At 43.1% G+C, this 572,917-nt stretch overlaps 10 protein-coding genes, 2 non-coding genes and 1 pseudogene across 16 annotated transcripts; 5 read left to right on the forward strand and 8 right to left on the reverse strand.

The window, feature by feature from the left end:
- The first annotated feature begins 28,495 nt into the window (after nt 1-28,495).
- NANOS1 (nanos C2HC-type zinc finger 1) lies at nt 28,496-29,329 on the forward strand. The gene has a single exon (XM_056850213.1). It carries the CDS (start codon nt 28,496-28,498, stop codon nt 29,324-29,326), a length of 831 nt encoding a protein of 276 aa, XP_056706191.1. The 3' UTR covers nt 29,327-29,329.
- Nucleotides 29,330-39,361: 10,032 nt separating this feature from the next.
- EIF3A (eukaryotic translation initiation factor 3 subunit A) lies at nt 39,362-73,025 on the reverse strand. Its single transcript, XM_056849933.1, has 22 exons — nt 72,888-73,025; nt 68,330-68,520; nt 67,295-67,431; nt 66,023-66,186; nt 65,272-65,471; nt 64,796-65,004; nt 64,117-64,288; nt 62,186-62,290; nt 60,701-60,799; nt 58,758-58,874; nt 57,143-57,328; nt 56,020-56,367; nt 53,704-53,808; nt 53,505-53,618; nt 52,678-52,800; nt 49,248-49,401; nt 48,719-48,903; nt 48,389-48,477; nt 45,506-46,449; nt 43,731-43,905; nt 42,192-42,376; nt 39,362-40,062 (listed from the first exon to the last, which is right to left on the reverse strand). Exons 1-22 carry the CDS (start codon nt 72,934-72,936, stop codon nt 39,785-39,787), a joined length of 4,329 nt encoding a protein of 1,442 aa, XP_056705911.1. The 5' UTR covers nt 72,937-73,025; the 3' UTR covers nt 39,362-39,784.
- LOC130478488 (small nucleolar RNA SNORA19) lies at nt 59,066-59,199 on the reverse strand. The gene has a single exon (XR_008933350.1). It is a non-coding gene; the product is annotated as a small nucleolar RNA SNORA19 (small nucleolar RNA).
- LOC130478489 (small nucleolar RNA SNORA19) lies at nt 61,239-61,369 on the reverse strand. The gene has a single exon (XR_008933351.1). It is a non-coding gene; the product is annotated as a small nucleolar RNA SNORA19 (small nucleolar RNA).
- A 2,508-nt stretch (nt 73,026-75,533) lies between the features above and the next one.
- DENND10 (DENN domain containing 10) lies at nt 75,534-89,220 on the forward strand. The gene is made up of 9 exons (XM_056849937.1): nt 75,534-75,589; nt 77,312-77,508; nt 78,068-78,147; nt 81,423-81,571; nt 83,557-83,668; nt 83,855-83,955; nt 85,610-85,717; nt 87,471-87,565; nt 89,034-89,220. The coding sequence occupies exons 1-9, from the start codon at nt 75,544-75,546 to the stop codon at nt 89,208-89,210; spliced, it is 1,065 nt and encodes a 354-aa protein (XP_056705915.1). The 5' UTR covers nt 75,534-75,543; the 3' UTR covers nt 89,211-89,220.
- A 3,602-nt stretch (nt 89,221-92,822) lies between these two features.
- SFXN4 (sideroflexin 4) lies at nt 92,823-109,911 on the reverse strand. The gene is made up of 14 exons (XM_056849938.1): nt 109,834-109,911; nt 106,419-106,484; nt 105,207-105,281; nt 102,449-102,475; nt 102,298-102,352; nt 101,458-101,483; nt 99,510-99,563; nt 99,348-99,413; nt 99,192-99,254; nt 97,918-98,008; nt 96,679-96,794; nt 96,379-96,464; nt 93,808-93,925; nt 92,823-92,962 (listed from the first exon to the last, which is right to left on the reverse strand). Exons 1-14 carry the CDS (start codon nt 109,870-109,872, stop codon nt 92,885-92,887), a joined length of 960 nt encoding a protein of 319 aa, XP_056705916.1. The 5' UTR covers nt 109,873-109,911; the 3' UTR covers nt 92,823-92,884.
- A 6,057-nt stretch (nt 109,912-115,968) lies between these two features.
- On the reverse strand, nt 115,969-126,748 carry PRDX3 (peroxiredoxin 3). Its single transcript, XM_056850468.1, has 7 exons — nt 126,563-126,748; nt 125,642-125,777; nt 122,841-122,982; nt 121,154-121,289; nt 118,108-118,211; nt 117,159-117,324; nt 115,969-116,083 (listed from the first exon to the last, which is right to left on the reverse strand). The coding sequence occupies exons 1-7, from the start codon at nt 126,746-126,748 to the stop codon at nt 116,030-116,032; spliced, it is 924 nt and encodes a 307-aa protein (XP_056706446.1). The 3' UTR covers nt 115,969-116,029.
- An 11,603-nt stretch (nt 126,749-138,351) lies between these two features.
- Nucleotides 138,352-344,961, forward strand: GRK5 (G protein-coupled receptor kinase 5). Of its 2 annotated transcripts, XM_056849935.1 has the most exons (16): nt 138,352-138,409; nt 209,365-209,460; nt 253,788-253,900; nt 270,357-270,434; nt 305,902-306,002; nt 309,757-309,849; nt 312,513-312,576; nt 313,787-313,927; nt 314,857-315,047; nt 325,096-325,133; nt 327,111-327,200; nt 328,595-328,803; nt 331,692-331,829; nt 339,427-339,564; nt 341,371-341,502; nt 344,409-344,961. In XM_056849935.1, exons 1-16 carry the CDS (start codon nt 138,358-138,360, stop codon nt 344,505-344,507), a joined length of 1,773 nt encoding a protein of 590 aa, XP_056705913.1. In that variant the 5' UTR covers nt 138,352-138,357; the 3' UTR covers nt 344,508-344,961. The 2 variants fall into 2 exon arrangements, with proteins under 2 accessions (XP_056705913.1, XP_056705914.1); XM_056849936.1 differs by lacking the exons at nt 138,352-138,409; nt 209,365-209,460; nt 253,788-253,900; nt 270,357-270,434 and having other exon boundaries at nt 305,903-306,002; nt 309,753-309,849.
- Nucleotides 344,962-387,557: 42,596 nt separating this feature from the next.
- On the reverse strand, nt 387,558-412,500 carry RGS10 (regulator of G protein signaling 10). Its single transcript, XM_056850231.1, has 5 exons — nt 412,442-412,500; nt 400,462-400,580; nt 396,781-396,867; nt 393,051-393,194; nt 387,558-387,751 (listed from the first exon to the last, which is right to left on the reverse strand). The coding sequence occupies exons 1-5, from the start codon at nt 412,488-412,490 to the stop codon at nt 387,605-387,607; spliced, it is 546 nt and encodes a 181-aa protein (XP_056706209.1). The 5' UTR covers nt 412,491-412,500; the 3' UTR covers nt 387,558-387,604.
- On the forward strand, nt 402,291-402,497 carry LOC130478469 (U2 spliceosomal RNA; annotated as a pseudogene).
- Nucleotides 412,501-421,029: 8,529 nt separating the features above from the next.
- Nucleotides 421,030-424,716, reverse strand: LOC130478321 (protein RoBo-1-like). The gene is given in 3 exon segments (XM_056850469.1): nt 421,030-421,053; nt 424,243-424,526; nt 424,668-424,716. Coding segments are annotated over 3 exon segments (357 nt in total).
- A 16,998-nt stretch (nt 424,717-441,714) lies between these two features.
- TIAL1 (TIA1 cytotoxic granule associated RNA binding protein like 1) lies at nt 441,715-468,294 on the reverse strand. Of its 4 annotated transcripts, none has more exons than XM_056849636.1 (12): nt 468,201-468,294; nt 455,828-455,924; nt 452,622-452,720; nt 452,328-452,382; nt 451,941-452,028; nt 449,989-450,064; nt 447,781-447,889; nt 445,292-445,387; nt 445,120-445,204; nt 444,583-444,706; nt 443,781-443,920; nt 441,715-442,319 (listed from the first exon to the last, which is right to left on the reverse strand). In XM_056849636.1, the coding sequence occupies exons 1-12, from the start codon at nt 468,227-468,229 to the stop codon at nt 442,202-442,204; spliced, it is 1,116 nt and encodes a 371-aa protein (XP_056705614.1). In that variant the 5' UTR covers nt 468,230-468,294; the 3' UTR covers nt 441,715-442,201. The 4 variants fall into 4 exon arrangements, with proteins under 4 accessions (XP_056705614.1, XP_056705613.1, XP_056705615.1 ...); XM_056849635.1 differs by having other exon boundaries at nt 452,622-452,771; XM_056849637.1 differs by lacking the exons at nt 452,328-452,382; nt 452,622-452,720; nt 455,828-455,924; nt 468,201-468,294 and adding an exon at nt 450,534-450,906.
- A 27,949-nt stretch (nt 468,295-496,243) lies between these two features.
- On the forward strand, nt 496,244-517,481 carry BAG3 (BAG cochaperone 3). Its single transcript, XM_056850123.1, has 4 exons — nt 496,244-496,417; nt 512,938-513,294; nt 515,159-515,515; nt 516,569-517,481. Exons 1-4 carry the CDS (start codon nt 496,244-496,246, stop codon nt 517,325-517,327), a joined length of 1,647 nt encoding a protein of 548 aa, XP_056706101.1. The 3' UTR covers nt 517,328-517,481.
- Nucleotides 517,482-572,917: the final 55,436 nt, after the last annotated feature.

Here is a 572,917-nt window from a genome sequence, read left to right on the forward strand (position 1 = left end):
TGCCCAGGTGATAACCTGCTATATTAACACAGGGAAACATTATAACTGCAGAGATATTTTTCTCCATCTGATTGTAATAATATGTTCTAAATAGCTAGCACTTTCTAATGAATAAGAAGACAAGAGAACAGCCACACACACCCTGTAAAGTTCTTACACTATTGTAAGGTTCTTTCACCAACAGGGGTGCCAACAGGCCTGGAGAAAAATCATGACCCTTTCATGCAAGCTTAATGTGTGGAAATGGGCAGATGAACCTTTTCATGGTATGGAGGTAAATAACATCACCTGGTGAATAACAGTCCATTAAGCCTCTATTAAAGGGACAGGACTTTTTTTTTTCCTCCAGGCAGTTTGCAACCTATTTACCAATCAAACTGCAAATAGAAAAGGACAAGCTAAAAATCTGACAAAGGGGGAAAAAGCCAACATATTCTCTAAATATCTTTAGAGTACTTTTTTGTGAAAAAAATGAGTTGTATCCATACATCTCAGAAACCTATGTCTTCCTCCTTTGGTTGATTCATGTTGTGAATGCCTCTGTTAGTCCCCAAAATGTACCTTCCCACTCCAGTTACTCCAAAAAGTAATGCCTAAAGAAAATGCAAATTTATTGTCTCTTAATTCTGAAGCAACATGTTAGTACCAGTAGATGAAAGAAGGAAGACGTTTTTCCGCCTTAAAAAAAGACCACCAAAATAAAAATGTTTTTTCAATACAGAGCAAAACGTCAAGACAAGGAATGATACTTGTTCAACAAGAAAAACACATACAAAGTGCTGTCTTTTCCCTTTTATGTATTTTTCCCCAAGGAATATTAAGTTGTTGTTTTCACATGGTGCATTATACTGAGTAAGAGCTAGTGCATGTTTATTAATGCAAAAGAACTGGGTGCAGTGATTTATTCCTCCTGTGACTCTGAAAGCGTACACAACGGCAATGAATCAGAATAGCAATATCCATTTAGCAAACTGCTCATTGTTAAGTCATAATTTTGTTGACAGTTCAGATCTTTTTCACCAGTCTCCTTTAATTATAAACCTGGTTATCATATTGGTATCCGTTGCTGCACAATGGAAAAAAAAACATAGAATTTCTGCTGAGAGACAGCGGTTGCTTAGTCTTCCCATACTAATTTTGGTGCTTGTATATTGGATTATTGTTTCATGTTTTTGTGGTTGGTGTTCCCTTGAGCTCCAACTAAGGAACAAGCCTCTTTGCACTTTTCATGACATCAGCCCAGTGTGAATCTTTGGGCTCTGATTCTGCGATAGGCAAAAATAACAAGCAAATGGGAATAGCCCTGTCATTTTCTAAGTGAAGATGTGCAGTTAAAACACTGATTATTTGTCCTGATCCAGTATGCAAAAATTCAATTGTACCATCCCTTGTGGATTTTTAGAATAACATCTAAATAATATGACTGGCCATCTGTCAGCAATGCTTATTCTGTGACCTTAGGCAGATGATGAGAGAGAAGGCATCTTGGCCATCTTCTGGTCACTGGTGGTGTGGGGGGGGAGGTAGTTGTGAGTTTCCTGCATTGTGCTCCTCCTCCCCGTGCCTGCACTGGCGCCCTCCCTCTCTTTGCGCCTGGGGCAAGTGCCCCTGCCAGACCCCCCTGCAGCCATGAGAACACAAACCCCTGTGTTAGTTTGTATCACTTTCTTTAGGTTATTTCCCGCCCCCTCAAATTCTATCTCCTCCCTCTAACCACTAATATTGCCTGCAAGGAAACAGAACTGCAGAAGTACAGCTAAGTGATCTCCTTGAAAAGCCATATTAACTCCTTGTTTTACTGTGTTTAAGAAAAAAATAGGATGGAATACTATACAGAAGGCTGGTAAAATAAAATAGATTCTCATTTACTGCAATCAAGAGGAGAGGGTAGTGTGTATGTATCTGTGTGTGTACACACACATTTATGATATAAGCATGTGACACTGTTTCATAGTAAAGTGTATAGGTCATGTGAAGCACTCCGTGTGGACAACTATTTACACACTTAACCCATGGAGCACTATAACACATGTCTTTACCACTGCAGAAGCACATGTGTGTATTCCACTTGTTCATCATCTTGGTCAAGCAAGTAACAAATGGAGAATATGCCATACTAACTTCATGTTAAAAGGAGCCCCGTGGCGCAGAGTGGTAAGCTGCAGTACTGCAGTCCAAGCTCTGCTCACCACCTGAGTTCGATCCCGATGGAAGTTGCTTTCAGGTAGCCTGCTCAAGGTTGACTCAGCCTTCCAGCCTTCCGAAATCGGTAAAATGAGTACCCAGCTTGCTGGGGGTAAAGGGAAGATGACTGGGGAAGGCACTGGCAAACCACCCCATAAACAAAGTCTGCCTAGTAAACGTCAGGATGTGACATCACCCCATGGATCAGGAATGACCTGGTGCTTGCACAGAGGACCTTTACCTTTTTAATTTCATGTTAGCTCTACCCATCTAGTTCTGGAATGATTGCACACTTTATCTCCAGAATGCTTGTCACACTTATAACATGACACCTCATGCCAGATAATGAAAACATAAGTTGATATGTGTACAGTCAGTAAAGTTCATTCTTAACTACATTACCAGCCATGTATTCCATATATCTATGCTGTGATTAATGCTATGAGTGGCATGGGATTATACAAAATCTAAGTTTGTTAATTAATATTTTCTATTTTTGTTTTTACAACTTTTCCAAAATATAACTTCCCCAGTATTTGAAGAACCCTTATGCCACCTTCCTGCAACACATGCACACTTCTGAGAGACTAATTTTTCCTAACCTACAACCTGGAAATCAAGCACTGTCTAACAACCATGTAAGGTCACCAACATCTTTTTTTTTGGTGATGATTTTAGATTAATTTTTCTCAAACTTAAAAAAAATTAGTAGCAGACAGCAACTTTTCACAGATTTATTGCATCAAAAACATGTCCTTCCTATCAGGTTTTGCATATTTGCGCATTCTTTTACCATTCCAGTGGGTTTATCCAGTGTAAATCAACTCATTATGACAACTGAATTCCTCCACCCACCCCCATCCCCCTTAAGTCAACATTCCACTTTCCAGTGAATAATCACAATGCTTAAAAAATTGACTTGGCACTTAAATGGGAGCATGTGATTCTTTAATGCAAGAGGTCTACAAACTGAGGCATGAATGCAGTGAGTCACAGTGTTGGTTGTGTGCTGGGAATTCAAATGAATTCTCTAAATGAGGAAAGAAGGTCTTGTGATAAAAGTATAAGATAGATCACTGTTTCTTTGTCCCAATTCTGCCACCAGCTATCTGTCTGACTTTCAGCAAACCAATTAATCTCAGGGTGACATTTTCCAGTCTGTGTCAGACCCACCCCGCCCCCATAGTACCAGTTAGCTGTAATCATTGCAGGGATTCAGTGCTTGATTTCCAAAAAGAGGTGTTGTGGCTCATACCCAGTGACTTCTCAAGAATTTTTACTACCTGAGGTAGCAGCAGCTGCCACAACCACCCACCCGTCTATTATTAGAGCCACTGCTGTATTATTCGTTGCTGTTGCCAGTCAACTTCGCTGCTCTTGCTGCTACCCTAAGGTGATAGGCCTCCTTTGCTACCCCATTCCTCTTTTAAAATAGTACAGTAAATCACACATGGCATATAGGGCTTTCTGAAATCTCACAAGATTACTTTCTCTTAGTTAGGGTTGCCAACCTCCAGGTGAGAGCAGAAGATCTCCTGCTATTACAACTGATCTCCAGCCAATAGAGATCGGTTCACCTGGAGGAAATGGCCGCTTTGGCAATTGGACTCCATGGCATTGAAGTCCCTCCACTTCCCCAAACCCCACCCTCCTCAGGCTCCCCCCAAAAAACCTCCCGCCGATAGCGAAGAGGGACCTGGCAACCCTACTCTTAGTTCAGCTACCATTTTGGTTGCCCTGACAAACACCCTAAGACCCACATATCTGGAGGACTGCCTCTCCTCATATATCCCCATGCACCAGTTATGGGCATCTAGCTGCTACCTTCTGGTTGTTCACCCACTTAAAGTTGCCTGTTTTGCAACTACCAGGGCCCAGTCATTTCCAGTAGTGGTCCCCACCTTGTGAAATTGGCTCCCTGAGGAAATAACGGCGGCACCATCTTTACATATTTTTTTAGGCAATGTAAGGCTGTTTTATTAGTGAGGGTACTTAATGGGATTTGAGGTACAAGCATTTTCTAAGGGTGTTAATGGCCTTTTATTTGTATTATTAGGATTGCCAACTCCAGGTACTAGCTGGAGATCTCCTACTATTACAACTGATCTCCAGCCGATAGAGATCAGTTCACCTGGAAAAAATGGCCACTTTGGCAACTGGACTCTGGCATTGAAGTTCCTCCCCTCTCCAAACCCCACCCTCTCTCCTCAGGCTCCTCCTCAAAAACCTCCTGCCGGTGGCGAAGAGGGACCTGGCAACCCTATGTATTATGAATTATTTTAATTTAAAATGGTATGCACCTTTCAGCCACAAAGGAAAGGTGGGATATGAAACGGTGGCCAAACTCTCTCAACAAGATGGAATGTCTAAAGAGTTCAGGTAGTATATGTAGTTTGCCTTTCTGTTTCTAAAGGGACTTTGAGGAACATAGAGGTAAGAAGAATTGTCTTCTCTGCCTCCTTGGTGGGGGTAGTGGTAGGCAGATGGCTGGTAGGAAATCACAGATAGAAGGCTGGCAGCTGAAGAATGAGAGGTTGCTACTACCCTACCACCCCAAAATCTGCCTCCTGAGGTAAACCCACCTCAGATAACTTCACTATCAAGCTCTGTTCACCCCTATACCAAAACTACATCCTAGAAGGCTGTAATGGTGTGGGAGTAAGAGATTTTACAGAAAGTTAAGTGGGCGTTCTTTTCTGGTTCAGGGTTTATCTTAAAATTTAAGCCAGGGTTCCCAGCTCACATTAAAAACTATAGAAAATGCTTTGGGAGCAGGGGGACTGTATGTGAAAAGCTTCCGTCACATGTCATCAGCATGCCTTCAGCGGAAGATTATGAATGTCAGGAAGAAAAATCCTGGCCAGCAGCTCTTGTGTATTTGAACACCTGTAAATCCAGCCTCCTCTGGGTGTCCCCAGAGTGAAATGAACTTACATTGTTCTTGTATCTATTTGGTGCACCTCATTATTTTACAGAGAACTGATCCTTGTGAGATAGCAAGAACTAGTCTGTACCCACTCCAGACAAGTACCTAGGTGAATGCCTACAATAACAGATACAGATACTGTTACGTTTGAGAATTTTGTACATAGGCTGCAATACAGTTCAACATGCGGTGGGGGGGGATTGCAATTTTAGCGCTGCAAATCCTAGGCACCACCAGCAGAAGATGCTGGTGAAGTCCGATCTTTCCCACCTTCCAGTTCCCTATTTACCCTAAGGCCTGAAGAGACCATATTGGGGGGGAAGACAGTTAAAAGTTCAAAACCCATGTGGACAAAAAACCATGCAACATGGAAGAGCTCCAGTGAGGAAAGTAGGAAAAATCACCTCTCTAGGGATCCTCAAACATCCACCCATTCAGCTCACATTCTGTTCACCTGTTGCAATCAGGGAGCCATTGGAGGGGGGCTGTTTGAAGAACCTGTTCCTCTGGTTACTTTTCATGTATTGAAACTGTATATTACAGTATGGTACAATCGTCACTGTTTCACCCATGTACATTCTCACACAGCCTGTTGACAGTTCTAGTCCCCCCCTACCCAGACATTGTTGCTGCATGCTGGCCAACACCCACTATTTGCTCACAGTTTAAATTAACAGTGAGCAAATAAATTAAATTTTTAACAGTGTTTTAAGTCCATGGTTTGGTGTTTAAGTCCATGTTTCTGGTGTTTCCTGAATGTCCATTTTTTCACAGTCTTACGAGAAATGTAGGTTCCCCCCACATATATAATTTAATTACCTAGCCCAATTGTCCATGCCCAGGGGCAGAATCGATTTCACCTTCTGCACAGATACTAAAAAAAAAAACCCACAAGGCAAAGCAATGAAACTGCACCATCACAAAGAAGCACAGGTTCTGACTTACCCATGAGCCTCGTTTGCAGGCCTGCATTGGGGAGAGGGCAGAGCCAATGCGGGGGGCTGCAGGGGACCATTGGGGGCCCGGAAGACCATCCCAGGGCTCAGGGGAAGCTTCAGGGCCAGCCAGCAGGCTGCAATAAAATGGCGGCCCTCAGGGAGGCAGGGAGTTGACTTCCTTGGCGGGAGTCTTCCTGCGCTACCACTTGCAGCCCTACCACCCTGCTTCCAAGATTAAATGGGCCAATCAGGCCCTAGCACATTGCAAGGCGGGCCTTTCGATATATAAACAGGCCTCTCGCACCCCCGACGGCATTCGGCTTCACCACCACAGCTACTGTGCAGCTACAAAATCTGAGGTGGATGGAGGGCAGGCAAACAGATCCAAGACTGTGCTCAGGAGTAAACAGAGTACTCTCACCTATCAGACATGTTTGCCATGAAGTTCACAGCATCAGTACTTCTCTCTGACTTCACCATCAGAATCTCTTGTGCCAGTGGAAGTCCCACTGGCAAAAGAGGCAGGAGAGAGGTGACACAAATGCCATATGCTTGTGGTGCACTGGATCCAACCTATAAAATATATTCACCTGAAATGGACCAAATAATCCTTTCAAATATTGCTAAAAGGAATGTATAAAAATTGTGCTAAGCAATTAACAATTACCAACCTGGTTAAACAGAAAGATTTAGCCTGGTACCTAAAAGAGAGTAGAACTGGTGCCAGGCAAGTCCCAAGGGGAAGGGCATTCCTTAGGTGAGGTGCTACTGCTGGTCACCACCCATCTCACCCCTGACTATGGGGCACAGAAAGCAGGGCCTATGAGGAAGGTCTTAACAGGCATGATGGAAAGTTTGGGAGGAGGCAGTCCTTCAAGGCCCCTGGCCCCTAAGCCATTGAGGGCTTTAAAGGTAAGAATCAGTACTTTGAATTATACCCATAAACAAATGAGCAGCCAGTGCAGATTAGCGCTGGAGTGACAAAGTCCCTGTATTCCACCCCTGACAGTAGCAGAATTTTGGATCAGCTGACCATTTCATCTTGGTATTTACATGGGAAAAAGACTTCACAGGGTTTTTCCAAGAGTGTGATATGGGGTTGAGGTAGGCAGCCCATCAGTTCCATTTCATTTGTGCCGTCTACAATTCAGAGTCTATGTTCCCTATCAAGACCTACACTATCTAGCTATGTAGTAATTTTTTTACCCCATCCTTCCTCAGCATCCTTGGTTCTGCTGCCCTCATTTTATCCTCGTAACAAGAGGCTCTTGGTGTTGCAAAGGACTTACATTTTCATTCAAATGTTTGCACTGATTTCAGTCAGTACTGGAACAGACTCCAGCAGAATACCCACAGGATATCTTTGCATTAGAAAATTGGGTTAGATGATCTATGAAAAGCATGCATGGGTTAGATGATCTATGAAAATTGCCCAACAGGTTTCCTTCCCTTGGTGGAGAAAACGGAGCCAGCTTTCCATTGGTACACAACAAAAGGGATGGTTTTGCCCAATTTCTTCTTTCTCATTGCAACCATTCCTGGTGGCATTTTGTTCACAGGGCTCCTTCACGCCTAGCATCAACTCCTGGGGAGTCTTTGGGGACTGCTAGGGGATTGGGGAGAAAGATCCACCACCATGATTAACTTTTGCTCTCTACTCACAGTCTGTTACAAGTGCTTTAATAGGAGGCCAACCATTATGAAGACTGTTATATTAATGTATTTCATGGTGTTAAAAACAAGTTTAAGGCTAGCTGTTAATGACCCTTTATAATTTCCTGTTTTATACTGTTACAAAACACATTTGCAATCCTAACCATGGGAGACTTGTATCTATTTCTATCTACCTGGAACTTAAGCCTAGAGAATATATATTCTTTTTAAAAATAATGTGTATTATGCTACATAATCTACAACTTCCAAAGCCTATACTACTATCTTTGAGAATCTGAGAATACTGTTATCAGGGATGATGATGTGAGTTCTCAAGTAGTTATTAAATACTCTGAAATTGTAGGAACAGATTTTTAGGTATTGCAGACTGAATGTACCTAATAGCTACCTTACTCGTAGATTTTTGCATGATTAGAAACCTAATGAAAAGGATTCTCAAACAGTTATAATTTCTCTCCTCGCCTCAGTCCCCAGCATGATATGTGAGTGGGGAACTATGGTAATGTAGCTTTAGATGTATGGAATTAAAGTGGAAGTCAGGAACAGCACCTTTTCATTAAAGTAATTGAAAACTTTCCAGTTAAAAGAGCTGAATTCTCAAAGAATTGACTAATTTGCTTGACACATTGTCTGGCAGCCAAAATAAGTTATATCTCTTGACAATGGAAAGGTAGAAATCATCCTCTAGAATCTGGAGGAAGTGATCTGGATAACTCCCCTTCTCACATTTCATCCTTTTTGTCACCCTCTTCTTTGACTACATTCCTCTTTCCCCTGTCCTTACCCTCTGTTTCCTCCTACCTGTAAGGAATGGGAACAGGCTACATTCAACATTGAATAAAAGTTTGCCAACATTATAGGTACGAGAATGATCTCCGTACTCATGTCCATGTTCCTGATGGTGAAAATAATGAGAGGAGGGAGCTAGGAGTGTACTTGAACAGTTCACCGTTGCTTGGGTTTGCTTACAATGTCAAAACCCTGCTGGCTTTTTCATGGATGTTGAATGTGGCAAAATACTCACATTAGCAACTCAAAATGTCCATGGTGAATTCTCACCCTTCTTCAGCCCATCCTTCTTCTGCACATACTTCCTTGAGATTCCCAGTTGGTCAGTTTTCTTTATCGAGCCTCAGTGGATCTATAGTTGTCCAACTATTATTTCAAAGGCGAACATACTGGGTTAGATCCCATGGGTCCAGTCTACAAGTGATAGTGCTTTCCTCTGGTGGAAGGAGACTCCAGCATTGGGGAAGGCTTTTTGCACCACTAAAGAAGCATATTCCATGATCCACCCAGCATTTCATATTCACTCCCTATATCTCTGGCTTAGCATCACCACCTATTTTTTTCTGAGAGACCTTTGTGACCTCAGAATCGCAACATACATTCAGCAGGTATAATAACCCTGAACTGTCACTGCTTCCACATGTTGGGAAACACTGCATCTGTTGAATTTCTCCAGTCCCTTTGAGGGAGGGAAATGGAGTTCCAGTAGGGTTGCCAACCTCCAGATACTAGCTGGAGATCTCCTGCTATTACAACTGATCTCCAGCCAATAGAGATCAGTTCACCTGGAGAAAATGGCCACTTTGGCAATTGGACTCTATGGCATTGAAGTCCCTCCCCTCCCCAAACCCTGTCCTCCTCAGACTTCGCCCCAAAAACCTCCTGCCAGTTATGAAGAGGGGCCTGGCAACCCTAAGTTCCAGAAAACTCCATCTTCTCTAACAAAAACTTTGAGGCTAGGAAAGAGTTTAGAAATTGCAAGTGAAATCCTCTCTCCCAATACTTTGAATAATGCATGCTGCACTTCTCCTGGACATTAAAAAAATGTTAAGAATGTTAATCACCAGACATCTTTTTCCTACTCTGTCCTGCAGAGAAGCTTATAATCCAGATCTTGTGATACCTCAACCATGCAACTAACATAGGCCCTAGAGTAAACATGAAAAAGCAGCTTCACCATAGAAACAGAAGAGCCCCTGACCAACAACAACAACAAAACACGCAACCTTGTTCATAAACAGTTTGAATGTAAATCATTTTCATTACAACTGCCGAGTGTAGTGTCATGCCCTAAAGACACATAACTGGATGGCTCAATTATCTTCTTGACTATTTCTATGACTTTCTGCATTATTTTGCAGTGGGATCATTTCTAGCTGACTGGTAGGCATATTTGGATGGAGAAATCAGTGTGCCTATCCCAAAAAAAACAACAACTCATTTTATGTATTTACTTAAAACATATGTGAGCCACCTTTCAGTTACAAACTTCCAAAGCAGCTAACAGAGGATAAAAAATGATCAAACTTAGAATTACAATCAATAAAAGGAATTTCTAAATAAGGAATCACTTCAGTAATAAAACCACAGAATGAAACAGCAGCATTGAAAATAAGAATGGCATTACAGCAGCAAGGACAAGATCATGTCTGTCCACATCAACATGCCGAACATAAAAATCCTCTCGGTAGGAATCCTATCTGGATGGAGTATTTATGCTCCCGGGAAAGGCTGCATTCTTCTGCCATATAGCATTGTATCTAAAGGCTGATGTTCTGACTGAGTCATGAAATGTCCTAGTCAAGTCAGGGTATGATGGGATACAGTCACATTAAAATACTTTGCCACTGACGATTTTAAAAATAACCTTTTATATTCTGTTTCGGTTGACAGGGTGGAACCTAGAGGCTCCTCCCCTGTAGCCTTTTTCTGCCTCCAAATTAGGGGATGGAACAGCAGCAACATATTCTCCCACTTGTTTCCCTGCTGGTCACATACACATGAAGCTGCCTTATACTGAATCAGACCCTTGGTCCATCATAGTCAGTATTGTCTACTCAGACCCCCAGCGGCACTCCAGGATCTCGGGGAGAGGTCTTTCCCATCACCTACTTGCCTAGTCCCTTTAACTGGAGATGCCAGAGATTGAACCTGAGACCTTAGGCAGATCATGAGAGGGAGGGCACCTTGGCCATCTTCTGGGCATGGAGTATGGGTCAGTGGGGGTGTGGAGGGGGGAGGTAGTTTGGAATTTCCTGCATTGTGCAGGGGGTTGGACTAGATTACCCTGGTGGTCCCTTCCAACTCTGTGATTCTATGATAAGCAGATGCTCTACCACTGAGCCACAGCCCCTTCCCATTATTAGTTGCATCCCCCATACTGAAGGAAGTTGTACTCCAAACGTACCGCACAGCAGGTAAGGGAGGAGTTATGGAACAAAGCTCCATGTATCTCTGTACCTTTACTTTTCCACGGTACTGCTTGTTTCCTGGGTGTATCATTTTAAAGCTAGGGAGGGGGGAATTATTGTCTTTATTCACACAACCAGCAGTTGGGAGATGGTTCTGAGTTAGGGTAATCGATATCAAGGATATTTTATTTACCTTGAAACAAGAAAAAAGGCAAGCATCTTGGGTGTGTCCCACAGTAAATTACCATGGGGCAGAGGGGAACATGATAAAACCTATGGATTGTGGTACATTGTGATACAGAAGCAGTGATTACAGTGGTACATTGTGATACAGAAGCAATTATTACAGTGGTGACTGGTATTAGGGAGAAATGAACTTGATTCCCTGGTCAAGCCATGGAGCTCAGGTGACCCTAGGCAGTTACTTGCTTCTTCTTCACTTAACCTATCTCATAGGGTTGCCACAAGTAAAAACACAAGATAACCCTTTTCAGGTACACCTCCCTGAACTCTTTAGAAGAAAGGTGGGATATAAATGTGAGAAATGTATGCATGAACCCAATACAGAACAACTCATGTTGACCTCGGGTTTGGTCTGCCCTTTTCTTCCTCTTCATCAGGTATCGTGAAAGCAAGCATGCATGGTCATTTCAGCTTCAAAGAAGCAGGCAAAACCCAGAACCTTTATTTTTTCACATTACCCAGAAAGACCTCGCCTGAGAAAGACAGCCGAACAGCCTGCATTATCAAAGTCATGGTGGCTCTGATCGGCAAATCTGTCTCATGCGGGCGAGCCTGGCAGTCTTTCTGTTTTAAAAATGTTTGATTTCTTTTTAAACCCTGCTTGGCAATCTCTTTGAAGTGAGGATATAATATTTCGGTGCCTTTCTTATCTGTTCTCTCGTTCAGCAGTTTTTCCCCTCTGCTCACTCTGTTTTCCTAGAGAACAAAAGAGCCAACATGGATTTTCTTTGTTTTGCTTTTTGGTGTTTTCATAAGCAGCTTAGAAGCTGTGACAGTCCTAGGATTAGGGCTATGAGTTTACCAGGTTCTTTGCAGGATGTTTCTGAAGCAAGAAAACCAAAATGGAATGGCCAGGTAGGGCTGAGGTTTGTGTAGCACCATGGCTGTTTGCCATTCTTGTATCATTTTAAGAGTTATATTTATTTCGATATTTAAAAACTTACATTGAATAAAACTTATATTGAACATATGAAGCTTCCTAATACCGAGTCAAATTATTGGCCAGTAAAGCCCAGCACCGATCCGTTTCAGACGTTTACTCTCTGAGGAGGGTCTTCTAGGCACATATACCTGGGAGTAACCCCCATTCACTACAGTGGGACTTATTTCTTAGTAAATCTGTATGGGATTGTACTATCCATATAGTAGTGAAGCAGGCATACCTCTAGCACATGGGTAATGTTATGTGTAATGTGGATGATCCGTTCCAATTTGGTGCCCATGCTACTAAGCATTTGTCTGGAGCACCAGTGCCATATGTGATGTTATATGCATGGATGGCCACATGCTCTCCACCCATCCAGTGTGGTGTAATGGGTACAGAGTCAGACTACAATAAAAAAATGCAGGTTCAAATTCCCACTCAGCCAGGAAACTCACTTGGTGATCTTGAGCCAGTCAGTCTCTCAGCCGTCCTGCCCCAAAGGGTTGTTGTGAAGATAAACTAGAGGAAAGAAAACCATGTACCCCACTTTGTACCCTTCCTTGGGGAACTGATAGTTATGTTTGTCAGTAGAGTGCCATTGGTTTTGTTGGGCTTTCAAAAGTGCTCCCCTGTGTTTAAGATTGTTTTGCCAGGCTTCTATGGATTGCCCTTGCTTCTGCCAAAAAAATAAAAACCTGCTGGGCTTCTCTGGTTTGACATTAGTTCTATTGGGCTTGCACTGCAACATGGGCCTTGGGTTCTGCTGGATTTTTCTTCTACACATTTGTTCTGTTTGGCTAGCAAAAGTGCCCCCACTTGATTTTGTTCTCCTGGGATTCTCTAGTTTGACATTGATTCTGTTGGGCTTGCCACTGTGCTTGTGGTTCTGTTGGACTTGCCACATTGGCTTGTGGTTCTGCTGGGATTCTTGGGTTCTGATTTGGTTCTGTTTGACTTGTGTTGGTTGTTGGTATGGGAGGCATTGTCCAGTAGTGGTAGCTGCAGGCATGCCTCTTTGCTTTTGCCCTAGAAAAAAGGCTGTTTCCCCCCACTGAAAACAATGGAAGATGGATGGAGGCACCTTCTTTGGGAGTCCATAGAATTGGACTCCCTGACCCAATTCTTGAAACTATCAGAGCACTATCAGCTCTGCTGCAATTTTGGTGCCTCTAGGTTAAAAAAAGCCCCCCAGATAACTTTCCCATAGACTATATTGGAACTGAATAATTTCAGATTCCTGAATAAAACCCAGTTCCGAATACCATACTGTATTGGGATCTTCAAAAATCAGGAATACCAATTTATTTGGCCCTAATATACCCAAACCCAAAAAATATCGATTTGGGGGGGGATGCACACCCCTACTGAAGTGGCCACCGGTAAGTAAAACTGGGTAACACATGATTAAAGGAAGAAATGACCAATTGCTGTAGGGAAATAGAGCAGCACATTTGCAGCCTTTTCATTTGAGTGAGCCCATCAAAAAATTACTTGAAGATACATGCACTAAACACAGAGACTGGACAGATTCCATGGCCCAAAGCTGGCATTTATATACACTTTTCGTATGTTCAAATATTTATAGCCAACCTTTTGTAGAACTCCCCAAGCAGTAACAAATTCCAGCTAAAGAATATCCTAAGAGCACGTCATAACCACAAGAGATGACACATAGTGAGGTCAAGTGTGTTTTGTTCATTTGGCTCATTTCAAGGAAAGTTAATTAAATCTCATTTGTTTCCTCTTGGCAGTAACTCTGACCTTCAGAGACTGAGGCTTCAAATTATCAGAACATACTATGAAATAACTGTACATCTTTCAATTTCCTTGCCATGCTTTGTTGTGATATTTCCCAAGACTATGCCTAAGATTCATCACACTCTGAAATGGCAGTGGCGGCAGTTTTTATTAAACCTCCACAAAGGGATCTAACATAGAAAGGCAGCTCCGTGCCACAAAAGTCTTTCAGGTTCTCTTCCAGTATCAACAGCACAATGTTTTAGCATTTCTACCACTTTGACTCCTTTTCATAATTTTACCAAAACTCAGCTGTACAAACTCGGTCTGTCAACTGCTTTGGACAGCAGCTAAGCCAGTGTAATAATAATGAGGAGGAGGAGTTGGTTTTTATATGCCGACTTTCTTTACCACCTAAGGAAGACTCAAACCGGCTTACAATTGCCTTCCCTTCCCCTCCCCACAACAGACACCCTGTGAGGTAGGTGAGGTTGAGAGAGTGTGACTAGCCCAAGGTCACCCAGCTGGCTTCGTGTGTAGGAGTGGTGAAACAAATCCAGTTCACCAGATTAGCCTCTGCCACTCATGTGGAGTGGGGAATCAAACCCAATTCTTCAGATCAGAGTCCACCGCTCCAAACCACCACTCTTAACCACTACACTACAATGAGGAAACAGTCAATATCTCATTTTTAAGGTAGTGTCTAAGGAGCCCTGTGGCGCAGAGTGGTAAGCTGCAGTACTGCAGTCCAAGCTCTGCTCAGGACCTGAGTTCGATCTTGACGGAATTTGGTTTCAGGTAGCCAGCTCAAGGTTGACTCAGCCTTCCATCCTTCCAAGGTCGGTAAAATGAGTACCCAGCTTGCTGGGGGTAAAGGGAAGATGACTGGGGAAGGCACTGGCAAACCACCCCATAAACAAAGTCTGCCTAGGAAACATCAGGATGTGATGTCACCCCATGGGTTAGGAATGACCCGGTGCTTGCACAGGGGACCTTTAGTTTTACCTTTTACCAAGGTAATTCCATCAGGCCCATCTCTGCCTAGCTCCATCAGTCCTGAAGCATCAGCTCCTGCTGGAGTCCCCACATTAAAATTCTCACTATGTGGGTGGATGTTACAGACATCCAGCTTCCACACGGTTCTATAGCCACTGTGGTAAGCTGTCACTTGATAAATGGCCAACTATTTCACCTGTCAGTGGCACATATATTAACTGGTCTGCTGCTCCCACGAACTGTATCAATTTTTTCTTTAGAAGGTAGCTCCAAACCTTCTGGCATCCTGACATCCTTTAACCTTGACTGGTTCCACTTGGAGCACTGCAGGAGTCCCCACAGGGCATAAACAGTCATGCAAAGCTGAGAAAAATCTGCACGCCCGTCCCAGCAGACATGGAGAATATGCATTAGCATTCACGGAGGTCTGAAGCTCACAGTAGCAATAACTCCCAATTTAAGCATTAAAACCTCTCAGAAATACTCCAAGGGTCTAATTTCATAGAGGACAGATCAATAAAATGAATGTGGAGTTTATTGCCTAATTTCTTTTTCAATGAGTCTTTGGGAAGAAAGCTTCCAAAGACTTTTTTTAAATTACCAACTTTGTTAACATAAACAGCCTGAGAAAGGCAAAGAGGAGAGCTGGTTCATAATGGCCCACCATACAAGCTTGTTGACTGAATGACTGAAAATGGATGGGAAGCCGTTTGAAGAGTCTCAGGCATTATTTACATTCTCAATATTATTATGATTTTTGTTATCTTTACTGGTACTCAGCCAGAACTGCCATGTCTCCTGAAATAGTGACAGGTCTCTTGCCCAGAAGCCCTTGGTACACTGCTTGGTAGGCTGGGAGGGGGGTTGGGTTGCCAGTCGCTACCAGCGGGAGGTTTTTTGGGGTGGAGCCTGAGGAAGGCGGGGTTTGGGGAGAGGAGGGATTTCAATGCCATAGAGTCCAATTGCCAAAGCGGCCAATTTCTCCAGGTGAACTAATCTCTGTCGGCTGGAGATCAGTGGTAATAGCAGGAGATCTCCAGCTAGTACCTGGAGGTTGGCAATCCTAGGGGGGATGGTGCAGCAAAAAATTGTCACAACGATGGTGTGACATCACTTCCTGCAAAAACCCAGAAGTGGCATCATTGCATTGGGGCAATGCTCTAGAATTCCAATGAAACTGTACGGTTTTACCATAAAGTTTCAGTGCAATCCTAGAATATCACTCCATGCAATTATGTTAATTCCAGGTTTGCACCAGGGATTAGGGATTAAACTCCATGCATGGCCCTGATCCAAATTATGGCCACACGTGGCTGCAATTTAGCTTTAAAAACTGCTGGGAAGATCCAGTCATGGATCTCCCGGGATCTCTTCTAGTATAACCGTACAATTATGGGAGGAGTTTCCATGTCTCAATATGTGGTACACTTTGTGGGAAAAATAGAGAGAGCAGTAGAATATGAATATATAAATAAAATATATATGATCTCATCCCATATATGTAATCTTATGAGTCATGAATGAAAACATTATATTTTATTTCTGAAAGGACGTGTGTGTGTGTGAGAGAGAGAGAGAGAGAGAGAGAGAGAGAGAGAGAGAGAGGGAGGGAGAGAGGGAGAGGGAGAGGGAGAGGGAGAGGGAGAGGGAGAGAGGGAGAGAGGGAGAGAGAGAGAGGGAGGGAGGGAGGGAGGGAGGGAGAGAGAGAGAGAGAGAGAGAGAGAGAGAGAGAGAGAGAGAGAGAGAGAGGAGGGAGGGAGGGAGGGAGGGAGGGAGGGAGGGAGAGAGGGAGAGAGAGAGAGAGAGAGAGAGAGAGAGAGAGAGAGAGAGAGAGAGAGAGAGAGAGAGAGAGAGAGAGAGAGAGAGAGAGAGAGAGAGAGAGAGAGAGAAAAGTGCCATAAAGTTGCAGCCGATTTATAGCAACCCAGTAGAGCTTTCAAGGTAAGAGACTAACAGCAGTGGTTTGCCATTGCCTTTCTCTGCATATCGACACTAGTATTCCTTGGTGGTCTCCCATCCAAGTACTAACCAGGGCTGACCATACTTAGCTTCTGAGATCTGATGAGATCAGGCTAGCCTGGGTCGTCCAGGTCAGGGCCTGAAATGACAAAGACAGACCATATTATGGTCATGGGCTTGGAAGCCAGGCCACCCTTGACCTAGTATCCATTTCCATCCACTTGGATTCTGCACAAACCATCTACAAGGTGACGCAATATACTCTCACTCTTTCCACAGCTTGCACCTGCTCTAGCTAGAGTCCACAGAAGACTGACTAAGGCCCAGGGGGGTGGGGGTGGCAGGCCACGCTTCATATCTCTGCGGTGGATTGTCTAATCAGTTTTCTTGCAAAAAGAAAGTTCTTTCCATATATGAGGACTGTTGTGCTTACAGATCTGGCATTATTTCTGTTGTATTTGCAAAATAAATCTGCACAAAAACTGCTCTTAAATAAAAGATGCCTTTAGAATTTCAATTTTTGAAAGGCTGCTTGGTTTTCATTTAAAGAGAATATATGAATATCTATGCCACTTTCACTTTACCCTCAAGCCATCTGAGTTACAACATCCTATTGGGGTTGGGGAAAGTGTTTTCATGACAAACATTAGCTTCAAGATTGCACTCATATTCATAGCAATGTAGCTTGGAATGATAAGATGAAATTCTATTACCCTTTTAAAACCTATGTCTGTGTCTTTCATTTCAATGACAGTAAACTGGATATACTGCATATATACTCTAGTTGCTTATTGACAAAAATACGTATCCTTTTTTAATATCTGGGACATGTATTTCTGTTGGTTTAAGTTATTTTTACTAACCAAAAACCTTTTTATTAACAAACTAATTTCGAATTGTGAACTTTCTTACATGATGCTGACCAGTCTAGTTCAGCAGATGTTTGAAAAAAAAATTCAAGATTTTTAGAGCAAAATAAAAGTCAATAATTTGACACAAAGGCAACAAAAAGAGGCAAGGAAGGTCCAGGAGGGATAAACAGAAGAATACTACACAAAACCTACAGAAATTGTTCTCTGTGCATCATCAATATGTCTAATTCTCAACAGGTCCAAATATTTGGATACCTAAATTGAGAGACTTGAGCCATAAATAGACAAATCAGATCTTTGCAGAGAATTCTGATTTTTTTTTTAAAAAAATTAGGGGGTTCACCCCCCCCCCCAATAACAGCAGCACCTGTAGCTTTAAGAAACAAATGGCCTCAGTGGCTGTTGCTATGCAACTACAATACTATTGACAGTTGAAACCTTGGTCTTTGTCAATAAAAGACAGGGAGGGGCCAGGCCCTTTCAAGGACTGTTTTTCCCTTTGAGGGGGGATTCATCAAAGCCACTGGGAGCAACCACTGGGAGACTTGATACCACATGAGCTCCACCACTCACCCAGGCCTGCTTGCTACTGTTCAACAGCAACCACCAGTGTTGTATAGCGGTTAGAGTTTCAGACTAGGATCTGGAAGACCCAAGTCCCCCCTATAGGCAGCTGTGGAAGTTACTATAAATAATTATTTCCTTGCACAAGGAAGCCAAGGGCCAGGAAGAAGAAAATCCTATGGAGGACTCATGGGATCAAGAGTAAGAATATGGCATGACCATGCAGAAGCCCTTCAGGAGTGTTGACTGAATGGGGCAATATGGAATTCCAGGCCACGGAGATGAAGCTGAACAACAGACCTGGAGAAAAGAGAGTGTGTCTTACACTCAAGCTAATTTGTAAGGATACAAGTAGAGTTGCCAGGTTACAACCCAGACTTGACTGTTCTCTTGCTCTGCCTGCTCTGAGGAAACACTGATTGTCTTTGAGCAAGGAAGGGAACTGAACATGGGCAGTGGTATAAAATTGTCTTTATATAACGTTGTACTTGTCAACTGCCTTGGGTATTATTTGGTTGAAAGGCAGCCTATGAGCAACATAACTAACAGTGCAAGCCTAAACAGTTATAACCTGCTAATCCCATTGGTTTAGAAGATGGTAACTCTCTTTAGGATTGCACTATAAGGAACCCACATCAACAAGTGAGTCAGGGAGAGGAATTTGTGCATCACTCCCCCCACCAACACCTTCAACAGCCATCACTGAGAGTTCTGGCAGATGATGTCATCTACCCAGTGGTGACAGAGCATTTAGAGAATGAGGGAGGAGACTAGGGTTGCCAACTTCCAGGTACTAAGGAAACTATGCTGAAATAGTGTAGACTAATGAAAAAAGCAGCACGAGGCTCAAATATGCAAAATGAAAAAGCAAGACTGAAAAATTATAATTAGTATTTCAGTAGTCAAACAGTTAGCAAATGCAACACCAAAGGGAAACAAACTATATACGGCAGTGTATATAGTTTGTTTCCCTTTGGTGTTGCATTTGCTAACTGTTTGAAAAATTATAATTAGTATTTCAATAGTCAATCTTGCTTTTTCATTTTGCATATTTGAGCCTCGTGCTTCTTTTTTCAACCTCCAGGTTCTAGCTGGAGATTACAACTGATCTCCAGCCGATAGAGATCAGTTCACCTGGAGAAATCGGCCACTTTGGCAATTGAACTCTATGGGAGAAAACACATGGTCGCTTTAGCCTCCTTTATTCCCTGTTTCAGCCAGGATTCAGCCAGGATCGAACGCATGCGTTTCGCCGAACGTGCGTTCGATCCTGGCTGAATCCTGGCTGAAACAGGGAATAAAGGAGGCTAAAGCGACCATGCGTTTTTGCCCTAAGGCACTGAAGTTCCTCCCCTCCCCAACCCCCGCCCTCCTCAGGCTCTGCCCCAAAAACCTCCTGCCGATGGTGAAGAGGGACTTGGCAACCCTAGAGGAGACTCTGAAGAACATCTGCCCCAATTTTGTGCCAAACATTTACCACTACTACTGCTGAGACAGAGCAGAGCCAGGCACTGCAGCAGGTAGACACAGTTCCCTCGCACAAATTGAACCAATGAGCTTATGCACCATTTGGATTCTTAGTGCCTGTTGTTTCATGAGAGATTTATGAAATTTTATGTGTTATTTTTATGTCAACTGCGCACCAGAAATCAAAATGCTCACAGCAACAACACACTGAAACAAATGGAAGCCAAAAGGGGCATAGTCAAGCTTTTCTATTCTCAACCTGTATCAATGACAGCAGAGGTGGGGTTTTCTCATCCAAACTCCCACCCACATGACCAATTCAAGGTTATCAGGAAAAGCCTTAGAAGCTCTATTGACATTCCAGATAGCTCAATGAAAATGATTCACCATATTATAGTTACAAAATGAAATCGATTGAACATTTTTTTCATATTCACATATACTATTTCCCCTGTATATTAGCACTCCCACAGTTGTATTAGTGACAGAAACATTTTTAAAACATCTACTTCATTAGTGATATTTTATGTTCCTCTGTACCCTTTCTGCTGTCTCTTGCATGTTAACAAAGAGTCAATAACAGATCTTTCTTCTTTTAATTTCTTTACTGTGCCTTAAGTTCATTCAGCTCCTCACAGTGACTGCAAATCAATGTCCTGTCAATAGAAAAGGATGGTGAGAAAATGCAGTTGTGACACACCCAGGTTATCAAGCCAACACAGATCCATCAAACTTGCTTTTGCTTACATTGACAAAAAGTGCCATCCACAAGAGAAGATCACCTGTGGATCTCAGCAGGCTTATTTCCCAACACACGGACACCACCTTTGCAGATCATTTTAAAAAGCTATATGGACACAAACAAGGTTACCTGCCATACCAAATGCTTGTGGGCAGAATCCTAAATAAGAGGCTCGAAGGTGACCTCCTTATGCTCCCCTTTCCAGTAGGAAATCTGACTTTCCTCCATCAATAGGGTTGTCAACCTCCAGGTGGTGGCTGGAGATCTTCTACTATTACAACTGATCTCTAGGCAACAGAGATCTGTTCGCCTGGAGAAAATGGCCCCTTTGGAAGGGATACTCCTATGGCATTATACCCCATTGAAGTCTCACCCCAAACCCCTCCCTCTTCAGGCTCCACCCCCATAAATCTCCCAGTATTTGTCAATCCGGAGATGCAGACTCAAAGTAAAGGGACAGCACCCGTTTTGCTGTGTTTGAAAGGGAGTAAATAAAGGGCCCTTGGCTGCTGCTGCTGAGGGTGAGTAAAAAGGGGAACACCGTATGATGGGAATCCCTGCCCCCCTGAATTGCTGTACTAGGGTTGCCAGCTCCCAGATGGAAAATACTTGAGAGATTTTTGGAGTGGAGCCTGAGGAGGGCAGGGTTTGGGGAGGGGAGGGACTTGGGGTATAATGCCATAGAGCCCACCTTCCAAAGTGGCCGTTTTCTCCAGGTGAACTGATCTCTGTCACCTGGAGATCAGTTGTAATAGCAGATCTCCATCCACCCCCTGGAGGTTGGCAACCCTGTGTTGAGCACAAGCGTGACAGGTGCCAACTCACCAATTCTGGGTTATCCCTCCCTGACAGAGAAGAGATGGCTCAGTAAAGGAGGGAAAGATGCCCGGTGCCCACCCAGGGCATGGCATGTTATAGAGGTTAGAATGTCGGACTAGGAGACTTGGGTTCAAATTCTCTTTCAGCCATGAAGCTCACTGGGTGTCCTAGGGCCATTCACACTCTGTCTTAGTATACCCTACCTCACCAGGTTCTTGTAAGGCTAAAATGGAGAAAGAGAGAACAACGTATGCCACCCTGAACTCCTGGGATGAAGGGCAGGACAGGCAGACAAAAACTAAATAAGTCAGTGGCCGTTTAATGTGATGGAGGTCACAGCCCCATTTTTTGCACAATAGATTTTAGAAATTGGCTGTTAACTGAATCTGCTCATAGCTGGAGGTCAGACCGAAGGCACACAAGCACCTGCACGCACACAATGCACGCTGCAACTGTGATGCGAACTAACTCTAGGTGCTTTACTGCGAAACTCTCACCAGCTGCAATGAAGGGATGACTTTTCCCTTAGTTTCTCAGGCTCCTGCCCTAAGAGTTCTTCGACAATGTTGAATATTTCAGTTGATTAAATCCCAATAATACACAGTAATCTGTATTTAATTACAAGGGACGTTCATGTCAGGGCTAGGAATCAAGGTTGTCCTAGCAACAGTGAAGGAAAGATCACTTCTGAACGAGGAAACTGAGTCCGCTTTGCCCTGCGAAGCCGGCCATCCAATAGAAAGCAATAATAGTATTTTATATATTGCAACTGGTGATAAAAACATTTCAGAATTGGATTTGTCTCACAAAGTGTATTTTAAGTCTCCGGCTTAAAGCTTTGTGATCATTTTTCTTCTGCTTGCTTCTGGCACACTGTAATATTTGGGCGTTAAATGGTTACGGTCTTGGTTTTGTTATGTTTTCTTTGTTGAATTTATAATGTTTCGGCTCACCTTTTTCCAAAAGGAGCTCAAGGCATCTTACAATAAGTGCTTAGAATAGGGACAGAAAACAAACTGGGGTGATGTGTTGACAGTAACGAACCCCAGCCAGCCAATAAACAGGATAGCTGTGTTCTGGACCAGTTGAAGCTTCCAAACTATTTGCAAAGGCTGCCCCACCCAGAGACCATTACAGTAAGCTGATGGCCAGCATAGGTACCGCTATGGCTAGATCCTGCCCTCTGAGAAAGTTGAACAGCTGGCAAAGCAGTCAAAGCTGGAAAAGGTGCTACAGGATACAGCGGAGATTTTTGCTTCTCCATCTTTAAGTCTGCCTCTAACTGCACCGCAATCTGTGAATGTGCTCCTTCAAGGGCAGCGCTGTCCCATCCAGAGAAGGCTGTTTCCCAACACCCCAACCAGTACTCACACTTACCAACAGCACCTCTGGGCGTATTCCTAAGGGGGGCACGAATCAGCTTAGGAGCCAACGTGACCCCGTGCCGGCGTAATGCCCATTTATCCCATGATAATGGGCACTAGTGCTGGCACGGGGGGCATTTCTGCTGGTGCCTGGGCGCCGCGGAGCTGCACCAGCCTTCCCTGCCAGCATAGCCTCCCGCTGGCATCCACCTGCCACAGGTCCTCCAGTCGGAGCCCTGGAAGGCACCCCCGGGGTGTTCCTGGGGGCCGAGCTGCCTTTAAGGCAGCTTCCTAGCCCCTTTTACCGGGGAATACCCTCTCTCGTGGCAGAGTGGCCATGCCACCTTAGGTGGTGTAGCCCTGCTTTCCCCTATGGGGACTTTTCAGCATTATTTTGCTTTTTACCTACAACATTTCTTTCACTCCGCAGTGGCCAGGATGCGGAAATACCCCCCCCTTAGAAATGTGCTGCCCATCTTATTTGAATTGAGCTTCATGTTAATGTGCATACACATGATCTGTTAGAGTTAGTCTTGTCTGCTCTGACTGACAACAGCTCTCCAGGGTGTCAAGTGGAGGTCTTTCGCAGCAACTACTACTTGGTCCTTTTAACTGGAGATGCCTGGGATTGAACCTTCTGCATGCAAAGCAGATGCTCTACCCCAAATCAGTCTCCCATTTTACTGGCTCTCTTCCAGCCCATTACCACATCCACATATTGGCATCCCATAAGTCCTTTAAGTGGAGATGTCAGGGACTGAATCCAGAATGACTAAATCTTGCATTCATGCACAAAGCGTGTAAGCTCAGTAAACAAATGCATATATTTCATTTGTATATATTAGTTAACGTGGTACAAATACGTAGATGTGATTAACCTTGCCTTAGTGCAGTAACCACTGTAAGATAACCTCCCAGATTTATAGTCTGCATATGGTTTTCAGACATTACCTGTGTGATGCCAAGAATAATAGTACCTGAACGAGATTTACTCCATCCACAGCACTAAGCAATATTCTGTAGACCGAGATTTTAAGTATTTCTGTAACTTTGGATCTCCACTTTTCAGGGGAGGGATGTTTATGGAAAATGTTGGCAAATGTTGCCCCAACCAGGGTCTAGAAATTGGATAGTATGGTAATGAGCTTCCTCGAGGGTAATTCAGTGACTGGATTTTGCTCACACTCAAGGCGTGCTAGTCACCATATTTGTAGGTCAGGCAGGCATTTTCCCACAAGCCCCATTGAACCCAGGAGATGTAGAACTGGTGTGACATGCCTTACATAATGCACCATACGGCTGGTGGCTTGCACAAATCTTTGGAATTGTTTTCTTTGAAGGCACCTCTCTGCATCTGTGTTCTGCTTATGAAAAAGTGATGTGCTGTGTGCATAGTTTGATTCTTCCAGCAGGGGTTCAGCCCTAGACGGTCTTTTGGCATAACTCCTTTCTTTCACGTCACCACAGGGAGCCGAGTCCTGAAAGCCCTCTGGGAGATGAGGGACAGCACAGTTGCCATGCCTTGGACCGCCAGCACTGTTGGGGCTGGTCAGAGAAGTCACAGCAGCTCCCGGCCAGAGGAAGGATGTCGCCTGTCTGCATCTCAGTGGCTGCTGCCATCAGTGCAATCCACAGCTGCAGAGTCCTAATTCCAGGAATGGTTAGGATTTACTTGGGCTGAAGTTAACTGGAGGATGCAACTACAATGTTATATAGCAGTGGTTTTCATCCTGGGGTACATGTACCCCGCAGGGGTAAAAACCAGGTCATTTAGGGGTATGTGAAAAAAATTGAATAAAGGCATTTGAAATAACAGCAACTCTATTAATTACAAACGTTTTGGTAATGTAAGGGGTACAGTTTATGGAAACAGGCTGCCAAGGGGGACGCAAGTGAAAAAAGGTTGGCAGGCACTGTAATATAGTGCAGCAGAGTTATGAATTTGGCTCTCTGATTCTGTGGATGTGGTGATGAAGCTGCAGGGTGAGAGATTCAAAACAGGTGAAAGGGAGTATTTCTTCATGCAATGAATGCATAGTTAAATTGTGGAACTCTCTGCCCCAGGATGTGGTGATGGCTGCCAACTTAGAAGGCTTTAAGAGGGGAGTAGATATGTTCATGGAGGAGAGGGGTATTCATAGCTGCTAGTAAAAATGGATACTAGTCATGATGCATACAAATTCTCTCCAGGATCACAGGAGCATGCCTATTATCTTAGGTGCTGTGGAACACAGGCAGGATGGTGCTGCTGCAGTCGTCTTGTTTGGGGGCTTCCTAGAGGCACCTGGTTGTCCACTGTGTGAACAGACTGCTGGACTTGATGGACCTTGGTCTGATCCAATATGGTCTTTCTTATGTTCTTATGTCCTCTCTCACCCACCAATAACTTAATAGCCTCTGTGTATCTTTGTGGAGAACTGCAGAGACCCAACACAAGCAGCGAGAGCAATGGTAACATATTTTTTAAAAATTCAGCCATCATGTCCAGATGGGCTCCCAATATTTTTAGCTACACAGTATTTCATAAGCAATCTGAAGGAAGAGTGTTCCCACCTGGGTCACGCCCTCTTGTAAGTAACCTGCTGCAAACATCATGTTGAGGCCAAGATTGGGTGACAATGTCTTTATGGTGTCTTCACACCAAAATAGCGATTGTCATCTTGTGTTCTTAGGTGCTGAGAGACAGCTCACTTGGCTGAGATGAAAAAGAGGAATAGGTTGTGTCATCCACATTGTGATGACAGTCCACTCAAAAATATCCCCCATGACCTCTCTGAATGGTTTCATATTAAATAGGTTGGGGGCAGAATGGCATCCTGGGGAATGCCAGAGGAGTAAGTCCCATGAAGAAGTGTTTCCGACTTCAATAATCTACTTTCATTCCTACTCAAACCTTGGTTGTAATAAATAGGACTCTTGACATGGAGTGAGTAGAAAACAAAAGCCATGCTTGAAGCAAAGCACATTTAAAAACCTCTTAATCCACTTTCACTCCTGCCTGAAAGGGTACTTAAAATAAGGAGGCAGCAGATATGCGCATACTCCTTTTTAAAATAAGAGCAATTAATTCCACTTCTGAATTGCTTGTTCGTTACACTATCACCATAAAGGACTGCTCTTCACTGCTGCATTTATCAGAAAGGATGGCCTCCCGTCCGTTCCCCACGGATCTTGTTTACAGTTTAGGAGCAATGTGATTCATAAAGGAATCAGCCCTTTTTGGTTCCCTCTTCCACCTGCACCTCAGTTTACAGTGCAACCCCTAGCAGAGTTACGCCACTATAAGCCTATTGAATTCAATGGAAGGGTGTCACTGTGTTCAGGATTGCCCTTTTAATCTTCCACATGGAAAAACAGTAGCAGGAAGATGTTGTTCTACAGAGCTTGAAAACAAAACAGAAATCTGGCACTCGTTTTTGAATAAAGATGAATCCAGTGCTATTCATGTGTTTTCATCTGAGGAGGAATTAAACTGTTCTTTATGTGTGAAGGCAGGCAGGATGTTTAAGGAAAAGGGAAAAAAGGAAGATGGAAATATAGGTATAACAGATGCAGGGAACTATAATGCTGGTGAGAGACAGTGGGTATAGATCCCAGCATGGTGTAGTGGTTAAGAGCAGTAGTCTCTAATCTGGAGATCCGGGTTTGATTCCCCACTCTTCCACATGAGAGGCAGACACATGAGAGGCAGTGTAGTGAACCGGGTTGGTTTTCCCACTCCTACACATGAAGCCAGCTGGATGACCATGGGCTAGTCACAGCTGTCTCAGTCCCACCTACCTCACAGGGTGTCTGTGTGGGAAAGGGAAGGTGATTATAAGCCGGTTTGATTCTTCCTTAAGTGGTAGAGAAAGTCCGCATATAAAAACCATCTCTTCTTCTAATGCTTAATCAAGGTGGGAAGAACCTTTAACATATAGGTGGGTAGTAAGGGAGAAAGACTGTGTGTCTGTACATGCTTCAAGGGGAGCTGCAGAATAATCCGTAGGAGCCACGGCCATGCACAAGAACTGCCATTATCTCATGTAATCTGTGAATGGTAAGGAGACCTCTCTTCAGCTAATGTAATATTGTTGTTTTTCTTGTGACATTTCACAAGAAAATGCTTGTGATCCACAGGCAAACAGTGTGTCAGTGTGTATCCACACATTGGATGCCCATTTGCTCAAAGGCCCAGATGTTGCCTATGAGGGCAGGGCCTAGCCATAGAAGCCCGCCAGGCCTACCAAGATCCCAAGGGCATGTGCCTTGGCTCCGTGACTGTCTAGGAGAGGGAGACGTTGCCTGAATGGAAGACGCCAACAGCTCAGCAGAAGGGTGAGAATGCCACCTGTATACCAAAGGCTATGATCAAGAGCTTTCTGAGCACCATCACAGGCAAAATCGTAGAAGCACAAAAGAAGTTAAAATAGAAGGGGAAAAATAGTAGTGTCAATCAACTAACAGTTGTTTGATGTGCTGTTGTTAAATCTGTCCAGCATCTGAAGGTGGGGGGATTCTTAACAATTATATAACAGGCAGAGATCAACAAGTGATGTTTTTTTTTTCTATCCCTGCATCGCTACACTATGAAGATTTCTGTAAGTTGAAGAAACACACACAACAGGGAAAACCCTAAATTGCTGTACAGGTGCTCCACTACTGCTACCCTCTCTACTCTGTTCCTGTTATGACTCAAAACGAGCTGTGGTAAAACAATAGTGCATGATGCCTACCCCCAGATGCATGAGGGCTTCTGTTTTAAGTTACTCCGTTGCAAGAAAAAAAAAAACCCACGGTGTATATACGTGTGAGTGGACACTCTTGGGCCATTTACGCATGGGAGGTTTTGCCTTGGATTTGGTGCTCCCTCGAGGCACGTTTTTGCCATCCGAATTCTCAAAACTCTGCATGGGGGCTTATCTTTGGCCATTTACGCATGGGAGGTTTTGCCTTGGACTTGCCACTCTTTAGATGCACCCCCCCATCCATATTCTCAAAACTCAACAATAAGCTCCCATGCAGAGTTTTGAGAATTCGGATGGGGAAAACGTGCATCGAGAGAGTGGCAAAACCTCCCATGCATAAAGGGCCTTAGAGTTTTGAGAATTCGGATGGGGTGGGGGGAAATCTGCACCTAGAGCACTGGTTCCCAACCAGGGGTCCATGGACACCCAGGGATCTGCGAGAACTAAATTAAGGTCCGCAAAACAAAGTTCTAAACCCATAATAAATTAATATTTTCAATTAAAAGTTCTCTATTATAAAAAATATATATATTCAAATATTATTCTAAGTTTAATATTTAACTAACAGTTATGATTAAAGTTTATTTTCAAATTCTCGGAATTTTTATTTTGAACCTTGGGGTCCCTGCACCGAACAAAAAAGTCCTAGTGGTCCCTGGTCAAAAAAAGGTTGGGAACCACTGAGTCCTAGAGAGAGGCAAAAGCTCCCAAGCATAAATCGCCTCGACCTTATTTGGGTAGCCTTACGAAGGGGGTACGGTGTTCCGCGGTCCGAACCCCCCCATCCTCGGACCTCTTACCTGCTTCAGATCAAAGCCCCAGCAACCCACCCCGTGCGTGGCCAGCTGCAAGAGATGAAAGGGGGCTACAACCCCCCCCGGCCAATCAGAAGCGCCCGTCGCGGTCGGCCCGCTTTGGCCGGCGGCCAATTAGAGCGCGGCCCTTAGGCTGCGCCTCCCCCCCCCCGGGCCGCCCCGCCCCCTCGGAATGTCTCTATTTCAGCAGCTGCCAGCACTAAAGGGCCGGCAGAGGAGGAGTTGCCGGCTGGTCCCGGGGAGGCTCGCCTGCAAGAGCGAGGGTTGCACCGGGGAAGGGATCGGGGGGTTCCTTCCCCTCTACGCCCCCTTTGCTGCTGCTTCTTCTTCGTTCCCCACCCCGATGGAGGCTTTCCACCCCGGCAAGCTGGAGAAGCACCCCCACCACCCCCCCGCGCCGGCGGAGTTTTTGCAAGGGGCCGGCCGCTGCAGCGCGAAGGGCCACGGCGTGTGCGGGAACGCCTTCAGCTCGTGGAACGACTACCTGGGGCTGGCCACGCTCATCACCAAGGCGGTGGGGCACGAGAAGGGCTTCCGCACCGGGCCCTCCTCGGTGGTGGTGGCCGCCACCGTGCAGCAGGTCCAGGCGGCGGAGGAAGGGGAGGACGAAGAGGACGACGACGAAGAGGAGGAGGAGGAGGAAGAAGACGACGCGGGGACCCCTTATTTCGAAAGCCCCCTGGACCTGCACGACTTGGGCTTGTGCAACCACCACCACCACCTGAGCCCCGGCGAGAGCCTGCTGGAGGAGCGCTTCGCCGACTTCAGCCCCTTCTCCGGCCGCTCCGGGCCGGCCTCGGTGGTGTTCAACTGCTCCCCGGAGCACCTGGAGCGGGACCGCTCGCCCCACGCCTGGGGGGGCCGCCTGGGGGCCGACGGCCGGCTGCAGCCCCCCGCGAAAGGCGGCGCGCGGCTCCTGAAGCCGGAGCTGCCCGTGTGCGTCTTCTGCAGGAACAACAAGGAGGCCGTGGCCCTCTACACCACCCACATCCTCAAGGGGCCCGACGGGCGGGTGCTGTGCCCGGTGCTGCGGCGCTACACGTGTCCCCTGTGCGGGGCCAGCGGGGACAACGCGCACACGATCAAGTACTGCCCCTTGTCCAAAGTGCACGGCGGCGCCCCCAAACAGCCGCTCAAGAACTCCAGGCACATCCTGGGCAAGAAGCTCCGCTAGGGGGCGCTGCTGGGGGGGGGCCGGGGGCGGATTTGGCGCGGCTTGCGGACGCATCGGAGCCCCCCACCCCCCAAAAGGAGATCTGGTCTCTTGATTGTGGGGTGGGTCGGTGGGTGCTGAGCGCGTGCGCCCTCTTCAGGAAAGAGAAAAAGACCTTCCCCCCCCCTTGGGAGTTTTTGGTTTTTTTTAAATAAATCTTTAATCGAATGAGGTCTCTTTAACACTTAATCTATTTAAAAACTTGGAGACGGTAGAATGTACAGAGAAAAAAAATGCTCTTGGTTTACGCATCGAATAATCGAGTATAGTTTCTAGTTTGTATACATGGTCGCCAGAGAGAATCTGGTCCCTGAATTTAACGCTATACGAATTATACAAGTTTTAGAAGTCCTGTATTTGTTTACTGTAAATGAATATCTAATTTTTAAATGGAATTGAGCGATCTTCGGCGGAGGTGGCTTTCTTGAACATTCATCATGGGCTGGAAAGGGAGCCTGTCCCTTGGAGAGAGCTGCCACACAACCTGAAGAGAGACCATTAAGCTGTTCGACATGGCAGCTAACATACACATGACCAAAATGAAGATTTTTAGGTAATTTCTTTTTAAGAGGCAAGGCTGAAAGCCTGCCGAGGGGAAACTCAATGTATTGGACTGTTGTTTTGTTTCTGTTGCTGTCTTTACTGTTTGTCTGTAAGCAATATTGGTTGTAAGAGTTGGAACTGGAGGTTACAGTTTGTTGGGGGATGGGAATTTCCTATGGCTTAGATCCGCTTTTAATTTCCCCCCCCTCCCATGTTTTACTTGGAGTGTATGTTTCCTCTGTTGGTTCACCATTGCAAAATGAGTTTTCCCAGTGCCACCACTGCTTTTCTTTTAAATGCTGATTCTCTCCCTGTGGCTCAGCTGAGGATACTTTTGTCAAACTGTTAAGATATGCAGTGGAAGTAAAGATGTTGCAGAGATCTGACCGCAGTCTGTTCTTTCCTCCCTGTAGCCTCTGCTCTCTTACAATGGTAAAATGTCAAGGGCCCTGGAGGTGAGAGCAGCCCCCTTCAGAGAAAAGGGCTGTTGAACTGCGCTTTCTTCTATAAAAGCAAAGAATAGTCTTGATTCAGAGTAGAGATGTCTGAGCTGAAAATTCTTTCACTTCTGTTATGGTAATACGGTGGAAGAAAATACCGTCTGCCTGATCTTAAAGGAAATAGTTGCACTAGCTCTTCTGTGTGAGTTTTTTTTGGGGGGGGGAGGATAACGCAGGCGGGCATGTATATTGTATACACTTAAGCGCATGTTTCAAGTAATCATTGATGCATGTAACATTGTAGCTAACTGGTAATGGAGGTGAGTGATGATGGGCCGAAGTGATACCAGAGGGTGGGTAGTAACGGGGAGAGGCTGCATGGTTTGCTGGCCATTGCCTAACAACTATGGGAAAATTGTAGGGGGGGGGTACAGAATTGAGTGGGATGGAGTTATTCATGCAGTTCAGGAGATAAGAGCCAGTGTGATGAAGGAACTCAGTGGTACTAGTCCTTAAGATACTAGAGGGAACCCTTCTGCAATCAGGGTGTTTTTTTATTTTTTAACCTTCGTGATTTGGAGTAATGGTTGCTTCCTGTTGCCTTCTAGCAACAGCAATGCTCTGTGTTCCGACACAACACATCCTGGTATGGAGAAACCTGTATACTGGCATGTGTCCCTATGCTGATTACATGCGTGTGCAGCAGTAGCCAAGAGTGTACACTTGTATCAGACTAGGTTGTAGCAGGCTGTTTAGCTTTATGCTAGGGCAACCTAAAAATGCTGTCTCAAGACAATACTAGCAGTTAACCACATTCTTTTGAGTGGAGGTCTGATGTTCAGGGTACTTTAATGAGTTTATTTGCAGTGTGTTTAGGGGTGTTGATGCATCAGTTCTACAGCCTACGCCCCCCCGGTGGGAGAGACACATGCACACAGAGCAACCCACGCCCCCAACTATCTGAGCCAATGAATGTTCTCTCCACCCTCCAATTCAGAAAGATTAAGTCATCCTTCAAAATAGATTTTGTTAACCTCATCAGTATGCCATTGTGGGCACGTATCGCAAGAATATCTGTACTGTTGCATAGAAGTAGCATGACTAGAATAAAATTTAGTATTTTTAAGGCAATGACCTTTGGGGAACAGGAAGCTGTTAGGTTGAAGTGTGTTCCTGTAGTTACTTGGAAGCAAATTTCACTGTCAGTGAGGGTTGTTAGTGGAAAGTGTTGCCGAGTTGCAGCTGACTTATGGTGATCCCATAAAGTTTTTCAAGGCAAAAGATGTTCAGAGGTGGTTTGCCATTGCCTGCATCTGCGTTGCGACCCTGGACTTTCTTGGTGGTCTCCCTTCCAAATACTAACCAGGCTGACTCTGCTTAGCTTCTGATGTCTGGCAAAATCAGGCTAGCCTGGGCTATCCAGGCCAGGGTGTCAGTGAGGTCTACTCACAAAAAATGTGCATATATCAGGCAGTATCAAATTGAATCCATTAAGCAAACTTGCTTAGCAATGCAATTTGGTCCGAAGGTGGATGCTGGTAAAAACTGAGTGGCTTTGCTGTACACATCTAGGAGAGAGTTTTTTACAAGGGCCAGCGAAACTTGAAGTCATTTTAGTTTAATGAAAACTGTCACTGTTCTTCTCAAATATGAGGGCTACAAGCTTGTCATAAAGAGAGCAATCTGATATGTGCATGCTCTATACCAGTTCTGTGCAAATTTCTGGAAGATATATTTAGTAGGGCTTGACTGCCCAGAAAACATTGAAAAAGGTTCCTGAGCAGATGAGTAGAGTCTAATATGTAATAATAGCACAAAGAGGGGTTCTGGGCTACAAGTGTGTGGTTTCCAGTGACATGACAACTGAACAGTCTTAGCCACTTACCTTTCTTCCAGAAACAAAATGCAAGCTAGTAACAGGAATAATTCCAGAGTGCAGGTTCTGTATCTTACCGCCTTGCCCCTAAGAATGCTTTCCTAGAGGCAAACTGCACTGAAATAGACTATAAAGTGTTTAGGACAGTCAGCTAAAAATCCAAACTAAATTGACATGGCCAGCCATATTCGGGTGTCTACCCCAACCCTCTTATGAAATGGGAGGGGTGTGTGAAGGAAGTTTTTATGGCGTATGAGGAGGAAGATCTTTACTGTTGGCTCTATTTTAGGCACTCTTTTCTCCAGCCTGGGAAGCAGATAGAGGAAGGAGAACGTTCCATTCCTTTCTCTTACAGTAAAAGTAACCCTGCTCCTGCACCCTTCTGTGCTTCCTACACAGACAGGGTAGACACATGTTAAACATACAGCTTTCCTCTCATACCTAGTTTGCCTGCAGACTGATATCCACCAGTTACAAAGTGCTAAGAATAAGCCATCAATGTAACCTTAACAATATGAAAAATAGAATTTTGCATCCTTGCAGCCAACGGTAAATAGGACTACTTGTACACATAGCAATTGTAATTCTGCACACTTAAACAAGAACATGCCCTAACACATTTATTTGCTTATGTCCCCCTAGCATCTTTCTGAAGGCTTTTCAATCAGAGGTTCTAGTATCAAGTCTTTGGGGGCAGAAGCTTGGAAGGGAAAGGGGTTCTGCAATGCACTCACGTTTTTCTGTTAAACCATATATTTCCTCTGCAGGACTAGGTTAGTTATGTGTTTAAAGAGAGGCAAAGGCTGCCAACAATCAGAAAGCTTCTCCCATGGCTGCCTGATACATTTAGCCAGTAAAACAGAATAATCAAGTGCCTGTTTGTGCATTCTAAGCGCAACTCATCACACAAGCACCTAAACAATAACTTTTTTTCAGTATGCAATATGATGAAATTAACATGTTATGGGATACTTGCTGGTGAGTTTATTCCAGGAGAGGCTACTAGAGCTAATCCATGGTCCACGTCTTCATGTCCTCATAAAGTAAACAATCTGGTGTTTCTATAATATGAAACATTTCACACTACTGTAAGGAGTTGGTTCCAAAGCAAGGCTTGGTGGATACTGTGCTATGCAAGCACAGCAGTGGAAAGGAACTTTTCAACCTCCTGTTGCAGTTTGGCATGTCCCTTGAAATCCTGCCCTGAGTGGTTGGTGGAACCTCGAGAGCAACATGGGATGGCAAAGGGCGGGTCTGTAGTGGGAAAGGGTGAAAATTATTTCCTGTCCTTTCCACTAGTAGGAATGCCTTCTCTTTACAGAAAATGTAGTTAGGCAAGCTCAAATACACTGGACAATCCCTGGAACAGCACAAAATATTAACTTTCCTCCAATTCCAGTAATATTTTAACACTGGTACAAGGAGAATGCATCGGGTATTTAAACATGGGAAATGTGTTCCTAATTCTATGATAGAAAGTTTACTAGGTATGGGGCCTGTACAGTACAACAAAAATTGGACACAAAGTGCCAGCTTTCAAACCTTCACAGAACCATGAGATGTGAGCATTCAGTTACCTCTAAATACTGACGTGTTTAAAAGTACCAAGTTGCATTACATTTCAACTGATGCAGCATTTCACAAATTGTGTACATTAGCTGTTTGAATGGGCAATGCAGAACTACAAGAGATGCTACTGCAGCTAGTTTAAGTGCCCGCTTATAACACTTAGCGCTTATGGGAAGCATGACAGCTAGACAAATGTTAACCTAGAGCCGTTAATGATGCACTAGTCTTCAGAATTCACACTGTTTTGCTGAAGCAAAATTTAGGCCACAAATTATAGTTTATTGATTAACTACTTGTATCCCCCATGGCTCAAGGTGGCTTACAAACTCAAGTTTAAAATAATGCCTGCATCCTATTAAAAGCCTTAGCAAACTGAGCAGTGCCTTGCAGCGCCTCCTGAATGTAGCTAGAGATGGCAACCTTTTCACTTCCTCAGGAAGCCCCCTTTCATACAGTTGGAACTATGACACAAAAAATCACAGACTCTGTCAGGCATGCCACACTGACCAGGGGAGCAGGTAGCAGCCTGAAGACAGCAGTTAACAACACAGGCCATGAAAGTTTTTGACCGCCTCGGAGGTTTAATGAAAGTATGTGCAAAACACCTAAACTAGCCAGACGTAGCAGCCCTGAACAAGTCCTACTATTCTTCCCACAAAACACACTGTGCACTGGAAAAGTATAGTGTATGAGACTGCTTGTGAAGGCTGTGTGCTTCTGAATGACTATTCATGTACAGAATCCTGGAACCTTTCCATTTTTATGTGCAAATATAGCCCATGAAATCCAAAGAGAACAAAGTAAAGTTTTAAAAAACTTTAAATTAAGAACATAAGAAAAGCCCTGCTGGATCAGACCAAGGCCCATCAAGTGGCCAACCAGGTGCCTCTAGGAAGCCCACAAACAAGACAACTGCAGCAGCATCCTGCCTGTGTTCCACAGCACCTAATATAACGGGCATGCTCCTCTGATACTGTAGAGAATAGGTATGCATCATTCATTTTGACTAGAAGCTATGTATAGCCCTCTCCATTAACATGTCCACTCCCCTCTTAAAGCCTTCCAAGTTAGCAGCCATCACCACATCCTGGGGCAGGGAGTTCCACAATTTATGTGTTGCATGAAGAAATACTTTTATCTGTTTTGAATATCTCACCCTCCAGCTTCAGCAGATGAGAAAAGCCTCCCTGTCCACTCTCTCCATACCATGCATTTTATAGACCTCTATCATGTCTCCCCTTAATCACCTCCTTTCTAAGCTAAACAGCCCTATCATTTTACCCTCCTCGTAGGGCAGTTAGTCCCCTGATCATTTTGGTTGCTCTTTTCTGCACCTTCTCAACCTCTGCAATATCCTTTTTTAGGTGTGGTGACCAGAACTGTACACAGTATTCCACGTGTGGTCTCAAAAAAGATTTGTGCATGGACAATATGATAGCAGCTGTTTTATTCTTTTTTCCTTGTCTAATTAGGTCCAGCATGGAATTTGCCTCTTTCACAGCAGCCGCACACTGGGTTGACATCTTCATCGAGCTATCCACTACCACCGCAAGATCCCTTTCTTGGTCTGTCCCTGCCAGCACAGATCCCACTGTATATATGTGAAGTTGGAATTTTTTGCCCCAATATGCATCACTTTACACTCGCTCACATTGAATCTCATTTGCCATTTTAATGTCCATTCCTCCAGTTAACAGATTCTTTTGGAGTTCTTCAATCTGTTTCTACCACCCTAAATAATTTGGTGTTATCTGCAAACTTGGCCACCTTACTGTTCACCCCCAGCTTCAGGTCACTGATAAACAGGTTGAAAAGCACCAGTCCCAACACAGATTCCTGAGGGACCCCACTGCTCACATCCCTCCATTGTGAGAACTGACCATTGATTCCTACTCTCTGCTTTCTATTTTTTAGCCAGCTCTCAATCCATAAGAGGACTCATTTTTTTTAGCCAGCTCTCAATCCATAAGAGAACTTGTCCTCTTATCCCATGACTATGAAGTTTGCTTAGCAGTCTTTGGCGGGGGACTTTGTCAAAAAGCCTTTTGGAAATTAACACAATATCCACAGGCTCATTCCTGTCCATATGCCTATTGACACTTTCAAAAAACTCCAAAAGGTTAGTGAGACAGGACCTACCTTTGCAGAAACCAGGTTGGTTTTCGCTCAGCAGGGCTTGCCCTTCTATATGCTTGACAATTTTCTCTTTAATAATGCTTTCTATCAATTTACCTGGAACAGACATTAAGTTAACTGGCCTGTAATTTCCTGGGTTCCCCCTGGAACCTTTTTAAATAAATACATGTTACATTGGCCATTCTCCAGTCCTCTGGTACAGAGGCTGATCTAAGGGACATGTTACATATCATTGTTAGAAGTTCAGCAATTTCCCTTTTGCGTTCTTGAAGAACTCTAATACTGTCTGGTCCCAGTGACTTGTTACGTTTGCAGTTTGTCTATACGTTCTAGAACTTCCTGCCTTGTTACCACTATTTGCCCCAGCTCCTCATTCTCCCTTCTCCAAAACATCTGTTCAGAAGGAATATGCCCTATATCATCAACAGTGAACACAGATGAGAAGAATTAATTAAGCTTCTCAGCAATTGCTTTATCCTCCCTTAGTGTTCCTTTACTCCAGAGGTGGGGGACCTTTTCTTGCCAAGGGCCATTTGGATATTTATAACATCATTCACAGCCATACAAAATTATTAACTTAAAAATCAGCCTGCTGTATTTGGTCAAAAGTTTAGCCAAGAGGCAGGACCAGAGACGGCTCCAAGTGTCTGCCACATAGAGTGACTCACGTTTGAGCTCTGCTGTTCCCAGCTGGGCCCAAGAGATTCAGGCAGGGCAGCAAACACAAAACGGAGTAAGTGACAAGCTGCTCGGAGTGTGTAGGCAAAGGAGCCCAGTCCAGTAACGCCCCAATCCAGCACTTTCCCTCGCGTCTTTTGCAGGACTTAGAGGGGAAAGAAGGGAGAGGGAGTACCGACCAAGCCCCAAGCAGGCAGCTGCCCCAGATGACCCCCCAACGCAGGCAAGCAGGCAGGAATCCAACCAGTGGCGCACTCGCCCACCTGGTGGCACAGAATGGTCTGTTTCTTGATGTGTTTAGCGAAATGTCGTTCAAAATCACTTTTTGTATCTCTGATTGTTTGCTTGCATTTCCTTTGTGCAAGTTTGTTCGCTTTTGTTTGCCTCGTTTGGGCAAGCCTTCCACTTTCTGGAGGAAGCCTTTTTCTCTCTAATATCTTCCTTCACCTTACCCATTAGCCATGGAGGTGACCTCTTGGACTTTATACTACCTTTCCTGACCTGCAGTATGCAATCTAGCTGCACCTCTAGTATTGAGGATTTGAGCAACCCCCAAGCCTTTTCCAGAGATTGAACCCTCCTAACCATTCCTAATTGTTCACCTCCAGAAGCCATCTCAAATAGAAACATTTTTCAGGGCCAACTTGTAGTTTTATTCTAAAGATTAAATGGAATTTAGTTTTATATATAATCCCTTTGTAGAACAGGGTCAATAGCTAGAAAGCTACTTTAGGCACACCCAGGGGCTTGTATGTACCTGTGTGGATTAAAAATATCAACAACAAAAACACAGCAACAAAACTGAACAGGCCCCAGTGTGGCTTTTGAAACTTCACAGGTTTAACAGCAGCCTGCCAATATGGCATGGTCAGGCACTGGTAAAAAGCCCCCCTCCCAAAAAACAGCTCTTGCAACAACTGTGCAATTCTTTGGATCCAAACCTAGATTTGGAATGCAGCTCCAGGTACCAAAGAAGTAACTATCATTTGGCAACAAGTCCCTTTCTCTGAGGAGTGCTTTGAAAGAGGAAGCTAAAGATACTTCAGCAATCTGGCAGACTGTATGGCTCTGAAAACATTTTAGCGACTAAATCAGTTACAGGACAGAGGGCTACTTCCCAAGGAAACAATAAACTAGTGGCAAGGGAATGACTGGAATCGACGACTGCATCTGAAAGATACACTAAGAAGTGTAACACAGACCTGCATCTGATTCTGCACACAGGAACTTCCTTTCTTATTTCTTCAAAGAAAACTATGGAGAATAATTTTTATGAAGTGTTCAGAACAAGCAGCACTTATGGACACGAGTAAGGGGGGATTTTCCTGATGTCTAGCCTAGCTACGTCATCTCCCTGAACTTTCAGAGTCATTTAGCTTAACTCAAACATCATGTTTTCTTTAATGAAAATCCTGTAACTGAAACCAGGCCACAATGGCCAAAACTCTTGGTCATATTCCTTACAGTTGAGAGATTTGAGTTTATCATAAAAAGCTATTCCAAAAGGGTAATGAAGTTGCATCTCTCATAGCTTCTGCTGGCCAAGGCCATGTGTGCTTTGAGTACCCCACCCTGGTGAACAGCAATAACTCCACATGGACTGCACTTTTCTCCTTGATCAGGGACCCACTTCGTTCGCCCCTCCTTTATCTTAAAAGGTAAAGGTAGTCCCCTGCGCAAGCACTGGGTCATTACTGACCCATGGGGTGACATCACATCCCAACGTTTACTAGGCAGACTATGTTTATGGGGTGGTTTGCCATTGCCTTTCCCAGTCATCTACACTTTAACCCCAGCAAATTGGGTACTCATTTTACTGACCTTGGAAGGATGGAAGGCTGAGTCAACCTTGAGCCGGCTACCTGAAACCAACATCCATTGGGATCAAACTCAGGTCGTGAACAGAGCTTGGACTGCAGTACTGCAGCTTACCACTCTGAGCCACGGGGCTCCTTTATCTTATCCTCACAATAACTTGTGAGGAAGGTCAGACCGAGGGATTGTGACGGGCCCAAGGTCAGCGAGCTTCCATGGCAGAGCGGTGATTTAACCCTGTCTCAGACTCTAGTCCGACACTCTGACCACTACAACCACTCTGGCTCTCACGACTACGACCATACAAAGTTGCAATGCTAATTAAGAGGCCACAACAAAACAGCACCTTATTTTGTTAAGTTTATTTATCATTGAAGTTAACACACAGCAGCAAGTTCTGTGTTGGCTTCAATTAAAAACAATCATTCATGTGCTACTTCACCCCCCCCCAACTGAAGTCAACCCAGCCCTTACTACAAAGCACTTGTAAAGGTAAAGCACCTACCCCCAAAGACAAGAAATTGGGAAGGAAGGGAAGAGTGAGCAGTTCCTCCAGACCACATATCTGAAATAAGACACTATATATAAATGCTTCAAAAGGCATGAATGATCTATAACAGAAAAAGCAGATAGTCTATTGGCAACTGGGGGTGGGGAAGCCTCAGCAATATGGTTCACACAAATGCTGCCATTTTAAAAGCCTTACATTTTGTTGTTTTGACACTGTAGTGACATTCATTGCCAGAATAAAGACTGTCAAAGGGCTTGATAAGTATATGCATTCAAGTGAAATCTACAAAAGAAAAAAAATCCCAGTGTAGCTAGAGGACCATAACAATTACTGAATGCAATCCAAATCAACACATACTGAATGTGTATATTATCACCAGCAAAAAAAAACTCTTGCCATAAAAATACCCAAATAGGAAGGTGCTCTTCTTATGTCCACTTTAGATCATATGGTCTTTTCAAAGCATGGATTTATACAATTATAAATGTATGCTTTGCAGACTACTCAAATTCAGAGCTACTTAAAATAAAGATTAGGTTTGCTTTTGACAGATATATGTGCCACTCAAAGATACCTACAGGTTTTTTTTAATTATTATTATTTCTTACCACCAAGTGATCTGTGACATATACAACACTTGAAGTTTTGGGTAACCAGCATTTAATTTCCAACTTTTAATTGCAAGTTCTGTGCATGATCAGTCTACGTACAAGTAATAGAATTTCATGCTTCCACATTACCTAGAAAATTTTGTTAAAGAATACCAATTCAAAGTGTTAAAGCACCAATGTTATATTCTGTTATCAAATCAATGCTAAACACCATATTAAAACCACGTTTAGGTTTTAAACTTAACGTCGCACGGTGGTCCAACCATCTTCATCGGTTTCAGTTTTAGTGCGGCGAAGGGCTTCTCTCTCTTTTTCGGTTCTCCAGGCTCCCTTCTCTTTCTCACCATCTTTTTCTCGCTCTTTGGAGACAGAAGGGGCAGGAGCAGGGGCAGGAGCAGGAGCAGGGGCAGGAGCAGGGGCAGGAGCAGGGGCAGGAGCAGCAGGAACAGGTGGTCGTCGAACTGGTTCACGTTCTTCAGGCTCTTCCTTTCGGTCATCGCCCCGTCTCCAGGAGCTCACTAAGAATACAAAAAGGCAATATTCAACTTTGCCTCATTTACTGTCCTGTACAAGAGACAACTGTAGCTGCAGTTGATGATTTGTTGCAATTAGAAATATGAATACCCCCCCAAAAAACCAGATTTTTTTAAAAAAAGCCACACACACACACTCCCCCCCCCCGTTTTTCAACAGAAATATTGGGAAATCTGGGGAGCACTGGAAAAAAACAACTTTGTTTTCTCTTTTAGAACGACAAAGGTTTTCACACTAAATGTACAGCATGAAAGGTTCTGAGAACTTTTAAAATTTCTCCAACAGAAAAATTGGGAAATTTGGAGGAACACTGAAAAAAAATCCCACGATTCTTTTTTCCCCTTTTGAATGAGTGAAATGAAAGACAAGGTTTTACTCAAAGTGTGCAGTATAACCATTTTTATCTAACTCAATCTACAACATTGGATAAGGGTAATCCCTATGTATACTGCAGACCCATACAACATTTTCCAGAGTAGTTTATGTTTAAATGTAAATAATTTTGGCAACAATAAAATGACAGTAGAAAAGAACAAGAGTCCAGTAGCACCTTAAAGTCTAACAAAATTTCTGGCAGGGTATGAGCTTTTGTGAGCCACAGCTCACTTCTTTAGATACCATTGGGAAATTTGAAGAGTCTGATGTAGATGGTTGGACCACCGTGCGACGTTAAGTTTAAAACCTAAATGTGTTTTTAATATGGTGTTTACTATCTGAAGAAGTGAGCTGTGGCTCACCAAAGCTGTCAGAAATTTTGTTAGTCTTTAAGGTGCTACTGGACTCTTGTTCTTTTCTACTGCTATTGAGACTAACACGGCTACCCATCATAATAATATGACAGCATGTGTTCAATGACAATACATTGTCAACAGTTCAGTGTTTTCAATATTATGAAGTTTAACTTAATATAAAATACTACACTTTGTTTACTATAGAATGTGTTTTCTACCTTCAACTTTTATTTTTTCCCTGGCTCTCAGGTGGTTAAAATTAAGATACATGTGCTATGGTAGCATAAGGTGGAAGCTCTTTGTCAAGTATTTCATGTACCTGCAATTTTTCTTATAGAAAATGAAGACATTTATACCTTTAAAATTGCATAAATACGAGAAATAGAACAATTTTATATGCTAAGTTATAAATGATATTTTAATGAGTAAAAAGTCATTTAGGTTTGTTAGGCAAGTATTGCACATATTTCAAGTTCCCCCAAAATGTCTGGGTTCTTTTTCAGAAACTCACCCACCCCACCCCCCAGTGGCTTTACAATTTCCAGAAATGCTACATCTCCAGTTGCAATACATAAATACAGAAGGTTAACACAAAACCTTCCACCCTGTCTCCTGAAAGAACATCAAGTGTGACCCCTGAAACAAATTTAAAGAATGACAAATAACTATGATGCTTTAAAAACTGGAGGGAGAGGAGTAACTGATATGCTAGACTGAAAAAAATACCTAGTCTAGCCAAAAATGTTTAAGAACTAACCCATGGATTCAAAACTGAAGAGCATACGCTTTGTACACCTCACAACTTTAAAAGAATTTGAAAAGTGAAGCAGCATATGTAGTCTTCATCTGACAAAAGGATCAACACTAGGTGTGTTTTTCCACCTAATGCAAGTCTACAGTGCGGCAGGAAGTGCTTTCGTTTTTAAATTAATATGCTTAAAACATCGCTATCTCCATAATTATCCAATGATGCAAACTATCCAGACATCTGGATAATGGGAGTGCTCTTCCTCATTACTTCCCTAAAAGGTAAAGGTCCCCTGTGCAAGCACCGGGTCATTCCTGACCCATGGGGTGACGTCACAACCCGACGTTTACTAGGCAGACTTTGTTTACGGGGTGGTTTGCCAGTGACTTTCCCAGTCGTCTTCCCTTTACCCCAAGCAAGCTGGGTCCTCATTTTACCGACCTCGGAAGGATGGAAGGCTGAGTCAACCTTGAGCCGGCTACCTGAAACAGACTTCCATCGGGATCGAACTCAGGTCGTGAGCAGAGCTTTTGACTGCAGTACTGCAGCTTTACCACTCTGCGCCACGGGGCTCCTTCATTACTTCCCTAACAGAAGTGATATATGAAGCACTTAAAGCAGAAAATGATCCTACTTTCTTCCCGATCTGTTCTTGGAGGTGGCAGCCCCCTCCTTTCTTCACCACGTCGATCTCGAAGGTCTCGGCCACTCCGGTCATCTCTAGAGTCACGCCCAGGTCGATCCCATTCATCGCGACGACCTGAATCTCTCCAGCTAGAGACCTCTTCGGCTGGGCCTCTCCTCCAGCCAGCATCCTCCCTTTAGCCAAAATAAAATATTTTAGAAGAACAATTGCTTAATTCCAGTTTCTACTGAACAGAAATCAGTGGTATTAAACTAGTTATATGATTTAAAACTTATTGCAATGTAAGCAACCGATCCAGCGGAACTGTTGTGGGTTTTAACTTTAAACCATTGTTTCGGATATTCTGACACAGTAGGCTTGAGAGTTTGTTTTTTAGGTTTTGGTGTACATCTGCAAACGTGTATTTGTTTCATTGTTCTAGGCAGCTTACAGTTTCCAGCCTTGAGAAGGAGAACTTATGAATCAGTACTTAATGCCCAGAATAAATACTGCAACCAATGGAACAGTTTGCAGCAGCAATTTTTTGAAAGGTTTAGTGAAAACAGATGAGATGTTTTAATAAAGTAATGTGATGTTCATGTAATTATGTCTATTTAAGACAGCCACATCCTAAACCCCTTGAATCTCTCAAATCTGGGTTGTGGTGACACTATCTTATCTTTTCTGAAAAGGCTTGGTAAGAATTTTAGAATTTACATTTCATTTTTAAATGCGGGCTAGCTAAAAGGGATGACATTTTAATATATAATCTCATTTACATATTCTAGTGTTTCCTATATAATTGCAACTCTTGTTTATTTAATCTGTTCAAGGATAACTAGAGTGATGTTCAATAAAATTCTTAAAAGCCAGCACTGAGTGATCAATGTCTGGGATACAAGGTTTTCACCAAGACCTGGAATAAATGAACTTCCAACTTCTCCTCAGTCAGAAGACTGATCATTGGAGGGACTGAGAATTCTTCACACAACCTCATGGTTTAGTGGTAAATGAATTGCTTTAAAACAGTCGAAAAGACTTTTGGTCTCCATGTACCTATTTTAGGTAATTATCCCCCCTTCCCACAGGTGGCAGTAACTTTGTAACAGAACAAAACCAAACTGGATTTTTGTTTTTGATGTTGGGATTCTAATTCACCCTTTTAAATTTGTGCTGAAAGTAAATTGCAAACAATTCTGTGGCTTATATCTTCAAAGCAACCAATGCAAATTTTGACAACTTAGAATTATGACATTTTTTCCTTAATCTATGAAGGTATTTCAGGCTGCTGACCACTACTTAGAACTTGCTCATACAATTATTTGCCTCAGTATGGTGCCATTATCCCAAGATTTATCTGGTGAAGTGCTTGACTCCTCATAAAGGTAAAGTTAGCCCCCCTGTGCAAGCACCGGGTCATTACTGACCCATGAGGTGACGTCACATCCCGACATTTACTAGGCAGACTATGTTTACGGGAGGGCGGGGACTGGGTCCACAGAAAGAAAATAATTTATGAACACTGTTAAAAGCAAATAAATTAAAAACCTAGGGCGCCTGAAGCGATCTTCCCGATCAATGTCACGATCTTTGTCAAACTCTCGGTCCTTTTCATTCTCGTCACGATCTTTGTCTCTATCCCATTCCCGATCTTCTGAAGGCCTGGACTCTCGTGGAGGCCCCCAGCTGTCTTCACGAGCCTTTTCTCTTTCTCTCCATCCACCTAACAAAAAAATTAAATTTTTTATGGATTAATTTCAGCAGCACAAGGACGCACATAAGGTGGGCAGGTGTCTAGCATGAAGACATCCACTGTATTTCTAGCTAGCAGTAGAGCAACAAATTAACATCGGTCTATATACAAGTAACAGACTGAACAGAATCTATGTTGCTTTTGTAATGTTTCCAAAAGCTAAATATGATTTCAAATAAGCCAAGACTACACAATTTGAAAATTAAATTTGTCCATAATAAGCAGCTATAGAGTTGTCATGTCTGGATGGCAGCCATAAAATACTAGAGGATTCCTAGCCTGTTGTTAAGAATGATGATATGGTGCTGAGGAACATGAAATAATTTCTAATTTTGGTTACCAGACTTTCCCCATTATAAAAGCAGATGTTCCTAGAAAGTGTGAGTGGCACAACAACTTGCTTCATGTTTATACATTTAGTGAAACAGATACAGATTTTTTAAACGGTACTTAGCACTTGTACACTCAACATTATAGGAACCAGAGTAGTTTACATATTAAATCACAAATTGGAGGCCCATATATCTGAACGAATGTGCCTTCCATGAGGGTGGCATGCCTTACCACCACTCCATTCCCAGACTTCTCAATCCTTACATACTGAAACTCACTGTAGGCTTTTAGAGGAGCAGTCAACACTACTATTTCAATGGGCATTTCTATGATGGGATTATTTATATATATGGATTTTAATGTATACATGTTGGCTGTATTCTTTCTGTACTGAAATTGATTTGTTATATTGTTTGTATTGTTATATGTTGTTGGCTGCCTTCTGAGAAGGAAAGGTGGGATAAAAATGTTTCAAATTAAAAACAAATCAATTTTTAAATTATGTCTAAAATGTTTCCTTTGAAATGTGGTGTTGGAGGAGAGTTTTACAGATACCGTAGACCACCAAAAAGACAAATAAGTGGGTTCTAGATCAAATCAAGCCTGAGCTTGCACTATAAGCTAAAATGACTAAAATGAGGCTATCGTACTTTGGTCACATTATGAGAAGACAAGAGTCACTTGAAAAGACAATAACACTAGGAAAAGGTCAAGGCAACAGGAAAAGAGGAATACCCAACATGAGATGGACTGACTCTATAAAGGAAGCCACAGTCCTCAGTTTGCAAGACCTGAGCAAGGCTGTTAAAGATAGGACACTTAGGAGGCCATTGATTCATAGGGATGCCATGAGTTGGAAGTGACCTGACTGCACTTAACACACAGACACACACACACACACACACACACACACACACGTGCCTAAGGTAACAATGCCAAAAAAAGAGCACCATGGAAACATATTAAGTTACAGCACCAACAATATAAAGAACAAATGGAAAAAAACTTTCCATGCACCGTTTTTGGTTTTCTTTTTCAATAAGCATGTCATTTAGTTTCCTATTCAGTTTTCATTACATTCCGGAGATGATTCAATAATTCAGTCATCTCTCACAAAATAATGCTCATATTTCTGTGGCTCAAGAGTAAATGCAAATGTTACTAAACAGAGTATTCAGTAATTTTACTGAACAAGAGAGGAAGCCAACAATGAACGCATTCAAGTTTATCAGTTTACCTGGTCTACCAACTGGTCTCCAAGGTCCAGATCTGGAATCATCCCCACGTCTAGGACCTCTGTCATCATCACCAGCACGTCTGGGTCCACGATCATCATCACGCCTTGAGATTCTATCCTCATCTGCATTACGCCATGGCCCTCTATCTTCATCACGTCTTGAAATCCTGTCATCATCCAACCCTCGCCTCGGGCCCCTGTCATCATCTGTGTTGCGCCAACTAGCCCGTTCATCATCTAGCCCCCGCCTCGGGCCCCTGTCATCATCCAGCCCCCGCCTTGGGCCCCTGTCATCATCCAGCCCTCGCCTCGGGCCCCTGTCATCATCCAGCCCCCGCCTCGGGCCCCTGTCATCATCCAGCCCCCGCCTCGGGCCCCTGTCATCATCCAGCCCCCGCCTCAGGCCCCTGTCATCATCTGTGTTGCGCCAACTAGCCCGGTCCTCATCCAGCCCCCGTCTCGGGCCCCGGTCCTCATCCAGCCCCCGTCTCGGGCCCCGGTCCTCATCCAGCCCTCGTCTCGGGCCCCGGTCCTCATCCAGCCCTCGTCTCGGGCCCCGGTCCTCATCCAGCCCTCGTCTCGGGCCCCGGTCCTCATCCAGCTCCCGTCTCGGGCCCCGGTCCTCATCCAGCCCCCGTCTCGGGCCCCGGTCCTCATCCAGCCCCCGTCTCGGGCCCCGGTCCTCATCCAGCCCCCGTCTCGGGCCCCGGTCCTCATCCAGCCCCCGTCTCGGGCCTTGGTCATCACCCATGGAGCGCCAACTAGGTTTGTCATCATCTAGGGCTCTACTATTACCGCTTTCTTCATCAAGATCACACTTCAAGACTTTTTCTTCTGATGCTTCATGGGGGGATGATGCTCTGTCTTCTGGAGCATTATGTCGAGTTGCTTCATCTTTTCGGAAAGGTTTTTCTTCATCACGTACTTCCCCACGACGCCACTCTCTGGATAAACACAAGTAAATTGTATATGCAAAACAGTTTGGTTTCAGTGATCTGACAGCTACTTGGTACATTATTTCAACACAGAAGCACTGTCTGATTTGTACACTTTAATGATTTCCTACCCCACTGCTTCAAACAGAAAGAGGACAAAGCAAATAATATCAAAACTACCTAATATACATATATTAAGGCCCACCCACATCTAACAATTGGAATGCCGCAGCTCAGTTTGGAGGGGGTTTGGGGGATCCCTTGTCATTTTATAGCAGATTTCTTTAGCTTGGCTTGCTGGGGGACAGGGACCTCCAGGAAAAGCATGTAGGGGTTGCCAGAGGTCCACTGTGGGAGAGAAGAATCAAATACCACCCCTTCCCATTTGCAGAAATCCTCCTTTGGATCCAATACTTTGGTCTTTAAAGACTTGTCAGGGTTGAGGTAGAAAGCCAGGAAGCAGATGCATCTATTTTGCCACATGTCCACACAAGCATATTAGCAAGTAAGATCCACTCAGTTTCAAACAGCATATGCACAAACTGAAAGAGACACACATAATCACCACAGAAGAAGAACAAACTCTCTGGTTGAAGAGACCAGGGCCCTGCGGGATCTGGCCCAGTTCTGCAGGGCCTGCAAGATGGAGATGTTCCACCAGGCACATGGTGGAGGACCTTCAACGCTCTTTTACATCCACCAGTCGCCAAGCAGAGCCCCCCCTCTTCTACATGCTCCCCTCAGTCCCCCTCCCCACATAATTTGCGAAGGGTCTGTTATTGAACACATTTAGCTGCCTTATACTGAATCAGACCCTTGGTCCATCAAAGTCAGTAGTGTCTACTCAGACCAGAAGGGTCTCAGGCAGGGGTCTTTCACATCACCTGCTTGCCTAGTCCCTTTAACTGGAGCTGTCAGGGATTGAACCTGGGACCTGTCTGCGTGCCAAGCAGATGCTCTCCCACTGAACCACAGCCCCTCCCCATATTCTTGGTAGTTGGCTCTCGGGGAGCATAGGGCACCATCTTATTATTTGTATTTTATCGATTTTAATCTATTTTAATTGTTTCTATTTTTAAATGTATATTTGAAATGTTGTTACCCACTCTGAGCTCCACTGTAGTGGAGGAGGGGTAAGATATAAATCTAAAATATAAACAAATAAATAAATAAAAAGACAACTTTGTCTTTTTGGTACATTATGGGAAGAATAAGAGTACAAATTGTGAGGACTTCAGCCATGTTACAAAGGAATCTCATAGGTGCACCCAAGTAGTGTCACAGCTGTCAACAGCTCCAAGTACGGGAAAGGTCCACTAACTATCCAGAACAGCTTTTTTGGGTCCAAGCAGGCTGTGAAGAATTCAGGAACTTCAGAAGTTGCTGTGCACGTGTGCACGCACACACACACAGGAAGCCCCAACAGATAATTCATCTTTGTAAGTTTTTCTCCTGTCCTCATTGGGCAGTTGCTGTAGCGCCCTGATCATTTTGGTTGCTCTTTTCTGCACCTGTTCAAGGTCTGCAATTTCCTTTTTAAGGGTTTTTAGGATATCCTTTCCAATAAAAGATGGAAAGAAAAGTAGAAAAAAGAAACACCCAAACATATTCTAGCCCTCAAAGCCCAGGACAGAAAAAAGTCTATTGCAGACATATGACTTGACAGCATTGTAACCACTAAATTCAGTCTGATTATTCAATATCATTGATCACTGCCATAATCATGTGACTCTAAAAGAAATGAATAATCACAGAAGAAACAGCATAGAAGAAATTGCAAGAATTTCTGTAACCCCTAACAGCAATAACCAATGAACAGCACACATTGCCAACTGAGGAATTCTTTACCCAAAGGTGTGTGCAGGTATGTAGTCTTTCATAGTGTGACAGAATCACAAGAGAAATTTCAATAAATTGTACACTGTTTAAACATTATTCCAATGGATACCTTTCTGGTGCTGGACGTCTCCATTCTGACTCTGGCTCAGCATTTCTTCTCCAGGTACTTTCAGATTCTCTATCACCCCAGCGAGATTCCTACATTTAACAAAACCAAAAAAGCTTATTTGCATCTAGAATTGCTTCTGTTTATACTTTTACAAACATAAACTGCACAGATATTTTGCTTTAAATGTTTTTGTCCTATTTTAAATCTCAGCCCTTGAACTGGGAGTGTTCTTAATTTAAATTCCTTATTTTTATGCCATTTTTCTACTACACAGCCAAAGCAGTACTGTATAAAGTTAAGAGGGTTCAGTTTATTAGAAAAAATATTTACCTTCCTTGAAAGTGGATCTTCAAGATTTCTCCTCTCTTCTTCTCGACGACGCTCTCTCTCTTCAATCTCCAGTTCTCTTTGGCGTTTCTTCCTCTCTATTTCTTCAAGTTTTCTGCACTGTTCCTGATATTCAAGCATTTCTTGCTCACGTTTTTCACGTTCAACACGTTCTTTTTCTTCTTTTTCTGCCAAGACAATGATGCAGGTTAACTCTTCTCAAAATTCATCACTAATAATATCACCAGTCGGGAAATGTCTACCACTTCTCCACAGCTGTTGACTTTGTACTGTATTCAAACAAGTTCTCTTCCTCTCGCAGAAGGGGAGATTAGGATCCAGTCCTTTATGCAGGTAACATTTCATACATCTAAAATTTGATATGATTTTCACAAGTGGTAAAAAAAATTTCACAAGTAGCAGCAGTAGCAAATCTCTATTAAGAGAATCAATGTTGTCACTATGAGAAAACACATGAACATATGAGCAAAAAGATAACAGTTTTTTCCAGCAACAGCTCTTCAGCATTTACCTTTCAGCATCTTCTCCTCTTTCAGTCTTTCTTCTTCTTCCTCCTTTTCCTGGTAATAAGTAATACGTCTTTCCTCTTTGCGCTGTCTCTTCCGTTCCTCCATACGGTTATGCCTTTCTTCTGCTAGTCTTTCTTCAAATTGTTTAAGTTTTTCCTGAAAAATATTGTGTGTGTGTAAATACATAAAGACAGATATCAGCACATAATCTTAACATTCTGGGAATGGTACAAACAATGCCTAGATTACTGGTCAAACATGGGCCTTGTAACCACACCTCTAAGTTTCCCACAGGGTGACTCTAAACATGAGCAGAGCTAGTCAGCTGTACACATTAGTCTGTACGCATTCTTGCAATATGACAGAAACATAGCCTAGCAGACTGCAAAGCAAACTTTGGCCACATGCTACAGATAAGTCTCTCCATACTAAGGAACGATGTGGCATTATGCCACTGTCTTCTGTGATAGTATGTGTGATATTTACTTTCTAGTTTTTAAACCTAAAAGAAACTTTTTCATGTTCTTAAATCAAATTATGTCTACGCCCATCTCATAAGTCTAATGAGCTTCCCTATTATTGTGTGTGTAAAGTGCCGTCAAGTCGCAGCCGACTTATGGCGACCCCTTTTTGAGGTTTTCATGGCAAGAGACTATCAGAGGTGGTTTGCCAGTGCCTTCCTCTGCACAGCAACCCTGATATTCCTTGGTGGTCTCCCATCCAAATACCAACCAGGGCTGACCCTGCTTAGCTTCTGAGATCTGACGAGATCAGGCTAGCCTGGGCCATCCAGGTCAGGGCTCCCTATTATTAGAATTATGAATTATCAGTGGCAGAATTTTTGGTGCCTCCTTAGTTGGAAGATTTAGCTAATGAAAGTCACTCAGCACTCTTGAAAGAGAGAAAAAATCTTTTTTTACTGGAGATCTCTTCTGACATCTACAGGCAAAAATTTCCCTTACTGAAGTTGTCTAAGTGCAAGGTGAGACAACAAATAAATGAAGACCTTCCTCAAAATATCCTATACACTGCATGCAAGACTTTTAACTTCCTTGTTTTATTAAAGTGGCCGCTGCTGGGAAAAGAAAAAAAAACTTTTTTCGGTGCAGAAGCCACTCAACCCAGGGGTTATACATATGATGGCCTTCACCATATTGAGCACTGACATGCGCTCAAGAGGCCTGGGAGCCAGACGTGGCTCTTTGACATGCCAGATATGGCTCTTCTGAGTGGGGTTCCTCAATGTGCCACTGGTCCCATGTTTCAGTAATGTGGGCAAGGCTCTTGACTAGTGAGGTTTGTGGTTGACAGGTGGCTTCCATCTTGAAACAGCGGCCATCAGAGGAACAGGTAAGCTGCAGGCCTCCCTGAGGTGCAGGCATCATGCCAGGAATCCAAATGAATGTGGCTCGTTTGGTGGATGGTAACTGTGAAGCTGTGGACTGAATACTACTGACATAGAACCTCCAAATCAAGTGGCAGCTGTATATGGTATCAGTGCATAGCCCTAGTAGAGACTGGGCACTGTGTGGATACCCTCCCCATGCAATTAATCACTGGAACTACATCTGCACACACTTCCTGACTAGTGCAACATATAATTTGGTACTGAATCTCACTTAAGACTGAGCTTTGTCCAGAATTGTTATAAGGCCTTTTTATCAGAACTGGTTTGACTTTTTCAAACTAATGCTGTATTATTATTTTAGATTTGTAAACTGTTACCAACCCACACCTTTGGGTAGGATATAAATCAAATCACACAGGAATAATTTGCTAATGTACAACACAAGCATTATACCAATGTTTTTGTATGTAATGAACATTTAATTCCAAATATGATCTTGTTCTCCAAACAGGTGCTAGATTTTTAGCACTGCACAAAAGGTACTCATTTTCTAGGTTACCATACTACATTAAAAGAGGAGCCATAGCAACCCCAAAATATTTCCTTTTCCAGCTGTTAACACATACAGATGTGAAGGGGGGATAAAACTTTGGGAGGAAGTGTATCTTTTTCTTCCTGATGCCTTTCCCCCCATTTTTGTAAGGGGAAATATAGGAAATTTGGGGGAGTACTGAAAATATTCCTATGAAATATTTTCTTTTTTAGAATGAATGGAATATTTTTAAAGACAAGGTGGGCATGCTGTAGACAAATACAGCTCTTAAATCCAAAATGCATTTTTGCCCCCAAAAAGTAGCTTATTGCCCTAAGTTGCTGGAGAGAGAGAAACTCAGAAGGAGGTGGGGCAGAAATTGCACCAAAGCCTCAGAGGAACATTCTGAGTTTCCTGGAGAACTGATCTCTCTCTAACCAACAGCCACAGAAAGAAGAAGATGGTATCTAGCTCGAAGGTACACATGCTAAGGTAGCATAGGGTGCATCAGCTTGCAGTTTTCTTTCAAGTACTGAGTGCATTTGCAATTTTGATTGTAGAAAACTATGGAACTTGTAACTTTTAAATTTCATGATTATATCCAATATTTTAATTTTATATGTGAAGTAAGTTATAAATGATGCATTTTACATGGTTAAAGCAATAAAAAATAGTTTAGGTTTGATAGGACAGGAGGTATTGCATATATTTCAATTTTTCCCACATTTCCAGGGGGGGGAGGTTTTTCCCCCATGGCTTCAAAGTTTCCAGATATTTTACACCTCTGTGAATACCACAGCGAAGTAGGTCTCAATCCTATTGAGAACATAGTTCTAAAACATTACAATTCTAGAAGTTCAGAAATTGAATAAAACAACTGAATAAAATTGAATAAAACAACTGAATAAAAAATTGAATAAAACAACTGATCACAAGGGAATTTCTATACAGCAAATAGGGCTATATCAAAGCAAGACTGTTCAGGAAGGCACTTTTGATAAATGGACAAGGACTGTGAACTATTTCATTGTATTCAGTATGTATTATGTGTTTTATCCTGCTCTCACTGCATTGTTTTATACTTACATACATACCACCATGTTCTGCATTGTGTAACATATTAAGTCTAATACTTTATGCTTTGTTTCAGATTCCGTTATCCTAATCATATTACAATGCTTATTTGATTTCTCATCCTACTGACTGAACTGGCTTACACTATGTAATCTGCTTTGAGTCTCATTGAGAAAGGTAGACTATAAATAAAGGAAATAAAAATAAAATAACCCCATTAATTCTATCCTGAATCTTCAAGAGGAACTAATTAAAATGGAACTAGTAGTAAAATCAAATAGTTTTTATCAGACCCCCCCCCCCAAAAAAAACCCTCTCTGCTGATGCTCTTGGAATGCACAAAACACAAATATGGCAGAAGAAAGGAAGGGAGGCGCCGTACCACCTCTCACTCAGTCTTCTAGAAAAATCCACTTCATAATCCCAAGGTGCATTATCATACATGGGCTGTAGAGAACATGAAGAAAGTCAGATTTACCTCATAAACTGATTTCCTTGCTGCCTTGAGCCTAGCTTCAAACAAATCTCTATCCTCCAACATCTTTGACATTCTCCCCTTATGTTCAAGGGCCTTTTCACGCTCCAATTGCATGGTTGTAATCTGTAACATATGCAAAACCAAGTCAGAATTACACTAAAATATGACATCTCCAAAACATCATTGTATATTTCCTGGCTCCATAGGCCTCTTACCCCTACATTGTTCAATATGGCATTTAGAACTTAGTGATCAGTTGCACTTTGGGAAAAAAAACATACCAGAGAAACTGAGTATATACATATCAGTCCATTTTCTATGTAATAGGGCTATAAAAGTATTTAGATCACATTTGTTTCAATGAAAATAGTGGCTTCAAGTTTTAAATGAAATAAAACCCAAGACTGCCCAACCATGAAAACTGTAAAGCATTAAAAATGACACAATTTGGAAATCAAAGAGAATGCAATTTTCTGATTATATTGGAATGGATCTGTTCTGCTAACAGGTTTTTTTTTTCTCCTGCACAAGAAGTATTCTGCCAGAAAAACAGCCTCATGTGTGGGTAGAAGACTCCTTGTGCCAAAGAAAACATTGCTATTAAGGGAATGGATCCATAGGATCTAACTCAATATACGCAGAAGCCATTCGCTCGTCTCAGTTCAGAATTCTGTCATCAATACTTGAAGTGTAAAATACTAATAAGAATGCTGACCTCTGGGACAAGTGAAATTATTACACATATTCTCATTTATTCAGATTGATAGAGAGGATATATCAAAAGTAACTTGTTTCTCAAACCAAAGAATTTTCCTTCAAAACCTCACCCTCTCTTCTTCTTGCTGCTCCCAAAGCTCCATATCTCTGATTCTTTGCTCTTCGTAGGCACTCTTAATTAGGGGAATTTCTTCTAAGCGCTTTGCTCTTTCAAAATGGTCAATCTAAACAAAAGCAGAAAATTACATTACTCAGGTTTAAATGTAAAGCAACAAAACATTTCTTCAATATCTTCTTTTTTAAAAATACCTTTTTCTCCTGATTCTTCAGACGCTCCTGAAGTTCCTTTTTTTCTTTCTCCAGCTGTTCAACTTGTTTTGCCATAATGAAATCTGGATCCAATTCTTCAAGATCCTAAATCAGAAATTAAATGTTGAAGAATAAAAAATAAACTGCTCCCGATGAAAACATTTCCTTGTTTAACAGCTTTAACTGTTCTACAGCTTCCCATTTCATGTAGCATTTACGACTTCTTAGTACTCTGCTACATTTTAACAAACATTTTAATCTTCACACTAATTCCAATCAAGATGTGGGGTTTAATTAATGTTAGTAAGACACCAGATGGTTTTATATTTCATTCTGAAAATTTACATATTAAGACACAAGCTTTGGTCATGTAGGATGACTGAAAATAAGGGAGTGGGACCATGGCCCACCCCATCTTATACATGTTCATCCTAATCTCTGAATAGCACACAGGTGTGAAGTATGTGTTCACAAATATGGATTTATGAGTGGAGGTTGAAAAAGAAAAGGAGAATGGGCATGATTCCAGCCCCTCCTTCCAATTCAGTCTCCTCCTACACAATGGACATATATTCACAGTTCAATAAAGTTACATCTCCAACAGCAGTCAAGGGAATTTATTAGAAATAATTTACAAACACCACATGTGATTCCCATCTTTATTAATGAAGCTGCACATCCACTAGACAGGAACAGAACTTATATAGAAACTTAGGTTTGACCATGTGTGCTTAGAAAAATACAAGATGTAAGAGGAAGAGAATGGGGAGTAGGCTAGAGGAAGAGCTTTGCTAAATTTCCAAAGACTGCTGTACAGAAGAAAAATAAAGTTTAGTGCATCTGTTCCATAACATATTGGCAAAAAGAGAGAAAAGAAAACAACACTGTAAATCTTAATCAGCAAAAAAGGATGGCCTGAAAGAAGACAGGCAGAAAAAGAAGAGTTGGTTTTTATAACCTGATTTTCTCTACCTTTAAGGAGTCTCAAACCGGCTTACAATCTCCTTCCCTTCCTCTCCCCACAACAGATACCTTGTAAGGTAGGTGGGGATGAGAGAGTTCAGAGAGAACTGTGACTGGCCCAAGGTCACCCAGCAGGCTTCATGTGTTGGAGTGGGGAATCAAACCCAGTTCTCCAGATTAGAGTCCACCCCGCCTCTTAACCACTACACCATGCTGGCTCTCACACTGAAACAGCTCTCATGCTGGCATGCAGAAACAGAAAACTGTAAGATAAGGTTGTGAAATATTTGGCTTTGTCCTTAGCATTCAAAGGTCTAGCAGGATCTGACTAGACAACAGCCTGCAAGTCACCAAAGGATAGCTGTTTATCAAACCTCTTTTTCAAAAGCATAAAGCTCATTATCACTAGCTACATCATTTTGTAAAATATTTATACAATACTTGAAGATCTGGGTTTGAATCTCCACTCTGCCATGGAAGGCTGCTGGGTGATCTTGGGCCAGTCCCTCTCTCAGCCTTACCTAACTCACATGATTATTATTGCAAGGATAAGATGGAGGAGGTGAGAAAAATGTTGTACGCCCCTTTGGGTTCCCATTGAGGAAAAAGTATATAGAAACACTGGAATTTTTCACCTTGCACATTTCTACTGGGCCAATAAGCACACCCATCCCCCTGGGGGAAAAAAGACATATCAACACAGGCAGTATACACATGTAGTCCCCTGTGCCATTAACGCTCCTCAGACAACCTTCTCCTTGTGGTTCCCTCACCTAGAAGCATCCATCTGGCTACAGCGAGGTGTTCTCTGTGACAGGCCCACTCTTTTGGAAAGGCCTACAAGAGCAGGGGCCTTCATTTGCTGCACCCAGACAGGCTGTTTTATTCCAGAGGGCATTTGGTGCAGGCTGAACTGCTGTTTGGCTGAGTTTTTAACTGTGTGTTTTAATGGTGTGCCATCAACCCAACTTGCGTACAGAACTCTACCTGACCTGGGAGGCTGGCATAACTTGACTGTCAGAAGATCTGTTTCTCACCTTTCTTACAAAAGAGCAAAGGACTTATGGGATGGGACTAGAACTCACCAGTAGAGCACAGTATTGCATGGGAGTCTGAAATTCAGTTCCTATCACTCTCCCCTCCCCAGCAGCAGGAGTGGAAAGGCTCACCTCTCAAGCAGCAGGAGTGGAAAGGCTCTCTACCAGAGGTACTCAGAAAGCATAGGCTCTACTAAGGTAAGTTGACCCAACAATATGTCAGCTTCACAGATTCTGCAAAATACTCCTTAGTTGATGAACAAATTAAAATTAAAGTCATCTGCACAATTTGGAGGATAATCAAATGGTTTCTTACTTCAATATCAATATCTTTGAAGGCCTTGGCTCCCAGTTCAGTCTTCTTAATCTGTTCCAGTCGTTCACGAACAGTTTTCTTTTTAATTTGTTCATGTTCCTGTAGAATGCGCTCCTTTTCTCTCTCTTTTGCCTCCTGCCGCAGTCTCTCCTCTTCAGCTTTGCGAACCTTTAGAAGTTCAGCTTCACGCTGTTCCAACTCTTCTTTTTCACGCTGAATATTCAAATTCTCAAGACGTTCCTTTCTTTCCTCAATAGTCTGCCGTCGAGCAAGAATACGCTGATGTTCTTTCTTAGAATTTTTTAAGTAAGCTGTAACAGCCTGTTGATGTTGCTCATCCTTCTCTTGCTAAGATTAAAAAGCACAACAAAACACCTTCAAATTGTACACTTTATGAGAGGTGAAAGCATGGCTGAAATACAAAGTACTATTGCATTTTTTTGTTTTGTTGCAATCCTTAGATTGCAACAAATCTACCACAGTCACTGAAATAAATGGGCTTAGAATGCGTAACTCTGCATAGGATTAATTAATGCATTTGAATAATTACTCCAAACAAGCTACGTGCCAATAAGTTTTACATTGGAATGCATTTTTGCTTAGAAGAACAGCACAAATAAATACACAGGAAATACCAAACTGCCTTGACTTAAACATTAAACAGCTGTTTTCTAAATAAACGTCATTTGAATTTATTTTTCTGCCAATATAATTATGGCAGGACTGAATAAGTTAGAAAATGCACCAAAGAGTATTTTTAAATTTAGCTACATAGTGTTTATTAAGACAGCTTTTAAAATGACAAGTGTCACTGTCTCTTACTGATACTGCCGGCAACGTTTCCACAGTTACACTGTACACAAAGATTTTAAACTCTCTCTCTCTTATCTGCTTCCATTCTTTCTCCCTCCTAGCCTGAAAAAAATGCTGCAATTTATCAAAACAGGAAACAGTGAATCACAGATGCACTGAAGTAGAATGAGCCAAAAGATGTTTCAACGTCAGGCAAAATAACAAAAGCGAACACAAGAAATACTCAAACAACAATCAAGAATACCAAACCATTTCCCACCAGACTTTCACAGGTATTCTTTCAAAGGTGTTCCAAATCTCAATGACTTACCAACAGGTGAGGTGGCTTAATCACTTCAAGAGCCTTTGCTAGGGCAGAAGACATAGCGGTCAGCTGGTTCCTGATCTGCTCAGAAGGCATGCTTTGCAGCTGTGGTCCAAGAGGAGCATCTTCCCGAGTACAGTAATTCAAATCTGATCCAAAACTCAGTGTTCGAGTAGTGTGATCAATACGAACCTTTTAACATTTGAAGGTAAACACTATTTATTTATATCTTTGGACAATATTCTGTAGTCTATTTTTATAGTTGTGTTTAACGTTTTCAACTAGCATTTTTCCCACATTACTAACACTGAGTGCTGAGATTAACTCAGCATATATGATTTATCCTACTTAAATGAAATGGTAAAAAATGACAGATTAAATTAGACTGGATCTTTAGAAGTTCATGAAATGAATCTCTACACTTTTCCTGAACAGCACACCCCAAGCTGCTCTTGATTAATAGGGGACCCCCAGGAATACAGCAGGATACAGGTCAGAGAGCTGAAACATTGGGGGGGAGGTTGGAAATAGTGTAATTCATTCCCTCCCGTCTTGTGCAAGCTCTCTGACTAACAAAGCAAGAGCTTGTGCAACACTGCATGCTTGTGTGTTTTCTACGAATTCCCCCCTTCTTACTGCAGCTCCCTATGGCACATCCCACTCCTTTCCTTCTATTAATAAGCTCTTTTGCCCAGATTATACTGGATCAGTATCTGTCAACAGAAAAGACATAATCCAGAGTTCAGCAAGAAGCCAATATCTAATCAAGATAGGCATGATCAAAAGATCCGCCACCCTCTGAGCACAAAATAATATAACACAGTCTCTCTTGCATCAGACTTGGCAACATCAAAAATGACCCAAGAATGGGGTTTTGGCAAAGCACCTCAATTCTGCGGACAGTAAAACATCCAGTCTGCTGAGTGTGAAAGCACATGTGACTAAGGACTGTAAGAAAATTTAAGTATGAGGGAAGGAATGGAAAGCCCTAGTGCAAAAGTAGAACATACGAGCCTTGCACACAACTGCACAGTAACATGGTACAAATTGATTAACCACTTTTTGATTATCCTCAGTGCTTCCTGATAGGCCACATTCCTAATCACAATGAGGAAAGACCAAGGGTCACATATATTTCATACGTAAGAGTCTATCATCTGAAAGCTTCTCCCAAACTGTTCTGAAAATATCTTCCTTAAACAGATGTAAGACTACCCCCTGTCCCCTGGGCATATCCCACTCTGTTCCAAAAAGCTCTCCAGTCCAGAGGAACAGCTTTGCAAGAGGGGAAGAGGGAGATTTATTTTGGGAATTTGTTCCATTCGTGAATTATTGCATCCTATCTATTATCTTTAATTACCTAAATATTAAATTTCTAATTATTTTTCTATAAAGGTGGCTTCTGCATGCCCAGTCAACTGACTAAATATTTTTGTAAAAGTTTGCATCAACTAAAAACAATATTTAATAATAAATTAGCCCAGTTTTCCTTGTTTGCATCTAAAAGAACAAAACAGTTTCACACTTGAACAGGTTTCAACAAGTTTCAATCCATGATCTCAGATTCACTTAAAGAACAAAGCATTTGAACATTTTTGAAGATTACTGTTATCGCACTTACTTGCAAGTCACAGTGCCTAGCTGCATCTACTATTGCACGTTCCAGTTGGAAAGCATCAACAAAAGGAACCAGAGTAGTCAGACGAGAAAAGTCGATGCTTTGATAAATTTGGGCCACCTGCATAACAGATGAATATTCAACTTTTTCCCATTAATAATTCTAAATGAGCAAAAATACTTGTGAAAGTTAACCTCATCAACGTTTACGCTACAGCTTAAACATTAACAATAATTACTGATCAACATTTACGGAAAACGTATGGTTTCAGAATGCATTTAAAAGGGCCTGATAATTCTACCAAGCAGCTAGCATGTATGAAAGAGACTGGCAGGAGTCACTATTTACAGCAACACTGCTAATTAGCTTTCAAATTGTTCTTTTCGCACATCAGAAATAACACTGCTTACCAATGCAAAGAAAAGCAGGTCAATGAAATGTGCATTTGAAAAAGCAAGGTGTGAAAGGGCTGGATCCTTCTGCTGGACAAGATGCTGCCTTCTGTTGCAAGAGGCTCTGCTGATGGAGTAGGCGAAAGGGCACTGCCGCCTACTTCTTCCCCACCTCACTGCATGCCACCTATATTTTATCTGTATGGGTCCACCAACATCTAGTGTTCTTTTAGGCATTCACAAGAAGCTGCTAGGGAATGGGGAAAGCAGGAAATATCATCGGTGCCTTTTGTTGGTGCTGCACAGATCCAACTGAAACATTCTGAATTCAAAAAATGCCTGATACAAGGTATGTATGAATGATTCAGCTAGTTGGGTGTACGAATGGTTAAAAATACCTCATATAAATTTTTAAAAAAATAATTGAAAGGATGCTGGCAAACAGGCTATTGGCTTCCCCAAGCACTTTTCACATTGAGTGGTGGAGGACTGATGTGAGCCAATTATTTATTTATAATATTTGTCTGGATTTCTATCCTGCCCTCAACCCCCGGCCAGGCTGGGCTCAGGGCGGGTAACAACACAATAATACAAAATCACAATATAACGATTAAAACTCTTAAAACATACAATGAATTACCATTAACTCTTAAAATACCAGAATATAAAATTTCAACAGATGGCGCCCTATCAAAAACCACCAGCCGCTGAGGGCCTGGTAGAGCAGACAGTTCCCCACATAATTAAATAAGATGGATGCGGTTTGGGAGGAGGGTTGGGAGGCCAGCACCGACAGCAACCTGCAGCTGCCCTTAGTTGTAGGTAGGCCTGGTGAAATAATTCCTTCTTGCAGGCCCTGGGGAATGCCGATTAGAAAATTCGAGAACTTCAACTGGTTTGATGCTGGTTATTTCATGTGAAACTTAGGGCAATGATCCTTTTAATATGGCTTCCAAGCACTGTTTCTGTGCTGCTTACAGAACGCAGCAGAACAGTTGCAAACTATTTTTTAACAGTTCGGGATTTTATTGTTAAGTTTAACGGCAGAGTGCACAAGGCAAAAAGCAGCTAGCTCATCAGTTACTCACCAAGGCCTTGCAACCAAAGCAACAGAGCTACTGCTGTCTTAACAGTTGTTCCCATATTGCTTTCTGGTGAAAACATAACTTCTTAGCATGACAGGGCAGATCACGTTGATAGGTACCACTCTAGTAACACACCTCCTAGCAAAGCAAACGTTGCTACCACCTGGGCAGAAGCTGCAGCTATTACTAGGAAGAGCATGGAATCATCACAAATTGCAACCACCATGTTGCTCATTTAATGTTGAAATTGGGCATGAGAGATCAACTGTTAATCACACCAAACAACAACAACCTAGTTAAATCCGTTATACATGGGTGCAATTAAAATAAAGATAATTTTAAAAGATCTGAATCAATAGAACAGAACTACACTTCTGTACTTGATGGTTGTTTTTTTAGATACAAAGAAATTCAGAATAAAAGTTACCTCGACCATACACTACTTTCAAAACCTTGTTTATAATCATACCTGCTGAAGCAGTCTGAGGATGGTATTGTTTTGCAGATGAGGGATATACAACTGCAGTTCTGGTTCTTTTTCAGATTGGTCTCTTACCCAGTTTAGAACCTATACAGAATCATTCAGAGGCTTATAAGACACCAGGGCTAGTTCAACAATATAACATTCTAAAAGCACACCACCCACTCACTCACACACAGACACAGTTCTTCCCAAATGCTTGCTAGAAAGAACCATTTTAATATTCAAGTTAGAAACTCACATATCTTGGCCAATGAAACTTTAGCAATACTGCAAAAGGTACATTTCCAAGCTTCTGAGACCATGAGAATTTTGATAGCCAAGATCTGGTTGCTTCTAATTTGCATGCTGTAATTGCTCAAAAGAGTTCATTTGGAAGGACTCAAGTAAGTAAATCTAAAGAATCCTTTAAACTTATTCAGAAAATTATTCTCTCTTCCATTTTAAAGATGTTCAGAAAATATTTTTCTAGTTTAATCACTAGTGTGCCTTTTTTGATTTTTCACAATGGGTACATCAAGTTCAGTTTTGTTTGAAGGTGACTGACAGTGATGACTAACATTTACCACACTGCTAATTTACCTTCATCTATTATCTAGCACATCAGAAATATCTTTGTTCTTAAATGTACTAAGAACAAGACAATGAAATGTGCTTTAATCCATACAATTCAAAACAACTCTCTCAGTACATGTCCACTAATAGATAATTATTCAATTTTCTGGCTAACAGATACCACAATAAGCCACTTAAATACAGACTTGAATATCACTTCTCCTAGTACAATGAAGAAGTCTTTCAACAGCTATTTTTAATTTGTATGACCAGGTAGTTTAATACTTTGTAGTGTGCACATGATTTCAAATTAATCCATAATGCAGGCCTTGACAAATTTTCACTTTAGGAGGCACCCAAAAGTTTATGTCTAATCACCAAAAGCATTATACACAAGCGACAATCAAATATGATAAAGAAATAGCCACAGGACAAAATAGAATAAGAAGCAATAAGAAGCCCTCAGGGTGGAACTATGTGTGACACAGATTCTCACCCTCCCACTTGAAGCTTCAGAAGCAGCGATTTAAAGAGGCAGATTTTAGAAGGAGCTATTTAAATCCTTAATTTTTGTCCACCAATAATCATTTGCAAAATTCAAAATTCATTATCTCCAAGCTGCTTTTACATCTGCTTGGGAAAATGTACAAGGATACACAAGTTTCCCAGACAGGGATAAAAGCAGCTGAGAAGGGGAGTGCTTTGCTGTAAGGAAAACAGGCACAGAAGTGTTAAGTACCCCTCCCTGGCTAGTCATCCCCCTTAAATTGCTGACCCTCCAGGTAAAACCTGTTTTTAAGAACCTCAGGGACAAAATAATAATGGAACAGCACACAGTGTTCCACCCAACAATTTCAAAAAGGACTACATGCAAGTGAAATAGAAGTCCACCCTTTTAAAAAAGTTTTCACCATTTACCTTACAAACACGACCACATAACTTCAGTGGGTGAAAATCTACTTCCAGCCAGTTATAAAGTTCCTTCACTTCTGGAACAACATACTGTACTACATTGAATCTCACCTATGAAAAAAATATGGAAGGTTGTTATTTTTAGTTAAAGAAGATTGCTACACAGCATTACTGCAATGCTAATATCAACAAGGTTTTAAGCAAATAACTAACAGTGCAATCCTAAAGAGAGTTACTCCAGACTAAGCCCATTCATTTCAATGGGCTCAGACTGGAGTAACTCTATATAGGGTTGCGCTGTTAGCCAATTAAAATTATTAGGACAGTTAAGGAGTACTTTCCACTTGCAAGCATCATGATGAGGACATGCATCTTCAGCTGCAACAATGCGTCACCTCTACAGTTAAGATTACTTGAGGAAGCAAGGAGACAGTCATACCTTATGTTCCCTGGGAAATGTATACCTCTAGTTCTATCTAGTGTCGCAGCCCTGACAGACTGCAAGTATAGGGACAAAGTTAGAATCAGAGAGAACTAAAGAAGCCAGTAACTTTTACTAACATTTAAAAGTTATCAGAATATTCTTCAGTTCTTCCCCAAGTGTCATTCACACTGAAGCGGGTCGTGCTGTTGGTGACTGGGCTCTTAGAAAGGACCACTTCCTAAGAAGTGATATGTTACCTTATTCACCAGCCACCAAAGCAGGACTCAACGATTTTACCTACTTTATGAAAAGCAAGTCTTTTTATTGATATACTTCTAGTAAAAATGTGTAAATGCAAATTACAAAGTCTTATCACTCTGTTACAATATATGCAGTGACAATGTATTCAGTTACAATGTATGCAGTAAAAGCATTGCATACTATTCAGCTTTAAAATCCAACTTTAAAATATAATAGTCAAATAAATCTGATTCAGTTTAAAGTATCTAATTCACAATATCTAGAATAATAAGTCAAAACCATACATACCAGTATCTTCTGAGAGACTCTGATTGAGCTCTGAAAATCTAGTCTTACTGTGCCTGTATATATACTGTTTCAAACTCCTTGAAGAGGAGGTAGAAAAGAACTGCACATCTATTATCTAGAAGGGTGCTATAACCCTGTAGCAGGCATATACTAAATTGCATCACTTAGTGTGCTAAGTAGCTCCACTTGGTGAGCTAAGTTGCTCCACTTATATGACCATATTTGACATCCATATCCTCTTTGTCATTTTACTTAACTATAAACTATTATTTTTAAGATTTGTAATAACTCTATATTACTCAAATTTAACACCATTTTCCTTACTAGCACAAGACGCATTTAATACATTCATTTGTAAATCAATAGTATAATGTTAACACATTTAAATCATAAAACACAAATATATGCTTACATTGCATAAGTTAGCCTTGGCTAGCCTTGTAGTTTAGAGTATAAAAATCATGTCCTGTAACCTTGTAGGGTGAAAATATCCCCTATAGCCTTGTGAGGGAAGAACATCCCTTATAGCCTTGTGGGGGGAGAAAGACAATCTATAACTGATAAGATATGAAGACAGCTATTAAAGTAGTGGTGGTCTTCACCTATTATCTTGAAGGGCATCCTTGAAAAGGGTAAAATCCCTCTACTGTAAGGCCTTGAAAAGGGTAGAAAGTTCCGCACTGAAAGACCTTAAAAGTGTAAAGAAAGAATCCTCCTGACAGATGGCAGGAGTATTTTAGAAACCAGCTAAATGAAGCCAGAGGCTTTTGTTCTTCCTTTAGTTTGAAAATAACTAAACCTTCAGTTATATAACTGTCTGTATATGTAGTGTTAGTTTTATGTTATAATGAATAATTCTGCACATGTACAACAAATTTATGTGCTGTAACATGTCAGAGACTATGACAACGCAACTTTTGACCGATACAAACAACCTAAAAGTTATTTTCTAAATATTACTAACCATGTCATTAATAAGAGAGATTCGTGTAGGAGGGGCCTGAAGTCCCAGAAGTGTTGCTAATCGCCGTTGCTTTTCAACAATTATGCCATCCATGTCCAAAAGACGAGCAATGTCAGTTCGTTCAGGAGTTATTGGGATTGACAGAGTGGCCAAGAGGACTCTTGTTGACATCCTGCCAACAAAAGATTGGAGAAACAAACTAAGAATAGCATTGCTTCATTCACTGTTTACTTTTTCTCTTTTACACCATCAACTGTACAATCCTAAGTAGGTCTACTTGGATCAGGCTTACTCCCAGGAAAGCATTCTTAGGATTGACCCACAAGCCTCTTTATCTTTTCATTCAACATGCCAAACCTAAAGACTTTTAGAAATTTAGAATGCAACTTCTAAGATACCGTAACATAAGAAGAATGTGCTGTCAAGTCAAGTTGCAACTGATTCAGTGACTCCAACCACGGGGTATTCAAGGCACAAGGTGAGCAGAGGTGGTTTGCCTTTGCCTTCCTCCGCATAGGAACCCCAGTCTTTGTTGGTGGTCTCCCCTCAAAGTACTGATCATGACTGACCTTGCTTCGCATCCAAGCTCAGGCCAAACTGAACTACCTGGGCTGCTCATACTATAACATATCATGGGGACTATCATAAATAACAACCCCACACACAAATATTTGCCCACCTCTGCATCTCGTCCTGTGTGAGATTCTTTCGCATTTCCCTTGAGAGATGGTAAAGACGATGAAGTGTGGAAGCATGAAAAAGTGCATTTCCTGATTTCCAGAATACGGTAGAAACTTTGTGGTAATAATTTGCCATCAGCTGGGGCTTTGGAGGTTTTTTGGACAAGGAGAACAGTCCGTGTATATCCTCCACTGCTTTGAAGGCTTCCTGAAAGGGGAGGAAAAATGCATGGCGGTTGGAGTGGTGGTTGGAGAAGGGAAGAAATGAGATGATGCAAGTTTACTAAAATCTAAGCACGATTCATTGTAAACTCCTATAGTCTTATATCCAAATGTGTTTAGGGCTATGCTGTAAAATTTACTCTGCATCTGTGAAGCTCTCTTCGTTATGAATCTTATAAAGCATGAAAGCAGATTTTAAAGTTAACGAGGCTGAGGACATAAAGAAAAAGATGTCATCGGCAAAAACACACACCTGCCATAGCTCCATGCTGATAGCACTGTCCAGCTGTACGAGCCTGGTTTCCAAGTGCATTGACTGACTCTCTGGATTATTGAGGTTGATGGCTGTACTTTGATTGTGATGCCGTTGAATCTGACCCAAATGCATTCTCAGATTGTCACAGAGTTTGCGAAATTCAGCCTTACGAGTGTACTGCAAACAGAACTTGAAAGCTGCAAAAATAAATTATTCCAAGTATTAAATATTTTAACAACTGAAAAGATATACAAGAGCAGGAGTCCAGTAGCACCTTAAAGACTAACAAAACTTCTGGCAGGGTAGGAGCTTTTGTGAGTCATAGCTCACTTCTGCAAAAGCTTATACCCTGCCAGAAATTTTGTTAGTCTTTAAGGTGCTACTGGGCTCTTACTCTTTTCTACTGCTGCAGACAGACGAACATGGCTACCCATCGTGATCAGCTGAAAAGATAGTTTGACATGCTGAAAACAAGCACGTATCAATTCTCAAAAACATCTTGTTCTTAGAAAAACTTGTATTATTTTTGAGAAAGTAGTGGAAAGGCATGCATTATTAAAATGGGATTGTTTTTTCTAAAATAATAAGGTTCTGAATTTTTTTTTAGTTCTGGCTCACCCACCACCTGATGAATTAATTAATTAATTAATTAATTAATATATAATTAAGCAACGCTTCAAGGATCCCAAACTTTTAAAACTCTACTTTTAAAAAGGATGCATAAGTTTCACAGTAATTCCAATTTTACCTTGTTGTGCAATATCATGGTAGAGGCGCTCCACTCTAGAATTGTTTCTAAGAAGGTCCAGGCATTGCCTGTATGACTCCCATAGAAATTTAACCCAGGGTGTCAGAAGTAGCCGATCAGTACGATCTTGAGTGTCTTCACCACTTACGGCACTTAGGAGAACACTAGTTAAAGAACAAAAGGGATATTGTATGCCATGCAATCAATTGTTCTTGCTTCCCAAGATGTGCATAAGGCACCACAATGCAATAACACTACAGCATATTTTGAAAGCATCTTTCAGAGTTATGGGAATGAAACAATTGTTTCAGGTAGAAACAAAGGGCCTGTAAGACAGAACTATTCCACCAGGCCTATGATTGAGGACAGCCGCAGGTAATATCAATGCTGGCCTCCCTACCGCCCCCCCCGCCATTTATAACTATTTTTTGACTTGGGGGGGGGGGCTGCCAATCCAGTTGAAGATTTCATCTGGTGTTGGCACTCTGCTCTAGCAGGTACCATAGTATACGGCGCCTTGTGTTAATGATTTTAGAAATAATTTTAGAATGATTCTATGGTTTCAATGTGTTTTATTGTTGTGCTGTTACATAAGAACATAAGAAAGGCCCTGCTGGATCAGACCAAGGCCCATCAAGTCCAGCAGTCTGTTCACACAGTAGCCAACTAGGTGCCTCTAGGAAGCCACAAATAAGACTGCAGCAGCACCATCCTGCCTGTGTTCCACAGCACCTAATATAATAGGCACGCTCCTCTGATACTAGAGAAATAGGTATGCAGCATGACTAGTATCCATTTTAACTAATAGCCATAAATTATTCTGTTTTAATATTGTTACCCACCCTGAGCCTGGCCTTGGCTGGGGAGGGCGGGTTATAAATCTAACAAATAAATAAATAAATAAAATAAGTAGGCCTGTTATGGACTTCATAGCAAATGTTAGAGAATGTCAGAATTGGTTCTGTTTGGCTAATGTTTTCATTTTGTGGGACCTCAGCACACAACTTAGCTGGCCAATCTTTTTCCCAACAAGCATATTATTTCATAAAAACAAAAATACTCCCCATACATATTTGTCGCTGCAGCACCTAGGATAGTTACGGCCATCTGAGTAGGGTTTTTAATGGTTTTAATGATTATGGTTTTAAGGATTTTTTAGATGTAATCTGTTTTTAATTATTGTTATCTGCCCTGAGCCTGGCTCGCTGGGGATGAGGGCGGGTTATAAATTTGAATAAATAAATAAATAAAAGTCACAGAACAGGTGCCTACCTCTCTGGTGTCTGAATATTATCCAAATCTTCTATATCTAGCACCATCTGCTGAGATTCTTCTTTGGCAGCTTCGGTTTTTTCTTCTGCTAGTTTTAAATAGGCTCGGACTACATCTTCCAAGGACTTGATGTTCACCTGCATCAACAACGGAAAAATTAAACTAGCTTTGCCTAGACACGAGTCAGTATTTCAACTGGGAAGCTCAAAATGTAGTAGTAAAAATGCAGTGATAGACCTGAACACAAATGTATTATTGCTTCTGTAATTCAGTTATACTAAGAAACCTACCGATATTAAGAATCAATTACCGTATTTTCCGCTCCATAGGACTCACCTTTCCATAAGACGCACCTAGTTTTTAGAGGAGGAAAACAAGAAAAAATCTTGTTTTCCTCCTCTAAAAACTTGCCCTATGGAGTGAATGCCCTGGGAGGCAAGCAGGGCCGCACAGAGCAAGCCGGCGCACGTGCCCAGCCGGCTCTGTGCGCCCCCCCCCGCCTCCCAGCTGGGAGGCGGGCGGGCGCACAGAGCCGGCTCGCATCATTCCAGCGCGCCAAGCCGGCTCTGTGCTCCCCCCCCCGCTTCCCAGCTGGGAGGCAGGCAGGCGCACAGAGCGGGCTGGGAGGTGGGCGGGCGCACAGAGCCGGCTCGCGTCGTTCCAGCGTGCCAAGCCGGCTCTGTGCTCCCCCCCCACTTCCCAGCTGGGAGGCGGGCAGGCGCACCGAGTGGGCTGGGTGGGCGCACAGAGCCGGCTGGGCGCGCTGGAATGGCGCGAGGCGGCTTTCCCTGGCCGCCTCCCAGTGCGTCCAGCCGGCTCTGTGAGCACATTCACTCTATAAGACGCACAGACATTTCCCCTCACTTCTGAGGAGGAAAAAAATGCGTCTTATGGAGTGAAAAATATGGTATTTGATGAACACATTGGATCAGTCTGAGGTGTTTTACAGACAAATCTCACAAACATGTACATTTCTCTATGGAATCTACAAATATTGATACTCCTTTTGTTAACAAAGCTCTTCAAGTCCTTTACCTGCTGGCAGATATTCTTGTACTGATACAGCCCTTCTTTTGCCAGGTGGCTCTTGCGGAGGTCCACACAGAGCTCTAAATACTTCAGCATAATCGGCTCGTGGATCTTTTGCCATGTTCGGTGTTTTTTACTTTTCATAACATCATAGAGAACATCAAGGGCAGGTTGCTTCTTCCCAACCTCAAGAAATTCTGGAGAGAAAAAACCCACCTCTGATTAAAACCTGCTCCAAATATTTTAATTACTATACATTTACTTAATTTATGCCCCATTTTTCTCTCTACCATAGCATTCCAAATTCTCTATGAAGTGGACAGACAATCATTCCCTGGTCTAGTGACCCTTTTCCCCCTCCTCTTAGCTCCTGCTCATAGGTGCTCCTCCCACTGGAGTTGTGCTCTGAGCTGCACTGTGTCCTGCTTTGCAACCTCAGAGTTTAAAGGAGGCTCAAGCAGACTAACATTAAATACAATTTAACATTTAGCTACCAGGGGAAACCACTTTCCCTCATGAACAGGATTTTGTGGGGCATTTTAGGATGTTTGGGAGGGGGAAGGCAGAAAAATTGACACTCTACTAGTAGAAATCTTTGCATATACAGAAATCTAGTCTGGATCCAATAAATCTGGAGAATTATTTCAAATTTGAAGCATGCGGATATATGGACAGTTGGGAAGCCATTCTGTAAGAGAATGGTTCTTCAGAAATACTTGTTCCCTAATAAGAAATTCATACATTTTAAAAGGGGAAGTTCAGTCTGCCACACTGAGCTTGATTTCTTTCCACAATACCCATTTTTGTGGCAGGCCATCATTTGTAGCCTCATTTCAGACTAACAGTTTCAAACATTAGAAAGATGATAAATTCTAAACATTTCAAACTGCCAGACAGAACACGATCACATTAAAATCTGAGGAAAAGAATCTTCTTAGTCTGAGTTAACTACGACTTAACATCTTAGAAACATAATGCAACTATTGTGAAAATGTAAGTTTTTAGTAAGATTTGGCTTTAATTATAAACACAAAAGTTGCAATAGCGCTGACACTCCTGAGCAAGGAGTTTGTTTCTTGTTGGTTTTGAGTTCTTAGCAGGGTTTTGAGTTCTTAGCAGGGGGGGGGGTTTAATCACTGAAGTGCTACAAATTAATTTCCTCCCATTTTAAGATATGCTCACTTTAAAAAAAAACCTGTCAGCGGTAGTGTTAAATTCAAAAGACCAATGGAATCTCCAAGTGCCCCTTTAGCAACAATCCACACAAGCTAATTTGCATCTCTTCAAACAACAGAACAGGCAGAAAGAACAAGGGGGTATATTTCTTCTCTCAACAATCCTGCCCCACTAATTTCAGTGCCCAAGAAGGTTCGGAGATCTAGACTGAAATACTGCATCTGACTCTAGCCTGAGAAATATCAAGCCATAACTAATTTAAGAGTTGAATGACTTCTTGTTCTTGAAAAACCTGCTACTCTTCCTTCACTTTTATAACAACATTACTTGGGACAGAATTAAAGCAAGCATCTTACTGGTTCAAACGCAAGTTTTTCTGCATTTTGGGTTTTGCACAAAAAAATTGAATGTTTAGTGTTTTAGCTATTTATAATATATTAGTTATTTGGTATAAAAGAAAACAGTAAAAAATGTGAAAGTACAGCACTGTCAAATATTTATATGCCTTCTAAGACTTCAATGTCCACTCTTTCTACAAACTCCAGTTTATTTTTATTACTGTTATTTTATTAAGTGGATCCCTATACATTCTGTAAGTATTAATAAGCAATGTACAACCTGTGGTTCAACAGCTTTTTTTGGCTCTCTGTGGCCCCTGGGGGAAATCCCAAATACTGACATCAACCTTTTCCCTCTACTCCCCTTTTTACATTACCACAATGTCAGATAGGTGCTGCTGCATTTCTGCAGTAATATGAATAGCCCCAGGTCAACTGGAGAAGTCCATACCACAACACCTATCCATGCTGTGTGTTTGTGTAAAGTACCGTCAAGCCACAGCCGACTTATGGCGACCCCTTTTTGGGGTTTTCATGGCAGGAGACTATCAGAGATGGTTTGCCAGTGCCTTCCTCTGCACAGCAACCCTGGCATTCCTTGGTGGTCTCCCATCCAAATACTAACCAGGGCTGACCCTGCTTAGCTTCTAACAGCCCATTCCTGAAAATACGGCGTGCAGAGACGGCGGGGAAGAGGTGTAGAGGCGCCTCTTCCTAAGCCGTTTCGCTTACGCCGGAAAACAAAAAAAAGCTATCTTGTGGCTTTTTGTTTTTTGTTTTAACAGGGCCTTTTGCCCCATTGAAAACAGTGAGGCTGCGCCTGCTCAAAAGCAGGTGCAGCAATGCCGTTCTCACCGGCGGTGGCCAGTGCCGAAACGGGATAGGCTCCCCCCGGAACACCCCCCTGCGCCAGCGTGGCCTCTCCACACCGTGGCCTGTGCCACAGAGAGGCTGCGCCAGTGGAGGGGTGCGTAAGTGCATGTAATCGTGCAATTGCACGCACTTACGCTGGCGGCGAAATCACGCCGCCTCCAGAAGACTTTCGGCTCAATTCTCAGGAATGGGCTGTTAGATCTGATGAGATCAGGCTAGCCTGGGCCATCCAGGTTAGCTGTGGCTTAATTTCCAGGAAAGACAAGGCTGGCAATGGTTAGAAACTGCAATGTGAGGTCCTCTCATAGCACCCTGAGAAAAATTCACACACGGCAGTAGCAAAATATAAGGAGACCCAAGGCCTGTCCAAAGCTTTGGAGGGTATTCCTAAATCACAATCCGTTCATTGCTCCTCCTTTCCATGCTTTTAGAAGTGCAAGATGGAACTAGTACCAGTGGCCTTCAGTGACTGGAGTTGTGCATTGCTATTTTAATATTCACATTAAGCAGTGAAACAATCGAGATTCCTGGTTCTACAGTCACAGTACTGAACTTACAGATTCCAAATCAACTTTAAGATCAAGATCCTAGTTACCTAATAGTTACCATTTTTTAATTGTTTCAGGCAGGGGCACCTTGGAGACCAACCAGGTTTTCCTCGGTATAAGCTTTCATGAGTGAAAGCTAACGAGGCTTGATTCACAAAGGCTCACATGGTAGAACTTTTGTTGGTCTTTAAGGTGCTATTGGACTCAAATTCTGGTCTATTTTCAAATTAATAACATTCATGAAACACCATTAAAATGTGTACTTCTAGAAATAGAAACATCGGATGAGGTGTTCTCACTCAGAAAATGACACAACCTGGGCAGTGACGGTTTCAGTAATTTCAACAATGGTAATGTGAATAAACAGCCATGTTTATGAAATGGATTTAAGATTGAATTATTTCCATCAAAAATGTCAGTTTAATTTCTTATGATTATGATGAACAGTACCAAATGTTTTATTAACTGTATGATTAGAGCCCACTTTAATCAAACTACATTGTGTTCTTACCATATTTGGGGGGTATTTATGATGCACAACCCTGCCACTTAAAGCTTGTTCTTACCTGCAATTATGTTTCATTAAACTAGCTTTAATGTCTGTGTCTTATGTTGCTGGTATTTTAGTGCTCACATTCTCTTAAACAGACTCTTAAATTGGAGTAAGGAAGATGTGTCAGGTCTAACAGCTGTGAACTTACTGGTTTAGAACTACACAGGCTATCACCAAGTTCTGTTCTACTAAACTGAAGTTTTCAGGAACACAACTACATCTCCCAATTGCAGAGGAAGGTATCCTCAAATAAGCCCGCTCTTTGAACAACTTCCCCTCTTTATATGTGAAGCGTTGTAGTAAGTTGCCAAACGATAAAGGCTTACCGCGCTATACCAGAAAGCCTGCACGGTTTACAATTATTTCCTTCCCTAACCACATCTGTTGTTTCATACACTTGATGAAAAATATATCCAATCCCACCCAATGCTATCTGCTACTTGACCGACACCTAACTTTAAAAATATATTACTTAAATGAAAAACCTAGTAGGTTCAACAACAAAAAGGGTGTGCAAGTGTGATCTCGAAATGTAAAACTGGGCTGCAAATACATACATTTTTAAAAAACTGGGTCAAGGGAACAGAGCGGCCGATGGGGCCACGGGGAAAAGCCAACCTTCCGATCGGTAATGTACAACAGGAACCGGCTACCATCCAAGACAAACGCTGCGGACATTTTCATTGTGGCAGATGTAGAAAAACAAAGCACGTTTATGGTCTTCACCCGCAGGGCAGAGGAGGGCCTCGACTTGAAAGGCAGGCAGGGGCGCCAGGGTGGGACCGGCAGGCCTTGCCTCACGTAAAGGAGCTGCCAGGGGCTGAATGGCGCTTTGCTCCGTCAGGCGGACACAGGGAAGAGCTGCTTTCCCCTGTCCGACACAGGGAACCGGGACAGAGGGGGAGGCGCTGCACTAATGGGCGCTGAAGGGGGTGGGGGGGGGAAGGCGAGCCTAGGCCTCGGCCTCCATTGACTCAGCCTGCTGAAGCTCGCGCGGGCGGGCGGGGCTCCAAGTCGAAACGAGGCGGAAGCGGCCTGGGCCAGGATGCCAGCGGCCGACAGGGACCCGCACTCACCGTTCGCCCGCTTCAGGGCGTTCTCGGGCCGCTGGAAGTAGACCGGCATGATGGCGACGGCTTCTCCTCACGCGGCAGCCAGACCCCAAGGAGCGCCCAGCCAGGCAGCGAGAGAGGCCGGAAAGGGAGGGCGTCACGTGGCCCCCACGCACAGACGTGTCCGGAAGTGAGGCGGTCTTCCCGGGGCGCCGGCGGAGCCTCGCCGTTCGGCAGGGCGCATGCGCGGAAACCTCCGGCTTGAGTCGACCTTTGACCTTTCCATGGTAACGCGTGCTCTGTTGAGCGTGGCCTGGGTTCGAGCCCAGTATTGCTCCTGAAGGCATGGGGCTGTGGAAGCGACTGATTTACCATTTGTTTTGTTTCTTGAATGTCCTTCAGAGAATTTCCGTGGCTTTGGAGATATAAAAATATTTTTAAATATATTAGTTTCCTCATTGGGTAACTATGGCATAGTAAAGAGTCCTTTTTTAATGCAAAGTATAAACCAGTGGTTCCCAACTTTTTTTTGACCAGGGACCACTAGGACTTTTTTGTTCGGTGCAGGGACCCCAAGGTTCAAAATAAAAATTCAGAGAATTTGAAAATAAACTTTAATCATAACTGTTAGTTAAACATTAAACTAAGAATAATATTTGAATATATATTTTATAATAGAGAACTTTTAATTGAAAATCAATGTGATTTTTGAGCTTGCATCCTTTTTACAAGCTGGGCAATTCTGGGGCTAATACTGTTGCTCAGAGCTACACGAATATCATCACTTGCTTCCAATCGATTTCTGGTCTTGTTCTTAATTATAAGCAAAGCAGAAAACCCTTGTTCGTATAAATAAGTTGTGGAGAAGAGCATAAGATATCGCAAGGCGAATCCCCGAACTGTAGGATATGAAATTGCTTTTTTACATCAGAACTCTTCAAGAGAAACTGATTCAAACGCATCCTTAGAGTGCCTATCATTTTGGAATTCAATGAGCTCTTCCTGGATTTCTTCTGCAACCTCTTCAACAGCAATACCAAAAGGATTGCGAATCAGCTTTTGGGTATCTTTTGGAAATCCTCTCTACAGCACTCGAAATCTCCCCTTCCAGCATTTAACCTCTTTGGTTTGAGCAGGGCCCCCCTTCCCTTCTGTTCCTTAACTGACATTCAGCTGCTCTCAGTATTCCAGCCTCATTAGGCCAGCCTTTTTTTTGGGGGGGGGAATTCTCCTTTTGTTTATAACTGTGGATGGGCAGATATAGTGATTAACAGCAAACATATCAATTTTGTGGGGGAACAGAGCCCTAGACCAGCTTGTGACAACCTGCCATGCAATTGTCATCATTTTGTACTGGAGCCTGGGAGAAGGCTTAAGTGGAGTGATTTTTTATCAACTTGTAAGGTAATGCCTTTTATTCAACACCAGTAACATAAACTGTACACTGGCTTTTAAATTCTCCAGAAGTCTTCAGTCTTTTGTGAGCAAAACTGCTGCTTCTTCACATAAGACCAAAGATACAACCTGATACCACCTTCCCCCCAATACTATTTTCTCTGTGCTTTCCACACTGGCTGCTTGCAAAGGCTTTCAGATCATGTCAGAAGAAGTTAGCTGTGACTTATGAAAGCTCATATTGAAATAAATGTTGTTAGTCTTAAGGTGGCCACTGGCCTTTTGTTTTATTTTGCTATAGCAAATACAAGCCCTTTTCAATCATTTGAGATCATAGCCTGAAATCTTTTTGCTCTAAGCAAACTTGTTTTACATCATGCCTGATGAAACTTTATGGAACTCGAAAGGCTGGATACTATTTTGTGTCATTTTAGTTGGCCTTAATACAAACTAGTGCATGGTTTTTGTTGTTAAATTTTATATTGCACCTAGTGCAGTTACCAGCAACTTCTGATTATAGTTGACTAAAATCTGATTGGTTTAAAAAAAAAACAACGGAGGTCTACAATAACCGTGCAGTGTAGTAGAGTGTTATTCTCTTATTGCAGTGTATTGGGAAGCCCCAAGTACATCCACTTTGTATTATCATTTCAGACAGGAATCCTATGGGTGGCGTTAACAGGAATGTTGTGAAAGAGCGACTTAGAACAGCTGTCTAATAAGGCCTTCAAAACCTGTCGCCTGCATATTCTTTATTGATGGGACACAGTATTAAAGGCACGGGTCTCCGCTACCCAATACACACGCCATCAAGATGCACACAGAAAAAATCCGTAGGCTGTACGGACATTACAAATATATACATTTTGTGTGCATCTGCTTGACATCGCAGCAGATGTCATACAGAATATGCCAGGCTGCAGCAAATGTAAGCAGGGGAGCTTTTGCCTTGGATTTGCCGCTCTCTAGGTACACCTTTTCCCCATCCATATTCTCAGAACTCAACCATAAGCCCCCATGCAGAGTTTGGAGGATGCAGATGGGGGGAAATGTGCATCTAGGGAACAGCAAGGCAAAACCTCCCGTGCAGCAATGGCCTCAACCTAGTGACACCGCCGACTCTTAGAGCAAACCCGGCGCTTTCCCCGCGCTGCACGGGACAACTAGCAGCGCCCAAACCCCGCCGGAAGACAGAGGGCGCGTGCGGCTCCGGCCTTTCCGTGCACGGGGCTGAACAAGCGCTGAGGAAGTGGGCGGCTCTAAGAAGAGGGCAGGGAGGAGAAAGATGGCAGAGGCCGAGGCGCAGCTGCTGTTGGGTGTGGGGCTGATTGGTAAGAAGCGCGTCTCTGGCCCCTGCTTCCCTTTGCACGCTAGCGGTTAGGCGGAGGCAGGCTTGCACCCGCCGTCCCTTTCCCCTCGCTATCCCGTTGGAAGAGCTCCCTGCTTTGGTAATGGGTAATGTGCAAATGTAGCAATTGTGGGGAGGGAGTTTCCTGTTCCTTTTTCTTTCGCTTCGGGCGAGGAGTATCCCCCTTTCCTTGTGTGTTAAGTGCTGTCAAGTCGCTTCCGACCCATGGCGACCCTATGAATGAAAGTCCTCCAAAATGTCTTAACTTTGACTTGCTCAGGTCTTGCAAATTGAAGGCTGTGGCTTCCTTTATGGAGTCCATCCCTCTCTTGCTGGGTTTTCCTCTTTTCCTGCTGCCCTCCACTTTTCCTAGCATTGTCGAAGGCTTTCACGGTCAGAGTTCATTGGTTCTTGTAGGTTATCCGGGCTGTGTGACCGTGGTCTTGGTATTTTCTTTCCTGACGTTTCGCCAGCAGCTGTGGCCGGCATCTTCAGAGGAGTAACACTGAAGGACAGTGTCCACTCAGTCCAGTAATAGCAAACTTTTACATGGAATATTTTGAAAAGACAGCATTAGAATCGGCACCTTACAAACCTACAGTCTGGTTCAGGTTCGTAGATGAGAGACACTGTCCTTCCTCTGAAGGATGCCTGCCACAGCTGCTGGCGAAATGTCAGGAAAGAAAATACTAAGACCACGGTCACACAGCCCGGATAACCTACAAGAACCAATTTTCCTAGCATGACTGTCTTTTCCAGTGACTCCTGTCTTCTCATGACATGACCAAAATACGATAGCCTCAGTTTAGTCATTTTAGCTTCTAGGGTCAGTTCAGGCTTGATTTGATCTATAACCCACTGATTTGTTGTTTTTGGCAGTCCACGGTATCCGTAACACTCTCCTCAAACACCACATTTCAAAGGAATCTGTTTTCTTCCTATCAGCTTTCTTCACTGTCCAGCTTTCACACCCATACATAGTAATAGGGAAGATGATGGCATGAATTAATCTAGTTTGGCTAGGTGACCCTAAATGCTTTGCTTTTAGAATTACTAGCTGTGCAGGTAGCAAGTTTATGGACAGATGGGTGGCTCGTGTGGATGAAGGGTGTAGCAAAGGTTGTGGAAAGGTAGCCACTGAGTATCAGGGCGTGAGGTTGTTCTTTTACTATCCGTGGACGATGCCTGAACCCACTATCCATCGTCTTGCACTGCTTGTGGACTCCTTCCAAGTTATAAAAAGCCCTAAAGTCCGGAAGTGCAATCAGACCTCTAGCCTGGTAATATTGATAGAAAAACCCAATATTGTAAATAGTTTGTTTTACCTGTACTGATACTCTCTCTGGCTTCTGAACATTAAAACCAGGATGTATAGTTTCCCTTTAAATTCTTATTTTGCTGGTAGTGCTTCTGAGAATAAAGATGGTAATCTGGAGGGTTTTAAAAAATAAATCGTCTCCAAATCTCTCTGAGCATTATAAGTAATGCACCATAGCAGATTTTATGTAAACAACTCACACATCTGTATGTGTGTAAATATATATATGTATAAAATATGAGAGGTAATGACTTGATTAACAAGTATGTGTAGAAGCTAACATGAGTTAACAGTGTGAAGTAGGCTTGTTAAAGAGACCTGATTAACCAATCAATTTACTTCCTTGCTGCCATTGGCATTCTCACAGTGAACATCTTTCCACCATAGAAAAAGATACCAATGGAGATGCACTGTGGGTCTGGTGCTATCCTTCTACAACAATTGAATTAAGGGATCTGTTGTTGAGGAAATGCTGCCTTACAGATGAAAGCAAACAGCTTCACACTTTTGTATTTGGTCAGTACAGACTGACATGGTTTTATGTCACAACCATGGAAGTTCCAGATTCTTCAGCCTTGAAAAAGGTAGGGATGAAATCCCCAAAAATTGCTTTGATATCTCATCATTGGACAGTGGTGATAATCTTATTAATATGAGGAAGTTATGATATATAGTTGGTATCCCTTAATGTTTGCATATGTTTTTTTTTTAAAACACCTAGTGTTTACCACGAGCAATCTACATTGGTCATGTATTTGAATATGTGATGTTGCTGAAATACAGTTTTAAATAATTAAAACTTGCATTTTAAAAAGACAAGCTGCACGATAATCACACTCAAATTTAGGTGGCAAATTGATTTAAATGTAGTCTTGCATCTGGGTGGGGGGTCTGTTGCAGTTCTCATGGGCTTAATGGAGATAAGAGAAAATTACTCTTGTATGTAGCAGATCATAAAAACACTGACCTTCCTTATTTCGGTCAAGGTCAAATCTAATTTTGTCTCTCTTTACTGTATTTCACTAAAATACAGTTCTGAATGTGAATTTTCTGATGTCGATGTAATAAGAGTATATTAATACAGTCCAGTCTTATACTGAAGTACTGTTTAGTAAAAATTGCTTTTTTCTATGTATTGTTTAGGTAACACATTTTTCCATTGTCTTGACTGCCAAAGACTTTAATCCAGAGAAATATGCTGCCTTCAGTAGGATCCTCTGTAGGTAAGTCTAACAGCTTGGCTTCATACTAGAGTAGCAATGCTTAGTCAACATATCAATTTTAACCTTTTGATTAAAAAGGTAAAGGTCCCCTGTGCAAGCACCGGGTCATTCCTGACCCATGGGGCGACGTCACATCCCGACATTTACTAGGCAGACTTTGTTTGCAGGGTGGTTTGCCAGTGCCTTCCCCAAACCTTTTGATTAGCAAATTAACTATAACTGGGGGGTTCTGTGAGGAGGGAGGGAGAATTAACAAGCAGGTTGAGTAGGACTACTTTGTGTCTCACTTTTGTTTTAGAATCATAGAGTTGGAAGGGACCAACAGGGTCATCTAGTCCAACCCCCTGCACAATGCAGGAAATTCAGAACTACCTCCCCACCACACCCTCAGTGACCCCCTACTTCATGCCCAGAAGATGGCCAGTAAACCCCAAAAAACTCTCCAGGATCTCTGGCCTGCAGGAAAATTGCTTCCTGATTCTAAAGTGGTGATCAACACTACCCTGGGCATGGAATTAATTGACTGTCATCTGATCTCAGCATTCCACAACTTCTGGAACAGGCTCAGTCCTACTCTTCCCATGTATTTGTAGTAGTGGTGTAGTTCTTTTGGTTAATTTAATTTAACATGGTAATATTTTTCATGGGTTTCCTGAGTGTATAGAGATTCTTACTGTTTCTGTGGGTGACCTGGTTTTGCTGCTGTTATGACTGGCATGAACCACCCACCTTTCTTAGACATGTAATGTCGCTACTAGGAGCCCCATGGCACAGAGTGGTAAGCTGCAGTACTGCAGTCCAAGCTCTGCTTACCACCTGAGTTCGATCCCAACGGAAGTTGGTTTCAGGTAGCCGGCTCAAGGTTGACTCAGCCTTCCACCCTTCCGAGGTCGGTAAAATGAGTACCCAGCTTGCTGGGGGTAAAGGGAAGATGACTGGGGAAGGCACTGGCAAGCCACCCCGTAAACAAAGTCTGCCTAGGAAACGTCAGGATGTGATGTCACCCCACGGGTCAGGAATGACCCGGTGCTTGCACAGGGGACGTTTACCTTTTTAATGTTGCTACTTGCAGCAACAATGAAAACAATAATAAGAACAATCTTATAAGAGGTATTTCTCCTCTTCTAAGAAGGCCCCTGCTGGGACATGTGTGCACCATCTGTAAATAACATTTTACTTCTAAACAATTGTTCAATTTGTGCAGGATTAATCAGTTTTAAAATTCATGATTGCTTAATCAACTAAAGTAATTGGATGATAGCCCTGTTTACTAGTAATGTTCAAATGCCAACACCACACTGAAAGGAGAATTATATAATTAGATTGAAAAAAGTCTTCCAGTATGTGTTATTACAAGAAATAGCATTTTGATTTGGAAGTCATTGCAGTTATTGACACTGTAGAATGAATAATTTTGAAACAGCTTAGATGCACATTCGCTACTGTTAGTTTCCTTTTATTGCAAATATAAACATTAGAACATTGTGTGAAATTAAAATTGTAAAGCACTTTTCATATTAAAACTACTGTCAAAACAAGCTTTTGTTTGTGGATCAAGTGCTGTTATAAAGTAACTTATTAACATCAATATTTCTATTTTTTTTTTAAACAATGGCATGCAGTAGATCCAGTTGAGAATGGACATAGTGATCATGCAGAGAAATAGCTCCTTTGCTATCATGTGGGTACACACAATTGGCATGGCAGTTTTAGGAAATTGTAGGAGCAGGCATACCTACTATGTACCTATCCTGCTTCCTTTCTGTATCTAATAAGTTATTTGCTCCAGGGCATTATGAATGCTTCAGGCAGAGGGGAAATACAGTGGGGATATGGGAGATGTATAAGAAGCATTAATTTTTGGACAGAAAGGGTGGAAACAAGTAGGTAAAATTCTATTGAGCTCTGTGGGACTGTTCCACATGCAAGTGAAGTAAACCCACACTGCTGGATTGAGTCCCTGTTATAAAGTAAATATGGCAATATGTACCCATATACTTCTGTGATGTATAGATGAATTTATATCTAAATGTTCTCTTCCTGAGAAGAGCTAAGGGATGCTGGAAGTCCCAGACCTTGTTGAAAAGGTAAAGCCGTGTCTGCGCTGTTGCTCCACTAAGGTCATTAGGTCACTATACAGTCAGTAGACTTTGGACAGTGTATATCCAGAGATGAGACCCAGAAATCGTTATGATAATATTATATGCAATGAGGGTGTGCCCTGCTAAAGCAATAAAACCATAAGAACTGCTACACTGCGCAATTCTGTTAGGCACTTTGGATGGTGACTGAATGCTGTAGTATTTCAAAACAACCCCCGCCCCCGTGAATTCCAAGAATTAGACTGGGTTGAGAGCCTTATTCCCACTGTGTCTCAGTGAGAAAGGTGGACTATAAATAAAGTAAATAAGTAAATAAATGAACATGCTAGCTTTCTTTGGCCTTTTTTGCATGGCTGTTTCCTCGCGGTCACCTCCCTCCCACTGCTTTGGGGCTTTGCTTTGATTATGCATGCCTTTTCTGACCGTCGGTGGTCACCTCTCTCACGCGTTTCCGTGCGTTTTGCCTGCGTTTTCTGGATGCTGGCTAAAACAGTATCCAGAAAACACAGGCAAAATGCACGGGGAGAGTGAGACAACCTCTGATGGTCAGAAGAGGCATGCATAATTAAAGCAAAGCCCCGAAGCAGTTGGGGGTGACCGGGAGGGAAACAGCCTTGCATAAAAGGCTTCTGTGAAGCAAATTTTACACTGGTATGGGAGAACATTTAATCAGGTATTCAGTCATATGCATTCTCAAGTGGTACAGCTCACACAGATTTACCATATAAGATCTAGGCTAAGACCAACAGTATCTGTCTATTGATGGGATGTTGAGAGTATCTGTTCCCTTTCAGCACTTTTTAAGTGGCATATTCCAATCAGTCCTATGATCAGAACTTGAAAATGATCAGAAATAAACAGCAGAGTAGCTAATCCAAATGTAATGTGCATTTTTGGACTGGAGAACTTCCTAGAAAGCTGCAGTCTTGCCAGTTAGACTAGTTTGTCTTTAAGCTTCACAGTTGTAACTGACGTGCAAAACAGGAAATTTAATCACGAGTTAGCCATAGAGTGCAGAAAGATATATGCTTGTGCGCAAATCTTAAAATTCTTTGATTTTGGCATAATGTATTAGTATACGCTAGATCACTTGTCCTCGCAGTCCCTTTTTATCCTTTTGTGGGGCGGGGTTTGTGCACAGTTAAAAAGGTGGAGACTTGTTTTATTTTACAGAATATACCTGAAATATGGAAGTCCTGTAAAAATGATGGAGAGTTATATTTCTGTTCTTACAAAGGGAATCTGCCAGAGTGAAGAAAATGGCTGTTTCCTAAGCAAAGATTTTGATGTCAGAAAAGCTTATCTCGCAGGCTCAGTTAAAGGTGGGGAAAAGAATTCTTCTAACACTTATCATTGCAATTCAGCTTTCTGGTCTAAGCATATTTGTTTGAAAATAAGTTCCATTTATTTCAGTGGAATATATTTTCAAGTAAATATTGCAGCAAAAATGCCAGTTGTATTGACGTTGTGGATGCGACATATTAATTACATGCAGCACAGTAATGCTTTCTGGAAAGTTCAGTATTTGAATGACCAGCTTATGAACCATAAGCATCCTTTGAAGCTATTTGCCTTGGTCTGAAGTCCCCCTCAAAACCACCTCAAGTCATACTGTGTGTTCTCAAGGGCAGCAAAATCTTTGCTATCCGGTATTTATGCAGAATGGTGGTTGGCAGATAATTGGAAGTGCCAGATACTCAGATTTGTTGCTCTGCCTCCCCCCCCCCCCCGAGGAATCCACAGCAACTTAAACCCCATTAGGAATTCCTTAGCAACATCCCCCATGCCTGGCAGGACCCTTCCCCAATTTCCCAGAGCCATCCTACACAGTGGGTAGACAAATGGGCAGCTGCCTGGGTGCATATGGCAGAGCTGGGTCCCAACAACTTGAGGCAAGCTGAGGAGGCATCCGAGGATGATGTCAGCATGCAGCACTGGCTGCTAGAAGCCCAGCAATGGCTGGAGGCATCAAACTAGCCAGCTGCAGAAGTGGGACCAGGGTATGTGTGCCCAAAGACAGAGGTCATGGTTCTTGCTTTCTGGGTGAGGCCATTTACCCTGTTTATTCTGGATAATCAAGTGTCTGATAACAGCTCTCCCTGATTCTGAGCAAGTGGACATCACTGACAGGCTTGCATCACTGAGGTCAACGTTCTTGGAGCTGAGGGGTTAAGAAATTTTACCCTCTTCTGCCCCTTCTCCCCCTACTTCAGCTAAAGACAGCAACCAGGGTCAGGTTTTGTTAGGCAGCCAATCATTACAAAACCAGTCCAGAGTTACTAAATTACATGCACCTCACTCTATGAGAGCTGAGCTTGATAATCATTTGAACTTAGTTCCTCCAAATTCTATAAAAACTCTCAAGCCCTCTGATGTAGAGATGTTTGTTATTTGGTGGATCATGAGTTTGGTCACCCAGATCCCCTATAAAGACCTTTGCCCATAACCCCTCTCTCCAGCTCCCCACTACAGCTCCTAACAATAGTAACAATGACTGCATTTTCCTGGATACTAATAAGACCTTGGATAGAGTCGAGAAAGCCGATTGACAAGAAAAAACCCTTTTTTGGAATACCACGGGATGGAATAACAAATTTCATGATTCTGTCTGATAACAAAGCTTTTATTGTAGAAACAATTTGATTTTTTAGCCATGCAGCTGTCTGAGAATCAGCTGGTAGAAGCAGACATTTCACAGTTCCTAATACTGTTGCTAAAATGTGCACATTATTCTCCAGGATTAGGACCCGTCAGCCATATTGCCACTCTTGAAACTTGGGGATTCTCTGTACTGACAGTTCAGCTAAGTTAGACATAACTATGTTGAATGGGAAAGACATGGAACTTAATATAGGAAAAGTAATGATTTAGCTAATGTGGATTATTAACAGGTTGAATCTGATCAAGGAACACAGGACACTTTTATAGGCTAAAAAGATAATGGGCTGGATCCTGAGCTCGGTGCTTGTGAAACAGAATTTTCCCACCTTCCCCTTCAGCCTCATTGAAATCCAACTGTGGTTCTACAGTGGGAGGGGAGAATTCGCAGAAATCTCACTTGAGTGGCTCAAAGAACAGGATGTAATCCAGTATAACTATATGTTATCATGTCGATGGTAGCCAACATAAATTGTAGCTTTTTTGGCTCCAGAACGCATTCCCTTGTGACTCCGTGTTGAGTACATTCTTCATTCTTGAGTTATTTTACAATTAATTAAAATTAGTTATGCCATATTCTTGCTGGTTTTTACATAGAACTTTGCTGCCCTGTTTTACTAAGATTACTTTTATCTTCCGATGGTTCTAGATATAATATCTCAGTTTGGAATGGAAACAGTCATCCTCTATACTGCGCTCATGTTAAAGAAAAGGATTGTTGTATATCATCCACGAATAGAAGCTGTCCAGGAATTTACAAGGTACAGCAGCAGATAAAATAAAGACTCGCATGTGCTTGTATTCTTTTGAAAGCCTGTTGACTATGGCTATGAGTTGTATGTACGTGTGTTCTCTTCATGAATTGCAATCCAAACCATTTAGTGTCATTCAGTACTTGAAAACATTAATCGAAGTGTTGTCCCAACTTTGACTTCATTTCCTTTTAGGACGTTACCTGTGTTAGCATGGCATCGGCAAGACTGGTCTATCCTTCATTCATATGTACACCTAAATGAAGGCGAGCTAGAAGCACTAAAGATGTGTCCAGGTACTGGGGAATGATTTTTGCCATCCATGGGACACAGTAGCTGAATTCTACTGTGTCATACACAGGAGCATGTATTTTTATTATATTGAGTTGTTGTTTTCAAATATAGTTGGAACAAAAAAATCCCAACTTCAGGTATATGCTAATGGAGTCTGAACTTGCTGAGACTGAGAGGGGAAAAGATCTTGGGGTCAAAGTAGATAGCTCAGTGAAAGTGTCGACCCAGCGTAACATGACAGAGGGAAAAAAGGCAAACTCTATGTTGGAGATTTATTAGGGAAGGGACTGAAAATAGCCAATATTATAATGCCTCTGTACAGATCTATGGTGCAGCCTCATTTGGAATACTGTGTGCAGGCTGGTCACTGTATCTCAAAGGGCACTGCAGAGCTGGGAAAAATACAAAAGAGGGCAACCAAGATGATTAATGGGTTTGAGCACCTCCCCATAGGCTGAACAGTCTGGGACTTCTCAGTTTATAAAAGAGATTACTGGGGAGGGCATGAGAGAGATGTATAAAATTATGCACGGAGTGGAGAGAGTTGACAAAGAGAACTTTTCCCTCCCTCTTCCAAAATACCAGAACTCAAGAGCGTCCAATGAAGCGTTGGGCAGTAGATTCAGGATGAACAAAAGGAAATACTTCTTTACACACAAGGGCCAGAAGATGTAGTGTAAATGTGGAATTCACTGCCAAAGGATGTGGTGATGGCCACAGGCATAGATGGCTTTAAAAGAGGATTAGATTCATGGATTAGATTCTTGGAGGTCTATCAGTGGCTACTAGCCATGGTGATTAAAAGGAACCTCCACGTTCAGAGGCAGTCAACCTCTGAATCCCAGTGCCAGGAGGCAATAGTAAGGGAAGGCCTCAGCCTCTGTGCCCTGTTGTTGTACCTTCAGAGGAACTAGTTGGCCACTGTGTAAAACAGGATGCTAGATTAGAAGTTTTTCCTGGCTCATTCTTTCCCTTAATGCTGCATTATTTCTTTAGGCACTTTTTGTGCTTGCTTCCTATAACCTGCTTGAGGAAACATCAGCCGAACTGCAGTTGTACAATCCTTTGACTTGTCCCAATCCAGCATCTGAAAATTACTGTCTTTGCTGTATTACTTTATTTATCTTGTCCTTCCTCCAAGGAGCTCACTTTATTCTCACAAAAGGCCACAAGTTAGGTATGGAAAGAACAACTGGTCCAATATCACCCAGTGAGATGTTTTTTCATGGCAAGTAGGGAATTGAGTCTGGTTTTGCCCAGGCCTACCACTAAATCTCTGCACAATATTGGTTGTGCACTGTATAGCATTATTTTCCTATTTTAAAAAGTCATTTTTTCATTTAGCTTTTCCCTTTTAAGAACTGAAGGAAAATCTCAATATAAGCCTCTTATTTTGAAATCAAGTACTTTAATGAGTGCTCCATACCGTGTGTGGTGTACCTCTTTTTGGGGTGTTCCTGTGGGAGGGAGAGGGCTGATGAAATGCTTTGGATGAAGTTCTATGCATGCTTTTTGACCGTAAAAATCAATGACTTCAGCAGAAATTCAGTATCAGTGTTTTGTTTTAAGGTAATTATAATACAAAATATGTTTCTAATTAAAGCACACTATTAGTATTTTCTTGCTTAGTGATCATGATTAATCTTTGTTAATCAGGTTACATTGCTGGATTCATAGACTCTGAAGTCCGCAACAGGCTAGATCTCTGTGATGTGTATGTGAATCTGGCCGAAAGTGAAATCACCATTTCTCAGAAAGCAAAAGGTTTGTTGGTTCTATTCAGTTTGTTTGTACTTTCCTAGAAACAGATTCCCCATGAGTTTGGTACAACTTTCCCACAATCTCGACTCCATGATTGGGATCCATTGTATCCCTTTCTTCTGAACTCAACAGTTACCCCTGCCTTTGTTCCCCAAAACTATACAAGATGTGCAAAGGCCTGTCAAAGGAAATATACAGAAAAGGTCATCAAGAATTATGGTTTTTAGTATTAACTCAGTTTAATTCAAGATGTAGGAAATTGGATCAAAGTTGGGCTGCAACTCAAAATTTGTAATTTATCTATTGCATCTGTAGCTCGCTCTTCAGTTGGATTGGCTTCTATTACATTTACATTGTAATATACAGCAGGCACGTGTGTGTGTGACCAAGAAAGAAAGAAGGTGTTTGCTCAGACTTCTAGCTTCCATTTTTTCTTCTTTGCATTTTGAGTTGCTATCTGACCAGCATATACCTACCATATATTTTTAAAAAACAAATAAATAAATAAAAGGCAGCCAACTGTACATTTTATATCACAAAAGCAAAGAAAGGAGTCCACTGGGATTTCTGCACAATCAGGGAACTCCCCAGGCATACAGAAATGTATTAGTTGGTTAAGTATATGCACTCACAACTGTCTTGCTAAGGACTGGGTATGTTCATGGCCCTTTGAAGGTTGTAAGTCAAAAGGAGATGGGAAAAGAGGGTGATAATGAAACTGCAGCCTAGCCCCTTCACACAACGTATAGTTAAATTGTGGGACTCCCTGCCCCAGGATGTGGTGATGGCTGCCAACTAGGAAGGCTTTAAGAGGGCAGTGGACATGTTCATGGTGGATCCATGGCTGCTAGTCAAAATGGATACTAGTCATGATGCATACCTATTATCTCCAGGATCAGAGGAGCATGCCTATTAGGTGCTGCGGAACACAGGCTGGATAACGCAGCTGCAGTCATCTTGTTTGTGGGCTTCCTAGAGGCACCTGGTTGGCCACTGCTGGACTTGAGGGACCTTGGTCTGATCCAGCATGGCCTTTCTTATGTTTTTGCTAGTCTTGAACAGTAGATTTGCTCAGGGAGAAGGGGGAATTCTCCAGTGGTTCATTTCTTTCCACAATGGGCCGTACTTTGTTGAAGCCAACTGGTGACAGGCTCCGTTTTCAAAAACAATGGAAGAAGCTTCACTAAATCTGTCAGAATGTATTGGAGCCTAGCAGAATCCTGAGAAGCTAGGACTGTCAGATGCTGATGGATGTGATGGGGGGGTCCAGTCTCATCCCTACCTTCTAATTGATGAGTACTGTGTGGTGTGTACACCCACGGGTAAGGGCTTCCTTCCTGGAAGTGTGCTCCAAAGAAAATGAAGTGCGCACACAGTCATCCAGTTACTCTTAAATTACCCTGTGAACCACTGTTGTACCTAGATTGTAAAGCAAAATTATAGAGCATCAAATGTTAAAATGGGGTAGTGAGAAGAATTCTACTAAGCCCAGTGCCCATCTACTAAGCCCGTCTGTGTGTGATATGATGGGGTGGAAGGTGGGGTAGCGCACTTCTTTTTCCATACTAGCTGTGGCAGATATATAGTACCAGAGCTATAGTATGGATATGGTTGGAAGTCACAGGCGTGGTGACCAAAGGAGGTGCCACACTGCTAACAGACCACATTGCCACAAATATAAATGGTCTTTTCATTTCTATTCACTGAGTTTGATGATGCGGTGGAATGAATGACAGTGGCTCTCTTATCTCCCCAGAGGCAATGACAATGGGAAAACTGCACAAAGAAATTGGTCTGCTCATCATTCAGTCTGCGGAAGACCCAGACAGATCAAATATACAAGTTGTGAAGGTTAAGTTTCTTATGTTTGAACTGCTTAAATCTTCAGCATGGTACTGTGGCTTTTTAAAGAACAAGTACTGCGACTTGACTTTGTCTCTGAGCCTGGGAAACCCAGTTTGTGAGAAGCTGTCATACTGCAAGATGACAAATGCTGGGAAAAGCAATTGTACAATGCAATACTCCATTATGTAACTCATTCACACTCTCACTTCTAAACTGAGATACAGTATTTAGGGTTGCAACTTACTGATCTTCTGGCTTTTGCAGTACTCACATGAGTAGGTCAGAGAATTAGATTTGGACTATAATTGGTGCAACACTGTCCAGATGCATTCCTAAGCATATTTATTTGAAGTAACTCCCACAGAAATATAATGGATTTCTCAGTGAACATGGCTAAGATTAGGCTGTTGATGCTTCAGTAGTCCTTGCCAATTTCATTTCCCACAGAACCTCTGAGGATGTGGTGTTTCCCATTGCAATGATGAGAAACCAAGGCTGACAGAGCAGCTGGCTGTATTGCCTCAAAGGAAGTTCATAACCAAAGCGGCTTCAATTGAGCACCGTGTCCTCAAACTCTTGCCACACACTAGACTTTTGTTATTATTTTGAGTCATTCTTTTGAGTTGTCTCATTCTGGCGCATAACACAGAATGTAAATTAAGGCTTTAAAGGGGCAGGGCTTATTCCACTATCATAAAATTGTTTGCCGTTCTGAGTTTTCTTTTGTAGACCATGAATATTTGCCCTTCGTCTGTAAGAGAAAGGAAGAGACATAACTCACCCCTCCCACAATCTTGAGTGAAGTGCCAAGGGCTGCCAACATTTTTTTACTGTGTGTGTGTCTGTGTGTAAAGTGCCGTCAAGTCGCTTCCGACTCATGGCGACCCTATGAATGAAAGTCCTCCAAAATATCCTATCTTTGACAGCCTTGCTCAGATCTTGCAAATTGAAGGCTGTGGTTTCCTTTATTGAGTCAATCCATCTCTTGTTGGGTCTTCCTCTTTTCCTGCTGCCCTCAACTTTTCCTAGCATGACTGTCTTTTCCAGTGACTCTTCTCATGACGTGACCAAAATACGATAGCCTCAGTTTAGTCATTTTAGTTTCTAGGGTCAGTTCAGGCTTGATTTGATCTAGAACCCACTGATTTTTTTTACTAGACAGTGACTAAGGCTGAATGGTGTAATGATGTGAGCTGAGGGCCAGATTGGATCAAAGAGCTGAAACTCAGGGTGGTGGAGAGCTCTGCCTCTGGAGGTTCAGAGCGCTTAAGAGATGGAACTGCCACAGAACCCTTTAGGACCTTTTGCTATTTTGTTAGAACAGCTCTCTATAAGAATAAATCTGTTGCATCTCTGATCAGATAGGAGGAGAAAATGGTTAACACTACTTCTAAAACCTGAGTCTTACCTCGTTTGTCATAAAAAACATAGTTGGTTATCCTATATTAATATTTTAAATTGGTTCTTCCTAAAGGATATTTCACTGAAGACCAAAGAAATTCTGACAAATCTGGCCTCGCTTACAGAAGTCTCTCAAGACAATGAGAAACCGTCACTGAACTATGAGGCACTGAAAAAGAAGCGATTTCCACCAGCAACTGAAAATTTCCTCTATCATCTGGCAGCCGCTGAACAAATGCTGAAGATATGATTTTTAAAAATGAATCTCAGTATTAAGCTTCAAAAGGAAATTCTTCTTCTGTAACACGAATATGCTATACATCTGTTACAATGATCAGCACAGGAAAATATTTTCTCCAAATAAGGATGTTTCAGAGGGAACACAATGGAACTCGGTGGGTGTAGGTCCTAGTTTTCCTTCCCCCCAACTTATGATTTTATATGAAATGAGACAGATTTTTTAATAGGGGAAAAATACCCTATTTACCCAGGACTAAAAATAATAATAATGGCATGATTGTTTTGAGCTGGAAATGTTCTTTGTGCTTTAAGAGGGAAAAAATATTTGATAGTATATTGAAATCATAGTATAAACAAACAGTGCTTCAAAAGTGACAATGGTTAAGATAAAGCTATTTATCTGTTGGTAATTGTTTACATTCATCTCTGAAGCTCTGGTCTCAGTTTTCAAGAAAGAGATAAGGCCTGGGTCCATTTTACATGTGTGTGTAAAACCCAATAGCTGCTGCTTTCTAGGGAAAAGGAGAAACATCCGGTAGAGAAGTGCATGGGGGGGGGGGAGTTTAATTGTCCCTGTGGCTGCTTTTCTGCAGCAACATCCTGATGGGTTTACAGATATGTTTGCAAAAGCAAACATTAATTTTGATACCCCCCTTGGACAAAAAAAAATGTCTAGGGTGTATTATTGGGTATCTGTTCATGCACCGAGCTATTTTTCTGTTGAAGTAGCCCTTTTAAAGCTGCTGCTCACTTGAAGAATCAGCTTTTAAGAACTGAAGACACATTTCGGTATGCACTATGTAATATGGCTCTTAAATTCTTCATAGAATTCATATTATAAACCAAGGATTTTGCAGGAACTCTGAAACTATGGTTGGAGTCTCTGTACTAGCACTTTGATTTATTAAAAAAATTACATTTATTCCCCTTAGTGTTCATAAAGATAGGCTGCAGCACATGACAGCAATTGTATTCTTAGTGTTTTTTTTAAATCAGTAATTTCTACAACTTACACTTTTGAAATACTATTCAATTTAACAGTCATTGCTGTGTACTAGCCATATTAATTTGAGAAACTTTTTTATACCATGATTAAGGAACCTGTGTTGGGTTTAGAAGATGGAAGGTAAAAAAGAAGAAACCAATAACTATGTACAAATATCTAATTAATACTAAGAAGGTTGTAAGCATGATCACTGCTCCCCTATTTTCAGGGGTGTTTGTCTCAACTTTGTACAGAAATGTGTCAGTGGAGTTCTAAACATGCATATCTCTAAAAGCCAACTTATTATAGTTGCCTTATTTAACTTTTGTACTTCCCCTTGTAGACTTAAGATGGTAAATGTGACACTTCAAAGTGGATGGAGCAATACGACTTTCCACCTTCATCACCTTGAACAGCACAAGCTCACGTTTGTTTTTTTAAAAAGGGCAAAACAGGTCTGGCTTTAAATTTTAAAGCTGGGTATATACAAAAAGCTGACTTGTACAACAAGCTGGAGAGGAGAAGACTGACAGGTGATAACCGTCTTCAAGTACTTGAAGGGCTGTCATATAGAGTGTGCCGAGTTGTTTTCTGTTGCCCCAGAAGGTCAGACCAGAACCAGCGGGTTGAAATTAAATCAAAAGAGTTTCCGTCTAAATATCAGGAAGAACTTTCTAACAGTTAGAGTGGTTCCTCAGTGGAACAGGCTTCCTCGGGTGGTGGTGAGCTCTCCGTCCCTGGTGGTTTTTAAGCAGAGGCTAGATGGCCATCTGGCAACAACCTTAGGCAGATGAGAGGGAGGGCATCTTGGCCATCTGGGCATGGAATAGGGGTCACTGGGTGTGTGTGGGGGGAGGTAGTTGTGAATTTCCTGCATTGTGCAGGGGGTTGGACTAGATGGCCCTGGTGGTCCCTTCCAGCTCTATGATTCTAAGCCTTGTTGATAACATCTGGTTGAAGTCTAGGCACTCATCCCTAAATATGCACGTGTCATCAGTACGGCAGGAGCGACTGCATGCCAGGGAACTGCGCAGGGCAATCAATGTCCACATGAAGGCCTAGCTTAAGGCAACAACCATCTTGTTAAAGTTGGATCTTCGCGCAGGAAGGGAGAGAGGCGAACTGTTAGCTTTTCTAGTAGAGGCTTACCACCTGCAGTTGTAAGATCATCGCCCTCTTGATACAGCCATGGGAGAGCACAGGGTTTACAGAAGATTGCCTTTTTCTGATGGTGTTTTAAAAGTTTTTTCCACCTACCCTAAACCATGAGGGTGGGGGAGCCCAAGCAATCTAGTCCAGTATCTCCCATAAGACTTAAGGCCAATACCCCTTAAAATATAATGTAAGGAAAAGAGTATCCATTGCCCATCCTGCTGATTTCATTTGATGACTGAATTGTTCTTAAGATATGAACCCAATATTTGAGATAAATGAGATCCTGATGTTGACAATATTATCTTCAAAATACATTAACTATAATCTAAAACATCATCAATTTAGGCCCTTTGCTTTTAACTTGGTCCTGGGTCATTTCACTCATCTTGTACTTATACAGGTGTGATTATTTTTCCTGTTCACATGAACATTTGACCTTACTGAATTTATTTTCACTGACTGTCCCTTGTTGCAAATTAATCATCTTGGAGTGAGATGGGAGGCCAGTGGTCAAAGAACATTGCTCTTTAATAGAATGTTTTCTGGGGGTACTTAATAAAATGCTAAAGGATGGCAGGCCAGAAGTTGCACTCCCAACTGCATCACAATCAATAGTAGATTATACTAAGATCTCCTACTTGTCTCTGTGTTTTTAAATCCCATCCTTCCAGAGTAGCATATGTTGTCCTCTGTTTTATCCTCACGACAATCCTGTGTTGAAAAAAGCTGGGCAGTAGATTCTGCATAGACAAAAGGATGTACTACTTTACGCAGCAAGTAATTAAATTGTGGGATTTGCTGCCAATAGATGTAGTGATGGCCACTATTGTTGATAGCTTTAAAGGGGGATTAGAACTACTCATGGAGGATATAGTCATCTGAATAGCAGAAGCAGGAGGCAACATCAGTGAAAGACTTTGCCCTCTATGTCCTGTTTGTTTGCCCTCCCTTTGGGAAATAAGATGCTGTACTGTGGGCTGGTGGTCAGATTCAGCAAGGCACCTCTTACATTCTCATGACTAACCAAGGGTTCCCAAGAGATCTTAATGATTAAGTAGAGATTCATACCCATGTGCCTTCAGTCAAAGTTCAACAATCTAACCAGAAAAACACACTGGTTCACCTTCCTTCTTCTGAGACTTTGGTCCTCTTAGGAAAGGCTTAGCAAGATGTTGATAATGCAAGAAGGGGAGATCGTTTCTACTGGAAAGTTCACTACAATTATTCTACTTAGCCATAAAACGTCAGTGGAAAAATAATGTTCAGCAGTCCTTTAGTTCTCCATCATAGGTTTTTAATCATTACATACAGTGATCACAAAATTAAATCCTCAGTCTTTTGAAAAGGTATCAGTGATTTTACGTTCCTTTCTCCCTGGTTGGGGTGGCAAAGTTTCCCCACATGATGCAGGTTTTGTGGCAATGTACAGAACATGGATTCAGACTTATCACACAACCCAAAACAAATCAAAATATTCAAGATACTTCTTTAAGCTTAGATACAAAACCTTCAAATGAATGTATCATGAATCATCCTACAAGTTATTAGAGACCCCTGTTGTAAAAGAACTCTGTTTCTTCAGTGGATGAGATTATTTCTGGCTCAATTAAACTTCGTTGTATCTGAAACACACAGACACACCATTAATATTTCAAACCATTCTTACCTTCTTTATCTCATTTGAGTTCAGTTCTGTGTGTGAGAAGAATGATTTACAAATGCATTTTCCACAAAAATAGTTTTCTGCGATCACTGAAAGTTAAAAGTATTGCCACTTGTGCTAGTATATGCCTTGAAACAGTAAATGTGAAGAAGTAGCAGCAAGGCCAATATCACTTCTCAAGGTAAGGGACACCTGGTCTCCAGAATTTGCCAAGTTCTCTAAAATCAACAGAAGGGAATTATTTGGGAATGGACTCTCATTTGGTTATACATGATATCTTGGTGATAATTTTATCATATACATGTCAATTCAGTCTTAAGAACACCTATGGGAAGTGAGAAAAACATAGGGCGAAAACGCACGGTAGCTTTAGCATCCTTTATTCCGTTTTAGCCAGGATCGAATGCATGCATTTCGCCGAATGTGCGTTAGCTCCTGGCTGAAACGGAATAAAGGAGGCTAAAGCGATCATGTGTTTTGGCCCATAATGTTCTGTTCAAGGGTTTAAAGAATTACTTCCCTCTCTTTTGGGAAAATCAATCCATTTAGTCATCAAAAGAATCAGCATTCAATACTAGTACTACATATGCAATATCTGTACCTTTGATACTGGCAATATTTGGAGATCACGGTTGCCAGGCCATGGACTATGCATATCCGGGAGTTTTTTTTTAATTCCTTCATTCTCTCCCCCCCCCCATTTTAAAGAGGACGTGAAGGAAGACTACAGTGCAACACTGGGAGCTGCTGCAAGGAAAACGAGAAAAAACCCAAAATGTTAGGAAAAAAGAATGCAAGATTTACCGTTCCTAATGGTGGGATCCAACTAAATGAAACAGGTATCATCAGTCCAAGGATTGAAACCATCATAATAGATCTCAATGGACCCCAAACAAATGGATTTCGGACTAAAAATTTTGTCCTGTCAGAGACATGAAAGGACAGATTATTGTATGAGAAAATAGTCTCAGGCCTCAAGTCAGCTTTGAAAGCAAAGGGTAGATGCGGAGAAGAAGCAACTAAATTACTGTTGCTAACCCTACCCTTCTTCAAAATGTTTCCGTACAATGATTCAGGTTGAAAGAAGTCATTAGGCCTTAAGGATACTGAGTGGTGTCTTCTAGGTCCTACTTGAAGTGGAGTGCAAAAGCTGCCTACAGAGCCAGAAATGGAACAGCCGCTTTTGAATATCCATGCACCCTGCAGGAGGGAGCTTGCAAGTACTGTGGCCACTCTGGCTGGTGGGATCTGAGATGGGGAAGGGGGAGTCGCTTGAAGGCCTTCTGTCCCTGCTTTGGCTTCAGATATGGGGGAAAGTGGGTTCAAATCACCCAGCCTCCACTCCCGTCAGGCCGCTCCAGAAGCTCTTGGCAGAAGAGGAGCAGTTCCAACCACATCCTCCTCAGCCTGGGGCTAGAATGACCTATATCCCAAGCCACTCTCCCTGGCTATGCCCCCCAATTCCCTTCTTGTGATGTCCTCTAGCCTCACAAGTGTTTGCCTTCTTTCTGGGTTCAGGTACTGGGGCTATCTAGGATCCCCTGAAGGCCATCTGGCCCACAGCCAATATCAGGCCCGTGAGGGCTGGTGCTTTCCAGGCAGAGCATGGGCCTGCCCAACAGCTGATCAGCACACCCAACACAGGAGGGATTGGTTTATAGCTCAAAGGGGTGAAATACAGACACATCTTTTCCTCAGTGTCCTCATCGCAGAGAAAAAAACCTACACTGTAACCATGGGGAATATGCTAATATGAAATAAGAATCCATATCCAATGCAAAAGCCTTTTACGTACAACCCCTTGAGCCACAAGAAAATCATAGCTGTGAAAAGGTTCTACAGGAACATACATTTGTTTTCTCCCTCATTCATTTCGCCTACACTGCCATGGTCTCTACTGATGGTCAACAGACACACTGGCGAGGGGGTAGTCTTTAAAACAGCCACTTGGGAGATTAAAACCTCTCTGACTAAATTAAAGCAACACATTCACTAATATATATCCCACAAAGGAGGCTATACAGTAGTTGAAGGAGAAAATCCTTCAATTTTCACATTTGCAGATCCCAGCTTTTAACCTAAGGCAAATCAGTTTATTTATTCCAGGTTCAGGAGAAAAACCCAAGCCAACAATCACTCATAGTCCTGGATCCACAATGGCCGGCAGGAGGTAGACGGGCATTTGATACCAGCACAGTGTCTCAGATCCATACCAGAGGAAATATTGACATTGTGTGGCTGTAAACCTTGCAAATCTAATGCTTGCAGGTGCAAGAAAGCTGGATTACTGAGTTCTCTTATCTGCAGATGTCAAAAAAACCCTGTAAAAACATTGCATAGAAATTTACTTTTTATATTAAAACTATAACTTGTTTAAGAATAAGCGTTAAACCAAAAAGTAGGCATTATAAATATCACACTAACAAAAAGCACTCTAATGTTTTGTTTACTATTATTTAAAGCAGCATTCTGCTGCTACTTTATGTCTGCACATTACAAACGTTAAAAAAATAGTTTCTCTAGATTTATCATCTTCCCAAATATTACAAATCTTTAAAAATATTAATTTATTTTGTTTTTACAATAAAAGGAATAGTGTATTTGGTTTTATTGACCCACAAAACATACACTTCGACACAAATACAAGCATGCTACAAGAATGTGAAAAAAGACCTGCCATCTTGCAAAATGGCAGCTGCAGGAAATAGTGTGGCTTTATCGACCTCAAAAACACATATTTGACATCAGTTTCAAATACCGAAATAACCATATCTGCCATCTTGGAAAGTGGAGGCTACAGTGAAAACGTCCCAAAATTGGAAAACGTCCCCAAAAATGTCTTCCCAAGAAATTGTTAAAGTAATAGTGTCTTGAAACACACACAAACAATAAAATTCTATGTACATACATTTTTTGTGGAGGTCTATTGTGGATGCAGGACTAAGAAGAACAAGAAAGCAGTTGTCATTGAATTTCAGGTCTGAGATTCAAATAGATCACAGGGATGTTACCATTTTTATACACTGGGCTTATGTAGACAACACATGATTCTAATGCATCACCTGATTTTTACCAGCTAGGGAAGGATGTTCTTCTGAGCATGCAATGATATTTTTCATACTGTTCTATCCTGAGATTTTCTGGACATAGGATCAAATACTCATAATTTACTGAAACTGAACAACAGACTTTCATAGTTAGGAACATATAAAGTTACTTATCTTTCTCATTGCTAGAACACTGAGAAAAATGCTGGCTTTTTTAAACAGAAAGCAGCAATGCTGAGAACCAAAGTAAATCAGCATTCCAATAGATGCACTACTATATGAACTACGTAGCATATCCAAGTTCCAGTAAATACTGCCACGCTCTTACCGTTTTAAACAGTGCAGAACAATATCTGGAATACATGCTGTTGCCCCAACCATTACTGCTCTGGATAATGCTGTTTCTTTTACTGCCTGGGAGGAAAAACAAGGAAAAATTACACTCTACATTGGCAGTTATCCTTGTTATGAGCCAAGATTTCATGTATCAGCTACCACTTGTATCAGATCTAAACTACAGACAGGGAAAACCAAGCACTCATTCCTTTATGTCAAGGCCGTAAGGGGTTGCAAAAACCTTAACAGCAGTTGCTTCAATTTAACTGTGTTGTTGGAGGGGGAAGCTTACCTTTTCTCCTGCATTCTGTGACACTCCAACGACGCAGCCCTTGCTATCCATAATTTCGATCCCACTCTCCAACTCAGTTCCTCGGATTACCAGCACATTAAATGCACACATAATGGCTGTAAAAAACACAAGAGCAGGCATGGCCAGGGAAATACATGAGCACAGTTTGTCCAGAATCAGTCATTTACTTGACTATCAAATGCAATAAGATTGAATGCACATTTACAATACACCGTCTCTGAGATTGCAATATGAAGCCTGCACTGGAACAATTACAAAAAAAAGATAAGCCCAACTTCACCTACTTTAAAGTCCCCGTTGGAAGCCTATTATGACCCATCAATCTGGAAGCGTGATAAATATTTAACCTATCAAGATCTTATTGATGAATCGGGAGAGGTTAAACAATTATCGACCCTAAAAGCCACTATGGCTAGAATGACCAATCTGGTAAACAGTGATCAAAGGTATGAGGTATTTTATGAAAAATGAAAACCGTTTTATCAACATGTTAAGGTTTAATAATAGTAACATTAAATGGCAGAACAGTTAATGGTAGTTGATGATAAAATTAATTATGGCAATGGTAAAATTATGTTTGATGATAAAATTAATAAGGTAACGAAACTTATATTTATTATCTTAAGCTAGGAAAGCAATCTTGATTTTACAACCATGCAAAGTAGGTATGATATAGTAATAGATTTTTGATGTTTTTATTATTTGTATTGTCAAAATGTTCTTTTCCCCTTCCTTTCCCCCTTTTTTATTTCTGTATCCCCCCCTTTTTACAAAATAAAATTAATTTTTTTTTTAAAAAAATACACTGTCTCTGAGGCCCAGACCCAGGAGTGCAAAGCAAACAAAAGCGGCAACAACCCTCGAAGAATTACTAGCAGTTTCCACACTGACCCCAATATGCATGAAAGGAATCTATCCCCAGAATAAAATGGATGTGCGTAGGAGAAAACCAGTTTATCTGGCTTTCACAGCTCTCATTTTCACAAGTCCAAAGTATTTTGGCGAGGACTGGTGTGGAAGAAAAAGTATGAGTGAAGGAGGCTGCAGAGCTTCCCTTTCCCTCTTCAAACATCCTGAACAGCTTATTACTTCAGAATGTCAAAGGAGACGTTTCTCCTCATAGTGACCTTAGAAGAGCTTGCCGGGCTTGAAATACTGTCCTAACACCGGCATGGTGAAAAGAACAATTTTCCACCTTGGATGCTTCTGCTCACTCACCCAAAAGTGGACCTGGTATGATTTTCTTGAGTAACACTTGCATAGAAGGACTCTGCACTTGATAGCGAGTCATGATGAAATGAGGAAAAGCCTAGAAATATTCAGAAAAAAAATGTACAAGGGCTGTCCAACAGGTATGACGTACATGACCACATGCATTGGTCTCCCTGTTCAAAGAGTAAATCCCAGGAGTGCTTTATCAAGTAAAACCATTTGGGAAGAGTCCCCTGGCCATAACTTTGTAACACCAATACCAGCGGGGTGTATTGGTCAAGAGCGGTGGACTCTAATCTGGTGAACTGGGTTGGTTTCCCCACTCCTACACATGAAGCCAGCTGGGAGACCTTGGGCTAGTAACAGCTCTCTTAGAGCTCTCTCAGCCCAACCTACCTCACAGGGTGTCTTTTGTGGGGAGGGGAAGGGAAGGTGATTGTAAGCTGGTTTGATTCTCCTTAAAAGGTAGAGAAAATTGGCATATAAAAACACTTCTTCTTCACCAGAGACGGTGAAGTCAACTGGGTTTGAAATAGTCAAAGGATTCTTGGAATCATATCTAGCCTAAGTCACAAAAGTCTAAACTGTTTTCCAAGGTGAGGGCCAGGTCAGACTCTGGGTGTGTGATTTTATTTATCTGATTTTATTTATCTGATTCTTGTAGGCTGAGTGACCGTGCTGTGTGACCGTGGTCTTGGTATTTTCTTTCCTGACGTTTCGCCAGCAGCTGTGGCAGGCATCTTCAGAGGAGTAACACTGAAGGACAGTGAAGGACACTGTCCTTCAGTGTTACTCCTCTGAAGATGCCTGCCACAGCTGCTGGCGAAACGTCAGGAAAGAAAATACCAAGACCACGGTCACACAGCCCGGATAACCTACAAGAACCAATGAACTCTGACCGTGAAAGCCTTCGACAATATTATTTATCTGAGTTTATCCGAGCAACTCAAGGTGGGTGGTTCTCTACTTTCTCTCAGCCTGTCCTCAAAACAACCCTGCGACATAGCTAGGCTCAGAGGTACTAAGTGCCCCAAGGGTACCCAAGGAGCTTCAGGGCAGAATAAAAATGTGAATGTGGGTCTCCCCAACCTAGTTCTGGTGTTTTAACACCATCTGTACATCTACAGCCCCATCCCCATAACTTGGTTTTCTGAGCCAGGGAACAGACAGCAGTGGGGTCCTACTGAGCCACCACCCTCTGTGCTGCAAAGTATCAATACTGGTCTAAAAGAAATGCAAAAATTGCAAAGGAAATATCAGAAAGAGTTGGAAAGACATACTCCCATGCTTGCACAATACAGAATTGCCCCCATGCTGAGAAGCATCTCCTTGGGTAGAAACTCCTAAAAAAACACACACATACAAACCAATAAAAATTGTATTCTTCCACTATGATACAGTCAATTCATTCAGTGTCCTTTCCAAATTATACCTACTTTTGTGTTCTGTGTATGATTCCCATGTGCCAGGCTGAATGCACCTGTATACGTGTGGAAAAGGCACTGAAAGGTGAGAGATTGCAAACACAAAAACAAGTAAGTTGAGTTGCCTCACAGCAAAGGGAAAGAGGTTGAAACAAATTGGGATTGGCTCAGTACCTGCCAAAAAAATGCTTGCTTCCCTCCTTTGTGTGGTAATAAAACGCCAAAGGCCTGTGAAGAAAGTCTAATGAGGAAAGAGAACCTGGTATCAAGGGGACAAACAGCAGCACCGGAAATGTAGGATCCTACACCTTGTTTCTATTCATGCACCTCTTAGTCCATCAGGAGCCACGTTTCTCTAGTGCTAGGCATTTCTCTAGTGCTAGGAGCCCTGTGGCGCAGAGTGGTAAGATGCAGTATTGCAGTCCAAGCTCTGCTCATGACCTGAGTTCGATTCTTTTGAAGTCTCTTTTATTTATACAATTTTATTTGCTTTGTTGTAGCATCTAGAAGGGATGGGTGTTCACTGACCCAGAAGCAACACACACACACCAATGCATCCCTCAGGTCGATTTTGTACCTTACCAGCAGTAGTGAGAGGAGTCGCTGTGGTATGGCTGCCCCTACACTAATAGCATCTAAAGGAAGTGAACCATGTGAACAATCTGATGTGTTTATTTTTCATGCCAGCATCACACACCCAAGGCCAGGGGTCCCCTACGTAGTGCCCATCAACACCTTCCCTAGTGCCCATCAGGTGTTTTTAGAAAGTGGGTGCGGCCAGGTGGAGCTTTTGCCCAGCAAGGCTTCTGGCTGGCCATCGGAGATTTGAGGGGCTGTGCAGATTTTTTTTTAAACATTGCTTTGGCAGTAGCTGCCACCACAGCACAAGGATCTCCAAATATTTGACTGAAGGTAAATTGTGGCAACTGTTTTGGGGCAGCCGTTTTGAGACATGCCGTGTCAGAATTTCATAGGTGCCCACAGGCTTCAAAAGGTGGGGACCCCTGCTCTAGGCCAGCATTACACATCGTAAAAGCGCTACACCACTCCTGGTAACGGACAAAGTGAAACATAAAGAAGGAGGTGACACAGGTTACTATGGGTGGCACTCTGGAAGGGACTGTTTTGCCAACGTTGAATGAGATGAGTTTATCACTGGCTGATTAAATGGGAGGTTTGCAGGACCCTGCCCTGATGATGGAAAAGCAAGGTGCAGGATCAAAAAAATACCCTTAATCAGTAAGCAAAGAGATGTAACTGAATTGAAATAACGTATGAGACGTATCTAATAGTAGTTTCTTGTTATAGGCAGGTATAAATAGAGATGCTGAAAGGCGGAACTGTTTAAAAAAAATAACAACAACATGATATTGTATCTAAAGTTTAAACTAATACAAAAGAGCAAGAGTCCAGTAGCACCTTAAAGACTAACAAAAATATTTTCTGACAGGGTATGAGCTTTTGTGAGCCACAGCTCACTTCTTCAGATCAGTAATACAGTAACTGACCCAGTTACTATTACTAAACTAATAGAGTACCTGGTATAAAATGGTGGCATTTATATTTCTGTTTAGTAATAATTTTTAACATGGATAGAAAATATCCTAGTGGTAAATATAGCAGGGATTCTAATAATAATGCTTCAGGTGGTTGTTTTACCATGCTTATGTTTATGATTTTTTTTTCTCGCTTCCCCCCCCCCCAATATCCCTTTTTTAATTTTTGTATCCCAACTTTTAAAAAATCAATAAACTTATTTTAAAAATACCTTTTATCAACTACATCTGGTTCAGAGGTGGTATTCCCTTTTGGCCCCAGCTGATCTACTTACAATTATTCATGCTACCGTAACCTTGAGGCTTGACTTCTCCCACACATTCTACATGGGTCTGCCCTTGAAAACAACTCTCTCTTTTTTGCGGCAAACTGTAAACATGGATTTGACAGCATAAACGGTTAGAAAGCATGAGGAAAGGACCTATTGAGTAAATGGTCCTCCCTTTTAGGGAAGCAAGCTAGGTTGCTTTTCAGCCCACTCTAATTCTTCATGCAAGTCCACTGGATCTGTAAAGAACAGGAAACGTAGCGAGCCGTCATGCTGGAAACTTCTATCATTACTCACCAGTGGAGCAGTAAGTGGCAGGAAAGCTTTGAAGAAGAAAAACAAATAATGGCTGTTTAGTGAAATCAGCTGTTGTGAAGGCTTTCCTGGTGGCCTAACAGGAACAGCAAACCAACAATGTACACCAGCATTCCAAAAGAAGCCGTGACTCGAGACCTTGCACCTCAAAGCCGAGGCTGAGGTCCAGTTCTGCTCCAAGTCCAACATGACTCTTTGCATCCCTCCCTCCCAAGAATGTTAATTGGGAACCACGGAGCTGACCACCTGGGAAAACTCTGTGGCAGTGTGGTTTGGGATGAAAGGAAGCAAGGGGTTAGCTCAGGTAAAAGAGGAGAGAGAAAGTCTTCATGAAAAGGATGCTTGTGTTTGCGCTAGGCTCCATGAGTCCCATTGGCTCTGCGTGTCACAAGCACAACCATACTTTTAACCGCAAGGAGCGAATCCAAACAGCGTCTAGAAAAGTGTGGACGGCAGGACAGAAGAGAGCATAAGAAGATGGGAATGTTTTATGTGGTATGTAAATGCAACAGCTGGTCACCCGGTACACAAAAATTGTTGATTAAAAAGAGTCTTTCTTTCTAAAGCAGCAAAATGGCACGAAATACAAGTATTAATTTTCAAGAGAGTACAGAAATTAAGTACCAGGCACCACACGTATTCAGATTGACTTCCCGCCTCCTCCCTGTTTGGACGGCGAGCTGACTTATGCTCGCCCGGGGAGACTTATGAATCTATTCCGACAATCAAGCCACTATACCACTCCAGCTGACCTGCCAGGATAACAGGACCAAATGTTTTAAAGCAGGAAAAAACGGGTAATGCATTTTCAGTAAAACTGACCTGGTGGCCGAAATGCCGCAAGAATTGTATCACCGGTGGCAGGATTCACAGAGGCCTTGAAGGAAGAAAAACAAACACAAAACCCTAATAAATCAGGAAATCACTATCAAAAAATAAAAAATAAAAATCTCTAGATCTTTTGTAAACTCACCAAACTTAGTTTCCAAGCTGCTTTTATCTAAACAATGAGAAAAATGATTTTAGAAACAGTTTTGGAGTAGACTTAGCAGATGTGCATATATGTCCTTTGAATTGTGAAAAATGACCTTTAGAGAGAATGTGTAACATTTTTGGTAACTAACAGTAATGAAGCTATTCATTTGGTAACTAATGTTATTTGGTAATTAAACTATTTGCAGTACTGGTCATGTAACTGCTTACATCAGGGGTCCCCAACAAGGTGCCTGTGGGTACTATGGCACCCACCGACAACTTTTCTGGTGCCCGCCAAGAATTTTTAGAAAGTGGGTGGGGCCAGGTGGGGCTGTTGCCCAGCAAGGCTTCTGATGGGCTGTGCAGATTTTTTTTTAAGTTGCTTTGGCAGCAGCTGCCATCACAACCCAAGCATCTTCACTGTATGACTGAAGTTAACCTGCAAGCAATAATTTTGTAGCTGTCTCCACCTCCAGTGGCGTCCATTTGGGGGCATCCATTTTGTGGCTACACCCACCCTACTGTGCCAGAATTCCAAAAGTGTCCCCCTGGCCTACATTCTATGCAAAATGTTCATCTGACATTTCTGCTTTGATGACAATTTTCCTGTCATAGGAAAACTGCTGGGCTATAATAATTTAAAAAAAAAACATAATTGAAACAACTTTTTTAAGTAGGCAACTGATTAAACCATGAAAAAGACAGCGTTTCCAGGAATGCTGCGATGCTCCAAATGCTTACGCATGTTGGATCTGGGCTGAGCAAGAAAGAGATCCTCCAGAAGGTTTCTCTGAATAAAAATAACAATTATGGGGGGAAACATGGACTTAACCTGTTACACGAAGGAGGCAAATTTGCTACTCGTGATATATGAAGAAGTGTTGCACAAAAGAGAGAAAAAGCAACAGAGCCTCCATTTATTTTGTATTAGAAGGTGTTTATTTGTAAGACTTGTATTACAAACGTAAAATATACCTTTGATTTGCAACCATATTATTGAATGGATATTCATGAACATACAAATATATTTATGAATATATTATTGTGAGTCTTGGAAATAATTTTATACCAGAGGTTGGGTAGCAGTTGATATACTGTTAGTTTTCCACAGGGTTTCTCAACACCCTGTAGCAATTCTGTAGACACTTAGGCTTCCTCCCCATGGCTGTGTTTCCCTGGGATGGCTGGGCTGTTCTGCACAGTACGTATCTGAACTGGTCCTCAGATTCCCTGCAGTCACACACAGTGACCATTCAAGCAGCCTTGCGTGCCCAGAAGGTAAGCGAGTCACTGATGCCGTCTCTCTGAGAAATCAAAACAAGGGATGTGTGCTATACTACTTTGAAATCCAAAGCACACAAATGAAAATGTTTTGCTCCGCTCTTGCTAATGATGGAAAGGAAGAAAAAAAAAACTGCACAGGGCATTGAAGCCTGCCCCTTTAACAACACCACACCTAAAAAAGGATATTACAGAGCTTGAGAAGGTGCAGAAAAGAGCAACCAAAATGATTAGGGGACTAGAGCAACTGTCCTATAGGGAGCGGTTAGGACGCTTAGGGCTGTTTAGCTTGGAAAGAAGGCGGCTAAAGGGAGACATGATAGAGGTCTATAAAATTATGCATGGTTTGGAGAGAGTGGACAGGGAGAGGTTTTTCTCCCACTCCCATAATACTAGAACACGGGGCCATCTGCTAAAGCTGGAGGGTGAGAGATTCAAAACAGATAAAAGGAAGTCTTTTTTCACACAAAGCTTAGTTAAATTGTGGAACTCCCTGCCCCAGGATGTGGTGATGGCTGCCAGCTTGGAGGGCTTTAAGAGGGGAGTGGACATATTCATGGAGGAGAGGGGTATTCATGGCTATTAGTTAGAATGGATACTAGTCATGCTGCATACCTATTCTCTCTAGTATCAGAGGAGCATGCCAAATGTATTGAGTGCTGTGGAACACAGGCAGGATGCTGCTGCTGTAGTTGTCTTGTTTGTGGCTTCCTAGAGGCACCTGGTCGGCCACTGTGTGAACAGACTGCTGGACTTGATGGGCCTTGGTCTGATCCAGCAGGGCCTTTCTTATGTTTATGTTGAAAGCAAAGCCCAGCAAATAGGGTTGCCAGGTCCCTCTCTGGCACCGGTGGGGGATTTTTGGGGCGGAGCCTGAGGAGGGCGGGGTTTGAGATGGGGAGGGACTTCAGTGTCATAGAGTCCAATTGCCAAAGCGGCCATTTTCTCCAGGTGAACTGATCTCTATCAGCTGAAGATCAGTTGTAATAACAGGAGATCTCCAGCTAGTACCTGGAGGTTGGCAACCCTACCAGCAACCCCCTCCAATTCTTGAGTTTTCACCAGAGATTCCACCTTAAACCTATCTGTGCAGCTTTTAGGATCAGGTAAGGTTTTGCATTGTTCTCTAAAAGAACTGATTCTCATGTGAGAATCACATTTACAGGATTTTTTTTAAAAAGAAAAAAACCCCAGGCACATTGATCGGGGAAAAAAATATTTCCATTGCCTTGAAAAGCAACATTTTATCCATTTGTCATTTTTGAAAGTGCACAGCATACTGCCCCTGACTTCAAAATCCAAAGTAAATTATGCATTCACTGAATGGGTCAAGTAAGATTCCACCTCTAAGCTTCACTTTAAACCTACCAAGTGGGGTGTGAGAGAGGTAGTTACAAGCACTTAGCACACTAAAACGACAATGAACAACAGCAATGTACGTAAAATGTTATTACTGGGAAAAGAAAGTTAGATACCTTTTTGTTCTGTAAAGACTCTGTGATATCTGGCTCATTCGTTGGTAAAAGTGCCCGGGAACTTTCAATTTCCTTCTATATTTAGAAGAAAAAAAGCATCACAAAAGGCAATATAAGTTATTGTTTTCGCAGACCACCTCACACCCAGTTATGCTGCCAGAGCTGATCTTTTTGCTTTTGTTTGTGAATGCAAAATCTAAAGTCACTTTCAAGAAGTTACTGTTTCAGGCCTCAATCATTTACTCAGGATTGAAGTCGCACATGCAGACAGTCTGCTTCAGCCTTTATCTAGCCATTCTGGAAGTAGCATTAGGCCAAGCCCAAAGCTCCTGCTGAAAAGAAAGACCTCTGTCTCCTCTATCCCCTCTCCCCTGTAACCCAGCAGGCTGCAAATTTCCACATTTGCACAACTTGCATTGTATCCTAAATTCTATTCTGTTGATGGGGCAGCTTTGCCCTAGCAGAAAAGGTTCTCAGTTGGAAGAACAGAGCTCTGCGATACACCACAATGCAGATGAGAAAAGGGCAAGGACAGTCTCAGCATGATTATGTCACAAGCATGGATTGAGTATCATTAGGATTCACAATATAAATCAAGTTGAACAATGGAGCCATGTTGGTCCAAGAAGGGAAGGACAGAAGACGTTGTGGAGGTGGGCAACGTTGCAACATCACTTCCAGTCTTGTAACTGGAAGTGAGAGATATGATACATTTCTAGCAAGTTGGGACAACACATGATGTCACTTCCAGTCATGCAACTGGAAGTGACATCACGTGTCACCCCAACTCGCTAGAAATCTCCCACATCTTTATGATTGTACTGCCATAGAACTCCACTCCCCACCCTGCTGCTATAGCAGGAAACCTAGTGATGCTAGACAGAAGTCATTTCATACCTATTATTAGGACCAAGCATCACTAAACTGTGTACAAGGTCTCCAGAACTCTTCATAATCCCCCCCTTTTTTTGTTTTAACATCAAAAGGAAGGGGATTTTTTTTCCAACTGGAAAACCCATCAGGGGATCATGATTAAACCTGTTCTTGGAAGAAAAAACAATTTGTTTCACACTGAAATCCAACAACAGCCACTCGGAAAACAATCCCTCCATAGAGGCTCTGAATCTAAGTTCTTCTCATGATGTTTTCTGTTCTCACACCAACCACATATGCAAGTCAAGGGACAAAACTCAAACTATGGAAGCTACTTACCCTGGATTTAAGTAAGAGCAAAGGGTCCAAAATTTCAACCCAGTGATAAAATCTTTGGGGGAAAGTCTAAAGAAAAATGAGATATCTGCTTTAAAAAGTTAAACGCTACAACAATTCTTGAAGCTACTCAAAGTCACCAGTAATCTCTGCTCTATACTAGTTCTGTGCATTTCATCAACCCCTCTTTTTTATAAATCAGTAACAGGATTTATTGTAACAGGCAGTAAGTCTCCCAAGAGAAGCTGTCTTGAACTACATCATCCGTGGTCCAGGAAGCAGCATGGAATGAATTTCAGCACACTGGTCTCCATGGAGTAAGAGCATGAGAGAGGTCAGTCCCTCCTTCTGGAATGGAGGAAATCATGTCGCAGAGAGATTGCACCAGTGCTTTAGGACAGGAGTTTGTTCTTTCCTTCTCATTCTCTCCCCTTGTAGTTTTCAAGTTTTTCCAGGACATAGCCAGCCAGTATCATGCATGCCAGGAAGAAAGTAGACCCCCCCCCCCGCTCCAGCGGCCCAATGGCGTCCTGGGGAGGGTTAGCAGAGATGCTCCAGGCTTGGCAGGCTGCCAAGTTCAGACGCCGCCGCTGCCCCTTCCTCAGCAGCTGCAAGGACATGACGGCTTTGACCCCCTTTCTCCTTTCCTAGGCAGCGAGAAGGCAAGATCAATCAACCCTTCTTTATTTCCACCACCTCCAGGTGTCCTCCAATATTGTCCTTATCCATCTAGCTAAAGCACCACACACATACAATTCCAAATCTCTGCAATTTCCAAGTAAATACATTTAAAACTGAACTGTGACTAACAAAAGCACACTTTTTTTGGCACTTCTTGGACACTATATCAAATTCCTCCTGTCTCCTGTTGATGGAACCTAATAAAGTGAATAATCACATCCTGAGAAATATCTGAATTATTTTAGTCGGATCCTGCATCAGTTTAGGAAGTTGAACTAAAAAGCACAATCTGTCAGCAGTTAAGGCTGACAGCTTTGTTTACAAAAATAAATCCAAATAAAAACCAGCATTCCTACTTAACTTAAGAAACACACACAAAAACAGGCAGTATGGTAGTATGATCATTACTTACAATGTATTACTATGACAAATTCCATTCACATTTGATGGAGACCAGAATTCAGGTGCCATAACATTTGAAAATGGCTCACTGTGGGACTGAACCCAGTTGCATGGACAATGTCCATTAACTTTAGGGAGGGACTGTGGCTCAGCACTAGAGCATCTGCTTGGCATGCAGAAGACCCAAGGTTCAATCCCCGACATCTCCAGTTAAAGGGACTAGGCAAGTAGGTGAAGTGAAAGGCCTGAGACCCTGGAGAGCTGTTGCCGGTCTGAGTAGACAATACTGACTTTGATGGACCAAAGGTCGGATTCAGTATCAGGCAGCTTCATGTGTTCATCTTCTCAGCAAGTGGTAACATAGAAACTCTCCTCATGACAGGAGATATGCAGTAAGCCATTTTCAAATCCTTCGGCCTCTGTGCAGAACACTATAAAATAGGAACAAAATCCACAAGGGAAACCATAGTAGTGTGTGGCTGGAGATTTCCTGGGATTACGACTGATCTCCAGAGGACAGAGATCAGTTCACCTGGAGAAAATGGCCGCTTTGGCAATTGAACTCTATGGCATTGTTCTTCTCATCCCCAAACCCCACCCTCCTCAGGCTCCGCCCCAAAAATCTCCCCCCACCCTGGGTGGCAAAGAGGGACCTGGCAACCCTATACCTTTGGCAGCTGTACTAGCTAGGGCTGCCAGGTCCCTCTTCGCCACCGGCGGGAGGTTTTTGGGGCGGAGCCAGAGGAGGGCAGGGTTTGGGGCGGGACTCCAATGCCATAGAGTCCAATTGCCAAAGCGGCCATTTTCTCCAGGTGAACTGATCTCTATTGGCTGGAGGTCAGTTGTAATAGTAGGAGACCTCCAGCCACTCCCTGAAGGTTTAATACAAAAGATCACCTGTACTGTACGGTAATAGGTTAGAAAGGAAACAGTACACAACTCTATATGCAAAATTATCAAAAGTGTATGACTATACAGTGGCTATAACAGTGACGTGCAAACAAAAGCTTATAAACAACCTAAACAGAAATAAACATTGACATACAACAAAAAATATAATTCACAGTGTTAGTCTATCTGCAGTAGAAAAGGGCAAGAGTCCAGTAGCACCTTCAAGACTAACAGAAAATATTTTTGTTAGTCTTTAAGGTGCTACTGGACTCTTGCCCTTTTCTACTACAACAAAAAATATGTTTTTGAAGAAATATGTTTTTGTTGTATGTCTATGTTTATTTCTGTTTAGGTCGTTTATAAGCTTTTGTTTGCACTTCCCTGTTATACCTACTGTATAATTCACAGTGGGTAGCCGTGTTAGTCTGTTTGCAGTAGTCAAAAAGGGCCAGAGTCCAGTAGCACCTTAAAGACTAACAAAAATATTTTCTGGTAGGGTATGAGCTTTCGTGAGCCACAGCTCACTTCTTCAGATACAGCTCACTTCTTCTAGCTGTATCTGAAGAAGTGAGTTGTGGCTCACGAAAGCTCATACCCTACCAGAAAATATTTTTGTTACTCTTTAAGGTGCTACTGGACTCTGGCCCTTTTTGACCTACTGTATAGTCATACACTTTTGATAATTTTGCATATAGAGTTGTGTACTGTTCCCTTTCTAACCTACTACCCGGAGGTTGGCAACCCTAGCACCAGCCCAACTCTAGGACACCGGACGGGACCCTGGCGTGTGCAGCGTCCCTCTGGCCAACTGCACGCGCCTCCCATTCATTCCGACCACCACATTTCCGGAATCATCGCCACGGCATTCCCAGTCGGGCGGGCTTTGTGGGGACGAGAAGCAGAGCGAGCTTTCGGTGCGCAGTTGCAAGCCGTGCACCGAAAGCTCTCAGCCGCAGCTCCCCATTTATTCAGGGGAGGTTTTGTCTTGGATGTGCATGTTTTCCCCATCCAGATTCTCAGAACTTAACAATAAGCCCCCCTGCAGAGTTTTGAGAATTTAGATAGGGGAAATGTGCATCTAGAGAGTGGCAAATCCAATGCAAAACCTCCGATGAATAAATGGCCGATTCATCGGAGGTTTTGCATTGGATTTGCCATTCTCTAGATGCACATTCTCCCTATCTAAATTCTCAAAACTCTGCAGGGGGGCTTATTGTTAAGTTCCGAGAATCTGGACGGGGAAAACAGGCGTCTGGAGAGCGGCACATCCAAGGCAAAACCTCCCTTTGCAACTGCACGGGGCCCGAGCGGCCCTTCGCAGGCTCCCGTTGCAGCCGTGCAGAGGTCGCCAGCCTCGCTTCTCCAGCAGGCTTCGCCCCGGGTCTGCAGCCCTCCTCCCCCTTCCTCCTCCTCCCGCGGCGCTTCTCCCACTGCGCGGTCCTACCTTGCCCTCGCTTTTCCAGAACTGCAAGTTCGCATCCATGAGGCTCAAGTGCAAAACGCCGGAAAGCGCCTGCCCGGGCAGCTCCAGCGAGCTGCACCTTCCGGCAGCGACTTCCCTTCCTTGCACCGACGTCATTCGCGTGGATCTTGTTAGAGGGTCGTGTTATTCGGTCTGTGTGACGGTTTAGTGGATGACACAAGTCATGCTAGGAAAAGCGGAGGGCAGCAGGAAAAGAGGAAGACCCAACAAGAGATGGACGGACTCCATAAAGGAAGCCACAGCCCTCAGTTTGCAAGACCTGAGCAAGGCTGTCCAAGACAGGACATTATGGAGGACTTTCATTCATAGGGTCGCCATGGGTCGGCAGCGACTTGACGGCACTTCACGCACACACAACACACACAAGTCAGGCTGAAGCTCCACCCGAGTGGGAAGCGCTCGTTGGAATCAACTCCCGTGATCTCTTTCTGCCTTTCCATGCATTTCATAAACCGTGCAGATAATTCCCAGTGGGTCGCCGTGTTAGCCTGTCTGCAGTAGTAGAAAAGAGCAAGAGTCCAGGAGCACCTTCAAGACTAACAAGAATATTTTCTGGCAGGGTATCTGAAGAAATGAGCTGTGGCTCACGAAAGCTCCTACCCTGCCAGAAAATACTTTTGTTAGTCTTTAAGGTGCTACTGGACTCTTGCTCTTTTCTACATAAACCGTGCAGAAAGCGTATCAATCTATACAAGCAGGGCTGAAATGATTCCTTGGCCGATGACGCCGGATTGCACGGGTTGCCAGGTCCCTCTTTGCCGTCGGCAGGAGGTTTTTGGGGCAGAGCTTGAGGGAGCGGTGTTTGGAGAGGGGAGGGACTTCAATGCCATAGAACCCAACTGCCAAAGGAGCCATTTTCTCCAGGTGAACTGATCTCTATCAGTTGGAGGTCAGCTGTAATAGCAGGAGATTGCCAGCTAGTACCTGGAGGTTGGCAACCCTAAGTTGTAGCCCTGTGAAACAGGCCATTTATGCAGGGGAGGTTTTGCCTTGGATTTGCCTCTCTCTAGATGCACATTTTTTCCCCATCCGAACTGTCAAAACTCTGCACGGGGGCTTATTTTTGAGTTTTGAGAATCCAGATGGAGAAAATGTGCATCTAGAGAGCAGCAGATCTAAGGCGAAACCTCCCGTGCATAAATGGCCTTAGCGACCCTTCCTTTTGAGTAAAAGCATGCCTAGGATCGGGGCCGCTTTTCCTGCCACCAGGATGCAAGAATGGAGAAACCTTTACAAGTCGATTTCCCCCCCCCTCCTGTCTTGTAGCAGGAAGACACAAAAACCTGTCATTAAAAGGCAGCCAAGGCAACTTTTCTGGCCATTTCAAAGAATTATACAACTAATATTTTTTTACAGTTTAATCCAAAATAAATGACGTTCCTGTACCTAACAACATTCATGGAATTAGATTGTCTCTTATCCGTAAACAATGCATTTTAAGGCAAGATAAAGCGATTTTTTTGCTACTCCTGACTACAAAAAAAATCAAATACTGACAGACTCCCGTACCTATAAAACCTACATGGGGACAGAAGGGGAAATGCCACCAAGCAAAGCTTCTCCCGGTACATCTCCCTTATATAGACTGTGATGAGAAAAGCCTGGTCTTTAAAACGTTTATTGGAATTAAGTGCCACGGAGTCCAATGAGTCTTCCAAATGAACATACATAGGATTGCAGTTCTGAAAGTCTCCCTTCTATGAAGTCTTAAAGATAACAGAAAAGGTAATGTGTGTGGCGAGTCAGACCGACTTTTGCAACCAAGGTGTTAGAGAGTGTTAAGAGGTAATTATTTTTTTATCAATAGCCCAAAGCTTTGAAAATAACTCCACCCAAATATAAAACACCATGCACTGAAGACAAAAATATTACTTGAAGTCCCTGGGGTAGGGCTACAATCCTCCAGGTTGAGCTGGAGATCTCCCAGAATTACTACTGATCTCCAGATTGCATGTTGCTTTTTTCTTAATTTAAAACATGTATTCCACTTCTGGAGAAAATGTCTGCTTTGGAAGGTGGACTGCATGGCGTTATACCCTTCCAAGGTCCCTCCCTTCCCTAAACACCACTCTCCAGTCTCCACCCTCAAAGCTCCAGGCATTTCTGAACCTGGAGTTGGCAACCCTACCCAGGGGCAAGGAGAGAGCAAGGGTGAGGAACAACAACAACAGCACAGACCAGATTGGGGGAAAATAGGCCACAGTTTTTATTGAATACAGCTGCAGATCATTGGCGCAGCATGGAGATGGATCCTGCATTGGGCAACCAGTCTGCCACCTGATATTACCCCATCCCCCCCAGCCCACCTGCTGGATGGAAACTGAGGAGTTGCAAGACCCGGATCCCACACGGGCACAAACCGCCACATGGTTGCCAGGACCAATTGAGGGCGAGGTCCTTGCAGCAGCCTGGTTAAATCGGGAAGGGTGGACCACAGTGGAAACTCTGAACTCCAGGTCTGCCTGGAGCTCTACCCCGCCCCAGCTGGCCCACGGAACAGCTGACTGGCCAGCCAGGCTGCTGCACCCCTCCCCGCCGCCCATCAAGCTCCCTGCCGGCTGGGAGCTTGACAGCCTCCCTCGATGGCCTCCCGGCCCTGCGGCCGCAAACACAGCCCCAGGTGCCATTGCTTGTTCTGAATTTCTTTTGCTTAAGACTCCATGATTCCTCCATTTATTCCTACCTGAGAATAAGTCCCATTGGACGAAGTGCAAGTTACTTCTTTTTAACTATGTTTAAGGATTGTACTACACATCTGCAACAGTGTAGAATTTTACTTGTAAGACCAATTGAGCATGCAGGGGCACTTAAGGAGCGACCATACTTAGGAATCTCATTTTTCTGACCTTATTCCTGTACCTTTAACAGCAACCAGTGTGTCTAGTGGTTAGTGTCAGACAAGGATATGGGAGACCCAGGTTCGAATGTCTACTTTGCCATGGAATCTTGCTGGTTGTCCTTGGCCCAGTCACGCACTCTCAGCCTAACCTACCTCACAGGATTGTCTGAAGGATAAAACAACAGAAAGGCAGGGTATAAATGAAGTAAATAAATACACCTAATATACAGAAATTAAGAGTCAAGTTTTCCACATTATTTCCATAACAGGAAAAAAATTCCACTTACTTTATTCTTATGCAGCAGGCTGCTAATAAAGACATCAGCACAAGATAATAAGGCCAAGTCCTACACATTCATCTCTATTATTTAGAATATTTCTCTGACAGACTTCCCATGCCATATCACTTTGTGAATCCCAAAGGCCAAAGGGAGAAGTCATAGGAAGGAGGGAGAAAATTCCTATGGACTGGAGATTTATCTACAAATGGGGCATAGGGACTGATTATGAAATGATTCTGCTATAGATAGAAGGGAATGTGGCAGGTTTCAGCAGTGACTGTACAATGTTTTCCAGCAATAGTCTTTGAAGATAAGGGAAAGATTAAATTAATTATACTTATCCCACATATCTTTTATCTGCCTATCCATATATGACTATTCTTCCCACTGGCAGTCTCTGTAGTTATCAGTAACTCTTACTTCTGCAGAGCGCCCATCAGGATAATCTCCAAAATTCAGTGGTTCCCAAACTTTGAGTCATGGAGAACTTTTCAGGAGAGAAATTCGTCACGGAGCACTGATTTTCATTTATCACCTATACTAAACCGAAGGACAGTAGTATTTTTCTTTGCTCCTTGGAGCACAGTTTGGGGACCTCTGCTCCAAATCATTCCCAAGACCTGATTTGGTATGAACCCAAGTGGTCCCTCATTGCGGGGCAATTGTCACTTCTAGCTACATTTTCTCTGAGCACAATGAAGATATTGTGACAAAAGGAGTACACACTAAGGAGTAGGTTTAAATTTTGCATACAGTTGCAACTTATATGTGGTATTAGGAAACATTGCAGACAGTAAGCAGTAGATACACGGCTGGCAATAAGCCCCACTTAGAGGGTCTGGAAAGTAGGCAGACTCCACTATGAGTTAGCGTTGTAATCCTGTTAGTTCCCCCCCCCCCCAGTCATGAACTACATTAGATTTACATTGCACTACATTAGATAACTATATGGAGAACTGCAGTTTATTAAACTGCTTATATATGCTATAATTTACATATACACTCACATACTATACTACTGTCATCTGTTCAGAGGCCTTGCTTTCAGTGCTTCCACCATTTGAGGTTAGACAGCTGACAATCCAAGAACAGGCCTTCTCTATCATGGCACCAATATTGTTGAATTCTCTCCCCAGAGAGATTAAATCTGTCCCTCTCACTGTCTTCTGCCAGCAATGAAGACTTTTGCTTCATATTCCCTTAACAACCCTCCCTCCTGCTTCTGTGCACATTTTGTTAAATTGTTTATAAATGCATGCATTTTAATGTTTTGATTGTTTGCTGCCTTTGGGACCCTGAACTGGGTGGAAAGGCAGCATAAAAACGCTTTAATTTAAATATGTGGGATATCTGCCCTACGCTGGGCTACTGCTGTAGCATACATTGATTGCTGCTGAATGTTATCAGTTGATTCAAATTCAAATACCTTTACTGGAATAATACAGATTGTAAAGTTGATTCATTCCACCCACACAAACATGCTCAGTCATGACTGCATGGAGAAACCAACCTGGACCAAATGCACGCGTGAACATCAAGCTCAGACGAAGGTCCCTAGGCACTGGCCAGACTATGCCCTGACGCATGCAATCAGTGACCCCACAGGAATGTACAGAGCCATAGCATGATCATCTGACAAGCAATTGCACAGAAACACCAGTTATCGCAATCAGTATCTTCATGTGGTGCCTCTACATTGTTATAGTTACACCAGGTATGATAGCTTTCCTTTTTTGTACGTGATTATACAAAGCATCCTAGGGGCATATTAATATACACAGTGACATCAAACAAAATTGCTAGGCCTGAGCATTGCATTGGCCCTTTGAGCGCTAGAAGGGTCCTCTGAAATGAAGCAGAAACTCTCATGTTTAACAAGCCCACATTAGTATAACCAGTGGAGCAAACATGCTCAGTGATTTCTAGATACAAGAAAAGAACTACAGTGCATCCAAGCAGGTTTTCTTAAACCTCGTTTATTTGTAGTTGCATAGCTTAAGGCAGGTCTTCAAAATCATTTTGGAAATAAACTCTTTTAATTCAGATTCATCAAGGAATCTTCAACATAATTCAAAACATCCCATGGTACCACAGTTGAGACTAAGTGTCTAAATCATCAAAAAGTCAGCATAAGTGTCCAAAGCATGAAGTCAGCATAAATTGTAACAAAAGTCACTGCAGAGTAGTACGAACAACTAAAGTTTTAGTTCACATCATTAGTTTTCTACAAAAATGTATCAATCCTTCATTTCCCCCCACACAAGCTTTCCAATGTAATCAATACCTTACATATGATGGCTGACTATAGATTTCAGAAGACTTCATTTTTAGTCCAATTCACAGAGAAGCACAGGTAGCTGGTTTTACATAAAGTAGGCTGGAGAAGTCTTTATATGCCATACACACAATTTGTAGAATATTTATTGAGTCCGGATCTATAAACATACATCTGAACACAAGGGTGCCTCACCCACACAGTTCGAAAAAGGAAAGGCTGAGATCTACATGAGCAGGCAGCAGCCTTGAACGGATAAATACAGGCCAGGCATCATGTAACATATTTCATAGACTGGTGCGCCCCTGTGTTCCACTATCTGTTGAGGGCATGTGTGGATTGGCTCTTCATCTCTCAGAACAAGAAGGTGGCAAACACAATAGTTTATTTGTTAAAGCTTAATTCGCTTCTTTTCTAGACAGCCCATAACACATAAAGGTAACCAACCACTTCTTGAAGTGTCAACATGTTCCAGACAGAGTATCATATATAAGCATAATTGATCATCAGACAATTCTTTTAAAAAGAGCTCCTTCTTTTAGTGCTGTTACATGTTAGAAGTGCCAAGGACTTAGTACTGTCAGTTAAATGCACCTGGGGCTACTTAAATGTACCTGGGAGGGAAGAAAACACTTTAAAATAAAGAGTTTTCTCCACAAGTAATTATATGTTTTCATTTGTATGATGATCCTGGCTGCCCTTAAAAAAAATAATGTCTGGTTTAAGCCCACAATATTCCACTAACCCCTAACCTGCCTTGGCTTACTGATGTACTTTTTCAAAATATGCCTTTGAAGCTTCTGGGCTAGGCTTGATCTGCAAAGGAAAAAAAGGAGAGAGAAAAAAACAATTGGTAAATCCTTTTCAGCAAAGATAGGAACTAAATACCTTGAGTGTTTAAAAAGCTCAATTTTACTTGATTAAAAATATTTTCAAATAAAAAAATAATTTGGTCAACATTCTGAGGTCTAGCACGGCTTGGGGTTTGTTGTATGACTCACTTGCTCAGCACCATTTCAACTCCCCTTCTTGTGTCCCGAGATACAAGGAAGACAGCTGACATGGAGCGAAACGTTGGCAACTGTGCATATTTGCATGGACTCACTCAAGCTTTTCAAGTTAACGAGATGCTCAGCTTTTCAAGTTAACGAGAGCAAGGGGGACCTTGTTCTGTTAACATGGATATGGCAGCGTATTGCTACTCCCATATTCTGTCCTCCCCCACCCCCACTCATAACTCATATAAGGGTATGAAAAGTGGAGCTGCTCTTGCACAGCTGTGCCACACACACCCTTTAATAATGTAAGAGGAAGCGTTGGTTTTTATCTGCCGACTTTCTCTACCTTTTAAGGAGAATCAAACCGGCTTAGAGTCGCCTTCCCTTCCTCTCCCCACAACAGACACCTTGTGAGGTAGGTGAGGCTGAGAGAAATCTAAGAGAACTGTGAGTAGTCCAAGGTCACCCAGCTGGCTTCATGTGTAGGAGTGGGGAAACCAACCCGGTTCACCAGATTAGCGTCCGCCGCTCATGTGGAGGAGAGGGGAATCAAACCCGGTTCTCCAGGTTAGAATCCACTGCTCCTAATTACACCACGCTGGCTCTCATGAACTACATTATTTTAATGGCACAGCAGCTCTTTCTAATCCTATTCAAACAAGAGGCAACTCAGCTCCTTGTATCATGACTATGTCTTAATTTAATTATTGGTGGATTAGCCTTATTTCACTTTAGGCAGTCCAAATTGCCTGAGCTTATCGTCAGATTCCTGAAGTTCTAGCAACATTTTTATACCCAGCAAAAACAAAGCAAAAACAAACTTGTCTCATTGCGAGGATGGGATACTTGGAACACTTGCGTTTAGGAACACTGTATTAGGTCTAGCAACACACCGTAGGGGAGTTGGGTGTCCAGTTTGCTGGGCAGACTTCTCCATGTGTTTCTACATACTGGAACGCCTTCACCAAGCGAAGCGTTTCTTCTACACTGCGACCAACTGGGAGGTCATTGATGCTCAAATGCTTGATAATTCCACTGGGGTCAATGATGAAAAGCCCCCTTAAGAGAAATAAAAGAAGAAAGTATAGATTTAAGATAGCTAACAAGTAAGAGTACTTCTTCCTGCAGTCCCTTTTCAGTTTAAAACGCATTGTGGCCGCAATCAAAGTCATTCCTTCTTTGTCAGATAGCAGCTATCGCAGGGTCCCCACACTTTTTGAGCCTGCGGGCAACTTTTGAACTCTATCACGGTGTGGCAGGCACAGCCACAAAATGGCTGCTACAGCTTATATTCATTACACAGTAAAGATCCTTATGCTGTGGTAGCAGTGGCCGCCGAAGCTGTGTTTTAAAAAATCTGCACAGCCAATCAAATCCACAGCATGGGATATCCAGTAAAACAGTCATGCAATATACTAATCAAGAGAGAACCCACAAGAACTTGCTGGATACATCTCATTTCCCCCCCACAAACACACACACTATTTCTTCTTTCTCGTCCCTGAAAGCCCCCATAACCTCTCCCCTTCTCCTGCGTCCTTCTCTGCTTCCCACCCAACAACGAACCTACATTTATCTGTCCCACTGTCTTAAGCTTTCCCTCCCGCCTCCCCAGCAGACTGTGGGACAGAACTCTGCTGCCAAATGGCTTGAATAGGCAAAGTCCTTTGAAAAATTGTTTAGTCCAGATTCCCTAATTAGATGCCGGAATAAAAGCCTCTCATTACAAGCAGACTTTAAAACAGGCAAGTAGCGAACTTTCAAACTTTTGGAAGATTTAAAAGAGTGACACCAGGAACTTTTAGAACCATCCCATGGAAATGATAAAGAATAAACTCTCACCTTAGTGCAATACCAGATGCTTCCAAGAGCACACCATAATCTCGGGAAATTTGCTTGGTCATATCTGATAGAAGAGAGATATTCATATGGCCCAATCCACCAGTCTAATGAAAAATGGTGTGGGGGAAGGGAGAAAGACCTTAAGATTACATCCTGGTTTACTTTTCTTCCCAGTTTCATCAACGTCCAAACACTGGAAGAGTCTTTAAAGAATCACCTTAAGCAAGACATAATTCCCAAATCTAATTCCCCTCTACAGAACCACAAAAAGGAAAGCCGAGTATTTACAGTGAAACGGCGTGAAAAATCTTGGGGGGGACGGACGGAAGCAAGATTCAAGAATTTCAGTGCTAGAGACTAACAGTGCCATCCTAAGCAGAGTTACATACTCCGCTCAGTATGGCAGCGCAAGTTTTATAAGGAATCACCCTTTTATAAACCACACCACTTGATTTGACAGTTTATACAGCGCCTTAAAAAAGAGCTCATTACACTCAAAGCAGCAACATGAAGCACATTTTCATCATTAGCCAGACACTGTTCCAAATTGTAAGAAAGTTTTAAGTCCTTCCAACAAATTTAAAATTATTAGTTAATTAAATTCAGAGTTTCATTATCCCCTGAAGTGCATGTTTTGTTAACTACAAAAGGAGTCTTATATTGTTTGATGCTTAAATTTACACAGATTATTCATAAATTGCCTCCCAATAAACAGGGACCGGCTGAAGTTAAAATCCTATTCCAAGCCAAACTATGAAGCTGGGTGTGCAATTCTTTTATTGTAACATTCTCACACAAAGAAGTGGGTAGCATTAAAATAAGATTAAGGGCGCTTTGCGACTGGTTTTACTGTGTGGACGGGCAAAATCCACTTGCAAACCATTGTTAAATAGGACAAAGTGCATTATCCAGTGCGTGCGAAAGTGGAGTTGAGTCAGCAACACCAACAAAATGGGTAAGGTTTCAACCATATCTTTTTGAATTTCAAGACTGAAATGTTGCTACTAGCTGTACATGTATAAATGTATTCCCCACTGCAGTGGTGCACAGTTAGTTAGTAGTGGCAGCTGCATCTATTGAATTTCACATCTCCACAGCCAGGAAGACAAACTACCGATCCTTGAAACAAGGCTTTCAAGTTTCATCAGTGTTCAAGGACTATTCAGGGTCTGTTTCTGGGTGACCTTGGGTGATCACTGTATTCTACTTTACAAGTGCTTTTGCAGATGCATAAATTTATCCACGCTGGCTTCAAGGATGTTAGACACATAAGCACCATAAAACTATTTACAGCTGCACCCATCCATCAAATCTGACTAATTCCTGATTTTTTGTCCAAAGCAGTAATTACTCTGCACTGTTTCTACACATTTTGGAATCTGAGCTTGGTTCCATACCCTGAAGACTTGCAGGTAATGCGGCTAGCGTGCAAACAATGGCTACAAGCAATTCTTCCTAAGCCTGAATAACAGGATTTGATTTATTACCCAGCAGATATTCCCTAGATCCAATGGAGATAAAGAAAAAAACACCATGGTCCATCTCATTCAAGCCTTCCATATCCTTCCACAGGAAACAAGAGAAAGGACAATTGTAATAGTAGTACTTGTATAAGACTACCTATTTTCTTCTCCATTAGGCCTAAGAAAATTGTCCAAGGACTCTGAAATTACTGGAATAATTAGGCTGTATAGTCTAATGGGCCCTGACCTGGATGGCCCAGGCTAGCCTGATCTCATCAGATCTCAGAAGCTAAGCAGGGTCAGCTCTGGTTAGTATTTGGATGGGAGACCACCAAGGAATATCAGGGTTGCTGTGCAGAGGAAGGCACTGGCAAACCACCTCTGTTAGTCTCTTGCCATGCAAACCCCAAAAGGGGTCGCCATAAGTCGGCTGCGACTTGATGGCACTTCACACACACACACATAGTCTAATGGCCTGTGGTTCCCCAACTCCTCAAAATTCTTGCTAGTGTTTAGTAGCTATTGAAGTTATAGGCAAAACCCAATTATTTTAAAGGCTCTGGATTATACTGAGGACCTTAGAACTTTATCAGTATTTGAACACATAGTTGACAATTGCATATAGACTTATTTTTAGATATCTGGAAACCCTTGATAGAAACGTATGTGTAGATCTGCCACCACTATTGTTATATTTTTTTTCTTTTCTTAAAATTTAGTTAGTTGTTGGATTTAAGAGTTTTTTCCCCCTTGCTCTTTTTTCCTGTTCTTTTTGAAAGAAAGGAAGACATGCAGGAAGGCAGGCTCTGGATTATCCTGCAGCCATACCTTTTATCCAAGTTTCCACTGTATTTAAGAACTGCATCATGGTTCCTATTAGTGTGTCTGTTGCAATCTTTTTTAACACCAACAGCACTTCCTTCAAGTTCGTACCATTCAGAAACTCAGCTACTGACTCACGAATTTCTCACAGTTGTAACATAAGGTTGCTTTGAATTCAAGAATTCATGCTTATCATGCTATGACAAGGGGCTGCATTCTGCAGTCATACCAAATAGGAATTGCAAACTTTAGCTGCCTGACAACGTTCAGTACAAGCTACAGATGGAGATCCTAAAATGGCTAGTTAGAAAACAAAACTTATCAACAAACTCTCTTTGTATGTCAGTTTTCTGATATGCTTTTCTGTGCAAGAAAGCCTTTTCCCAATTCTACCTAAACTTAAAAGTATCTAGACAATTGCAGAAAAACCTACATGTTAAGTGCATTTGATTTGTCCTACAACAATGCTTTTTGCCTTGCAACTCACCAGTTCCCACTCAGCCAACAGACAAGCACATTGTACATGTACAGGCAGATAGTTAAGTGGGAGTTGCTCTTTATTGTACTTTTTCAATAAAGCACTCTCTATATGGTTGCAACCAGGGTGTTACTGGAAGAACCCCACCATGACAATCATGCTGAGAAAGTCAGAAGAACTTCAGAAAGAGTGGTTCTGTATCTTTCCAAATTGTGATAGAGATTATGCTATATTATGGCCCCTCCCTTTCTAGTGACAGCACAGCAAAGAGCTCAATTTGTACCTTTCGCGGTGTATTTATCCAGGCAAGGTGACAAAAGTGAGAGTCCACTGATACAGCAACAACCTCACAATTCACATCACGGAATTCATTAGCTTTGTCACTGAAAGCAATAATCTCTGTTGGACAGACGAAGGTGCTAATGGAAAGAAACGGTACAACCAGAATGTAAGGAGGAAGCAGTCAGCTCTGATTAAAGAATGCAGTTTTGCACTCCAAATTCACATGGCAAGATATATATATATATGCTTATCTTCAATAGAGAGCACTAAAAAACAAAGTGTTACAAAACCTTTCAGTTTACACATTCAGTACAAAGGTCAAAAGAAAAATGCAATATTGCCAAGAAAACATGTTTTACAACACTGAAGAGAAACTGCTGGACCAACAAAGAATACCTCTCTAGCTCCATGCAGATGATGATCTAGATATATAGATGACTGGATTCGTGTTACAGTGTATGTGTCTGCTAAATCCTGGTATTCCTAAGGGGCCTCAAATGATCTGAAATAAGCAGAAGCCTGCAGTTCCTATGGAGCTGCTGAGATCCACCCATCTTCCCATCCCTCAAAAAACAGATTCCTTTGTTAAGAGCAGATCAGAACAAGACAACAAAGAGGTGAAAGAGGGTGGTTTTTCTAGAACAGGATCTTAAGGGTGGAAATGTGTTGGGATGTGGTAGTGGTAGACCTACTGCCATGTATCCTACCACATAAGGACTTAACACTGTGACTATATGGTAGCTGGAGAATTACATGGCTGGATACATGACAAAGCCTCAAACACCATGGATTTGCAATTCAAGAACTATGTATACATACAGCTATAGTGAATTCTGCCAGCACTAAACGGACATGAAGGTACCTGGGTGTCAATCACAACTTCAGCACATTTCCACAATGCAGTCCTAAGCCCAGCTCCACCCTTCTAGTCCACTGAAGTAGCAAGATAAGGCTGCTTACAATGGTGCTGCAAGTTAGTTACAGGACTATGTCCTCTTGGGTAAGCTGGGCAATGAAAACTAGGAACAGCAAATTGCCAACCAGGTGCCCCACAATGTAACCCGCTACTGCCAATGGTAAACGGGTGCCAACAGAATCAAGACACTGCCTGTAGTGGAGGCAAGAATGGGAAGTGATCTCATGACTACATTTCTGGACGTGATCTTATCACTACACTTTTGTTAAACTATACACTCGGTCGTGATCGCTGTTTTTACAGTACTTTGTTGTTCCACTGTACTTCTTTTGAATTAGAAATCATTCAGATTTTAAGAGAAGATGTGGTAATTCATTAGTGAGAATTACTGGCCCTGGGTAGGATCCACCACCTTGGTCTGAAATGCTTTCATGGGCAGCAGTAAAGCTCTACCGGAGACATATGGTCCTCTCTATAACTTGATTTGGCTTCCTAACAATCTACCTGTTCTTCATACCCTTCTTATTTCAACATACCTCAGCAATTTTCACTTTTTTAGAAGCCAAACCTCTCCAAATGAGGCATTAATGCAAGAACTCCACCACTTCCAGCTTAGTGCTTATCACTTACACTCTACACAAAGGAACACCCACAGCTCTGTACAAAGGCAGGCAGCATGAAAGTAGAGAAACGTTTTCTGCAGATAAAGGGGCCACGAGTTATGGTATTTGCAGGCCACATCTGCTTAAAAGAGATAAACGTGGTTACTTACAAGTCCAAAGGGTAGAAGAATAGGACAAGATACTTCCCTTTGAAGTCATCTAAACTCATTTCTTTGAACTCTCCATTAACCACAGCTGTGCCTTTAAAATGGGGAGCATGCTGGGTGACAGCAGGAACAAACCTTGAAGAACCTGAGAAATGTTCAATACAGAAGGGGGTTACTGATATTGTGGTTTCTTAAGAAATTGTACATGAACACATGAAGGTGCCTTATACTGAATCAGATCCTTAGTCCATCAAAGTCAGTATTGTCTACTCAGACTGGCAGCAGCTCTCCAGGGTCTCAAGATAGAGGTCTTTCACATCACCTACTTGCCTAGTCCCTTTAACTGGAGATGCCAGGGATTGAACCTGGGACCTTCTGAATGCCAAACAGATGCTCTACCACTGAGCCACAGCCCCTCCCCAACATAACAGAAATTTCTGCCTCAAGGCAAAAGCAATACACATGATATGCAACTAGCAGCCTTACCACAGAATGACACACAGAGCAGTTATGTACACCTATCACCTTAGGGCACAAACACCCAGGGAATCCTGGGATGCAGGACTCCCTGGGTGGGTCCAGGACTGTCCCTTAAAGAACTTAAGAGATGGAGGTAGCATTTTAAGAAGAAGAAGGAGTTGGCTTTTATATGCCGACTTTGTCTACCACTTAAGGGAGACTCAAACCGGCTTACAATCACCTTCCCTTCCCCTCCCCACAACAGATACCCTGTGAGGTAGGTGGGGCTGAGAGAGCTCTAAGAGAGCTGTAACTTGCCCAAGGTCACCCAGCTGGCTTCGTGTGTAGGAGTGGGGAAACAAATCCAGTACACCAGATTGCCACTCATGTGGAGGAGTAGGGACTCAAACCCGGTTCTCCGGATCAGAGTCCACCACTCCAAACCACCGTTCCTGACCACTACACCACACATCATTGAAAACCACAAATGTTTGTTGCCATTACACAGCAGACATCACCGTAGTTGGGCAGGGAGAGATCCCAACAGGAGTTCCAACTGGCCTATCACCTCGGGTGCATCTGTGTGTTGATGCTGCCAGGCAAATGGAGGAATGTCTCACCACCGGTCAGGGCAGTTTTATTTCTATCCTCCCCCCTCCCATGACAGAACCATTTAGGCAATCCAGACACACGCCTGCCGGCTCTACATATTTATTATTATCATTTATTAGATTTCTATTCCGCCCCTTCCTGACCAAAGTCGGGCTCGGGGCAGCTTACAACAAGAAAAATACAATAGAATCTAAAATACACCTCGGCCATAAAACATGCATTATACTTAAAAACCCCATGATTTAAAATTTTTAAATGTAACACTTCTAAAAGTTTCAGATGGCGCCTTCCAAATTAATAACACTAAATGGGTAACCAGTCAAGGGGAGGGAGAAGAGAGGGAAAAAAATTATTTATTAAAACATTTATATTCCACCTTTCCGTTTGCTTCAAAGAAGCTTACAATAGTTAAAACATCCCCAGCTAAAAGCAAAGATAAAATAAGCCCCAAATCTCTCCCCCTAGGTTGCTTTGATGCAGAGTTTGCATTAATTAAAAAAAAAAGACAGAGCACACACACCCCTTCTTTTTAATGGTTAAATCTCGTACTCTGAGAGCCAGAGTGGCGTAGTGGTTAAGAGCGGTGGTTTGGAGCCGTGGACTCTGGAGAACTGGGTTTGATTCCCCACTCCTCCACATGAGGGGCGGATGCTAATCTGGTGAACTGGATTTGTTTCCCCACTCCTACACAAGAAGCCAGCTGGGTGACCTTGGGCCAGTCACACTCTCTCAGCCCCACCTACCTCACAGGGTGTCTGCTGTGGGCAGGGGAAGGGAAGGTGATTGTAAGCCGGTCTGATTCTTCCTTGAGTGGTGGAGTAAGTCCGCAAAAAAAACCCAGCTCCTCTTCTTCTATTCTGTACCGCAGGTCAGAAAAGCAGTACACTGTCGACTTTTGGGATCGGAGACAAGGCAAACACAAGGGCCATTTACGCACGGGAGGCTTTGCCGCTCTCGAGATGCACATTTCCCCCATCCAAATTCTCAAAAATAAGCCCCCATGCCGAGTTTTGTGAATTCGGATAGGGGAAATGTGCATCCAGAGAGCGGCAAATCCAAGGCAACACCTCCCGCTACCAGCTCGTCAGCCAAGGTGGCCACACACACACACACCCATCCAGATCTGGGCTGGCAAGTCAACTGTGGGCTCACCAGCCAAGGAAGCCACCCCCCCCCCCAGTTTAAAACGTAAAAAAGTAATAATGCGAGGGACTACAGATCCTAATTTTATAGAAGACACAGACATTTGGTAGTATTTATTTACAACATATACTCAGCCCGACCAAGTAACATTGATGTTATATCTGGCCCTCCTAACACATGAGTTCGACACCCCTGGGGTAAGGTTTCTGTGTAGATCACAGGTTCCCAACCGGGGGTCCGTGGACCCCCAGGGGTCCGCGAGAACTAAATTAAGGTCCGCGAAACAAAGTTCTAAACCCATAATAAATTAATATTTTCAATTAAAAGTTCTCTATTATAAAATATATATATATATTCAAATATTATTCTAAGTTTAATGTTTAACTAACAGTTATGATTAAAGTTTATTTTCACATTCTTGGAATTTTTAGTTTGAACCTTGGGGTCCCTGCACCGAACAAAAAAGTCCTAGTGGTCCGTGGTCCAAAAAAGGTTGGGAACCACTGGCGTAGATGCAAGCTCTGAACAAGCGTTTACATGACTTCAGCCCCTTCTATCTGAAGCGGCACCCGACTGCAACGCGCACTCACCGGTGCCGAAATGCCGCCGAGGAAAAGGAGGCGCCGCGTGGGCTTCGCACTTCTTCCCGGCAGCCGCGGGAACGGCTGGAAGGGGCTTCCCGGCAGCCCAGCACGCCCGCCAGGGCAAGGCAACGGGCCGGCCGAGCTGGAAGGGAAAAGACGACAGGGAAACCCATGGCGGGGGGGACGGGTCGAGGGTGCGTTGCACAGACCCCGAGCCAACACTTCGCCGCGGCGGCTGGGGAGGCCGCCCAGAAGCGTCCCCAGCGCGCAAACCAGCCGCGGCTGCCCGAAACGCCCCCCCCCCCCGGGAAGCCGTGGAGGAGGCGCCCCGCCTGCAAACACCCCCAAAGCGCTACGGGTCGGCTCATCGCCGTCCCCGAAGAAAGGAGCCGGGCGCCCCTTGCAAGCGGGAAAGGCGGGAGACTGGTCGGAGGGAGAGGAGCAAACGAAGCTGGGCTCGGCTCCCTCTGCCAGGGAGAGCGTGGGCGTAAAGGGCCTCCAAGTCGCAGCCGACTTAGGGCGACCCCTTTGTTGGGGGCTTTCATGGCAAGAGACTAACTACCAGAGGCGGTTTGCCAGTGCCTTCCTCTGCCCAGCAACCCTGGACTTCCTTGGTGGTCTCCCATCCCAATACGAACCAGGGCCGACCCTGCTGAGCGTCTGCGATCTGACCAGATCAGGCTCGCCTGGGCCACCCGGGTCTGCCAAGGAGAGCGAGGCGCAACCGGCCCTGCGGCCTCTGCTCAACAGCTAGGAAGTCAAAAGGGCGAAAAGGCACGGGAGGGTTGGCCGCTCTCCAGAGGCCCGTTTCCCCCCCAGCCAACTTCTCACCACCCAACCATAAGCCCCCCATGCAGAGTAGCGGGAATTCAGAGGGGGGGGGAAAGGGGCATGTAGAGAGTGGCCAAACCTCCCGCGCCTTCTCGCCCCCAAAGGCTGCTTTCCGCCGGTGCCCGCGCTGCAAAGAGAGCTGGCGACCGCGGGCTCGCGCTTACCCAGGGCTTCAGTAACCTTCCCGCAGCAGCCATCTTCCGCCCCGGAGACCGCCGAGGAGAGGAAGCGGAAGCCCCGCCGCAGCCCCGCACGTGTGGAGGGCGGCCCCAGCAATTGCATCGCCCCCAGCTGCGCGTCGGGGCACGCCCCCGCCCCCAGGGGAGCTTCGGGCCGTCAATGAAAGGCCCGGCGACCGTTTGCAATGCAGATTCTTGGGAGAACTGGTGCGAGCTAACTTGCTTAATTTTTTTTCTTTTGCCAAATTACAGAGAAAGAGCCGCAGGCGATAAATATAACGTCTGTAATGTGTGTGTGTGTTAAGTGCCGTCAAGTCGCTTCCGACTCATGGCGACCCTATAAATCGACGCCCTCCAGAATGTCCTGTCTTGGACAGCCTTGCTCAGGTCTTGCACATTGAGGGCCGTGGCTTCCTTATGGAGTCCATCCCTCTCTTGTTGGGTCTTCCTCTTTTCCTGCTGCCCTCCACTTATCTTTTCCAGTGACTCTTGCCTTCTCATAATGTGCCCAAAATATGATAGCCTCAGTTTAGTCATTTTAGCTTCTAGGCTTGATTTGATCTATAACCCACAGATTTGCTTTTGGTTTTTGGCCATCCACTGTATCCGTAACACTCTCCTCCAATACCACATTTCAAAGGAATCTACTTTCTTCCTATCAGCTTTCTTCGTTGTCCAGCTGTCACACCCATACATAGTAGTAGGGAATACGATGACATGAATTAATCTAGTCTTGGTGGCCAGTGACACGTCCTTACACTTCAGAATCTTTTCTAGCTCCTTCATGGCTGCCCTTCCCAGTCTCAGTCTCCTTCTGATTTCTTGGCTGCAGTCTCCCATTTGGTTGATGATGGAGCCAAGGAATAGAAAGTCTTGAACCATTTCCATTTCCTCATTGTCAACCTGCAATCTGTACTTCTCTAGTATATCAACTTCAGCAACATAAGAGACAAAAACAGGTAAAGCGTTTCAGTTGAGCTCCACTAGTTCTCCAGTGGCTGGAAATAATTTAGCTAATTTCTTTGTTAATAAAATTAGCACAGTTCATTAAAGACCCAAAAGAGTAATCATTGTGGTCGCTTTTTGTGGAAAGATTAATCTTGCTTGTTTCACACTGGAACAATAACATTAATGCCCTCCTTGCAACTCAGCCTAGCCCAGAATATGGCCCCCTACCTTGATACGGACAATCTGGTCACCTGGATCGACACCATTGTTAGCATCAAGGCAAACTACTATAATGTACTCTACATAGGCCTCCTGTCAATAGCAGACTCCTACTATGTTTTGTTTTTTGTCTGATGTGTCATGTTAATACTTATGCTGTGCTTCATCTCTGGTTGGTTTCTAGATCACTACAAGTCAAATCCTAATCCATTGTCTTCTGGAAGTCCCACTCAGTAGATTGTACTGATTTATTCTGTGTAATCCACCTCGAGTCCCAGTGAAAAATGCAGACTATAAATGAAAGAAAGGAAAGAAGGAAGAAAAATGAACTATGTTCAGCTTTATGCATTGTTTCCACTGCTATTTTAAAAATAATAATAATAATTTTAATACAAAAAAAGTCACTGTGGCATTTTCTGTTAGTTTGCGTGGCTGCATATAGTGCTCGAATGAGCACCTTTTGTTAGAATTGCCTCACTTCATTCTTTGTGCTAAGGAAGTGTGAACAGAATTACAGTTAAGTTGCCAACTACTTGCAAGGCACAAATCTGGTAAGGTTTGGTAGGGGGCAGAGCCTGGCCCAGGGCCCACCAACCAAGGTAGAGCTCAGAGGTAAGAAGGCTGGGCAAATAGAAAATGCTCTGTTTGTCTAAGGAACTGTCTTGCAAGTCCCACCAGATGATACATTTGAGTGGTTTCCCAGACTATGTTCTAAATGCTTAATTCCTTAATATACTGTCTATTAGTATATTAAATGTGAATAAATACGTTGACTGCAGCAATTTCACATTCTTGAGTTATCTCCCCTTTTAGTTGGTGTTTGTAATACCTATTAAAATATTATTACGAAAGAGAAAAAGATTGATTCGTTTCCCCAAGAATCAAGAGTTCTGTGTCACCTTAAAAACTAGCACATTTTAGGTGGCAAAGCAGAAAACAGAGTTTGTAGATAACCATATATAGTTGTTTCAGATAACTTTTTCCAGTTTAAGGAGAGGAGTTAGAGCTTAGCAGTACACCATGCTTTGCATACAGGAAGTTTTCAAGTTCCGGTGTTGGCCTGTCAAGGTAAATGTATTTCTGGTAGCTCAGCCGGAAGCCACTCATAGCTGACTATCTGAGATCCACTGCCAGTCAGTGTACCAATGTTCTGATTCAGTGTAGGACAGCTTCAGTGACAGGAGAATAAGTCCCCTTAAACACAGTAGGACTTACTTCTGAATTAATATGCATATGATCAGACAATGATACTGAAACACCCTGACAATTTGGTTTGGGAAAGCTTTTTAGTAAAAATCAGCACTAAATATGAGTTCAGTTTTTAATAATGAATTATTTTACCTGCTAGATTGCACAAAAGGGACACAATAAACTCCTAGTTATAGTGGTGCTGTGTTCTTTTTGCTTCTGGCTGAGGAGACTTCAGGAACAAGCAGCCAGTAGCTACTGTGTTTACAGAAGTTGCTTTTGAGGTACAAAAAAGACTCCGCTGAAAATTAAAGCAAAAGCTGCTGCAAAAGACACAAGCCAGCAAATTCTTTTGCCTTAAAAGGCACCGTATAGGTAAAAACTTGCCCCTTTGCATTACATGAAAAAGACAACATCTGGCAACAGGCCAGGAGGAAAAAAATAGTCATGCCAATGGAGAAAGGGCCAGTTGGCAACTCTAAGGCCATTTATACAGGTGAAACTTGCACTGGGTTTGCCACTCAGCAGATGCACATTTTTCTGATCTGTAGTCTCAAAACTATTCATGGGGGCTTTTTGTCCCCTTAAGATCTTGCAGGACTCCCTTGAGCTTAATTAACGCAAGGAATTAAGGAATGGCCGCGCTGGGCGTTGGAGGCAAACTAGCGCTGTTGCCTCCTAAAGAGGCTGTGCCGAAACCTCTGCCCAGCGCCAAAAACCCGTGCAACCCTCATAGGGTTGCACGCTGGCGTATCTTTGTAAAAAGAAAAAGGGGCGTTCCCGAGCCGAAAGGGCTCAGGAGGATGACTAATGTTGGCCCCGCCCCCCAGCCGGCGCCGTCACGCCCCGGGAACGCCTCCAGGGGTGCCGTTACGCCCCAGGAACACCTCCCGGGCCACCGGAATGCCTCCCAGCTCACCACCATGGCCTGTGCCGGTGGCCAGAGGCCAGTGGGAGGAGGAGGCGGCCAGGGAATGGTGCCCGGCCCTGCACGCTGGTGCTTGGGCCACTAACACCAGCATGCGCCTTCTGGCCGCCGGCAGTGTGGGCCCCTGCGCCAGCGGAAGCCTTAGTCGGCCTCCTAAGGGCTTTGGGCCCGATTTTCAGGAATGGGCCCTTAGTTGCCAATGCAATCCTAAATAGAGTGTGAAAGATAAGATTTAAATGGAAATTCAGGAAAGCAATTCATTTCGGCCCTGTTTCCTCACAAGGATATATTCGTCCACATATTGTTGGTGGATAAACAACATAGAGCAGAAAACCTTTTAAAGGCCAGGCACAGCCTATGTTAACTGCTGGCCTTTCCTCTTTCCTCTGCCTGTATTAAACTGTGTTTCTGGAAACAATTTGAAGTTTTTGAATTGCTAGTGGAATCATTTGGCAATGGCTGCTTTAAATTAAGTAATAGCTTCACAAGGGGGTTTGGAAACGGGACATGTGGGTGTAGCATTGACATGCTGGCCTCACATCTGAACAATATAAAATTCCAAGCATGAGAGCCTGGAATGTTTTAAATAAGACCCATTGCCCTGTTGCGATTGCTAGGTGGCAGCAGATTCTTTCCACATCCACAGAGAATGTGCAAGTGTTATATGGTAGGCAGGCTGCTTGCCAGATGTTTTCGTACGAGGCCAGCGTACTCCTAACCCGCTATTATGACACATCATGGAATGTTGATGCAATGCTCCAGTTTTGTAGGACCATAACCTCATTGCGATTACCACCATTAATTAAAGGCTAACAAATTGTTAATCATGTTGCAGGGCGTACTTAAAAAAAAAATCATCATGAGCTGATGGACACCAGCGAAATTGGCAGCTTTCGTTCTGCAAAGGAAACACAGTTTGAGCCATTTTCTGAAACGTTGGCACGAGCACAGAAGAACTCTGACCGCAACGGCTAGATATATAATTGCACTCCAGCAGTGTCGTTTGTTTGCCGTCTTTCATATGTCAGCAGTAGGAATAAGTCTCGAGACCCTGCAGATGTGCTCATTTGCTCTCAAGTGCCCCTCTTGAAGCTTCCGTTTGGAAAATACCTGTAAACAAAGGCTGCCAATTTAATAAATAAAGGAAGGCTCTTTGTACCAATTGCTCCGTTTTTTTCAAAATAAGGAATGTTGATATCAGAAAACCTAATTTGATCTGAATAAAAAGACGAGCTGCTGGGTTCTAACCAGCAATTGGTGCCGTACTGATGTGTATGGAAGACCCTAAGCAGCCTAAAAGCTGGGGGCTATCTATCCCTATAGTAAATGGCTCTGACAGAAACAGAGAGTCAGGGGAACAGGCTTCCCCCCTACAAACAGTCCATTCAAAGGTGTTGTTTTTGGTTACCTCTGGACCACAAATTCTGTCTTAAGAATCAGGATTTTTTTAGCTTGAAGACAGGAGACCGTCTGTTGCTGCAGTGCTCCCAGCTGCAGCCCTGCAAGCCCACTCAGTTGGTGACTCATCAGCTGCAACAGCTCATAACACAGCCCTCCATTTACCCGTCCTCTTTTCTTCTTGCAGCAAGGCCAAATCTCAGCTTTTGTACTGAAAAAAACACGTCTTTGCGCTTCATTCACAAACCCCCTCCGCCTCCAAAAAGATGGCTGCTGGACCTCCCCCCCGCCTTCCCTAGCCTGTGCTAATCAAAAGTTGTTTTATGAAGTGTTCCTGCAACTGGCTGTAAAATAAAAACACCTTCCTTCCTAAAGGAGACCGTGAAGCAGCTCCCCCACCCATTCAAATCCCCTTTATATGTTTATAATTGTAGGCTTAATTTCCCAACCCCCCTCGATCAGTTCCAAATGAAATCTATACTGAGCGAGATGTAATTTAAAATTTATCCTCCAAAAAACCATAATATACGTTTTAGATACTGACATCATGCCTTCGCACTGAATTCACTTCAGTGAATTAAACCAGATGTGCACATGCTTACAGAAAGTAATCTGCAATGGGACCTGCTTCTGAATAAATATACATAGTACTCAGTTGCACTGTTACAATCCTTTGCATTCTGATCTAGGAATCAGTTCTGATTTACAAAAATTGACTTAGGCGCATATTCAGCAAAGATCTGTCACCAATTTTATTTAAATTTGTAATGCATTCTTCATAGCTGGTGGCAAGCATGTAATTGGTATCAGCTACTAATAAGCACGGCTAATAAAAAAACAATTAAAAAAAAGGTAACATGGATCTAGTTAAAATTCAGCAAGATGTTATAGATCCTTTACCAACGTAATCCTGCCCATACCACAAAAGCTGCTGAAAGAGAAACTTTTTCTTTAAACAACAAAGCCTGTGGGTCCGAAATGTGACGTCTGTGTGGGACGAAATTGTATATCTGTGGGATAGGCCCTGAGAATGCACATCTACATGCTCCAGCTCTTTTGAATTGGCATACAGGTATGTTACTAAGATGGCCCCAGTGGCCTCGATTGCCCAAGACTTCTGGACACTTATTCAGCAAAGAATGTTTGATGCTGCCGTCAGCTACCCACTGATGAAGCTAGCCAAATGCTGTCAGCAGCAGTCCTCCAGGATCAAAGGCAAAAAAAAGAAAAGAAAAGAAATTCTCCTAGCCTTAACAATCTGAAGTTTCTTTTTTAGATAGAGACAGCAAGGATTAAACCTGGGACCTTCTGCATGCATACTAAGTGTGTTGCCACTGTGCTATGCCCATCACTCTGAGAAAGATGAAATAATCACTGTACCCAGGGAACCATATCCTTTCAGATTATTTAAGCAAATGTTGACATGGCGTAATTGAATTTGAATAGTGTTTTGCATAGTCAATTAATTTTAGGGTTTGTTACTTGGAAAGAGCCAGACACAATCAATGCGTTACTTTCTGACAAAAGGTTTATTCAAAGTCATTAATCAGCCCAGTTATTAGATATAACAGTTTTGCACCTATTTATTTCTACAGTGTTACATCTGCAAACTTACAGAATCATTTTGTTTTCCTTGAAATAGGAATATTGGCAATGGGGTTGCCAACCTCCGGGTACTATCTGGAGATCTGCTATTACAGCTAATCTCCAGCCAATAGAGATCAGTTCACCTGGAGAAAATGGCTGCTTTGGCAATTGGACTCTATGGCATTGAAGTCCCTCCCCTCCCCAAACTCCACCCTCCTCAGGCTTCACCCCAAAAACCTCCTGCCCGTGGCAAAGAGGGACGTGGCAACCCTACTCATCAAGACGAAGAAAAAGAATTGGTTTTTACACCCTGCTTTTCTCTATCTTTGTTAGAAATTGCTGACCAATAGAATAAAGACACATGTCATTACATCGTTTTCTTGAGACTAACTAAACAATCAATATAAACAAATTAACTCTTAACTGTCTGACAGAAATGGAACTCGCATTGTGTTCCCAACAATCTTTAAGGTGTTTAAACCTGCTTACAATCACCTTCCCTTTCTCTCCCCACAACAGACACCTTGTGTGGTAAGCGGAGCTGAGAGAGTTCTGAGAGAACTGTGACTGGCCCAATGTCACTCACAGCGCATTCCTGAAAGGAATGCCTGCGCCGGGTTTAGGAGGCAACCCAGCGGCGTTGCCTCCTAAGGGGGTTTCAGCACCGCCGAAAACTCTACCAGGCGCAAAAAGAACGTGCAACCCTTTGAAGGTTGCACTGGAGATATGCCAGCAAAAAGCTGGCGTATCTCAAGAAAATAAAAAAGGGGCGTTCCCGGGCCGTTTCGGCTCGGGAGGCTGACTAACATCGTCCCCGCCCCCCTCCAGGTGCCTTTACCCCCCGGGAATGCCTCCCTGGGCGCCGTCATGCCTCCCGGGGCCTGTGCCTGAGGCCGGTGGGAGGCTGCCGCAGTGTCTGGCCTTGGCGCTGCAGCGGTGGCAGCTGGGGACTGGTGCCCGGGCCTGCACGCTGGGGCCACTTATACCGGCGTGCGTCTTCCAGGCACCGGTGGTGAGGGCCCCTGCACCGGCTTCGGCCTCCTAAGGCCTTTTGGCCCAAATTTCAGGAATGGGCTGTCAGCTGGCTTCATGTGGAAGAGTGGGGGGAAAACCTGTTTCTCCAGATTAGAGTCCACCACTCTTAACCACTATACCACACTGGCTCTTTCAGTGAGACGTAAGGTCATTGCTTACACACTCAAGCCATGGATTACATACACAGAGCTGGTAAGCCTTTAAAGCCTCTAATTTCTTAAAATTGCTTAGATAAACGTTGTTAATAGTGTTGTTTCATAACATTGCATGAAATGTCTGTTTCCTAAGAAAGGTATGGTCCCTTTAAATCCTCAGGGTCGGCAAACTGAAGAAGATTCGAAACGCATCTTTGCGACGGACCCACCTTGGACCGCATTGTTGTTTTGTTTTGTTACTATTGTGATTGTAATACCACAATTGTTGTGTATTGCTTACAACCACCACTATTGTTGTGTATTGCTTATAACCATATCTTTTTTGGTTTATATTCAGCCTGGGAGGCTTTATTTTTGTTTAGCTGTTCGGCTTTCCTATATTTTCAGCCTATTGGCACTGCCTTATAAGCCCTGCGAGGCTAGCCCTGCGAGGCTATTGTGTGTGTTTTTTGACACACTTTTCATTTGTTTTGGTGGTCTATTTTCAATACATTTGACAGTAAGACAAACACAATTGTTGTTTTTTGATATTGATATTTATTATGTTGAGCCACGTGCTGCCTCTTTGTACAGTTACCACTATTTTCAGCATAGGTTCCTTCTTTCTCCAGTACCTGGAGGTTGGCAACCCTCGTTGGGGTGGAGGAAGGTGCCTGTGAACCACTCCCCCGTTCCTTATACAAGATAGGTATATGGTAACTAGGGTTGCTAACATGCCTTTTAAAAATGTTCTGCCCCTTTAACAGAGGCTTAATGAGTGAAAATGGGCATATGGAGGTAAGGAATACCACCTGCTAAATGATTGCTGTTAAGCCTCAGTTAAAGGGACAGGGCATTTTTCTCCAGGATGAGGAAAACAATAATTTTGAAAAAATTTACCTGCTACTGTGTTTTACTATTACAGAAAAAAGTTAGGTGACAATGTATTGGGAAGTGGGATTAAAACTCCCTGGCCTGAATGACAGATAAATCATCTCCTTGAGGGGGAAAAAATATGCTGTGCGTTTTCAAATCAAGATTCCACAACTATGGAGCTACCACAGAAAAGGCCCTGCAATATGAATTATATTTTTGATTTGACATGTCCAAGTTAGGTACAGCCTTTCCTCTTCCCTTTAAAGAAGCCACTAGATGGCACAATGGTACAACTCAAAATCTATCATGCCTCCTCCTACTGTGGGTATTGCTGTGGTCAGTTAACTGGATGTCTCTCACAGCTGTTGCTGAAGTAATGTTATTAATCATTCCTGAGAAAAGACAGAAATTCTGGACTTGTTTCCAAACATGCAAGTATCCAAATCATGGTTCTCATGAGATTTCATAACCATCTTTTATGTCTTAAAAGGCTCACTGTAAACAAATGTGACTCTATGCAGGAAGGAGCCAGTCAGCTGGGGGACACGGCTAAGGGCCAGTTCAAATGCAGAAGGCACTGGGAATTGCTTCCATGTGACCATGCAGTAGTTGTAACACTTGAAAGCTGTTTTCCATGTGATTCAGCCTAATTTGTGGAGAGTTGTCGCACCACTGCAGGGATTGTGCAACACGTGTGTGTGGAGTCCACATGGAAAGCTTCTTACTGAATTGCCACTGACCCAAAGGAGTTGTTACAGCCGTAGAAACATGTGTCCTGGTAAATCCAGCAGTTAATTGGTCATCCAGCCATAATCTACACTTTTAAAAGCCCGGCTTCCACTCTCATCAGCTGGACTATTCTAAAGTCAGTTACGTCTGATTACATACCTGTTGCAAAATCATTCTTAACCAAGTTGCAAAGGCTTTGATGTCAGTAAGATCAGGATTTTTCCTTGTTACAAATGGGCGAAAAATGCACGGCCGCTTTAGCCTCCTTTATTCCCTTTTTCAGCCAGGATTCAGCCAGGAGCGAACGCATGCGTTTCGCTGAATGTGCGTTCGATCCTGGCTGAATCCTGTCTGAAACAGGGAATAAAGGAGGCTAAAGCGACCATGTGTTTTCGCCCAAAAGCAAAAAAAAGGTCCCTGCATTTCTACCAGTACAGCTCAAGGCATATTTATCAAGCGTGTTTTGGACATGCAAATTTCCTTCACATGTTACAGAAAATATGTGGTCATTCACTATAGAAAGGCAAGGGGATCCCACGTTTGTGTAATGTGTGAAGTAGCTCTACCCTTGGCTACAGCATTCAAAATGTTTACCTCTGAATAGTTCCATGAAACACACAACCCAAGTCTATATACATACTTACTCAGAATAATTCCCATTATTCAGTATAACTTATTTCCTCAGGAGTATCCATCATCTTAATAGGAACCCTCTGGCAAAAGTCTGACAGTCACAGCAATCCGAACCCACAAGCTATTGGGTCTAGATTCCCAAGACTATGTTTATTGTAATGCATGCCAGTTTTCTGTCCATCCTGCATTTTGAGGCAGAGTGTTGCTGCTTTTTCTGACTGTGAGGCCCGCAGGACATTGCCTGAAGGTGCATGAATGTTCAAAACTATGGTAAACATTCCTTGGAGTCAGTGAAACTAAATGTGATAAATGCGTAATAGGTGTTGTGTGCCTGTTAAATAAGCATACACCAACGTTGCTCGGTCCAGAGAAACTATTAAAATCACATTTGAATCTCCCTTCCAACAGTGCCATTTTAAGAACACTTTTACAGGCGTAAGCCACACTGAGTAGATTGTTTAGGACTGCTTTCTAGCAGTGCCATCCTAAGCAGAAGGGTTGACAGCTGCCTGCAGGAAAAAAACATCCTGCTCTTTTTCTCCAGGCCTGGTGGCAACTCTAGCACACTATGGCTATATATGCATGGAAGGTTTTGCCTTGGATTTATCGCTGTCTAGACACAGATTTTCCCCATCCGAATTCTCGAAATTCTGCATGGGGTCTTATTAGGGTTGCCAACCTCCAGGTACTAGCTGGAGATCTCCTGCAATTACCATTGATCTCCAGCTGATAGAGATCAGTTACCTGGAGAAAATGGCTGCTTTGGCTATTGGACTCTATGGCATTGAAGTCCCTCCCCAAACCCCACCCTCCTCAGGCTCCGCCCCAAAAAACCTCCAGCTGGTGATGAAGAGTGACCTGGCAACCCTAGGGCTTATTTTGAGTTTTGAGAATTATGATGGTGAAAATAGTAGAAAAGGGCAAGAATCCAGTAGCACCTTAAAGACTAACACAAATATTTTCTGGTAGGGTACGAGCTTTCGTGAGCCACAGTATCTGAAGAAGTGAGCTGTGGCTTACGAAAGCTCATACCCTACCAGAAAATATTTTTGTTAGTCTTTAAGGAGCTACTGGACTCTTGCCCTTTTCTGCTACTGCAGACAGACTAACACGGCTACCCAGTGAGAAAATATTTTTGTTAGTCTTTAAGGTGCTTTAAGGTTATCCAGGCTGTGTGACCGTGGTCTTGGAATTTTCTTTCCTGACGTTTCGCCAGCAGCTGTGGCAGGCATCTTCAGAGTAGTAACACTCAGGGTTACTCCTCTGAAGATGCCTGCCACAGCTGCTGGCAAAACGTTAGGAAAGAAAATACCAAGACCACGGTTACACAGCCCGGATAACCTACAAGAACCAATCTTTGTTAGTCTTTAAGGTGCTCCTGGACTCTTGCCCTTTTCTACTACTGCAGACAGACTAACACGGCGACCCAGTGTGAATTATCTTGATGGGGAAAACGTGCATCTAGAGATCGGCAAATCCAAGGCAAAACCTCCCATGCGTCAATGGCCTTACGGTTCATGGGCTTAGAAGGGTGTGGCTATTTAAATTGCACAAGGCGGCAGCAGCAGGGGGTCGCCCACCCACGGCCTGTGTGCACGCGCGGGAAAGGCCGGCACCCCCCACCCAAAAAAAAAACAAAAAAACCAACAACCCAGCGCCCGGGATCTACACAAAAGACTACATCTCCCGACATGCGCGTCCCAGAAAAGCCAAGGAACCAGCCAGCTGTTGAGCACGGCGTCTGCGCAATGCTGCGGAACCCGCTCCGGAGCACCACACCCCCGGGGAGGTGGAAGCATCTGAAACCTTAAACCATCAGAGGAGGGGAGGAGGGAGCGGGTTTTGCATGCAGGCGCGGAGAATGGAGTAGCCCGGAGACGTAGCGTGGGGGAACCGAGCGCCTGGCACGCAGGGCAGGCAGGCAGGCAGGCAGGCGGCACCATGCTCTAGGGGCAAGGGGGCTGCTCGGTCCGCCTCTCTCTCTCTCTCCCCCCCCCCCGGGAGCCCCTCTCGCCGCAGCGCCCGCTGAGCTCGTCAATGGAGCTGGAAAACATCGTGGCCAACACGGTCTTGCTCAAAGCCAGGGAAGGTAAGCGCCGGGGCTGCGGCCGGGAGCATCTTCTGCGCGCCTCTCGCCTTTCCCCGTCCTGCGAGGCCAGCGAGGAGCGACGGAGGGGAGGAAAGGTGCCGGCGAGCGGGAGGCGAGCCCAGCCTCCGGGGCTGGGGCTCTCCGGCTTCTCGGGGGCTGCGCCGGTGGCCACCCGTGTTCGAGGCACATGCACCCCGGGAGGGGATCTGGATAGCGGGGGGCTGGGAGTGAGGCAGCGGAAAGAAACCGAGGGGGGGGGGTCGGGTCCACGGAGCAGCTACTCTCTCCCTCCCCGTTTCTCTAGCCCTGTCTTTGCAACGTATGTGCCTCGAGCAGGTATTGTTTTTGAAAGGTCGGCTGCAAATGCGTTCGTGCCACCTTTAGCACACACGCACACGCTGTGCTTTTGGAGATATAGCGCTCCCGAGCCTGTGGGCTCTTGATCCGCATTGATTGAATGGGGAATGGGCAAAAACTCGTTCCTAAAGGCTTAAAAAAGAAGAAGCATATAATAAAACATCACCCCGTCTTGACAGGGGAAAGGAGGAGGAATAGATGCAAATGGAGTAAGGCGAGAGGCAATTAGCCTGCACACTGCCTGGAAAAGAGTCTCCAGCAGTGCAAAATAATACAGAGGAGGGTTTTAGTTTTTTTGGTTTTGGGGGTGGTTATTTTTTCCCCCCTTGCATATGCTGCATTGTTTCGTGTGTGCATAATAAAATTTGCAGAAAGAGTCAAATCCTTGCCGGGAAGAGACGGCAGGAAAGATTCTGATGCCCACCTCGGTTCTGCTTGATCGCTGGGATATAATTGATGGCCACCTCCGGCGTCATCGCTGGAAACGGCTCTAATCTGCTTTACAACCCAGCATCATCTGGTTAGGGGAAGTGGCTTTCTGTTCTTGAATGACTGGGTGGGGGTGCCTCCCTCCCTCTCTCCCTCTCTGCTCTAACTGAACCTCCCAAAGAGGATATCCTCTGTGAGGCAGTCGCATCAGAAAAGCTCCAGATAGAATACCTTCTGAACACTATTTTCAGCTTTCATTCACTTGACGGATTTGGGGGATGGGAACCATGGCCAGAACCAGGGACCACTTGCCCATTCTCAGCCGATGCAAACCCCTTAGGCTAAGGCAATGCAGAGGAGTGATCTTTATCTATTAAAGAGGAGGAGCAATTGCTTGCTTTCACTGGAAGGCATGCATTTTCACTGGTGCCATACTCTTGGTGACCTTTAATCAAGCGGTGGGTGGGGCATTTAATATCATCCTTTTGTTTCCATGCCTCTAGCCCCATGGCTACACAGTGATGCTTAAATATAGATTGATAGAAATCCAACTGGTAGTCACTTATTTTAAGTCTGTGGTCCAGATTGCATAAATGGATGGAGGGGGGACTAGCAGATAGTCCCTGTATTATAGCATCTTCCCTTGGAAATTTTATGCATCTAGTGGTTGCATTTACTCTAACTTGTAACGGATCTTGTAACGGATGCTGGTTGGACTGCCACCCATTTAAAATTTGTGCATTTACCCTGATTGCCCATATGTAATAACAATATAGGTACTATTGGGGGGTTGTTATGATTTGTCACGAGTAAAATGGACAGGTGATGTTTTGGGGGTGGTAAATAAAATGCAGTGAACAGGCGTTGTTTACACCAGTAAGCATAGTCACTTCTCAGTGCTTTCAGCCCCATTTTTGCATGGCAAAAGCAATGTTAGTATTTGTATAGGCGGCAGCATACAGTCTTGCTACTGACTAAATGCTAAGGAGGAAAATGGTCAGAGAGAAAACATCTGTGATGGGCCCCCTAGTGGCCGAAAAGTATTATACAGTGATACGTCTTGGGGAAAACTTCTGTACCTTTTGGCAGGTTTTCTTCTTCTCTGAAATCCATTGGTAGTTGTTCGGAGCGGAATTATTTCTACGAGGCAGAAGTAGAGTGGTTCTCTTTGCCCAAACTTATCATGTAATCTAACATATGTATGAATGCAAGTGCAGATAGGCTTCATAAAGACTCTTCTAAGGTTTCTTCATTTCCTGTGTGAGGCAGCAAATGAAGTCGAGCTTGTAAATCTTAAACTGTTTGTTACAAACTCAAGCTTCAGAGGGGCTTGGGATGTCTCGGGGATGAGTCACAGAGGACCTTGTTCTCTGCAACAAGACAGTCTGTCGGCAGTGGCTTCCCCTCATATTTAAGTATGACAAAATAGACGCTTGAATTTTTAATAATTTTCATTCTACCCAGGGGTGAGGGGGATCACGTGAAAGGAAAGTGCCTTGCCTGAATTAGCTGTCAGAACGAAGTCTTCTGCAGTGCATCACTAAGCAGAATTATACCAAGTCCATTGACTTCTAATGACTTAGAAGGCTATAACTATAGGGTTACGCTCACTCTTGGTGGTGGGTTTACAGGCTTCGGTAACCCTTCGGTGCAACAGGCCTCTGTGACACCGTATTTCTCTTACTGTCTTCCTATCAGCTTTTCTGGGCCCAGCAAGAGGTACCAGGACTGTGATGAAGAGTGTAAGGAAAACACCGGTCAGGTTCCTGGCAGTGGGCAAAATGTCAGTCTGTGCTAGTGATGATTGAGAAAGGAACTGAAAATAAAACAAGACAGTATTGCAGTATCTTTGTGCAAACCCATGGGAGCAAACCAGATTTGTCCCTATGAGCTTGACCTCTATTTTGGCACGTCATTGGTGACTGGTGCTCCTGTTTGAGCGTCGCTGGTGTATAAAAAGGTACCGATTAAGTTGGCCACTTGAAAACGCATTCATATAACTGGAGTCTTCTTGAGAGAGGATGACTATAAAGGTTCTAAAATAAATGAATAAACTGCCCTGTCACCAGAAACAAATTGTTACATGCAGCTGCTTAGGTAATAGGAAAAACATTGTACTCTGTGGTGATCTCCTGATTCTGTGTCAAGTTCTGAGCCACAACGTATAAAACATAAAAAAGGAGACTATTCCAAGGAGAATATTCCAAGCATAATCTGTGCACTCGCACCAAAATGGGTTTCTGCAGAACATAAATAATTAAGCTATGTTAGTGTTATTTAAAAATTTGTTATGAACCACTGGCTGTATTTTTAATGGCTTATTTTTCAGTGCTTAATGGTTTAATTTCAGTCAGTCAGTCAAGCTTTATTGCGGTACATAACCAGCATAAGTCAAGCGAGACAATTATAGCCCCACACACAAAATACACAGCTGTCAATACAAAACAATACTTTGCACTATATACCTAAAAAACACCCCTATAAAAGGTTTAATTTAAGGAGACCTTGACTGTGCGGTAAACTTCTTTCTGGTAACGCATCCTTTTTGAGTCCACATTCACCCAGTGTGTACCAGTTATAGAAAGAAGCGTTTCAAGTTCTTGGCTTGCCTAGGAGTGTTGTGGGGGGCTGGGGACTCATTCAACAAGATTAAGAAGTATGAAGAATAGATCTTGCTATGTCATGACTGTTTGAAAAGCTGAACTTTCACAAGGTACTTGCCCAGACACTTAAGATAATAGCATGGTCCCGAGGCCTTGATGTTTCACGGAATTAGAGAGATAAGCGAAGCAAAATATCACTACAGCAGCTGGGAAGACCGACTGGAAGATTAATGGAATAGAGAGGAAGCTGTCAATTCTTTAGCCTTTTGGTTCTACCTCCCGGGTCAAGAATATGAAATGTAACTGAAGAGAAATGTTTCTGCATTTTATAGCGAGTCCATTATGGCGAGCCAACCTATTATGGCTTAAAATGTGCAACCAGTTTGTTTAACTGTCAGTATGATGCAAACAGTGTTTTTTGTGAGTTCATTTATGCGGTGGGTAAATTATCTGCAGCAGTAGAGCTGAGATGCAACACCGTTGGCGGGGGTTCAGTGTACTCCCAAAAGGAGCTCTGGAAATCCTCTCATGAGTGTCCCCATGTGGAGCAGCACATGCAGTGAAACAAGCAGTGAAACATGCCTGCTGGGCCCATAGCTTATGAATGTTGTTGTAGAAACTTGGAACAATGCAGCGTTCCCTCCCCTCCTTTCAAGATTTCACAAAACCATTTGGAGAGCTAAATTTGAGTCCAGTAGCACTTTGGAGTCCAACAAGATTTTCGGGGTGTGAGCTTTCGAGAGTCACAGCTCCCTTCATCAGATACCAGCTGCAGCTTCTCAAACACTGAAATGATTTTTCTTCCTATTAATATGTGACACTTGAAAGGTTCGTCTTACAGTGTGAATTCCTTCTAAGCAATGGGCCTGCAAAGAAGCCTGTAAGTCTTCCATGTTATTTAAATTGTAAAGGTTTGTATTAGCCACTGAAAGCTCTGTATATATGCCATTAAGACATCTGTTCAGTTACCCTAACCTAGACGGCCCAGGTCAACCCCATCTTAGAAGCTAAGCAGGGTCAGCCCTGGTTAGTGTTTGGATGGGAGACCACCAGGCAAGTCCAGGATCACAACGCAGAGGAAGGCAATGGCAAACCACTCTGAAGTCCTGTGCTTTGAAAACCCTATGGGGGTCACCATAATTTGACGGTGACTTGACATCACTTTCCACCACCACATTCACAATCACACCGGTATCCCCTGTGGAGTTCAGCTCTTGGCACCTGACTTACCTAAATATCAACACTTTTGGTGCAAATAGACATCTGAGACTAAATTCGATTGGGCTTCGGTTTTTTGGGTTTTTTTAGGGAATGGCAGTGACTTTAAGGTTGACAATGAGGAAATTGAAATCGTTCAAGACTTTCTATTCCTTGGCTCCATCATCAACCAAACGGGAGACTGCAGCCAAGAAATCAGAGGGAGATTGAGACTGGGAAGGGCAGCCATGAAGGAGCTAGAAAAGATTCTTAAGGGTAAGGATGTGTCACTGGCGACCAAGATCAAGTTACTTCATGCCATCGTATTCCCTATTACTATGTATGGATGTGAAAGCTGGACAATGAAGAAAGCTGATAGGAAGAAAGTAGATCCCTTTGAAATGTGGTGTTGGAGGAAAGTGTTTACGGATACTGTGGACAGCCAAAACAACAACAACAACAAATCAGTGGGTTATAGATCAAATCAAGCCTGATCTGACCCTAGAAGCTAAAATGACTAAACTGAGGCTGTCGTATTTTGGTCATGTGATGAGACGACAAGAGTCACTGGAAAAGACAATCATACTAGAAAAAGTTGAGGGCAGCAGGAAAAGAGGAAGACCCAACAAGAGATGGATTGACTCTATAAAGGACGCCACAGCCCTCAGTTGGCAAGACCTGAGCAAGGCTGTTAAAGATAGGACTTTTTGGAGGACATTGATTCATAGGGTCGCCATGAGTCGGAAGCGACTCGACGGCACTTAACACACACAAGGTGATGTATCTTATCCTCAGGAAGTATTTGGTATCCGAAGAACTGAAATGAGCACCTCCAGAACAGCATGAGCCTGCACTTAACAAGGGGGAATTCACTGAAATGACAGCCCAAAGCTGATGCCCATGGTTTCTGTAACTTTGCTGTAACGGCACGATGTCTTGCATACTACTGTTATAATTTGTGTTCAGTATGGTTCACAAGCCATTACAGTGGAATGCGGCATGTGGTATCCTGTGCCACAGACATTATATGCAATATTAAGAGCAGCTACTGTTGTTGCTTCAAGAAGAAGGTAACTTTTCCTCATCAAGGGAAATTCTTGTGACCTCTGAGGAACCAAGTGATTTTCTATTTAATTTCAAAGTGAAAAAACTTGGTACAGAGCTCTGGACCGTGTAGTTCTTAACCTCCATCATTCCTGTTAATGGAATATGCCCCTTGTAAAAATCAGCCCCTTGTAAAAAACCAGTTCCTATTAAACGTTAATGTGTTTTGGCCATCAGCATAAAGTATCAAAAAAATTAAATTACAGCAAGTGTTTAATTTAAAACCTAAGCGTCGTGATTTAAAAGGTTAATTTAAAACCTAAGCACATTCAACGTACTCCTGAAAATAGCCTAGGTACACGTTCCTACCTCATATCTGTGCTGTGCTATTGAACTGGTTTGTGGCAGAAAAAGGTGGTCGAATTCTGACGGCTGTACCTCTTCCAATGGGGGGGGGGGCACATGCCCCCTTATAAAACCTTCATGAAATTTAAGAAGTAGTGTGGCCAGGGAGAGAATTTTGCAGGCTGTTCTTGTTTCCCATTTTCAAGGAATTGTTTCTCTAGAGAAATTTAATCCCTCTCTGGCAGTCTGAAGTGGTACAATCCATAGTACCATCATAAGCACTGCTTCGGCTTTACCACTTCGTTCTGCAGCAGGGCCTTCAGCTCAGTGGTAAAGTATATGTTGGTTTTTATATGCCGACTTTCTCTATTACTTAAGGGAGAGTCAAACTGGCTTACAATCACCTTCCCTTCCTCTCCCCACAACAGACAACCCGTGAGGTAAGTGGGGCTGAGAGAGCTCTAAGAGAACTGTGACTAGCCCAAGGTCACCCAGCTGGCTTTGTGCGTAGGAATGAGGAAACCAATCCAGTTCACCAGATTAGCCTCCGCCGCTCATGTGTTGGAGTGGGGAATCAAACCCGGTTCTCCAGATTAGAGTCCACCGCTCCAAACCACTGCTCTTAACCACACTGGCTCTCTCTCTCTCTCTCTCTGGCTTCTTCCAAGCAAGGCAGCCTGCTTCTTCCATTATGTGCATATTTGATATTAAGGTCTTGTCTTGAATCAGGATGTGCGAAGGACAAGTTCAGAAGGGCTTTGAAGTGATCTTCTGCATAAGTCCTTACTGCCTCTTGTGTGGAGTCTGACTTTATTCTCAAGAGCTCTTTGTTTGTTTTGAAGAGAGGAGCCTTGAGCATAACAAAAACATTTGATGTGATGGGAGTACAAGGAAACAGTCTAGAATTCATGCAGTTAAACTGCAGGTATCATGGGCTGGAACGGTGATGTCTTTGATTTTGCATTTTTGCTGCTGAAAGAAAAAGGACGTGTCTTCTTGTCTCTTGCCAACGTCAGAGTGAGATTCTCATTGGCATGTCTTAAATGCAGCTTTGGAGGTAGCCGCTCTTTTTCTATGGCATTGTATACTGATGAACCACATCATCATGGCAACGCAATTCAGGATGCTGCGCTATTTCATCAAGAATCAGTTCTAGCAGAAAGGCATTACGTTTGATCTAATTGGAACAGTGAGATCAGCATCCGTCTATTTGCTTCAGTGGGCCTGTGCATTTTTCTTTGTGCTGGAAGCCGATGCAAGTCTTTTGGTGTGCCAGCTTCTCTTATGCTGACAAACAGGGTTTTATATTCAGAATGCATATTAGTAGTGCAATCTGTCAACTGGAGGTAGGAAAGGTACCTATTTATTTGAATATGTAGACACTTGACCACTAATTCTCCAGTTATTTAAGAAAATGGATCCAAAGGTAAAGGGAGGAAATAGCGAAAAGGAGAAGAGATTTGGAAGCAGATTAATTGGTTGTTCAATATCTTCATCTGAGACCTAGTGTTTACATTTCATTTTTTTTAAAAATCTCTCGCCATGGCATATCTTATCTCCCGTATGCCTTTAACAGAGTTGTGGATAACAAGCAATTTTAAATGTTTAAGTACTTTAGTACATGACAATCAGTCTCCATCTACCCGACGAGACATAATTTGGACCACATCTGGCATGGCCTCATACAAAGAGATTCTCATCCAAAGTTGTTGGGACCTATAAGCATTTGGCCTTCATGGTTGACCATGCTACTGCCCTACCAAATACCTTGTATGGAGACAAGTTACAGAGCTTTGAGGGTTTTTGCAAGAGAATTGCAATAATTTAATTGCAAGTGGTATATAGGACTGTGTGTGGACACATACAGAGGCTGCGTTGTATGAATTATAGCAAACTGCACAGCAAACCAGAAGTGCTTTTTGATGATCGCATTACAGCTGGCCTTATGTGTAGGATTTAAGCCCGTTTTTAATTGAAAAACAACTTGCCTGTTCAGCCATACAGTAAGACGGGGTATACAACCTTTTGGGCCTGAGTTAGAGTTGTCAGCACCAGGTTGGGAAATACCTGGAGATTTTGGGGGGAGAGCAAGGATTGGAGAGGGGAGAGACTTCAATGCCATAGAGTCTAATTGTGGAAGTGGCCATTTTCTCCATGTGAACTGATCTCTATCAGCTGGAGATCAGTTGTAAAAGTGTGAGATTGCCAGCCACCGCCTGGAAGTTGGCAACCCTAGCCTGAGTGCTAAAAAAGAAGCCTCCCTATGAAGGTATTGGTGCACCGGCAAACGAGGAGAAAGGAGAGAAGGGCATTATAGCTGGCTGCATGCAATAGGAGCAAGCCGAGCCCTAGCAAGTGCTGCTAAAGTCTTAGGGACTTGGATCCAACATTGCTTGTGGCTGTGCAGGTATGGTAAGCAACTGCGCCCCCAGGTAAGGTTTCTAACTCTGGGCTGGAAAATTCCTGGAGATTTGGGGGTTGGATCCTGGGGAGGTTGGAGTTTTGGGAAGGGAGGGACCTCAGCAGGGTATATAATTCCTAGGGTTGCCAACCTCCAGGTACTAGCTGGAGATCTCCTGCTATTACAACTGATCTCCAGCCGATAGAGATCAGTTCACCTGGAGAAAATGGCCGCTTTGGCTTGTTTGTTTGTTACGGCCAATGGCCAGCATAATTTGCCCGCTTTGGCAATTTGACTGTATGGCATTGAAGTCCCTCCCCTCCCCAAACCCTGCCCTTCTCAGGCTCTGCCCCAAAAACCTCCCGCCAGTGGTGAAATGGGACCAGGTAACCCTAATAACTCCATAGAGTCCACCCTCCAAAGCTGACATTTTGTGCAAAAGAAAATAAACTGATTCCACAACTGTAAAAATGAACTGGGAGGGCAGACCACACATGTGGAAGAACCCTGCTGAAACTGATTCCAGCGATCATGGATCGACTCCCAAGAAAATCAGGAGTAACTGGCATGTGGAAAAGATAAGAGTGCTTTTCTTCTTCTACCACTCAATATAGGATCACCTGACAATCCCCTCTCACCCAGCAGAGGACAGCCAGAAGTCCTAGAATGCTTAAATTGATTTGGTGGGGGGCATGTGCAATAACTTAATATTTGAGCATAAGAGGGAAGTTTGAAAATAAAGCCATTTTTTAAAAAGCTCCAACATACTGACCTTCCATTTTTAAAGAATGAATTTGATGGCTAGTGAGAGGCTTGGAGTTGTGGTTGACATAGCAATGCACGACTGTCAAAATTCATCTTGCCCCATAACCAAGGAAAGTCTGACCTTGAACACATGAAGCTGCTTTATATGGAATCAGACCCTTGGTCCATCAAAGTCAGCATTGTCTATTCAGACCGGCAGTGGCTCTCCAGGGTCTCAAGGCTTTCTCTTCACCTACTTGCCTAGTCCCTTTAACTGGAGATGCCGGGGATTGAACCTTCTGCATGCCACGCAGACGCTCTACCACTGAGCTATGGCTGAATGGCTGGAAGACATCCAATTTCTTTACTAATAGAACAATTGTCATATCCGAGGCTAGTCATAGTAGCAATGTATAATAAACCACTAGCTAATATTTTTATAGCGGGCCATGGGTTATCTAAGAATAAATAGGGATAAAGCACACTTAACAAGCTCAGTCAGCTCACACCCTGGCTTATTAGCGATGGCTGCATCCCAGACATTGTCGCCTGGTATAGTTATGATGGTTATACTTGGTGCAGGGTTTGGGCTTAGATTTCCTTTTGGCACTGAGTGTCCCCCCCTTCCCCCAGTCCTAACTCCATCACAGTTAGCACAAAAACAGGGTCATTTTGCATTTGCACTGCTGCCGGCTTTTAACACACAAGCAGTATATAATCTATGGATTGCATGGGTTTAGCGCTTCATTCCAAGAATGCCGACCAGGAACGGAGACAGATTGGAAATGCGTGTGCCCTTAATAGATGGGATGGTTAGTCTTGTTGAATTTTGCTTTATCTACTTTGCTTCCAAACAGAAAACAAGCAATTAGCCGGTGAGGTTCACAGCTGCGCAGCATCTCTCCCCCCGCCCATGTATAAGAGTGTAGTGGTGCATACACAACTGGAACTAATTACATTCAAATTCTTCTCATTATGGAACAGTCTTACGGAATGTCGTAAGAATGAAAGCCGTTCAGGCCAACAGATACTCAAGGCTTATGGAATTTCTCTAGCGTTTCTTTTTTAAAAAAATAATAATACTGCAGCCACAGTCCACGTTCCATGTTATGATTTTTAAGTATATCTCCTCTGTTGCCTTGTGTCGTCTGAAAAAGGAAGGAGAATAAGAAGAGTTGGTTATTATATGCCGACTTTCTCTACCACTTAAGGGAGACTCAAATCGGCTTACAATCACCTTCCCTTCCTCTCCCCACAACAGACACCCTGTGAGGTAGGTGAGGCTGAGAGAGCTCTAAGAGAGCTGTGACTTGCCCAAGGTCACCCAGCTGGCTAAGTGTGTAGGAGTGGGGAAACAGATCCAGTTCACCAGATTAGCCTCCGCCGCTCATGTGGAGGAAAGGGGAATCAAATCTCCAGATCAGAGTCCACTGCTCCAAACCACCACTCTTAACCACTACACCACACTGGAGGAAAAGAGTGATGTTCCTCTTTAACCAGAATTGGTGAGAGATGACCCACTGGGGGCATCACCCCAATCTCTGGTGGAAGCTGTGCAGGTGCCACATCAGGTGAGTTCTGGGGCCTGGTGCCGCATCTGTGCATGGACAAAATAATACCACAGAACAGACTGTGCAGGACAGCAGAGCCTTGGCACACGGTTGGTATTAAACTAGGCTTCGGGTGGGGTATCAATCTGGATAGCTTTCCTGCAGAAATCCAGGCTTTTTGTCTAATATATTCTCTGTCTGTCAGCCCTGGTTCCCTGGAGAGGCAGGACAGAATCTTTCAAAATATGTAAATACATCCTTTAAATGCCGTTGAAATAGATGTGAGACCAAACCAGATTGTGAATGTGTAATATAATGGAGGACTGGATGTGTTCGCTCCTCAAAAGTCAAGAACATACGTTTCTATGCCAATAGTTTACCATGCTCCTTTTCTGACTCAGGACAACCACGCCAAAGCTGCTTAGCTGTTGAGCTGACTTCCTAAGTGATCTGTTACATTAGGAAGGGTGGTCTTTGATCTCATGTGAACTAATTCCTGACCAGTCAGTCAGCCGATCCAGTGCCCTGATTCACCGTATGTCCAGTTGAGGCCCAAGGGTGTCCTGCAAGGTTACTCCAGGGCCATGATTCCTCTCATGTCCATTCAGATAGCTTGAAAATCTTTCTGTCTTCTAGTAATGGGGGGGGGGGGGATAAACTCTGCTTCCCTCTTTGAGAGGGTGGGAAATCAAATTCTGTCAACACCCACAGTTATCTAGCTTTCCAGATCACCTCCGAGCACCAGCCGGAAAATGTTGATTAGTTGCAGGGATCCGCTTACTCAGCCCTGGGAACTGTAATTAGCTGAGTGAAATCAGGTCGGTACAGTCCCTGTAGTTACGTCAGGTGTAAAATTGAAATTCATTCTAATGTCCTGTGTAAAGGATTGAGAGAGAGACCACTATGTGGAGCCAGCATGGTTAAGAGCGATGGTTTGGAGCAGCGGACTCTAATCTAGAGAACCAGGTTTGATTCCTCACGCCAGAGCGGCGGATGCTAACCTGGTGAACCGGGTTGGTTCCCCTAGCCCTACACATGAAGCCAGTTGGGTGACCTTGGGCTAGTCACAGCTCTCTTAGAGCTCTCTCAGCCCCACCTACCTCACATGGTGTCTGTTGTGGGGAGGGAAGGGAATTGTAAGCCAGTTTGAGTCTTCCTTAAGTGGTAGTGAAAGTCGGCATATAAAAACCAACTCTTCTGCTGCTGTGTCTCTAGGGAATAACAGTCTGAATATCAGAAGTTCAGCTTTTTTTAATTAACTTTAATAAGATACAACAATAGAGGAAATACAAAAAAGAAAAAAAATTAAGTTACAGTTGAAATCCAAAATTAAACAATGAAATCCAAAATCCAACCATGTCAAAAATTCTTCACTGAAACTTTCAAACTATACAAAAAAATAGTCATGTATACTCTATTTTGACTTCCCAAGCTTATTCTGGTTGATATTCTTGTCTCAATTTTGTCCCGCATTTTGTAAATTACTCTATATTAAAACAATTGTAAATGTAAAAAACTGTCATAATAAACCAATATCTAAATAATATTTGTCTTAAGACTCATAAATTTATGTAGTCCAATCATATTTTCATACCATATTTTGATTTGATATAGTCTTGAAATGGCATCCATGTTGACTCATGTTTGTCCAAATCTTTGTCCTCATAAAGAGCAGTCAATCTAGCGGACTCTTTGTAATCTAAAAGTTTAAAGATCCAATCTTCCTTCTTTGGAACCTTGCTGTTCTTCCATTTCTGAGCAAAAGTTATTCTTGCTGCTGTTGTAGCATACATGAGAAAGACCATATTGTCAGCATATATTGCTTTATCAATAATATTCAGAAGACATAAAGGAATACTCTTTTTAATATTAATTTTTAATATCTTACTGAATTCTTGACTAATCATTGACCAAAACTTTTTGGCTTTTTTACACTCCCACCACATGTGTATATAATTTACTTCTTTTTTTCTGCATTTCCAGCAGTGTGATGGAATTCTATTATTAGACCTATGTAGTCTTCTTGGCGAATAATGCCACCTATAAAACATTTTATAGTAATTTTCTTTTAAGCTAATACAGGGAGTGAATTTTTGTGTTTGATTCCAGCTTTTTCCCCATTGAGACATATTTATATTTTGCCCTGTATCTTGGGCCCATTTCACCATGGTATCTTTTACTACTTCCTGCTCTGTCGCTAACATAAGAAATTTATAAAATTTCGATAGAAATTTGTCTTCTTTTTCAATTATTTCCTTTTCTAACCATGATTTTTGAGGGTGAATGCCTCTTTTTAAATCTGATTTGAATAATTCCTGAAATTGTATGAGTACCAATCTTTGCTGCAACAAATTATATCTTCTTTAATTTTTAGGATAATTTCTTTATTATGTACATAAAGTATGTCTCTGTATTTCAGATTATATGAGGTGGGATATATATTTAATCTATTTATCCTATCTATAGTATCAGTCCAAAGTGGTATTTTATTTTCGAAATTTAATTTATATTTATCCCAAATTTTAAATAATCTTTTTCTAATGAAATGTTTTTTTAAAAAAATGTCAGCCAGAATTTTGTAGTCTAAAAGATATGCATGCCTTTTCTTGATTTCTTTAGTTTCCTGTGTATTATTTTTTTTAAGTTTGGTTTCGACCCTATCTTATCTGACAGTCAGGGATGAGATTGAATCTTGCAGAGCAGCTATTGCAGCTGAGTTTTGAGATGTAGTAGCTGTATTCTGGGATAACTCCTGTTTCATTTCTGTAACATCCTGATGAGTCTTAGTTAAAAGTTCAAACACAGAGGTCAATGTCACTTCAGGTTTAGCTTTTGGGGGCATCTTAGTAGTAACAGTTGCTGATGCTACAGGAGAAGTTGTCTGTTTAGTTATTTGAGTTACAGAGGACCGTCTAAGAGGAGGCTGTACCACCAGCTTTGTATCTTTAAGAATATCCTTGGTATGCTTCTCTTTTTCTCCCATTGGTACTCTAAGAGAACTGAAGAAAACAGCTGGCAATTGTAATCCAGGGGAAAGTGGGGAGGGGGCAGAGAGTTGTTTTAAATCATTATACAAAGTCTATTTCAGATGAAACAGTTCAGTGTAGAGAAAACAATCACTATGACCACTCAGATGTTATATTCCATATCACTTGATTATTCTCCCACTCTTTTCATTTGTTTCAGAGATCTTGCTTTGCCAGAAAACTTTTTTTTAAAGTCAGCTCCTGCAACACCTCCCCTTTCTTGTGAAGTCACCTTTCCCTATTAATTGCAATTTAACATTTCCCACCTCATTTCGCTTCTCCTTGCTTTTTTCTCCCACTTTGCATCACTTGTAGGCTTCTCTATGTGTTCTGTACATCACACTAACCCACCTGTTTTGTTCTAGGGTTTTTTAAAAAAATGTACTTGATTTCTCATTTTTAAGACTTGTGCCCTTCCATCAGAAATCAACAAAAGCAACATATGTAACTGTAGTTTAACGCTGATATTTTATTTGTTATTTGTAGTCTGCCTTTCTCACCCAGACGAAAGGCGAATTGCATAATGTAAGTCAGCACAATCAATAAGATGAGGAGATACATAATAAACAAGGTAATAGGACTAGGATTTCAGAAATCTGACATAAGGCATAAGTATTAAACATGACACATTAAACAATGCAAGAAATTATATTATGGAAGTAGAAATATAATGCAGTGAGTGCTTTTCAGCCCTGTGTTTTATCATATTCCTTCGTGTGATTTTGACAGCTTTTTTCTTAGCCCACAACTGCCCATCTATTTGCAACAGTCTATGAGACCAGGCTCATTTGAAACAGGCTGGTTGTGTGTAGTGATGCCAACTTCCAGGTGGTTAGTTACAAAAGACTCACTATCACCGTTAATTCAATAATTGCAATAAAGAAACAGTGCAGGCTCAATGATATCAAATTACTACAAAAAAAGTGCAACACAACAACATAACAAGTGATACATATATTATATACAAAAATTATACAACAGCCGTTCTGAACAATTAAAATATTTCAGCAGCCCATTCTTTGTGGGAGCTATAAAATTACAAAAATATTACTAAAAATTCTACAAGTATATCTAAAACTTACAAATATGACTATGGATAAAAAAGCATAAACCACCCAGGCAAACTTGAAAACTCATGGGCTTTATCCTCCACTTTTTAGGTAAGACAAATGTGGTTACACTTAATTATTTTACTGCTTTATTAACATGAGAGTACTATAAAGTACATTATTAAAAATATGGAACATTGTTGATATTTCTAGGCTGATGAAGCTATGTTTATGGTGAAAGCGCTACAAGTATCCGGAATAGCGTTTCCTCCTTTCTCCTTCGCCTTTTGCCAATTAGCATTTTCAGAGCAGCGAACCTTACATCTTAGACGTTGGTTTAAAGAATCACTACCGTTGACTTGGACTTCCTTGTTTGCGTCTTCTTGGAGACAGTCATTGTGCTAGATGTATTATTGTCTGTCATATTGTTGACAGCTGTTGTATAATTTTGTATATAATATATGTATCACTCGTTATGTCATTGTGCTGCACTTTTTTGTAGTAATTTGAATATAGAATTTGATATCATTGAGCCTGCACTGTTTCTTTATTGCAACTTCCAGGTGGTGGCTGGAGATCTCCTGCTATTAAAACTGAGCTCCAGGCGACAGAGATCAGTTCACCTGGAGAAAATGGCTGCTTTGGCAAGCACCGGGTCATTCCTGACCTATGGGGTGACGTCAGATCCCAACGTTTACTAGGCAGACTTTGTTTACGGGGTGGTTTGCCAGTGCCTTCCCCAGTCATCTTCCCTTTACCCCCAGCAAGCTGGGTACTCATTTTACCGACCTCGGAAGGATGGAAGGCTGAGTCAACCTTGAGCCGGCTACCTGAAACCAACTTCCGTTGGGATCGAACTCAGGTTGTGAGCAGAGCTTGGACTGCAGTACTGCAGCTTACTACTCTGCGCCACGGGGCTCTTCTCTTTCCACTTTACCAGATGATTAAATTAATTCAACGCTTCGTTAAACCACTGACCTCCCTGTTCCTCAGATCTAGTCAATGGCCCCAGTCCCATGGCTTGTGTGGAAAAGAGCTGTGTCCATGTTTGGGATGCTGCTCTAGGCCACAGTTGGAGCAGGCTTTAGCTGCTGGATGGATGGTCCCTCTGATCCGTGCCACTTAATTTCAGTGGTAGTAAATAAAAGTGAAGTTCATTTCGGAATATTGCTGGGTGATTGCCTCCATCTGAAATGTGTGTGCATTGCTTACCATGTCGTTGGCCTTAGGCTGCTAGCGGACAGCCTGGGGAAACTTTACAGCCGAATGAAATTATGCTTCTTATTGGCTTGAAATTGTGCTGGCGTAATGTAATGCTTAAGATGAAACTGAGATGGCTAACTTGTGGTTATATTTAGAGTGGCCAGCAGTTTCGATTTAAAAAAATCTGGGGGGGAAATGTGCGGGGGCATAACCCATCAACTTCTGGTGGGTACAGAGGCCCAGCTGCATTCATCAGTGGTGTGCTGGTAAAAAGAAGCCCTGTTGGATAGGGCAGGGTTGGAGCAGGGAGGAGAGAGAATGGACTTCCCCCTTCTCAGACAAGTCACTGGAAAACAACAACCCTGCCAAGCTGTTTTGTTGCCAGCAAACCTGCTCATCTTTCTCTCAGGTGCCATCAGTCACTTTATAACACCCTTACCTAAAGACCTCTGTTTTTTGGGGTGGAGGGAGTAGGGTTGCCAGGTCCCTCTTTGCCACCGGCGGGAGGTTTTGGGGGCGGAGCCTGAGGAGGGTGGGGTTTGGGGAGGAGAGGGACTTCAATGTCATAGAGTTCAATTGCCTAAGCAGCCCTTTTCTCCAGGTGAACTGATTTGTATTGGCTGGAGATCAGTTGCAATAGCAGGAGATCTCCAGCTGATACCTGGAGGTTGGCAACTCTAGGGGGAAGCTATTCCACTGGGGCTATAACTGAGGGCCGCCGTAGGTGTTATCAATGCTGGCCTCCCTATTTCTCCCCCCCCTTTCTCTTTTGGTATTCAGTGCAATTGCACTAGAGCGGGTTGACCCACCTGCCTGTTTGACACAGGAGGTGCTGCATGAATTGTGAGCCATCTGTGGTTATTTTAATGATTTGTAAATCTGTATATTTTATCGTTTTAAATGTTTTAGTGGGATATATATGTATTCGTAACTGGGATTTTATTGTTGTGACCCGTCCTGAGCCTGGCCTTGGCTGGGGAGGGAGGGCTAGAAAATTAAAATAAATAAGTTGGTTACATTCATGCAGCTGAAATGACTTTGGTTTCGATATACGAATGCTCCTGAGTGGGGGTGGAAGTGAGTTAGAAATGCTCTGGTGGTCACTGCAATTTTTGTTCTCCCACCCCCCTTTTGGTTTCTAGAGGAAAAAAGCAGCTTCTTTGCAGTTCACTGTATAAAACTCCTTCTGCCCCCACCTTTGTCTTTTTTAATATATATTGCTAGTGCTGAAATCATCCCGCAAAGTAGGGGATGAGTCAACGAGCTGCCCTATTAATGTCCAATACGATGGAAGCAATGCCATTTTCTCCAATGCAAAGATACTTTTGCCAGTGTTGTGTCTCGTCTTGCGAAGTGGGGGGGGGAATACATGGGGCCTTCAGCATTTGTGATATCTGATGTTCTTTGATTTATGGCTTGGCAAAGTAGAACTCCATTGGCAATCCTCAAGGCTTTGGGGGTGGGGTATGGAGAAGATGTCCTTGCTGAGGGAATGCTGCCCGCCATACCTTACACCATCAGATTCCAGAAGGGGAGCTGGAGTGAAGGTCAAGAGATAGGGAGTTCGTTAAGGGCAGGTCATTTAGTTTACCCATATGCCGGATGCTTCCTTGCTTATTCTGAAAGAAGCCCTGGGTGTACTTTCATAGGCTGTAGTAGTGTCATTCATTCAGTGGAGGGTAAAGAATTCTCAAAGGAGTAAATATCAGAGACCGCGTAGTACCACCAGGAATAGGAAGTACTTATTCCAGTCTCTTGTGGCACAGAGAGATAAGACTGGCAAACCACTTCATCTCTGGGATGCTAAAATGCCAGCACTAAGCAGATCGGTATGGTGGACAAGTCAGAGTGTTGGACTAAGATCTGGGAGACCCAGGCTGAAATTCCTGTGCACTCATGGAGCCTGCTGAGTGTAAGGTCCCCTATGCAAGCACCGGGTCATTCCTGACCCATGGGGTGACGTCACATCCCGACGTTTACTAGGCAGACTTTGTTTTATGGGGTGGGTTGCCAGTGCCTTCCCCAGTCATCTTCCCTTTACCCCCAGCAAAATGGGTACTCATTTTACCAACCTTGGAAGGATGGAAGGCTGGGTCAACCTTGAGCCGGCTACCTGAAACCAACTTCCGTCGGGATCGAACTCAGGTCGTGAGCAGAGCTTGGTCTGCAGTACTGCAGCTTACCACTCTGCGCCGCAGGGCTCCTCCTGCTGAGTGACCTTGATTCAATCATGCAACTCAGCCTAACCTACTTCGTAGAGTTGTTGCGAGAGAAAAACGGGTAAGAACCATAGGTGCACTGCCCTAAGCTCCTCGGAGGAAGGGCAGGATGGAAATGCGATAGGCCATCTACAAGCTCCTTCTGATTTCAACTTTACTTCTGTAGCCAGCATGCTTCAAATGCCTCTTTAGCGCTGGTGGAAAGTGCCGTCAAGCCGCAGCCAATTTACAGAGACCCTGTAGGGTTTTCAAGGCAAGAGACATTCAGAGGTGGTTTGCCATTGCCTGCCTCTGCACAGCAACCCTGGACTTCCTTAGTGGTCTCCCATCCAAGTACTAACCAGGGCCGACCCCGCTTAGCTTCCGAGATCTGACAAGATTGGACTAGCCTGGCCCATCCAGGTCAGGGTGCCACTTTAGTAGTATCCAGTTATTTCTTTATTCACAAGGGCTTAATTTGAGCTCAGGCTCAGTACCTAGGGATTATTAGGAAAGGAATTGAAAAAAGAACTTGTTTTGTTTTATTTACATTATTTAAAGTCTGCCTTTCTTACCGAGACTCAAGGCAGATCACAACAGCCAATGTTGTAATTCTCTTTCATAGATTTATGATATGTAGGATATTACAGAGTTAGAAGATGTACAGAAGAGCTCAGCCAAGATGATTAAAGAGATGGAGTACCTTTCCCAAGAGGAAAGGCTAAGGAGCCTGCACTTTAGTTTAGAACAAAGACGCGACAGAGGTTTATGGAATTATGCATGTGGTGAGGAGAGTGGGTATAGAGAACACACACCCCTTCCAAAGTACTAGAACCTGGGGGCACCCAATAAAGGTGATTGACAATACATTGTGGAATAGACAAAAGGAAATAATTGTTGACCCAATGAGTAATTAAATTGTGGAATTCACTGTCAATGGATGTAGTTGTGGTAATAAGCAGTCCTTTTTAATTTTTTTTTTATTTTAGAGATGCTGGTACTATTGCAGTGAAACTGTTGGAAAGATTCTCATGGAGAGCTAATAAAATCAAAACAGAATATCTCCTATTGGATAAAAACCATCAGATGACACGAAGGGTTGCCAGGTTTTGTGCCCACATCTATAACCTCCAAAAAAAACTAAGAAGTGTTCTTAAATTAAAGAGTGGTACAAATTTTAAATCCTTGGAGTAATTTTATTTTTGGTATTCGTTAAGGAGTGTTAATATGTTAAATACATTACGTTTATCTATATTCATGGTTGATGTGTATCATGATTATTTTTAATTGTTCCCATTTTTGCTGTATTTGCTGGTCATAGACTGTAATAAATATATTTGATGCAGGTACTAATATATAAGCCTTCCTCTGCTGTGGATGACATTTTGCAACAGATGTAAAGAACGCTAAACACTTGAATCTGCTTTTTAAAATTTTCTTAAAGGCGTAATAGATCAAAAGATTGCCTTTGAAAGATAATAAGTCCAGTATAGTCTTTAGGACCATCTTAAATTCAGCCCTTGGCCTGGGAATCAGACTGTTACTTCGCATTCTGGACATAACTTTGGGCCCATCAGACAAAAAGAACAAGCCAACAAGAAATAAAGGAAGGTGAATAATCAGAAGTATCCCATAAATTTGAGGTCAAAGGTCTTGCAATAGATGCTCAGAATTTAGGACATCAGGGATAGATCTGTCACCTGGCCACCTTTGACTCTATGCCCCTCATCCCATCAATGGGAACATAACTCAGAAATCCTCTTGGTGTTGCATCTGAAACATACTCTCACTTCAGATAGCCATGGAGCCTGGTCAGTTTGTAAGGAACATGTGCAGCCACTGATCTGGTTGGGTCTATGCAAAAAGGATCAAAAAATCATAGAGTTGGAAGGGACCACCAGGGTCATCAAGTCCAACCCCCTGCACAATGCAGGAAATTCACAACTACCTCCCCCCCACACACCCCTAGTGACCAGAAGATGGCCAAGATGCCCTCGCTCTCATCATCTCTGCCTAAGGATGGAGAGGTCTTCTGTCTTTGTCATCCTACAGAAAGTCGTTACTCTGCTGAAGAAGCATTGACATAGAAGAGACCAATGCAGTTTAGATGCTAAAAGTGGGAAGAAGACTCCGGTGATGATACTTGATCAGACCTTATTAGGCATGGTTGAATTTGTTGCTGGCTTAGAACAACAGTCAACAGAAACTTGTATGAGTGATTTGCAGTTTGCTATAGAACTCAAGAAGGAAAAAACAAATCTTGGTTTTTTTGTGCGTTAAGCCGACACTGGATCCTTGTGATGGAGAATCTTTTGCACTAAGAGAATTCCGTAGGAGTGTGGTTGATCTTTGTGTGAGGAGGACACCCCAGAATCAGCCACAAAATAGTGACACTTAATGGATGAAATACGCTAGCATTAAAAGAGGGGTATCAGCAGACTTGCTGATGTGCTTGGGGGATTCTCTGAACTAAAGTAAAAAAGAGAATAGGCACCATGTTTATCCTAAAACAATTGTGTGTATTAGGGAACATAACATCTCCATGGAGATTGATGACTCGTTTAAGATTGCTGTTCAGCTAAGATTTTACTGGCCGCTTGCATAAAATGATTTTATCCTTTTGACTGTTTGACAGAATTAGGAAATGCAAAAGATTTTTACAAATCCGGCTTAGCCATTTTTGGTCTTAATCATGCTCTCAGTCATGGCACATATCTGTGCACATGGGGAGGGGGTTGATGACTGTATCTGAAAGGTAGTGGGTTGTGAAGGCTGTGCAGTGAATGCAAACGCATGAATATTGTGCTGCCACATAAAGGCAGCACCATTTTGCACAAGGGAATTAAGTGCGGGCTGACCAGAAAAACAAACAAACCATGGTATGGGAAAAAAGAAGCCGTTAGACATAAGCAGCATAAAATCTGTCCATGCAACAGAGCAGACCATTACAAAGCTGATAACATACAATCCCTAATTAAAAGCCAGGGTATGTTTTAGCTTGGTGCCTAAAAGAAAGGAAAGTAGGCACCAGGCAAGCCTCAAGGAGGAGGGCATTCCGAAGGCAAAGTGCCACCATAAAAAATGCCTCTGTCTAGGTGTACATCATGACTAGTATCCATGGCTACTAGTAAAAATGGATACTAGTCATGATGCATACCTATTCTTTACAGGATCGGAGGAGGATGTTGAATATATTAGGTGCTGTGGAACATAGGATAAGGCTGCTGCAGTCATCTTGCTTGTGAGCTTCCTAAAGGCACCTGGTTGGCCACCGTGTGAACCGACTGCTGGACTTGATGTGCCTTGGTCTGATCCAGCATGGCTTTTCTTATGTTCTGGTTGCTACCTGCCTCATGTCTGAAGGCGGGGGCGCAGAGAACAAGGCTGGAGAGGATGGATAGAGATGCATTTATTTATCTTATTCACAGTTTGCCCTTCTTGGGACTTAAAGTGGGTGGTTAGGGTTGCCAACCTCCAGGTAGTAGCTGGAGATCTCCTGCTATTACAACTGATTTCCAGCCAATAGAGATCAGTTCACCTAAAGAGATCAGTTCACCTAAAGAAAATGGCCGCTTTGGCCATTGGTCTCCATGACATTGAAGTCCCTCCCCAAACCCCGCCCTCCTCAGGCTCCACCCCAAAAACCTCCCGCCAGTGGAGAAGAGGGACATGGCAATCCTATGGGTGGTCCTTCAGGTACCTTGGCTCCAAGTCATTTAGGGCCTTAAAGGTAAGAACTAGCCTTTGAATTGTGTCCAGAAGCAGATGTGTAACCAATATAGATCTTTCGGCACAAGGGTAATATGATCCCTGTAACCAACTCTTGGCTGCCACATTTTGGACCAAATGAATTTTCTGAACTGTTTTCAAGGGCAGCCCCACATAGAGCACATTACAGTAATCTAACTTGAGAAAGCATCGATCACTGTGGCCAGATCATGCTTTTTGAGAAATGGCCATAGCTGGCCGGAATTGGTAAAAGGTGTTACCTGCCATGGAGGAGACTTGAATCTCCAACTATAGGCCAGGAGTACCCCCAAGCTACAAACCTCCTCCTCAGGAGACTGCAATCCCATCCAGGACAGGCTGGTTCTGCAGTCCCCGAGCAACTTCTCCATTGAGCACATCTCAGTCTTGTCTCATCCATCCTTTTACCTTTTCCAGGTACCTATTCAGGACTTCCATATGCCCACCTGCCTTAGCTGTTCAGGAGAAATAGAGCTGGTTGTTATCTGCATATTGGTGGCACCTCACTCCAAATCCCTGGATGATCTCTCTCAAAGGTTTCATGTACATGTTAAATTGCATGGGGGATAAGATGGAACCCTGTGGGATGCCATAGCATAAACACCATGGGGCGGAGCAGCAGTCCCCCAGAATAACCTTCTGGGATTGGTTGGTCAAGTAAGAGTGGAATCACTGCAGCACAGCACCCCCTAAACCCAGACAGCCTCTCTAGAAGGATACCATAATTGATAGTATTGAAAACCGCTGAGAGACCTAGGAGGATCAACAGGGATGCACTCCCCCTTTCACATTCCCAGTGTAGGTCATCAGCAATGGCAAATAAGGCCATTTCTATCTCAAAGCTGGATTGAAATTGATCTAGCTAATCTGTTTTTAAAAGTGAGTTCCCCGCATGACCATGGATTAAGAGTCTGGTTGGGCACCCCTGACCCAATTCGTGCTGCTTGGAATGTGTATTTTGACCCTGAGCTTCTCTCACTTAGGCCGTTTATGCATGGGAGGTTTTGCCTTGGATTTGCCACTCTCTAGATGCACATTTCCCCCATCCTTATTCTCAAAACTCTGCATGGGGGCTTATTAAAGGAAAGACATTCTTCATACAGTCAGAGGAACTTAGTCCTAGGTTCTAGTTTTTGGGAACAATCAGAACCATATCCTTGTTTCTGGGTAGTCATGTGTTCGAGGCACTATGAGGACCAGTAGTAAGAACAGTATGCAGAAATGTTGTCATTCCCTTCCATATTGCCAGCTCCAGAGTTCTGAGATTAAAATAGAGCTGTCACATTTAGCTTGCCATAGAAATCGGCTTTAGATTAATTAATAATAAAATATGTACAGTATATGTACAGCCTATCAAATCCAATCTCTCTGCCCTTGGCAGAACAAGCAAAATTGCTCACAAAGAGCTTCCCACCCCACCCTGGTCACAGAATCCACTACAAAGTGGCCCAGGGCAGACATAACGTGAGACCATGGTTTAATTAAAGTAACTATGGTCAGTATTATTGCCTGAATGCATGCCACTCGACTAGCTACGGTTGGTTAGGGTCTGGCAAACCAGGATCCATTACAAGGGTTTGAAGTCTGTTTATTAACCAGCATGAGTCTTCAATGTGGTTTTCTGCAATGTACAAAAGAAGGCATAGTTCACTGAGTCCTGACTTCTTCCCTGGTGCCACCTTTGCGCCCTCCTTGACTTCAGAGATGACTAGTTAGAGAAATGGTGACAAAACAAGCATTTGTTGAAGCGAACCGAGATTTGATTGGTAATCTGGAAGCCTCATCCTGAATCTAGCAGGTGGGTTAGAACCAGCCCATGGAAAGGCTGTGCTGGATCCAGCCCAATGTGTCATAAATAGATCTGAAGTGCACCTGAGCAAGATGCTTGTAGAAAAAATAATTTCAATTGCTCAGTAAGTTTATATATATATTAGGAGCTACCTCTGGCCCTAAGAAATTGGCCATTAACTCATGGCCAAGTTCTCATTTGTTTGCCCCTGTTCTGTCTCACGCTTTGTGATCCCACATTCAAAAAATTGAACACATGGGGCAACAGTCCCCAGTGGGGGCAGCAGCAGCAGAGGCGGCACTTTTTCCTTCTCCCCCCCCTGCACATCTCTCCCTCCCATTCTACCCCCTGCGCCCTCTGCCTCCCCCCAGCACCAGCAGGAATTACAGGCCCTTACAGCCCACATTCCATCAGCTTGCTGCCCGAAGCCCCACCGGCATCTTCCTATGCCCACGCTGCATGCTTCCCAGCCGCTGTCCAAGGCAGAGCAGCTCCTTCCTACACCCATGCTGCACTCTTCCAACTGCCAAGCCGCCGCTACTGCCCCACCTTGGATGGTGGCTGGAAGCGTGCAGTGTGGGCACAGGAAGGAGCCGGTGGGGCTGCAGGCTGATTGAAGGTGGGCTGTAAGGGCCTGTAACTCCAGCTGGTGCTGGGGGGAGGCATGGGGAAGCTGGTGGTCGGTGGAAACGGTGGCGACTGGAAGGAGCCACAGAGAGAGAGGGGTGCCTGGTCCAGAAAGGTGCAGCTGCTGGAAGGAACCGCTTCTCCACCTCTGATGGGTGGAGGCGAGGGGAAGTCGGTGGGGAGTCGACGCAGAGGCTCAACACACGGGGAAGCACTCGCAAATGCTGCGAGGCTTCCTTTAAAATCAGGACAGAGCAGGTATTGGAAAACCTGCGGAAGTCCTGGAAGTGGGTGAGTTGAACATGCAGGCGAGAGACGACCATGCGTGTGGAGTTGGGAAAATCACTATATACGAGAGAGAAACTAACGACAAAATGGCCATGTGTTAATGGTCTTATTGTGTGTGTGTAGGGGGTCTAAATGTGGTTAGCCACATAGCTGAATTTGTACATCAGACACAGCAGCAATTAGGTATTGTGGGGTTTTTTTTAACCGAAATTCCTTCGTTGTACTCCATGTAAGGGGGAAACTGTGTGTGTGAGTCCAGCAAGGAGCTGATTTCCTGTACATTTTAACTGTACCTTGATTAACTTTGCCATTCGAATGCACCCGTTGTCATGGGTTATATTGTGATGTTTGTTCTTGTTTGTATTGAAAATAAAAGAAATATTTCGGGGGGGAGGGAAGAATGCATCCGTTGTCATTCTAGAACAGTGGTTCCCAACCTTTTTTTGACCAGGGACCACTAGGACTTTTTTGTTCGGTGCAGGGACCCCAAGGGTCAAAATAAAAATTCCAAGGATTTGAAAATAAACTTCAATCATAACTGTTAGTTAAACAATAAACTTAGAATAATATTTGAATATCTATTTTTATAATAGAGAACTTTTAATTGAAAATATTAATTTATTATGGGTTTTTAACTTTGTTTCGCGGGCCTTAATTTAGTTCTCGCGGACCCCTGGGGGTCCACGGACCCCCGGTTGGGAACCAGTGTTCTAGAAGAAAATCATCACACACCACATGATCCTGACCAATTAGAAACAGCGTTTCTTCTTCATTGACCAGTTTATTAATAACTATTGACTCGAGCTCTGGAAGGTAGGAAGACATGAGACAATTAGGATGGAAAATATTCGGCCCATCTGTGGAAGTACAAAGACAGGAGGCTTTCTCATTTTAAAAATGAAAACAAAGGTCTTCCCATGGGGTGTTGGTTCTCATTGGGTAATAACTGGACTAGCTGGAAAACTGAACTTCAGGTATCAGTGTTCTAGGATTTTAATATGTGGTGGGCAAGTGGATCTGTTCAGAAGGCAAGAAGCAGGAATGATCACAACCCAGCTATTTTTAAGGAGGCCCACTGCAGTTTCCAGCACTGAGATGACCTCATAAACAGAGTAGTATCTATTGTACTTGTGCCGGAATTAAGTCCCTTACGCTCTCCTCTGCAGATATACCAGAATTCAGGGTTCCTTACCCCAGCTCTAGCTTTAGAACTGCTACTATGCTACACTTTGTGTCCAGCAACTTTTAAGCAAGAGGGTTGCTGGGTGGGCAGGCTTTCGTGCTTAGCTGCTGGTGGTGTTCCTACCAGGGCAAACGGGCAAATTGGGAAGCAAGAATAACCCTGAAGAAAAAGAATGCCCCCCCCCTTGCATCTGATCAGGCGTAAAGAAGGAGCCTAGTAGGTCTAAGGGCACAGAACTGAAAGGAGCCCAACGGCAGCAGGAAATGGGCAGGATCACATCTTCCCCAGTACAGAATCCAAGGTTGGGTTTTTATCTCGCTCTGGAAGCATACATAGCTCCCACCTCCCTCGTTTTTAGTCTTGCTACAACCTTGTAAGCTAGGCTGATAGAGTGAGCGAGCAACTGGCGAAAGGTCATGAAGCAAACTTCATGGCTGAAAGGGGATGTGGCCCACATCTCTGAGCTCCTGGCCCAATACTCTAACCGCTGCATCGTCCTGGCTGTCCAATGTATTGGTTGGGATCTAAGAGAACGGCTTGCCTGAGGCCACCTAGTGTGAGTATGGGGAGATGAGAACTGGCTACAAAAAGACCATGAGATGAAAGAACAGGCTGTGAGGTTTCTATTTAAGCCTCAAACCTAACCAAGATAACGACCAATCGCAACAGAAATAATTGGTGGCCCTATTTAAGTTTTATATAGAAATAGTCACGGACTGTACAACTTGGGATCACATATTTAAAAAAACTGGGCTAGGGTGGAGCTGCTAGAAGAGCCCAGTGATACAGCAGAGTCTGGCAACCAGCAGGAGAGTTGGAGGTAGGGACATGGTGTGTGTGTGTGTGTGGGGGGGTGGCATTGGAGGCATGATGATGTCATTTCTGGGAGAAACCTGTGACAGTGGTTAGTTCTAGGAATTGCCAAGAACTCTATCGTAAAACCATAGAGTTTCTGGCAATTCCTATGGCTACCTGCCATTGCTTCTGGGTTTTCCTCAAAAGAGTAACCTAACAGCGCATGCACTGGTGCTGGGATTTCCCCCCCCCCCTCGCCTTTGCTGCTGGCATCTTTTTTTCTTCTTCTTGAACTGTGTTTCTTTGTCCGGAATTATTTCCTTCCCTCTCTCTTTCTTCTGAGCTTGGCCGTGTGGATTGTGTGCAGAGCTGCTGTGGGAGTGGAATTGAAAAGGCTCCGGGCTTTCGAGGGGGGAATGACGAGAGCAGAAAACGGGGGAACTCATATGGTACTTGTAATATTACAGAAAATATGCTTTAGGGAGGGGGGTTCTGCTGCCTTGCAAAAGGATAAGTTGTTGCAGGAAGAAGCCAAGGTAGATGTTTCTCCCCCTCTTGCTTCAGTATAAGTATCCCAAATAAAATAGTAATTCTGAGGCCCTGCAACAGAGATTCCAAATTAGCTGTCTGGCCACGCTGAGACAGAATGGGACAATGCCCTCTTGGGGAGATGCGTTAACTTTTCGAAGACTCAAAGCTTCCGCCTCCTACTGAGTCGGTCTATTTTGCCCGGTTGTATCTTCTCAGAGATGCCGTGGCTCTCCCTGTTGGTAGGCAGAGGTCCTTCCCTGTACCAGTTGCCTGACTGCCTTTTAGAAAATTTGGAATGCCAGGGAACTGGGCATGGCATGGGGCTGTCTGCTGCAAAAGCATGTCAGTGAATTCAAAGGGCATCATTGCCTGCCCGAAACTCTGCCCAGCCTGTTTGCAAGGCTTTTCTTAGCACTGGGTATAGAGGGCTGCCTCCGTAGTTAATGGTAAGCCCAGCCCGTGATCCACCTCAACATAGGGTTGCCAACCTCCAGGTACTAACTGGAGATCTCCTGCTATTATAACTGATCTCCAGGCGATAGAGATCAGTTCACCTGGAGAAAATGGCCGCTTTGGCCATTGGACTCTATGGCATTGAAGTCCCTCCCCTCCCCAAACCCTGCCCTCCTCAGGCTCCGCCCCCAAAATCTCCAGCTATTTCCCAACCCAGAGCTGACAACCCTCCCCCCCCCCCCAAATCTTCATTTGCTGCTGAAAAACACTGGGGATAGCTGGTGAGTTAGTATTTCATTTCTCTGCAAAAGAATATCCTGCCAAAAATAACGGGTGACATACTTGTCAAGATGAAATCTTTGCCAAGAGGTTGCTGCTGTGGTTGTTAAAACAAAACAAACAAAAATTTGTGTAGCATATGTGCAAAGTACAGCTAAAGAAATGAGCCGTTTCCATTAGATAGAGGTAGCCCTCCAACAAATTTAAATTGTCTTGAGTGAAATTATGGTAATCATTATGTCAGCCAAAGTTAACTCTGCATAATGTTTCTGGCCAGGCTGGATATCAGTTGTAATAGCAGGAGATCTCCAGCTAGTACCTGGAGGTTGTCAACCCTAGTGCTGCTATGAAATAAAGCCTTTTAAGTTACCCTCCTACCTTCAAGAGGATGGGCTTATGGAAGAACAACTGTACAGCTGTTTGCCCGTTCCTCTGGATCTGAAAGCATTTCTTCTTCAGCGGTCAGATCAAAATGAATTGATGTTGGGCAGAGGCAGACTGGGACGCCAGCGCAGACCTGGAAAGGGCCCCACCTCCACAGCCAGAGGCCCAGTGTGCTGTCCCATGATAATTTAGGAAGTGGATGATATTGTCTTGCTGCTGGAAGATCCATTTTGCTGCCAGAGGATAGCATGGTGTAGTGGTTAAGAGCGGTGGTTTGGAGCGGTGGACTCTGATCTGGAGAGCCAGGTTTGATTCCTCTCTCCTCCGTATGAGCGGGGGAGGCTAATCTGGTGAGTTGGATTTGTTTTCCCACTTCTACACATGAAGTCAGCTGGGTGACCTTGGGCTAGTCACACTCTCTCAGCCCCACCTACTTCACAGGGTGTCTGTTGTGGGGAGAGGAAGGGAAGGTGCTTGTAAGCCGGTTTATTCATTATTTGTTTATTTATTACATTTCTACCCCGCTCTCCCCAACCCGAAGGTCGGGCTCAGAGCAGCTTGTGTGTGTGTAAAGTGCCGTCAAGTCGCAGCCGGCTTATGGCGACCTCTTATGGGGTTTCCATGGCAAGAGACTATCAGAGGTGGTCTGCCAGTGCCTTCCTCTGAACAGCAACCCTGGACTTCTTTGGTGGTCTCCCATCCAAATACTAACCAGGGCTGACCCTGCTTAGCTTCTGAGATCTGATGAGATCAGGCTAGCCTGGGCCATCCAGGTCAGGGCCAGAGTGGCTTACACAGTCTAAAACACAATAAAACAATAACCCATTAAAATAGTTTAAAATACAATTTAAAATAGCCCAAAAATGCCCCTCAATGGCGCCAAAACTCCAGAGACAAAAATTAATCTAACCACACCTTAAGGTTGTATAGACGGGGTGATGTTCAGCAGCGGGGAAAAGGGGGGGAAAGGACTAGGGAGGCCAGTAATTATAATGAGAACTGTCACTGGCCTCAACCATAAGCCCGGCGGAACAGCTCCATCTTGCAGGCCCTGCAGAACTCCACAGGGCCCTGATCTCACTAGGGAGGCTATTCCACCAGGCAGGGGCCAGGGCCGAAAAAGCCCTGGCCAAGGCCAGCCGGATATTTCTCCCTTAAGTGATAGAGAAAGTCAGCCTATAAAAGCCAACTCTTCTTCTTATTAGAATGACCGAGAACCGGTTCATATGTTAGCACACTTTAAGTGCTCGCTTGAGTTTGTGGCATAACATTGGTGTCCAAAATTTGTGGAAGAACTGGTTTCCATGAGCGGTGTGTGGGTATGTATGTTGCTCAAAAGCTGGAAACTTCTCTCCGTAAAAACAGATGAGGAAACGCTCTGAAATTTCACTTTTGGGGCTGTGTTCCTTACATGAGCAGAACATATGTGTGAGTGAAGTAGCTGACAGACATTTCAATGGCAGAGCATGAACCGGTTCTTTGAGTTTCTGTTCAAGGGTCAGAAATTTCTGGGTTTCCAAACCAGTCTGCTATTGTGGATAGGACAAAAATACCCAGTTGTCTTACATTTACTGAATAACCATACCTAGAATTTGATTCCTCTCAAGCTTTGGGTTTATTTAACTTGGGACACAGTTATTGCCTTTGAAATTTTCCAATTAAACTGGGTATTTGTGGGCCAGTTGGGTAACCACACCTTCATCCCCAACCCCACAGTTGTTATTAATGCTTTCTGGGATTATACCATCCAACAGAAAAATTGTTTTTCATAACGTACATTTGCTGTGTACAATCGTTGCAATAAGAGAAGTTTGACCCACTTGATTACAAAATAAGCAGAGTCAAAGTACAACCGACATCTCTGAATTTGGGGGGAACTTGCCTGAAGGTTTGCCAACCTCCAGGTACTAGCAGGAGATATCCCGCTATTACAACTGATCTTCAGCCGATAGAGATCAGTTCACCTGGAGAAAATGGCTGCTTTGGCAATTGGACTCTGTGGCATTGAAGTCCCTCTCCTCCCCAAGCCCCGCCCTCCTCAGGTTCCGCCCCAAAAACCTCCCACCGGTGGCGAAGATGGACCTGGCAACCCTACTTGCCTGTCAATGTTGCTTCTAAGTGCTTTGAAATGCAAGTTCTATTGCCTTTGTAAGGATTTTTTTAGATATTGTCTTTAAAAGAGTTGGGAAATATTTCACTCTCTGTCATCTTCAGAAGTGTCACAGGTTTTATTGGGCTTTTCAGTCCTCATTTAACCCTTAATTTTGTGCCAGATGCATAGCAGTTCTAAATAAATTGGCATTTCCAATTTAAGTGGAAATACTGCAAAATATGTACCAGCTGATGACCGCCTACTTTTAAAAGTGGGAGATGATTCAAAAATGTTCTTGACCTAACAAAACTGAGCAGAAGATTTCCAGCTGTTGCTAAAATCTGTTTAATCTTTCATTTGTTTTAGTTTGCATACACTGCTGCCTGACCTTGTGTGTGTTTACTCAGGAGTAGTCCTGCTGGTTTGGGTAAGAAGTCTAACAAATGCGCCTAGCGTTGAAATTTTAGTAAGAGAAATACAAATGCTGGCTCCATAGCTAAATTTGGTGAAATAGCTCTCTTTTGAATGGTGTTTCATTTTTGACGTTCAAAAAGCTGTAAAACGCAAGTTAACGGTAAAAAGCAAAAATTAAAACTCAAGCAGAGCGCTGGTGAAATGAGGTGGGGGGTAGGCCTCCATAGAGACACACATTCCAGGCATAGCTTTGATTTTCAGTCAGAAGCGGAATAATTTTCAAAATCATTTCAAAGCCTCCTGAGCAGCCGTGCAAAGGGATCGCTCTCACTAATCTTCCCCTAAAGCCCAAGAAAGATTAAGGCTAGGTGTATGTGAACTAAATAATTTAAGTGTTAAGTAGTACGTTAGTGATAAGGCTGCCCTCTGTGATTTCAGTTATCACAGATTCTTATCCATGAAAGGTTGGCGTCCAAATTTTGTGGTATATCTGAGATGTACAGGGTTACATACTTGCTTAGTTTTTTCCTAGGACATACTTTTATCCCGTTTCCTGTGGCTCCAGACACACTGAGTACCACGTCAGCAGAGCAGTCTCTCCTGATAGGGTTGCCAGCTCTGGGCTGGGAAATTCCTGGAGATTTGGGGGTGGAGCCTGGTGAGGGTGGGGTTTGGAGAGGGGAGGGACTTTAGTGGGGTATAATGCCATAGGATCCACCCTTCAAAGTAGCTATTTTCTCCCAGGGAACTTACCTCTGTTTTCTGGAAATTGGTTGTAATTCCTGGAGATCTCCAGGCTCCACCTGGAGGTTGGCAACCCTACTCCCAAGTATACTACTTACAAGTGTATCACCTGGAATCATAAACACACCTATTAATAATAAACAAAACAGCATATATTAAGGAGACAGAACATAGAATTGAGAATTGCACCAGGAAAAAGACTAAACGTTGAATGGCCCTGGTCTTTCTTATCCACCATTGCATACTTTAAGGTTTCTTAGGACTGAGTAATAAATTAAGGCCCATAAGCACATGAGAATTGTTACCCCATTATTCTGAAGTACCTTCCAGGGGCTGATCTTGACTGCAGCAATATGCCTGTCTGCCGGCCCAAATCAAAGATGAGCATGGATGTATTCTAGTTGGTCCTAGAAATGCAGCTCAGTCCTTTTATCGTTCTCTATTTTCATACTTAAAAACATCAAAATATTCATGGGTTATAATAGGGCTATAGAAAATCTAGGCTAGCTCAATCTCGTCAGATCTTAGAAGCTTAGTGGGGTGAGCCTTGGTTAGTATTTGGATGGGAGACCACCAAGGAATTCTAGGGTTGCTATGCAGAGGAAAGGAAAGACAAACCTCTCTTGACCTGAAAACCCTACGGGGTCATCGTAAGTCAGCTGTGACTTAATGGTGTGTGTGTGTGTTAAGTGCCGTCAAGTCGCTTCCGACTCATGGCGACCCTATGAATGTCCTCCAAAATGTCCTATCCTTAACAGCCTTGCTCAGATCTCGCAAATTGAGGGCTGTGGCTTCTTTTATAGTCAATCCATCTCTTGTTGGGTCTTCCTCTTTTCCTGCTGCCTTCAACTTTTCCAAGCATGATTGTCTTTTCCAGTGACTCTTGTCTTCTCATAATGTGTCCAAAGTATGACAGCCTCAGTTTACTCATTTTAGCTTCTAGGGTCAGATCAGGCTTGATTTGATCTATAAATCTTGTCCCAGTTTGTCAGCAGCCCGGTGGCAGGTTTATTTTCACAAGCTGGCCTGAGCGCCCATTTTGATCCGCAGTTCTTAAAGGCTGCATTTCCTCCTTTGGTCTGCATTTTGCTTGCTTGGACATTGTTCTAAAGTAGTTTTGTTCCTGACAGCTAATTACAAAAACAAATCTATACAACTTCTTGACTGTTCCTTTGGAATGTGGCTTCTGAAATCAGTCTCAGTTTGGCGGCTGCTGCTGTTGTTATTACATTTGATTTCTAACCCGCCCTTTCCCAAGGTCGGGCTCAGGACGGCTAAGAATCATAGAAATACACAGCCATACATTAATAAATATCAAACATAATTAAAAGAAAACAACAATTAAAATCCGAGAACTAACAGATGGTGCCAAGATGGTAATCCCCTTTATCCTATGGGTGAAACAACAGGGGACAACATAACAGGAGCATAAACCTTAAGTGGACCCAGCAGGGGGGAGGCCGATTGATATAAAACCGTTGCTGTCTCCAACCAACGGGCCTAACGCACCAACAATTTACAGCATATTATCACCGTGCTCGGTGTGTGTGTTTTGGATGCGTATTCTTCATTTCCGATCGCACCGTGCCTGTTAAGACTGCTTCCAAGACGGTTTATCGTCATATCACACCTCCAGAGAGGAGGAGCGTGGGGGAACACTGTGTCATGTCTACGTCGCTGATGCTTCCCCGCCTCCCCTCTCCTTTCTTTGTTTCACGCATGCGCAATATCATTGATCCGAAGGAGCGCTGTACTCCATTAAGAATTGCCTCATTTGCATGGCAGGGAAACCCTAATCACAACCTATGCAGGCATTCCTCCCCAAAAAAAAACCCAAAATGAGCCGTTCCTTGCACAGTGCTAATCACAGAGCTGCCGTCTTTTCGGGCGTTGGTCCAACGTTCTTGCATTTCTTTGTTGGGACGAGCACATTAAAAAAGTTTTTTGAGAGCAGGGAGGCACGCTCGGCAGCAGGAGAAAGAGAGGAACTTTGTGCCAGCAGGAGAGTTTGGTGGATGCAAATGGGAGGGGGGGGGAAGGTGGGATGGGAGGAGAAAGGCTTTTCATTGGGTGTTGCAAAAAGAGGGAAGGAGAACAGAAAAGCGTATGTAACTGAACGTACCCCTTCATTGCCGGTTTTGAAACGACATAACGAAATACATCGTGGTATAGGCGTTTTGGAAAAAAACAGGTGTCTAGCGCTTCCGAAGCATTTCCAAGCCAAAATGGGAGGTCTGAGGTGCGATCTAACCTGGATAACATGTTTTTTTAAACGTAGTATATACTGAGTGCGTTAGGCCCCCAAGTGTTCTTTAAGAAAATCTCCCTTATTTCAGAGCTAATAGTTGTTCTGACTCTATGGTTTCCTTATGTAGGGTTAACAGCTCAAACTTCATTGGATTGTCATAAGTAAACACTGGCAACCAGTTACTGTGACAGCTGCTTGTCATAGTGAATTTTTAATGTAGTTCTTTCTCCTCTCTTGCCTTCCTTAAGACAGTTTCCCCATAAACTGTAAACAATTGCTTGATTATTCACAATGATGGTCAGACTTGATTTAACATAACCAATTTTCTTACTCCAACAAGGACAGTGGCTTGACCTGATATATGTTCAATGAACACTCTCACAACATAGAACTGGAGTAGAAATGAACCCAAACTCTGCCCAGCCCCATCACATATATACATGTGATCTGCTCCCCATAAGACAGAATCCACCAGTCCCTTCCCTCTGATCAGCAATCCAGAGTACAGTCTGTTAGGAGTTAAGTCCAGTACAGATACAGAGGCTTTCTGCGGGTGATTCATAGCGGTTGATTTGAACATGTAGCCCAAACTGCACTCAGAAGGAAAGGGCCTTCCTTTGTCACTGAATCATGGCTGCTTGCAAATCTGACTTAGGACACAATACAGGTGGCTGTGGCTTTTATGCCCACCGTCTGTCCTTGAGCAGGCTATATGTGAGTGAATTCTGCCTCCTTGTTGGCAGTGCTGTTCGAATGAGCCGCAGCTAATATCTTTTATTCATTTAATGGCTCTTGGCAATGACCCAGATTTCTCCATTCTAATGCATCTGGAAATGGTGAGGGAAATAAATTATCTCTGTCAAACACCACGCAGAATCCACACACGTGGCAAACCTTTATCAACAGCTACAACACAGAATTGGCCCTGCCCTGTCCTACATTATTTGAAAATGGTGTTGAAGGTAAAGTGGCGATGGCTGGGCTTCCTTTCTGAAGTGGAACTCCTTTCCTACTCCCTATACTTCTGCATTTCAGGATCAGAAATCATGACGTCATCCATAAGAACATAAGAAAAGCCCTGCTAGATCAGACCCAGGCCCATCAAGTCCAGCAGTCTGTTCACACAGTGGCCAACCAGGTGCCTCTAGGAAGCCCCCAAACAAGACGATTGCAGCAGCACCATCCTGCCTGTGTTCCACAGCACCCAAGACAATAGGCATGCCCCTCTGATCCATGACTGAGCACTTCTTTCTGCTGTATATTAATGGGAGGCTGCTGCTGCCGTAACTGTGTGAATGGAGCTGCTGGTATGAGATGAACTGGGTAACTCACTTTGTTGAAAATTCAGGCATAATAGGTGCACTTCAGCAGTGACTCATTGCAGCTCCGTGTTTTGTGCGTGTTTTGTCCCAGGTCTCCACAAGTGCGTGGTAATGGTTACTTAAAGGATCGATTACTGAAGTAGGGATTCGAGCTAGCACGGGAAGGAAAAGCATGCAACCCATCTTCTGAGAATCCAGGGCAATGCAGGCAATAAATCAGACTTGTTAAAATCTTGCTTCTGGTGGACATACTGATGAATGGGCAGGTCTTTGGATGTGGGTTGAAGGAATAGTGGCGTGGCAAAGTTCATATCCCCCAAGCTTTGTGAAACTGAGTCCTGTTTGTAAATCTGATTGGCGGCCGGGAGGGGGGAGGGGGGGAGGCCAAACTTAGAAACTTCCTTGCAAATATCAACCTGAGTCTTATTCCTCTGGTATAACTCCCCCCCACCCACTCATCACCACCTATTTGGCTCATGTATTTCCACTGTTGAACTGGAAAATGATGAATATCCACTCCCTCCTGAAAGATTCAGGCAAGTTTCCTGTGTATTAAAATATTGTCGAAGGCTTTCACGGTCAGAGTTCATTGGTTCTTGTGGGTTATCCGGGCTGTGTAACCGTGGTCTTGGTATTTTCTTTCCTGACGTTTCGCCAGCAGCTGTGGCAGGAATCTTCAGAGGAGTAACACTGAAGGACAGTGTCTCTCAGTGTCAAGTGTCAAGTGTCAGCTGTGGACAAGTTTACATCGGGACAACAAAACGCAGCATACAAACAAGGATTAAAGAACATGAAAGATACTGCAGACTTGGCCAACCTGAGTAATCAGCAGTGGCTGAACATGGACTGACACAAACAGGACACAGGGTCTTATTCCAAGACACTGAAAGACTGGACAATTCTACCAACTATTTTGTCAGATTGCACAGAGAAGCCATTGAAATTCATAAACATCAGCACAACTTTAACAGAAAAGAAGAGAGTTTAAGAATGAATAAGGCTTGGCTTCCTGTCCTGAAAACTTCCAGACTAACAAAGACTACAGTCCACAATAGCCATGCAGATTAGCTTTGGATTTCACACATTAACAGATCACTTCAGGATACAATGGTTCCATATTAACATACCACACCCTCATTAGACATTATCTTGATACTTACAGGACAATGGTTAGCACATTACCTTTGTTACATTTTGCAGGACAATGATTCAGCTCAAACCCAACCCCCTTTCTGACTATATATTACTCTTCCCACACACTTGACACTGAGAGTTCCTGTGTATTGACTGCCTAATTGGTGTATTTAGGGTGAAAGGGGCACCCTTGTCATGCAATTCAAAAGTTAGCATAAACATTTATTGCTTTGATATACTGCTCTGAGTATATCTTGATTTACATATACTGCTCCTACCATATGCAAACCAGCTTTATCACATAGGGCCGAACTGTAGGAAGATGCAGGTTCTCAGCCATCTGATGAATTCCTTTGTATACCATGTCTGCTTTCAGACATGAGGCTGCTTTATACTGAATCAGACAACTGGTTTATCAGTGTCAGTATTGTCTACACAAACTGGCAGTGGCTCTTCAGTATTTTAGGCAGAGATCTTTCATATCACCTACTACCAGGGATTGAACCTGTGACCTTCTGCATACCAAGCAGATGCTCTACCAGTGAACCACAGCCCCTCTGCTTTATTTTCACATTCTTTTTGCTGATGTTTCTATCTATCATCTTTCTATCATCTATCTATTTATCTGTTATCTATCTATCATCTATCTATCTGACTATCTGTCGTCTATCATCTGTCTGTTGTCTGTCTACTACTCCTCATAGAGCCATAGCCTTGAGCAGAAAACAAAACAAAAACAAAAAAAGCCTTACTTAGTGCTTTCCTTCTGATATTTAATTATTGCTCCTAACTCTTTAAAGTTTTTGGTCTATACACTTTAAAGAAGAGGAGGAGGGTCTCAAGGCCACCGCTTGTACCTGCTTGCTATGGGGCTTAGGTCACCAGCTTAGCAGCGGCCTCTCCTGCCCTCCTTGCCCAGGATGAAGGCTGCCCCTTGCTTGGAAGTAGCCATGATTCTGGTGTCCCATCCTGGACTTTTGACCAGGGCCTCAGAATTACTAAAATCACCCCTGTTAACAATGTCAGCCCTCAGGAAATATTCTAAGTGTCTACTTGGAAGGCCAAAGAACTGGGCTAAAATCACTTCCCAAGAATTAGTGGGTGGGGAAAGATATGTTTGTGTCAGCTGTTGTGTCTGCTGAATCAATAAATCTGTCTATATTTAAAGAACAAAAAAATGGGGAATATCCGCTTCCTTATTTATCTCAGAAGCTACCACCTCTTGGCCCAAGGGCAACCAATAGCTTTGTGTTGTCAACCGATTTTTTTTTCTGAATCATGGTCCAGTTGCTCTGTTTTGATCAAGCATCTAGGCCAAATGATATATTCTGTTGAAAGTGTGGGGTATTTTATAGGTATCCTAAATCTACTGCTTCAGAGGGTATGTTATTCCTACTTATGGTATGAATCTTTTTAACAGCTAAGGTATCTAGAAGCAGCTGGATCCTTAATCTTAAATGCTTTCATAGTGTGATAGCTGTTTTCTAATTTCACCCCTTTTGTTTAGAGAAATTGTTTACATAAAAAATTAGCAAGTCCTTTAAAAGTATCATTAAATGCCCGCTTTATTGGCTGTTTCCCTATTTATCTATGTATGAAACTACAATTAAACTGGCAACTTGCTGAAAGCTTATTCTTTAAAATTACTGGAGCATTTACAGAGAATGCTTTTGTTTGATCATTTGCATATTTATGAGCAATATTTCTTCATTTCTGTATTCAGTTGATAGTGGGATTTCAACACTGTCAGAATCACATCTGATTTAGGTTAATGCTAGTTATTTTACTGAAGGGAACCAGTGAAGCTGAAGTTGTGGTTTAAATTGTTTAACTGTTGCTGTTAATTAATTTTCTAATTCATTTTATGAGACTTTTTATTTTTTTTAAATTCCAGCATATTTAATAGTTATCTGTTGCTGTTACTGACTTTTGCACTTGCAATTAAAGATGTACACCATGGAAAAATAGTATTTTTTAGGAAGGGACATCAGGGAGCTGAAAAATATTGGTATACCTTGTTATTCAGGTCACAAATGCCAGTTTGGTATTCTTATCCAGGATTTTTCAGGTTTCCAATATTATTCTGCACCATTATTCCCTATGAGGAATCATTTTGGGGGACTGGAGGGACTGTTGTTGTTTTTTAAGCTAATGGCACAATAATTGCAGAAGAACTGCTGGGGTCTGTTCTCTAAGTAACCCCCAAGTTTCAAGTGAATTGGACCAAGCGGGCCAATTCTATGGGCCCCTGATAAGGTACCTCCTGCCATCCCCCATTGTTTCCTATGGGGAGGAATTCCAAGCTTTCTCCAGGGCAAACAGTAACCAAAGCTTCAAGAGCAAGCTTAAGAAACCATTGGCCAAAAGCCTTCCAAAGCAAACAGAACCAAGAAGCCCAAAGAAGCAACGCAGAACCATTGAGTCCCAGCAGAAGCATGGGACAATGTGGCAAGCTTAACACAACAAATATAAATTCAGAAAATCCACCCAGCCAAACCGTTTAACAAGAATAATGTTGCAAGCCAAACTGGAGACTCTAGTCCATTGTACAACAAGAGAATCCAAGCCAACTATCAAACCTGAGAGTCTAATAAAACCAACGAGCACAGAAAACAATATTGCAACTTGCAAGACCCATAGAACTAATTTTAAAGCACAGAATTTAAGCCAAACCAACCTGGCAATCTGATACCAAGCCCTAGCAAGAAGACGCAGACAGAAACATGCAGCAACGTTCAAGAAAAAAAGTCCTGAGAGCCTTAAAACTCTGGTTCCCAAGATTACCAATTATTCATGAATATATCTGGAATTTTTTGGGACCCATTTAACAGTATCCCAGAAAATCCCAGATAGCATCCAAACACCTGAATATATCTGGAAAATACTGATTTTTTAAAATATATATTTTTGGACCAGAAATATCTGAACACACAGCCCTACTTGCGATTTGTCTTCCTATTATATTCTAATTCTGTCTCGGTACCACTATGTTGGAGAATCTCATTCAAAAAATGAAAGCCTATGAGAATTCTGCTCTAACCTTGCACTAATCTTTTCTTGTTGCACTATCCCAAAACAGTACGAGCAACATACTAACAGCTAATGTCTATTCGTGGTCAAATTGCTTCATTGTAGGGCCTGTCTACATGTTATGGCCCTCACATGCTCAATGTGGCTGAACTGTGTAGTGAGTAACCTGCAACTCAGATTATCGCAAGGATTACCACTGGTGTGTAGAGTCTCCAAGCTACTGATGAGTGCCCTGATGGTTGTGACATGGAAACTTTCCATATGATGCTGGTGGTCAGAGTGATCTATTGCTGTGGATGGTACCACCATGTGAGGAAGTAGGTGGACCTGTGTCTGTAAGAGTCTAACTGTGAACTTACTCTGCTGCCATGGGCCATCTTGTGATTCTCATGCAATATGACAGATCATGATCACCTATCATAATGTCCACTGTCATTTTTCTTTCCTATTCCCATGTATTCTGGTGTGTTGGGTTTTCAGTTAGGTTGTACACAAGAGCATGATCTTGACCAGGCTGTTAAAAATCTTGCTTCACAATTCTGCTTCTTCACTTGCTTGCTTTTGTCCTTTGTTCATTTGAAAGCTCTTCAAGCACTGCTTACCATTAGGACTTCTGTGCTTGTTGCCTGAGGGATCTTCTGTCCTTGTCTAGAAATCTTTGCTTAGTGGTGTTCTTTCCTTCATACCTATGCTTTTGGGCTCGCTTTTATGAAAATCAAATTTTCTGCAACTAGCATAAACTATTTTAAGCAGACTGTAGAATTTAGTTGTACAGACGTGGGACTATTTTGCCTTTCCCAGTTCTGTGCATGTAAAAGGAACTGCTAACTTAAGCGGCCAATGATTATTCACTTCAGTGTCCAAGGGCAGGGTTTCAACCAATTCCAAACAGGGCACCTTGCCATTCTAACAGATGGGCACGAATGCAAGCAGCAAATTAAACTGGAGATGCTTGTGATGCGTGCTTGCTGTAGAAAGGTTTTCAGTGGAGACTAGAGAGATGGCAGCTTCTCCTAAGTCTCAACAATGATGAGGTTATTAGCAGTTTTATCTTTGAACCCTAACTAGGATAAGAAGACAGGCATGGTCTCTTCCCCCTTAGTATCACTGATGTTCAAGGAGGACATTTAGGGATCATTTTCTGTGGACTTGAAATTCCCTGGCATTTGGCTAATAAAAGATGTGGTTTGCCCAAATTTTATGTGATCATAGAAAACCACTCTGTTATTGGAGGGCTTCTAGGTGCTGGCGTGGCATTACAGCCTGACATACGATCCAAACAGAGCTCTAGAGGGTTCTTGATTTTGAATGCAGTGTTGGTTGCTACTTTTTCATGTGTTAAGTTTACATTGCTTTGCCGTAACAGAATGTACAACATGAGGTACAACAAAACAAAGCAATGTATAATAATACAGTTTTCCAGACTACGGCACCCCACACACATACATTTAATCCTTAATATTATTTTGAAACAGGTACTTTGCTTGAGTCAGGGAATAGGGCTGGTACACAGCAGGTTAGCAGCGGAGGCTGTATAAGGACCAGTGTGGAGATGATTGACTGCAGACCAGGAAGCAAAAAGTATATCTGAGTTCCAACTTTTTGGCTTGTTTCCCCCCCCCACACACACACACACCCAAATTTCTTAGCCTTTCAATACTCACTGACACCCACACCTTGCTTGTGTGGGAGACTACTTTTGCCCCAGTATTTCTGGTTCTCCCTCTTAAGAATGTGTATTCTCTTCATCTAGCAGAGATGTGGTATTTTAATGAAGAGTTGGTTTTTATATGCCGACTTTCTCTACCAGTTAAGGAAGAATCAAACCAGCTTACAATCACCTTCCCTTCCCCTCCCCACAACAGACACCCTGTGAGGTAGGTGGGGCTGAGAGAGCTCTAAGAGAGCCGTGACTTGCCCAAGGTCACCCAGCTGGCTTCATATGCGGGAGTGGGGAAACCAACCCAGTTCTCTAGATTAAAGTCCACCGCTCCTAACCACTGCTCTTAATCACTACACTTAGCTTAGTGGATTCACTAAACTTCCCCAGCATATTTCTAGGGCAAACTACTTATCAGTTTATTAGTCCCAGTGGTTTTCAAGGATCTTGTTTGTTTATGATTAGGAATTGGGTCCATATCATAGCTGAGTACTGAAATCGCAGTTTAGGAATATGGTGTGCTTGATGGTGAAGGGCACTCAGCAGCTTGAGCATCCAAGGCCATGACTCCTAGGATTCCATTGTGAGAGGTAGGGAAGGTGTGTTGGACTGTCAGATGAGAAGAGGAAGAAGGAGGAGGAGGAGAAGGAGAAGAAGAAGAGTTGGTTTTTATATGCTGACTTTCTCTACCTTTTAAGGAGAATCAAACTGGCTTACAATCGTCTTCCCTTCCAATCCCCCACAACAGACACCTTGTGAGGTAGGTGAGACTGAAAGAATTGAGATAACTGTGACTGGCCCAAGGTCACCCAGCTGGCTTCATGTGGAGGTGGTGGTAAACCAACCTGGTTCACCAGATTAGATTTGATTCACCACTCATGTGGAGGAGCGGGGAGTCAAACCCAGTCCTCCAGATCAGAGTTCACTGCTCCTAACCACTACACCATCCTGGCTTTCCCTTTTAACAAAACATTTTTTTCTGGTGTGCAAGGAGAGATGATATATTGTGGTATTTCAAAGATGCTTAGATGGTGGCCTCACAGTGAACCACAGCACAGCTAATATCATGGCTTAGAAAAATTGCCATGAGGGCTCTTGAAACCAATGGTGTGGAATGCAAGCCCAGCATATGTGAGCAGCTGCATCTACTTGTAATCACTGCTTCTCTTCCCTCTTCCTCTCCTCCTCCTCTACCTGTCTTGTTAGGTTGGTTTTTTCTGCTGTCCTAAGTCCTTTTTAGACCATCAGTCGATGCAGCCTGAAGGCCTACAGGGAAGGAAGGGAGTTCCCTAGCGTTAAGGCCACAACTGGTAGACCTGCATTCAGTGGACTCTCAGATAAGTTTATACGTACATATAAAGTGTTGGCTTCGTGGACAGTGTGAATTTTCTTTGTTTTATAATGCACAGCTCTTCAACGACACGAAAACAATATTAGTTTAACTCTGCGTGTGGGGAAATCCATTCCAGTAGTCTGGCCTCATTTTTTTTTTTAATATTAAAAATGTCTGTGTTTGTTTGTTTCGGGGTTTAATATTATGGAAAGCGATGTTATCGCTGTTAATCCATGTGGTTTGTGGAGGAATTTCTTGGTCTGGGAGGATTAGTGGTTCACTGTTGCATTCCTTTAGCTGGCTGCAGCCTTTGCTGTAGGAGTTGTCCAAGGGCATCCCGACCATATGAAAGGCCTGTCATTGATGGAAACCACAGACTTGGGCAAGAAACTTAAGGAAGAATTGGGCAGCACGGTATTTAATGGCTTATTTCCTCTGGCTCCTGGACAATGAGTGATTACATGAAATCTTTACAAAACAAAGTAAACATGCTTCCCCATTTTTCTTGGGTCTCTTGTCTCACCCCGCCCTACACCATTTGACAAGCAGATCCTGCGCAATTCACAACTCTCTACTATTCCTTTAAAGCAAGACAGCCCTTCAGAATATTGCCATCTGGTTTAACAGGCTTATTGGGTCCCAAAACAGTTAACTTTGAAGAAAAAAGAAGGCCATTTATTCAGGGTCAATTTTGATGCTCGCTCAAAGCTCTTTTTTTAAATGCTACCTTTAAAACGCTTATTCATGGTCCCTATGCAAAAGGAGAAATTCCAACCTCCCCCACTCACCTGCTCCTTTGCTCCTTCATTTGCATAGCCATTGGCAATTGTCATTTGCATAGCTAAGCCGCATTTGTGATTTTTCATGGTTCCTTTATTAAATGCTTCGGTGCGGGGCAAACACCAACGGTCACGTTAAAGGGGCCCTTAAGAAATGCGAAGCAGGGAACATCCGGTAGAGAGCTGATCCCAGCAAGATGTCCCTCAAGGCCACTCGAGGGAACCAAGAGACGTTCTGACCTGAGGCCCCCTATAAAAGCCCCGACTCCGATCCTAAATAGTGGATCGGAATGCAGGCAACCCCCTGCTGCTGAAGAAGAGCGGTTTGACTCCCACCCCCCTCCCACAAGAGCTACTTGATGAGGAGGAGGGTTGGTTGAAGTCCCCGCCGGCTGAAGAGGAATTCCACCGCCATGAACGTCTCAAGGATATAGGCTGCGATCTCCTCTGTCTTTCACCGAATATTGATCAAGCTAAATACAGAGAACCCCGATCTCCAACATCCGAGTAAGTTACATGAACTCCTTTTGTCTACTAATCCGATTCTGAATGAATCAACTACAGATTCTGCACCCCCTCACCCAGGATTTTAAGTGACATTCCGACTAAAAAGACTATTTAATTAAATTAAAAACTGAATCAGCAGGCAAACGAAACAACCGGAAAGAATTGAGTGGCATAAATAGCTACCAATCGGTGGCTGCGGCGCAGAAGGGGTGGGGGGAGAAATCCTTCACTTTCAATTCTCCATTCCTTTACCTTAGGAGAGTCCTCCAGCCACATTTTCATTCAGGAAGTGGCCTCTCTAGGAAGACAGGAAATCATAGTGGGCTGTTGGGCCGGATGTGCCCCACTCAGTGTAGCAGTAAAATAAATCCTACCTTCTTTAATCATAGAGTGAGAGCGACGTAAAGCCCACTGCCTCATAACTCACTGTATACTTCCTGGAACAAACTCTAAAGCCAAGCCAGAGCCTTTTTAACAACTTAGCACCCTTTTTGCACTGAGCTGCCTGCTCACATGTAACTTACTAGTCTGGAAAATACAAAAGCTACAGACAATCATGGAAAGTAATTATGAAAAGATACAGGAAATGTTGACCATGCAAACTGAATTATTAAAGAAGAAGTTTGAACAGGTTTCCATGCAACAAGAACAATCAGCTACACAAAGGACTTTAATTATTACACAAAAACTTGATGGCTTAATAAATGAGATCAAGGAAATAAAGGATCAAATTACAGTAATGAAAAATGGCATGAAGGAGATGGAACTTTCAGTTAACAACAACACTGAAGAATTGAAAGGAGTCAAAATGGACATGAAATCTTAAACACAACAAATTCAAGTAATACGACTCCAGGAAGAGTGAGTGAAGGATCAGCTAGCTGTTTTGGACGTGCAACAGAGAGAATCTAACCTGCGCATACGTAATTTGCCTGAACGACTAGGGGGCACCAGAGAGACCATCATAAGATCGCTTGCTGATATATTCCATTTAAATGAACAAGAATTTAATTATGCAATAAACAAGATATACCGGATCCCCTTGTCAACTCAAGTACAGAAAACAAAAGCTAGAGAGATCTTGGTCTCCTTCTTTGACATCAGGATGAAAAATATCATTATGAAATCTCATTTGGAGTATCATCTAAGTGTAGATGATACACCTTTAATAATTCTCAAAGACATTCCTCGTCACCTGATTGAAAAGAGAGCCATCTATAAAGATTTTGCTGAGACACTGAGAAATAAGGGAATAAAATACAGCTGGTTGCTTCCACAAGGGCTTACCTTCACTTATAAACAAGTTAAATATGCCGTCAATTCATTGGAAGATATTAAAAACTTTTTGACAAGAAATAATGAGCTGTCAGACGATACTACAGGAACACAAGAAAAAGAATCAACAGCCCAAGAAGCAATGGGTAAAGACTGCCATGGACAGGAGACCACTTCAAGAAAGCATGCAGATGTCAACAGAAACTCCAGACAGAAGAAAAACTTTAAAAAGAAGGGTTAAGAAAGCCGGAAGAATACCAATTTGACTCTTAATATGGGAAATGGGGGGGGGGGGGTAGAAGAAAAATGATATCAACTTAATTTTTTACTTGGGGGTATACAGAGTTTTTAAAGATTTAATCTACTTTATATGACAGAGATGAGTGACTGGAGTGTTTTGTTTTATCTCTGTTTTTATTTTTTAAATGATTTTTTCCTTTTCTCTCTGTTTATTATCAATATTATATTATTATTGCTTATCGAAATGTATTAAATGAGGGGAAAGTATAACATTAATGACCTATAAGGATTAGAAAATATTAATACAAAGGAGATACCAGATATTTGTAGGGAGGGAGGAAGTCGGTGGGGAAGTCAATTGTAACTAATTATATTTAATACTGAAGACATACACCTAATAATTTTTTAATTTTTTATTGACTCAAATGTTGGTATATAGGATGTATTGTCAAATGAGATGTACAGCAATTATTGAAAAACAATAAATATATATATATATAAAAAAAAGAAATGCGAAGCAGGTATACGCGGGCTTCGCAGTCACTTCCTGAATGATGGTTCAGCATGAAAAACTCAAAAGAATATGCGGGGCACTTCAGCCTGGAATGCGCTGCTAATTACCAAGCATAAATGGCCAGAGAGTTGTTTTTATATGCCGACTTCCTCTACCTTTTAAGGAAATTTGGCTTACAATCTCCTTCCTTTCCTCTCCTCACAAAAGACACCTTATGAGGTAGGTGGGGCTGAGAGAATTCTGAGAGAACTGTGTCTGGCCCAAGGTTATCCAGCTGGCTTCATGTGTAGGAGTGGGGAAACCAACCCGGTTCACCAGATTAGAGTCCACTGCTCTTAACCACTACACCACACTGGCTCTTTGGTGTGTATTTTACTGTTTGAACTGGGATCAAGACAATGCAGGTTGCAGTGAAACCAATCTACTATTGAGACTTCCAGGCCAGGTTTCTGCAGAAAGCGGCTTGTTATTTCTAGCTGCAATTCACCTGGTTTAGGAAGATAAAAGGGAAAAACAGAGCTCCACCCTTTAGTTTGTTTTCCTCAGGTTGCCTTAGCTCTTTAATACCTTTTCCTTCTCCGTGAAAGAGTCTAGTTTTGCTCGTACTGCCAACACTGGCTTTGTTCATGGTCAGTTCAAGATCTGCACCACATTCTCTGCAGAGCTCCTTTTTTATTTCCTTGTTCCTGGAATGTGGCTGTCAGAGCCTGGTAAAAATTGTTCTGTAAGATTCTCTTGCATGCATGGAAGCTGTTACAGCATAGCTGCTCCTCCTACTGCCATGTCAGAAGCTCCATGTCACACAGGAGGAACATGAAAATAGGCTTTTCCCACATTGGCATTCCTCCTTTTTCCAGGATGGATGTCTGTGGTGTGGAAAGAAATCATGTCATAGGCACAATCTTCATGACATTTGCAACATGGTAATGCCAGAAGCTTGCTAGGTGACCTTGGGCCAGTCACTCACTCCCAGCCCTGACTATGGCTAGTATTTGGATGGGGAACATCCAAGGAATATTAGGGTCATGATGCTGAGGCAGGCAATGGCAAACCACCTCCGAAGGTCTCTTGCCTTGAAAACCCTACGAGGTGGCCATAAATCAGCTGTGACTTGACAGCAAAAAAAAAAGTCAGAAGGGGTCCTAAATTATGCAGAGTGAGGTGATAATTCAAGATTACAGAAAGCTGGATGGTACCTGTTAAGACCATGAGGGTTTGTAATTGCAACTGTGACAAGGATTCAAATAAATGAGTATAAATCCCAGAGGAAATATGCTGTCGCAGCTGTCTTATGGTGACCCCAGCAAGGGGCTTTGAAGGCAAGCGAGAAGCAGAAGTGGTTTGCTATTGCCTTCCACTTCCTTGGTGTTCTCCCATCCAACATTGGCCTGACCCAGTTAACACTGTTCTTAAGTTAGGTGTTTTGGGGGGAAAGCCTCCATAGGTTTGCATCCTCAAGGAATGCAAAGAAATGTTTTGCACCATTGTGATGGTGGTTCTGAATTAAGTGGCATGCTTTCGTCTAGAATAGCAACAAATCTGTAGTAGTAATAGGCAGGAGCCAGCTGTCCTGTTAGTATAACATTCCTTCTTGAATTAATCAGGAGATAGCTAAATCAGCTAACCTTCCAGAGGCCGGTAAGTTCCTAGAGCAAATTCCCCACTTGGATTCGCATGGCAGATCTCATTTCTGATATGCCCATCTCCCTGCGTTTGCAGGTCTCCAATTGACGTCAGTGAGAGATACAGTCTTTCATGGATAAGCAACATTTGGCGTTTCAATTCATCTTATCAAAGGAGTTTTTCTCTAATTTGAAGATATTTTTAGAATGGGATTTTTTAAATCACGTGGTTGGGGGTTTTTTATAGTGGAAATTAAACCATCACGTCGTGTTGATAGCTAGCTGTTTGTTGTGAAGGTCAAAATTAAATAAATACAGTGATACCAAACATGTTTTGCTATAGACACCGCTAATTACTTCTATCAGCAAACTTTAAAAGGACATACCCCCATTCTCTTGCTTTTAGAATGTTCTTTTTGGCAACCAGGAACTATACAGAAACATTCCATTCATTCCGGCCGATTGCTTTTTAAAAAAAGCACATCTGTCACTGTTAAAGCTGTAGATATCAGTCAATAGCTGCATCATACTTCCTTCATAACCCATGCGGTTTAAATTTGTACCCAGTTCAAGTACTGGCAAACTGTTTACTGAGTATATTAATGCGTGTAACTATTTAAGTGAATAAAAATAACACTCAAATAGTTGATCACTGTCGACCCATTCTAGTTTACCTGTGCCTCCTTTGCAATTTTCATATTTCTTGTATTTGGGTAGATCAGATGAGTGTTGATTACTCAAAGGGGGGGAATCTCTATTGGACTTCCAGTGTACAATGTACTTTATTATTTGTTGTGTTAAAATATTTACCCAGTACAGAATGCAATAAAACTCCATTAACAACGTCCTCAAGAATGTCTGCTGCTTAACATGCATTCAAAAGACCTTGCAAATTAAATGGCCTTATGGGCCCTCCTTTAAGTTTTAAAGCGGGTGCCCCTGTTTCTACTCAAGGAACCCGTTCCACAATGTGCTAGTTACTGCAGAGAAGAACAGGTTCTAGTAGTAGATGCCAAGCAGAATACCACAGCTGATGTGTGGGCACATGTGGGGAGAGAGTGTTCTTTAGATATGTGGATCCTGGACTGTGCAGGGTTTTAAAGGTCATAACCAGCAACTTGAATTGGTCTCTGAAACAAACTAGGAGCCAGTGTGGCTGTGCTAAGATGTGCAGGGTATGTTCCCATTGGGTGCTGTGTTCCGAATCAGCTGCAGTTTCTAGGTTGTCATCGAGAGCAGCTCGGTGCAGAGGGCATTACAGCAATCTCGCCACTTGGCTACAAAAATGCAGCTGATAGGAGGCACTCATGGATACAATTCCACCCTGCTTTTCAACCAGAAAAGCTGGTCTATAAGCACCCCCCTCCCAATTCTTAATCTGCTCTGCAGCTGTCAACTCTACTCCATCTAAGACAAGTGGATCCAATCTCTCCAAAGCATCATCCTTCTCAGCTAGCATTACTACCATCTTGTCTGAATTTAGCTTCAGCTTGTTGTGCCTCAGTTACTGGACCACAGTTTCAAAGCACTGGTACAGAGCTGAGACAGCCTCATCATATTTATCCTTCAACGCTTGTTGCTGGTAAATAATCGATCATCCAGTCCCACAAGGTTCCATCATATCCCCTATGGCAGTGATGGCAAACCTTTTAGAGACCGAGTGCCCAAACTGCAACCCAAAACCCACTTATTTATCTCCGAGTGCCAATGCGCACCACGGCAACATGGCACAGCCCTAGGCCAGTGGTCAGCAAACTCATTAGTCAACAGAGCCAAATATCAACAGTACAATGATTGAGATTTCTTTTGAGAGCCAAATTTCTTAAACTTAAACTATATAGGTAGGTACACTGAATAAAACTTGATATCATACTTAATAATGATCTTATTTATTGATAAAAATTAAATTGTAAGTCCCTGCCATTTCCCCCTCCCCGTCCGGAGTCCCATTGGGAGGCCAGGTCTACCCATTGGCTTTCTTGGCAGTAGACCTGGCCTCCGGAGGCCCATAGAAGCCAATTGGTAGACCTGGCCTCTGAAGGGGACTTTTTCCCCCTCCTCGGAGTCCAGGTCTACCATCAAGAAAGCCAGTGGGTAGACATGGCCTCTGAGGAGGGAAGAAGTAAGTAAGGCATCCATAAATTTAAATAATGACAATGACTGACAAACACTGTACATTTTCCCCATCTGCATTCTCAAAACTTTGCAGGGGGGCTTATTGTTGAGTTGTGCATCTGAGTGGCAAATCCAAGGCAAAACCTCCCATACATAAATGGCCAATAACCCCCCATGCAGAGTTTTGAGAATCTGGATGGGGAAAATATGCATCTGAGTGGCAAATCCAAGGCAAAACCTCCCATTCACAAATGGCCAATAACCCCTGTCCCGAGCCCAGGCCTCCCCGGGCCACCTCGGGACTTCCCAGACACCGGCGAAGGCTAGCCACCACATGCGGGGGGAGAAAAGGAGTCAGGACGGCAGGATAAAAGCCCCTCCCACCCGTCCTTCCCTCCGCCCGCCGACAAACCTCCGTGGTCGGGCGCCTGGTGGGGGGGGCGAAGCACCGACGATACCACCCCCAGGCAGGAGCCGACCCCCACAACCTACCTTTCCCCCGCAGGTTCCCCAAAGGCAAGAAGGGCAGACGCCCCTGAACCGGCCCAACCGAAGAGTGGTGGGGGTGGGGGCTTCTGGCGGGCGATGAGTCCAGCCCCCCCAGACACACGTGTGTGTGCACGCGCGCCCCACTCCTCCGCGTGGGCCCCTCCAGAGGGCCGCAAGGGCCAGCTGGCTGCCATGAGTGAGAAGGGCGGCGGGGCGGAACACCCTCCGGGGGGGCGCCAGACGCCGAAGGAGGCGCGACAGGGTCAGCGAGCGGAAGCCGAGACGGGCTCCCCTCTTCTGGGTGGCGAGAGGCGAGGAGGCCCGGCTCAACGGCCAGGGAAGGAGCAGCGGGAGGCCCCGATGCGCGCACCCCCCCCAGGGATTTCTCCCCCCACGGCCAGGCCCGGGAGTGGCGCGGGAGGCCATGGGGAGGGGGTTTCTCCGCCGCCCCCGGCTCCGGGCAGGGGGGGATCGGGACCGAGGCCGGGGCGGAAAAATCTGGCAGGGAGTCCAGGAAAGGGGGGGCTTTGAACTGAGCGGTTCAAAGCCCCCGCGGCCCAGCTGGGCGGCCGCCTGCCTACAGCCTCCCCCATCCAGGGCGGGGCAGAACCGGAAAGGCCAGCAGCTGGGAGGAACCGCGCGTGCCGGCAGAGAGGGCAACGCGTGCCGGAAGTGGCACGCGTGCCATAGGTTCGCCAACACGGCCCTATGGTCTTTAACATCTACATGAAACTGCTGGGTGCGGTCATCCAGAGATTTGGGCTCTATCTCATGCTTTAGGTTGTTAGAAACCCTAAACTGGTGCCTGGAGGCAGCTTTGGGATGGATGTGGGCTAATAAACTGGCTTAATCTTGACCAGATAGAAGTGCTACTGGTAGGCAGAAGGTCTGAGCCAGGATATAAAGCAGGAGTGTCAAACATAAGGCCCAAAGGCCTGACCCAGCCCCTTGAGAGCTCTTATCCGGCCCATGAGCCAGCCGAAGCAGCCACCCCCCCCCCACTCTCAATCTGGGCTGGCAAGGCAGAAGGGGATCTGGGGCTATTTTCACCTGACCCCTCCCCTTTTATGGTATTCCTCTATCCTCACAGAATTTTGTCACAAAGGCCTCTTCCTTTTGGAGGTATCAGTAGGACTTATAGAGATGAGAAAGATCCACATCCATAGGCACCCCTTGCTTTTATGGTTCATAAGATCCAAACCATGAAAAAGCGCTGTAAAGGACAGACCTTAGGGTACAAATCTGGAGCCCTACACCAGCAGCTCAGCCTGGAGGTCACAAATACAAAGGTACAAAATGTTGACCCATTGTGGTGTTTTCAAACTGAAGGACTGGAAGCCACACCAGAGGTTTCAAGTAAGACACAGCTGTTTTCCACTTGGGGACAGGTTTTTGTGGTTTCCCTGTTGCTGCTGCAAGATGCCAACACAGCACATACACAATGGGGCTTCTACATGGCAGATTTCCCTGCATTTTCCATGCCTAGTTCCTAGCAACAACCACTAGCCTGCCACTGGGGGCTTTCTCCTTAAAAAAAAATAAATCAGCAATTGCATAATAATGATTTGTCATGTTCTCTGACTTCTCAGCTTTTATTTTAAAAAATAAATAAATCTCTAGTCCCTTTTGGAGGTATCAGTAGGACTTATAGAGATGAGAAAGATCCACATCCATAGGCACCCCTTGCTTTTATGGTTCATAAGATCCAAACCATGAAAAAGCGCTGTAAAGGACAGACCTTAGGGTACAAATCTGGAGCCCTACACCAGCAGCTCAGCCTGGAGGTCACAAATATAAAGGTACAAAATGTTGACCCATTGTGGTGTTTTCAAACTGAAGGACTGGAAGCCACACCAGAGGTTTCAAGTAAGACATAGCTGTTTTCCACTTGGGGACAGGTTTTTGTGGTTTCCCTGTTGCTGCTGCAAGATGCCAACACAGCACATACACGATGGGGCTTCTACATGGCAGATTTCCCTGCATTTTCCATGCCTAGTTCCTAGCAACAACCACTAGCCTGCCACTGGGGGCTTTCTCCTTAAAAAAAAATAAATCAGCAATTGCATAATAATGATTTGTCATGTTCTCTGACTTCTCAGCTTTTATTTTAAAAAATAAATAAATCTCTAGTCCCTTTGTGATGGACAAGTTAGGTTCTGCCTCTCCATAATTTTGACCAGTGGGAATTGACAGAATGTTAGTGAGAGGGATAGTTGAAGACAGCAGTTGGAGAGTTAGAGAATCAGGCTGAATGAAGCAGTGGAGAAAAGCTGCTTAAAGCTGGCTGAAAAGAGTCGATTTTTAAGAAAGTATCCTAAATCCCAAATGCTTGACTGGGGAAACAGTTCAAAAATGCAATAGAAAAGAAACTTTGTAACCTCTACCTGACTTTCTTCAGTGTTATGTTGAAACCATAAATAAAAGTGAATTCTTTGTTTGTTTACTTATGGGGTGGTTATCTCAGGGAAAGAAACACACATAAGCAAAGATCTCTCTCTCTCTCTCTCTCTCTCTCTCTCTCTCTCTCTCTCTTTCTCTCTCTCTCTCTCTCTCTCTGTGTGTATGTGTATTAGGCTATGAACTCATGGTGGCAGCGTGTGAATTAAGCTGTTTGAGTCCCCAACCCCAATAGCTGGTACAGTGTCTGAGTGAAGGGTAATTTTTAAGGGGGACTGGCCTACTCTGTTGGTGACTCTGTGAGTAAGAGGCAGGACCTGGTATGCAAAAAGGTCATGCCTGTATATATTTTAAAACAGGCAAGACAGTAGCGACATAACTGCCTGACCTACCTGTAATCCTGACCCCGTGGGAGAGAGATTGTGGAGGGTGGTAGGCACTCTGTGCGAGTGAAAAGGCTTGTCACTCCGCTTTATTGTGGAGATATAAGGGAAAAGGCAAATCTCCATGGCAAAAAGGGCAAGAGGCTGACATTAAAAAAAATATCTGGGAATTCAGAGAACCTGAATGGCAGATCCTTAATGCTGTAACAATAGGTCAGTTGTAAATTTGAGGAAAATCCCCCTGGTACAGTGTGTTTTTTGGGGTGGGGGATGATGGCTACACAAGGATCTTGGAATGAGGCCATGGTGCCAGTGTAGGCAAAACTGGGAGGATCTGGGCTTTCCCATCCACATGGGTGCCACCCCAGCTTTGCTACAGTCTTTTACAAATTATAGCAGGCAAAGCAGGTTTGGGAAAGATTGCAAGAAATGGGGGAGGGAAACTTAGAAGGTACACAAAAGCACCACCATGCTGGGGGAAGCGGGGCGGGGGATGACTTCCCAATAGCAATCCACCTTGAGCAAACAACTCATCAGTAAATGACCATATACTCAAACTCTAGTAATTGCCAGAGTAAGCTCCAGTCTGATTAGGGAGCATAACGTTTTGAGGAATTGGAATTATGATCTCCCGTTCAGCTTGGACTGCATTTTTTTAAAGTGAAGCTTTCCTTGAAATAGTGAGCCAGCGTGGTGTAGTGGTTAAGAGCGGCGGACTCTAATCTGGAGAACCAGGTTTGTTTCCCTCTCTCCTCCCCATGAAGCCTGCTGGGTGACCTTGGGCTAGTCACACTTCTCTCAGAACTCTCTCAGAGCTCTCTCAGCCTCACCTACCTCACAAGGTGTCTGTTGTGAGGAGTGGAAGGGAAGGGATTGTAAGCTGCTGTGAGACTCCTTAAAAGGTAGAGAAAACCGGGGTATAAAAACCAACTCTTCTTCTTCAATCCTTTTTAGTTCCCTCTTAACTGCATTGATGGGCCCTCCTCAAATACCTTTTTAAAAATCATACTCTTAGTTAGCCAACATCTTATGGAAGACACTTCCCTGCCTCCAGGCCAATGCCGTCACACTCCCTGCCTCCATCGACCAGTTCTGTCTAACCATTCCTGTATTGCCCTTCTCATTGCTTCAGCCTTTCAGAGGAGTGGCTCCTTGGGTCAGGGATTAGAGGAAAGTGAAGGGGAAGGAGCTATTCCCAGGACAGGCTGTTCTTGTTAGCGAGACCTCCAAAGCTTCTCTTGGCACTAGACCTGATGCGCTTGTATTGTGCACTCGATCACAAGGCCGCTTTTGCCTCTACAGCCGCTCGTTCACAATGAGTCCCCCCCACCCATTCAGCTATTTATAAAAACTCGCAAGCAGATGTGGAAGGCACTCATGTGAAATGCTCTGGAACATCATTGTATCAAAGTTGAGAGCGCTTGTGCTTTTCCAAATTAGTTTGCCGAGTCGCATTTTAGCTTCGGAAAAAGCTAACTAGATTAAAATATAGGTACAATTTATGGATGTAGATAACTTCTATATCTATATACTCTAGATCTGGAAGGGGTCTGGATCCTGGTTTTATCCTACCACTCCACTAAGCAAAATGTATTTATTGATATATTAGTTATATCACAGGTTTCCTTTTGGCTCAGGTTTGAAGCCTTCCTCCAACTTAAATGGCTCTTCTACTGGAGGAAGAAGCACTTAAGTTGGAGGAAGGCTATTTGGAGGATGGTTGGATCCACTCCACGAATTAGATACAGGCGTAAGTATAATTTATAGTACATGCTGTATTACAGCAGCTACATATACACGCACAGTGGTCCTGGAGAGGCAAGTCAACCTCCCTTTTAATATTCCTCTTCCATGAGTTGAATTTTTTTACTACTGCAAACTTTCTTACAGAATGTGAGGAATAGAGAGGGAGCATACACACCATTCAATAACACAGAGAGACAATTTCTTACACTAAATCTGATGCCTCTGTCTCTTTTTGGATTTTCAAAAGGCAGGAGTACTAAAGTTTATTGGCCAGTGTGTCTGAATAGGTTGCAATTTTACAGTTGGGGATTTCAGAAGAACTGAGTTGCATTTCAAATTTTCTGTTTAAGATGTCCGTGCCAAACAATGGTACACCCTATCTTCATCTAACATAAGCCTTTAGAAATGTAGGTAGTCCAAATCAATATAAAGTGAAATATCACAGAACACCACAAAGGAGGTACATTTTTAAAATGTCAAAATCTTTGTGCGTTTTTATATTCGCTATTACCTATGGGGTTTTGTGTTTGTATTTTTGCTTCCATTTCTGTCTGTAATGTCTTTAGATATAAAACAAGTTGAATGATATTCACTGGTATGCAGTGGGATTTTTTACATAGCAGAGCAGATTGAGGGATTTGACATTAGGCAGGGGAAAGTGGATTGCATTTGACATCCCCAATCAGAATTACCAGGGGGTGGGGGTACAGTCACACGTCTTGCTTTATACCCTGGGAAGACACACAGCATGATAGGAGAGCATAGAGGCAGACATGATGCTGCTTGTCTTTTTGAGAGTGCAAGCAACATAGACAAGACAAAGAATGTGCATGCCATTCAGTAACACACAGAGGCAGACGGTTGTAAACTATCCACAGAACCAATACGGAAAGCGAGAGTTAACACAATTCTCTTCTGTTGTAAGATACGTTGAACTGTAATAACTGGAAAGCTTGGATGTCACATTCGGTGGATTTCTAAGTGTGATGTGTTGAATGTGGTATGCAGGATTCTCAACCTGGTATGCAGGGGTTCTCAACAAGCGGGGAATCCCCCACCCCGGGAGGGAATTTTAGGGTTCCAGGGGGGGATCTGCGAACGCTATTCAGCAAAGTGTGATGTCCTGTAGATTATGTGCAATCTGTGAAATAGTAGTTTGTTTTTAGTTTTTAGTTAGAGTGGGAAGGGGGGAATTATATTCTGAACAATGGTGAAAGGGGAGAATGGAGCAAAAAAGGTTGAGAACCACTGTCCTATAGTGTAATTCTTGGTTACGATCTTAAACATGCTCAGTTCCACTGAAATCATTGTGCCTAAATTTTTTATGTGACTATGTTTAGGACTGAGACATTTGATAATATCAAAGTTCTTTAATGCTTTCTAATAGATGGTTAAACATTTAATTTCATGAATGTTTGACTGTGTTAGTAATTTTATGATACTATAAAAACTGGTGGGCTACCCAAGGTTAGTAAAGGGATACAATTTGAATACTAGGTGCACAAAGACAGATCTACTAAGAACACATCTGAAAGATAGCAGCATAATTATATTAATTTTGAGGCCTAGAGATGTTTGACATGATTTTTTCACATGTCACAAAGGGGAATATGGTCATATTTTAAAGATTTATTTTGGCATGTAGTATTTGCCGATTGTCACAGAAGTCTGATTCTGTAGCACTCCACAGACATGGTATAAACTTGGCAAGCCAAAAGCTCTAAGCCCATAAATTCTTTCTCTAAGCCCATAAATTGCTTTCTCTCACAACCAATCACAAAGCAGCATGTAAACAAAGGCTTTTTAAAACTGAAGGTTGGATCCCCCCCCCGCCTTCCTTTCAGATTGCTCCGTTTTTTGTTTTTTGTTCTTAACATTATTTTTTTATGTAGCAATTGGGTTTTTGGGGGGGAATCTTCTCTCACAGTGAGCACTGCAAAGTAAGCCAATTACAAAGCAGCATTTAAAGGGGCAGGACTTGATTTGAGCTTGGAGACTGCTGGTGCATAGATTCCCAACTGGAAAGTGTGGGTCCAGCCAGCAATGAGCCTCAGGTAAAACTCCCATGCATAAATGACCTTTGACAATATGTTGGGAGTTCCAAGTTAGGCTCGCCAGTGTTTTTCTAAAATCTCTTCCCACAAGGCCATCACTCATGTGCAAGGAGAAGGGATTTTAAGCCTCCCCCCCCCCATTCCATTCTCCCACTGTTAAACAGCCTGGGGTGAGAGCTATTTGGCCTTTGGGGAAAACTTGCTTGTACAGATCTTAATCTTCCCTGTTTCTTGACAAGAGAGTTGGGCAATCAACTTCTGTATCATGTTGCAGGTTCGATAAATAATTTGCCTCTGATGACCCCCTAAAATATTGCTGAAATGGTATTAGTTGTGAGGGACTGAACTGTTTTTGTATAAGGGAACCCTCATTTTATCTTTTTCCTGCGTTACCCAACATTGCACTTCTAAGCATTCTGTGCTGTACACAAATCTTTCTGAAACAAAATGAGATTTGTGTGTGTTAAGTGGCGTCAAGTCACTTCCGACTCATGGCGACCCTATGAATCAAAGTCCTCCAAAATGTCCTGTCGCTAACAGCCTTGCTCATTTCTTGCAAGCGGAGGGCCGTGGCTTCCTTTATTGAGTCAATCCATCTCTTGTTGGATTTACTGCTGAGTAAATATGGTCTTGCTCATATGGTAAGTCAAAGAAAATTTACAAATAGTGTATCTAAGATCATTACAGCGATCTTTGACTATAAAGCTGAGATAGTAATTGGTTGTTGCACAGGGTGCTGTGAGAATTAATGAATGTTTATTGCATGCAATAAAAATGTGAAGTGCTTGGTAACTGGGAAGCCCTATTAAGGCAGATGCTGAATGGATAAACAGATTGAAAATGGCTGCTTGGATCTGCACTGCTATGTTCTTTCCATTCTTATGGTGTCTAAAAATAAGGATCCTCTCCTCCCTTTACCACAGCACAAAATTTTAAACCTCAGCATAGCTGTTTATTCTACTGTCTGTACACCGGCTTGGATCCAGACAAGTGTTTCCCAGGTTCCAAGGTTTACAATCACATAGCATGGGTCCCTGTGCCCCAGGAACAGGATCACAGGGGGCATTTCAGGCTGCTGAGGGAGGCAAGAAAGTCTGTGGGAGTAAATCTTTGCACCTGAGGAAATGCTAGTCTAAATTTAAGCCATGGTTTCAAATAGGCTAACGTAGTCATGACAGAGCCTCATGGCGCAGAGTGGTAAGCTGCAGTACTGCAGTCCAAGCTCTGCTCACGACCTGAGTTCGATCCCAACGGAAGTCGGTTTCAGGTAGCCGGCTCAAGGTTGACTCAGCCTTCCATCCTTCCGAGGTGTGTGTGTGTGTTATTTAAAAACAGTAAGATAGCACAATGGCATTTCCTAGGGTTGATAACTGTAACCACATACCAAACGCGTTTTGGCCTATTGGGCCTTCATCAGTGGTTAATTAAAACAAATGTTAAGTCTGCACACATTTACAGAAATAAATAAACAAATACATATACAAACAGTTCAACCCCAATTAGGCATGTGTATAGGTTGTAAAATCTATTGCCAATTACTCGAACATCTGGTCAGATTGGTTCTGGTTAGTTTATGTCTCTCATATACTATGTGTGCAGGTATCTACCTAGTAGAGCAGTCACAACCTGAGTTCGATCCCAACGGAAGTCGGTTTCAGGTAGCCGGCTCAAGGTTGACTCAGCCTTCCATCCTTCTAAGGTCAGTAAAATGAGTACCCAGCTTGCTGGGGGTAAAGTGTAGACGACTGGAGAAGGCAATGGCAAACATAGTCTGTGATGTGACATCACTCCATGGGTCAGTAATGACCTGGTGCTTGCACTTTTACCTAATGTAGTCATTGGCCAGGGATTTTTTTAAAAAAGTGAAACCCTAGGTAAACATGATATTAAAAACAATCTTTTTAAAGTTTTAGATTTTCCCCATGTATACATACAGATACAAAACGCACAGATCTAACATCAGAGTTAAAAAACAAAAAAATTACAAAAGAGCTAAATACGTAACTAGAATACAGATATGAATTATAAACGTAAATGGGAATGAGACGTACGGGCTCAGATTACTGATTCTGACTGGAAATCTATATTAAATTTCCCAAAGACGTAACGGATGTGGCTTCTGAGGTAAATCATATTAAAGACTTATATTGGTGGTATTATGCACCAAAGCAATTGAAAAAGATGTTTAAAAATGTGAGTATCACCACTGTGGGAAGGAGATTGGAACGTATCATACACGATACAGAAATAATGGAAGCAGGTCAGTGAAATAAGAAGATTTGGACCCTATCTTGATTCTATTTGGTCATATGAAAGGCAGATTAAAAGCTGTGCATGGACATTTGACAATGTGAAGTATATGTTATCAGCAGGAAAAACTTTGACCATATGTACTTAGAAAATGAAGGATTTACCATCAGTAGCTGTGAGGGAATACAAAAGTTAGAATGCTTTGATACTTAACAAGCTAAGGAAACAGAAAACTGGATGTTATTTAGGTAATGTTGTTATTTATTTGTACAATATTGGAATAAGGTTAACCTGAAAGAAATAATGAGAAATGTATATCATTCTTCCAATGATAGTTTAAGGACCAGTTAAAACATCAAATCTAATGCTTCAGTTCCTGGGCCTTTTTACTACCTTGGATCTTTAGGAGGATGGGCAGTTTCCTTCCTTAGCTGTTAATATCCCAGGAGATTCTACTATTGAAGGGGCTTAGGGTTGCCAACCTCCAGGTACTAGCTGGAGATCTCCTGCTATTACAACTGATGTCCAGCCAATAGAGATCGTTTCACCTGGAGAAAATGCTTTGTCAATTGGACTCTATGGCATTAAAGCCCCTCCCCTCCCCAAACCCTGCCCTCAGGCTCTGCCCCAAAAATCTCCCACTGGTGGCAAAGAGGGACCTGGCAACCCTGAAGGGGCTGTTTGTTTTTGGCATTGGAACAGTTTGGCTCTTCCTGGTAGTAAGCCAGTTGATACTCCAAAATAATCCACAATTTTTCTCACTCTCTCCAGTAGCTGTAATAAATTTCCAGACTCTCCTTGTTCTCGACATCCCCTCCTTTCATGTCAAGCTCTTGACCCCAGTAGCAGAATGACCAATAGTTCAGTAATTCACTCACAATGATAAGATTGCCAGGCTGAGCATTAGCTTCATTAAGGGTCTGTCAGTATAGTAACGTTGCCAGACCACTTTCTATCTCACCGTATTTTATTTAAAATGTTTTTCTCATGCGCTTGGGCACGTACCTTCTCCTGTCCTCTCTCTTGCAAACTCCTGGGGCAGCCTAAAACGCAAATGATAAAATACAGACTAAAACCGTTAGCAGCAGAAGAAATCTTTGTATGAAAGTAAAAACATTCTCAAAAGTTACAGCACTCAGCCATCACCAGTTAAGTAGAAGCATAATATGCTGGAAGAAAACAGCATTTTACCAGATGTTAATAAAATCCCCATTGTTTATCTAGCAGCAAAATAAATACATGGCAGGAAAAAGAAAATCAGTATTCTATGAATACATGGAAAAATTGAAACATTTTCAGCAGGTATCCTAAATGTGAAGATGCTTTGCTTTGAGCAGACAAGCTGTGTAGAGGGAGTTTCTGAGATTGGGGGGCAACAACAGAGGAGGCCCTGACTCTGGATGTGTATCCACTTCACCTTAAAAGGTGGAGGAATACAGAGCAGAGTCTCCAAATAAGATCTGATTTGGCTGAAGCAATGATAGTCAGTAGTTCAGAAGGCCAGATGCTGTGTTGTCAAGTGGCACTGCTTCAAGCAGCTTTTAAGGAAAGTGAAGAGGTCTTGTTGGTGTTGTTTTTTAATTTATTGCCTCTTGGTCTGCAGCATTATATGACCTCCAGCCACTTGAATTTTATTTCCTTCCTTGTTTTCCCACAATGCTGTACCTCAGGAAGCAACCTCGGTCTGTAGTCATTTTCCTTATCCTCAAAGCATAATGGCCAAGTTTAATTGGTCCTTGATTTATTTTTTTCCTCTCAGTTCCTACTTACAAAGGACACAGTTGTCCAGAACTTCTCCTGAATATTTCTTTAAGCTGGAGGATACCTAGAGCTGGCAGGAAAAGTTTATAATGTACAAAAGTAGATATTATATTGCATGATACAGGGTACCCCCTTCTTCCTCATATATCTCCTCAAGGAAATGAGCTAGATACCTATTTTTTAATGAAAGCTGTGGATTCACAGACCCTGATACTGTTATGGTAGCATGACAGTATATCAATATAATGACATTCAGTGATTCAGTCACCAATTTAAAAAAAAAAAAAACTACCTGGGAAAGCCTGCTAAGTGGCAGCCCTATTGCTGGTATTGTTGTATCTGTGTTCTGCTCATATCACACCACTGTGTACAATCTTTCCATTCCCTTGTGGGTTTTGAGCATAACTACGGTTAGGGTTATGTCTGCTTTATTGTACTTGCTAACCACGGTTAGCACAAACCACAGTTTGCAAATGCCATAGTTTTTAACTGTGATTTAATGCTAGAGGCTCCTAACCAGGATCTTGATGCAGACCTAACACTAACCCTAGTTATATTCAAAAGTTAAATGGATGCAGCGAAACACATTTATGGTGATCCTGCTCAACAAAACATGGCTTGGTGATCAGCCAATGTTTCAGCTGTTCCGGGCCTCTATGATACTGGGCAATTTCATTTAAGAGCAGTAGTTTTGTATGTCTTGTGAGAAAGCGAGGTTCCTTTTCTACCAGGACCTTGGAATTTGGAATGCCTTATTGGATCGCCCATTGTACAGTACCATCACTAGTACCCCAGGAGAGCAGATGTTGAAAAGGGAGTTTATGCAGTGGCTTTGAATAGCAAGGGTGAGTATTCAAGTCATTACTGGGCATCTCAAGCAGCATCATGGGTTACATCCTGGCTAATTTAATTTATGTCAATTGACAGCCTTTTTACCCATAAATGCCCCTTTGTACATGGTTGGTCCTTCCTGTGGCATTTCACGTTCTTTGAGCAAAATTTGCTATAGATAAAGAGGAACAAGGAGCAGAACAGAATCCTAACATCCTATGTATTTGATTTTGACAATGGATGAGTGTGGTATTTCTGTTTTTCAACGTGTGCCTGACTTCACAGCCGTATATCTCAGCCAGGCGTCACAGCAATATTCTAAGGCTTTTAATGGCTTCTTGCTTTGACGTAAGCCTGACCAAGCATTAAAATCCTTCTAGCATGCCTTGCATTTGGAGGTGAGGTGGCTGATCTGAGAGGACAGGACCTTTTCTGTTTGCTGCACCTCACCTTTGCAAAGCTCTCTGACTCCATAATGGCACTGAGCCGTTTAATGTTTCAGCGCCAGGCTAAAACTTTTATTTTTCTTGAACATTTTGAACTGAAGCTTCTCACTCCTCCCATGGATGTGTTTTGATCTTTCATTTTGTACTGGTGTTTTACGGGGCTCGTGTTTTTATGGTGTTGTGATTTAAGAAATCTCATCCTAGGCTGTCCTGTTTTTACTGGTTTGTTGATTTCTAGAATATGTTGTTGTGGTGGTTTTTGCTCCTGGGTCAAAATTGCCTGTGGAGAGTACATTAAAGAAATGTATTGAATGTATAGCATCTTGTCAGATCAGGGAACTATAGCTGGGGATTCTACAGCATGGCATGCTTATATTTTCTCACAAGCAGCCTTGAATTCTCAGAGAACATACCCATAACAACTGCTGTCAATGTAAGAATAAAATGAAGGCAGACATGTCAAATGATTCTATGGGCGAAAACGCATGGTCGCTTTAGCCTCCTTTATTCCCTGTTTCAGCCAGGATTCAGCCAGGATCGAACACATGCGTTTCACCGAACATGCGTTCCATCCTGGCTAAATCCTGGCTAAAACAGGGAATAAAGGAGGCTAAAGCGACGATGCGTTTTTGCCCTGTGATTCTAAATACTGAAGTGGTAACATGACAGAATGGAACTGTATCAGAACTTGGGGCAGCTTAGAAAATGTGTGCTTAGAAGGTATTTGGAAGTTCAGTTTTAAAGTTTTCCTTCAGTCTTGCAAGCAGGAATGTGGTTGTCTCCTTGAAGCAAAACGATGTTTTCCCCATTACATGGCAATGGTATGCTGGACTACTGCCCTGGAACTGATGCTGGTATGATTTACTGGGTGGGAAATGCGAAAGGACTGTAAATGGCTGCAAGTTGCTTTCCTTTTTTGTGTTTGTTAATTTATCAGTAGGTGGACACTGGTAATAAGTCCCGGGATGCTCGGAAAATGAAAGGGGTAAAGGGAAAGGGTGAGGAAAAGAAATACAGAAAATCAAGTTCTCTTCTGTCTTCTCTGTCGGGAACAAGTTATGAAAGGTTAGAAAAGTTCCCGAAGGAGTTCATGTGGTTTACCGATCACGTAGGAAGAAAAAGAGGCTGCACCGGTAGGTAGGCAAAAAAAGAGAGAGAGAGAGAAACGAACAAGGAGCAAGGTGGAGTATGACCTTCTATATTTGCCTGGTCATGGTGACTATCTTTGAGACTGTCAGTCCTTTAAGGGTTAAAAGGGTATCTGGATTTCTTGCATCATACGGGGTTATAACATATACTGAGCGCCACCCATCCAGTGTGGTATAGTGGTTAAGAGCGGTGGGCACTAATCGAGAACCGGGTTTGATTCCCCACTCCTGCACATGAGCAGTGGACCCTCATCTGGTGAACCGGGTTGGTTTCCCCAGTCCTACACATGAAGCCAGCTGGGTGACCTTGGGCTAGTCACAGTTCTTTTCGAGCTCTCTCAGCCTCACCTACCTCAAGGTGTCTGTTGTGGGGACAGGAAGGGAAGGACATAGTAAGCCAATTTGGGTCTCCTTAAAAAGTAGAGAAAATCAGCATATAAAAACCAACCCTTCTCCTTCTTCTCCTTCTTTCCATTTGTCCAAAGTGGGAGCCAAAGAAGGTTCTGTGTACAATATGCTGTACTGTCCACTTTTCTGACGTGGACCCTGTATTAATGTATTGTTTGTGTTTTTTTAATCTTTAAAGTTTATATTAAAAGGTTGTGGGCTATAAACTGACCAATTTATTTTATCAGTCTAGAGACTGTTAGGTTTCCCATAGCATGCTCAGAGTGTGTCTTAAATTATTTTTAAACATGATTTTAAAAGTAATTTTAATTTTAAAAAATATGTTTTCAACTATTCTGTATGTTCATTTGGATTGGTGTAATATTAATATAATTGTATTTATTTCAACCCCTGATGAAGTTTACAGTGAAACATGTTGGGATGCAAAAGGTCAAATAAACTGCTCTACCATGCACCTTGTCCTCCCCCCCTTACCCATCATGTACACATCAAAAGTATTCTCAGTCACATGGGCTAGAGATATAATCATCCTTCCACCCCAGCATTTCCCCTCCGGCTAAGATGACAGCCACACCACTTTTGAGTTTGATTAGCTGTGTAAGTCCATTTGAATGAAGTCAGAAAGTGGGGATTAATGATATATTGATTTTAGAAACATGTCTGCCAGGAATTTACCGAGAGACCACTGGGAAGCAGATTAACCAACACAGTTTCCTGTTTCCATTAAGAATAACAGAGTATCCCTTGACTTGGAAGAATCAAGATATGGTATTCCTCATTTCCCTCAAGCCTTCTTTAGTGAGTTTATTTTCCACTAGGAAAGCATCCTTTTCTAAGCACACTGCATTATGGCAGATGTGAGCAACGTTACAAGAGGAAACAGCCATTCTTCAACATTAATTCATTGGGTAATTAAGTCCATGACCTCTCACCTCCCATCATTAACTGGTGTGTGCAGGGGAGGATTCCACAAGAACATCTGTTCACTGTCAATCTCCCAGGCATCCTTTATTTACAAAGAGACTTAGCCTTTATTCACTGTGAAACACACACACTCTATAATAAGACCAGTTAATAAGCTTTCTGAGCTAGTGCTGTCTTAACCTGAGGACCGGGGCAAGAACAAACAAAGAGCCATCTCTGTGTTGTGAAGGGATGACAGAGAAGAAACTCCAGTTTGGTTAAGTTTAGGAATTTCCACATGGAGCACGTTGACCTGTGCTGGTCATTAACCGTAGTAAAGAACAATCAATGAATCAATCAATCAATCACATGGAGCACTCAGAGTCATTGACATGATTTCTAGATTAGTGGTGCTATTGGTTCTGATGTAAGTACACATGCACCTCAAAATAAACTTGGGGCTCTGGGTCCAAGAGAGAATGCTGATAGGCCTAATTCCTGGAGGAGCATGAGATTGTCTCCTTTTTGGTCAAGCAAGCGGATGGGCAAGTCATGGCAGTATCAGCAGCAACCAGAAAAGAAGAACTCACTGTAAGATGCCATCACCCATGAATATGCAAGGGTCTTCATGGGTAAATGGATCCGTGATGTGCTAATTAAGCACGTGTCACTGCTTTGCATGGGTAGCAGTCCAGTTTAAAGAAGACATTGTCCGAGTACAGTGTTACAGAAGGAAGCTCTGATTTAAACCAGCAGCCTAAATTATGCCCAAGATGAAGGAAGGCAAAGACAGTGAGAGAAAACCAAGAGGCAAGTGAAATAATAGAGTAATCCTGTGGTATAAGATGCTCTTCAGTCCTTCTGCCTTGCTGGTGTTACATTTAAATCAGGCCTTTTTTTGGTGTTTCTGACATAGTAACAATAGAACCATCTAAAGATGAGCCAGTGTGGTGTAGTGATTAAGAGCAGTGGACTCTAATCTGGAGAACCGGGTTCAATTGAGTGGCGGATTCTAATCTGGTGAACCAGGTTGATTTCCCCACTCCTACACATGAAGCCTGCTGGGTGACCTTGGGCCAGTCATAGCTCTATCCAAACCCTCTCACGTGGTGTCTGTTGTGGGGAGAGGAAGGGAAGGTGATTGTAAGCCGGTTTGAGACTCCTCAAAGGTAGAGAACATCGGGTATAAAACCCAACTCTTCTTCTAAAACTTCTTGCCAAGCTTTGTGTGTTCTGTTGCACTAAGGGTAGTATTGCCTTGGCAAATGCAAGTGCCCACAGCTTCATCTGCTGAGGCCACATGATTGTTGGCATAACGTTGCACCTAACTGTGCAACTGCTTCTCCTCTGGAAATACTCCACAGCTGCAGATCCTTCATTTTGGTTTAGGCTGTGGAAGACAGGAAGCATTTGTTGAACTTGAGTTGCCTGTTTTTGTGAGTCAAACTAACATCCAAAGCCATTGGCAGGTCAAAAAGCATTTCCACAATGGATGCAAAGAACATTTTTTGAATTTGCTCCATTTGCAAATCAAATGAAAGAACATGCATTTGGTTTGAACTGTCATTCTTTTTGATTTTCTGTAAGTGATATAACAAATAGGCTGGTTTTGAAAGTGGTTCTGCCTCAGATTATAAGTACTTGGTTGTTCTGTCACTACAAAGTCACTTACAAAGTAAATCATAACCCCCCCTTCCCACAAGTGAACTTCTCCTCAACATGTTGCTCATTTCACATCTATGCCTTCTATTCCTTTTTATATCGTAACGTTTTTGAAAGATTTCCCCAGGTGGCCATTTCTCTACCTGTAGCTTGTTTCACAAAGAAGCACTTCCAGTAGAAGAAGTACCTGAATGGGGCAGGGACTGATACCACAGCATAACTGCGAAATCAAGTTGCCATGATGGATAGCCTTGTGCCAGCAAAATAGATAAGTAGATTATTTGAAGATACAGATGCAGTATAAATTACCAACCCATGCAATGCCAGAGAACAAAAGATACTGTTCCTAATGTATATAGGTACAGATGTAGATTATGCATAATGCTACTACTGTGTTTCTGAATCATCCTTCAGGAACATGCTGGAGAAGCTCATATGCTTTCTCCCCAGTCACTGGCATGCAGCCTGATTAGAAGGTTGGGGCAGAAAGGTGCCTTTTTGCTGCCTCCAACTCCTGTTAGGCGAGATGTTGGGATTCTCTTTCAGTAGCCTGCCACCACCCTGGCTTCACCCTGTTACTTGCCAATATTGCCCAGAGGTTCAGCTCCTGGGGCTTATCGTAGTGTCTGTTGAGCAGTTTTGGCCATGGGTGAGGAATCCATGGAACGCTTCTTAACTAAACAGCTTTATTGCTACGAGGGACAGCTGTAAGAGTACATACAGGACAGTTCTAAGATACAGGTAAGCACATAGAAGAACATGGAAAGGTTTGCTAGCTAGGTGAACCTGCAGTGCTTGAACATCAGCCCTAGCCTCAGTGGGGCGCTGGGTGCATGGTGCACAGGCACCAAGCAGCAATAAGCAACATTCCACCCCATGCTCAGGAAGCGCCACTCACAAACTCTGCACCCCTCTCAGACTTTCCAACCTCTCCCTGCCCACAAAGCCACCTTGGGCACAGAAGGCATCAACCAAGCTGGATGCCAGGTTCTGGAACCCAGAGCCTGCCAGAACCAGGGCAGCCAACTGAGAAGCATTTACACATCAAAGACATGACATGTTTTCTCTCTGGGTTATAAAATGCTTCTGTCTGGTGAGATGGACCTTTTCCCAGGCTTTGCCGGTATTTGGGGGTGCCACCTCACTAGTCCATCTTCATACCTGTCAAGGACTATCTGCCCATCTGCCCCTCATCCACAACACATGCTTTCCCATGCATGATTGTGATGATCCAGTTTTCATCATTTTATTGCATAGTGTTTAAGGATATTTATGGGTTAAATTGAGAAGAAGCAAAGAGTGCCTCTTTCTCTCCTTTTACGTTTGTTAATGCAGATTAGAATTTCAGAGGGGTTCTGAGAATCTATTAACGGCAAGTCTTTTTGTTCCTATGCTGCATTAAGAGAATGTTATAGGAGTGTGTTTGCAATCATACAGTCATCGGTCTCTTTTAATTAACCTGAAATCTGTTACTGTCATACCCTCAAAACCAAGGTAATTGAAAGGTTATTAATCCATAATGAATAAGTACACAGGGATCCCTTGTAATGTCAGTTTGCTAAGACCATGTTGATTCTCCACTTCTTTAATGCAGACAGGGATGATAGGAAGGACCAGTTCAGGCACTGGTATCTGCAGCAATTAGTATGCAATGTTGATGGATCCTTGAGAGTGTTGTCTGACTGCTTCCATCCATCCGAGGGACTATCTAGCCCTTCCATAAAACAGGGAAACTTCTGGGTCCCTCCTTCAGTTCTTCCCGTTGCTCATGTTAGAAGTTGCTCCAGTTCTTCCAGTTGCTCAGAAGTTTCTCAGAAGTTGCTTCAGTTCTTCCGCTCATGCGGGTGCAGAAGAGAGCGACGAGGATGATCAGGGGCCTGGAGACCCAGCCCTATGAGGAAAGGCTGAGGGAGCTGTGAATGTTCAGTCTGGAGAAGAGGAGGTTGATGGGGGGGCATGATTGCTCTCTTTAAGTATTTGAAGGGCTGTCACTTAGAGGAGGGCAGGGAGCTGTTCCTGTTGGCAGCAGAGGATAGGACAAACAATAATGGGTTTAAATGGTGGGCGGAAAGGTACTGGCTGGATATTAGGGGGAAATTTTTTACAGTAAGAGAATCAGTTACCTAGGGAAGTGGTGAGCTCCCCCTCACTGGCAGTCTTTAAGCAGAGGCTGGACAAACGCTTGTCAGGGATGCTCTAGGCTGATCCTGCATTGAGCAGGGGGTTGGACTAGATGGCCTGTATGGCCCCTTCCAACTCTATGATTCTAAACTTGAAGATACGGGCAGGCTTCCAAATTATTTCCAATGCAAGGTATATAGAATTATTAGTAATTTTCTATTCCTTAATCCAGGCACAGGATGTTTGGTGGCTTTTTCCTTTGTGCATGTATCAGCGTGGGATTTCATCCTCTTGGCTTTGCCGTACAATTCAGCACTAACTATGACAACCCCCCCACAGATGGGTTGTCACAATGAAGCATAAAATAGTCAGACCATCCAGACTCTTAGTCCATCCAGCTACTCCCCCCACATGCCCACCAGTATCAGTCTTACTTGTTGAGCAGTGAATGCTTGATTGTTAGCCCTGTTACTAGCGCAGCACAGTAGGCATATCAAAGATCCTTAATTCATTAAAAGGACCTCTGTCCAAATGCTGAGCCTTTAAGAGGGAGCACAGAGCGACCACACTGTGACAATGTAATCACTGCCGAGTGCAGCCCACAAAACGAGACGTCAAAGTCTTTCCGACACTCCAAATGGCGAAACTAGGGCATACAGCATATGGCACCTGTCAGATCTGGGTTTTTTTAAAGCCGCAGCAGAGCTCTAAAGAGCCTCCCCATTCAAAAAGACAGCACGAAAGCAGGAGCCAGGGCAGCGGCCAATTCGCCTTCATTTTCACAACCTCTGAAATTACTGTCTCGTTCGGTGAGATCGCCCCCTTTTTCGCCGCCCGGACCTTTTGCCTCGCCGAGCTGTCTCAGAGCATTATGTCCTTCGGGTCCTCACTCCCACAGGAACACGCGTCCACCCCGCGTGCACACGTACGCCTGTGGCCTTGCCAAGTCGTATTTGGAGTGAGCGGGTGAGGAGAGCTCCAAGATGCAGGCTGTGTGAGCCGGAAAGGTCAGGCAGATTAAAGCAGTTGATTGGAATCTTGAACGTAGAAACGTCACAGGCGAAAAGAGGGCTGCTGTATTGTGCTTGGATACAAGCAAATGAGTCATCAGGCTGGGCTGTGTGGGGTTTTTTTCCCTTTTTTTTTTTGGTAGACAAGGAATAAGAGAAGGGTGAAGCCATTGGCTATATAATGCACCAATCATGCTTGTAACTAGGGAACTCTTTTTTCCAGGTCCTGGCAGAAAGGCTTGTGAAAAAATACACAATTTTGGTATGTTTGTACATATCCTTTCTTCCCTCGTCCACAGAATTACATCAGATTTTACTCCCATGGTAACAACTTTGCGCTGGATTCGTGCTCCTAACAACTATTCCATACACTCATTGCTGCTGCAAAGGAAGGGAGTGCCATGTTTTATAAGGATGCTTTAGCCAATGATTTTGCACGTTGTTTAGCTACTAATGTGTTTATAGTTCTGCAAATTCTCTAAGGTTTTTTTTTTACAACAAGAGGGGGCAGGGTTCATTCAGAAAACGACACAGTGCAGCTAGATAAGACTTGAGAGGGCAGAAAAAATATTGATTAGGGAAACATAGGCTTATGTTAGACAGGAAATGTGGAGATTTGGAGATGTGTATGACAGAATCTAACGGGAGATGGGGTCGTAAGTAAACCCAGAGATATCGATACTCTGAGGTCACCAGCTTTCAGCAAAAGAAATCCTACTGTGAAGCAGCTGGAATAGGGGTTTGTTAATTGCCAAACTAGATTTGATGGCATTCTGGTGGCTGCCGTGAGGATGCTGCCACCATTTTAAAGTCATGTAGAAATGCTGCAAAGGTCCGATCTTGATCAAGCTCGCATTGACACGCTCTTGTTTTCCTCCCACACACCTTTTCAAGTGCCCCAACTGCTAGGGGATAGGGGGAGACAGTTCTTGGGGGGGGGACTTAATGAGGTGTGGATGGAGCGAGAGCCCCTCAGCCTGCCGTGCTGTGCTGCGACATTTTTAAATGACTTTAGAATGGCATCATCATACTTGGGGGAAGCCATGAGGATGCCCGATTAACCTTCCTCGCAGGTTGAACCAAGAGATAAGGTGATCACAGTTATAGCAAGATAAAAATCTTAGTTTGGGGTTTCCCATCCATTACAGGTGTTAACTAGCTCAACGTCAGTGATCGAGCTCTGTATTTTTCATGATTAAATTTGAATTTTACATAATTAACGTTTCAGTCTGTACTGCCTGCACTTCATGACCCCTTGATCCGGTTCAGTTTCTTTTCAGTTCAGTTTCTCCTACATGAAATGTTTTGTGTTGTGAGGATCCTCTCAGAGCATCTGAAGAAGTAGTAGGCTCTATACTACAAAAGCTTATGTTGGAATGAAATTTTTTTAGTCCTTAAGTTGCCACAGAATTCCTATTTGGGTTTGTTGTGACAGGATAACATGGCTACCCCTATCACATCTGGAGGAATCACTGATGAGGGTGGACCGGCTGGAAGACTTCTGCCTCTTTTTAGTTCTAATGCACCCATTTAGATCATGCTTTCATAGTGGTGTTCATATTACGTGAAGTGAAGCTCCTGCTGCTGCTGGACATTGATGTCGTTCCTTCTGACCTGAGTTTTCTCTGCTTTTCAAGGGTTTCAAACATTTTAGTTGCTGTAGAGTACCAAAAATTGCTATGATAATATTACGATCCATTTGTACATTTGTTTGCTTTAATATACTTTTGGCTTTCCCTCACTTAATTTTGGATTCAATATTGGACCTGCCACTTGGAAAACTCTGCTAAATGATCCTCCTTCACAAAAAAAAGTTGGAATGGGGCAGGGAAGGAGGCTGAGGAGGTGCAGAATTTGTGTATGTTTTCTATGGTTAATACGTTAATATATGTGGGGAGCCGCATGTGTGTAATAGTTGCAATCAGGGTAGTAATGTTGTATTCAAATGGTGCAGCTTTGATTAATCTCTGTAGGTTCAGGTTATCTCACTTATTAAGCTGAGGTATGTGAGGTAAATTCATGCTAGCTTTGTGGGAGGAATATGAGATGGGAATGTAACAAAGAATTTAATCCCAATATTGTTTTCCTTTTTCAGGGGGTGGAGGAAAGCGTAAAGGTAAAAGCAAAAAGTGGAAAGAAATCCTGAAGTTCCCTCACATTAGTCTGTGTGAAGATCTCCGTAGGACAATAGGTAAGAGATCTTTTACTGCTTTTTGTTTTAAATGTTTCAGTAATTCTTTCATGTAGGAAAATACAGAAAGCTTGTTTTTAACATGACTATCTGAGAATGGCAATTAAGCCTGTATTCCTATATGCTTTGTATCTTCCTATATGCCTCATAGTTCCAGCTAGGGTTACCAGCTCTGGGTTGGGAATAGGGTTGCCAATCTCCAGGTGGCACCCGGAGATCTCCTGCTATTTCAATCGACCTCCAGCCAATCAAGATCAATTCCTCTGGAGAAAATGGCTGCTTGGAGGGCGGACTCTATGGCATTATACCCCACTGAGGTCCCTCCACTCTCCAAACTTCACTCACTCCAGGCTCTACCCCCAAAATCTTCAGGTATTTCCCAACCCAGAGCTGGCAACCCTAGTTGGGAAATACCTGGAGATTTGTGGGGTAGAGCCTGGGGAAGGCAGGGTTTGGGGAGGGGAGACACTCATCAGGGTCCAATGGCATAGAGTTCACCCACCAAAAGCAGCCATTTTTCCAGGGGAACTGATCTCTGTTTTCTGGAGATCAATTGCAAAAGGAAGAGTAGTAGTTGGTTTTTGTATGCTGACTTTCTCTACCGCTTAAGGCAGAATCAAACCGGCTTACAATCACCTTCCTTTCTCCTCCCCACAACAGTCACCCTGTGAGGCAGGTGCGTCTGAGAGAGCTGTGACTAGCCCAAGGTCACCCAGTTGGTTTCATGTGAAATCAAAATCAGAAACATTTATTGCGGCATTGCGCCAATAAAAATTAAGAACATAACAGCAATATTACAGCGGATACATTGATATTGTTTAAAAGTTGTGTCATGTTAATTTAAAAGAATATATATAAATTAAAATGTTTCACGATTTGGATAAGAAATAAACATTTTGACACAAATTCAAAAGAAGATTTTTAACTTTGTTATTTCTTTGACTTTTATTTTACTAAACTTTGACGAAGTTTGTAGATTGCTGCGCAGAATTTGGCGACCTCTCTAATTTGTAAGGGAATTTCATCTGAGAGGAGCTTCCTAACCTGAAGTTTTTCAGAATAACCTGAGATTTTCTCAAGCATGTGGTTTCATGTGTAGGAGTGGGGAAACCAACCCGGTTCACCAGATTAGTGTCCGCCGCTCATGTGGAGGAGTGGGGAATCAAACCCGGTTCTCCAGATTAGAGTCCATCACTCCAAACCAGAAGACCTCCAGGCCGCACATGGAGATTGGCAACCCTAGTTCTAGCTGAGCATCTACAGCTTCTTAAGACGTTTCAAGGTGTCATGGGGCACCCCTGCCTGTTACCACAGTTTTCCATTCGTTGGAACAATGAGCTGGCACACCCCTAACAGCAAGTGCTGTAGGTATGTGTAATGGACAGGAGGCAGTCCTGAAGGGAAAAACAGCCCTCAGCTAAGCCTATGGGAGTGCTGCTCCATCATCCAATCACCTTTCAGGAGGGGGATAGAATATTTTAGGGATGCATGGGAGGAGGAGATCAGGTCTGCCTCAGGGGGAGAGCACTGACAGCTCAGGTCTGGCACAGCAAAAGAGCAGACAGTCAGAAGGGTAGCTCTGACTGGTAGCCTGGCGGAGTGGTTGAGCTCTATCTCTGGGAGAGAATATAATACCCGATTGTTAGGTCTGTCTCTGGCCATTAGCAGACCTTGCACAATTTAGTCTGATTTTTGGGAAAGGGCAAGCTCGTGTGGGTGGAATCCTGTGTGTGAGAGAGGATCCAACCTAGTAGCTCGTCAGTAAAAACCCTGTTTGTACCTGAAAGCATTTAAAAAACAAACCTCAGATCACACTCTGAAGCCATAACTAGCTTGAAAGTATGTGTTCCAGCCAGGTTTTTCCTTTGACTACTGGGAGACCTGTACTGCTGCTCTGTCTTTGAAACCAACCTGTAAATAAATAAATCTTATGTGATGTTTATGTACAAAACCTGCCTTGGTGATCTCTGTATTCTGCTTGCTCGACACAAAACTTACCTCACAGTAGCCAGCCCAAAGCCTATATACTTGCTACCTTAAGAACAGCCAGTAACTGAGGGGAAGGTTAAAACAAACCTAGCCCCACAAAAATCATAGGCGGCTATGTGGGTCTCTTCAGCTGATAGGCCTGTCACAGAATGCTTTTTCATACTGCATAAGCGCATCAAGCTGCATTCTGGGTACCCATTCAGAGTTGCACAGATTTATGCAAGGGTTTGTACACAGTGCAGGGGATTTTACAGTTTATTAGGCCTTTGAACAAAAGCATTTCATGCCCCGTGGCAAACTGCTTTGTAAAGTTACACAGCTTTACAAAGTGATTTGGCATTTATTTCCATCTAATTCAGAGGCGGCACATCAGATTCCTAACCAGGCTTTGGGATCAGTGATAGGCAAGATGAGAGCCAGTAAATTGAAGCTAAAGACTTAGGTGCTTGTCTATCATAAAGACTATCAGGGGGATGCATGGTTAACTTGACCTTGGATGGGATTGCTTTGAAGGAGCATGTTCTCATTTTGTTATTAGATCTGGGTTTTCGGATAGAGGCATGGATCTTCCATGTAATATCTAATCTTTACCAGCTTCGTCAGGTGTGCCAATGGCAGTCTTTCCTCACCCTTCATGATTTGGACACTTCTATCCATGTTCTAATTTATATCTAGGTTGGACTGCTGTAACATGCTGTATACGTAGGGTTGCCAGCCTTGGGTTTGGAAATACCTGGAGATTTTGAGGGTGGAGTCCCAGGAGAGTGGGATTTGGGAACGGGAGGAACTACAATGAGGTATAATGCCATAGAGTTCACCTTCCAAAGTGGCCATTTTTTCCAGGTGAACTGATTTCTGTTTCCTGGAAATAAGTTGTAATAGCAAGAAATCTCCAGCCACCACCTGGAGATTGGCAACCCTATGTATATGGGGCCGCCTTTGGAGGTTGCTGGAAGGTTCAGCTGCTTCAGAATACACATGTTGGCAAGTATAAGCAGAAAAGAGTGGGTTTCCTATGAACAGCTGTCAGTCACTGCCCACCTGGGAAAAATTCATCATTTAATGGCTCTGATCAGTCATGAGTACCTGAATGCTGATTCTTAATCTAGTAACTTTCTAAAGACTTTAGGGATAACAAACAGAAAATTATCAACGAATAGAGAAACTACAGTCCTTTATTTTTGTTCCTAAGATTGCTTGCATTTGTTAATTCTTTTACCTGTGTATTTTTTCAATAAAAATACCTGCTTTGGTTAAAGGGTTGATGTAATTCTGCAAGTTCAAAAATGTGCCTAAACACTTCAGGAATGGTACTGGCCCAAAGAGGAGGGGGGATCATGTGTGATGGGTTGAATATTAATAGACCTTGCATCCAAATTATGGTCTCTTTAGCAATCCTTCCAAGAGGAGCCCAGCCATTAGGAAGAACCGGTGGTTTTAAGGACAGGTGGAAGACAGGTACTTCTCTGTTATATCCAAGAGCTGATTTTTAGCCAGAATTTAAAAGACTATTTGTAAAATAGAGTGCTTAAAACCCCTTTCTAGTGAGCAGGTTTCCGTTGTAAGTCCTTTCTTGGGCGGTACTAAAACTGGATTTGTTGTATAGATACCACTAGGTAAGGCATTCTTCTCCAGGCTTTGGGCTTTATAACCATTATATATAACTAGAGCTAGAAACATTGTTTAAAACAGAAGCAGAAATCCTCATGATTCTTATAAACGTCCTTTTTACCTTGAAAAATCCTTTCAACAACTGTTATTGGATACTGTCTTCCATAATGCTTGAAATTCTGTTCTCTGTGTCACTGTTGTTTAGCTGTTTGTGGATCTATTCCCTTTGAATGTTTTTTTTTTGTTTAAGTATATTTTCTTTTGAATTCCTGTCCAAGTTCCAGACAAATGTGGAGTATTTTGTTCTCCCATTACAATCGTTGGATATATCCGCTTCATTGCAATGCATGGAATCGAGGAGAAAAATATAACTTTTTCACATACTGACGTAGAAACTATGTGAAAAACAAGCTCTTTTATGCATCTTGAGAGACTGAAAACTAACTCCAAAAAGAACAGACTGCCAGTAGTTGACAGCTTCCAGGACTTTAAGGAGTCACAAGGGAAATGAGTTTAAATGATCTCAGCCCACATTCTATGTACAGGATTTATTTCATAACATTTAATCCATTGAGGGTTATCTTGGCAGTAGTGAAGGAGAAAAACCAAGAAAGCTATTGCTGTTTCCCTATAGCAGGTAGGTAACAAAATCCCCGTCCCCTATGCTATACAAAGTTGTGTTAAAACATACTTGGCATGTTTTCTCGCCCTATGCCAGAAGCTGATTCTACCAAATAGCTCACTTTATTTTATTTCTGGTCAGGAGTAGTAAATTTCCTACAGCGATTTGCCATGCGTAGGGTTGCCTTAAATGCTGTGACACACCAAGCTTGCTTTGAAATGTAACGTAGTAAAAGGCTGGGGAAATGGCCTTTTAAAAATGGCTTTCAATTTATTACTTGAAAAGAGGGCAAAAAAACGACCATGGAGAGTTCCAGGGTCTGTCATGATCTTATTTGGCAACACAAGTCATTAACTTTAATTAGTACTTACACAGAGCTTTGGAACTGGGAGGTTGGTGTATTATGATGGCTACGTGTTTGGGCTGAGCGGTGTTGGCTAACTGTTAAGCAAATTGTCTTTGAAAACAGTTTAATAGATATTGCTTTGGGGGTGACATTGAGGGGACGTGGTAGTGTTGGAAATACTTGCTCCAGAAATGGGAATCCATATATGCAGTATTGGGTTGGGAGGCAGTTTCCGCCCAGACTGAAATGCCCGTTTTGTGCTCCATTTTCTGTTGAATCCTCTCCACTCCGGTGTAGTTGCAGTGTGAGGCCTTGGCTTTTTGCTGTAACGTCTGCTGCAAGTTCGGCTTCTTCTGCTGCTGGTATTGATGATTAATTGATTATTAACTGCCTTGTGGGTTTTCATAAATGTGACATAGTAGGCGTGGTGCAACAGATGTTACTTGTCAAGCTGTCTCTCTGACATGGTACATTCTGTGATCTTTTCCCTGGGGAGTGGTTTTATGTATACACTTCCCCATCTGTAAATAAGGCAGGTAACCATCTCAGAAGCAAATGTGTGAATCATCCCTCACCTTTGTACACAATGTGCACAATAAAGCCCGACGTTAGGAGGTTCTTGAAACACCATTGTGTAGAGATTGCTATAATTGGGACACTTAAATGCCTTTGGAATTCTGTAGTTGTCATCTGAGAATTCTTAGGAACCGGGATGTATCTGGCCATGTGACGGAATCTAGTTTTCAGTTGATCTAGGCTGAGGGGGCCGTATCATATGAAGAGCCATGCAAATAATAAAATATACAGGTTGTTGCTTGCTTGAATGGTTGACAAACTAATAAGGAGGATACAGCAGGAAGAAGGGATAGATAAGCTGCAACGAAACAGACGGAGAGTTCAGGTATGTTCATTTTACAGGTGATGAGAGGAAATGGCAGCTTATTGAATCTGCTCTAAAGGTAGGGTTGCCAGGTCCCTCTTCGAAACCGGCGGGAGGGTTTTGGGGCGGGGGGACTCTAATGCCATAGAGTCCAATTGCCAAAGCTGCCATTTTCTCCAGGTGAACTGATCTCTATCGGCTGGAGATCAGTTATAATAGCAGGAGATCTCCAGCTAGTACCTGGAGGTTGGCAACCCTGTCTAAGGGCCAAAATAAATGTGATGATGTGGATGTGAAATTAAGTTGCCCAAAGCAGTTGCAGAGTCTAAATTGGAGTTGTGGTGTTCAGGAAGGGTATGTTTTCACCCTCCTTCTAGGGTTGTTTCCCTAATGGGCAATGGGCACCCAGGGCAATGGGCTTCCCTCTTCAGACCCTACCTGGTAGGGAAGGGAAGAACCAGGAATACCTTTCTCGGCTCTTTAGGAAAAGTGCAGGATAATCTGAAAATCACATTTCCATGTGTCACACAGCTGAACAGGAGGCTTCGGGGGCGGGGCGGGGAGAAGGAGCAACCCCAGTCTCTGTTGTCTTCAATTGACTCAGAAGGTAGTAACTCTGCTTAGGATGGCATGGCTACTCACATCAGCTGGGTAACCTGCAACTCTTATCCTCACTGACTAAGATTGCCAGCTCCGGCTTGGGAAATATCTGGAGATTTTGGGGGTGGAGCCTGAGGAGGGCGAGGTTTGGGGAGGGGAGGGACTTCAATAGGGTATAATGCCACAGACTTCACCTTCCAAAGCAGCCATTTTCTCCAGGTGAACTGATCTCTATTGCCTGGATCAAGTGTAACCCCAGGAGATCTCCAGCCACCACCTGGAGGTTGGCAACCATGTCACTGACTGAAATGCAAACTGGGATTCTAGTTCTTCCCAGCATCCTCTGTGAAGTAAGTGGATGGTTAAAAAAAAATCAGATCAGGAGGTTGAGAGAAAGGGTTACGCCTACCCAATCACAGCTGGCCTCAAATCCAAGAAGTCCCAAAAGCTATCCTTGTGGAGTTCTTCCTGTTAGAAAAGCAGACTATTAGGTCAAACAAAACCTTTTCCAGGCCCTAAAATTATATGCTGAAAAATCATGCAGTGGCTTTTATTCCTTCCTGATTTATAAATTCAGCACTGGTGATGAGTGCTACTGTGACCACTGTGGAGTTGCTGCATTTTTATCCACCAGATTGCCTTACTCCTGCCACACCATTGCAACAACTTTAGAAGGACCACACCTACAGAATTGAGCATCATCCAGATCCTACGCCCTGCCAAAACTATCAACACCATCCTGCCTGCCGGAGCTGGTACTAGGGTTTTTCTGTTTTGTATAATCTGGGACTTGGTCGTCAATTGAATATGCCAACTGTCCTCCCAAGGGACAAACCATCCTGTTAATTATATTTCTGTGTTCTGAAAGCCCAAATTCATTTAAATTGTATGCTACTTAATACGTTGCTTAGGAAAAACACTACGCTTAAAATAGAAAACAACATGGAACAATATAGGCTGCCAGTATTTGGTTATGGGTACATTTTGCTAGATTTAGGTGGCACAAAATAGGCCCCAGAATAGCCCAAATGTAACCTTCTTTGGATGTATGAAATTGTATTAAGTTGGTAAAGTAGTGTGTAAAACAAAAACATAAACATGAGCTTCCCTTTGCAATCTGTCTTTCTCTAAATAGAATTTATTAGTGATAGAGGAGTTTTATTAGCAGGAGAAAACTCCATTTGCAAGATGAAAACAGACGTAAAGATTATGGAATACTTTAATTAAACATGCGCCCCTGAGAAAAATGAAGAGAGGCCATCAGCAAGTCCATTGACAGTTCCCTATCACAGCTAAAGCGTCTCAATGAGAGGAGCAAATTGCCATTGTCTTACAAGTTAATTGGAGAGCACCATATATGCAGTTACTCTCAAAGATACAGTTTCATTCGTTCTCTTTTTGTTGTTGTTTCTTTCAATTTATTAACAAACTCAAGCAAAATTTACATGTAAAATAGCATGGGGGGGAATCCTTCTACACTTGCTAAAGATGTACATTGTTATACAAAGTGATCAAAACGAAGTACCTAAATCCATTTTCTGGATATGCGGCAACCATACCGAGTCTAGCCGATTTATACATTTGCCCTTCTGAAAGTAAGTTAATGTAGTCAGGAAATGTGGTTCCTTAATTTTTCCAATCCGTTTCCGAATATCAGGAGACAGTTCCTTTTCCCGATACGTAGCATATAGGATTCTAGCTATAGTAATCATGTGTAACGTATTATCCTGGTATTTTCTAGGAAAATTTATAACATTGTTCAGCAACAGTGCTTCAGGCAGAGAGGGAGAGCAAGCTGTCATTGTCTTACAAGTTAACTGGAGAATCCCATATAGGAATGTAGTTACTCTAGAACACAGGTTCCCAAACTTTTGGAGTCATGGAGCACATTTCAGGAGAGAAATTCGTCACAGAGTACTAATTTTCACCTAGCACCTCTACACTGAACCAAACGACAGTAGTACTTTTCTTTCCAATCTCTTCCCGGAGCACTAGGAGATGTTTAGCAGAGAACCAAGTGCTCCATGGAGCACAGTTTGGGAACCACTGCTCTAGAAGATGCAATGTCATGTGTTCTCTTTTTTGGAAACCCAGCAATCTGTATTCTTAATAGCTTTCTAATAAACCATAAGGCATGATGCATCGCTCTGCCATGAAAGCATGCTGCATGACCTTGGGCCAGTCATGTACACTCAAGCATAATCGACCTTATAGGGTTGTTGTGAAGAGAAAATGGAGGAGAGAAGAACTATGTAAGCCACTTTGGGAAGAAAGTAGGGTATAAAAGAAGTAAGTAAATAAATTTCAGGAGGTTCCGGACTGCTTCCAAGGTGCATGCACCAAAGCAGTTCATACAGTTTAAAAGGTATTAAAAAATGCGCAAAAATAATTGAAGAACAAAATGCTGAAAGTAAATAAAATGGCCCTGGTATGCTCAGTTCAGTAAGTAGGGTTGCCAGGTCCCTCTTCACCACCAGCAAGAGGTTTTTGAGGCGGAGCCTGAGAAGGGCAGGGTTTGGGGATGGGAGGGACTTCAATGCCATAGAGTCCAATTGCCAAAGCAGCCGTTTTTCTCCAGGTTAATTGCTCTCTATTGGCTGGAGATAGTTGTAATAGCAGGAGATCTCCAGCTACTACCTGGAGGTTGGCAACCCTGTCAGTCAGTGAAATCGTCAGTCTGTTAAAACTGTGAGTGGATTCCATTTGGGGGGGGGGATTGTAATTGGCATTGTTTATGTTAATCAATGTTAGGCGAGGTAGGTATTCTTGAAAACCAAAAGGCAGGACAGACATATTTTAATAAATACAAATGAATCAATATGAAAGAATGATGGTATGAATGTGCACCATTTCCTCTCCCGTCCCTGGCAGAGGAGAGCCTGAGAACACCATGCTGTGAGTCACTGGAGAATGTCCATCCCTAAGAAGATCATGGCAGACTCAGTGGCTTCCAGGGAAGCAACAGTCAGTAGGCTGATGCAACTCCACTCTCAGCACTCAGTAAAAGGAGAACTGCAGCACCATTGTTTGGCCAACCAAGATGCTGCCAATGGAATTGGATGTTGGGTATGGCTTCCTTAAAAGCCAGGGAGCATGAGTAGCCTATGTTAGCCTGTTTAGGGCCAGAAATGCCAGAGGGATTTCTACCTCACAGACACCCTAGGAGGTAGGTGGGGCTGAGAGAGCTCTAAGAGAGCTGTGACTAGCCCATGGTCACCCAACTGCCTTCATGTGTAGGAGTGGGGAAACCAACCTGGTTCACCAGATTAGCCTCCGCTGCCCATGTGGAGGAGTGGAGAATCAAACCTGGTTCTCTAGATTAGAGTTCACTGCTCCAAAAGAAAGAATACAAAAACATTCTGGTGATGGCCCAGGCTAGCCTGATCTCGTCAGATCTCAGAAGCTAAGCAGGGTCAGCCCTGGTTAGTATTTGGATGGGAGACCAACGAGGAATACCAGGGTTGCTGTGCAGACGAAGGCACTGGCAAACCACCTCTGTTAGTTTCTTGCCATGAAAACCCCACAAGGCACTTTACACACACACAATTTGTATTAGTCACGTTGAAATAGACTATTCTGCAAGAGCTTTGTTTCTCTGAGTTGCAGTTTGACTCAGTATGTGGTAGTCTCACAAGGTTTTTGTTTCCCTTGCCACTGGCATCTCTTTCAATCTCCCATGCAGACCGTTTCCATTTTTGTTACCCTGGCCTTGGTAATCTTTGCAGTCCATTGAGTCTTATACCACATCTTTCCTTGTTGCTGTGGAAATTATCCGGTGGAAATGTGGTTAGATGATGGCACATTGATCAGATCCTTAGACTAGGAAATTGGGCATCAACAAACCTGGTTCTATTATTGACTCTGACAGTGGTGTGTAGCTTGGCCTTAGCTTTGACCATTGAGGGCCATGCCACATCCTGAGGTCTTTATTGTCCTTTCTGAACTATTCTGACAGACATCTCACTGCCTCCGATATTTTAAATAATGGGACTCCAGAGATGGGTCAGGTTTTATGTTATTTTATATGCTATGCTACTAGATAAGCGTAATACTCACATACTTCCATTTTCTTTTTAAAAATATTCAGCATTTTCAATCTTAAAGTGCCCTACAGTCCTTATCTCATTCACACATGTCAAACATTGGGGGGGGGGGCTTTCTAGGTGGAAGTAAGATGGGAATTGATATACCTTGATATGGCATTGATGTGGCACAAATGGAAGCGCTAGTGGAAGAGGAAGTGTGCTCCATGGCAGAGGTTATCTAACATGTGCAGAACTCATTCATTGGATCTAAACCTCTACCAGGAGTACATTTTAGGTGGTGCCCTTGTTGAACAAATATATTGTTACATTCTCAAGTGCAAATGTCAAATCTTAGAAGCCCAAGCAACTAGATGCCTGCTCGGGTGTCTTCCTGTTATTCTTAGGACTATTGTCCGGTTTTCCCTGGAAGTCCACTTTCTGTTGTTGTTGTTTGGGGCGGCTATAGTGCAAAGTTAGCAGTACACACAGGAGAGGGAGGGATAATTTGGTGCTGGTTGCAGCTCGGAGAATGAGCTTGCTCTGAGAACAGAGCTCTAGCTGTTATCAATAGAACACAAACAGCTTTTCTAACCTACAGATAAGGCAAGGTGGAGCTGTAGTGATAGGAGTTGAAACAGATGCACAAGAGGCATATCTTCATGGGTCCCATGTGCCAGTGTGTTGGTGTCAGAAATAGCACAGCCCACAGGAAATAAATGGAAACCTGAGCCATCAGAATGGGTTATCAATGCCTCAATGTCAGTAGAGATTGGCCAATAGGTCTTGAGCAACACAGCCATGAATTAACAGCGTCACGTTATTGCCTCGGATGGATCAGTATCTCAACTGGCAATAAACTGAACAGGGATTTACTAGGCTAGGGGGGAAATATTGCTTTAAAATCCCTTATGGTATCTTGTTGTAGTAAAGTTGTGTTGTCATGACACTTGTTGGGAATGAACCTGCAGTAATAGCAAAACTTTGTCAGTGGAGAAAAACAACCAGTCTGAGTAGACAATACTGACTTTGATGGACCAAAGTTCTGATTCAGTATAAGGCAGCTTCATGTGTTCATGTGTTTTCTGTATTTCATTTTGAAAGTACGGTGATCCAATTTTTTTTTTAAAAAAGAAGAATAATCTAAATGGCAGGGGACCAGAATGAATTTCTTCATTATGCATTTATTTGGGGTATTTCGGTGTTGTCTCTTCAGTGTCCAACTTGATGCGAATGAACCCATCAGTCGTTCCGGGGTTGCTCCACTGGCTCTAATGGGGCTACAGTAGCAGAGCCATTTTGCGTTAATCATATTTATTACTTCCTGGAAACAAAGAAAGAATGGGATGAGATGAGACAAAGCACCCAGTGAGGGCAGGTGAAAGCTTTTTCATCCAATGTTTGACAGCACCAATTTTTTGTTTTTGTTTTTTAAAAACTAATGTGTTAAATCCTAAGCTGTCTTCTACTTGGGCATGGGGCTCTCCTACTAATGCAAGATTTCTGCTGACTTATCACTTCCCCTGAAGAACCCCACACTGTACCCCAGGCTGTTCTTGAGGGTCCGCTAATCCCTGGAGCTGCATTTCAGAGACTGCAGCAAGAAGGGAAAATCTTGTTCTGCAAACTCAGGTACACTAATAGTGTTTAAGATGCAACCCAAAACTTTAGCATTTTTGTTTGGACTTGGTTGTTTTTAAGATGAAGTCTGTGTGTTAATTTCATGAGTATTTTATAACAGCAAACTGTTTGGTGTCTTGAAATTGTAGTACATGTTATTTAGACTTGACATTTCATTAACTCTTTTGGTTCTCCTCCCCAAATTAGATATATTTTTTCTGCTTAAAATTATTGTTCTTCTTTCCAGATTGCTTGACTGAAAACAAATGCAGGGAAAACAGCCAGGTCAGAATGAAATAACCAGTTTTTAAGAAACACGAGAGGGCCTCTCATTCTATGTGGATAAAGGGAAGGAATGAATTGTCTTCTCACTCACACACACACACACACAAAAGAATCTGGCTAATCTTAATTGGTTTAACACACACACACAAAAGAATCTGGCTAATCTATGAAGTGTAGGCAAGGGGATAAAATTTTGATGCTAATTTGATCCTTTAAAAATGTGGGGTGAAAATGGATTCAGGTGGAGCAAACTGTGTGATGGATTTTGTTTTGCAGAATGTTTTCCGCATTTGACATTTTGAGCATGTGATTTAATAGTGGTTTGGCTGCTGGTAGAAAATAAGGAAGAAAATGTTCCTGGCCTTTGGCAGAAGCAAAAGCGACAACCTTCCCAACACCCTCATTTCCTTCATCTAAGCTCTGGCTTCCAGTGGGTGGGAAGCTTTCGTCACATCATCAGCAAGTTCAAATGAGAGCACTGTAGCACCAAGGAGTCGAAAACTCGGGGAGAGATGTTGAAAGCCTTCCACTTTGTGTCTTTCTTATGGGCCACGTCCCTACTACCCCCCAACAAGCAAATCACTGGCATAACTTTGCCTCGCCTGGCCTCTGGAACAAATGTCACTCATCGGTCTGTACCACATTTTAGGATGGTTAAGAGTCAGCTCAACCTCTTACAGCTCCCATACACATAAATTGTGGTCTGTTCAGTTTGCTCTGCATGGATCTTTCAGAGGAGGCCAAAACACTGAGTTTCTGTCTCTTGGTTCTGCTTTGACATTAGGTTATGCCTGGCATTTCTTGTCCATGTGTTTTAAAACACGTATTTTGGACCAACCTCTTCTTAGGTGTTTGCATATGGCTTGGAGGAGGATGTCTGTTGTTAGCAATAAAACCGTAGAAGGTTGCCTCCAAAATATGAGTCTGTCTCACGTCTCTAGGCAAATATTTAGGGGATCTGTATTTGAGAGCTAAGAAAAAATGTGATTTCTCTACAACCACTGTGCTTTCCTGTGCTAGGAAAGACATCTGGATCAACTGTAAAACGCATAGGAAGCTGTCACCCCATTGGTGCATCTAGTTCCACAGTGGTAGCCCCTCTCCAGTGTTTCAGAAGGAAGTCCTTCTCAGGACTCCTACATGCAGTCCTTCCTGTTGATGCGAGGAAATGCAAAGCATGTGCTCAGCCAACACAGAGCTGATGGCCTACCTTGTTCTTCAGGTTTCCATTTAATTGGGACCTGCAACCTTTCATGCTGTGAGAGCACACCCCCCGGATTTGGTTGCCAGCCTCCAGGTGGGGCCTAGCGATCTCCTGGAATAACCACTGATCTCCAGTCTACAGAGGTCAGTTCCCCTGGAGAAAATGGCAGCTTTGGAGGGTAGACTCCATGGCATTATATCCTTCTGAGGGTCCCTTCCGTCTACAAACAGTGCTCTTCCCCTGCTCCGCCCCCAAATCTCTAGAAATTTCCCAATCTGGATTTGGAAACCCTACCCCCAGATCGACTAGGTACAAAAAAATGGACTAATGCTGCGTATTTATTAAAAAATTATCTCTCTTCTACCCAAGTACAGAGAGGCGAAACAAGCAAACAGTTAAAATATTGCTTATAAACCTCTTCAGCCTGCAGTGATGTTTAGGAACATCTAGCAATAACACTAAGTTAAGGCAGGATATATACACACAGTAATGGAGAAGAAATGTACAAAAGGGAAATGCTGGAACTTAGCAGGAAAAACATACCCTGAAACTTCGCACAATAGGTGACGCGAATGCTTAGTCTATTCAGCACGGGTCTAAGTATCTGTAATGTCACTTTATGAGTCCAAGTTATTTTTAGTTAAGACATAATTAACTTGAGAAACTGGTTGCACTTGTTATATTTTTAGACAGTATTCATGTTTATTTAAGTAAAGCATTATTTGCCGCTTCCTCATACCTGAGTCTTAAATTCCTAATAAGTGAATGAGCAAGAACAATAGTTATTTCAATGGAGGGTGAAGTGAAAGGCTTTGCCAGCTATGTCACAGAGGGCCCACCCAAATAAAAGAAGTAATTTCCCATCTGTTTCCAAACACGTCAGCACAAATGTTTTGATATATGTCTCTGTTATGAGCAAACATATTGAATTTCATTCACTTTCTGATGATTGTGCAGAGTGTTATGTCAGGAAATGGATACACGCTGAATCATTTACAAGATGAGGTCTAGTTAATCCATGAAAAAAGTAATCTTGTTGACAAAGGAACAATGGTCATCTAAGTTGGCTGTATATATAAATGCTCATGTTGTTTAGGAGGTCTTTCTCACATCAGCGTTTTTGGGAAGGTTCATTACTTAGCTAGTTAGCTGGTACATGGTTTGTTTGGAGAAGGTTCTTTGTACAGCCCCCATTCTCTTCAGTTATTAACAGAGGCACAGCATCCAGATCGCAAGATGTCATAGTCTCGCTGTACACCGCATTGGTCAGGCAGCACCTGGAGTACTATAGGCAGTTCTGGAGGTCTCACTTCAAAAAGGATGTGGACAAAATGCAACGGGTGCAGAGGAGAGCAGCGAGGATGATCACTGTGAGGAAAGGCTGAGGGACTTGGGAATGTTCAGTCTGGAAAAGAGGAGGTTGCGATGGGACATGATTGCTGCCTTTAAGTATTTGAAAGGCTGTCACTTAGAGAATGGCAGGGAGTGGTTCCTGTTGGCAGCAGAGGATAGGACTTACAATAATGGGTATAAATTATGGGCGGAAAGGTACCGGCTAGGTATTAGGAAAAAATTTTTACAGTAAGAATAGTTCAGCAGTAAAATTGGTGGTGAGGGAGGTGGTGAGCTCCCCCTCACTGGCAGTCTTCAAGCAGCAGCAGGACGATCACTTGTCAGGGATGCTTTAGGCTGATCCTACCTTGAGCAGGAGGGTGGGTTAGATGGCCTATATGGCCCCTTCCAGCGCTGTGCTTCTGTGATTCTATTCTATGATTCTCTAAAGGGTCTCAGATAAGAGAGCTAAGAAAAACTGCTGCCGGTATTCTTGCAGAGCCCCTGCCTGATCAAGTATGCTGTCCTCGGCTTGATAAATCATTAGTCTGACTTGGTATAAAGCAGTTCCTTGTACTGTTTGCTCATCATTTCTACCAAGAAGGCTATGGCTCTTTTGTCTCGATTTTCACCTGACAGCCATCTCTAGATAATCTATACTATGGCATTTAAATACTGTTTTGAGAGTCTAGCTGGTGCAGGAAACTAGGGACCACCATCTGATTAAAATTTTTTACATTATGTTCCATTAGTCATTTGTGTGACATTCTTTCTTTCCCTCTTTTGGCCACACAACTGAATTGCTTTAAAGTTCAGCTCCAATGGTAAGAAAAGTGAAACTTTAAAAGTGCATACGTGTAATCATATTTGCATATGAAGATGTGAAAGACCCTATTCTTCTTCTGTGGTGGAGAGGTATCAAGTTTAGCATTATAGTCTTCCACTCAAGACAGTTTCTCAGGACTGGAGGAAGCTGTGCTTATCATTTTCCCTTGGAGAGGGCCTTTCGATTTCATTCTTTACTGATGATGTTGGTAGGACATATTACAGTGAGTCTAACCAGATTTGCTACAACGTGGCTGTTGCACAGTGTTAGAATACATGCTTTGCACACAGAAGGTCCCAGTTTCACTCCCTGACATCTCCACTAACAGATATTAGAAAAGACCTTTCTGTGCTTGAGATCCTGTGGTTTGAGTAGACAATACTGAACTAAATATACCAGTGTCTGCCTCAGTAGAAGGCTGCTTTGTAGACAGTGGTTCTCTGGTACATATCAGATGTAATGCTATCTTTTGTCTCCTTGGTTCTGGTATTAGGATGGTTCCGTACTAGCCATTTAGTCTGCAATTGCCATGATTTGTCCACTACATTTTTATGGACTGTCCAGTTGACATTAGATGAACCCCTTGAATTCCAGTATTGTTCTGGGACCTTCTGTTGCTTTTCCAGTGTTCCATTTGTGGCGACTTGTTCTATTTAAAATGCATTTGCAGTCACAGTTTGTCCCATGTAGATGGTAAAAGTACTCTCGGGCCTTCTTGGGACTACTGTCCCTTTAAAAAAAGTGTCTGTATTCTCTCTAGTCCAATTAAGCATTATCTATTTACTCAGGGCTCTCAAATGGTTGCTTGCATTTATGACAAGGTTGTCAACATCCAGGTACTAGCTGGCGATCTTCTGCTATTATGACTGATCTTCAGCCAAGAGAGATCAGTTCACCTGGAGAAAATGGCTGTTTTGACCATTGGACTCTATGGTATTGAAGTCCCTCCCCTCTCCAAGCCCCGCCCTCCCCCGGCACCACCCCAAAAACCTTCCGCCAGTGGCGAAGAGGGACCTGGCAACCCTAATTTATGAATAAATGCTTGATTATCCGTTCTTTTTTGGGGTGAAAAATATTTAAGAACTGGGGTGTTAGTATTATAAGGAATTTAAACTATTAAAACTGAGTGGTGACTTTAGTTTGCTATAAAACAAAATTATGGCCCTTATCCCCCCACCCCACGAGCTGATAATCAAGCATTTGTTTGAGTGCTAAGAGAAAATCAGCCAGCCCTCAAAATCAGAAAGTAATTAACTAGCTTTAAAACAATGGAACAAAAGGGAAATAGCACAGAGATATTTTCTGAGGGAGACTTGCTTCCAAGTAGGTATGTAGTGGGCTGTTGTTCCCCGGGGAACTGGACTTTTATGGGGAGCACTGCACTTTATTAAGTGCTATGTGGAACTCCTGTTTTCGGTTCCACTTGGAGCTGAATGTGGAAAATGAGCCATTGAAGAATGCAAGAAGTAGGTTAGTGTGCAACCAGCCATAATGGAAAGAAATGCCCTCTGTGTGCTTTTTGTTTAAGCACCTGTGAGCGATCGTGACATTTTGTAAACTGGATGGCTGTATTGGGATGAAGGTCTCCCGTCCCTTCCAACAAACCCCTGCTTTCCCCACTGGATCCAAGACTGAATTAGCACCATCGCTCTAGATAGTCTTTTCTATGCATCTAGCCAAAATGTTGCTTTCAACTGTTTCTCAGTTTCCAGCTGCTTCCGATATGGTAGGATGATCTTTTGACCTTAACCTTGGTCCATGTTGATGGGTTGCCATTTATTGTAACTGGCCCATGAATACACTGAGGTACTAAACTCCAGCTGGGAGGGTGACTTTTGGAGGAAGTTCAAAGCAGGAGCTTAAAATAAACACCGTGTTCGGTTTTAGTTATGGTAGTTGTATAATATAACAGGTGTATAATATAATGGTTGAGTGCTTCCTGCTTTCTAGATAACTTCAGATTATTGTTTATGTCGTGTACTTTCTTGAATGAACTCCTGAAAATAGAGACAATGAAACATTGTATATCTTGACAGGTCTCAGCAATTTTCTCTTGCGCCTTAGATAAAGTAAAAAAAGAATTCAAAGCGAGTTGTTTGAAGTGAGATGCCTTACTCAGGATCCCCTAGGGTTGCCAGGTCCCTCTTCGACACCAGTGGGAGGGTTTTGGGGTGGAGCCTGAGAAGGGCGGGGTTTGGGGAGGGACTTCAATGCCATAGAGTCCATTTGCCAAAGCGGCCATTTTCTCCAGGTGAACTGATCTCTATTGGCTGGAGATCTATTGTAATAGCAGGAGATCTCCAGCTAGTACCTTGTGGTTGGCAAACCTAGGATCCCTCCAGGATTAAGCATGGTAGGCTAGGGGGAACGGAGTGTTCTGATGGGCAAGTGTTTCCTCATCCCCCCCTTTTTTTACGACTTCACGAATCAGATCAGTGCAATGGGCCCGACGTGGAGACTGCAAAATCTTCTGGAGGAAATGTACTTTTCCGTGCATGTCTGGCTTGCTGGGCTGTGCATTCCTCTCTACCTGATGACAGTATTATACGCTGGGTTGTGGTGGTAGCTAGGCAGCTACCCAAAGCAGCAGATCCCAGGTGCCAGGGAAATTTTCCATTGACTGGGGGTGGGGTTCAGGGCTTGCTGTGACAGTTCTCCATTCAATCCCTTTGGTTGGCATAATGGAAGGCTTCCTAGGGTCTTTTCTAAAGACATTATTTCCCCCAAACCTCAGAATTCTAGTTTGATCTTCACAGCACACCTGAACCACTAACTCATTCCTTACAAAGAAATACACTGAGGCTTATTGATGTTTCACATTTTGCTCTTGCTGGCATTTTACAAGCATGGTCAGTGATTCAGTCTTGGATTTTTTAAGTCGGGCTGTACTAAAGTATAACCTCAGGAGCCCTTGAGAGGGCGTATTGAGTGCAAGGAGATCTTAGTAGACTTATACCTGCTGTATATCAGTGTGCACTGATATATAATCATCGTTCTGAATGAAATCTTATGTGTACATGCATATTTGCGTACATATTTGAGTACACCTTACATTGAATAGTTATGTGTGTGTTATAATTTCTCTTATTATCTAAATTGCAAGTTATACCAAACTCCATGTTTTATGAATAATTGTCCCTGGCTTCTTCTGCACCAGCAGCTCTTTACGTAAATGGTCTCTTGGTTTATTTACTTGTAAAGGTTGTTCCCTCAAGAGACTGTGCTATAAACAAATGGCTTGGACTATTCTTGTTTAATATTTTTCTCTCTAAATAAAACATTTGTTCCTTCCATGTATTTCCCTGCAGTACGATCATAGACTTTGGATCACGATTTATATCAGACAGTACCCAGTAAGCTCTGAATATAATTTGGGATTATTAATTTTGAGCTGATCTTCTTTTAAAGCTATTAGTTTTATTGTAAAGTTCGGCCTCTGTGCTAAGCAATTTGTACTCACGCGTGTTTCAGTGAATTGACATGTAGAAATGATTCAGAACTTTTCCCAGACTGATGAAGGAAGAAATCCAGCTATTACATTCTATAATTTATACAGATAGTCTCATATATTGTAAAAAGAGGGAGGGATTTTAAAGTGCATTAGAGGAGAATGGTAGATTTAAACGAGGAATGATGTTTGAGTATGCCCCAAGGATAAAAACTGGAAGTCAGTCTTCATAAACTTCTCATATCTTGGAATGGAGATTTGTGTTCCTTATTCTGTGAGTGAGTGTGGGTGAGCAAGAAGCAATGAATTTTTGAACACTATATTATCAGGAGGCAAGCGCCTTTCCTCAAGCATGGGGAATAAAACAAGAACAATAAATTTGGGAATGTCTTTTTTAAAAAATGACGCAGAGTGTAAGCAAGTCCTTGAGCATTTCTCATATATACTTCCAAAATTTCAATGGCAGGTAGCCCATTCTCTCACTAACCTTGGCAGGGGTAAGAAGTAATATTTTTGCAGAGATTCACTCCTCCGTCAATGCCTCCTAATGTTAATGTCGTTGCAAACAACTTTCCCTGTCAGAGCACTCATGCACTTTTCCTTTTTTCTCTCTTCTCCCAACAACAGTAGAAGATGGGTCTTGTGAAACTTGTAATCATAAATTCCAGTTATATGCTTGGCATGTTCATGACTTTCAAGTTGACATAACTTAGAACTGCTTCACACAAGATGATTTTTCTGCATGGAAAAATGTGAATGTTCCTTTGCTGTGTGTACACATGGCAGAAACCTGCCATCATTTGCATGCACACGGTGAAAGAAATATATAGGCAATTCATACTAGGGTGCTGTAAAGAAATATATGGTTTTCCTATGGAGGCACTATACCCATCGTGTGTGAAACCTTGCTTAGTCCCTGGATAACCTCTAGAATTTTTCTACTGGTTTTGGAAGCAGATGGAATGCAGGTAAAGATTAAGGAACAAAACATCGTGAGTCATGAGAGTATCCATTTAACAAGCATAGGCTTAGCTCATGGCCCCATTTCACCTGGCTAAATCCTATCAGAAGGTGGCCTGTTGAGAGAGGGGGACCTAATGGTTCACTGTTCTTGGGAGCCTAGGGAACTAAGGCTAGGTGCTATTGGGGGAGGGGGATAGTTGTAGCACACCTGTTCAAATCCAGTATTTGTATGTGTTCTTCTGAATTTGAAGTGGCCCAGACTTTTACCTGGATAGGAAGTCTGGTCAGAAGCTTCTTTGGTATTGCCAGCAGGGGACTGCTTGCAGGGTTTAGCTGATACATATCCAAAATTTTGCAATTTCTGGGTAATTTCATTTTGTGTGAAAGTTCTAGCAATTTCTTTAGGCTTTCCTGGATTCTGCTTTTCTGCCCGATAGCACTGAGTGATTTTGCAGATTTCTTCTTCTGCTTTTTTTTTTTTTTTTACACTGAACAAAATTATTTGCAATATACTTCATTTGGTTTCCTGGAATGGAAATGTTTGTTTTGTGCTACGTACAACAACAGTTCCAGAACCCTTTTAAGCACTCAAAGTAGAACTTTGCCTTGGAAACCTTGTAAGCCGATATGATCACACAGGAAGTTAGATTTTTCAAAAGGTAGACAAAAAAATATTTGGGAGTATCTAGAACCGGATGAAAGTGTCCAGAGGTGTAGACGAGTGCTTTTACTGGTTGTCTGCTTTGACGACAGGCTACTTAACAGAGCTGCTGTTGCCAAAACCACGACAAACAGAGACTACAAGACCTTTATTCACTCAATTCCAAGGAATGCCTCACACGGCTGAGGTGACCTTTACAATTTCTCTTCAGCATATTTTAACAAAATTATCCAATGCTTATATTGTTGAAATCTGACAAAGGCAAAAATAAAGTGTCATTCCCGATTAAACTAACTGTGGGAAATATTAAGCTTCTGCATGGTGATAGTGAAATTCTCCCCCTTTCTGTTTATTTAAAGGATTTGTATATCACTTCTCTACCAAAGTGTTCAAGGAAGTGATCAATAAAAATTGATCAAGTCCAAGTGGAGTATAAACATTAGTACAAATAAAAACTGTCATTATTAAATGGCAGCAAATTCCCAAAGGGTAGCAGCACATCAGCAATAATTAAATCCACAAACCACAAATATCAATCACCCAAAGGCCAACACAGAGCCAATCCAAAGTGAAGTCTGATTTTTTAAAGTTTTGTGCTGAAAGACATCCAGAGAAGGCACTTGATACAGAGAAAGGGGGAGAGCTTGCCAAAGCCAGGGGTGGGGGGAGCCACTCAAAAGGCTGTTGAACCCACCATGTGCCCACCTACTAGGGTTGCCAACCTCCAGGTACTAGCTGGAGATCTCTTGCTATTACAACTGATCTCCAGCCAATAGAGATCAGTTCCCCTGGAGAAAATGGCCGCTATGGCAATTGGACTCTGGGCATTGAAGTCCCTCCCCTCTCCAAGCCCCGCCCTCCCCAGGCTCAGCCCCCAAAACCTGTTGATGGCGAAGAGGGACCTGGCAACCCTGCCACCTACCCACCCACCCCCCATTTCAGAAGGCAGAGAGACATGAAGATTTTTTTAAGTTGTTTTTATTTTATGGCAGCATTACAGTGTGCATTTTGTATAGGTACCTTACTAACATTGTTAGTCTATCCTCTCCACGAAGGTAATGCATGAACCATACTATTCTTAATGGTCCAAACCTGGTAGCCCTGTTTGCATAAACCTTTCCTATAAAATCAAGATTTGATAATCCCTGCCACATAAAATGCCAGGAGACCTGCACATCTTCCTAGGAAAGTGTTGCCTTTGGTGTTGGTGAGGAAGTTTGCACCTATCTCTCGTCTTTTTAATTTATCAGGCTCTCTTCTTTGAGTCCCCTGAAGAGTGCCATGATAGGAATTTATTGCCAATGGGTCAGCTATCCATCTACCAATGAAGGACTGACCTGCTTCTCATACAGGAGGTGTAAGTCAAATCTATAGCCCTCCTTTGCTTTCTTTCTTTGTGCTTAGAGCAAGCTTTTGACAGAACACTCTTTTGAGCTGGGGTTGACCCTTTGCGGTCCCAAGGGCCAAGCGGACTTAGAACTTATACTCTTTGAAAGCCCAGTTGGAAACAGGTGGGGAGAAGGGGTTGTTTGTTTCTGAGAAACAGCATATCTAAGTTTTCCTAGTGGAAGAGAGTATTGGGCACTCATAAGTAGTGGCAGGTATAATACTGAGCAAAACATCTAGAGAAAGATTTAACCAGTCTTGTACTTGATAAATTTTGCCACTCGAGCAAACTTGAATACTAGGGTTGGCCATTTGACTGGTCAATTGACATTGACCAGTCAAATATGAGGAAGGCATTTTAAAGCATTAGCTTTACTTAAATTACAATAATACTTTGGTCACTTATGGATTTGAACCTTATGCCAGTTTTTAACACAAATATTTAACTGTGAAAACTGTTTTTTAAAAGTGTAATAAATTGGAACTTTTTAGAAAAGGTTTCTGTAAATCAGTGGCGCTCAAACTGTGGGCCACAGATCTCTTGTAGATGGGGCATAAGGCTGGGAGGAGGAACAGCGTAAGCCGGAAGAGGAGATTGGTTCTTGTAGGTTATCCGGGCTGTGTAACCGTGGTCTTGGAATTTTCTTTCCTGACGTTTCGCCAGCAACTGTGGCAGGCATCTTCAGAGTAGTAACACTGAAGGACAGTGTCTCTGTCCTTCAGTGTTACTACTCTGAAGATGCCTGCCACAGTTGCTGGCGAAACGTCAGGAAAGAAAATTCCAAGACCACGGTTACACAGCCCGGATAACCTACAAGAACCAATGAACTCTGACCGTGAAAGCCTTCGACAATATTCCGGAAGAGGAGGTTTTGGGAGGCTTGACGGCAAATGCCTGTGCATAATGTTTGAAACAGACACAAGTTTAGAAACCAAACTATTCACTAAAGTAGAATTTAAAACAGCATGCATAGGGTTATGCTTATTTCAACTATTTTGGTGGGTGAGAATAAAACCAATCATTAATTTGCCCTTCATATCAGTGGGCTAAAAAATGCATAATTTTGGTTCTGGCCCTGTGGTGTATTTATTGTAGCATTACAATGGAACTGTCTGTTCTTCTCTACCCCCAATATTTGTGTGTATTTATTTAGCCTCATGGGATAGAGCCCCTGCGCCTAGGTTTTGTTGGTAATTTAGAATTGTAGACTGCAACTACAGTTTGAACATCTCAAAGAAGGGGATATACGGTGTATTTATTTTACACATTACAATGGAGCCGTCTGTTGCTCCTCAGATATTTGTTCATATTTGTTTAGTAGGATTGCCAACCACAAGATATCAGCTGGAGATCTCCTGCTATTGCAACTGATCTCCAGCCGATAGAGATCAGTTCACCTGGAGAAAATGGCCACTTTGGCAATTGGACTCTATGGCATTGAAGTCCCTTCCCAAACCCCATCCTCCTCAGGCTCCACCCCAAAAACCTCTCACCATTGGTGAAGAGGGACCTGGCAACCCTATTGTTTAGGTTCATGGGGTGGAGTCGCAGCTCCTTAGTTCTCTTTTTAAGTTAGAATTGTGGACTGCATGAGCTCCAATGGCATGAAATCCGACACATCCCTGCCTCACATAGTGAATAAATTGGCATTGTTTTGAGCTCTCCTGTCTTCTGTGTGAACTGAAGTGCAGGAATCTGACCGAGGACCTTATTCTTGGTTTGCAAGCAAAAGGATACATCATAGGCCCCAAAAATCCAGGATTTTTTTTCAAAACTTCAGACTGCAAGGGTGGCTGCTAGTTTTAAATCACAGATTTTTTTTATTCATTATAATAGTGTAACTCCCTGCTGGTATGTTGTAATCTTTCAGACGTGGCTAGAAATATGTGTATTTGTAACAAACCTTGACCTATATATAGCCAAGAATTCTTTCCGTTCTGTGTGATAAACAGTTCCATATAATTCAAATACTTGTATACTCCCAATCTCACAGCCACAAACAGATCCACTCCACTTTACTTGTTTGATATCTTGTGTATTCTTGGTATTGGGTACTTCTATACTTAGGGTTCCCAGCTTTCCGGTAATGGCAGGCAATCACCCACCAATTTATGTGGCTCGTTTGAAATCCTAGTTTGGTGCCAACCAACAAACCATGGATGGTTGTACCATCTGCATTCAGGTGTCATAACTATCCAGAGTTTATTGAAACTGCAGTTTACCCATGATGCCTGAATGCAGCCAATATGTGACCGGCTTAACAAGCAGGTTTGGGGCCTGTAGAAACACACGCTTGGTCCCCAGCCATAAACCTTTGGTTTAAGCTAAATCTAGTTCCATCTGCTAGGAAAAGTTGAGGGCAGCAGGAAAAGAGGAAGACCCAACAAGAGATGGATTTACTCAATAAAGGAAGCCACAGCCTTCAATTTGCAAGATCTGAACAAGGCTGTCAAAGATAGGACATTTTGGAGGACTTTCATTCATAGGGTCGCCATGAGTCGGAAGTGACTTGACGGCACTTAACACACACACAGTTCCATCTGGATTAACTTCATTAAAAGAGGAGGAGGAAGAGTTGGTTTTTATATGCCGACTTTCTTTACCACTTAAGGGAAAATCAAACCAGCATACAATCTCTTTCCCTTCCCCTCCCCACAACAGACACCCTGTGAGGTAGGTGGGGCTGAGAGAGCTCTTAATAGAACTGTGACTAGCCCAAGGTCACCCAGATGGCTTGGTGTGTAGGAGCAGGGGAATAAATCTAGTTCACCAGATTAGCCTCCGCCGCTCATGTGGAGGAGTGGGGAAATCAAACCCAGTTCTCCAGATCAGACTCCACTGCTCCAAACCACTGCTCTTAACCACTACACCACACTGGCTCTCCCTCAAGGGGGATAAGAGCTATAGATAATTTTCCCTCAAGGGGGATAAGAGCTATAGAGGACCAACTTCACTGCCTTGGCTATAGTAGAGTAGCGCTACTACAGCTAGGTTACTAAAGAACCAAATCATTAATCAAGCAAAGGCTATGGAACACCGCTCTTCAAGTTGACAGATCACGGGCTCCCCTCTTACCAGCAGGGAAAGACCGTAATAAAAACTTTGCTCCTTCAAACTATATCCATTTATTGGAAATCCCCAAATTGAGAAGAGCTTTTACCTTAGCCCAATTTAACCCACTCCCATCTGCCCTTGTTGAAGGGAGATATGCATGTATCCCATACGCCCAGTGACTTTGTCCCCGTCAGTCGGGCAAGATAGAAACAATTGAACATGTCTTACTGGTTTGTTGCTTTTATCAGGAGATTAGATCTAGGTTTGTTAGCCCAATATTGCACAAATATCCAGGTAGACCAAATTCCTTTTATACTGACCTTCTTCTTGCTGATAGTTTCAGTGAAACCACCCTTAAGGTGGCAAAATTTTGTGTACTGGCATGTCCAATAAGACAGAAGAAGGTAGCTTAAATTTTAAATGTTTTTATTAATTATAGTTAATGTACAGAGGTTTAGGTGTTTTAAATGTATCCTTTGCTAATGTTGTATATTAACAAATTGTGTATCGGTGTGTATGATGAGGATATGTCTTTGTCTGTAAAATGGAGTAGAGTACAATAGCTATGTATTTAGATTAGGGATTTATCACCTTGGATTAGAGATGTATTGCATTATTGTTATGGTGGTAACCAATAGTTTTAACATGGCTGGTACTATATCAACTGCTGCTGGTCTTTGACTGCAAAGACATTTGAAATTTGAACAAGTCCCAATTTTACATACCTGAACACTCTCTGTAAGCAGTACTAAGCTGAATGAATTGCATTAGTAAGTCTAAAATGGACGTTGGCAAATTGGGTAACTGGCAAGATTACCGTACACATTTAACTGTGCAGGCTTCCCACAAAGAACCCTTGCAGCTGTAGTTTGCTGAGGATTATTAAACTGTCCTGTTAGGTTCCTGCTCTCCTTCACAGAACTCAAGATCCCTGCAGAAAGGGAATAATAGTTAAAATAATGTAAGTCTTGTTGTGCCGATACACCTGAGAGCAATGGTTATTTTGACTTTAGGCAGTGGTGGTACTATTGCACTGGCTTCTCATTTTTCCTAACCACACATTCCATTACTGATTATTTCTATCCAGGTGTATATTTGCAATTGTATATTGTTCATTTATTTTTCTTCTGGTTTGCCGTGAAATCTAATACAGTCTTCACCAAACCCACAGAATTCCAAGGCCAGTGTGCTTGAAGGTTTATTGGCCATCGTGGCATACTCTAAACAGTGCTTCTACCGCTCTGTGCAGAAATGTGAACAATTGACTCATAAGTGGTTTGTACAACATGTGGCTCTTCAAATGCAAAGGTGTATACTAGAGTGGTCGCAAAGCCACTTCAAGATTCTGCTGAGGACTTATGGCTTAGGGCTAAGATGCTGTGAATGATCCACGGCACCATTTTCAGTACCCAAACTGCACAGCTGCAAATGGTGCTCAGGCTGCATATCCACTACATGCTTGCCTCGCATTCCACAAAATTTCGCATTCTACGAACTTTTTTTGGCGGCTATTTCCAATCATCTATAAAGCACCTGAAGCAGCATGGCTTGCTTCTGTATGAAGGCCAAGTCCGTCTCGAAAGGATGTTGTGCTCATTCTACTTCCTGTGCTTTTCCACAATCGTCAATCACGTCCCTATAAACATTGTGGGTGCAAATATTTGTATGAATGCATTTGTGCAAGTGCATGTGGGATTCTGTTTTCCGGTGGCATTATAAGAAGGAAAACATCCTTCCAAATGTTTGCAGAAAATAAATTTTAAAAAAGTGTTTGTGGCAGCGTTGAAGCACATTTAATTTGGAGGTTGTTGAGATAGTCTCCAAATGCTGTTTGCAATACTGGCCTTGTTTCTGTCTTGGAATGTTTCCATTTTGAGTGTAATGTTTCTGTAATGCATGACGTTCGTCCCTGTAGCATAATACCTCGAACGATGGGGGAGGTAGAAAGAGAAAATAACCGAGACAAACATTGTCTCTGCCTGAATAATTACATTTCATGATGGAAAAATAATTTTGTGTGTGATTTTTAAGAGATGCAATTGACAAGCAGAAGGAGTTAAGCTGGCAGGACTTAAATGCCAATTTAACGGAATTCCATTGTCACAGTCTAGATTGAGTCTATATCCTTAATTAATTGGACCCGCTTCACGTGCATCAAAGCTATACCCACTCTGGGGATTCAGTAAAGGATCCGTCAGAGTTTCCATTGCATTCAAAGGGGGAAATAATTCAGGCACAAAAATGTGCTCCAGGCTGGAACTGTACTATACTAGGTCTAGACAGCTTTGAATTATGCAAGTCTTAATGTACCCCCCAAAATGTGCCTCTCCTCATCCACCCCCATGGCACTTACTGGAATGGCTGCAGTTTAATATAAAAAAATTGGCAACAGATTAATTCTTCCAGTAGCCTAATGGATTTTAGTGTGTTTCTGAAATACAAATGGAAATTGATGGTATATTTAACCATGGATGTGGCAGCGTTTACCGCTAGTAGCTGCCGCTTCATAGAAGCTGCTTTTTGGATTTGCTTTCTGCCCCTGTGCTGGACTGACAGTGCGTCACAATATTCTCATCTTCGAGACGATGCTCCAGCTTTTCTTTCAATCTCTGTAAATTGGGAAGGGAAATAAAATGCAAGTCAGGAAAATTAGTTGGATTAGACACACAAAGCATAGGCTTACATAACTAATAAGGAGTAAAGGCTGCAGAACCACAGTTTAATCTAAGGTACACATTTTAACTGCAGGAAGGCAGTGTTCTCAAAAGAAATAAAGCTTGATGTACAGATGATATCTTTGCAAAGGCCTTTTATGCATGGCTGTTTCCCTCATGGTGACTTCAGGGCTTTGTTTTGATTATGCATGCCGTTTCCTGCCGTCAGAGGTCACCTTACTCTTCCCCTGCATTTCCCCACGTTTTGCCGGCGTTTTCAAATTTGAGATAAAACAGGTCTCTGAAAACGCAGGCAAAACGCGGTGGAAGGCAGGGGGAGAGCGAGGCAACCTCTGACGGTAGGAAACGGCATGCATAATCAAAACAAAGACCCAAAGTTGGTGGAGGGGTGACCGCGAGGGAAACAGCCATACATAAAAGGCCAAAGATTCAGAGGCAGAATCGTAGAACTTGTCACTAGCTGGGATACAGCATAATCTTTTTTCAAAAGGTGTTTTCTCTCTTTGTAGGGTTTGTATGCTAAAAAAAATCTCATAGCCCTATAGATGCAGTAAACACCTGCAAAATTTTCTTGCTGAGTGAAATAGATTAAAAGCAGCTTCCTCTCTGTTCTAGTCAATTTTACATGTCTTTTAAATTCTGTGAAGCTGCAGCATTGACAGTAACTCTGGGATGAAATTCTTCCCTATCCTCCACGATGTTGTGCAGATTTCAAGCTAATGATACTGGACAGGCGTTTCTGGTGCACTGGAGAGAAGCATAGCTATTTTATTGGGGGGGGGGGTCTCTTATGCCCTTGTTCTAGGAGACATGCACACTAGTACTAGAGATTGGGAGCATGCATCTTTCTAATGTTTTTGAAATTGTGGAACATTGCTGTGGATAGCGGGTATCACAACTTCCAATCTTTAAGGACTTTATGCATGTTTTATCTGGTACAGCATGGGAGTGCTCACTTTTTAATATCCTTTTTAAAAAGAGCAAAAATTCTTGGGCCTGTGTGGAGGAGAAGGTTATGTCTTTGATCAGCAGTGACCAGACAGTAGGGTTGCCAGCTCCGAGTTGGGAAATACCTGGAGATTTTTGGGGTGGAGGGGGTTTGGGGAGGGGAGGGACTTCAATGCCATAGAGTCCAACTGCCAAAGCGGCCATTTTCTCCAGGGAAACTGATCTCGATCAGCTGGAGATCAGTTGCAATAGCAGGAGATCTCCGGCTAGTATCTGGAGGTTGGCAACCCTACCAGACAGGCAGTCTAGAGTAGGTTGGTGTGACACTTGCACAGACAGACAGCATACCACTAATACAGGAGCGCCTGCTGTACTGACTTGGGTGGTGTCCAGGTATCAATTGCATTTTCCCGTTAACCACACTGTGCAGGCGTAAGTCCGGATCCAATAAACTGTACAGCTTAGACTAATGCACCCAAAGGGACTTTGAATTTTAGCTTCAGGTCTGATACCAAGCCCTTTTAACACTTAGAGGATTTTCAAAAGCATTTTGTGATATTATATTTATTTATTTAAAAGGGTTTTTATCCTGTCTTTCTGCCTAGGCTTTTGCAGTGGCTTCCGAAAAAAACCCTTTAAATAACAAATCCATAACAATAAAGCATTAAACAATGCAACAGCATAAAAGGAAACAGCATGGAACAGTTAACAGTAGCTAAATCATACTCCCAAACCCCACAGGCCTCTCGACTATGTATCTGTGGAGCCACAGTTCCGGAGGACCTAATGCATTACAACTTATTCTGTCCTCTTTATACTGAGCTGAGATCTCAGTTTCTCACATCGTTTCTAAAGGGCCTAAATCTTTTTTCAGATCCAGAGAAACTACTCTTTCTCCTATCAGATGCCAAGCCCCGTGTTCCAGTGTTTCCTCCCAAGTGTCACTTTTTGCTTTAGCAGCCAAGGCAAAGCTGTTTTTAATCAGGGTGTTTAATATATTTAATTACTAGCTTCTTGGGGAATCAGACTGTTTTAATGTAATTTTAGTGTTATTTTGCTGTTTTGTGTGATAGATTGTGATGGCCTTTGGCCACAAACAATAAACATTTACTGTATCGTATCATAGCATAACAAAAAAATCTAGCTAAACTGACCAAGGCAATCTAAACAAAGACCTGGATAAATGAAAAGGCCTTAACTTGGTGCCTGAAGATTGAAAGCCCAGGTGCCAATAAGCAGCTGTGAGGTGACCACACAAAATGTCCTTTCCTTGGTAGCCACTTATCTCAACAGTGGGGAGCAACTAGACTCAGGCCTAGGAAAATTCTTATCTGTCAAGGCTGGTTCATGTGGGAGCAGGTGGCCCTTTAAGCACTCGAGTCTCAAGGCTTAAAGGGCATGACTAGCACTTTGTACTGCTCAGGAGTGATCGGGAAACCCGTGAAGCTCTTTTGAAACAAGGGTTGCCAACCTCCAGGTACTGGCTGGAGATCTCCTGCTATTACAACTGATCTCCAGCTGAGAGAGATCAATTCCCCTGGAGAAAATGGCTGCTTTGGCAGTTGGACTCTATGGCATTGAAGTCCCACCCCTCCCCAAACCCCGCCCTCCTCAGGCTTCGCCCCAGAAACCTCCCGCCAGTGGCAAAGAGGGCCCTGGCAACCATCTTTAAAACTCATGAGGTCCAGCCCAGTAGTTAGCACCTTTCAAGAGTTATGCTGGTGCTGCAGTGAGTTGGACCAATGGAAGCTTCTGAACTGTTTTGAAAGGCAATCCTGTGTAAAGTCCATTGTAGTGAAATTATGGCACTGGGGGTGTCCTCTGCAAAGAACCCCCCCCCCAAAAAAAAACCATTACCGCACAATCCCTACAGTGAACCTAAAATAACTCTTAGATTCTGTATGTAGTATGTGTGTAAGCGTATGTAAGGGGAAATGAGCTGGACTGAGACCTAGGATGAACTTTTGTACTTAAATCCCATTATTACAAGAAATAAAATCCCCCACCTGACATAGCCCTTGCTTTAGCTTTGTATTTTAACCTGCAGTTCAAATCGTACCCCAGGCGCCACAAATGATGCAAGCAACACAATGTGTAGGCCTTTTTAAAGAGTACACAAAGAAGCCTTTGATGGCAAGCACCTTTCATCTTCGTCTAAATCAAGGGGGATTTGTGTGTGTTATTTATTGGCTTTAAACAGAGACAATTGCTTTTCCATTTGCAATTCAGCTGGATAAAAGATGGTATGAATTATGGCAGGTATTTGCAAGTGCCCGTGCTAGCACAGCTTGCTGGAAGCACAGTTTTCTTAATGTTTCCCTGTCCAGGCGGGCGAGGCTTATTCAGCTTTCTGAAAGGCAGCTTTTCTTTGTGTCGGGTGTGCTCAACTGTTCACATGATTGAGCAGGTATATTAAAGCATTATGTTGCAGCCTTACAATAAGAAAATTGGGGGGGGGGTCATTTGCTGATTTGATTGGTCACAAAAAATCTGTGTAATGCAAGGTCCTCACTTATGATTTAATTAGTTCGTGCCATATGCATAGGGATGCCAACCTCCAGGTGCTAGCTGGAGAACTCCTTCTGTTACAATTGATCTCCAACCGATAGAGATAAGTTCCCTGGGAGAAAATGGCCACTTTGACAATTGGACTATATGGCATTGAAGTCCCCCCTCCCCAAACCCCACCCTCCTCAGGCCGCACCCCAAAATCTCCATGTATTTCCCAACCCAGAGCTGTCAACCCTACGTATGCCATTTGAGGATTCCAGCCATAGTTATGCTAGGTCCTACAGCAGGGGTCCATACTGTGGTGCTCATGGATGCTGTGGTGCCCACAGACTAGGTTTGCCAGGTCCCTCTTTGCCACCGGCGGGAGCTTTTGGGGCGGAGTCTGAGGAGGGGAGGGTTTGGGGAAGGGAGGGACTTCAATGCCATAGTGTCCAATTTCCAAAGTGGCCATTTTCTCCAGGGGAACTGATCTCTATCGGCTGGAGATCAGTTGTAATACCAGGAGATCTCCAGCTAGTATCTGGAGCACCATAGACACCTTACCTGGTGCCCATCAGGTGTTTTTAGAAAGTGAAATGGGCCAGGTGGGGCTTTTGCACAGCAGGGCTTCTAAGTTGGCTGCTGAAGATCTGAATGGCTGTGCAAATTTTTAAAAAGTTGCTTCATCAGCAGCTACCACAGCACAAGGATCTACAGCAGTTGAGTGCATGAATGTGTGTATGGAAGAAAATACTTTATGCAATATGTTCTTTTTTTAACAGGTATCCTGTTAAACAGAGCTTCTGCCTGAAATATTGAATATTAGGGCTATGAATGACCACTCCTGGACATTTTGAGGCCGGCTTTGCCTCTTGTGGTAGCCATTTTTTGGCTGCATCTGCCACCCTCTGTCATAACTATAAAGGTGCCCATAGGCTAAAAAGGTTGGGACCCCTGTTCTACAGTGTGGAGTATGTCCTGACATTAGAAGCCAAGCACTAGGGAAAGGAGGAGGTTAAAACCATACTGCCATGACTTGACTGTATCTACACCAGTGGTTCCCAAACGTTTTGGGCCACTGCTCCCTTGGTTCCACAAACTCAAGCCCAGTGCCCCCTACCATATCCAACAACACAGTTGAAGGGGCCAACCGCTAGCACCCCTTTGCTGCCCCCTTGCCTCTTAGTGCCCCCCTAGGTAATCCTACCGCCCCCCAGGGGGTGGTACTGCCCTCTTTGGGAACAACTGATCTACACAATTCAAACAGGTAGAATGGAAGCTATACAAAGGAAACTAGAAGAAGCTAAGGACACCAATCCATCCTCCAGTTTTTTTTAAATAATTTTTATTGTTTTTTTAGTCAAATAAACATATACATTTCTACAATTGCTAACAATCATTAAAAAAACGTTATATTGTTGTTGAAAGTATATCCAATATAAAAAGAAGAAAAAAGAAGACTTCCCCTACATCTTCCTCCATCCATCAATAAGCCTATATACTCTATAGTATAGATAATTCCAATCCTAATATTTTTAATTTTATTCATTAAACTAAATCACATGCAATTTTAAAGATAAAGCATTAAATATATTCGTTAAAATATTAATTGATACTAACACACACAAAAATTAATAAATCTCATTAATAGTAAATAGATTAGAACAATAGGTAACATTTATTACCTCCTTTAAAAGTCAATTTCTCTGTAAACCCTCCATGTCTCCCAATCACCCATAATTGCAAATCATCTTTCTAGTATATTAGTATAGTAGATTGTTCCATTTTCACCAAAGCTAAGCCTTTTAACCAGTCCCTTTGTCCGGAATTTCCAGCGTCTTCCGCTTTTCTTCTTTAACACTAAACGTCGGAGAGCATCCTTGGAGATTGTTGGTAAAATTCCCTCTGCAGACTTAGGGTTCTCATAGTAAATCTGCATTGTAATTTCTTCCATCCCAAAGTCGTAGAGAGAGATCCCAGTAACTCCAGCCTTTCCACCCTTCAAATCCTCCAAGCTAGCATTAAAGAGTTCTTCAGGCAGATTGCAAAGACAGAAATTAAAGTCTCTCACATTCAGATCCATTGTAGCCAGCTGATCTATTGCTGTCTCTTCTTGAAGATATGCAGCCTCTGGTTGTTTATCATGGCTTTCCAGTTCCTTTATAGGGTTTTTCTGTTCTTCAGCCGTCTTCTCAGTTGGAAAGTCCACTGCTCCCACATATGGCTTCATTGTAGTAGCTTGGTTGTTTATATCTTTAAATTCGTCTAAGATGATGTCCAATTTTTGGTTGATAGATTGATATTGAGAGTTTATCATAGCAAGTAGTTGATCCAGCTGATTAATCACACGTTCCAAGGTTGCTGCTTTTTTAAAAAATTCTGTTAAAACTTAGTTGGTAAAGTCCAGACAGATACACCAGGGGGAAAAAGTTTGTAAATAGTTTGGCAGGATTCTTGTATTGTGGGTAGTACTTTAGTATTAGAATACCATCGAGTTGAAGACACTCTAGCACGGAGATGCTGCAGGAAACAGGATACACACAGGAAGTTGCAGGATCGTGGACCTTCCATTACCTCCTCTTGATATCCAGGAACTTTGGAGATATTTGCCAGTTGCACAAGGGAGACACACTTCCGGTCACACGATCGATGATACTACGATGGTATTGGACGCCTTAGAAAGCAACAAGTTTCTTACTGTCTTCCAGTTCTCCAAGATAAGTCACTTCCAGGGAAAACGTGGCTGGAGGACCTACTTAAGTCGGAAAGACGTCACCACTGGGGAGGGGGGGTATCTCTTCCTTCCTCCCCTTTCTGCGTAGTAGTGTCTGGTTGGTAGTTATAGCGTCTTTCAAAAGATCCTGTTTGTTATGACTACCCACCCAGTCCTCCAGTTTTTTAAGACAGTCAGAGGGCTTTTCCACACCAGGTTTTTGCTCCAGCTTGGCTTCTTAACTGCATTATTGCTCCCCTCCTTACACACAGTTTGCTCATTGTTGCTCTTCCGGTTTTTCTTTGAATTTTCTCCCTTTATTCCCAGACGCCTTTAGCAGTGGTTTGGAAAAAAAAATACATGAGAAAAACTCTTGGAGGAGAAAAGGGAGAGCAAAGACGAGCAAATGATACTGTGCTTGAGGGAAAAGCCAATGCAGTTCAGAAGCTAAGCTGGAGCAAAAAACCAGAGCCCAGGGTCTTTTCTGCAGTTCAGCACAGATTACTATTTTTATAGAACAGTATGAACTATATTGTCGAAGGCTTTCACAGTCAGAGTTCATTGGTTCTTGTAGGTTATCTGGTCTGTGTGACTGTGGTCTTGGTACTTTCTTTCCTGACGTTTCGCCAGCAGCTGTGGCAGGCATCTTCAGAGGAGTAACACTGAAGGACAGTGTCTCTCAGTGTCAAGTGTGTAGGAAGAGTAATAAAGCTTTAAAGTGAATTGGTCTGGTCATAAAAGGTTGCAGCCATCTTGATCCATTAGAATAAATGTATCAAACATCAGCCTAGATCCGCTGGACATTTCCCTAGATGAGAGGGGGGATGTCAGCGGAGTGCAAATTTCTTGCCTGTCCCCTCTTGCTGCAGCCCAGTGAACGCCCCTGAAATGCTTTCCTTGAGGTGCGGGGGAACCCCTGTATAAGGGCTGAGGTGGAGGTCTGTAATGCATGCTGGAAACTGGCAAAAATCATCCCTCCTGTCCTTGGAAAGCCTTCACTGGATCCAGATCATTGACAAGATAATATCTTACGATCAACCAAAATGTTGCTAGCAAGCTTTGTAGGAGACTTCTTCAGCTAGAAGTTATACTAAACAAAAATAGTAAAAGGAGGAGGGGCATTTAGGGACCTCATAGAAAAGCTCCAATGTCACAGGCAATTTTGGGAATGTAGAAAATGTTGGTTTAGAAATAAAATAGGAACGTTTATTTAATTACTTCTAAGATTGTATGTGTAGGAGCCCCGCGGTGCAGAGAGGTAAGCTGCAGTACTGCAGTCCAATCTCTGCACATGACCTGAGTTCGATCCTGATGGAAGTTGGTTTCAGGTAGCTGGCTCAATGTTGACTCTGCCTTCCATCCTTCCGAGGTCAGTAAAATGAACTTGCTGGGCGTAAAGTGTAGATGACTGGGGAAGGCAATGGCTAACCACCCTGTAAACATAATTCAGAGTTAATTATACTAGCCAAGTTTTTTTCCCCAACTAGTTGTCTCTGAAAATTTTTGTTCTGTCCTGTTACACTATCCTTATGTTCTATCTAAAGGAAGATATCTTTACCTATTTCCAAATGTAGCCAAAGTGGAAAAGCTGATACAGAGCTTTACTGAAGCTTATAAAAATGGAAGAATGTTGATAAAAGTTCAGGAATATCATTATGCGCAGCAACATGTGGATTTTCTGTAACAAACTGGACAATTCTGTAGACATTCTTGCTATGTTATGTATTTTTATAAATATTCACAGAAGTTAAGTGATTCTCAATAGGTTTATCTTCAGCTTTCGCCAAACAAGCAGGAGTTGCCTTTAACTGTTGTCCTCAAAATGGTTATATCCATCACTGCAAACATATGGTTTTACTTCCAGCTATTTAACATTTCTGTTTCCTCAGGAAATCATTCTCTGTATTTGTTAAACTTTTGAATCGGAACAGCTATTTTTATTGGCAGTTTTACAGAAAATGACACAACTGAGTCCAGTGCAGAATTCTAGCACCCTATTTATGCACAAGTCTCTCTCTCTCTCTCTTGTCCTTTAAATACTGTAAAAGTAGACGGTAAAGACAGTGGATAATTTGACTGCGGCTCACAGTTCTTGTGATGTATCACTGGAAAATTCTCCTTGATTCTGTGTTCCCTTAATAGGCCGGAAATGTGTTTTCCAGCTAACCAATGATTTTTTTTTTAAGTGTTGAACGTAGCCCCAGGATCACAATATACAAACAACGAGATTCGAGTCCAGTAGCACCTTAGAGACCAACAAGATTTTTGGGCTCCCAGAGCTTTGATTCTTGAAAGCTCATACCCTGAAAATCTTGTTGGTCTCTAAAGTGCTACGGGACTTGAATATAGCTGTTCTACTGCAGACCAACACGGCTACCCTCTGAAAGAATATACCCCCAGTTTCTCAATCTTGTAGGATTTAAGATTTACAAACTTCTGTGCTGCTGAAGAAGAAGAATGATGTCATTTATTATTTTACCAGCGAGTCCATCCTGTTCTCATCAACGAATACTGCCAAAGACTGTTGGACTTAGAGATATTATGCATGCTCTTGTTTTTGTTCAGGTGTGGGTTTTTTAGGTAAGGAGAATAGGGTTGATCATTTTCCTTTGTTAAAAAAAATGAGAATCCTTGTGCGTTCGCCAGATGGTCACAATCCAGTGATCCCCTTTAGCCCGGCAGAAATCCAGAAGTCCTTATTGTGAGCTGTTCTTGCAGATTCTTAAAAAACTGATTTGCAGTGCAGTAGGCAAGGGCTGCTACTAGAAGAAGAGGAAGGAATGTGGGCATGTGAAGTAACTGACTGTAGTCTATACGCTGCAGCAGTAGATATGTGTTTGGGACTGCTCTGGGTCCTTTCTGTCTTTCTGTGATATTTCAATCGTTTGCGAGTAAAGATGCTTTTCTTCACATGTGGGTTTCCCAGAACATTTGAGATTTGGACAGTGAAACTGTAGGCCGTGGCAGTTCAAGACAAGGATACCAAAGCATTCTTTCAGGCTGTTCTAATTGAAATAAAAGTGGGGCAAGTAGATAGGGCTGCCAGGTACCCCCCGGCAACTGGAGGGAGACAGGTGGGTGGGCAACTTACTGGCTGCAAATGGAGGTAGGTGTCAACACATCAACTTCACTTCCGAAAGTGATGTCATCACATCTCCGACGATTGTGGAGACATCTGGTTTTGGGGCAAAAACTCTTCAGTAGAAGCTGTTTTTACAGCTTGGCCAAATACCAGAGTGTCCCTGTGATTGTTGGCAATGTGATGACGTCACTTCTGAAAGCGATGTTGACACGTCGACGCTGGCCTTCATTTGTAGCTAGTAAGTCCCCCCTGATGGCCAGCTGAATGGCACTAGGGGGAGGGGGCTTGGAGCGGGGAATCCCCCTCTTCTCGATGGGGGGATGGCAACCCTACAAGTAGAATAGTCAGATCTAGCCTCTAGCTAAACAGATGTTGCTTTTAGTAGTCCCAGGCAAATGTGCTCTGATGACTTTTCTGGGGGCTTCTTCTAATGTCACAGTTCCCTGTCTGCATTTGAACATGCAAGTAGCAAAGGGGCCCGAAGGTGGCTGCACATGAACAACAGCAGAAAGTGCCATCAAGTCGTAGCAGGCTGATAGTGACACGATTGTTCAGAGGTGATTTGTCATTTCCTTCCTCTGCACAGCAACCCTGGTATTCCTTGATGGTCTCCCATCCAAGTACAAACCAGGGCCAACCCTGCTTAGCTTCCGAGATCTGACAAGATCAGGCTAGCCTGGGGCATTCAGGTCAGGACATATAAGTACCTTAGTGAGAAGGGTGGAAAGTAAGTGCAGGGTTGAGAAAAAAGAATGAGCCCATTTACAAACAATGAAATTTAATTCTAAAACAAGAGGTGACAAAGGGTTGAGTCTGGACTAGGCATGGAGCAGGAGTCACTGGGGGTGTGGAGGGAGGTAGTTGTGAATGTCCTGCATTGTGCAGGGGGTTGGACTAGATGACCCTGGAGGTCCCTTCCAACTTTGTTTCTATGAGAGTTCCCTCTTGGGTCACCTTCTCTCACCCATTTCTGTCAGCTTAACATTTCTGCCTGACTGTAAATATGAAAGGTGTATGGTTTTTTTAATTTATTTTTTATTATTCTTTGTGACACAATGATGTTGTTTCTGTACCCCAAACAGAACAAATCATTTGTCTGTAGTGTTTGCTTGCAGGCCTTGGGTAGGTCTTTCACCATTTTTATTTTATTTCATTTATACCCAATTGTCCCCCAAAACCGCTTGCATAATTTTCGTCTTCTCCATTGTATCCTCACAACGCTGTGAGGTATTTTAGGCTGATTGCACATGGCTGTCCCAAGTTCACCCAGCAAGAGTATTGATTTGAACCTGGGTCTTCCAGATCCTAGTGTGACTCTGGCCACTACACCACATTGGCGGTCATGCTTGTGCTCAGAAAGAAACAACTGTGATGAAAATTTTATTTATTTATTTATTTTGCAAAGCGAAGAACTTTGCTGAAGGTGAAATTTCAAAATTTCTGAGGCAGACATTTGCAGAAGCTGTGGTGGAGCTTTCCACAGGGCTTCCAGAAACTTCGCTGTAACGTTCAGGATGGCGAGAACCTCAAAACTGGCCTTAATTTTGCTGTTTTCACATTTCAGTGGCAACACTACCTGAATAAGTGGTGTGGGAAAAGAAAGAATTCCATATAACCCACCAGTTTGGTCAGCCAATAGCTGCTACTGAAACAGATCTACTTAAGAGTAAACAACAGTAAAACACTGTGGCCTTAATCTCCAGCAAGGAACACTTGAGAGGTATACTAAGGTGCTATTTTACGCAGCCCAAATAATGTACTTTCAATCCACTTTCAATGCACTTTGAAGGTGGATTTTACTGTGTGAACTGGCAAAATCCACTTGCAAAAGATCATTAAGGAGCAGTGAAAGTGGATTGAAAGTGCATTATTTGGGCTGTGTAAATAGCACCTCTGAATGTTCCTCATCTAGGAGGGAAATGATTGTAGTTTACTCTAGCTACTTCAGTTTTCTGTATGCAGTTTGACAGCTTGTCAGCCTGCCATACAACATCGTGTGTTGAAGAGGTGGGTGGTTGCCGCAGTGAAAAAAATTGCCATATGGTGCTGCGAAACACAGGAGTAAGTATGTTTAAGGAAACTGAATATAGTTTAATACTTTGTGAATAAAAAATGGGGACAAATCTTTAAACAAGGATATCAGTATTGCAAATTCTTGGTATTGGCTCCTGCTTTTACACTGGCAACAGCATAATACCCCAGCTGGTTTATACTTGTGCCAACCTAATTCAAGCTTTCCTCATTACCCCTCCCCATTCCCACTTGAGATGTTTGCTTCAGCAATATCATGTTTCTATTCAGACAGCAGAGGGTGGTTTTTCGGGGGGTGGTTTTTTACAGGAGGGATGCATCTGTTATAGTTTATTTGGATGACCTGATTGTATTTGGAAAATCTTTAGAAGTACATGAAGAGCGACTTTTGAAAGTGTTGGATAGATTGGAAGATTGTGGTCTGAAGTTATCGATTGACAAATGCCAGTTTTGCAGAACATCAGTCAAATATGTGGGTCATATTGTATCTCAAGAGGGCATCAGCACAGACCCAAAGAAGACAGAGGCTTTGGCCAATTCCACGCAACTATCGAGAGTTAAAAACCTTTTTAGGGTTCACTGGCTATTATCGCCGATTTGTAAAAGATTACGCCACAATAGCAAAACCCCTGAATGACCTTACATGAGGTTACCAGCCCAGTAACAGTAAACGTAAAGGAGAAGAAAGAAATAGAAAGAAGTCCACCAGGTTTTCTGGGGCAAAATTTTGCAACCCTTTGGAGCCTTTTGGAGAAAGATGGCCTACAAAGTGTACTGAGACTTTTCATCAGCTGATCTACTGCCTAACTAATGCACCAGTTCTCATTTTTGCTGATCCTAGAAAGCCATTTGTTTTGCACACAGATGCTAGCCTGGATGGCCTGGGTGCAGTACTATATCAAGAACATGATGATAAGATGAAACCAGAAGCTTTCGCCAGTCGAGGACTCTCTGAAAGTGAAACTCGTTACTCTGCTAACAAATTAGAGTTTCTAGCTTTAAAATGGGCTGTTACTGAAAAATTCCGGGATTATCTCTGTGGGGCTAAATCCCAGGTGTGGACAGACAATAACCCTTTAACCTATGTATTAACTAGTGCTAAATTAGATGCAACGGGTCAACGATGGGTGGCTGCTTTGGCAGACTATGAATTTAGCATTCAGTACCGACCTGGAAAGAGCAACATAGATGCTGATGCCCTTTCTAGACGTCCTCAAGATCTGGGGACTGCAGAGATTCCAGCTGATGGAGTAAGGGTTATTTGCAGTTCAAGTGGTCTCAAACAACCGCATGACAATTCTTCAGGATGCACAGCTGAAATACTGGGTTTGCCGCCTGAGTCTGTTCCCCCTGTTTCTGTTAACTATATTATGTTGGAACCATCCCGGCTACCTAGGTTAGATGCTGCTGACTGGCAGGAAGCACAACTACAGGAATAACCAACCTCCAACCACCAGTTCGCTACAAACCCCTGAAGCCAAGCTATTACTGCGAGAGTGGGGCAAACTTGGGCTAATCAATGGGGTGTTACACCGAATCTCAATGGGGCCATTATCTGAGCAAAGAAAACAGCTGATCCTACCTCAGAAATATCGGACTGTTGCTATGAGGGCCTTACATGATGATTTTGGGCATCTAGGATCAGAACGTACTCTGGACCTTATCAGAAGTAGATTTTACTTGCCCCGTATGGCAGAAGATGTACGCAAGAAGTGTGAGACATGTGCACGGTGTGTTCAGAGAAAGACTTTACCAACTAGGTCTGCATATTTGGAAACAATCTCCACCAGCAAACCTTTAGAACCGGTGTGTATGGACTTCCTCTCACTTGAAGTAGATCGGAAAAATATAGGAAATGTGCTTGTTGTGACTGATCATTTTACTCGATATGCTCAGGCATATCCCACTAAGGATCAAAAAGCCAGTACAGTCGCTAGAGTTTTATGGGAGAAATACTTTTCCGTTTTTGGATTGCCAGCAAGAATACATACTGATCAAGGAAGAGACTTTGAGAGTAACCTGTTAAAGGAGGTCCTTACAGTAGCTGGCATCAAGAAATCCAGAACTACACCTTATCATCCACAAGGAGATCCACAGCCAGAACGTTTTAACAGAACACTCCTGAATATGCTGAGGACACTTCAGCCAGAGCAGAAAACACATTGGAGTTGCATATCTGGTGCATGCATATAATGCTACCCGGAATGATGCCACTGGAGCCACCCCATATTCTTTAATATTTGGGCGCGCCTACCAATAGATCTATGTTTTGGCGTTTCAGCAGAAGGAAAGGATCCTCAGAATTACCATCAGTACGCCATTAAGCTGTGTGAGAGACTGCGAGAAGCCTACCGTCTTGCTACAGCAGCGGCTAGAAAGAATACCGACAGGCATAAACATCGCTATGATGGCAGAGTGCGTTCCCAGGAACTTCAGCCAGGAGTTTTGTTGCGGAATGTAGGTGTTACAGGGAAATGCAAAATAGGAGACCGATGGAGAGCAGTGCCTTACTATGTGGTGGAGAAAATGGGGGATCTGCCAGTCTATAAGATCAAACCCATAAAGATTGTACATAGAAATCTTTTGTTACCCATTGGCGAATTAGTTGGGATGCAACCCACAGTAGCATCTCATGTGAACCACAATGTCAGGCAAAGGATTCCAACAAGGAACAATCCTTCCAGACAGCATGACAGCTCAGACTGTGATTTAGAGGATGAGAATGACAATTGGGCATATTCAAATGAAATGCCTAGACTGCAAGAAGAATGTTCAATGCCTAGTACATCTCATGAAAATGGAGGAACTTCCTCAGAGATCAATGAGAGCCTGAGAGAAACCAATCAGGTTTATAGCGCCCTGAACCCAGAAGCAGACCCCTTTACACCCTTAGCTTCTGAGCCAGAAAACGTGATGCCTTCATCATCATCAGATAGTTTGTCTCATGCACCTAATAGTCCTGGGGAGGGACAGAGTCTTCCTAAGGAAACTCAGGCAGATATTGAAGATGTTGTTTTAGTTGATGAACAGAACCCCTCTGTAGTTTACCCTCCTGAGGTGAATGAGCCACTTCCTAGCAGAACTGAGGCATCCAGTCTTAACAGAGACAGAGAGATTAAACCTGTGCAACGTCTGACTTATACAGCTCCAGGTGTAGCAAGTGAGCAGCCCATTCATATAGCTCATAGGTTAGTTAATGTTTTGGGCAACCCCTGTATCACAATGGGTGTAAAATGGAAGTATTGCAGAAATTTGCCGGGACGTCAAATGTTTGGCTGGGGGGGAGAATGTAAGCCTTGTAAAAAATTGTATTTATGTTGAAAAGTGTATTGCCCTGTTTGACTTGCAAAGTTATGAAACACTAACCTAGAACCACTGCCCTCTAGACGGAGGTACCTATTACAGGGGAGGCGGGGGAAAAAATGGTTTTGGGCCTGGGAACAGGAAGAAAGAAAGGAGGGGAGAGAACTCCAAGATGGAGGCACAGCTAGAGGAGAAGCTGAGGATTGTCCTCCTGATGTTGTGGGGAAGTTAAGAAGACTCTGCAGAGGAGAAAGCAGCTGGGGATGCGGAGAACGCCAGGTGGCAGAAGAGTGGCCATCTTCTGGACTCAGTCTTTGATCCTGAGGGTCACGGGGTCTTTGCTGTGACTGTGAGGAAAAGGGGTTTCTCTCAGGAACTGTGAGGAGAACTGGTAGCCGTCTGAGTTTGTGAGTCAGGACCCAGAGACTAAAGAGACTTCCTCCCCTTTTCCCCACTGACTTTGGTTAATATAATTGTTATTCTCACTGTTTTGCTTCACTCTCCCAGTTTGACTTTATTATTCCCTTACCCTTTCAATAAACATTATTTGTTTAAGTGTTTAAGTGTTCCAGGTTTTGAATAGGGCCTCTAAAATCCTGTGGTCATGAATCTGGCCCTTTTTACAGCAAAAAAGGGTTACACATCCTTTGAACTTTAGAAGTACATAGGGGATACTAACGTGGTCACTACTAGGCTTTCCAACCTCCATGTACTAGCTGGAGATCTCCTGTTATTACAACTGATTTCCAGCCGACAGAGATCAGTTCCCCTGGAGAAAATGGCTGCTTTGGCAATTGGACTGTATGGCATTGAAGTCCCTCCCCTCCCCAAACCACTCCCTCCTCAGGCTCCGCTCCAAAATCCTCCCACCAGTGGTGAAGAGGGACCTGGCAACCCCAGTCACTACTAATACATGGAGGCTCCTATAAATTCAGTGTTTCATGCAAAGGTTAATATGGGAAAAAATCAGCAAATTCACATCATTTCTTTAGTCCTATCTCTATCGCAGTGTCACCGTCTGGCAATGGAATACCGGGAGTAAGGAGGGGCTGTGGCTCAGTGGCAGATAGGGTTGCCAAGTGCCCGGTGGTGGCGGGTAAAATCCCGCTGATCCACTGGGCTGCCTCCGGCCAGCTGATGGCTAGTGGGCACTGCGCACATGCGCGCGCACACACGCACACGTGTCATTTTCGGGTAAACCCGAAAGTGACAGGAACACTCTGGCATTCTCGGATAGAGTTTTGGCCTAGATCACTAGAGCGTCCGTGTCACTTCCAGGTAAACCCGGAAGTAACATAGGCGCATGGCGCACCGCAGCCACAGCCCCGGAAAGCTCCCACTAGTGGAGCTACAGGGCCCGGCAAGCCTAGTGGCAGAGCATCTGCTTGGCATGCAGAAGGTCCCAGGTTCAATCCCCAGCATCTCCAGTTAAAGGGACTAGGCAAGTAGGTGATGTGAAAAACCTCTGGCTGAGATCCTGGAGAGCTGCCGCCGGTCTGAGTAGACAGTAATGACTTTGATGGACCGAGGGGCCTGATTCAGTGTAAGGCAGCTTCATGTGTTCATGCGTTCATGTGAGTATCATCGAGGTATTAGAAACTGCATGAATCACAGCAGCAGTTCCAGCATCTGGCAGCCGAAACCCCAGTATCACCCACTCCCACATGGGGTCAGAACCATGCAAAATACATTCCAGCAGGGCATCCAGCAGCCTGGACTCTCAGATTACTCGAGCCTGGAATTCCTGTAGTTTGGCAATCCCAACAGTTGTTTCCGACTGATGGGAAGAAGGAAGGGCACGAAGGTACAAAGTCTGCTTCTGCTAGTCATGCTCCAGGCAAGGTGCTGTGAAGGCAATTGCTGTTATGCCCCCTGCCCACCAGAAATCCTGTCTGGCACCCTCCCCCAAATCAGGGCATTGAATCCCAACAGGTATTAGCCATATACTTTCAAACCTATTTTTGCTGCTGAAAGAGCTGGAAACATACATTTTTTTCAAAAAGCAAGAGTTTGAGATTCTGCATCCAATACCTGTTTCTATGCTTTTATGGTGAAATTGCAAATTACACACAGTCTTGGCCATGTCTTCATTTTTGTGTGGATTTGAGTGTGTGTGTGTGTGTTAGCATGAGAAACACAGAGCTTTCTAAAGGTCTTTATTAAAAAGGAAAAAGTCTTAGTCAGACATTTAAAAGTTCCTCACTTTTTCATCTTCCTTGTCTTTATTCCTTCTAGAGAGAGATTACCACAGTTTATGTGACAAGCAGCCAGTTGGAAGACTTCTTTTTCGTCAGTTCTGTGAGACTCGTCCAGAGCTTGAGTGCTGTATTAGGTTTCTTGACTCAGTGGTAAGTTGGTTCTTATGATTGCTTTATCACACCTTGTTTATCTGTTAAAACTTCATGGGCAAGCACACATTGATGTGAAGAATAAAGCCTTGTTTCTAAAAGATAACAGCCCTGCACAAATGACTGGGCATTGTATTAATGACTGGCAATTGGTCACTCTTGTGGAAAAAAATATTTTCCAATGACATCAATATATATCATTCTCAACATGGCCAAATCTGTGGATACTTAGATCCAGAGACTGGAGCCGTGAACATAACAGGCAAATCTTTCTACAAGCCTGAGAAAACCCCAGGTTTGCAGAAAAATCTGAACTCTAAAACAACAACATGGGAGGGTTTATTTCCCCCCACCCCGCCCGCCCAATTATGAAAGTGGTGCCTGTAGCTTTAAGAAACAGATGCCTTCAGTCCTTGCAGGTCCCCCCTTGTTAAGTTATATTTGTTAATGGAAATTGTCATTCAGATATAAAATTTCAAAATGAAGCAAGTTTAGGTATTGTGTGAGAGATTCTAAAGTGTAGACATAATAGGAAGCCATATTTTATTTGAACTCGGATTAGTTTGTAAAGCCAGGATTTGGTTTACGGATGATCATTCAGATCTACGTTTACGTCATCAAATGCTGGTTTCATTGTCTTTGCTGTTTCCGCCACCTTTCACACAGAGACCCAAATAGTCTCCTGGCCTGTGCTGTCATAGAGGAGGCACGGTTATGGCAGGAGTATGCCAGGATGGCTGCATTTGTATGTCAGGTGAAGCCATAGTTAACAACAGTCTTAACACAGCTGTTTCATACCATGGTTTCAGATCCTGGTTTGATAGACCCTAACTAACAATGCTTAGTTGAGTGACCCAAATTCAGATGATCATACTAACCCACAGTTGGTTTAGTTAAACCATTGTTTCACATGGCACTTGATCTTTTAAACAAATCATTAAATGCCACAAACCTTTATATTTTGGTTTATTGAGAATCTTAAGGCAAATCAACATTATAGGTCTGTATCACACATGAGGATATGGCATGATGTAGTGCAGCCATGCAAATAAGACCACAAAAGACCTGTAACCACTTGCCCATATACCTGTGGCAATCACTAGTGTTCTAAAATGAAAATAAAAATCCTCCCTTGCTGATGTTTAGAAGAATCTTTAATTGCCATGGAGGGGGATGTATTTAGTTATATACTGTGTTTGTGAATATGTGGCTCTTCCCCTGACACCCACCCCTGTTTTAATTATCCAGCTTGATGAAGAGTTCAGGAAAGCTTGAAAACTTGCTTGCTGCTTTGTGTCAATTTGGCTAATCTTAATAAAAGGTTGTTATGACGTTTGCTTTTTTTGATAATGTAGTTACTAATTTAAGCAAGTATTTAGCATCACCAGCTACTCTCATGGTCTTGTGCAGTTATTATTTGCCTAACCCTGCACCTAGAAAAAATGATAGCCTCTAGTTTAGAGTTGTTATAAGGAGCTGAGCTTTTAATCTGCCTGCCACAATGGTAAGAAGTTTACCTACCAGTCACTTCTGGAAGGGTTCTGTTTTGTTTGGATTTTTAACTTCTCTGTAATGGTAGGCTATGTACATTTGATATTCCTTATACTTGAATATTAACTGAAGTGAAAAAGGTTCGGGGGGGGGGAATAACTGTATAGCAAAACTACCTGTATGATTTCCATCTTGCTCAGTATAGACCACACATGGAAGGTCCTAGGTTCAATCTCAGACATCTCCAAAGAAAGGGTTAAAGTACAAGCATTTAGGAACGACCTTGATGATCTGCTGCCTGTCAGAGTAGACAACACTCGTCTATTTGGACCCTTTGTCTGACTCGGTGTATGGTGTTTATATCTAGACATGTTCAGACTTGAGATTCACTATTCTAGGCATGTAACCTTATGGCTTGAGTCAGGATTCTTCCACATTTACTAGCTTAGACTAAAGTTGCTTTCAGACAGAATCGTATTCAATACTGATTTATTGATTCAATCTACCTGTTCTTGACAAGCCACGAAAGGATCCTGGTTACCTTCTCTGCTAGTCCAGATGGCTGATTAAGGAACAGCATGGATGGTTGAGTCCAAGATAGTGGTGCTGGTGTAAAAACAGCAGATATATGAGTCCTTTCCCCTACTTCTACTTTATTTCTGGCAATGTTAAACAATGCTGCTTTTTGCTATAGACCTTAACCTTTGAGTTAGTCCTAGCTTTTGCTTGTGGATTGTAGAAATATTTAAAGATATTAGGTTTAATTTCTAAAATGATTTAAAAACCTGTATGTAGTAAAACTGCCCATACCTGGATGGCCCAGGCTAGCCTGTTCTCGTCAGATCTCAGAAGCTAAGCAGGGTCAGCTCTGGTTAGTATTTGGATGGGAGACCACCAAGGAATACCAGGGTTGCTGTGCAGAGGAAGGGACTGGCATACCACCTCTGATAGTCTCTTGCCATGAAAACCCCATAAGGGGTCACCATACGTTGGCTGCGACTTGACGGCACTTTACACACACACACATGTAGTAAAACATTACACATTTTCACATTAGGGTTGCCAACCCCAGGTGCTAGCTGAAGATCTCCTGCTATTACAACTGATCTCCAGCTGATAGAGATCAGTTCACCTGGAGAAAATGGCCACTTTGGCAATTGGACTCTATGGCACTGAAGTTCCTCCCCTCCCCAAACCCCGCCCTCCTCAGGCTACACTCCAAAAACCTCCAGGTATTTCACAACCCGGAGGGAAGGCAGCATGGTACAGCCCGATCTCGTCAGATCTCGGAAGCTAAGCAGGGTCAGCCCTGGTTAGTATTTGGATGGGAGACCACCAAGGAATACCAGGGTTGCTAGGAAGGCACTGGCAAATCACCTCTGTTAGTCTCTTGCCATGAAAACCCCATAAGGGGTCGCCATAAGTCAGCTGCGGCTTGACAGCACTTTACACACACACGCATTTCACAACCCAGAGCTGGCAACCCTATTTCACATTGTTGCAGTATGCAAGGCAGCCAGCATGTGAACAATAATAAAATATGGCATCTTAAAGTATATTAAAAGATGAGCCATACGTAAAAACCGACAAATAAGATCGCCTTGCACAGTTTCCTGAAAGACTACACGAAAGATGATTTCCTGGCCTCTTCTGAAAGGCCTTTCCAGAGCAGAAGCCTGCAAATAAGTTAAGACAAATCTCAAAGCCCTTAGAGATGACACAATCAGCAAGTGGTCCTCAGTGGAGCGGAGCACAGTTTACACATGAGTCTGTACAGGGAGAGATGGTCCTGTAAGAATCCCAGGACATGAAGGGTGTTAAACTGTAAGAAAAAAAAAGGAACTCTTACTTCAGAACCTACAGATCTTCTTCACTGGCTCTGCCCCATTTTTTCCTTATATGTGTGAATCAGATCCTATATTCCAATGCATTGTGAGATTTGCACCTGGGAAAAAATAGCAGGAAGATCTGAGCTCATACAGATCTCTGCGTTGACTCCAAACAGCAAAATCATTGCCTTCTTAGTCTTCTTTTAAAAAAAAAAAAAAAACTCATGTCTTTCATTTTTTTTTCTGTTTTACAATATATTTGTCATGGGCAGAGATCAGATGAGCTGAGAATGCCGTGCTAAGGAAAATCAACTGTCTAACTGTAAAAGTTCCAGACCACAGAATATATATTTTGACATAGTAGTGTTGAAGCTGTCAAGTTCCACTATATTGCCATCATGAATGAGCTCTAAAAAAGATGCTTTGACAGGTTTGTGGGTTAGCTGAACAATTTCCATGTTGAATTTCCAAAGCTGTCTGTGGGTTTTGCATTGGATATGTGTGGAAAGCCAAATAAATGCAAATAGCCTATTCTGTCTCATAAATTGCCCCAATGCCTTCTCCAGGGAAGAAAAAACTTAGGGTATTCATCTTCCATGGTGGGGTTGCTTGATTCTTTTTAGCAAAACAAATATTTTTAATACCCACATTTTACTGTATTTTAAATGGACCCCCCCCACACACACACACGTTTTGGATTTTTTAAAAAAGAAAACACATTCATATAATGTTCACTGTATATTTCCTCAAATCTTTTGATTATTCTTTGAACATTTTGAAACACTTCCTCTTAATTTTTTCTCCATCTCCTTTATTGCTTAAGAAAAGCTAAAGTAAAACTGTGAGGGTAAGTAAAAATGTTTTAAATCAATGTTTTAAATTTAAAAAAAAAATTAGAAAGGGGGAGAATATAAAATGCATGACAGTAAATGCACAATTGAAATTATTTGAAAGTAAGATAAACCGTGACTGGATTACAAAAGCTGAAGAGCAGTATATGCAAATCTAAAGTAAAATCAAAACCATCAACTAAATGCTTGTTCAAATAGGTATGAATTTAGCTGCAGCTGAGAAGAGACACAGGAGGGGAATATAGAACAGTGGGGCATCCCTGAGATGTGAGGCGACAACAGAAAGCACACATTCTCTTTCTGTCTCTCTCTGGTCGAAAACACATGGCCGTTTTGTCCGGCTATTCTCCCATGAATGTTGTGAATAAAGTCAAAATGCATGTCCGTCTCCCGTGCGCGTGATCAACCCAATACTTTCCCGGGTTTTTCCAATTGCTGCTTTGTCATGATTTAAAAGGAAGGTTTGCGACAATCCCCAGGGTTTGCCAGTGCATTTTCAATGCCCGGGTCAACTCCCCACTGAGAGACTGCCTGGCCCTGGCAGCAGCAGCAGCAGCACCTTTCCGCCTCTCTCTCCCCCTCTGGCCCTGCTCCCACGCCCTCCTCTGTCTCCCCCCTTTCCGCTTGACAGCCCGGCAAGAAGAGCGCACGTACTTTTCCAGTCCAGTCGCCACCACCTCCACCCACCTCCACTCGTCAGAGGCAGAGCGCCAGACCCTGCGCCTCTCTCTCCCCCCTTCCCCCATCCTGCACCCTCCTCTGCCTCCCCCCTCTCTGCTCGGCAGCCCAGTCACCACTGCCTCCACTCGCCTCCAGCTGTCAGAGGCAGAGCAGTGGCATGCCTTGTCGCCCCATGTGTTCAATTTCTTGAACGTGTGATCAAAAGGCGTGCGACAGAAGAGGGACAAAAAATTAAAAACCTTGCCATGTGTTAATGGCCTTTCCCTCTCATGGCATCTCTGCCCACTTCATTTGGATGAGGAACATGAAAGAAAACCTGCCGTGAGGGTCTTGTTGCCTGGGCAAGACACTATGGGAGGTGGTAGTCCTTTAAGTGCCTTCATCCCTGACTGTATAGGACTCTACAGGTCAAAAACAACTCTTTGAATAGGCTTGGGAACAAACTGTTAACCACTACACCACGCTGGCTCTCAGCACCAACCCCATGCGTCAGAAACTCCCCAAAGACTCTGAAAACTTGAAAGATCCATTAGCCACTCTCTGTGGGCAGACCATCTTAACAGGTCCCTAATGCCTGCAGTGGTTTGCAGAAACAGTCATCCTAAACCTCACTAGACAATGGTCTGATTGTGACAAGGGACCGAACAAAAACAAAGAAGTTCCAGACTCTCACAGTGTCAGATCCCGATGCCCCATCTGGTGTATGTCTAGTCTTGTGAATTAACCCTAAGATGGTGGATGTGAAATCTCAAGAAGCTCCATTTCAGGGAGATGCCTCAGCACAAATTCTCACTGAACTGAATTGTTGAAAGTTTTGAAGGTTCAATCATACCTGGAGTTTCCGGCTTAGAGTAGCTGTCGTAGTTGTGTCAAGCAGGATCCAAGCATCATTTCTCTCGGAGTGGTAAAAAAAAATTAACACTGATACCCACCCCCTCCTGAATTCTATCCAATGACTCATGAAAGAAAAAGAAAATCTATATTTCTGAAATGTAATAAGTAAACATTTCTAAGTAGATAAGTAATGGTAATGGGGCTAAACCTCTTTGCTCCAGTAGTGTGTAACAGTTTCCTCTTCCCTGTTTCCCCCTTCCATTTCTTGGGCTGTAGTGCCAAGAGCTTACTGTTAGATTTGCTGAAGTTACTGTCAGTATGCTGATGATCGTCATCTCTGTGTTTCTTTGACCAAAAACAAGATGTCCAATGAATCAAAGAAGGGGTCATCTTAATGTCTCTTTGCCACATTTACTGTTCATTCTCTTGTTTCTGGGCAGCCAAAGTTTGGATTGATTCAGGCAGTATGCTCATCTCTGGATAGAGAAATCTAGACGTATTGAAGAAACCATCTGAGTCTTGAGCTCAATGCAATAAAAAGTCCGGTCAGTAAATCTTTGCCTGTGACAAATTCCCAGAAGACATCTATGGAGGTCCAACCTCTGTGGCATTAAATCTCTCTTAGCTTGAGGGCACTATATGTGGAGACAACATTATTAAGGGGTCTGAGAGCCAGTTAAAAATGAAATAGCTGTGCTTATGAGCTCAAAATCCACAGTGGTCCCAAGCCAATATACCACTCCACCTTAGCAGTAATGCTCTTGCCCATTCATCCTTTGGTCTCTTCCTGGTTGTTGATTACCCTAGTGCAGGGGTGGGGAACCTTTTTTTCTGCCAAGGGCCATTTGCATATTTATCACATCATTCGGGGGCCATACTGGTGCCATACCGGTTGTAGATCTCTCGGCAGGGGGTGGGGAGAGGAAGGGAGGGAGGGAGGGAGGGAGAGGAAGAAAGAAAGAAAGAAAGAAAGAAAGAAAGAAAGAAAGAAAGAAAGAAAGAAAGAAAGAAAGAAAGAAAGAAAGAAAGAAAGAAAGAAAGAAAGAAAGACCATTTATGCATGGGAGGTTTTGCCTTGGATTTGCTGCTCTCAAGATGCACATTTTTCCCATTTGAATTCTCAAAACTCTGCATGGGGGCTTATTGTTGAGTTTTGAGAATTCATATCGGGAAAATGTGCATCTAGTCTAGAGAGTGGCAAATCCAAGACAAAACCTCCCATGCATAAATGGCAGAAGGAGGGAGAGAGGGATAAAAAGAGAGAGGGAGAGAAAGAAAGACAGAAAGACAGAAAGAAAGAAAGAAAGAAAGAAAGAAAAAGAAAGAAAGACAGACAGACAGACAGACAGAAGAAAGACAGAAGATAGATAGATAGATAGATAGATAGATAGATAGATAGATAGATAGATAGATAGATAGATAGATAGATAGATGGATGGATGGATGGATGGATGGATGGATGGATGGAGGGGGGAGAAAGAAAAGGACAGAGAAAAAGAAAAGGACAGAGTGTGGCAGACCAAGAAAGAGACAGAGAAAGAAAGGGAGAGAAAGGAGTAACAGAAAAAGGAAGAAAAGAGAGAAAAGCCTCCCCCCCCACACACACACACCTGGCGGCGCGCGCAACCCCGCACAACTGGGCTTCAACTTTCCCGCCTTCCCGCCACACCCGGGAGTGGCTGGCTTCTTCTTCTCCCCCCCCAGCTGCCTGTCAGCTGTTGAGTGGCAAGAGGGAGGGGGGAAGAAGAGAAGAAGCCAAGCCGGTCCAGGTGGCGGAGCATCCGCACGGGAGGCGATTAGGCGACTCTGTGGGCGGGGTAGGGAGGCGGGAAGGTTGAAGCCCGGTTACGCACGCCGCCATGGCATGCAGGAACAGCTGAGGCAGTGAAAGGGTTTGTTTAAGTGTGCCGCGACGTTCCTGCACACCGCGGCTGTAGGGGCAGCCTTGGGGGAAGCATCTTTCTCCCTCCCCCCACCACTCGGAAGGAACCTGGGACCTTCTGCAAGCGGGTGCGTGCCTGTGTGTGTGTGTGCAGGGGAGGGGGGAGCCGGGAAGGAACATGGAATCCTTCTCGGTTCCCCCCCTCCCCTGCGCGCGCACACACACACACACAGGCACACACCCGCTTGCAAAAGGTCCCAGGTTCCTTCCCGGTCCCCCGTCCCCACAAACACAAAGGCATGCACCGGCTTACAAAAGGTCCTAGGTTTGTTCCCGATTCACGCCCCTCCCCCCCACACACAAAGGCACCCACCCACTTGCAGAAGGTCCCAGGTTCCTTCCCAGTCCCCCTCCCCCGCACACACACAAAGGCACCCACCCACTTGCAGACGGTCCCAGGTTCCTTCCTGGTCCCCCCTCCCCCCCCACACACAAAGGCACCCACCCGCTTGCAGAAGGTCCCAGGTTCCTTCCTGCATGAACCACGCATACAGGGGCCCACTAAGCTGGCGCCGCAGCCAGCATGCAGGCTGGCGAGGTCCCGGAGGCCCGAGTCTCAACCCCACCTCAGCATTAGGCCACAGCGTGGGGGTGCGCCCGGGGGTGGGGTCGAGCAGGCGGAGGTCTGAACAGGGGCCCCGAGCGGGCAGCGCAGCCAGCACGCAGACTGGCGAGACCCCGGCGGCACGAAAGCTCGCGGCACGGGGGTGTGGCCAGGGGATTACCATGCCCCACAGACAAAGGCAAGCTGAAAGGGGGAAGGTTTGGGGCCGGCATGCACTCCTGCCTCCCAGCAAAACCCAAAGTGCCAAGAGGAGGCTTAGCTCAGTGGAGCTCCCGGCCTTGGCAGGTGGGCCGGGGGCCAGATAAAATGAGCTTGCGGGCCGTATCCGACCCGCGGGCCAGAGGTTCCCCACCCCTGCCCTAGTGTGATAACATGGTAGTGTTTCCAGCAAAAATTAAAGGTTTGCATTCTTGCCTGTTTTATGTATGCTTACCAAAATTCTGTGGTGTTTGGTTCTAGTCCCTTGGAAAAAATATTTTTTTCAAAGGACGTGAAAAGCACGTACTGAATCAGACCCTTGGTCCATCATAGTCAGTATTGTCTACTCAGACCGGCAGCTGCTCTCCAGGGTCTCAGGTTAAAGGTCTTTCACATCACCTACTTGTTTAGTCCCTTTAAATGGAGTTGCTGGGGATTGAACCTGAAACCTTGGCTTGGAGGCAAGGCGACAGACTACAGTTCATAGTAGGCCTCCATGCCAAATAGACACGTTTATTAATTCCATAATTTACAGTTTTAAATGTATATGTTAATATTGATCTGAACCCTTCTTTCCAAAAGCAGATTGGGGGAAAACTGCCTCCACTTTAGAGTGAATGAAGGTAAAACCTAAGTTTAAAAAAATATTAACCCTTTAAGTCAGAACATGAAAATTAGATTTTCTATGAAGAGCTCTCTCCTACAGCCATTTCAAATCATATCAGTACTGACAGCCACGGTTTTTCACTATGTAACACAAATCAATACTGACCTTTAAGAAGGAACAGTTAAAGGGATTCTCCTGAATTGGGTCTGAAGGTGAATTTTTTAAAAAAGGATGAAGAAGTAGGTCAGAATCAACGGTCTAGAAACCAACTCTCTGCTGTCTGAGGCCTTGTTTGCATTGTATCTAAAACACTGGTCAAGGATTCTGCCCCAGGCTTTTGGCAGCAGAAATTTACAATCCCATATTTAGCTCTTATCCAGCAGTTTCTATACTGTTATTGCCGAAATTTTCGCAAGAATAAATTCATCAGTTGTTTCTGCATAATGTTAACTGAAATCAGAATAAAGAATTTGCACATGTCTTTGGTCACATCCAGACCAGATTATTGTGATGCCTAGATTACAAGGTAGAACATGTGGCTTCAAAACGTGTCCAGAAACTGCAGTTGGTACAGAATGTGGCACCTTTCAGACTACATCATTCCAACATGTGTCTCATTCATCTTAACCTATCTCATAGTGTTGCCATTGTCGCGCACAGCTTGTCTGGACTTCAGGAGTTTACCTGGTAGCAACTTCACACCACGCAGTTCTGCTATGTACAGTTTATTTACAATATCTACACAGAGTCCTTTGGCTGTTAACATTCACAGCTCTGAGCAACAGCATGCACCGCCAGCATATATATTTCAGCAAGAGGTAACTTACATTCACTATACAGACTTATATACACATTCATGACCAATCACAGTTCACCTGAGATGAGTCATTCTGGAAATCCCCATTCCTGGCTGTACAAACTGGATCAGACCAGCATCATCACATGACTTAGCTGTCACTCTGATCAGTATGATCTGTTTAGCAAACTGCAGACTAGGCATAACTTTGACATATGTTGACAGCCATAAGGGTAAAATGGAGGGGAAATCAATGTATGCTACCTTAAGCTCCTTGCACGAAGAGTGGGATAAAAATGTACTAAATAATGTATTGTACACCAGTTGTAGTCCTCTGGTTACCACCTTCTAGTTATTCTAATAATTAGGATTGCCTGCTTGGTGTCTACTAGAGTCTATGCCAGGGGTGTCAAACTCATTTATTATGAGGGCCAGATATGACATAAATGTCACTTGGTCGGGCTGGGCCATGCCTTGACAGCCCAGATTGGGAGCATGGCTTCCTCAGCTGGTTTGTGGGCCAGATAAGAATTCTTAAAGGGCCAGATCTCGGGCCATATGTATGACACCCCTGGTCTATGCCTTCTCTATAGTGGTTCACAGCTTGTGGAACAAACTCCTTAAAGAGGTAAGAGGCCCCCCATCTTTAGAACTTTTTAGAAGGCTCTGTTAACCTGTTTTACAGCTCAGTTTTAATGTTTTGGGCTTGACGTACAGCCCATTCCTGAGCCCAAAGCGCAGAAGTCCTTAGGAGGCCAGGAAGGGGCTGTGCCAGCATCCGAGCCCCCTGTGATGGTGCCCGCGGCACGGACACCACCCCCAGGGTAGCATGGACGCCAGTGAAGGGGGATACCAGCACAGGGATGCCAGCATAGCCCCATCCTCCCAGGGGTGTTCCCAGGCTGGTCCAGGGGAGGAGCCGCATTTAGGTGGCCGCCTAAGCCCTTTTGGCCTGAGTACGCCCCTTTTGCCCTTACTTGCACTTACACCACCTTTTGAGGTGGCGTAGCCCCGTGGAACCCTATGGAGCAGTTCCACGGGGCTATGAAAGTAAGGGCAAGGTTTTGGCTTCAGTGTGTGTGGGGGGGGAACCTCCTTTGGAGGCAGTGGCTCTGCGCTGCCTCCAGCCACTGGTACAGCCCTCCCCCTCAGCAATGGGCTGTTAGTCTGGTAGTAAACATGTTATTCTGAAACAAGTCCCACAACATTTAGCAAAGTCTGTTTCCTAATTTATATTGCTTAAAACTGCAGTCTAAGAGCCAAATCTGTAATCTAGCTTCAAGCAGTATGCTGAGCTAAAAATAAAATGTACAATTCAGTTTAGACTGACATCAGCTGCAATTAATCAGGCTTAACCAAGTAGCATTCAATAATGGTGTATTCTTAGAGATATCTTCCTTCAGTGTCTTGCCTATTAGGGCTGTCGATTTGGTTCTATCCGAACTGAAAAACAGCCGAATTTACCCCAATTCGGCGGTTTCTAATTCGGATAGAACCGAAGTAAAAAAAGGCGGGAAAACAACAAGCCGAACTCGGTGAGTTCGGGCGGACGGCGAATAAATTCGTACAAATTTGGCGACCCCGAATCGGCATTCTCCCGCAGCCAATAGGTGGCCAAGCTGGGTTTTCTTCTGGCCAATCAGTTGCGGATGAGTGCATGAGCCCGGCCCGCTGTGCAGCCCGGGGAGAGAAAGAGAGAGTATCTGTGTGTGAGAGTGAGATCCTCATGGCAGGGGTGCGTGTGCGTGGTCCCGGGTTGCTGCGCAGCCTGGGGAGGAAGAGAGAGAGAGAGAGAGAGAGAGAGTCTCTGTGTGTGAGAGGCCTGGCCCTGATGAGTCCTCCATGAGAAGGAAAGCAGTTCTGGAAAGGGCTCTGCCCCCTCCCCCGGCATTTTACTGACAGAAACTGAGGCTTGAATGCTGCTATGATACTGTTATGGTTGCCTGGCAACCCCACAATGACCACTGAGAAGGCATTAGTTTCTTAAAGCTTCAGATGCTGCTTCTATTATTTGGGGGGATTTTACCCCCCCTCCCATTTTTCTGCAAACCTGGGGCTTTTGTCAGGTTTGTAGAAAGGTGTGTCTTGTCCACTCATGGCGCCAGTCTTCAGATTTAAGTATCCACAAATGGGGCCATCTTGAGAATTAGATATATTGATAGTAATAATCTGAGAACTACACAAAGAGCTTCATATAATATAATGCTTTGCCTTTATAGATAGACCCAACATGTGGAGAATTTCCCATGCTGCTGTCAGATAGTCATAACTTCAGGAAGCCCCATGCAAAGGTGATGGTCTAAATAAGGGCTAGGCATACTTTTTGGTCAAGAGCCAAAAAATGCACCTATCTTTGAAGATGCTGGTGAGTCAGTAAACAAAGGGGAAAGGAGGCTGTGCTTATACATTACCATGATCCTCAGCAGTGCTGCCAGCATCTCAGGGGCTTGCCTCACATGAGCTACATGAATTTTGCAGCTACATGAATTCAAGAGGTGATGATGGACTCAGGCCATGCCTTTCGCCTTCTGTCATTCTGCTGGACCTTGTGGCACTGCCAACACTTTAGTTGGTTTATTAGGCAGAAAACCATACCAAGCAAAATGGTCTTGGCTGTCACTATTTGGCATGGGTGACAGAAGCTACCTGACTCTGGTCTTCATGATGGAGCTTCTGCTTCTACCAGCCACCATGCAGAGAATGTTTCAGGTGCCTTCCATGACCAGGCAAATTCTCCTGTTGTTGATACCAACACAAATTGATGATGTGCTGCTGTTAAGACTACTGATGTCATAAACCAACTCATGATGAGTACAAAGCCTTGCTGTGTCTTTCTCCATTGCAATTTCTATTGCAAGCATTCTCAAACTTGTTAAGCCTTGGGCGCTTTAGAATTTTGCGAACAGGTAGTAAGTGCCACTGCAAAATAGCTGCCATGGGGGGCACAACTTACTACAAAATGGCTGTCTTTGGAACAAACTTAAAATGTTTGGAGATTCCAAGCTAAGTGTCACCTGATGATAGGGTCAGCTATTTCTGAATGGTTACTCACTACGGACACAAAGCTGATTCCTCATGGGAATACTTCCAGTATCGAAGAGCTTTGCTTTGGGCTAGGGAAAAAGTGGGCACCAGGAAACACTCTGGTAAGTGCTGTAATATCCATGAGCATCATATTGGGGATCATTGAATGGAAAGATGTCATCACATGTGTTTTCCATAGGAAGGATTGTATTTTCACAAAACATAACGAGGAACCAAATAGACTCATATGGAATGCAAAGAACTTCCACACAGAGGAGTCACCCATTTTGCATTCTAGTAGCAACCCCTTTTATCTTATGCAGTGAGTGCTTCTAGAGGGTCTCCCAATTTTCAGGGACAGCTAAAAAGCCCTCAGTCATGTGCCATGTATTGGATCTAGGTGAATCCTTTCAATGTCTACTCAACTTTGGGAAAGAGCAAGCACTGGCTAACCAGTTGAAAAGGTGACTGTTTAGCCTGGCTTAGATTTTATGAAATCCCATATAAATAGATCTTGCCACAAGGGATGTGGACACAGTTAATGTGAAAAGTGTTTCAGTGACCTGCAGTCAAGTCCTGGATAAGATTATCATACTTTTACAATGATGAATACAGTGTTAAATAGTGAGGAGAAGAAACTGGGTGATTATGATTAGGTTATGAATTAATGTTGGAAATTGCATTCTGAATTACTTTGCTGTGAGACGTGATCAGTATTCTCTGGATCTTTGTGTGGCGGTACAGCGCACGGGAAGTTAAATGCAAATATTTGAGCTTCATTTTAAACATGTTTTGTAATACCAATAGTCCTTTAATCTTGCTGCAGCCTGCCATCCTCTTTTTACAATGATCATAAATTGTGACAGCTGAGATAAGACACCACGTTCTCTAACCTTTTAAAATAGCTGTTTTATCCATGGGTTTTTATTCTTCGGAACGGGTTCAGAAAAGTGGGTGTGGGTGGAGGGAACAATGCTTGTTAAGATGCTATAAACATTCTTGACTGCTCATGCTTTCAAGAAGCAAAACGGCCTGTAGTCAGATATTATCTAAATGGCCAGGAAATTGGATGAAAGAACTCTGCAGAATCCTCTGTATTCATTTTTTGCTTGTATATGACTGGTTCATCCCCATAGACTTCTGGCAGAGGAAAGGCAGCAGTCATGCATTTTAACTATCTGTTAGTTTCTCATCTGAAGTATGATTGTCCTGAAGTTTATTTCATAGGCTGTTCCACATGACAGCAATTCTCTGTGTAGACTTCATTGCCAATGTGTCTGGAGGCCAGGACTCCCACTCCCCACCCCAGCTCCAGTTTCCCCACTCCCACCTTCCCCAAGGGAACTATGACCCACTGCTACGCACCATCAGGAGGCCAGCCACTTGACCAGGATGTTGGCCAAACTGGCACCGACTAAGATAGGGTTGCCAACCTCCAGGTACTAGCTGGAGATTTCCTGTTATTACAACTGATCTCCAGCCAATAGAGAGCAGTGGGTCCCAAACCCTGCCTTCTTCAGGCTCCGCCCCATAAACCTCCCGCAAGTGGTGAAGAGGGACCTGGCAACCCTAATTCCAAGCCTAAGTGGGGAGGCTCACAAGGTTAGGAGGCCTTGTGAGAAATGAATGGGGGGCGGAGCACAGGGAGATCAGCCTGGGCTACATAAGGCCCTGAAACCCTGGGCCAAATAGGATCCTGTTGGGACTGCTCCTCTCTCTGCTAGGAAGTTCCAGAGAGGGCGAAAAACAGCCCAACTGGAGGCAGAGGAACCATGTTGTTTGAATCCTTCCCTTCTCTTTGCAAGGAGTAGAAGAGCCCATGCCTTCCCCCACTCCCAGCATGGACAATGCTGCAGCAACATCAGGACCTCCTTCGGGGGCATGTCACTGGACCCCTCCCCACTAGGGTGGCCAACCTCCAGATGGAACCTGGAGATCTCCCGCTTTTACAATTGATCGCCAGACTGCCAAAATCAGTTCCCCTGAAGAAAGCAGCTGCTTTGGATGGTGGACTCTATGGCATTGAACCCTGCTGAGGTCCCTGCCCTCCCCATCCTCCAATCCCGAAATCTCCAGGTATTTCCCAACCCAGAACTGGAAACCCTACTCCCCAGACAATGTGAATGCATTTTTCCAGAACACTGTAGTTAACCCAGACCAGGCTCCTGATGGCTACTTTTTATTTTTTTAAAGTGTTGGGAGATCCAACTATGGATCTCCCACATAACATGTTGCTTGGCCCAGGTTGAAACCTGCTCATGAAGAACATTTATTCTCATTTGCCACTCTGAAGTTTCTCTTTATGGATCAACACAGGTCTGGTTTATGTTTTTGAAACAGATTAGGATTGTAAAATTAGGTGGGTGGCTGTGTTGGTCTGCAGAAAAATACCAGAAACAAACGTTATGTAATGCCTTTTTATCAGGATCAACTGAACTATTTTTAAAAAAATGTGCAAACTTCAAGTTCTTAAAAACTCTTTGTTAAACTGGATGAAAAGAAATTCTATGCTGTAGCTAATTAGAAAAGGAATTGAAAATAAAACTGCCATTATCATAGTGCTGACATTTGTGGTGTGGCCGCACGTGGAATTCTGTATACATTTCTGGTCACCATATCTCAAAAAGGATATTGTAGCTCTGGGGAAGGGACAGACAAGGCCAGTCAAAATAATCAAGGGGGTTTGGAGCACCTGACCTGTGAGGAAAGGCTAAAGAGTTTGTAGACTTTTAAGTTAGAGAAAAGATGACTAGGGGGGCCATCATACAGGTTTAGGAAATCAGGCATGGGGTAGAGAAAAGTGAGTACAGAGAACTTTTCTTCCTCTCCCAAAAGACCACAACTCACAGATACCAAATGAAGTTGATGGAAGAAAATTCAGGAAAGATGAAAGGAAGAACACTTCCACTCAAAAAGAGAGCTGTTAATGAGATTCATTTACTTCTCTGTTCAGAGTCTGAGTCCTTTTTCACTACAATGCAGAATCAGCCTTTTGGGCTAGTTAAGGCCATAGTTTCCCATTACTGAAGATGGTTGAATGATTTGTATAATCTGTGGTTGCAGTGCTGTAGACCACACAGAAACTAGTACCAGGGAAAGCAGTGTACCGTGTTTTATGAGAGTTTGCAAATCTTCGGCCATGTAAACTTGCCACCATTTCAACCCTTGATTGCCATGTGGCCTGCAAAGGGATGGGCATGTATGTCATATGACTTGTCAGTCAATGAATCCACAGAGGAAGGGCCATGGCTCAGTGGCAGAGCATCTGCTTGGCATGCAGAATGTCCCAGGTCTAGTCCCCAGCATCTTCAGTTGAAAGGATCAGGTGGTAAGTGATGTGAAAGACCTCTGCCTGAGACTCAAGAGACCCACTGCCAGTCTGAGTAGATGGATCAACGGTCTGATTCAGTATCAAGCAGTTTCATGTGTACATCATATGTGTACACAACTATATAAAAAAAGAGAACTTATTGGAAGAACTCGCTCACAGTCTGCTTATTCGAAAACTAAACTGGTCTGGGATCAGATTGTCCGAAGGTCTGATATTTGCTTTTTAAGAAGTTAAGCGTTGTGTGAAATAAGTCTCCAGTAGAAGGCCATGATTGGATGTAAAGCATATTTTTCATTTTCTTTTCCAGGCAGAATATGAAGTTGCTCCAGATGAAAAACTGGGAGAGAAAGGAAAAGAAATTGTGATGAAATACCTCATCCCAGAGGTAAGAAACATTTACTGAGTAGTGCTAAAGAAAAGCAGGAGGAAAATTGTAATCAGGAACAAGGTATCCGTCTTGCAGGTTGTTGGTCAATTACATGCAGGAACAAAACTGAGCTGTAGGTTTTAACAAAATCATGTGGTACAGACATCCTGGGGTGATAACCCTTCAGGTAAGAGTTCCATAGTGGAATGCTTCCCATGTTGAAGCATTCTGCTGATGGAAAGTTAGCATGTCAGGAAGAAAACATGACTGCTGATAAAAACCCACTCAGAGTCATACAGCGTCTTCTTTTTTAAAAAAAACCCCAACCCAAACCAATTACGCTGTGGTGGTACACTTGATGGTACCCTAACTCTCAAAAGGAAGACCAAATAAAATCCAGAGTCCACAAGCCAGCAATAATTAGAAGATCCCAGTGCATTCAATGGAATAGGCTCTTCTTCAGGTGCATAATTATTGTTAATAAACAAGTCCAGTTCTCAAAGCATGTTAATTATGATGAACAGAATGTTAATGTTATTTAAAGCATTTATATCCCCTCTTATCTCCTCAGATTCAAGGCAGCTAACAATGCAACACCAAGTAGTAAGGACCCAAAACTGTCCAATAAGGACCCAAAGCTTAAGGATCCAAAACTTAAAGTAAGAGAGAGGATAGCCTAGTTAGGGCATACAGACAGTGCACGGTACCCCAGAAGCCATATGTTCAAACTGTATTGGGGCCTAATATTGTTTTGTACCATTTGGAGTTTTGGATATTTGGTCTACTGTTGCTCCCTTCTTATATTGCTTCACTCCCTGCTGTGCAGATGGGCAATACTCTGCACTATGTAAATGGAAAGACCTTAGCGGAAGAAGGTACATTTTTTTGTTTACCTATTTAGAGTGTTTATACACCACTTTTCCATTTTATTTATACATATAGTGCCCAAGATAAGTAACAACACACCAATACAGGGCAATGAAAAGAGATTAAAAAATTGCATCCAAGTTAGATCTGACAATTGCATGCCTCACAGACGTAGCAAAAAAAAGAAGCATAAAAACCAACACAATAACAAAAGCCAATAGAAATAGTAAAAAGTAGCCACATAAAAAGGGATTGGCCTGACCCACAATGCTTTCTGAAATAGAAAGGTTTTCAGCAAAGTTAGAAGGGAAGAAGCCGGGCACACTTCTGGGGCATCGAGTTTCATTATCTGGGTATTAACAGGTGAAAAAAACCAACTTGCTTGTCTTACTGTAGTCAGCACAGGCTTGTAGAACTGGATCCCAGCAGAATAACTTCGCTCATGGACAGGTTTTGTACAGAGGGAGGCAGTATGTCTTCCGTTGGGTTCAGAAAAATTTGGTTAACAGTCTAATGCCGAAGTCACATGCTCCCCATGAGAAATTCCATAAGGACCTGCTCCAGGGCAATACAACCCTTACCACAAAAGGCTGTTCACTTAATCCTAGATTGCTTCTATCTAGATAGTTTCTCCATTCCCCTCTTTCAAGACCATTTAAACTGAGGAACCTGACTGCACTTTCCTGGGCTGGCTGAGGCACTGTGTACTGAAATTGAGCACCTATGTGTTTCTAGCTCTAGAACCCATTGTTTTAAATTAGTACTGTGTTGAACTTTGTATATTTTATTGCGCTTCATGATATTTTAATGTTGTTAGCTGCCCTAAGCCCGGCTTTGGCCAGAATAGAGGGTGGGATATAAGTCTAAAATAAAATAAAATAAAATAAAATAAAATAACCAATAGGATCTGGATTCATTTTGAGTTTGTTTACTCAGAGCCTTCAATGATTCCAGATGACAGTTTCCAAAATCAAGTGTGGTGTCAAAAGCTGTCATACCTGTCAAAAGCTGTCATGGAGAAGAAGAAAAACTGAGTTCTGAACTTGTAATTTACTCTAAAATAGGCAGTAAAATGAGCAAGGATTATGGAGTTTAGTCTCCTTTTTTGTATTCTTTTTTATTTTAAAAGAATATCAAAAAATACATCAAAATAAGAAAGAACAGCAATCTTTCAATAATAATCCTTTTATTCTTAACCCGTTATCAAAATAATCACCTTACTTCCAACAAATGTAAAGTCCATTTTACAGGGTCTATTGCTGCATTCAGATCTGTCAGACATATGGAGGTTATTTGTGATGGGCATAAGCTTGGTTCATTGCTGGTCTTGCATGCTTAAGTACATAAGAAAGGCCATGCTGGATCAGACCAAGGCTCATCAAGTCCATCAGTCTGTTCACACATTGGCCAACTGGATGCCTCTAGGAAGCCCACAAACAAGACGACTGCAGCAGCATTATCCTGCCTGTATTTCACAGCACCTAATATAATGGGCATGCTCCTCTGATTCTGGAGAGAATAGGTATGCATTCATTTTGACTAGTAGTAGGGTTGCTAACCTCCAGGTACTACCTGGAGATCTCCTGCTATTACAACTGATCTCCAGCCGATAGACATCAGTTCACCTGGAGAAAATGGCTGCTTTGGCAATTGGGCTCTATGGGATTGAAGCCCCTCCACTTACCAAACCTTGCCCTCCTCAAGCCCCACCCTTAAAATCTCCCACCGGTGGCAAACAGGGACCTGGCAACCCTAACTAGTAGCCATGGATAGCCCTATCCTCCATGAACATGCTTCCTCCCTCCCCCCATAGTAGCCCTATGCAGATGTCCTGATTGCATGGGCACTTGCCACATGGGAGGGCAAGCAGGCACACATTTGCTGGCCCTGCCCCTGCCTCCACATGATTGCAAGTAGCCTACATGGAATGACCACACAGAGGATGCACCCACATACACACCCACTCCCTATGATCAACAACATTCCAAAACCAGCATTGCTGATCATGGGGAGAGAGTGTGCATGTGGGCACATCCTTCTTCACACAGTTGCCCCATGTGGACCACTCAGAGACCACGTGGAGGCAGGCGGAGGGGCCAGCATGCTCCTGTCTGCTCACCGTCTTCACTATAGTGTACCAAGATCGAAGACAGAAGTTTTCTAACTTCAGTTTGGCTTGACATCTCATGATCCTCGATTCCAATGCTTCACATCCCCAATTCCTCATTGTAGTGCTTGTTTCAGGGTAAATGTGGGTGCTTTAACAGTGAAGTTTATTTTCCAGCAATCGCAGGTCTTAAGGGTTAATTCTGTTTAGGAATTGCACGTATTGGGAAAGAAACAAGCCTCAGTTTGTTTAGGTGCCTGTATTTGGATGACCCAACAAATCAGTTAGTTGATGCCACACATCTTGCATTTCAGCATGCCATGTGATGGAAGATGGAGGAGAGAGGGAGGGAGGGAGTGCATGAGCCTGAAAATTAATTAGGTCCATGGCAGTCAGCAAACCGTGGTTTTCTGGTGATTTCTGAATGAAGCTTTATATGCCCGTGTCATTTATCTTCAATTGTCTTTCTTTCTTTCTACCACATCACGGTTGGTATCACTTGTACTTATGAAGAAAACCAGTGGGTATACGTACACAGAAATGATAAAATGAGGATGCTTCCCGACATGGTCATGTTAAAAGAACTAGGAATAGCAGGAGGGAGAATGGCAGTGGCTAAGCAGGTATAATTAGTAGCCAAGAGCCAAAGCATCGCAATAATAAATCCCCTTTTTGTGAAGCGCCATTCCTTAAAAGCCAAATTTACTATTACTCACCACAGAGGTTTGGGTTTCCCAGAGGATCTTGACTCTTGAGAGCCAGCGTGGTATAGTGGTTAAGAGCGGGTTGTTTGGAGCGGTGGACTCTGATCTGGAGAACCAGGTTTCATTCCCCACTCCTCCACATGAGCGGCAGAGGCTAATCTGGTGAACTGGATTTGTTTCCCCACTCCTACACATGAAGCCAGCTGGGTGCCCTTGGGCTGATTAGCCCACTCTCTCATCCTCCCCTACCTCACAGGGCATCTGTTGTGGGGAGGGAGGGGAAGGTGATTGTAAGCCAGTTTGATTCTTCCTTAAGTGGTAGAGAAAGTTGGCATGTAAAAACCAACTCTTCTTTTTGTCCTCCTCCTCCTCCCCAACAAGTAATCTCTGACAGTTGGTATTAAGTAGCATAGAGCTTGCCGAAACAAAAGTGCCATACTCCCAATTATCCCAATTGTTAAGTTTGTTGTGAGTTTGTTTCATGCTAGCCCCACATTCTAATTGATAATTCTACAATTCTAAAATCAACTTGATTAGCTGTCTTGGACCATGCATTCTCAAAGATCTATCAAGTGGTCAATACAAGTATTGCATTCGTCATATCTCCAGCATAATATTGTTTTGTCTTAAGAGAATAGTGTTGAGGAGTTGTACACACAGTGTTAAGCATCTCCAAAGACGACAAAAAGTTTTAAAAAATGAAATTAAACAAGTATTTGGTTCATGGATGGTTGTACAACTGAGTGTATTTCCATTTTTTTCTAGTCAAATTTTAATTATACTTCCTGAAAAGATCAAAGGACATGCTGGGAATTCAGTGAATGAGGCAAAATCTCATTTGCTGGCCCAGATTTTCTTATTAAGTGCTCCACTCCCTCCCCAGATTTGTGGGGGGGGGGTTTAGACCAAACAGGCAACATCTGGTTCAAAAAAGGATCAAACCGAAACTTGTTTTATAATCAGTTGTAAGCAAGGATCTCTTTGAACTACATGTAGATATTGCTTCCAGTGCTAAAATGGTTATAGGCAGGTGGTTTCCGAGCTAAACCAGCACAAGGATACTCTGGGTTGGTTAGTAGTTTTGAACTATTTTAAAAAATAATCCGTCTTGCTAGTTTAGTCTCCTTTTTAAAGAACAATATTTCCCTATTCTTGAACTTTGCTTTTATGTCAAGATCGTATTCTGTCCTGTCGAAGGATCATATTGAGAACTGACGCCTCCCAGCCAAGATACGGCACTCTAGCTTGGCAACCACAGATTGCTTTTGACAGTTCTCTTCCCTTAGGACCGAGGCAATTTCTTGTTATTCTTACAGTGTGGGGGAAAGAAGAGAAATATGGCTAAACCCTTTCCTTTGTAGCCAGCAGTCATTGTGTCGGCTTCATTCTGGATTAACAGCCATTACTCTTGGGTAGGCTCAAACGCTAACAGCTGTTTGGGGAGTGCGGCAGCATCTGTGAACCTCAGTTTCTGATCTTTGAGGCTGGTGTTGGAAGCATATGTGTTAAGGTGTATCCACTAGATGGCATTCCTAGCAGAGCACGGGATCTAACAGATGTGAGTGAGCTGCAGATTGTCTTGGCTTTTTGTTAATTCGCTAACTGCTTTTCCCCTCCTTGCAGACGTCTCCGGCAATAAACGCTGGGCTTTGGGTATGTGAATTATCCTCAGCTTTCAGCTTCCTGACATCTCTGAAAGGATCTCAGGGTCAGTGCTGAGATTCTCTTACAGCTGAAACATGTTTGACCCTGGGAACAATGTGTTGCTTTTTAAAACGTCCCATTTAAATTTTAAACGATACAGTATGTTTTGGCAAGAGAAAAGGCAGATTTTTTTGTTGTTGCTTTGTTTTGTTTAGTCAACAGTTTTCCTACCATAAATTTTTTCATTGGTTTACGTTTTCTCTCAGGGAGCCCTTTGGGACCTGTTTTCATTTATTTAGTCTGGTTAATGTCAAATACAGGGGGGGGGGGCATGCCACTGCTATCTGTTGCCACTACCCATTCATTACGAGTCCCAAAGTGGAGGCCCTGTCGAGTTTTCTTTTACTAAGGTGACATTTGACTGCATAGTTTCAATTGTGAGGGATGAGGAATGCAGGCTGAATAGTGAAAGGTAATAAGGACAGATGTGCTGCTTTTCCCCATTTCACACACACACATGCCCTTTTCTCCTTATGCCGTAGTTTACTTAGCTGGGTTTCTCTTGAATTTTGGTAGCATTCTAGTGAACTAACTGATACCTCGGAGACAAGAAAAGCAGGTAGACATCACTCAAGCAGAGGTTGGCAGACACTGAATCCATCTCTGACACATTGCTGAGCATTAAACCGAGTGTTTTTCACATTTACAAATATATTGCCTTCTGTACACATCGCAGAACAAGTTGGTAGATTGTTGAAATGATAGATTGGGGTATTCCAGCTTAGAGTTTAGGTGGAGAAGACTTTTTTGAATGTCATGACTCTGTCCTGGATGTTGGGGCCTGCTGCTGCCATCCTGGTTCTTCCCACTATGCATGTCCTGTCTAGCTGGTTTGAACATCTGTAAATGACATCACTCGGAACACCACCCAGAACCCTAAAGAGAATTTTTTTTAATGTGACTCTGCAATATGATCATTTTAAAAAAATAATTCATTGCACTCAAAGTTCACCGCAAATATTTGGCTCAAATCTGTGGTCATGTAGTAACAACCCTGATGTTGTTCTCTTAAACAGTAACCCAGCTGCTTCATGTAATGGACGGTCTTCCAGTGGAAGTTCTCTGTGCAATAAAAGCCAAGTTTGCATAAATCAAACTTTTTCCATGCTTGTACACGCTCTCTTGCCCAGACTGTTAGCAGATTTCCATAGTAGGCTTATCCAATTAACCCAGAATCAAGACCTCCGAAAAACTATTTCACCCGGTATTTTTGGGAAGGCTCATAAGTCCTCTCTGAAGCAGTTGGAAGCTCATGCTGGGTATGAATGACCCTCCTTTGAAAAACTCTGCCACGGTGTATTTGAGCTGTCATGCTAGCTCACCAAAGAAGAATAGGGGTTTGAATGATTCTGATGCAGCAGTAAGGTCAGCCACTTGATTTGTCCTACAGGTAAGACTGAAAGCTTAGCAATAGTTGGCCAAAAAAGCCTTTCTTCACCTGAAGTCCTCAATGGAATCAAACTGCAGAGCCTCCTGGAATAATATCCAGGGTTACCTGTTTTTTCGTAAAGGCTGTTACAAAGATACACACACTGAGGCAGTGTGTCAATATGCCAACTGTACATGAAATCTGCAGGCGTGGAGGATGTGCATGCCCAGATTTGTAAAACTTCATACATACATTTTACTGTTGCAAAACCTCGTGGGGTGCAAACTGCAGTTTGATTTATGGCATCTTGTCTGGAATGAATGAGAGTACCTAATGTATAGTACAGGAAAGATCTGTGATTAGGATACTAGGTAACAGTGGGCTGCTCTTCAAAAATAAACTTTGTTGCTACCTCTGTACAGGACAGATAGAGTCAAGTCCTTAGAGACCAGCAAGATTTTTGGGGTATAAACTTTCAAGAGTTAAAGCTGCCCTTGTCAGACACCTGTCGAAGGGACCTTTGACTCTCAAAAGCTTATACCCCAAAAATCTTGCTGGTCTCTAGGGCGCTACTGATCTCAAATGTAACTGTTCCACTGCAGACCAACATGGCTACCCGCTGAAACCCGCTGAAACTACCTCAGTTCTCCTTACTTAATGTACCATTTTTTCCTTAATGTACCATTGGTACATTAAACCATTAAAGAAGAAACCATTAAAGAAGAAACCAAACATTGGTTCCAGCAAGTCAGGAGCGGATTTCATTCGGAGATTACTGTGAATGCTATTTTTTTGTTTTCTCATTGCTTCATTCACTGGGGATGTACCATTGTTTGTTTCTGAGGAGAGTTTTTTTTTTTTAAAGGACTTTCTTGGAGGGGGGCAGAAAGCGCAAACTCTGTCACACATGGGTTGGGCCACTCAGTTGTTCTGGCTTTACTTTGAGGATCATGAAGAAAAAGAGAAAGAAAGAGAGGAAATGCTGGGAAAATAAGAATGAGTTAAAAGCAAATGTGTGATAAGCAAGACAGCGCCAGACGGCGATGAGGCTTGCAGGTGGGTTGAGGACGCTTGACTTGAGTACACATTTGTGAGGTGGTGACACAGCAGATCCAAGGGAGAAAAATGTCAAAAGCATCCTTTTTCACTCATCAAGTCAGCAAGTACTTCAACGGTTTCAGATTTAGCTTCCAGTGTAGAATCAAATCCCAAAGAGGTGCCTGACACATTTATAGCAAAAGTTGTTGGGCTGCCATTTTGCCTTGTGTTCTAAATTTCCCCGGGGCTGTAAAAAGTTAGGAAGTGTATTAGTGTTTTATTTTTTTTTACCTATATATGTCATTGCTGTACACTGCCTGTCTGGGTGAGATGCCATCCCGGTTTCAGCTGTGCAAAAGCAACATTAATTGGGAATTGCTGTTAAGACACTTCCAGTGTGCCATTAGGGCTAATATTTTGGACTCGGCTGGGTGCAAAAAACATTACTGAATAGCAGAGCTGATGTGCATTCTTAGTGCCATCAATGTACTTTTAAAGATGAGGGCTGTTCGTTGGTTGGTTTGCTACATTTGGGGAGCCGGTGAGTGCCATAAGGTGAGGGCTGTTCAACGGTGGAATGTGCTGCCTCGGAGGGTGGAGGGGTCCCTGTCTTTGGAGGTCTTTAAGCAGAAGCTAGATGGCCATCTGTTGGGAGTGCTTTGATTGTGGGATCCTGCATGGCGGGGGGGGAGGGTTGGGGTCACTGGGAATTTGGGGGGAGGTAGTTGTTAATTTTCTGCATTGTCAGGGGGTTGGACTAGATGATCCTGGTTGTCCCTTCCAACTCTATGATTCTGGATAGAAATGACTGCAGCAGCTGTATGGTCTGAATTCCTGTTTGTCATCCCTCCCTTTTAAGAAGGCAGGCACAAATGTGGGCAGGATAAGGATATCCCTGGGATCTCCTCTGAAGAAAGAGAGATAGGAAAAAGCTTTAAGCAGTTTGTTCAGTGAAAAAAATGTCCCTTTGTTTTTGCAAACAATGGTAGGGTGAGGAAGGAAGAAGTTCCTCTTGGGAAGGGGAAATTGACTGATATCCCCCCCCCCACTTGTGCACCAGCTGAAGAATACGTGAGTGCTTTGTTTCACACTTGGATTTTAGGGAATTGGAGAGGAAGAAATGACCATTATATTAACCTGAGTGTTACCTTTCACAAGTATTACAATCCGTGTAAATGTACCAATAATAGTTTGTTGCCGTATAGATTGTAATAATGGTAAAAAGAGTTAACTCTAAGGATGGTCTGGTCTGAGTACAAGTGAATTCAAGGCTTTGTGGTTTGTTTGTTTTTTATTCCGCTCTGCAATCCACACGATAACTGTAGCACACTCGTGGGTCAGCCCTCCTGGCTTCCCATTCTGTCAGTATATCTTTCCTGTGGTATGTGGTGGCTGTCGGCACATAGTGAGTGAGCTAAGCAGTTCTTTCCAATTCAAGTACCCTCTTAACATTCCTCAGCATAGGTAAGGCGATGTGTGCAAGATGTACCTGTTGTGCTCGTTGGTTGGTTTTTCTACATTTTGGGAGCCGGTGAGGGCCGTAACCATGGCACTTTTCAATACCTGTAGCTGCACTCTGATGTCAATGGAAATTGGTCCGTCCCAGTTTCCGCTTGTGACATGCTATGGTTCGGTTTTATTTTTGTAGGATGACATGTTCCTTTTTTTCCTCTGGAGTGATGAAAATCACACGAGACAAAAATAACCCATTTTTGTTTCCCTTGGATGAAAGAGATCACAGGAATCTCTTTGGGTGTCTTCATAATATTTGCTTATAATATTTGAATAGAGCACAGGCAAAGAGGCACTCATGCAGGGCAGCAGATCTGCTGTGTGTGTGTGTGTGTTAAGTGCCATCATGTCACTTCCGACTCGTGGTGACCCTATGAATCAATGTCCTCCAAAATGCCCTGTCCTTAACAGCCTTGCTCAGGTCTTGCGAGCTGAGAGCCGTGGCTTCCTTTATAGAGTCATCCATCTCTTGTTCAGTCCTCCTCTTTTCCTGCTGCCCTCAACGTTTCCTAGCATATGATAGCCTCAGTGTAGTTATTTTAGCTTCTAGGGTCATTTGAGAGAGGGAGGGAGGGAGGGAGAGAGAGAATATGAATATACAATAAAGTATTATCATGGCCTTCATTGTGTCATAATCCAGTCCCAAACATAGTAATCTTTGTAGTTTTGTATTTATACAATTTGATTTCTTAAGCGTATTGTACAGTATGGCAGACCCTATCATAGAACGGTGCCTCATTTCTAAGGCCTTAAGGAGTTTCAGTTACATCTGAGAACAGACAAAAAAACACCCTGAAGTTTGCTGTTCTGAAAGGCAAAAGAACAACCCTTTTGTCTAGCATTAATGATTTTTTCTCTCCCTCTTGATAGACTTCCAGGGATTGTTTTTCCGAAGTGCTAACTTCCTCAAGCAAATTCAGCAAACCGGTCAAATATCCAGTCAGTGTATTTTCCAGTTACAGAATTTGCTTTTGGCAAACAGTGTTTCCATGTAGTTCTGAGTACAAATATGGAATTTGGGTTCTTGAGGATTTCAGCTGTCGTTTTTTTTAAAAAACACGTTGCTAGTCCTTGTGATTGTAGAGTGAGAACAGAAAATGTGTGGGTTGTGTTTGCTGATAAAAGGAAGCCTTAGGACCTTTCCAGATGAACATTTTATTAAACAAGGAATGCACAGATGCTGGAAAATAGATGGGAGGGTACGTGATTCTTTTACTTAATTAAAATTAAATAGGCTTGAGCCCAGACAGTGCCTGGATAGGAGACTTACCGGGAACTCCAATTAAGCTGCTATCAGATGAATTCCCTTTGTTGAGGCATGATCCAGGTATCTTTCCCAAAGCTAGTGCATCTATTGTGGGAAGCGACATTTTCCCAGCTCACCAATCACAATATTTTGTCACTGGGAAAAATAATTTACCCTTTTTCTCCATTGCTCTTTGGACTATACCTGTGTGGAATATGTGTGTGTGTGTGTAAAGTGCCGTCAAGTCACAGCCAACTTATGGCGACCCATTTTGGGGGTTTTCATGGCAAGAGACTAACAGAGGTGGTTTGCCAGTGCCTTCCTCTGCACAGCAACCCTGGACTTCCTTGGTGGTCCCCCATCCAAATACCAACCAGGGCTGACCCTGCATAGCTTCTGAGATCTGATGAGATCAGGCTAGCCGGGGCCATCCAGGTCAGGGCGTGTGGAATATACCTACTAGTTAATAAGCACGGCTTTTTCTCTGACACCCCATACCATTTAAAAACCTTTCCCCCCCAAAAAAGTATTTTTAAAATGGTTTATGTTTCTCACTCGTAAAAAGATATTTCCCCATTGCAACACTCTGGGGGGGGGGGGTAGGACACTCATGTGTCCTTTTCAACAGTAATATCTGGGGAAGGAGATTGTCAGCAGTAGGGTTGCCAACCTCCAGGTACTAGCTGGAGATCTCCTGCTATTACAACTGATCTCCAGCTGATAGAGATCAATTCACCTGGAGAAAATGGCCTCTTTGGCAATTGGATTGTATGACATTGAAGTCCCTCCCCAAACCCCACCCTCCTTAGGCTCCATCCCCAAAACCTCCCATAGGTGGCATTCACAGATGTCTGGTAGCGATTAGCAGACTTTGAAGTGATATGGAAACTATTTTTCAGGTTAAGGTGTCCGTGGGTTGGATCCGGACTAATGCTTCTGCCACCGGGGTGCAATTTTCCCACCTTCCCTCTCCTGCAGCAGCCTGGGCTGACATGTGAAGGGGAAGGCAGGAAAATTGCTCTCCCCGGACAGAAGTCTTCGTGCCCATAGAAAAGTTCATCTAAATATAATCAAGAAGAAGAGGAGTTGGCTTTTATATGCCGACTTGCTCTACCACTTAAACTGGCTTACAATCACCTTCCTTTCCCCTCCCCACAATAGACACCCTGTGAGGTAGGTGGGGCTGAGAGAGTGAGCTCTAAGAGAGCTGTGACTAGCTCAAGGTCACCCATCTGGCTTCATGTGTAGGACTGGGGAAACAAATCCAGTTCACCAGATTAGCCTCCGCCGCTCATGTGGAGGAGTGGGAAATCAAACCCAGGTCTCCAGATCAGAGTCCCCCACTCCAAACCACCGCTCTTAAACACTACACCATGCTGGCTCTCAACATTGCATTGTTAATTAATCAACATTGCATTGTTAATTAAATGTTTACCTAACCATGTCTGTTGCTTGGTTCTTGTAGGTTATCCGGGCTGTGTAACCGTGGTCTTGGAATTTTCTTTCCTATCTACAAGATGATCTACAGATGGTACCATCTGTAGATCATCTTGTAGATAGGAAAGAAAATTCCAAGACCACGGTTACACAGCCCGGATAACCTACAAGAACCAATGAACTCTGACCGTGAAAGCCTTCGACAACACGTCTGTTGCCTTTGAAACCAGTATAGTAGGATGCTTGTAGGCACATTGCTAATCAGAATCACATAAGAATCACATAAAAAAGGCCAGACTAATAGGAATTAAGTCAGAAACATCCTTACGGGGTGCTTCCCAAGTGAAAATCTTTCACTTCCCCTTTGATGAAGAATCTTTGTATTGCTTCACTACCCAAGCATCCTCCTGCGGAACTAAGTCCCTTAATTTCACTGGGATTTACCACCACTAACTTTCTGTGGTCTTGTGACTCATCTCATTCCTGATTCCCACTGATGTTATTTTGGCAGTGGTTACATTAGCAGTAGACTGTTAACCTTATTCCCCACATTGGTTCCCTGTAACCAGGATTTGTTATTAATAAGCATTTTTTTCTCATCAAAAGGTCTGTGTTGTAATATAGGATGTCACTGGAATGTAAAAAATGAGAAGGCCCGCTTGATTAGGGCTCATTTTTCTCACGGTCTTCTATGGCCCTATCTTCTAATCCCTTACCCAATGTTTATAAGCCAAATGCTAGTCTAACTAAACATTTCTGAGTATTTCTTTTCTAATATGCTATTGGCAACAGTCTGATGTGTATTCTGTTCTATCTATCATTGTCTTCAGAAAATAAATATCTGTAATCCAAGTGCAGTTTGTTTGTGTGGGGGGGGAGGAGGGGGGGAGAGAGAGAGAGAGCGCACATGTAGGGATTTAATATTGGTAGCCAGGTGCTGTGACCTGTTTCTTGTATTCAGGACAGTTAGCTCTCCTTTCTGCTCACCGCCTTAAGTGATTATTGAAAATCTCTTAGTTGGGGGTCCAGAAAACAGCCTTGAAGGTATATGATACAGTTGGCAGGTTTGAAATTCAGCAGGGCAACCCTGCTCAGTGCCCTATGAATGCCGCTCTATGCTCCAGTAGAACAAGGATGGGACATGACAAACAGCATCTTTAAATAAATAATAAAGTTGTCAATTGTGTCCTGCCAACTTCTGCCCCATTTTCACTGGGGAACGTCCCCACCTGGGGCACAAGATTCAGCTGGGCATTTTCAAAGACGAAAGGCTTCCCCCCCACAAGAAGACTGCTAAATTTTGAAAGGGTTAAAAATGTACTGTGTAAAATTCTGACTCTTTCAGCCCATTTGCATGTATGTATGTATTTATTTATTTATTTGTTTGTTTGTTTATTTATTTAACTATTTTACTTCATGTGTACCTCACCTTTCTCCCCAGTGTTTGGGGAGGACTGTGGCTCAGTGGCAGAGCATCTGTTTGGCATGCAAAAGGTCCCAGGTTCAATCCCCGGCATTTCCAGTTCAAGGGACTAGGCAAGTAGGTGGTAGGAAAGACCTCTGCCTGAGACCCAAGGGCCGCTGCTGGTCTGAGTAGGCAATACTGACTTTGTTGGACCTTGATGGTCTGATTCAGTATAAGGGAGCTTCGTGTGTTCATGTGTTCTCCTCTCTTCCAGTTCATCCTCGCGACCCCCCTTTGGGTTGGTTAGGCTGGGTGTGTGACTGCCCCAAAGTCACCCAGCAAACTTCCATGGTAAGGATTTGAACCTGGGTCTTCCTTGTCTGGAACACTAACCACTACACATGCTGCAGCTTCCACATGTGCTTCCAAGTCACAGAAAGTCCTGAACTTACCCTTTTAATCTGTGCAACTGCTTTCACTATCAGCAGTTTGGGAGATGGCAGCCTCCTTCTGTAAGAGACTCTTTCTATGTGCTTCCTTTATTGTAACACTAGATCTGAGAAGCTGCTGATTGGAGAACTCAACTTAGTCACCTTGAGCTAAACCCATGGTTTTCAAACTGTTTTAACTGGGACCCACATCTAAGATTATAGTACTGTTCAGGACCCTCTTTAAAATTTACTGTATTTTTTGGAACCCGTTTGCAACATAATTTCATGCTTCTTTTCCCAACCAGGTATATAATCTCAGTTAATTCTGAATAAGTTCATATTCTGTTTTTTTTTAATGTTTAGTACCTATTTACTTCATTTAGACCCCATCTTTCTCCACAGTGGGGACCCAAAGTGACATGCATACTTCTCCTCTCCTCCATGTCAAAATATATCACGTGAAGCTGCCTTATACTGAATCAGACCCTTGGTCCATCAAAGTCAGTATTGTCTACTCAGACTGGCAGTGGCTCTCCAAGGTCTCAGGCAAACGTCTTTCACATTACCTACCTGCCTAGTCTGACTGAAGAAGTCGGGGATTGAACCTGGGACCTTCTGCATGCCAAGCAGACGCTCTACCACTGAGCTACAGCTTCTCCCAAATATATCACATACATAGCAATAGGTCCTGAAATGGATAGCCCAGGCTAGCCTGGTCTTGTCAGATCTCAGAAGCTAAGCAGGGTTGACCCTGGCTAGTACTTGGATGGGAGACCTTCAAAGAATACCAGGGTCAAGACCAGGAGGCGAGCAATCGCAAACCACCTCTGAATGTCTCTTGCCTTCCAAAACTGCACTAAGGGTCGCCATAAGTCAACTGTGACTTGACGGCAAAAGAAAAAAGAAGCAATAGACTGTGTTTCTTGGCTATGCAGAAGGAAGTCCAAACTACCCAACTCTTCTTCTAAATCACCCTGTTCCTAAATCCCTCGTGGCCTTGCAACCCACTTACAAGAGAATCACAATCAATTTTTGAGTTTTGACTCACAGTTTGAGGCCCACATCAGGAGCCCCAACTGAGCAATTGCTCTGCAACATCTGAAACTAGAGTTGCCAGGTCGTCAGTGATGTGTTGACGTCACTTCTGGCATGCACTGGAAGTGATGTCAGCATGTAGATGATGCCATGAGTGCTGTGCCTCATTTCAACACTAAGCCCCTTGCCAGCCAGCTGAACAGCACTGGGGGGGAGGGGGGAGACAGCAGGGGATCCCATGCCCTCAGCAAGGGTATGACAACCCTATCTGAAACCTACAGCAATGGCAGTTTGGGCAGATGTGGTTCTGGGTAAGAATGTGGGTGAGATTTTCAAGAGCTGTTGGTTCAGTAGACATTTCTCAGTTACTTTTTCTTTGGCCGAAATGATAAACAGGCAAAGGTACCTCATCTTTGCACATTTGATGCACATTCTTTTAGCCTTCTGTTCTCATCATAGCTTTGTTGGATATTCCTGTTCATGATCATCAAATTAGTAATGCTGGGGATGTGACTGGTTTCCATTTATTTTGTTAATTCACAGCAGTTAGGCTGCTACAGGCCGCTTAAAGTAGATGCTGATGTGTATAATGTATTTTTAAAGACAGGGAAAGTAAAACTGAGACAGAAAGCTCCAGTAGTGGTGTTTATTTGGGGGACACACAAACACACAAAACTACCTTTGACACCGTGAAGCAGCATTTTCCCTAGGTGGCAGCATTGGGCATGAAAATCATGAGTTGTCTCTGAAGAAGAATGGAACAATTCGAAACGCATTATGCTTTGGTCTCTCAGGGATATTTCCCCCAGTAAGCGGCTGAGCTTCTCATTTTTGTTGTAATGGGTTTGCTTTCATTGAGGTCATTCCCCCCTCCATTGCACCTGCTCACCTCTCTAGATTTAGCCATCAGCCTTCTTTCTCTTATACTAGCTGAAAGACTTGGCTATCCTTTTCTTGCTGAAATTGTCTTACCCATGTTGATGCCCTGGCTAAATTGTCCTTGACAGCTCAGAAATGGAGCTTGTCCTTCATGCTCTAACTCACCCTCCAGCTACTTGCGTGCCCCGTTCACTATAAGCATTCCAGTAAACCCACATGAACACACATGAAGCTGCCTTATACTGAATCAGACCATCAGTCCATCAAGGTCAGTATTGTCTACTCATACTGGCAGCAGCTCTCCAGGGTCTAGGGTTGCCAACCTGCAGGAGTAGCTGGAGATCTCCTTCTATTACAACCGATCTCCAGCCGATAGAGATCCGTTCACCTGGAGAAAATGGCCACTTTGGCAATTGGACTCTATGGCATTGAAGTCCTGCATCTCCGCAAACCCCGCCTCCTCAGGCTCCACCCCAAAAATCTCCAGGTATTTCCCAAGTCAGATCTGGCAACCCTACCAGGGTCTCTGGTACTTCCAGAGGTACTTCCCGTCACCTACTGCCTGATTCTTTCAACTGGAGATGCCAAGAATTCAACCTGGGACCTTCTGCATGTCGAGCAGATGCTCTGCCACTGAGCCACAGCCCTTCCATAAACCCCTGTTATTTCCACCTTCTAACTCTTTGCATGTGCAGTAATTACTCACTGTGTGCAAGTTACAGTTTCCCTTACTGCTCTCTTCTCCAGACATCTGAATTGGCAGACTACAGCATGGCCTCTCCCCCGTCTGCCCAGGATGTAACGGTTGGGGTGGAGACAGCAAAAATAATGTCTTGAGTAAGATTATGAAAAGTTCTTAACTGTTCATTTCCTGCTCTTGAGGTTTCTGTTAGCACCAATAATACTGTTGGGTAAAAAAAAAAAAAAGACACCATGCACTGCAAGGAATTATATAATTAGTAAATTCAGCAGTGTTGATGCATGGAAACAAATACTTAAAAAGCAGATAAGCACTCCAAAGGGCAGAACTAGCCATTATGATGGAAACACGAACCATTGTTTCCTTTTTAAATCTAAATGGGGTCATTCATGGGGGGAATCAGTGGAGAAGAGAGTGCTTAACCCATTCTCCAGTCACTCTAAGTGACTCCATGGCCATTTTAGGTATTTTTCCCCCTATGAACTCCACTGGAAAAAAAGATGATTTTTGGGGGAGCATATGCAGGTAGGAATTAGTGAGAGTAGAAGGGTTAAGTCCCGCTCCACCCCCACGTTCTTGTTACTTTGGCAAATGCAGAGCATGTGTTTGTCAAGGAGGTTGGAATCGCAGAATCATACAGTTGGAAGGAGCCATACAGGCCATCTAGTCCAACCCCCTGTTTAATGCAGGCTCAGCCTAGAGCATCCCTGACAAATCCCTGGAGGCTGATCAGCTTTTCCATTGGGGAGAAAGGGAGGAAGGAGTCCACTTTGACCACTAAAAAGGCAAGTCATGGGACTTGCTTGGACAAAAGCCATGTGGGAGGGGACTATAGTAAGGAGAAGAATTAGTAAAACCGTGTAGAAAAGGTGGCTGGATCTAATCCAGTCACTGCTGCTGTTCACACACTCCGAGACGGGGGTGGGGGAATGACTTCTTGGTATGATTTAGAATAAGGAAGAATTGGGAGCAAAAGAGTTAAGTACACACAGCCTGCTGTTCCCATTATATTTGCCCAAAGTGGCTTTTTTGGTTCAAAATAAGCCACTGGATTGCCATGACATGTGTTTGTATGTAACGTGTCGTTTGACCAAAAGCGGGCAACTCTCCTTTGGCAGAAAGAGCGAGTGGTTTTTTTCCTTCCCTGAATTCATGTGGCTTCCACACTTTCACTTCCCAAGGAAAGTTGTTCCTTCTGCGCGTCTGAAGAATATTACATTTTCTTGAGCTTTCTGGAATGCTTCTTTTCTAATCCCGTATAGATTTAAATTGAAAGGAATTTGATTGCGGCGATAAGAAAGCTACATGTGGAGAAGCCCTTGACCTGCCAGCCAAGCCTCTCCATGTAAATTAAACTAATATCGTTTAATCAGGCCGAAGCTGGACTCGGTTCAAAATCCAGAGCATCACAGTTTAAATATTCTAGCGCAGCTGTTGTTTGTCCCGGCAGTCAGAGCTGAGGGAAAACAGATTGTGCCACTGTAACAGTGTAGTCTCCCACAGTAAACATCCTCCTCCTCTATGCACCTCTAATGGCTCCTCTTGTAAGTGCTGTGACTTTTATGGATCAAATGATTGTAGCACTTATTTATAAAGAAGGTCAGCCTTTTCATTTGGAGTATTTTGAGGCCTTGGAGAAAGTGAACCCAAGCTGGTGGCTTGTTTTAGCTTTTTTTTTTTTTACTTCTTCAATGCTGACCCATTTTACTTCAGAATGTTTTCACTTATTAACATCCAGAACACAAATCCCTTTGGTCCTGTCCAGCATCTGTATTTAGCCGGCCACAGGGGCCCTACTGTCTTCTGTGGGTGCTTCTGAATGGTCATAAGTGAAATGCTTTCTATCCTAAGGTTGCAATCTGTGTGCCTTTATTTGGTTCAACCCAGTGAGTCCAATGGTTAGACATGTATTCATGATATGCTGCTTCCAGGTGGTTCCTCATGCCAGTGAAATAAGGTGTCTAGAATCTGATGAGATTCTTTCATTCAGCCATTATGTCTTCCCCAAAGCATTTTGCTCTGGTTCATTTAAAGCATGATGGTGGTCTATGAAACACTTCTGCCTCAGTTTTCCTTTACTGTCCTTGCCGGCCACTAAGCAAAACACAGGGCATGTTCAAGCTGACGCCTTTCTCTGTTTGTTGTATCTTGAGGCTATGGTGGTACATTCAGTGGAAGAACTCTACTAAGGCCTGAGACCCTACTAAAAATGCTGTTGTCTGCTAGGAAACCTTTGGTGGAAACCTGTTGTAAAGGTGTACTGATGGGTGTTTCCATTGGGCTGATGCGGCGTAGTGGTTAAGAGCGGTAGACTCTAAACTGGAGAACCAGGTATGATTCCCCACTCCTACACATGAAGCCAGCTGGGTGACCTTGGGCTAGTCACAGTTCTCTCCGAACTCTCTCAGCCTCACCTACCTTGCAAGGTGTCTGTTGTGGAGAGAAGAAGGGGATTGTAAGCCAGTTTGATTCTCCTTAAAAGGTAGAAAAAATCAACATATAAAACCCAACTCCTCTTCTTCTTCTTCTATTTGGATCACGCAACCCTCAGTGGAATCCTTGGGTGGAGGCTGGTTTCTCATGAGTTTACACAGTCAAGGAAGATAAGCTGTGATTTTGGCAAACTATTATTATTGACATAATTGCTTCCAATGATGGCAAAATCAGTGGTTTAAATGAACTGCAATTTTGAAATCATGTTATTATACTTGCATTGCTATATTTTTCTAAGGACAGGATATGTTTCAAAAGTCATATTTAAAAATAGTTATCTAAATTTTTCTGAAACTGGAAAAAAAATGGAATTCAGCCACCAATCAGGAGTGGAAGAAGCCAAGTTTGGAAACCATGAGAGCAACAGTTTTGTTTGGCCTATTGCAAGGTGTAAAGAAAGGCCAGAGGCAAACCTGGGTCTTTATTACAATCCAGGCTTTCCGTGAAGCTAATCAATTCCACAGTTGATGCCAGGGTCAGGCCAAAATTGAGCAAGAGTAGGAAAAATTGAGATTAGTTCCAAAATTTTTTCCCCAAGCTGTATCATTTCCATTCCTTGCTTTCTCTTTTCTGCTCTACAGAGATGCTTTTAGATCTGGTATAGTGCACTAATTTGTATGTACTCATTTATTTATATTTTTCTTCTATAATGTCTCACAGTACAAAAAAATCCTAAGTGATAAAACCACTTGAAAGGTTATATATAAATATAATCAAACCAAAACTAGCATCAAAGCAAACCACAGAACTACCCTAAGCATAGAATTTAGTTATCTGAGAGAGTAAAAACATTAGGATGTCCTTCCTAAAACTCAATAAAGAGACAATTTGGTGGGCCTCCCTAGGACGTGATGGTGATGTGAATACTTAACCAGTCTGGCCCTGGGCTATGCCAATTGCTTGAAGTTCAAGCAATAATCCTAGACTAGGGGACCCCAAACCTTTTTGAGCCTGCGGGCACCTTTGGAATTCTGACACAGCATGGTGGGCGTACCCATACAATGGCTGCTGCAGCTTAACTTCAGTCACACACTGAAGTTTCTTGTGCTGTGGTGGCAACTGCTTAGGGTTGCCAACCTCCAGGTGGGGCCTGGAGATCTACTGGAATTACAACTGATCTCCAGATGACAGAGATCCATTCCCCTTAGGTTTGCCAACCTCCAGGTAACACAAACAATAACAGCCTGTGCCAGAATTAAGTAAACTTAAGTTAATGGGCAGCACGAAGGCTCATACACTGTTCAGTTTATCATATATAAAGAAACAAAATTGTAGAATATCAACAAAATTTAATGATCATCATTAAAATTTAACATCATGCCAAATATTGAACTTATTAACATCTTAAACTAACTCACAACACACAAACATACAACACATAAGGTGCAAGACAACCTGAAGCATACAAATTGCAATTCTACAACAATGCAATGAAATTTTTTTCTGGCATGAGCCTCATAATTAGGTTGCATAAACACCCATTTAGGTGAGAACCTCGTAGATGCCGTCCGGTACAAGTTGCCGTATCCCTGAGGGTGTAAGTTTTACTAGATAATTTCAGATTTTTCTGATGCTTTCTACTAAATTTAATAAAATATTTCAAATATGACTGAAAACACACGAAAGCTTCTATTTTAATTTATGAAGAGTTATGCAACTTTTAATAATGATACCTTGCTTAACTTTGTGTTAGCCCCCAGGACTCCCATGGCTGGATGGAAACTGTTTCTCATGTGTCTGCTAGACAATGCAGTGGCTGCTAATGAAGAACAAGGGAGAGTGTTTTGTGGTTATTCAGTGGAGATTTTGCTTTCAGTAGTTGTAATCATTTGGGTACAATTGCATTACATGAAATTTGGCAGAGTAATTAAGAACTCTAGCAACCGGAGATGAAGCTAACATATCTCTATGCTTACTCAAAAATAACCCTACTGTGTTAGAGTTAGTTCCATGTACGTATGCATAGGAGGATTGCAGTTTGATACAAAATTCATTGGGGTCATCTGAAACTTTCCCCTTTATTTAACCAGGTTTTAGATAGGACTTAATCAAGGTATGTTCAGACAGCCAGAAAGACAGGATTCTGTGCTGTGCAAAGAATTTGTGAAGAGAGCTGTAAATTGTAGTGGAATAAAGGAAGAAGAAGAGAAGAAGAGTTGGTTTTTATATGCCGATTTTCTCTACCTTTTAAGGAGAATCAAACCAGTTTACAATCTCCTTCCCTTCCTCTTCCCACAAAAGACACCTTGTGAAGTAGGTGAGGCTGAGAGAGCTCTAAGAGAACTGTGAGTGGCCCAAGGTCATCCAGCTGGCTTCATGTGTAGGAGTGGGGAAACCAACCTGGTTCTCCAGATTAGAGTCTACCACTCTTAACCACTACACCACGCTGGCTGTCAAGACAAGAGCACTGGTCAGATGTGAATGCATTGTGAAACACCAGAAACATTTAAAATCTCTTTCTGGCCTTCTGGTCACAATTCATGCTGTTTGTGCAGTTCAACATAACGCAGCCATTGGAACAAATCCAGATAAGGCATTCTATTACTCTTGTTCTAGGTATGGGGGGAAAAAAAACGTTTGGAACAATAATGTGAAATTATAAAGCCTAGTCGTCGTCCCCCAAATGCCTATATTCTGTTCCAGTTTAGTGGTGTGGTCATGAAACAAATTGTCTTGGTTGGTGTTGCATTACTCAGCTCCCCACTGTATGCCGCTAATTCTTAGTAGAGATGTCTAATCTAAGGCTATAGAACTAAAAATATAGCCCACACTCATTTATCAGACTGGACGGCAGATGTATCGAAAGCAGTGAAACAATAAGAGGATCAGATAAATAGGAGTAATGGTCTGCTCCTATACTTTGCTATGCAGTGGTGGGGAAGTGGATATTGAGGTCAAGGATCTCAGTGCTGGTGTAAGGGGACAATACTTCGGAGCTGTAACCCAACTATAACCTCTGTAGTCTGAAGAGCAGCCAGGGAAGTTCCTGCCTCAAGGAAACCTCTGTGGTTCATGGTGGAATGGAGAGTGTTGAGGGTCACAGATGAACCCAAGCAGCATACACCAAATCCAAGGGGCTTTGGAGTAGGCCTATTTCCCACCAAGCCGGTTTGATTCTCCTTAAAAGGTAGAGAAAGTCAGCATGTAAAAACTAACTCTTCTTCCTCCTCTTCCTCCTCCTTCCCCCTGCCCCCCCCCACGGGGCATGGGTAAAGGCGATGTAATCCCCCCCGGTATATGTTGGCTTTTCATCAGTTAACTGAAGGGACAGTCCTTGTGAATCTTCTCTTAGGTGTGCTATATCTGCTGATTTCTCAGTGTCTACCTCATCTGTTGGTCTGCTGCATATCTATCCGTGACAGCGGTCTCCTGGGATTCACTCCTGCCTCTGCCCTGAACAGCTTACATCTAATTATGGTGTGGCTTTCCTCCCAGATCCTGGTTCTGCCCATGGGACTAACTTCGTAAATATGACAAAAGACGATCACTAGCATCTCAGTCACTGTGTCACTGATTACTTCAGTCCATCGCCTATAAGAGCTATTGGATGATGGAGGATAGGTTTGCATGGCACACTTTCCTATTTTTGTATGGATTCTTTCTTTGATTAGCAATTGTGTGTAGACACACAAAAGAAGGACAAATGTAGATGGGGAAGACCAGGTGGCCTTCCCAGGTGTTCTTGCTGTGCAGTTCATGTGCCACTTTGAGACCCCTGCTTTGCATTTTAAGGGGTTCTCATTAGGATTCCTATAATACCTAGAATGATCATTATTTCTCCTCCAAGCATTTTTCTGTGGAGAGAATTTTCAGATTGTTTATATGTGGAATCCTGAAAACATAAACGGTGATGTTGGCTGCAGAAACATACTGGAAAGAGTTACAGCGTGACCTTTTGTCCAATGGATGAACCATTTCTCAATTATTTTTTAGGCTAGTTTGACCCTGCAATTCTTTCTAGAAGAAGAATAAGAGTTGGTTTTTATATGCTGGCTTTCTCTACTACTTAAGGGAGACTCAAACCAGCTTACAATCACCTTCCCTTCCCCTCCCCACAACAGAACACCGTGAGGTGGGTGGGGCTGAGAGAATGTGACTTGCCCAAGGTCACCCAGCTGGCTTCATGTGGAGGAGTGGGGAAACAAATCCAGTTCACCAGATTAGCCTCCACCGCTCATGTGGAGGAGTGGGGAATCAAACCCGGTTCTCCAGATCAGAGTCCACCACTCCAAACCACTGCTCTCAACCACTACACCACACTGACTCCATGCTGGTTCTACAACACGTTCTGAACTTCACTGGTTTAATACAAATGGCATTTAAAGCAACACATCATGATTTAACCTCCCATCAGCTAGCAACAGAGCAGGTTTTTTTGCTTGAGATGTTGCATGAGGTCAGAGCTATTTAAGGTAAGAATATTCAGGTTTTTCTGACCCTTTTTCACTCCAAAGACCTGGGTTCTTCCGAAGAGTATTATTACCTTTCTGACTGTGAAAGTGGATGTTCAGGGTTTGAAACACAGGGATACTACCAAAAAGCAGCAGCCCTGTGTGGCCTTTCCCTGTCTCCCAAAATGATGACATTTCATTGTCATTGTAAATCTCTTCCCACCCTTCTTTCATAAACTTGACATCACAACTTAAGAGATGAATGCTGTAGCCAGGATGTTGACTGGAGTGGGTTGTAGGGGCCATAGTGCTCCAGCCTTGGCCCATCTACGTGGGCTCCCAATTTGCTTCTGGGCCCAGCCCAAGGTGCCGGGGTTGACCTCCAAAGTCCTATATGGTTTAGGACCGACATAACTGAAGGACTACCTACTTCCTCATGAACCCACTTCACCCACTATGGTTATCTTTGGAGGCCCTGCTTCGGATGCCCCCACTTTCTGAGGCTAGGTGGGTGGCAACCTGAGAAAGGGCCTTCTTGGTCATGGCACTAGAGCTCAGAGGCTCTCTCCCTCAGCGAGATTAATCTGTCCCCTTCTGTTGCCATCTTCCTCCAGTGGGTAATGACTTTTTTGTTTTGTTTGGCATTCTCCCAGTGACCCCTCCTTCCTGACCAATGTACTAATTGCTACTTTTATGTCTTTGCATGAATTTGAAGCTGTTTTTAATTTGTTTTAATGATGTGTTTTCGAGGGGTTGGTTTTAATGATTTAGTGTTTAGATCACGTGAAGTGATGGTATCGCTTTACTCTGCTCTGGTTAGACCTCACCTAGAGTACTGTGTTCAGTTTTGGGCACCACAATTTAAGAAAGATGTAGATAAGCTGGAACGTGTCCAGAGGAGGGCAACAAAGATGGTGAGGGGTTCGGAGACCAAGTCCTATGAGGAAAGGTTGAAGGAGCTGGGTATGTTTAGCCTGAAGAGGAGAACACTGAGAGGAGATACAATAACCATCTTCAAGTACTTGAAGGGCTGTCATATAGAGGAGGGTGCCGAGTTGTTTTCTGTTGCCCCAGAAGGGCGGACCAGAACCAACAGGTTAAAATTAAATCAGAAGAGTTTCCATCTAGACATTAGGAAGAATTCTCTAACAGTTAGAGCGGTTCCTCAGTGGAACAGGCTTCCTTGGGAGGTGGTAAGCTCTCCTTCCCTGGAGGTTTTTAAGCAGAGGCTAGATGGCCATCTGTCAGCAATGCTGATTCTATGAACTTAGGCAGTTCATGAGAGGGAGGGCATCTTGGCCATCTTCTGGTCACTAGGGGTGTGGGGGGGAGGTAGTTGTGAATTTCCTGCATTGTGCAGGGGGTTGGACTAGATGACCCTGGTGATCCCTTCCAACTCTGTGATTCTATGATTCTATTATTTTAAAATGTGATTTAATCAAGTATGTTTTAAATTGTCAGCCTCTTGTTAGGGCAGAAAGATGGGATATTAATTTTGTAAATAAAAAGAAATGAATCATGTGTACGCTCATCCCCACCAGCAAAGTTAATAATATTATAGGGAGACACACAACTGATGAGTTATTGTCTCAACATAAAATCGATGCACTCCACACAGGCTGCTGGATTTTTGAAGCTACTCCATGTTTATTATAGCTCATACCCTGTCTTTATGATACAGCTTCTTGTGCCGTTATTAACTGTGCAGGCTGGTAATATGACAGATATTCGGGTGCTGAAATAAATAAATAAATAAATAGCAGCCTGGGTTGAGCTGAAGAGGAAGGATTGAATTGTTGGGAATAGCATTTAAATGGATTTTGACCAATGAAGAGACTTAGCATGATCTTGGTACTAAATAAATGTGTAGAAGGAAAGGAGAAATATGAATGAAATGTGAACCCCAGATAATTTCATCCGAGATGTGCTGAGGCCATCTTTAGTTCAGAGATCAATGATGCGTCTGTAATGGTGGCTGTTTGCTTCCCGTTCTTTTCAGTAAAAAGAAATTGATTCACATTGCGTAGAAACTATCATCCCAAGACTTGTGGAGTTACCATGAATCAAAAGTTTTCACATCAGATATGAGTGCTTTTTGGGGGGCGGGGATGATGCTAAAAATGAATAATTCCGGCAGTAAATTAAAAGCTTTTGCTTTTCACTGATGAACTGTGCTGTTTACCATAAACTGATATATCACATCTGAGTAATTTAAAAACCGCAAGATTACAGAGCCTTGATACAACAGACTCTTCCTTCCAGAAGCACACTGACGTATTTTCTCCTCTCGGACCTGGAAACAGCGGTAGCTCTCCTACCCACAGGCAAACAGGACTTTACCTCCTGTTCCATCCTTAAATTGCCAAGCCAGGGGATTTGTGTCACTCTTTCCAGCCATGCAAGAATATTCAAGTTTTGGGAGCTGGGTTGGTAAAACCATATCTGGCCGATGTATCTGTTCTGCAATTAAAAAGCAGAACCTTGGGAGGAATTTGGCTGGATGTAATGGAGAAGGAGCCAAAAAGAGAAAGAAGGTACTAGTTAACATATCAGGTCCAGCAGCAGGGAAGGATAGCAAGTTAAGTTCAGTTAACCAAAATCATATTCTTCATAGTTATCAAAGCTTTGATTTGTTCATGGGTCCAATTAACGGTTTCTCTCTCTCTCTCTCTCTCTCTCACACACACACACACACACACACACACACAAAGAGATGACGGATTTCAGAATTATCTGTTGGCTTTCCATCTGAGTCTGAGGAGAGAAACAGGGGTTTTGAGGTACACATTCAAAAGCCTATTGTGGGTTTATGGTAAGCGAACAGCCGATGTAAAATGAGGCAATGAAGAAAGGGATATTTTTGCATGCTCTTCCTCCAGCCGCCCGCATTAAAATGTTGACATTAATGGAATAAGATCGGCCAACGTTGTGTTGAAATCCAATCTAAACATTAGCTCGTTCGCTGTGTTTTGCTAATCGTCTGCAATATGATAGATATGAACCGACAAGAACTGCAGTCAGGATGCAAACAGAACGTTCCACAGAAATGGTCTTCTTATATTGATCCTGAGAGTCCAAGTGGCAGTAGTTCATCCAAAGAAGTCATGAACCTTCAGGTTAAACCCTGCTTGTCCAGAACTCCTAATTAATTGTATTCTTCATGCTCCCCTTCCCCAATCTTTGCACAGAGAGTTCTTATTTATTTAAACATCCAATTGTGCCAGAACATTGGTACGTAATTTAGGCCACTTGGCTGAACAGGCATGTTTGATCCGTAAGAGTTCTGTTAAATTTGGGCGTTAGAGGAAGCACAAGAACATGTGGAAGCCATTTCTTAAAGCATGCAATATTGGAAATGCTTGGAGCGGGAGCTGGAATATTCTGAAGGTAGTTTGTCAGGGTTATAATTCTTGTGCATGTGATCAAATCCTGGAGTCAGACACGAAGCAATGTGGATCGTTAGCCTAAAATCTCTTATGTCGCGTTTCATCAGTACCAAAACACCACTGTAGATACTCGCTTCTTAAAAACAAACCCACTTACGGCTATTTTATGAAATGTCTCCAGTTTCTCTAACTAGCTTTTACATTTACAAAGTACCTCACGTATGTCTCTTTGCCTTGTGGAATGCAGGCATAAAGGAAGTGATGAACACTTAGGATGGGGATAATGAGATCCTGTACATAACATACAGTACATTAGTTGTATTGCCTTTCCTGAGAACTTCTGTTCCTGCTGAGCTCAGAGCTCATGCCAACCCATCTTCTCAATGAAACACAGATGGGCCAGGCAGGAAAAGGGAGAATCAAGGGAAGGCAATACTTCTCTGTGTAAATGCCTTCTTCTCTCACTTCTGTACCCTGCAGGTGTGGGGCTTGGCTTGCCTGTGAGCTGGTAACACACTGTTGTACAGGGCTTTGGGTACTATTGTTTATCTGTGAATTGCAGCAAATAAATGTAAACGGGGGAAAAGTAGATATGCCATGCTAATATTTGGGGAAAGGATGAAGTTGTGTCTCTCCAGGCTAAAAAGATGTGGACATAAAGAGGAGGTGGAAGAGGGAGGCCTTCTTTTGTCAGGCTGTGCAATGAAAATACTGGCTTGGATTCACTGGAGGATTTCTGTGGATGGGAAAGGAGGAGGCTATTTTGCTGATTCTTGTTAGAATTGAGCCTTACTTCTTAGTATCTGCTACCGATTCAGAGGGATTGGATCGTTTGGTTATGGCCTAATGAAAATAGAGTAAGTCACACACATGCACAAAAATAGACAAAGTCCTTTTGTCTTAGTCAAACAATCTTTACTCACTAAATCAGGGAAAAGGTTCACGGGAGGTAAAACAAATAAATTCTTTCTACATCTCTACAGTTACCTATTGTTACCCGAAATGCTCTTTAATTTGGGGAATTAGCTAAGCAGATCGATAACTTTAATATTTATAAAGCGAGATCAACCAACTATACCAGAGCCCATTAACTGTGAACTTAAGAATCAAGACAGACAAGGGAATTTCGAATTAAAAGTGTTTATGTCGTCTTTCAATCAAATCAGTGTTGCATACACACATACAAAGATATCTAGGAAATTCAAAGAGGGGAGTACAAGCACAGATGCCAACGTGGCAGGAATCAATGATGGGTAATATTTACCTTCCAGAAGAGGCGTTGTCCAAGTTCACGTAGACTAAGACAGAGTGAAAGTTAAAAGCCGAAGTGGGGGCAGGGGTTCCCGTAGACTTGGCTAGCAAGGCGGGAGGGAGCATGGTTAGGCTGTGCAAAACCAAACCAACAGAGTAACGGCGTAGGAGCCAGGAAAGACCTAAGGTGACATAATGGGATGGGGGCACCCCAGATATACTGTTTTTCTGGGGGCGGGGAGAGGGGGTTTACCCCTCCTAGGTTCCCAGGTGGCAAAAGGTGACAAAAAGGATTAATCGGTGGTAGTGAGAATTTGGAAATCTATTCTAATTCCAATGGCTTTTGCAATCCAGGAGGGACCGGGAGATCTCTGCTGAAGTGATTAACGTTCTGGAACAAGAGGTGCGTTCTCTGCATATGGCTGGAGATTGCTGTTGCATAACTGGAAGAACGACTCATCTGATATCAGGATCGCTGCTGATCGCCCATTACGTTGCTGAAGTTGCAATGGGAGGGGGGTGTTGGCACTGACTACGTGACTGTCTGCTTTTCACGACATGGCTGCGGCTGGAACAGAGTCTGCACAGGGAAAATGGAGTCGCTCAGGTTCTCTGGAGGTTGCCCTTGCATCTGTTTCCTAGCTGCTGGCTGCACAGCGCTCGTAGGAGCGGCCGTGTCCGTTTCAACGGAGTACGCAGCAACCGTCCCGTAGCGTTTGGGGCAGGCGCGCAGCCAAAACAGTAGTCGAATGCTTGCATAGCGGGTTGCCATGTCCAGTCCGGGGGTTTTAGGCTGCCCGTATGCTTACACTATACTGCCAGATGCTTCTGGCAGGCACTAAGCTTAAACACGAGGCATTTCTAGGAATAAGAATCGCCCCTCCATCCTTCCAGGTTGATGGTCAAAAGTTAACTAAGACTGCTTTCTCTTCTAAACAAAGGATATAGAGAAAGCACAGTAAAATGCAGATTGCTTGTGTACATGACAAGTTGCATGTGCACAACGGATGCTCTCACTGACCAAATGCTAAATTAACATATTGCAGGTTACATCATACCTTTGAACTGGTTAACATCTGTATTAACCCTTGGCTGTCTGAAATGAAACAAAGCTTGCTACCTAATGCTCAACAATTCTCCCCCTCCTGCTGTTCCTGGAGATCTCAGTCTCCCAAGAGCAACATTCAGGAGAGCATTTTAGGCTGCAGCAGGAGGGGGAAGTGAGAAAGTGAGGCTCTGCTGAGGAAATTATCAGTGGCTCCAAGCCATTGAATATGGACCACCTTCCATCAATGTTCTGACGACTCTGCTCAGTAGTAGCAAAGTAGCAGTTGTGGCTGGTAGATGTTTCCACTTGCCATGAAGGTTTGTAGGGATCTGGAGATCTCCCAAATTTACAGCTGATCTCCAGACTAGAGGAATCAGTTCCCCTGGAGAAAATGGCTGCATTGGAGGGTGGACTCTATGGCATTTTACCCCACTGAGGTCCCTCTCTTCCCCAGGCTTCACCCTCTAAATCTCCAGGAATTTCCCAACCTGGAGTCTCTGAGAGTAGTGCTGCTACTTTCTGTTGGCAGTGCTGCTGATCAGAGCCAGACCCCTGGAGATTTAGGCATAAAAGATGAATTGACCTGGATGGCCCAGGCTAGCCTGATCTCATCAGATCTCAGAAGCTAAGCAGGGTCAGCCCTGGTTAGTATTTGGATGGGAGACCACCAAGGAATACCAGTGCAGAGGAAGGCACTGGCAAACCACCTCTGTTAGTCTCTTGCCATGAAAACCCCAAAAAGGGGTCGCCGTAAGTCGGCTGCTACTTGACGGCATTTCACACACACACACACACAGTAGCACTGAGGGCAAACATTTAAAACAGGCTAGGGTGAAAGCTCTGCTGTATTTGGGAAATTCTAAAGTATAAAGGTAGTTCGCCAGCACAAAATTTTGGCTATGATTTCCTCCCGTCGGATAGCGGTGTGTCCAATCTCTATCAGCCTGAGGAGCTGTATCCCAGATCTGTTGTCCACCACGTGTTTCTTTAGTTCCCGAGAACCCAAGATGGCATATTTCTAAGGGGAAGAAGCCAAGAAGTAGTATTTTATTCTCAACCACATCTACCCAACCTGAGCTGTAGATGGATTACAGTTTAACTTGAGTCAAAAACATATAGCCTGCTACGAGCTTCAGATGCCTGCTACGAGCTTCAAGTGGCACCTGTCCTGAATCTATTCTAAGAATGGCATTTGGTGCGCAATGGACCGGACGTTTTTGTATAAACAAATCTGTGAACCGTAGAGGGGTTGAGGTGTCACTTTACCTTGGAAGACTTTAATTACATAGGGAATGTGTGAACCCTCTTTCGAGCAGAAAAAATCTCAGAATAGTTGATACCAGTCTTTGGGCACTCTCAGTAGCCTGGGTCATCTGAACCCTCCACGAACCTGTCAATTGAAACACTATGCTTAAGTATTTGAAGACCTGTTATACATCGTGTCCATTGATCTGCTGTCTATGTTTAACATATCTCCTGAAGACTAGAATCTTGGTCTTTTGGAAATGTATTGTTAGTTGTTCCTCTTTGCCGTATGCAGTAAGAGCCCAAAGGTCTCTTATAAGCCCTACTTCAGAACAGAATAGAATGGCTGTATCACCTGCGTATAATGCGGCAGGTAGCTGTCTGTTTGCTAAGTTTGGCAGATGGAAATCCTTATTCGACAGAGCTTGAACCATTGAATTAATATAAAAGTTAAATAGCAGAGGGGCCAGAATACAGCCTTGCTTCACTCACCTCTTAACAGGGATCCGGGAAGAGAAGTGGCCCTGTTGGCTACATCCTACAATCAATAAATTGTTTTTGTGCAACATGCGAATAAGAATGAATATTCTGTGGTCTACTGAGGATGCCTCTAATTTAGCCCATAATCTATCCGGGCACTACTATCAAAAGCCATTTTGTAATCTACAAAGCCACAAAGAGTCCCCCATGGGTCCAAGGAGATGTAGTGTGCCAAGTCCCACAACCCCTTGCTATACAAGAAAGTCTTAACAAGTTATGTTGTGCAAAGTGATCTCCAAATTCATCTACTTTTAGTATCTTGGTTGATAGAGACATAGGCCACAATTCAACGCAGAGTAAAGTGTGCTGAAAACCATTGACTCTGTGGGAGATTATGGTTGTTTCTCGTGCTCACACAGGGTTGACTTTGGTTTGCCAAAGTAAAAACAAAAAAAAGTGATTTCTTTTAATTCATTAGATCTGAACACATGTCAAACTGCTTTGAAAAAGAGAAAGTGCCAGGGCTGGCGATTTAATAACACTCTGGCATACACAGTCTCAAACAAAAGTGAGAAGAGTGACTAATGTTGGTATTTAATGTACACAGAACACTCTTTGGGGCTATAAAATATCTGCAGGGTTAGTTACGCTGGTTGCACGGCTTGGAAAGAGTTCTCTGGCCCTCGGCTGCTACTTGTGAATGATTTCAAGGCCTGCACAATTACACAGCTTGTTTTCATAGACATACAAAAGCTGTATAAATGGGCTTTCCATGAAAGGGGGAGGGGATGAGAATTATTTCTGTTAAATTGTTTAGTCAAACGGTCTGCAGTGTTCCATTGTGGGATCAAATCCATCCATATGTTTCCTTTTATGCATCGGGTAGAGAACGCCGGCTTTCGAAAGATACTTGACTCACACTAACAGACATATTCTAAATAGGCATGGATTGGCTTAGAAAAAGGAAAATGAGAGGTTAGATTAGAAGTAAAAAAAAATTTTTTTTAAGCTGATGGTGTCTCTCATGAACTTGCTGTGGGAAAGGGCAGTGTGACTGGTGCAGGGAGCTGCTCACTTGTCTTGGGTATCCTCAATCCTGTCTGTTCTTCAGAAAGCCAAAATGTTAATCCTGCATAATGCTGTCAAACCGCTGGAGATCTTTGATCAGCTACTTAACCGTTCAGTCAGAACAGTGCAGCAACGTGACCTCAGCGGAGAGAAGGGAAATGGAAAACTTGCATATGCATCTGGATTGAGAGGAAATTGTAGCTAATGTCGTAAATCTAAACTCTGTAAAATGAGATACAAATAAAAGCAACCTGTGAGCAGGTGGTTTTCTGAAATTGTTTCAAGAAAAGGGTTTGCAAATGGTGTTGGAATCTGGTTTTGTTTTGTTGTTCTTGAAGCTGAATGACGGTTCTGAGCATGTGCTGTCTCAAATCTGCTGTCAGTTCTGAAAGCTACAGAATGATTTAACATTAACTCTTCTGAAAATGTGGAGTGCAGAATAATCTCTGTGTATTGACACTGTGATCATGATTAAATGAGTGAAGGAGTGTGTGTAAGTGAGAGAGAGAGAACACGAGGGAGAGACTATGAATGAATTAATGTATTTAACTGATCTATTTCATTGCTGGAGATTTTCTTATGTTTCCACCTTGCTTCCCTGGTGCATCAACCATTCAAATACTGTTTAACCAAAGTATTCAGATTTATATATTAGTAAAACATTTGTATCATCTATACATGAGATAAAAGATTACATAGATTTAAAAAATACAATACCTGGTTAAAATTCTTGACTAATATTTAATAAACTAAAATTCACTAAATATTAAAATAATTTTTTTTAAAAAATAATCTAGTTGCCATGACCCAACTTTAAGCAGCGGACTTTATATGTGACTGCTAATCAGATTTATGAATACGGCGAAGCCATTAAAATATTCATATCAATTACAAAATAGAATTAAAAGGTACCATATCTAAAACTGTGGGATATATAATTCTTAAATAGATAAATAAATTAGCTAAAAACCTCAGATTAAAATAACCAAAGTATATTATTAATTGTAGGGTTGCCAACCTCCAGGGAGGGGCTAGAATTCCAACTACATAAATCACTTATTTATTATTTAAAAAAATATTCCACTTTCTCCTGGAGAAAACGGCTGTTTTGGAAGGTAGACTGCATGGAATTATACCCTACCGAGGACCCTCCCCTACCTAAACTGCACCCTCTCTAGGCCCCACTCTTAAATCTCCAGGGATTTTTAAACCTGGAGTTGGCAACCCTAACAGATTGCAAAGATTTATTAAAATGCTTACCATATCATCACATTTTTCTGAGAGCAACTGATGAAGTCTTATTAATTAATTTTAGATGTCTCACTTAGCACAACTTGCTGGACAAGACCCAGTTAAAATGCTTTCTTTAATCCTTTTCAGACATCTGGTATTCCACCTGTGCATAGTGGGAGCAGACACTATGCGTGATTGTCCCGATATATCCAGTATCCATTTTGTGTGAACGGGGCAGTGCATGTATTTTCCAAGCACAGCACATGCAACTTCAGTACACATGATTTTTTATGGAACCCATTTGAACATACTGATGCTGTATGCTCATGGAAAACATGTACATTGTGCCATTCATACAAAATGGTGCCTGTGCACGCAGGAATGATTGCACATAGCTCATGCTCCTAATATATTTGAGTGGAGTGCCAAAATTGAATGTCTGAAATGGGCTTTTATGAACTGCTAAATTTCTGCATTTTTTTGCATCATGAGTTGTTAAGATTTCCTTCCGAAATAGGTCACATGGGGTCTGGCCCCACAGCCACTCTGTAGGCCTCCACTTTTGGTTAAATAAGGAATGTCTGGCATTGCTGCTTTAATTCAAATGACCAAGGTTATATATCGTGCGCCATTGTGTTAGGATTTTAGAGTTTTATTTTTTGGTTTTATTAAGGACTATATACATTGTTTGTTGTGCTTTTAATGATGTTACCCGCCCTGAGCCAACTTGCTGGGGAGGGCAGGTTATAAGTCTGATAAATAAATAAATAAATAAATAGTAAGTTTAGTAATCTTTTTAATGGCACATAGAACACGGTTCATGGGGGCTCCCCTTCCAGGGTCAGCACTAATGTTGAAATCCGCAAATACTGGGAGGCACAGGTTTGCTGCCTCCGAGTAGCAAAACAATCTAATTTCTTGCAAATTTAATGATGTAATGATTACAGTGATGCCTCGGTGGGAATAAAAACAGGCTGGAGACCACACTGCATGATCAGATCACAAATAAGTGACATTGTGAGTCATAGATTTGTGAATGGCAAGGATCTACTGACATTATTAGCAATGACATTAACTGCTGTGATGTAGGACAGCTTGCTTCCTTGGTCAAATGCTATTCTTTAAGGGTAGGTCTATGAGTGGCTAATCATTTTGATAGCTAAACTGATAGCTAAAGTATATGTTCAGTGTAAGGCTGCATACCAAATCCTGAGTACAAACCTTCATGCCCTATTAAAAAAGGTATTGTAGCGTCATGGTGCTAAGTAGCCCCATGGTGCAGAGTGGTAAGCTGCAGTACTGCAGTCCAAGATCTGCTCACGACCTGAGTTCGATCCCAACAGAAATTGGTTTCAGGTAGCCGGCTGAAGGTTGACTCAGCCTTCCATCCTTCTGAGGTCGGTAAAATGAGTACCCAGCTTGCTGGGGGTAAAGGGAAGATGACTGGGGAAAGCACTGGCAAACCACCCCGTAAACAAAGTCTGCCTAGGAAACGTCGGGATGTGACGTCACCCCGTGGGTCAGGAATGACCCGGTGCTTGCACAGGGGACCTTTACCTTTACTTTAGCGTCATGGTGTGACTTCCTCTCTCTTCTCGTTGGCTGATTTTTGACTGCCAAGTTCTCTCTTGTTTATACGCGTACACACGTGGGCACATAGATCTCTGCCCTGCATGGCTTAACTGTTGTGGTAGGTTGTAGCGACCAGCCAAATACAACAATTTAAGCAAGCAATGAAACTTTAAAAATGCATGTGATAGCTATCTTCAATTCAAATAATTAAATTCTGTTCCCTTTATTAATTCAGTTGACTAGAACCAATGTGTGAATAACATTCTACCTCTATCCTTTTTATGTAGGATTCAAGAATATCTCACGTTCTTTAAACTAGGCCAGTTTTTCAAACACAAATTGAAAGGGCGATATCAAAGGCAACATGAATGGGTTGCCATTTACATTATTGCAAACCAATTCCATTTTTAATATAACTTAAAAGCCAGAGAACCTAATATGGTGGAGATATTCCAGTGTCTTTCTTGACCTTAAGAAGATGTGGGGGACTCAGTTTGGATCAGAACTTCAGTAGTAGGAAATAGCAAGTTATAACTTTTTCTCATTGCAATGTTTTCCTGGACAACCTCCCCCTCCCCCCAATGCTATTAACCCCACTAGGGAAAGAAGGCAGGCACTCTATTTTTGCCTGTTTTCTTATTCTCCTCAGCATAATTGTAGCTGGGGAGGAGGGAAAAGAGTTAACCCCCCCTTGTCCTGTGACATGACTCCAATCTGAATTCCTCCCACCATCACACGTTTCCATTTTACAGCTAAACTGAATTTTGCAGCCATCATCCATAGAAAGGTAAAGAACTGAGTTGTCTGTATGAGGCCTGTCAAGAATACGATAGACCGTGTTACAAAGCTAATGTATTGCTCATTCTTTCTGGTTTTTTTTCTAGTCCCCAGTTTATGTAGCAGAAGTCAGTCGAGATCTTGTCCAGCACGCAGAAGAAAAACTTGAAAACAGTCCCTGTAAAGAGCTGTTCTCACCTTGTGTAAAGTAAGTATAATGTGACATTCCAAGGTCATGTTATGTTGTTGTCGTTCTCATGATTCTTTTACAACAAGGGTGGGGAACGTCAGGCCCAGGGGCCGTATAAGACCCGCGAAATCATTTGTTCTGGCCCTTCGTGGGTCCTGGCAGGTCTCTAGCTCAGAAGGATGCTGCCCTGCCTGAATCTCTTGGGCCCAGCTGGGGACAGCAGAGCTCAAAAGCGAGTCACTCTATTTGGCAGACACTCGGAGCCGTCTCCGGTCCTGCCTCTTGGCTAAATGTTTGACCAAATATAGCAGGCTAATTTTTAAGTTGATAATTTTGTATGGCCCCCGAATGATGTTATAAATATCCAAATGGCCCTTAGCAGAAAAAAGGTTCCCCACCCCTGTTTTACAAATATGTGTCAATTAAAGGCAAGGGATATCTGAATTCATGGCTTGCTTCTTAAAACACATTCCAAGGGCCATTCCAGATAAGGTTGTGTGTTCGATGTTTTGACGTACATAAGGTGCTTTATGCAACGGAAGTATATGATCTGGATGAAGCAGCACATTTGTGGGAAAGTGGGTATGTGTTTTACCAGAAGACTTTCCCCTCCCAATAGTGCATTCATTGCAAGGGAATCTGGGTCCCAGCATTCAAGGTATGCATTGCTGTTACTAGAAAAATGTGGCCTTTTAATTTTTCAGTAGTATTTGTGAATTTATCAAAAGTTGTGATTAAAGTAAAAAGATAACTAATATTCACTATAAATAAAAAAGACGCAAGTAATATATTTCAACAATAGAACATATCAGGAAATTCTACTTTTTGCACCCATTATTTATTTCCTCTGACTTCCAAATGTCACTGTTCGCTAGTGCCTATAACACTATTGATGATCTGTGATTACTGTCAAGAGACCATAAACCCAAGATCCCTCGGGCGGGGCGAGTCAAGCAAGACAAAATAAAAAAGGCAGAACTGTGAGTCCTCAACAGTTCCTAGATAGCACTACCACCAGCCACTACTTGTGCTGAGCCCAAAGCTCGGGTCTCCTTCCCCGGCAGCTATTCCCGGCCAGTCCGCACACACCAAACCCCCTCGTGAGAGGGGGTGATGAAGAAATCTAGGGCTCCTGCCACCCTCACTGGTTGCTGGGCTCGGGTGCAGGAGGCGGTGTCTCCCAGCCATGGATAAGGGAAAGGAGGTTGGGGGAACAGCCCCTGCTTTCCTGTCAGTGTGTGGCCGCCCCTTTGGGTCCTGGCTGAGGAGATGGGGTACTTGTTTGGGTTCAGAACTGAAAGAGGTCAGCCACAGAGTGTGGACTTTGCTCTCTATGTTGGGTGTTGATGCGAGGTGCTTGTACAGTAGTGCTAAGTACCCGCTCTGTGCTTTTCCCACTGCCAGGGTGCCTCTTGCTTGCTCTAAGTCCACATGGCAGGAAGCTGTCAGAGAGCATCCCGTGCCACATACCCTACCTCATGAGTGGTGGGGTGCCCTGGCTGGGGTTTTTGTAGGGCTGGGGGGCCATGATTGGGTGCTGGGGAGGGTGCTTGGCCACTGCAGAGGAGGGCGGTGATTGATCTTGAAGTACTTGAAGGGCTGTCATATGGAGGATGGTACCGAGTTGTTTTCTATTGCCCCAGAAGGTTGGACCAGAACCAATGGGTTGAAATTAAATTTTCCATCTAGAGATTAGGATTTTCTAACAGTTAGAGCAGTTCCTCGGTGGAACAGGCTTCCTCAGGAGGTGGTAAGCGTTCCTTCCCTGGAAGTTTTTAAGCAGAAGCTAGATGGCCATCTGTCAGCAATGCCGATTCTATGACCTTAGGCAGATCATGAGAGGGAGGGCACCTTGGACATCTTCTGGGCATGGAGTAGGGGTCATTCAGGGTGTGTAGGGTAGGTAGATATGAATTTCCTGCATAGTGCAGGGGGTTGGACTAGATGACCCTGGTGGTCCCTTCCAACTCTATGATTCTATGATTGTATGATTCTACACTCACGCCCTTCGTTGTCATCCAGAGCTGTTTGGGGCCTCATGGGCATGGCCGTGGAAGGGGCACATGTTTTTTTTCCCATTCCATGGTCATCTGTGGGCTGTGCCACTATTTGTCTTGGTGCAACTTTGCGCCTCTCTCAGGGAGCGTTCCTGGGCTGAAAGGGTTTAGAGAACTGACTACCTCCTGCCACGCCCTGCAATCTGCCCACATTGGAGCTGAGGCCCTGAGCTGGTGTAACTGGCCCTTATGTCAGCATATCTGAGAGATATTCTAGTGTATGGCTCAGTTTGATCTCTGGGCGCATTCCCCTTCCCTTAAGATTGCACTGTTAGAATGCTATTTAATGTTTTTTAAATGGAAGAAGTGCCTATTCTGGCACCCCTTTCCCATGAATGGGCAGACATGAGCACCATTAGACAGAGACATCAGAAATTTCTTACAACTTACAAGGGCCCTTGGAAAAACAGCTGCCCTTTTGACTGCGCTTTCCCATAGTGTGTACATGCAACAAAATAAATGTGCCTGTTTTACACACGTGACAGCATATATGTCTCATATGTGCCTTTTTCCTGCCTAGATCTGGGGCAGGGGGGTTCGAAGCCAGTCCTGATGTTAAGGGCATTTTACAATGCCAGGATACGTCCCTAAATAACCTTCCATTTCAAAGTAAAAACAAAAATTAGGCGGTTTTGCAGCCTATCTAGGCAGAGGAATGTGCAGATGCTGCTGTTCACTGCTCTTCCAGAAGCTTTCGAATAGGAGGGTTGAAGCCCTGAAATACATGTGTATTTGGGTGTCCTCCTGTCTGGGGAAGGGCTTACCCATTTTGCAGAGTCATGGCAATCTCGCCATTGTACTGTAAATCTCCACATATACAGCCTACATTTGCAAACACTGTCTCCTGTATTTGTCCGGATACTGAGGCCTTAAAACAGTTTTTAAAAATATTGAAAGAGGGCGGGGAGGATCATCACAAACCCCTTTGCCCACAGTCCCTGGCAGGACGCTTGTTGTCATTCCTCTATGGTTCAATCGGGTATTTGTAAAACATACCCAGCTCCTGTTTGGTAGTTCTGCTCATGTGATAGCATGACTTATTTTCTGCTATAATTTATTCTTTGTGCTGAACAGAATGAGAATCATTCACGTTATTAACAAACTGGTTTTGTCCCAAGGGGTGCCTATTGTTTCAACACCATGTTGAGATAATAATTTACAGTGTGCTGAACTGATAAAGGCGTTATAGTTCTGGCAAAGGCGGAGCTGGTTTTGTGTTAAAAATTGTGGCTTGTTCCCTAATATATATTGATTTCACAGTTCAGGTTTTATTGTAAAAACTTTGATTTGTGTCAAAGTGAGAAACTAAAAATCAAGTTAAAAGGTGCGATTAGTCCTTTAAATTTTTTTTTTAAATTATCTAGCTGAAATAGTCAAGCCTTGCATGTCATTTTGTTAGGCATATGCATTCAGGAGTGCAACCATGTCTTTTGATAAATCAGGAAAGCCATTCCTAACGCTAGTTAATAGAACATTTGAGGCTCATTAGTAAATTTCAGAAAACTTGGGATCCCTAAATCTGTAAACTTCCTGAAATGTTAAGAACTCCTGAAACTACTGATATTTACCATTACATACATATATATAAAAAAAATTAAACAAATATTTATTTACATATGAATTAGTGGGAATTAAACTGAGGATCATCATTGGAATGCTTCTTTGTAGCAAAGCTCAGGATTATAAAATGCTCGCCTGTTTTTCATCTGAGACAGATCTGTACATGAGTATCTAAGTGGAGAACCTTTTCAAGAATATACAGACAGCATGTACTTTGATCGATTTCTCCAGTGGAAATGGCTTGAAAGGTAAGTGATTCTGCAAGGATTTGTATGTGCTTGCATTATGGTGGAGTATGGGGTGCATATCCTATTTTCAGTGCTGGCAAACATTTTCAAATGACTTGTTTTTTATTACTTCATCTTCATAGACTGTAGGAGAATTTGCTGCAAATGTTGAATTCCAATCTGCAAGAATTCGCTGTTTTCATGTCATTGATCGCATTGTGCTTTCGCTAACTGTAATCCTTAGAAATGAGCCAAGATCAATTTCACCTGAACCACTGAACAACCGTGTCCTTTTATGGATATGCAAATCTTTTGTGGGAACCTTTACCCTGGAGCTTGCTTTCTGTGCCAAAGAAATGGGAGGTAAAAAGAAAACAGAAAGCTCCTCTGGGCATATGCAGAGTGCCTTTCTTCTAGCTTGTAAATAACTGAAGGAAAGACACCAGCCTCTCATCTGGGGTTAGGGAGCAAGTCTATCATGCACTCTTGAACTCCTTTCAGTTTTGAAATTCAGCGGTACATGTGAGGCCATTTTAAAAGCCCTTCTAAGGTTTAGAAGTGCTTTCTCAAAAGCTTGAGAAATTGTGTGTTTTATTAATAATAAAAGTACAAGTGGTTAGGGTAGCCTCAGCCTTAGCATAAAGTTAATTCTTTCGATATCTGTTCTGTAGTTTACCCTTACTGTATAAGCAGAGCACCCTCTGGTGGCTGATTAGTAGTCCTGTAACTCTTTCTTGCGTACCTACTCTATGTTACTTTTCATTTAATTGTTTGCTGGACATCTAATGGATTTTTTAAGAGTGGACAGTTGGAAGGGGGGAAAAGAAGGGAGAAAACAATTTTCCATTATATTAAAGAAATCCAATTATGAAGGAGAGCTGGGTGGTCCAGTAGACTTGACCTTTCCTCGAAATGTCCACTGAATCCATGCAGGGATAGAAGGCAATCAGCGGCACAGACCGCGCTGCCTGTGACAAGGAAATGATGGATTGGTAGGGAAGTAAAGAGCAGATGTGGCTGCATAATTTGCTGACTCAGCCTATGTTCTCCGAACTACTTCAACTGATGCCAGAATATGGTGATACAGGGTGGCACACCAGTCTGTAGACTACATTAGCAGAATATTTTAAAGATCAACGTGATTGTTTTTGTGTCATTTTGGAGGGGGAGGAGGATACAGGTTTATGCGACGGTCCTACTTCAACCATAAAAAAGTGGGGCGGAGATTCACTTGGGATGGAAAAGGCAGGATTCCTTTTGTCAACAGCTTCTTAATCACACTTTTATTTGTGTCCGATAGGACATCTCGTAGGATGTATTTATGACCAGAACTTCTGTTTTAGGTGGGATTTGTCATATAGGAATGGTGCTATTACCCCTTCTCTCTTGCTATTGCACAAACTTGTAAAATATGACTTCTATGTTATAAATAAACGATTTTTCCCCCAGGGCTAACCAAAGAGCCTGTGAATGACATTTGAACCCAAGTCTTGGGTATGGATCCAGTTTTCCATCTGCCATATCCTATTGGCTCTGTGTTTCAGAATAACTTTCCATGTGGTATAACCCACCATAGGAAATACCTTCAAACTGTACTCTAATATCCACATTGTGGCCCTTAGTTCACGGCCTATAAAACCCTTCTGAAGTGCTGATTCACCCCCATGTCCATCCTGCCCCACTTGCCAGTAGTCTGCTCCGCAGAAATACTACTGCAGTCCTAACAGAGAACAAGGCATGAAACCTCACTTTGATGTGGTCCTTCTCTCTGGTCCTGCAATGTTGGTTTTGTGCTAAAATTCCAGGAGTACTGGGATATTCTTTATGAATATGAAAGGTGTTGTTATCCTCTTTGCAAACCTCTGTCGCTTCTGGCATCCCACAGAATGTGGCAGAATACAGGGGCAAAGAATAGGGTGCAACAGCTGTATAAGACAGTAGTAGGGTTCCAAAAATGTTTTGCTCGCAAGTCCAGTGTGGGAGGCTTGGTAGACATTTGCAAGGAGGACTGGAGAATAGTGGGAACCAATGCTTAGTTCTTCTCCTAACTGCCAGTTATGTCTAGGAAGCAACTTACAGTAGTTTAAGCCGTTCCCCTCCCACCCCCCAGGCTCTGAAACTTACAGTAAGCTCAGCTGGCGGAAAATTGGCCAGCAATAGGGGGATTTGCAGGGAAGAAATCAATGGCACAGCAAGGGTTTTGTGCCCCCTTGCTCCTGTCTACCAGTTCCCATCTACAACCCTCCCCCCCACCCAGTTATATATTTGTATTACTTTGGCAGTTTTGGGAGGATGCGTTTGCCAAGCTAACATTTCATTCCACACCGAGTTCACATTTCTTGCTGCATTTTGAAAGGGGGAAGGATATGATGCTTCGCATATCAAGTTATTTTCTGCTGTCTCTCTCCAATAAATGCCAACAGAACTATCCATGTTCGCAAACTGTGGAGTTCTCCAAATGGAGAAAGAAACAAAGTCACTAACAGCTAATAACGCCTTAGGACTGAAAATGGTGCGGTAGTCTGAGAAATCTGAAAAACGCGGAAAATTTGGAAATGTTGCGAATGATATTGTTACATATTATATAATACAAATAACCTGAAAAAGTTATGATGAAAATTTACATTTTAAATTGCATTTAAACTATTCTCTCTCCCCTTCCCCCACCACTTTTCTTCTTTCAGGCAACCAATAACGAAAAATACGTTTAGGCAGTACAGGGTATTAGGAAAAGGTGGTTTTGGGGAGGTGAGTAATTCTGAAAACTTCAGTTAAAAGCTGTTTGCACCTCATACGAATATCAAACTAAGATGCAGCCAAAGAATTATGACTGGCTGAGTTTGATATCACAACTGTATATTTTCACTACTTTTTATAATAAATCTTAAACTTGACTCCTGTTTTCTTTGTTGTTGTTGTTAATAACACTAGATTTTAAACTAAATGTTAATATAAAATAGAAGTCGAGCACAGTGCTTAGGAAGCATCACATTAAATATCACATCAAGGTATATTTATGGGTTTCCTCGAGCACAGAAAAATGAACCCCTGTCTCCCAGTTTGCCACAAAGGCTTTCTTGCTCTTTAGTCTTAACCCATGTTGGGCTTATTCTGGACTGTGTAATTCAATTCAGGATGCTAACAGTAGGTCTTACTACAACTCAACACTCTCTTCATCTTTCTTCCTCCTTAGAGCCAGCGTGGTGTGAGAGCCAGCATGGTGTAGTGGTTAAGAGCGGTGGTTTGGAGCAGTGGAGTCTGATCTGGAGAACCGGGTTTGATTCCCCACTCCTCCACATGAACGGCGGACGCTAATCTGGTGAACTGGATTTGTTTCCCCTCAGGAAGCCGGCTGGATTTGTTTCCCACATAGGAAGCCGGCTGGGTGACCTTGGGCAAGTTACAGCTCTGTTAGAGCGCTCTCAGCCCCACCTACCTTACAGGGTGCCTGTTGTGGGGAGGGGGAGGGATGGCGATTGTCTGAGTCTCCCTTAAGTGGTAGAGAAAGTCGGCATATAAAAACCAGCTCTTCTTCTTCTTCTTAGTGCTTCTTCATACCCAAGACCTTAGCTGTAGTCAGATGTTTTAAACATGGGTTGAAATAAATGTGCTGGTGCAGGTGTTGTACTTTTGTTTCCCCCCCCCTTTGTGTTTGATCAGCTCTATGTGCGCAGAGCCTATGTGTGATCACACGGAGAGAGCCTGTGGATGTTCACCTTGTGTGTGCACAGGTACTGGGAAGACCCAACCCTCCATGCATTGATTCTCAAACACCCCTTATTTAAAACATCCATTTAAGGCTCTTCTGTTCCAGCAGCAGAAGAGCTGTTGATTTAAAAACTGTGTTGGAAAGTCAAATTAAGAGTTCTGGTAGTTTTATCGATAAGATAGTAAATTACTATTCCTACACTATTCTACTCCCTCTCCCATCCCTTCTTCCGTAATTTCTCTCCTGCAGGTATGTGCTTGCCAAGTACGAGCAACTGGGAAAATGTATGCTTGCAAAAGATTAGAGAAAAAAAGAATAAAGAAGAGGAAAGGTGAATCCATGGCCCTAAATGAAAAGCAGATCCTAGAAAAAGTCAATAGTAAATTTGTAGTAAGTATTGCCATATTTTCAGAGGGCGCTGACATATTTTCAGTAGGATCCAACTCAGCGCTGACAGTAGGATCCAACTCAGATGATTCACAGCTCTATGAATAGCAGGAAAGAATGGGGAGGAAGGTTCTCCTTTGGTTTCCCACTCACCTAGCATACACACCTCACCTTGGACATCACCATCCCTCTATGTTTTTTTTTCACTCTTTCTCTCCCTGGCCCTGCACAAGATCACACATGGCCCATTCTAGTTTGAGGTAGCATCTGTAGCAGTTGACGGTATTGGTCCCAGAACGTGTACATTGCTCCAGAATACATCTTGATTCAAGCAGGCAGGCCACAATTGGCCGTGTGCGGTTTGGTTTCTCATTACAGCAACTACCTAGGATATCTTAAGGCATAATTCACTGGCAAATCACAAACTTTGATAGATTTTGGTAGGGTCCCAAGTCAATTATAAGAACATAAGAAAGTCCATGCTGGATCAGACCAAAATCCATCAAGTCCAGCAGTTTTTTCACACAGTGGCCAACCAGGTGCCTCTAGGAAGCCCACAAACAAGACGACTGCAGCAGCATTGTCCTGCCTGTGTCCACAGCACCTAATATAATAGGCATGCTCCTCTGTTACTGGACAGAATAGGTCTGCAGCATGACTAGTATCCATTTTTACGAGTAGCCATGAATACCCATTTCCTCCATGAACATGTCCCACTCCCCTCTTAAAGCCTTCCAAGTCTTTTCTACTGGGGTGCCCTTCTACAGGTTTGAAATTGAATCATGGAATTCCAGGCACATTTCAATTTTCAATTTTTTTTGCTCCTCAACAGCGTTTGGTCTTATAGCATTCCTGATTAAAAACGTTAGCTGTAAAAGATAATATGTATCCGGAATTTTCTTGTGTTTGAACTGTCACACCTGTCTTTCTAGGTCAACTTAGCCTATGCCTATGAAACAAAGGATGCGCTGTGTTTGGTTTTGACCATAATGAATGGGGGTGACTTGAAGTTCCACATATATAACATGGGAAACCCAGGCTTTGAGGAAGAAAGAGCCTTGTTTTATGCAGCAGAGATTCTTTGTGGCTTAGAAGACTTGCATAGAGAGAACACTGTGTACAGGTAAATATTCTCTATGCGTCTCTCTGTTGTTTTAGAGGGAAAGGACTTGTAGGCGAAATTGAGCAAAAGTAAATATCAGTGCCCTACAGATTCACATCCACAATAATGTCTTGTGCTCAAGAATTATTTTTTAAAAAACAGGAATGAAATAACATAAATAAATAATAATCGGTCTCAGAAATATTACTGCCTTTCGCTCTACAGGTACATGTAACATTCCCATGTTCAGTCCTAAGAATCTTTGGCCATTTATGCTTGGTAATTAGCAGCGCATTCCAGGCTGAAGTGCCCTGCATATTTTTTTTTAGTTTTTCACGCTGAACTGTCATTCAGGAAGTGACTGCGAAGCCGGTGCATACCTGCTTCACATTTCTTAAGAGCCCCTTTAACGTGACCTTAAGTGTTTGCTCCGCCCCCACCTCAAAGAATCCCCTCAAGGAAGCATGCAAAATGACAGGCGCATGTTAGCTATGTAAATGGCGGTTGGCTAGTGGGAGGGTGGAATTTCTCCTTTTGCGTCAGGACCGTGAATAGGCATTTTAAAGGTCACATTTTTAAAAAGAGCTTTGAGCGAGCATCAAAATTGACCCTGCATAAATGGCCTTTGGGTAATTTTTTTTCAGGTAGTAGACTGAGAAGGACCACTTTCTAAGAACCTGGGGGCCTCTGCTGGTCAGAATAAATTGTACTGGGTTGTTGTCTGAGTCGGTGTAAGGCAGAGGTCATTACACACATGCTGTGAATGCAGAAGGTTGCCTGTTCAGGCCAGAGCTGCCTTAGCTACAAGAATCTGATGGTGGCAGATATAAGTGGTCACCAACGGTCTAAAAAAAAATCCAAACTTGTCTGAATACATTAAAGTGACATGTTGGGTAGAAGGCTAGGCAGATAAACTTCTCCTTGATGGTTCCTTTTCTTTTTACAGTGCGCTGTTTACTCCAAAGGGATATGCAAAGCATGTAATTCTTTATCATAATCTGAAGGGGTACAGTCCCAGATGGTTGCTTCAGTGGTTTCTCATCATTTGCTGATCAGCCCCAAGTTAGCACACATGGGTCATTACATATGGGATGTTGTGGTGTGGAACCAGTTTTCATGAGTTTCCTGCCCTGTAGGTGCCAGTAAATAGAATTTCTAATACACTGTTTTATCTTCATGACCCTGTGTTCTGAGAACATTATTACTGGTATTCTATATTTAATAGATCCTTCAGAAGATTAATGGGACACCATCTCAGGAGAATGAGTTATAAGAAGATAATGTGTTTTTAAAATAGACTGCAGCGTAAATCATTCATATGGCCCATCTATGTCGTGCTATTTCTAGCATTACTTTTGTCATAACAAATGGTTTGAGTTTTACATCTCCTGATGCCTGTGATCTCATTAAGTTCTCCTTTATAAGACTCCTTTATAAGACTCCCACATTTATGCGGGAGAAATTTGTGTTGGGTTTGCTGCTCTCTAGCTGCACAGTTTTCTGATCCAAATTATCAAAATCCTATGCATGGGGGCTTATTGCCCAGTAGAATTTACAGGAGTACAGGAAGAGTAAATTTCTAAAATGAAATCGAGGCAAAATTTCAAATCGTGATAAAAGAGGTTCCTGGAAATACAGGACAAGTGCATGGTGGCTGTGGGGTAACCCCTGAAGGGAGGTAAAATCATGAATAACTAAAAAAAAAAAAAAAAGCCACAGGGCAGTTCCGCTTGGATCGCGCGGCTAATAACCAAGCATAAATGGCCCATGTGATTTTTCATTTGGGAGGAAATTCAAAAATTGAGGAAGGATTTGGAGATGGCATTGAGAACAGAAAGTTATAGCATACTTTCCCCATCTTTGATTCCTTTTGTCTTCCTCATTTCCAAGTGAAGCAATTTATTTCAGAATTCAAATTAGAATCACAAGGGAGGCTCTACCTTTGTTTATATAAAGAAGACTGGACAGCTCCTCACAAGGAAATGAAGGCGCCATCATTCAAATCCAAAGAAGCCGCTTCCGTTATGGTTCTTTTATGACACACATAATACAATGAACACGATGCAGCAACTTTGCTGAAGCTATGCAGGTCAGATTCGGATCAGGGCCTAAATGGGAGACTGCTTGGGGAAACCTTGGAGGAAAGGCGGGTAATAAATACAATTGGTCTCCATAATTTAAATCTTCATCACATGACTTCTTATGGCTGGATGTTTAATTATAGTTGCTGTCATATCTTTGTTACCTGATACCTTCAAGGATGTGGTTTTGAGAAGTGTAGAAGTAATGTATGTGTAAAGAAGAGAGTGCCGCAGTGGGAGCTCTAAATGCTGAGCTCCTGTTTAGCAGATTTTATTAGCTTATTCGCTTTTAAAATACTTACGTTTTTACACCTACAATTTCACCATGGAAACCTCCCCCGGTTGTTGTACGCTTAAGGAATTTTAAGGAGTTTGAAGAGCTCAGTATTGAAGAAATAATACTGAACGCCGGGGTAAGCGGAGCATTGGAGCGCTCCAATGTCCTGCCCTCTCCCCCCCCCCCCCGCACTCATAAGGAGTAAAGAATTTGCAATCTGATTGTTGCCATTCGAGTGACTGAGTTAGATTAGTTAGCCCTTGTAGTTTTAATGTGGGGCTGTGGAGTGAGGGATGTAGGAGGTGTTATGTATAGAGTGTATGAGACCACTGTATTGGGACGTTGTGAGTGATATTATAGTGTGAGACTGGTCTTAAATTTCCATCATCAATGTCGTGAAGGAGATGTCCGAGACTTCAGCCACTGCATTGTGGGAGTCAAACCAGACTGCAGCTGATGGAGACAGGTCCAATTCTTACATGTGAGGCCAGCATGGGGTCAGGGATATCTGTGATTGGGTGGTTTGGGGGGTATATTGGGAGGAGATCAAAGACTGTGGATCCTGTGGCTGGGCCGGGGGGTGCGGCTCAGGGAATTCAGCTTTCCACTCTTGATGGAGTACAGCTGGTACCAGCTCCCTCCATCAGGAGTCTGGATGCGATCCTGGATGCCTCCCTTTTGTTGGAGGCCCAGGTCACAAATACGGCCAAGGACAGCATTTTTCCATCTCTGCCAAGCCTGGCAGCTGGCCTCCTTACCTGTCCCACACTGACCTGGCCACACTGATCCACGCAGGGCCTGTAGACTATTGTAACTCACTCTATGCAGGACTACCCTTTAAGTTGCTCCAGAAACTGCAACTGGTCCAAAATGTGGTGGTGCGAGTCCTTACTGCGACCCCTCGGAGAGCAAATATACAATCTGTGCTCCTCCAGCTACATTGGCTCCAGATTACTGAGTAAGATTCAAGGTTTTTGGTACTTACCTTTAAAGCCCTGGGACAGCCTGGGACTATCATATCTGTGGGATCACCTCTCCCTATATACCCCTCAGAGACCATTGTGTTCATCTGGTAACAACCTACTGGTAATCCCTGGCCCCAGAACTGTCCAGCTGTCCGCAACCAGGACCAGGGCCTTTTCAGCTGTGGTCCCAGTCTGATTAGGGTTGCCAGGTCCCTCTTCGCCACCCACATGAGGTTTTTGGGGCAGAGCCTGAGGAGGGTGGGGTTTGGGGAAGGAAGGGACTTCAATGCCATAGAGACCAATTGCCAAAGCAACCATTTTATCCAGGTGAACTGATCTCTATCGGCTGGAGATCAGTTGTAATAGCAGATCTCCAGCTAGTACCTGGAGGTTGGAACTGGAAGAAAGTGCGGCACGTGGGCTCCAAAAATAATATGTGTTCGAGCTGAAACACTATGCTATAATTAGCCAGCCTTCAATAAGCAAAAAAAAAATTTTTGCTTCAATATTAATGATGATATTGGTAACGTAAGTGAATAAAAATGAATTTATGTAAATTAATATTTCATTGCAATCATGACTTACATAAGAAACTGTTATTGTAAAGCACAGTCTTAATATACATACTAACTCGTGAAGGCTAGTCAGTGTGTTTTAACAATTGTAAACAGAATAAACCATAAATAATCAAAGCAATTAATTTTTCAACTTGTCTCGTCAGTCGGTGGGGACAAAAGTCCCAATACAATAATTGCAACAGAAAATAGTACAGCAGTGCACAATACAATTATTATTTCAACAAAAAGACGAAGTCATATTTGTGGAGCCCACGTGCCACCCTTTCTTCCGGTTTCTACTAATTACGGCATAAGTACCTGGAGGCTGGCAACCCTAAGTCTGATGGAACTCTCTGTCTAGTGAGCCCTGCCGGACGTAGCTCAGTTCCGCAGGGCCTGTAAGTCAGAGATGTTCCACTGGGCATAGGGTTGAGAACAGTGACGGCTAGATAGATAAGCTGGCCTCCCTCTCCTTTTTTCCCCTTCCCCCTTTTTTTCCTTTCCCTCCTTGACTTTATTCTTCTTCTTTCCTTTCCCTTTCCCTGACTTATAGTGACCCCTGGTGGGGTTTTCACGGCAAGCGATTAAGCAGAGGTGGTTTGCCATTGCCTTCCTCTGCAGAGACTTCCTTGGAGGTCGCCCTTCCAAGTGCCGGCCCCGCCCAGCTTCCGAGATCTGATGAAATCAGGCTGTACCATGCTGCCTTCCCTCCCGTAGAAGTAACAGAAAGTGTATAAGAGTCAGCGGCATAAAAGCTGCAACAGAGATGGAGGCAGTCTGTGAAGACAGGCACAGTAAAAGTGCCTCCTCTGAGCCTTTGATTCATTTGCATGACGAAAATACATCTGAGTCTGAAGCAACTGTAAAACATGGAAGCCTGTGTCATCCCGTGGCCTATTTACTCCTGAGGACAACTGACAGGGATAACTGACTGAACTGTCACCTTCAAAAGAGCTGCCTGGGGGGGGGGACTTTAAAGCAAAAACATTTCTTCATTTATAACGAAGACTCAAGGCAGCTTCCAAAAAAAAATTAAAACCGTAATAAAAATAAACACATCTGAAAGCAGTGCTTTCATAATTCCTTGTAATATTGAAATTATTGACCAAGCAGAAATAACTGCCTTGCCAAACACTTAAATGGACTGAAATGCTCTCCTGAATAATTGCTTTGTTCCTCTTTCTGAACTCCAAGAGAGAGAGAAGGCCAAAGAGCGTAGCCCTCCTTCACACTCCAGCCGACCGTTCCACGGAACTGGGGCAGTGCCCTAAAAGCCCACTCCTGGGCTGTGGCAGTCCTTGCAACGTTATGGATGGCACTGATTTACAAAAACAATAATAACCCCCCCAAAATACACCTCTTTATGCGATGAGTGCAGCACTCGGATAGTCTTTAAGGTATGGAAGTTCCAGGTTGTGAAATCTTTAAAAGTTAAAAACCAGCATCTTGAACTGAATGCAGAGACACACAAGGGCCCAAGATTTTGAAAGAGGGTCATGCAAACAAAATTATCAGTAACCAAGCATCCAGGAAACGTATTTATTATTATTGCTGTTTTAAGTATATGTCACAGCTGTATACTATTCTGCCACAAATATCCTGAGTGATTCGGAGCATGGGTGAGGATGATGTCCTAAGAGGGGAGTCTAAGAGGAGAAACTAGCATTTTGCAAATAGGCATTTTGCTAGGGGACAGAACTATTTAGCAATTCATCCACGGTCCAACCAAGTTTGTCATTGATCTTGTAACTGATTCTGTATCGAAAGCTCATATGTTTTTCCTAATATGTCACCCCACGTAATTATATCCCTGTCCAATTAAAGTGTTTTTAAACTTCCACAAATATGCACCCTCTTTTGCCTTTTTTTTTTTTTTTGCAAAAGTTAAGAACGTGAGAATACAAGAAGGGACCTGCTGGAAGAGATAAGTGGTCCATCTAGTCCAGCAAACAGTTTCTCACAATGGCCAAATGGAAGGCCTACTAGCACGGCACACCTGTCTAAAGCCTCCCTGTAGTGTTCCCCTGCCTCTGAGAACTGGTGATCGAAGGCACTCTGCCTCTGAACATGGAGGGTTTTTTTCAATTAGTCATCATGCTTAATAGCCATTGATGGACTTGGCAATCCATGAATTTAATCCTCTTTAAGGCCATCCAAGATAATGGCCCCAATATATCTTGTGGCAGAGAGTTCTGTAAGCTAACAGTGCATTGTGTGAAGAAATACTTTCTTTCGTCTTAACGGAATCAGCTGCCCAACAGTTTCATTGGGTGTCTATAGGGTTGCCAGCTTCCAGGTGGTAGCTGTAGATCTCCTGCTATTACTACTGATCTCCAGCTGATAGAGATCGGTTCCCCTGGAGAAAATGGCCACTGTGGCAATTGGACTCTATGGCATTGAAGTCCCTCCCCTCCCCAAACCCCACCCTCCTCAGGCTCAGCCCCCAAAACCTCCCTCTGGTGGTAGAGAGGGACCTGACAACCCTAGGTGTCTACAAGTTCTAGTATTTATGCAGAGGGAGAGTAATATCCCCCTCTCTACTTTCTATACACCATACATAATTTTATATGCCATCTTTTTTTTTCTAAACTGAAAAACCCCAAACTTTTTAGCTTGTGCTTTCCTCATAGGGAACATGTTCAAACCCTTAAAATAGTAAATAATTATAAGCAGTGTGTAGAAGGTACGTGAATTAACAGAACTAGTCTCTTCAAGGAAATGGTTAAAATTAGAATGAAAAAGTATGTGGAGAATGGCCTTTATTGCATCATTCCAACACTACAAGTCTTCTGTTAACACTGAGAATAAGCCTACAGTAGTATTTAAAATAAAGCCATCTATTTTCTTCTGTGTCCTATTGCCCTTCACATATTTTCTCAGTGTTGTTTGTTTGAAAAGTAGGCCTGGTAACACTGGTTTATCTTGCAAAGTTTATCTTGCGAGGTCAATTGAGATTTTAAGCCAAGAAAAGAAATGTTCTCGGTACATGTGTCTTTGCTTACAATAATAAATAGCATGCATGACATATTTTGAGCAAATAATTTTCCACTCATGAGTAACAGGAAAAAAAGCATTAAGTTTCATAACAAGAATTACAAAAGCTTAAATTGTTGAAAACAATTTCAAATAGATCTTTTATAATGGGTATTCTTTGGTACTGCACATTTCTACCTCAGTTGGCTTAAACAAAAGGCTAGCTAATTGATATTTATTTCTCTGGTAGTAACATCAACATATGTCGACTGTATTTCATTTTAACATGATGGGGTGTTGGAAACATCCAGGATACATACACCCCATCTCAGACATGTAAAAATCAGCAAAGATGTCATATCAATGAAAACACTTTTGTGGTAACCTGGCTGACTTTAGACAAATGGTTCCCTGAGTGGAAATGATGTGGTAAAGTCTCCACCCAACGCAGCTGAGGTCCTGAAGCTGAAACAGTTGGTAGATCTGTGTTTTCAGCTTCTTGGGCTTCAACCGGTTTCTAAAAATTAAGCAGTTCTAAGGAAAAATTTCTCGTGCTGCCTTATGGTAAATATCCAAGTTACTCCATAAAACAACAGGAATGCAATTAAAATTGAAATTAAAATTGAGTCTCCCTTTAAAAATGTAAAAAAAGGTAACAGAACCTTTGCTGAATAAGACTTGCGTGCTTAGTATTTAAAAATTATGGCTCACGGGGATTGCTCGATTTTTATTTGGAATATCAGGTGATACATTGAGTGCGATGAGGAATTCTGGTTTTGGAAAAGGAATGTCTGAGCAGGGCAAAAATGTCCCAATGTGGAAGCAGCTGCTCTTTGTACGTGTCACGTTTAGTGACAGATTTGAATATACTTTGATTGTAGAGAGCACTGAAGCTTTCTTTGCCTATGTCCTACTCCGTGCCCTCATCCTGACAAGTACCAGGTATCTTTGCTGCCCAGCACTACTGTCAGATTTTTCTGATTTTATTGCAAACGAATGTAGCAGCATCTGTAAAAGGAGCGGGTACTTCAGCAGCTGGCTATTGTATTTTTGTTCTGGCGTCTGAAGTTCTTGTTGCACTCATCTCCAATTCCTACCAAAAAGGTCAAATGTGAACATACAAGACCACAAATACATATAATCCAAGTCTCAAATATTTGCATGTTCTAGTCTCTGCTCTGGATTTTCTGGTTTATCTCTGATTTTATCTTTGATTTCCCCCCTCTTTTTCCTGGTGTTTCTGAGGTCTTTTGATGATTTTATTGTCGAGGGGATAGAAACATAGAGCTGGAAGGAACCCCAAGGGTCATCTAGTCTAACCCCCTCCACAATGCAGGAAATTCACAGCTACCTCCCCCCACCCGCACTTTGCCAGTGACCTCTGCTCTATAGGGTGATTGATGTTAGCTTTGACAGGATGATTGATGTTACCTTTATTGTTGTTTTGTAATGTTTTTCTGTAGAATTGATCTTTAGTGGATGTTCACTAAATTTTTTGGGATCTTCTTGTAAACTGCTCACTTTTATTAGTAGAAAAAAGGGGTAGAGATTTAAATAAGTAAATAGTTCCAAAATTTGTGAAGTGAGGTAGGAGAGATTTCGTGCCTAATGCTTGATGAGTTTCATAGCTGAGAAATCAGTGTGTGATGCAAAGTCTAGAGGGTTAGGCCTGACTTTTTGACACCTCAGTGTAACTCTGTAGACACTGCAATACATGCTTGCTGCCTGAGGAATAGATTATACAAGTGGGGACCTGCAAGAAACTTGCGGGAGCAGCTATCCCATTCCCCCCACCTTTTCTTCTTCCCCTCTCCCCCTACATCTCCCAGTCTCTCACTTTTTCTCTCTCCTGTTACACCTTTTCTTACTTTCCCTTCCATAATTGTCACTTAAGAACATAAGCAAGACCATGCTGGATCAGACTAAGGCCCATCAAGTCCAGCAGTCTGTTCACACAGGTGCCTCTAGGAAGTCCACAAACAAGACAACTGCAGCACCATTGTCCTGCCTGTGTTCCACAGCACCTAATATAGTAGGCATGCTCCTCTGGTACTGGACAGAATAGGAATGCATCATGACTAGTATCCATTTTTACTAGTAGCCATGGATATCCCTCTCCTCCATGAACATGTCCACTCCCCTCTTAAAGCCTTCCAAGTTGGCAGCCATCACCACATCCTGGGGCAGGGAGTTCCACAATTTAACACAATTTAAGGGAGTTCCACTTTCTCTCTCTATGCTCCCTCTTCATCATTCTCTTTTTCTGCCCACCCCATCACTCTCCCAGCTGCTTCCTCTCCCCCTCCCACATCATCAACCATGGCGGCAACGCTTCCAGAATCATAATGGATCTCCCGACTACAGAGATTCCCCTTAGGGTTGCCAGCTCCAGGTTGAGAAATACCTAAAGATTTGGGGGTGGAGCCTTGGGAGGGTGAGGTTTTGGAAAGGGAGCAACCTCAGCAGGGTATAATGCCACTCCACTCTCCAAAGCAGCTATTTTCTCCAGGAGAACTGATCCATGTCATCTGGAGATCAGTTGTAATTCTGGGTGATCTCCAGCCCTCTCCTGGAGGTTGGCAACCATAGTTCCCCTGGAGGAAATGGCTGCTTTAGAAGGTGGAGTCTATTGCATTATACCCTCCTGAGGTCCCTCCTCCCCTTGATCCCCCACCCTCTCCAGGCTCCCCCCTCAAATCTCCAGGAATTTCCCAACCCAGTACTGACAACCCTGCTCTGAACTGACCATATATTGAGGTTCGGGGGTCGGATGCACTGGTGCATTGCTAAACCCAATGCTCAGAATTAATATGAAACTGTATTTGTTACGTATTTATGTGTCTGCTGCCATGAGCTTTCCCTGAGCGGAAAGGATGCCTAGACATTTGCAAAACATATATAAGTAAAAATGTGGCTTCTAAGTGAAGTATCCAAACATTTGGCCAACTTCTCTATTAAAACATAAGATTATTATTGTAACTAGGAAAGTTATGGCCTTGTGCCAACAAAGCACAATATTTTGAAAACTAGAGTCTGCATTTATCTTGTTTCCAAACCATTCTGAGTCTTTTGTTTAAATTGTCTTTTTAAAATATTTTCTGCGTGAACTGATTCCCTACTATTTTATGTCTGGAAGGAAATTGCAACCGGATGTCTTACTATTCACATGTTATCAAAGCTGTTTTCACACAAATAACAATTTTTTCCTCTTTTTAGGGATTTGAAGCCAGAAAATATCCTATTAGATGATTTTGGTAAGTCTGAGAGTTTGGATAGAGCCCTTTCTTCCACACTGAAGTGGCTTACACTTAGTTGTGCAACACACCCTCGCACAAAGGCAAATCGTTCTCTGAGAAAAAGGCTACGCAATCACCGGCGCTTGCTGGTCTATGACCATAACAACAATAAACTAAACTAAAACACCGGCACTTGCCTTGGGATTGCGAAAATGATAGTATCCAATGAGCTCTGCACAACTGAGAGAAGAGAGAGAGGCTGCTCTGAACAGCAGTGTGAGCTTGGGATGTAGAATATTAAGCATTTTAAACATTAAGCAATAAGGATTCATTTACCTTTTATATATTGCTGTAAATGTTAAAAGTGTTCAGAAAGAGTTGATGGGCAAACCTTGCGCTTGAAGGAAGTGTGCTGATGGACAGGGTTGCCAACTTCCAGGTACTAGCTGGAGATCTCCTGCTATTACAAATGATCTCCAGCTGATAGAGATCAGTTCCCCTAGAGCAGTGGTTCCCAACCTTTTTTTGACCAGGGACCACTAGGACTTTTTTGTTCGGTGCAGAGACCCCAAGGTTCAAAATAAAAATTCAGAGAATATGAAAATAAACTTTAATCATAACTGTTAGTTAAACATTAAACTTAGAATAATATTTGAATATGTTTTTTTATAATAGAGAACTTTTAATTGAAAAGTCACACAGATGTAATCTTGAGGAAGAAGTGTGCAAAGGGAAGTAATGTCTGGGGCCACTTTATAAAAGATAGACTGAAAGAAGAAGAAGAGTTGGTTTTCATATGCCGACTTTCTCTATCACTTAAGGAAGAATCAAACCGGCTTACAATCACCTTCCCTTCCCCACAACAAACACCCTTGTGAGGTAGGTGGGGCGGAGAAAGCTCTAACAGAGCTGTAACTTGCCCAGGGTTACCCAGCTGGCGTCATGTGTAGGAGTGGGGAAACCAAACGGGTTCACCAGATTAGCATCCGCCACTCATGTGGAGGAGTGGGGAATCAAACCCGGTTCTCCAGATTAGAGTCCACCACTCCAAACCACCACTCCTAGCCACTATACCACGCTGGCTCTCAAGTAAAGCTTGTTACTGTTTAAACACTAACGTTTTAATAGATGAAACTTGCATTTTTAAATACAATTTATATTCCTAGGGTAAATTAGGTTAATGATATTGGGTTGGATCTTGTGGCCCCTTTCTGTTGGCAGTAGAGGTTCCTCAAAGGACAGGAGGAGTGATTTTTTCTAAACAAACAAACAAACAGCATTACTTCTTCCTCACATTAAGCTTCCCATTCCACATTGCTTTTAGTCCATGTGGGTCCCACAATACTTGGCAACCCAATCTATAAGGTGATGTTTTCTCCTGCATTTTTTTTAATTTTAGAAATCTTCCTTAATTTAAATGCCCAACCTCCCTGTAATTCATCATCTTTGGGGAATGGTTTTCCTGAAAAACACCACCCAGTCCATTTTCCTATTGGCTATGTAAACACTTTAAAATAACATTTCCTGCTTCAAGAAAGTGGTCTGGTCTTGAGACATGCTTGGGTGTTCTTTATCCTGGGTATTGTAAGTGCTGTTTCTGAGATTAAAATTTCCAAGGCCAGACACATCAGATGTTTTGGTCAGCTCTTTCTGCATAGTTGACACAAATCTTCATGGGTCAAGCAACCAGCACAGACAGCTTGAGGGGGGCAGAGATGTTGACAGAAGTGGGTTAAGGGTGCCTGGTTCCTTGAGATAATCCCCAGACTCCTGTTGTGTGCTGGAGCCCCCAGCAGAGAGAACAGGAAGCCACAACATTGCTTGACTGTTTCCTTTCACACTAAACAGGCCTCTCCCTTTTACCAGAGATAATCAGTTTCACACGAGTTCTTCCAAAGAGGAACTCCTTTCAGTGGTTAGATTTATTGTGGTGACGTGCTTTTAACGGATGAATGTTTTCTATGCTAGAATATTTGCTTTTTCTACCTGCTTTAGGCCATATCAGAATATCTGATTTGGGGCTAGCTGTTAAAATCCCTGAGGGTGACTCAATCCGCGGACGGGTAGGAACAGTCGGCTATATGGGTAAGTGATCATGTTTCTGGTATTGTTGATAGTATTATTCAGAGCTGACAATTTCAGAACACGTCTCTGTACATAAAGGAAAGTAACCAAAATGTTTCCATACATCACAAAATGATCACACACCACCAGCATGGTTGAGGGGCTCTCTGGCTCAGCCTCTGACTTGATACTCACTTTCCCTACTCACAGTCACATATGAGGATACCTGTAAATCTTCTCTCCATTTCCTCCAAATTCAAATTTGGTGCCTAAAAAAAGTGCAAATTAGTTTTGCCCGTTGACTTTTTCTAGTTTTCTTCTGCTTCAAAGGCACCATTTTTGAAAGATCTGAGAACTTTTTTTGGGGACAAGGACTGTGTTAGCAGAGAGCGATCAGTACGAGATAGGATTTGCCGCTGAAGAATCCGAAGTGATTTTACCTGTCTAATAAAAAACCACTGTTTTTAATGCATCACAGAACTTGCATTGTTTGTTGAAATATGCTTTCGTTGCGTGTGCGTGTTGGAAAAAAATACTACGTTTATATTGCCTGTACTGAACAGTTTGCTCATTTTCGACATTTGTCTTCAAACCACATACCCCAGAGGGTTTCTGTTAAAACTTGTGAGATGACTCAAGAATAAGAGGGCTGGGGAATTCCAGGTTAGGCGTTTCAGTATAAATCAATGTGTGGGGAGGGTGGCTCATCTCCTACTTCAATACCTAAGGAGATGTCTTTGAAATTGTTAATACAATCTAATTTAAAATGAAGCGCTGCTGATGGGGGTAAATGTGTGTGCAGGACCAGATGTTTTCCTGTCCAAATGTCATTTTTTATTGCAGTTAAATTAAGATAATGAAATAATTGTGTTAGTAACTTAAATTAAAATTAACAAGATTTTATAAGGAAACTCTCATCCAAACAACCTTTCCCTCTCTACTATATATGCAAAATAAAGTGGGCTCCCAATAGCTACTGTGCCATGCAAACTGGTTCTGAACCAAACGAAAGACCAGACTGAGAGTGCTTTCACACATGCTGAATAATACACTTTCAATCCACTTTCAATGCACTTTGCAGCTGGATTTTACTGTGTGAAGCGGCAAAATCCACTTGCAAACAATCATTGAAGTGCATTGAAAGTGGATTGAAAGTGCATTATTTGGCATGTGTGAAAGCACCCTGAATGTTGCCTTTGCCGGGGAGGGCAAGTCAGAAATTGAAGTAAATAAAATAAATTCCTGAGCATTGCCTGCAGATATTTAAGTGTAGTTTACATGCCATCCTAGAGTCGCACCCTTCTAAGTACCTTGAAGACAATGTCCATATCTCTGTTTAGGATTGCACTGTTAGTATGATAAGGCCAGTATAGAAATGGGCAAATCTTTTCACAGGTCTCCTCTTTCTCACACAGCTCCAGAAGTCTTGAACAACCAGCGATACACGCTTAGCCCTGACTATTGGGGATTAGGTTGCCTGATTTATGAAATGATTGCAGGACAGTCACCATTCCGTGGGAGAAAAGAGAAGGTGAAGCGAGAAGAGGTAGACAGGAGAGTCTTGGAGACGGAAGAGGTTTATTCCCATAAATTCTCTGAAGAAGCAAAGTCCATCTGTAAAATGGTAAGGGGGTACTCTTTTGGAAGCACAAAGTACATTACCTGGCTACATTGTGCTGGTAATTGAAGGTTAGTGAGAAACTTGGAAATCACTAGTCATATATGTTCCTCTGAATACTCCTCTGTGGTTGCTAGTTTTTCTTCTCCAGTGCTGTCATACTGCAGAAGAGTGATATCCTTTATGTAGCTTGGAAATAGCTTCTGTGTAGTTCAGGTATGATGGTTAGGCACTTCAAAGGCAAGTCACCTTCACAGCTCATTCATACCAATGCCAATTGCAGGATTTGGGGTGTGGGGAGGGGCAAGGTAACCATCTGGAGAGAGCAGAAAAATACATCTGGGGTTTTTTTTAGAGCAACAAATCCTGTACTTCTAGTGGTGCCACCAAAAAGGTCCTGCACCTGATAGATGAAAATATTGTCCCCTATATAAAGGAACCTGGATCAGGGTCTCATTGGTAGAATGGGAAGATGTTAAACTGGGAAGATGCACAATGAACTACCTGAAGTCATAACCGTGTACATCTTTAGGGGTGAAAGTTCCCATTTTGAATTAGATCCAGAAATGAACTGGCAAACAATATAGGTTTTTTTGTGGCAAGCATCATATGGTCTTATCAACTGTTCATCCAGTATAGGTAGTGTCATTCTCTACCAGCTGTGGGGTCTCAGCTATCTTCAAGCATTAGCCCCACAGAGAGTGTATTTTAGTATCAGCAGCCAGCAGTGATATTCTTACACACTAAAGAAAGCCAGTGATCCTAGAGGGTTTGCAAAGGGACCAGCCACCCTAGCATTAGTCCTTCTACTGGGAAAAAAAGGTTCTTTCAAAAATGGCATCACATATGAACATCTTGACAGTTTTGATGGCAATTCATACAGTCAACCAGTACGTCTTCCTGTCTTCCAGTCAGAAGAATTTCATTTCCGTTGAGTTTCTGTAAACATGGTCAAAAACATCTAGATCAGGGGTGTCGAACTCAATTGTTACGAGGAGCGGCTATGACATAAATGTCACTTGGTTGGGGCCGGGTCATGCCTCGCCCGCCCAGATTGAGAGTGGCTGCCTTGGTTGGCTCGCAGGCCGGATAAGAGCTCTCAAAGGGCTGGATCCCACCCTCGGGCCTTATGTTTAACACCCCTGATACAGAGGAAGTTGTGTGGAGGTCGTAATATTAGGACTCAAAGACGAAAGTGGAGATTTGTTCCATTTACTTGCCTGGCCACCATCCCCTTGTGCTATTGGATCAGTAAATGATGCTAGTGCAGTGGTCCCCAACCTTTTGGATCCTGAAGGTACCTTTGCAATACTGACACAAAGTGGTGGGCGCAGCAACAAATTGACTGCCAGGTGGAGATGGAGCCAGCCACAAAACACCAGGCAGTGAAGTTATGCATAAATCTAATAATAGTAACTCCGAAACAGAATTTGTGTCTGAAATGTTGAGCAGGGATGCCTTTTAATCTGCACAGCTGATCAGAGGCCCTGCTAGGTGAAAGCCCCACTTGGCCCCACCCACTTCCTATAAACACTTGTTGGGTACCAGGAAAGTTGTCGACAAGCACCCTGGCAGCCCTGTGCTCATGTGTGTAATAATGGTATGTGGGGAGCATTATTAACCTTAGCACTGCCCTTATAGTCTTCCAGCTTTGGGAACAGTGTAGCTGGAGAATTTTCCTGAGAAATTAGCCCAATCTTGGTTGGGATAGCCACATGCAAGGTGCTGTCTGTTAACAGCTGAAGTGAGGGATCAGTCTGAATGCTCAGAAGAAACAAATTATATGGAATTTTCCATTTCTTGTATCGCTGAGACCTGATTGCGTCTATTAATGTTTAAATTTATTGTAATGTTTTCTAAATGGCAATCCTGTACAAACATTTTCTTTGCTGCTAGTTTTTCTACTGCTGCCCTCTGGTGGACAAAAGGAAAATGGTTGAAATGTAGCCTGCGTAATAGGTCCTTTAGCATGAAACGTGTGGATTTCATTCTTTTTCCTCTTAAACCTATTTATGCCAAAGAACGTAATTCTTCCTCAGTTTCTTTTTATATGTCTCAAGTCTCATACTTGTGGTAACTGAATTATTTTTAAATTCTAATGCTGCTTGATGCTGTGAGCATCTTTTCTGGTGTCTGCAGCAAACCTTCAAAATTAAGTTTTAAGGGGGGGAAAAGAATGAAACCCAAGCCAGCCGAAGATATTGGTTAAATTCCTGTGTGTCTCAAATGCAGTTTTCTCTCTATAACTTTTAAATATTAGCAGCCTCTATTTTCTTTAAGCAATTGTTTGAATAGCCAGAGTGTTCTCCGATAATATATTACGTATGTGACCACTGAATGGGTAAATGAATAAAAAATATAGGAGTAAATGGAGAGCCATTATATTCATAGCCTAGGTAATGCTCAGCAAGTGTGAGCAGCTAAGTCACCATCCTTCTTTTTATAGACATGTAATATTTAATGGATCGTATCTCCAACATAGAACCTGTGAGGTGTAGAGTCGATCATATCCAGCCTTCAGATGGATGATGCCAAAGGATCTGCCATCTTCCTACCACCAATTTCTATCTAAGTGTAACATTTAAAAAAGAGATCCAATTGAGAAAAGGGATCTGCCTCTTTTTTTCCTTTTTATTTCAGGTATAACACTGATCAAATATCAGTTTATCCATAGATTCTTCCGGTGCCTCAGGGCCAAGACCAACACTCTGAATACTCTTTCTTAAAAGAGGTAGTAGTATCAGGCTGGTTGTGCAAATGAACACATTTTTAAAAGGGGACTATTACTGAGTTCTAAAGTCAGAGAGGACTGTGAGTTTTAACAAATTTGCGAGATGTTGCACATGTAAATAATTACATTAAAGCTTTCTTGCCATTCTCTTGGTCGCTTTCAGCTACTGACCAAAGATGTGAAGCAGAGACTCGGATGTCAGGGAGAAGGTGCAGCCGAAGTAAAGAGGCACCCGTTTTTCAAGAGCATGAATTTCAAACGCTTACAAGCAGGGATGCTGGACCCTCCTTTTGTCCCCGATGTGAGTAATGCTTGAAAGAGAATCACAGAAATGAAGTGGAACTTGAAAGCAATACACGGCATACTGCTTGAGGGTATTCTCTGACCTAAATATCTGCCGCTGATTTCTCTTTGAGAGCCGGTGTGGCTAAGTGACTGTCTGTTGATGTTGGATGCCTGGGTACAATGACTCTTTGTTCAGCCAAAAAATGGCTTCTTCACAGGGCTTTGGGAAGGAGCTAGGGATAGAGTAAAGTCATGATAGGGTTTAAACAGGTTTAACAATAATTGACAGAGAATTCGGGGATCTGTAGTTCTGTGACGATGGCTAAAGTTCCCAAACAGAGTTCTCAACACATCAGGGGCCCATTCGGCACTGGATATTTGCTCCATCAGTTCCCCTCTCCCTTTCACAAGTTTAATTTGCCCATCATTGCTCTCATAATTTTTCTTTAATGTTTCCCCATATATTAACTTTTGTGACGAGCTGAAAAAACACAGGAAAAACTCAGGGGCAAAAAAAAAGGAGATAAACAACTAGAAGATGATACTGTGAAAACCCAATGCAGTTTTAAGAAGCCAAGCTGGCGTTAAAACCTGGTGCAGAAAAGCCACAAGTTACAATTTTCAGGAATCTTTGAAGAAAGCCATGACATTACAAAACTGATACAAGATCGTTAGATTGTAGATTCTTAAAAATGCATCTTTTTTTTAGCAAATGGTATTCCCCTTGAGATCCTGACCTGGATGGCCCAGGCTAGCCTGATCTCGTCAGATCTCAGAAGCTCAGCAGGGTCAGCCCTAGTTAGTATTTGGATGGGAGACCACCAAGGAATACCAGGGTTGCTGTACAGAGGAAGGCACTGGCAAACCACCTCTGTTAGTCTCTTGCCATGAAAATCCCAAAAGGGGTTGCCATAAGTCGGCTGCGACTTGACGGCACTTTACACACACACCACACACACATTCCCCTTGCTACTGCCTCAGTGTACGATTGATCTCACACTGGATTAATCCAGGTGTTGTTGTTTTTTAAATGAGCCACATGCATCAAGAGAGATATGGGTATTGTGGTATCCTATCGGTAGCTATTGGGATATCTGGGTAGATCCCTGAATTTATGTCTTCCGATAAGAATATGTTTCTTACCAGTAGCTGATGCTCTTTGAGTGGTCAACTGTGTAGTCCCATGAATGGGTTCTGTGTGAGCTCGTAACCCATATGTGGGACTACAGAGACCAGGAACTGCTAAGTTTATTAATATTGTCTATTTGACCAGCCAGAAGTTAATCATATGGTCCAACTTGATAAAACTGTTAAAACTATTACAAATTACAAAAATTGATAAAAATCTGGTATTAATAAGATAGACAAAATTAGTGCATAACACAAAAGTGGCTTGCCAATTTAAGAGTATGAAAAATATAGAAATATAAAAGAGATTACCAGTTTTTTCCCACCCTATTTTAGCGTATTTTAATTGCAACGGCGCAGAATTTAGCAGTGGAGAGCGAAAGATGAGGAATCTCCCCCATTAGAAGCTTCTAAGACAGGAACTCAGCCGACTTATCTGGGTATCCACTGATCACGGGACCAATAGGTCTAATATGAGCCCCATGATAAAATGGGCATCTGAACAATACATGTTTGATAGACCAGGAAGCACTATACTTCTCACTTTGGCTGCATTTTCTGTTTTTCGCTTCTTTTCTATATTTTACTGCATCACCGCAGGTGCTCTTACATACATACTTTTGCCCCAGATTAGTAAAGGCAGTCAGGTCTAACACAGTAGTCATGGGCAGTGGTTGTGGACAGGAAAAGTGAAGGGGAAACGAAGGAGGAAGATCAGTATTCTGACCCTGAGTAGTGATTTGGAGTGCAGAACTAGGGCATGGCAGTGGTTACAAATGAATTAATGCCAAATTCAGGACTGCAACCTTGAATTCATACATTAAAAATAAAAGGAACTGATCAGGAATTGGTCCTTTGTGGTGGGCACACAAGCACTTTTGGCAAGGCCTTCCAGAGTGCTAGGTACTCAGCTACTTCCCTATTAGCCTCCTGAATGACTAGTCTGTTTGTCCAGATGATATTTTGCTGAAAATTGCTACAGTTTTATTGAAACCTGCAGAATGTGTAATATTGTGGCTTAAGCACTAAATTTACTGTAATTTTGGGGCTGTTTTCTAAGTTTATCGTTTAACTGATTGTTACTGTATTTTTAAAAAATTTTTGCTGTTAGCTGCCCTTAAACTTATTGGAAAGCCAGAACACCAGTACTGTAAACAAATACAAATTTATTCAGAAGTTGAATTTGCTAGTCTTTGTGACTAGAAAAATTTGACGGGACAGATACTGCAGATGGTTCTGTATCTTAAACACAATTTGTCTTCTCTTAGCGGTGCTTCATGTACAGAAGGAATTAATATTAATTGCCAAAAAACACACAGATTTCTTCTACTGTTTTTGTTAATAATTCCTCCTCTGGATACAGTTCATTTCAGCAGATGTTCAGATTAAAAATTAAAGATGTCAATGGTAGCTATTTTAATATCACTTTTAGAAATGAGAGATGTGACCATTTAAATATCCTCATCTTCAAGTAAAATCCATTTATAATGAGAAGGAAATTCATATGCTTTTCATGTTCTAAGCTTCCGTGTGGGAATTTCTTGAGCTGCTGATTCAGAGCATAGTGGGAAAACCCTAAATTCATGAACCTTAAATAAAAAGAGAGAGATGCTTGCATTGTACAGAGTATGGAGAAGTACCCCTCTGTGCAATCTGAGTAACCCATTCAGACCTCAGTTTCCCCATTCACCAGGCCGACTAAGAGATTACTCTGAGGATCAACATACCAGTGCAGGTATGAAGCAAAATAGTCTGAATGGGTAAAACTAGGAAGCAAAGGTGACATGGTACAGCCCAGTCTCGTCAGATCTCGGAAGCTAAGAAGGGTCAGTACTTGTAAGGGAGACCACCAAGGGAGACTCTGCAGAAGAAGGCAACAGGAAACCACCTCTGCTTCTCGCTTGACTTGAAACCCACTTGCTGAGATTGCCATAAATTGACTGTGACTCCACCGCACTTTTCACACGTACATCGGAACCTGTGTCTTTGCCTCTCTGAGAAGCTATCAACATGGACATTGTACATCAAAATTTGAAGATAGATATAACATTAAAACGAGGAAAGATTTTATAAGATCTGAAGAGAAACTAGAGTATATTAAAACGTGGAATCTCTCGCAACTTTTGGGAACAAATATATTTTTACCATGCCATTATTAATTTGGTAGGTTCTGGGGTGTGTGGGGGGTGGGGAAGAGAGATGAGGGTGCTTCAAGGGCCAGAGAAAACTAAAATATGGGGGGGGGAGTACGTCCCCAATATGGTTGTGTGGGGATTAGAAGCACATTTTTCCAGAGTGGTTTTGGAAAGCCACCAGAATTCTGTAATGAACTGTAATCCTACCAAGACCAAATTTACAGATTATTTGAACAATTAGCTTCAAATAAATAGATAGGTTTTTGAACAACAGAATGATCCAAGAAGATCTATAGGAAAAAAAGTTTGCAGCTTTCAAGCCAATTTGGATTGGCCTGAATTTGGCCACTATATATTCCAGAGCTGCCAATCACCTACTTTCTCTAAAATGTCAAAACTGTAACCAGTATTTAGAACCACATGAGAAGTTTAAGACTACATGGGGAAGTCAGGGAAGAAATGAGTCATGAACCGTTGCCTGCAGGTGTGAGAGTAGATTTCACGAAAGGGGACCTCGCCGCTCTATCACTGACCTTTTCTATGTGAATTAGTGTCTGGTGGCTCTCAGGAGGATTTGAAATAGACTCTCCTCTGTGATTCACGCTAAAGAGAGTTTGGCTCACTGGATATGAATGTGATTGAAGGAACAAGGAAATAATAAAAGGGTACAATCCATAGGAACCTCTGAATAGGTTCCATTGAAAACCAGTGGAAGCAGCACAAGTCCTTGTTCATACAGGCTGAAAAGAATCTGTCATTATTAGTGCTATTCGAATGAAATGGAACTCTGAATCAAAGCACTCACGCTTGATCCAAAACTGAGCATTTTCAAGTAGCAGTAGAAATATAATCTTCTGTTATGGTTACCATCTGAATGTAGAAATGAGAGAAAGGTCATTGTGGTCTCTGGCACTGGCCAGAATGGTTGTACCACCTCCAACTCAACAAGAACATAAGCATGTCCCCAACTGGATGTAAACTTCTGTTGACGATTCAGGTTTCACAATCCTGTTTACAAAATATAAGGTAAGGAAGCCCTTGTCCCTGGGTATTAAAATTCATTTTCAAACGAAGCACCCTTCTTTGTTTTCTCCCACCATTCTTTTCCCCTTGCGAGTCTTGTCTTTTAGTCAATAAGAGTGAGGCCGGGGCCCAAATTGTCATTTGTATACTGCAAGTGGGGAACCCACAAGGACTTGCAGGACTTGCGGGGGAGACCGAGCAGCAAAGAGGATACGCGGCAGGAGTAGAAGGAATGGTGGCTCAGATGGCAGGGACAGAGGGCTAGCCAAGGACTTGCCAACCTTAGTAAAGGAACTGAAATCCTGGCAATGACTCATAAGGACCAGCGCAGTAGGATAAGGATGGTTGGCCACTGCTGCTGTTATTGGGGGTGGTGGCATTTTCCTGGACTTACACCAGGTGTGGGAACCCTGGGTTGGGGCGGACAGAGCAGGCTTTTAAAGAGGTGGTCCAAAGGAGTATTAGGTGGAGTGATAGTGCAGCAAGTTGGTGTGGTCCTGGCTGAAGAAGGAGAGAGGAAACTCCAGCATGGAACCCACTGTATGTACCATGTGAAGGACAAATTAAAGACTGTTTGCTTGCAACCTGAGTGAAACGAAGTTGGTGGGAAGGAGAACAGATGGACCAATGTCCTGCTCAGAGCCTGTTATACTCCCTGCTGCTTCCTATAGGCTACTGCCTGTATCCCCTCTTACAGGAGATCAGTTCCCCCCTTTATCCCCTTCCCCACACTATTTCCTCTTTCCCTCCTCCTGGCAGCCCCCCATATCCTCTCCCCGTTGCCTGCTTCCTTCTCACTCACCAACAAACCTTTCATTTATCTGCCCCCAAGTCTTCAGCTGTACTTTATTATGTTTTTACTTCATTTATACCCCACCTTTCTCCCCAATGAGGGCCCAAAGCAGCTTATATTATTCTACTCACCTCCATTTTATCTTCACAACAATCCTGTGATGTAGATTATGCTGAGAGAGAGTGACTGGCCCAAGGTCACACAGCAAACTTCCATGGCAGAATGGGGACTTGAATTTTGGCCTCCCTAGTTTGACATTCTAACCACTATACTGACTTTCACCTTTCTCTCCTTCCCTCCCCCAGCAGTCTTTCCAGGGGAAAAGTCTGGCTCAGCTGCAAAAGTTGTGCGCTAGCAAGTCACTCAGGTGAATTGTGTGGTCACCAGTGCCAGGCCCAGACAAATGACGCTAGGTGTGTGAAGGCTGCTTTTGGGCCCAGATGAGTTGTGTAGCATCACGTCATAGCTACTGCTGCACGTGGATGAATTGCACTAATTGTACAGTAGCAAATCACCTGGTGGTTGCTGCTGGGTCTGGTCTCAATGTGTCCTCCCTCCAGGGCAGGAGAGAGGGGTTCTGAGGTGGCCTGTGAAGCTAAAACAGCCCTAGAAAGGACCCTGTCCCCCCTCCCTTCCCCCTGACTTAAATGATAGAAACAGAGGTTTGAAGGCTGCCAATTTTATTATGGTTGCTAGTAACTCCCACAGTGGTCACAGAGATCTCCTTCTAGATAACAGATCTCCTTCTTTTATCTATTTGCCTCTCTTATGGGGGTGGTTAACACCCCTGCCCCTGTGTGTTCTGCAAACCTGAGGCTTTTCTCGGGTTTGTAGAAAGCTCTGTCTTGGCTTTTCATGGCTCCAATCTTTGGATTTAATTATCCTCAGATGTGGTGATGCCAAGAATTAGATATATTGATTGATGTTTTGAATTTTAAATTGATGTGAGGTGTTCTGGGAGAATTTTTTTTGTCTGAAAAGTCTACACAAAAGAGCACACTTTAGTACTCTCACTCTAAACCAGCCTCTTTTAAACACTCTGAACCAAATAAAAAAGAAGGAAACTTGCCAAGGAAACTCTGGCATTTAGATTAGGAACCATGCCATCTATGCAGCTTGTTCTGTATGTCTGACAGGGCTTGGATTTGTCTCTCTTGAACTGCGGGCCTCCAGGACATACACATGACTATCAACTACGGAACTCAGGGGAGTTTCAAAAACACTTTTTGTGATAGGCATGGAAGACTGGTTGAGAGAAAAATAGTCCAAATAGTGCTGACGTTTTAAACAATTTTTGTGTGGAGTAAATGACAAAATACTTCACATTTTAATACCATGTGGGATTAATAGAAGAACAACGATTTATCATTATCTACACTGCATTCCTGTTCAGAAGCACAGATGTTAGCTGATCAGCCGTATTTCACTTCAAAAACTTTAGCTGAAATTTGATATGAAACTTGAGCTAGCAAATCTTGCCCCTCTGGAATTTTCAAACAAAAACAATGATGATTCGTAACTATATAACAATCTGGAGTTTACAATCCTTACCTCATTTGTTCTCACTTTAGCCCTATGTTGTAGACCTACATTATTTCTATTATACAGAAGTAGAACTCAGACTGAACAACAGTAATTCATCCAAGCCCTCCAGTTGAGGGTCAGTTTGTATGACCGTTTTGAAATGAAGTTATATTGGTGGAATGAAGTGATGTTGTTTTTTCAGATTTATGGCAAGTTATGATCTCAGGATATATTACAATATTCACAGCAATATCACTTTTGTATATCTTAATACCAGCAATTTTTGTAATTTGTAATAGTTTTTACAGTTTTATCAAGTTGGACAATATGATTAACTTCTGGCTGGTCAAATAGACCGTATTAATAAACTTAGTGCTTCCTGGTCTCTGTAGTCCCACATATGGGTTACGAGCTCACACAGAACCCATTCATGGGACTACACAGAGGACCACTCAAAGAGCATCAGCTACTGGTAAGAAACCTGATCTTATCGGAAGACATAAATTCAGGGATCTACCCAGATATCCCAATGGCTACCGATAGGGTGCCACAATACCCATATCTCTCTTGATGCACGTGGCTCATTTAAAAAAAAAATTTGGGAGCAATAACTGATGTCTCTGTGTTGTTGTTCTTTTATTTCAAGCAAACACATTCACTAGATGCCCTCAGGCCCAAAGATGTGTGGATGTAACTTTGCATGAAACAAAAACAGATGAAACGTTGGCTAGGAAACTCATTCCAAATGAGAACTATGTGAACCAAGAGATGTAAATATGTTCACTACATACCACTAAACACCCTCTCAAAGGAGGCAGCTTTGTCTGAAATCTAATTAAAGTTGCGATTAACCGGTGATCAACAATTTCATCCATGATGGTGATTAATAGAGTAATGCTTTTGATTGTAACCACGCCTAGGACAAATATACATAGCAAGACACTAATGGAATGCACTGTTACTGCATATTTAGATTCTCTTGCATATTCTTTTTTTCTTTGCTGATGCAGCCCAGAGCAGTGTACTGCAAAGATGTCTTGGACATTGAACAATTTTCAACTGTCAAGGGAGTGAACCTGGACCAAACAGATGACGACTTTTATTCCAAGTTTTCCACAGGCTGTGTCTCTATTCCATGGCAAAATGAGGTAACTATATATTTTTTTCATTAGTCTCCTTTAATGTCTTCCTTATCAGGTTTCTAAACTTTCATAAATAGCAAGTGTGTACTTTGAAGTACTCTAATGGATCTCAGAGTAATTTTCTTTCCTGGAGTTGGGGATGATCTCCCTAAAATAGTAATGAAAGCAAGAATGTGAGATGCTCTGATACTTTGTTGTACAGATCTGAAGGGTGTACACTTCAGCAGTGGCCTATTAAAATGAGGATAGATTGCTTCTTGGCCTTCTGGCTAAGATCAAGGATAAATGCTATTCATCTTATCAGTTTGTTCTTACCAGTTTAATAATGGATACATTTTCCATTTGAGAGGTGCGTAATAAATTGTTTCTTTGGAACAAGGAGATGGTTGGGAATCACACTCCACTCTTCCTGAAGAGAATTCCTGAAGCAGTGCATTTCCTACTCCAGATTTCTGTCAAAGAGTGCTAGTGAAAGACATATTGACTTGTTTTGCTAAAAAAAGTTAATTGATTACCCTTTCCCCAAATATGTAATTATGCCTACCTTCACGCCATGACCCTGGTATTCCTTAGAGGTCTCCCATCCAAATATTAGCCAGGGTTAGGGCTGAGAGTGTGTGGCTGGGCCAAGGTCACCCAGCAAACGTCCATGGCGCAAGTGGGGATATGAACCTGGGTTTTCCATGTCCTAATCTGACACCTTAACCACTACACCATGCTGGCTCTCACACACTTCAGCATTACAAATAAGTGCAAGCAAGTGTACCAAGTCACAAACATTAGACAAAAACAAACTAAATCCCAGAATCATCAGTCAGTTTTATCTAGGGGGAAATTCATTCCCAGAATCAAATATGGCAGACTGTGAGTAAAAAACATCCAAAGTACATTGGGTGGGGAGGGCTCAGATCCGTACCATCCAGCCATCTTTCTTCCTTATAGCATTTCCTGAAGCCACAGAGCTAAAACGTAACTGCATACACCTTGAGCCCTGACCTGGATAACCCATGCTAGCCCAATCTTGTCAAATATCAGAAGCTAAGCAAGGCCTGCCTTTGCCAGTACTTGGACGGGAGATCATGAAGGACTATCAGGGTTGTGACACAGGCAATGGCAAACCACCTCTGAATGCTTCTTGCCTTGAAAACTCCACCAGGAGTTGCCACAAGTCAGCTGTGACTTGATGGCAAAAAAAAAAAAAAAACACCTTAAAGGGAAGTAAAGTAATTTTCAACCTCAGATCGGCTGACAGTTGTCAGTTCAAAGTCTGCTTCTCATGACCAAAGTGTTCGCTGAAGTTCCTGCTGTTAGATGGGAAGCTACGTCCTCCCATTTATCCTGCCCAAAGCAAACTGTCAAACTAGACTTAGCATTTCTTTAAGTTGACCACATGGTGTGAAAATTAGGAAAGGTGAGATTAGTGCTGCTAGCCATGATGCGCACTAATCAGTTCCTTACAGCCTGATCTTCTGCATGTTTAGTCAGAAGTAAATCTCACTAAGTTCAATTGACTTCCTGCCAAATTCCACATGGGACTGTAGCGTAAAGTACAAAGGACAGGAGTTCACAACCTGCCTTAAATAGCATCCTTAATATGACAGCCACAGCAAAATGACTACTGATTGTATTCAGATAAGTGGCCAGTAACTAGGTCATCCTCCCTAGTTGGCTGCTGTATCTTTACCCTATTTAAGCCATGCATTCCTCGGAGGTAGGATCTATATATATATATATTGCTTAGCATGGTAAGGATTTAGGGTTCTGGGCCAATACAGTCTATTAACTGGTCCATTTCCCCCCCTGTTTTACTAGATGATAGAAACTGAGTGTTTTAAAGAACTAAATATATTTGGACCAAATGGTACCATCTCACCAGATCTTAACAGAAACTACCCACCAGAACCACCTAAGAAAGGATTGCTCCATAGAATATTTAAACGCCAGGTGAGCACCTCTATTTGTACATGGGTAAGATCCATTATGAATGCCAATTGCTTTTCTTGTATCGTATGAATGTGCATTAGCCTCAGTTAGCCACAAGGCTCAGTTTCTAATATTGAGCCAGACACATATAACAACAACAATAATTTATTGCAGTCATAGACCAGTAAATCAGACACATATTGTGTTAATCCATATTCTTTAGTGGTACCTTCTTGCCACACGACGGGTATCTGTGTTGGGACCGGTGCTTTTCAACCTGTGCATCAATGACCTGGAGTTGGGGTTAAACAGTGAAGTAGCCAAGTTTGCAGATGACACCACATTATTTAGGGTGGTTAAAACAAAATCGGACTGTGAAGAGCTCCAGAAGGATCTCTGCGTACTGGAAGAATGGGCATTAAAATGGCAAATGAGATTCAATGTGAGCAAGTGTAAAGTGATGCATATTGGGGCAAAAAATCCCAACTTCACATATACACTGATGGGATCTGTGCTGGCAGTGACAGACCAAGAAAGGGATCTTGGGGTGGTAGTGGATAGCTCAATGAAGATGTCAACCCAGTGTGCGGCTGCTGTAAAAAAGGCAAATTCCATGCTGGCCATAATTAGATGAGGAATAGAGAATAAAACTGCTGATATCATACTGCCCTTGTACAAATCTATGGTGAGACCACACTTGGAATACTGTGTACAGTTCTGGTCACCACACCTAAAAAAGGATATTACAGAGCTTGAGAAGGTGCAGAAAAGAGCAACCAAAATGATTAAGGGACTAGAGCAACTGTCCTATAGGGAGCGGTTAGGGCGCTTAGGGCTGTTTAGCTTGGAAAGAAGGCGGCTAAGGGGAGACATGATAGAGGTCTATAAAATTATGCATGGTTTGGAGAGAGTGGAGAGGGAGAAGTTTTTCTCCCTCTCCCATAATACTAGAACACGGGGTCATCTGCTAAAGCTGGAGAGAGAGAGATTCAAAACAGATAAAAGGAAATATTTTTTCACACAACGCATAGTGAAATTGTGGAACTCCCTGCCCCAGGATGTGGTGATGGCTGCCAGCTTGGAGGGCTTTAAGAGGGGAGTGGACATATTCATGGAGGAGAGGGGTATTCATGGTTATTAGTTAAAATGGATACTGGTCATGCTGCATACCTATTCTCTCTATGCCTATTATTTTGGGTGCAGTGGAACACAGGCAGGATGGTGCTGCTGCACTTGTCTTGTTTGTGGCTTCCTAAAGGCACCTGGTTGGCCACTGTGTGAACAGACTGCTGGACTTGATGGGCCTTGGTCTGATCCAGCTGGGCCTTTCTTATGTTCTTATGGGTAGCCATGTTAGTCTGTCTGTAGCAGTAGAAAGAAGAAGGAGACCTGTAGCACCTTAAAGACTAAGAAAATTTCTGGCAGATTATGAGCTTTCGAGAGCCACAGCTGTATCTGAAGAAGTGAGATGTGGCTCACAAAAGCTCATACCCTGCCAGAAATTTTGTTAATTTTTAAGGTGCTACTAGACTCTTGCTTTTTTCTGCTTCTTGTCACAGAAGGACTTGCAGTTGTTACCCCTGATGAATATTTTATGAAAAGGCAGCTTAGGAAAAAAAAACTGGGATGCCTATTTGCAGTCTCTCTTTTGCAGAGTTTTGGAGGACATGCATTTCTTACATCAGTATCTGTGTTCAGACATGAGAATCAACATTAGAAATGTCATCAAATTGAAGTGCATTTTTCCATAAATATGCAATTACACATTTTTTTCCAAATATATACTAATAAGCTCTCAAAGGAGTTTCGTCAGCTGACAAGAAGTGACGGGTTTCCACTTGATGGAAAATCTATAACTTGCTTGTAATGCAAAATCTTTTCCTCTAGAAGCAATCTACTGTTTTGAACTGCGGAAGGTGTCCTACTTTTACTTCATTGTTTGTCAAGGTCATGTGTATACAGCACAGCCTTGAAAGTGATCAATAGATGGAGAATGTCTTCCTCGTTTTAAGCATATATCCCAGTTTCATAATGAAAAAGAGCATCAGGGCAGGCACAGAGCTGGGGGAAGGAGTGGCTGGGCGTGGCACATGCACTAAAGCCAGGTGCTGGTGGCCTGAGAGACAGTCGCTGTGATGCTACCATGTGCTCACCCGCCCCTCGGTCTCGCATGCAGCTGCTGTAGGTGCAGCACGCACAACGAGGAAGGACGGGCGGCTAAATGCCGGGCGGTAGGATAGGCACCAGCCACACCACGGGCAGCCAGCTGCGCTCATGTTGCAGTGGCACTCCTCTTCATGCTCGCGCTAGCACCCCCCCAACTCCTTGCATTCAGAGCGCTTGCCCCCCACCCGACCCTATCCGGTCTGCATCAGGGCTCCCACTAGAAGTATGATACTTAATCCTGTTCAGTCAGTTCAAATCCAGCTAGCAAGAATGTCCCAGTAGAAGAGCTTAGCAATAAGAGAGTCATTCATATTGAGGTAAGAGGAAACTGTGATAATTATATACAGTTGTGAGGTTTATCCTGTGATGTAGCTCTAAGGGATTTAGTAGTGAGGCAAGACATGGTGTCAGGCCAGGCAGGTTCAAAGTGTTCAGCTGGAAAAGGGGAAGAGAAGTAATATTCAAGACAGGGATGTACAGGCCAGGAAATTATGTTATTTAGCTGTTTAGATTAACAGCCAAGCCCATATCAGAGGCCCAGAGCTCATAAAAGAGTAAACTCAATACACAGAATTATATTTTAACAATGTTCAGGGTTCCTTTCCTTCCACCCCAGGTTTGCAGAGACATCTCCCCTTTCTGTAACCAGCCCTATTGTGTGGACATTTTGATCCACACTCTGGAAGAAGTTCAGAATTAGATGTATAGATATGAAATATTCTGGAAATCTAATTTTAAAAATATATTTTTAACTCCTCTAGCACCAGAACAATTCCAAGAGTTCTTCAAATGCAAAGGCCAGTTTAAACCACCATATAAATTCCAACCACGTAAGTTCAAATTCCACTGGAAGCAGCTAGTTCAACCTGTTCTCTTGTGAACCTTCACTTCACATCCTTCCACTATACCATTTGGAGCTTCGAGGATGAGACAGCTTCCACCGTTGAGCTAGAAGATCAACAGTCTCCTACTGTGGGAGAAATTTCCCTCTGTTCCTTCCAGTGGAGCCTCCCATTTAAGAAGAAATTTTCTCTCAGGTTTGTTTTGTAGGTGGCACTCGAGGTCATGGGACTCAATGTTGTCTCTGTAGGACATTGCAATAGAAACCGGAGTTATGACAACTTGCACGTATTTAAAATAGCATCATACCTAGAACTGAATTTTGTCCTTATTATTTTTAAAGAAAAGGTTTTGTAAATTTCTCTATTGTCTCAGTTTACATTTTGTACATTTGTATTTAAATGAAAGTCAGACTTGGGGTTGTATATTTTCTGAGCAGCAGCTTGTAAAGCCATGTGTTTTAAGACTTTTTTTTTTTAAGAGAAAAGGTGACTCAACATCCAGATGCTCAAAATTAGATTTCGTTTTTCCAAATGTAGAAAATTATTCATGTTTCACTTTTCCACATTGGTTCTGTTGACATGAATATTTTATGGTATACTTAATTTTTTTCCATTTGTCTTTTTGGTTTACAGCAACACTGCAGACGAGTGTCTTCCCTCTGTTTCATTAAAATTCTTGCTTTTAAATACAGTCAAGTTTTCACCATCTCCCAGGCCAATAAACTCCTCTCTGAGGTTCATGACGTCATGGGACCAATGCTGTTGATATTTGCACTTTTTGTAGTTAGTCTGTCTTATAGCTAGAAATTTAACTCTTCCCACTCAGTTGCCAGTGTTTATATTATAACTGCTAAAGAGGTGAAGAACAAATGCTTATGATTGCAAGCACAGAAAACTGGTAGCCCTCCGTTCTTCACATGTGAAGCTTCATCTTTGCTGCTCCCATCAGAAAGATGCCAAGAGACTGGCTTGATAGCTTCATCTCTGAGACTTGGATTTCAACTTCGTTTGGGGTTTTGCAAAGTCATTTGGAGCGGGTGTTGGATGCACACTGCATGTGCTGAAATCCTAATTTGATTCCTGGGTTCCCGTTGCACTGATCTACAACTCATGATGTTCCCTACCCACCCACTCTCCACACTGCCAATTGGGGTGAGAACAGGATCTGAATGGTTGACGTGATCCTCAGTCCAGAAGTTGCTCTTCATCATAGCGGCTATCGCAATTGCAACTTCTTTTGCCTCTATGGTGATGAAGTGGCGGAAGTTAATAGAGTGCAGAACCATAAAGCTCAGCCCATAATTGAAGCTTCCTCACATACAGTATTTCTTTTCTATTCCATTCCCATTTTACCAGGAACTTCTACCGATGGAGAGTATATTTGTATTTTGCATTCTTGCCAAATGTTTTGGAGAAATTACCTTTAAGCATTAATGATGGTTTTTGAAATATTAGGCCGCCTCATGCAACTCTTTCTGGTTAATGAGGTGTGACTAAATCACATGGATTCCCTTTACTCTGATGAGATGACTAAAATTTTTGACATTAGCATAAGATACTAAAGAATTAATAACATGCTCATGTGGGTGGTCATAAATAATCTTGGTCCCTTGAAGTAGGGTGGAAGAGAAGAATATCCATTTTTGCCACTGTCTTATGGATGAACATCCATTCAGGCAGATTTAATAGTTAAACTCTTAAGCATTAAAGGATATCTTTTTGTTACACAGTTCTACAGTCTGTACCTGGAAAAGCTTTGAAGGGCTATGATGTGTTGTAACATCTGTCCTGGTATCATTGTGTGTGCTTCCCTGTAAGTGGAAGCCAATGATATGGTGTACAAATGCATAAATGTGTAACAATAATGGACAGGATATGCCTACAATGGGGACAAGAAGAACTGATGTCATTTTCATTGCCAGTCCCATGTCTTTCATAATGGCTGGTTCTATAGTTGGGTAGTAAAATTCCTCTCAGTAGACTGAATCTGTGTCCATTATGATGTTAGAAAGTATTGGATTCCCCCACACACACACTCACATACATACACACAGAAATTCTGTTATGCTGTTCTGGATATTTCAGAGCCAGACCTAATTTGTTTTCCTTGATTATCCTACTCACATATTTCACAGCCATCTTGACTACCAATTTTGCACACAAAAGGCTGCAGGTTCAGTCCTATCATAGAATCATAGAGTTGGAAGGGATCTCCATGGTCATCTAGTTCAACCCCCTGCACAATGCAGGAAATTCACAACTACCTCCCCCTACACCCCCAGTGACCCCTGCTTCATGCCCAGAAAATGGCCAAAAAAAAAAACCAATAGGATCCCTCACCAATCTGGCCTGGAGGAAAATTATTTCCTGACTCCAAAGTGGCGATCAGCATTTCCCTGGGCATGTAAGAAACAACCACAAGAGCCAAGTACTGATGCAACCCTTCCTGTCCTCCCTCTCATGATTTGCCTATGTTCTCAGAATCAGCATTGCTGTCAGATGGCCATCTAGCCTCTGCTTAAAAACCTCCAAAGAAGGAGAGCCTACCACCTCCCAAGGAAGCCTGTTCCACTGAGGAGCTGCTCTAACTGTCAGTTCTTCCTAATGTTTAGCTGAAAACTTTTTTGTTTTAATTTCAACCCATTAGTTCTGGTCCGACCTTCTAGGACAACAGAAAACAACTCTGCACCATCCTCTATATGACAGCCATTCAAGTACTTGAAGTTGGCTATATCACCTCTCAGTTGTCTCCTCTCCAGACTAAACATACCCAGCTCCTTCAACCTTTCCTCATAGGACTTGGTCTCCAGACCCTCACCACCTTCGTTGCCCTCCTCTGGACACGGTTTAACTTGTCTATATCCTTCTTAAATTGTGGTGCCCAAAATGGAACAAAATACTCTAGGTGAGGTCTAACCAGAGCACAGCAAAGTGATGCCATCACTTCATGTGATCTGGACACTATACTTCTGTTGATACAATGCAAAATCACATTTGCCTTTTTAGCTACCACATCACACTGCTGACTCATGTTCAATGTATGGTCTACTAAATCCGCTAGATCCTTTCCCCACATGCTACTGCCAAGGCAAATCTCCCCAGTCCTATAATTATGCATATGATTTATCCTACCAAAATGCAGAACTTTACATTTATTTCTGTTGAAATTTTATTTGTTTTAGCTCAGTTGTCTAGCCTGTCAAGCCTCTGTCTTCTACCATATTTGCTACCCCTCCCAATTTAGAATCATCTGCAAATTTAATAGGCATCCCCGTTATTCCATCCAAATTATTTATAAAGATGTTGCGCAATACAGGTCCCGGTCAGATCCCTGAGGCACTCCACTTATCATTCCTCTCCAAGAGGATGAGGAGCTATTAACAAGCACTCTTTGGGTACCGTCTGTCAACCAGTTACAAATCCACCTAACAGTAATAGGATCCAAACCACATTTTACCAACCTGTCAACAAGAATATTATGTGGAAACCTATCAAATACCTTACTGAAATCAAGATAAACTATGTCTACATCAATCCCCTGATCCAGCAAGGTAGTAAATTTCTCAAAAAGAAGATATAAGATTAGTTTGACATGACTTGTTCTTGAGAAACCTATGCTGGCTCTTAGTAATCAGATCCATCCTTTCTAAATGCTCAAGGACTGACTGTTTGACGATGTGTTCTAAAAGAAATTCCAGGTATAGACATCAAGCTGATGGGTTGGTAGTTACCTGGATCCACCTTTTTCCCCTTCTTGAAGATGGGAACATTTGCCCAGTTCCAGTCTTCTGGCACCCCACCTGTTCTCCAAGAATTCTCAGAAATAATGGACAGAGGCTCAGAAATTACATCTGTGAGTTCTTTTAGTACCCTTGGATGCAGTTCATCTAGCCCTGGGTACTTAGTTTCATTTAAAGAAATTAGGTGTTTATGTATTACCCCATGCCAGTCCTAGGCTGCAACTCCCTTCCCTTGTGTGTTCTGTTTTTGCCATGTTGAGCACCCTTTTCCTTGCAAGAGAAAACTGAGGAAAAGTAGGAGGAGTTCTGCCCTCTCTTCATCACCTGTTTCCATTTCACTTTCCTGTCCACACAATGGGCCTACCATGTCCTTATTCTTTTATTTACTTTGAGCATAACAAAAGAACCCTTTTTTATGTTTAGCATCTCTTGCTAGCCTAAGCTCATACTGAACTTCAGCTTTTGTAACACTCTTCCTACAAGCACTGGTTATTTGTTTTTATTTATCCTTGGTTTTAAGGCCCTCCTTCCATTTCCTAAGTGAGTCTTTTTATTTTTCAGATCTTTGGAAAGCTGTTTATAGAGCCACCTTGGCTCCTTTAGGCTCCTCCCATTTTTCCTTCTCATAGGAATCGTTTGTGATTGTGCCTTCAATATTTTGCTTTCAATAAACTCCCACCCATCTTGAACTGCCTTCTCCTTAAGTATTTTTGACCATGGGATTCCACCCAGCATAACTTTAAGTTTGTTAAAAAATTGCCTTTCCAGTTTTAAAAGCATTTCAGTTAGCAGATGTTAGAAAAGTTCTTTCTTCACCTGAAACATTGGAGAGATTCTGCCAGTTAGAATAAACAATATTGAACTAGCAGGGCTAACCATTTTACTCAGTATAAGGCAGCTGCATATGTTTTATGTGTAAAAGGGATGCACTAATTATCACTGCAGGTATGTGCTCCAAAGCAATTTTACCTTGTTTGTGCAAGAGATCTTCAGGAAATGATAACAAGTGATTCTGATTGGATTGTCACCCCCAAAGTTCTTTGGTAGATTAAGTGCAAGCATTATAGCTTCAGTTGATACAAATGGGTACATATCAGTTTAAGAATTTGATTCAGGAAACTAAAGCAGTGGCAGAGAAAGCAAGGGATCCCTTGCAACAATCGACATTTACAGGACCTCCCAGTAGGGTTGCCAGCTCCAGGTTGGGACATACCTGGAGATGTTTGGGGCGGAGCCTGAGGAGGGCGGGGTTTGGGGAGGGGAGAGATTTCAATGCCATAGAGTCCAGTTGCCAAAGCAACCATTTTTCTCCAGGTGAACTGATCTCTATTGGCTGGAGACCAGTTGTAATAGCAGGAGATCTCCAGCTAGTACCTGGAGGCTGGCAACCCTACCTCCCAGTTAGGGAACGTGCCACTGCTGTTCCTCTCTCACTTGTCATCTACCCCCAAAAATCTAGACCAAACCATAACCTTTTTCCTTCTTCCATCTCCACCTGATTAGTTTTTCCTCTGCTGTATCCTATTTCTTTAGTCTCTCTTGGAGTTGACAGGAAGAGAACCTAACGGCTTTCAAAGCTGACCTACATGATATAGAGCCCCTTCTTAAGGAAAATCCAGAAGGTGTGGATTTGGCTTGATCTTGTCCACTATTCTTTCACCAATGCTTGCATGTGTTGTTGTTTTTCAGAAGTAACCATGACATGCTATAGCAATAAGAACACAATTTCGTACCATTGTATAGAACATGTTGAATTTTTATCACAAAGAACTGAAGGAAGAACCTCTTGACTTGTCATAGATTACAAGACTCTGAAACTGGAAACCTGGTGTTCTCCCTCTGCAAATGTTCATGAATATCAGTTTTATTGTGTACTCCTCATTCGTATAAGGAGTCCTGGGAGTCTGGGCTACCCCTCTCACTTGACTTTCTTTTTGTCCTTGGTCCAATCAGTTGTTTTGTGATTGTCCAGTGTTTTCTCTGCTTGGAGATAAAAAATTATAATTGCATGGAAGCTGCCAGGTGGGGAAAAAATGTAGAATTCATTGGGACTAAGCTGTCCTATGGGAGGCTGATGCAAAGCCTCTATGAATTAAATCCAGTTGTTCTCACTATTACTTCTTTTCGTTATCTGGCTGAGGTAGTCCAATCCTGCATCCTTTGTGGAACCTCAGCGAGTTACCTCATGAAGAAAGGATAGAGCTTTATATTTCACAGTTCCTGCAGAGGTGCTATGATGTACGTTCAACTGTTGCTGGAGTCTAGCAGCAGTAACTCTGTGAGCCTTTTGTCTTGTTAATATTCAAATTCATCAGTATGTGGGGGGAGGAATGAAAATGGTATCCACACACATTTATTCTGATTGCAGTGGCAAATAACTCTATGGCTATTGTCCAGAGGCCCTTGCACCCAAGAACAGACTGTTGTGTGTTCAATGTTCTCTCCCTGTCCTCAGTTTAACACATGGTTAACATTATCGTGCATGCTTTGGAGCAGGGGAGGAGGAAAGCTGGTGCTGGATTCCCCCCCCTTTCCATCATGAATATTCTTCAGGATCTCTATGAAGCCGAGTAAAACAGAAATCCAGTGGCACCTTCACAGACTAACAACATTTATTCTAGCAGAAGCTTTGGTGAGTCAGAGCTCACATCATCAGATGAAGCAGAGTGCCCAGATGTTCAAGATCTTGGAGGAGGTAAAAAAAGAATGGCAGATGCTCTGCTTCAACAAAATTTGTCAAGTGCCATTAAAGAAAGGAGCACATGTTCGCATCTTGATGGGGTGTGTGACAACACCTTCCATCGCTCCTTTGCACGTAAAGGATCCGATGTAGTAGGACAAGATGCACAGAATAAGTTTTCTCATTTCTGTTCTTGCTTGCCACTGCTGGACTTATGGATCCTTTTTTTACCTGTGCTAAAGAGGTAATGAATAAAACATCACAGTTGCATTTTCAAAACTTTTATGACCCCATTCTGTAGTTGACCATAGCTGATTACTGATTAAATTGGTAGACAAATATCCACATTAGGACTAGCCTTTATCACTGACTAAAAAAAAAATCACATTTGCTAATCGCACAATTACATCATGGAACCTGTTCAAAACACATATTCAGAAATCAATTATTTCAAGAACTTCTTATACCATAGTCTCTGTAAAAGAAACCGATACTTCTATAATAAATTTTTCATAATCAAATTATACATTTATACTAAATGGAACCAAATGTTCTCAACTAGGAAAATTAGTGGCTGTTGGTATTGTAAAATAATAATATTAATGATAATAACAATAATAATAGAATCCAAAGGGTTTTTCATTTTGTTTTAATTTTCAGGGAGTTTCTTACATTGTAGAATGAGAATTGTTTTCATTTTGAGGTTGTTACAATAATTGCTTCTGTGTTTTCTGGCTGCTTGAATTCTTCATACCTGTCTAATAACGTTGCAGTGCTGCTGTATCTAGATCAAACCACTGTTTTGTTTTCCAATTTGTTTTGGGATTTTTTTAAAGAAAAATAAATTCCTTTATTTAAGTATATGCAAAGTTTCATTCTATTCCATTTCTCTTAGCGATCCTTTTTGCTGTTATGCATTCATAAACAGAGCTTGATCCTTTTTTCAATGAAAGCATTGCTAAAAAGCCATCAGGTGTAATTTGACCTATGTGAATCACATTTAACTTCTGCTGAGTTTAGTGGAAGAGTAAAGCAAATCTCTCTCCAAAGATATCCATTAATTCTTGTACTGCTTGCTTGAAGCATGTCCACTGGGGGCAAATTACAACCAAACTCATTTTGACTTTGGGGATCTGCGATTGGATCCTCTGATGTGTAATTTTGCATACATATTTATAACCTACCTGCCTTTTGCCCAATCAAAACTGACTTCCCATAGACTTCTTATGGTCCTGGCAGGGAAATAAGACAGGTACTGCTATTTTTCTGGTCTTTTTCTCTGCCAGAGCTCAGATGGTTAAAAAAATGCTTCAAGTACCAGCTTACGGCATGCAAGGCATAGAGTTTAGCTATCTTGGCCTGTGTACCTTTATTTCTTCCCTTACACAGGAATTAGAGTTTGCCTGTCTTTATTTTCTCTTATGGGGATTAGCAACCGTGAATGGAAGGATTTGTTTCAGGGGAAAAGTGAGGTGGCTTTTATGTAAGACAAAAGACACCTTCAAAATTTGCTATTTGTGTACCTCTCCCATATAATTTGATTCTTCCTCAGCACATATAATACTGTGCTCATTTGGTATGGTCCTGCTGTGGGGGGAGGATTTACCTCTGTCCTCTTCCATCTGCTGAACATCAGCCTACCTGCCTGCATTCCAGAGAGTAAGAGCAAAATGTAAAGGCAGGCAAACAAGACCCCCCTGCTTATACGATCAAAGAAGCATTCCCTGCAGGAACAGTAAAATGACTGGAAGAAAGTAAAAAACATGATGTACAAAAATGGTTATGGGGATCATCCTCTTTGGTGGGATAACTTAGGTTATCCGATCAGTTACACTTTTCCTTCTCTGCCCATCCCAATATGGTGTAGTGGTTAAGAGTGGCGTACTCTTATCTGGAGAACCGGGTTTGATTCCCCGCTCCTTCACATGCAGCCTGCTGGGTGACCTTGGGCCAGTCACAGTTCTCTCTGAACTCTCAGCCCTACCTACCTCACTAGGTGTCTGTTGTGGGGAGGGGAAGGGAAAGTTATTGTAAGCCACTTTGAGGCTCCTTAAAGGTAGAGAAAAGCGGGGTATAAAAACCAACTCTTCTTCTTTCTGCCCCATGCTAAGGGCCAGTGTGAAAAATGCAGGAAGTACCGGAAGAACAGCCATCTCCAAGGTTTCCAGAGATTACTGATGGTCATAACTGTTAGCAATCAGATGCTGATTAAATATATTTAAGAAAATGGGAATTTTGTTCAGATTTTTCTTTAATTTCTAAACACCCATTCCTAACAGCTACTCACACTAAAGAATGCCTGGCTTTCAGGAATATGGAGAGATGCAGTAATCTAATAAGTCCCTTTGTAATATGGGCAGAATCAAGCACATCATTCATCAAATCCCACTGACGATGCATATCTGAAGAGCCAATCAAAATACACAATTCAAGATAAAGTATGCCTTACCATAGTTCTGTGATGAAAAGCTATATGTTTACCTCAGTTCCAAATGCTTATGCAAACCATTGTTACTTTTAAACAACATTATTAGCATGGATCTTTAAAATTACTTATGCTTTTTAGCTGTTCTAAGAAAAAGACAATTAAAGGACTGATGAAAAGTGCTGAGAAGCGCTTGTTCCTGTCACTTTTCCAGAAGAACTTAAAAAGGTAGCTTGCTTTAAGAAATCTCATTCGCTCGTGTACATATGATTCATATTTCTAATCAGTGCATTGGTTTTTTTATTTTAATTGGTTGAACAGTTCTTAATTTCAATAGTCCTTTAGTGAGGAAGGTCAAAACATATTGTATTACTTGTACCTATGAATAAAATTTTTGCATTTGACAAATCATATTTGTCAAAGAAGTCATTTTTTATTCTTGTTAGTCATTCTTTTATTGCAGAATGCAATAAGAAGATAACGTGTTATATAGCTTTTATACTTTTCCTTGAAGAAAGTGCTTGACCAAAGTGTTTTATTTCTTTTTGGAATTTAGAATACAAATTATACATGTATGCATAACTCATGTGTGTATGCGTGTGCCATGCTCTAGGATCTCCCTCAGTTTTGAATGTGTTCTCTTCCATTATCTCTCTATTATCGCTAATGATCACTTTGCTTCATAACACTTGGTTTAAGTTACAGTTTGATATCCTGCTACTCTGATTTACTGTTACCAAGTATATATCTAAGATGCAATTTATTGGTATAGACCAATAAGGCAGAGCGTACACAATGATTGGAGGAATCTTGAAGGCTATTTACTTACTTGTTTAGTCAGTTTGCCACAGGGAGGCATCCAGGGTGGCTAACAATCCATAATCACAAAATACATATACCATATAGAAAGCACAGGCTCCTGGGCGTTTCTATAAGAACATAAGAAAGGCCCTGCTGGATCAGACCAAGGCCCATCAAGTCCAGCAGTCTGCTCACACAGTGGCCAACCAGGTGCCTCTAGGAAGTCCCCAAACAAGTCGACTGCAGCAGCACCATCCTGCCTGTGTTCCACAGCACCTAATATAATAAGCATGCTCCTCTGATACTAGAGAGAATAGGTATGCAGCATGACTGGTATCCATTTTAACTAACAGCCATGAATACCCCTTTCCTCCATGAATATGTCCACTCCCCTCTTAAAGCCTTCCAAGTTGGCAGCCATCACCACATCCTGGGGTAGGGAGTTCCACAATTTAACTATGTGTTGTGTGAAAAAATACTCCCTTTTATCTGTTTTGAATCTCTCGCTCTCCAGCTTTAGCAGATGATCCCATGTTCTAGTATTATGGGATAGGGAGAAAAACGTCTCCCTGTCCACTCTCTCCAAACCATGCATAATTTTATAGACCTCTATCATGTCTCCCCTTAGCCACCTTCTTTCCAAGCTAAACAGCCCTAAGTGTCAAATATGCATAGACGCTTTGTACTCCCATGAATGCTGGGTCACCCACTGTCAGGAAAGGTGAGCTGTTCTCACAGTCATCACAAAACTGTATTCAAGTGAAGCTGTTAATTTTCCTCCATAGGACAGCTGTTTTCTTACATAGGAGAAAGTAACAGAGTGCACTCAAGGACAACACTCAGCTTACCTCGGGGAAAGACTCTCATCAGGTTTGTCCAAAAGGCAATTAAAAGGGTTCAATCTGAATTCGAGAACTGAGCAGCCTCCACTGGCAATTATCCCATCTCTTTTACTGCATAGCCCTACACAGTGCTTTGTGTGACTATACAGCAGGGTTCCCCAACATTCTTGAGCCTGTGGACACTTCTGGGATTTTGAGAACAGGTAGTGGGCTCCACCACAAAATGTTTCCCATGGGGAGAGAGGCTCAACCACAAAATGGCTAAGTCCATGTATTTTGTTTTATCTGGCCAAGGGCCGTAAATAAACTATCTATCACACAATGGCTACTATGCAGGCTGAAGCCAGTCATGAAATGCTGGGAGCTGGGAGGCTCCCAGCCAACTATGTTCCTAAGATGGAGGAAGCTGTTTATGAATGGGTGCCACTGCAGACACAAAAGTGATGCCTCCAAGATTCTTCTGAAGCACCTTCTACTTCAACGAGGTGGAGGAAATTCAAGAGACACTGTCCTTCAGTGTTACTACTCTGAAGATGCCTGCCACAGTTGCTGGCGAAACGTCAGGAAAGAAAATTCCAAGACCACGGTTACACAACCCGGATAACCTACAAGAACCAATGAACTCTGACCGTGAAAGCCTTCGACAATAAATTCAAGACTGTTCCTTGCTTTGAGGGAAAAGGTCATGGGGAGACCACATTAGTGAGGAAAATAGTGCATACAATGTCACTGAGCATTGCATTACCTCACTGTATGCAAAAATGTGTCACATTTATGTCCTCCAGTGCTCCTTCTCTCATGGACATCTAGCATTCACATTTTCTTGGTCTTTACAGGTGTTAGAAAACAACAGATGAACATTAATGCACAGTGTAACTACACTAGGATTAAATTTAAGAAATGCTATTACAGATAGGCTTATATCCACCAGTAATTTCTGCAGATGGGAATTTCCTTCCACAAAATGCAACTCACCTCTCTCTCCTACTGCAACTTAAAATGCCCCCTGAAACCGTAGATTATCAGGAACAGCTTGAAGGGAGAGTCAGCAGAAATCTCCTTCCACTAACAGAAATGCTCTGCAGTGTATGGGTTGGATCCAACAAAGGGACTACATTCAACCATGGAAGTCACATAAATCAAAACAATGGGGGAACAGTATTAAAATGTTTTATCAAAGAATAACATATATTTGTAGTTTTATGACCTCAAATTCTGGAGAGCTCTAAACATTTTTATACAGTACAAAAGTTGTAATATAACGTAATCAAATTGTTTTGAAATGAAATTAAAGGAATCAATTGCTATGTTCTACTATAATACTTGTAAATAGAGCAACTGTCATGTTCTTGACAGGTTTCTCAAGTTAGAATTTGTTTCTATTTATCACGGTTCCTTTACCATGGGGGTAAGTGGAGCAGAATTGGATCCCTGAGACAGATTCAAATCTGAACCTTCAATTTTGCAATAATGTCAAATACCACGAGGAAAGAAAATATTTTATACAAAATCTGCTTATAAGTCCCAAAACATGCGCCCAAACATTTTGAGACCCTATATCAAATCTTGCATTCTGAAATCTGCATTTTGCCCCCTCAATTCTGAATTAGTGTGTTCACATTAGAAATTGATGGCTTTAGATGCAACAATTAGGGAAATTATGAATAGTCCAAAAACAACACAAATTATTATGTGGCTGATATGAAGAAGTGGCTGATATGGAGTTTTTCCAAAATATTAGCTGGTGTCATGCAGGGGGCCAACTTGCTGGGAGTGGAGATGGGCTGGGAAGGTATGGGGTGGGAAGAGATGGTATAATCGAATGAGGTGGAGATATGGCCATGCTCGGTCTCCTTCCAATCTCCTTCCCATCCTGAGATACAATGGTGGTGGGGTTAGGATGTTGTGTAATGCCAGGTAAATTAATCTCAAGGCCATAACTTTACAATCCTACTTTGCGGCCCCTGATGCGGACCTGGTATGCGTGGCTGAGACCAGGGTGAGGAAGTATGAAACAGTCACTGTGAAAGAACTAACCCCCCTTTGTCTCAGACAAAGGGTCAGGGGGGAGTGGTTATGCTCATTCGGGAGTCTTTCTCCTTCAGAGCAATCCAGACCCGGTGATTTATGGCCTTGATGGTGTAGGTCTGGTGTGGGACACTGAGGAGTGTTTGGCTGGTGTACTGACCGCCTAGCGCACCAGCAGATACTCTGTCAAGCCTTCTGGAGGTGGTATCAGAGTGGGCCTTAAGGTACCCCAGGCCGATAGTCCTGGGAGACTTCAAAGGCCATGTAGATTGGCATCGGACCTAGTAGCATCCATGGCTGCACTGAGATTCTCCCAGGCTGCATCAGGTCCCACACATCAAGCAGGCCACACACTAGATCTGATCTTTTCAGCTGGTGTGGATATTGGCCCAATCTCAATGGATGGAGTGCCATGGTTGGACCATTTTGTTCTGCAGGCCCGCTTGGGCTTGCCACCTCCCCCCTGCATAGGCAGCAAGCAGATTTGTGCTTGCCCGCAGAGAATTATGGATCTGATTGGTTTCCAGAATGCTCTGTGGGATCCAATACCCCCGGAATTCCATTGGATGAGCTGACAGTTGATCGGAATACCCATCTGTCAGAAGACATTGAAGGATTGCTCCCTGACATTCTCTCTGCTCCCCGCTCCAAACTAGCTCCCTCATATACCAGGGAGCTAAGGGAGAGGAAGCAGAAGCAGAGACGACTAGAGCGAGTTTGGTTGCGTACTTGTGACAAAGCATCAAGAGTATCTTATAGAGCCGTTATCAAATCCTATGAGATGGCAATGAAGACCACAAAGAAAGCGTACTATGTGACCTCCATGCGACCCCAGCCCAGCACAATTATTTAGGGTAATCAGGTCTCTTACATCCTTATCACAGGACTTTCAAAAGGTTGCAATGGATATCAACACATTCTGCCTGCCCGAGTATTCTCCAGTTATTTGCTAGCTGTATTTAACATCCAATTACATTTTATTTTAATTTTGGATATATGACAATTGAGGGGTAATGGTGTTTAGGGTTTGATGGTCTCAGTGACTGATACACATGTTCAGTATCTACCAAGCAAACTCTGCACATTGCAGAAGATTTATTCTGGGCATTCTAGGGTGTTCATTCATTTCACACAAGACTGTGCTGGGCCTCACTGTCGCCTACTGAGTGTTAAGATTGTGTCTGAGAACATATGCAGCATTCCCTTGCACATTACAGGGGGAAGGTAGTATTTAAAGAGATGTTCTTCTCCTTGAAGAACCCTGTAAAATAGTATTTGATGATTGGCATGCAGTGGTGATAAGGCTAATTAACATTTGGGAGCATAAAGACTGCAAAAATCGAAAGAATTGAATAATGCCAGTAAGGCTAAAGCTTTGAAAACTTGGGGGGTAAAATGCAGACAGGGCTGGCTCAACCTGTTTTGATGGGCAAAGCATATTTGGGAGCAGCAGTACAAGTGGGGGGACCCCCTCCCCGCTGGCTTCAAGAAGGGCTACAGAGATGGGCTGTAGCGCACCTTGAACCCAGGCAGAAGCAGCATGGGGCTAAAATGACACCTGCTGCCCCCTCCCAAGTGCTGCCCCCTGCTGGTTATGCACTCCAGGCAGTTGTTTGGGTTGCCTGGACATGGAACTGGCCCTTAATGTCAATATTTCAGCTATGAGATTGCTCATTGGAAACACTTACTAGTGAAATTTTTAAACTTTGACAAATAGCCAATATTTGCAAACATTCAAGTCCTTTTTTTATGTTTGATGGTCACATCTATAAAAAACAGTTCTATAAACAGTAAACAAGAGATCCAATCGTTTGCAGCAGATAAAATGAGAGCACGCTAATGCTTGTGTTTTTATTAAGCAGCAAAGCAGATACAGAAACCTACATCCAAGCTGCATCTCCCACATGGCCAAACTGAAATAGTGGTGCCGATATTTAAGGTATTTAGACAATATGCAGAATGTGGCCAGCACAATAATTCGGTGTATTGTTATGGCTCAGGCATCACTTGATTATAGTAGACTGTAAAAAACTTGCAGTGGCCAAGAATCCCATTATGCACTGGAAATGTCATCTTTAAGCAAATCTGTCCTTGGTACCTCTTAATACATGAAGACTAGTGCATATGGACCAAGCAGTTAGTAGGCATCCTTTTTTGATTTCGGATAAATACCTGCCCAAAACTCCAACATCATTTCTTCTGCAAAAATGTTTCTAAAGGAGCTTTGATGGTTGAAGTCAAACATTCCAAGTAGTCCCTCTCACAGCAGTCTTCAACACTGGGAAAATTATCTTGGTCACTACAAGTGGACATACTTTCATTGGCTTGATCTGCTGGATCACAGGATTCGTCAGTCAACTCCATATGGTCAACCTTTATCACTGTGCTACAGTTGCTTTGGTGCTGTGGTCTTTCACTTGAGTAGCTGGGGTTTTGGTTCTCTTTCGGAGGGCTTTTCATCTTCCCGTTAGATGTTTTCGGTTCATAGTTCCTGAGCTCTGAGAGCCTCTCGTTGAAGTAGTCTTGCAAACTTTTTTCACAAAAATTATCATAAGTTTTGTAATGACTTTCTGTGAAATGGTCACCGGAGTATCCCAGGCTTCTGTTATGGACCACAGAGCTTGTATCTGGAGGGTTTTCAGGTCTTGTTCTCCCTGTATCCTGAAGCACAAAGCCAAAATTGCAACTGCTAGAATAATTCCCATTTTAGAAGCATGGAAACAACTGTAAGGTCATTTATGCAGGGGAAATTTGTGTTTGCTGGTGCAAGGCTATCTGTGCATGAGGGTTCCCTCCCCCCCCCCCAAATTCCAGCAGTACCTTGTGATTAATTAGGCATCCCCAGTGAATCACGGAGCTTCTGAGTCCCTCCCCTTGAAAACACAGCCTTGCTGTACTTTACTTGGAGGGGGCAGGTCAGCTCTTAAGGGACTGCGTGTGCTTTTGCTGGGCATTCCTCCCCACCTTCCTTCAATAGCTCCCTACCAGGAGCTGCCTTCCAACCTTTGCAATCTTCTTCAGTGTCTTCCTGTACATTTCATGAAGGTTTAACTCCCTCTTTTGGGCTTTGCTTTGAGGAAAGGGGTTGGATGGGAGGGACAGACACGTGGGTGGGAGAAGTCAAAATGAGCATGGGGAGAGAAACCCAAAGTTAAGAGCTATGCATGGAAATGGGGGGAATTTGTGTTGCTCTTGCCTCAAAGCAGCATTTAAATTCATTCTAAAATAGGATCCTAGAACTGCAAGGGAAGAACGACGCCAGAGCGAAGTCACATCTGAAGATCGGTAAAATCATGAATAATGCAAAGGAAGCCTCGAAGCAGTCCAGCAGGGACTGTGAACTAAATGCAAAATGGCCTGAGCTAAAATAGGCATTGTGCTTGTTTATGATGATGATGCATCATTACCATGGCAAGTAAGTTTGAGGCACCTACCCAAAAGGGACCTGGCCCACACTTTTCTTGGATTGCTCCAATTAAGTTCATGACATTTCATCTCAGTCCACTCTTAAGACAAATCTCTTTCCTTCTCTCTCTCCCTCTTTCTGTATTCACACTAAGCAAAAACAATTTCTATTGGCGGATAGTGGGGGATAAGCAGATTTATGTCACAAGGCTTCACAGAGTGTTAATTAACAATGAAATTTTTGTAAGTGGTGAGTCACCAAATCCTAGGGCACGGTCCACCAAAATGTGAACACTTTAAAATTCTAATTATTTAAATTGGGAAGATTTAGGAACCTGCTTGACTCTTCCTCTCGAATGAGAGCAATCCTGAGCAGGTCTATGCAAAAGTCCCATTTTCCCCCAGTGGGCCTTACACCCAGGAAAGTGTTCTTAGGATTGCAGCCAACGCTATTTAAAAGTGTTTCGTTTTCACTGTGTCAGAGCAAAATGTGGGAAACTATTGAGCTAAGAACATGGGACACAATCGAGGAAAAAGTAGGATCCCTTAAATGAAGTTTTAGCACTTTGCAATGACTTAATCCCATACTTTTCAATGGGATATGGGCATGCCTTATTGGATCCCATCCAGATACTCTTTATTTTTTTGCCTTTATGAAACATCCAGTTTATCAAACCAGTGGAATTTATTGCCACTTTTTCTTGGGCTGGTACTTTTCCTTCCTTTAATGGTACAGCTCCTAGCCAATAGGCTGTGAGCTAACCACACACTGGTACTTTGTAATTCAGTTACATCAACCAGGATTTCCATCGTACGTAATATAATTTAATATCATGCGAGTATATGAAATTTAAGAGAGCCAGCATGGTGTAGTGGTTAAGAGCGATGGACTCTAATATGGAGAATCGTGTTTGATTCCCCAATCCTCCACATGAAACCGGCTGGGTGACCTTGGGCCAGTCACAGGTCTCTCAGAACTCTCTCAGCCGACGCAGAGGCAGGCAATAGCAAACCACCTCTGAATGTCTCTTGCCTTGAAAACCCTACAGAGTCACCATGGCCTTTTACACATGGGTTGTTTCCGTGGTGATCACCCCCTGACTACTTCGGGGGCAGGAATGCCATGGCAACAACCTGTGCATAAAAGCCCCATGATTTAGCTGGGAGACAGCACTTTACACACACACACATACACACACACAACATTTATTAAGCCTTTGTTGTAACAGACATTGCGCCCAGGCTAGCCCGGTCTCCTCAGATCTCAGAAGCTAAGCAGGATTGACCCTGGTTAGTATTTGGATGGGAAACCACCAAGAAATTCCGGGTTGCTATGCAGAGGAAGACAATGGCAAACTACCTCTCTTCGTCTCTTGCCTTGAAAACCCTGTAAGGTCACCACAAGTCAGCTGCAATTTGACTTTGCACTCACACACAATGGATATTGCGAGGGTGCTTGCTGCCTTGGAAACTAATTACACCGCTATTTGAAGTTATAAATAGCAAAACAAAGGATCTATTGCAGCTCAGTAAGAAACCCTGCCATTGATCAAGAGGGGGCTGGATTAACATAATTCTTTTTTTGATATGGTTGCATGAAATATACAAATATTGCTTTTGGTATTCTCAGTATTACATTACATGTATTGTTGTTTTTTCTTTATAACATTTTTATATTGTTTTTTATATTACAGTAGTTTCCAACATTCATTAAGATGATTATATGATATAAACAATATTTCTCTATTCTATATAACTAATTAATTCATATATTTACGTTGGCTTCCCCTCTCTCCTCCTCTATCTTTTTGATAACTTTATTGTCACCTTTGCATTTAATTTCTAATTCAATACAATACTTCATATATAAATCGGGTTACGATTCTTAAATCATTAATCTTAATAATATTTCTACCTTAATCAATTGAATTAGAACAAAACATAACTTTCAATACTTCCCAATTTAAATTCATTTTGACAATATTTTGTCCATGCCTCCCATTCTCCCACAAATTCTGTATTCTCCTTTTGATTTACTGATGCCATAAGTTTAGCCATTTCTGCTAGTTCCAACATTTTATTTATCCAGTCCATCTTATCCGGTATCTCTGAAAGTTTCCATTTTGCTGCATAAACCAATCTTGCAGCTGTAGTGGCATATATCAAAAAAGATCTCTGAGTTAATATTGTTTCCAGTATAATACTTAATAACATCATTTCCGGCGTCGCATTACATTTATTGTTACGGCCATTGGCCAGCATATATTTTCAGTATTAGTAGTCTTGACATATCCAGCTACGGCAATGCTGAATACTTGACTGCTTTGATCCTGAGTACATTTAGGGCTATTTAACACATTATTTAGAGAAATTGGGTTTGACGCTAAGTGCTCAAGCGGCTGGGAATTGCAACCAATCCTAGCTCTCTGATGAGTGTCCTTAATATTTATGACAGTCATACTTTACATTTTAGAAGTACACTGAAAATATCTCAGGTGTACACCTGAACATGTTATATGCGAAAGAGACCCCACTCCTTACTAGCCATTTCAACAAAGCAATTTGCTTACTAATTAAATGTGTTCAAGATTTAAGCTTGCCATTAACTGGCCTATTGTTGCAAGTCATCTTACAGTCAAGTATTCATTTTTCTTTTAAATTGCAGGCAGCTGGCTTTTTCAAAAAGTGGAGTTGATATTGAAGGAGCTACTCAGTGAAAATGCTGTACATTTTTCTAAAAGATCCCCAGCTCTTTTGCACTCATTCTCACAATGCTCTTTTGAATCCCTGTGCATAGCCATTAATGTGCCTCTCTGTTCTTCCAACCTCCCTTCTCATTTGTACTGCGTTTTACCAGCATGTAACATTTGCCTCTTTGAAGTCATCAGATTTTATAGTGGCAGGTGAGTCCTACTAAATTCATTGTAACTCTAGAGGGAAGGACAGTATCTGAAACAGAGCCAGTTTTAACCTATTCACAACTGGTTATTTCTTTCTCAAGGAACAGTAATGCAAAGCAGGTCACATTTTTCAAAACCACTTGTAAGTTGCAGAGAAAAAGGAAAGCTTTCCTCTTATTTTCGTTAAATAGCTATTTGATTCAGTTAGCGGGGAAATATTCCAAATGATCAGTGTTTAGGTGAAACCTATGGGGGAACCTTTTGAGCTCTGCTCTTCCAAATTAAAGCAGAGGATAAATGATCAGAATGTACCCTAAATTAGAATATCGAGGATAGTTAATCTCTGTCCTGTATGTTATGCTAATTATGCAGGGCTATTTCTCTGCAGTCACCCGGCCAACTGCTTTGGGGCTTCCTTTTAATTACATATGCCTTTCCCGACAGTCAGAGGTCTCCTCGCGCTCCCCACGCGTTTCCGTGCATTTTGCCTGCGTTTTCTGGATTCTGGCTAGAACAGCATCTGGAAAACACAGGCAAAACAAGCGGAAACATGCGGGGAGATTAGTGGTGGTAAATTAGTGGCAGTCACTACATACCAATTGCCATTTAAGCCATCTAAGTTATATCGGTAACACTGTATGTTAATTACACTACAAAGCATCAAAAGTACTTATTTATATCATGGCTTTAAAAAACAAGAACCTTAATACTGAGGGTAATTTTTGTCCATGGATGAGCCACTTGGTCTTCTCTCTCTTTGAGAAAGTCTTACAAGCACTACAAAAACCCCTTTCTGTGCCCCGCACAGGAACACCTTTGATACACACCTTTATATCCTGGAAGCCTGGATACTCTGGGATGCTAGGTAGGGTGCACGAGCTGATACCGTTTGATGATCTCCGTGCCATTAGTTGCCAAGACAGAATCCTGGAAGGGTGGCAGTGCCCTTGATTGGTCGGCTTTCCACCGTAGTAAAGCACTTTCACAGTCTCTCAAATGGCAGAGCCTCGAGCATTTCTTGCATTTCTCTGTTCCATTTCAACACGGATCAAACTCTCCTTTGCTGTCGCTTTAACATTTAAACCTTTAAAACCATTGATAGGCGGTGGTTTAGCCGCTGTGCAGATATCCAGTGCTCAAGTAGCTTCCGAGAGGTCACAGTCGCCCGTAGCCTTTTGGACAGTCTGAGAGTCTGAAGCCCTGTGGGTATCAATGCTTCATCGATCAGTGGCCACCTTTCCACAGACAGACAACAAAGTCGAGCCACCGACGCAAATGGCATTTAGGTGCTGGGGAATTTGCGGGGATTAAGGAAACTCTGCCTGCTGGTGAGCATCTCCCCTTTGCTGTGAGGGCTGTCCTGGTGACAATTAGAGAGGATCAGCGGCGGCTGCAGACCCAAGCAGAGCATGGAAACTCTCAAGCGTCATTAATGGCACAGATCACAGCCTTTGTGACTGTTGCTGTTCCCCACAGATTTGTGGAACATTTATGCGCTTATGCTGCAAGGCAGATAATGCCAGAATATTAGTCCGGTTAACCCCATAGGTCAAAAAATACACTTAGAAACACAGGAAAAAAGGATCCCCGTAGAAAAAGGAGATTTTTCTCCTCTCTTTAAATAGAGTTACTCAATATCACTTACTAAGGAAGGAACCCTATTCTGCAACATGTATTTAATAAATTGCAGAAGTTATTACAATAAATTGTAACAAATCTTCATTTAACAATTAAAATCTATTTGCATCCTTTTCAACAGATTCCACAGGACCTGGCAACCTTATTTCAAAGATTTCTCAGCCAAAAATGTCCCTAAGAATTTCTTGGAGAGCCAGCATGGTTTAGTGGTTAAGGTGTTGGACTAGGGCCTGGGAAACCCAGGTTCAAATCCCCTCTTGCGCCATGGAAGCTTGCAGGGTGACCTTGGGCCAGTCACACACTCTCAGCCCTGACCCTGGCTAGTATTTGGATTAGGGTTGCTAACCTCCAGATAGTGACTGGAAATCTCCTGGGATTACAGCTGATCTCCAGGCAATAGAGAGTTCCCCTGGAGGAAATGGCCACTTTGGTAGATAGACTTTATGGCATTATACCCCACTGAAATCCCTCTCTTCTCCAAACCCCACCCTCCTCAGGCTCCAACTCCAAAATCTCCAGATATTTCCTAAGCCACAGCTGACAACCCTAATTTGGATGGGAATCCTCCAAAGAATACCAGGGTTGACATGGAGGCAGGCAATGGCAAACCACCTCCAAACATCTCTTCCCTTGAAAATCCTACGGGGTTGCCATCAGTCTGCCGTGACTTGATGGCAAAAAAAAAGGCCAGAAAGAAGATAGAAAGGCCCTTTGCAGAACTGAATTCTCGAGGGGTCTTGGATGCATTAATAAATTGCTCCCTTAATGATCTGATTTCCCAATTGAGTCCATTACCCAGGGCCTCTAAAAAGATGTTGTACTCAATCTGAGTGTTCACAGTAATCTCAGTGACCGATGCTCAACTCTTAGGGTTGCCAGCTCCGGGTTGGGAAATACCTGGAGATTTTTGGGGCAGAGCCTGAGGAGGACGGTGTTTGGAGAGGGGAGGGTCTTCAATGTCATTTGCCAAATTGCCAAAAAAGTCCAGTTTCCAAAGTGGCCATTTTCTCCAGGTGAACTGATCTCTATTGGCGGAGATCGTTATAATAGAAGGAGAGCTGCAGCCACCACCTGGAGGTTGGCAACCCTATCAACTCTGGATTCCTTCCTAAAACTCTTCAGCCATTTGTTTAGGGAGAAACAGCTTTACATTTCATGTTCCTTTCCCTCCAGCACTAAAAACATTCAAATCGTGCCATCAAGTCCTGTTTCATTTCAATAAATCAGCCACATATTTGCAAGCAGAAAATCAGGCATCGATGATCTAGAGTGGATCTGATACATGACTTTTGGAATGTAGAAGTGGTTTATCCGTAACCTAATCAGTATCTATGACACATTTTTTGCACCAAAATCATTAAGAGACAGTGGACAAAGGCAATTGAACTGTACTTTACTCAGACATGACCTAGAATTTTGACTTAAAATGCTGGGATTCTATTTTCATTCTCTCTCAACATGCCTTATAGTGTTACAGTGATGACAAAATGGAATAACCCCATTCCTGTAGGCCTCCCTGAGTTCCTTGGAAGAAAAATAGGAGATAAACAGAAGAAAGAAGGAAATAAACATGAAACTATCCAAACAAACCTTCAACACAAAATTAAAGAAGAAACATGATCTTCCTCCATTTGCCTCCTGTGGCTAAATTAATATAATCTACAATCTGGATTACAGAATGTTTTGCTTTTCCTATGTATTGAATTTGGATTCCAGGTTTGCCCTTTGTTCATTTTATTGCCTGGTGTTTAATTTTACTTCTGATCTCTGCTGAGTTTTTCAAATGACATAGGAACCAAGAGTGCCTGCACTACATATCTTACCTTGGTAGTAGCCTTTTTCTGATGTTTAATTTTGGTTCACCAATTACATGTAACAAGACTGTGCTATGCTCAGTCCTCCAGATATACGCAGTCGCTGTTTTGTGTGAATGGGGCAATGTGTGTATTTTCCATGTGCAGGCACCTCTGCAGTACATGCAAACAGAACCTCAGATTTTTTTGAGGGAATGCGTTTGCACATACCAAGCAGTAAGGCATAGGTGGAGTACAAGGAGGAAACATCTTTGCAAGCTGTGTAACATCTTTGCTGAGAATTGCTTTATCCCTTCCTGTCTCAGTTACCTGTATAAAGCATGGGTTTTCCCAGAGGCTCTTTAGCAGGAATAGAGGGAAGATCATCTTTGCCAGCGGAGTAACATTTTCGCTGAGGAGTCTCAGGTACCTTCCGGTCTCAGGTACCTTATAACACTTGGGCAGGGCCAGAGGAGTGAGCCAGAGGTAGGCTTACCCGGTTGCCTGCCCCCCCAAGGTCTTGTCTAAGCAACCTCCTGCCTTTGCCAGCTCCTCTGCACATGGCAGTGTAACTTCCAGTTGCTGCGTCTGTGATGCTCTATGAATTTCAGAGAAGATAAAAAAGCCACACCAGTCACTAAGAGATTAAAAAATAAGGCCCTGGCCAATGGTGCAAGTTTTTATATATACTTAGCTGCTCAGCTAAACGTTGAGTGGTTCATCAACAAGCGTTTCACCAACAAGCTTCTTATACAGGGTTGCCAACCTCCAGGTACTAGCTGGAGATCTCCTGCTATTACAACTGATCTCCAGCTGATAGAGATCAGTTCACCTGGAGAAAATGGCCGCTTTGGCAATTGGACTCTATGACATTGAAGTCCCTTCCCTCCCCAAACCCCGCCCTCCTCAGGCTCCGCCCTCAAAAACCTCCCGTCGGTGGTGAAGAGAGACCTGGCAACCCTATTCTTAAAGGGAATCAGTAATATGCAAATAGAATACTGAGTTCCCATATATAGATAAAGATATAGATATACAGATTAATGGTTATTTAGTTAAAGTTATGTTGATAAAGAAAACATTGTGTTACAAATCAAATTGCAATTTGTACAGGATAATATCAACCAGTTACAAAACCATTAAGTATAACCAGTAGAGCTTATTCTGTCCTTAGGATTGCATGAAGGAAAACGAAGGAGAAGAAAACTCCCTGCACATAAGAGAGATAAGGTAGAAAAACTGTCCAGAAAGCTCATACCCTACCAGAAAATATTTTTGTTAGTCTTTAAGGTGCTACTGGACTCTTGCCCTTTTTGTCCAGAACCAAGCAGGCTTTGGCTCAAATTTAAAAGAATCTTCTGCCTAGATGACTGTAAACAGACCTGTTAGTCTCTCAGTGTTGATTCAAAAAGACGACAAGGTCAGTAGCAATTGTCAACGGGAAGACTTTGGTTTTTACCAAAATTGAGTTGATGCAATATCTCCCTATTTTACATCAACTGATGCAATTCCAGAGGCCAATTTGACCCTTTAGGAGTCAGGGTCTGAAATCTCATAATCCAATCTGCCTCTTTTTTCAATAGCAGCCTCTCATCTTGACAAGTTAATTTTTGCACAGCCAATGGGGCACTTGTTCTTTTCAATTTAATATTACTTTTATGTTGTGCTGGGCATGATTTTAGGTTCCTTGTTTTTCAAACATGAGCTTTATTACAAGGACCTAGTTTTTTAACTATGCCAAAAGTCATGTTAACAGCTTTCAGTACTCCAAAGCGCATTGCCCAGCACCTCTCTGTCTCAGTGAGGAAGGTTTTTCAATACCAAGGCTCCACAATACTTTATATTGTCCTCTCCACTTGCAGCCTAGATCCAAATTTCACGTGGCTGTCTTAGTTAGCCTTGTTCAGAGAAAATGATTTTTCTTCCAGGCCATGCAGGCCCACATGTCACTCGTGTGGTTTCTTTGTATGCTTTGGCTGCTATCAAAATTCCAGTCACGGCCATGCTCCAGGCCCAACTCACTGTAACTTGATTTGTGGTTTGGTTGCAGTTATTGTTTGGGGATGGGTTAGGAAATGTCATCTCTTTCTTAATCAAATTTTATCTAACTTTTTTTTATTGTTTCCCTTCAACCTTTGCATTTTATGTATTCTCAGTTTTGTCTAAGATTATTATTATTATTATTATTTACATCATTCATAGCCTACCTTTCTCACTTGGACCGTTTGCAATAAATTACTACACATAAATAAATACCAAATATGCACATTGCTCCATTCACACTAAATGCAACTGTGCATTCCGGGAGGATTAAATATAGCACACATTCCTGTTACATATCTAGGGTTGCCAGGTCTCTCTTCGCCACTGGTCGGAGGTTTTGGGGGCGGAGCCTGAGAAGGGCGGGTTTTGAGGAGGGAAGGGACTTCGATGCCATAGATTCCAATTGCCAAAGCAGACTATTTTCTCCAGGTGAACTGATCTCTGTCGGCTGGAGATCAGTTGTAATAGCAGGAGATCTCCTACTAGTACCTGGAAGTTGGCAACCCTAGTACTGAAATACTAGGAAGGCTGTAAATTGTGGCCTTCTAAGGGCCAAACTTCACATAATCTGGAGATAGTTATAAGCCAGGGGTGCCCAACATGGTACCCATAGGCATCATGGTGCCTGCCAACATCTTTCCTGGGGCCCACCAAGTTTTTTAGAAAGTGGGTGGGGCCAGGTGGAGCTTTTGCCCAGCAAGGCTTCTGATTGTTCATTGGAGATTTGATTGGCTGTGCAGATATTTAAAACTGTTGACTTTGGCAGCAGCTGCCACATGTCTGGTATTGACCTGGACAGTCTGGTATTTTCACTGACTGTCCAGGAAAATTTAAATGCCCAGTACTCTTTCAGATTTTTCCTCCAACAGTCAGTCAAAACACTGGACTGTCCAGGTCAACCGGCAGCACTGAGGCAGCCCAAGCCCGAAACAACTTGAGGAGAGGGGAAAGTAGTCAGTTGCTTTGGGTCCCCATTGGGGAGAAATGCAGGGTACAAATTAAATATACAAGTAAGTAAGCAAGTAAATACAATTATCAGACAAACAGCACAGGAAACAGTGTCTCACTAGCACTATAAACATGACCCAATTAAAGGGGGCACATGATTTTAAAGAAAATATGTGGACAGCCAATCACAAATCCCTGTTATAATTTGTCAGTCAGCCTTTAGCTAGAAAAAAAGGATCCCTGCTGCAATTGAGACTGTAACAGGTACAATGGGAGCATAGCATCTGACTTACGGTACCTAGAATCGTGATGTCACCTTATTGGGGGGTTTTTCACCCTTAAATCCCCCCTTCCTGTACAGATCCATCTGTAGCTATTTATATTCTATTTCTATTTTTAGAGAGGATCATTCTGCAGCTGACGTCTTGCCTGAGCAGAATTGGCCCTCTGTAGGTAAGCTTTTCGTGTTGACAGGTTGCGTCAGTTTCTGAGAGACAAGTTATGTGAGAGCCGGTTTGTGATGGAAGGTACTTTACGCAGCGTAGGAGAAAGAAATTCAGCAACAGCGGGAGTCAAACTAATTCCACGTGTGACACGAGGAATTCTTCTTCTTTTTGTAAAGCAGGGGATCAAGGTGCTAATGATACTGCTCACAGTTGTCATCCGCTTCAGGGGAATAATTAATTGCTCTGCAAAAGAGCTGCAGTTGACATCGCAGTTTTACGAGAAGGAAGCCCATTATGAAGCAAAAGGCTTTGGTGGGGTCTCTACAAATGTAGCACTTACTGTCAGCACAGAAAATACACCCCCCTCCTTTCCTCTGAAACCTGCAGATCCCAAACCTGTTATTATGATGATTACCTCCATCATCAAAACACATTTCTAATCTTCCTCTCCCTCTCCCCAAATCTCCACTTCCTTGTATTGAGAGACCAGCATCTTTCTGGTAATTGCTTGTTGTGATTAATGAGAGTGTGATGGAGCCACTGGGAAGCTGTGACTGACGCACAGGCCTGGAAGAAAAAATCATAATGGGCCCCCACTTTAATCAGAGGTTTGGGTTCTGCTCCCTGTAGGTTAAAATCAGAGTCCACAGCGAGCGTTCCTTTATAATCCCCCACGCTCTCCCATACCATGCCATTACTGCACCGAAAAGGGGGGGGGTCAGGAAATGCATTTCTGTCTCTACAGTAAAGCTCGATATCCTGTTTAACGTGAAAGGTTATCATTAGTGTCGTTATTTCATTTCTTTATCCTCAGATGAAAGAGAATGTCGATTTCTACAACACGTAGGGTCCCTTTCAACTCTGAAGGGTTTAAAAAAACATTTTGAACAGAAGGCGGAAAACTTGTGGACTTATTCATACCAGCTGTGCCGCTGTCGTGTAAAGGACTATGCTTTATCGTTTAGCCTTTTTACTTCTGAGGGCAGGATTACTCAATTTTCACAGTACGTGCAGGCTTACAGTCTTATATCCTACTTTACTCAGAAGTAATCCCCACTGAGTTCACTGGAGCTGACTTCCAAATGTGTGTTTTACATCCATAAATCAAACTGAGCTGATCTCTTTGCTAGTATGTCCTTTATGTCGAACATTGTAGGAATCAGCTATATGTAGTTGGATGGTCTGGTTCCTTGCAAAACACCTAGTGTTAGATCCTACAAACTGCAAGTGGGGAACAGCTTATGGGCATGGATCTTTCCCACCTCCCCTTTCCCCCAACAGCCTTTGGAATCCCCTTAAAAAAAACTGATGCAGAAGGTCAGAGAATCTCTCAAGAACAACACGCAATGGGTGTCATTGGAGGGGGGGCTGGGCCAAAGGGGGAAGGTTGGAAAGATCCACCTCACAGCTCACAGGCTCCAGCTCCTACGTGGTCAAGATATCCATGGCTTCATCTCATATGATGCCACAGTGACTAACTTGTCATAGCATTTAAAATATGCCTACATAGAATATGCCTACATTGCCATTAAGGCTTTTTTCCTAAATCTGGCAACACTTATCTTGACTCACTTATCTTGACTCTGAGAGATGCTCTCATGTACAAAACACAACTCCAGCTGCTAACTGCCAAAGTCTAAATCTGCCAAAGTCTAAATCCAAGGCATGTAATCAGAAAACACAGCAGACTTAACTACCAACCAATACATGCAACATGCATGGAACCAATGCCACTATAAAAGAACCCATTTCCCCTTTAAATAAAAAATGACTCTACTTCATTGAGGCTCTGACACAAAACAGGTCCAACCAACCTTTAGCTCCACTTTTCAGATGCAGCCTAAAGAATTCACACCTGTGTATGTGAAAAGCAGAGAACATGTGTAGTACATTAAGGCTTACAAGGGCTGTAAAGCAATAGCGCTGGGTGATTCCAGCAAAAATCAATAGTCAAGATGCCAATCGCATGACGGTCTACCACAGCAAAATAAAATCCAGGCCCTTCGGCCAGTTACCATTTTGAATGCATTTTTTAAATTATGAATAGTTGGACTGTCCCTTCTGCAGCCAAATTGAACTTGTTCTCCAGAAACGTTAAAAAAACAAAAAATGCAGTATGTTTTCTTTCATTCACTTTGTTAGCATCCCCATGGCAAGGATACTGAGCTGACATCAGCCTTGTCATCATCAGAGAGTAGGGCTGAAAAGCAGCTCAATATTTTGTCCTGTTTCTAAGGCAGACTATTCAGTGAGTAATAAATTCCCACTCTGGGCATGTCTTTGTCAGGATAAGTGTTAATATGCTGGCCTAAATCAGTATATCATGCTCCTCCTGAAGTCATAAAGACCTGCAGTGCAAGGAAAGAAAACCCATCAGCTCCCAATATTTATTTAGCACAGTTATCACATGTGTTTTTGCCCCCAGATACAATACATCATACCATGTCATTTTTACTTAGGGTTGCCAGGTCCTTCTTCGCCACTGGCGGGAGGTTTTTGGGGCAGAGCCTGAGGAGGGCAGGGTTTGGGGAGGGGTGGGACTCCAATACCATAGAATCCAATTGACAAAGTGGCCATTGGACTTCCAAAATGTATTCCAGCATAAGCGTTTGTGAGTCAGAACACACTTCACGAGATGCACTGTTGTATATTTCCTTAGCAATTAATTATAAGAGCTTTCAGAAACAGCTGGGTGAATGTGGGGAGATGTTACAAAAAGAGACTAGTTTGAAACAATGGCCCATCAAAATGAGGACTGTGGCTCAGTGGCAGAGCATTCTGCTTGGCATGCAGAAGATCCCAGGTTAAATCCCCGGCATCTCCAGTTAAAAGGACTAGGCAAGTAGGTGATGTGAAAGACCTCAGCCTGAGACCCTGGAGAGCCGCTGTTGGTCTGACTCTGAGTAGACAATACTGACTTTGTGGGACCAAGGGTCTGATTCTGTATAAGGCAGCTTCACGTGTCCATGTGAAATCAATCACCAGAGAGTGGGTGAGGACTACTCTTACTGGAGAAGATGAGCAAAGTAGGATAAACAGAAAATTGAATGTCTCCATTCTGTGCTGATGGGACTTCTGGGAAAGAGGCCAGGTAGATGAATCAGAGCAGTTTAGGTTATATGATCTTTTAATATTTTCCATGATAATATAACTCCCCCTCCTCCCTTTGTATTCATGCATAGTAGTATCTTTTGTGGTTAAAGGATTTCATTCCTCTCCCGTCACTGCCATCTTCCAAATCTCAATTTGCAGCCAAGCCCTTAATCTACACCCTCTTTTCACTCCATGCCTACTTTAGCACATCTCTGTGCCTTTATTAGACAGCTAATGCTCTCCCAAGCTGAAGCAGATGGTGCTCATTTACAAACGGTGGTTTTGCGTGGAGGAGGATGACTGATTGGGCTGCGTGAGAGTCTGAGCCCAGATGGGTCAGATTCCTACAGTGTAATCACTTGTCTAAAAATGGAAACACAGATCCGCGATGATTACATTGGTCCTTCTCTGTGTTTCCAGGCTTTGAAATAACTGTATACTGTAGCGGAGGAAATGACTTACGAATGCTTAAAGGCAAGGCAGCATCTATGCTGCAGGCGATTCAGAAAAGGGATGGGAATGCATTTTTGAGCCTCACGAAAAGCCCTCTCCTGGTCTTTTGCATTAGCCTTTCTGGGTGGTCCAGATATGCTGTTATAGAGAGCACTTTATAGAGTGTCTGTCCAAATATTTAATCAAGTGATTGTATGAGATTGGCGGTTTTAGATCTCAATTGTCAAAAAAAAAAATACCCTAATGTTTATATTTCCTGGCTCTCTGCAGGTCACCCTCCACTAATTGCCCATCTCTCCAGGAAGGAACATTAACATAATTTACAAAAGGGGAAGCGGCAAAAAAAAAACTTATTTTCTTCTGGAGAAGAAAGTATATTCTCAAACCTTTGATGTTAACAGTGTTGGTCTAAGCCTCAGTCATGAAACTCACTGGGTGATCCTTTTGGGCCAGTCGCTATCTCAGCCTATCCTCTTTCAAGGGGTATTGTGAGGAAATTAGAAGCATGGAACCTGCCTTTCAGGTCCTTGGAGGAAGGGCGAGATAAAATGTAATAGATTTCAAAAAGGAAGTGGGAAGTCTTCTCCTGTGCGCGCTTGAGTTTGTCTTTGCTTTTAAAAGCAGAACGTTCTCAATTTCTTCCAACAATATGAAGATTATAATCAATGTCTTATTTGAGTGAAAAATGTATTCTGGTAGAATTCATCTCTGTGATTAATATTTACTGTCACCTTTTACAGATAAAAAGGAAGGAGAAAGCACAGGCTGAAAGGAATCTGAAGGCAGCCTCGTTTTCACAAATGAGGCTTAGAACAGTTCTTGCTTTTGGTCATGTTTGTTTTGAGAGTATAAAATCCACACTAGCCAGAATACCTATTTACATTACACATGCATTTCCCCTCCAGCTCTCTTTTCTCTATAAACCAAATGTTAGAATAAATAGCATAAAATAAGATTAAGACAATTTATTTATTTAGATATTTATATCCCAATGGGGACCCAAACCAGCTTACAAAGGTGTTCTCCCCTTCTCCACTTTATCCCTACAACCCTTTGAGGTAGGTTAGCCTGAAAGTCAGAGACTGGTCCAAGATTGCCCAGTAAGCTTCCATGGCAGAGGGGATATTTGCATTTGGGTCTCCCAGATTCTATTCTGACATGGTAGCCGCAGCACTGTGCTGGCTGGTATGTATATCTTGTGTGTGGAAGCAAGGATAATAGACACCATAGTCAAAAGATTCCCCAAAAATTGATCCATTCCTATCTGATCATATAGTGTGTTGCTAAGTACATACCCTGGGCCTTATCAACAATACAGCTACCCAGAATTCAATATTTTGTTACCATTGTAACATCGCTATTTGCCTAGGGGAGAGGGAAGTAGGGTATACAGCCCAATTTTGTCAGATCTCGAAAGCTAAGTAGGGCCAGTACTTGGAAGGGAGACCTCCAAGGAAGACTCTGCAGAGGAAGGCAATGACAAACCACGTCTGCTTCTCACTTGCCTTGAAAGTAGTTTTGCCAACCTCCAGGTACTAGCTGGAGATCTCCTGCTTTTACAACTGATCTCCAGCCGATAGAGATCAGTTCATCTGGAGAAAATGGCCGCTTTGGCAATTGGACTCTATGGCATTGAAGTCCCTTCCCTCCCCAAACCCCGCCCTCCTCAGGCTCCGCCCTCAAAAACCTGCCAGTGGCGAAGAAGGACCTGGTAACCCTACTTGAAAGCCCCTTGCTGGGGTTCCCATAAGTCACTTGTGACTTGATGGCACTTTACACACACATTTGCTTAGGGACTGTGCTCCGTTTTGGGCTCTGCAATTTAAGAAGGATGTAGATAAGCTGGAACGTGTCCAGAGGAGGGCAACAAAGATGGTGAGGGTCTGGAGACCAAGTCCTATGAGGAAAGGTTGAAGGAGCTGGGTATGTTTAGCCTGAAGAGGAGAAGACTGAGAGGTGATATGATAACCATCTTCAAATACTTGAAGGGCTGTCATATAGAGGATGGTACCGAGTTGTTTTCTGTTGCCCCAGAAGGTCGGACCAGAACCAACGGGTTGAATTTAAATCAAAAGAGTTTCCGTCTAGACATTAGGAAGAATTTTCTAACAGAGTGGTTCCTTCGTGGAACAGGCTTCCTCCGGAGGTGGTAAGTGCTCCTTCCCTGGAGGTTTTTAAGCAGAGGCTAGATGGCCATTTGTCAGCAATGCTGATTCTATGACCTTAGGCAGATCATGAGAGGGAGGGCATCTTGGCTATCTTCTGGGCATGGAGTAGGTGTCACTCGGTGTATGTGGGGGGAGGTATTTGTGAATTTCCTGCATTGTGCAGGGGGTTGGTCTAGATGACCCTGGTGGTCCCTTCCAACTCTACGATTCTATGAGTCTATGAACATTCTGTAGAACTACAGTTCCCCAGCTCCCTTGGGAAAGGGAAAGGCTGATAAACCAATTTAAACCTGTGGTGTAGGACAAAGTCAAAGGAGGAACAAAGTTACATATCATTTTTTTAAAAGGCAGACACTTCTGCATGTGTAAAGGCCAACTCTAATTTTAATCAATCCCCCCCCCCCACACACACACACCCTGCTGCAGCCACTGTGCTACCTTACACATTGATCTGGGAGGTCCCCTGACCCTCAGGAGCAGTTTTTCTTTGAGGGGAGGGGGTTAAAGGGCTGAAGCAGGACGTAGGAGATGGGAAAGGCATATCATTCAAACATAGGGTTGCCAACCTCCAGGTGGTGGCTGGAGATCTGCTATTACAACTCATCTTCAGGTGACAAAGATCAGATCACCTGGAGTAAATTGCCACTTTGGCAATTGGACTCTATGGCATTGAAGTCCCTCCCTTCTCCAAACCTCGCTCTTCTCAGGCTCCACCCCCAAAATCTCCAGGTATTTCCCAACCCGGAGCTGGCAACCCTATTCAGACACTGGTTTTTTGGAGTTAAAGCAAAGAGAAGGGGCAGCACAAAAACAAAACGGAGACAAAAAGCAACAAATGGTGCAAGTGAATAAAATTTAATAAAGTACTCCTATGCATTTCACACAAGCTTCTTCAGGGGGATTTTTCTCTGCTCAAGCATCCCATGCAAGCAATAAAACATGGGACCCTTGAGCGGAGAAAGATCCCCCTGAAGTAGCTCGTGCAAAACGCATAAGGGTACTTTATTAAATTTTATTCCTTTGCACCATTTGTTGCTTTCCATATAGCTCGAACCTCTGTTTACGTAGAAATGTCATGCCTGAATGGGCGTGGGAGGGTCGTATAACTACACTGACAAGCATTGCCCAAGGCTATTAGGAAGAACATGAAACAAGCTTTATTGCGGCACCCCATAAGTGGCGACAACAGATGCCGCAAGGATCATGCAAGCCTAAGGTGACGGCCAGAGAAGCACAGGAAACGTCTTCCCTAAAACAACATACTTGATACTGCATATTTCCATCTGTTCAAAGAATACTGCAGCGTCACCATTCAGTTAGCACACTGCCAGTCGCCAAAGGATCCTTTATGCCACTACCTGTGCATTGCCGGGAACAGGATATTGTAAAGGTGTATGCTCTCGCTCACTCCCCCTCCCCCCATCAACACAAGACTGCTGGTAAAACAAGGCTGTGTGGAACCAGGGTGCCACCTGCTGACCAAATCGAGACATTAAGTCCACACTCTCCAGATTTTGGTTTGTAGAGGTTTTATGGGACTACCCAAATGCCCCAGAATGTGTATGCACTCCAAGGGGTCATCAGTGTGTTGCTTGCATTGTGTACAGGGGGGAACCTCCCATATTCACACATATATAGAATACTTGCATGCCAAACAGTAATTAAAGCCTTGCAGTCAGTCCATAAATGAAAAGGGGGGGGGGGAGGAAGAACCCGATGTGTTCATATGGCATGTTTGCCCAGACACTAAAAGGAAGTGGTCACAGATATCTCCATTAGGGTCACCAGGTCCCTCTTTGCCACCGGTGGGAGGTTTGTGGGGGCGGGGTTTGTGGAGGGGAGGGACTTCAATGGCATAGAGTCCAATTGCCAAAGCGGCCATTTTCTCCAGGTGACCTGATTTCTATCTGCTGGAGATCAATTGTAATAGCAGGAGATCTCCAGCTAGTACCTGGAGGCTGGCAACCCTAATCTCCATGAATGCCATTCACTTACTTGAAAGCAGCAAACTAAGGTACAGTCTAAACAGATAGAACAATGAGGTTGCCGCATACCAAATTGGTAGAATGGACTGTGCTACTTCACCCTGCAGGTGTGGGAGTTTACATTTTTTTCTGAAGTTTATATTAATTTATTATATTAAATGGGAGCATGGGGAACTAGCAGAATATTAGAAGGGCTGGGTTAGCAATTTCCTATTTTATGCAGCATTGTGGATTGTTGTCTGGTGGGAATGAATTAGATTTATTATTTGGTCTGCTTGTCCCTACTATTTGCATCCCCATGCGACTTAGTAAAAAAAAGACCTGTGATGGATAGATGAGTTGTGCATGCTGTGATGGACACAAAACTAGAGTGAGTTTTGATGCAGCCTTATCTGTGCATACACGTTTGCAGGTGGTTATGCAAATGGAGCACACCTGTCCAGACATTCTTGGTGCATCTGATTAGACTGTTTCAGAGACACTGACTTGTACATCAGGATGCTGCTCCTGCAAAGCAATGGACACCTCCCAATTTTTAAGCTTTACTGTAAAACCTTCTGCCCTCATCCTGGGGATGTTCGTATTGGAGAAAAAGAATAGGGGAAAGAATAAGGATACTAAACTAGTACACTGGAACTGATCTAGAACGATGGCCTTTTATGCATGGCTGATTCCCTCGCTGTCACCCCTCTGATGACTTCGGGTCTTTGTGTTGATTATGCATGCTGTTTCTGGACCAGAGGTTGCCTCGCTCTCCCCCCTGCATTTCCCTGTGTTTTCAAATTCGAGATAAAACAGGTCTCTAAAAATGCGGGAGAAATGCGGGGAAATGTAGAAGAGCGAGGCAACCTCTGACGGTTGGAAATGGCATGCATGATCAAAACAAAGATCCGAAGTCATCAGAGGGGGGACAAGGGAAACAGCCATGCATAAAAGACCTATGACCTAGGTGCAGATGCTGAGGAACTTCTACATTCTAGGCGCTACCAAACATTCTGCCAGATGTCCTTTTTTTTCAGATATTTGCTGATTTAACAAACAAACAAACTCCCATTTCCACTCATGTTTTCCCATTAAAGAATTTTTTTAGAACTCTAGTCACAATAGGCCGTGCTTGGTAGGTTTCATAACTGCCCTCTTCATCTCACCAAGGGCTGAGTTTACTTCTTTGCTTCAGAAGAAGGCTGTTGGTTTTTTTTTAACATTTACAGCACTATTGGCCCAGCTACAAAGAATAATCATTTCAATTCTGCCTTTGCCCAGGACCTGATGATGACTCCAAAAATAACAAGCTTCCTTGAGGCTGGAAACTTGAGTTCAAAGAGATTTTGTTCATGTTTTGTGAATGATACACAAATATTCTGCCAAACAAATGGAAAATACTTAAAAGGCTTAGGCAGGAACAGGCAGCAAATAAGACAGACTAATCCTAAAATGGAAATAATTTGTTTAATTCTTTGCAGGGGCTGCTGTGTGCTGTCACTTGCAGGTAGTCTATTCACTTGGGCTATTATCACTTTCAAAGAACTTTATAAAAACACAGATCAGGGCCAGTTGCTCACTGATTTCTTCTCCAGCAAAATGGAAAGCAGGAGCCTCACAGAGGAGCACACAATCAGTGTATGGATAGGAAAAATGGTTTAAAATGTGTATAGGCTTAGCTGTTATTTCACCTGGTGGTCACTCTCTCTTTTTGCCATCAAGTCATAGCTGACTTATGGTGACCCCGTAGGGTTTTCAAGGCAAAAGAGACATTCAGAGATGGTTTGCTATTGCCTGCCTCTACTCATGACGACCCTAGTCATCAGATCTTGGAAGCTAAGCGGGGTATCAAACCTGGTTAGTATTTGGATGGGAGACCACCAAGGAATACCAGCATTGCTATGCAGAAGAAGGCAATGGCAAACCACCTCTGTTAGTTTCTTGCCTTGAAGACCCCATAAGGGGTCGTCATAAGTCAGCTGCAACTTGACGGCACTTTAAACACTTGCACAACAGTGACACATTATTTTCTTTAAGTAGAAAGTAGAGTGCTGTTCAGTTTGGCAAACCATTCTTATTTACAGCCTAAATCAACTTCATTTTTTCAAAAGGGTATGATGCAAGCATTTTCTGGCTGCCTCAACTTAACTAAAATGGTATCTTTCTGCTACTGTTTGTTAAATTGCAGCATGCAACCATTTTCGATTGGGCAGCCATCTTCCAGCTATTTAACTGTTGCTTATTCAGCCAACATTTTTTTGTTGGTTAATTTTTGGAGGCTAACTTAACTTGGTGAGTGCAGATTTTAATTGATGTCATTGAGAGCCTAACCAGATGTGACATTATCCTCATGTATTCTAACAGGAATGGCATTGTGTGTGTCACGTACCCATGCTTCCTCTCTAGTCTTGTATTCCTCATAAATATGGTTGCATACCCACATGGGTGCTAGCTGAATATCTCCAGCTTATCAGTAGTGCAGTATTACCCAATGAGCAGGCACTCAGATCAGTGCTTAAGTATATAGCCAGGATCCCTTCACCAATCCCTCGGAAGGGCTATGTGATTTTATTTCTTAATGTGGCCTCTACCAAAGTTTGGAATAGTAGATTGGAATGTTTCTCTAATCTGTGGGCAAAAGGAAAACACTGCACAGAAAATCACACCACTTCAAAGAGACCTCCATGCTTGGGTAAAAAAACAAATGCGAGCAAGCCATGGCTCAGAGGTAGAGCATCTGCTTTGCATGTAAAAGGTCTCAGGTTCAATCCTTGGCATCTCCAGTTGAAAGGACCAGGCAGTAGGTGATGTGAAAGTCCTCAGCCTGAGACTCTGGAGAGCCACTGCCAGTCAAAGTAGGCAATACTGACCTTGATGGACTGATGGTCTGATTCAGTAGAAGTCAGCTTCATGTGTTTATGTGAGCTCTCCCCACCCCCATTCAAAGGTAACAACAGTGTCTCAGTTAATCACATTCAGCTTTCCACAAACACTAACAGGATCGGTCTATCATCAACCAATCAACCTCTGATTTTGATGTATCTATTTCCCTCACTATGTCCCCCACCCCACCCTCAGAATTAAACTCAAACAGATGGGGACCATATAACTAAGCTTGTTGTTCCATTTGGGCCATAAAACTCATCAAAGGAGAAACGCTACCCCCCACACACACACACACAACTTCCCCCTCCTTGTTATCTTCATGATCAATCAATGAAGTCTGAAACTTTTCACTCCAACCCAATCTGCTTTGAGAAGCATCTTATTTCTCCCTCTAGCTTCACACTTTTGGGGTATGAAATTAGCCCCAAGAATCTCAGGTTTGGGTTCCAGCTCTTAGGTCCCATCTCTATAATAGTATCCAGCTACTGGCTCCAAACTCCTGGGTGAAAACTTGTCTGGGGGGAATGTGTGTGACTTTGCATCATATCTGCCATCCAAATGTGGGTAAAGATTGCACTGCTCTCTTCCTCCCCTCTTTCACCTATGTGGCTTCCTCCTCTCACCGACAAACCTCACTGGACTTCAATCACTGGACCAGGCTTGTATATCTTTCTCTCCCCCTCCCTCACCACTTCTCTTTAGACTCTAAGTTCATATTCTTTGTTTAGGTCAGGATTTAGCAGAAGTTAGGATCTGTAGAACAACTCTTTAGTGTGTGCATGTGTGTATTGCAAACATTGGATTCAATTTATTAATTCCCTTTGCTATTACTCTTTTTCTTAATAAATCCTTAACTTTAAACCAATGTCTGTTTAATCTGAGAATCTGCACACCCTTATGAGACATCAGATCAAGTCCTGGTATACATCAGGCAATATGGTCCCAATAATATTTGCCCTAAGCACAGATGTGTATAGGCTTCTCACTCCTTAGAGAGAGAATGCTCCTTTAGTCAAGGGTACATTCACATATGGGCCATTTGGGTAACAGCAGCATCGTGTTTCCTATAGGTTAGGTCTATCTGTGCTATTTGTCTGCCATCTTTGCATTTCAAAAGAGGTACCGCAGGAGGCTCCCTGTGTTTCCGCTTCTATATAGGGTGGAGAGAGGTAGGTATTGTTAATTCAGGGAACATCAGGCACATAAACTTGCAAACATGTGAACCTATGCACAACTGTTTATTTGAATGTTGATATATACAAGCCAAGCAAAAAAATAAATAAATAAAAATTGACAAGCCATGTTAGAACAATCAAAATTGGCAGCTAGCACTGTATGAGTTCTATAGTGATGCCAAAAATAACAAGCATGGAGATAAGCATTCTCAAAACTGCAAGGAATCCTGGGATACATCTTAGTGATGAAAAAACCCCAGGCTGTCATGCCAAGAAAAACACATATGATAACTGGCAATACAGATGGAACAGCCCATCCTTTACCTGCTCCAACAAAGGGACACACGGATTAAGGGAAAGTTAGCTTGCTCAAGGATAAAGTCACATCTAGTTAGGCCCTGAGACTTATGGGGCCACATTTATTTCTTGCAGCATGTGATTCCAGAATGTAACTTAAATAGGGAATAAAAAATTAAAGGAAGAATTTCTCTGTCAATCTGTAGTAGTTTTAGATTAGAAAGTAGATTAGAGAGACTGCTGAATTACAACTAATAATGAAACACTAGACTGTGCATTCTCTTGGATTGAACAGAGACCTGAGATTCCTGTCTCATTATCAATGCTAATTTCTCCACACCTACTACCCCTCTGTATATCACGCCTAATCCAATCATGCCTGCTAATGTAATTTACTTGATTTTGACATTTACATTGCCATTGTGCATCTACTTCACTCTTCTCTACTTAAGGAAAGATGGAGTCACATTTTAGCTGTGGCCCACGAAAGCTCATACCTTGTCAGAAATTTTGTTAGTCTTTAAGGTGCTACTGGACTCTTTTCTAATATGTAGTAGATGTTTTTAATAAATTAATGTTTCCTCACATTTCCTTCAATATAAGAAAAATGACAGAGGTTTTAGTAACATGTACATTTATTGTAATGGAACTATTATACATTCAGTAAAAGACAAACGATTAAATAAACAAACGAATATTAGACAGTCAGATTTAATTTTGATAAATTCCAGAGATTAAGAATTGCCTTGCAGGATTAAACCAAAGAGTTGCATTCAGTTCCCAGTGAGCATTAGCCAAATGCCTCAGATTGATAGCCAGGTCTTTTCTGATTGCTCATGACTAGTGTTCAATTCTCAGATACACTAGACATCTAAATCCACCCATGGTCCCAAATTAACCTGAAAATGTGAGAGCAACTTAAAACTAAAGTATTTTATGCATGGCTGTTTCACTCACCGTCACCCCTTCTGACGACTTTGGGTCTTTGGGTTGAATATGCATGCCGTTTCTGACTGCCAGAGGTCGCCTCACTCTCCCCCTGCGTTTCCAGAGACCTGATTTATCTCAAATTTGAAAACGCAGACAAAACGCGACGAAAGGCAGGGGGAGAGTGAGGCGACCTCTGACTGTCAGAAACGGCATGCGTAATCAACACAAAGACCCAGTCATCAGAAGGGGTGATGGTGAGTGAAACAGCCATGCATTAAAGACCATAATGTCCCCCAAACAGCCTGCTTAGAGCCAGCGAGGGACAATCCACTCCAAATGGAAGAGCTACACTGTTATGGCCAATTTCTGGCCATTCATCTCCTGTATCAGTTGCAGTGATAGATGGGAAAACATAAGATCATTTTACCTGACCATCTGTTGTAACTACTGCTGCTAGAGGGATTACAGACTTAAACTAATTATTGCTACTGCCGCTGGCTTTCCATTCACTTTAACAATACATGATTAGCGCTTGTTCATCTTCCTTCCCCGCATCACTGAAAGCAGGACTATTCAGTATTTGAGTGGGAAGAGAGTTTAGTCTCTCCCCTGTATTAATGTTGACAGTTTAGGGACCATGCAAATAATTTTTATATACCTCCACTGGGTCATTTATGCAGGGGAAATTTGTGTTTGGTTTGCTGCAGTTTTCTGCTTCGAATTCTCAAACATCATATGCATGAGGGAGTCTCCCCTCACCCATTCCAGGAGTACCTGGTGATTAAATAGGCATCCCCAGTGAATCATGGAGCTTCTGAGTCCCTCCCCATGAAAACACAGCCTCGTTGCACTTAACTTGGAGGGGGCGGGTCAGCTGTTAAAGGGGCTGCATGTGCTTTTGCTGGGTATTCCTCCCCACCTTTCTGCCTTCCAACCTTTGCAACCTTTCTTCAGTGTCTTCCTGCACATTTCATGAAGATTTAACTCCCTCTTTTGTGCTTTGCTTTGAGGGAAGGGGCTGGATGGGAGAGACAGACGCAAGGGAGGGAGAAGACAAAATGGGCGTGGGGAGAGAAACCTGATGTTAAGAGCTATGCATGGAAATAGGGGGAAATTGTGTTGCTCTTGCCTCAAAGCAGTATTTAAATTTGTCCTAAAACAGGATCCTAGTACTGCTGGGGAAGAACGAGGCCAGAGTGAAGTAACATCTGAAGGTCAGTAAAATCATAAATGCAAGTGAAGCCTTGAAGCAGTCTAGCAGGGACTGCGAAGTAAATACCCCTGCATAAATTGCCTTGCTCCAGTGTACACAAGGGGGTTATTATTGCCTACTGACTAGGCGTTACTGCTGCCAATCAGCTGCTACCATAATATTAAAATAGTGGGCAAGAAATATACATTATGCATGTACGACAATCCTAGTGCTAGCACAAAATAAAGCACACGTCTGTGAAAGAATTGTGGTTGAGTCTTGTGTTTGCAGGATAATGATTACTATGCCTACAAATGCTTTTTGGTACAGGATGACTTCAGGAAACTCTATGGATGCAGGAACTCTTTGCTGGCTCCTACACAATTTCTGGGCATTCATCTCCTGTATCAGTTGTGAAAGATGGGAAAACATAAGATCATTTTACCTGATCATCTGTTGCGGCTACTGCTGCTAGATCTCGATCTCTCTCTCACGCAGTGCATCATTAATATTTTCTTCCATATGTGATACATGTGGTTGGAAAGGCACTGATTTGTGTCATTTTAAAAAAACAAACCTATAGACAGACTTCTATACCTTGGGACGGTAAATTAGTGAGTTTTAACAACATTGTCAGAAAGAATACTCTATGATACACTTCTAAGTTTTCAAATATTCTAAAGCTAAATTGTACAGACAGGCAATAAAGGCCACACGTAGAGGAAGAAAGAGTAAATAATGAGAAAATGTGAGTTGGAATTACACTACACATGGCAGAACTTGTAAATACAGTATGCCCGCCAATCTGCTCTCCTCACATTTAACAACAGTGTAGTCATTTGGCATCAAATTAACGAGTTTTAAACATAAACATATGAAGAGGAAAAAAAACTTGTGCCAGTAAAGCTTTTCTGTCTTGAAGCAACTCCAGCCTGAAAGAGAAAAAAGTGTCTTGTTTGGTTGGGGGGTTCGTCAGAATTATTTTTTTTATTATGCCTCCTGTTTCGCTGTTTCATATCATTGTTATTCCAGCATATGGGAAAATGCTCTCCCCCTCTCAAGCAAAGACAAGAACGTTTCCAAACATAGGCAAAACTCAAATCATTTACCAGTGCAAGCTGGAACAACATTCACAGATCTGTTAGCACCAACAAAACCTGAAGATAGTACGGAAGAAACTGATGCCCAGATTGCGTCAATGTGAAAATCTTCTTTGCAACTGCCAGAGTTTTGTCTCCCGTACTCATCACCCATCTTGGCTCTATAAGATCCAAGCAAGCTCCACCGGCTCCCTACTTCCCCCAACACTTTTTCTACCCTTCCTAGCAGCTTCTGTCCCTCCCTGTACTTAGTTCTTGCAGAAGAACTTCTGCTCAAGAATCCAGGCTGGAAGCTGAACGATCTCTCTTCATCATAACCTGATTTATGGGATATGCCAGCTGCCAAAACAGCATACTGTGTCACATTTGTTTAGACTTGTATTTTATTCCTATGCAATTTGGGGAGCATATGCATGACCTCCCAAATATATCATATTGCAGTTTAAAACCATTCCATTTTTTAAAAAAGAAACAATTTTAAAACATTACAAAACTGTTCCAGCAACAAGAATGGGGTCGTCACAGCATAAATACTAGCCAAAGCGCTATGTACACAGCCGGCTTCTGCTGTAAACCTTCAGAACCTGTTTTCCATGAACTTGTGCTGTGCAGATGATGCGTAGCAAGTGGTGAATGCACTTTTAGAGCCCTGGTCTGCCAAATCATTCAATTTTATAAACGGTGCTTCTTACAGGTGAATGACATTGAATCTTTTGCTAGACATGTTCAAAGATGGAAGGCAGGAAGAACTGACAAGAAACATTTGTTTAGAAATAGAGTATTGTGTTCTATAATAGCGGAACTATAGGTATTGGACTGGATGACAAATAGTCCCTTCCGAATTTGTCAGTCCATTTTTTCTTTAATACAGTCAAGTTTGTCACAGGAGCTAGAAACCTGAACAAGACGTTGTAAGGGCTTTATGTTTAGTTTGAAGGCTAGTGCGAACAGGTGCCAATGAAGAGGTGAAGAATCAGTTTGTATCTTAAGGCCCTACGGCAGCACATGAAAAAAATATTTAAAATGTAAAAACACAAAATATACTCAGTACAAACAAAATCTCTTGGACGCCGAAGGAGAATTCCTTTGAGTGAATGGGAAAAGCTTACCATTTGCTTATACTTGCTGTTGAGTTGGAAAAACATACTCACTGGATGTGGTGCAAACTATGCATTTTACAATACTAAGTTAATAGATGCACAGTAGACAAATCCCCAAATGCATTTTGAGTACAGAGAAAATAATCTTTTGAAGTTGTCTGTCACACATGTGTTAACAGCAATAAACTAGCTGTGAGTTACTTTTGGGTATATGAAAAAAGCTACTGTAGCATGTAAAGGAAGATACAGGAGAACTAATATGATTATTTAAAGCCATTGCTAGGGAGACTCGATTTCAAAGCAAGAAAATGTAATCACCCTTAACAATGAGGACACATTGGAAATACAGGTATTGGCCCAGCCCAAATAGATTTAAAAATCACGGAATAGCAAGCAAGTGCTATAAGAGCCACTAGAAAGGAACAGCAAAGAGCTTTTGATTTATTAAGAAGAAAACAAAGGATTTTTACTTAATTGCTTTGATTTCCTTCTGGGAAAAGTTTAAAAGCAGTGGCAACATCTATATCCCACTACTTTTGAGTTTTCCTTAAAGAGCAGAATATATTTCTCAAAGTTGCAGAGGAAAAATTAGCTCCTTTCCTTTTTAATTCAGTTTTGTAATAAAGAAGGAAAATGCAGGCACAAAAGATATGACTTTGCAGACTGTGCTGAGACTAGGTTCATGAAAAGTTTCTAACAATCATTCTCTCTTTTCCACATAGGGCCTCTGCGTTCAAAGTTATCACAATGCTTATACTACACTTTTCCCCAGGTGTTTCAAAATATCAAAATCAGAAGGCAAAAACCACTGTAGTCTTTTCTTTGCAGATTACTCACAAAACATGTCCTTCGGTTGCTCCTGGGCTTTGCTTTAAGGTGATTCAGTAGTAGGCATCATGTAAAAACAATTCAATTGTTCAAGGAGTTTATAAGTTAAGCACTGCATAACCAGAGTTCTGTGTTTTCCAAGCTTTAACTGCAATTGTGTTAACCTCAGAGACCATTCCCAAAAATTCATTTGATGTTCATTAGAGTGCCAGTGGAATATATCCTTTGTTATTATTTGGATCATGTGTTGTAAATTCTAGAAGCTCTTTTTGCTGCAGTTTGAGCATCTGGAGAATTATCTTCCTGTTCTTCAGTCTGCTTCAGTTTAAGAAACATATCTGACTTTAAGAAGCGGCTGTAGCTATCATATTTCATGAGGTTGAAGATCTGGTTGGAGGGAGGGAAAATTAATATACAGATGAAATAGATCCTAAAGAAAGAGTTAATACCAAGACAAGTACAGCTGTTATGGTATTACACCTAATAACACCTCACCATCACAGTGGAACACCTCAACAACAATCAAACATATTTATAAAATATACTATAAGCTAAGCTTTTGTTTCTATAGATAACTGCTTCCCAAGCAACTGTTCCAAATAAAATATGATCAGCTTAAGAGTCAGCCAGGTCTGCACATCTGAAAAGTTTATGGTACATCATTTATCTTGAGTACTTAATTTGATCTATTTGATCTGTATTTAGCTTTGTTGTTGTTTTTCTACAGGCAGCCAGAGTTGGCCTCCATCAGAGAAATAATACTGAATATTTTAGGACATCATACTGACAAAATATGTCTAATCTTTCTTTGAGTGGGGAAAATTCCACCACTGGAACTTAACTTAGTAAGAACAGCATATCCATAAATATCATGAAACAACTACAAGAAGAACACAAGACAGGTAAATACATAGCTGTTTTGTATAGTTGGAGTACTAACAAATAGAATAGGAACATCTGCACACTGTAAGAAGTATTAGAAACCTTAAAAAATTATCCTGGTATCTAGTAATGAGACATATTCTTTCAGTCCTGTTTATGTATTTCGTTGTACACATTGGCTCACCCCCACCACCACCAAAAGGACAGATAAAGATCCCCCTCAAAGCATATTATAAAGTGCAGCTATTTCAACTGTACTGGAAGAAGGACAAAAACCTCTACCACCCTCTGGCTACAGAAGAGGCAGAGTAGCTTTTGAGAAGGAAAGCCGCTAAGCCATTGAGGTTTTATATTCTCAGCTGCTTCAGTAAGTAGGGTACCAAATCTCATGTCCGGAAAACTGAAACAGAAGCTTTATGGGGTCCAATTCTAAAAACATATTAAATATCTAGTTGCAATTGCAGGCTTTTGGTTTCTGAAAGATAAGCCTGTCTTGCTATCCCCGCCACAGCTGTAGAAAAACAGTTTAAGTCAGACATTTTTGTAACAAATTGTAAATTAGCCCATAGGGGTGCTGTTCCAGCATCCAGTCACCTTTTAGAAGGGGGATGGAATGCTGGAGGGAAGCACGAGGGGGGGGGGGGAGTTCTGCCTGAGACAGAGAAGGCAGTGACAGCTCAGGTCTGGCTCTGGAAAAAAGGAGCAGACAGGGTGAAGGGTAGCTCTGCCTGCTAGTGTGGCAGAGTGGTTTAGCTCTATCTCTGGGAGAGAACGCTCGATTGTTAGGCCTGTTTCTGGCAAGCAGACCTTGGACAATTTAGTCTGACTCTGGAAAAATGGCCGGCTGGTGTGGGTGGAATCCTGTGTGTGTGAGAGAGGATCCGACCTAGTGGCTAGTCAACAAATGTCTGTTGGTGCCTGGAAGCATTGTAGAAAAATCTAACTACTCTCCAAAGTCATAACCAGTTTAAATTTTTGTGCCTCAGCCAGGCTTGTACTTTGTCTACTTGGAGACCTGTGCTGCTGGTTTGTTCCTTTAAAAACAACCTGAAAATAAATAAATCTCCTTAGTTGTTTATATATTAATCCAGCTTCAGTGATCTCAATAATCTCATTGTGCACCACAAAACTTACCTCACAGCAGCAAACCCAAAGCCTATACACTTGCTACCTGTAGAACACCTGGAAACCGAGGGGAAGGTTTATAGTTCAAAATGAACTTAGATTCCAAAAATCTTATGAGGCTGAGTGTGTCCCCTCAGTAGGAAAAAAAGGCTTTTGTTTTAATGACCCTAATTAATTTGGTGTCATCTGCAAACTTGGCCACCTCACTGTTCACCCCCAGCTCCAGGTTATTGATGAACAGGTTGAAAAGCACCGGTCCCAACACAGATCCCTGAGGGACCCCACTGCTCACATCCCTCCATTGGGAGAACTGACCATTGATTCCAACTCTCTGCTTCCTATTTTTTAGCCAGCTCTTAATCCATAAGAGGACTTGTCCTCTTATCCCATGACTATGAAGTTTGCTGAGCAGTCTTTGGTGGGGGTCTTTTGGAAATCCAGATACACAATGTCCACAGGCTCATTCCTGTCTATGTGCTTATCAACACTTTCAAAAAACTCTAAAAGGTTAATGAGACTGGACCTACCTTTTCAGAAGCCATGCTGGTTTTTGCTCAGCAGGGCTTGCTCTTCTATATGCTTGACAATTCTATCTTTAATAATGCTTTCCATCAATTTACCTTGAACAGATGTTAAGCTAACTGGCCTATAATTTCCAGGGTCCCTTCAGATGGGTGTTACATTGACCATTCCCCAGTCCTCTGGTACAGAGGCTGATCTTATAGACATGATAGTTCAGCAATTATTATCATCATTAGAAGTTCAGCAATTTCCCATTTGAGTTCTTGAAGAACTCTAGATACTATCTGGCCTCATGATTTGTTAGTTTGCACTTTGTCTATATGTTCTAAAACCTCTGGCCTTGTTGTCACAGTTTGCCCCAGCTCCTCATTCTCCCTTCCCCAAAACATCTGTTCAGGAAAAGGTATCTGTCCTATATCTTCAACAGTGAAAATAGATGAGAAGAATTCATTTAGCTTCTCAGCAATCGTTTTATTATACCACTTTCGTTCCCACTAAGAAATAATTTTTGAATGCTTCTCTATGTAAAGGATTGCTCACTTATAGAAAACTAGGAGACCAAGGAATGCTGGGAATGCTCACAGCACCCACCCCAAACCCTTTCAATACTAACCATTTACTGGCTAGCTAGATTTTTACAGATATACTTGTATGGCCATTTACTGCACATACTATCTCTGGTTTGGGGTTGTGATGGGTTTAAAGTTGATTTGAATGTTATGATTTTTTAAATCAACATTCTAATTGGGGAGACAAGAAGACCAGCCTGCCTTCAAGTCAGTCATTCTGTAATAGTTTAGTTATAACGTCTCATTTTTCTTTTTCTATTTTATTCAATTTCCTGTGCACTTCACTGATGTACTACCATGCCTCCAGACAGTCTCGGGAATAGATTTAGTATATTTCCTGTCTCTTTTTCCATTCTGTTCCATCACCTGATGTCAACTATTCTAACTGACCTATATACCGAAGGCACACAGGTGGTTCTTGTTAAACAGGTGGGAGAGTTTATGCATAAAGAAGGAGGTGGGACTGATCCTTTGTCTTTACCTCCTATCTACATAGGAGCTATATGGATTTGCCCAAACTGTTCTGCAGCATGGGCAACTCTGTAACTCTGTACCTTTTTGGCCCTGAATTTGCCTGGTTGCCTCCATTTTCGAACAAAATGGATTTCAGACCCTCACTCAGCATGATTTGCCTTTAGAAATTGTGACTTCTGCTGAGACTGCAGTGATTCAGCACTGAGTGATTGTTGTGCATTCCATGAGGTACATCTAATTGCAAGTAGCTGCAAACACAGAAAAAGCACCTCTTGAAAAAGCACCACTTGAGAAAGCTTTCGTTTAGGCAAGGCCAAAGCTTGCCTAAAGCTTGTCCAAATGGATTTTTACAACAGAAGAACCCTCAGGCCAGAGGACATCAATTGTGTTTGACCCTACTTGATATTATGGGGTGGATTGCTGGATTTTTGATCCTATTTTGTGGGATTGGTCTAGTGGCTTTGGGGGAATCTGTGGATTGGGCTGAAGGAGCCTTGGATTCTTTAACATAACTTGTAATGCGTAATGTAACCACAAGCTCTAATTGAATTGCTACCTTGTCTGGTCAGGTAGACAATTCCTCTGTCAATCATGGTCTCCAGCCATACCAAAAGGATCCCAACTGCCTTACAGTCTACATTCAGTGGCTGACTGAGAGAATTTCCCCGCAGAGGGAAAGGCTAAAATGTTCAGGTGTGGTGCTTGTGGATTTATTAAGTATTTTCCTCGTTTTCCCCTCATAATTTAATAATTCCTAAAAATCTATTTATGTGAAGCTGTTTGTCCAAAGTTTATGAGGCAGCCTGGACATCCTGACCATGTTTCAGTGCAATCTGTCAGCAGAGTATAAAGAAGAGAAATGAATGCAGTGTTTCTAGCCACAATTTCTTTGATCATGAGAAATGTGTTAATAGCTCTCATAATTCACTGCCAAATATTAGACGATTTGTGTACAGAAAAGGTATTTGAAATACAACAATACAAAGCAGTCATAGAATGCACTGTATCAACTTTAGGTAGGAATTTTGGGTGTTTTTGGTTACTTTGGTTCCTCACAATTAAATGTGATTTAGAAAAAAGAAGAAGAGTTGGTTTTTATATGCTGACTTTCTCTACCACTTAAGAGACTAAAACCGGCTTACAATAACCTTCCTTTCCCCTCTCCACCCTGGGAGGTAGGTGAGGCTGAGAGGGTGTGACTAGCCCAAGATCCCCTAGCTGGCTTCAAGTGTAGGATTGGGGAAACAAATCCAGTTGACCAGATTAGCCTCCGCCGATCATGTGGAGGAGTGGGGCATCAAACCCGGTTCTCCAGATCAGACTCCACTGCTCCAAACCACTGCTCTTAACCACTACACCATGCTGGCTCTTCGATACTTCGATTTTTACTTGCTAATCCTTCACATATATTATTTACGCAGCTGTGATTGTAAGATAATTTCTTTGGGGGTTTTCAAAAGTAAGTAACAATTTATTTGCGATAGAGTCAGTCTTATTTTACAGGCCTGGTTTAAGGATTTGTGGGGAGGAGAGGAACCTCTTGGACAGAAGCCTCTGAGGAGGTGGCATATAAAATTTACCAAGTAAATAAATAAGCTCTGCCTTGTTTCATTTGCCCTGTACAATCTCTCTTCTTGTCCATTCATGCTTTCCATGACCCTTCAACCCTTACAGCTCAGCCATTCCCTCTTTTTCTCTATGGATTGTTTTCTCCCATCTGCCAGTGGGCCATTTCCCTCCCTTTGGGCTAGTCACACTCTCTTGGGCTAGTCACACTCTCTCAGCCCCACCTACGTCACAGGGTGTCTGTTGTGGGGAGGAGAAGGGAAGATGATTGTAAGCCGGTTTGAGTCTTCCTTAAGTGGTAGAGAAAGTCGGCATATAAAAACCAACTCTTCTTCTTCCTTTCTTAATGCCTTCACTAGTGTTCTACATTCCAATTCTCTGATCAAGAAAGATCATCCCATTACTGGAGATTTAAATAATATTGAATGTGCATGTTTTATATACTTCAGGTACAGGATTCTCAGCCTCAAGGCAGAAGGGAAGAAAGTGATTCTATACAATAAACCATTGCCCTTTATAGAATAATTTGGGATTTCTCAAAACTTTACCTGGTCTTGAAGTTTCTGAAACATCAGTATATGAGGTTCTTCTAATATTGATTCATCCAAACGAGACTGCCCTTCAACATTGACTTGAAAAGAAGCTTTACTTGACAGGAAAGTCATGTAAATTTCGTTTGCCTTTTTTTGCATCTGTGAAGGGAAGGACAGCTTTACTAAGCAAGCATTTCATTTTGTGAAACAAACCAATTTATAATTATCAGATACATGTGTACACAAGAGTCTTTAACGCATGCTATCTCAGCTTCACTTTTTTAGTGGCCACCTCCTTTCCCCCCCCCCCCAACAAGTCATGGCTGACTTATGGTGACCCCGTAGGGTTTTCAAGGCAAGAGACCATTCGGAGGTGGTTTGCCATTGCCTGCCTCTGCGTCACGACCCTGATATTCCTTGGAGGTCTCCCATCCAAACACTAGCCAGGGTCAGGGCTGAGAGTGTGTGACTAGCCCAAGGTCACCCAGCAAGCTTCCATGGCCCGAATGGGGATTTGAACCTGGGTTTCCCAGGTCCTACTCCGACACCTTAACCACTACACCAAGCTGGCTCCCTGGCCACCTCATTTAAAGGTAAAGGTCCCCTGTGCAAGCACTGGGTCATTCCTGGCCCATGGGGTGACGTCACATCCTGACTTTTCCTAGGCAGACTGTGTTTACGGGGTGGTTTGCCAGTGCCTTCCCCAGTCATCTTCCCTTTACCCCCAGCAAGCTGGGTACTCATTTTACTGACCTCGGAAGGATGGAAGGCTGAGTCAACCTTGAGCCGGGTACCTGAAACTCACTTCCGTCGGGATCGAACTCAGGTCGTGAGCAGAGCTTTGACTGAAGTACTGCAGCTTACCGCTCTGCCCCACAGGGCTCATAGGCCACCTCATTTACTCATACTCAAAAAATGTACACATTCTCATAGATCATTAACTCTGATTTTCAAAAGCATGTTAAAAAGCTTGTTACCCCAATTATACTGAACAGCCTGCTTGGCAACTCACTTTTATTTTTTGCTCTTTATGGTTCATTAGGAGCAATGATAGCTTTGCTTGGGCTTCTTATGAAGGAGGCTACTATACAAGTTCTGTGTTGTTACTGTTATACTGGTTTTACCCGGTGACATTTTATGAATATCTACAGTCACACTGCACTGATCGGGTTGGCCCAGGCTAGCCCGATCTTTTCAGATCTCAGAAGTTGAGTGGGGTTGGCCCCTGATTAGTATTTCCATGGGAGACCACCAAGGAAGTCCAGAATTGCTATGCAGAGGCAGGCAATGGCAAACCACCTCTGAACATCTCTTGCCTTGAAAAAGCAAGTGACAACTACTGGGTGGTAACTTGTTTATACTTTGGTTACAGTGAAATGACTAAGAAAGAATTTAGGTTAGAGTTGCCATTTAGCTAAGAATTGTCCATTCCCATGTATAATCTACAGCTGCATAATCTACAACTGCATAATCTAGAAGAAGAAGAGTTGGGTTTTATATGCCTACTTTCTCTACCACTTCAGGAAGAATCAAACCAGCTTACAATCACCTTCCCTTCCCCTTCCCACAACAGAACACCCTGTGAGGTTGGTGGGGCTGAGAGAGCTCTAAGAAAGCTGTGACTAGCCTAAGGTCACCCAGATGGCTTCATGTGTAGGAGTGGGGAAACCAACCCAGTTCTCCAGATTAGCCTCAGCCACTGATGTGGAGCAGTGGGGAGTCAAACCCGGTTCTCCAGATCAGACTCCACCGCTCCAAACCACTGCTCTTAACCACTACACCATGCTGGTAATGTAGTGGGATCCTTTCTGTAAAGTCATTATAAGATCATACCTCTTCTTGAATAATGGTGTGCACCTATTCTGTTTTTATGCTATACTTCATTAAAATATCCTACCATTTTAACATAGTTTTGTACCTTTACACTGAACTAGTGGCCAGATGCAGTAGAGCCTCCCAAATTCCCAGTTGTGAGGAAATGTAAAGTACTCACATAGCCCTTTATTATCATCTGCTGCAGAAAGGCAATAAAGCATAGATCCCAGAATCCAGTCCCCAGTACTTACACAAGGGGATCTTTTTCATGCCATTGATTCAGTGGTATATCCTGGACCCTCTGCACAGAGATAGCAGCAGCATCTTACACAAGTATCAAGGTTGGGCTACTTGCATGTTAGTCCCAGGTGTGGGATTCATGGGACTGTAAATGTGTACTAAGTACTAGATAACATATAGTTTTTTTCAATGCAGAAATGTACATTATACCGGCTAATAGACTGTCATTCTTGTGACATTGTAGCCAGATGTCATTAGATGTTTCCAGGCAACCAGTTAATAGCGCAACAAGCGCAGAGTTGTTACTCATTTATGGTAAGGCATCCAGATGTCTTTCCTCAAGGTCACACTTCAAAGATAAGAGATATGAAATTTTCCAGATTCAAGCATCAATATTTTGTTGTTGGGAAAATGTGATTTTCTTGCAGCTACAATGTCAGTTGCAATAGAAAGTGAAGGGCAATATAGTTGCAGAAGTGTTATGGTTCTGGATAGAAGGCACTCCTTTCCCCAAGAAGGCTTCTCTTCCCTCCTTAGACTGGCCAACTTTTTAACCAACCTCTGCCATTATGCAGCAAAGGCTGCTGTCCCTTCGATCTAGCAGATGAAACTTTTTTATGGCAAGGACATGAGTATTATCATCTGTAGTAGATCAAACTGCTAATAAACACACAGAAAGTGGGGTCTCTTCCCCACTTAAGCCAGACTCCCCACTTAAGCCGCGAAGAGGCCAACGGCTCATTCGTGAGCCTTGCAGCGGCCGGGGACAGCATAACCGAAGCGCCGCCACGGTGCCTCCAAAGAGGTTTCCCGGCTGTACAAGGCTTCCCCCCCCCATAGAAAACAGTGAATCTGTTGCTGGAGGGGTCATTCCTGGGCTGGAGGGGCTTTGGAAGCTGACTACTGTCAGCTCCGCACCCAGGACGCCCCCCCCCCCCCCCATGCCAGCACTGCATTTCTCTTCCGGGATTTAGGTCCGAGAGAGACTGCGGCATCAGAGGAGTGCTGAGCAGCTCCATGGCGCCCAGGCACCAACCAAATTGTCCCTGCTGCAAGCGTAAGTGCCTCTTATTCCATGATAAGAGGCCGCTTGCGGTGGGTTCATGCTTCCTCCAGAGAACTTTCGCCCCCCCCCAGGAATGCACTGCAAAACTGCAAATATTGTTAGTAAATTCACATAAAATGTGTTTTCATATGCAATAAAAAGGAATCAAATAAACATTATAGACATGCATCTGTATTAAATAGGAGGGTCAAAGATACTTACATAAAAACTACTTTCTCTTCTATTAATCTCAGCCCCCACCTGCAATCAGTTGAATGACTGTGGCTTCATTAAGCCACCTATATGTGAGTCTTATCTTATAACTGCAAGAAGCTGTGCTGTTTTCAATGCACTTTTGCAGTACATTCACATGCATCTGAAGTACAGCTGACAGCTATGTTGGGAATCACAGAATCATAGAGTTGGAAGGAGCCATAAAGGCCATCTAGTCCAACCCCCTGCTCAATATAGGAGCAGCCTAGAGCATCCCTGACAAGTATTTGTCCAGCCGCTGCTTGAAGATTGCCAGAGAAGTGGAGCTCGCCACTTCCCTAGGCAGCTGATTCCACAGTTGAACTAACACACATACTTATGCCCCAAGACTATAAGGGAATCTTTGGTGACATGTTGGTTTGAGGACAATACCTGGTTTTTATCTTGTGTCTTCTTAAACTCTTCACATGCTAGCCAGAACAAAACATTTTCTTCACTAAATTCTTTCTTTAAAAACTCCTGAAGGAAAAAAAACTAACCGTTATATAGTAATGTCATCACCAAATCATCCTTTATCATTCTCCTTTTGACCGAAAGCTCTCTGAGACCAAACAAAAACCCTGTCATTTTTTTCATAATAGTTGAAGCAATAGGATATGTTTGTGTTGGGATTATGTAACAATTGAAATAATTTAACAAATTTGTGATTTTATAGAACGTGGTGCCCACCTAGTGTTTTTAGAAAGTGGGCAGTGTTGGCAAGGTATGCCCAGCCAGTCTTCTGATTGGCCTTTGGACATTTGATTGCCTGTGCAAATGTTTGAAGAGCTGATTGGGCAGCTGTGGCTACCACAGCTCAAGGCTCTTCGCTGTGAGACCAAAGGTCTACTGCCGCAGCCATTGCATGGATGGCCCCACCACGCTGTGTCAGAACTCCAAAAGGGCCTGCAGACTCAAAAATGTCGGGGACCCCTGTTATAGACCATGATCCTTGTCAAATTAACAGATACAAGTAATTTAAAGGTAAAGGCAGTCCCCTGTGCAAGCACCAGGTCATTCCTGACCCATGGGGTGTTGTCACATCCAGACATTTACTAGGCAGACTATGTTTACGGGGTGGTTTGCCAGTGCCTTCCCCAATCATCTCCCCTTTACTCCCAGCAAGCTGAGTACTCATTTTACCGACCTCAGAAGGATGGAAGGCTGAGTCAACCTTGAGCCAGCTACCTGAAACCGACTTCCGTCGGAACTGAACTCAAGTCATGAGCAGACCTTTTGACTGCAGTACTGCAGCTTACCACTCTGTGCCATGAGGCTCTTACAAGTAATTTAAGGAACCCAAAAACAAAATTCTTCCTTAACTGCACTGGGGGGGGGGGGGCATTAAATAGATTCAAATACAATCCAACAATATTATCAGACTAGCTTTCATCAGATTTGCCGAACACCCAACTGTCCAGTCTATATTAATGAAAGTGTTTCCTATAGTAAAAAATGCTACAAAGAGAAGTATTTTCAAATATAAATGTACTTTCCAGTCAATTACGTTGAGCCATAAAAAAACCTTTACTATCTAGAAAATATTTAAACAAAAAAAATCCTTCCCGTAATAGATAGTTTAAAATGTAACATCAATATTTAACTATGTATAAAGAAAGCACAAGTTTTTATTTTACTTTTGAGATATATAGCTTTCAAAATAAGTTTGCATGGCTTCCAAGAATTTTAAAAGCATTGCACTTCCCTCTAACCCTGGTTCATGTTATTCAAAGGACTACATGACAGAGATCTTGTCTGAATACTGCATTTCTTTGAAAGCTACTGTTACATTTAATCTGAGCACTGGCTGCAGGTCCTATGCAGCGAGGGACCATAATATCTGATGGTTCCCAGATGATTATATGAAGACATCTTAACTAATCACTAATGCTAATGTAATTATTAATGCTAATATAATCACTAATGCTAATGAAAAGAGCTAGGATTGACAGGTAAGGTCCTCAGACACCAGCAACAAACACAACATACATATTGTCTGACAAACTCACGACCCAGTTGGTATGCCTGTACCTTAATAGCCTTTAACATAAAACAAAGAGTTTAAAATTATATGTTAAGCCTTTTCATACACCCACAGCTAGCTCACTGTATGTGGCCATAATGTTTGTAAGTCTCTCACAGTGCAAAACCTCAGCAGTTACACCGTTCTACATCCACTGAAAGCCAATGGGCTTAGGTACGAGGCTGTTACTCTGTTTACAATTGCACTGTAAAAGCAACTGTAAACAGAGTAATTCTAATTGTGCGCCTGAACAGTTTAGGATGGCCAGCAACCCTGACAATAAAACTGCTGTAACTTTGACAAACAAGCTGATAATGCTATCGCAAACTGCTTCATAAACAGTTTGACAAGCATGGTGGTCTCTCTCATGGGCATAAGAGTGAGAGGGACAGCTACGTCAGTTATCCTGTTGTCTGTCGATGTAGTTTGCAAAGACAAAGGAGAGGAGAACTGGCAATCTTAATCATCTGCCTGACTTTAAGAACTCAGTGCCTGATACTGTGCAGGCAAGCATTCTTTCAGCATTGCATCTTACCAAGTGAGCAGCAGAGACATGTGGGTGATGTGGTTGGGGTTGCCATGGTTCCTTCCTGTGTGTCTGCCTTGCAAAAGGCGATATTGTTGCAGGGAAAGACTTGAACCCACTTCAGTGGAGCTCCCTGGACTATGTTTGTCCTAGAGCTCCTACTGTTCTTTGTTCCCTCCCATGTTGAGTTATATTTATAGGTGGTTACAGGCCAAAGTCAGGGATTCATGCTGGTATTGGTTTGCTGTTTCCATATATGGTTGCACAAGGGTGGACACTGGCATGCTATTCCATGATTGGTGAGTTGTAATGGGATTCCTATGGACTCTAGTGCAATTGCTATGTTCTTAGCTCCTTGGAGATGGAATACTACACATACATACATATGAAGCTGCCTTATACTGAATCAGACCCTTGGTCCACCAAAGTCAGTATTGTCTACTCTCTCCAGGGTCTCAGGCAGAGGTCTTTCACATTACCTACTTGCCTGGTTCCTTTAACTGGAGATGCCGGGGATTGAATCTGGGACCTTCTGCATGCCAAGCAGATGCTCTACCACTGTTCCACAGCCCGTCCTCATTCTAACTACACCAATCAGCGGCACATTGGCATAATGGGCTTAGGTTCAGGCTATCCCCTGTATGCTGGGTACCCGGGGTTGGGTGAGAGGAAAATTTATGTAAGTCTATGTGGAAATATTACAAATATATTTTATTAGAAGCGCTATACAGATTTTAAAACTCTTTAAAAGTTGAGTTTTAAACTGTTCGTATTTTGTATTTGTATTGGTTCATATCATTGTATTTCTATATATGTGTGCAGATTTTAGAAAAGGTTTTAACTAACCACTGATGAAGGACCTAGAGGCCGAAACGCGTATGGGTTTGTGGTTACAGATATCAACCTTAAGTTTGGCCATTGTGCCATTTTAATGCTTTTAAAGAATTTTAAAATCTGTATAGCGCTTCTAATAAAATATATTTGTAATATTTCCACATAGACTTACATAAATTTTCCTCTCACCCAACCCTGGGACCCAGCTTTTGTTTTCAGGTTTGGTTTCATTCCCCTCTCTTTTCTTCCACTATCCCCTGTATGCACCACCACAGCCATGCGAAACATCCACACCACTAGCAGCTGCCACCAAGAACATGCTCAAATGAAAGCTACAGAACTGGTTTTTCCATATCTTTGAGTCTATTTACAGCCCCAATGTATGTAATGCTTATTTAAAATGTGTTTAATTTCTGATCTGTTTAAGCTTCTTTTCAGACAAGACTGCATACTCTCACCAATATGAACCATTCCAGAAAAAAGCCTGATTGTTTTGGCTGTTCCCACAAACCATATATTCCAAGCACATACCATTGAATTTACTCTGGGTAATCACAGAATACAATTATTCAAGTAGTCTTACTATCTCACAACATTGCAACCCAACACCATTCAATAATGTATATATACAATGCACTGTTTGGAAACATTATTTAACTTTTATGGGGACAATAATATTTATGATAGAAACCCTAAATCTCTTGATGCCTTCTGGATCTTCCAATAGATTTTCTAGTGATGTAGCCCATCTTGTGGTGCCATTTAGACTTTGGTGGCTGCTGCCTGGCTTGCTGTCATTTTCGTTAATTTCTGAAAAATACAAACAGTTAAGTAACATTATTTTTGCATATTAGTACTACTTTATAACAACCAATGCTTTATCTTCCTTGGCTTCTGGCAAAAGGATACAAGATGTTCAGCCGCTCTGTATTCACAAAGCACCATCGGAAAATAAATGCAGTAAATGGATATCTGTGCCCATTCATTTAGCCCAAAAACAGCTTTGGAGCAAGCAGAGCAGTAACTAGCAGTTGGAAGGAGGGGAGATTGACAACTGGGCAAATCTAAGGCCAAGCAGCTGACTTGCAAGACTAATAAATGTCCTCTGCGACATCAGACAACACTAGCCAATAGCATCAACAGAAGCATCAACAGGGTTATCATGGGGGGAATATGCAATTTTCATGGCCCATCGTACTGACAGACACCTAGCTTATGTATATATTAAGGGCTGTAAAACTATTGCACATTTTTAGGAAGTAGCTTCAATTCCTAGAAGATGAAAAAAGTTAAATTCATACTGACCAAAAGAAACAAGAATTACAAGACAGTAATTTACAAGCAAATAAAAAGGAGTACTGATGTCTCATCCAAGTTCATTTCTTTTGTAACAGTGGAATGAAATTTCTACTGGCTCAGCTATAAAATAGTGACAGCTTATTTCTGGATCTGTCGTTGCTACTGGCTGGTTTAGATCACCCACACCAAAGGTATGAGACAACAGTTGGTAAGATGCCAAGAACCTTTTCAAAACCAAGATTTTAGGAGCCCAGGCACATGTGCATTTATGAGATTTTAAAAAGTGGCTTAATTCGTTAGGGAAGGGTGGGGTGGGGGAATAACCGCTCGAGTCAAGAAGTTAAATTATTTGACTAGAAAGGTGATTCAAACTATGGCTGCTTCCAACTGGAGACAATTCTCTGTGCAGCTCTTGTTGCTGCAACAGTGTCCACACAATAGTTTACCTACAGTTTCCTTGCCTTCGCCCCTCTGTGGCCACCATTTCTTCCCCTCAAACAAAGGGGGGAATAAAGGAGGGGAATACTATATCAATATATTTGTAGTATTACCAAGGCATGTATATGAAAAACATTACCGGACTTCCCAAAACATCATTAGACTTTCACACAACATTCTTTGCAATTCAAAATTATTTATCTTGCCTCCCATGCTAGTCATAATCCACTCTCACTTCCTTCCTTTGATAAGGGTCCTAAGTTCCAATGTGCATCATTTTATCTGTAGGCCTCCTACTATGCTGGGGCATCACTGTTGTAAAAACAACACAGGTGAAAATCACCATTACCATTTCCGTCATCATAACCATCAGTTCAGTTTATTTATTTACGGTCATTTGACCAGCAGATAAACATTGTTAAAATTGATCAATACAGAGCCAGGATTACAATCTTGATACGCTAACCTGAGCTCTTCGCACTCGAGTGGCAATGTAACAAAATTTTGCCACTGTGTAGGAAATGTTTATCCTCAAGAAAATATTTAATAATAAAATCATCCGAATGTCTAAAAACTCTGGTCAACAAGGGCAAAATCAGCCTATTTCTGACATCCTGATAAAATTCACAATACAATAAAATATGGGTAATTGTCTCAACAACAGAGTTACAGGGGCACAACCTAGACTCCAACGGTAAATGCTGGAATCTCCCGCTGAGCAAGGCCAACATAAAGGCATTAAAACGAGCTCTTGAAAAAGGCCATTGAAATTTGGTAAAAGCAATCGCTTCTCAGCCTTTTGGCTAAGATCAAGTGTAGTATCATCATAACCATAATATTTGTGTATGTGACACACAGAGCCACTACAGCACACCATGTAAGATTACAATTTTATTAAAGGCAGTAAGCCTCTGAAAAACAGTGCTAGCAGGCAATGCCAGCAGAAGGCCTTGGCTTCTGTGCCCTGTCTGATCCAGCAAGGCTCTTCTTATGTTCTTATATTCTGAATTCTATACCAGACAGGGACACGTCTCATAACTTTCCCTTCATTCTAGGGAAAGCATCACCTGTTGATTTCCTGCACTTGCACAGATAGACACTCCTGTCCACAAAAAGGTGGCAATGTAGTCCCATGAAGGAACCTGGCTTGATAAATAGACCCTGATATGACTAGCTCTGCAATAAGCTATTCTTTTATAAGTTGCCAGCTGAGGAAGCTGGAGTTTTCCCTTCATTGTCACTTTTACTAGCCCCTCACAAGTAAGCCTATTTGTAATCATGGCTTTTTATATTTGTCTTGTGTGTATTTTACATCAATTTTTGTATTACTACCAGAAGCACTGCAATCCACAGTGATTTCCATTAAATCTTGTGATTCAAGAAGCAAAACATTTTATGAGAAAAATTCACAACTGATCGTTCAAATGTATGGATTAACCAAGCAACAACAAATGCTCTGTCATGGGTTGGATCAACATAAGAACATAAGAAAAGCCATGCTGGATCATACCAAGGCCCATCAAGTCCAGGAGTCTGTTCACACAGTAGCCAACCAGATGCCTCTAGGAAGCCCACAAACAAGACTGCAGCAGCATCCTGCCTGTGTTCCACAGCACCTTATATAACAGGCTTGCTCCTCTGATACTAGAGAGAATAGGTATACATCATGACTAGTATTCATTTTGACCAGTAACTATGTATAGCCCTATCCTCCATAAACATGTCTACTTCCCTCTTAAAGCCTTCCAAGTTGGCAGCCATCCCCACATCCTGGGGCAGGGAGTTCCGCAATTCAACTATGCATTGTGTGAAGAAATACTTCCTTTTATCTGTTTTGAATCTCTCATCCTCCAGCTTCAGCAGATGACCCTACGTTCCGGTATTATTAGAGAGGGAGAAAAGCTTCTCCCTGTCCACTCTCTCCAGCCAGCTTGTTCATCAATCTTTTTCGATTCCCCTCCTTAGTACAGCCCCCACCCCACATGGCCTTTATACACGCAGAGCCCATGGTTCCCAGCATAGGGTTTTTTGGTAGCCATTTGGGACCCCTCCTCCTTTTCTCATCAGTATAGAAGGTGATTGGATACAACCCATATATAATTCCACATGCCTTGCATTTAGGCTGTATTCTATTGTGATGCTCTTCTCAGCCTTGCAGCCTGCAACCTTGATAACATTTATTTATCTGCTTAATTTATACCTGGTCTGTCTCCCAGCGTGGTGTAGTGGTTAAGAGCGGTAGACTCCAATCTGGACAACAGGGTTTGATTCCCCACTCTTCCACATGAGCGGCAGACTCTAATCTGGTGAACTAGGTTGGTTTCCCCACCCCTACACATGAAGCCAAGAGCCCCGTGGCGCAGGGTGGTAAGCGGCAGTACTGCAGTCCAAGCTCTGCTCATGACCTGAGTTTGATCCCAATGGAAGTTGGTTTCAGGTAGCCGGCTCAAGGTTGACTCAGCCTTCCATCCTTCTGAGGTCAGTAAAATGAGTACCCAGCTTGCTGGGGGTAAAGGGAAGATGACTGGGGAAGGCACTGGCAAACCACCCCGTAAACAAAGTCTGCCTAGTAAACATCGGGATGTGATGTCACCCCGTGGGTCAGGAATGACTTGGTGCTTGCACAGGGGACCTTTACCTTTTTTTACACATGAAGCCAGCTGGGTTAGTCACAGTTCTCTCAGAACTCTCTCAGCCCCACCTACCTCACAAGGCGTCTGTGGTGGGGAAGGCGACTGTAAACTGCTTTGAGACTCCCTGTGATAGAAAAAAGCAGGATATAAAATCCAGCTCTTCTTCTTTTCCAATAGGGACCCAAAGCAATTTACATTGTTTGTTGCTGGTCATGGGCTTCCTGTTGGATAAACAGGTGGCAGTCGTGACCAGGGAAGCCTTTTACCAGTTTTGACTGGTGAGCCAGCTACAGTATTTCCTGGGCAGGAAAGATCTTGCCACTGGGGATGCATGCCCTGGTAGCATCTAGATTCAATTATTGCAATGCACTCTATGTGGGGCTGCCCTTGAAGAATGTTTGGAAGCTACCGTTGGTACAGGATGCTGTGGCCAGAACGCTGACATGAGTGGGTCCTAGGGTCCATATCACTTCAATCTTGCTCCCTCCACACTGGCTCCCAATTTGCTTTCAGAATCAACCCAAGGTGCTGGTATTTAAAGCACTATATGGTTTGGGGGCAGCATACCTGAAGGACTGCCTACTCCTGTATGAAACTATTTGACTACTCCATTCATCTTCAGAAGCCCTGCTTCAGTTGCCCCTGCCATGTGGCACTAGATAGGTGGCAATCTCAGAAAGAGCCTTCTTGGTTGTGGTGTTGAAACTTTGGAACTCCCTCCTCAGGGAGATTCATCTGTCTCCCTCCACTGTTATCTTCTGCCTGCACATGAAGATCTTTTTTGTTTTGTTTTGAGTTCCCTCACGAACTCTTATTAGCCCTCCTCTCTGTCTCTGGGTTTTTATGTGTTTATATTGACTTTTATTTAATTGCTTTAAATATTTGTGTGCATGCTTTTTACGTCTGATATGTTTTAATATTCACTGCCCTAGGGACAATGAATTGGGTGGAAAGGCAGCACAGAAATGTTTTAAATGAATAAACAAACAAACTGGGACTCCTGGCAGAAACAACCTCAGTGCAAAATAAGTTAAGCTGTTTCGCTGGGGTTTGAGAAACATTTCCATGCCCTCCCTCAAAAGTCCCCCCTTTTACAACAACAAAAATGATCATTTTTGCTCTACCTTCCATTTTTTGGGGCTACGTTTGGCAGCAACAGTACATCTTTTACTCCAGAGGAGGATTTGCAGAGACAGGTGGGATGTACAGCAAAGACAGCTGTTGCTACAGGGTAGAGAAACTGGTGCCAACTCCAGCATGAACCTAGGAGATGAAGGGTAATGTTGATGTGATAATACAGGGATCCTCCCATCTCCACTCCCACTTTTGATGGGCTTGGTTGGCTGGTTTTAGATGTTCCCACCAAAGATGTGGGAAAGAGCTTTGAACAGGGCTTTGGAATACCTCCTAAAAGGCAGTAAGAGTTGACTGTCATCGACCCCCAGTTCTACATTGTACAGGCTAATGTAGAGATTTTTTACCTTTACATCAGTCATGTAACTTGCCTCCTTATCTGGGGGCAAGTGTTACTAAGCACCCAAAATGCGGTAGCTACATTAGGGCTCAGGCAGCTTCATTAACTTTTGCCCTTCTTTCTTTCCACCCCCTTTTTTCCTATAAAACTTCCTCTGCTGTCTTTCATCTTGTCTATTCAGTGTTGGCAGGAGGAGGAGGAGTTTTTTATATACCAACTTTCTCTACCACTTAAGGGAGACTCAAACCGGCTTACAATCACCTTTCCTTCCCCTCCCCACAACAGACACCCTGTGAGGTAGGTGAGGCTGAGAGAGCTTTAACAGAGCTGTAACTTGCCCAAGGTCATCCAGTTGGCTTCGTGTGTAGGAGTGGGGAAACAAATCCAGTTCACCAGATTAGCATCCGCCACTCATGTGGAGGAATGGGAAATTAAACCCGGTTTTCCAGACGAGCGTCAATCACTCCAAACCACCGCTCTTAACCACTATGCCATGCATAGCACTGGGAAAGACTGCTGCCTCCTATATTATCCAGTATGTCAGTCTAGTTCCTGTTGCCAAGCCCTGCTCTCTGTGCCCCTGCCTATAGAGGTGAGGCAGACGGCTACTACTTTATAGAATACATTAAGCTCTAGTAATGTTGCGAGACCCTAAGACCTTTAAGAATTGTACAGAAATGCAATTCCCATGAAGTGATATGACTTATATGGCTTCTCCTGTCAGCATTATGATAGAAACCCCTGGTGAAATTTCCCTTTCCAGGCAACATTCAGGGCCTGGACCTGGATGCATTAGACCCAGATCAGGCAAACACAGTACAGATATCAGAGGTTCAGGGATGTGTAAAACTCCGATTCTTGCTGCTTGCTCTTCTCAGCATCTTTCACACTGGAATTTTAGATGATTGATTAAAGAACTTTTAACTATCTTTAAGATTTGATTATTTCTTTTGTTTTATTATTGATGTGTAGAAGTCTAACACAATGATATATGGAAGCACCTCATTTTCATTTGGATTTAACTTTTGATCTTCTGGTGGAAGTATTGACAGCTTTGGTTGCTCTGTCACAGGAAGCTACTTATTCTTTTTTGGATGATGATAAGTAGGAAAAATTGACCCAGAGCAACTACTGTTAGAGTAAACAGCTTCCTAGATTTTTGCTTTGTTTGGTTTATTACTAGAATATCTGATGTTACAATAGCAATTTTAGCCTAGTTACTACTAACTGAGAAGAAAACGTCTCCTGCAAGTAGCATAAATTAATACTGTTGAAAAGTAGTAGCAGTAATTCACAGATTAGAAGAGAAATGCCAAAACTATCCTGTGGTTTCTTGATTGTAATCCACAGATCTTTTTATGATTGGATATTACAATTTTTTTAAAATAACCTCTACTTTTGCATACTTTTGTTCAAATGCAAGTTTTACCCCCCACTGCCCTGGACAGTCACTATACATTACTCAAACTTACATTTAATGCAACAGATTTATACAGTAGAATATTTTTCAGGAAAATGTATTATTTGGGTTGAAGCACACTTTTTTTCATGGACATTATTGAGCAACCTTGTGTTTGTATGCAGTAAGGTTTTGACAAAATGTATTGAAAAATACCCTTTTTTGTATTAAAATGTATATATTTATTCTAAACAACAATATTTTCTAGGATAATATTACTATATAGGCATACAGATATGCAGAAAGATTTTTTTCTTGTTCATCCCACATTTAAAAAATATTTCGCAGGATTCTTGTAATTAAGCTACATTTTTATTCACACTCTATACCCACATGCCTGATATTCAAACAATACAATTCACAGTTGAGCAACACATGAGCTACATGCACAATTACATCTGAGCTATACACTGTTTCAGATGTATGTTTTTTGTTTCATAAAATCATCCACAGTAGTAAACATCTGCATAATCACATGATGTCAGGGCAACTGAATTACTCAAAACCAAAAGACAATTCAAAATGTGCTTTCAAATCTTCATATTTTCCAGTTTTTTTTAACTATTTTAAATATTTAGGTTTGGTAATGCCGAGATGTTTAATTATTTTTAAACACTTCCCAAAATAAAAAGAAAGTCAATCATATTTACTTCCCTTCAAAACTGATGGGACAAGGTATTGGCATCTAACATGCCTCATTCATTTCAACAGCTCTTAAATAAGATTACTTTTCTCTGGACTGGAACTTCCAGATGCAAGGTATTACACAAATACTGATGTCAAATATATATAGTTCATGTATCATTGGTGAAGGTGCAAACTCAATGTATACAAATTTTATTCAGTTAGCGCTAACTATATATGCAACCAAGATGAAAAGTGGCTTGTTCTTCTACTTAATATTTTCAGTGAAGCTATCCACATAACATTTGTTCTTTGCATAAACTAGGAACAGTCTCGTCTGCAATTTCTGGAAGCAAAAAATGTATTAAATATATTGCAATTTCAGAATACATATTTGTTAATACATATGTTGGAATTTCTTCTTCATAATAGCTTAATAAGCCCCAATTCATAGACTCAACAGAAGACTACACTAAAATGGCATGGTAGATGAATAGCGCTTGAATGAGCCGTTCCACATTACTACTCAGATAACCCATCTGTGAACATGCTTACACTGAAATTCCCATTCTTGTGAATGCTCAGTTTGCACAAAATATATCTCTCTGAAAGGGGTGAGGAAACAGAGATCAGGGGTCTGATGAGTCCTCTACATGTGGACTATGTGCCCACACATGGAGTGATGCTACCTTGCAATCTAGCATCAAAAACATGTACAATTCAGTTCAAAAGGGCTTTGTCTTACACTGAGACAGCAACATTGAGCAGCTGAAAGCAAGTCCCATTGATATCCACTGGACTTACTTGTAAGTAAAAATGTATAGGATCAGGTATGAGAACTATAGGAGCACATCAAACAAAAGAAAAAATCTAGATATAGAACTTTGTGATGTTCTACAAATGGTTAGACCTCAGATTATCTTTTCTCAGTGCTTCCTTCCACAAAATGATCTTTGTGTAATTACATTTAATTACTATGAGCAGCTTTATCCCTTTGAACAGCAGCTCTACTAAAAATGTTAGGAAAAAGCTGATCACTTATCAGACAACTGACAAGCACGACAGTGCGTGTATATTTCCATTCCATTCTTCATTCAGAAACAAGCCTATTGGCTTTCAAAACAATTTCTCATTTTGTGATCCATGATCACAAGAACATCCTTTCACTTGCAAACTCCAGCTTGGAACAAACAGCACACAATGAAAATAATTTATAAATGCACCACTAAAGAAAGAAGTTTCCCTTACTTTCCATGAAGCCAGCATCACGAGGAGTTCCAGATGCATACTTCCTTCTAGGGACTGTTGTCTCTAAAGGACAACTGGGGTTGTCCTTTGAGTGCTTGGGTTTTCTTTAAAATTATGAACCTCCACATCCTCTTTTGAACCACTGGTTTCTAGTTTTAATTATTCACATGGAGCTGCCTAATACTGAGTCAGACCACTGGTCTATCAAGGTCAGTATTGCCTACCCTGACCAGCACCGGCTCTCCAGGGTCTCAGATGGACTTTCGTATCAACTGATACTTTTAACTGGATATGCCACAGATTGAACCTGGGACCATCTCTATAAAGAGCAGATGGTCTACCATAACCCTTCCCTGAAGCCTTGTTCAAAGAGGTGCAATTAAGTGAATGATAAATAGCAATTTGGGACATGCCAAGGATGACTGGCGTGCCAGGCGGAGTTGCAGAATCTCAATGTGCAAATGGTTCATCAGTATTGGGAAGAAAGATTTAGATTTTTTGTTTTGTTTTGGGCACCAATAAACACTTTGAAGGGCCAGAGGGGCCTGTACACCAGCAGTGGGTTGGCAGAATCCACACTTGTCACACAATTTTGTTCTGTGCCCACAGTAACAGCTGGCAGCATTAATCAGATAGGTGCGCAGTATTTTTTTAAAGGTTACAACCACACATTTTCATAATGCTGCAGTCAAGTGTGATTGTTCCAGAATATAAATTTTACACATTTCTGCCCCAACCCTTTTGTTCTCTTTTTTCATGCTGCCTAACTATTTTATACAGACTATTTACATGCTAGTTTAATTTCCCTGAGACACTAAATTAGTAACATCAGTGAAATTCTATTGGGAAACAATCTATTGCTGATTACAATCTGAACAAATGTAGCTAAAAAAATTATCAATTGAAAATATGACCAATTTGAACATCAGATTTCAAGATACTGGTAAGTATGAAAAGATCCAGAAATCAGCAAGAAGGATACTAAAGCAGTTGGAACAGATCACATGAGGAAAGACTGAAGATCAAAACATCTTTATCCTAGAGAAAATATTAGAGAGACAGATAACAGCATCCATATATCTGCAAAAGCTGCTATTCTAAAGCTGGAAAACATCCAGAAAAGAGCAATAATGAATAAAATTAAGATCCAAGTTCTACCACACAAATTTCATGTGAATTTCATGTTAATGTGTTTAGAATGCTACACTTTTGGAAACATTCGGAGCCCAAAAGGTTATTGTTAATGAATTAACTTTATATCCTGAATTTAAGGCAAATGTGTATCAAAGCAGCTCACATCCATCAAAAGTCATGCTGTTCTTAAGGTTACAGAATAAAAAAGACAAGCGCATAAAGGAAGGAAAATAAAGTGAAAAGGTAGAGGAGGAAGATGAATTGTGATCAATCCATTTTAAGCTATTACATTTCCCCATTTTGCTTATCCAGCAAATAGGAACACTAGAAATACCTATAGCTCTTTTACATAAAACTTCAAAGTGAACTTGAACTGGGGCTATTTTAAGTACGGGTATGGATTATGTGCTATATGTTGTATTACCATTTTATCTAATACAGGCAAACATAATAAACTTAAACAAATAATGTTTTCTAAACCAGAACAGTAAATTGTTATACTATTAAGAAACATTAATTCTAGACACACACATTTCTGAATGTGGAGCATCAACTGTATTTTTAAAATGCTAATTATTTCAATTGTTTCATAAATTATCATAATAAGGTGCTACTTCAAAAAAAGTATTACAAAATATCTCTATTCTGCATCAAGTTTACAATTCCCTTGAAATGCCATATAAGTAGTAATTCTGACGGGGAAGAGGAGGCGAGTCTAAATATTTAGTAAGAAGCTGTATTTTCCAAGTTTTGGGGCAGATGTTTTTTCCCCAGATGGATGCTAGCATCATGCCAAAAACACTACTGAATAGCATGTGGAGAAATTAATTTGTGTCAAGTGGGGTAGAATTTTTTCATTCCCACAGCAATCACCTCCTTCACTAAATATTTTCTTAGATTATATTACAAAGTTGATTTTCAGATAGGCTGAGCCTCCAGAATTCTAATGGTTTATTACCATTTTTTAAAATAAATGTACGAGGAACGAATTCCATTGAATGAACGCTCAAAGAGATATGCAGTTGATGGCAATTTGGCACCTTTTCCTGGGCGCCGAGCAGGGTTTGTTCTCATGCTCTTCCCTCATAACCAAATCCTGCAACTGCAGCAGCAGCAGTCCAGCCTCTGACTCATAAGGGAGAAAAGAGTGGGCAGATAAACACATCTGGAAGTAAAACTTTGGGCTTCCACCACACATTTCCAGATGCCTCTCATTTTCGCATGACAGCGCCAAAGGAAAAGAGGAGGGGGGAGGAGGTCTTCCTTATTTCGCAGCACCCAGCTCCAAAAAGCATGTCTAGGTACTCTCCCTGTCTCTTTCAAAAAAGAAGAAGGGGGTCTAGCAACCCGCAAGTCAGACAGTCAAACCCCAAACAGTGAGCCTTCCTCTTTCGACTGCACACTTCCTCTTGCTTTTCTGCGGCTTCAGGGGAGCAACTGAGAAGTCCCTGTGACTGTCTTCCTCAGGGATGGGGGTGCAGAGCACAGGGCCAGCGCTACCATTAGGCGAACCAGGCGGTCGCCTAGGCTAGGGTGCAGACCTCAGAGGGGCACAGAACTGGCCCGAGGGGCACAGTTTTAAACAGATTAGTTTCTTGGAAAAAACGCAACTGACATATATATATATATATATATATATATATATATATATATATATATATATATATATATATATATATATATAAAGAGAAGTACCACAACAGTGCTATGGAATATAATCAATTAAAACATCTTATAAAAAGTTTTGTAGGGATGCATCAGGCTTTTATTTTTTTTTCCTGCAAGACATCTGTTTTCGAAAACTGGTTAGGTATGGGGGGGGCACTGCCAAAAAAAACAAATCGGTGGGTTCTAGATCAAGCCACGCCTGAACTGACCCCAGAAGCTAAAATGACTAAACTGAGGCTGTCGTATTTGGGTCACATTATGCGAAGACAAGAGTCACTGGAGAAGACAGTCATGCTAGGAAAAGCGGAGGGCAGCAGGAAAAGAGGAAGACCCAACAAGAGAAGGATTGACTCCATAAAGGAAGCCACAGCCTTCAATTTGCAAGATCTGAGCAAGGCTGTCCAAGACAGGACATTTTGGAGAACTTTCGTTCATAGGGTCGCCATGGGTCGGAAGCGACTTGACGGCACTTAACACACACACATGTTGGGTGGGTGGGGGGAGGGCATGAGTAGTTCGCCTTGTCTGGGGCGCAAAAAAGGCCGGCCCTGGCAGAGCTGGGCAGCAGCAGCAGCAGCCCCGGCCGAGAGGGGGCAGCCGCGCTCTCCTAAGGCAAAGGACCCGCCTCCCTCGGAGCTCCTGTAACAAGAACACCCGCGCGAGCCTCTCTCCCCCCCCCCCCCGCAGCCGTTACCTGAAGGCGGCCGTTTCCTGCTGAGGCGGGACACCGCGCGGTTGAACATCTTCTCCCGGGCGGCGGCGAGGAGCCAGAGGCGAGAGGTCCCCGACGGGGCTCCGCTCCCGGCCCGCGCCTGCCCGGCCTTCTGGGGAGGCGGCCGCTTTGCGCTCGCGCTCTCTCTCTCTCTCTTCCCCCCCCCCCTTTCGGCGCGTCAGCCCCCTGGCGGGAGCCTCGCCGGAGCTGCAGGTTCGCCCCGCCTCGGATTTGGCGGGAAGGGGAGGCGGCGCTGGCCAATGGCGTGCCGCCTCCGACGGCGCCTGTCTCGCCCCGGCGCGTGCGGGCCAACGGCTCTTAGGGGCCTCCCCAGGCCCCTCTTGGAAGAGGAAGAAGAGTTGGTTGTTATGGGCCGACTTTCTCTGCCCCTTAAGGGTTACCATCGCCTTCCCCTCCCCACAACAGACACCCTGTGAGGTAGGTGGGGCGTTGAGAGAGCTCTTAATAGAACTGTGACTGGCAGCAGGGTTGCCAACTGCCAGGTAGGAGCAGGAGAGCTCCTGCTAATTCAACTGAGCTCCAGCCGACAGAGATCAGATCACCTGGAGAAAAATGGCCGCTTTGGCCATTGGACTCTATGGCATTGAAGTCCCTCCCCAAACCCCGCCCTCCTCAGGCTCCGCCCCCAAAGCCTCCCGCCGGGGGCGAAGAGGGACCTGGCAACCCTAAGCCCAAGGTCACCCAGCTGGCTTCATGTGGAGGAGTGGGGAATCAAACCCGGCTCTCCAGATCAGACTCTACCACTCCAAACCACCGCTCTCTCTGGCTCTCTCTGCCACTGGTGGGAGGTTTTGGGGCGGATCCTAAGAGGGCGGGGTTTGGGGAGGGGAGGGACTTCAATGCCATAGAGTCCAATGGCCAAAGTGGCTATTTTCTCCAGGTTAACTGATCTCTATCGGCTGGAGATCAGTTGTAATGGCAAGTGATCTCCAGCTAGTACCTGGAGGTTGGCAACCCTAATTGCGCTTGCCTGTTGAGAGGTCCTTGTAGTTTATGGCCTGTGCAAGCTACCCCCAGGGTACCAGCTTATTTCATGGGCATTCTGAATTGTCAAGAAGAAGGCTCATCACTCTTCAGCGTCAGAGGAGCTGCATCAGGCAATTAAAAAAAGCACTTTGCTTAGCTGAGGGGAGGGGCCGTGGCTCAGTGGGAGAGCATCTGCTTGGTCATGCAGAAGGTCCCAGGTTCAATCCCCATCATCTCCAGTTAAAGGGACTAGGCAAGTAGGTGATGTGAAAGATCTCAGCCTGAGACCCTGGGGAGCCGCTGCCAGTCTGAGTAGACAATACTGACTTTGATGGGCCAAGGGTCTGATTCAGTAGAAGGCAGCTTTATGTGTTCAACAGCGGGACCTACTATAGCACAGAAAACTACAAACATAAGAACAAGTTGAAATGTTTTTTAAATTAACAGATTGAAATGGCTTTGGACGTTACACTATCCCTATCTTTTCTAAGGATTTCACATAATTGTAGAGCAACACAGAGAGAAAGAGGGACAGATCATATGTAATCTTCCAAGAATAAAAATGAAGTACTGGATGTGCATGTAATTGTAATCTCATCTATAGTTCAGTTAGTGTAATATAGAAAAGTACAGGTAATGTCAGTTGATTGCCGGGTAGAATAGTGCAATTGCTGGAAACTCATTTTATCTAGCGTCACCTGTGTATACTATCTAAGAGAGCAATCATAAGAACATAAGGAAAACCATGCTGGATCAAATCAAGTTCCATCAAGTCCAGCAGTCTGTTCACACAGTGGCTAACCAGGTGCCTAAGCAGGTCTACTCAGAATCCTAGTAAGGTCTGTTCAGTGACACTCTCAGGAAAGTGTTTTTAGTATTGCACTTTAAGTATGTTGGGTTGAGTTGATGTTCTCACTTTATGGGGTTTCAATCCTTTTCAAGGGAGCCCCATGGCACAGAGTGGTAAACTGCAGTACTGCAGTCAAAGCTCTGCTCACAACCTGAGTTCAATCTCAACAAAAGTTGGTTTCCAGTAGCCAGCTCAAGGTTGACTCACTTTTCCATCCTTCCGAGATAAAATGAGTACTCAGCTTGTTGGGGGTGAAGTGTAGACGACTGGGGAAGGCAATGGCAAACCAGCCCGTAAACATAGTCTGCCTAGTAAACATCGTGATGTGTCATCACCCCATGGGTAATGACCCGGTGCATGCACAGGGGGACTACCTTTTTAATCGTTTTCAACTTTGTTTCTATAAACATCCTGATAGGTATAACCTTTTCCCCTGTATAGTAGTGACATTTTCCTTCTTTTTTTTAATTATGTATTTAACTCTTTAATCCTGCCCAGAAGATTTCCCCACAGAATGTCCATATGAGTTTTCCTTTGGTCCAACTATTTTATCATTTCCCTTATCCGCTATTTGGCCTGCTCTCATGGATGGAGGAAAGGTTGAAGGAGCTGGGTATGTTTAGCCTGAAGAGGAGAAGACTGAGAGGTGATATGATAACCATCTTCAAGTACTTGAAGGGCTGTCATATAGAGGATGGTGCCGAGTTGTTTTCTGTTGCCCAAGAAGGCCAGACCAGAACCAACGAGTTGAAATTAAATCAATAGAGTTTCTGTCTAGACATTAGGAAGAATTTTCTAACAGAGCAGTTCCTCAGTGGAACAGGCTTCCTCAAGGAGGTGGTAAGCTCTCCTTCCCTGGAGGTTTTTAAGAAGAGGTTAGATGGCCATCTGTCAGCAATACTGATTCTATGACCTTAAGCAGATGATGAGAGGGAGGGCATCTTGGCCATCTTCTGGGCATGGAGTAGGGGTCGCTGGGGGTGTTTGGGGGGAGGTAGTTGTGAATTTCCTGCATTGTGCAGGAGTTGGACTAGATGACCCTGGTGGTCCCTTCCAACTCTAATTATGTGATTCTATATGTATTCTGCCATGCACCGGTCTGCCTGCATCTGTTGCACAGCAGAGAGCCTGAGGAAGTACTTGCAGATTGGGAGAGATTGGAAACAGTGACTGAGTGGGGTGCTCTGTGCCACACCATCCTATTTCTAGTCTTCCTATTTCGAAAGTACATGTTTTCTATGGCTAAGCATTCAGGCTACCATTATCTGAATTTTTCGTTTTAGGTGTAATTTTTAGTACATTAGAGGTACTCTCTCTTTCACCAAAGTATTCAGCACAGGCTTGTAATTAGCCACAACTGGTTGGGATCAAAACCTCAAGATCCAGACAAACATGCACAGAAAGTTTGCAGTAGTTGTTTAATTTCTCAGGCCACCAATTATTAATGAAGGTGTATGTGAAGGCAGGATAACTTTTTTGCAGACATACGTGCAAACCTGATATAGCCATTAGCCAAATGTGGAAGTCAGCAGACAAACCCAAGAGGCACCTAAGAGAATCTACCCACTAGTTGATTTATAGCAATAACATTAATTCTATATTCAGAATCACTTTATTAGCTGGTAAAAATTAGATGCTAAATTGTCCTATTGCAAATCAAATATCCATTTCAGCATTATAGCAGTTGCTTTTTTTTCTTTTTGCAATAAAGGAATAATTATACCATTCCTGACATTGCTGATAGAAGCAATTGACCATGATATTGTCCACATCTGCTGAAATGTTTTATTGAATTTGGAATATTCATTCAATTTTGAATTGTAATGACTTTTTATTCAGCCCTAATGAATTAAAATCATTGGGGGAAAGGTCTTGCACATAAGAAAAAAACTTATGGTACCAAAATCATTGTAACATTACATTTAATTTGGTTACATACAAAGCAATGATTTTAAAGTTCTTCATTTCAACCAGTCCCAAATCTTCCTTGTGTGACAGTTCACATAATTGCAGTCTCCTTTTTTTACATCTCTTTTGCTTCCTTTTTTCAGTTCCACCACTGCAAATTTTAAAACTGCTGACCTCAACTTTCCACCCTAGCTAACTTTAGCTCTTGGACCTGTGAAATGTTATGCCTGAGTAATATGTTGTCCTGGAAATATTTTGAAGCTCAAAAGCAAAAAGACAGTAGTACTTTTGTGTGTGTGTGTAAAGTGCCGTCAAGTCGCAGCCGACTTATGGCGACCCCTTTTGGGGTCAAGATGGTATTTGCGTTTTTTCAGCCCAGTTCATCAGTGTTTGTTAGCGCGGGTGGGTGGGGGCAACTTACTTGTCATAGCTGGTGAGCGAGGTGAAGGATAGGATCTCCAAAAAACAAACAGGAAAGAACAGCCATTTGATAGATTTAAAGATCTCTGTTTGGATCAAGGAAAGTCTAAAAAGTCTAGGAATTTTCTGTTTTTGAAAACAATTATATGATTCAGGCATGATTAAGGTTTATAAAACTACAGGGTACAGAGTAAGGGTTGGCTATCCTTTTGGCCTGAGACTGCATTCATATGTCACATAATACTGCAACTAAGGAGAAATGTGCATGAAGCTGGCTTGTTGTTGGGCTCAAGTGCAAACCTCACTCTTCACTACTCCTCAGGTGTTTAGCCTGGGAATGGCCAGAGGGTTTTGTGGAAGCCATTCTTTGAACCACTTGTATAAGCAAGAAGTAGGGTCTGTTTTAAACAAAATGGAGTATGTGGGTAAGGGAAGCAAACCCATGCCATCTCCTATGCCTTACTTTGCCATGTTCTGGCGCTTCAAACATTGTTCTCCCATCTCTGCCTCAGTACAGGAAGTGAGCTGGGTTGGAAGAAAGATACTGAAAATAATGGAGTTCAGCAAAATAAGGCATTGGGAGGGTTTCAGCCCCTGTACCCATGCAGTCCATTTATGTTTAAGCATGGACCCTTGTCTTCACTTTCTTTGCACTTGAATGGGAAGTCAGGTTTCTTTTTTTCCCCCTGCTGGGAATAATAGCAGCTGGGGAAAGATTCGCATAAAGGAAACACAGTGGGACAAATGAGCCACTCTCTCCATTACCCCATTTCCATTGCTGAGTAACATTAAAGACGTCCATAAATCTTAGGCACAATCCATCCACTGATCCCTCCCGTCTCATCTAATCTGATCAGACCCAACTCTGTCAGTCTCTCATGTTGCTGTACAACCTTGATTAAGGCCAATGCTACATAGAATCCAAGGAAGGTATGTGCAGCATTTGACCCCATTCACTCCCTATACTCTGCAAGTATATGCAAGCAAAACACTTGACTCTTGCTGATGAGTGGCAGTACTTATCACCTGGGGAATGGGAGTATTGCATTTGTCTCCCCCCACACATACAGTCTGCAGTGCTGCCTGCCTATATACTAGCACAGTGATGGCGAACCTTTTAGAGACCGAGTGCCCAAACTGCAACCGAAAACCCACATATTTATCGCCAAGTGCCAATGCGGCAATTTAACCTGAATACCACCCCCAGAGGGGGCCCAGAGGGAGAGGCTAGGGTTGCCAAGTTCCTCTTCGCCATGAGTGGGAGGTTTTTGGGGTGGTGCCTGAGGAGGGCGGGGTTTGGGAAAGGACTTCAGTGCCATAGAGTCCAATTGCCAAAGTGGCAATTTTTTCCAGGGGAACTGATCTCTATTGGTTGGAGATCACCCGGGGCGGGGCAGAGCCGGAAAGGCCAGCAACTTGGAGGAACCGTGCGTGCCGGCAGAGAGGGCTACGTGTGCCGGAAGTGGCACGCGTGCCATAGGTTCGCCAACACGGTACTAGCATGAGGAAGCAAAATGTTTGCCCCTGTGCTTAGTAGGTGCAGCAACGGAGAGAACAGATAAACCGGAACTACTAATTCTTATATAAAGTCTTATGAAAGCCTTCCCTGCAAACCAGTGAGTCAGAAAAGATGTTGACAGTAACACTTTAGAATGACAGATCTTGGATGGCAAGATCCGTGACCCTGCTGATGGTACATGTCCCTGCTGTTTACATATCTGCTGTATCACTCTGTTCTCTCCATCCCTGACCTCCATAAACTTTAAGCCCGGCAGCCAGGCACCAGGATAATGGCTAGATCAAAATGTTCTGAAGTTTTCCAACTGTCATTAATTTTTCATTATGGATTAGTTATAGCAGTATTAAGGAACATGGTATTTCCTGTTCATTTGTTAATGATGTCAGAATGCACATCCCCTACTATGTAGGTACTATATTTTGTTTCTTGTTAGGGGCCTTCCAAGGTACTAATCTGGGAAAGACTTAAATGCTTCCTTGAAGGGCCTTGACTTTGATTGGTGGTGCCAGACTTATTCAAGGCACTAGAGTTGGTCAGGTACCAGCTCAGCATGTTAATTGCAGTGCTTATGTAGTTTTCTGCAAAGTAAGTATGAGTTACTATGTTATTTTTGCAACTGAAGTGCTTTATGTGGAAGATCCATCTTCCCTTTCCCCCCCCCATATTTTTCTTCTTCACATGTGCATGTCTGATCATAGCACATATCTTATCTGTGCAAGCTACATACTCAAAGGGCTTCACTCAGGTTGATCCTCCACCTATTGATATAACTAATGTGCATGCTCCGTGTCTGCTCAGACAACTTCCTGGTTTTAGCATGGGAGTGAAATTTGAAAGGAAATTTCTTTACTTCATACTACAGCACCAAACGAGAACTGTACGTAGTTGACATGTACAACTGCCACTTTCTAATCCTCCCCAACACACACACATATCTTGTTTTGCTTTTTATTTCTCTTATGTTTTTATTTCTCATACATTTTTTCCAACAACACAAATGTCTAACGAAAAATAATTACTAAACCCAAACTGGTCTGCCCATTTGGAAATGAGTAAAGATTTTTTTCCTTCTCAAACAAAGAGTCATTACATAGATGATTTTTAAACGTAATCATTTTGTCACATGGCTTTTTCTTCTTTAACACCATATTGATTCCATTGTAATTGTACAGAAATCAATGTAAGGAAATAAGAAAGAGATTCTCTAAACAATGTCTACATAAGATGTTTGTCATCTGGTTGGGCAGGCATGGACCTGTAAGGCTCAAAGTGTGCAGACAATAGCCACAGTCTTAGTACACTTAGAAAACAAAAGCTCCACGAAATAGAACTAATGAGTCAACAAGGAACAGGTTGAGGAAGCAGAGTGGAAGGCAGAAAGAGGCATTGTGAGATTATGGCCATTTATGCAGGGTCGATTTTGATGCTCACTCAAAGCTGCATTTTTTAATCCGCCCTTTAAAATGACTATTCAAACAAATAGTCAAACAAAAAAAAGTCAAACAAATTCCACCCCCCCACACTCACCTGTTCCTTCGTTTGTATAGCCATTAGCAATGGTCGTTTGCATAGCTAAGCCGCGGCTGTGATTTTTCATGGTTCCTTCAGTAAATGCTTCGATGCAGGGGTGGAGCAAATACAAAAGGTCATGTCAAAGAGGCTGTTAAGAAATGCGAAGCAGGTATGCGCCGGCTTCGCAGTGACGGCTGGAATGATGGTTCAGCGTGAAGAAATAAAAACAATATGCGGGGCACTTCAGCCTGGAACGCACTGCTAATTACCATGATAAACAGCTTATATCATGATGGCTTTGGGGGACAAAACTGTAAATTGCCCTTGCTCCTAAACTTTTGGCATGATCACAGCATTCTATATCGATCTTCTAGATAAAAGTTTGTGCATTGCTGGGGAAATAATAATGCAATCCACAACATGTTGAAATTCTCATATATTTTAAAAGTTTTGGACATCCTTAACCATTTTACAGCCCTCTGTCTTTATTAAGCCATGTTACCAGGGATTGTAGGATGATGTATTTCCCCAGTTCTGTAAATAATATGTGCATTTGCCATCATCTGCAGCCCACTGCATTCATTTTGAAAGAGATCAAAAGATATGAAATCTGCAGCAAAAAAGCGTATGAACCTGAAAAAACATATAGTTCTTATGTGCCAGGCCATCTTGTTTCAAATATTTTTTTCTTTCAGTTACTCCTTTTTTGCAGCACAGTGGCAGATACACCAGTTGTTTCTATGCTGTCTAAATCAAGCCAGTCTAGTGAGCATGTTATTACATTATGATTCCCTGTAATGTGAATCCTCTGTAAATGCTCAGATGCAACTCCACCTGAGAACATACCCATGACAATAACTTAAATTCTTTTAAATTAACCTTCTAAATGGTCCTTGGCGCCAGACAAATTATCTGTTACTTGATATGCAGAAAACTGTTTTTACCCCATCTCACCAATAAAGTGCCACCCAATCTCAAGTCCTCTTGAGAGAAACAGACATATGAACAGATGACAAACCCTTGTGCTGAAATAGACTGCTGGTCCAATTTATTTAATATTGTCTACTCTGACTGACAGCAGCTCTCAGGTAGAGCAAGATCTTTCCTTCCTGAACTTCTTGATTATGCCTGGAATTCAACCTGGGATCTTCAGAATATAAGCATGTGCTCTGCCATTGAGCCCCTCTCCCATGTTTAACTGTCTTTATTTGGGATTGGGGAAGGCACTGGCAAACCACTCCGTAAACAAAGTCTGCCTCGTAAACGTCGGCATGTGACGTCACCCCATGGTTAAGGAGTGACCCGGTGCTTGCACAGGGGACCTTTACCTTTACCAACCATTCTAACATTGCATAGATCAGTTTCTGCAAAACATTATGTTTCATTTTCTTTGACTACCTGTAAAACAGGCAAAATATTTTTTGAGACTGAACATATACAAAGCATATAACAGTCACGTATGATGCAAGAGCCATGGTGCTTTAAAAAAACATTATTTGCTATAGCAAGCAAAATACAACTATCCTGAGAATGGGAGAAAATATTGCGTGCCACAAATTCTTCTAAGAAGGAGCTGATAAAGATCATTTTGCATAAGCTTTTCATAGTCACTTATAGCAAGCTGATTTTGAAAAATGACTAAAGTTTGGAACGTTGCTTCTCAAGTGGTTAGAAAGAGTTTGTACAGATACTCATGTTGAGACAGATTCCAGTATACCGTACTTGCAGCTTCATTGCGGGGAGGGGGGGATATGGATTTCTTCTGTCCACATCATGCTAGCTGGGTTGCTGAAGTCCTACCATTTGCATTGCAGTTGAAGGCTTCTGATGAAATGCAGTTCTCCTGTCTTGCCTCCCTTTCCCTGGCCACCATTGCTATTGATATTTGATGTATAACATAGTTGTGCTATAAAACCCTCATGTACAAAGAGTTCTCAAGTCTATACCTTAGCTTAGTAAACAAAAAGAAATCTGTATCACAAAAATACTAAACAATGTAAAGCACAACCAATGATTGTAGGAGAACAACAATAATGTTTGTACTGACACTTAGGAAGCTTACAGAGGAATACGAGGTAGACCTAGTATTCCCCAGGCCCAAAACATATACAGATGTAATTTAAGATCTGGAAGAAAATGTAGTAAATACTAACGGAAAATGCAAACGTTCCAAATCCCTTGTAAGTAAAAGAGAATGATGTGACAAGAAAAGTCCTTCAATTCTGCACTAATTCATGATTTTGTAACCTCATTAGGGTTGCCAGGTCCCTCTTTGCTGCCGGCAGGAGGTTTTAGGGGTAGAGCCTGAGGAGGGCGGGGTTTGGGGAGGGGAGGGACTTCAATGCCATAGAGTCCAATGGCCAAAGTGGCTATTTTATCCAGGTGAACTTATCTCTATCAGCTGGAGATTAGCTGTAATAGCAGGAGATCTCCAGCTAGTACCTGGGGGTTAGCAACCCTAAACCTCATGGTTGGATTAATGTAATATGCTGTATATTGGTGACCCCAGAAACGATAGCCCCTTTCATAGTGCAACTTATCCTGTTTATTTGTTGCTGCCTTGTATTGTGTAATATGAGGTGGGAACAGTGATTCCAGACAGCATTTAAATCCATTTTGTATGTGGATCTAAAATGCTCTTTCCTGTTCAGACCACAGCAGCTTCCTGTTCAACCATCTTTTTTTCCTTGCTAAAAGGGCAAAAGTGTCTCTTTTTCTCCACGATACTGCTCTTACTCCATTCAGTTTGCAGTCTGAACACATGTTCATTTCCTTCTCAGGAGAGAAAATTTGTCTTCCAGTGTAATAGCTCTGTGTATTCCACTTTTCTGGAATATCATTCGTTGATTAACCCATTTATCACAGATGACTCCCCCCGCCCCCCAGGCATTAACTCACCTCATGTACACCAATAAGAACAGCTCTTGTCCAATTTAAAACGGACACCAGCTGCCAATTTGGTTACGGATACAATTCAAAATGCTGGCTATAACCTTTAAAGCCCCTCATGGCCTGGGACCCACATATCTGAAGGACCCTCTCTATCCATGTGTCTCCATGAGCTAATTACGGTCCACCAGCTGCCACTTTCTGGTTATTCCCCTGCTTAAAGTGTTCTGCTTGGCATCTACTCCAACTAATTCCGTTTTCTTTAGTGGCTCCCACCTTGTGGAATGGGCCAGGGCTGTCTTAACAGCAAAATAGGCCCCCAGGTACAGCAGTGCACAACCTACACATGAACACATGAAGCTGCCTCATACTGAATCAGACCCTTAGTCCATCAAAGGCAGTATTGTCTACTCAGACCGGCAGCAGCTCTCCAGGGTGTCAGGCAGAGGTCTTTCACATCACCTAATTGCCTAGTCCGTTTAACTGGAGATTCTGGGGATTGAACCTGGGACCTTCTGCATGCCAAGCAGAGGCTTTGCCACTGAGCCACAGCCCCTCCCTACACTCACAGGAATAAAAATGTAAATGGGCAATAAAATGAAATATATATTTATTGGTAATTCCAACAAAATCAGGGTTTAAACATTTAAAAACATGCTGTACACCAAAGGCTAATCAACACAAAAGTTTGAACAATGGAACATGAGCCTTGAAAAACACAAAAAATTCAACATATAAATGATACTCAATTGGTTAACCATACAGACGGAGATGGCACAGTTTGTAGTTACTATGAATTACTTATATTTAGTATAGTATTTATTTATTCATTGACAGCAAGTCACAACATACATAGATTAGCATGGGGCCCCTATGCTTGTGAGGCCCCCAGGCAACTGCCTAGCATGCCCATGCGTTAAGATGGCCCTGAAATGGGTTACCAGTTGAGCTGAAAGAGCACCATCTGTAAAAGCTTTCATGAGGTGCTATAGATTGATTATATTTGTGAAAGCTTTTAATGGGGTTTAAAGCTAGGCGTTTTCATGGGGAGGGGGTTAATAGGGTTTTACTATGTTTCGAATGTGATTAATTTTTTTGCATTGTAAGCTGCTTTATTTATTTATCTAAAACATTTTAATGCCATCTTTCCCCCCGAACAGGACCCACCTTGAACCACAAGGAAAAGGTGGGGTATAAATATTTTACTAGGGTTCTACCCCGGTTTTTTCAGGGCACAATTCTGGATGCATATAGGCAGTTTAGGATTTGACGCGTTCATTGAACTTGCAGAGTTCTTCTTGACACAGGGATGGTATATGTGTACATTTGGCTTGCAAATAGTTAATTAAGTTGGTATATTCTTGGGGCTACATCCAGATACTTAAGACAGTTTTGGGAGTTAAACTTTTTCCCCCTTTTATGGCTGGTGTTTATTTTCCCTGGGCACTACAAAGAAATGAGCTGTTGGATGTACTGCTGATTGTTCAGGTAAACAAGAAGATATGGCTGAACACAGGTGATGTGATCTCACAAAGGTGTCCTTTCACAAGAAAATCTTCATCAGTAGGAGTCCAGAGATGGTTGGGAAGAGGAGTCCAGTGGTCAGAGATCCCCCTGAACCAGTAGGTGTGCAGTTGCCATGTTTGAGAGACAAGTCAGCACCCCTGTAATAGGGGAGGTCCATCCTCCTTCTATTACCAAGCAAACATGCCTGGTGGTGCACCCCTTCATGATGGCTTTGATGGCTTTTTCACCAACACATGATGATGAGATCATCTCAAAGCAATAAGTCTCGTCTCCTGTACAATTGATCATCTCAGGAACACAACTTCCCTTGGTAGAGTAGCAGGCAGGACATTGGACTCCATTGGTGGCATTTTCCATTGGCACCAACTGAGGGTGTTCCATTGCACAGGAATCCTTCCCCAAACTCATGGACTTCCCAGGAGTCACACAAACCTCAGAAGATTCGCAGTCTTTCGCTATCGTCTAAACCATGGGATCTTCTAGAGAATTCTCAATAGAGATGATGGCACAGGTGTCTTTGTCAGCATTGCAGAGTTCTACCTCCCCATTTCAGCTACTGCTCTGGCTAGAACAAACTTCACACTATAGAAAAGTGCCTGTAGCAAGAAGCACCAAGACAAACAAAAGTCTTGGGAGAGTCTACATGGTGATGGACAGTGTGAGAGCTGGTGTAAAAGCTCTCTCTGATGAGGTAATTTCTCTGGATCTTCAAAAGCAAGTAACATTCATAAGCTTTTTGAGAAACGTCTTCATCTTGACCGATGCTGAACATGTGTTAATGATGAAATATAAACTTATCTAATGTAAATTTAAATTTAATTAAAGTTAAGCTTGACCGTGATTATGTACTTTTTAAGGTGATAGCAACATTCTGCCTTTGGGCTCCATAGTGCCCACTGGATTTTATCACTACTTATCTACTTATTTATCACAAAATATCAAAGTGGGTATTAAAGGTCATCTAATACAATAAGTCTTTGAGTAGTTGCCTCAAGCTGTTTATCTGGTTAATAAGAGCTATGCAGAGGGGTGGAGGGATCTGTATGGGGAAACAGTGAGGCTGTTTGTTTTAACACTTTGATGTTAAATTAATATGGTGCTATAACTGAAAGTTCAGAAATTTGATCATCATCCTGAGTCTTTAATATACCTAAAAATGCAAATCCTTCTTCATCACAGATTTCCCATATCTTGCCCTTATTTTCACTGGGAGTGAGCATGTGCCTCAACCTCCCCACTCATCTGCATTGTGCCTGGCCTGCCTTACCCCTGAAGATATTCTACCATCCCTAGCATGGGGGGGGGAGGGATGTAGCATGGCTTATCTCTGATACTATCACCTCCCCAGTACCCATCTTTCATTGCAAACAAGCAACATGTGGTAGACATACTACTACGCCTGCCTATCATGAAGAGTGGGATGTAGCATAAATAACTTCTGCCTCTTCCTTCTCCTAGCCTTCAAAGTAGGCATCCTGCCTGTTGAAGGATGCAGTCACACAGCCCTGCTTGCCTGCCAGTGGGTACAAGCAAAACTTTGCCACACAAATGCAGCCCCATATAATGAAACAGCTCATGTAACCAGTCCCTATATAGAAACAGAAAGCCCTCCCCAAACCTGAGCATCATGCTATGATCAGTAGAAAGTGGAAGTACTGTGTGTAACAGCTCTAATCGGAATTATCCTGTTTGGCAGAAATATCAGCAAATTGTTCAAGTTGCACAAAGTTCCTGCTATGCACACATCTGCAGAGCAAAGTTCTCCCCTCACTGCCCACTTTTGCCACCTACTGCCTGAGAGACTAAAAACACAGCAAGATTCAGAATAGAACAAAAGGCTTGCAACCGTTCACAAGCGTTAAAAATAATTCTGTTCCAATTTGGAGCATTTATGATACTAAAGAATGGGAGCAATTCAGGTTGAAACTTGATTAGTACAGTTCCAGCTGCATGTCCCTCATCTACACTATAGACTTCAAATTGGCAAAAAGCCAGTAGAGATCCATCACTGTTTTCTGTGTATAAGCTGAAAATAGTCTCTTACTCTAAATATTTTTAAAGTCTCTCCACATTCATGGTATCTTTATTTAGCCCAGCATGAATCTTCCTGGAAAGCTCTAAAAAGTAAACTTTTGCCAAAACTATAATGAATACAAAGTTACTTTTATTGCATACTGAAGCCTGATGTTAAGAATTTCAACCCACAGCATATTTCTGTCAAAGACCTGTACCTGCCAAAGCCCAACCTTGCCAAAACGTTAGCATTTTTTTAAAAGCAGCTTGTTATTGTTGTTGACTCTAAAGTAGTTTATAACTTCTATATAATAGTTCTCAGTACAGATTTCTGGAATTGCTAATCCAATACTAAGAGCATTCGGGAACATTTAAGGCTGCATGACAGGGAAAACCTTTGGCTCCAAGCAGTAAACCCAAGTCACTGTTCTCTAAACTCCAAAGCTACACCCTCTAGCGTGGTGTAGTTGTTAAGACTGGTGGTTTAGAGCAGTGGACTCTAATCTGGAGAACCGGGTTTGATTCCCTACTCCTCCACATGAAGCCAGCTGGGTGACCTTGGGCTAATCACAGCTCTCATAGAGCTCTTTCAGCCCCACCTATCTCAAAGGGTGTCTGTTGTGGGGAGGGGAAGGGAAGGTGATTGTAAGCCAGTTTGATTCTTCCTTAAGTGGTAGAGAAAGTCAGCATATAAAAACCAGCTCTTCTTCCATTTACCAAATTGCCTCAGCATTCATCAAGAATAGTGTTGCTGTCTCTGCCTGGGGAAGTTCCTTGAGACTGGAAAAGGTACTTGGAGAGAGCAGAGTTTGGGGGAGGTGAGGGAACTCCGATGGGATATTTCTTCCAGAGGAGAAACAGAACATCCACCCTTGGTAGTCACTCTATGATATCCATCCTCTGAAGCTGCCGTTTCTTCCTGGTCTCTGAACTCTGGAAATCAGTTGCCATTCCAGTAGAACTCCAGGCTCGCCTTGAGATTGGCAACTCTAATCTAGAGCCTTACATGCTGCTGCAAGGAAGAAAAGGGAGAACAAGCTGCAGAAACACCATGTTGGCAGAGAGATGGGTGAGAAACAGAACATTTTGCTTGTAACCTGTTCACATTCCAACATAAGGTATTTAGATTGTTAGATCCGCTTGTGAGCCAAGATCAGGCAAGACTGCTAGCAAACAAACAAACCCATCTTTCAGTTTTTTTCAGAGTAATATCCGTTAACATTTAGTACAATGACTCCTTTGTGTGCCTTAGTAGATGTACTGTACACTTCAAAAGCATGTTATACTCCTTTGAATATGGAAAGATAATATTTAGGGTTACTAACTTCCAGGTACTAGCTGGAGATCTCCTGCTATTACAACTGATCTCCAGACAATAGAGATCAGCTCACCTGGAGAAAATGGCTGCTTAGTCAACCGGACTCTATGGCATTGAAGCCCCTCCCCAAACCCCGCCTTCCTCAGGCTCCGCCCCAATAACCTCCCACCGGTGGCAGAGGGACCTTGCAACCCTAATAATATTGGGGTGTACCATTAAAAAAAAAGTGATGCTTGTTTTGCTCGTCTCAAAGTCTGGTTTACATTCTTATCTGTCAAAACTGACCCATTCCTTTCGTTTCCAAACAAAGGTTGCCGGTAGCCACGTTTGTCTGCTAGAAAAAAAATCCCAAAACAATAGCAGTGTAATACTTTTGTTTGGACAAAAATATCAATGGAAACAGGCTTCTCAGGATGTGCAGAGTTCCGAAAGTACTAAAATGGAGAACAGAGAACCATGGAAGCTGCCCTGAGCTCCTTAGAGACATATATTGTTTTTCTGTCACTAGAAAACATATCTCAGTACCACATGGTTCCCTTTTCTCCTCTGTACATGTAACTATGGAATTTACTTTCTGTCTCTTCGGTTTTGGGTGTATGGGTCAGACCCACAAGTGATGTTTCCTTCTATTGAAATTCCTTTTTGAAAATATCCTGTCTCCAACCTTCAATGCCTTTTAAAAATTTGTTTAATCCAGCTGTTTAATTCTGTCCCTCCCATCTGCATTGTGTAATAATTTCTAAAAGATCTTGTGCGTTTTTTGTGTGGGGGAGGAGTAATATTAACTCTGCAATCAGATTAACAGGGTTATAGCATGGACTATGCACAGACTACTGGATTGGTCAGGGCTATCAGTTTACATTCATTGCCCACCGGATAGTCTTGAGAAGCTGGGCCCTGAAAAGAACATTCTTGTCAAAGACGTCTACAGTTTAAAGTCTCTCATTCACCCCAACTTTGTGTCTAAATACAGAAGACATCTGGTTTGGGCAACAGACACTTCTACAAGGATGCTTATCGTTAATGAATGGGAAGAACAGACAACCTTCAGAACAAAAGGCTATGCTACATTTCCCCCCTTGAAAACACCCAGAGGAGAAAATGCAACCATTAGTTAAATAGTGAGTAGCGAGAATCATTGGATCAATTCACTACTAAAAATATCCACCCTTGGTTATTTCTTATATTTTAAAACCTTTGATCCAGAGATCACAATTCCATAGGCAGCAAAACGAACAAGGCCGTGCCGGAAAAGTAGCAGTGGTATTGGCCGAGGATTCTAGGGCCACCATTCCTGCCCCCAGCAATAGAATACCCACTAGTACAGGGGTGGGGAACCTCAGGCCCGGGGGCCTTATGCGGCCCCAGAGGACATTTTTTGTGGCCCTCAGGAGCTCCGGGCCCCTGCTGCAGAGGCGGGGCGCAGGGTGGCCCTCCCAGAGAGTGTTCTTGGCGCAATGGCTTACAGCGGTGCCGCAGCGCCCTTTTTTGGGGGGGACCTCCTCTCACCGACTGTTGGCTGTTGAGCAGCGAGAGGGAGGGGGAAAGAGGCTGGTGAATCCCGGCGGCAGAGCATGCATGCAGGAGCCGATCGGGCTTCAGGTGGGCCCTTTTGTGGACTCTGGGGAGGAGAGGGCATGGAGACTGGGCCCAGTCACGAGTGGCTCTGTGCGCCGCCTTGTGTGTGTGTGTGTGTGTGTGTGTGTGTGTGTGTGTGGGCAGGGGAGGCTGGGGCCCGGTCGCGCGGGCCAGCGTGCGCGGGGGTGTGTGTGTGTGTGGGGGAAGGTTTTTCTCTCTTTTCTTCCTCTTTTTCTGTCACTCTTTCTCCTTTCTCTCCCTCTCTTTCTCCCTCTTTTTCTGTCTCTTTCTTTGTCTCCCTCCATCCTTTTCTTTCTTTCTCCCTCTCTCCATTTCTTTCTCCCTTTCTCCCTCCCTCCTTCTCTTTCTCTGTTTTCATTCCTCCCTTGCAGATTGACTGTGGGCTGTGCCCCCCTGGCACCTCGTTTGCTCGGGCCCACTGCTGGCTGCCCTTCCGCCTGGGAGGGGGAGTGGGGGCACCCTGCAGGCCTTCTCTGTGTGGCCTCCCCTGGGGTTGCCAACCTCCAGGTGGTGGCTGGAGACCTGGCAACCCTAGCCTCTTCCCCCCCAGCGGAAGATCTACACCTGGTATGGCCCCTGAATGATGTCATAAATGTGCAAATGGCCCTTGGCAGGAAAAAGGTTCCCCACCCCTGCACTAGTAGGTAAACATATTGGTAGGGTATAGACGTTAATCAAGAAAGCTCCTTCTTGTTATTCTACATGGTAATATACTGCAATCCAGAAAAAGGGTTATACCCTTCTAAGTGAATTGAAGGCACTGGACTTAGAAGAGCCTCACTCTTCCATGAAAGCTTGCTGGGTGACCTTAGGCCAGTCACATGCTCTCAGCCTTACCTACCTCACAGGGTTGTTGTGAGGATAAAACAGAGGCGAGGAGAATGATGTAAGAATGGTGGGGTGAAAGGCAAGATATAAGTAAAGATGGTGTAACTCTGCTGGGTATTGCTATGTAAGACATGTATTATGGTAGCCTTGGTGAAGCCCTTGGCATCAATTGGCTAATACACCTCATGATGGTGTGGACATCCATGCTGCAGGGGAGACTTGTACACAACATAATATTCTCAGCCGTACACCTGTGAAAAGAAGGGTGACCTGGTTGAGAAAAATGGGCACATAAGACCTAGTGACAGGAAGCCATGTGATAACAAGCACTAGGTAGTAGGAAAAGGTTCATGGAAGGGCCATGGCTCAGTGGTAGAGCATATGCTTGGCATGAAGAAGGTCCCAGGTTCAATCCCCGGCATCACCAGTTAAAGGGACTAGGTCAGGGGTAGGCAAACTGCGGCTCGAGAGCTGCATGCGGCTCTTTGGCCCCTTGAGTGCGGCTCTGGCTGCAGGATTGAGGCCGCCCACCTGAGAGAAGCCCCCTTCCCAGGGTGCGGGGGGGCTGGCTTCTTTCAGCAGAGGATCGGGGCTGCACGTCGCGACGGCAGAGAACCTGGCATCCCTGCCCTGCCCTGGCCGGGCTCTGCGCGCACGCAGAAGTCCCGCAAAAGTTCTCCGCCTTTCCGCCAGCCCAGAGCCGCCGCTGCGCCTGGGGGGGGTTGGATCTTTGCAACGTGCTGGCCCGAGCACCGGGGAGGAGGGAGGCCCCAATCCAGCACACACACACCCTCCCCCGCCTTCCTCACCTGCAAGCTCCAGCGCGTCCCCCTCGTGGCCTGCCCTTCCCTTTCGCCGCTGGAGAACACCAGCGAGAGGGGAGGGGGGAGGACACCCCTCCGCCTTCCTCCTCTTTCTCCTCCTTGGAGGCCGAGGCGCTGAGGAGGGGTGGACGGGTGGATGGCAGGTCGGCCGGCCGGGGAGGGAAGGAAGGAAAGAGCCCAGGTGGCGGCAAGGAGGCCGAGAGGCGAGCGCGGGAAGCCGAGGCAGCCGGGATGCGCCAGGGCGGCCGCCAAGAGGCCAGTGGGGGTCGGGGAGATGCAAGGCCATTGTTCACATTGTTTGTCAGTCATTGTCTTGATTTAATTTTATGGATACCTTACTTACAATTTAATTTTTATCAATAAATAAGATCATTATTAAGTATGATATCAAGTTTTATTCAGTGTACCTATAGTTTAATGAAGACTTAAAACTTTAATTAAAGTTTATTAAGTTAATAAACAGTGTACCTACCTATATAGTTCTTCACACAACGCGTGGTTAAATGGTGGGACTCCCTGCCCCAGGAGGTGGTGATGGCTGCCAACTTGGAGGGCTTTAAGAGGGGAGTGGACCTGTTCATGGAGGAGAGGGCTATCCATGGCTACTAATCAAAATGGATACTAGTCATGATGCATGCCTATTCTCTTCAGGATCAGAGGAGCAGGCCTATTATATCAGGTGCTGTGGAATGCAGGCAGGACAATGATGCTTCACTGGTCTTGCTGGTTGGCCACTGTGGGAACAGACTACTGGACTTGAAGGGCCTTGGCCTGATCCAGCACTGCCTTTCTTATGTTCTCATGTGTTTACTGCATCTGTGAATCTAGAGAAAAGTTTGCTGACATTGTTTGTCAGTCATTGTCATGATTTAATTTTATGGATACCTTACTTTTTTCCCTCCTCAGAGGCCATGTCTACCCACTGGCTTTCTTGGCGGTAGACCTGGACTCCGAGGAGGGGAAAAAGTCCCCCTTCAGAGGCCAGGTCTACCAATTGTCTTCTATGGGCCTCCGGAGGCCAGGTCTACTGCCAAGAAAGCCAATGGGTAGACCTGGCCTTCCAATGGGACTCAGCCGGAGGTCTGCCAATAGGCTTTTATGGCGGTAGACCAGGCCTCCAGACGAGGACTCAGGATGGGGAGGGGGAAATGGCAGGGACTTACAATTTAATTTTTATCAAATAAGATCACTATTAAGTATGATATCAAGTTTTATTCAGTGTACCTATAGTTTAATTAAAACTTAAAACTTTAATTAAAGTTTATTAAGTTAATAAACAGTGTATCTACCTATATAGTTTAAGAAATTTGGCTCTCAAAAGAAATCTCAATCGTTGTACTGTTGATATTTGGCTCTTTTGACTAATGAGTTTGCCGACCCCTGGACTAGGTGATGCAAAAGACCTCTACCTGAGACCCTGGAGAGCTGCTGCTGGTCAGAGTAGACAGTACTGACTTTGATGGACCAAGGATTTGATGGATTCAGTATAAGGCAGCTTCATGTGTTCATGTGAGGCAGAGAAGTTAAGAGGTACCAAGTGAAGAGGGAGGGTGGCTGAAGGAAGGGGGCAAAACAGAGGCTAAACCTGAGGGACATTTCAAGGTGGGGGGAGAGATGAGGTAAAGGCAGAAGTAACAGAAGCAACTCAGAAGAGAAACATCTCACAGGTCAGGATTCTACAAACTGCAAAAAATGTGATCAACATTCCAACCTACCATGAGTGTAATGATTTACATGTGAGCTGAGACCCTCATCAGATTGCTTTGATGTTTTCCCTTTTAAAAAAATAAATCAGGCACAATTTCAAGCAGCTCTGGGTCTGCACAGTGATTGCTTATACTGGCTTTTCCGCATAAGCTGTTTTGTGTGCTACAGGCTCATGGACAAGTAATGCTTTGGTAACTAAGCTACATGTAGATAGTTTCAGAGGATAGCTGCGTTGGTCTGCAGTAGAACGTTCAAGTCCACTATATCTGAAGAAGGGAGCTTGGACTCTCGAAAGCTCATACCCTGAAAATCGTGTTGGTCTTTAAGGTATTACCGGTGTTGAATCTACTAAGATAAATATGTAAGTTGTGTTGCAGCTTGCAGTAGCTTGGGCACTTGCATAGTCAGCACATTGAACTTTCTCAGTCATCAGTGAGTGGATGTATCCCCCAGGACGATGGGTGGGTTAACAAAGTAATGTAGTTTTAGAAAACAGATCACTCTCAGTTCATGCCTGTGCAGTGAGGATATATCATGAACAAACAGAATCAAGCAGCCATAAGGGACAGAAGGAGACATTTGTGGGTCACTGTGAAATGTTAATATGCATTTAAAGGATGTTGTGAACAGCATACAAGGAAGTAGTGGTGGATCGGAGCAGCAGCCATGGAAAAGCAACATGAGAATCCACCTGCTCAGTCAGCTTTTGGTGTGACTGAACATACGCAAAATGGCTCAAACACAGGTGAATACTTGGTTGAACTTTCAGGTCGGTTGACTGAAGATCACAAGTCAAAATTGTGTGTACCCAGACCTAAAACCAGAAGAGGTTTTAAGCGGTTGAAAGGGGAATAGTAGTCAAAAGTCACGGGGCGTAAAGTGAGGTGGAATGAGCAGTTGGCTGAACAGCAGGATCTAAGTAAATACTGAATAATATTGAAAGGAGAAAGTAGGGTTGAAATTTTAAAAAATCACATAGAGCCCTGGACAGGAAGATCTCTGGTGTGCACATGGATGATAGGAGGTGGAAAGGCAAAGAAATTTAGAAGCTTGGGCACTATAGAACAGCAATTGAACAGCAATTTAAGGTTGAAAGGCATAGAGCATACAGCAAACATAGGCACTTTAACATTACAGCTCTATACAAAAAATCACACTTAGTGAAATATTGTGCAACTCTTAAAAGTTATGAGCCATCTTCAAGATCTGGAAACCTTGGGAGGTCAGTGAGGCTCAAGAGATTCAAACTGATTTGAACCAACCAGCCAGATCCAGAATAAGAGGAGAGGAGGAAGATGAAGAAAGCCTTAGGTCACACCTGGATCTCTCTGGGCAGGCCCTTGGCAGATGGTAATCTGGTGGGTGGCAGCATCATTTTGTCTCCATACCTCCACAGTAGTTATAACTTTCTATGAGCCATGGGCCCCACTGCAAAATGCAGGCAAGGAGTCAAATATCCTCTGGGCTTACCTATTGCTTCTAATTTTAGTTCACAGCAATTGTTGTCTTGACCAGCAATGATTTCCAGATTGTATTATTTTATTTATTTGAACTTAAATTTACATCTTGCCTCTCCTGTGTTATATATACAAACATTGCAGTACAAGTACGTACCTGAAGAGGAGACAGAAAATCAAGGAAAGGCACACAAAGAAAATCCATTCCTTCATTACCATACTGCATTTATAACATGGAGAGTCACGACTGATTTGCCACTTTGATCACATTCAACTAGCATATTATTTCCTTGAAAACGCCAATCTATATTTGAGGTGTGTATTTTTGTACCACATTCTTACCCACTTTTACCTTTGAGTGGGGAAAATTTGTGTCATCCTTCAAAGGTTTTGACATACAAAATGGCTCCCAAGGAGAGGCATGCAATAATATATTTGCTTGCAGTGATATGGTGATGTGGAGAAAATGCCCTGCTGAGCCTGTACATAAACTGTGAGGAAGTAGTAATTTGGGGGGGGGGATTTGGAACAGCTTCCACATGAGGACTGTTTTGGGTACACCAGCCCTTAAAGTAGAAAAATGGGAAAGCATCACAGGTTTAGGTGTGTTGTTGCCTTCTTTATGTCAGCATTTTTTGTCACCAGTTTCTACCTCAGCAAATAGAAGAGCCAGATCCTGTCTTTGAGCCAGTTTTCACTGCCATTCAAAGCAACCCTGCAAAGCCACACAATGTTGCCCATTGCTAATCCTCTGAGAAACTGTTCAAAGGGCACAGATAATTCTAATCTTGGCTAAGTCCAGAAAAGGCACAAACAATGGAACAATCCTTATGGACTGCTATATTTCAAAGCTGAGTGTCTCCTCAGTATGATGTTTAGGCCATTACTGTGTGACTTGAAATGCCTAATCCTTTGCCTGGTCCACTTATGGACCACTTTGACCCAGCTACCATGATGGGCATATACTTCTTGTACCACATCTATGAAGGCTGCCATTTGTGTGCTGGATACTTGCCTTTCCTAGCTGCTAAAATTATGTAAGAACCACATTAAGGAGTACTCGATACTCATTATAAATCAGTCACTAACTCATGGCACCTTTCCTTAGCTACTCACAAGAGGCTGTTGTCAGTCCACTACTAAAAACAAACCATCCCCATAAGAAGCAACAATGATGTGGCCAATTATCATCCAGTGTCTAATCTGTCCTTCCTGGGAAAAGTGATTGAGAGAGCAGCAGCAAACCAGCTCTAGGTCTTCTTGGATAACTCATGTGCTCTGGACCCTTTTCAGTCTGGTTTCAGGCTGGACTATTGGACAGACTGCCACAGTGCCATTAACCGATGACCTCTGTCTGAATATACATAAAGACCATGCTTCTTTGTTGCTCCTACAGGATCTATCTGCAGCTTTTGATACAGTAGATCATGCCATCCTGTTGAGGCATTTGGAAATAGAAGTAGGTATCAGGGGATGTGCCTTGGACTGGTTTAAAGTGTTCCTCATGGACTGGACTCAAAATGCTGCTGTTGGTGACCAGCTATCTTTAGTATGGGAACTGTCTTATGGGGGTCCATCGGGTACAATCTTATCTGCCATGTAAAGCCTTTAGAAGAAATCATTCACAGCTTTAGAGCTGGGTGTCATTAAAAAACTAACGACACCAAGCTCTATATTTCTCTATCCAAATCCCCTGGTAATGTGGTTGAGATTTTCAGCCAATGTCTGTCTGCTGTGGCTGAAAATGAACCCAGACAAGACAGAAGTGATGCTGGCTGGAAAGGCAGAGATCTTGAAGGACGTTGTGCTTCTCACTTTTGAGTGGGTTCAGCTGACCATTGCTGAGCCTAGGGATTATAGTGGATCCAGCAGTGCTGTTGGGGAAACTAGTCAATGCAGCTGAAACCCCCCCTCCCCCAAAAAAAACTTTCTTCTGACTAGCCCGGAAGTTGACCCTGTTCCTTGACCCAGCTGATCTGGCCACTCCTCATATCGGTGGGATGGCCTTTTCCCTCTATGATATGCTACAACAGCTTCACTCATCTGAGTAGAGCCTTGTTCAGTTGTCACTTCATTTTAGGGCAGGGGTTGTGGCTCAATGGTAGAGCATCTGCTTGGCATGCAGAAGGTCCCAGGTTCAATCCCCGGCATCTTCAGTTCAGTTAAAGGGACTAGGCAAGTAGGTGATGTGAAAGTTCTCTGCCTGAGACCCTGGAGAGCCACTGCAGGACTGAGTAGACAATACTGACTGATGGACCAAGGGTCTGATTCAGTATAAGGCAGCGTCATGTGTTCACCCACTGCCCGTATATGTGGTTTCTCTGTTGTGGACCCCATCTTATGGAATGCCCTGCCTGATTAGGTCAGGAAGGCTCTCACCCTCCTCGATTTCTGCAAAGCAAAACGGCATAACTCAGGAGGGCTTTTTTACACAGTTAATTAGGGCTGTACTGTAACAAAATGTTTCTGAAAGTTGCTTTGGTAAGCATATACGGGCTGTGGACGATGGCACTATATGCTCTTACTAGGTAACTGCTGCATGATTTGTTGCTTGTATTTGACTGACACTGTGTAATCTGCCTTGAATCTCATTGGAAGGGTAGACTATAAATAATGTAAATAATACATTTAAAATAATAAAAGAATTAGAGGTCCATTATAAAGTCTGCAGTATAAAAGCTGAAGGTAAACTATGGTCTAGACATACGCTCCTCACAGGGGCTAGGAACAGGCCACTACAATGTAAACCAGGCTCACGAAGGAAGCTTGCAATATCCATACTTACTATTTAACTTATGCCTGATAATAAAATAGGATAGAGAACAATTTGGCCCATAGCATGATCACTGTTCGGATGAGCTTACAAAACTGTTACTTTCTGTTATTCTGAGAAACTTCAACCACTGGAGGTCTGAATGGCAGCTCTTTCTGCAGATTGCAGCCTCCACTCAATACCCAAGCATGGCTAAAGAGGTTGAAGTAAAACATAAAACATGCACACCGAAACATCTGGAAGATCTAAACTCAGGCTGTCTCTTGACAGCTTAATTGTTTGCTGCTCTCACAACTGCTGAAAGTACTTCAGGGCTCTTTGTGTTTTATTAACTCAGTATATTACAACTTGGCCATTCTTTGAGACAAAAATATCTTCCCAGGAAATGTCATATATAGGTACTCAAATCTGAGGTACAGCATCTATGCAAAACTGCCCATCTAGTTCTGGATGGGATAGGGACATTAATGGTAACAATACCTCTGCTTATTGTAAACCATTCATGTTGGGACCCAAATATCTGCTCCCATTCATACTACAGGCTTAAGTTATTCCAATGGGCTTTTGACTCCCCCCCCCTCGTTGAACATTCTCCTTCACACACACACACACACACTTCTGTCAATTACAGGCAGTTCACATGGGAGAGCTGTTCATTGAAAACAATGGAGCATAGAGAAAGGGCATCCTCTTTGGGGGCTCATGAAATTGGACCCCTTACCCAATCTTTACCAAACTTGGAGGTTCTTCTGAGCAGAGTCACCAGAAGCTATGGTGAAAATTTGGTGCATGTACCTTAAAAAATGGGGGCCCAAGCCCTGGAAATATTCCCCATAGGCAGGGGGGATTTAAACTTTAAAGCCCTGCTGAACCCAGCATTTTTTCTCTTTTTAAAGGGATCTCATCCCTTTCTACTGCTGTAGCCAGGGATCCCAAAAGGATTTCAGAAATAGCCATTTTTTCCAGCTTTTTCAGTATCGGGATTGTCCCCTACAGATTAAGCTGCCATTTTTTTCTGTCCAAAAAAATAGCAAAAAAACCCCGGTATTTTCCAGCTATTTGGTTTTTTGGGGGTTTTTTTGGGTTTTTTTGGCTTGCCGAAATGCAGACCCCTAATGCTCACCATTGGAAAACTGGGGTCAAGCACCTTTCTCACAGAGACTAGATACATTGCTAAATGTGCATGGGATCAGAGGCTGCTTTTTCATGGTAGGCCCTCTGACTTCCCCCTATTATAAGCAGCATCCTAGCCGCAGTTACTTCTGAAAATGAATAATGCTTTTCCATTCCATGATACTCTCCTTAAACTACACTTAGGTTTTTGTGTTTACATATTCATTTTTGAAACAACTGTTTATAGTCTGATGGTTTCCTCAAGATGTTCTATACTTTTTCTTCAGAATATTTTGTTAGCTACTGAACACAGAAGCTGAATGTTTTAGAAATATGATTTAAACTTGTGTTAGGTTTAAAGACTATTGCAGTTCGTCTGCACACATGTAAAGGATTTTAGAAGCAAAAGGAATGGCAAAGGCTTCATATACTCACACCTCTTGTGAGTATATTCCACTCCAACACTAACCATGGCTGATCTCAACGAACTCCCAGACAGAATACTGCAGCAATGGGAATTCTAAGAACTGATTGGTCGATGGAAAAAGAAGGCTGCACGCATCATCATGTTCCTTTCACAAACCGGCCAGTGAACGGCCCTATGGTTGATACAGCAACTTTGTTTAATACTAAGCGGGCCCGGGTCTGATCACTATGTAAGTGGACAACGTCCTAGCGATCACTTGCATGTTGCCTTGAGTTCCCTGCAAGAAAGGTAAAATTAGGATCCACAATTTTTGCCAATTATTTGGTTTTGCCTTCAACCTCTCTCCTTTCCCAAATCACAAAGCAGGTGCAAAAAAGTCTAAGGAAGACTCTTCCTCTTAGAACCTCCCGTTTTCTTATGTTTTTTCTGTGATGTGCACAGTTGGAGATGTTTGCTTCATACGCCTCCACAACTTCATCATACACTGAAGAATCCTGGTCACCATCGGCAATAACGTTTATGGACTACTTAGCAGGATATGAATATAAAATAAAATTCTAAACGATGGCAGCTGTTTTGGAGCAAACTGCACAGGACTCAGAATATTTGTGAGGATGATTTCCTATGTTTTTTTAAAAAATGCAGCCTTCTCTCCCAGTACGATCTGAGCTGCATAGCCTCAACCATTCCTACTGCACTATATTCCCTACTCAGTTAATCCCTGGAGCCAAACTTTGCCCCACAGGGGAAACACATAGGGAAGACCTGTAAATTTACACGGGTGATCCAAACAGCACCTCTGCAGATGTTGACTGAAATGCTGGCTCACATTACCTCTTCTCTTTTGCCTAATGCTTTTTCCAGTAAAGATTCTAAATCCTGGCTGTACAAAGTGGGGTAGTGGTTGATCTCTCCAGTCTGGAAATAGGTTAGATTACAACAAAGTATAAACGTCAGTAGGGTAACAACTGGCATCAAAAATCCTGTGGTATCAAATAATCCTAACTCTGCCAGTGAAGTACCTAAGAAAGCAACAAGTGGTTCTCAAAAAATAAAACCGTACAGATTCTCCACAGTCTACAAAACGAGGAGCCTCTCCAGTGGCTAATATAACCTGTACAACAATTTAGAATTTAAGGTCAGGAAAGGGTTCACTACTAAAAAAAAGATTAAACACACATGGAAACTCTATGTGTGTTCCTGCAGTGGTTTAACATAGGAACATAAGAAAAGCCCTGCTGGATCAGACCAAGGCCTATCAAGTCCAGCAATCTGTTCACACAGTGGCCAACCAGGTGCCTCTAGGAAGTCCACAAATGACTGCAGCAGCATTATCCTTCCTGTGTTCCATAGCACCTAATATAATAGACATGCTCCTCTGATCCTGGAGAGAATAGGTCTGCATCATGACTAGCAACCATGGATAGCCCTATCCTCCAAGAACATGTCCACTCCCCTCTTAAAGCCTTCCAAGTTGGCAGCCATCGCCACATCCTGGGGCAGGGAGTTCCACAATTTATGCGTTGTGTGAAGAAATACTTCTATATTAATTCATACGCAAGTTTAAAAACTGCAGGATTAGGGTTTCTGTTGCTATGGTTACTCAACTGAGACTACTGTAAGACATGTATATTACGGCAAATAAACAGTTGTAGTATAGGGGTGTCCAACATGGTACCTGTAGGTGCTGTGGTGTTTGCTGACACCTTTTTCTACCACCTACTAAATGTTTTTAGGAAGTGGGGAGGACTGGGTGGGGCTTTTGCCCAGCAGGGTTTCTGACTGGCTGTGCAGTTTTTTTTAAAGTCACTTCAGTGGCATTTGGTGTCACAGCAAGGACCTCCCCTGCATGATGGAAGTAAAGCTGTGTACATGCAAGAAAATATTTTTGAACAATGTTAATTTTAAAAGACATCATGTTAACAGAGCTTCTGCCTGAAATACTAAAGAGTTACTATTAGGGCTATGCATGAACTCACTGCCTAACATTTTGTGGTTGGCTCTGCTTCCTGTGGTTACCATTTTGTGGCTGGCTCCGCCTCTTGGGACAGCCAGCCTGTGGTTGCATTCACCACCGTCAGAATTCCAAAGGTGCTCACAGGTTCAAAAAGGTTGGGGATCGTAGAAGCACACATTTGTGTAACAAACCATACTCTTGAAACACATTAACCCTCAATACTTTTAGTTTAGTAATAAACTCTGTATGCAACACACTGGAGGATAATTCTGACAGCTCAGCAATTGTTTCAGACAAGGCAGCTGCCAGAGTTGGGAAAAAATCTCTGGGTTTTGCCCCCAAAAGTGTGACACAAGTTTTGCCCAGAGTCACCACCGGCACACACACAAGCAAGCCATTTTAAAATTGTGCTATATCTATAGCACGAAACTCTCCCGATAGCCATTTAATCAAAGAAAACAGAACAAACATGCAGTGTATCCAATATCATTCTGGAACTGTAGTCCAAAACAATGCAAGTCTATTCGATTCACTGATGCAGCTTACCCACATACAGCCTATTCATCCCAGTGGATGGCTTCAGTAAATTAAAACTGAGACCTGAAACATCTGCACCCCCTAGCTGTCACAGGCAAACACACACAGTTCTTGTTATCTAACTTACATTCATTTTGAACTTCAAATTTATTGAGGCAGTTTCGTCAAGATATTCATAAAATAACTGAGAAATAACCCAGGTATACCATTTGAACAACTTCATGATTTATCCATTTATAATCAGAGCACTAACAACCTACCCTCTGTACAGGTTCGTCACATGCAAGCCACCCCAAATACAAAAAAAAACCATTTTAACTATACTTGTTTTAACTGCATTTTTTTGTTTAGCAAATGGCACATTGAGGAATCTCTAAAATAAGATATTTTAACAATCTGGTTAAAAAAATTATTGGGCTACATATTTCTAGACTTAAAAAACACCCCAAAATTCTCCCCCTCCCCCAACACTCAGGTAACTATACAACTTATGGGAATCTTCAAGTAGGTGTACAAGGTTGTCAACCAAGATATTTACATACTGAGTAACATAAAGCAAAATAATTCAGATTTCTAATGACAAAGATTTAATTAAAGATTTATGAAATTAAAATTAAGGCTTTTTTGTATAGTAATTCATGTAACTTTACATAGTCGCCAACTTTGGAAACGTCTTGCACATTCTTGTCAATCCACTGCAAAACAGTAGAGTATATTCAGTATTACTTTGAATAATTACATTGCTACTTCTATGTCTGAACATGCTTTTTATAACACTGCCTTTAAGTACAAACGTTACGTAAAAGAAAAAAGTGTGACTGCCAAGCACCATAGTGGGGGGGGGGAGAGGGTGCAGTTTGATGCCAAAAATTTAATGCAATTTTTCACTCTAAGCAGACTAGATTTGAGAAGACTTGCTACACTCCATGAATGTGGACACACGTTTGCTCAAGTAATGCAAACACTTTTCCATTAAGCTTTCCACCTTTCTATTTAGACTTCAGTTTCTTCACACACCAAGAAAAACTGTTGGTGGTTTATTATTATTTTTTTATAAAGGTCTTCCCATGACTATGTCTTCTGAATTGACGGCCTTATGGTTACTGAAGAAAACGGTCTTCGATGATGTAATGTTTGGTCCACAACCAAAATATTACGTTTTAGAGTCCAACTAAAAACAACTTTAATATAATTTTTTTCTTAAAAAGCTGTGATATAAAACACTGAAAGCGAAATAATGGAATGGCAATAAGAATGTTATTAAACATTTCTTCCTAATATACCAAAATTTAGTCAGAGTTGTCTTTATTGACTTTATTTTAATTTTTGTACATAAAGGGGAAAAAAAACATGTCCATATCCACCATGAACAAAAAAATTAAAAAGGCATAACCAGAAGACATTTGTGTCCTTCACCAAAAGCAAACGCTGTGCTAAAGGTTCCAAACATTTTCAATTTTCAAAATAAATATTCTTTAAGCCCCTGCCCCTCCCCAATGTCTATAGTCCAGTCTTCTGAATATCACTGGGAAGTTGAAGCCTATCTCGAAATCATACTTTCAAAGAGAGTCCCCAGTTCACTGCGTCTGGTAGCTTGCCATACCATATCCAGCCTGATTAGGTATTACAGGAGCTGCTTGTCCCTGGGCAGGCTGAGCACCAAATCCACTCATCCAGGCTGCAGATGGTGTCTGACTGTTTAAAAGAGAGAAAGTGAACACAACATACAAGGTCGGACCAGAACCAATGGGTTGAAACTAAATCAAAGTCAAAAGAGTTTCGGTCTAGACATTAGGAAGAATTTTCTAACGGTTAGAGCGGTTCCTTGGTGTAACAGGCTTCCTCAGGAGGTGGTTATGTGCTCCTTCCTTGGAGGTTTTTAAGTAGAGGCTAGATGGCCACCTGTCAGCAATGCTGATTTTATGACCTAAGGCAGATCATGAGAGGGAAGGCATCTTGGCCATCTTCTGGGAATGGAGTAGGGGTCACTGGGTGTGTGTGGGGGAGGTAGTTGTGAATTTCCTGCATTGTGCGGGGGTTGGACTAGATGACCCTGTTGGTCCCTTCCAACTCTGTGATTCTATAACGGGTTATTAAGATGCCTCGATATACAACTTCTGATGAAGAAACAACGGTATCGTCTACAAAAATAACAGAAAACACGCAGTTGTAGATATTGGTCTTCAGCCCGAAAAGAGGACCTTATTCACTAACAACTTGTGCCTCCTATCATTTTAGTCTGCCTCTGCAGCCATCTACATGAAAGCAGTGTGGCGGCAGGTTCAAGTTGGTTCTGTGTGTTAAATTGCGCTCCACATAACAGATCCCGCGTGCGACGCGGTCACTGCATTTAGTGCCACCGACAGCTCCTGCACTCTTCCTATTAAGAGCATCTATGGTGTTGGATCCTATGGAATAGATCTAATCTAAGTGTGCAAGACGAGAGGCAATTTTCCCCCTCCTGCAGCAACCCTCTGCATCTGGGGAGGTGCTGGGGCTGTTTTAGGATAGAGGTGGTGAGGAAGTAATTTCTGCACACAGAATTCAGATAGGATCCAACCCATGCGGTGGAACAAATTGCAAGAGGCAGCAGATAAGGCATCATTTCTGCCTGCCTTTTAAAAGGCATGTAAAGCTGCATTACTCCAATGGGCCTGCTATTAATACATTAAGATGCATAAGACTACAGATAACATTAATGCATTTGTGGACTTTACAAAATGGCTCCTAAAATTAAAATTGATTTTTTTGTTGTTTTCATCAACATGACTGGCTAATTTTGCAACAACTGACTGGACGTGACTCTGCAAGCAGCCACCTCAACTTCAGCAATACTTTATGGAACTAAAATTATGATGTTCGTGTACACATCCTAGAGAAATGAATGTCTATAGAGACTTGATAATAGGTAGCTTAAATTTTAGCAAATTCGTCAAACCTTCAGGAACAAGACTGATAAAATCAACACAGAATTCACAGAGTAATTTATATTTAATAAATAATAATAATTTAATAAATAGTAATAATTAAATTCACCTCCACCAAAAGCAACAGCTATGCCAAATGAGACACAGACCAAGACCATAGCACAGAATTCTTATCATGGGAGAACAATAAGCATAAATAGTAGTTAGGGAGAAAAATCAAGCTACTTACTCTACACCAAATCCCTGTTGATTCCACGCTTGCCCATACATTCCATAAGATGGCATTGGCCACCCATTGGCCACGTACTGTCCATACTGCTGTGGATTCCCATAAACTTGACTCCACTGACCCCACTGACTGTAGTCAACCTGGAAGTTAAAAAAAAAGCTTTAAACATAGTAGGGGGGACAGGAGAGACACATTGCGTATAGTGCCATGAGCTTCTTGGAGGAAAGCTCGGATAAAAATCAAAGTGGGGAATAGAAAAAAAACCCTCACGCAAAGAGCTCTTAACTATAGCAGCTGCAGAGCGCACATTGCAGTACACGTAGAAGTCAAACCATACTAGCTTCCAAGATTAGCAGTTTATTACTAAGCAGTTTAGATTCGGCAAACCCTGGGTAGGTCAACTAGCCTCAGCCCGGAATCTAGCTCTCAAAGCTGCTGCTCCATTATAATATGGAACAGCTTCAACGAATCTGTACCCATTCCCCTCCTTGGCTCTAGAAAGCCTGCAAAAGCTGCCTGTTTCAAAGAGCTTGTTACTGAAAATGGGTATTAGACTGCTTGATTCTGACTGAATCTGAAACTGCAGATGGACTGATGGAAGTATGAATTGTGAACCCTTCTGGATTCCTGAATCCAGCCGTTATGAGCAAAACGGAGATGTTTCACGGTTTACTATAAACTGTGCTCTAGGGATTTATGTTGTTTTGTTTTTCACTCTTCTCATCACGTGCTCTGAGCTTCGTTGGAAGGACAAGATATCACTATTTAAAAAAAAACAGAAATAAATTAATAGCCTAATTACCTGTTGGAAGTTTTTAGTTATATCTGGTGATTCTTTACCCCAATAGCATTTAACAACATGTCCTTCGATTGTGGTTCCGTTGACTGAAACAATAGCATGGGCTGCACTTTCATGAGTTGAAAACCTGAGAAGTAAACCAATATGAAAACAGATTTTATCACCAGTTTAAAAACACCTTATTTGGTCTTCCAAATTGGTTTATATTTATTTATATATCAGTGTATAGGGATGATTCTATAATATGAGTGACTGGTCCCTTTGCTGGACAAGCTTACAAGTTACATATCAACAGTGGAGACTGGAGAGACCTGAACCCTGAGTTTCTGGAGATGTATAGCAATTTAACTGCAGAAACGCCTTTAACACAAAAATGAATAAAAAAGCAAATTCATTCCACCTTATACCTCATCCACATTTAAATGCTCAATAATTCCTCTTCATTAAAAATAGCAGATTTTATAAAATCAATTTGCACAATTAACACAGTAAAATATTTTCAGAATAAACGTTCCAAACAAATGGCATTAATTGTCTTACCTCACAAATGAATAACCTTTTTCGGGAAAAACTCTTATTTCCATTATCTGTCCAAAAGGTGAAAATGTCTGTCTCATAAGCTGATCTACAAGAGGACACATTTTCCATCAGTCACCTTTCTTCTTAACAGCATTAACTGCAATGTTATGAGATCTGTGTAACTAATTCCTACCTGTCAATCCAGAGGCAATTCCTCCACAGTAGACCGTACAGTTTTTGGGGCTTGACTGATTTACTACATCTTCAAATCTCAGCTGTTTTGTGCTGTCTGCGAGATAACACACACACACTTAAAGATCTGCTTTCATAATGTCTGAAAACTGCAAGTAGTATTCCAATACCTAAGAACATCGAGGCTAAAATGGTGATTACACCATTTCAGTGCATTAGTTTAATCATACTGAGAGCTGGTCTAGTACAACAGATAAGAATGCAAACTATGAGTCACTAACCGCCCAATCCTAATGGGAGGAGGGGGCAAAAGGGAACAGGAGCCAGCATGAACTCCCTGCTGGCGTTGGCTCATGGCAGTGACAAAGGGGGAGTTCCTGGAGGCAGAGCTGACTAATGTAATCCCTGAGCCCTTTCAGCACCAAGTCACACATGCGAAAAGGCAGGCGTAGCCTCATGGAACGCTATGGAAGGTTCCATGGGGTTTCCTTTGAAATTGTATTTTTGGCTTGTTGCGCCCGGCAGCAAGCTGTTCAGGAGGCACCGCGGCTGCGCCATCCCCGGCTGCAGGTGAACTACACACCCACCCAGTTAGGATTGGGCTGTAAGTCCCTAGTTAAAACCTTATTTAAGCCATGAATTCACTAGTTGGCTTTCAATAAGTGACTTTCTCTTTCATCCCCCATAATCAGTACTGAAAAACCCCGTTTTCTAGAAAAGGGAATGACTGAGTTGGAGCTGGTGTGTATCTTAAACCCAACAGATTTTTCCAATGCCTTCTAATTTTGGTTGGCATTAAAATAAATGTTCAGATATCTGACGGACTCAGTCTGGCTATCTAGTTATAACATGAAGATTTACACCCAAATTGGCATAACTGCTTGATGTTCTGCCAAACATTAATTGCTATTTTTTTAGTAGACTTGCTGTCCCTAGTTGATTTGGTGCCAATAATATGTTGTCTGTGTAAATCAGAATATGTTACTTATTTTGTGTTTGCACCTTTATGCATCTGATTTAGTTAGATCATTGATCTACTTTGCCCTTTACCAATTTACTCTTTAGCTAGAAGTTTTTTTTATCACCCAAATGTTCAAATGTATCCTAAAGGCAGCATGCATATAGCTTTATTATATCAACGAGTCTGTAGTTCTCTGGACTACAACTATCTCAATTTTTAAAAACGAAAGGGCAAACTCACTGGAAACAACAACACCTTATTGAATAAGGATGCCCAAGCCAGTATTACCATCCTGGACATCGCTTAAAGATTTATTTAGGAATAAAATCATTCCTAGGCATTTTGTATGTGTGTTTTGTCTAAAACTATTAACTTCATTACACCTCCCACTTTATGACAAGTATCCACTACAGTTAGACTGATGTCCTGAAGCTGGGATGCCAAGCTCAGAGGAAAATGGATTCCCGTTCTTTAAACAAAAATCTCTTCTGTCTTTATATAGAAATCCTATTTAATCTAAAGCAGTTTTTATACAATTTATGCTGATGGTAAAATGATTTAAAACAGAGACAGAGAAGTGCCTCCTTTTACTGCTCTTTCTTTTAAGCTCAGAGCTTGCTTAGAACACAAACCAAACCATCCAGCTCTGAGCAGTTCGATAGTCATCAATGAGTGTTGGAAGAACACACATGAACACATGAAGCTGCCTTATACTGAATCAGACCCTTGGTCCATCAAAGTCAGTATTGTCTACTCAAACTGGCAGCGGCTCTCCAGGGTCGTTCACATCACCTACCTGCCTAGTCCCTTTAATTGGAGATGCCGGGGATTGAACCTGGGACCTTCTGCATGCCAGGCAGATGCTCTGCCACTGCGCCACAACCCCTCCCTCCCAAAAAAAGGTCTCAGAAGTAATCTTGCTAAATCTTTGACAAAAATCTTCCAAGTTAAATGCAAGAATAATCTCGCTTCTAAACGCAATCAAGTCTGCTGAATGAAGGTCTAGATAACCCTGATATAAAAGTTCCTTTCAGACGTTACATCCACATGCACCAGAAGCCCAGCAACCACATGTATTGGGAAGCTTGCTCCACCCCCAATCCTCCTAACATGTATGGTTGACATGTTTCCTAAACATGTATTTTGTATGTCTGTGTGCTCTGGAATGCACAAACTAGAACCCTGAAATACCTAGTGGCCAGTTTGCGTGGACTATACCTGTGTGGCCCCTGCTCAGACTATACAGTGATTGTGTATCAGGATAGTCCATGTGCAGTTGGGAGGCTCTTAGTGCATGCATTATGCAACCTCTGAAAAGGGCTATAATAAGCTTCTGAGGGGGCTATTAAGATAATATGAAGTACTTTGAACACTTTAAATGGATTATACGAATGCTAAGTGTTATTACTGAAACTTTCCGGACATTATTTTAAAGTTATGCAATGAGCTACAGATGGTAGGCCCTGCAAATACAGTCAGCATACAGAACTAACACAACACACACACCCCATCCAGATCAAGTCGCTTACTTTCTTGTGTACTTTTGGGAGCTGGTGGTTTTCGTGTTGCCCAGTTAGTCCTTATCTGACGACCACCTAACCACTGACCTCCCATGTGCACAATCGCGTTTTCTGCATCCTGTCAGGGGGGGAAAAAAGGTTCAGCCCACAGTGCATGTGGAGTAGGGTGACAATTTCTGAGTGAGCCATACACGGCCACATTAGAAATTAAAAACACGAATGCCATCAGAATATATGCCCAATCTTTTCTTAGTATTCTAATCATTTGATTAATAAAAAGGACCCACCTGCAACTGTCAAACTTTGTTAGGCCGCAACACAAGTTTGTTTTTTAAAAAATCTAGCCATACCAGATCGATCTCATCTACATACCAGTTAATATATTAAGACAACTGTAAACTGTAGCAAGGCAAGTTTCCTTTTGCAATAGTCATGCTAATTCTGTCACACTAAGGTTTGTTCTTCTCAGCTTTTAGAAATTCTAGCTCATATATGACTTTATATGGCTTGGGCCGGACATTAGGCTTTTAAAAAGACTTGAAAAACCTGTTCTAGCTGGGTCATCTGTGATCTCTAGACAGAAGTGGGTATAGTCCCCAACTTTCTTGAAAACACTGAAGGCTTCTGATGCTTCCCTCCTATCTAGTGAGCATCTAGTGACCATCTGGAACAAACCATCTCTGACTGCAAACCAGAATGAAACTGTGCAGTATGCGTCAGCATAGCCTTGATACTGACATCAGAGCAATCCATTTGAGCAAGAAGGAAACAGATAAGATAAGATGCACAGCCTGTGTCATAACAGCCATATGGCCTTTGAGAGTGCTGCAGAAAGCAAATGTTTCTGCACACACACTTTCTTGCTTTATGCATAAACATCTACTTCCTCACTTGAGATGTATTAACATTCAGTAGATAGCATGTTCAACTGATAAAACGTTTGAACCAAGTGAACTAGTCCAAACAACTGAAATTAAATAAAGGTAACAGCAAAAAAACACAACAACAACAACAACTGGTTACTACCTGCCCTATGCCTATTAATTCCATACATCCCTTCCTCCCCACTGGATGAGCTCTGCAATGGAATGAAATATTTAAGACGTTCTAGATGCTCAAGTTGAAGGTTATCAATAATGCATTTGGATGGAATGCAGCTTCTGAAGGAAGTGAAATGGCAATTTGGACGGGAAACACCTTTCATAACAGATCAGGGAACAGGAGGCCCTATTGATAAGGTTAAAGAAAACAGAGAGAGGCAACAGTCCTTGCTCCTTCTAACCTGTTTTCAAAATTGGCATTGGCCTTACATCCATTCCTTCAAATGGGCACTCCATCACATCATTTTCTCAATGTAAGCAAGTCTTCATTAAACACTTATCTGTCAGAGTTGGGAAATCCCTTTGTACGCTTGATTGAGAGGGAGGGATCACTTCCAGCAGTAACCAAGAACACCTCTATGTTTCCAAAATGCAAGCTGTATTTTATGCATATGTATGTTACATTTAATCTACAAACTATGGATGGGAGCCAAAGCTTCTACACATTTGTCTAAGTTATTTTTAACGACCTTCCCTTTCCCCTGCAGCCCCTGAAAAGCAGCTGCTGAGGGTCAACAGCCCCCCCTCCAATCCTTTCAAGCCTGCAAGGCACCTTTGGAATTTTGACACAGGGTGGCAGGCGCCATTATAAAATGGCTGCCACTGGAGGCGGAGCCAAGTACACATATACACACAAGAGTAAGGAGGATGTGGAATATAAAAACAAATGCACAGAAGAAGCCCTGGGTTGGGGGGGGGGGATGACACACACACACAGAAGGCCAAAAGGGAATAAAACACACACAAGCACAGGGTGGCCAATGAGGAATAAAACACACACACTAAAGAAGACTACCGGGGGGGGGGGGGGATAACACACACGAAGAAACGGCAGCCAAAGAGGCATTCTCTCTTGCTCCCCATCCCCTTGGCAGTCACCTGGGATGAACATGAAATTAAGCACTTTTTCACTTGAAAACCACACATTTTGCGATCTGTGGCTGACGATAAAAGTATTGCAGCAGCAGCCAGCAAGATCAGCCAGCAAGCTCTACCGGAACACAGGGGAACTGGACCTTGCCTTCGTCACGTCAACAGCCATGAGATAGTGTGTTTCTTAGCATACATAATGTGCTCATCAGATTTATAGTAAAAAAAAAAGTGACATTGTTATTACCAGTTTGTTATAAAATGACACAAAGCCATATCCTTTGGATTTTCCTGTCGCCATATCTTTAACTACACGTGCGTCCCTGTGAAGAGAAGCACAGTTATATGAGGAAAATATTAAAAAATTTCAAAATAAAAACTAAAAGGAACCACACACACTGTATTGTGAGCATAATTTTCCCTACTATAAACTCAGTAAACCCTAAAGCTATAGCCATACCTAACCTCTCCCTAAGGCTCCTTTACCTGTTAGAAAAAAGCAGTAGGACAAAAAAATAACATGTAATAAACATGCAACCTATCCACATAACCTACACTTTCTATAACTGAAATGTTCAGATCTGAATTTTTTTTTTAAAGGAACAAAGTTTCCTTTTCTATTACTCTATTGGCTAGGGCCCTCTACGGTTTTACTGTTCTATAAGTAACTGAAACATTTCTAACTATTTTTTACCATGCATTTTCTAAATAAACGCCCTCTGCCTAGTGATACAAAATATGAAATATTAAAAAATTGAAAAAGAGGAAAAAAATAGGAATTAAAAGGCATACATGGCCTGTTAACAGATTTCTTTATTTTTCTTGGTCAATTCTCTACCATCATTTTGGAGTTTGGGCAGCTGTAAATTTTGAAAAATTGACATTTTCAGAAATTTAAGAAAGGAGAATAAAACTAACAACAATGCTAAGCACACCAGTACGAAAACAACAAATTTTACACATAAATTTTAGTGAGTAAGTTAAATGATTGGAAATATAGAACTGCACTGAATATAGAATGTTAAAATGTAAATACTAAAATATGTATATATAAATAATGTATAATAAGAATAAATAGAAATGAGAAAAAAATCTACAACTGAGTTCCAGTGTGCACAGTTCCTTGCAGTTAGCTTCAAGATCCTGTCCATTCTTATGAGCAATTCTGCAAAATAACCAGAATGCTATTACTTTTAATTGTGACTTGGACTTTAGAAAAACTGCAGGTCTCAGGTATAAATAAAGATTGAGAAACAGCAACCTGTATTAAACCTTTTTATATTGTCTAGCAAACAGTACTACTTACCACACTGAGATAAAAAAGCAAAATAAACAAAATAGACAAAATAAGATTTATGTTTCATTTGAAAGTACACAGGGTGTAAAGAAAAAGAGTTTGTTTTTAACAGACATATACATTCCCGTAAAATAGCACAAGATGCTCAGGTTTGGGGGAGGGTGTTAAAAGGAGTGAAAGAAAACAAAGAATTTTTTTTTAAGCCAGATTGTGCAACAAAAAAGACAGATATGGTTTGGCGCTTAAAGGAATGCTTGCAATGTTTCAAACATTTAGTTAAAAAGCAATGGTCATTTGCAAATTTAATCAAAAGTTTTTACTATCTACTGAGAGGCTTTTGGGAGGTGGGGGACTAACATGCTTGGGTACTACAACAAACACTTGCTTGCTCCTGAAGTATTATATCATTTAAATCTCACCCCTTCTGATGTGGCCCCCTCCCCCCCTCCCGATTCATGACTACAAAGTATAATGCCACCATTTAGGAAAAGGATACATGCACACGACTAAATTTCGTAACTCGCTTATCTAACTTACATGACGCAATCAAACGCTGCCTATATAATTATTAGATGTGAAATACTTTGAAGTGCCTCTGTATGAACTCCAAGACCCAAGTAAACTACACATGATTTTCTGTTTCATTTTTTTCAGTAACATTAAAAGCCCAAAGTTCAAAGTATGTGCTGAAAGCATAGAGCTTTTACTGGGTTTGAAGCAGAAGACTCATTTTTTGGGGGGACAACATGGGGAGGGAGGGCACAAGGTTTCTGTAAAGCAGCCGCTACACTGCTATCAGGCAATGATCTGAGCAAAGCGAAAAACATTAACTTTAAAAGAACCACCATCTTGAAGAACATTTTCTTTCATTAACGGTTTAAGATACAAGCTATGGTACTTACGATATTTTACCAAAAGGAGCAAATGCTGATTTGATGTCATCTGTTGTTATTTCTGGACTTAAATCTCCCACAAAAACATGGAAGTGATCTAGGAGAGAAAGCATAATGCAATTAAATACAATACTGTTATCCAATAACTTAACCTTCCTGAACTATCATTGTGAAGAGAGGAGTAATACAGTTCAGCATTTGAATTTCCTCGTTACATCTGATGTTAAACAGTAAACAGTCTTGAGGCAAGGAAGACATCTGAAGAATGAGCTGTATTTCAACGACAATAGAAAACCCAAACCACACAAGAAGATAAAAATGCATACATTCTTGAGATGAATAATACTATTACAACTAATTTTGGTGGACTATTTCCAGGACCCTAACATTACTTACTTGATGTATCTTTTTTCTGGCTGCTTGGTGTGGTGGCCCAATTAACTTTGACCTCCTGGAAGCAAGAAAAAACACTCAGTACCAACGTATAATTCCAGAAGGCATGAACTAATGCAACACATACACACAACAAATGCTCAATGCCAACAGAAAAAAGTGTTTTCTCCTGAAAGAAACATTTAAAAACAAGGTATAAAAAAATTTCCAGTTACAGAGATCAAATGTCTTCCCTGGATTACAGTTAAACTATTCGTTTCATTTATTATACGTTTATTCTTTTTTGATGTAACATACCTTTCCCAAAATTTTTCTCCCATTCATAGCAGCTAATGCAGCAGCTGCATCCCTGTGTTCATAAAATTCCACAAAGCAATACGGGTCATTGCTTGTATGCTGCAAAACAGAAAATCCAACAGAAGAGTTGACCCTTCTGCTATCGGGTTGCTGAGAAGAAAATCCAGGAAAATATATTACTTAAAGCTAGAAAGGTAAATAATTACTACAAATGCTTATTAAAAAATATTACTAACTACAGTCCACTTCGACACACTAATTGTTTAAGGAATAAAAGGCTCAAAACCATTACCCAATAGTAATAGATACAGCAAAGGTTATTTGGGGGTGAACAGCACCCTTGCTGGATTACACCACAAATATTAAGGTTTTAGTTTCCTTATTCTGTTGCATTCCTTTCAAACATGACAGTCACAAGAAAAAGAGGGTTCTGGTTGGATATCTTCTATAGGGGTTACCGCATTTGTATTTCCACCGATGCATTAAGAGTTTGAAAACGTTATAAAAAATACTGGGGGTTACCGCACTTTGTATTCTCAGCGATGTATTAAGAGTTTGAAAATGTTGTAAAAAACATCGCTTTAAAAGTGTTTTTGGATACCACGGCTTATAAATGGTTGGAAGATGTCTTCACAGCTAAAGGGGCCAAACAAACTGCGAACAGTATTTTTTATAACGTTTTCAAACTCTTAATACATCGCTGGGAATACAAAGTGCGGTAACCCCCTCTGTCCAGTTGTTTTCTATGCAAGCTCCAAAGTATTTGTTGTTCCCACAGTCTAGAACAAGGGTGTTGAACTCATTTGCTACAAGGGCCGGACATGACATTAATGTCACCTGGTCGGGCAGGGTCATGTGTACCTTAAAATTTAACGCCAGGTACCAGAGATACAAACTTTATAGAAGACCTAAGCAAAGCCAATTAATGATATTTTTTTTACTTTATTTTTTTTACTTAAAATACAAACATGCTTAACACAATAACACTCTTATGGCATTTTCTTTAAGAGTCTTTGATCACTGACATCTCAGGACTGGGGGGGGATGGCTGCCTTGGCTGGCTCACGGGCTGGATAAGAGCTCTCAAGGGGCAGGATCCAGCCCCTGTGCCTTACGTTTGACACCCTGGTCTAGATTTTTGAGCGTGTGTGTGAAGGAACTCTGTTTTTTCCAAGCTTCAAACTTTTACAAGGTGAATGTGAAAGCCAGGGTGCTGATTACATCCGTGAAGCTTTATAGCTGAATGTACTAAGTTATTGCTCACAAATATTTGCAAGCTGTCAAGAAAATTTCAGAGCATGCTGTAAGTAATGTCTCATATGCTGAAATGCTTAATGTTACACATTAACATGCACTGGAAACATTTATTTCAAAGAGAATCTGTTGAGAAACAAGCAAACAATCCCCATGTTTACTATGAAAATATGAATCTCTCCCTTAAGGTCTCAATTCAGCAGAAGAAAATCATATGCATATCCACAGCATGATTCTGGATTATTTCTAATGAATTCTGAATGTGCCTGTTGCTCCTTACTAATTAGGAGGACAACTGATTAAAAGACGGAGTTCTTTTCTAAATGCCATTTTAATTAGAAATACAAATCTGAAGTGAAATCAAGAATATATAATCACTATATTATAAAGAACGAAAAACTATTTTGAAATGTACTGCAGGACCTCAGTAAGTTTCCTTATTTTGTTCATCAAAATTTAATACCACCTATTTATAAACAACGAAGAAATTATGGTGTCATGTTTAAAGAGGATTCCTTACAGTTAATCAACCAACAAACACCTAAAATGACAAAGACAAATATCTTCTAGATATTTGGAGTAATTCCATCTTGCAATTTTGAACCTTTGTCATTTCAAAGGGCCTGATTTTGGGCTTTCAATTATTCAAAGCCATCTATGTTTTTAACTGGCCTCATTTTGGAGATATAAGATCACCATTCAGTGATCTATATAAAGATTTAGACCAAAAAACAAAACCCTAGTAGGACTACCAAGAACAAAACAAAAACAAATTGTATATTCTATTCTTTATATAGATGTTTGTCTAAATGGCTTATAATTCGAATCCTATTGCTTTCAACACTATTCAGAAAGGTAGGTATTTTTGATTTTCTAGTTAGGGATCTGGAGCCAAATAAGAACAACTTTCTCAAAACCCATGGGTCAAGTCAAGTTCAATAATTTTGTCTATTAGACAACAATGGCTGTTTGCAAAGCTATTCATCACAGAAAGTGTTTGGTTATTTCAATAAAAGCAAGAAAGGAATATTTGTCAATACAATAAGAGGGATGTTATGAAACACTTGCACTTCAAATATACCCAACAGCCATATTTGAAACACAAGTGCTGTTCTGCACATATGACTAACAACTGTAGCATTTAAGAATCGACAATATGTTGGCTAAACTCTTAAAGCTTGTTCTAGCAGAGAAGGCAGTCACCACACCCAATTAAAGAAGTCTTACAGCTCATTCCTGAGCCTTTCAGCGCGGGGGATGGCGTGGCCGACATGCTGCTGCAGCACCTCCAAAGCAGTTCTCCGGCCGCCAAAAGGCTTAAAAAAGCCTTTTAAAATCCGGAAGATGGTGCAGGGATTTGCGCCGTTGTGACGCCACTGGGAGGCCAAGCTGGCGTTCCAGGGCCATGTTGCCGCGCCAGCACAGGGAGGCCGGCGTGAGCATCCCAATGCAGGCATCCCTACCTCTCTTGGTGGCACAAGTGGCCCAGGCACCGGCGCAAGCAGCCCAGATGCCGGCGCAGCCACTTGCACACCTCCTGAGCTCTTTTGGCCCCAGAACTCAGGAACGGGCTGCCCACTGACTAATATAATGAGCTATATATTACCTGATTAAATCGCAATAAATCACCATATGGATAAAACAAACAGTTTTGCAGTAAAGAATATGTGGTTTGTAGGTGATATAATACATCACAAGAGAAGCCATATTGAAAGAGATTCCCTCCTGTATAGGAGAAAACGGGACTCTTATAAGATAGTGTCTGCCATATACTGTTTTTATAAGTTATTAGTAACGAAAATTTTTTGGGGGGGAAATGAGCTCCCTCTTTAAAACTTTTACCCAATTAATTAAAACTAACCACTGCAAACCTTAGCAAAGAATTGTGTTAAGTAGGCCAATGATGTTAAAAGCATTAATATTTGCTATCAATTAGGTTGTGAAAGTCTTACCTCTGTTATCATTTTACAGCTTTTGCAGGGTCCAATTTGGCTGAATAATTGAAGTATAAGTACTTCTGTCACATCTCTAGAGAGATTTCCTACATAGCTAAAGAAAAAGAAGAGGTAGTATTAATCCACTCATTCAACACTTGCAAAGGCCACTGTACCAGCATATAAATTTTAAGTTCATCTTATTAAGTAGTTTTATCCTCTAAGAATGTCTATACAGCAAAGATTTTATTAAGTGCATACAAAACATTAACAATATTTTTGTTAGCAAAGAACCATAACTGTTCAGTTATCCAAAGAATACAGGATGGACCAATAATAAAGATATGCTTCCATAGAATACAGAACTGAGCCCTTGAAGAAAGAAAGAGCCCAATTCAGACAGAGGCAGAGTCCATCTATGGTTGCTCCACAGAATCTACAAACTGTCTCTTAAATTCTCAGAATGAAAAAGTAATTTCGACCTCTGGCACAGGATCTTTTAAAAGGAGTAATTAGAAGGGAAAGTAGCATATGCATACCTATGCCAGTTCTATTTTTAAAAGCCTTTGTACAGAAACTCCAAAACTGTTTTGAAACTAGAGGAATTTAAAGAGGTTCTATAGGTGGGCCTCTGGGGGTTAATGCACAGAAAAAGTGATGTATGTTTACATAGAACAAACACACTCCCAGGATCTGTATCCAAATTCAGGAAAAAATGCGAAATCACAACTTGCTCCTGTATCTCCAGACTATTTACTAGAAGCATCAACCATTTCTGAGCTACTGTGAGTCATTTCTGAACATAAACGCTATTCTGATATTTCCCACCAGAGTTTTTCTGAAATCCTCAGAATCTTCCAGTATGTACATTACTGCAATTCCAAATTTAGCCGTGTATTAATTTCAAGTGAAAAATTATATAGAGACATTTGTGAGAATATCAAAGGCAGTTTGTGATGCAACACAATGGTCACTACTCTCAAGAACTCTTATGTCCCACTAAAGGTAATGGTAAAGGTTCCCTGTGCAAGCATCGGGTCATTCCTGACCCATGGGGTGACATCACATCCCGACGTTTACTAGGCAGACTTTGTTTACAGGGTGGTTTGCCAGTGCCTTCCCCTGTCATCTTCCCTTTACCTCCAGCAAGCTGGGTACTCATTTTACCAACTTCCGAAGGATGGAAGGCTGAGTCAACCTTGAGCCAGCTACCCGAAAATGACTTCTGTCGGGATCGAACTCAGGTCGTGAGCAGAGCTTTTGACTGCAGTACTGCAGCTTACCACTCTGCGCCACGGGACTATGTCCCACTACCTGATCATAAATCCTTGGACATACCTTTGTATTATATTTTTATGACAACACTGGGCATTCCTAACAAAGTTACCTGGATTGTGGCAGCAATTTTTAAAAAATAATCACATGAGTTTTCAAAGCATTTTCCTTTTTAGAATTTTTCAAAGTTAAATACATATAAGCCAATCATCTATGATGTCCAGTTCTTTAAAATATCCAGCTGAACTGAAACACGGTACCATTGAAGATGAATACAGCTAGGTACAAACCCTGAAGTATAATTTGAAGAATTCATTCATTTCAGAGCATAAATCTTGTCCAGAAAAGCCAAAGGAACCACAGGCTGGTGTTTGATACACACAAGACAGAAGTAATGCTGGTCGGGAAGAGAATCTAGAGGAATTGGATCCTCTTGCCCCAGATGGAATGATGAGTTTGACTTTTTTTCAGAGCAGGTTAAGAGCTTGGGGGTGCTCACAGATCCAGCCTTGCTGATTGAAAAACAGGCTGATGCAGTGGCCAAGAGTCCCTTCTATCAACTGTATCTGGTTCACCAACTCTCTGCTTTCTTAGGGTCTGATTACATGATACTTTAAATGTGAGCTGGGTTGGGGGAAACCCCACTCCAATTCACATTTAATGTACGACCCACAACTTTACATCCATCCCAGCTCACACACTTGCTGGAAAAAAATGATGCCCCTCCCCGTTTGTCCTACTACCGGTTCCACACGTCTGCCCAGGAGACTAGTAGTGGAACAAGCAGGCCCCCCCACACAGCCATTTTCTTCTAGTGAGAGCATACAGAATGGAAGGGAAGGAATGCTAAAGCCCCTCCCTGCCACTGCACTCAGGAGCCAATTTGGCCCCCTATTTTTAAAATGAGTCCCAGGTCACATGTTGGTGATAGTCCCAGGTTGGTGTTTCTTCCTGCTGTACACACATTTAACTTACAGTCTAATCAGACCCTTAGACTCAGCTGATCTGGCCACTTGGCTCCTGGCTGTTGTAACTTCATGGTGGGATTACTGTAACTTGCTCTGTATTGGGGTGCCCTTGAAGACAACCTGGAATCCACAGTCTGTCCAGAATGCAGCAGCCCAATTACTGTTGGGGCCACCTGAAGGGAGCATATATTGCCCGTTTTGAAACAGCTAGGTTATCTGACAGCTTGCTTCCAACTCTAAACTTTAAAGCTTTTCAGGACCTGGGGCCCACATATCTGAAGGACCGTCTCTTTACATGTTCCTATGCACCAACTATGGTCTTTAGGCACCCGCAGATTGTTCCCTCACTTAGGATGGCCGCCCGGCACTGACCACAATTTGGGCCTTTTCCATCATGGCTCACATTCTGTGAAACCAGCTCCCTGATGAGGTTAGGGGAGCCACGTCACTGGAGATCTTCAGGAGACAAGGCATTCCAAGCCTTGTTTGTTTGTCTGGGCTTCTGATGGGTATGACCAGCAGGCATCTTCCAGGTTTTTATTTTATTTGGTTTTAGTTTTTTAGGTCTTAATTATTACGTGTAAGCTACATTGAGCCAAGAGAAAAGGCAGGGTAAAATTATTTTAATTAAATAAATATCATTAACCATACCTCTTGATGAACCTATAGTATCCATTGTGTTTTATTTTAGCCCCCACAGCCTTCCCTGCTTAGAATGATCCCCACAATAGCTGTTAAAGCAGGGGTGGGGAACCTTTTTTCCACCAAGTGCCATTTGGATATTTATAATATCATCATACAAAATTATCAACTTAAAAACTAGCCGACCAATATGTTTCTCCATGGCTCGGGTGGGAAAGGGTTAACAGTTTCTTGGGCGGTCCTAGCAGCTCCATAGCTAACGACTGTTCTGCAAGGGGGGGGAAGGTTCCTTTTATCGGCAAAACAAACACACATCTGCCTTGAATAGAGGCTTTTCCTGTCCGCGGGTGGGTGCGGATCACCAGTCTTAGATCCTTATGAGCTAGAGATCTGCCAGGACCCACGAAGGGCCAGACTAAATGATTTCACTGGCCTTAAAACGGCCCCCGGGCCTGACGTTCCCCACCCCTGTGTTAAAGTATCCACAAGCACCAGTGTTAAGAGTGATTAATAACCAAGGTTTCCTTGAACCGGGATTTGAAACTGGTTAGCAAATCTTAATGTTTAGCATTAACAGTATTCAATAGTGATGTCAAGTATTCCTTAACTTAAAGCAGGGTGGGGAACGTCAGGCCCGGGGGCCATTTAAGGCCCACAAAATCATTTGGTCTGGCCCTTCGTGGGTCCTGGCAGATCTCTAGCTCAGAAGGATCTAAGACTGGTGACCCACCCTCTCCCGCAGACAGGAATAGCCTCTATTCGAGGCAGATGTGAGTTTGTTTTGCCGAGAAAAGGAACCTTCTTTCCCCCTTGCAGAAGAGTCATTAGCTATGGAACTGCTAGGACTGCCCAAGAAACTGTGTTAAACCTTTCCCACCAGGGCCATGGAGAAACATATTCCCTCTGTACTACAAGAGGGCTGGGGGCGGAAGTGGTGACAATGGAGGGGTTAAAGGGGGCAGGGCCAGAATACGCGCAGGGGGGGAGTTCTTAGCCAGTGTGTCCTCATTTCATCCCTGCAGGTGGAGGTAGCAGGAGCTGGCTGTAGAATCTGGCCCCGACCGTGCAGAGCAGGAGCAACTCTGGCGTGCGGCTGGACGGCTATGCTCGGCTGATGCAACAGACCATCCTGTGCTACCAGGTGGGTGAGTGCGCCACCAATTGGATGCTGCCTGCTTGCCGCCCGGGGGGGGTGTCATCTGGGGCAGCTGCCTGCTTGGGGCTTGGTCGGCTAATTTTTAAGTTGATAATTTTGTATGGCCCGCGAATGATGTTATAAATATCCAAATGGCCCTTGGGGGAGAAAAGGTTCCCCACCCCTGACTTAAAGTGAGAAAAAGCAATTCTGTCAGTGGAGGAGGGGGCAATCCACTCTTGAGTTCTTCACTGTTATTTGCACTGGCCCAGAATAACCCAATATATGAAGTTCCTGCAAGCTCAAATTTCTAAAAACATCAGTCCATGAAACAGACCTCTCTTTCAACACAACTATAATCAGAAGAGCTGGTCTTTATACCTTCACTACCAAAAGGAGTCTCAAAGCAATTTACAATCACCTCCCCCCCTCACAACAGGCACCTTGTGAGGTAGATGAGGCTAAGAGTTCTGAGAGAATTGTAACTAGCCCAAGGTCACCCAGCAGGCTGCATGTGGAAGAGTGAGAAATCCAATCTGGTTCTCCGGATGAGAGTCTGTTAGTCTTAACCATTACACCACGCTGGCTCTCATTAGTCTCATTTTAAGCAAAACATCTTACTGTAAATAAAGGCTTCCAAAGACCATTAACAAACATCCAAATATTCATCAAGCCAAGAAAGTTGTTTGGTGTCTCACCCAAATTAGACCATGATCTATTTCAACAGTACCAAATAACTTCTGCTTGACAAGCACAGCCTTTGCTATCAACATTTATGTGCATGCATTCACTCTAGCTCACTCTCTTTCAATGAGCACAAAATTAACAAGTACGCATAATACATTCTTTGTATATTCAGAAAAAATATCTCTGCTCTAGTACTGAAACTATCTTAGAAACTGAGAACCAAACTAGGTATGACAGATGTGCCCTCATGACTATGAGGATACTGCCGCCATTTAAAAATGTCATGAGGTCCCAATCCTGACTAGGCCCACAACATGGAGTTCTTGTCCCACTCCTGCACCTTATCTTGTGCTGAAATGGCTGTGCACAAACACGTATACACATGCATGACTGTTCTGTCACTTGAAAAGGCTTGCAGGAGAAAACGAGCACCGCGCTCATTTTAAATTATTTTAAAATGGCGACAGTATAGTCATGGCTGCCAAACTGGAAATATTTTTCCATCACTTATCTCCAGAGGTTTTAAAATTTCCCACTGCCAAACCTATTACAATACATGGAACAATAACATATTATGCAAAGATGAACTATACTGTATTGGGCTTACAATTATTTCAGACGTTGTAATCACTCACGATTACGTTTTTTACCTAAGCATACAACAGAATAAAATAATACATCTGAAAAAGAATAGACAATGTTGGGCTAATTAAAGAATCAGAGCATATTTCATTGGTTAGTTGATCAACAGTCCAGTAAGGAAGGCCCTATTTGAGAAGAAACAAATTATTTTACACATCTAGGCTATAATGAGCTATCCAGGCCCGTCTCGACTCAGGCAAAGAACCCATGGTGGAAGTGATGAGCATCACTAGCGTTAAGGTGGTGAAGTCAACAGCAAATGGCTTAGCCACATCTAGAAATTGAGTCTGCTATCAGTTCTGTAGGACCCAGGGTCTTCCAAGACAGACCAACCACAGGAACACCATAAAATTGGGAACTAGGTTGACTGAACTAGCAACTGAGGTCATCATGGTGCCTGCATCTCAGGTATGTGTTATGGTTCTAGTCATCAGCATAACTGGTTCCAACCTTGTTTCGTCTACTAATGTACACACTGGAGGCTGAACATACTTGCAGGCCGACTGCAAGCCTTACTTCCGTAACACTGTTTTCTGCAGGTTTGTGAAGTTGTCTAATGTGAAGATTCAGTCCTCAGACTTCTCACCCACAGCACAGAAGGCATCTCCACAGCAATGGCTATTAACCATGCTGGTCATGGAACCTCCATGTTCAGAGGCAGTAACTGCTGAATACCAGCACTGGGGGGACAACAACAGGGGGAGAAGTCACCCTCCATGTCCCCTCCTTCAAGTTGGTTGTTCTATAAGGGGAAAAGGGCTAAAATATGGGTCTTGGGCCTCAGCTAAATAGAAGGTAGGGAAGGGTAACATATGAGCCTCTTCAGAGGTCAATCTGACCAGGCATGCAGACTATCATGTGCAATACTCCAGTAAATTATCTAAACTAGATGCCAGTAGCTCAAAGCTCACTGCCTGCATCTGCCTACTCTTTTCTCCTTCCTGTAAGATGAAGTAGTTTTACTATTTATATAGTACTTTTTCCTAAGCGTTGCATCGCTTTGAGGTTATTTTAGAATAACTATTCCTTGTATGATTTGATATTTTAAAAATAAATCCCATAGTGAAGAATAGGTCTAGAATATCTCATCGCCAAAAAGTGGAAGATATTTCGGTGGGGGGGAATTGCAGGCCCTTATACAAGAAGTGACATTTCAACTAGGAAAATAACTGGGAAAGCAGCCTACAGAAGTGCATTATTTACTTATTTGCTTTGTTAAAAAAATTACAACTGGGAAAGTTATTTTGCAATGAACACCTTAAAGGTCAAAGAGCACTTCAATACAGTAACTGAAGCAAAGTGAGTACATCTACAAAACACATTTTTCCCCAAGCTATTTCCTATACCAACTTTTTAAAAATTTGGTACAACCATAAGTAAGGAAATAAAGGCATATATCATACCTCTATAGGCTGTCTCCCTAATTCATGTGACATCACTTATGCTGCATTGACAGGCATAGTATAGAAACCTAGATAGATAACAAATAGTTTATATTTTACATATATATAGGTTCCAATACTAGGTACTGTTGCTGCATATAGATGAACCATTTAAATAAGCTCAGTAAAACAAAAGAAAATAATTCAGCCAATAAAATTAACGAAGGCTGCAGTCCCTGTGCATATCTCCATTTCACAAAGACCTACTGAACTCACAGAGACTTACTTCCGAATGAACACACTAGGATCGTACTGCAAGCTTACAACCATCTACAACCCACTCCCAAACATCTCTCTCTGTAGCTGACAGAGGATTCTGTGCCCAAGTGCTGGCTGCTATATTTACTGTCTGACTCACAATTTATGCCCAGTAAAAAAAATACCAAGCGTTTACCTTCAATATACAGACAATTCTTCTCCCATATAAATTGTGCTGCAAAAGTTTGTTCAACAAACAAAGTGTGTCAAGGGTATAAAAAAAAGTTTCAGCTGAAGAAAGAACATCTTCAACAGTTACAGTTAACATCTGGCAAATCTTAGAATTTCAGAGGGAAACTGTAACATCTGCAAAATATTATAAGCTCTCTTGAGAAACTACAAAATAATTTTAACTATCCCCTCCCCATCACCGTATTGATTGTTCCTAACCTTGTACTGCTTACATACCTTTTGCTCTCATGATGGAAGGAGCCGCTAACCCAATTTTAAAAAATTCAGAATATATTCCAGGGTTTCCCACAATAGCACCAACTGGGACAAGCCAAGCTTTTCAGAAAGCGGCGGGGCCATTGTAAGGCAGGACTTATTATTGGCTATCCTCATTCAAATGAAAAGTTTTTCCACAGCTGCAATGGCAGCCATAACCACTGGAGTATTAGGAGGACTGGTAAGCATGCGGGCTTATAGTTCCATTGCTCCTTTAGGCATTCCTTCTTTTTATTCCCTCTTGTCCTTCTTCCTCCCCTTTGGGGTTTCCTTTCTTTTTATTCCCCATTCTTTTCCTCTCTCCTCCTTCCCCACTTGGGCTTACCTTCATTTGTTTTTATTCCCCTTCTGCAATTCTTTTGCAAAATGAGAATGCATCACTTCTGCCTTCAGCCATTCTGAGATTGCCTCTGGCTCCTACAGCAGTCACTTTTGGGGTAATACTCACTACCCCCCTCTTAAAATTCTAAAGGTGCCCCCAGATTAAAAAAGGCTGGGGACCCCTTCTATATTTTATTGAACTACTGAACTGTTCTTCAGACACCTCTGGCATGATGTACCTTGGACTCTTCTGCTCCACCTGTTATCCATGGCAATGGATGAGGTGGGCAGTAAGGTATAAGTTTCAGATAATGGAAAATCCTGCATTAAGGGTTAACTTCCTGGCCCTGTGATACTATAGCAGCACAATTTTATAACTACATGGTGACCTAAATACCAGCTTCTTTAAAGCAAAGTAAATCTTAAATGGCAATTTTCTATCTTCATCCAAGTATTTAGAATTCATATGTCCTACTATCAAATTTTAAGCCCCCATGAAAAGAGTAGTTTTGGTTATCATTTCTTCAGTCCAGATTTTCAGAACTTTGACCCTCTTACAGTTGGAGTAAAAAGCACCAATACCAATAGAAGAACTACAAAGCCTACTAAAATATACTAACATTTTAACAGTTTGGGGCTCTAATCTTCTTTTGTCAATGAAACGTGAGTCCTAGATGGCCAAGAAGATGGTGGAAATGTTTCAACAGTTTGTAATATAGTGGAAGATAAGTAGAATGAGGTGTAAATCACCATACAACTAGTTTAGTGCTGTACTTTGTCCCCTTAATATAGGTATGTGTGTGTGTAAAATGCTGTCAAGTCGCAGCCGACTTATGGCGACCCCTTTTGGGGTTTTCATGGCAAGAGACTAACAGAGGTGGTTTGCCAGTGCCTTCCTCTGCACAGCAACCCTGGTATTCCTTGGTGGTCCCCCATCCAAATACTAACCAGGGCTGACCCTGCTTAGCTTCTGAGATCTGACGAGATCAGGCTAGCCTGGGCCATCCAGGTCAGGGCAATATAGGTATAGCACTACGGCAATCGTGTGCACTTTCTTAAAGCACAGAAACAAAATGAGCTGACTACCTATAGCAATGCTGCGTACTTTCAAGAGTCACATCACAGTGCTATGAAAACTGCGAATCTCAACTCCCTCAGTCTGCCAGAAGAGAGCACGTGGACATACATATGTGTTTTCTAATACTGTGCAACCCAATCTTATGCATGTTTACTCAAAACTAAGTCCCTCTAAAATTAAATGGGTACTACTCACAAGTATACATGAATAGGATTGCAGCCTTAGAGAGTAAGACATAAAATGAAGCAGGATGCTGAGAACTTTTCCAGCCCTGGTTTGCAATTGGAACAAGCCCTATGAATCAGAAAGCAATAACATCACTGAGTGCACTGCAAAGATAATGAGTGGTAATATTTAAACAACTTCAATGTTGCTGAATTTCTCTCTCATTCTTAGTTTCAAAGCAAGAGAAAAAAGTTCTAAATGGCTACATTTTCACCAGCGAAGTACTTAGGGGCATACATACACACATTTGATCTTCTCATAGACTTTAATTCTTATGCTTTAAAAAAAAACCTAAATAAGAGACTAAACACAATGGACATTTGTCAGCTGCATGCCAGCCACATTTAGTTCCACTGTTCACACTGTCATTTCTCTTTCCTATTCTGTCAGAAAAAGCAACACTTCTACGGTAATTTGAATTTTTGAGTCAGCCAGTATCCCTTCTTAAAGATTCAGAGATCCAGGGAAAAGCTGGTTTCAAATGTACAACCAGGAGGCAAGGCAAGAGCCATGTTTAAATTATAACTTTTGTGAACCGGGGAAGGCATTGGGAGGAAAATATCCAAAATGATTCTAATGAATCACAAAAAGCTGAGTCATCTTTATAGAAGTGAGGGGAATTATATTCCCAACTCTTTCTGATTCTATAAAAACAAATTTGTTTTCATCCCACAGACTTTGTTTTAAAGCTCTTTCCTAAAAGCTGCCAAAAAGCTTGTACGTTAAATCTTTCATTTTCAAGGGCATAATCCAGGGCAGGAGTGGGTGACATGAACACATATGTCTTATACAGAATCAGGCCATTGGTCCATCAAGGTCAGTACCGTCTACTTAGACAGGAGTGGCTGTCTGAGGAGTCAAGCAGATGTCTTTCACGTCACCTACTGCCTGGTCCTTTTAACTGGAGACGCCAGAGATTGAACCTGGGACATTCAGCATTCTAAGCAAAGGCTCTTCCACTGAGCCACGTTGTTAACCCCCCACCTTCTCTGGGGTATATTTTGTTCAACCCAGACAGAGGCTCTAGTCATAATCCTGAACAGTCAATGCCTATTTTTATACCAATCCCCTCCTCCCAGATACAGAGTCTTTTGAAAATACGGTGGTAAAATACTAAAGGTCTGAACAAATAAGCAACTTCAATTTTTAATTCTTTATGATTTTTAAGACTAAACGTAAGTTCAACATCTTTAAAAAGCTATCTCAGTTTCTGACATTACAGCACAAAATTTCATTAGTACTGCAGAATAAATGCAAGTGTTCACTATTTTCACATGTACATTTTCGTAAGATTAAGATGCACATTCCATACACTGCTATTTGGAATGTTTTAATTACTTGATTCTGCCAGTATTTCCAACATGGTCAACAGCACTGAATGCTCTGCCCAGTCCTGAATTCATCAACTGAAATAAATGTACATAATGCTAAAAATGCAGCTACTCTGTCAGCATCTGACATATAAATGTCGGAAGCATGTTCTGTGTTAGTCACAGAAGTAGTGATGTTATGTACAGACATTATGTACAGACACTCAAGAAGTGTCTGTTACTCATATTCGTGATGTTACCACACTAGTCCCCTCTGTTAAAAGTAAACACCATTTTGAAGGGAAGTAGCAAATGTTCTGCAAAAAGAAGGGTTCGGTCTGCACCAGTACAGCAAACATATTGTTCATATATTATCTCAGCCTTCAATATTCAGTAAATACTTCACCTACGAACATCAATTTTGTATCACAATCAGGATTTGGGATCTCTTTAGGGACCATACTTTCAACTTTAAAACATTCTCTATTGTCTCTTCCTGTCTACTTTGCAAATCACCTTGCTTTCACTCGCTACAGTTTTTCATCCTTGTACTCTGAATTTAATCCTTATACTCTCACATTGAATACATACATCTTCCATCAGGTCTCCCCATCTTTAAATTCTCTCATATTCTGTTTAAGTCTGCATCTACCACTCTCCTCTGGGGTCTCTCTAATTTTATTAAATCTCTAATGCTTACCACCATTTTCAGATTTTTATGGGGGCATTATACATGGGCCTTCTCTTAAATTGATATGAGGCACTTTGAGAGAGAACTGTCATCTGAAAAGCAGAATATATAATAAAGTTAATACTGAAGAGTCTAGTCTCTCTGAGATGCCCAATGGGATCCCAAATCTTTTAAATATGTCCCAGAACTTGCCTACTAGCAGAATACAATATCCCTAGTATTATGGATCACACAGAAGAAACTGATCTCAAGGAAACTCTGTGTGTGTGTTAAGTGCCGTCAAGTCACTTCCGACTCATGGCGACCCTATGAATCAATGTCCTCCGAAATGTCCTATCTTTGACAGCCTTGCTCAGGTCTTGCAAACTGAAGGCTGTGGCTTCCTTTATGGAGTCCATCCATCTCTTGTTGGCTCTTCCTCTTTTCCTGCTGCCCTCAAATTTGCTAGCATGACTGTCTTTTCCAGTGACTCTAAAGACACTAAAGGACCTGAATTATATCTCATCCCATTAAAAGGAAAACTGCGAACTCTTCAGGACCAAACACCCAGGTCCTATGAATACCAACATATTTAGCTCTAGAACCAATCAAAGCTGGTGCGATGCAGGTCTAAAGACTGCATCCACAATCTTCCAGAGGCGAAAGGATTCCTGCAGCCCTACTTTTAGCGCCACACAACCCACGTCGTGTCCCTTCAATTCTAATGTGCACTACGAAAAGGTTTGAAAAATAAAAATCCCAGGTCGGTTTTTTGGGGGGAGATTAGGGCCATTTATGCACGGGAGGGTTTGGCCTTGGGTTTGCCGCTCTCTAGGTGCACATTCCCCCCCCCCATTCAGATTCTCAACGCTCAAAAACAAGCCCCCGTGCAGAGTTTTGAGATCCGGATTTGGGGGGGGGGGAAGAAACGTGCATCTGGAGAAATCCAAGGCAAACCCTCCCGTGCATTAAGCGGCCTGTGATTCGCAAGCTCTGCCACCTGAAGTACCCCCCGCCCCCACTGCTCGGACTCACCTCGGAGACCCGTTTCTCTCTCTCCCCCCCCCCCAGTCCCATGCTCTCAACCCCACTCCAACGAGCGAGCTGCACCCGAGTCCCCTCCTCACGCTCCGGCTTCCCCTCCCTGAACCCACCCGCTTCTCCTCGGTGGATCCTCTCCTTGCTCCGAGCGGGGGCTGCCGCCTGTCAGCCCCCTCCCCGCCTCGGATCCATCTGCCCGGGCGCCCACCGCACCGCACCCCACCGCAACACCTCACCCCGCCCTACTCACAGCGTCCTGGGCTGCCCGTCGTCTTCCATCGCGGTGGGGACGGCCACTCATAGACGGGCCCTGGACGCGGCGCGGGAGGAGGAGGAGGAGGAACAAGGGAGGCTCCGACGCGCGAGGAGGAAAGCTGGGGGAGCCCGGGGGGGTGGGGTGGGGGTGCCGCGTCCCCGCCAGGCCCTGGCAGGACCAGGACGAGAACCGAGGGGGCAGAAAGGGGGGGGATCCGGAGCGCCACAAAATGGCCGCTGCCGCCAACCACTCGGGAAGCCGCGCCACGCGCACGCGCAGCCCGCCCCTTCCTCCCGCCCTCCCCACCATAGAGACGGAGAGGCTAGACGAACGCACTTCCGGATCTGCGTTTCGCTCTGCGTGGTTTCCGGCGTGCGGGGGGGGGGAAGGAGCGCCGGGCGTCCGCCTGCGGTTGGAGGCCGGTTTGGACGGAGGGTGGTGGGGAGGTTGAGCGCCATGGAGAGACCTTTGTTGCATCCTTAAGATGTGGTGGTTTAGGGCACTATAGGCTTTTATAAAAAGAAAAGGTATCTGAAGAAGTGAGCTGTGGCTCACGAAAGCTCATACCCTACCAGAAAATATTTTTGTTAGTCTTTAAGGTGCTACTGGACTCTTGCTCTTTTTGACTATAAAAAGAAAAGTTAGTAAATAATGTATTAGTAGCGTATTAGTGCTCTGTATATGTTTTTGTGTATTTTATGTTTCTTTTGTTGTTGTTGATGTATTGGATTATGATTTTATTATTTCTTTTTTTGTATGTCTTATTATAAAATCAATAAAAAAAAATTTTTAAAAAAAGATGGCATCTAATTCACAGTGGGTCACCGTGTTAGTCTGTCTGCAGTAGTAGAAAAGGGCCAGAGTCCAGTAGTTCCTTAAAGACTAACAAGAATTGGTTCTTGTGGGTTATCCGGGCTGTGTAACCGTGGTCTTGGTATAACCCACAAGAACCAATGAACTCTGACCGTGAAAGCCTTCGACAATATTGCTAACAAGAATATTTTCCGGTAGGGTATGAGCTTTAGATGGCATCTAAGCCATCTTCTGGGCATGGCGTGTGGGTAGGGTTGCCAGCCTCCAGGGACTTAGTAAACAAAATGTTAGCCTGCTGTATGGAATTAGCAGAAATAGACCAGCAGTTTTGTAAAGCCTATAGTATATTAATGTGCATCAATAGCACCCATAGAATAAACAAAAATGATACTGACATTCATATCATGTTGTTGGGAACATACATTGTTGTATGCAGGGGAAGAACGGAACCTCAAAGTTACGGACATTAAGAGCTGTCAACATGCGCTATTCTACGTTTGCTCTATTGTTCAATTCACCGTCAGTGTTAATGGTCCAAAATATCTGTAACTCTGTGACTTATTTTGGGACAACAATGTATGTTCCCAACAACATGATATGAATGTCAATATCATTTTTGTTTATTCTGTGGTTGCTATTTATGCACATTAATATACTATAGGCTTTACAAAACCTCCAGGTACTAGCTGGAGATCTCCTGCTGTTACAATTGATCTCCAGCCGATAGAGAGCAGTTCGCCTGGAGAAAATGGCCGCTTTGGCCATTGGACTCTATGGCATTGAAGCCCCTCCCCAAACCCCGCCCTCCTCAGGCTCCGCCCCAAAATCCTCCCACCAGTGGCGAAGAGGGACCTGGCAAACCTAAGAATGGGTCACTGGGGGTGCGGAAGGTAGTTACGAATTTTCTGCATTGTGCAGGGGGTTGGACTAGATGACCCTGGTGGTCCCTCCCAATTGTATGATTCTGTGGGTGGTTTTGGTCTGTATTTTTGGGAAAGATCTCTTTTGCTCTACTTGTCTTTTCTAACAAGACTGTGGGATGGTTTCTAGGTGAAAATATTCCAAGAGTAATGGAAGTGGTTTGGAGATTGCATTTGCTTTTAAGGCACAAAATGCGTGTTCGATACTTGGGCGTGCTTAACGCACGCAAAAGGTAGTACAGCCATGGTGGAATGAAGTGTTCTGCTACAGCTGGCAAAGTGTAGGTTTGAATGGGCATTCACATACACACACAAAAACCCTCCATGTAAATTTAAATTGAGCACAGCCCCCGCCCTTGCAGTTCTATTTTTCTATTTCTTGGAAGTTGTAGCATAGGGGATCATGCCAAAAGTGATCCCCCATGTGCCACTCTACTACCTTGAGTTTATATCACCCATTTTTCTACATGTATTCATGTTCAAAAGAAAAACACCTCCATATAAATTTAAATTGAGTACAGAACCCCGTCCCTTGCAGTTCTGTTTTTCTATTTGTAGGAAGTTGTAACATAGGGGATCTTGCCCCTATGAGGGAGGGGCTGGGGGTCAGTAGTAGAGCCCTGCTTGGCATGCAGAAGGTCCCAGTTTCAATCCCCAGCATCTCCAGTTAAAGGGACAGGGCAAGTAGGTGATGTGAAAAACCTCTGCCTGAGACCCTGGAGAGCCGCCTCCGGTATGAGTAGACAATACTGACTTGATGGACCAAGGGTCTGATTCAGTATAAGGCAGCTTCATGTGTTCATGCCAAAAGTGATCCCCCATGTGCCACTCTACCATCTTGAGTTTCTATCACCCATTTTTCTACACGTATGAACCCCTGATGTGCCCTTGCTAAGCAACACTAGCTGTCACTGCCTGTTTTCTCTGTCTGCACAACAGCTGTGAGGTTGGGGCTCTGAGGAGGATTGGGCCTCTTCCTGTTCTGGGCACTCCTCCTCCTTCCCCCTGCCTTTCCCCAGTCAAAATGTAGAGGGCAGACAACATGGCCAAGCAGCGGCTACCACTGCCAACGTAAGCATGCAACCGATACTGTAGTTCACAGCGACCAACTTGGTAGGTGAGACTGCTGCAGTCCCTTCATCACTTAGGCAGGTGAGTGAGGACACAGAGCACAATCCACATAGTACCTTTTTTTCATCAAGTCACAGCTGACATGGCGGCCCCATGCAGTTTTCAAGGCAAGAAATGTTCAGAGGTGGTTTGCCATTACCTGCCTCTGTGTCGTGGCCCTGGATGTCCTTGGTGGTCTCCCATACAAATACCAACCAGGGTTGACCCTGCTTAGCTTCTGAGATCTGATGAGACTGGGCTAACCTAGGCCATCCAGGTCAGGGCCATGCCTCGTTACACATCAGATTGGGTTTGTAGTCTAGCTGTCAAACCTGAGTTTAATCCTTGGGATGCTTCCAAATGGCTATCCAGGCCAGGGCAATATCTTTTATTATGACCAATCAAATGCAAGTAGTGTGTGAGCTTTTGAGTTCGCTAAAACTCTTCTTCAGACTGGGTGTTACCCCAAAAAAATGTTCCATGAGGTAAAGGAAAATTCTTCAGGACATGACTGTGAGTCCTGGTCAAGCCTGTGTTGTGTGTTAGGTGCGGAGCTGCTTCAGATGGTGCTGGTTTCAAGTTACTCCCAGCTCTGTATGATGAAACAGCCAATGTCACACAACTGTTTCCATGCATTGGTTCTTGTAGGTTATCCGGGCTGTGTAACCATGGTCACACAAGACCGTGGTCTTGGTCACACAGTCCGGATAACCTATAAGAACCAATGAACTCTGACCGTGAAAGCCTTCAACAATGTTTCCATGCAGTTTCTGTTTCTATTGGGTAGTTGGGGGGGGGGAATAGGAGGAACTATTGCTACAGGAAGGATCACAGCAGTGAGGGGAAGAGTCTGCCCATTGTTGCCAGCACCAGAGGGCACAGGAGTGGGTGGCACTGCATGCTGCTGCTACAGCATCTGCCAATAGTGCTCTTAGCCACACTAGCAGCTCTCGCTCCCTTTTCTGCCTTCTACCTTTGGTTTGATCTCAGTTGATGCTGCGCCTGGCAGCCTTTGCCACTTATGTGGGTGGAAGTGCAAGAAGCCTGCAACAGTTTTCCATCCACCCTCTGGGGGAGAGGCAGGAAAAAGAAGAAGAAGAAGAAGAACAATTGGTTTTTATATGCCGATTTTCTCTACCTTTTTAATAAGGAAAACCAGCTTACAATCTCCTTCCCTTCCTCTCCCCACAACAGACACCTTGTGTGGTAGGTGGGGCTGACAGTTCAGAGAGAACTGTGACTAGCCCAAGGTCACCAAGCTGGGTTCATGTGTAGGAGTTGGGAAACCAACCTGGTTCACCAGATTAGAGTCCGCCACTCGTGGAGAAGTGGGGAATCAAACTTTTTTCTCCAGATTAGAGTCCACCGCTCCTAACCACTACACCACGCTGGAGTCACCAGCATAGGTGGTGTCACACCAAGGAGGGAAACGGGCCAGATCCTCTCAGTTTCAAGCAGTCTTGACCCACCCTGTATCCAACATAGTGGGGAAGCACAACCAATGGCATTTTGTCAATTCCCACCATCACCACCCCGTTTTTTTGTAAGATCTTCACACCTGTGGACCGGGTGCATCTTTGGATCACATCCAAGCGTGTACATTTACGCAGTACAGCCGTGTTACACGCAAACACAAACATTCTATTAACATATGGAATTCACAACGAAACTACTTGAAAATATATATTTTCATTCCTCACTGGTGAAACTGTCATAGCACTTTATTCCCGTTTGGTTGCTAGCTGGCCATCCTTGTTCTAAACAAAATCTTAGTGCTGGCTGCAGAAACTGTGGAAAACGATGGCCCATTTCAACTTGTGTGTTTCTGTCTTTTGACAGGAAGGACCACACTTACTTTAGCTTTGAGACTAGCAATAGTTATAACAAGGCTCCATTCTGTGGAGTTAACAGGGAAGTGAGGTTTAAGGCTCAGCGAAGGAGTGCAGTAGGAGGATTACCTTTGTTTCCTGGTAAAAGCGTTTTGTGTTTTCAATAGCTGTATGTCACACATGAATTCAAGAGGTGCAGTTTTTCCTCCATCACTGCCTCCATGCTGGGAGGCCGCACAGCTTGAATTTCTCCCTGTCACAACTGTAGAAGGCACAAAAAGGAAAAGGTGGCAACTTTAGAAAATGGTGAATTCTGGTAGTCAGGGGAAGCAATCATTTGAGTAATGGGACTTATTTTGTATTTGTGTTTAAATGTTCTTTATTCATTATATCTGCGTTATAATAAAGTAGCTTCGAGCAAGGCAGATTTATTTTACTCTATAACAACAATTCTGAAAGTTTTAAGGTATTTTTTCTACTTTGATGTTTCCATTGTCCCTACCTCCACCCAGATCCAATTCAGTATAAATATGAGTAAAGTCTGTTCTTGTCTGTTCTTTCAGTATTTCTTTCTTCCTCTCTAGCCTAGTTATTCGATTAGCAGTGGAACTTATTTGGGAAGCACCTAGATCTTTTACGTGTAAGAAGGTCAGTGGTCCATAAATAAACACACTGCTCTTGCCAGTTCAAATAAATGTCATCTCTGACAATGCTTCAGTTCCCCACTACATAAAAACATGAACCTTAACCTAGGATATCTGTTGTTGTTCCTACTTGATTACATTATAAATTTAATAATAATAATAATCCACTCACTGGATACAGTCCTAAGGAGTCAACAGAACCAAAGTGGGACCCGGCAAAAAATAATCTGGAAAAGTGTATAAATAGACGAAAGGGTTTTTTTCTCTTTTATATTAATAAAAAGAACACTCTAAGTAGAACCTCAATAGTTTTTTTTTCCTTTTCCGAAAGGACTAGAGTTCCTTCTATACAGTTTATCCCGGTATCAGGGAACAGACTTAAGAACCCTTGCTTTCTTGTTTAGTCACAGTACACCAGAATACTGTGATGTAACATGATTCCTCTGCAAAGTGAACTAAGCAGACACCTGCCCAGTTCTTAACACTGCTGCTAAAATTGCAGAGCTCTGCTTTCAGTAAACTTTCTTTCACAGCATGGGCCATATCCCAAACTGTAAAACTCTAAAGCCTACGAGTAATTTTTTTTTTTTGCACAATAAATAAGCATTTGCTGTTCAGTGTTACAGAAAGTCAAGATGACTTTCTTCAAATGAAGACTTCTGTTGCAGGCATGCAGCTTTATCCTGAGCTTTGTGGTGGCTGAGGACGGCGTAGCCGAGGCACTGCCTTGGCACTTCCAAAGAGGTTACCCGGCTGCCAACAGGCCAAAAAAAGCGTGTTTAACCTTAAAAAGTAAAAAATGGGGAATTTCCCCCCATAGAGAACAGCGAGGCTGCGCCAGGAAAAACCTGGCGCAGCAACGCTGTTTTTTGGGGGGGGGGCATTCCTGGGCTGGAAGGGGTTAGGAGCAGCCTAGCAGCAGCCTCACCCCACGGAATGCCCCCAGGAACGCCTCCCTGGATGTCAGTACAAGCACTTGCACTGGCAGGATGCCAGCGGGACGCTGAGCAGGCGTCCATGAGCTGCGCTGCTGCACCAGTCCTGGAGCACAGCCGCAAGTGGCACCACTCTGGTGTCGTTGCCCCTTTGCATAGTGCAAGTGGCACGGACACCGGCATAGGGGGCTGGTTGCCTCCTAAGCCCGTTTGGCCCCCAGGCTCAGGAGTGAGCTGATATTGTGCTTTTTTAGCTCTCAAGAAAAAAATATTTTGTTAGAATACTTTTTGGAATGTGATTCTTCATGTCTACTAGATAGTGCTTGCTTGTGTCATCGCATGAAATAAGCATAATGCTTCTCTTCCCTCCATTTTTGGGCCACTTTGTTAACGTTTCACAAGTTTTCTTTATCAGAAATGCAAAATCGCTGATGTAGGCAAAACATTAAGTAGTCTCCCTTAGAGTTGCCAATGTCCAAGTGGGGCTGGATATCTCCAGGAATTACAACTGATCTCCAGTTTCCCAAGATCAGTTCCTCTGGAGAAAATGGCTGCTTTGGTGGGTGGACTCTATGCCATGAGTCTACGCTGAGGTCCCTCCCCTCTCCAAAGCCCGCCTTCCGTGTGCTTTACCACCAAATCTCCAGGAATTGCCCAACCCAGAGGTAGCAACCCTACCCATACAGTAATAACCACCATTTTATGAACCTTTTACCCTTCTCTTCTGATTTTTAAAATAGTGTATTTGACTGTGTAAGCTAGCCTGTCTGTTACACAGCCAAAAGTGAAAAGTTTGGTATGAGCAGTTAGTTCGAGCTTGTATATTTTGATGTTTATGTATTTAGTAATTTGTGTTGTAGAGCCTTGTTTTTATTTGATTTGTTTTAATAACCTTTTTTTAAAAAAAGAACAGGTTATCTTCCTAAAGCAAAGCTGTCCGCGAATTATGGGGGGATGAGGTATTGTGAGCTTGGTGCTGGATTGTAACTAATGGTAGAAAGTATTAAAATCTGGAGGTTGCTGTTTTTGTTGTTGTAGAAAGGCCATAGAGGAGAGGTTCATTTATTTTACAAAGTGATTTGCTCTTTGTTCTCAAATCTGTATCTAAGCAACACTTTCCAAGTAATCTCCAATATACATATACAGTGAGAGAGAATCGCCTCAGCTATAAAAACAAAAACTGGAGGACTGTAGGATAGGTGGACAGGGGACTGCTTGGAGAACCACACCCAAAGAGTGGTTGTCAGTGGCATTTCATCTGATTGGAGGGAGGTGTCCAGTGGGGTGCCGCAGGGCTCAGTCCTGGGCCTGGTACTTTTCAGTATTTTTATAAATGGTCTGGATGAGGGGATGGAGGGAATGCTCATTAAATGTGCAAATGACACCAAATTGGGAGGAGCAGCAAACACACCAAAAGACAGAAATAAAATTCTTCGAGATCTGAACACACTAGAAAAGTGAACAAGATGCAATGCAACGAGGATAAACACAGAGGTCTACATCTGGGTAACAAAAATGAGAAACATGCATACTGGATGGGGGATATACTTCTGGGTAGCAGTGTGTGTGAACAAGATCTTGAAGTATGGGTGCACTGTAAGCTAAATATGAGCAGCCAGTGTGATACAGCGGCAAAAAAGGGTGATATGCGATCTTTGGGTGTATCAACAGAGGTATAACATCCAAATAGCAAGACATCATAGACCCACTATACACCACATTGGTCAGGCCGCACCTGGAGTACTGTGTGTAGTTCTGGGACCTCATTTCAAAAAAGATGTGGACAGAATGGAGCAGGTGCAGAGAGAGCGACGAGGATGGTCAGGGGCCTGGAGACCAAGCCCTATGAGGAAAGGCTGAGGGACTTGGCAATGTTCAGTCTGGAGAAGAGGAGTTTGAGGGGGGACATGATTGCTCTCTTTAAGTATTTGAAGAGCTGTCACTTAGAGGAAGGTAGGGAGCTGTTCCTATTGGCAGGAGAGAATAAGACTCGCAATACTGGGTTTATATTATGGGCGGAAAGGTATTGGCTGGATACTAAGGGGGGAAATTTTACAGTAAGTGTTGTTGGCAGTGGAATCGACTGCCTAGGGAGGTGGTGAGCTCCCCCCTCACTTTTAGTCTTTAAGCAGAGGCTGGACAAACACTTGACAGGGAAGCTCTAGTCTAGGCTGATCCTGCATTGAGCAGGGGGTTGGACTATATGGTCTGTGTGGCCCCTTCCAACTCTATGATTCTATGAAATGAAGGAGAGGAAAACCACATAAGCAGCTTTGGATTTCTGTTGGGGAATAAAGTAGAGCATGAATGAAGTAAGTAAAATAAATAAAATTATTGTTAAAATTGCAGATACTTAAATTCTCTCATGCTTAGACACATACAGTCCTAAACAGTGTTACACCCTTCTAAGAGGTTATGTGGGCGTAACTCTGCTTAGGAATGCACTGATAATGTTCAACTATGGGTTGTTTTTGTCCCTATGCAACAAAAGCCCTGACCTAGATGGCCCAGGCTAGTCTTATCTTGTCAGATATTGGAAGTTAAGCAGCACTGGTGCTGGTTAGTACTTGGATGGGAGACCACCAAGGAATTCCAGGGTCTCTATGCAGAGGAATGCAATGGCAAAACCACCTCTGAATGTCTCTTGCCTTGAAAACCCTAATGGGTTGTCATAAGTTGCCTGTGACTTGACTGCCCTTTCCAGCACTACCATACAATAAAGGCCAATTTTATTGATTGATTAAATTGCCCAGAAGCACTCTACTGAACCATTCTATCAAAGACACATTTCCCAAATGAGTTGGTTTTCTTGTCCATTATTTGCTGCACCAGGATGATTCAAATAATTAAATAATAAACACCTATGTGCATAAAATTGGTTTGTGTTCATATTTTTCACCGAGATTTTGTAGCTTCAGTTGTCGAAATGAAATCAGGTGTCGTCGTCCGTCCCCCCCGCCCCCGCAATTATTCCACTACCTGACTAAAACTGGTGTGGAATCATATTACTATTTCAGCATTACATGAATTAAAAGTCCCTTTCAAAGCATGTTTCCTTTGAAATAATTCCTGCAGTTCACTAGGATTGCAGCCTAAGGCTACTTAATACATGATTTTCCAGTACTGGGTTTACTCTTTTAATTTGCAAACACACACACACAAAATTAAAAATAGTTTTTGCCATCTCTTCAGTCTGCAAATAAGCCAACAGAAGTTATTCCCCCCATAGCCATTTTTGTAGCCTGTCTGCCTGCATGTACTAGTTTGTAATTTGTAATAAAGAAGAACGTTTGGGAAAGCTTTCCTTTTTGGTCTAGAAGAGGCCATTTTTTTCTCATCAACCAGGTAAGTATATCAAAGTAAGTGTCAAAAATGAAGGTGATCAGATCATACAGGCCAGGATTATTGTCAGAACACTCCCACCCCTATGTGAGTTCTAACGGAAACTAAGGTTGTCTATTTGCGGCATAACTCATCACAAAATATAGACTGGAGTCTCAAACCTGACCACCAGCTTCAGGATGATGATGGTACTTGCAGCGCAAAAAAATGAAGGGAATCAATTGGAGGATCCTGGCACAAATTGCCTCAAGAGTACCACTCTGCTCCTTGCCATGGAAGCAAAGGTTTACTCATGAGAAACCAGAAAGGCAGCACAGACGGGGATGGTAGAAAATATCCTTGTTACAAAACAAAGGGGCTTTGGAGAGTTTCTGGCTGGCTGGAAACCCTGTGATTATCCCATCTTGCTTGAAAGAAAGCTGACAGTCACCATTTCCCCCCTCCACTTCTGTAAAGAGGGAAAGAAGAGATTAGGTCCATGTATGCTCTGTCTTCTTTTTTATCACAGCAGGATAAGATTAAGCTCCATCACTACCATTTTGTCCTAAGTATCCACTTGTATATCACAGTAGCATGTTTGCCCAGCTATTTGTGGATATTAAAGGGATAACACAAACTTGCCCCAGAGCTTAAATGAAACTGCCAACCTCTTTTTTTTGGGGGGGGGGTTACATCACAGCTGTTTTATGGTGACCCCGTGGGGTTTTCAAGGCAAGAGATTTTCAGAGGTGGTTTGCCATTGCCTGCCTCTGTGTCATGGCCCTGGACTTCCTTGGTGGTCTCCCATCCAAATACTGACCGGGACTGACCCAGCTTAGCTTCTGAAATCTGATGAGACTGGGCTAGCCTCTGCCACCCAGGTCAGGACCATGCCTCTGTTTACACACCAGATTTGGTTTGTAGCCTGTTGAACCTGAGTTTAATCCTTGGGATGCTTCCAAATGGAGGTTTATCTCTGCTTCAATTACCAAACCGCACTACTTTTTTTGAGGGGGGAGTATCCACATTTCTAGACATGCAGAAAAACATCCAGTGAAAAGGTGCCCTATGGAATGCCAAATGCTCCATCTTGGAAACAAATAACCATGCTTTAAAATGTCCATGTGAAAATTCTAAGCATGCCCCGCTGAAATAATTTTGGGCGGTCCAATATGAGGGAGTGTATAATGCTGACAGTGACTTTTTGTCAGTACCATCTAGCAACAAAAGGTGCAAAGGGCAACAACCTGATAGCAACTCTCAGGATAAGATACTGATAAGTGAGGACTTATGCCTGGAAATAGCAAGAAGGGGGAGAGGCTGGCAGGATTTAAACCCAGCCGATAAGCTGAAGCGTGGAGCTGCATGGTCTAATGCCCATCAGCTTCTTTAAACCACCTAATAAATGCTCAGTTCCCTTGGAATGGTTTGGAAAAATATTCAAGGGGGGTCTCCTATCCCTTGGACATTTGAATGGAGGCACCCACTCACATGACCTCTGATAACAAAGCAAGCTCACAGATACTCTTCCACTTTGGAGGTAGTCTGCATTTCTCATGTGTTTAAATCCTTCTTGGTACTTTGGGGGGGGGCGCGTTGGGATAATGCCCCCCCAAAAGCATGGCTGCCAAATAATGAAGAATAGTTTGAATAAAGTCTTTTTGTGACATTTCACAGATCCCTAATTAATAAAACAGATTTTTGGTGCAGGGTCCCAGAAGCCCATGTGTGATCCCTCACTTGTGCTTCTACCTGATGGGTTTAGGGAAATTTAGCTACAACGCAGCAACGCAGGGAGATTTCCCATTTAAGAACATAAGAAAAGCCATATCTGTTCACACAGTGGCTAAGCAAGTGCCTCTACAAAGCCCACAAAAAAAAAAACTGCAGCAACATCCTGCCTGTGTTTCACAGCACCTAATATAATAGGATGGCAAACCACCCTGTAAACATAGTCTGCCTAGTAAACGTTGTGATGTGACGTCACCCCATGGGTCAGTAATGACCTGGTGCTTGCGCAGGGGACTACCTTTACCTTTAATATAATAGGCATGCTCCTCTGATACTGGAGAGAATAGGTATGCATCATGACTAGTATTCATTTTGTCTAGTAGCTATAGATGGCCCTATCCTCCATGAACATGCCCTCTCTTAAATAGCCTTCCGAGTTGGCAGCCATCACCACATCCTGGGGCAGGGAGTTCCACAATTTAACTGTAAGTTGTGTGAAGAAATACTTCCTTTTATCTGTTTTGAATCTCTCACCTTCCAGCTTTAGCAGATGACCCTGCATTCTGGTATTATGAGAGAGAAAAAAGCTTCTCCCTGTCCACTCTCTCCATATCGTGCATGTTACAGACCTCTGGTTCCATCCTGGTTCAAGTGGAGCCCATCTCTTTTGTACAAACCCAGCTTGTCCCAAAATGTTGCCCAGTTCCTAACAAATCTAATGCCCTCCTCCCTATACCACTGTCTCATCCATGCATTGAGACTCCCCAACTGCGCCTGTCTAACTGGTCCTGCACACGGAACAGGTAGCATTTCAGAGAAAGCTACCTTGAAGCTTTTAGTCTCCTGCCTAGCAACCTAAATTTGGATTCCAGAACCTCAGGACTACACTTTCCCATATTGTTGATCAGATGTACCCCATGAACTGAGGAGGATGTAGACTTGTCTGTGAAAGAGAGCCACTTTTCAGGAGGAGTACCTCTAACCTTTTTATTCTTTCCCCAAAGAGCTGAGGGTAGCATGTATAGTTCCCCCCTCCTCCATTTTATCTTCACAACTGTCCTGAGAGGTGGAGAAAGAATGACCACCCCAAATTTCCTAACATCCAGGGATCTGAACCTAGGTCTCCTTTGTCCTAGTCCAACCATGGCACCAAGCTCTAAAATAGGGAAATAAAGCACTTTGAAAATTGCAGCCTCACAATCTCAAAAATTCATCAATAGTTGCTCAAGTTGCCAACTCTGGGTTGGGAAATTCCTGCAGATTTGGGGGTAGAGCAAGGGAGAGCGGGGTTTGGGGAAGGGAGGGATGTCAGTGGGATATAATGCCTTAGGGCCCACCCACCAAAGCAGCCATTTCATTCAAAGAGATATCTGTAATTCAGAGAGCAGTTGTAATTCTGAGAGGTCTCCAGGCCCCATCTGGAGGTTGGCAACCCTAAGTTGCTGCTTCCCAGAGTATGGAACTGGTCAAATAATTCTAATATCTAACAAAAATTGAGGGAATGTAATGTGCAAATCAGCCGCCGCAGCAGAGAGAGGCTTACTACTTCAGCAGAAGTGATGAAGAAGGGTGGGGAACCATTTTAGGTAGCCAATTTACTCTAATAGTGTTTTCAAGGCTAGTATGATGCAGCACATTGACCCCAGAAACAGACTGTTTCACAATGGAGGAATATGAGGATGAACAGCTGATTAGGCATGTAAACATTACTGAACTGTCATATGCAAATTAAGTAATCTTAGTCTGAACTGCAAAGGCTCTAAGGATCAAGATGGGTAAATGTCCAGTTTAGAATCTGTCCAAGTTTTTGTTCTTCTAAGGCTTGCAAACAGTTTCACCAGGGAGAACTGTCTATGTCTCTTAATTATTTCATTTTTATACCGCTTCTCTTCGGCTAACAGCTCAAAGCAGTTTACAACAATAAACAAATGCATCGATTAAAACAGGTACATTAATTATATCGACTAAAATAAATACCAAAGTAATATAATAAATATCCAATAATATAGAATCATATATATTAATACAAATACATAAAACAAGCTAATCCCCACCCTAAAACCATGGGAGCCTTGCAAGTAACATCAACAATTACCCACAAGCCAACTATATTTCACAATGAGGAGGTATTGTGAACCAAAAGCATGCCAGCATAATTCTTCCTTACAGAGTCTCCGAAACATCATCAGGTCCAGTTGTGCACAAATGTCTTCTGACGGAGCATTCCAGAGGGAGAGTGGCACATTTAGGAAGGCCCTCCCCCGGTGGAAGAAAGTCATACTACACTGGGGCCCGGTGAAGCTGTGAAGATGAAGGAAGGATGTAGGGTTTTTTTCCCCCATAACAGGAGAGTATGAGGATCCCAGAAAATTAAGGGCTTTAAAGATAAGTACCAACACCTTTAATTCATGCCATTGTATTCCATATTACTATGTATGGGTGTGAAAGCTGGACATTGAAGAAAGCTGATAGGAAGAAAGTAGATTCCTTTGAAATGTGGTGTTGGAGGAGAGTGTTACGGATACCGTGGACTGCCAAAAAAAATAAATAAATCAGTGGGTTATAGATCAAATCAAGCCTGAACTGACCCTAGAAGCTAAAATGACTAAACTGAGGCTATCGTATTTTGGGCACATTATGAGAAGACAAGAGTCACTGGAAAAGACAGTCATGCTAGGAAAAGTTGAGGGCAGCAGGAAAAGAGGAAGACCCAGCAAGAAATGGATTGACTCAATAAGGAAGCCACAGCCCTCAATTTGCAAGATCTGAGCAAGGCTGTCAAAGATAGGACATTCTGGAGGACGTCGATTCATAGGGTCGCCATGAGTCGGAAGCGACTTGACGGCACTTAACACACACACCAACTCCTTGAATTGGATCCATTGCTGCTTCAAGATTGGTGTTATATGAGCTGACCATGATGACTTGGTCAGCAGCTAGGGTTTCCAGCCCCGGGCTGGAAAATACCTGGAGGTTTGGAGGGTGGATCCTGAGGAGGGCGGGATTTGGGAAGAGGAGGGACTACAATGGGATATACTGCCGTAGAGTTCACCTTCCAATGCGGCCATTTTCTTCAGGTTAACTGATTTTTGTCACCTGGAGATTAGTTGTAATAGCGGGAGATCGCCAGCCACCACCTGGAGGTTGGCAACCCTATCAGCAACCAAACAGACACATTCTGTACTACCCGAAGTTTCTGAAGGGACCTCAAGGGTAACCCTACATAGAGTGAGTATGGGGTTTCATAGCAATCCTAAAATCACTTTCCTGGGAGTAAAGCTTCATTGTATAAGTCTGACTAGGGGGGTAGGGAGAAACAATTTCAGACCATGGTCTTGAGGCCTCTTGTCTGCTCCTCTTTTAGGCCTTAGGATTGCTCGCTGAGACTCCACAACTGGCCATATGCTAAAATGTGTATCATCAGTTTATCTCTCTGTCAGTAGTCTCATTTTTCCATGTTAACATTTCATAAAAAGAACGTTCATAATCTTTTCGATCCAGCACCAACATTTAACCAAAGCTATGCCAGGGGCTTTCAGGAAGTAGGACAGCTGCCAAGGAAGAGACAGCCGACTTGCTATCTAGCTCAAGAATGGATTTTACAAAATACCGTATATACTCGTGTATAAGCCGAGTTTTTCAGCCCCAAAAAAGGGCTGAAAAAAGCCAACTCGGTTTTTATTTTACCCCATAGTTTAAAGTAATTGTTAATAAGAATACTTATTAATCTGATCTAGAAGACACAATTAATATTAAGAGTTATAATCATTTATATTAATAGAAGATGTTTTATGAAAGTTAAATGAATTTATGATAGTTAAGATCAGACCAATTACGATGGGATGAATACTTTATTAAGAGGCGGAGAGAGGTGATGGGGAAGTCATAAATTTTCCTCTAATTTGTTTTTTGTTGTTGTTATGAATTCAAGAAACCATAACAACATAGAGTTAGAATTTTGAATTTCATATTGCTTTTATTGTTGTTTACTATCATGGAAAATTTGTATTATAAAAACCAATAAAATTATTATAAAAAAAAAAGCCAACTCGGCTTATACGCGGGTCAATACGGTAGGGGAGGGGAGGGGGGAGGAGGGAGGAGGGAGGAGGAAAACTTACCATTGCCGCCATCCTTCGCTGCCGGCCCGCTCGCCTTCCCGCGGCCTGGGAGCGGCCAGCGGGGCCTGCCTGGGAGCAGGCAGGCCTCGCCGCCGCCCCCGCCCCGCCGCCCCCGGGCCCGCAAGGGTTCCTCCGGCCGGCAGGGGCCGGCAGGGGCCTCCTGCAGGGCCGGCAAGTTCCCCTGGAGAAAATGGCCGCTTTGGCAATTGGACTCTATGGCATTGAAGTCCCTCCCCAAACCCCGCCCTCCTCAGGCTCCGCCCCAAAAACCTCCTGATGGTAGTGAAGAGGGACTTAGCAACCATACTCCCCCCCCCGACTTCTGTTGGTTGCCAAGCCATGCCTGCTAAGCCTATATCTGACACATACTAAGTCAACATGGCTTGCTGCAGTTTTAGAAATCAAAAGGCTGAACTGATTTTTAGAATAACCCAGGATTGAGGTAGAGGGACATATAGTTTTTGGGGTAAAGTGAACTTCTTAAGGGAAAGAATTGTTAGCAATATGCTTTGTTAGATCCATGAGTGCAGGCCTTGGATTTCTCTTGGCAATCAGCTTCTTTATATACAATCACTCAGACTTTCTTGGTTCTCTTTAGTTTGCAACAGACAATGTCAAGGTGTGAAATGATCTTTTCCCGGTGACCTTTTAGAAATCCTTTATCCTATAGCCAGAGATAAGAGGGTTTTACATACATCAAATGAACCTGGCCAAGTAAACAATCAAGTGTAATTCTTGGAGCTACTATATGAGGGCTCTTTGCAGACAGTCTGATGTTCATTACCTAAATGTAATTATGTAATAGGAAGCTAATTGTTCTATTTGTCTAGTGAAGGTTGCCTGGAAACAAAAAGTTCTGCAGTTCTAATGAGAAATCAGAATTAAGAGGTTTTAGGCAGTTGTGTTGGCCTAAAAGTAAACCAGAAACCAATTTCATGTAATACCTTTTATTAAAGGTAAAGGTAGTCCCCTGTGCAAGCACTGGGTCATTACTGACTCATGGGGTGACGTCACATCATAATGTTTACCAGGCAATGTTTACGGGGTGGTTTGCCATTGCCTTCCCCAGTCATCTTCACTTTACCCCCAGCAAGCTAGGTACTCATTTGACCAACCTTGGAAGGATGGAAGGCTGGGTCAACCTTGAGCTGTCTACCTGAAACCGACTTCCATCGGGATCAAACTCAGGTCATGAGCAGAGCTTTTGACTTCAGTACTGCGGCTTACCACTTTGTGCCACAAGGCTCCTTATACTTTTTATTAACCAATTAATATAACACAGTGTGTCAGCCTTTGGGTTATCCAGAACTCTTCATCAGATCGGATCTGAAAAAAACAAAAACAAAGGAAGGTGGGGAGAAACAAAGATATTTCAGACCATGATCTTGTTGTCTGTTCCTGCTGTTCAATCAAGCTAACATGACTCAGCAGTGTGCCAGAGCAGCTCTGGGTGGTTTGTTTCAGGCACTTATGACATTCTAGGAAGAAGGTGAAAACAAATCTTTACATAGTCCATCAAATAAAAGTAATCGTCGTCACTAGTGTTAATATAAGAACATAAGAAAGGCCATGCTGGATCAGACCAAGGTCCATCAAGTCCAGCAATCTGTTCACATAGTGGCTGTCCCGTGATGGACCCTCCAGCAGGGATCGCGAGACATGGCCGGGCGTCTCCCTCCCCTTCCCGGAGTGCAGCTCCGTCCCACCCGACTCAAACGGGGGAAGGGGGGAAGACGGGAGGAATGCCGACGCCGTGGCCTGGGAGCAGCCAGGTCGGCAAGATTCCGGCTTACCCACTCCTCCTCTCTCCTCCACAGGACGCCAGCCAGGAGGGAACACCAGCGGAAACCCTCAGGTTTGCCCCCGGGTGGAACACGGGAGCCGCGGCAGAAGCAGCGAGCAGGCGCCGGAGCAGACAGGGCGCGGCACCCCCGCCGGCCAGCTGAGCATTGGATGGGCGCGGCAGGGGGAGGGCGGGGCCAGCAGCGCACCCACACACAGCCACTCAACCCGGGGGGAGGCGGAAAGGCCCTGCTCTTATGGGCTCGGAGGCGGGGTTTGGAAGGGAGGCAATCCCATAAAAGGGAGTTGGGTGGAGGCCAGTGAGGAAGCCGGGGCTTGGCTGTTAGAGGAGCTGGCAGCAACCTGGCGGACTCCGGCGGGGAAGAAAGTTCTGATTCCCCAGTAGAGTTGGTCTGAGGCCGAGGAGACCCCTCCCCTGAGGACTGTGACCGAGGGAAAGATTCGGGGGGAGACGGCTGTACACCCAGCCCCCTACAAAGTGGTGGAGAATGCAGGCATAAAGGCGGGGCCCCGCCCCGCCCCCCCAGCTGGAAGGGCAGTCGCCCGCTCTTGAGACCTCCTCAATTATTAGCGGGGAATACGACCTCGGCAGGCACGATGGAAGCAGCCGCCGACCCTGGAGGAACCAACCCAGCGGAAGTGGGGCAAGTCGGGAAGTGGCTGGCAGAGCAACAGGGCCGACTAATGCAAGAAATGATGTGCCAACAAGAGGCCCAGATGCGTCTTATAAAAGAGATGTCGCTTCAGCAACAGGAGGCACAAGCGGCATTGATGAGGGACATGTACAAGGCCTTCGAGGCCGGCCAAGGTGCCGGGGGAGGAAGTAGCCTGGAGGGAATCCCGGGCCGGATGCCACCCATACCCCTATCTAGATTGGGTCTTGAGGACGATATTGACGGCTACCTCGATGCTTTCGAGAGGACTGCAGAAGCTTCAGGATGGCCCAAAGAGAGGTGGGCGTTCATCATAGGGCTGCAACTAACCGGGCCAGCACAGGCAGCATTGAGGGCAATGTCCAAAACCGACAGCTCCAATTACAATAGGCTGAAGGCCGTGGTGTTAGAACGCTATGCCATATCGGAGGAGACCTATCGCCAAAGGTTCCGGAGCATGGCGTGGAAGAAGGAAGAACCCCCCAGAGCCTTCGTAACCGCCCTCCGAGATACGGCCTATCGGTGGTTGCAACCGGTCACCCCAGGGGAACGGGCGCTGAGTGACAAAGTGGTGCCGGTGCGGGCCCGCGACTGGCTATTATGTAACAAGTCCAAAATGCTTGAGGAAGCCATGACACTCTTAGAGAACGTGGCTGCTCTAGAGACCCGGGAACCGACATGGGAGGGGCCGAGACCAGAGAATAGAGGCGGCAGTAACTCGGGGGGCGCTCCCGCCTGATGCCCCGGTTTCTGGGGGAGGGACACCCAGACCAAGAGGGCCATTCCTCGGCATTCCCCGGCCAGTCACCGGTATTCCTCCAGAGGGATCGAGAAACCCCACTAAAGAAGACCTTGGAGCAGGAGAGATGAAAGGCCATGGACCGTGTTACACCTGTGGACAATGGGGGCACTTCAAGCAAGAATGCCCTCTTATGAAGTGCGACTTCTGATGGGAAGAGACCATGCAAGTGGGGACATCCGGAGTCCGGCCACCACCCTTACTAACCGCCGTCCGGATACAAGGGCGAACCCTCGACGCCTTGGTGGATAGTGGGTCTTCCATCTCTATGGTACAGGAGCACCTGATACCCAAAGGGTTACCGATAGTGTGGATCGCAACGATAGCGTGTTTCCATCAACATCAGGAGCAGTACCCCGTGGTGTCCATCGGCCTGGAATGGGAAGCTTGTTATTTTAAATGCGAGGTCGCACGGGTAAAGACGTTGCTGTATCCGGTCCTGATCGGGCGGGACGCCCCATGTTTCCAGGAAATGCTGCAAACCATCGGGTCGCACCAGATGGGAGCACACGGCGACGAGACCAGGCTTGGGGATGACGATGGAGCAGGACACCCAGGACCATCCCAGGGTGAAGTAACGATGAGAGACGATCCAGGGATGTCAGAGGCAGCCCACACCTGGGTCGGAGATCCGCTGTTCCGGCAAGCCCAGAACCAGGATCCCTCGCTACAGGCCCTATGGAACATGGTAGCCGTAAGTGAGGAACAGATTCAGGATGTTAGGAGGGCAGGACGATGGCCTCAGATTGCTTTGAAAAACGGCAGTTGGTATCGGGTGTTGAAGGAGGCTGGGAGGGAAGTGAGTCTGTTGTTGGTGCCCCAAGAGTATTGAGGGGAGGTCTTCCACTTGGGACATGACCATTCCTGGGCAGGGCATCAAGGGGTGAAGAATACCCTTGCCTGGATATCAGCCCGATTCTTTTGGCCCGCTATCTCCCGGGATGTTAAAGCCTTCTGCCAATCATGTCCCCAGTGTCAGCAGTGGACCCGCCAAGCCCCTCCCCGGGCACCCCTCCAACCATTACCCATCATCCAGACCCCATTTGAATGCATTGGTATGGATTTTGTGGGACCCCTGGCTCGGACGGCCCGAGGTTTCCGGTATCTATTGGTGATAGTTGATTATGCCACCAGGTTCCCCGAAGCAGTGCACTTAAGGACAATGCAGACTTCTGGGGTGTGCCGGGCCTTAATCTATTCGCGAGGGTGGGGTTGCCCAAAGAGATCCTGACGGACCGAGGGGCCTCATTCATGGGAGCCCTCACAAGGCAGTTGTGTAGGGTCTTGGGCATACACCAGATATTCACGTCGGTCGCTCATCCTCAGACAGACCGATTGGTAGAACGGTTTAATAGGACCCTCAAGGGCATGCTACGGAAGTTAGCAGGAGAGCAGCCCCAACAGTGGGACCTATACCTGGACCCGGTCCTGTTCGCAGTCCGCGAGACTCCGCACGCCTCCACCGGATTCTCCCCGTTCGAGTTGTTATACGGCAGAAACCCCCGGGGGATTTTTGGGGTGGTGGAGGGACAGTGGGCTGGCCAGGAAGATCAAGAAGAAGGGCGGGACGCCCCGGAATACGTGCCCCAACTACAAGAACGCCTTCAGGTGGCCCGGGAGGCAGCGGCCCAAAACCTGCAGGCGGCCCAACAGGCCCAGAAGTGGAGCTATGACCGGAACACCCGACCCTGGGAGTTCCAGGTGGGAAGCCGAGTTCTAGTCTAGAGCCGAGTCTTTGGACCCGGAGGGGGGAGACCGTGGCTGGGCTCTTTCGAAGTCACCAAAGTACTGGGGCCCTGCACATATGAAGTCCAGTGTGGGACAACTCAACGTCAGCAAAGGCAAGTGCACCTTAATGATCTTAAAGAATGGGTTCCCCGCCCGGGAGAACCGGCTCAATGTGGGTTAGGAGAGGAGCCGTTGGAATTGCCAGAAGGAGATGTGCCCTGGAAGAATGAGGGAACGGAAGGGGTGTTACCCCAGATTGACGAAGGCCTGACTGAGAAGCAAAAGATGCAAGCCCGGGAAGTGTTACGGAAGCAGGCACCCGTCTTCTCTCTCAAGCCGGGCCACACCTCCACAGTCGAACACATGATACGGACCCCCGCAGGGACCGTGGTGAGGGCTCCTTGGAGGCCCATCCCCCGGAAACGGTGGCAGGCGGTGGAAGAGGATGTAGCAAAAATGTTGGACATGGGGGTTATTGAACCATCGCGTAGTGCCTGGCGCAGCCCCATTGTGCTAGTACCAAAACCCCTACGGAAGCATCTGTTTCTGTATCGACTATCGAGAGGTCAATAAAGCTGCGCAGTTCGACGCCTACCCCATGCCCCATGATCGACCAACTAGGTACGGCTCAGTATGTGTCAGCCTTAGACCTCACAAAAGGTTACTGGCAGATCCCAATGTGGATGGAAGATCAAGAGAAGACAGCCTTCGCCACCCCTTCTGGTTTGTACCAATTCAAGGTCATGCCTTTCGGGTTGCATGAGGCGTCTGCCATGTTCCAACGATTGGTGGACCAGGTCCTAGCCCAGTGTCACCAATACGCCCTGGCCTACATCGATGATATAGTGATATTCAGCCCCATTTGGGAGGTCCATCTACAGCATTTAACAACCGTACTCCAAGCTTTGGCTAAGGCCGGACTGAAAGTCAACCCCTCCAAAAGCCGTATAGGGTTCCGTGAACTCCGTTATCTAGGGTATGTCGTCGGTCAAGGAATGTTGAAACCCATTCCGGATAAAGTGGCTTCTCTGGAAACCATCCCCGCCCCCCCCCCCCCGAACAAAACGACAGCTCCGCAGATTCTTAGGTATCGTGGGCTATTATAGCCGATTTATCCCACACTATGCCAGCCGAGCGGCACCTCTCACGGACAGCCTCCAAAAGGCGCAGCCCCAACGACTACGGTGGACGGCCACCCAGACCCAAGCATTTCAAGATTTGAAAGGGGCACTATCTTGTAATCCTGTCCTGCGTAACCCCGACTTCGATTGGCCCTTCATCGTTCACACGGACGCCTCTGGGACAGGCCTAAGAGCGGCCTTGATGCAAGTACATGACGGAAAAGAGCACTGTCTTATACCTCAGCAGGAAGCTGCAGGCTGTGGAGCATTGATATGCCACAGTCGAGCGAGAAGCCCTGGCCATCCGGTGGGCTATAGGGGCTCTACAGTATTACCTTATGGATAATCTGTTTATATTGGTCACGGACCATGCCCCTCTTCAATGGCTCAGCAGAATGAAGGATCGCAACGCTCAAGGCCTCCGGTAGTATGTGTCCCTCCTACCATTCCGGTTCACAATTCAGCACTGTCCGGGGTCCCAAAACATACTCGCCAACTATCTGTCCCGAGCTTTCGACAGCAAAATTGGACGGCGGACCTCAGAGCCTCGTAAGGGGGGGGGCTGTGTCCCGCGATGGACCCTCCAGCAGGGATCGCGAGACGTGGCGCGGGCGTCTCCCTCCCCTTCCCGGAGTGCAGCTCCATCCCACCCGACGGGGGAAGAGGGGAAGACGGGAGGAACGCCGATGCCATGGCCTGGGAGTGGCCGGGTCGGCAAGATTCCGGCTTACCCACTCCTCCTCTCTCCTCCACAGGACGCCAGCCAGGAGGGAACACCAGCAGAAACCCTCAAGTTGGCCCCCGGGTGGAACACGGGAGCCGCGGCAGAAGCCGCGAGCAGGCGCCGGAGCAGACAGGGCGCGGCACCCCCGCCAGCCAGCTGAGCATTGGATGGGCGCTGCAGGGGGAGGGCGGGGCCAGCAGCGCACCCACACACAGCCACTCAACCCGGGGGCAGGCGGAAAGGCCCTGCTCTTATGGGCTCGGAGGCAGGGTTTGGAAGGGAGGCAATCCCATAAAAGGGAGTCGGGTGGAGGCCAATGAGGAAGCCGGGGTTTGGCTGTTAGAGGAGCTGGCAGCAACCTGGCGGACTCCGGTGGGGAAGAAAGTTCTGATTCCCCAGCAGAGTTGGTCTGAGGCCGAGGAGACCCCTCCCCTGAGTATTGTGACCGAGGGAAAGATTCAGGGGGAGACGGCTGTGCACCCAGCCCCCTACAAAGTGGTGGGGAATGCAGGCATAAAGGCGGGGGCCCCATAAAGGCGAGGCAATCCCATAAAAGGGAGTCGGGTGGAGGCCAATGAGGAAGCTGGGGCTTGGCTGTTAGAGGAGCTGGCAGCAACCTGGCGGACTCCGGCGGGGAAGAAAGTTCTGATTCCCCAGGTGAGTGGTCTGAGGCCGAGACCCCTCCCCTGAGGATTGTGACTGAGGGAAAGACTCGGGGGGAGACGGATGTACACCCTGCCCCCTACAGTGGCCTACCAGGTGCTGCTAGGAAGGCCACAAACAACTGCAGCATTATCCTGCCTGTGTTCCACAGCACCTGATATAATAGGCATGCTCATCTGATCCTGGACTGGTATCCATTTTGACTAGCAGCCATGAATACCCCTCTCCTCCATGAACATGTCTACTCCTCTCTTAAAGCCTTCCAAGTAGGACCACATTTCCCCTTTACTCTCAGGGACCATTTTGGGTCCACTTTGTTCTGCCTGGTAATAGAGATATTTGATAAACCACCTTTTATTATACCCACAGTGGAGACTGTCATTGTTTTTACGTAGTAAGTCTGCACCATTCAAAGAGAGCAGGCAAGTGGCTTCGCGATCAAGGCCTGAAACATCTTTTTTTCCCCCCTTCCCCCATTTGTTTTTTAAACAATTAGGTTTTCGAAGAACTCAGAAGCCTGCACACTGTTTTGTTTCATTTGGGTTAGTCATAATACATTAAGTATTGCATTGTAATGGGAAACTACTGTCGTTAGTTAATTAGATTGCTGAACTTAGCATTCTTTGATTGCTAGCTAGTGCATGGTTTTGTGTGTGTGCGTGAAGTAGCTTGTCTGTTCTAGAGATGGAACCAACTGGGCCTTCTCACTAAACAGAAGGAAAAGGCAGTCTTTACTAAGATGCTGCAGCTGTTTTTTCTGAATCAGACCCTTCATGGCTTCTTTCCCAAAAAAATCTGGACTAGACAATATGGGCAGTAACAGGGATTTATTAACTTTTGCAATATAAGAACATAAACATTGCCTTGCTGGGTAAGACCAATGTTCTAATAATAGTAACCTGCCTCACAGACTGCTGAGAGGGTAAGTACTATTAGGAAGCTTGTATGGCACAGCAATGGTTTTTAAAAGATGCCGGTTTCCAAAATATTCTTTAGGACTGCAGCATAAGTAACATATTATTAACCTCTAATGACTTTGCACCTCTAGATATGGTTTATGTGAGCACAGAATCAGGATCACTTAGTGTAAACTACAGAGGGGTTAGGCAGCCATGAGCTCTGGCTCATGGAATTTATGTTGGAATAAACTTTGTTCATCTTTTAGGTGCTACTGGACTCTTGTTTCATTAGCGTAAATTGGTTATCCCGTCATGTCCTGTAATTATCTAACATACTTGATGTCTGCAATATGTTATTGCCCTCCTGTCAACACATGTTAATAATGATGAGGAAGGAACAATGGGGGAAGTTATTATTCTAGATAAGTAATATCTGCTTTAAACCCAACCCAATTAGTTAGCTGTGCTACGTATCCCACATCCAATGTCTAATTTAAGATGGCATCTATTTGTCTAGTGTTAGAATATCAGACCACTGTATCCTGGATGGGCACTATATTAGCTTGCTAATGTTGAATGTGCAAGTGAGCCTTCATACTCATTTAAACAGGGGCTTGAGTTAAACATGATGCCAGTGAGGCAAAAGAACTTAACCATATCACTTTGCAAACCCTGAACTTTGTTCGAGGCCTGATTTAAATATGAGGCTGATAAGGCAAAATAGCTGTGACTTTGCACAGGTCAGTGCAGTCTTGTTTAAATGGAGCTGCAACCCATGCAAACCAGCTATGCATGCACAGGGCACCAACACAATGCCCGTTCAGGTGTACTTAACCACACATAACCATTTCCCACAGGTAACATCCCTGTTTAAGTGACACCACTTGGGGCTTTCCTAAAGTTGCATAGGCAAGTTCTTTCCCCTCACCAGCATCACATTTAAAGGAGGCCTACAGTGGACTGCTGCCTGTATAAAGCAGCCATGCTTGCGTAGTTGGCATGCCAGCCCAACACTCGCCAAGAGCTGTGGCATGCTAACCAGCAGTATCTGTGCACAAACCCGTTGTGAGTTTAGACTGCAGTAATTCCGCATAGGATTGTTCTTACTTTGCGCAGGAAGTGGCCCTGATTGAAGAAGGCTCTGGGAGCACGTGCAAGTTCTGAGAGCCACCGTGGTGTAGTGGTTAAGAGCAGTGGACTGTAATCTGGAGAACCGGGTTTGATTCCCCGCTCCTCCACATGAGTGGCAGACTCTAATCTGATGAACCGGGTTGGTTTCCTCACTTCTACGCATGAAGCCAGCTGGGTGACCTTGGGCCAGTCACAGTTCTATCCAAACTCTCTCAGCCTCCAGCGAAAAGAAGCAAGGCATTCCATACATTGAACAAACTCAGAGCTGACTTAATTTGTATCCAGGAAACCCATGTTAAAAAGACACATGAGCCCTTACTGAAGAATAAAAGATTAGGATGCCTTTCTGCAGTATTGGCCAATGAGAAGAAGAAAGGAACAGCAATCTATACCAAACTCTCTCAGCCCCACCTACCTCACAAGGTGTCTGTTGTGGGGAGAGAAAGGGAAGGAGATGGTAAGCTGGTTTGATTCTCCTTAAAAGGTAGAGATAGTCGGCAAAACCAACTCTTCTTTGTCTGTCATGCCACCCTCGCACTTTAACCAGGCCTCTGTCAAGATGGAAGTCAAGCTTCTAACTTTAAGATCTTTCACCCTGCCAACATTTTTTGTTAGTCTTTAAGGTGCTACTGGACTCTTGCTCTTTTCTACTGCCAGCGACAGACTAGAAGAAGAAGAATTGGTTTTTATATGCCGACTTTCTCTATCACTTAAGGAAGACTCAAACTGGCTTACAATCACTTTCCCTTCCCCTCCCCGCAGCAGACACCCTGTGAGGTAGGTGGGGCTGAGAGAGCTCTTACTAGAACTGTAGCCTGCCCAAGGTCGCCCAGCTGGCTTCGTGTGTAGGAGTGGGGAAACAGATCCAGTTCATCAGATTAGCCTCCGCCGCTCATGTGGAGGAGAGGGGAATCAAACCCGGTTCTCCAGATCAGAGCCCACCGCTACATGAAGCCAGCTGGGTGACCTTGGGCAAGTCACAGTTCTCTTAGAGCTCTCTCAGCCCCACCCACCTCACAGGGTGTCTGTTGTGGGGAGGGGAAGGGAAGGCGATTGTAAGCTGGTTTGATTCTGCCTGAAGTGGTAAAGAAAGTCAGCATATAAAAACCAACTCTTCTTCTTCTTCACTGTGGTGTGCTTGTTTTGCACTTAGCCTTGTGCTGCTGGGCACTCCCAGGAAGAGTAAACCAGCATCAGGCTCTGCTCCCACAGTATCTCCAGTGCTGTGATTGAAGTCAGAGGCCAAGCACCGCTGCCTGGTCCCTGCCTGCCTACAACAAACCTTAACCATGAATTTCCTTTCCTTTTATCCCTTAGAAGCTCCTTGATCAATTGATTTTGAGCAGCATATATCTAGTGTTGGAGGGATATAAGGACTGAAACAAATCTTGCCACTGACAATGTAGCCTTGGGGTCCCTATCACTTAGTAAAAAAGGCATTATGTCAGTCACAGAGGCATTGGATTTGTATATTAAAACGGGGGAAATATAGTGCGATACCATGAATTTCAGAAAATACTAGGTACTTATCAATGTGGATAATTGATTATAAGCCGCTCTTAACCTTTCTTTTTATCCCTTAGAAGCTCCTTGATCCATTGATCTTGAGCAGCATATATCTAGTGTTTGAGGGATATAAGGACTGAAACAAATCTTGCCACTGACAGTGTAGCCTTGGGATCCCTATCGCTTAGTAGAAAAGGCATTATGTCAGACACAGAGGCATTAGATTTGTATGTTAAAAGGGTGGGGGGAATATAATGTGATCGAAGTTCCTCGTAAAAGCGGCATTCCAAAAGGGCATGAGCTAATGAGTCAATAGAGCCAGAAGAGCAAGGGCAGATCCTGTCTGAGTATGGTATATTCAGAATTCTGCCCTGCATTACCATAGAAGGGTTAGCATTCAATCTAGCTAAACAAAACGCTCTAGTAGAAAAGGGGCAAGAGTCCAGTCGCACCTTGAAGACTAACAAGAATATTTTCTGGTAGGGTACGAGCTATCTGAAGAAGTGAGCTGTGGCTCACGAAAGCTCCTATCCTGCCAGAAAATATCCTTGTTAGTCTTGAAGGTGCGACTGGACTCGTGCCCTTTTCTACTACTGCAGACAGACTAACACGGTGACCCACTGAGAAAATATCCTTGTTAGTCTTGAAGGTGCTCCTGGACTCTTGTCCTTTTCTACTACTGCAGACAGACTAACACGGCGACCCGCTGTGAATTATCGCGTTGGAGAGAAGAGGAGTTGTCAAACGATATGCACAAGCAGGCAAACCACGTGGTGGTGGTATTCCGAAGAGCTGGGACGAACAAACGCGGCCAGCACGAAAAGTAGTGCTTTTATCGATGGGCGAAAACGCCCGGTCGCTTTATCCTCCTTTAATCCCTGTTTCAGCCAGGATCGAACGCATGCGCGTTCGATCCTGGCTGAAACAGGGATTAAAGGAGGATGAAGCGACCGGGCGTTTTCGCCCCATATATCATCGAGCTCTTTAACGCGCTTTCTAAATTTGGCGAGAGCCTCAGTTTCCCCAAGATCCAACAACATATCCTGCGAGCAGCCCAACAACGACGGTTTCTCATCCAAGATTCCCCCCCCCACGAGGGTTTAAAAGGGTCGTGCTTCAGGGCAGCTGGGACCCCCCTCCGCACCACCCCAGCCCCGCTCCCCACGGCGATCCCACTTTCCCGCCCGCCTTCCGGACGAGGCCCTCGCGAGCCGACACAGCCTGGCAAGCCGGCAAAGCGTGACGGGGCGGGCCCGTCACAATCCCTCCCCGGCCGAGGCGCGGCGGGGGCAGCGGAGGCACTCGAGGAGGAGCCGTCGGCCCGCCCGCCAAGGCGCTGGAAGCGCCCAGAAGTTTCCAGCTGGGCAGCTGCCCTGCGTCTCCCCTCCTCCTCTTTGGCTATTTCCAGACGCGCCCGGCCCCTTCCGCGTGCCCTCCCCTCTCCCCCGCCGAGCCATAAAGGTGCTCGGCGCGGCGCGGCGGGCTCTCGCAGCTGCCCGGTGCATGGCCCGGCTGGCGGCGGCGCGCTGCTTGCCCGCACTCCGCCGCTCTCCCGCCCCGTCCCTTCCCTCGCGCGCGGCGGCAGCATGAGCGCGGCCGCTCCGTCCGTGGCGCAGAGCGGCGGCGGCGGCGAGCGCGAGCCCCTGCCGCCGGGCTGGGAGGTGAAGATCGACCCGCAGACCGGCTGGCCTTTCTTCGTGGACCACAACAGCCGCACCACCACTTGGAACGACCCGCGCCTGCAAGGGGGCTACCTGAAGGTACTGCCATTGGGGGGCGGGGGGGGGGCGGAGAGACGCAGAGAGAGAGAAGCCGCCGAGCCTTGTTCCCCCCCCCCCCTTTGGCTTCGCGCGGGAAAACCGGGCCAGGTTTCGCCTTGGGTCGGCCGCTCTTTAGAGGCACGTTTCCCCCCCCCGCCACCCGAATCCTCCAAACTCCACAATAAGACCCCCCACCCCCGTGCAGAGTTTTGAGCATTCAGATGTGGGCCGCGAGAGCGGCCAAACCTCCCGCGCCTAAGGGCATAGGGCTGCCTCCTGGGCGCTCTGCTGTGTCGAGGCAAGGGCAGGGGGGCCCAGCGGCCCTGGGGGCCCTTCCTTCCCGCTCCCCCCCCCCCGACTTCTGTGTCACGTGACTGGACTTGAGGGGTTCGTTTTCTGTATTTTTTTATCGTATTTTCCCATTTTTACCGTATTTTCCCATTTTTACCGTATTTCCTGGTCGCGGACCGTCCTAAACGCCTCGGTCGGGCTTGAGGGGTTTCCAGGAGGGCTCGGAGGGAGAGTTGGGAGGCTGTCGGCTGAGGGGGCCTGGGGCTTTCCCCCTCAAACTTTGCTCGGCCATGTGCTGCGAGGGGGGGGGGCGGGAAGGCGGCGGTTGGGGCTGGTTTGGGAGGGGGGGCTCCTTCTCTCCAGCCTTGGGCGTGAGGGGAAGGGAGACACGCCGCTTGACAGAGGACTGGGTATGGGTGAGGGGGGTCCCCCTGCTTGACTCAGTATGTGCAGGGCCGGCGCTACCGTGAGGCGAACCAGGCGGTCGCCTAGGGCGCAGGCCTCAGAGGGGCCTGAGGGGGCACCGTTTTATAAGGACGGCCCTGCTGGATCAGGCCCAGGCCCGTCCAGTCCAGCCGTCTGTCCACACAGAGGCCAACCTGGCGCCTCTAGGTAAGCCCACAAACAGAACGACTGCAGCAGCACCATCCTGCCTGTGTCCCACCGCACCCAAGACAATCAGTTTCAACCCATTAGTTTCTTGGAAGAAAAGAGGAAGACCCAACAGGAAAAGAGGAAGGCCCAACAAGAGATGGACAGACTCCATAAACGAAGCCACAGCCCTCAATTTGCAAGATCTGAACAAGGCTGTCAAAGGCAGGACATTTTGGAGGACTTTCATTCATAGGGTCGCCATGAGTCGGAAGCGACTTGACGGCACTTAACACACACACACACAGTTTCTTGGGGAAAATGCAACTGGCAATTTATATATTTTTTTAATTTTAAGGTAAGCCGCAACGGTGCTATGGGACAGAATTAATTATAACTTTAGGATGCTTTATTTTTTCTACAAGACATCTGTTTTTCAAAATTGGTTAGCAATTGTGGGGTGGGGGGGGGGCACAAGTAGCCTTGCCTAGGATGCAAAGATGACTGGCACCGGCCCTGAGTATATGGCATTGTCGCGGGAGCTGCAGAGTCATCTTCTTCCCTTAGTTATTGGCAGTGTAAAAAAAAAAAAAAGGTGGTGGTGGTGGGAAGGTTGTCAGCAGAGGGCCTGAAGGGCAGCCCTGGCGGAATTCTGCTCCACACGCAACGGCGCCTCTTGAAGGACGGCGGCCGAGTGCTTTTCCCCCAGGCGCTGTTAGCAATGCGATGGGGCAGTGCCAGGAAAAGCCTGTCTCTCTCTCTCCCCCCTCCTCCCAACATGGCAATGCAGTGAGGCTAGGAGCTGGCTTTTGTCTCTGACGCACTGCAGTCCTTTTTTTAATGTGTTCAATCATTTGATACCTCGGCCCTTTGCAGTGTTTATTTAAAGTTGGTTCAATCTCGCTCAGCCTGGGAAGAGGCAAACTTATGCTTGCAGTGGCGTGCGCCTCTTTTTATGTGCCTTGCTGATGGGGGTGTCCTTTTCTGGTTTGCGCACTTTTTTAAAAGGAGCCGTATAGATGCTCTTTTGAGGACTCATCTCTTTGAAGTTAAGGTTGCATTGATTCTGAGATGGGGAGATTATGTAAAAACAAAGGTGCTTCATTTCGTGACTATTGGTCTCTTTCTTTGTTACGCAATGACAACTTGTCTGAACTAGGAAGTTGACAGCCTAGTGGAAAGTGATTGTTGGGTGTTTTTCCTATTCACTTACAGGAATTTGTCTGTGCGTGTTTGTTTTAAAGAGAAGCACAAAACATAATACAGTTGGAGAGTCTAGCATTGGGTGGGGAGCTTTATTCGTAATATTCAGAAATATATTGTACATATTACCGGGGGAAGTTGGGCAGACAGTTCTCACCAGAAAGCTGAACAAATCTGCTAGTGAGAACAGCACTGGAAGGCATTTGAGTGGCTTCACTAGAGCAATGCATTTGGCTTTCAACCTAAAAGCCTTATCGCCTCAGCTGCCAGAGAAGGTTCTTAATGTTCTGAAAAGCACTTTCCAGCTGTTCTTGTTAAAAAAAATGACCCTGCGCTGGTGGTCAGAGCAAATCTAGGAGCAAAAGGAACACAACAGACCGATTCTTCATGGATTTAAAATATTTTTTCTCCGCCATTTTTTAAATCTCGGGGAGGGGGTTCTGTATGCACAAAAAACAGTGCCGAGGGAATACATACTTTCTTTCATTTTGTATACGCTTCCAGAGAAGTAAATGAGGGAAATCAGAATTCCACATGGCACATGGGGGTGGGTGCAATCAGTGATAATGAAAGCTATTGGTTTTAGACCTGCTCCCGCTTAGAAAGGAATACCAGAGATATTTGGTTGAATATATAGTACCGTCTCCCAGTGCTGACCATGAAAGTGTGTTCCTCCAAAGTTCATGGTCTGATTGAAGTATGTGAAGAAACCATAGAGCACATGTGTCTTGAATTGATCTATGCTGAAATCCTGGTCTTTATGGGTATATCCTAAGTTTTAATTGTTAGACATTAAAAAAACTCCCACAAACCCTGATTTTTATACTTCCTTGGTAATCCGACAGTCCAATGGTCTTAGATTGAAGTAACTCTGCATAGGATTGAACTATGAATGTCTTGGACTATATATATGCCCATTTTCAGCTTTCATAGACCATAAAATAAACAGATAGCCTGGAAATATTTTACGAATTTGGGCACACACTTTGAGGGGAGAGATGCACAACTACCCTCCCATCAAGACATTTTTTTTAAATAATCAGGAAGTGTTGGAATACATGTTGACCAAATTTTAGGCCTTTGGTTTATTGGAAAAATATTATAACAATTTCAGTACTCTTGCAGCCCATTCCTGAAAGGGGGGGTTAGACGGTGCCCAGAGGCGGCGCAGCTGTGTGGCCTCCAGAGTGGCTTGCTGCCAGCACAGCAAGCTGAAAAAAGAATTAAAACATACTTTTTGCAAAAAAAAAAACAAAAAAAAAAACCTGTGGAACAGCTCATAGAGTTCTATGGGGCTGCGCCACAATTTTGCAGGCATATCTCGCTGCCTGCAAAATGGTGCATTTGGGGGCCGAAAGAGGTTAGGAGGCTGCCTAAAGGTAGCTCCTCTCCTGTGAACATCCCCCAGGATGCTGGCGCAAGCACTCACACCAAACATACGTCAACGGGGAGGCAGAACCTGCGCTGGAGGCTTGTGCTGGTGTGCAGAGCCCTGGGACCAGTGTAAGTCACCCTGCACCAGCTTCCGTGCCACTTTGCATGACACAAGTGGATTGGACATTGGCGTAGGGGTCACGCTGGTTCCTATGCGACTCCGTCCCCCTTCAGGAATGGGCTGCCTGAGTAAGTCATTAGAGCCCAACTATCTTTTGTAAAATAAACTGACCTACCATGGAGCAGTGTCACCAAGCTTGCTGATAATGGCATCTATATCACATGCATTTGGTCTGAATCTACAGAATTATGCATGATGAAGTGATTGAATCCACACTGATATATTAGTCTGTTGGGAAAGTAAACTAAATTGGGTTTGTCCTTTAACATGCCATGTAAAACATACTTGTTGAAACTTCAAATGATGGTTTGAATGCAAAGATCCATGAGTGAAATTCTCCTTACGGAAGAGATTTTTCCTGTCTCCCCCTTTCTGCTACAGTCCTCTGAGCTTGCTAAGTTTATGTTGAAGGTTGCAGCACCTTTGGGAATGGCATGGGTGGCAGCGCAGGAAGCTGTAACTCAAGTGAGAAATCTATGGAAATCATCCCCCCCCCACAATGAACAGAAATCCCTGGAGTTGATCCAACCCAATAAAACCATGTCTAGTGTTGAATTTCCTGTACATCTTATTTGGTGCTTTGTCAAATAAGTGTGATAAAATGTACCTGCAGAAAGAAAGTACCTTGTTTGGATTTTTGTTCCACCTTCTATGACCCCAACTTTCCTTTGGTCTGCAGTTGGGGCTAGTACAGTTGCCTTGTAGCATGCATGAACCAGACATGCTGAATCAATACATTCACGTGCAAACAACAAAACCTTCCACTGTGGCACTTTAGATGTGATTTTTCAGTGAACATCACTTCTGTCTTGTAATGCTTGTCAATTTAAAAATTCACAATTTTTTTTATTGGCCTAAAGTTAGAGATCACCACTGAAAATACAAAGGTAGCACCACTGAAAATACAAAGGTAGCACCTGAGAAGTAAGAAGAATGCATTTCTTTTTTTCTTTGTTATAAATTAGGGGTTATGTTGAGTTTCATTAAACATGCACTGTTCTAAATTAAATTAGGATGTATGTCTCTTGACGTACTGATCTGCGGAGACACATTATATGCTCCTTTTCCGACCTAAAAAGGATTAATGAAATGCAACTGTGGAAGCTGGAGAAAATGCTTCCATATAGTAGCAGCTCTGGGTGACTTATGTAGTGTGTAGGAACAACTCACCACCTGGATTGACCTCCTCATGAGAAGAGTCTCCACAGCAGCACTGTTTATTCCTGGCAGCGTTGGCATCTATCTCTGCATTGGAGGTGATCCACATTGTGAACTGCTCCCACACATTATAGCAGCTGTGTAATGCTGTATGGAAACATTTCAGTGGCCTTCCTGTCGCTGTTTAATGTTTCACTGCATCCTTAGTGCATTGGGTGTTCTCAGAACACTGAGTATGCTATACACTTGTGACAAAGCACACTGAAACAATCCCTTGCCTTACCAGGGTACCACTTTCTGGGAAGGCTGGAAAAGGAAACTCCCATCTCTAGGGCAGGGGTCGGCAAACTCATTAGTCAAAAGAGCCAAATATCAACAGTACAACGATTGAGATTTCTTTTGAGACCCAAATTTCTTAAACTTAAACTATATAGGTAGGTACACTGTTCATTAACTTAATAAACTTTAATTAAAGTTTTAAGTCTTAATTAAACTATAGGTACACTGAATAAAACTTGATATCATACTTAATAATGATCTTATTTATTGATAAAAATTAAATTGTAAGTCCCTGCCATTTCCCCCTCCCCGTCCGGAGTCCTCGTCTGGAGGCCTGGTCTACCGCCATAAAAGCCTATTGGTAGACCTGGCCTTCAGCTGAGTCCCATTGGGAGGCCAGGTTTACCCATTGGCTTTCTTGGCAGTAGACCTGGCCTCCGGAGGCCCATAGAAGCCAGTTGGTAGACCTGGCCTCTGAAAGGGGACTTATTCCCCTCCTTGGAGTCCAGGTCTACTGCCAAGAAAGCCAGTGGGACTCAGCCGGAGGCCAGGTCTACCAAAGGAAGCCCGCCCCGCCCAACAGCTGATAGGCGGGGGGGCAGGAACCGCTGAGCCGCCCGCCCAGCAATCGCGTGGCTAGAGGGGAGGGAAGGCTTTAGCCTCCCAACCATTGAGGGCAAGGGAAAGGGGGACCCGGCCATTCTCCACTGCAGGGGGGGGGGAGAGAGAGCGCCCGCTCTCTCTCTCAGGCGCGCCCGCTCTGCAGCCCGGCTGCCAGCACGAGCGGGCGCAAGAGCAGGGGCTCTGAACCAAGTTCGGAGAGCCGCACTCAACGGGCCAAAGAGCCTCATGCAGCTCGGGAGCCACAGTTTGCAGACCCCTGCTCTAGGGTATGATCAAGAAACTTGATTGTTGTCTGTACAAAAGTGCATAGTCATATCAACACTCCAAGCTAAAATTAGAACAGCTGCAGAATTAGGCCAAGGTGAGAGAGCCGGCCTGAAGTTTCCCTGCTTAAATTTCAGGCTTTATGAACAGAAATAGGTTGTGGTTTTTAATATTGATTTAGTCATTACTCTGAAAGCTGCATCTCAATCACAGGTCAAAATGTACTCTATGAGTAGAAAGGCAGGCTAGAAATTTTTTTAAATTAGAATTTCAGTCATTATAGAGTGCTCATTTTCATTTGCAGTAATGTAGCTGAATTGAAACTCGGGAAAGGCCCATGAACACCGCTGGCTGCATATCTATAACCATAAAAAACAATATAGGTATTGTTCAACGTCATAGCCTATCATAAACATGCTTATTTAAAAACTGGTCTCGTTAGTTTAAGTGGAACTTGCTTTGAAGTATTGCAAACACATCTGCATACACAGCAGAGGCTATGTACACACATGTATCCTTTTTTCCCTTTAGCAGTATATTTTCCACTTTCTCCCTTCCCTAACCCATCCTAGGGCACTGGTGGAATGAGAAAAAAATCCCATATGTTAGTGCAACTTCCAGTTTATGTAGAATAAAACAAGTCCAGCGGCACATTAAAGACTACCAGTTTTTGTTAGTCCTTGAGATGGTGCTGGACACTCGTTTTATTCTTCTGCTATAGACGAATATAGCAAAGTGTACCCATCTGAAGAAGAAGAGATGGTTTTTATATGCCGGCTTTCTCTACCACCTAAGGCAGAATCAATCCAGCTTACAGCCACCTTCCCTTTCCCCTCCCCACAAGAGATACCCTGTGAGTTAGGTGGGGCTGAGAGAGCTGTGACTAGCCCAAGGTGTCCTTCATGTGAAGGAGTGGGAAAACAAATTCAGTGCACCAGATTAGCCTCCACCGCTCATGTGGAGGAGTGGGGAATCAAACTCTGTTTTCCAGATCAGACTCTACCGCTCTGTAATGATATTTTAGCCATATATGTTCAGGACTATCTGGGTTGAGTCCATCATGTGGAAGTTGTATTTACATTGATGAAACTTTGTGTGTGTGTTAAGTGCCACCAAGTCACTTCCCAACCTGAGGAATAGCTGGAGCTTCAGGCCATAGCGTTCCCTCTCATAAGTTTAACCCACTGGTTTTCAACTTCTCCACTTTCATTGATCCTTTTTGCACATAGAAACCTAATAAAATACAAACAGGACCACAGTTCTTAGCGTAAGATAGAGGGCATGCCTACATTCAGTTCATGCAGAGCATTGGTTAGCCTCACCTCTCTCCCACCTAAGTACTCAACTGTGGCTTCATATTTCAGGAGATCAGCATATAGAACAAACCATCTTTCAAAGAAGCTTGTTTACCATTGCAGATGTTCTAATTGAGAAACCCCATTATGCTTCTGAGGCACCCTAGAATTTTCTAGAAGATTGTTTGAAAAATACTGCACTAACAATTTGCAGGATGTGGTCCTGTCCCCCCCCCCCCCATGCAGGATATTTTGTACACGTTGTCTAGTTACTAACAGAGCCCTTTTAGAAATTAGTTCCCATATTCAGATTTCCACACTGGTTTTATGTTATGATAATAGTGTTGGATTGTTGAATGACCTGTGATTGTTCAATGTAGAAAAGCATGGATGATTCATTTCAAACTGAAGCTGCTTTTAATATTTCAGAAACCAGTATGAAGGAACTAGAGTATAGGTCCTTCTGTGAATATTTAGCTTTGGTCATATATAAATAAGTAATAGTTAAACATTTTTTCCCTGCCAGATTAGGACAATTATTTCAATTTTTTTAAAGAAAGAAAGAAAGAAATAATTGCAGAAGTCTTTGAAGAACTGTTTGGAAAGCAATGATTCATAGGAGGGAACATTAGGTAAATAAAACAAATGAAGTCATGACAATGTTTTTCTGGAAGTGACTTCAAATGTTTTGTTTAAAAATGGTGTTAAGTAGTTGACAGACTCAACATAAACACTAGATGTAACACTGTGGACTGCCGGTTATTGCAATCTGGCATGGAATTTACTTTAAAGGGCCGAAGTTTGAGAAAGTTGTGCCAGAGTGCATGTTCCTTCATAGCAAATTTGTGCCAGAGTGCATGTTCCTTCATAGCAAATTTAAAAAATCCACCTCATTGCCATGTATATTTAACAAATTTGTATCCTACCCACAGAGGCGTTTGTGAAAGCCACCTGCTTTTTTAAATGCCTAAGCAATGAAAAAAGAAAGCTTTGCTTTCTAAATGATTGGAGTCTAAAGACAGCTGAGTTATCTGCTGGCTAATTTTCTATATTAGAACAATTTTAAAGAAAGAAATGAAGTTTCCCTTGGACAGTTTCCTTCTGGAAATCTTGTAATTTCACACTTCAAATAAAATTTTCCTTTTTAAGTGATGGATGGGGGGTGTAAGAGAGAGAAAGACAGAGAGAGTAGGGGTTAGACTGTTGGACTAGATCTGGGAGACCCACATTCGAATCCCCACCATGCCCTAGAAGCTCACTGGCTGAGCTCAGGCAAGTCAGTCTCTCTCAGCCTAATCTACCGTTGTTGTTGTGAAGATAGAGCAAAGGAGATTAAAATGATGTTGTAAGCTCCTTTGTCCCCCCACTTGAAAGGAAAGCAGGGTGTTTATTTATATGTTAATTAACATATATGTTATTTAATAACAAATATGTTATTGAACGTATTTGAATCGACAAAGAAATGGAATTCCTCCCCAGCTTGTTTTCCATTTAACATAACTTGGGCAGCTGTATGTCTCCCAGCCTGGTGCATGGTGCTAGACGGTATCTTCCTATTCCTTGCTTGGCCTTTTGCTTCCTTGGGGCCCTTCCTTCAGAGCTTTCAAGCATGTTAGGCTTCTCCCCTTGTTCATCCCTCTAGTCTCCTGCTTAGGATAAGAATGAGCACTGCCTGACAATTTTATTTTATGTTGTTCTTGAGAAGGTCTGAACCATTTGTTTTGAGACTGGTGGGGAGAGAGAGTTGGTATGACATGCTGCTAGACAAGTGTGTTGTCTGGCGAGATGGAATACTTATGGGAAATTGGTAATAACTAGGGCTCTTCTGGCTTTAGGGAATTTCCCCCCTCACATTTCAGTCTTCTCTCAACTTATGAAGTCGTGCCCCTTTATACCTAGGGTTGCCAAGCTCCAGGTACTAGCTGGAGATCTCCTGCTATTACAACTGATCTCCAGCCAATAGAGATTCAGATCACCTGGAGAAAATGGCCGTTTTGGCCATTGGACTCTATGGCATTGAAGTCCCTCCACTCCCCAAACCCCGCCTACCTCAGCCTCTGCCCCCAAAACCTCCCGCCGGTGGCAACCCTATTTATACCTGCCCATTTCGTTGATCATAACTCTGACTCTGCTTCTCCCTGCCGTTTCTGATTTCAATATTCCAGTCCTCCCCACATAATATTACCTCCAGCCTGAACTAGTAGCGACTGCCTCAACTCTCCTCCTTTAAGCATTTTATGAAGGCCACAACCCATACTTGGAAATCCACATGACTAGGCTTGTATTCACGAGAAGTACTTATTTTGTATGTTTGACATGGGAAGATATTTGTTACAGCTCAGTTAACATCAAGATCGTAGATACTTCTCTGCCTTTGAGTCATACAGTGAAAACAAATAGCTTGCTGTAGCATGTGTATCTTCCTCATTTCTAGCAAGGAGGTTCTCTTTGTAGGGTTAGTTTTAAGGAACATTAATTTTTGCCTTTGGGAGGGTGAAGCAATGACGCAAGCTCATTTTGTACGGCATTTATTTCATCAGCTCCTAATGGAATCTTTGAGTCCAGGCAAACAGGGCGAATGCCCTCACATGTCTCCGCAAAGCCAGGCATTACATGGAGTGAGGACTCATCTTAGTGGGCTGGCAAAGGATGTAGTTTTGATTATTTAAAATGGTGTTAAGCAAGAGGCAGGATGGAGTGTCTTTGGTGCTGGTTTTGGAAATTATCACAAAGCATGAAATAAAATTCCAGCACTGGTTTAAGATGGCAAAAGCAGACTGCTACATAGACAATTTGCATGATGAGCCCATTGAGATAATAAAATATCATGAACTAAAATGATTTATGAATCACCTTGGCTTTGTTGAAATACACTTGGCAAATATCTTACTGATCAACCCAGTATTGAGTGTATATAACAGTGGTGGCGAACCTATGGCACGCGTGCCAGAGGTGACACTCAGAGCCCTCTCTGTGGGCACGCGAGCCGTCGACCCAGCACAGAGTTTGCCTGAGTTCGTTCCCCCGGCTGAGGAGGCTGGGGACCAGCGGTGCCTTCCTGGCTCCTTCCCAGTGCCTTCGCTGCAGTCACCGGCTGCGCGCTTCGGAAGTGAAGACAATGACGAGCTTTCTGCCAAGGACTGGAAGAGGCGGAGCCGGGACGGGGCTGGGATGGGAGTGGGACTCCTGGGTGGCCGTCTGCAGCGGGCTGGTTGGTGACTGCAGCACGGGGTTTGCGGTGAGGGCCGAAGGGGGGCCCGTCTGGCGTTTGTGCTGGAGTCAAGCCCTTTGCTTAGCTTGGGTCTCCACTCTGCTCGTTCATACAACTGAAGGTGCCTCTGAGCCCGTGCAGAGGGCTGTCCCCACCATCAGCCCCCCCGCATAACAGTCTTTTAATTTGTATGAAGATAACAGTTGGAAAAAGAACCAAACTGAAGGAGTGGGGGCTACACTTCAGCTGCTTTCCTTCCCTCGCTCGGCTGCCCATACAGGGTTGCCAACCTCCAGGTAGTAGCAGGAGATCTGCTATTTCAGTTCCCCTGGAGAAAATGGCCACTTTGGCAATTGGACTCTATGGCACTGAAGTCCCTCCCCAAACCCCACCATCCTCAGTCTTCGCCCCCCAAACCTCCTGCAGATGGCAAAGAGGGACCTGGCAACCCCTAGCCCCATGTGGACTTCTAGCTGTGTTGGCACTTTGCGATAAATAAGTGGGTTTTGGGTTGCTGTTTGGGCACTCAGTCTCTAAAAGGTTCGCCATCACTGGTATATAAGTATCCGGTGAGGTGAATGTTCTAACACAAATCAAGAGCATATCTGCTTGCAAAATAGTTAGCCATGACATATTAGGGCTCAGGAGACCAGAACTGACACTGTCACATTATTCAAACAAAATGGGAATGTTGAAGGTGGGGCCACTGTGGTTCAATAGCTCCAGTTGTACGGGGCATCTGGTCCAGAAAGTGGAACCTGCTTAGCCCCATGGCATTTATGCTGTGAGGGCAAATGGATCCATCATGCTCCCCACACTGTTTAACATCTACAGGAAACCGCTTGTAGAAATCATCAGGGGATCTGGTGTGAGGATGTGCCAATATGCGGATTGCACTCAACATTACCCACACACCCTTTGGGCTTTCCTCCTTGAGATTCAACTTATGCCTTCTTCAATGTCCTTCTGGTGCAGTCCAAAACATTTCTTTATAACCAGGCTTTGAATTGAAGAGTTATCCAGCTTTTTAGTTTGTTTGTTTTTAAAATAGTTTGTTTTTAGCCTTTGCTGGTTTCTATTCTATTCTATTCCTGGATGAACTTTTTAAATTACTGAATTCTTTTTCTTTTTTTGCTTTTATATCCCTAGCAGGATCTTTGCTTGTTTTATTATTGATCTTAATATTGATGCTTTTATGCTTTACTATTTTTATGATTTTGTTGTTCTGTTTTTATATTATGAGCAGCCTTGACTGCGTCTCCAGGGAGGCAGCATACACATTTTCTAAATAAATCATTATAAATAAATGTATTTGTTTACCTATTTATTAGATCCATTTCATTACACAATCAAAAGACATGCCAGGAAAATTGTACGTCTACAGCATGAGACATTAGGGTTGAGGGGAAATACAGATAGAGGCTGGTAGGTTATTGGGATGAGACAGCGTAGAAGTCCCTTTTTTGTATATCTTTTTATTGGAGTAGCTTATGCAGTTTGTATTCATCCTGTTCTTGTCAGCGATATGCATTAAGCATTATACTTAGTAAAGCATAACGATGATCAATATTAAGATCAATAATAAAACAAGCAGAAAGAAAGAATAATGCATAATAATGTATAATTCGTTATACTTGTGTACATTATACTTGGATACAGCATTATACTTATTGTACCCCTGCTCTTGCCCCATTATTAACTGATGCAAAGCCCAGGTCATAGTTTCAAGAGACAGAAATATGAACAAACAGATAATGTGTCAAGAACAATGTAACACAGAGCGTGAACAAATCAAATGTGATGTGAAGATCTGCAGCAGAGGGTCAAGCACAGGCATGTCCTCGATTTCATCTTGTTTTGGACACAGCAGAGCCAATTCCGGTCTTCTGCCCCACACATATAATTTCATATTCAGAATCATGACACTGTTCCAGCCTTCCTGCATGCTTCAAGATACAGCTGACTCATTCGAGCGCTTGCCTATATAAGGAATGCATGAAAGCACAGCAAAGACATTTTGCACGTGCATCACCAACAGAAATAACTTTTCTTTCTGCTTGCACAATGCACTGTGGCTTCTAATACATGGGTGACCATATAGATGTATAAAGGATTTCTTCTTTGCCTTGTGTATTTTTATTGAAGGGCTCAGAATAAGGCTGAGAGATTTCTTTCTGCTTCTGACTACTTAATGGGAAGTCACATAGGATACAGTGATGGGATATTTTTCTTTCCCTGTTGCACAATTTGTTCTGGCTCCACCTTTGTTTATTTTACCAATGACTTCACAATAGCAACCATATTCACTTTAACAAGACGAGTCCTGTAATTCCCATCTAGCAAGTCTTCTGGCATTATCTGTCTTTCTAGCATATATTTCTCTGCTTCGAAGTTAGTCTGGCTGGCCAGCCACTATTGAGTGGAAGCAAGGCTCCCTCAGGAAGTGGCTTGTTGGTAAAATAGTCTCCTGTTTCATCTTAGGAAAGATCTGTTTGTGTGTAGTGTTCTGTCTCTCTTGCTAGGGCCAACAGGACAGAGAAAATAAGAGGAAAGAGATAATTTTTCTCATTCGCTTCTGTACACCCTTCCTCCCACACTGTCAAAAGTGGATGGAGTAGTGAAGCGAGTGGATATTTCTTCCTGGTACACTTTTATGTCTGCCTCCTGCTTTGCTTTTATGAGTCATTATTACAGTTTGGAAGGGCAAACTCTGTGTGTGTGTGTGGGTTCGTTCTCTAGTAGCTTCTAGTCGGCAAATAAAAAAGAAAAGAGACAAAAAGTAGAGGATAAAACTTCTGTTCACAAAGTCAAAATAGTAGGAAGGAACAGAAGATCTGCAAGTGACAGAATTATCTTGCATTTGTTCTCTTTGTCATCATCAAAAAGCCTGGGTGTCAAATGGTTAGCTAGATGGCTCCTACAAGTGAGGTGGACTGAATCCATGAGCCACTAAACCCCACTTGTAGCGCTAAAGCAGTTTTCTCACTGGTTTAAATATGCCTGCCCATATAGTATTGTACAGACTAATTGCATATGAAGCGTTGGGTTGGCTGTTTAACACATTTAAATGCTTTTTAAGTTGTAAGTATCGGCTTTGTTTTTGTGCTTAGATTTTAAGGATTTTTTAAAGGGGGTTCTGCACTTGTGCAAACATCAAATCCTTAAATAATTTCACTTGCATCACTCAGTCAATAAGGTAAAGCAGTGGAAAAGCTACCTGGGATGGGGATCTTGAGATTATTATAGACTTGGTGGTGGAAAGTACTGGCAAGTCATAGCCAACTTATGGCGACCCCGTAGGGCAGGGGTGTCAAACATAAGGCCCGGGGGCCGGATCCGGCCCCTTGAGAGCTCTTATCCGGCCCACGAGCCAGCTGAGGCAGCCACCACCACCCAGTCCCGATCTGGGCTGGCGAGGCATGGCCCGGCCCGACCGAGTGACATTTATGTCATATCCGGCCCTCGTAAACAATGAGTTTGACACCCCTGCCGTAGGGTTTTCAAGGCAAAGATAGGTAGTTTGCCATTGCCTGCCTCTGTGTAGCAACCTGGACTTCCTTGGTGGTCTCCCATACAAGCACTAACCAGGGCTGACCCTGCTTAGCTTCCGGTATCTGATGAGATCGGGCCTGCCAGGTCAGGGCTTATTATAGACTTAGGTGTTATAAATTCACTTTAAATTCTTGAGTCCCATAAATATGCTGTAGAACAAAATATTTTCTAAGCAAATATTTGCAAGTCTGTCAAATATACTTAGGCTTATGTGCCCAGATAATGATACACAAATGGTCAGTTTAACACAGTTAAACAAACACAGTTTGTTTTGCCCCTCTTTGTAAAGTCATCTGCTAGCCTAGGCTTTTAAGTGACCACTTGCCCTGGAAGCCTAGGATGTTTCCAAATTGTGATCTAGCCAGGAAGTGTTTGAAAGCTTTTTTACATTTCAAGCTGTGACACAACTAACTAATACAGGTAATTGGGGTTAGGATGGCTAGCAAACATTTTTTGTTAACAGTATCTTCTGTGGACTTGCTGCCCAATCTGTGCTAGCCATTCCAGATACCTTTTGTGATTTTTCACATTTACTATTGACTATCCATCTCTTATGAAAGCCTCATTTAGGCCCAAATTAAACCTGAGGGAGGCAGACATGTGTCTTTAAATTTGAGCAACCCCCCCACCATATGTAAAGGATGTGAGGTGAATAGGATTTAAGCACAAAATAAGCTCATTGCTGCAGGTTGCTGAACACTCCCTCTGCCCAGCACGGCAGATTCATCTCCTCCAGTTATTTTCTTCCAGCGGGGCTAATTTCTGGTACTGGAGCGTGGCCAGAAGGAAACTAACCTTGAACAGTGGTCTGCTAGGTAGTGGTAGCAGCAGGCACGAGAAGGATTGAGAACCATTTTGCTTTAAATCATGCCATCACCCCCATTTTACATGTTACTGGGGCAGATTCTCAGTTTAAAATGTAGGCCTGCCACCATCATATGTAGTCTGGCCCTTACTGAATGATATTTATCCTATGAGTGGCAGCAGTGCTTGTTATTTGATCTCACTTGGAGATTCATCTAGAATGTGGTCCCAAAATAGAAAGGCTGCTGCAGGAAGCGCTTCATTAGAAGAGTTGTTGGTGGGGCGTGGGGGAAGAGACCTCTTGTTAAAAGTTCCATTTCCATCCTGTGCAGTTTTAGTATCCTCTTACAAGCATACTGAAGTGTGAGAACAGTTATCTCCTTATCTTTATCTGTTTGTGAGGATTTGCTCCCAATGCAAACTGAAGTTTGACTTGCCCTATGGCATTATAATCAGGCAGTGTTGGTGATCAGAATGTTTGTAAATATTCCATGAAATCACAGGGTAGCAGCCGATTTTTAAGATGGCTCACATACAGTGTATTTAGGACCAGGTGCTCTGAGGCTTAAAGTTTAGGTTGTTCCTGCCCTCCATTACAAGCTCGGTGAAGAGGCTTTGTGCAGACAAACATTTCATGGATGCAGACTATAAAAGTGGATCCAGTATATTATAATATTATGTACTTTGCTTGTGTTTACATAAGGCTTCATAGTACATTATGCTGCCTGTGCTATGCAGGCTTTAAGACTGCAGGTAGGGACACCTGCACTGACATAAAGAGAGTCCTGTCTCTTTCACCTGGTGCTGGGATGCCCCATCTCTCGTACTGGGTTCTGGGGAACCCTTAATATTGCTCAGAAGCACTGTGCAAAGGTTGTCCTTTCCCCTAGGCGAAGAGGAGGCCCAGTTCCTGTGGTTTGGGTATACAGTGTTCACCGCCAGCTCTGCATTTCTCAAGCTAAAATGTACATGGGGTGGAGCTGTTCTGCTCTGCGCTGCTTGCCTTGTATAGAATGCTACGGTATCTGTTGCATCACAGCCTGTTGCATTCTGCCACATCTACTGGAATGGATAGGATTAGGCTGCAAGTTGCGCAAACGTCATTTTTTATAAAAAATGCTTGGTATTTAGATACCTTGTTGTTTTTTTATAATCCGTTGATTGATTAGCTAAACAAGGCAATTAAAAGTATCAGACAGTCATTGTGACAGACTGTGAAGTATATTTTGTCTTTCGACGCAGCCAAGTTTAAATCTATTATTTACCTGCATGTAATTGTGTGAGCAGTCCAAGCTCTGCTCACAACCTGAGTTTGATCCCAACAGAAGTTGATTTCAGGTAGCCGGCTCAAGGTTGACTCAGCCTTCCATCCTTCCGAGGTTGGTAAAATGAGCACCCAGCTTGCTGGGGGTAAAGGAAAGGCGACAGGGGAAGGCACTGGCAAATCACCCCGTAAACAAAGTCTGCCTAGTAAACGTCGGGATGTGACGTCACCCCATGGGTCAAGAATGACCCAGTGCTTGCACAGGGGACCTTTACCTTTTAATTGTGTCAGCAGCTACAGATGTAGTTCAGAGGAATTATAGTAGAAATATATGGGTTTTTGAGTTGGCATTCTTTGCGAGCATCTTATTCTGAACTGTACAGATCCTAATTTCTAAACCTGGACTATGTGCTTTGTTTGCTTGTTTAGGAAAGCCCATCATCAGCAAATGGTCCATCTCGAAACAGTCCAAACCAGTCCCAGATCACAGAAGGAAACATGGTTTACCCAAAGCTTCGCCCTGGTTACATCCCCATTCCAGTCATCCATGAAGGTGCAGAGAACAGGCAACAATACTCCTACTATCCCAGTCACCAGCCCGACATGCAGCGCGTCAAGGTGGACACGATTCCGACAACGATGCAGGCTCCGTCACCTCTGAGAGGAGGTTTTGCCCGTCCACAGTCTCCTGCTCGGGGACTTGCAGAAGCTGCCCAAATAGATAAACAAGGTGGACAGACAACAGCAGCTGCCCCAGCCCAAGTACCCTCCCCTCATGGATCTGAGGTAAGATGAGGGGATTGCTGTGCTATATTTTCTCATTAGAATCTTTGCATGGCTTAGGATATTCCCCCCCAAAAAAATGTGTGTGTGATTTATGTATTGAAATACTTTCCCCAATCTATTCAAGGTCCGCAATTTTTTTTGATTGAACCAAATACGTTAACTTAATCAAAATACGGAAGAAACCACACAGTCTTTCCATCCATTCTTTCAAGGGAGGAACGGAAGATTTTTTCCGAATACCTTGTGAACTCTAAATGTGCTGCCATGATGATAGTAAAACAATTTATGCAATCTTTTTGGTATTACAGTATAATTCAATAATACCAATTATGGGTTGAAAGGAATTTCAGTTTTAACTCCATATGAAGTTATATCTGTGGTTTAGGATCCAAATGATAATATGAGTTATAGAGGCAACATAATTGTCTTCTCTGGTAGTTTCAAAATATTTATTTATTTATAGTATATTTTTCAATGAGGCTCAAGGCAGATTTCATGGTGTAAGTCAAATATATAATCAACAGGATAGGACGTCCAATGAACAGTACAGTAGGTTTTGGGACTACAGAAATCTGAAAACAAGCAGAAATCTAAAACAGAGCTGAAACAAAGTATAAGCATTTAAACATGACACATTAAATGGTGTATAAGAAACTACATAGTCAGAGCATATTTACAGCAATAAGCAGCAATATAGTATAGGCCACATCTGTACGTCCTTCATGCATATTCTGAGGTAGTTAGAATGCTAGACTAGGCTCTGGGAGACCTGGCTCCAAATCTCCACTCTGCCATGAAGTTTGCCTGAGAGAATGAAATTGATGAGAATCACTGCAATGGTCATCTTCTGTTTGTTGTACAAGTTGGGATAGACAAAGATCACTCATATGCTTCATGGTTTGTTCCTGCTCAGAACTAAATGACATTTAATATAATGCCAAAATGTATTATTTTATTTTCACTTGTGTGCTTATGGATGTAACAGCATAATCATAAATTTAAGAGTCTTTGTGCTGGTATGGGTGTGTCCAGTGCATTCAGGACCCTGTGTGTTTGGCAGCTGGTGGTCCTTCTGTTGTTGTGTATATTTCATGTACCAATACTCTGTACTGTGTATATCTCCAAAGAAATAAAATCAGTGGAGTCAGACAGTTCCATTTTTTTTTACTCAGCCTGTGGTTCGCTAGCTGTACATCTTTCTCGTAAAAAACCCTGTGTTTTGTTTATTTCCATTTATAGCCTCTTTCCAGAGGGATTACTCTGTTAGTCTTTTTCAGTGAATGATAGCATGAGGATAGCATTTCATGCACCTGGTGAAGGGGCGCAAGTCCTGTGTTAAATCTGTCAGTCATGAAAATGCTTCAAGCATTTTCCATTTTCATTTATAACTAGTTAATACAAAACAAATAATTAAAACGTATAGAGCAAAAATTAAAGTTACTCCTCTCTTAGGTTTTCCAGTGTTCTCCACAGTTGTTGACTGGATGTGGGAGGGGCCCCAGAAGAGAGCCTTCCTAAGATAGAAAAAAATAACAACTTTGTAAGGTTAAAACAACCTTCTTGTGATGTTTGCATGCTCTTTGGTCGCCGTGTAGGATTTTTTTTAGCATAAATGGTGTGCCAAGGCACCAGAGTTCTTGAACACAGATCAAATTAAGCAACTCTGGCCAGTGTTTAGGCCACACGGCAACGATCTTGAGAACAATAAACCAATGGTAGCACCATTGCCCTATCAATAGAGAAACCATGACAGGATAGTCAGCCATTTACTTAACCCTGTTTTAAATATTTCATGAGTCCTTTTTGAAAATAAAACAGCAAACATGAAAATGAACATTAATAACAAAGCTTTTCTCTCCTCCAGCAGCCTCCATCACCTGCATCTGCAGAATCGCCAACTATGTCAGGCAGGGCCAGCTCAGGGAGTCATCAGCTCCCGCGTGGCTATATTCCCATCCCTGTGATCCATGAGGGAAACGTTCCAAGACAACCACCGCAAGTCTATCATCAGGCACAGAAGACACACTACCCAGCTCAGCAGAGTGATTACCATGCTCACCCGCCAGTGTTCCACCAAGTTCAGACTGATGACCGGGATCAGAGGCCACAGCGGGCACAGTCTCCGTACAGGATGTCACAGAGAGGTCCCACAAGTCGCGACAGCTCACCGGCCAGAATCCAATCCCCAACTCCCATTAGAATACAATCTGTCAGACCTCAGGTAGGTGTGATGGACCTATATAAGTGGCTCCCTGGTTTTCATTCGCCATTACTGTGCAAAATGTTGTAGTCATGTAGACTTTACACTCACACAGAAACGTATGGCTGAAAACCTTAACCCGTTAATTGACAAAATTAATCTGGTAATCACTGCACAATAGAGTAAAAATTACAACTCTTAAAAAAACTTAATCCTCTGGGCTCTCCACAAAGAAGTTAACTGTGTTTTTTTCTTCTTCTCCTGCATACTTTACTCTTTGCAGCTCTTCTTGGTGACAGGAGAGGTCTAGAAATAGTACTACAGAGAATAGTCCCCATCTACTTTTTGTTAGTTGAAGAAACCTCCAGGGGCTTTTCCGATAAAGCCATATGATTGGGTGAATTGGCTTTTTTAATGCAGTTCATTTCAGCCTGCTCCATCACTATACTTTTGAACTCTATAGAATCTGATTCACTAGTTCCCTTTTTGTACTTTCTTATATCTTCCCCATTCTCATTTTCTCTTATAATCTCTTCTTTCTTTTAAAGTTCTCGTAGTAATCTTTCACAGTGGGTAGCCGTGTTAGTCTGTTTGCAGTAGTCAAAAAGGGCAAGAGTCCAGTAGCACCTTAAAGACTAACAAAAATGTTTTCTGGTAGGGTATGAGCTTTCGTGAGCCACAGCTCACTTCTTCAGATATCTTCGTATCTGAAGAAGTGAGCTGTGGCTCACGAAAGCTCATACCCTACCAGAAAATATTTTTGTTAGTCTTTAAGGTGCTGCTGGACTCTTGCCCTTTTTGACTGTAGTAATCTTTGTAAGTTTTAATGTCCATATAAGCTGCTTCTCAGAGCTGTGGACTGTCCTTTGGGTTAGGTAACTACTTTGGGTTAGGTAACTACTAAAAATAATATTGCAAGGATGGACATAAACCCCCTACACAGGCAACACCCGAGAAAGGTCATGTTAGTTGGAAATATTCAAATTTCCTAATGGTGTTTAAAACTGAAATCCTTGCAGTTGTTTTCTGTGGTTGCATTTCTTTTTAACGAGTATCCACTACCCTTTCTGCCAGGCTTCTCAGCAACAAATGCCAACCCAAGGATCACCACCGATTCTGCTGCCTGAGGCCAAGCTGGATAACAAGGTAGGCTCACCTGGAACAGAGGGTCCTGCTTCATACATCCCCATTCAAGTCGTTCATACCGACGCTGATACCAAGCCGCCTCCACAGAAACCACCTCCCCCAGCAGAGAATGTTGATAAAAAGATTCCTTGCCCTGCTGAAGCTGCTCCACTAGAAGAAAGGCCCGTCCCACAAGAACCTGAAGCACAGAAGCCTTCAGAGACAGAAGAACTTCCAAAACACCCAGGAGTCTTGAAAGTTGAAGCCATTCTAAATCAAGTGCAATCACTGCAGCAGGCAGTTGATTCCTTTGACGGTAAGAAAAATGACAAAAGGTACCTGATGATAGAAGAGTATTTGACCAAAGAGCTGCTAGCCTTGGACTCTGTAGATCCCGAGGGTCGGGCAGATGTCCGTCAGGCCAGGAGAGACGGCGTAAGAAAAGTCCAGAATATATTGGAGAGACTTGAACAGAAAGCAGAAGATGCCCCAGAGCCTGTACAAGTGGACGAGTCATCTTTTCCTGAAAACAATCTACGGGGGAAAATAGATGTTGATTCTGTGATGGAAAACACTACTAAGGATGTAAATAACAAGAATGTCAAAGAGCAGATCAAAATGGAAATGCATCACCCTGAATCTAAGGAAGGAATAGTTACCAACCTTGCCAAAGAAACAAACACATCTGAAAATGTGACTGAACCATAGCCACAAGTAAACATTAAAGTCCTTAGACTCTTTAACTTAAAGTGTGTGTTAAGTGATTTTTAACTTGCATGCGTTTACAGGCGCTTTGCACCAATTGGTTTTTAATAAACATAGCAGCTTGGGACACTGTAAACATTCAAGTGGGGTAGATAGTGGGGGTTATAAGGAAAACAATGTATTTATCTTATATGCTGTACACTGCTCAGTTGAAAAATGGATGTTTTCAAATGAAGAATGTCTTGGGTTAACATTGGCAAATGAAATTGTTACCCAGCCACATCAGGAGAAAAACAAAAAACAGATTTATCTTTTCTTTAGTTTTCTTTTTCTTTTCCCCTTCAAATTTCATGAGTCACTTTAAGTAATGACACTTGAAAAGTATGTTAAGAAATCATAGGGGTATTTATATGTGTTCAGAATTTCAGTGCTACATTTTAAATGGGGGGAAAATAAAATAATACTGTAGAAATCTGGCGACCCTTGTGGTTTATAAACTGGCGAGTAACTTCATTTACAATCCATTAATCGAAAAGCAAAAAACTATGTAATACCTTTTATTCAGAGCAGCCAAACTAGCAAACCTTTATGTTGGATCCAGACTAAATTAGCAGTCAGTACTGATTTCCCCTTCTCACTGCAGGCACACACCCTGCTTTCATGTTACTTTTTTAGAGCCTCCTATCCCCTGGGAGCACAATTTTTTGGACATCAGTGGGCTGCCTGGGAAGGGGGGAGGAGAAATGCTGTTCCATTGATGTGGGTCCAAACTCATAGTGTATAAGCTTTTGAGGCGGAGTGTGGCTAGAACCAAGTTGCACTAGTGGCCTTCTGGAAAGGAGCAGCAAAAAATAGATGCCAACCATGTGAAAACCCAGAGCTCAGCAGTTGATCAAATGTCTCTGTGATACTAGGCAAAACAAGCAGGTCCTTTAGAAGGCTGACAGCTTAGGGGAAAAATGACATTAGCAATACTGGAGGCTTGTAGATGCATTAAGCAAAGAGTCAGTGTAATCCACATGGGTGCACTGTTACTTAATTATGGCTTCCCAGGCAGAATCCGTTTCTTTGTTGGCTAAATTCAGGCACCCCAAAACTAGACAAAAGACTTATCTGTGTCTGTCCATAGCAAAAGCAAAATGCCAGGTAATACCAAGAAGGCACAATGTAAGAAATTGCCTACTTATACTTTATTTCAAATTAGTCCATGATCCGATCAGTTGATGTCCAGTCCAGCCTGACTTGCCCAAATGGGGACAGTTAATGTATTCAGTCTGTCAGGAGATGAGGTACAGAGGAGGGGCACTGGGCACAAGACTGTTAGTTAGGTTCTGGTGGTGGATCCTCCACACAGCTTTGTTTGATTTGGGGGAGGTCAGAATTCTTGACGTAGATGCAGGGGCAGCTGGTGAGTTGGCATGAAGGCACAGTGGTGAGCTCACTGGGAGGTATGGGGTGGCACAAGCAGCATAGTGCAAACATACAGCTCCATATGGGTCAGCTGTGCCATAACTGGCTGGTATGTTTAGTTGGTGAGACATGCTGCCATGTGGCAGTTGCCACGGGACAAAGCCACCCTCTCCATAGTTGCAACTCCCTTTTGCCCCCACCTCACCTGCTGCTGTTGCATAGAAATGTGAGGATATTGTTTTGTTTCCTATTTCACGAGATACTCCCCTTTTCTCATTTCTTTGTTTCCAATTAGTCTGTTCTGCATCTTTAACCACGTGTGAGCCATTCCTATGTAAAAAATCTTGTAAAACCAAACAATTGGTAGAAGTAAGTTTCTCCTGATTTTCAGTAAGAGGCATGCTGTGATTACACCTAGTTTGTTTTCTGTGTCATTAGAATTAAAAGACACTTTAAGTGCAATCGTAAACAGAATCACACCTTTCTAAGTCCATTGAAGTCAATAGGTTTAGGAAGATACAACTCTCCTTAGGATTGCACTTTGAGTCTCCTTGTGAGTTTTCAAAGTAACTTGCACTCCAAAAATGTGCTTAAGCAGTCAGTTTTCCTATTCAGTTAAGGGTATAGATGTAAACATTGAAGTTGTGCAGAATTTAAAGTAAAATATGTTGATGTGCAAATGAGATCACTACAAAAGTGCTTGAAGTTGGAATGAACTATATTGTAAACTATCTGAAATACTGGTTACAAATTGCATAGTCCATGAGACATGAAGTTGTTATTAAATACAGAGTTCATGACTGACAGGTTAATCAAGTCTCCTTTGCTAAGAGTCTGTTTAAACAAACAGCTGTTTCTAGGTAACAACTTAAATTTTCTCCTCCTTCCTCTTTACATGACCAAGGGATGAAACATTTTATGTGAGAAGGGAAAAATCTCTTGAATAATGACAGAAACCTCCAGTTGTGATCTTACAATGGAACTAGTTCCAAAGGAAACACAGGATTCCCATTGCTGTATCCCCCCCCCCCCCAATGCTGTCTCAAAGGACATTTTCAGGAGAGAAACAGTAGGCTTACAAATTCCCAGGCTATTTTAAATTCGTTTTTCTCCATAGCTGGGGGTCCAGGTGAAGCCCAGCTGTAGGAAAAAGCCCCACCTTGGGTAGTGTTTGCAGGTGAACATTAGTAGTGAAGGAGAAGTTAATCATGTCTCCCACTCTGTTAGTCCCTGGCAGACTTATCCCTCTACCAATGCCATTTACATTACCTCACCAGTCCCTAGTTTGCAAATATGCATTTGCCAGAATAACAAGCCTTTATGTCTGGGTGGGAATCAGAGACAAAGCTATATGGCTGTACGGCTCAGTTGTATGGAGGTGGTGTTGCTGCCTGCCCATATAAACCCTTGGAAAGAAGTTTAATGTTATAATTTTCAACCAGCCAGTTTATGAGGAAAGGAGTCGAAAGATCACAGTATGGGTTGGATAGGTTTTCGAATATTCCTTTGAGAAGGACAGATGTTCTTAATTCTAGCTCTACTGTAATGATTATATAAAAGGTATATATATATATATATACACACACACACACACACAAATTGTGGTGTAACAGGTTGCCTGTAGGCCTATATAAAGGCCTGCAGACATGTCAGTCCATAGAACAGAGTCATTGTAGTTTCACTTTGAGAATCGATGGTCATTTTCAAAACACGGTGCTTCCATGTGCTGTATTTTACTCATCGCAATGTGAAGTCTCATGACCCTTCGTAGTTCCTGTATGAGCTCACTGGCTGCATGTTCCTAATGCAGATTCCATTTTGGTGAGGACACAGCTGATGTCAGGCAACAAAAATACCTGTTAAATGGGAGTCAGCTGTGGTGACTTCCAGCATGTAAGTTATAAACAGGTGTTCTTTTGCTTTCACCCTTCCACACATACCCTCTGCCTACCACTTTTCTTTTTGGTCATGCTGAAAAAAAATTGTCTTGGATTGCCAGAGGTGGCAGTCTGAGACCTTTTGCTATTGTCTGCATCATTCATTCATCTGGAGGGGGGGGAACTCTGAACGTTTGTGAATAAATAATACCTTTGACTTAATTAGTGAACATCAACAAGCCTTCTATTAAAAATGTACTTTTGTAGGAAGTAATCAAGATAGATGTACTACTTTATTCACTAGGTCTTCGCTTGGTACAAATACTTAGTATGGTTTAATATACAGTGTGTCACTTTGTCACTAGCCTTTCAGTCTGTCCCGAGTCTTGCTATATAGGTATGCTATTATCTCTGAGCTGTGCCACTGATTGCCATGCCAAAGAGCAGCACAAAATATGACATAATGACGTTGCGAAAGTCTCTGACAGATGGACTTAGGACAGGTAGGTGCTGAGCTTATTCAAACAGCTTTCTGCACTGACTATGTGTAACCTAAACGGTGCATGCTCTAAGCTTACGTAGAAGCTAATTCTTGTGGGTGGGAAAAAGCGCAGTGAAAATGATGACATTTGTCTAGTGTTTGAATGCTAATGAATGCATGATTGCCTTCATTTAAACAAACGTAGAGTACCCAGCTTGCTAGGGGTAAAGGGAAGATGACTGGGGAAGGCACTGGCAAACCACCCCGCAAACAAAGTCTGCCTAGAAAATGTCGGGATGTGACATCACCCCATGGGTCAGGAATGACCCGGTGCTTGCACAGGGGACCTTTACCTTTAGAGTCAATTAACTGTTTCCCCCAGTCAAATATTTTTGATAGTGTGAAAGCAGCATGTAGAGTATTTGAAGCCTGTGTGGATAGAATCAAGCTTGAGAGAGATTTTCTGTAATGCCGCTTTGTTCAGACTTTGTTTTACTCTGGTTTAAATTGGCACCAAAGGCATGCACTATGTTTTTTTTTTTTAATAATTTTGGCTGCTGCCATAATGCAGCACTTCTAACTCCCTGATCCCCAAGTCATAAGTAACAGATGTGCCACTTTAGAGGCAGATAGACTAAAATTTAGAGTGAAAATTGGGCTTATTATTTTCTCTAGGCTTGGAAAAAATCCAAACAAACTTGTTCCTCTGCTAAGTCAACTCTAGTTGGATATTCACTTAGAACAGGGATCCCAAACATGGTGCCCACCAACATCTTTTCTGGTGCCTGCCAGGTGTTTTTAGAAAGCGGGCAGGTCCATGTCGGGTTTTGGCACAGCAAGGCTTCTGATTGGCCATTAGAGATTTGATTGCTTGTGCAGATTTTTTAAAACATTGCTTTGGCAGCGGCTGCCACCACAGCACAAGGTGGTGTGACTGAAGGTAAGCTGCAGCAGCCATTTTGTGTCTGGCTCCGCCTTCTGTGGCAGCCATTTTGTGGATGTGCCTACTATGCTCTGTCAGAATTCCCAAGGTACCCTCAGGCTCAAAAGGCAGGAGACCCCTGACTTAGAAACAACAAATGACCAAAACTACCCAGGCAATGCTCATTCTTGTCTGCTGGAAACCTGGAAGAATGTCTACAGAAAGTAGATCTTGTGAAATGCTGCATGCATTCATTGTTGGGGGGGGGGGCAATGTAAAGTGGACGGAGCTTTCAGTCTATGTGTGATTCCCGCTGAGACAAAGGGCACTTTCACACAGCCCAAATAATGCATTTTCAATCCACTTTCAGTGCACTTTAACGATTGTTTGCAAGTGGATTTTGCCAGTTCACACAGTAAAATCCACCTTCAAAGTGCAGTGAAAGTGGATTGAAAGTGCATTATTTGGGCTGTGTGGAAGTGCCCAAAGACTTCTTGGCAAGGTTCTAAAGAGGCACATATGTCTCTTCCCCACACTCCTGGCATATTGTGAGAATAGAGGAAAAGAAGAACGGTGTGTTTGTTCCTCAACAGCACTGAATGTGCTTTCCCCACCTGTGCGTGGAGAATCTGCAGACAACACAACCAAAACAAATTCTTCTTTTGATACTAAAAAAACCCCAAAAAACCCTGATTACTGTGATGCAACCTATACTTTCCTTAAGCTCTTGTTCCTTAAAATTGGCTGATGGGCCATGCCACCCTTGCCAGGCCTCTGCCTTTTGTGGCCCCATTTCTCGACTGCTTTTGCAATTATTAATTTGTGTGGTAATTTCTTTCATACCCTACATGTACCTTGGCTTAGACACTTGGCAGCTGTGTCCGAAGCATTGGTGGGCTCTAAAAGTAGCACCTGCCAAGGACAAGGGATTGTGTCTTCAGGTAAGGCAGGCCACCTAACAAATCGATTGAGTACCCTGCAATTCTTTATAGCCACTATATAGTCCCATGTGTAGGCCAGTGCAGAAGCAGCTCTGGAAGTTGTAGTGCTCTAGGCCATTAATTGGTGCTCAAATCCTCTCAAGGGTGAAGAAGAGTTGGTTTTTATATGCCGACTTTCTGTACCTTTTAAGGAGAAAAAAACCCGGCTTACAATCACCTTCCTTTCCCCTCTCCACAACAAACACCTTGTGAGGTAGGTGGGGCTGAGAGAGTTCAGAGAACTGACTAGCCCGGGTCACCCAGCTGGCTTCATGAGTAGGAGTGGGGAAACTAACCCTGTTCACCAGATTAGAGTCTACTGCTCCTAACCACTACACCACGCTGGCCTTTCTGCCCATGCTCCAGCAGGAGGGACAAGTTTGAATCTAGCTGGTGTGCTTGTTTTCCTACATTCCCCTGTGATGAAGTTGCAGTTTTGTTAACAAAAATTAATATGCAATAAAAAATACCTATCAATGCTTACCGGCCAGTTTCTGTGTTCATGGGGGCTATGTGAATCTCACTAAGAATATTTTCCTATGCCGCACCACCTCCTCAAAGGTTGGTCTGGGTATATAATAAAGTTCCCCTCATCCAGCTATAACAGAAGCACAGATGATGTCCTATTTCTTTTAGTAGCATTTGCCCAGGGGGGAATTGCATACCAAACCAAAGCATTTAAAGTAGAACAATCCCTCTCACACATGTGCACACCCACGCACCATTTGTGAACAATATTCTTTACCATTTAAACTGGACAAACATAGAATACACTGTGATTAAAATTAAGTGGTGCTGCCAGAGCCTGTTGACTGCTGATAGGCCATCCCTGCCCTAAGAGAAAGTTCAGCTTCTTGCATGCCTGTGAGAAATCTCATCCAGCAACATAATACATGGCAGGTCTACAGAGGATGTGCTTAATGCAGGGTTATAGAGTTCTATTAAAGTGGTGAATAATCCTGCGAGGCCAGTGATATAAACTGGAAACTTTGTTAGATTCCAAACAATGGACATGCTTTCTTCAAATGGTAAAAAGGTAAAGGTAGTCCCCTGTGCAAGCACCGGGTCATTCCTGACCCATGGGGTGATGTCACATCCCGACGTTTACTAGGCAGACTTTGTTTAGGGGGTGGTTTCCCAGTGCCTTCCCCAGTCATCTACACTTTCCCCCCCAGCAAGCTGGGTACTCATTTCACCGACCTCGGAAGGATGGAAGGCTGAGTCAACCTTGAGCTGGCTACCTGAAACTGACTCCTGTTGGGATCGAACTCAGGTTATGAGCAGAGCTTTTGACTGCAGTACTGTAGCTTACCACTCTGCTCCATGGGGCTCTTTTCTTCAAACGACTGGACCAATTATCGCAGCTGAGTTGTGCAAGCCGGATGAAGATGAGGACTGATTATCCAGTTAAGTATTTACAGTGTCTGTTGGTTTTTGAATACAGATTAAGTCAGGTCTCAACAAGCAGATAGTTGCTGGGTGTGGCTTCTTTAAACCTGATGGTAGAAAACATGAGAAATGTGGTGGACACAGAGCTAAATTGAGTGTCCTGCATTCTGGGTAACACTTCAGCAGTATCATATCTGGGAAGTAAGAAGGAGTTAACACATGCCACACAAGAACCCCCCTTGGGTGCAATTTTGAACCAGTTAAGGAAAAAAACAAACTTAAGCAACTGCTATTGGCTTGCATAATTCTTCAGGAAAGGACTTTTTGTTTTCTCCAGGCAGGTGGCAATCCTGTCAAAAGGCCAAAGATACAACCTAATACCTCCACCCAGAACCACAATTATACAGGAGTCCAGAGGCACATTAAAGACCAGCAAAATGTACACTAGCATAAACTTTCATAAGAGTTCACTTCATCCAGATGCATGGAATGCTCAACCATTAGGCTCATGTATTTATATTCAAAGTTGCAGTCAATGAAAAGGGACAAGATGTTACAAAGAGTGGTCAATTAAAAAGAATATCCAATCAAGGAGCAATCAGCCCACTCGGAGTGGGTAAGGACCACTCCCAACAGTGGATAAGCAAAATAGGATTAAACATAAAACAGGTTTAATGTAGGGTAAAAGTATGATAGAAGTGCCATTTTATTTATTTAATCAAATCTTCCTGATAACGTTTACATAGGATACAGACAGGTGTTTTTAAGATCAGGGTTTGAAACATCTGCTTGGCTCCCTCCCTTTTTATTAACATCTAGCCTGTTTAAGAGTTCTGGCGATGAAAGGTTGCATGCTATTTTGTATTATTTTGGGTTGTCCTGATAAAATCTATTTCTACTTACCTACCTACCTATATCTAGCACATTTTTATCCCACACTTCCTCCAGGGAGCTCAGGGCAGTCTATACACATCTTCCTTACCCATTATATCCTCACACCAATCCTGTGAGGGAAGATAGGCTCAGTGCATGTGTTTGGTCCAAGGCCACCCAGCAAGCATCTGTGGCAGTAGGAGGATCTAAATCTGGCTGTCCCAAATCCTAATCCCAACACTCAAGCCATTATACCACCTTGGTTCGATTAATCACATGGCTTTTCATTTTGCTTTAGACCAACTCAGCTGGTCTAAAGCAGCCTCTGCAACCTCTGTCAATTCAGAACCTGGGTTCCTGTCCCTTTAAAAACAGAGTCAAATGAGTAATTTTGGCTGTTGTGGCCTTGCTAATCATAGTGCTATCCTGGTTGCACTTGCCAATAACTCTTCTGTGTTCACAGTCTCAGGGCTTCTTTCCCATTTGGGATTTGGTGTAGTTGGGGCTGGTCAATTGACTTGCATTTCAGCTGTCCTTTGCAAAGCTCACCTCCGCTCATCATTTGCCAGTCCTTGACTTGTCCCTTCATCCTGTATCTTCAATTGAGTGCTAATTGTAATCCTTTGAGTTTACAATTAACAGATGGTATAGTACTAGTTGTTTTCAAAAGTACCAGCTGACAGGCTCAGATACAAGCATTCCACAGCATACCACATACAAATCCGAACCCCTCTTCAGAACATCAACATGGTTAAAAGCCAGAATCAAGTGGATTACAAAATAAACACGCTGGCAAATTGATAAGAAGGAAAGGAAAGGAAAGGAAGGAAGAAAGGAAAATACAAAGCAATGATATTGATTAAAGTTTGTTAGGGGTGGGAAGCTGACGACATGAGATATCAGTTGCTAAACAGAATATCTGTGTGGTCTTTTATGCATGGCTGTTTCACTTGCCATTACCCCTACAATAACTTTGGGTCTTTGTTTTGATTATGCATGCTGTTTCCGACCATCAGAGGTTGCCTCGCTCTCCCCCTGCATTTCCCCGCGTTTTCAGGGACCTGTTTTATCTCAAATTTGAAAACATGGGCAAAACGTGGGGAAACGCAAGGGGAGAGCGAAGTGACGTCTGATGGTCGGAAATGGCATGCATAATCAAAACAAAGACTGGAAGTCATCGGAGGGGTGACCATGCATAAAAGGCCAGGGTCAGTTTAACGTTTATCCAAGATAAAAGATATTTGATTGACTGACATTGTCCATATGATCAAGTTCCACGTCTTGAGAGTGCAGATGATCCCCTGCTTTACATACCTGCATGGTACCCATGATTTGAAGGGTGTATGTGTTATGTTCCTTTAATAGAGGCTTAATGGGAAGTTACTTACCAGGTAATGTCCTTTACCTCCATGCCATGAAAAGCTTCAGCTGCCCATTTCTAGATATTAAGCCTTAATTAAAGAGGCAGGACATTTTATTCCAGGCCATATAACCCTATAAGAAGCATCTGTTCACTGTTGGCTTTCCAGAATCTGTGAAGATTTTTATTCTGAAAAGCAGGATAAAATTGTATTTATATATTTAGGGAATTTAAACATCTTGGCCTTTAATAGTTAAAGCTGGCTAACATGTCAGTACTGAAAAAGACCGCAAAGTGGCAGCTGAGTTAATCTGTTTAAGCAAAATAAAACAAAAACCACGTGGCGCCTCAAAACTAACATAGAAGAAGAGTCAGTTTGGCTTCTACTATGAACAGTCACATCTAACCATTTTTTCTAATTTCTTGAAGATGCTGGCAACCATATAGAATGACACCATCCAGTGTGTACTTGAATTTCCAAGGAACAACTATGAATTCATTCATTTATTTTGATATTTATACCCCACTTTCCCCACCCACCCCAAAGCAGCTTACAACACTCTTCCCATCTTCTCATATTATCCTCATAACAACCCTGTGAAGTACGTTAGCCTGAGAGAGAGTAAGTAGCTGACTTATCTAAACAGAACTGAACAAACAACTATGTCTTTCTAGCATTTAAAGAATTACTTAATAACACCCAAAGATGTCTAGATACGGCAGCGGTAGGTCCGTGGGAAATATTCAAGGTGGAATGCACACAAACAGAATCTTGATTATTCAAAGGGAGGATATAGTACTTAGTTGGAATACAAGAATGACAGTAACATTTATATTGTTTTTCATATTACTAAGAAGCCTGTGGCTTCCCATATCCCAAGTGAAGTATAAACATGCATGATGTCAGACCTTTCCCTTGATATCTTAGAATATTACAGAAAACATTAGGGAAGGGTGGGTGCTAATGATATGTGTGAGGGGAAAATGGAAGAGTTCTGAATTCTAATCCTGCCCCTCTTAATGTGTTAAAATGTACGCTGTAATCCTAAACATACATGCTGGAGAGTTCACCCCATTGAGATTAATTGGACTTCAAAGTAAATATGCTTAGAAATGAATTATTAGTCTGTTACTAGGCTGATTAGATGTGTTAACATCTTTCCTGGAGCAGGAAGATCAGATTACTCTTTGGATAAAGAATCTATTTTATAGTGATCCACATAATTGACCTACCTAATCTATCCCAATAACTAATATTCTTGGCTGCCAGTACCTACAAGAATTTTGGTCAGAGATCTTTCCCAGCCCCAGTAGCACAGATTCTTCTAGCTGGAGAAACCAAGAATTGAATCTTTTACATATAAAATATATTCTCTGGTATTCCAGTGGCGCCATTTTATAAAAGTATCATATCCCGCCAACTCTGATTCACTAATCTGTTGGTTTAATGGACTAAGTCCTTCCACATTTCACAACCCATTGATCCTTAGATGGATAAGCAATGCCTAATCTTGAGTTAAACCCAGCCTCAAATCCCAGCCTATTCATTTGCACAGTTTCAGTAAATACTATTGGATTTTCAGTTTCGTCCAACAACTCAGAAGTCTCCATGCAAAGACAGTAATGAGTTATCTAATCTTTTTGTGTGTGTTGGGTGGTAGAGGTTGGAATATCCTTGCTACTGCTGGATAGCTGTTCCACTGGTGTCCCCCATCCTCCATCTACATACAGGAAGGATCCAGGAAACTCATTCTTGATCATACTCTTAATCATATATCTATTGAAGTCCTTTAAAGACCTGGATTGCCAAAGTGGAAACTTTCAAATCACTGTTTCCATGTAATCAGGGTGTTGCCCTGATTCCTGCTCTGATTCTTCTGAGGACTGTTGACATTCACCCTTTAAGGCTGGCAGGAGTCAGAACTAATTCTGAGTAATGAAAAAAACATCCCAAACTACTCCACCCCCCTTTCTGGCATGTTACCAAGTCTACCCTAGAAACACAGTATGGACTAGGAAGAACACCAGAAATAAAGCTATTGGATAAGCAGTGCAGAGAAAAATCCTATGAAATAAAGGCTTAAAAGAAACGAAACGAAGCCCAGAGCAGATCTTCTGAAATCTCTTCCTGGGTCTTCTAGGGCATGCATGAGCTACTCTGCAGTAGTCAGCAAGCTACTGGTGGATCACAAGTTAATGGTTGAAGAGGCAGCATGGTATAGTGGTTAAGGGTGGTGGTTTGGAGTGGTGGACACTAATCTGGAGAACCAGGTTTGATTCCCCACTCCTCCACATGAGCGGCGGACACTAATCTGGTGAACCAGATTGGTTTCCCCACTCCTACACATGAAGCTAGTTGGGTGACCTGGGGCTAGTCACAGTTCTCTTAGAGCTCTCTCAGCCCCACCTACCTCACAGGGTGTCTGTTGTGGGGAGGGGAAGGTAAGGTGATTGTAAGCCAGTTTGATTCTTCCTTAAGTGGTGGAGAAAGTCAGCATATAAAAACCAACTCTTCTTCTTCTCTGCTGTAAGGTATTCAGGCAAAGGGTTGATAAAAAAAGTCAAGTTACTATAACCAGCAGGGACAAAGCAGGCATGTCCTTGGTTGCCCAAAAATTCCAGGTGATGGGTCATCTATTGGAGTGTTTCCTGGTCCATCTGCTGCATTTCTAAATTAGCATCCATGGTCATCCATGGTCAGCAAGCATGGGTGTGGTACTGCCCAGATTCTCTATGTTGAGAAAGTCTCAGAGGTGCTAGCACTCTCCTCTATGACACTCCTACAATTACTTTGCAAACATCAAATACAGTACCGAAGATTGTATGTTTTTGGGGTAGAATAGCGTTTTTACATATTCCAAATACTGAACTACCCGCTATTGGAACAAGTAATGTCTTTGCAACAGAAATGCAATGTCAGGGAAAGATAACAGAACTGCATGCATCAAATGAACTATTGTGCTAAAAATATTGCCAAGAAAGACCGTACAATTTGTAAACTGACTTTCCTCTTACATTTATAAGGATGCAGACCCTTTTACTTCAATGCACTGAACGTAATCTGCTCTCAATATGGTATCTGTAGGAATTATACCTATAAACCCACAGATCATCAAGCATGAGACAGTCACTTTCAAATGAAACAATCCATCCAATTAAGAGGCAGTCCAAGAGCTCAAACATATTTTACAAAGAACTGGCCTTTAGAAGAGCCTATGGAGGAAGATGGATAGCTTTGAAAAGAGTGGTGTGGCATCTTTCACAATGAAGGCGTGGTAGGTGCTCTGTACTCTTTAATGAACAGGAACTATTTTGTGGGCAGGTGCTTAAATAGAGATTAAAACATGTTTAAATATCGTCATCCTCGTTGGAAAATTCTAGCCTCACCCTTCTATTCTCCTTTCAACTTTTCAAAAATGGAAGTTACAATGATTGCACTATGGAGGTGGTGTAACACATAATTGAGGCTCAGGAAAAAAATGCTTTAGGATTTCATTTCAGGGTGAAAGATGCTGTAGCAGATCAGACTGGCATTATTACTTCTCTCTTAACTAACACCTTCCCCTGGAGTCTAAAACCACTGTTTCCTATACAGTAATCCTTTGAGTTGTTAGGAGTAATTGTTATGTTCCCTTTAGGGTACAATTATGCAGTGCTAGATCCTGTTGTCAGATGTACTACCATGCAACCTCTTTCCACCCAATCCTGTTTGGTCAGCACATTATATGCCAGTAAAAGACTGGGAAAAAACTATGGGTTTTCCTAGCCACACAGTGTGGCTTCTATTGACTTTTTACCTCATGTACCAACTAAAATGAATCTCCAGCATTGTTAATACAAGGTTTACCATGTTCTTCCTCTGCTTTCAGTTGTCTAAGGACTCTGTGTGTCCTGCCTTGTGTTAGAGAGTCAACTGCTGGTTGTTGATTTTCAGTGGGATGGTTCCATATTTTGTTTCTTCTCTCCAGCATGCTGGGGGCACAATCAGATATCAACTACCCACACCCTATGTCCAGTCAGCAAAGCATCCCGCAGACATCCTATGTGATGCAAAGAGGCCTTAATACCATGGCCTGAAAGATATGCAGCCCCTTTGTTTTTAACATCCAGCCTGATAAAGAGTTCTGGAGAAGTCAAAAGCTTGTACACTGTTTCGTGTAATTTGATTGGTTCTAATAAAGGTTATTGCGGGACATTTGTCCAGACCAATGCCATTACCTGGGTTTTCATGCAAGAGACGAGCAGAGGTGGTTTGCCATTGCCGGCCTCTGTGTAGCAACTCTGGACTTCCTCGATGGTCTCCCATCCAAGTACTAATCAGGGCCAACCCTGCTTAGCAGCTGAGATTGGGCTAGCCTGGGCCATTCAGGTCAGGACCATTCAACCTACATTCTCCATAAAGACTTGGTAAATTACTGGTTGCCCTGACCTGGATGGCCCAGGCTAGCCTGATCTTGTCAGATCTCAGAAGCTAAGCAGGGTCGGCCCTGGTTAGTATTTGGATGGGAGACCACCAAGGAAGTCCAGGGTTGCTGTGCAGAGGAAGGCACTGGCAAACCACCTCTGTTAGTCTCTTGCCATGAAAACCCCATAAGGGGTCGCCATAAGTCGGCTGCGACTTGAGGGCACTTTACACACACACACACACACACACAAATTACTGGTGGGGAGGCAGTTCATAATCTGGTGGAGGAACCCTATTAAACATGATATCAGCTAACAGAACAAATCTAATTTTGGACCTGATTTTGGACCTAAGCTGATGAGATAATGCTGACAAATCTCAGTGACTGCAAATTTTTGAAATTCTTATTATAAAACCTGTAGGAAACCAAAACTTTGTGCAGGGTTCCAAACTAATAATAACCAACAGTCCATCTAATATGTTGATCTACTTAATTTACACCTCTTGTTAAGTGTGGACATAAGGAAATTGAGCTCTATACATGGCATAATTTTAATGTGAAAGGAGATTGTCGTGTTTGACCCAATTCAAAACACTTGTACCGAATAATGAAAATTGTACACCTTATTTAAAAAACGGGGATAGTGTCAGAATAACAGCAATAAAATCTACATTTATTGCAAATCTACATTTATTGTTGAAAGCAGTCATAAAATGTACAGAACTCAGCAGAAGAAGAAGACTTGACTTTTATACCCTGATTTTCTCTACCGAAAGGAGTCTCAAACCAGCTTACAATCACCTTCCCTTCCTCTCTCCACAACAGACACCTTGTGAGGTAAGTGGGGTGGAGAGTGTTCAGAGAGAAGTGTGACTAGCCCAAGGTCATACAGTAGGCTTCAAGTGTAGGAGCGGGGAAACCAACCCGGTTCACCCGATTAGAGTCTGCCGCTCATGTGGAGGAGTGGGGAATCAAACCCAGATTAGAGTCCACCACTCCTAACCACTACACCACGCTGCATTATACATTTCGGTAAGATACAGTTTTCTAACCACAGTATACATCCAAATAATACAATTTTGTTATTCAGTATCCTATTCTGTGCTAAGCTTAAATGGGATCAGGCTGTTTTTATAAAACTGTCTCCCTTGTACAATGTAAATGCTTAAGACTCTGTTAATAAGCAATAAAGGTTGATGATAAATGTGGTATCCTAAATGAATTGGAGAAAGTTTGAACTCTGAGTCCAGGTTTCAACAAGATCTTCTGTGGGTCTGCAGTTTTCAGAAGCAGGTAGCCCTACCAGCCATGGCAAACGGATGATACAATACAACTGTGAGCTTGCTCTACTGGAAAATCAGATGCATGTAAACAAATAAAGTTTTAAAGGAGGGTGTGGCTAGTTTGGGAGGGGTGCATCAAAACAGATAGAAAATTAGCTGCACCAAAGCCTGTCCTTTCAGCTTCCTTGAGCAGAGTTCCTGGGGAAACCAAGCTGGAATCTAAAGGTTCTTTCCTAAACTGCTGGAGGAAGTTGATAGTTGAATTGTCGCCTTTAGGATATCTGAGACAAAGTGACTGTGGTTTGGTTTTAAATGGATATACAATTAGCTGTGGGAATAAAGCATGCCACAGCTCTGAATTGAAGCCAGACTGAAAGACCTTAGCACAATTGCTGGTGTGATTGAGTTTCTCCTGGGCTCTTCATACCAGTGGGAGTGGCACCCCTGCATTATCCTGCTTCACCCAACTCCTTATTGTAGAGGCATTAAGTATTGCATAACTCTTCCTTCTGCAGCAGAACAAGGGAATTTAAATAACCAAGTGAAATCTCTGCTCAGATGCCCTGGAGAAAAAACAATGCTTCATCTTGTAAGCCTGTATTCTAGGTTGTTTGCTGTGAGGGCTAGCTCATTCTGATCTAGTCAAAAAGGGCAAGAGTCCAGTAGCACCTTAAAGACTAACAAAAATATTTTCTGGTAGGGTATGAGCTTTCGTGAGCCACAGCTCACTTCTTCAGCTGTGGCTCACGAAAGCTCATACCCTACCAGAAAATATTTTTGTTAGTCTTTAAGGTGCTACTGGATTCTTGCCCTTTTTGACTACTGCAAACAGACTAACATGGCTACCCACTGTGAATTATCATTCTGATCTAGTTTTTGTTTGTTTGTTTGTTTTGCAGTCAAGTAGCAGCCAGCTTATGGCAACCCTGTTGAGTTTTCAAGGCAAAAGACATTCAAAGGTAGTTTGCCTGCCTCTGCATTGCAACTCTGAAGTTCCCTGGTGGTCTCCCAAACAAATACTAACCAGAGCTGACCCTGTTTAGCTTCTGAGATCTGATGAGATCAGGTTATCCTTGGCTAACCAGGGCAGGGCTCTGATCTAATACTGAGTTATAAGAATTAAAACCATTACTGGATAATTAGGTCTGGTGGTTGTGCAATATTTTTTTTTGTTATTCCTACAAGTAGCTTTAAGCATGCGTAACAGGTATGCTTGTACCAAGCCACACAATAATAACAGCTTTTCTGCTATTTATTCTAAGATGTCCACTGATGCATTGGTGATCACTGGTGTAAAGGAAATACACCCTGCATTTCCTTTTGCTACAATACTGCACAACATTGGCTCAAACTTTAATTCAGGCTGCGGCCTAGTTACCCCTAGCAAATGCATTTCAAAGCTCTGTTTGTAATCTGTGAGAGGGGGGGGGGAAGGAACTCTCTCAAACCCCCTTCCCTTTGAAGCTTGCTCACTGATGGCCCATCTGTCTCCAAGGTGATACATCCTGTCACACCTTAGCCCTCACTGACTCTTGGGGTCTCCTGATGATTTGCATTTACTGCAGGAATGCAATTTATCCCTTGTCTTCAAAGAGTTGGCTAGTGACATGACATATATGAAATTGGTTTGTTGTTTTCCTGAGGAATTCATTGGCTGCTTGATCACCAGCTGACGAATTCGGAAGGTATAAGAATAAACTTCTTCTGATATAGTTTTCATGGAGTTTTGGGGACATGCTGACATGGCCTCATGCTGCATCACTTTGCCCCAGGGAGAAGGGGCAAGATGGGAACAATCCTTACAATTGGAAATCTGGTAACAACTTGGCTACAAGTCCTTTTGTCTTTATAACCTCTTGCAAAGCCTCGCCTATCTGCTTAGAAATTACTGTGTAGTTAACAATTGTTAGACTTTCTTGTTTTCATGCTATTTTGCTCTCACAAATAATTTCCTTTCTGTAACGAGCACATTTTATTAAATAAACTTATAGACTTTATATTGAAGTCTGAGAAACCTTTTTTGGGTCTCAGGGCTAAATCCAAGTGCCTGAGTGTGTGTGTGTGTGAGAAACCACCTACCCTAGTGTTTTGTGGCAATAAGCCTCCCCTGGCAGAAGCTCTACTCTGCAGGGACGGTTTTTGCTTGTTTTGACTTTTGGGAAACTGGCTGGGGAAGAGTAGCTCTCAGCTCATCCCTGGGAAAGCCAGCCTTTTGGAATTGAGAGCTGGGGGCGATATACCTGTACTGCGCTCAAAGGGGGAATCCTGGGGCACAGTAAGGAATTTGGGTTTCCTTAGGGAAACATTTGGTGACTTTGAACTACAGAGGAATCGGCCTGCTGGAGAGCAGACCGAGTCTCCTCGACACGGTGGTAGAATCTACCTACATTGGGCTTTAGGGGGAATCCTGAAGCCCAGTGGGAAGTTTGGGTTTCCTTAGGGAAACATTTGGCAACTTTTGACCCAAGGAGGTACCGGTTTTGCTGGAGGGCAGGCCGGACCTCCTTGACAACTGGGTACCACCACATTGTCAGAGCTCCTTTGTATCATATAATTTACTTCACCATTTTACTCTGGATCTAGCCAATTACTGCCCTGGATCAAATTTGCCATTCTTGGGAAAGTTAATTGAGAGAGCAGTGGCGGAACAACTCCTGGCTTTCTTGGATGAGACCTCTGCACTTGACCCTCTCCAGGCTGGATGGTTTCAGAGAGCAAACATCTTCCGTGTGAGCACTAGATTGTGGTGTTCTGCAGGATTCAATCTTGCTCCAGTTTTGTCCCCAACTCTTTCTCCTTGTACCCAACTCAGGGGGTTACAGCACTTTTATTCCCAGCGATGTATTAAGAGTTTGAAAACGTTATAAAAAATACTGTTTGCACTTTGTTTGGCACCTTTAGCTGTGAAGACGTCTTCCAACCATTTATTAGCCGTGGTATCCAAAAACCCTTTTAAAGCGATGTTTTTTATAACATTTTCAAACTCTTAATACATTGCTGGGAATACAAAGTGCGGTAACCCCCTCAGTCTTGTACAAACTCTTCTTCCTACTGGATAAGCAACCAAAGACAGCTCTCTCAGCCATGAGCCAGTGCCTAGGTGCCGTGGTCAGATGGTTGAGAGAAGCGCTGAAGCTGGGGAGGGCTGGGTCAATGCAGGGGTCACAGCTTCCGGCTCTTGACAGGGTCCAGCTGTCACAGGTGGGCTCCGTGAAGAGCTTAGGTGTAGGCTTGATGCCTCGCTTTCACTGGACATTCAGTGTGCTCTTCTATCTTCACCAGGTCCATCAGCTGGCCCCCTATCTGTCTCAGTCAGATCTGGCCACAGTGATTCATGCCACGGTCACCTGCAGATTGGACTATTGCAATTTACGCAGGGCTGCCCTTGATGTTCCAGAAGCTTCAGGTTCTCTAGAACGCAGCCTAAAGGCTTTTGACTGGTACATCTTGGTCTACCCACATACAGCCAATACTGAGGCAACTGCACTGGTTGCCAGCTGGTTTCTGGATCAAATTCAAGGTGCTGATTTTAACCGTTAAAACCCTAAACCGTCTGGGACCTTGTTAGCATCTGCAGGGCTTGCAAGACAGAGCTCTTCCAACAGGCTTTTAATTAATTGTTGTGTATGCCTTGCGATTCTTGTATTGTTTCCACTGGATCATTTTACTGTTGGGTTGTTAGAGGCAGCCATATTCAATAGGAAATCTAAATAGTTGCTTTTAAATTGTATTCTCTCTCTCTCTCTCTCTCTCTGTCTCTCAGTATTATTGCTTTTAAGACTGTTTACTGAATTTTATTTTATTTTTATGTAAGCCACCCAGAGCCTTGCTTGTTGAGGTGGTGGGGTATAAAGTTTATAAATACATACTTACATACATATATCATTTTGTCCAGAAAATGGCTCCTTATATTGACCCAACCAATCTGACCATGTGCATCCATGCCTCAGTTAACCAGACTATTGTAATGTACACGTCACGAGTCTGCCCTTAAAGGAAATTCAGAAACTCCGTTAGATACAGAATGCCACAGCTTGGTTACTACCTGGGGGTTCGGGGAACATGTATACTATACCCATTCTGAAGTCATTCCATTGATTACTGTGACGGATACAGGGCTAAACTGTGTAACTTGGTAACTGTCAGCCAATGCCAGCAAGCAGTGGGTGGAATCTGGAAAGCCGACAGGCTTCTTTTTGGAGGGAGGGAGGAGATCTTGAGGAGTTAGCTCTTTGGAAGGAGTCCTTAGCTCTGAGCTCCTGAACTGTGTGGTGGTGTGGAGAGACTCTGAGAACACTTGTTCACATACTACCTAGCTTGTTTTAAAACCAAACCTGAGCAGTGACAAGGGGAAGATTGTGGCAGTGTGTGATAGCCCTTTCTTCAGTCACTTGGCAGGAGGTGGCTTCTGAAACAGGGAGACTCCTGACTCAGTGGTTTGGGGAAGAGAGATTTGTTTCCGCAGGAGGTGGGCAAATCTAAGGAGTGGGAAAGGTGGTGGATGAACCTCCACTCACTGGTATTTTGTGTGTGCTAGGTTAGTCTGAGTCTACACCAAGTATTTTGAGTCTATGAATATTCTGAATAACATCTAAGTGTCTTGAAGTAACTGATCTGAGAATTAAGAACTGTGCCTGAAACCAACCAAGATTTTGAACTGCCTGTAACCATTTAAGCTTTGTGCCTCTCTAGAAGAATAACTAACAATCTTACAACCTTTCTGTAAACAATAAACATCATTTTATTCAACTTTTAAATCCAGCCTCTAAGCCTTTCTATTTCTACGGGGGGTGGGGGAGGAAAAGGGAAACTCTCCTCACAAAAGCAAGGGTATTCTGTGGGGTAGAAAGAGTATTAAGTCTGTGGGGTAGAAAGAGTATTAAATCCACCTCTCAGCTACTGGCAACAGGGAGAAATTTGTGAGGGTACATAAAGGTGGGGAAAGTAGAACAGAAACTCCTTCCCCGCTCCCTCACAGTTACCCAATCAGTTGCTGGGTTCAGTTCAAAGTATTGGTTATCACCTACCAAGCCCTTAATGGCCTTGGACTCACATATCTGCAGGACCACCTCTCCTGCTATGCTCTTCCACAACAGCTTCAAGAATCTGAGCAAAGCCTTCTGAGGTTGTCACCTTGCAAATAGTTAAGATGGGCACCTGCCCAAATACTTGCATTCTCTGTGGTGGCTCCCACCTTGTGGAATGACCTGTCTGAGGAGGTCAGGAAAGCTTGCATACTTTTATCATCCCACAAAATGTGCAAAACAGAAATGTTCAGGAGGGCATTTTATAAAGGGATTAGAACTGTAATATAACGAAACAGTCCAGGAGGATGCTTTCATCTGGCGGTCCCATTCATGCTGGGATGCATCTCTTGGCTGCTCAATTAGCAAAAATAAATAATTTTTGCCATCAAGTCACAGCTGACATATGATAACCCTGTAGGGTTTTCAAGGAAAGAGATGTTTGGAGGTAGTTTGCCATTGCCTGGCTCCATGTCACCCTGGTATTCCTTGGGGGACACCCATCCAAATACTAGCCAGGGTTAGGTCTGACAGTATGTGACTGACCCAAGGTTACCCAGCATGCTTCCATGACATGAATGGGGACTGAAACATGGGTTTCCCAGGTCCCAGTCCAACACCTTAACCACTACCCCACGCTGGCTTTCTCATTTAGTAAATACCATACATTTATATGTCTGGTATATTCTTCCTTGCTTTCCGGGACAAAAGCACAATACTGGACTATCCAGGTCAAAACCGGACAGCTGGCATCTCTATCCCCACATAGAATCATGCAAGGATAGTTAACACAATCTTCTGCTTTCCCTTCTGACTTCTCTTTCTCCCCAGACCTTTCTGTTGGGTTACATGTGTCAAAATTGTGCATAGGAATACTTAGCCGATCCTGCAGGTTTTTATGTCATTCTGACTGCATTGGCAAGTTTTGATATTTCACTCAATAAAACTCTCTCTGGTAACTTTTAGCCTCAGTCTTCATTTTCAAGCCTGTGCCAGAACTTTGTCTTTTTGTTAGTAAAGATCCCTTGGATACAGCTGATCTAGCCACTTGTATCCACACCACAGTAACATTGAGACTAGACTACTGTACATTGACCTTCCCTCAAAATTGACTCCAGGTAATAGGGTTGCACTTTATAAAATGGTTTACAAACTAACTTGGATAAATGATTAAGGACTGTGGCTTATACTGCTTTGTATAGCTTACTGTAAATAGGATCCTCTTCTGTAATTTTAACTGCTTAATGCGACATGGTAATACTTATGCCCCGCTTCAGTTCTTTTTGGTTGGTTCCAGACTTCTAAATCTCGAATGCATTGTTTATTGACTGTCCCTTTTTATTGATTGTACTGACCCATTATGTGTAATCTGATTTTAATCCCTGTGAGAAAGATGGACTATAAATAATAGAAAGCAAGCAAGCAAGCAAGCAAGCAAGAGAAAGAAAGAAAGAAAGAAAGAAAGAAAGAAAGAAAGAAAGAAAGAGGAACAGCCTTGTAGTTTATTACAATGCTTATTGACCATTTTATGCTATCCGATTGTTTTTTATATTTTTTAATCTGCCCTGCTTGCATTTCACCTACACACAAATATGATTAATTTAGTCCTCAGAATGGGACTGACATAGGGTTGCCAGGTCCCTCTTTGCCACCGGCGGGAGGTTTTTGGGGTGGAGCCTGAGGAGGGCAGGGTTTGGGGAGGGGAGGGTCTTCAATATCATAGAATCCAATTGCCCAAGCAGCCGTTTTCTCCAGGTGAACTGATCTCTTTTGGCTGGAGATCAGTTGTAATAGCAAGAGATCTCCAGCTACCTGGAGGTTGGCAACTCTAGACTGACAGAGCATACAGATGGGGCCTATTGCCATCACGTGTTACAAGATCACATGTTCCATGTGAAGTATATGAGGGTGGGGACACTGATCTTGCATGTAGAGGATGAGTTTGCTAAACCTCCCTCCTCCCCGCCCCCCAGTTGTCTTGTTTCAATTATTTTAGCATTCAGGCAAAATATCCTTGAAAAAAGTTCATGTATTTGATTTTAATTTTACTCTTGGGAAGAAATATGCATTGTCCCAACCAGCAGAGGGCAGTTCAATACAATTTATACAGAGAGGTGCTATGTTTTTTTCTTTAAGACTGCTCCCTTCTGCTTTTCTTTCTGTCTTTTCTCAATGATGATGGCTTGTTGATAGAATATGAATTGCGATGCTGTTGTCATTGTTAGCATTAAATACCCATTTTGCGATACATGCAAGGAAGAAATGTATTTTATATAGTCATTACTCCCTTTCAAAATTGTAGTACCCTGCAGCCCAAAGCAGTTGTACTGGAACTCCATCTCTTTTATTAACAGAACAAAGGCTGCTTCTTGCTAACTCACATAATTTCCAAAACTCCAACAGAAGCTCCCACAAGTCACTCCCATAACTTTGGATAGAATAGAAGAATCATAGAGTTGGAAGGTTCCACCAGGGTCATCTGGTCCAACCCCCTGCTCAATGCAGGAAATTCACAACTACCTCCCCCCACCACACACACACACAGTGACCCACACTCCATGCCCAGAAGATGGCCAAGATGCCCTCCCCCTCATGATCTGCCTAAGGTCATAGAATCAGCATTGCTGACAGATGGCCATCTAGCCTCTGCTTAAAAACCTCAAGGGAAGGAGCGCTTACCACCTCCCGAGGAAGCCTGTTCCACTGAGGAACCGCTCTAACTGCTAGAAAGTTCTTCCTAATGTCTAGATGGAAACTCTTTTGATTTAATTTCAACCAGTTGGTTCTGGTCCGACCTTCTGGGGCAACAGAAAACAACTCGGCTCCATCCTCTATATGACAGCCCTTCAATTACTTGAAGATGGTTATCATATCCCCTCTCACTCTTCAGGCTAAACATACCCAGCATCTTCAACCGTTCCTCATAGGACTTGGTCTCCAGATCCTCACCATCTTTGTTGCCCTCCTCTGGACACGTTCCAGCTTGTCTGCATCCTTCTTAAACTGTGGTGCCCAAAACGGAACACAATACTCTAGGTGAGGTCTAACCAGAGCAGAATAAAGCGATACCAGCACTTCGTGTGATCTGGACACTATACTTCTGTTAATACAGCCCAAGATCGCATTTGCCTTTTTAGCTACCACATCACACTGCTGACTCATGTTCAGTGTTTGGTTTACTAAGATCCCAAGATCCTTTTCGCGCACACTACTGCTCAGATAAGTCTCCCCCATCCTATCCATTTGATTTTTCCTACCTAAATGCAGAACTTTACATTTATCTCTGTTGAAATGTATTTTCTTAGTTTTAGTCCAATTCTCTAACCTGTCAATATCATCTTGTATTCTGGCTCTGTCTTCTACCATATTTGCTACCCCTCCCAATTTAGTATCATCTGCAAATTTAACAAGCATCCCCTCTATTCCCACATACAAATCATATACAAAGATGTTGAACAACACAAGGCCCAAGACAGATCCCTGAGGCACTCCACTAGTCATTCTTCTCCAAGTGGGTGAGGAACCATTAACAAGCACTCTTTGGGTGCGATCTGTCAACCAGTTACAGATCCACCTAACAGTAATAGGATCTAAATCACATTGTCCCAATTTATCAACAAGACTATTATGGGGGAACTTTATCAAAAGCCTTACTGAAATCAAGATAAACTGTGTCTACTGTATTCCCCTGATCCAGCAAGGTAGTAACTTGTTCAAAAAAGGAGATAAGATTAGTCTGACATGACTTGTTCTTGAGAAACCCATGCTGGCTCTTAGTAATCAGATCCATCCTTTCTAAATGCTCAAGGACTAAATGCTCAAGAATGTGTGACACCTTCCAAGAAAGAACCATATATGGCTGAGCCCAAAGCACGTTGTAAATTAAAGAGAGACAGAACCCTTATATCACATGTCATTCATGGCCCTGGAACAGAACAGCAACAATTCCTTTAAATAATACAATCAGATATTTAAATAAGATATCAGATATTAAAATCAAATATGAAATATTGTTGAAGGTCAAATACGGAAGAAGAGCATTCTTTGTGAATTCAGCATCACCATTTTTCAGTGGAGTATTTAGGAGGCCAAATTAATTTACAATCGACTTTGGCCTCAGCATTTCAAATCAAAGGCCACATTCTGTTGAAATATCCCTAGTGGTGTGCTTGTTTATGTATGTATGTGAAAACTCCAAAAATTGGAGAGTAGACATGTGACATCTGTCTTTTAAAATGGAACCTCAGAGGTTTAGCTGTGTACATTTCTTGCAGCCCAAACAACAAAGAATCTTGAAGTATTTATTGTGGCAAAAAATTGTCTGCCAGAGTCAACTTTATCAGATGCAGTCAAGAGGATCCATAAGGATCCATGGCGTTGTCGAGCTTGTTGTTCTGTATCATTCCCCACTTCACAAGGCATGGGATACATTTTTTTCTTGATCTATCAGAAACAAATACTAGCTGACTGTAAAATTATTAAGCATCCATGGTTGACCTCAATTTGGTGTTTTGTGCTTCCACTGTACCAGGATTCACAGGATCTGAGAATGTTGTTAAGCAACCAGAAGGAACAAATATGATTAGAGGATAGATTTAGGAGATAAGAACATAAAAACTTTTAGGTTCCATTAGGATCCATGATCAGAGGCCTTTTATGCATGGATAGTTTTTGCTGGATATGCTGCTCTCTTGATGCACAGTATTTGAACTCGAATTCTCAAATCACTATGCACAGGGGCTTTCCCCCCAAATAAATTCCCAGAATACTTGGGGTTAAATTTATGCATCACCAGGGGTAATGTGGAGCTTCATAACTTCTAGCTAGCATGCTGGCTAGTCGCAAACAAAAAAAAATCTGTTCAATCAAGCTGAGGATTGAAACTGACCACACTCACTGTGAAACTGACCAAATAAGCAGTCTCATAGTATTCCAGTTTCAGAGGAGTCTGGATCTGAGTCTTTTAAAAATTTTACTTAGTCAGCAGGGGTAGATGGGAGGTGTTCTCAGAGGAGTGATTTGTGAGATCTGCATGTGCAAATAATCAGAATGAATCACAAAGAATGAGATGAGATTCTGTGCTGTTACACATCATCATGCTGATATGTCAAAGCATGCACTTTACAAAATAGGAAAGCAACTTCTGAAAAGTAATAATACAGATAAACCCTAAAGGTTGGATCCAGTAATTTATCAGCAGAAGACATTGCTGGCTGCAAATATGATTCCCATGTTCCCCTTCCCCCAGCACTTCCATCCCACCCCAGGAGGGTTGATTGAAAGTTAACTGAAGGGAGGGGCTGTGGCTGAGTGGTAGAGACTTAATTGGCTATGTGCCATATTAAAAAATGACTGACTGACAGTGTTAGAGGCTCTGGTTTGCATGCAGAAGGTCTCAGGTTCAACGCCCAGTATCTCCAGCTTTAAAAAAAGGATCAGATAGTAAGTAGGTGACACAAAATGCTTCTGTCTGAGATCTTGGAGAGCCACTGCCAGTTATAGTAGGCCTTGATAGACCAACATATATTGACACTTCATATATTCATATGAGACTCATTTGAACTAACAGCCCACCAATCTAAGGTGGGGGCAAGGGGACACAATTTCTCTTCCTGCTACTTCTGTCAGTGGAACTGCACTGATGGAATAGGGAGGAGAGGACAATTTTGTGTTTCCCTGTTCTCAGTGTAGCCCCCTATCCCACACAGGTCCTGTGACTCAGGAATAGGGTTGTACATATCAATATACCCGAACCGAAAATAAACTCAAAATTAGCCGTTCCGGCAATATTTGAGTTTTGAGTTGACCAAATCCCAAAACCTGGGAATCTGCCCAAAGCCGAATAGGTAATTCCCGAAAAAGCTGAATATTCGGCTTTTTCAGGTTTTGTCTATTCACCTTCTGTGGAATCTCCATTTTGTGGCCCTTGTTGCGTTTAAAGGAGAGCTATCTCCTTTCTTCACAATCCTGCCCCCTGGCTGTTTTCCAGGGCAGCAGGAGGAAGGGAGCAGGCACCTTGGAGTGACCAATAGGAAGGCTCACTGGAGCTTCCCATGTGGCCAATGGCAGCAATGCATTTGTATTGCTGCAAAGCCAGCTGGTGCAGTCTACCTGGATTGCAACAGAGGACAACCTAGAGAGGGAAAGGTAGGAAGGCCAGGAATTCTCAGTGGCCCATAGAAACCCAGGTAAGGAAGAACAGTGTTCTTTCACCAATCACAGAAGGTGTTTTTTGCTGGAATTATTTTCAAACTTTTCTGTGCTTGGTCAAAGACTATAAAAGCAGGTCTGGTTCCCAGACCAGGCCATTTGAGAGAGTTTGGTGGCATAGCTTGGCTTTAGCTCCTGCCACCTGATTCTTCCTCTGCGATCCTGAATCCTGGTGCCTCATCCTGACCACTGGATTACAACCTGCTGCTTGGGTTGGATTCCTTCCTGCCTGCCGCCTGGAGAAGACATCAAAGGGTTTGAGATATAATTGTTTTCCTTTTGAACAAGTTGTATTTGGGGCTTATTTTCTAAATCTTGTTAGAAGCCTTGGCCTGTTGGTTGGTGGGGGGAGGGGTTGCTAGTTTGAGGGGGTTATTTGATTATTTTGGGTGAGAGACCCTTCTTCCATTTCTCCACTGCTTGCTGTTTCAAGGTTGCATTGTTTGAATTTTGGGGTTTTCTCTGCTTCAGATCTTGCTGGCTTTCACCTGAAAGGAGGGGGTGATTTGATTGTTGGGGGGCACTTCTTTGTTGTTGACATCAACGTTCTCATTGTTGAATTTGGAGAGAGGTTTTTTTTGGCAGTTTGGTGTCTTCTTGTGTGAACTTTGCAATGTTTTCCTATGGGGAATGAGAGCAACTCCTTTGGGACCCCACAAAACTGGACCCCTGACCCAATCTTCACTAATTTTTTGGGTTCATGCAAGAAGAGTCCCTTCAAGCTACCCTGAAAATTTGGGAACTCTACCTCCAAAAACGCCCCCACAGGAATTTCGAAAAGAATTTTCCATAGACTATAATGGGCCCAATTTTTTTCAGTAAACCTGGAAATAAGCCAAATACCCATATTTACCAATATGGGTATTCGGCTTATTTCGGGTTTACAAAAAAGAATCAGGCTCAATAAATCTGAAATTTACCAATTTTTTTTTTTTACATGACCCTACTCAGGAATCAACTTTCCCAGGAACAAAAAGGATTGAGGGTCGGGGGAGGCTCAGAAAAGATGCACAGCCCTTAGACCCATGGATTCTAGATCCAACCCAGAGATACTGGCTGAGATTGAAAGAGCCACACTAATACACTAATACATATTGAAGAAGAAGAAGAGTTGGTTTTTATATGCCGACTTTCTCTACCACTTAAGGGAGACTCAAACCGGCTTACAATCACCTTCCCTTCCCTTCCCCTCCCCACAACAGACACCCCGTAAGGTAGGTGGGACTGAGAGAGAGAGACTTGTCCAAGGTCACCCAGCTGGCTTCATGTGTAGGAGTGGGGAAACAAATCCAATTCACCAGATTAGCCTCCGCCGCTCATGTGGAGGAGTAGGGAATCAAACACAGTTCTCCAGATCATTGCTCCAAACCACTACACCACACTGGGCTTGTTTCTTGCAGAGCAGTCCTCCGTACCATATGGCTACTCATTTTTGAAACGGGGCACCTTTTACAAATAGTTTGTGATGTGGCACTGGGGTCTGCAGTTCAAAGGAAATGATAGTTTGGTCATTTGTGTCACGCTGCTTTTTAAATATCTGCTCATTGCCTGTTGATTCCCCTCCCCCCCAGTTGTTCTCAGGACTTAGTTAAACAATAGTACATTCCTAAACATAGTCGCACCCTACTAAGTCAACAGAGGAGTGTAATCTTGTTCAGAATTGCATTATAAACTGAACCAAACACCATTTTGCCAGGATCAGCCCCTCTTCTGGGTCAGCCTTTCTATACCAGACTTCCTAGGAAGGAAAGGGGAAGATGCATTCAACAGAAGGGTCTTTTTTCAATTCAAATGTCATGAAAAACAAACCCTGAAATGGGTTTTCAATTTGCCAGAGGGAACTAAGTAGTCTAGATATCAGAGCTTTCCTCCTGGCTGTTTGCCCTTTGTGGGTACTGGTACAGCTTCCACAAAAGCGTAAGAGCCCAAATCAGACATCATCATAATTGTTAGGCTTGCACACTCTCCTCCCTTTCTAGCTGTATCTGAAAAAGTGAGCTGTGACTCACAAAAGCTCATACCTTGCTAGAATTTTTGTTAGACTTTAAGGTGCTACTGGACTCTTGTTCTTTTTGCCTCCCCTTGTGTGTGTGTGTGTGTGTGTGTGTGTGTGTGTGTTAAGTGTCATCAAGTCGCTTCTGACTCATGGGAACCCTACAAATCAATGTCATCCCAAACAGAGACATTTAAACTATCTCCTGTTAGTTGGGCCATTCAGACACGGGTGCAGAACAAACACAGGTTTGCTTCTTTTTCACAAACTGGGATTCTTGACTACTGTTCAATCCTAGTTAAGAAGCCTGATTACTAGGGTTGCCGGGTACCTCTTTGCCACCAGTGCGAGGTTTTTGGGTTACTGGTTACTGAGCAAGAACAAGACCTCTACTGCTTCTGCAAGGGAACTTCCCCCGAACAAAGACCAACACTCCCCTGCATTTTTGAGATGCTGCCACACAATGCCGTGCTCAGCCTAACCTTGACAGTTGGGGCTTCTGAGGCTTCCTCACTTTAACCCACTTCCGCACATGCTGGATAATGCACTTTCAATCCACTTTCAATGCACTTTAACGACAGTTTGCAAGTTGATTTTGCCATTCTGCACAGTAAAATCCAGCTTCAAAGTGCATTGAAACCGGATTGAAAGTGCATTATTCGGCATGTGCGGAAGTGGGGAAAACCTCTTTTGATCCCATTTGGACAGGGACATGCAGGGTAGAAGAAGCTTTGGTTTTTATATGCTGACTTTCTCTATCACATAAGGCAGAATCAAACAGGCTTGCAATTACCCTGTGAGGTAGGCAAACCGGCTTACAATTACCCTGTGAGGTAGGTGGGGCTGAGAGAGTTCTTAATAGAACTGTGACTAGCCCAAGGTCTCCCAGCTGGCTTCGTGTGTAGGAGTGGGGAAGCCAACCTGGTTCACCAGATTAGAGTCTGCTGCTCCAAACCACTGCTCTTAACCACTACACCATGCTGGGTAGCCTTGGCCGAAGCTCTGGTCCACAGCCAAGCTGGGGAGGGGGTGGAATGAAGCTGTACCTAAAAATGAGAACATCTAAGCTCTGCATCCCCCCCTTTACCTTTAATTGGCTTTCCTTCCCCTCTTCATTAGCCACAGGTTTTTTAAGTGCGAGGCTCAACTGCAAAATGGGAAAGTGGGGTTGCTGGGCTGAGGTGGTGGGCAGCACAATTGCCATTCTGTCTTCTCTTCTATGCTGATATAAATAAGGGAAAAGAGAAGGGTGTGGGGGTGGCGACAGCAGATAATGTTGTGGGTAGGGTTGCTACAGTCTCAGCCTTGACCCCGGCAAGTATTTGGATGGGAGGCCTCCAAGGAACACAGGGGCATGACGCGGAGGCAGACAATGGCAAACCATAGGGATGCCAGCCTTGAGGTGGGACCTGGGGATCCTCCGGAATTGCAGCTCATCTATAGAGATCAGTTCCCCTGGAGAAAATGGATGCTTTGGTGGGTGGACTATGGCATTGTACCCCACTGAGGTCCTTGTCCTCCCCAGGCTCCATCCCCAAATTTCTAGGAGTTTCCCAACGTGAATCTGGCAACCTCCCCCCACCCCGGTCCCCTGCTGGTGGCCAGGAGAGATCAAGCAACTTTAGCAAACCACCTCTGGACGTCTCTTGCCTTGAAATCCATATGGGGCCACCATAAGTCAGCTATGACTTGAGGACAAAAAAATGGTTGCCATCGTCCAGATGGGGCTTGGCGATCTCCCAGAATCACAGCCGATCGCCACACTGCAGAGATCAGTTCCCCTGGAAAACATGGCTGCTTTGGAGGTGGATTCTACGGCTTTGTATCCTGCAGAGGTCCTTCCCGTCCCTAAACCCACTCCCCTCTCCGCCCCCAAAGTCTCCAGGAATTTTCCAGCTTGGAGCTGGCGAACCTCTGCAGCTCCTTCCACACCATTTTGCCGCTGCTGCTTCCACAGCAGGAGCCCCTTTTCATGCTCTCTCTACGTGGAAGCGTCTGATATCTGTTTTAAACCATTTCTGCTTTTGCAGCAGCTGTGCCAGTGTCTGCCAAGGTCACATGGCCAGGAGGAAAACTCAGATTGCCTGGCCGCCCAGCCTCTATGCCAAACAGAAAACAAGTTCTCTCTCAAGGTTATGGGAATGACCTATATATGCACATGCGAGGGCAGCAGTAAACATTTTTAACTTTCACATGACCGTCATCAGCAAGTGCAGTTTTGGAGAGTGTAAAACAGTTGCAGAGGGAACCACTGTTCTTTTAATCTTTCTGTTTACCCCACTGGAGAATTAAAAGTGTTTAATTATAAGCCCGGTGCTTCACTACGCAGAAAATATTCTAAAAGTAGCAGCCGATACAAAAGCCACAGTGGATGCATCAGCGAGGGAGGGAAACCTAGCCGATTGTGCTCTTTATTGTAAAAGTCATCTAACTATAGCTATTATAGATCCACTTTGCTAGAATATGGTTTCCCCCAAAGCCATCTGTCAGGAACTAAAGGAAGATGTTGAGGCAGTCATAATTTCTGGGGCCCAGGTCACCAAGATTGTCCACAGCTCTACCAAATAGTTGCCCACAATTGTTTAGAATACTTCTCCTGGGCCTTTGCAGGGGCTAACAATGTATCTTCACCAGTCATTGATACTTCCAGATTCATTAGCACCTCAGTATGCCATTATTTCAGTGCTCTGAAGTAGGGCTGTCAATTCGGTTCGGCCCGAACTGAAAATCAGCCGAATTTCCCTTGATTCGGCGGTTTTTAGTTCGGACGGATCCGAACTCAAAACTGGCGGGCAACCGGGGGGGCCGAATTCAGCGAGTTTGGGAGTTCGGCGAATAAATTCGGCCAATTCGGCCGTCAGTAAGCAGCATAACCGTCAGTAAGCAGCATTCTCCTCCCCCGGCCAATCGGTGGCCAAGCTGGGTCTTCTTCTGGCCAATCAGTCAGGATTGAGTGCTGGAGGAATCAGCTGATGTGCGGCCGGCCGGGAAAAGAGAGAGAGAGAGGGAAATCCTCATGTGTGTGTGAGGGGGTGCTTGTGCACATTTGCTCCTTTCCGTGGCTGCAGGGGGCGCATTTTTTGGGGTACCGACCCCAAACTTTCAGGGGATATTCAGACAGGTTTTTTTAAGAGACCACCCAAGTTTTGTAAACATTGGGTCAGGGGGTCCCGAGATATGGGCTCCCCCCCTTTTTTCTTTCCATGGCTGCAGAGGGCGCATTTTTGGGTGTGCCGACCCCAAACTTTCAGCGGAGCATCAGACTAGGCTTCTTAAGATACCCCCAAGTTTTGTAAACATTGGGTCAGGGCCCCCCCGAGATATGGGCTCCACCCCTTTTTCCTCTCCCCCCTTTTCCATTTTCGTGGCTGCAGGGGGCGCTTTTTGGGGGGTTCAGCCCCCAAACTTTTGTCATAGCTTCAGAGAATCCCTCTTAAGAGACCACCCAAGTTTTGTAAAGATGGGTTCAGTGGGGGCTGAAATATTGGCTCCCCCCCTTTTCTCTTTCCATGGCTGCAGGGGGCGCATTTTTGGGTGTGCCGATCCCAGACTTTCGGCGGAGCTTCAGTCAAGGCTTTTTAAGAGACCACCCAAGTTTTGTAAACATTGGGTCAGGGCCCCCCGAGATATGGGCTTTCCCCTTCCCCCTATTGGGATGAATGGATCACCCTCGAGAGATGCATACATATGGATCTTATATTGGATACAAATGGAATCATATTGGATTACCCAGCCTCCCAGCCCCTCCTGCTGGAACAGAAGACAGCCACAGTAAGACCCCTTTGGGGGCTTTAATCTATATTTTTTCTTTTCTGTGTGTGTGTGGGGGGGAAAGCAGAGTCTGTGTGTGTGTGTGGGGAGGGAGCAGTTTCTGTGGGTGGGGGGGAAGCCAAAGGGGGCTTTTGCCGGTTCTGCCTGGGGTGTGTGTTCCCCCTCCAGTCTCTCTCTCCCTGGTTTGAGGGGGGGGGCTTCATTTTTATTCTTCAGGTTTTTCCTCATTCATAAGATCAGTTAGGTTATTGATGCTTGCTCAAAACTGGTTTTCAAATGGTGACTTAAAGAATGCATCTGCCTGGTCCCAAGTCCAATGCAAAAGGAGACATTCCACCCCCTCCTGCTCATTATGCATAGCTAGCTGCCTCTGTCCCTTTCCATGGTATGCAAACTCCCAGGTGTCAGGTGTTGCTATGCACTGTTGCAAAGGTTTTGCATTGCGTGCTTGTGTTGCTTTGCAGTTGTATTGTTTTGCAAAATTCTTCACACCTGCCCCGCCCTTTGCATATTTGCAAAGGGGTTGCTCTGCAGTTGTGTTGCTTTGCAAAGTTCTTAGCACCTGCCCACCCTTGCTCTCATCAGCTGTTTGTCGGGCCGGGAGCTTTGTGCGTGGGCGGCAAGCTCTGCGGAGAGATCCACATTAAGGGTGGGGGGGACCCCTTTCAGGGCCCATATCTCAGCCCCCCCTGACCCAATCTTTACAAAACTTGGGGAGTCTTTCAATATACGTCCTTTGAAGCTCTGCTGAAAGTTTGGGACCTCTAAGCCCAAAAATGCCCCCCCCCAGAGCCGCGGAAAGGCGCGGTTGTGTTTTTAATGGCTTTATTCGGCCGAATTTTTTTCCCGAACTTTGAATTCCCGCCGAATTGAACGGATCCGAAGTGGGGGAGTTCGGACTTCGGCACGTACCGAACCCACAAGGGCCAAATTCGGCCGAATCCGAACTGTACCGAATTTTTTTTTTTTTGACAGCCCTACTCTGAAGGGGAAGGGGCTGTGGCTCAGTGGTAGAGCCTCTGCTTGGCATGCAGAAGGTCCCAGGTTCAATCCCTGGCATCTCCAGTTAAAGGGACTAGGCAAGTAGGGAATATGAAAGACCTCTGCCTGAGACCCTGGAGAGCCACTGCCGGTCTGACTAGACAATACTGACTTTGATGGACCAAGGGTCTGACTCAGTATAAGGCAGCTTCATGTGTTCATGTGTACTCTGTGGTCCTCTTTCAGAGTACAATTAACTGAAAATGCCTAGATAGTTCTTCATCTGTCAGGATGTAAGGTTAATGTTTTTCAAAAGCAGATTGCAGGTGGCTACACTGGTAGAAAGCAAAATCAAAAACTAAAGCCATAAAGACCAAAGCAAATACCACAAAGCATTGTGCAACCTTTGGAGTTCTCCAGTACTCCACATTAGGCTGGATTTGAAACAAATAAAGCAGGGAGCAAAAGACCTGCTTTACATTCTATTTAGGAGGCTTACAAAAGACCATCTTTTCTCTCTCCCAGCTCCTTTCTTGGTTTCTTAACATCCTGCCCGATGATGAGTCCTGGAGAGCACAAAAGCTTGCACATGGGTTGGGTTATTTTTGGTCATCCTAATAAAAGTTATTACATGTCTTTTGTTTTTGCATTTTGCTTTTTTGGAAGAGAACTCCTAATGGGAGAACCGAAAATGCCAAAAAAATTGGAGGCCTAGGCAAGAAAATGTATTTTGCCTAGCCAAAATGTTCATGGACCGATATCTGAAGTATTGTGCATTGTTGTTGCCATATAAACGATAGCAGAAAAATGCAGATATTTATCATATTCATTTCCACAAATATAACAAAACACTTAGAAACTATTTTCTGTCACATATAGTTAACATGAGAATGTTGCTTGGGAACACAGAAGAAAGAAAAAGAGGGAAAGGAATGGAAGCTAGACAAGAATATCTCGGTATTTGTCAGTTTCAATGGTGTTCTACTAGTGAATATTTTTTTGTTTTGGACATGAATCAGGCCATCTCTGTCCTTAGCATCCAGCAGCCGCGTAAACACCAAATAAAGGGCCTGTAATGATGCGCCAGCCTTTGGCAAACCTTCCTCCCCTTTGTGAAAGAGATGGTGCCAATTCGCGGCAGAGCTCCACGTGCTTAGGCGGGATTTTTCTGCCAAGAAAGGAAAAGCACACATTGTTTTCTATTTATGGCCCGTTGTCCTCCCCTGCAGCTCTTCTGTGACAAGAGTGATTTATAGCTTAAGGTGCCGAAACCAATATTTACTAGATAAACAGACGCTCCACGGCATGGAAGGGCTCAAAGAAAAGGACTAGAAAGAGTGAACACGCAGCCTCCTGAGACAACGCTTCAGACATAGCCATGCATTGGCTTGAGTAGCAGGGCTGATAACCTAAACAAGCTTCTGAATGCGGGCCGCTTTTCCAGCCCTGCTTGCTTGGTAATGTGAAAGGAAGATGTTAACTCGAGCCAGAGTGGTGTAGTGGCTCATGTGACAGACTACTAGGATATGGGAGACCCAGATTCAAATCCCCTCTCCTCTGCCATGGAAGCTCACTGGGTGACCTTGGGCCAGTTATGCCATTTCACCCTCACCTAGGGTTGCCCCTTTGGCAATTGGACTCTACAGCATTGAAGTCCCTCTCCTCCCCAAGCCCCACCCTCCTTAGGCTCCACCCCAAAAATCTCCAGGTATTTCCCAACCCAGAGCTGGCAACCCTCCCCTCACCTACCTCACAGAGTTGTGGTGAGGACAAAATGGAGGAGGGGAAAATGATGTAATAAGCTGAGGAAAAAGCAAAGTATAAATAAACACACAGACAGGTGCCAGTTGCTTTCTGCTCTACTTTCTGTGCTTTCCCCACAGGATAAGTAGCCCAATGCTTCTTATTTTTTTTAGCAGTGCATTATTCAGATGCTTTCTCCTGTACGTAGCTCTAGTGACTGCTTTAAAAGAGCTTTTCTTCTCTTTTTATTTCCAGCCTGATCCTAGGCATCGTAGAGAGAATGAAGGCTCAGTGCTGTATAGATAATGGAAGAGATCCAAACAGCACTACAAGGTAATGTTAACAAAAGATAAATTTATAAGAGTGCAGGTAAGTGCAAGAAGTGAACATATATACAAGAATTAAAGGGAAACACAATCAAAGTTTTTCTATACAATTAGCACAAATGGTCCAGCAAGATATGCAATATAACTAAGGAAATTGTCCATTGGATCACATAAAAACAATATAGCTGTCCATAATAGACTTTCCTGTGCTTCTCAGTAGCTGGACACAAGATGTCAAAAACAAGGACCACAGCGAGGAGGTGCCAGAAGAGGAGCCCGGACGTGTCGTCTAGATCATGCACACGTTTCGCACATGGCTTCATCAGCTACACGTATCTGCATATCATGATCAACAAAATATACCATGCTAATACAAAAATTTCATGTCAATAAATAACTGTTTAAAAATATTAAGAGTTAAACCTTTATTTCGGATTATATCAAATATGTTATAAATATTAAAAAAACTATGCAACTATCATCATAAATATATATTAATTAAAAAGTCTTACCAAAGAAGTTCATGACAATCATATCAAATTCAACGAGGGACCAAACGGATTTCTATCTAGGTCTCCAAAGCATATAATGAAACTGACAAGATGCGAGTTCAAGTAGAAAGCAAAGCAAGGAAATGACCTACAGCTGGGTGGAGTAGTAAAAAATACTTAAAGGAGAAAACTCCTTATAAAAAACAAGAATAATCCAGTTCATTATTTAAACCATTGGGAGACAAGGATCCCATGAGAAAAATAAGTTTCGTTTCCATTTGGTGTAATATTTTTTGTATATTTTGGGAATCATAAGGTCGACCTTGGTACTGCCACAAGACGCAGAAAGACATGTCATTATCTCGGTGTCCTTTGTCAAGAAAGTGCGGAGTGAGCGGAGCCTCAAGATTACCAGAGCGGATCCTGGAACGATGCTCAGAGATTCTTGTTCTAATAGGTCTAATTGTGCTGCCAATATAAGAAAATCCACATTTACATAAAATATAATATACGACCTGTTTGGAAGAACAGTTAAAGAACTGTCTCAAAGTGAACCTGAATCCAGTAACCGGGGAGATAACCTCTTTAAGGGTAAGACATAAGTTGCAAACTGAACAGGAGCCACACGGATAATGTCCCAAGGCGGGTGGTAGAAAATGGGATGTTGGGGAAGGCTCCTGCAAGGGAGTGACTGTGTGCACTAAATGATCATGAAGGGTCTGGGGACGGCGGAGTCCACACAAGAGCTTTTCTTCTCTTTTTATTTCCAGTCTGATCCTAGGCATCAGCTTCAGCCACAGTGGCACAAATAATGATTTGCACAGCTGCAAGCGAATATTAGCCTATCCCTGCCTAGTAAAAGGAACAGGGCTTGTCAGCTGTCCTACCCTCCTTGCCAAGATCCTGCCCTCCACATATTACGCTTACATTTTTCCACTGTGGCTTTTACGAACTACGATGCTGCACAAACAGTAGAAGAGAACCTGGCTTTACTATCTCCTCTGCGCTTTTCCAAGAAGTGTTGATGGTATTGCTACAGGGAAGCCGAGCTTATAATGGAGTTAACCGCTTCTACTGTGCAGTCCTGTGAACTTCAGTGTTCACTTCACTGTATGTGGTTCGCTTCACCTCAGCTGTATGAAGTATAACATTTCCAAAGAGGTCATTCAGAAAAGAATTTTCTGGGGCAACCAGAAAACCCACACCGAGGGGGACAATCACGCAACAAACAAAATATTACAATAATTAGCATTGTAATTAGCGTTGTAATTACATTACTAATAGGGTTGCCAACCTCCAGGTAGTGGAAGACAAATCAGACACCTCTATACACTTATCATAAGATGAGAAATTCAGTATAGGAATAGCTATGAGCGATGCCAAAAATATTATGGCTATATATTTACAGTACGTGGTAATATACCCACCAACAACATATATTCCCAACAAGCATATGTATTTATTTCTTTTTCATGTAAAATTTCCCCAAAAAAGCAAGTTCACAACAATTCCTATGTAAGGTAAGTATTGAAATAAAGTCAATTGAAATGTCCTTAAAGATGTACTTCTTTTCTTTGCAGCAGTTGATTAATTGCAGGAGAAAACGATCGTTTCAAGGCACACAGCCCAATTCTTCCTCAGTTCTTCAAAAATATATTGCGTGCAATTATTCATCATCATCCATAGTCTCATCATCCATTTATGAACAAAACATACTATACTTCCCCAAAAGGGGTAAGTAGAAGGATTCCGTCCACTACAGGTAAGGATCCTAATGGCGTTCAAATGGCCGCTTTGGCAATTGGACTCTATGGCATTGAAATCCCTCCCCAAACCCCACACTCCTGAGGCTCCACCCCAAAAACCTCCTACCAATGACGAAGAGGGACCTGGCAACCCTAATTACTAAAATTATCCTGCTGAAACATACCACAGAATGTCTACTTATCAACCACTTTAAATCAGCTTTCCAGGTCCAGTAAAAACAACAGGAAAATAGTCAGAAAGAAGAAGCTAAGCAGATAAGGCTCTTGTCTTGTACATGCCCTATGCCTCATTGAATTCCAGGCTGGAATAAAGACAGGTTATAAATGTAACAGTTAAGAGAAAGACTAGAACGTTTATTCCTTGATTTTTGTTTTTATCACTAGTAGATCTAGGATTTCCTTACAGGAAGCTTCAATATATAATGCAGGGGTCCCACAATCCAGCCAGAACTTCCTTCTGCAGCCTGTAAGGAATAAAGGAGACACTTGAGCACCAGGAAAGACTTGCTCTTCCTCCCATGCTATAACCAGCGCTATCTTCGGCAGCACTGTCCACAGCCATGCTCTAGCTCATGGCTTCCTCTCCTGCCATAGTGTCAAGTCGCCACTTCCCACTGGTTTCAACTGCTCTGCCTCTCCCATATAAGGTTCCACATGGAGGTGCCCCCCCCCCAAGATGGAAACCTTGGCTGTTATAGAACAACATTATTTTTATTTGACCCAAGTTACCTGTCTTGAATCAATGTAAGGGTCTTGATTCCTAGCATTTTAAGGATAACTTGTGCTACCTTTGTCGTTTAAGCATGGGTACTTTCACTCACATTCACCCCCTGTCTGTGTCAGTTGTTCCTTGAATTTATGCATGAGTTTTCTCTCCATTAGAGATGACCTCGCTGCCAGCCCTTGCAAATCCGGGACCTTCCCGTTCCTCTTTAACATGATTCTTCCTTCTCCCTTGAGCTCAGCCCGCTTGAAACCCCCATGCATAATGCAAAGTGCGGGACACGCAAGCTTAGTTTTGCTCACAGCCAATTACAAAGCAGCATGTCCAGATTTAAATACTTCCTGCTTCCCCTGAGCTCTTTCAGAGCAGAAGAAAGGCTTTTTAAAACCAAGGCTTGGATTTCCCCCGCCCCCTTCTTTTCAGATTGTTCCTTTTTTTTTTTTAATAAGTTCTTAAAATGCTTTTTTATGTGTCAATTGGGTTTGGGAGGGAGGGAGCTTTTCTCTCACTACACCCAGTTACGAAGCAGCATTTCAAGGGGCGGGGATTCAAATACTTCCTGATTTGAGCTTAGATACTGCTGGTGCATAGACTCCCACAGGAAAGTGTGGGTCCAGCGAGCAGCGATCCTCAGGTAAAACCCCCATGCATAAACGACCCTCATCCTCCCCCTCTCGCTCATCCACATATACAGTGTCCTTCACACAGGTGTTCAGGGCAGAATAACAAGCCAAGTTCCAGAATAGACGCCTGGTGAAGGGCACTGAGGGACAAAGTGACCCAGCCTCTCGGTTTACCAGGTGGTTTTATATTTCCTGTGAAAAATACTGCTGACTATTGAGATTACTTCGGCTGCAGTTTGCCGCATATGTCCTGGAAGACGATCAACACCTCACAGCATGATAATTGCTACGGGGCAGCTGCTCCAAACTGTAAAAAGGTGAGGGAAATCAACCAAAATGGGTAGCAGTGCTCAGCATCTCTTATCTTGAATGGTGGTTTCCACCTACTGTCGCACATCACAGGAAAGAGTGCCAGTGATGCTTCGTCAAACAGAGCACATTCAGAGGCAAATAAGACCATAGGGGATGGTGGTCAGCTACATTTGTTTTGGAGAGTTTTACAAGGAATTTAGCTGCCCAGCTCCCGTCTTGCAGCCCATTTCGTGAATTCACATCATGTTCTTTTATTAGTCCGGTACAGGGCTGAAGTTTTGTAACTCCGGAAAGCTTTGACAACATACCAAAGAGAGCCTTCATAAAATTATTTTTACGGGAAATAGCATGCACTGCAGCTTCACCAAACCTTTTAGTCAGATTGCCAGACTTCTTTTGCTGCCTAGCTCCCTCTGTGCCTTTAAAAGTAGACCTGCGGATAAGTAGCAAGTCAAACTGACCTGTAAGGTGACTGAGACAGATTTGCCTGAGTAATTTTTGTGGGTCAAGCTACTGTTACAGATGCAGGAGCAAGGTCAGTAAAAGAAAATGCCAATCCTATTGCAACTGTACAGCACAACTTCCATATGCTGTTGTCCATAGTCCTTGCTTCAACAAAAGGAAGTAAGCCTATGGACTGGTAAAATACAACAGGGTTTAACGCCAATAAATCAAAGGAGATATCTGTACAAAAGAAAGGCTGAGCTGTATGTCGAGTGGATGCTTTTTTTCCCAATGGACTGAGCTCTTGTGCTCTTAATTTATTTATGAGACACAGAAATTTAACAGTGGCATTTTCCCCATACAGGATCGTTACAAGCCCTTAGCATAGGTCCCTCTTCACCATAAGTGGGAGGTTTTTGGGGCGGAACCTGAGGAGGGCAGGGTTTGGGGAGGGTAGGGACTTCAATGTCATAGAGTTCAATTGCCAAAGCAGCCATTTTCTCCATGTGAACTGATATCTATCAGCTGGAGATCAGTTGAAATAGCAGATCTCCAGCTATTACCTGGAGGGTGATGAATGAAACAAAAATACACCTGGAGGTTGGCAGCCCTACCTTAGCAGCAGCCCGATACATGGACATTTAGCTGGTGAAGCTTTTTCTGGCATTTAGGGAAAGCTTGTTTGATTGTTGAAGTCAGTCTTCAGAAGCAAGACAAGTTTTTTTTGAAGGTGACAACCTTATTCCCATAGAGCACTGTTTCCCATGCTACTGTAGGGTAAAGCATGCTTTTCTTTCTGAATAAAAGCTGGAGAAACATGACACAGAAGAAAAAAGTGCCAAGCCTACCCATATCTCATTTGATTGATGCTACCATCATTTCAAACTACAGCAGGAAGATGAAAGGCCTTTCTAGATATCCCAAAGGAAATCTGCTTCAAAGAACCATCCAGGTTGCTATCAAGCACCGCTATAGATGCCAATCCCCCCACCCAGCCTTGAATTGAATGTAAGTATGGATTTTCTTCTGAGTATTAAATATTTTAAAAGGAAGTAACACACATTCTTTAGAGATGCTTTAAAGATATGTTTCCCAGCTAAAACCTAAATGCCTGGCAATACTTTAACAAACCTCTTTTCCATCTATGTGATTGTCATCCGGGATAGCTTGGAGTGTTACTTTTTCAAGCTGGGTAATTGTTTTAAAGGCACTGTTTAATGTATAGCTGATCACAAAAGAATGACTACAGAGATAGTTTTGCAGCAGAAAAAGGACAAGGGAGCTATCCCTTGATCAGTACGTACTTATCTTTAAAATGGAGACAGCTGTCTCTCCTTCTCAAGTGTTTGAAATCAGAAAGGCAATAAGGTGGCTCAATACTCATTAAAGAAATGGTGACAGGTGATCTCATGTAAGTGTCAGAGGTGCAGGACCGGGTAGTATCACTGTTTCACAGCAAAAGCATTCATTTTAATGATGATCTTAGAGGAGGGTTCTTCTATCATTGTATGATATACACCTGCTGACTTGTGAATCGCTCCCGGCATTCTGTTTTTGAACCCCACAGCAACAAAGGACGTGTCGAGAAGTGGATGGGAGACTTTTGTTATGGAAGAACTCAATGCTGCAGCTCAATATTCTCTTCCTTATTCTAAATCTGGGTAATTCTGAAATCTGATCGTAGTGTTAGCAAATGTGAACACACCTCTATTTGCAAATATTGACACAAGTTAATACCTGAAAAAATGCCACCTGGCTTGCGCATGCTTAGTGTGCCACAAAAGAAGCCTAGCTCATGGGTGGATTCTGAATCCTGACACACCCCCTTGCTTGAGGAACAACAACTAGCATACTTCTCCTGTGATGAAATGAACAGTGTAATCTTATGAACATTTCCTGCGAGTAAGAACCATTGATTAGACTTCAGTAGGATTCTGAGTAGACCTTATTAGGATTGCTCTGTATTTCTGAAGTATCATGAGCCGTGATCCCCCAGGGTTGCCAGGTTTATTACACATGGACCACAAACCTCTTCCTATCCACCACATAATTAAGTGCACAGGCTTTTGCCTGTTTAAGGCCTTTGCATCTGAATAAACAAGAGGGCAGCTTTCGGAATGAAGATCCAGAAATACCAAGTAGTTGGAATATTGTTTTTTCCAAAAGTGAGAGAAGTGACTATGTCCTTCATAGCAATGTCCACTTTTGGTAGAAATCACATTTATGTCTGCATGATACAATTACATTACACTCTAGAATGGGCAAGGCTAAATCTAGGGCTGTCTTTCCTACCCTAAACTAATCTTTCAGCACCCTCCCCATATGAATAGCTTATAAAATGGAGCTTTTAAAAAGATATCCCTTCAAAGTACAGTGGCCAGTGGTCATCTGCTTGGAAGCCTTCAGCACTGGAAAACTATAAGCAAGTATAAATAATTTACATTTTTACTTGTTTCATCACTCATTAAAATATGTAAAAACTGCAGTGTGTACAGATGGCTGTATTTTAATGTATGCACAAGTCCCTCTGACTTGTTTCTGGGTAAACAAGCATTGGATGGGTTGTGGCAGTGGTTGACTGAATGAAAATTTGCTAAGAAAAGTGTCAGTAGTGAGAAGGTAATTTAGGATTTGTATGGTAAGGATACACGGCACATTGATATTGCCTGCAATACTTTTTCAAAAACCAGAAACATTTGTATTCATTGAGAGGTGTGTGTATACATAAAATACTGAACCCATAACTAGTGTTTGTTTGTTGCTAGGGCAGTACTGGCTGGAATCTAATTTCAATTAGTAACCAGAAGATAAGATCTCTTAAAGATGATACTTACAAGCAGCAATTTCTTATTTTTGTGCAGTGGTTTCTTCCAATAGCAACATCACTCTTCCAATAGCAACACCTGGGCAAGGATCTGATCTTCCTTCTTATGGGTAGGATCTAACCATCTAATCAGGAATGTGCGTATGTGTACTCAGGGAATGGTTGATGGAAGCAAGCAATTAAACTGCCAGATAGGGAGGGGTAACAAGAAAGAGCAAGATGGAGTTATGAAATTGTGTGTGTGTAAAGTGCCTTCAAGTCGCAGCCGACTTGAAGAGGTGGTTTGCCAGGACATATCTAAAAATTCCTCACGCCAAGGAGAGAATTAGAAGGGCTTTCCTTTAGAGAAGGGAAAATTACAATCCCATTCTAACTAGTGTCAAACTCTTAGCAAGATGCTTTGGCTGAAAGCCAAGTTTCAAGGTCACAGTTACTACATTGTTCCATGAAACATTGTTATCTTCTCGACTTCGGTTCTATAGTTCTGAGCCCAGTATTGGTCAACCAGTGAGCTTTTTACCCTGTCAGTGAATCCAAATAAAACTTCAGGAATAATACTTCAGGAATAATCTGTGTCTCAGCCTACACTTAACCCACTAAACACAATATACCAAGTTCAAAGAACCCTCAGGTGCTCCAACTGTTCAAACAAACCAACTAATCTGCTATCTTATCACCCTACTACTTTTCCTACAAATACAGCACCTTAATAAAATAGAAAGGAGCATAGAAATGATCCTGGCATTTTGGCCCTTAACTAGGGTTGCTAACCTCCAGGTAGTAGCTGGAGATCTCCTGCTATAACAATCTGTTCCCCTGGAGAAAAAGTCCGCTTTGGCAATTGGACTGTATGGCATTGAAGTCCCTCCTCTCCCCAAAGCCTGCCTTCCTCAGGCTCCACCCCAAAAATCTCAAGGTATTTCCCAACCCAGAGCTGGCAACCTTACCCTTAACCATACTTCCATCCTCAGGGAAGAAATGTAATTGAGGGGTCTTCTTTCACCATCCCAAAAGACTTTTACCCGAACTTTCCTCCACAATCGGATGGGGGCTGAGGGAACTAGGGCTGTTGATTCGGTTCGGCCCGAACTGAAAAATAGCCGAATTTCCCCTGATTCGGTGGTTTTTAGTTCGGGACGAACCGAACTCAAAAATGGTGGGCAACCGGGGGGGCCGAATTCAGCGAGTTCGGGAGTTCACGAATAAATCCGGCCAATTTGGGGCCGTCAGTAAGCAGCATAACCTTCAGTAAGCAGCATTCTCCTCCCCCGGCCAATCGGTGGCCAAGCTGGGTCTTCTTCTAGCCAATCAGTCAGGATTGAGTACTGGAGGAATCAGCTGATGTGCGGCCCCGCCGGGGAAAGAGAGAGAGAGGGAAATCCTCGTGTGTGTGTGCGGGGGTGCTTGTGCACATTCGCTCCTTTCTGTGGCTGCAGGGGGTGCATTTTTTGGGGTACAGACCCCAAACTTTCAGGGGATATTCAGACAAGCCTTCTTAAGAGACCACCCAAGTTTTGTAAACATTGGGTCAGGGGGTCCCGAGATATGGGCTCCCCCTTTTTTCTTTCCATGGCAGTAGGGGGCGCATTTTTGGGTGTGCCGACTCCAAACTTTCAGCGGAGCATCAGACAAGGCTTCTTAAGAGACCCCCCAGGTTTTGTAAACATTGGGTCAGGGGGTCCCGAGATAAGGGCTCCACCCCTTTTTCCTCTCCCCCCTTTTCCATTTCCGTGGCTGCAGGGGGCGCTTTTTTTGGGGTGCAGCCCCCAAACTTTTATCATAGCTTCAGACAATCCTTCTTAAGAGACCACCCAAGTTTTGTAAAGATGGGTTCAGTGGGGGCAGAAATATCGGCTCCCCCCTTTTCTCTTTCCATGGCTGCAGGGGGCGCATTTTTGGGTGTGCCGACCCCAAACTTTCAGCGGAGCTTCAGACAAGGCTTCTTAAGAGACCACCCAAGTTTTGTAAACATTGGGTCAGGGCCCCCCGAGATATGGGCTTTCCCCTTTTCCCTATTGGGATGAATGGATCACCCTCGAGAGATCCATACATATGGATCTCATATTGGATACAAATGGAATCATATTGGATTACCCAGCCTCCCAGCCCCTCCTGATGGAACAGAAGACAGCCACAGTAAGACCCCTTTGGGGGCTTTAATCTGTAATTTTTCTTTTCTGTGTGTGTGTGTGGGGGGGAATGTTGGCGTCTGTTAGAAAGCGTTGCAGCTCTACAGGCGAGTAAGCACAGAAGACTCAGCACGTAGTACAAAAGTGCTCTTTTATTCACAGTGACAGAATGCTCCGCTTGGTCATTAACTCTCCACAACCCACAACCCAATACATATATAACACACCTATATACATATCTGGCATAGTCTCTCAGCCAATCACCTGTTGGCTGCCTTGTCTCCAGGACTATCTAGCTCAGTCCAGTACAAGCCAGTTTTTCTGCTCAGTCATTGAGCTGTCATGTGACACCACCAATCACCTGGCTGTCACATAGATCTTTTACATCTGCTTGCCATGTGCAGTCTCATATTCCAACACTCCTCCTAGACTGACATTGCAAGCCCCAATTTGCTTCTAAATAGTTCAAACTTTTCAGTAGACAAACATTTGGTGAAAACGTCAGCAATATTTACATTTGAAGCACAATGTTTCAGAACCATTAAACCATTGTTTACCGCTTCCCTGACATTCTGGTATCTTATTGTGATGTGTTTACTTCTTGTTCTTATACCTTGATATCCAGCCAATTGCTGTGCTGCAGTATTATCACAGTAAACACTTACAGGCATTTCATATTCAAGATTTAGGTCTTTAGCCAGTTGACACAGCCATTCCAGCTGAATCTCACTGTCGCTTAATGCAGAATATTCTGCCTCACATGTGCTGGTAGCTACATGAGTCTGTTTTAAAGACTTCCACATAACCAGTGCCCCATGTAGAAATAACACGTACCCAGTGGTAGACTTTCCTTCTTCTCTTTCCCCCCAACTGGAGTCACTATACACTGTGATTGTTTCCTCTGCATCAGCCTTTAAACACAACCTGGCTGAAGCTGAGCCTTTTAAGTATCGCAGCACCCTTTTTGCTGCATTCCAGTCTTTCATGTATGGACATGCACATTTCTGGCAAAGCAAATGTACTGCCATACAAATGTCTGGTCTTGTCCAACATGACAGATATAACAACGAACCCACCAACGATTGGTATTGATTTTTATCATGGAATACCTTATCATCCACCTCTTTCACATACCCTGTTGTCATGGGAGTCTCAGTGCTTTTGGCCTCTGTCATTTTAAATTTTTCTAGGAGCTGTTCAATCTTTTTCTCCTGGCACAATTCAAAATATCCTTCTGGGTTTCTGGTAATTTCTACCCCCAGATAATTTTGAATGTCACCAAGATGCTTCATTTTAAACAGTTTTCCAGTTGCCTCCTTAAACCAGTTTAGTTGTTCTTTTGTATGACACAACAAACAAAGATCATCAACATATAAAAATACAACACAGTCAGAGCCCTTTACACATTTGGTAAACATACAAGGATCAGCAACACCTTGCTTAAACCCAAGATTTGCCAATGCTTCACTAATGCATTGGGACCATGCACGTGCACTCTGCTTTAATCCATACAGAGCCTTATGCAATTTTAATACTCCTTGTTTACCCTTGCATTCAAACCCAGGGATCTGCTCCATATATATATCTTCACTTATTGTTGCATTCAAATATGCAGTGGTGAAGTCAAAATGGTGCACTAACATGTTATCTCTGACAGCTTTACACAATGCAGCTCTTATAGTATCAGCCTTCACAGTGGGAGCAAATAATTCATCAAAGTCTTGCCCTTCAACTTGGGAATAACCCTTAGCCACAAGCCTGGCCTTACGGAGTATCTTCCCTTCTGGACACTGTTTGACTTTGTAAAGCCATCTGCACCCTATGGCTTTTCTTTGAGCTGGCAGTTTTGTTACAGAGAATACCTTATTCTCTTTCAGGGAATCAAACTCAGTTTGCATGGCTTCTAGCCAGGCCTCCTTTTCCCTGCTTTCCAAAGCCATTACCTCCTGAAAGCTCTTTGGTTCTTTGACTTGTACATGATTTACATCAGTGGTCTCAAAACCATACCTCTCCGGGGGAATTCCTTTAGTGCTCCTGCTTGACACCCTAGGAATCTGTCTCCCCTCTTCAGCCCTTGGCGATGAAGCCCTTTGAGGAGACCCCTCCTGCTTCACCCCATCTGCATCCTGTGAGAGATCTGTCAATGGTAGCCCAATTTCTTTTGGCTCCTCCTGTCCATGAATTCTGGCCCAGTTATTACCCTCACAAAAATTCGCAGCTCTGCTGTAGCTGAGAGAATTATGTTCATCAGCAAACCTGTATGATTTCATGCCAGACTGATATCCAAGGAAGGTTAGTTTTTTAGCTCTCGCTCCTCCTTTCCTTCTCTTGGATATTGGCACATCAACCCAGGCTTTTGTACCAAACACTCTGAGGTAACCTAAGCTAGGATCCCTCTGGTACAAAACCCTATAAGGTATGTCTTGTATGGACCTGGTCCAGATCCTGTTGGAAACATAGGAGGCGGCCTTTATTGCTTCTGCCCAGTATGTCATTGGCAACCCTGCATCCTGCAACATGGAATACATTTTTGTTTGTAGCATTCCCCCATGTCGTTCAGCAACACCATTTTCTGCTGGCACCGCCACGTTGGCAACTCTGTGCCTCACACCTTGCACCTGTAACCACTTCTTAAACTCATTTGACATGAATTCTCCCCCAAAATCTGTTTGGAGAGAATCCAAGGTACATTTAAGTTGTTTCTGCACTCTTTTGGCCCAATACTTAAATGTTTCAAACACCTGTGACTTCTTTTTCAAAGGATACACCCAGGAGAATCTGGTGCAATCATCCACCAGAATCAACGCGTAATGGTTACCTGAGTGACTCTCCCTGTAGGGGCCTATTACATCTGCATGCACTACCTTTAATGCAGTGTCTGAGAGTCTCTCACTATGCTTAGCCACTGGGTAAGCCTTAGATTTGGAACTTTTGCATACCTTACAATCCAGGTAGTTCCCACACTCTTTAATTTTTTCCTTCCCCAGTAAGGCTAGCGTTTTCTTTATGGTCTCATAATTTGCATGAGCCAACCTTCTATGTAGCAGATGTATGCAATTGTCATGGGGGCTCTTATTAGTTATCATCTTTGCCTCCACATGCCTATTTTCTACCACATACACATTATTACACATTTTCCCTGTAAGAAGCACTTTCCCACCTTTGGATATCTTACAAGCCTTGTCTGTAAATGTTACAGTATATCCAGCCCTGTCAAGGGCACTTACACTTAGCAAATTATTCTCTAGTTCAGGGACACATAGCACCTTTTTAAATGTATAGTTCAAAGCTGGGAACCACACACTCCCCTCACGTGTCACCTCAGAATTCCTTCCATCAGCGAGGCTTACGTGCGGCAAACTTGAGTCCCGTGTGTCTTTTAAAAGTTCCTGATGCCGGCAAATGGTCTGTGACGCACCAGAGTCTAAAATCCAGACACCGGCTGTGTCACTGTGCTCAGTCAGCACCAATGATGCCTTCTGACCGCTCACAAACTCACGTGACGACTGGTCCCTTCGGCTTTTCTTCCTTGCTTCTGGGCAGTCACGTTTTAAGTGATTTGTAGCCTTGCAGATGTAGCAACGTCTGACCCTCAGAGCCACGTGCTGCTGTAAATCACCCGGCTTTCTCTGCTCCGCATTCCTTTCTCCGCCGGCAAACCTCCGCGTCTCCTGGCTTGGCAGGTTTCCCTCCGGCTTGGTAGGCTTCTCAGGATTTCTTGCAAGCAATCTCTTTTCATGTTCCAAAATTCTTCCAATAACATACTGTAAAGTTAGTTTATCAATTTCAACCGACTCCAGAGCTGTAATTAGCATGTTATACTGCTCAGACAGAGAGCTCAGGAGTATATAAACTTTATCATCCTCCGGTAGAGTCTTCCCCCTCTGCTCCAGCATTTGGAAACATTCAGTCAGTTCATTTATATGGTTTCTCACAGGAACTGACGGCAAAAGAAAAGTTCTGTACAAACGTCTCGTTATGGCTATCAAAGAGCCAGCTGTTTTTTGGACGTAGACCTGTGATAATGAGTTCCAGGCTGCTTTCGCTTTCAAAGCTCCCGTCACATGGACAAGCTGGTCGTCAGCCACGCTCAGCACTATGCTTGCCAGTGCCTTCTCATCTTTCACCACGTCCTGCGGCGTCTCAGGATCCGGTGGGTTGGAGACATAAATCCACAGTGCCTCTCTTTTAAGGTAGTGTTGCATTCGTAACGCCCACACATTGTAGTTGGTAGAAGTGAGCTTCTCCACAAGCAAGGACATTGCAGCTTGAGCCATAATTTCTCCCGCTCCCTGCTGCTCCTGCTCCGTGTCGCTCTCCTCCTCCGCCTCAGACGCACTGCTGCTGACAGACCTGCTGGGCACCTCCTCTGCTCCGTCTGACTCAACCCCAGACATCCACTCGCCTTCTGCTCACTACAGCCCTTGTTCCACAGATAGTACCTCTGCTCAGAACCTCCAGGATGTAGCGCAGTTGAGCTGTTCTGGGCCCATAACCCTGTTGGCGTCTGTTAGAAAGCGTTGCAGCTCTACAGGCGAGTAAGCACAGAAGACTCAGCACGTAGTACAAAAGTGCTCTTTTATTCACAGTGACAGAATGCTCCGCTTGGTCATTAACTCTCCACAACCCACAACCCAATACATATATAACACACCTATATACATATCTGGCATAGTCTCTCAGCCAATCACCTGTTGGCTGCCTTGTCTCCAGGACTATCTAGCTCAGTCCAGTACAAGCCAGTTTTTCTGCTCAGTCATTGAGCTGTCATGTGACACCACCAATCACCTGGCTGTCACATAGATCTTTTACATCTGCTTGCCATGTGCAGTCTCATATTCCAACAGGGAAAGCAGAGTCTGTGTGTGTGTGGGGAGGGAGTAGTTTCTGTGGGTGGGTGGGGGAAGCCAAAGGGGGCTTTTGCCGGTTCTGCCTGGGGTGTGTGTTCCCCCTCCAGTCTCTCTCTCCCTGGTTTTTTTATGTCTTCAGGTTTTCCCTGAGATCAGTTAGGTTATTTTGATGCTTGCTCAAAACTGGTTTTCAAATGGTGACTTAAAGAATACATCTGCCTGGTCCCAAGTCCAATGCAAAAGGAGAAATTCCACCCCCTCCTGCTCATTATGCATAGCTAGCTGCCTCTGTCCCTTTCCATGGTTTGCAAACTCCCAGGTGTCAGGTGTTGCTTTGCACTGTTGCAAAGGTGTTGCATTGTGTGCTTGTGTTGCTTTGCAGTTGTATTGTTTTGCAAAATTCTTCACACCTGTCCCGCCCTTTGCATGTTTGCAAAGGTGTTGCTTTGCAGTTGTGTTGCTTTGCAAAACTCTTAGCAGCTGCCCCGCCCTTGCTCTCATCAGCTGTTTGTCGGGGCTGGGAGCTTTGTGCGTGGGCGGGAAGCTCTGCTCAGAGATGCACATTAAGCGTGGGGGGACCCCTTTCGGGGCCCATATCTCAGCCCCCCCTGACCCAATCTTTACAAAACTTGGGGGGTCTGGCAAGAAGGGTCCTTTGAAGCTCCTCTGAAAGTTTGGGACCTCTACCCGCAAAAATCCCCCCCCAGAGCCGCGGAAAGGCGCGGTTGTGTTTTTAATGGCTTTATTCGGCCGAATTTTTTTCCCGAACTTTGAATTTATGCCGAATTACACAGACGCAAAGTGGGGGAGTTCGGACTTCGGCATATCCCGAATCTAAACGGGCCAAATTCAGCCGAATCCAAACAATACCAAATTTTTTTTAATTCAACAGCTCTAGAGGGAACTGTTTCCTATCCAATGTAAGTCAAAACCTAAAACAAGGCAGAAAGATTGCTGGAGGAAGAAGAGAGTGAATAGCACATGGCTTTCTTTCAGCATTCCTTCTGTTTTACCATCCCACGCATTTCCTGTCTGCCAGTAACTGCCAATAAATGGCTAATTCCTTCTAGCAGTGCCAAGCCCATGAAATCTCTGCCTAAATGTGAATTCAAGGACAAGGCGTTGCCACAATTGGGTGTTTGGTTGGAGGTTAGCAGTGTGATGGACTTAAATTTGAGAAACTCTGTGCTGTAAGAAAAAGCACCAAATGAGATCACCGAAGGCCCGCATCAGCCCTGTGGTGAATGAGTGTGTTTGACATGTTTAGGAGGAGCAGGCTTCACATTTAGTTGCTGGTGGCAACTCTGCCCAAATAATGCAACCCTACAACAATCCTTTGATAACAATTACTGTTTTTAAAGGGATCAGAAATACATATTTAATTTTCAGATCTCTCTTCTACCTCAGTGGAAGTAGTGAAATACCCTCCACCTGCCCTTGCTCAGCAAGGAAAAGAGAGGAACAGATTAAACAGATGATTTCCTCTCTCCAGATAAGAGGGCTTTGAATCAAAATGATTCAGTGGTGGGAGAGAAGAGAAAAAGACCAGTGACAAAAATAGCTATAAAGTAAACAGGAGGGTGGTGGTGGGGAAGCAACACAGAAGCAAACATCTTAATCCTGACATATATGCTGTTAGGACGGACCCATCTCAGCAGCAAATGGATGTGTGTGTGTAAAGTGCTGTCAGGTCGCAGCTGACTTATGGCAACCCCTTATGGGATTTTCATGGCAAGATACTAACAGAGGTGGTTTGCCAGTGCCTTCCTCTGCATAGCAACCCGGTATTCCTTGGTGGTCTCCCATCCAAATACTAACCAGGGCTTAGCTTCCGAGATCTGACGAGATCGGGTGGTACCATGCTGCCTTCCCTCCTGCTAATGGATGAACACAACTATATTAGAATATTGGCCTGCATTGCCAAGACATTAAGGCTGCAATCTGGTGTGTGTGTGTGAAACTCTTTAAGAGCCGGCATGACCCCGCATCGGCATAGGTGTCACCTTATCATGGAATAAAGTGGCACCTACACCAGTGCGGGGGCAAATACATTGGCGCCAGGAAGCCACACTGCTGCGTGAAACTCTGCCCTGCCGGTTCTGCTATGCTGGCAGTGAAATCCTGGAAGTCAGAGCCCGTGCGGGGGGGGGGGCATTCCTGGGGGTGGAGCTGCCTTTAGGCAGCTTCCTAATCCCTTTGGACCAGGGAACACCCCCCTGAACTGCGGCATGCCTGCAGCAACCTTTTTTAAAATCCTGGACAGTACAGATCTAGGTCAAACTGCTGACATCTTCATCCAAAACAAATGCCTGCCTGGGTTTTTTTTTAATGGCATGCATGTCAATAAAGGCTGTCAGAAGGGGGGTGGGGAGAAAGGAATATTTGACCCAGAAGATGTCATTATGACCATACAATATTCTTCTCCAGTGAAGTCCTCTTCATGGATTGGAGTTGGTGTACACAGTATATGAGTCATCATCACCTAATATAAGCCAATGAGGTATTTCCCGCCTCTCTCTTCAGTCCTCCATTGCAAGGACAAATGCAAAAGGTCTGCTTGTCCTCCTTTTTGGCTTACTGTGGCGCCAAATTGTTCTGTACTCTGAATCTGTCAAGGGAGGGGGTCAGGGAGGTGCATCTCTCTTGCTGAATCTGCTAAATTTCTCTGTGCCAGAGAGCCGTCAGCAACAGTCCTGACAGTCCCGAAGTAGGACATTTCCTCTCTGCATAACTTTCAGCCACTTCTATCAGCTCCTTAAGAAGAAAATTAAATAAAATTGCTGCAAAAATGCAGGCATCACACCTTGAATAATAAACTAGGAGGCATTATGCGAACACATGGAAATCTGCACATTGTGCATCTAATTGTATTTATTCCTAGAGTTTATGCTCTAGTTCAGGATTTTGGAATGTTTAATGCTGAAATCTAACTGCAGAAACATCATTGTTACAGGAGTGTTCATAATTATAAACAAACTTTAAAAGATTTTATGCCAGCCACTCATTTCGGAATGTGGGAATTTGTAAATGCTAATGCTTGAAATCAAGTAACAAGAAATTAACCACCGTTTCTTAGGAAATCTTGTTCTTAGAGTTTACCAACCTTATCTGAAACCAGATGTGTTTAAGGCAGATGTTACATGGTAACAAAAATGGTTAATTAAACCTGGGGTTGCAGTCCCAACTCACTTTCAGCCATGAAGTTCCATACATGAAGAATTCATCTCCTCCACATTTCCAAAATAACAATCTCTTTATTGCCAGTGGGCTAAACTAATATAAAATCTCCATGGTATTTTGACCCTAGAAGCTAAAATGACTAAACTGAGGCTGTCGTATTTTGGTCACGTCATGAGACGACAAGAGTCACTGGAAAAGACCGTCATGATAGGAAAAGTTGAGGGCAGCAGGAAAAGAGGAAGACCCAACAAGAGATGGATTGACTCAATAAAGGAAGCCACAGCCTTCAATTTGCAAGATCTGAGCAAGGCTGTCAGAGATAGGACATTTTGGAGGACTTTCATTCATAGGGTCGCCATGAGTCGGAAACGACTTGACGGCACTTAACACACACACACACATTTTGATTACATGGGTGTTGCATATTTTTGTTGCCGTTTGCTGGCTCTGTGCTGCAGTTATTACTGCTTATGATATAAAACTAAAGATAGTCTGAGATATGATCTAAAAGCAAACTGTGCTAAAATTTCTGTTCTTGATTCTAAACATCGAGTCTCAGGCAGATGAATAAAACATTAGTTTTTTAAAAAAAAAGGACAATTATTTTTATACAAACACATATTTACACATGCAATTCAAGTTTAATCACACAGGCCCTCCATGTCTATGCTGCTTGAGGTTGCTAGCACTTCTAATAATAACAACAACAACAACAACAACAACAATAAATAAATGAAATGGTGGTGCCTAGGGATGAGGGTTACCAGGTTCCTCTTCACCACCGGTGGGAGGTTTTTGGGGTGGAGCCTTAGGAGGGCAGGGTTTGGAGAGGGGAGGGACTTCAGTGCCATAGTCCAATTGCCAAAGCGGCCATTTTCTCCAGGTGAACTGATCTCTATCGGCTGGAGATCATTTGTAATAGCAGATCTCTGGCTAGTACCTGGAGGTTGGCAACCCTACTAGGGATGGAGTCTTCTGGGTCGGGGGCAGAAATTAGAGAACGTCTGGTGATAGAGCTGTTAGATTCACAGAAGGCAGGGCTGGTGCTCTGGCTAAGTCATCAAAGTGACTGCTTGGCTTGGCACAATGAGAAGGCCCAGCTGCTTTCAGCCTTCTGTGGGTTGGGAGGGGACTGGTGGTGTCCCTTCCTGAGCTGGAAGTGGTGCAAGCCCAGAAGTTGATGGCCCCAACAGAACAAGCTCAGAGCAAAAGAAAACTCTTTACTTATTCTATACATAGGGTTGCCAGCCTCCAGGTACTAGCTGGAGATCTCCTGATATTACAACTGATCTCCAGCCGATAGAGATCAGATCACCTGGAGAAAATGGCTGCTTTGGCTATTGGACTCTATGGCACTGAAGTCCCTCCCCTCCACAAACCCCACCCTCCTCAGGCCCCACCCAAATATACAGTTTTTTTGGGGGAGGGGTGAAAAGCTCAGAAGGGAAAACTATTCTTGCCTTTTGCTCTCCTGAAAGCAAAACAAAACCAAACCCCAAAACAAAACCTTGTCCAGTTAGGGTTGCCAGCTTCAGGTTGGGAAATACCTGGAGATGTTGGGGTGGAGCCTGAGGAGGCCAGGGTTTGGGGAGGGGAGGGACTTCAACGGGGTATAATGCCTTAGAGACCCCCTTCCAAAGAAGCCATTTTCTCCAGGGGAACTGATCTCTGTTACCTGGAGATCAATTGTAATAGCAAATCTCCAGCCCCCACCTGGAGGTTGGCAACCCTATGTCCAGACCATCTTTTCACCTGGCACTAGATTTTCAGTGGGCCCTGATGTCTGACTTTTCTGCTTGCATGTTCATTTCCCAGTGACAGATTTTTCCATATTCAGCATTATTCTACTCATTTCTGCTCTCTGTTTGACACCTGTCACTTATTTTGTTCTGTAATAAACACTCATTTCTAAATTTAAGGAAGCTGGAAGATATTGGATTTGCACAGGTTTATTCATATTTATTTGTATAAAGTAGTGTGCATGGAGCACTGCAGAAGACCACATTTGGACAGATACCCCTGAACCTGCCTGCATGCTTGAAAACTTCAGGAAAATTTACACCTTTTTTTAAAGCAATTACATATTTAAGATGGCTCTTCAGCTAATGTGGCACCTCATCAGATCATGCTTTTATTTATTTTTAAGTGGCATATGAGATGGGCATAAAATGAAGCAAAATTATGGATTCTCAGATGTGGCCTGAGATTACAAGTTCTCTGTTTGAAAAAATCCAAAAGCTACAAAGATATATGAAGAATTCAGAGTTCCTCCTAGTATCACACTAGCAGAGCAGCAAACTGATCACACAGCTGTCAAACTTGCAACAATACATATGGCATTAAATATTAGATATACATGGAACAGGAAAAGTATTTTTACTCTTTGCAAACATTTGATTGTTGTACACCAGTGTTTTTCATCAGTTTAACTGCTACCCAGAAATGCTGTATTTAATTAGGTAATACTAGTACAGTGTTTTCAAGATAGCCAGCCTGAATATTCACTAAGTTATGCCAGTTAAACATCAACATTAACTCTAATCACCATGGTGATACACATTTCATAAAACAGATTAGGTACTTTACCTGCATAAGGATGTGGAAAGCATGCAGATCAACCCTGAGTTTCCATACAGATTTAAAGTTTGTTGGACTTTTTGGACACAATACACTAGATGGAAATATCACTATTGATATCATTATAACAATTATTTTCACATTATGTTTCCCAAAAGGACCTAGTTTCAGACTGCAACTCATGTTAGGAGGTGAAGTTGTTCATAATTCTGAAAGGTCTGTAAGGAAAAAAACAAACCTGCTTCTCTGTTCCCAGCCATCTTTCTTCCCATTTCCCCCATTGTTACACTTTTAGATTGCAAGCTCATATGAACATAAGAACAACATCTAGTTCAGCATCCTGTTTTCAACAGTGGCCAGCCGGGTACCATCAGGAAACCCACAAGGCCTTCCCTGTTGTTTGCCCTCTATAGGTGGTGTCACCAACCTCCAGTTGGCACCTGAATATCTCCTGCTATTACAATTGATCTCCAGATGACCAAGATCAGTTCCCCTGGAGAAAATGGCTACTGTTAGGAGTGGGCTGTATGGCATTATACCCTGCTGAGCTCCCCCCCTCCTTAGGGCTGTGACACAATAACATATTTCTAAATAGTAGGTAGGGAGGAGTGAGATATTTTGTTTCTGATCAGTTCAAATTTTGA

The sequence above is a fragment of the Euleptes europaea genome, chromosome 5, assembly GCF_029931775.1.
Source record: "Euleptes europaea isolate rEulEur1 chromosome 5, rEulEur1.hap1, whole genome shotgun sequence".
Lineage (NCBI taxonomy): Eukaryota > Metazoa > Chordata > Lepidosauria > Squamata > Sphaerodactylidae > Euleptes > Euleptes europaea.

Coding starts and splice junctions, on each gene's coding strand:
- NANOS1 (XM_056850213.1), top strand. CDS start 28,496: ATGGAGGCTTTCCACCCCGGCAAGCTGGAGAAGCACCCCCACCACCCC.
- EIF3A (XM_056849933.1), bottom strand. CDS start 72,936: ATGCCGGTCTACTTCCAGCGGCCCGAGAACGCCCTGAAGCGGGCGAAC. Junction 56,368..57,142: donor TTAAGCCACCTCACCTGTTG/GTAAGTCATTGA, acceptor TTTTAATCTTAG/CAAGAGAAGGATGAGCAACA. Junction 42,377..43,730: donor GATCGCTTCAGGCGCCCTAG/GTTTTTAATTTA, acceptor TTTTGGCTAAAG/GGAGGATGCTGGCTGGAGGA.
- DENND10 (XM_056849937.1), top strand. CDS start 75,544: ATGGCAGAGGCCGAGGCGCAGCTGCTGTTGGGTGTGGGGCTGATTG. Junction 75,590..77,311: donor GTTGGGTGTGGGGCTGATTG/GTAAGAAGCGCG, acceptor TTTCCACCATAG/AAAAAGATACCAATGGAGAT. Junction 85,718..87,470: donor CATTTCTCAGAAAGCAAAAG/GTTTGTTGGTTC, acceptor TTATCTCCCCAG/AGGCAATGACAATGGGAAAA.
- SFXN4 (XM_056849938.1), bottom strand. CDS start 109,872: ATGGATGCGAACTTGCAGTTCTGGAAAAGCGAGGGCAAG. Junction 99,255..99,347: donor ATCATACACAGAACACAAAA/GTAGGTATAATT, acceptor GTGTTTTTTTAG/GAGTTTCTACCCAAGGAGAT. Junction 96,465..96,678: donor CACAGAATGCAGGAGAAAAG/GTAAGCTTCCCC, acceptor TTTTCCTCCCAG/GCAGTAAAAGAAACAGCATT.
- PRDX3 (XM_056850468.1), bottom strand. CDS start 126,748: ATGCAATTGCTGGGGCCGCCCTCCACACGTGCGGGGCTGCGGCGGGGC. Junction 125,778..126,562: donor GCGGAAAGCAGCCTTTGGGG/GCGAGAAGGCGC, acceptor TTTCCCTTCCAG/CTCGGCCGGCCCGTTGCCTT. Junction 122,983..125,641: donor TCGGCGGCATTTCGGCACCG/GTGAGTGCGCGT, acceptor AACATTTCTCAG/GTTCTTCAAGGTTTGTTCCT.
- GRK5 (XM_056849935.1), top strand. CDS start 138,358: ATGGAGCTGGAAAACATCGTGGCCAACACGGTCTTGCTCAAAGCCAGG. Junction 309,850..312,512: donor CAGTGGAAATGGCTTGAAAG/GTAAGTGATTCT, acceptor TTCTTCTTTCAG/GCAACCAATAACGAAAAATA. Junction 339,565..341,370: donor CTATTCCATGGCAAAATGAG/GTAACTATATAT, acceptor CTGTTTTACTAG/ATGATAGAAACTGAGTGTTT.
- RGS10 (XM_056850231.1), bottom strand. CDS start 412,490: ATGTTCAACCGCGCGGTGTCCCGCCTCAGCAGGAAACGGCCGCCTTCA. Junction 396,868..400,461: donor AAGGCATCAAGAGATTTAGG/GTTTCTATCATA, acceptor TTTTTCCTTCAG/GAGTTTTTAAAGAAAGAATT. Junction 387,752..393,050: donor TTCAGAAACTTCAAGACCAG/GTAAAGTTTTGA, acceptor CCCTCCAACCAG/ATCTTCAACCTCATGAAATA.
- TIAL1 (XM_056849635.1), bottom strand. CDS start 468,229: ATGGAAGACGACGGGCAGCCCAGGACGCT. Junction 452,029..452,327: donor CCAGAAAAAAGATACATCAA/GTAAGTAATGTT, acceptor TTTCTCTCCTAG/ATCACTTCCATGTTTTTGTG. Junction 443,921..444,582: donor TAACTAAAAACTTCCAACAG/GTAATTAGGCTA, acceptor TTTAACTTCCAG/GTTGACTACAGTCAGTGGGG.
- BAG3 (XM_056850123.1), top strand. CDS start 496,244: ATGAGCGCGGCCGCTCCGTCCGTGGCGCAGAGCGGCGGCGGCGGCGAG. Junction 496,418..512,937: donor TGCAAGGGGGCTACCTGAAG/GTACTGCCATTG, acceptor TTGCTTGTTTAG/GAAAGCCCATCATCAGCAAA. Junction 515,516..516,568: donor TACAATCTGTCAGACCTCAG/GTAGGTGTGATG, acceptor CCTTTCTGCCAG/GCTTCTCAGCAACAAATGCC.